At 42.4% G+C, this 547,379-nt stretch overlaps 2 protein-coding genes and 1 long non-coding RNA gene across 3 annotated transcripts in view; 1 reads left to right on the forward strand and 2 right to left on the reverse strand.

Moving 5' to 3' along the window:
• Positions 1–64,959: 64,959 nt before the first annotated feature.
• LOC144679737 (uncharacterized) lies at positions 64,960–76,247 on the forward strand. Its single transcript, XR_013576411.1, has 3 exons — positions 64,960–65,123; positions 73,677–73,742; positions 74,565–76,247. It is a non-coding gene; the product is annotated as an uncharacterized LOC144679737 (long non-coding RNA).
• A 132,985-nt stretch (positions 76,248–209,232) lies between these two features.
• Positions 209,233–487,222, reverse strand: chd7 (chromodomain helicase DNA binding protein 7). Its single transcript, XM_078540439.1, has 38 exons — positions 486,935–487,222; positions 457,722–459,557; positions 410,135–410,481; positions 372,705–372,840; positions 356,396–356,515; positions 350,550–350,609; positions 349,725–349,780; positions 347,176–347,293; positions 341,885–341,971; positions 331,295–331,432; positions 324,473–324,594; positions 321,127–321,370; positions 304,868–305,044; positions 304,506–304,649; positions 303,676–303,931; positions 298,942–299,152; positions 291,013–291,208; positions 290,735–290,902; positions 290,435–290,614; positions 290,169–290,279; positions 289,884–290,089; positions 276,159–276,358; positions 271,941–272,100; positions 271,123–271,212; positions 258,616–258,719; positions 255,751–255,880; positions 255,556–255,628; positions 255,246–255,303; positions 247,786–248,014; positions 243,222–243,430; positions 241,340–242,089; positions 239,508–239,668; positions 234,092–234,316; positions 232,027–232,473; positions 221,398–221,622; positions 213,435–213,575; positions 211,797–211,901; positions 209,233–211,249 (listed from the first exon to the last, which is right to left on the reverse strand). Exons 2-38 carry the CDS (start codon positions 459,369–459,371, stop codon positions 210,338–210,340), a joined length of 8,946 nt encoding a protein of 2,981 aa, XP_078396565.1. The 5' UTR covers positions 459,372–459,557; positions 486,935–487,222; the 3' UTR covers positions 209,233–210,337.
• A 27,349-nt stretch (positions 487,223–514,571) lies between these two features.
• rab2a (RAB2A, member RAS oncogene family) overlaps positions 514,572–547,379 on the reverse strand; it is a 97,950-nt gene continuing 65,142 nt past the window's right edge. The window contains exons 7-8 of the mRNA XM_078540441.1: positions 528,663–528,731; positions 514,572–515,725 (exon numbers count right to left, since the gene is read on the reverse strand). Coding sequence (XP_078396567.1) covers positions 515,630–515,725; positions 528,663–528,731 — 165 coding nt within the window. The 3' untranslated portion in view covers positions 514,572–515,629. The remainder of the gene's footprint in view (positions 515,726–528,662; positions 528,732–547,379) is intronic.

Consider the following 547,379-nt stretch of genomic DNA (forward strand, 5'->3'; position numbering starts at 1 on the left):
TTTTAGGGGGCTCACAGGAAGGTCTCTACCTACCAGATCAGACATATGTGGGTGGCTTTTCAATGGCTGCAGGGCAAGGTCTTGCTTGGGGAAGGGGGAGAAGTGGCCTCAGACAAGAGAAGAGGCTGCAGGATGAGAGTTGTACTGAAGAAGAAGGGTATCCGAGGGCATGTGTAGGGGCACATGTTGATCTGTGCAAGTGGCCTCAAGAGATGAGGGCTGAGGAGGTAGCCTCCAGAGGTGATGAGCCCAGGTGAAGATGTGAGGGCATGTGAGAGAACAAGTGGTGATGTCCCTTGAGCTGGCAGTGAGTGAGATGCCAGTGAATGTGTGATGGGCTTGAGTATGTGAGTTTAGAGTGATGAGATGGTTGCCATACCCTGGCTGCACGGATGAGATCATTCATCCTCTAACTGCATTGGATGGCCAACCTCTTCTGTACAGCATTGGCACTGACCACCGCTGCCATCGCCTACCATGCCAGAGTGGTAATGTTACTGCCCATCCGATGGCCAGAGCGGGGATAGAGGACATCACAGTGGGCCTCCACGGTGTCCAAAGGGTGCTCGAGGGCTGCAGTCTTCTTGTCTTTCGGGCCCATGTCTTCTTTGCTGAAGTCCTGGGCTGGAAGCACTGAGCGTAACTGTACTTTTAATGTGGTGCCTGCCGTGATGAAGTGGTGAGGTGATAGCGTGGTGGGCGAATGAGACCCCGCCCACCACAGAAACGGCGTGATTCCCGGGAATGCATAAGTAATGCAACGGGCTTTGGACAATACGGTGTGAAAACCCACCATCGCGGCTCGGAGATAAAACGTTGTTTTACCCGCTTGCTACCTCACTTAGTGCAAATCTGGGACAGCATGTCTTGCTTTGTGTAATGTGACAAGATTCATTAGTAATCCCATAGCAAGGGTTCCTTTAGGAAAGAGTAATCATAATATGATAGAATTTCACATTGAGTTTGAGAATGACATTGGAACACAGGACTTAGGAGCAAGAGTAGACCATTCAGCCCTCTGAGCCTGCTCCACCATTCAATAGGATCATGGCTGATCTGGTTGTGGTCTCAACTCCACATTCCTGATTGCCCCCCATACTTAAGTCCAAAACTAGCGTGTTGAGCTTAAAGCAAATTACATAAGTATGGGGGCTTGGGTGGGGAGCAAGTTGGCTAAGGTAGATTGGGAAATTGGATTTAAAGATATGGCACTAGATGAGCACTGGCAAACATTTAAAGAAATATTTCATAATCCTCACTGAGTCTAAATTCCATTACAAAATAGGACATTCCATGAGAAAATGAGCAACCTGTGGCTAACTAAAGAGATTCAGAATGGTATTACATTAAAAGAAGAGGCTTATAATATTGTCAAGAAGAGCAGTAAGCCTGAGGAATGGGAAAATATTAGATACCAGCAAAGAATGACTAAAAAATCAATAAAGAGGGAGAAAAAGAAAATGAGAGTAAACTAGCCAGAAGTATGGAAACAGACTGTAAGGGCTTCTACAAGGAAGTATAAAGGAGGAGAATAGTAAAAGCAAACATGGGCCCCTTACAGGCTGGGACAGGAGAAATTATAATGGGGCATAATGAAATAGCAGAGACGTTAACCAAATATTTCGTGTCTGACTTCATGGAAGACATAAAAAACACAACAGAAATAGTCAGTAACCCACTATTCATGAGAACATAATAAGAATAAAAGAACATATGAAATAAGAGCAAGGTTAAGCCATTTGGCTCCTCAACCCTGCTCCACGATTCAATAAAATCACAGCTAATCTGGTTATGGCCCTAACTCCACTTTCCTGCCTAGCCCTCATAACCCTTGACTCACATGTAGATCAAAAATCTGTCTAACGCAGCCTTGAATATATTCAATGACCCAGCCTCCACTGCTTGCTGGGATAGAGAATTCCAAAGATTAATGGCCCTCTGAGAGAAGAAATTCCTTTGCATATCCTTCTTAAATGGGAGACCCCTTATTTTTAAACTCTGCTGCCTAGTTCTATGTTCCCCCATGAGGAGAAATATTCTCTCAGCATCTACCCTGCAAGCCCCCTCAATCTTATATGATTCAATAAGATCACCTCTCATTTTTCTGAACTCCAATGCATATAGGCCCAACCTGCTCAAGCTTTTCTTCTAAGCCAATCCTTCCATCCCAGGAATCAACCAACTAAACCTTCTCTGAACATCCTCCAGTGCAAGTATATCCCTTCCTAAATAAGGAGACCAAAATTGTACACAGTACTCTAGGTGCAGTCTCACCAATGCTCTGTACAGTTGTAGCAAGACTTCCCTGCTTTTATACTCCATCTCCCTTGCAATAAAGGCTAACATTCCATTTGCCTTCCTAATTATTTGCTGTATCTGTATGCTAACTTCTTGTGATTCATGCACGAGGATACACAGATCTTTCTGTACTGCAGCATTCTGCAGTCTCTCGCTATTTAAGTAATATTCTGCTTTTCTATTCTTCCTACCAAAGTAAACAATCTCACTTTTACCCATACAATATAAAAGCAAAATACTGCAGATGCTGGAAACCTGAAACAAAAACAAAAATTGTTGGAAAAACTCAGCAGGTCTGACAGCGTTTGCGCAGAGGAAGACAGAGTTAACGTTTCAAGTCCAGATGACTCTTCATCAGAACTAAAGAGAAATAGAAACATGGTGAAATATAAGCTGTTTAAGGGGGGTGGGACAGGTGGAGCTGGATAGAGGGCCAGTGATAGGTGGAGGCAAAGGAGAGATTGCCAAAGATGTCATAAACAACAACCCTTTGACCTTTTGTTTATGACATCTTTGGCAATCTCTCCTTTGCCTCCACCTATCACTGACCCTCTATCCAGCTCCACCTGTCCCACCCCCCTTAAACAGCTTATATTTCACCGCCTTTCTATTTCTCTTTAGTTCTGATGAAGAGTCATCTGGACTTGAAACGTTAACTCTGTCTTCCTCTCCGCAGATGCTGTCAGACCTGCTGAGTTTTTCCAGAAATTTTTATTTTTGTTTCACTTTTACCCATATTGTACTCCATCTGCCAAACTTCTGCCCACTCACAACGCATCTGTATCTTTTTACAGATATTTTGTGTTCTCCTTGCAATTTGTTTCCCCACCTATCTTTGTAACATGAGCAAATTTGACTACAATATACCCTGTCCCTTCATCCAAGTCATTGAGATAGATTGTAAACAATTGAGGCCCTTGCATTGATCCCTGTGGCGCTCCACTAGTTACTGTTTACCAACCTGAATATGACCCATTTATCCTGACTTTCTACTTTCTGTTAGTTAGCCAATCCTCTATCCATGCTCATATATAACTCCCAACACCATGAGCTCTTGTGTAAGTAACCATTTACATGACACCTTATCAAATGGCTTTTGAAACCCAAATGCACTACATCTACTGGTTCCTCTTTATCCACCCTGCTCATTACAGCCTCAAAAAACTCCAGTAAATTTGTCAAACACAACTTTCCTTTCATGAAACCATGTTGACCCTGTTTGATTGTATCGTGATTTTCTAAATGCCCTGCTACTGCTTGCTTAATAATGGTTTCCAGCATTTTCCCAGTGCTAAATGTCAGGCTAACTGGCCTATAGTTTCCTGCCTCTGTCTCACTCCTTTGTTGAACTGAGGCATTACGTTTGAGTTAATGAGAAGAACTTCCAGTCGTAGTACAGAAAGTAGTACAGAGCTTGAATATTGCTGAAAAAAGAGACAACTTGCCGATACTTTTCATCTTGCACTTATCAGGGCAAACCCAAGAATGCCAAATTTCAAACAATCACAACAATTTATACTACAGGAGAAAAGGTGCTGATTGGTTGGCCTAGTGTAACGTATCCAAGTTTGCTGGCAATACAAAGTTAGGTGTGAAAGTAAGCTGCGTGTTGGACATAAAGAGTTTGCAAGGGGATATGTTGTGATCAAGAACATAGAATTTGGAATATAATGTGGCGAAATGTGAGATTATATGTTTGTGTTCAAAGGGATTGGAGTGTCCATGTACAAGAAGCACAGAAAGTTAACATGGAGGTACAGCAAGTAATTAGAATATGGTATGCTGATTTTTATTGTAAGGAGATTGGAGTATAGGAGTAAGGAAGTTTTGCTGCAATTGTGCAGAGCTTTATTGTGACAACACCTGAAGTGCTATGTACAGTTTTGATCTCCATACCTTCGGAAACTTATATTTGCCTTAGAAGGTGTACAACAAAGGTTTATTTAATTGATTCCTGGGATTCTTATGAGGAGAGATTGAGTAGATTGGGCTGATACACACTGAAGTTCAGAAGAATGAACATATAAGATTCTGAAAAAGGTTTGAAAGGGTAAATGCAAATAAGAATAGTAGATGGGATGCAGATGCTGTTGGCCCAATTAGAGGGCCAACAGCTCTATCAATTCAGTAGGCCCAGAGTTGAGCACTACAGCAGATAGAGTTGAGCAGGTAGGAAATCGAGGTAATTTTAAAATAAAAATTCAAGCAAGTTGGCCCCTCCAAATGGTCCAGTGGGGCGGGTTTTGGGGGTGTGGGGGAGCAACTTCCCCTGTCCACAGCCCGGTCTTTGGGCCATGGAGTAACCAGCTACCTCAGGTTAGCTGCTTGCCTCCCCATGGAGCGGCGACTGCTCCACTGCTGGCAAAATCCCAGGAAAATCACCCTTAATAGGCCTTTAATTATTTGGTAGATAGCTGATCTGCAACCAGTCCTACTGCTCGGGAGCTATGCTGGCGGTGGGACTGCATTGAAGAGCCGTCCTGATGTGGCTTCCCATTATTTTCCCACACCAATCCCCACCGCCCCCCCAACCACCACCCAGCCTGCTACCCTGGGGCTGGGAATATCGAGCCCATTGTGTTGAAAAGTTCCGGACATAGACACTCTTCTAATTCTAAACACAAGGAGATCTGGATTTAATGTTGGCGACATGGATCTCACCCACCAGTTGGAAACATTTGGAAATTCCCTATCACTTCTGTGGGGGAGGCCAAATGAAGTGCCTGTACTGAACTTTATTGGCCATCGTTGGGCCTTCTCTGGGATTTAGGACACCTTGGGCAAAAATCTGACTGTCAAATGCTGCCGCCCAATCAGAAACTGACAGCTGTCTATTGCCAATAGTGCCACGGGAAGTGGTGCTGGATCCCTGGGCACAGGTGAGTGAGGGCTGGACGGGGGTGGTCACAGGGAATGGATCATGGGAGAGAAGGGGTAGGGGTGGTCAGAGACAATGGCAGGTTGGTAGCTTTCAGTGGCACCCCCTCTTCCCGATACTGGGTCCCTTTATCGGGCACTGAGTGCCTGACAATGAGGGCACCCCCTACCCACCCCCCAAGAGGGCGCTGGCAAACCCAGTAGGGTTTTCCTGCGTGGCCTTTGGGAGGCATGCGAAAATCATGTGACTCCCATTTAATCCCTGAGCCACCACTAAATCCTGGTGGGCTCAAGGGTAATTGGTGTCAAGTGGCACATTGGCATCCCAACAAGAACGGGTGGGTTTGTCGCATGGGTCACTTCCCGCCCCTGTTTTGTCACGGGAGGTTTTCCCACTGCCAGCAGACTGACGCTTGGCTTCTCCCACGATTAAGTGGGCTTGGGGGCCATGTTTCATGCTGCAGTGGGCTTGATTAAATTCTGCCCATACACTGAGAGTGACCTTTCCAAACGGAAAATTGCCAGGGAAGGCTTTTGCCGAGATTTGGAAGGTAAGGACGAGGGAGGACAACTTTGGCTTCCTGGCACTGCTGGTGTTGGTGCTACAGAAAGTGGAACTCCAAAAACATCAGCTGGACTGCTTCCGGCCACTTCTGGTGTGGCATATCCTGATTATAAGGGCATGAGTGTGGGCATGCCATGTGCATGCTAGAAACATACAGAGTGGGAAAATCATGATGTCAAACATTGATTTAGTGCAGAATCTGCCATTTTGGACCTCATAGATCCTGTTAATGCCCTATTTTAATCACTCCAAGCTGAATATGCATTCAGTTGGAAGATGGCTACATCCCCACACCTAGACTTGCATTATATAAAGAATCCTAGTTTGTGGGCGTACTGTGTTAAGTGTTTTTGGGGGGGTTTGGAAAGTTTTTTGGATTCACAAGGGAATAGTGCTTTGCTCTGACAAGGAGGCCAGAGGAGTTGTTTGGCCTGTCAGCAGAAAGCCTGCTTTCAGTAATGGGGGCTATAATTGGAGTTCCTCTTGAGCTGCAGCATGATAGGGACATAGAGCAGAAACAGAAGAAAGGGGAAGCTGTGTACAGTGGAAGGAGGAGGAGGAGAGCTCTCAACAGAAGGCTGTACCCACCAAGGGACTTCGGCCAGCACTGCTCCTTCCTCCACCTCAGTGAAGAGCAGTGCCTGAGGCAGCTACTTCTCACCAAGGAGTGGTCACTGAACCCTCCTACAACCAGACTTGCAACTACACAGCAAGGCAAGGACAGCACTGTCAGTGAATCCAAAGATCACTGTCGCCCTCAGTTTCTCAGCCAGCAGATCCTTCCAGGCAGGAGCAGATGGTATATCCAACATTTCACAGTTCACCGTGCAAAGCTGCATCAGGGAGGTGACAGAGGCTCTATAGACCAGGAGAGTGGACTTTATTGTCTTCTGACTTACCAAAGAGAAGCAGGAAGAGTGGGCTCATGGCTTTTCCAGGCTTGCGGGATTTGCAGTGGTGCAGGGTGCAAATGATAGAACACACAGGATTATGTACCACAACTGGGGCTACCACTCCATGAATGTACAGTTGGTTTGTCACTATGCACGGAACATCCTGTCCGTGAACACCTATTATCCTGGTAGCAGCCGCAATGCTTTCATCCCGCAGCAACCTGCCATGCTTGCCATCTTTGGGCTACCACAACATACCACATACTGCGTACTGGGTGACAAGGCTGACACATCCTGAATCTGGTTCATGACTCTTTCCACCACCTGACCACACAAGGACAGTGCACCTACAATGACAACAATGCTTCCAGCAGGAACATTGTGGAGCAAACTATTGGCATCCTGAAACAACAGTTCTACTGTCTGGACCACTTGGGAGCCCTCTAACATTTGCTGGAGCATTTTTCCAAATTCATGGTGGCCTGCTACATTCTCCGCAACCTTGCTCTCATTGGGGTGAAGCCCTTGCCTCCAGGGCTTCAAGGGACACATCCAGAAAAGGCAAAAGAGGAAATCAGGAGGCATCCAGAATCCCTTCACTCAGGATAGGCTGTCCATGAGTGGCTAAACTCTGGTTCTCCACATTATCCCCACATCACTGTTGCTCCACAATTCCTCACCTTCCCATCCCTTTCCTGTGAATCATCACAGTGACCGCTTCGACATCCCAAAATAAAAGCCACCACCAAAAGGCGTTCCATAATAATTTTATCAGCAGCACCTCCAATTAGGCATAAAAAACTGAACTATTCACCCTTGTGCATTCTCTTCATGCCCATCTGCTGGTTCTTTCTCCTGTCCTTGTGCTCCCAGGCAGTGCTATCCCAGTGACTGCAGTATGGCTGGTGGAAGGTAGCTTTATCAGTGTGGGAGACTACAGATGGCCTTGAAGTATGAACATTGCCGTATCATCTACATGCTTGCAATAATATTGAAAATAATGAATGTCCCCCGACTCCAATCATTATAGTTAGAAGGTGATTAGTGTCATTGAATTATGCAGTATATTACAAAGGGCAGTGCATTCATGGAGGCAGTTACTGTGAGGAAATGTTGCTGTGCATTTATCAGGGGTTACTGTTACATATAATGCAGCAGTTGAAGGAATAATCTACTTTCCATTGTTTAATTGCACTAAGTCAAACGGGTTTAATACTCCTTACATTCTTACACTGAAACAAGAAATAATATTATTTATTTTCATTTTTAACACAGTAATACATGAGCATTTTATGGTTAGTTTACTGGCATCAAGCAAGTCATAAATTAAGAAAATCAGAAACAAAGGATATAATAGCACACCATGGCCACAATTTTATGTTCGGGGGTCAGGCATACTCTCGACCCGACCGAATGTAAAATATCATGAAATGACATTGGGCGTGCTTCCCGATGTCATCGCGCATACACTCAATTTCATGGACAGTGGGCGCGTGGGCAAGTCGGATCCACGCCTGCCGGTATTTAAAGGACCAATTAAGGTCATTAACAAGCCAATGGACAGCGATTTTACATTGCCCGTGAGATTTTTAGGTCACCGCATGGGCAAAACGGGAGGGGCAGAAATCACATTTTAATCATTTCCTCATCCACGGGCGGGATAAAAGCCCCTGGAGCAGCAGCACTTTCTCCGTCATTGCCAGTCCTTTGCTGTGTGAGTACAGAGTTGTCCCAGAGTTTCTTGGCATCTTGTTTGATTGTCCAGCCTGCCTTTCAACATCTCAGGTCCTCATCTTCACTGGAAGGTTCCCCTGACTATTTCAGCACACAGTGCTCCCTCATTTTCAAGGCCCTGCTCCTCTGCATCCCATCTAATGGGGATAGTGTATTCCACTGGTGGAACCTCCTCTGAAGAGGAAGAGAGGGGCAGGAGGGAGAGGAGGCCAGGTGAGCACAAGCAGCATCCCAGGGACAGACCTTTAAGAGGATAGGCACAGGCTCAGTTGGTGCAGGGCCAGCAGGGAGGCCAAGGTGGGAGGGCATGTCAAAGACGCCACTACCCAACGACTAGTGTTCAGGCAGCGCTCCAACTACTTCTAGATGTCCGAGGTCCAGTGCTGCAGGAGACTCCGCCTCTCCAAGGACACAGTGATGGCAATGTGTCACATGATAAGTCCAGAAATCACCTCCAACTGCGTGGGCAGACACTCTTTGCCGGTGGCTTTGAAGGTCACAGTGGCTCTCAACTTCTGTGCCTCTGGTTCTTTTCAGGGCTCAGTGGGGGATCTGTGCGGCATTTCTCAATCAGCTGCACACAGTTGCATCAAGCTCGTGACCAATGCTTCATCCGAGACCCCCGCCTCACAGTGACTGAAGGAGCGAGCTGGCTGGTGGTATTCGCTCCAGTGAACCGCTTTAGTGCTTCGTGAGGATGCACAGATTTGGCACTCCTCCCCCGGTTCTGCAGAACTCCGCAGCTTTATGACTGCTCTTCTCCTGACAGGGAAAATGAGAAAGCTTCATTATTGCTCCGTCTCCCTGAAGGTCATTTCCTGGTTCCTACCTGGGCATTAGGCAGGCCATGTCACTGTGGCACATCTCACCATGCAATGCACAGAGGCCAGTCTTGCTGACATCCCAGCCTTGGCAGGGCAGCCTTCAGTGCCAGTTGGCATACACAATCTTAAAACCCTGAACGCTCCAAGCAATGGGCACCTGACTAAAGTTCTCCATACAGGTCCATGCCATCTCTGCACCTACCCTTGCTGACCACAGAAGATCATTGAACCTTTTGCGGCACTGAAGCCACATGCGGTGCACCACGTCATGCCCCCTGACCTGGGTGGTGACCTCTGTCCAGGCCTTCTTGGTCAGGTGGGGCGGCCTTCCCTTGATGTCCCTGGGCATTAAGATATGCCACCTGGCACTGGCTTCCTCAACCAGCACTCCCAGGCATTCATCTGAGAAACAGGGGGCAGAGAGTGCCCACCCAAATTGCCCTCCCACCTTCCATGACCACTAGGTGTTGATGCCATGACTGCACACCAGGGCACTTCTTGGATTGCTTCCAAACAGCTCCCTCAGCCTCCCCGACACTTCCTGGCAGCCTTTAGGGAGCTGCCTCCTCCTCTGAGTCCCCATTAGATCCGGCGCCCAACATATTCCCATCCCCGTGCAGGGAAAAAACAATCAGCAGTCGCATTTCATGCTGGACAGGCCTTAATTGGCCACCCAGCGTAATATCACATTCACAGTGCAATCTCAGCCGGGAGCGGGTTTTACATCCATGCCGACTTCGGGTGCACCCCGAGGATAAAATTCACGCCCATATGTCAAAACATTCCAGGAATTGGATTGAAGGTGTGGAGGAATTTGTCCTATCCCAGCAATTTTCACTGCACCAACTTTTTATTGGCAACTGGTTACCTTCACTGATTTACATGATGACTAGAGATGTAAGTAGTGAAAGATAAATCACACTTTATTTAAATTCTTTAATAACAAGAATTTAAAATAAATTACTCCAATTTTGTTCCACATTATAGCAAAGAAAATAAAATAGCACGGTAATTGGCATCTCTACCAAAACAGTACATTAAAAGCATTCTTTCCACAGAGTCGCCCCCAAGAGGAACATGGCACATGATATGACAAGTGGCACTGGAGGTTACACTCTTAATCTCCCACAGTAGTCTCGAAAGGAACTTTAACTGCTTGCATTCCTGAACTCTGCAGAGAAGAGTGGCTGTTTGAGCCCATTATAGTCAATAGCTTGAAAATGAAGCCAAACTTGTGGCTAACTGCGCCCACATTAGATACATTCAAAATGATGAAAAGCAGGCCATATGCTTCCCTGATAACCTACTTGTCTCAGGTAGTGAGAAACCAAATCACACATACAAAGAAAAGTAATCCCTAATCTATGATGAATTATCTGGGCTCAGTTGGGTTGGTGGTAAAGGGATCTACAATTGGGTTTTGTACCTCATGTTAAGGAAAGAAAGGATACGGATTTATATAGCACCTTTCATGTCCTCAGAACATTCCAAAGTGCTTCATAACCAATAAATTACTTTTGAAGTATGGTACCTTGTAACTCCGCTGTTATGTGGATAAACAAGACAGGAAGGGATTAGCCAATTATTCCCAGTCCTTATTGCTATGCAGCATTCTCTGCTGATGTATGTGACCCTCATGTGAGGACAGGATTGGCTCAGTTGTGTTACACCCCATGATAGAATAGCCCATCAACACTCCCAGTTAAATGTCATAAAGGAAGAAGAGTGATATTAGATAAGGATGACTAGCAACTGTAGTGTTCCATGGTTCCATTGTTCTGTAATTGATTATGTGAGTCTGCTTACTATTGATGCTCATTGTGCATAATTGATTAAGCTTGAGTGTGAGCTCAGAGAAAAGTAAACAAACTGTCGAGAGACCTGGAAGCAGAGCTGGAAACATGGAGCAGACATGTTAAAGCATTGTATAAAACTCTTGTAAATAAAGTTCCTACACATATAAAACTGGTGTATCATCTCTGCATAGCTCTGAGACATATAAAATACACAGCAGCACCCATGGAACCAAACACCAGCAAAGTTTCTGAACAGGAACTCACCAAACTCAACAGCACCTTCCAAACCCATGACCACTACCACCTAGAAAGACAAGGGTAGTGGAACACCACCACCTGGAAGTTCCCCTCCAAGCCACTCACCATCTTGACTTGGAAATATATTGCCGTTCCTTCACTATCACTGGGTCTAAATCCTGGAACTGCCTCCCTAACAGCACTGTGGATGTGCCTACACCACATGGACTGCAGCAGTTCAAGAAGGCAGCTCACCACCACCTTCTCAATGGCAATCAGGGATGGGCAATAAATGCTGACCTAGGCAGTGACGCTCACATCCCATGAATAAATAAAAAAAGAGGTGAAAAAAAATCAGTCTGCACAATGAACCACAGTATTACATAGTACTTATGCTACAGAAACAGGCCATCCAGCAAAAAAGATCCATGATGAGGTTTATTCTTCGCATGAGCCTCCTCTCACCTTTCTTCATCTAACTTCATCACCTTATCATTCTCATTCTTTTCTCCCTCATGTGTTTATCTAGGTTCCCCTTAAATACATCTATGCTAGTTATTTCAACCACTCATTATGGTAACAAGTTCCATATTCTTACCACTCTCTGGGTAAAGAAGTTTCTCCTGAATTCCCTATTGGATTTATTAGCAACAATTTATACTTATGGCTCATAGTTCTGGTCTCTCCTGCAAGTGCAAATATTTCCCTATGTCTACCCTATAAAACCCTTTCAAAGTCTTAAAGTCCTACAACAGGTCACCCCTCAGAAAAAAGACACTCAGTCTGTTCAATCTTTCCTGATAGGTTTAATCTCCCTGCTCTGGTATAATTCTTGCAAATGTTTTTTCGCAACTTCTCCAGTACCTCTATATCCTTTTTGTAATCAACAGACTGGAACTGTTCACAGTACTCCAAGTGTGTTCTAACCAAGCTTCTATAGAACTTTTCTGCTTTCCAATTCTATCCCTCTGGAAATTATCCCAACAGCTCTCTTCACTTTTTAATGACTTTATTAACCTGCTTCACTATTTTTAGTGCTTTGTACATCTGTACCCCCAGATCATTCTGCTTCACTACGCGATTTAGACACTTATTTTCCAACAAATGTGTGACCACCTTATTCTTCCTACCAAAGTGTATTACCTCATACTTATCTCTATTGAAGTTCAGTTGCTGATTACACACCTATTCCACAAATTTATTAATGTCTTCCTGGCCAGAATTTTACATTCCACAGGCAAGCACGCACCTGACCCGAACGGATGTGAAATAGCACGAATTGACATCGGGCAAGCATCCCAATGTAATTAACAGCGGTTTTATGAGGTCCGTCCACATTTACAGTTGGCGGACGGGCCATTCTCCCAGGCGGCATTCACATTTTTGCTCAAACCTCGATCCAGGGCAGGATGAAATCTCTGTGGGGAGATAAAATAAAAAGAAGGATCTGGGGATTGGTTTTCTATGAGGTATGCTTCTAGGTGCTTGATTGTGCAGCAAGGACATGTTTTGCAGCATTTTTGTTGTTTTCTTTATTTTATGGAGGTTTGCAGCTCCCTGGGCAGCCATTTGCCTTCAAGGAGTTCACTAGAAGCGCTCATCTGCACCCTCAGTTAGCTCAACGCCCGCTCTCTTCCCGCTCCCACTACGGCAGCGCTGAGCATTTCTCAACGCTCATTTCACACTGGCTGGCCGTTAATTGGCCAGCTAGTGTGAATCATGGTCGGGGGCCAATCATGGCCGCAGGCCCATTTCCTGTCTGCTTCTGGGCCTGCCGATTGCACGCGCCTGACGAACAAAAAACTCAGGCCCCTATTTTTCACAGTCCTCCTTTATTTTGACTATACCCCCCACTATTATTGAAATTGTGCTTCCGATTTCCAAACCCAAATCATTTATGTAAATGGTGAACGGCAGTGTCCATGCACTTGTGGGGCTCTGCTTTAAATCTTTTCCAATATGCATACCCATCTTTAACTTCTACTCTCTGTTTTGTGTTTTGTAGCCAGTTTGCTATTCATTCACATTTTCAGCCCTCTGACTCCCAAGAACACCACTTATTTTCAACAATTCCCTTTGATGAATGTCTTTTTTTCTCTCTTACAGGTCCTCTGATGACATTTAGCATTTTTCCTTATGGTACAGATGACATTCTCCTGTGCTTTTTGAGCATTTTCCATTGCTGGGTTGTTGGTTCTGTTGAACGTCTAGATCGTTAAATGGTAAAATTGGCCTTCAAAAGTAATACAAAATGGGCAATAGCAAGTTGGGAACTCATTTAATATCTTGCCAAATATTTTTCTCATTAAAATCAATGAGAAAGCAATCAGGCTGCAGGTTCATGATCAGTCATTTTGCATGACCAATTTCAGCCCCATTATGATCTCATGATGTCAAAGAAATTACTAACCAAACATGTGCTTCCAGTCTCTAACCAACAGCTCAGTAACAGAACATAAAAAGATACAGTTGAAAATATCAGAACCTGTTTGTACAGATTTATTTTTTAATTACTTTGAAGGTTATGGGTGACACAGTAGAATGTGCTTTCCCCTTAACAACCTAGGAGCCACCTTCAATAAGTATGATTGATTCCATCACACTGCACATATTTCCCTTTGTTCATTTTAGTAAAGAGCTCTACATTCTTCGAAGATTCGATGTGAAATTTGCACTGGGTGAAACTCATACATCACTGACAGAGTGACACTATTGGCCTGCCCATGCTTCACTTAAAATAGATACAGGAGAAGTAACATTTTACAGTTGCTTTGAGAATGCACCAAAAAAAAAAGACATAATAGGTGTACAACCTTTCAGAATGAGTGATAATAGAACAAAACCTTACAGGACTAAGAGGCATGACTCATGCCTTTAAAAACTGGACAGCATGCACAATGTGAACAGATAGCTGCCCATGGCTAGAACATCATGAAGAAAGGTATAAAGGTTATAAAAATAATTCTAGCGCCGATGGTAAGAAATTGTATCGAAGAGAAAGTTATCTTGATTATGCTGTATTTAGCAGAATCATAAAGAACATGGCCGGCATTTTCCAGACCCCACCCACACTCAGGTGGATTTAATGGCAGGTGGGCGGGGGGAACAATTCGGCAGGAGCTGAAAAGTTGGTTTCCTGCCGGCATAAAATGACAGTGGGAACGTGAGCTCCTAACCATCATGGCGGGTCACCATTCACACCAGAGGCCAGCGTGAAACCATTTTGCATCCTGTTTAAGTGATGCAGATGAAGACCTGACTGGAATCATCCCCCCTGGCCAATCATCCACATCGCTGGTGGGTTTTCACGCCCGTCCACAACACATCCAGACCAACGTAGCATGCAAATGCCAGACTTACCTGCAAGAAAGCCTGGGGCAGCTCACAGAGGTCAGAAGGGAAGATGGAGGCCTCCAGAGACCAGACCCTGGAACACCACATGGAGCATCAACCACATGGGTCTTCTCAACGCAGCAGCTTCTTCCAAGGTTTGGATCTTCAAGCAGCAGCTCCTTCCAGGCGGTGAATGAATCTTCAATGTGAAGGTGGGCGGCTGCAGGAGGTACTGTTGCACAGTGATGGTCTGTGTTGGGAAGGGAATTAGACACGGAATAGAGGAATTAAGTGGTGGGGCCGTTGTGAAGGCCGGGGGTGGGTGTTGTGGGGGGACATTGGGGATGGTAGGGGAAGAGAAAATGCTGCAGGGATCGTCAAATGGGTGAGCTGGTTTGGAGCGGGAGGGTGGGAAGGGCTGTGCTCAAGTGCGGGCAGGGGTGGCACGGTGGTGTGCAGGTGTGAACAGGCATAGGGGTGAAGAGGGGAAAGACGTTCAGAAGAGGGGTCTGTAGTGTCAGTTGAGGAGTCCTAGGGAGCGTACTCAGGAAACTGGTGATAGGGAAGGATGGTGTGTGTTAAAGAGGGCAGTGGGAGCTGATAGGATGGGAGGGTGGGGGTTTGGCGATAGTGGGTGAAAGGGCTCTGAGGGTTGTGGGAGGGGATGTGGAAGGAGAGATGGGTTCTGGAGGTCGGCAGGATGAAGGGGGCCATACAATGGGGGTGGGTCCCTCGGGGAGGTAGAGGATTCAATATTCACCTGCAAGGGATGGAGGGCGATGGGGAGGGTTGAAGGGTAATGGTGGAGAGGTCAAATATTGCACCTGGGGGGTCAGTGGTTATGGGGGGAGGCTGTGGGTGACAGGGGGAGAGGTAAAGGTATTTGATTCAACACCGAAGGTCACGATAAACATGGCTGCTCCAAACTATGCAGAGCCTGGTGGTGAAGATCTCTAGATGCTGATGGGAGTTGGTTCATCGGGATGGGCGGAGCTGCACATCATCTCAACTGGACAACTGAAAGGGAACCCCAGCATCTAGTACTTACAATGCTCGGGCCTTGGGACAGACGAGTGTGTGAAAGGCAAAGGCTCAGCGTGCATGGGAGACGTCTTACACATGGCTCACAAGGGACCTGGCAAAGATCTTTACCTCCCTGCACATGCAAGGGACTTAGACCCAGGCTGGGATGTCCCTCGGAAGATGTTGGGGGTGGGGACGCACACAGCCTTAAGGACCACATAGCAAATAAACCACATCAGACCTCATTAAAGTGCAAGTGGACTATATTTACAAAAGCATCATAAGATTAACAATCATTGTGGATTCGTGCAACCACGAGTGAAATCAAAACTTCTTAATCTTCATTCCCTACCGCTCCTTGTAGGTGCTCTCCCCCCATCCGCAGCAGGAGTGGAGGCAGCCTGCTGACCACTTTGCCCTGTTGTTTTGGATAGCCTTGGCGGACATCCTCTGGATACCTGAGGCCTGGAGGCCCCGGCTTTCTTTGGCTGTCCTGCTGTGGGGCAGCTGCTCCCTCTGCAGTCACAGAGGGTGAGGTTGAAGGGATCACAGGCAAAGGGGGTTCAGAAGGGCCAGACATGCTCAGAGAGTCCTGAGTGGAGGTCCCACGGGTGTCCAACGGCGGATCTTCCTTCCTTTGGGTGCCCTAGGGCCCCTGGCTGGCTCCTTGAGGGGAAAGGGTGCCTGAAGGGGGGTCGAGGTGCCCTGTCCTCCTCTCGCATGGCCACTGCAAAAGCTCACCCATGGCTACAGTGATGGAGTGCAGGTCTGCGCACATCTCCGGCAGAATCTGTTGGACTAGGTTCTCCATAATGTCTGCCATCCTCCCCATGGAGACCTCCATGCGGTCTGCCTCCTCCCCTGCCAGCTGGGCTGCCCACTCCTCAGTCCATCAGGTCCATGAAGAGGTTGGAACCACTTCATCAGAGAGCAGGTGGACGGACTCCCCTGCCTTATGTGCCAATCTGTGAGGCCCTCTGCCACCTCTGCCTCTTGCTGCCTCTCCGGCACCTTGTGGATGGCCGATTCTAGAGGTTTGTCATCAGACTCGGATTTCGCATACGCCTCTTCCCCAGCCATCCTCCGAGTGCCGGTGAGCTGGGCTGACCCTGCCTCTTCATGCTGTGGATACGTGTCCATGCAGTGACCACCAGAATGTGAGACCCTTCCTGAACTAGATCTAGGTACACCACCGAGGTGTGTGTCTGTGCGTTGGTAGAGGGTGCAGGTGATTACTGTGATGCATCTACAGGTGCATTTTCTTCCTCTTCCCCAGTGTCCTGGGCCTTCTGTGGGCTGCTGTGACTGCTGGACAGGGATTCATCCTTTTGCCTTGCCCTCTTCCTGCTGGCATCTGTAAGTGAGAGAGGAGAGAGAGCGAGTGACTGCATAAGCTGCCTCCAATGTGGAGGAATGTGTGACCCTTAGGTTTCTACGACATGCATGGATTCTTACTGGATAGAGGCCACCCACCGACCTCGCTATCACCACAGGCTTGGGCTGCCTCCTCCCCTGCCAGCTGGGCTGCCCACTCCTCAGTCCGTCAGGTCCATGAACTCAGGCTGGCTCCCTCCCATCTTCTCCATCTCTCACCTATTGTGCCTTAATTTTTCCTGGTCAAAGAGAGAAGAAGGGGTTGAGAGCTATTGAGTTTCATGTATCTTTCTCATGCTTCCAGTCTTACAAATAACCCACTGGATTAACCCTCTGGGTAGAGGACATCCCTACTGGCCTCCACTTCATTCAGCAGGACTTCCAGGGAGGCGTCACTGAAGCTGGGGGCTGGAGCTCCCTGTGATTAATGAGCCATCTCCTCTTTGAATGGTGGGTTGGTTGATGTCTGGGCGCCTTTTAAATATGGCACCCAGATATAAATGCAGGATGCACGCCATCCAGCTCACCCTATTGCACAGAATGTCGGGAAACCCCCACTGCATAATTAACAAGGCCAGCGTTGTGCGATACGGTGCAAATTCCCACCGGTCTCCACGGCGGGAAAGACTATCCGTTCCTGCCCCCGCCGTGGGATTTGGCCCCAAAATGGAAAACTCCGCCCCATGTCTCACATTTTACTATTCAGACAACATAGAGGAAACTGTTGCACCATTAGCCACAGTCCTACTGGAACTAACTGTCATTTCTGGTCAGACTGAATAATATATGTTATACTGTTAGTCCAGTGCTCTGAAGTTTTGTTTTATTCTTTTGATGGTTAGGAATATCTTAGAATCTCCATAAAGAGGAGCTCATTGTCTGTGGTTACTCACTTCAACAGGATGTTAAATAAGTTATAGTTAAATCTCAATGCTTTTGTTATGTCTGACGGATGCAAGAAAAGCTGTCTTAGATCATGATCAAATCTAAGCAATCACCGTAGCCCTATATCAGTCAGTATCGTAATCTGCAAAACTGCTTTAACTGTTGCTGGATCTAAAGTCCTCTTCCTGTAGCAATGTGCCCTATAAAGGACTTTCTTGTCTATGAATTTTAATCTTGTTAATGCTTAACATTACTTCACAATCATTTCGTCAATGCTGGAAAGCTTCTAGATTTTTATTATTATCTCAAATCGCTACTTCAAGTGTTTCTCCAAACTGACTGGCAGGAAATTATCTGCAATGACTCCTCTCCCTTGCAGACTGTGTTGTAATATGCCTTTAAGGGTTATCAGCGAGACATCACCAGAAGGCAAATGTGTTTTGTGATCAGTCTTAGTTTAATTTTGCTTTGAACAGAGCACACACACACAGCTCTGATGTCTTCAAGCTTTATACCTATGTATAACTGTTCTCATGTGCCAAGTCTTAATAAATGAACCCACATTATGTTTATCCGATCCCTTATGAGTGATTGGTGCCCAATGTCTTGTATTGTAAATAAGCCCAAGGTATTTTATGATTATAATGACACAACAGTCCTTCCACCAGCTCATATATCTCTTGTTGGAAAACTTCTGGCGCTGAGCTTATCCCAAATGGCATAGGCTTCCAGTAATGTCACCCAAAAGGTATGTGGAATGCGGTTAGATATAGCAACTGTTCATTGAGGCTCACCTGCTAAAACCTATTTCAGATGTCGAAAATGATGGAGATTTGAGCATAGTGTTGACATGCAGTTATATCATTAATCATTGTAAAAGGATTCTCAACAACAACAGCAGCTTGTATTGATAAAGCACTTTTAACATGACAAAAAAACCAAGGTGTTTCAGAGGACATTATAAAACAAAATTTGACTCTGAGCCATAAAAGGTGATATTAGGGCAGAAAGCCAAAAGCTTGGTCAAAGGGAGAACAATGACATGTCATTAGTTCAAGTCATCACACTGTCACTGTGCATGCTAGGTGCCCTGGTGAGACAATGGAGATCTGCATCATGGTGCCATCATCTTTCAATGATCAATGTGGACTCCAGTTTTGAGGCCCCCATCAATAATGAGACTACACAAGAATGATTGCACCATCCGAAACTCTCACCTCTGTGCACTGCACTCTTATCTTCGTCTGACACCCGAGCCTCTCGGCAGCCGGTTGACCGAGTTCTGTGTTGCCTCTCCAACTCCAAGGTATCTTGCTTGTATCTGGATAGGATTAGGAGGTTGGTGGGGCCTCCACCAGTCCGCAACCTTTCAATGTTGTTATGGACTGTCTTCTCCTGCAAGGACAGAGGAGCATTGATTAGTCCACTCTCTACCTGCAACGCCATTGCAGCCTGGCCAACCCCAGCTGAGGAACACCTTGCAGGGCACATCCGAGTCATGGCCCTCGAGCCACAAGGCACTCAGTCCAAGCAGCCAGGGCTCACCCCCTTGGCCAGCTCTGGCATCATTGGCAGTTGGCACTCAGACTCTAGCACCCCTGAGCTCCACAGGAGGACAGCCAGTCCTTAACATTTCAACACACTGACCCATGCCAACACAGTGCTCACCCTTGCTGAGCACAGCAGGTCGTTAAGCCTCTTGCGACACTGGACCCAGGTGTGCCGCACAATGTCATGGCTGCTGACCAGCACAGCCACCTCCTCCCAAGATCTTTTTGGCCTCCTCCTTCCATCCCTGGGGACAAGGGTGTCCCTCCTGGCAACCACCTCCTCTAGGAGGCACTCATCAGAAAAGCAGGGGGGCGGGTGGGGGGGGGGGCAGTGTCAAGTGCCCATCTGACCTGCCCTCTCGCCTGGTGTCTGCAGTCGCTTTGGAATCCATCATTTTAAATCTCCTGCTGACAACACTGAAGATGTCTTCCTTGCCAGCAGCCTTCCAGGGGCTGCCTGGGCCATTTTTAAACCAGCAGCCAAGTCACCGTTGGATCCAGCAGCTGACAGGCCCTCACCCCCGCCCTCCCCTTCCCAACCATTGGGGAGCTGCCGTTCACGCCCGTCGGGCCTTAATTAGCTCACCAGCATGGAATCGCAGACGGGGGCTGATCGCAGGCGGCGGGCTGTTTCCCGGCTGCTCCCAGGCCCACCAACCGTGCCCACCTGCCAACCTCAAAATTCTGGCCCGGGGGGAGTACATTCCTGTACATGCGCGGTTATAGGAGTTACAGTGTTGCATCTATTGCATGCTCCATCCTAAAAGTAACCTCAAAATGAATACCAGGATAGCAGATCCCTGACAGAGTTAGAGGGGAAAATGCCAATGAGAAAGTATTGGCAGTGCCAGCCACAAAAACTATTTCCCTAAGTGCTAAATGCAGGTGCCTTCCAATAATGTACAGCATTTCATAATGGAACAAACCATATCTGCCAAAGAACTGTGCCCTAACTATTTTGTCCAAAAGTTCCTCGCTCAGTTATTTGAATATAATTTGTTACCTTCTGAAACAAAATATTAAATCAAAAATCACAACCTAACCTGGAGCTTGAGACCATGACCCTGAGATCAAAAGTCCCATTAAGAACTAACTGAGCTGGCTGGGTTACACAGGAGCTACCTCCACAAAGTTTTTTAACCTTGGGCGACAGCTGCATGAGTCACTGCCCTGAGCTTTTCAAACTTTTGCACCCGCTGACCTGGGCAAGGAACTTTTGGACAAGGTAGTTTGGGCACAGTTCTTCAGCAGATATGATTTGTTCTATCATGAAATGTTTTAGCTGACACACTCATTAGGCAGGATTTTTAGATTGGCGTGCGGGCATGATCGGCAGGCCTGGGAGTGGCCGGGGAACAGACCACCGACCGTGATCGGCCCCCAGCCGTGATTTCATGCTGGCTGGCCAATTAACAGCCAGCCAATGTCAAGGGCGTGCTGAAATGCTCAGCGCTGCCGGCGTGGGGGCAGGAGGAGGGCAGGCACCGATGTAAGCACGGGCGAGGGCTGAATGAAAGCTCCCTGAAGTCAGAGAGCTGCCTCAGGGAGCTGAAGACTTCAAAAGTATTAAATAAAGATTTGAACATCAGAACAAAAAATGTCCAAGCATCACAAACAGTCACCCAAACATATATATTATAAAAATTCAGTCCATAGATTTTTATTTATTTTTATTTAATAATGGAAACCTCATCCTACCCTTGGATGTCGAGCCATACAGACTCGAAACGTTAACTCTGTCTTTCTCTCCACAGATGCTATTAGACCTGCTGAGTTTTTCCAGCATTTTCTGTTTTTGTTTAGGATTTCCAGCATCTGCAATACTTTGCTTTTATCTGGCCTGCAGTCTGATTGGACATCAAACCCACTCCCTTGCTTTTAATTTCAAGGTAGCACACCGTCTATAGCACACTGTGTGGGGTCGGGACCCAGAACTAACCCCATGTTGAGTTCCTGACACCTGAATGAAAACTCAGCCGCACATGTTGATACCTCTTTAATATAGTAGATGTAGCCATGATTTCTTACAACCAAGAACTTTTATTTATATAGCACATTTAAAAGAATGAAACATCCCAAGGTGCTTCACAGAAGCGTTATAAAATAAAATATGACACTGTAGTAATTATGGTTTTATTTAGTGTGTAATGTACCTTTAAGAATAATACTTGTTAAGGAATAAAAATCTGGAATGAAAATTCTAATGATGACCATGAAACCATTGTCGATTTTTGTGAAAACCCATCTGGTTCACTAATGTCCTTTAGGGAAGGAAATCTGCTGTCCTTACCTGGTCTGGTCAACATGTGACTCCAGACCCACAGCAATGTGGTTGGCTCTTAAATGCTCTCTGATAATTAGGGATGGGCAGTAAATGCTGGCCTAGTCAGCGATGCCCACATCCCATGAATGAATTTTTAAAAATCACATGATCTGTAATACCCAATAGGAGAGTAACACGGGCTATCTCAGCAGTCAGTGCAGAGATGGAGTTGGAGTTGAAATCACACGTGTAGTTGCTGCTGTGTATATTATAAATAAACTTAATGTTTCCACTCAAGATGTGTCTGCAGATCAACTCTATCACTAATAGCTCAACTCGGCCACCCTACAACAAACTGGCAACGAGGATAAAACAGGATTAAACAGAAGAAATCAATTAGAAAGAAATTGGCACTGTCCCTTGCCAGGCAATTGTGAGTGTTTAAGGTAATTAAAGAGAAAGGAAGATATACTCACCAGGTATGATGTTGCTTTAAGTTAAAGAAAAAACGGGCTCAGATCCAAATGGCTGAGAGATCTCCCAGAGCACTCCCGACATTTAAAAAATACCAACATTGCAAGACCCAAATGAGAATCCACAAGACAGGTGAGCAAAACAAAAAAAGAGAATCTGTACTTACATTGTGGAATGGACGGCAGCCCCGCAGGCTCAATAGGTTGGAGAGGCTGGCACACAGCTTACCAGTTGAAGGAGAAGGGTGATCAGAGCAGAAAGCAGTGCTGCAGTTTTAGATTTTTTTTAAAAGGCAGCCCTACAGAATCACCCAGAAAAGGGAGAGGAAATCGTTGCTGTGTTTGCTTTTCGAGCGGGGATGAGGTTTCACAAAGTTGAAGGAGAAGAAGGTCCAGGAACATGGGGATCCCACCAAAACTCTAAAAGCGTGGGAAACACAGCACAGAAAAGCTGACAGCTGCATAGACTGTCCGAGTCAAAAAACCGTGACTTCTCTTAAAGCGGCAATACGTTTAAAGTTGTAAATACAAGAAAAATGGCTATGGACAGAAAATTAGAAGACACCCCAGAGAGAGGGCAACTCTGCCGAAGGGAATAAGAGGCTCCAGAGAGAGAGCAACTCTGCAGAAGGCAACAATAAATTAAACAGTTGAAAGAAAAGTTGATTGTCCTTAAGATCAAATGCAAAAGGAATGCATGACCATTCAGCAACATGAAGAAATGAAGGCCGTCTCAAACAGTAGAATGGAAGCACAGTAGAAGAAACATGAAGAGGGCTCAGGGGAAGCCTTGGTAATCAGAAAGGGCTCACAAGATGCCTTGGGAGTCATGCATAGCTAGATACAGCCAGGAGACAGGAGTTTGGATAAACCCCAAGGCAGTGCCAGCTCAGTGAAGCTAGCTGTCTAGCAAAGAGCTGCAGAATCAACTAAATGAAGCCAAAGAGGTTTTGGAAGCAAAAGTCACAGAATTTCCCTAGATAATGACATTTTGGGAGACTGAGCCCCTGAGCTCAGACAAGTTGAGCTTGTATCTGAGAGAAGTCTGGCCAATAGTGCAGTCAAAAAGAAGGCCAAGATTAAAGTCTGTGCTAGAAAGAAGAAGGCACGTTGAAAGAAGATACAGAAATACTAATAGGGCCTCTACCCAGTTGAGGAGGAAGTGAGAGCCGTAAGAGAGGCACCTGCACCAAAGAATGCCTCAGAGTTCAAATGGCTCCTAGGAATGGTTAACTATTATGGGAGATTCTTACCCAATTTGTCTAGACTGCTGGCCCTCCTGCATTCTCTACTCAAAAAGAACCAACGTTGGTCTTGGGAGACGCCCCAGAAAGAAGCTTTCATAAAGGTGAAACAATTGTTGCACTCGTCCAATCTATTAGTGCATTATGACCAGACAAAAGAGTTGGTGCTGACATGTGACGCATCTCCCTACGGAGTGGGAGCAGTGCTCTCTCATCGGTTGGACGACGGCACAAAATGGCCAATAGATTACATATCAAGAATGCTCAACAAAGCAGATAGAAAAAGAAGGCCTGTCCATCATCTTTGGTGTCAAGAAATTTCACCAGTACATACACGGCCATCATTTACAATCGTTTCAGGCCACAAACCATTGCTGGTGTTGTTTAGTGAGGACAAGGCTATACCACCCATAGCCCCAGCAAGAATACAATGATGGGCCTTAATTCTGGCAGCATAATAAATACACTTTTGTCCATAGGCCTGGCAATCAAATCACAAACTCCGATACCCTTAGTCGTTTGCCTTTTCAAGAAAATGATGAGCATGTCCCAGCTCCACAGGAACTTTTTCTACTGTTAAATTTCTTAGATTCCTCGCCGGAATGTGCTCAACAGATCAGAGACTGGACAAGTCGGGACACAGTCCTAGCTTAAGTATGAGAGCAAGTATTAGGTGGTTGGTCACAGGAGCCATTATCTGATGAAATGAAACCGTACTTCATCAGAAAATTTGAAACAACCAGCCAGGATGGCGTCTTATTGTGGGGAGCACAAGTGATAGTTCCTTCAAAGGGAAGAGAACCACTTTTAATTGATCTACACAGTGCCCATCCAGGAATTTCCCAAATGAATACCAAAGCACGCAGCCACCTATGGTGGCCTGGGATGGATGGCGAAATAGGACTACCAGAAGTAGTTGTTTCCTATAACGACACTGCATTTACGAGCGCTAAGTTTCAAAGGTTTATCAGCCTCAACGGTATCACTCATGTGAAAACTGCACCATACCACCCTTCCTCAAAAGGACTGGCCGAAAGGGAAGTTCAAATATTCAAGGCAGGCATGAAAAAGCTAACTGGTGATTCCTTGGCAACCAAGCTAGCATGCTTTCATTTTCATTACAGGAATACCCCTCACACAACAACAGGTGTCACACCTGCGGAGTTATTGTTGAAACACTTTCTCAGGATGAGATTGAGCTTCATAATGATGAATTTAGAAGGGAAGGTGGAAAGGAGTCCAGGAAACCAGGAAACTAGACACGACTGGGGATTTACTGTGGGTGAGCCGGTATATGTGAAAAATTTTGGGTAAGGACCAAAGTGGTTACCAGGTGAAATAAGTGCAGTGTTTGGACTTCTATCCCTCTATCTTACCACGTGGAGGTGGAAGGCTGGATCATCCATAAACACGTGGGCCATTTAAGGAAGAGAGAGATAAATCACCAAGATTTGGTTCCACCAGTGACCATGACCAGACGTGTGTTTCCTGTTGAGGATACTCAACACAGGACTGACATGTCTGATGTTCCAATAAGAGTTGAGGATATGGAACTGAGAGTTGAGGATACGGAACTGCAAGTGCCCACCGAAGCACCTGATGTTCAGGCAACTCCGGAAAAGGAGGTCCCTGACAAAGAATCTGAAGTTGTAGAGCTGCGATGTTCCATACATACCAGGAGATCACCTGAAAGACTGAACTTGTAAGTTCCTTACCCAGTGTAAATATTATGTGTCTTGAAAAATGTGTACTTATAAATATAATATGTATAGCCAAGTTAAAGGGGGAGGAATGTAGTAATTATGGTTTTATTTAATGTGCAATGTACCTTTAAGAATAATACTTGTTAAGGAAGGTCACATGATCTGTAGTAACCAATAGGAGAGTAGCACAGGCTACCTCAGCAGTCAATGCAGAGATGGAGTTGGAGTAGAAAGCACACATGTAGTTGCTGCTGAGTATATTGTAAATAAACTTAATGTTTCCACCCAAGAAGTGCCTGCGGATCAACTCCATCACTAATAGCACAACTCAGCCATCCTACAACAGGGACCGAGTCACATAAGGAGATATTAAGTCGAATGATCAAAGCTTGGTCAAAAATGTAGGTTTTAAGAAGCGTCTGAAAAAAAGAAAACAAGGTCAAGAAGTGGAGAGGTGTAAGGAAGAAATTATAGCACCTGGGGCCTAGGCAACTGAAATCACAGCCACCAATGGTGGAGCTATTACAATTGGGAATTAACAAGAAGCCAGATTAAGAGGAGCACAGGTATCTCAGGGGGTTGTGGGGCTGGAGGAGATTACAGTGATACAGAGGGTTAAAGTTATGGAGCAATTTAAAACAAGGATAAAAATTTTAAAATCAAGATGTTGCTTGACCAGAGACCAATGTAGGTCAACAAGCCAAGGGGCCTTTGGAAACAGCACTTGCCCCAAGTTGTGAAATGGACAGCAGAGCTTTGGAGGACCTCATGTTTATGGAGGGTAGAATGTGGGAGACCAGCCAGGACTGTGATAGAATAGTCAAATCTGAAGGTAACAAAGGCATGAATGAGGGTTTCAGCAGATAAGCTCAGACTGGGGTGAAATTGGGTGATGTTATGGAGGCGGAAATAGGTGGTGTTGGTGATGGCCCATATATAAGGTCAGAAGCTCATCCCAGGGTCAAATGTAACACCGAGGTCGTGAACATTCTGGCTTAATGTCAGACAGAGAGATGGATGGAGTCAGGAGCTAGGGAACAGAGTTTGGGGAGGGGACCAAAATCAATGGCTTCAGTCTTCCCAATATTTAATTGAAGGAAATTTCTACTCACCCAGTACTGAATGTTGGATAAGCAGTCTGATAACTTAGCAACAGCGGAGGAGTCAGGAGAGGTGGTAATGAGGTGGAGCTGGGTGAAAAAAAAGACCATAAGATGTAGGAGCAGAAGTAGGCCATTCGGCCCATCAAGTCTGCTCCGCCATTCAATTAGATCATGGCATCAGTGTAATTGTGAAAACTAACAACGTGCCTTCGGATGATGTTACCATGCAGATGAGAAATAGGAGGGGGCCAAGGATTGGTCCTTCCCAGAAGGAAAAAAACAGTAAAACCTGGGAAATAAGAATACTGGTCTCAACTGGTCTTGCATACCTTAAAATGGAACACCAGTAAAAACTGGAAATTAAGAATACAGGTCCGAACTGCTTTTTCCTCTGGGTCAGGGTCACCTGCAGAAGCAGGAAGAGAAGCCACTGCAAACTTTGGCTAAGATTAGATAGATAAGAATGGAACCAGGTGAAAGCAGTCTCACCCAGCTGGGCAACAGTGGAGAGGCATTGGAGAAGGATAATGTGGTCAACCATGTCAAAATTGCATATAGTTCGAGAAAGACAAGGAGGGAATGTTTACCTTTGCGCCAGTCGCCTAGGACAATATTTGTGACTTTGATAAGAGCAGTTTCTTATAAAGAGTACCAAAGTATTATTTAGGTTTATAAAATAGCAAGAAAACTCACAGCATTTCAGGAGTTACAAAGCCTGCTGCTTTACTGAATTTTATCAGATGAGAGAGAAAAGAAAGGACTCACCTGATGTGTCACATGGTCAAGTCCATGACTCAGACGGCAACACACATACAACAACACACATCTTACTTCACAGTCATGGTACTACAAATTTTACATGACCTAATGGAGAAGTGACCAGTGATTAGAATAGTTGTTATTCTATGTTTTTATATTCTCATATAAATTCTAAGCAAGACTGATAAATGATATTGATAATATGTTCTAATTCCATCACCTGTCTCCTTTAAACCTCCCACAATCTCATAATTTTAGATATTGTCTCATAATTTTAGATATTGTCAGTTTTTGGGAAGGGAAAGAGCCTTGAAAAACTTTGCACCTTATTTGTCACAATCCTTTCATGCCCAAGTGACACAAGAATGCTTTTACAAATTGAAGACATTTTGACACAAGGATAATATAACAAAAATTAGGTCAACGCCTTGTACGTTTAGAAAAGAAAAAGCTCGCCTGACTTCACATGTTCCTTTAAATAATCTTAGCCAGGCTTTACTCTATATCACATCATGTAGTCCCCACCATGGCTCCAGAGGAAGTGTTACTGTTATTAGTCTAATTGCTGTAGACTGCAGATGTCTGGAAGATAGAGGAAGCCTTTGTCTGTTTTTCTTCACTTTATTTAACTTGCAACTACTTTAGAGTTTTAATGGGTTGCTTTTTCCAAGAGAGCAATGATGTCTGGTGGATAGGACTCCTGTGCTGTATGGCAGGGGGATGGAGGAGGGAGATGGTGGATAGCTTGTCATGGGTACAAGGTTGATTTTAATTGTTGTCTGTGTTAGCTGTTTTAATAATTAAAATAGAGCTGGTGGTGATGTTTAATCACCAAGATTGTACCAGCATTTCATTCTATCTATGTGGATGATAAAGAGTCAACCAACAACAAAGACATTAAAAAAGAACATGCATTTATATAGCACCTTCCATGCACTTAGGACATTGCAAAGTACTTTTCAGTCAATTAATTACTGTTGGACTGTAGGGAAGTGTGGCAGACAATCTGCACACATAAGATCGTACAAACTGCAACAGGATAAATGACCAGATTTTAATGGTAAAACTCAGCAGGTCTGGCAGCATCGGCGGAGAAGAAAAGAGTTGACGTTTCGAGCCCTCATGACCCTTCGACAGAACTGCGTAATAGAAATATAGGGCTTATATTTCACCCCTCTCCTAATATTACTCAGTTCTGTTGAAGGGTCATGAGGACTCGAAACGTCAACTCTTTTCTTCTCCGCTGATGCTGCCAGACCTGCTGAGTTTTTCCAGGTAATTCTGTTTTTGTTTTGGATTTCCGGCATCCGCAGTTTTTTGTTTTTATCTAGATTTTAATGGTATTGGTTAAGAGTCAATGTTAGACAACATGCTGGGATCATTGTTACCAAAATTGTACCAGTTGGAATTACTAATAATATAGAATTATAGGTGTTTATGATACTAAGAATCATTCAGCTCGTTATGACTGTGCTAGCTATCTGATAGGGCAATCCAAAACAAACCTGACTACTTTTGTTCATTCCCTATAGACTTGTATCTTCCCCCTTTCAAAACATATCTAACTTTCCTATAAAAGGTACTATAGTGACTGTGTCAACCTCTTTTATACCAAACCATTCCTTGCTCTAACCTCCCTGTAACGGAATTCTCCAAACCTGAGCCCTCACTCTACTAGTAATAATTTTAAATTAATCATCACTGCCTCCCAACCAGGGGAAATAATCTTTCTCAAGTCTCTATCAAATCCCTTCAGCATTTAAAAAATACTTTGATTAAATGTGCTCTTAACTGACCTTTTTGCAGCAGAAATAGTTCTAGTATCTTATGTCTGTCCTCAATTATGGGGCGTAAGTTGTGCTTCGAGGCAGGCAGGTTTGCATTGGGGGCGTTGGGGGGGTGGGGGGGGGGGGGGTGGCGGGTACCCGTAAAATGCCATGGGTACCTTTCCTGGTGTCTACTGACGCGCTGCGATTGCTCCTGCTGCAATTTTACGAGTTGTAAGTGACCACTTAAGGGCCAGTTCCTGCCTTTGCCGCCATTTCTCAGGCAGCAGACAGACGTTGGCAATGGGTTGGAAACCCGATATTCAACACTGCTCAGGCCTTAAGCAGGAAAGGTGGGTGGGGGTGATGGTGGTGAGGGGTGATGGTGGTGGTGGCGGTAATGGTGATGGTGGTGGTAGGGGGTGATGGTGGTGGTGGTGGGGGGTGATGGTGGTGGTGGGGGGTGATGGTGGTGGCGGGGGTGATGGTGGTGGTGGGGGGTGATGGTGGTAGTGGGGGGTGATGGTGGTGGTGGGGGGTGATGGTGGTGGTGGGGGGTGATGGTGGTGGTGGTGGTGGGGGGTGATGGTGGTAGTGGTGGGGGGTGATGGTGGTGGTGGGGGTTGATGGTGGTGGTGGTAGTGGGGGATGATGGTGGTGGTGGTGGGGGGTGATGGTGGTGGTGGTGGTGTCTCCTTTACAAAACCACCATCCCCATCCCCCCATCCCCCAATCCCTCATCCCCCATTCCCCCTTCCCTGCCCCCTCCCGCCTCCTCCCCCTCCCCTCCCCTCCCCCTCCCCTCCTCCCCCAAGCCCCCCTCCCCTCCTCCAACTCCTCCCCCCCACCCCCCTCCTCCCCACACTCCCCCTCCTCCCACCACCAACCCCCATCCCTCCCTCCTCCGCCCCATTCCCTGCTCCACCCCTTCCTCCATCTCCTCCCCGGTCCCCCACCCCCACCTCTCGACTTGCCTTGCATCTGCCCCATTGACGAACACTTTCTGGGGACTGGATGCTCCCAGTGGTGCTGCTGGGACCAAAGAGCTGTCAGTCATCCAACTGGCTGGCAGCCCTTGGAGGCAGGACTTCCTCCCCACCTGGAGGCAGAAGTCTTGTCTCAAAATAATTAACATCCCAATGGACATTAAATCACTGCGGGGCCGCAGGACAAGGCGGGGAGAAGCCGTTCTGCCCCCTTTGCATCTGCTCACCAGGCCCGCACACCAGATGCAAAATTCAGCCCTTAATGTCTATAGGGCTGCAATGGTGGGGTTATCATCTTGCTAAATCTATGGTGGATGACTTTATTGTCCTTTATATATCAGGGTCCCAAAACTGCACTCAACACTAACCGTGGCCTAATCAATTGTGGGTAACTTTCACCTTGACCGTAATCTAGGCAGTAATATAACTGATCACCTGTCAGTTGTAGAACCTACCTGACCTTTCTCACATTCATTTCTGCTATCACTTTTATTCTATGCCCTTATTTATAAAACCCAAAAATCCAATGGCCTTTTTATTGCTTTATCCACCTGCAGTCACAGGCTTTAAGGGAATACTCACTGGGAATTTCCTCAGTGGTTCTTCCAATTGGGCATCATAACTTTGGTGGAAGATTGGCAGCAGCAACCCCAAATAGCCATACAAATCAAGTCATCACTGGAGTTATGACAGCCTACTGGAAGAACCTCAAAGTAAATTCCCAGTGCATATGTTTGAATTCAGACTTCCCCAGTTCATTAACAGCATTAAGTGCATAATCCAATTCATTGGTTTGTCTCTGAAACTATTCTGGGGTGAATTTCCTTGGGGTTCTTCCACACATCCACTGTAACTTTGGCAGAATTTGCCATAGAGCCCCCAGAAAAATTACTTGAATGCCGGTTATATCATTTGCCATAGTTACCACCGCACTACATCACACTCCATGTGCAGGATTTCCTTTGCAAATCCAACCAGTTCTTATAAAAAATCTCTATTAAATGTGTCAGGCATGATTTTAACAAAGTCATGCTAGCTGTCCTAAATTGATCCTTGTACTTCTAAATGATTATAAATTTATTTTAAATTACGGATTCTAAGGGCTGATTTTCACTCCTAACACGGGTAGCATGACATGGGAAATTTCCCGGCTTGCTGTACCCGCCTCAGGAGAAAGTGCCCCACAAGAACCGATTTCCACTCCGCTAGGGTGGGTGGGGCAGGTGAAGGATGGAATAGGGCCTACCGTCTCCCCAATGCAGATTGGCAGGGGCTACCGAGTGCTGACCTGCCTTGGTTCCCTGGGACTTGGTCCCAGTTGATTCTTTAAATTTTAGGCCCTCTTGCCCTCACCCCTCACACCAAATCACCCCACACCCATGTCCCATACCACCTCCATGCCAATTCATGCCAACCCATGCCCCCAAGCCAACCCCATTGCCCCTTATAGCTCCCATTCCAACTTAATGCCAATTCATGCCAACACATGCCGCTCCACCCACCACCCTTTTCCCTTAAACCCCCCCATGCCAACTCACCCAGTCTCCACCATCGGCAGACCTCAGGAGCTATGTTGAGATAAAAAAAAAGATCTATCTATTACAAAAACACTTCCATTCATAAAACCCTATTCAAAACTTTTAAATCCCCTTAAGTACTTAATAACTTATAAACATAAAAACAGGCTTGTATTCATAACCCCACATCAAAGACAGCTAATCCTTTCACCTCTTTAGCTGTCAATCAAACTGTGAGGTTAGGATTCACTGCTGAGATAATTATAGGTTGTGGAAATCAGCCAAGATCATGATAGTCCTTGGGGAAATGTCAAAAAACAACTACTGTAACTGTTAGAATACTTTTTTTCAACTCTCACTGACACAGGCAGGCTTTAAAAAAATTTCCCAAAGGGCTGGGGATTTAAATAACTTCACACCTTGACAATTCTGTGGATCTTATCCCACCCTTCATGAACATTTATGACTTCGCTATAAATTCGTGAGTCAACACTGTGGGTTAAGGCCTTTGCTACTGCGGAACTGAGGGCAAGAGTATGAATTCAGCACTGAGTTCAAATGGCCCGACTGAGTTTAGCTTTCCCTTATGTATGAATCATGACCCACCTTCTTCCTCCCATTGGTGAAAATGGGATCTGTTGGAAATAGGGGCGGGACTTCTAAAAATGGGTCCCGACAGCCATTTTTAAATGTCCAAGGAGTGTCTGTGAAACTCCATCCCTAAGAGTTTTCTCCCAATTGACATTAGACTAATTAGCCTGGAGGCACCTGGTTTATCCTTCTTTCCCCTCTTGACCAGAAGTCTTGCATCACCTGATCTCCAGCAACATGGCACTCTTGAAATATTTAGGGAGAATTGAAAATTCTCAGCTAACTTATCTTTGATGCCCATCAGCAGCCTAAGGGATGTGCCAACAGGGCCCTGTGACCTATCTACCCTGAGTTCTGCTCATTTATTCAGAACCAGTTGCTTTTCTGGTTTTCTCTAAGAATTGTCCCATTATCCTCTTTTAGTAACTCTACCTTCTCACTTTTACCATCGCTTATGAAAATTTATGCAAAATATATATAACATCAACTTGTATTCATAGGACACCTTTAACAGAGAAATCTGTTCTGAGACACCACAAAAATTGAAAGCAAGCCAAAAAAGGTGGTATTTGGAGGTACTTGGTCAAGCTGGGACTTAAGGAGAATTCTAAAAAAGAAGCAGGAGATCAATAGATTGTGGGGTTCAGTGAGGGAATTAGAAAGCTTGGGGCCAACACAGCTGAAGGCATGGCCACCACTGGTTGGGTGTAAGGACAGTCCAAGGCCATGAAGGGATTTAAACTTATGGATGAGAATTTGAAATTAAAAGCTCTTTGGGTCCAAGAGACAACATGGGTCAGCCGGGCAATAGGTGAGCAAGACAGACTATGCACAGCTCAATTTTGAATGAGCTATAGTTTATAGAGGATTGGAGGCTGATCAGGGGAGCATTGGAATAGGTGGATCTGGATATGTCAAAGGCAGAGATGAGAGTTTCAGCAGCAGATTGGTTCAGGCAGGGTCAGACATAGGTAGGCAGAAGCCTATTCGCTGCCATAAACTTCCACTGTCTTCACCACCCAGGTTGCAGTTGTAGTGTATGCTACCCACAGGATGCACGGCAGCAGCTCATCTAAGCTTCTTTGGCAGAACCTTCCAAACATGCAAACTGCACCACCAAGAAGGTCAAGGATAGCAGGTCCTGCCTATCACATTCAATTCCCCTCCATTTACACACTGCCCTAATTTGGACACAGTTTGTTCTTCATTCATCATCACTGGTCAAAATTCAGGAACCCTTACCACTAGCACTTTGGAATAGGAATTGCAGAAGTTCATGAAGACGACTCATCACCACTTTCTCGAAGGGGACAAGGGATGGATCATAAATGCCGGCCTTGATGGTGACACTCATATCCCAAGAATGAATTCTTAAAAATATGTTAGCAAGAGAGAAGATGTAACCTTGTGGCGGAGGAGATAACAGAGTTTGAAACACAAAAGGGATCAAACAAGACAGTGGCTAGGGAGGTGGATGGAATCAGTGGCAAGGATATGGAGTTTGTGGTGGATGCCAAAGATGATGGCTTTGGTCTTCCCAGTGCTACACAGAAGGGAACCGCAGCTCATCCATGACTGAATGTCAGACCTGCAGGCTGGCTACACAGTGACATTAGAAGTAGAAGCTGAGAGAGATGATGGAGGACTAAAGTTGGGTATCATCAGCATATAGTGGAAGCTGAATCCATGTTTTCAGATGATATTGCCAAGTGGCAGCATTTAGATGAAAAGGAAAGAGCCAATGGTAGATCTTTGTAGGCTCCAGAGATAACAGTACGGCGGCAGGAAATCAATCCAATAGTTTAATTATTAATGAAACTAGCATTTTATTCCAGATTTATTGAATTTAAATTCTTCCAGCTGCCATGGTACGATTTGATCTCACGTCTCAGGAGCATTAGTCCAGGCCTCTGGATTACTACTCCAGTTATACCGCCATAAGACGTAGGAGCAGAAGTCGGCCATTCGGTCCATCAAGTCTGCTCCGCCATTCAATGAGGTCATGGCTGATCTGGTAATCCTCTGATAATTTCCTGCCTTTTCCCCATAACCCTCGATTCCCTTACTGATTAAAAATCTGTCTATTGCAATCTTGAATATACTTAATGACCCAGCCTCTACACCCCTCTGCAGTAAAGAATTCCACAGATTCACTACCCTCTGAGAGAAGAAATTCCTCCTCATCTCTGTTTTAAATGGGCGACTCCTTACTCTGAGATTATGCCCTCTGGTCCTAGACTCTCCCACAAGGGGAAACAATCTCTCAGCATCTACCCTGTCAAGTCCCCTAAGAATCTTATATGTTTCAATAAGGTCGCCTCTCATTCTTCTAAATTCTAATGAGTACCAAGGCCCAACCTACTCAACCTCTCCCCATAAGAAAATCCCTCCATATCTGGGATCAACCTAGTGAACCTTCTCTGAATTGCCTCCAATGCCAGTATATCTTTCCTTACATAAGGGGCCAAAATTGCTCACAGTATTCTAGGTGTGGTAGAACTATGCCTTGTGTAGTTTAAGCAAGACTTCCCTATTTTTATACTCCATTCCCTTTGAAATAAAGACCAACATTCTATTTGCCTTCCCTATTACCTGCTGAACTTGTATGTTAGCTTTTTGGGATTCATGCACAAGGACTCCCAAATCCCTCTGTGCTGCAGCCTTCTGCAGTCTTTCTCCATTTGAATAATATTCAGCTCCTCTATTCTTCCTGCGAAAGTGCATAACCTCACATTTTCCCACATTATATTCCATCTGCCACGTTTTTGCCCACTCACTTAACTTGTCTATATCCCTCTGTAGACTCCTTGTGTCATCCTCACCACTTGCCTTCCCACCTATTTTTGTGTCATCTACAAACTTGGCAATAGTACATTCACTTCCCTCATCTAATTCATTAATATATATTGTAAATAATTGCGGCGCTCCACTAGTTACAGGTTACCACTCCGAAAATGCCCCCGTTATCCTAATTCTCTGGGGAGAATTTTTTCCCTGTCAGGTGGGCCAGTCGGGAGCGGGCGCAGTGCCGATCGCCACCTGCGATCGGCTGCACACCGCTATTTTAAGTGGGTGGGCCAACTAAGGCCCACCCAGCATGACGCACGCCCGGTAGCGCTCAGTGCTACCTGTGCGGGCGGGGGGAGGAGGGAGAGTTGCATGCGCACGAAAGAGCACTGAAATCTCCTTGAGGCCCGGAGCTGTCTCAGGGAGATTAAGTTCATATATAAAGTTTGAAATAAAGAGAGATAAAAATTATTCAGACATGCTCCCTCATGTTACAGTGCCACATGAGCTGGGACATGTTTATGAAGTGAGCAAATTTTATTTATTAATTTAACAAAACCTTCATGAAATCTCATCCCACCCGTGATTGAGGTTTAATGAAAAACGTGAAGGCCGCTTGTGCTCTTCGCCTACCCACCAACCTTAAGGTTGGATGGGCAGCATTAGTAACTACGTTAATTGGTTTTTAAATGACCTTAACAGGCCTTTGACAGTTCAGCCGGCACACAGCCGCCTCCAGCGCGCCCGCCGAATGAAAGATCGGAATGACACCACGAGTCATTTTATGCGTCAGCGTGGGGGCCCGGCACGCACGCCAACATGAAAATTCTCCCCCCTGTCTTCTGTTAGTTATCCAATCCTCTATCCATGCTAATATACTACTCCCAAAACTTATTATGTAGCTTTATGGACGGTACCTTATCGAACGCCTTTTGGAAATCCAAATATATTACGTCTACTGGTTCCCCTTCACCTATCCTGCTTGTTACCTCCTCAAAGAATTCTAATAAATTTGTTAGGCACAATTGCCCCATTACATCCTTTATAATAGATTCCAACATTTTCCCAAAGACAGATGTTAAGCTAACTGACTTACAGTTACCTGTTTTTTGTCTCCCTCCATTTTTGACTAAGGGTGTTACATTGGCCATTCTCCAGTCCTCTGAGACTTTTCCAGAATATAAGGATTCTTGGAAGATTACTACCAGTGCATTCACTATCTCTGTAACCAGTTCCTTTAATATCCTAGGATGCAACCCATCAGGTCCAGGGTATTTATTGGCCTTTAGCCCCTAGTTTCCCTAGTACTTTTTCTCTTGTGATGGTTATTGTATTTATTTCTTCCCTGCCTTTTGCCCCTTGATTATTTAGTATTTTTGGAATGCTATTGGTATCTTCTACTGTGAAGACTGCAGAAAAGTATTTATTCAACTGACCTCATCTCCTCTGGAGATCTTCCTCCCACAGCTTCCAACCTGATGGTCGCCCAACCTCGGACGGCCCGCTTCTACCTCCTACACAAAATCCACAAACAGAACTGTCCCGGCAGACTGATCGTGTCAGCCTGTTCCTGCCCCACGGAACTCATTTCTCGTTATCTTGACTCCCTTCTCTCTCCCCTTATCCATTCCCTTCCCACCTACATCCATGGTTCCTCTGACACCTTATGTCACATCAACAATTTCCAGTTCCCTGGCCCCAACCGCTTCCTCTTCACCATGGACGTCCAATCCATCTACACCTCCATCCCCCACCAGGATGGTCTGAGGGGACTTAGCTTCTTCCTTGAACAGAGGCCCGAACAATCCCCATCCACCACTACTCTCCTCCGTCTGGCTGAACTTGTTCTCACACTGAACAATTTCTCCTTTAACTCCTCTCACTTCCTCCAAATAAAAGGTGTGGCTATGGGTACCTGCATAGGCCCCAGCTATGCCTGTCTCTTTATGGGGTATGTGGAACATTCCTTGTTCCGGTCCTACTCCGGCCCCCTCCCACAACTCTTTCTCTGGTACATCGATGATTACTTCGGTGCTGCTTCATGCTCTCGTCAGGACCTGGGAAAATTTATTGATTTTGTTTCCAATCTCCACCCCTCCATCATTTTCACATGGTCCATCTCTGACACTTCCCTTCTCTTCCTTGACCTCTCTGTCTCAATTTCTGGTGATAGATTGTCCACCAATATCCATTACAAGCCTACCAACTCCCACAGCTACCTCGGCTACAGCTCCTCACACCCCGCTTCCTGTAAGGACTCCATCCCATTCTCAGTTCCTTCGCCTCTGTCACATCTGTTCCGATGATTCTACCTTCAAAAACAGTTCCTCTGACATGTCCTCCTTCTTCCTTAACCAAGGTTTTCCACCCATGGTCGTTGACAGGGCCCTCAACCGTGTCCGGCCCATCTCCCGCGCATCCGCCCTCACGCCTTCTCCTCCCTCCCAGAAGCACAATAGGGTCCCCCTTGTCCTCACTTATCACCCCACCAGCCTCCGCATTCAAAGGATCATCCTCCGCCATTTCCGCCAACTCCAGCATGATGCCACCACCAAACACATCTTCCCTTCACCCCCCCTGGCGGCATTCCGTAGGGATCGTTCCCTCCGTGACACCCTGGTCCACTCCTCCATCACCCCCTACTCCTCAACCCCCACCCATGGCACCTCCCCATGCCCACGCAAAAGATGCAACATCTGCCCCTTCACTTCCTCTCTCCTCACCGTCCAAGGGCCCAAACACTCCTTTCAAGTGAAGCAGCATTTCACTTGCATTTCCCCTAATTTAGTCTACTGCATTCGTTGCTCCCAATGCGGTCTCCTCTACATTGGAGAGACCAAACGTAAACTGGGCGACCGCTTTGCGGAACACCTGCGGTCTGTCCGCAAGAAAGACCCAAACCTCCCTGTCGCTTGCCATTTTAACACTCCACCCTGCTCTCTTGCTCACATATCTGTCCTTGGCTTGCTGCATTGTTCCAGTGAAGCCCAACGCAAACTGGAGGAATAGCACCTCATCTTCCGACTAGGCACTTTACAGACTTCCGGACTGAATATTGAATTCAACAACTTTAGATCTTGAACTCCCTCCTCCATCCCCACCCCCTTTCTGTTTCTTCCCCCTTCCTTTTGTTTTTTCCAATAATTTATATAGATTTTTCTTTTCCCACCTATTTCCATTATTTTTAAATCTATACCTTTTATGCCCTGTTAGTCTTTCCACCCCACCCCCACTAGAGCTGTACCTTGAGTGTCCTGCCACTTTTGATTATCTGCTATCACTGCTTACTTGTCCCTACAACCACACCCCCCCCAACTTCTCTCCCCACCGCCCCCCCCCCCCAACCCCCACATCTTAAACCAGCTTATATTTCACCCCTCTCCTAATATTACTCAGGTCTGTTGAAGGGTCATGAGGACTCGAAACGTCAACTCTTTTCTTCTCTGCCGATGCTGCCAGACCTGCTGAGTTTTTCCAGGTAATTCTGTTTTTGTTTTTTATTTATTCAACTCCTCTGCCATTTCCGGGTTCCCCATTATCATTTCCCCAGCTTCATTCTCTAAGGGCCCTATGCTTACTTTGGCCTCTCTCTTCCTTTTTATATATTTAAAGAAGCTCTTATGATCTGTTTTTATATTACTTGCTAGTTTACGCTCAAAGTTTATTTTCTCCCTCTTTTTTTTTTGGTCATCTTTTGTTGGTTTTTAAAACTTTCCCAATCCTCTGGTTTACCACTAATCTTTGCCACTTTGTATGTTTTTTCTTTCAATTTGATACTTTCCTTAACTTCCTTGGTTAACCATTGTTGGTCTATCCCCTTCCTTGAATCCTTCTTCCTCACTGGGATATATCTTTGTTGAGAGTCATGAACTATTTTCTTAAATGTCTGCCATTGTTCATCAACCGTCTTTTCTGCTAAACTCCTTTCCCAGTCCGCTCCAGCCAACTCTACCCTCATTCCATTGTAACTACCCTTATTTAAGTTTAGCACTGTTGTTTCCGACCCAAGTTTCTCACTCTCAAACTGAATGCTAAATTCTACCACATTATGGTCACTGTTTCCTAGTGGATCCTTTATCCTGAGATCATTTATTAAACCTGCCTCAGTACACATTACCAGATCCAAAATAGCCTGATCCCTGGTTGGATTCACAACATATTGTTCTAAGAAACTGTCCTGAATACACCCTATGAATTCTTGCTCATGCCTACCTCTGCCAATTTGATTTTCCCAATGTACATGAAGATTAAAGTCACCCATGATTAATGTACTGCCTTTTTTACATGGCCTCATTATCTCCTGATTTATTCTCTGTCCTACAATATAGCTACTGTCAGGAGGCCTATAAACTACTCCCGCCAGTGTCTTCTTCCCCTTGTTATTTCTTACCTCCACCCATATGGATTCTACATCTTCCCATCCAAGATCCTTTCTTGCTATCGTACTTATTCCATCTCATACTAACAAAGCTACCCCACCATCCTTTTCTTCCTGCCTATCCTTTCGAAAAGTCACATACCCCTGAATATTTAGTTCCCAGCTTTGATCTCCTTGTACCCTTGCCTCCGTAATAGCTATAAGATCATACCCATTAACCTCTATTTATGTTGTTAACTAATTTATTTTGTTCCGAATACTATGCACATTTAAGTAAAGAGCCATTAATGTTGCCTTTTTACAAATTTTTTTCCCTTTTGACCTATTTGCTGCTTTTTTTTATGTTTGTACACTCTGTCCCTTCCTGTCACACTCTGGGTATCATTACCCAAATAGCTATCCTGCAATGCTGCCATGTCCTTTTGCTTTATAAGTCTACGTATTCCCTTCACAGAACCCTCCCCCATCTATTTAGTTTAAAGCCCTCTCTATAGCCCTACTTATTCAGTTCGCTAGGACACTGATCTCAGCATGGTTCAAGTGAAGCCCATCCCACTGGAACAGCTCCCTTCTACCCCAGTTTCAGTGCCCTTCACTTCCTTGGTTAACCATGGTTGGTTAATTCCTCCCACACTAATCTCTGAGCCACGCATTTAACTCCTTGACTTTATTTACCCTATGCCAGTTTACCTGTGGCTCAGGTAGCAATCCCAAGATTATTACCTTGGAGGTTCTGCTTTTTAATTTAGTTCCTAAATGTTCAAATTCTTTCAGCAGAACCTCCTTTCTAGTCCTATCAATTCATTGATACCAACATGGATAACGACAACTGGATCCCTCCCCTCCCACTCCAAGTTACTCTCCAGCCCTGAAGAGATGTCCTTAGCCCTGGCACTGGGCAGGCAACACAGCCTTCAGGACTCACGCTCATGGCTGCAGAGAACAGTATCTATCCCCCTAATTATACTGTCCCCTACCACTACTATGTTCCCATTTCCTCCCCCAACTTGAATGGCTCCCTGTACCACAATGCCTTGGTCAGTTCACTCATCCTCCCTGCAGTCCCCGCTCTCATCCACACAGCTTGCAAGAACCTTGTAACTGTTGGACAGTTGCAGGGGCCGAGGCTCCTCAAACGCCAGCCCCTGCGTCCCCATACCTGCTTCACCTGCAGTCACACCCTCCTGTCCCTGATCACAGGCCAAATTTGAATTACCTAATCTGAGGGGATTGGCCGGCTCCCGGTGCAAGGTGTCCAAGTAACTTTCCCCCTCCATGATGTGGCACAATGTCAGCAGCTCAGACTCCAGCTCCTTAAGTCGAATCCGAGGTTCCTCGAGCTGCAAACACTTGGTACAGATGTGTTCGCTCTGGATCACCTACCCAGTATGCCACCATCCCAAAAGTCAGCCTACCTGATTTTCAGCTGCCGGCTGCTTGTTTTTCAGCTACTTGGGTGTTGAAAATCCCCACTAAAAAGTTCAATTTAAAAAGAAAGTATTCAGCAATCTACTGGCTGAAACGCATAGCTAGCCAGTCTCGTGTGCAGAGTGATGGAACTGTGAAATGCACCAATACGTCAATTGAAATTAGGCCTTGGGCCTCATCTAAATAATCTGAACAAGTTGCTGGTGCCGATGATGCTTCCGCAAGTTGCTCCTCCTGCTGGTTCAAATTTTGAGCAGATAGGTGAATGCCAAGGGAGGGAAGAAGAACAGGTGGGTCTAGTCATAGGCTGGCAGCAGCCTCAGGGGGGCTATAGCGACAGAAAGAGCGCTCTTGCTCTTCCTGGTTTCACAAAAACATCTAAAATAAATTTTATTTTAAAATGACACTGCTGGGCAAAACCAACTCCTACTCTGCTCATCACAGATTAATCCAGTGATTTACAAGTGTTAGGCCCCATTTTGGGGGGCTATTAGTGACACTTAAAAAATGACCCGGCCCAATTTTGGATTGGACATTGTTAGGTGTCCTTGGGGCATGGTTGGTTGTCCTCAAAACTGGATCTGATTCTCCTATATGTCTCTCCTATACTCATAAAATGGAAGCAATAATGTCCAACCTTTCACTCCAAAGAATTGTTAGAATTTTTTTTTTTAATTTTTGTTTTATTATATGTATTGAATAAACAAAAAAAAAACTAAAGAAATTATTTTGTTTTGCTATTTTGAAATATCAATAATCAATCTAGTAAAATTATCTTTTCTGGATCCAATAGAGTTAAGATAGATCAACTGACAGTCTCAGGAGCTTTCCTTTCATGAACCCAAAGGTTTAGAATTTTTAAAATTGTGAAGGTAGCAAACTCGATCTGTTTAGTCTAATACAAATATTTGCTGTGCTTTTAATGTATTTTTTGCTATTGTACATTTCATTTCCAGCCTATATTTGTTTTACCCGTGCTCCATTTACCAATTAGCAGAACCTATTTGCTCCAACTGTAAAGCATTAGATTCTCAACCAGAAGGGTAAAGTTCAAATCCCAGATTAAACTGATACGCCAGAGTCAGTAACCCTGTTCTAGTGAGTTTCACAACTTTTGTCAAGGCCATCAGATGGGTCATTCAGCAGTAACAGTCGCAGCACAGATGTCAAACAGGAAGAAAAACTGCCCACTCCTATCACTGCCTTTAAAAGTTCACTTCTCGTTGGTCAATTAAAAAGCTTTATTGATGGCAGCTGTGGAGAAAGTCGCGCCTCCAAACATCCTGACTTTCTGGCTGAAGGAGGAAGTGCAATGAAGCAACTAAAAGGGGACAGACATGAAAAATGGCTGTCAGAGAGTATCTGGACATCAGTTGTGTGGAAATTGTTAAGAGGCTGATGAGGCATGCTGTGTTTAGCTCCCATATGGATCTACCGACTCTTTTTCAGTTATTGTAGGTATTGTTAATGATTCATTTGTCACTGTCAGGCTCCCACTGGGCTTTTCAAGTCACTTCAGTCTGTTAGTCTCCATGGTTTCCAATGTTTGACTATGCAACAAATGTCTTCTTTTTAAAGCTGCAGTGCCCATGATTTTTACATTTCAACTTTCAGTCTGTTTATCCAATATGTTTGCTCTCCTGAAAAACAAAATAAATATAAGTCTATTAGCGGCTTTGAAGAGCAGGCTGCTCAAACCAGTCACATGTTTATCACTGTGACTGAGACAAGTTCTAAATCTAGAAGTATTTTAATAACGGGCATCCACATGGTTAGGACTAAAATTTTTAGAAAACCACAACAATAAGGTCAGTAAGGAGCCGAGTTTTGAAATACAGTCTCTTTGGTGCAGTGCAGGGCTGATAATGACTGCACCCTAAGAGACTGAGGTCTCCTAACAGTGCAAGGTCAGCTCATTAACATATTGAGCGGTGCATCCCACATGATGCTCTGGGACGTCACTCAGATTGTGGGGTGGATTTTTTTCACCAGTAAGTCTTAAAGAACCGCTGCCTTCCCTTAACAATCAACATTTTTTTATGGGTGCAACAATGGTTGAAGACATAAAAACAAAATATTGTGGATGCTGGGAATCCAAAACAAAAACAGAAATACCTGGAAAAACTCAGCAGGTCTGGCAGCATCGGCAGAGAAGAACAAAGTTGACGTTTCGAGTCCTCATGACCCTTCAACAGAACTAAGTAAAAATAGGAGAGGGGTGAAATATAAGCTGGTTTAAGGTGGGGGGTGGGGGAGAAGTGGGGGGGGGTGGGGGGTGGTTGTAGGGACAAGCAAGCAGTGATAGGAGCAGATAACCGAAAGATGTCACAGACAAAGGAACAAAGAGGTGTTGAAGGTGGTGATATTATCTAAAAGAATGCGTTAATTAAGAATGGATAGCAGGACACGCAAGGTACAGATAGCTCTAGTGGGGGTGGGGTGAAATAAGACTAAAAGGGCATAAAAGGTATAGATTTAAAAATAATGGAAATAGGTGGGAAAAGAAAAATCTATATAAATTATTGGAAAAAAACAAAAGGGAGGGGGAAGAAACGGAAAGGGGGTGGGGATGGAGGAGGGAGTTCAAGATCTAAAGTTGTTGAATTCAATATTCAGTCCGGAAGGCTGTAAAGTGCCTAGTCGGAAGATGAGGTGCTGTTCCTCCAGTTTGCGTTGAGCTTCACTGGAACAATGCAGCAAGCCAAGGACAGACATGTGGGCAAGGGAGCAGGGTGGAGTGTTAAAATGGCAAGCGACAGGGAGGTCTGGGTCATTCTTGCAGACAGATCAAAAGTGTTCTGCAAAGCGGTTGCCCATTCTGTGTTTGGTCTCTCCAATGTAAAGGAAACCGCATTGGGAGCAACAAATGCAGTAGACTAAGTTGGGGGAAATGCAAGTGAAATGCTGCTTCACTTGAAAGGAGTGTTTGGGCCCTTGGACGGTGAGGAGAGAGGAAGTGAAGGGGCAGGTGTTGCGTCTTTTGCATATGCATGGAGACGTGCCGTAGGTGGGGGTTGAGGAGTAGGGGGTGATGGAGGAGTGGATCAGGGTGTCACGGAGGGAACAATCCCTACGGAATGCCGCCAGGGGGCGTGAAGGGAAGATGTGTTTGGTGGTGGCATCATGCTGGAGTTGGCGGAAATGGTGGAGGATGATCCTTTGAATGCGGAGGCTGGTGGGGTGATAAGTGAGAACAAGGGGGACCCTATCATGCTTCTGGGAGGGAGGAGAAGGCATGAGGGCAGATGCGCGGGAGATGGGCCAGACACGGTTGAGGGCCCTGTCAACGACCATGGGTGGAAAACCTCGGTTAAGGAAGAAGGAGGACATGTCAGGGGAACTGTTTTTGAAGGTAGCATCATCAGAACAGATGCGACGGAGGTGAAGGAACTGAGAGAATGGGATGGAGTCCTTACAGGAAGCAGGGAGTGAGGAGCTGTAGTCGAGGTAGCTGTGGGAGTCGGTAGGCTTATAATGGATATTGGTGGACAATCTATCACCAGAAATTGAGACAGAGAGGTCAAGGAAGAGAAGGGAAGTGTCAGAGATGGACCATGTGAAAATGATGGAGGGGTGGAGATTGGAAGCAAAATTAATAAATTTTTCCAGGTCCCGACAAGAGCATGAAGCAGCACCGAAGTAATCATCAATGTACTGGAGAAAGAGTTGTGGGAGGGGGCCGGTGTAGGACTGGAACAAGGAATGTTCCACATACCCCATAAAGAGACAGGCATAGCTGGGGCCCATGCGGGTACCCATAGCCACACCTTTTATTTGGAGGAAGTGAGAGGAGTTAAAGGAGAAATTGTTCAGTGTGAGTACAAGTTCAGCCAGACGGAGGAGAGTAGTGGTGGATGGGGATTGTTCGGACCTCTGTTCAAGGAAGAAGCTGAGAACCCTCAGACCATCCTGGTGGGGGATGGAGGTGTAGAGGGATTGGACGTCCATGGTGAAGAGGAGGCGGTTGGGGCCAGGGAACTGGAAATTGTTGATGTGACATAAGGTGTCAGAGGAATCACGGATGTAGGTGGGAAGGGACTGGACAAGGGGAGAGAGAAGGGAGTCAAGATAACGAGAAATGAGTTCCGTGGGGCAGGAACAGGCTGACACAATCAATCCGCCGGGACAGTTCTGTTTGTGGATTTTGGGTAGGAGGTAGAAGCGGGCCGTCCGAGGTTGGGCGACTATCAGGTTGGAAGCTATGGGAGGAAGATCTCCAGAGGAGATGAGGTCAGTGACAGTCCTGGAAACAATGGCTTGATGTTCAGTGGTGGGCTCATGGTCCAGGGAGAGGTAGGAGGAAGTGTCTGCGAGTTGACGCTCAGCCTCTGCGAGGTAGAGGTCAGTGCGCAAGACAACAACAGCACCACCCTTGTCAGCGGATTTGATGACAATGTTAGGGTTGGACCTGAGAGAACGGAGTGCAGTAAGTTCAGAGAGAGACAGGTTAGAATGGGTGAGAGGAGCAGAGAAATTGAGACGACTAATGTCACGCCGACAGTTCTCAATGAAAAGATCAAGAGAAGGTAAGAATCCAGAGGGAGGGGTCCAGGTGGAGGGAGAATATTGGAGGTGGGTAAAAGGATCCGTTGAACGGGGAGAGGACTCCTGCCCAAAGAAGTGAGCACGGAGACGAAGGCGGCGGAAGAAGAGTTCAGCATCATGCCGAGCCCGAAATTCGTTGAGATGAGGACATAAGGGTATGAAACTAAGTCCTTTGCTGAGCACTGGACATTCAGCGTCGGAGAGGGGAAGGTCAGGGGGTTTAGTGAATACACGGCCGGGGCTGGGATTGGAAGATGGGGTGGGGACGGAGGGACAGGCAGGGGTGGAGGGTCCTAGATGGGTGTTGGTGTCGATGAGTTGTTGGAGCTTGCGTTCCTTAGCACTTGAGAGAAAGAGAAAAAGTTTCTTGTTGAGGCGTCAGATGAGACGAAGAATAAAATTAAATTGGGGGCACGCGCAGCTTTGAAAAAGGGTGCGGCGGTGCTGCTGGAGGGAGAGGTCGAGTGTGTTCATATGTTGAAGACAGCTTGTAGCACCACTCAGCTGCCAGACTTCGGAGGTCTTCTAAGAAAAAGTGGTTCTGTTTGGAAGAGAGGATCAGTTTGCAATAAACAGCAGCATGATTGGGGTGACAGAATACATCAATACAGGGCTGGAACCTAAGCGCAGGTGAAGATGAAATCGTTTTGGACTATACATGACTGTCAAGTGAAGTGTGAAAGCATGTGAAAGAATTTTAAGAAGTTACTTTAAGATTGTCTGTTGTTCTTCACAGTTACACCATCGCAGAGGGACAGTGCACAGAACTTGCTAACTGGATAGTTATGAACACACAACCATTATCATTTTCTTCCAATCCACCATGGCATATTTCCATGTTTCAGTGCTGCTTCTGTTGGTCATTAAATGAGACATCAAGAACCAAGAACTATGCTGGTAAAAGCATTGGAAGAAATTCAACAACCTCACTGGGCTATAGTCTCTGGACAGCCCTGCCCTACTTTTGCATCAACACCATCAATGCTCCCCCGCCACTCCCTATAGCTCTCTGTAATAGGACACAATGCTACACCTCCTTCTGCTTGCACTAACACTCAGCACCCCCTCTCGAACACAACTGCTGCTTGTTCCTTTCCGTGTGCACACTGAATGACATTCCTTTTGAAAACCCCTCAACAGAACACACACTAACCCAATCTCACTCTTTTGGTTGAAGAAGCTCACAAACAACAGAAGGAAGAATTAAGGAACATGAGGAGGTTTTTCTAGATTGCACATGTCTTTACCAATTGAGGAGCCAGGCATTAGTATATTTGGTTGAGAGAGGGAACACATCATTGGAGATAGTGAGGTTGGTGCCATTAACAGCAGAGCATTTGGGTATCTTCTCTTCCTTTTCTCTTTCTACTTAACTCTCTCATTCGTACATCACTTAGCATAACAACTTGGGATTGCATGTTGCTCCCTCTCACCTGCTGCAGCTTAAATTGCTTTCACTTGCTAACCTTACTCCTCTGCCCTTCTTCTAGGAGTTCAGATGACCCAAGTCTCGCCATTATCCAGACTGAGGGAGGCATCTCTGCTGAAGATGCACCATTACTCGCCCTTCTAAACAACGTACTGGCTTAAAAAGCTCTCCTAGAAGCATTTTAAGAATTCCGCTCCCTCTAAACCTATCACACTATGACTAACCCAGTTAATGTTGGGGAAGTTGAAATCCTCCTCTATTACTACCCTATTATTTTTACACTTCTTTCTGTGCTGTGTGTGAGCGAGAGAGTCTGTAAATCAGAGGGTAAAAAACAGGTAGTGGAAGACTTTCTTATGGTCCTGCCTCAGTGCTCTTCTGGTTTGACTTTAGCCAACAACTCCACAGATGCAGCAACAACTCCACAGACCTCTTGAGGTAGCTGCTCCATGACACATTTGGCATTGTTTCTTGCTGGAAAGTGGATGCTCTCCCTTAACTGCTTGCAGCTTTCTTTTTCCCCTTCCAGGGCAGTAACCCTACCAGGAATGGCATTCCTGCTCTGAATCTGTTCAACATGGAAGTATGATGTCATTGCTGTCACAGAGACATGGTTGAGAGAGGAGCAGGATTGGCAGCCCCATAGTCCAGGATATAGGGTCTTCAGGTGAGAAAGGGAAGGGGATAAAAGAGGAGGGGGTATCACAATATTGATCAAGAAATCAATTACACCAGCAAGGAGGGATGACTTCTTAGAAGGCTCCTCAAATGAAGCCAGATGGGTAGAACTGAAGAACAAAAAAGGGGCAATCACATTGCTGGGAGTGTACTATAGGCCCCCAAACAGTCAGAGAGAAATAGAAGAGCAGATATGTAGGCAAATTTCAGAGAAGTGTAAAAATAATAGGGTAGTAATAGTGGGGGATTTCAACTTCCCCAACATTAACTGGGTTAGTCATAGTGTGATAGGTTTAGAGGGAGCGGAATTCTTAAAATGCTTCCAGGAAAGCTTTTTAAGCCAGTACGTAGATGGTCCTACAAGAGAGGGGGCGGTCCTGGACTTAATTTTAAGGAATGAAGCCAGGCAAGTGGTAGAGGTATCAGTGGGGGAGCATTTTGCAGATAGTGATCATAACTCCATTAGATTCAAGGTTGTTATGGAAAAGGACAAGGATGAACCAGAAATCAGAGTTCTAAATTGGGGGAAGGCCGATTTTATTAAGGTCAGATATGATTTGGCCAGAATGGACTGGGAGCAGCTACTTTTAGGTAAATCTGCATCAGAGCAGTGGGACTTATTCAAGAAGGAAATAGGGAGAGTACAGGGCCAACATATTCCAGTAAAGACAAAGGGTGGGACCAACAAATCCAGGGAACCCTGGATGTTGAGGAATATACAGGATTGGATAATGAGAAAAAGGGAGGCTTATGGCAGATACCGAGGGCTCAAAACAGCGGAAGCCCTAGAGGGGTACAGAATGAGTAGGGGGGAATTTAAAATGGAAATTAGGAGGGCAAAAAGGGGACATGAAAAAACATTGGCAGGTAAATCCAAAGTTATTTTACAAGTACATTAAGAGTGAGAGGATAACTAGGGAAAGAGTATGGCCCATTAAGGATCATAGTGGTAATTTGTGTGTGGAGCTGGAAGACATAGGTAGGATTTGAAATGAATACTTTGTGTCGGTGTTCACAAGTGAGAGGGATGACGTTGGTATGGAAACCGAGCAGAAGGACTATGATATAATTCAAGAAATTAGCATAGAAAGGGAGGAGGTTCTAAGTGGCCTTAAAAGTAGATAAATCTCCAGACCCAGATGGAATGTATCCCAGGCTGTTGAGTGAGGCAAGGGAGGAGATAGCAGGGACGCTGACAGTAATTTTCAATACCTCTCTGGCCACAGGAGAGGTGCCAGAGGACTGGAGGACAGCTAATGTGGTACCGTTATTCAAGAAGGGAGAAAGGGATAAACCAGGGCACTACAGGCCAGTCAGCCTAACTTCAGTGGTGGGGGAACTATTGGAAGCAATTCTGAGGGACAGAATTAATCTACACTTGGAGAGATAGGGATTAATCAAGGACAGTCAGCATGGTTTTGTTAAGGGGAGGTCATGTCTGACCAATTTGATTGAATTTTTCAAAGAGGTGACCAGGTGTATAGATGAGGGCAATGCATTTGACGTAGTCTACTTGGACTTCAGCAAGGTTTTTGATAAGGTCCTGCATGGGAGGCTGTTAACGAAGGTAAGGGCCCATGGGATCCAAGGCAATTTGGAAAATTGGATCCAGAATTGGCTGAGTGGCAGGAAGCAGAGGGTGATGATCGAGGGGCGTTTTTGTGACTGGATGCCTGTGTCCAGTGGGGTTCCACAGGGATCGGTGTTGGGTCCCTTGTTGTTTGTGGTATATATAAACGATTTATACTTGAACGTAGGAGGGTTGATCAGTAAGTTCACAGATAACACGAAAATTGGTGGGGTGGTAAATAGTGAGGAGGATAGCCTTAGATTACAGGAGGATATGGATGGGCTGGTCAGGTGGGCTGATCAGTGGCAAATGGAATTTAATCCGGATAAATGTGAGGTGATGCACTTGGGCAGGACAACCAAGGCACGGGAATGCACGATGGCTGGTAGCAGTCTGGGAAGTACTGAGGATCAGAGGGACCTTGGTGTGCATGTCCACCGGTCCCTTAAGGTAGCGGGACAGTAGAAGGCATATGGGACACTTACCTTTATTAGCTGAGGCATAGAATATAAGAGCAAAGAGATTATGCTGGAACTGTATAAAACACTGATTAGGCCACAGCTAGAGTATTGCATGCAATTCTGGAATCAACATTATAGGAAGGATGTGATTGCATTAGAGAGAGTGCAGAGGAGATTTACCAGGATGCTGCCTGGTCTTAGTTATGAGGAGGGATTGGGTAGACTGGGGTTATTTCCCTTGGAGCAGAGGAGATTGAGGGGGGGACATGATTGAGGTGTATAAAATTATGAGGGACATAGATAGGGTAGGCAGGAAGGAACTTTTCCCCTCCATGGAGGGATCAATAACCACGGGGCATAGGTTTAAGCTAAGGGGCAGGAGGTTTAGAGGGGATGTGAGGAAGAATTTTTTCACCCAGAGGGTAGTGGGAATCTGGAACTCACTGCCTGAAAGGGTAGTAGAGGCAGAAACCCTCTTAACATTTAAGAAGTATTTGGATGTGCACTTGTGATGCTATGGCATACAAGGCTATGGGCCTCGTGCTGGAAAATCAGATTAGAATAGTTAGGTGCTTGTGTGACCGGCACAGACCCAATGGGTCGAAGAGCCTTTTCTGTGCTGCAGACATCTATGACTCTGTGACTCTATGTATAAAGTCTCAGGAGGAAATTCCTCCTGGCCTACAAGTACAGGTTGTATTCGTGCCTTGTTGATATTGCCAAAGGGAGGAGAATCTAACCCTAAATTTCTTATGATGACAATGGCATAAATAAAATTATTTAGTACTAAAATATCACCACTTTGATAAAATCCAGATTTCACAAATGCAGCAGAAAATCCCAACTGCAAGAAGTGGGCATTGGATATTCTTGCATAGTTTTCTGACCATTTATGAAAATTTAAATACAAATGAGCCCATTCATTCCCTCAAGCCTGTTCAGCCATTCAATTAGATCTGTACTTCAACTCCTTTGCTTCATACTTCTTGATAACCTTACCAAATACACTGTATGTACTCATGTAAAAGTCACATTTCTGAGACCAATTTTTTACACCAAAACTCATGGTGTTGACTTTACATGTGTAATATTTTCGAGGGGTTGACATGCGTGCTTGATTTGGGCCCAGGTGAAATCCAAAAGAGAACGCCACAATGGAATAAAGTAAAACCACCAAAACTAAAGAATTCATATTAACTATCATTTGTAATCTGATTACTTTCATAACTTGAATAAATATAAATAAAACTTAAATGCATAAATGTTTTAAGCATTTACTTACCAGTACTCATTTTCATTAGTATTGATTTATTGATTTATTTAACATGTACATTGTCACAGACACCTAGCCTTGTCTATAGCTAGATGGAAACAAAAAACTACTGCGGATGCTGGAAATCCAAAACAAAAACAGAATTACCTGGAAAAACTCAGCAGGCCTGGCAGCATCGGCAGAGAAGAAAAGAGTCGATGTTGAGGACTCGAAACATCGACTCTTTTCTTCTCCGCCGATGCTGCCAGACCTGCTGAGTTTTTCCAGGTAATTCTGTTTTTGTTATAGCTAGATGGAGTTCTTTAAGCCCACCTTAAGCTAGCATTTATTCCTTGACAATTTGAGTAATTGTTTCAATTGCACCACAGCTGCAGCCTGGATGGTCTTGGTGGCCCCATTGATGTTGGGTGGCAGCACAGAGGCCTTGGTTAATCCAGAAATGGTTTAAAAGGGCCCAATGTCACCTTAGGTGATCAAAGCCAGGCGGACAGGCCTATGATGAGAAAGTGGTTTCTGCTGGATGCTTTCCCCTTCCAATCCTCCTGCCATACGCCCTCAGCTGTTACTCTTTGCCATAGTGGGTTTAACAATATGGGGTGGTGTGAGGGAAGGTGTTCTGCTGGTGGGTTGAGCAGGTCCTTGAATAAGGGCAGGCTTGGGTTGGAGTAGACCTTATCCAGTAGCTTGCCTGTTGCATTTACCCTCCTGATGTTATGGAGGTGGGAGCGAGGGGGGAGGGTCATGCAATGTTGCTCAGGGCTTGGAACCAGGGTGAGTTGGGCGAAGAGAACATGTGTTCATGCACATTGTTGAGTTGAGTTGAGATGCACATCAATAGGTTTGGTGTGGCCAGATTGGTACCATACTGGTCTGCAGTATTCTGCAGTTGAGCACATGATGGCAAGAGCAGAGGTCCTTAGGGTCTTGGCCTGTGATCCCCATGAGGTACTGGCCAGTTTACTGAGGAGGTTGTTGCAAGGTTTAATATTTTCTACAGTCTTGATGAGATGCTGTCTGTATGTGAGGGTCCTGTCAAGAGTGACGTCTAGATAAATAGGGTAGGGATCGTGCTTCAGTCTCTGGCCATCCAGGGTGATGTTCAGTTCCCTCTTAGCACTGGCATTGTGAAGGTGCAATGTGCTAGAGATTGTTTTAATGGTGCTTGGTTGTTTGCGCCATGTCTTGCAGTAGTCAGTCAGCTTTGCTATATTTAACTTAATGTGTCTTCCAGCTCCAGGAAAGTCTGAGCCTGTATGCCAAAGCAGATGTTGGCTGCATAGATAAACCTCCGGGACTGGGTTGGAGATAGGTCGTTGATAGAGTACAAATTGAACAGGTTTGAGGCTAAGACAGACCCTGGGGTAGCCCATTTGGCTGTTTCCCCCAGGCACTAGTCTTGTCACCTATTTGCACTGTGAACCGTCTGTTCGGGAGTAGCAGTTTAATGGCATCAATAACCCAGGAAGGGAGAGCTCTTGATATTTTGACGAAGAGGCAATGACACTGACAGCCATTTTTGGAGAAGCAGTAGACACAATATTCAGAAGCTTCTAGTACCAATATTTTTGCAGAATTTTTAACGGTGGTCATTTTAGGAATGTGGCAGCAAGAGGATCCAATGTCACATCCTACGTTGAAGGCTGCATAACTGGTGACTCTTGGGACAGGCACTATAAACCTCTGGAATGTAAAATGGCACTTTTAATGCTTTACTGATATTAAAAAGTTGTGTTTTAGCTTCATTGTCAAGTTATGGTCAGAACTTGAATAGGGTTACATTGGATACTAACCAATGTTAATGTCAAGATGACTATTAAAGATAAATGCTGCTATGGCAGCACCAATGTCAGTACAAAATTATTATAAATAAAGATTAATGCAATGTACGCAAGGATCACAGCATGTTCTACATGCAGTAGGTAAGTCCCTAAGGTGCTTTTAGGTTGTCATTGTCTGTGTATTTAGGTGAATATTAATGAACTAACAGGGAGTACTAGCTTAACTAACACATTAGGTTAATACCCAATGTTAGTATTATATGGTATCAAGATTATGGCAACTATCTATGAGAACAGACTATATTTATTGACATATTCAAGCACCTCGCAGATATCAACTACATTCCATGGCAGGTCAGTGGCAGTAGAAAGAGTTGCTCTAGGCTCCAGAAAATGCAGCAGAGTTGGAATGGATGGTGAAGAAATAAAGAGCTAGTCAAAGCAGGGAGGGAAGATGAGCCCAACACCATAGTCTAAGGAACAAAATGCCTTCAATAACTTCTGAGCATACAAGAAGAACCCCAATTTTCCACTTTGCTGCATAAACCTAAGTCATAAGAAAGTCATCAAGCCAAAAACGATAGGCAGGCTGGCAAGATCAGAATCATAGAATCATTCTATGCAAAATGAAGTAATTTGGTCCATTGTCCCTGTTCTTTGAAAGCACTATCCAATTGTCTCAATCATTGGCTCTTTCCATGTGCTCCTGCAATATTTTCTCCTTCAATTATTGATCTAATTCCAATTTGAAAGGCCCAAGATTGTGGAAAGAATTTTAGTCCATATGAGAGCAAGAAAAGGCACATCCTTTGGAGCAGATCCAGCCCCCAAATCTGGAGAACGAGAAGAACTGGAAAAATGCAATTTGCCATTACACCTAGACAACTAGAACATTGATGGACTAGTATATAATTAATAAGGGTAGTAATAAGTGCCATTTGTACCAACTAGACAGAGCATAAGTGCATAGATATGGCATTTTAACAAAGGATTATGTGAAAGCTGTATGCAATGGCATTTACAATCACAGAACTGGAAGAGGAATGGCCCTTTAGGAACATCCAGGTTTAGCCTAATTGTAATATTTAGAGGACAGTTGACAGAAGATTTAAAGGGAGTTAACCACAGGAAGGCATATGAGGGCAAACATTTTGTTACCTAGCCTTCAACAAGGTTGGAAGTGTTTTGGAACTTATTTTAATATTTCCAAAGCCTGTTTAGAGCAAAGGAAAAGAGTTTGGCAATACACAATAATTGTATGCAGGAAGCACAGTGTGTGGGCTAGTGGAGTGGAAAAATGCAACACTCAATCTGATGACGCAGAAGCACTGCTGTATAAAAAGGGGTTAGACAAAGTTTAACCTCTGCGCCAGCTGCACAAAATAGCAGAGCAGCATGGCTAATAGGAGCTGTCAGCCAGACTCAGTGATGTGTGTTGGACCAGAAGAAAATTGCACACCTTACCTTAATAAATTTGTCAAAGTCCGCCTGTCCAATGGTTCCATTTACCTGTGTAGTAATTATGATTTTATTTAATGTGTAACGTACCTTTAAGAATAATACTTGTTAGGTGAGATCACATGATCTGTAGCAACTAATAGGGGAGTAGATCGAGCTACCTAAGAGTCAGTGTAGATAGAAACATGCGGACCATTTGAGAAGAGAGTGACAAATCAGCAAGATTTGGTTCCACCAGTGACCATGACCGGGTCTGAGTTTCCTGTTGACATGTCTGATGTTCTTGTAAGAGTTGAGGATACAGAACTGCAAATGCCCATCTAAGCACCTGATGTTCAGGCAACTCTGGAAAAGGTTCCTGACAAAGAATCTGAAGTTGTGGACCTGCGACGTTCCACACGTACCGGGAAACCACCTGAAAGACTGAACTTGTAAATTTCTTACCCAGTGTAAATATTATGTTGTCTTGAAAAATATGTACTTGTAAATATAATATGTATAGCTGAGTTAAACATGAAGGAATGTAGTAATTATGGTTTTATTTAGTGTGTAATGTACCTTTAAGAATAATACTTGTTAGGAGAGATCACATGATCTGTAATAACCAATAGGACAGTAGCTCGGGCTACCTAAGAATCAGTGTAAAGATAGAGCTGGAGCTGAAAGCACTTGTGTAGTTACTGCTACGTATATTGTAAGTAAACTTAAGTTTCCACCCAAGAAGTTCTGCTGATCAACTCTATTATTAATAGTACAACTTGGCCACTCTACAATGACTTGGTACATGACCCATGTATGCTTACCAAAATGCTTTGTCCAGCAACCTGTTGCACATGTACAATATCTTCAATATCTTATGGCTCTTTCACTGAAACCATGCACATCCATACATTATGACACACATTATGACAGTAAATTACAACTGGAAGTCTTGGCATACTCACATCTTCAAAGAGCATTGTGGCACAATAAACTATTGCATGGCATCTTAATGTCTACCTCTTACAGTGCCAACACTGTGGTGTAAATTGGCTGTATGTGCCCTTCCAGCAGATGCTTTTGATAGTTTTTACTTCATTCCTTTCAAATCTGCACTTCAGACAGCTTGACTTAATGCATGGTTCTATGGGTGAAATTCCCATTGGATGGGACCTTCCCAAACATCAGAAAGTGAGTGGAATTGCTCATGGCCTACATTAGTGTGCCACACAAATGCTTAAGGGGGCTTCTACTCAGTGATTGTTAAAAGCATACAATCCTAATAGAAACATTTTAGTGGAACTTTGAGGTACTGCTATGTACGCTGCATCCTGGAACTCATTTCCCCAAATCCCAACAATAGTAGGGATATTGTTCATTGGAAATTTTACACTTTTAAATCCAGTCAAGGATTGTCCATTGCCAAAATAGTTCTAAAATACTCAGATAAAGGGATACTTATTCTAGCTAGAACAGATGTAATTTGGTATTGAATTAATAAGCTGTGACACCTGAATAGTTCAACATGTCTTGTAATTTACAGAGCTGCAAATAAGGATCCTGCATTACTGGTCAGAGTGTTTAGGCTAAAAGTTGTTCAAGACAAAGCATGGGAAACAATGCAAAAGAAAAATATCTTAACTCGAAATGAGCAAATAATACTTACCACAAATCCATGAACCTGATGTTTTCTTAGTGTACATCCACCTCTTCAAATGTGTAAGTTCTGTAGTTACTTGAACATTGTTGTATACATATCCTAAAGATGACAATTAACATCATCCACAAGATTGTTCAACCTAGGTATCACGTAGTGATATACTTTCCTCATAGACACAAGAAGCAAAGTCAGGAAGGACCTGTAAATCCATTTATCAAGCTCATTGTAAAAACGACAGCCAGGTTATTGACTCTTCAACTGGACTGGAGATAAATGATCATTTAATCCATAATATGTGTCTCGTGAGTTTCTTCTTGCTCTCTTTTTCAAGCTGTACAAATTCTGTCCTTCATCCCAAGTAGTTTTCAAAAGCCCATGCGGATGTTAAATTTCAGAAATACGTGGAAACAATTTTAATTTTTTTGTAGTGCAAATGTTATTTGCGTTTATGGAAATAAAATTTACATCTAAAGATAATCAGAGCTGTGAAGAACTGAGTCACTCGGAGGTTTATGTTCTGTAGATTAATTAGTCCTGGTCTGTATCTTTTTTGTATAACATGCACAATTTGTTGAGTTACATTAAAAATATCTTTTAAAGATCAAGACAGCAGCCTAATTTGTTCAATGGCGATGTATAACCAAGGAGAATTGTTGCATGCTGTATGACGAGCAGTTCCTGTACTGTAAACAGTCGATTAGAATCAAAGGGCTTAGTATGGAAATGGATTAATTTGATGCATACATTACGGATTCATAGGCCCTGAGCATTCTAATTCTACAATGAAGCATTGAAAATTACCTTTAAAATCCAGCATCAACCTTCCTCACCTCCACAAATGAGATCAACTATTCTTAGAATGTAAATCTTGGAATTTAGGATTTATGATGGCTTCCTAATCTAAGCTCCTAATCTGAACAGTTGCACTTTTGCTAGGGCAGGTACATCCCACTTCTGATAGAATTTATAGTCTAATTTAAATTGCTAAACCTGACAGATTCAGGCTCAATCCAAAATTCTGCCCCCTGCCCTCTCCTGCTCCCCAGCATTTGGGGCAGGTGGGACCTGTACAAGAAGGATAGGTTATACCTTAACAGGACTGGGACCAATGTCCTTGCGGGAAGGTTGGCTAGCGCTCCTCGGGAAGGTTTTAACTAGATTGGCGGGGGGATGGGAACCTAAGGGGAAATTCTGAGTAAAGAGAAGAAAAACTGGCCGTAGGAAGTAGAGAAGTATAAAGTGATAAGGAGGATATATCAGAGAGCTGTTTCAAGGTTCAAAGAATACCTTGAGAGTTTGATAGAATTAGACTAGGCAGTAGTAAGTCATTAGAGAGGGTCAGAGTAAGGGGGAAAGTAAAGTCTAAATCAGGGTTAGTGAGCATGTATGTGAATGCACAGAGTGTGACTAATAAGATTGGTGAACTACTGGCATAGGTTGACAATTATGATTTCATTGCTATAACAGAGACCTGGCTCAAAGAGAAGGCATTAAATATTCCTGGGTACAAGGTGCTTAGGAGAGATAGGAAAGGAAGAAAAGGAGGGTGGGGGCGGTGGTGGCAGTATTGATTAAAGATGGCACGACAGCACTGGAGAGAGAGGGATGAAGTACAGAATCTCTCTGGCTAGAGGTAAGGGATGAAAAAGGTGCAATAACATTAATTGGTGTAGTATATAGACCACCAACTACTGGAAGGGATGTGGAGACACAAATTTGCAAAGGAATTACAGAGAGGTGCAAGAATTATAGAGTAATTATAATGGGGGACTTCAATTATCCAGATATAGACTGGGACAGGAATAGTGCCAAGGGACAAGAGGGGCATGAGTTCCTGAAATGTGTTCAAGATAATTTTCTGCAGCAGTATGTTTCTGGTCCAATGAGAGAGCAGGCACTTTTGGATCTGGTTCTGGGGAATGAGTTGGCCCAAGCAGATCAAATATCAGTGGGACAGCATTTACGGGACAGTGACCATTGTATCATAAGGTTCAGGTTGGTCATGGAAGAGGACAAGGAACAATCCAGAGCAGGGATAATTAATTAGGGGAAAGCCAACTTCGATGGGATGAGAATACATGAGTCAAGTGAGTTGGAACCATTGTTGGCCAAAAAGACAGTGGCTGATCAGTGAGCCACCTTCAAAGGAAAAATATTGCGGACAATGTCAAGGTATGTTCCCTTGAAGGGGAAAGGTAGGACAAATAAATCCAGAGTCCCCTGGATGACGAGAGAGATAGAGGTAAAGATGTAAAGGAAGAAGTGCATGTACGACAGATGTCAGGTAGAAAATACAATGGAGAATCAGGCTGAATATAGAAGGACCAGAGGGGAAGCGAAGAAACTAAGAAGAAAAGCAAGGAGGGAGCATGAAAAGAGGCTGGCAGCTAACATAAAAGGGAATCCCAATGTCTTCTATAAGCATATAAATAATAAAAGGGTGGTGAAAGAGTAGAGCCAATTAGGGATAAAAGGGGACTTGCACGTGAAGGCAGGAGAAATAGCGGAGGTATTAAACAAGTACTTTGCTTCTGTCTTTACAAGGGAAGAAGGTGGTATCCAAGCCGAGGTGAGAGAGGATGTAACTGGTACACTTGAAGAATTTACAATTGTGAAGGAGAAGGTGTTAGAAAGGCTACCTTTACTTAAAATAGATAAGGTACCAGGACCGGATGAGATGCATCCAAGGGTACTGGGGGAAGTGAGAGAGGAAATTGCAGAGGCACTAGTAATAATCTTCCAGTCTTCCTTAGACAGAGGTGTGGTGCCAGAGGACTGGAGAATTGTGAATGTTACACCCTTGTTCAAAACGGGGTGCAAGGATAAAGCTGGCAACTACAGACCAGTCAGTTTGACTTCGGTGGAATGGAAACTTCTGGAAACTATAATTCAGGACAAAATCAATAACCACTTAGACAATTGCAGGATAATTAAGGAAAGCCAGCAAGAAGTCATTAAGGGAAGATCATGTTGAACTAATTTGCTGAAGTTTTTTGAAGAGGTAACAGAGAAGGTTGTTAAGGACTACACTGTTTATGTGGTATATGGATTTTCAAAAGATATTTGATACAGTGCCACACAACAGATTTGTGAGCAACATTCTAGTTCATGGAATAAAAGGGAGAGTAGGCGCTTGGATAAGAAATTGGCTGAGTGACAGGAAACAGTAGTGATAAATGGTTGTTTTTCAGAATGGGGGAAGGTTTGTAGTGGAGTTCCCCAGGGGTCAGTTTTGGGACACTTGCTCTTCCTAATAAATATTAATGACCTAGACTGTGTTGTTCAGGGCATAATTTCAAAATTTGCAGATGATACGAAGATTGGAAATCTTGTTAACTGTGATGAGGATAGTCTTGAATTTCAGAAGGGCCTAGGCATTGGGCAGACAAGTGGCAGATGAAGTTCAATGCAAAGAAATGTGAGATGATTCATTTTGGCAGGAAAGATAAGGAGAGACAGTTTAAAAGAAAGGGAGAAACTCTAAAGGAGGTGCAGGAACAGATGGACCTCGGTGCATATGTGCATAATTCATTGAAGATGGAGGTATGCTGAGAGGGCAGTTAATATAAAGCATATAGAATCTTAGGCTTTATTAATAGAGGTATTGAATACAAGAGTAACAAGGTCATAATAAAAACAGAAAATGCTGGAAAAACTGAGCAGGTCTGGCAGCATCTGTGGAGAGAGAAACAGAGTTAACATTTTGAGTCTATGTGACTCTCCATCAGAGCTAAAGAGAAGTAGAATGGTGATGGATTTTATACTGTTTAAGAGGGGTGGAGCAGATGGAACAAAATGTAAGGTCAGGCATAGGTGGGAGCTAAAGAGAGATCGACAAAGATGTCATGGACATAAGACAATGGGAGTGTTAATGTGCTAATGGCAGAACAAGGGTCAGCACTCTATGAAAGACGGGGCCTCAAACACTCCTTTCAGGTGAAGCAATGCTTCACTTGAATCTCCTTCAATTTGGTCTACTGCATTTGCTGCTCCCAGTGTGGTCTTCTCAACACTGGGGAGACTAAATGCAAACAGGGTCACCCCTTTGTGGAACACGTTCACTCAGTCCGCACGTACGACCCAGACCTCCCTGTCACTTGCCATTTCAACACACCATCCTAGATCTGTTGCAATGTTCCAGTGAAGCCCAACACAAACTGGAGGAACAGCACCTCATCTTCTGAATAGGCACTTTACAGCCTTCCGGACTTAACCTTGAGTTCAACAACTTCACACCATGAAATCTCTCCTCCATCTTTACCCCTTTTAAAATCTTTTTTTAATTTTTAATTAATTTTTTTAATTGATTTTTTTCTATTTTTTTCTCTCCTTTTATTGCCCTTTTCCCCCACCCACTCCCCCCCCCCCCCCCCACCGCCAACCACTCTCCCCCACCACCCCCCCCCACCCTCCACAGGGCCATCTGTCACTTTTTACTATGTGTGCATTTGCAGAGTCCTGCGTGTCACACAGACTCAAAACGTTAACTCTGTTTCTCTCTCCACAGATGCCGTCAGGCCTGCTGAGTTTTTCCAGAATTTTCTGATTTTATTTCAGATTTCCAGTATCCGCGGTATTTTGATTTTATTATAGTAAGGAGGTCATGTTGAACTTGTATAAGACATGAGTTAGATCTTATCAGGAGCATTGCATCCAGAGGAGGCAATGACATACTACATCAAGGGGAGGTGATGGCATAGTGGTATTGTCACTGGACTAATAATCCAGAGACCCAGGGTAATGCTATAGGGACCTGGGTTTGAATCCTGCCACGGCAGATGGTGGAATTTGAATTTAATAAAAATCTGGAATTAAAAGCCTGGTGATGACCAAGAAACCATTGTCAATTGTTGTAAAAAATGCATTGATCGTTGTTAAAACCCACCTGTTTCACTAATGTCCTTTTGTGAAGGAAATCTGTCGTCCTTACCTGGTCTGACCTACATGTGACTCCAGGGCCACAACAATGTGGTTGACTCTTAAATGCACTCTGAAATGACCTAGCAAGCCACTCAGTTGTAACAAACTGCTAGAAAGTCACAAAACAGGAATGAAACCGGACAGACTACCTGGCATCGACCTAGGCACCAGAAACGACATTGGCAATCTCAGCCCTGTCGACCCTGCATAATCTTCCTTACTAACATCTGGGGGGCAGTGCCAAATTGGGAGAGCTGTCCCACAGACTAGTCAAACAACAGCAACAGCCTGACATAGTCATACTCATGGAAACACTGTAGGCCAAACTGAGAGAGATAAAGAACCAATGGTCAGAGAACAAGGCCGCAGAACTTCAGGAAGCTGGGATGGCGGAGGGATCTGAAATAATCTTCCGAGTCCTCCTTGTGCAGTCAAAACTAGTCCAAGAGACAACCCTGGCTGTGATTAGTGTAACAAAGTCAGGTTGATGAAAACATGAATGTCGTTTGTTGTCTTATGTTATTTGGGAATCAAAAATAGCATGCGTTTCCGGATTAATCCACTGCAAACCAATACTCAGTGCATGCTTAAACAATCAATGATGCTTCATAGCCCATAACAGGCTCGCCATAGAGACTGAAGATAACTCGAAATAATATATTCATATATAACTAATCTATTCAATTATGATGATAATTAATAGAAACCATCTGGGAAATTTCTTTAAGCAGCATTCTCTGAAATGTACTCCATGCTAAACTAGATGCAAAATGGAATGAATTATGATACATAAGCTTAATTCTGACCCACAAGGCCCATAGCTTTTCGTATTTTACTAGAAATACAATAGAGGTCTCTATTTTTATTCCTTCTCATACAGCTTAATGTATGTCAGTATGATGTATGTGTTCTTTTATGCTTCGTCCTTCTCTGTACATTCTTAGCATTGCTGGTGGATGCTTTGATGTAGATAGTACAGTGAGAAAAGCTGAAAGCCATTAATCAACCATTGCAAGTTCGTAGCTGCAGCTTTCCTGTGTTTTATCCACTGACCTTCATTACCTCATTGACTTGGTGCTATTTACACCCACACAAAATTGATAAGCCTTGGAGGAAGTGTAATTTTACATAAAAGAAATGTTTAGCAATGCATTTCTAGTGGGAAAACTCAAAATAGAAAAAGGAATCTGAAAGACTTCTGTTTTTATGTAAACTAATCACAAACTTAAACTTAAAACAAGGGAAAACTGATTCAACGTTACAATTAATTGTGGATTGACAGAAAATAGTCAGAAAAGGTTAATGACCTTCCACAGCAGCTCCGGGACACAACTCTCTAATGACTGGAATGGCAGAGCTCACGTGTGTCCAATCCTACAAACTGGGGAGTGACCTTGAATATCAAACCACAAATTAGCCATCTACTCTTGAAGAAGATAGTGACAGAAAAATTAGGGTAAATGATCATAAGGGATGAACTAAATCAGTTCATTCTGAATTAAAACAAGCAATAGAATCAAATGCAATTTTTAATTCATTATTATTCTTTTCTCAAAAAGAAATCTTTTAGCTGCCTGATATCTTACAGACATGTCCATGGGTCAGCTGAACTTTCCAGTTTCTCTGTCAGGTTACTATACAACTGGCTCCTTGGAGGCATGTGAGACAGTTTCTAATCTCAGGAAATTTTTATTAAGATGAAAACTCAGCTGAGTGCTGGGGATATTTCAGGCCCCTCAGGAATGTTGAGCTGTTACAAATCCTTCATTTGATACCAAATCTGCTCATAAGCCAAGTAACTGGAAAGATGTTTGTATATTACAAAATTTAGGTGACGAATTAGAAAGGAGGGTGTTACCTCAACATGCAGATGAGTTGAAAGGTCTGGAGGGTGACCTAGGTCGGCTCATACACTGTATTTTTATTCTCCTTTATTGACACAACACCTCACCCAAATAACTCACCCATGACCACCTAGCGAAGATCAGAGCTTCACCGTGTGATCCATGGTGGGGCACAGACACATCCCCTACTCTTAGTACTTTATTATTCTAATCTAGCATGAGAACAGGTTGCCTGTATGTTAAGATTTCAATATGAATTTAGAATAGGATTATTTGACTTTACTCGTTTACAGTCTTAGGAAGGATAATTAACAAAATGTCTGCCCAATGGAAGTGAGTTGTATTATTGTAATTGAGAGTAAATCTTGAAGACAAGAAAGCTCACTCTGTCAATTCATCAGCTGGTAACCAAAATTAGTGTTCTCTTTTATAATTACTTCCAGTATTACTATTAATGTTATGTATTTGGAAAATTGTATATTTTAACTGAATTTTAATTGTACTTGATTAAAGTGCCACAAGTAATGTTTTAGCAGCAATATTTATGGTGCCGCATTGACAATAGTCAATTTAAAGTTAAACACATGCAGTAAACAGCAAATCTAAAGAGTCCTGTACCTAAATGCTGAACTCTAACATAAGGATGATCTAACAGACTCTCAGTACAGACATACATTTTCAGAGGTTTCTGAGCACATGGTTTGCCCATGCACCACCCTGGGAATATGTTTTCGGAGTTGACGAGCATCAAAATGCATCTATTTCCTTGAGGTTGTTGACCAGAGTAAATTAACCAAATCCTCATCTTCACCCATACTTCTTCTAGTGTTTGATACTACAATGTTATTTACATGATTTGATTTCCAAGCATCACTGGATTTTGGAAATTCTCTTTGGTTTGACTGCAGAAAATGCAAAATGACATTTGATACTTCCAGTGAGATTGTGGGAAGAGTCAAAAACACTGGGAGACTTGACATGGTTTCAGGACAGTAACCTTCCCAACACAAGGCAAACAAACATAATCTTATCTGCACACAGAAGGAAAGCATAGTGTGTGTAAATAAATAGGAGGCAATATTCAAAAGAATGCTAAACTTTCTTCCTCCAAGATGTTTGAGCTAATTTTCCTTAAAACATCTGGGGTCCATCATGATACTAGCAAAAATAAATTACTTGAAATCTCAGCCATGAAGCAGTAAAGTTTAAGGAAACTGAGGATTCATGACGCACTAATCTAGGACTCTCAGTGGGGGCAGCCAAAATTAAACAAAACAAACGTGACAAGGTTTGCACCTGAGCTGGGAAGTAGCAACTGAAGTTCAATATGTAGGAAGATAGGGTTCCAAATTTTAGAGCACTACACCCAATTCTGCAGTAGAGTTTGGTTATACTGTTGGAGTGCCAGAACCAAACAGAACCGCAGCCAATATCTTACAGGGAGGTTAACAATTAACTGCACTTATATAATGTATTTAACAATAAAGATGCTTCAAGGCATTTTATAGTGAACATTAATGCCAAGCTAGGAAGACAGAGTTAGGAAGGGTAACTAAAGGCTAGATTGAAGAGATGGGATTGCAGGAGGTTTTTAAAAATGGAGAGAAGCAGCAGTGTTTATTAAGAGTGTTCCACAGAGTAGTCCCATAACCCAAAGGTTCTGACACCAAAGTTGGGTCAAATAGAAAGAGATACACAGAAGGCCGGAGTCAGGGGAATGTCAAGTTTGCAATATGGCTGGAGGACATTATGGAGATAGGGTAGGGCAAGGTAGCAAGGGACTTATAGCAAAGACAAAGTTGGCGGGGTACAGAAAGCCATTATAGGTCAACGAGGTCATAGATGATGGGTGAGTGGAACTTATTGCAGGGCACATCATCTGCAGCAGAAATTTGGATAATTTGGAGGCTGAAGGAGCGATATGAGTTGGTTTGAACTAAAGTTGCTAGGGTAAAGAAAAATAAGAGAGTAAAATAGTCAGCTTGAAAGCCATAGATGCATATAGGAGGTGGAAAAGCTGGGGGTTAAGACAAATGGTAAAAAAAAAAGGTCATGATGGAGGAAGGCAATAAAAGGAAAAAGTTTTAAAGTAGAGGCATCTGAATCGATAAACAGTGTGCTTCTAATAATCTAATTTTATTTTTATGTTAAAAGTAGAATTATCCAATTATTTGAAGTCAAGAAAGAAAATTTTCATTTATTTAACACTTCTCATGACCTAGAATGTCCCAAAGCATTTCACAGTCAATTGTTATAACTTAGGGAAATGCAGCAGACAATTTGCATAGAAGGTCCCACAATTCGGTAGATGGATAAATAACCAGATAATCTGTTATAATTTAAATGTTAGTTGAGGGAAATTCCTTTCCAGGACACTGGTGTAACTCTGCTCTTCTTCAAATAGTGTCGTGAGAGCTCTTAGATCCACCTAAAGGGATATAGGACCTTGTTCTAACATTTCGCCACGGAACAGCAGCTCACCGATCTGTTGCCACTCCCTTTCAGTAAATCGGGTGGAAGCCCCATTTGCGGATGTAAACAGGAGCTGGGATCTTATGAGCAGAGTAAAGTGTTGCAACTGTGTGGTGCTGGCACACCCAACTCTACCCCTTGATTACACCACTATTTCGCACCAGCCGCCCAATTAACTGCTGGCTGGAGGGACAACCGTTCCTAGTGTGGAGGCAAGCATTGAGGCGGTGGACACGGTGTTAGCCAATGGATGTATCGGCACCATCTTTAAAGGGCTGTTGGAATTGGAATGCAGCCCGAAACCTTCCCTATCTGGACGTTCTCTAACTTGAGCGTTCCCTGAAGGGCCAGCCAACAGTGCGGCCTTGTCAGTGGGAGAAGGCCAAAAGGTCAGCGAGTCAGGCATTATGAAGGCAAGAGGATCAAGGCACTTACTGGCATAGAAGAAGGCGATCCCAAAGGCCCCCTGAAGTGACAACTCCTTACACGTTCTCCTCCAGGTGACTCGGAAAAGGCAGGAGGTCCTCTTCCCCAGGGACAGAAGGAAGACAGCTCCTCACCTAACCAGGCAAGCCCAGACAGAGGTGGCAGAGGAAGTCAAGAGGCAATGGTCGGAGATTTTCCGGGGCCCGTGTGATCTTCAGGACGTCGCGTGGGCGCAACGGGCAGGTGGGTAGGAGACATTTGTATAAACCTCATCCATGGGCAGGATAAGAGGGGTGAGGGGGGTCGCGAGTGTTATTTGTCTGACATTTAATGCTTAAACTTACTGCTACTTGCCTGTGTGAGTAGGAATACTTCAAAACTCTTCACAGCTGCTTGGACAAGAGCGACAGGCTTCAGGTCAGGACTCTTGAGTAAACATCAGTTCTGGGACCTTGCTGGTTTCAGGAAGCCTGGGAATGGGGATTGTGCTCTCCACTGGAGGCAATTCCTCTGAGGAGGAAGGAAGGGCAGAAGGGGGAGGAGGCCAGAAGTCCACATTCAGCCTCCAGGGGAGCCACCTTTGGGAGGAGAGGCACAGGCACAAAGGGCACAGGGCCAACAGGAAGTCCAAGGCAGTAGAGGCTGCAGAAGATGCCACTATCCTGCTGCCAGGGTTTATAGGTGGCAAAGCAGCTACCTCACTATGTCTGAGGTGCAGTGCCAAAGGAGGCTCCGTCTCTCAAGGGAGACAGTGACTTCCATTTGTCAGCTGATAGACCCTGAGATCTGTGTCAACTGTATGGGTGGACACCCCATGCCAGTGGCGTTGAAGGACATGGCTGCCCTCAACTTCTATGCCTCCGGCTCTTTCCAGGGGTCAGTGGGTGATCTTTGAGGACTCTCCCAGTCAGCTGTCCACACTTGTGTCAAGCAGGTGACAGACGCTCTGTTCAGGCGTGCATTGACCTTCATCCACTACCGCTGGGATGAGGCAAGCCAGACACAACGAGCCAGAGGTTTCGCAGCGATTGGTGGCTTCTCCCGTGCCCAGGGTGCAATAGACTGTACACATGTGGCCATCAAGGCACCAGCGGGTGAGCCCGGTGCCTTCGTCAACAGGAAGGGCTTCCACTCCATGAACGTGCAGATAGTGTGTGATCACAGGATGCTGATTCTACAAGTCTGTGCAAAGTACCCAAGCAGCTGCCCTGATGCTTACATCCTCAGACACTCCAGGTGCCGAGGCTCTTCAGTGCTCCAGTCTGGCTGGATGGTTGGCTGCTGGGTGACAAGGGCTATCTGCTCAAAAGGTGGCTCATGACGCCTCTCCACCATCCAAGAACGGAGGCTGAGCAGCGTTACAATAGGAGCCACGCGTCCACAAGGGCTGTGGTGGAGAGAACCATCGGTCTTCTCAAGATGCGCTTCCGATGCCTGGACCGTTCAGAGGTTGCACTCCAGTACCCCCCAGATCGTGTGTCGCTGATAGTGGTTGCATGCTGCCCTCTCCACAATCTAGCGCTGGAAAGGAGCGACACAGTGGATGAGGAAGACGTAGACGAGGTTGCTCCGGATGCACACGATGAGTCCAGCAGTGAGTCCGAGGATGAGCACGCACAGGAGAACGCTGAGGGGGTAGACGCTGACCCGGGCATACTCCAAGGAGGCAGGGACACTCAGGAGGCTTTAATCCAACGAGCCTTCAGCCCACCACAGATGGGCCTCCAACACAAGCCAGGGCTGCAGGCTCCATACTTGATACCTGAGAGCAACATCTGCCTGTGTAGGAACATTAACTAAGGGCCTTGTCAACAAAGCTCAATGTCAAACAACTCACTCATAACATCATGGGTTCCCGTCCACTTGCAGAAGTAAGGAATCACCCTAAGCCATCACATCAAAATTTAATGATTTAACAAAATGAAGCGCCAAAAAAAAAATAATTACAAAGGTGTTACGCATCACACCAAGTGGTCATGAACTAATAGCGGGGCAACATAAAACCACCAGTGAGAAACTCGTAGTGTGCCTCAGGTGCCTTAAGTTTACGCTTGTGGGTGCTACATCTCGGAGCTCCCTCCTCGCTGGCACTGGCATCTGAGACAGCTGCTCACTGTGCTGTCCTGTTGGCCTCAATGACCTTGACGGACGTCCTCTGGCCCGTGGAGCCTGTGATGGCCCCGCCTGGGAGGGAGCAGCCAGTTCCACAGCTGGCATCTCCCCAGTTGCTGCAGCCTCATCGGATGCCACGGTCACTGGCAGAGGGGCGGAGGAGCTGCTGCCCTCAGCCGGATCGCCCTGAGAGGAGCCCGCAAAGACGACAGGCAGCTGCTGCGTCGACGTGAGGTCGCTTGGGACCTCCTGCTCACCACTGATGAATGGGCACCGAGATGGGATACTTGGTGCCAATCCATCTCCCACACTGACACTGACCAGCTGAGTTCAATGCCACTGTGAGGGCTTGCAGGTCTGAGCGCATCCCCAGGAAGCCCTGATTGTTCTCCTGGAGGAACCTCACCATGAGAGTCGCCATTCTCTCCATGGGGGAAGCATGGTGCTTGCCCATGAGGCTCATTGCATTGGTGAGGCTCCACGTGGATTCCTCCAGCACAGAGACTATACCACGCATAACCTCAAGTATCTTCGCCAGACCCTCCCACAGACCCTGCTGCACTTCCAGCATTTGCTGCCTCACAGACGACTCCAGAGGCACATCACCAGCCACCAACCGAGCATGTCCCTGGTCCCCAGCAGTCCTCCGACTGCCAGCGCCATGGGCACTCTCTGTCTCTGCCCGCACATCAAGTGAGCGTGAAGTGCCCTCACCGCTGTGCCCTGGGAAACTAGCCAACAATCTAATTCCCACCGAGGTGCTAATATCTGCGCTGGTGCCTGCCTGGCAGAGATGGTGTGACGCTGGTGAGTCCAATTGTTCAGGGGCCTCAGGTGTGAGAGGTGGCCCCTCTGCCTCCTCCTCCTGGCACCTGCTCCGGTGATGCTGAAAGGAGGAAGAAGGACATTTGATTAGTTAAAGTGGAGACAATGTCAATGCGCATGCCTGTCCCCCGGATCAGTATGTGCTCACCCTTCCATAACCAATGGTCAACCCATGTTGCAATCACTGAGCATTCAGCAGTGCCATGGCTGCTGGGACACACATGGTGACCTCAGTGCTCGGCAAACATACCCCCCCATTGTACTCCAGCCTCACCGCCACCGGTGGACCTGGGTGCATGGCGGCCTTCCAGATCCATCGCCTCCTGCTCGTATCTGATCACGATGGCCAACTGAGCCTGGCTTCCGCCAGTCCGCATTCACTCGGTGGCATTGTGTGCAGTCTTCTCCTGAAAAGGAGAGAAGAGCGTTGATTAGTCCACTCTGTACCTGGATTCCCATCGCATCCCTGCCACCCCAGCCAGAGTGGGACATTGCAGGGCTCCAGTGCTTTGTCACACTCACACCAAGAAGCCAGGGCTGACCCTCCCCTTGCCCACATGCTGCCTCCATCACATTTGGCACCACACGGTCTAACATTGCAAAGCAAGGAGGCACAAACACGTGGAACGCCAAGGGCAGCAGATGGATTGGTGCCTCGCCACCTGGAAGCTCCCCTCCCAGCATGTTAGCACCCTGACTTTGACATGTTTTGCAGTTCCAGCACTCTGCCTAGGTGTAGATCCTTGAGTTTGCCCCCAAAACTCTACTCTGGGTGTGAGTGTCACACATGCTGCGGGTGCAGAACCCATCTCAGCACTACCCTCTCAGGGTAACCAAGGCATGGATGATATCTGCTGGCCCACCCAGTGAGGGAAACATGCCGTGAAGGATTCAATGCTGTAACTGCAAATAGAGTTGGGCGGTGAGGGGGGGGGGCGGAGGGCTTGGGGGGAAAGGTTACCGGCTGTGTTAACTGACCTATGCCAACATGGTGCTCACCTTTCCCGAGTGGAAGAGGTCGTTGAATCGCTTGCAGCACTGGACCCACGTGCATTGCACCACGTCATGGGAGCTGACTATCTCTGCTACCTCCTCCCAGGCACGTTTGGTCAGGTGGGGGGGCCTCCTCCTCCTGTCCCTCGGAACGAGGACCTCCCGCTGTGCTGCCACCTCCTCCAGGAGGGCAGCTAGGCACTCATCGGAAAAACGAGGGGCACACTGCCCCGCTGCCCTACCCTTCAGCCTGACCTGCTCTCCAGCAGCGCTCTGATGAGCCCTTCTCCTGGCCATGATGAACAGTCTTTGCAAGGCTGCCAGCGCTTCATTTAAACAGGCTGCCGGGTCGCCATTGGACCCAGCGGGCATTGCACTCCCACCACCGCCCGCCCAGTCCTGTTATCCTCAGGAGCCGTGCTTCACGCTGGGCGGACCTTAATTGGCCCGCCTGCATAAAATGGCGACATGGAGCCGATCACGGGCAGTGATCGGCTCCGCGCCCGCCCGCGCCCGCTCCCAAACAGCCTGCCCAACGGGGAGAAAATTCTCAGAGGGGGCTTGACAGGGTGGATGCTGAGAGGACGTTTCCCCCTGTGAGGGAATCTAGTACTAGGGGGCACAGTTTCAGAACAAGGGGTCTCCCATTTAAGATGGAGATGAAGAGGAATTTCTTCCCTCAGAGGGTTGTTAATCTATGGAATTTTCTTCCCCGAAGAGCAGTGAGGCTGGGTCATTTATTATTTGAGGCTGTGTTAGACAGACTTTTAATTTCCAAGGGATTTGATGGTTCTGGGGGCCGGAAAGGAAAGCGGAGTTGAGGCCACAATCATATCAGATATAAACTTATTGAATGGTGGAGCAGATTCAAGGGGCTGAACGGCTTACTGCTGCTTCTATTACTTATCCTGCAATCCTGCAATTCCATCGCCTTGTCCATGAGCTCTATGCAGCAGTGGCAAGGTGAGAGGTGGATGACATGCCTGGAGTCTCCACCAACTCCTTGTCCTTCTCATGTCAGCAGGGAGGTATAATCTGTCTTGCAAAGGAGGAAGAGTGGCTGGTTTCTGCTTCAGGAAGACCCTCTCGCAATGCTCCAAGTGTGGACAATGGTCCCTCATCCATTCTGCCAATGCCACCAGCACCTCAAGTTGTGGTGACAACAGAGAAGGCTCCTATACCTGCGCAGGAACTCCTCAGCATATTGGGGTCTGCAAGGCCTCAGGTAGCCAAGGGATGACTGTCAAGGTTATCCCAAACAATGGGGTAGCAAGGACAGCAGCCTGCCTCCACCCCAGTCAGCAGCAAAGGAGGAGCATCACATAGAAGCATTCATAAAAGAATTAAGAAAACGCATCAGATGTGCTTGGGCTTCAAAGGTAAATAGATTGTTAAGGAGTTATTGCTTATACATGCCAATATTTGTAATAAAGGTAGTATCTGATTTGGCGATCTTCCATCTTTAGTTGAAGACCCTTTTGAAGTGCAGGAGTACCATGGTTCACCCCACGGGCCATTTGAGAGGGTCCATGGCGTGTGGTTATCCTTTTCATTGTGCAAAAGCATCAGGCACTAGGAAATGGGTCCAGATTTGCCTGAAGTAAAGAGCAACAATGGAGGTTGAAGTTGGACCTTTATTTGTTTAGAAGGATAATGTAGGAAGGATGTAGGGATCTGACCCCTATACTTAATCCCAGAGTAAGAAAATTCTTGTCGAGAAACAACCATATTGGCAAAAAGGACGATCACTAATATAGAATGCAAACTAACAAGGTTTCTCAGACAATAAAGTTTGATACGTAACATTTCATTAGTCAAGGCAGGGAAAGGCCAAGTTCAACATGGATCCCAGGACTTCATGATACACAAGTCCCGTGGATCCCAGGACTTCTGATTCTTCTTAGTTCCTTGAACCTGGTCTCTTGACTCAGAGCGTCCTTCAAGATTTTAGCTTAGCCAACTTGACTCTAACATACATACAAATCACTTTGTAGCTCTAAGACATCAACTCTAGTGGATCCTTTTTCAACTCACAACTTCCCAGTATACCTTAACTGCTGAAGCTTTCAATCCTTCTTAACTGCTGAAGTTACACATTTCATACCTGCCTACTGAATGTTCTCTCTTTCTCTCGCTCTCTAAGAAAAACTGTAGCTTTCCCAAAATGACTAAGACTGAACTTTACTACCAATTCTCTTAAGCTAGACTTTAACTGACAGCTAAGTGGTTATGTGTTTTTTTATTCACTTTCTCTTAAGGCAATTATTTTAGCCCTGGAAAACCTGTCTATACTGGATCCATTGATTTCTAATACTGGATTCTTATGGCAACTTTCAATACTGTGACAATTACTTTAGTCACTAGCTAAGCCTAGTAATGAGTTTCCACAGCAACTCCTCAGCCGATGACAAATACCTGTCAACTGGCAATGTACTAAGCAAATGCTAACCTGCTAGTAAGTACCTACTCCTAACTCTCTATCCCAACAAGTGCCCCTCAGCAAGTGTCCTGTGCCAAATGCTAAGCTTTCGCAAGTGCAAAAGGCCTCAGTGATGCACCTCTATTTTATACCCTTTTTGCAGGTAGCTTTGCAACATTTAGCCCAAGTATGTGCTCTTGAATCAACACAACTAACAATTTCTAACCCAATATTTGCAACTCTTGACCGATGGAAAGAGTGCTCCTAGCTTCCCCACAAAAATCTAACCTTAACCTGTATTCCTTTACCAGACGTCCTGTCCTCAGGTTATTCTTCTAGCTAATCAACTTTAACTTCTATTTACTGTTTAAGCTAGAACTGCTGGAGCCCAAATGTGCAAAGAGGAAGGGTGGGGGCCAGGTCCAAGAGGCCAGGAGGGAGGTTTTGGTGATGAAAGACCTTGAGGGGATGCCTCTGATGGGCCCAAGAGGCCCCCCATAGGAGGTCTACCCCCTTATCCAACACCAGACCAGGTAAAGCTGTTGGGTTCCCCACATGGTGTGGGCCTCTTCCCACCATGGGTAAAATAACGGCAGCTGTGAGATAAGGCCCTTAAGTCACCATTAATTGGCCAGTTAAGAGCCTTGATAAGCCCAAGGATGGGTGGGCCATCCAGTGTCTCCCCTGCCTCCTGTAAAATTTCAGACAGGTCAGGGGCAGGTGAGCTGGCGGTAGGGCAGGCCACCCTTTGGATTTTATGTCCCTCCTCCCGCCTTCATACCTGCCAGCGGGGGAAACGTAAAATCCAGCTCTATGAACAGCTTCCAAGCCTCCCTAGTGCCTATGAAATTATACCTTCTGCACAGCCCCTCATGTCTTTCAGAAGGCTTCGGCTGGTCATCAGCTTCCTCATCATCCTCCTTGTCTGAGGGTGTCTCGCACTCCACTATATCCTCATTGGCCAGGGCCTCCACCCCTCTGCAGCACCTGGATGTGCAGAGCACAGCAGACTACCATGATCTATACAAGACTACACAACAGCTGTTTCAACCAAACAGGTATAAAAACATATAATTCTCTTACAAGAAAAAGTAATCTTTTTACCATCATAGTAAACCATTTACCTTGTGTAAGGACTTCATAAGCTACAACTACAAGCTAACAGCACAAAAGGTTATTAAATAAAATAAATTAAAATGATAGACAGTTTAATCTGCAGCATCTCTACAATATTTTCTAACTCTTCAGGGTAAGTCACCTGGCTGATTTTAACCCCCCACTCGCTCAGTTTCTGCCAGGCACAAATTTAACATCACTCTTAATATGTTTCCCAGCACATTGGTGATGTTCATTCTGATGTTTTTCACTTCTAACATCACTCCGAAAGCTGTCTTTGAAACTACAACTGAAATATTTTTTTGGGGTGAGGCAATTTGTAATTGTACATTGTCCCCTTCTCTTGTATTATGTACACTCCATTTATTTAATCAGGAGGAATCATGGTAAAGTGTGAGGAAAATGCAAAGGGTTGCAGGAGAAAATAAGCAGATTGGCGAAATGAGTAGATGAGCAACAGATGCAGTTCAATACAGGGAAATCGGAAGTAGTATTTTGGGAAATAGAAGAGTGAAAGAAAACATTTGCAATATGATAAACGGCCGGAATTTACAGTAGCCAGCAGACAAATGGTGCCTGCCGTTCATTATACTTCCTCTTACCCAGTTAATTTCCATGAACTTTTGCACATAATTGCTGTAAGTAGGAGATTGAAACAGTTCATCTGGGATCAGTGTCAAAAGGGAAGCAACTGTATATCTCCTTGAAGCACTGTAAATGAACATTGCAGTTTCTGGACCAGGAATTAAAAGTTAGAATACCGAATCATTTTGCGGTACAGATTTGTGCTAACAGCTGAATTGTTAAGAAAAGTTTTAAGAAGTGCCACTTAAGCTTCTATGATTAATTGCAATTGTTTTTAAATGTCACTCTAAAGCCCTTAAACATTACTGAATGGTTGGGAAAAACAGGTGTCCCTACTGACCAGTTGTCGCTAAGGTACAATTGACAGAAAATATGTTGGATGGCATATTTTTGTCATTTGCACAGTATTCCACTATGTCCATTCATATATCGGCAGACCTATTGCATATGCTGTCACTTCCAGCTGAAAACACGGAGGTGGAAGGGAGCCAATGGTTTAGCTCCCAATATATGTTTTGGCATTTTCTGCTGAAATCCTACTGGAGATGCAATTAGACCTAGTATAAAATTGGCCATAGAACATTAGATGATGGCGTGGAGTACATAAATAAACTGAAGGAGCTTCTGGGTTTTATATATAAGAGCATTGAATACAAATGTAAGGAAGTGATTGTGAATTTGTACAAGGCATATTTAGACCACTGTGGGAGCATTGCTCACTGATGTTCAGTTTTGTGTTCTGCCAGGGCCACTCAGCTCCTGACCTCATTAGAGCCTTGGTCCAAACATGGGAAAACATCTGAATTCTAGAGGTGAGGTGAGGGTGACTGATCTTGACATCAAGACAGCATTTGACCATGTGAGATCAAGGAGCCCTAGTGAAATGGAAGCCAATGGGAATCAGGGGGAATGCTCTCCACTGGCTCTGTGTCAAACCTAGCACTAACGAAAATGGTTTTCACTATTTGAGACCAATCATCTCAACCCCAGGAGTTCCTCGGGGTAATGTTCTAGGCCCAAACATCTTCATCTGCTTCATTACTGGCTATCCCAGCCACAAGGTCTGAAGTAGGGATATTTGCTAATAATTGCAGTGATTAGTTCCATTTGCAATTTCTCAGATATTGAAGCAGTCCATACTGGCCTGAGTGCAACTCCAACACTCAAGAAGCTCAAAAACATCCAAACAAAGCAGCTCACTGTTTTCATTTTTATTTATTTTCATTTTTATCCATTGTTTTATCCCCAACATTTACCCTATTTTCTATCTTTTTTCCCACCACCGTCCCCTCCCCCCACCCCACCCCCACAAGAGCCATCTGTCACTTGTTCATATTGTTCTTTTCAGAGTGCTTACCCTTGTCCTGGTATTATCTCATTCTGCTTTCTTACCTTAATGCCACCATCAGCACCTCCTTTAGCCCTTACCAGCACCATTAACAACCCCTTTGTCCTTTTGTTCATGACATCTTTGTTAATCTCTCTTTTGCCCCCATCTATCGCTGGCCTTCTGTCCAGCTTCACCTGCACCACTCCCCTTAAACTGTATAAATTTCATCACATTTTTACTTGTCTTTAGCTCTGAAGAAGAGTCATACGGATTCAAAATGTTAACTCAGTTTTTCCCACCACAGATGCTGTTAGACCTGCTTAGTTTTTTCCAGCATTTTCTGTTTTTGCTTCAGATTTCCAGCATCCACAGCATTTTGCTTTTATTAAAGCAGCTCAATTGATCGTCATCCCATCTGTCACCTTTAAACATTCACTCCCTCTGTCACCAGAATACAGTAGCAGCAGTACCATCTACAAGATGCAATGCAGCAACTTGCCAAGGCTCCTTTGACAGCACTTCCCAAACCTGCGACCTCTACCATCTCAAAGAACAAGGGCAGCAGGGAACATTACCATCTATATGTTCCCCTGTAAATCACAAGTCATTCTGACTTGGAAATGTATCACTGTTCCTACATTGTCATTGGATCAAAATCCTGAATTCCCTTCCTAACAGCACTGTGAGAATACCTTTGCCACACTCTGCAATTGTTCAAGAAGGCAGCTCACCACATCTTCTCAAGGGCAATTAGGAATGGACAATAAATGCTGACTTTGCAAGTGGCTGCCGTCAATTATCTAAATTAAAATCTACCTCTTTGACCAAGTTTCTTGTCATCACCCTTATATCACCTTATGTGGCTCGGTATCAAATTTTGTTTGATAATTCTCCTGTGAAGCATCGGAACATCTAACTATGTTACAGATGCTATATAAATGCAATGTATTGTTGGTGTGGCATCCTCAAGTAGCAGGAACGATATCGGCCCACTTGATATGTAAATACCTGTGTGCACAGTACAACCACTTTGTGTTTAAGAGGATAATTGGAGGTCAGTTTATCACGGGGACACACAAATCCTTTGCTGTTTCCTTTGACCACTTATATAGCTTTCTTCTGATACATTCTCAAAGGAGTATAGTGGTCTGCAAACTCTGATGGAGAAGTGCCTTCGAGTTGCTCTGCTTCTTTTTTGGTGTAGCCTTACCATGATTGCGTCCATCATTTCCTCTCCTTCCTGCTCACATTCTCGTTCCATCATTTATGGGAATGACTATGCTGATTCCCATGGTAAAGGGTCCATGACAGAAGCATGGGAAGAAAAAAGATTTCCCTGCCTGAAACCGCCAAAAGGCAGTTTGTAGAATCTTTTCTCAGCAGCAGAGCTGTGAAAAGATTTTTCAAATTGCTACAGTCAAAGCTGATGTTTCAGTCAAAATTTGTCAACAATTAAAGTCAGTGAACTCAACCACTCCTGTTTTGACACGTCGTGCAGATAACTTACCTCTTTCCTCAATCTGCCTAAGTTAATGCAGAGTATTCTGGCAGAACTTTCTAGGACAGTAGGTTTTCCTTCATAATTCTGTCACTTGCAGATATGCACCTATGGAGGAAGACTGTTGAAGAAATATGGGAACATGTTGAATGGATGTGAATAAGTCTAGTTGCTTATGTGGAATGTCAACATAGGCTGTTTGATCTGTTAGGCCTGCTTTTATGTTTAACCTTCTTATATTTCTATGCATCACTTTGGAGGCCATTCAGTTTAATGGGACTTTAGCATCTTACAATGGGTATAACTCTGGTTATCTGATATACACTCAAATACTGGCTTCATAAATTGGAACTAGAAGCATTTTTGCATCATGCTACCAAGGTTTCTTTCATTATGTAATCAATGTTTTCAAATGTCTCCATTGGCTTTCCTGAATGTTTGTTTTTGTTAGATCAATACTAAAATTTATGAATTAATCAGTTTATAAAAGTACATTGTTCTTTATTTCAATGGCCATCTGTGTTATCATAATGCTCTCCTGGATCTTTAGAAAAGACCTTAGAGATAGTCATTTGATGTATGTATTTATAGTGTTATGACCAGGTGAGAAGGAGTGAACTGGCTCCCCCTATCCAACTTTCTTGGTTGGTCACAACAAAGGTTTAAATTTCTTTTTTATGAGGATATGCCTTTTCCAAATAAGAATGTATTTAACTATTTATGCTGTGAGCAATAAGGAGCCAAGCAAATAAGATTTTCTTGAGTCAAAGAAAGAGTAAAGTTATTAACCACTAAACCCAAGAAAAATAATAAAAATGCAACGTCACGCATTCAACCGTCGTGCAGTCATTAGGACACACACACACGTATCAGAAATAAGGTGAGTTGGAGTGCAACAAAAATAAGGTAAAAGAATATACGGTTCAGTATCCTTTGATTGTCCTTGAGGCATAGATTTTAAACGTTGCTGCCAAATTAGGTTAGCTGGTCTCTTGGATGTGGTCAGCTGTAGAAGATGTTGTAATTATTACAAGATCTCAGTTCACTGGTAGGTTTCTGGTAGAGTTGGCTTCTCGAACTGGAGGACATGCTTATTCCAAAAGAGAGAGGAAGAGAGAGAGAGCCCTCAGCTTGTTTCCTCTGCTGAAGACTTTCTAGACACTGCCTGTGTCACTTGCAATCTCTCTCTAGTGGCTGGTAGCCTTGACTTGAAATACTTCGCCTACTGTGTATTTCCAAGAGGTTTTGGGTGGGTCTCTGTGGCAGCCATTGTTTCAATATCCACTACTTTGCATTTTTAATGTCTCTTCCTAAGACAGTTATGAGTTTTAACGGGTGTCTGGATCTCGGAAATGTCTCTCTCTTCACACTCCCCTGAGGGTGGTTGGTTTCTCATCTCCACCTTGGAAGGTGGCCTTGCATTTTCAGTTCAAATTGCAAAAGTTCCAATCAGTTGGAAGTTGAAAAATCATATTTTCAAAAATAAAGGTGTATAGCCTCATAACAATAGGCAGATAAACTGAATACTGAAACTGTAAACATAAATGTGAGAAAGCTGTTTCTGTCTGATCTTAATGAACACTCCAGATCTAATGGTTCTTCCCCCTCTGCAAACTAAGAGAGGATTGTCAAGCATCTTTTCATCAAGATGGAATCCCTTTAGTTACTTTGACTCACTTTTTTCTTGCACTACCTCAGCCTTTCCCCTCCTCCTCTGAAAACAGTGGCAGTTGCCTGTCAGTTAAGTAATTATATGCCACAAAGTCCCAGCTAGATTATAAAGGTCTCAGTATTTCTGGACCACACTTTTTTTGTCTTCTTTACTGTTCTTCTGAAGTTAAACAGTGCATTTCCTATGTTTTTCCCATATTTATATGTATTCATAGAAATAAAAATATGGTAGCAATGCAAATATTAATGATGAACTTGTTATGACATGCTGTTAAAAGGTCCAAGACTAATAAACTGCAGAAAATAAGGAAACTGAAATTTAAAGAAAAAACAGAAAATATTAGCAACACATAGCAATCCATCAGCATCTGAAAAGAGAAAAGAACTATTAACAATTAGGACAGGAACTCTCTGTCTGACATAGTTTAGTGTTTCGCAAAGAAACAATCTTTTTGTCTTTTCAAATGCCACACAATCTGCTGTGGTTTTACTCATTATATGGATGTGTTCATTGCTGGCAAGGCTAACATTTATTAACCATCCTAAGTTTCCCTGAGAAGGTGGTGCTGGGCTCTCTTGTTAAGAGATCCACTTCAGAGGTCAGTTAAGAGTCAGCTTGGATGGTGTGGGACTGGAGTCACTTCTCAGCCAGAACAAGCAAGGGCATCAGATTTCCTTCACTAAAGGATTTAATTAAGCCGGCTGGTTTTTAAGACAATCCAACAGCTTCATCGTCACTTTTACTGACATAAGCTTTTTAATTCCAGATTTTTTAAAAACTGAACTCAAATTCTCAAACGGTCATGGTGGCATTTAGATGCACATTCTACTGGATTACCATTCCGGCAACTTAACCACTACTTTGCCATAACTACTATTTCTAACATATCAGGTTGTAAGTATCAGCCTGGTAGTTGGTAACTGTCCTGGGTCAGGAGTTTGGAGGGTCAAACCCAATACCAAAATTTGAGCATATAATCCAGGCTGCCACTCCAGTACCGAGGGAGTTCTATGCTGTCAAGAATGCTGGAACTGATATTCAGCATTTATCGGGTGGGCAAGGCGATTGCATTGTCTATCATGCTCACCAACGCCCAAACCATTTTTATGATCAGGCCTTATTAGATTAATATCACAAGCGGCTAAACTGAATAAGCATTAACAAGCAGTTCACTGCTCGCAGCAGGGTTAAGTTGCATTGGAAATCTGGTAGCTTCACTACAGAGATGAGCGGAAGCCGGTCCTTATGAAATCATGAGTGCCACATGGAGGTTCCTTCATTGGATTTTGGTAACATGTTAATGATGCATTAGCACTAAGTAAATGAAGACTAAGTGAGCATTCTGAAAAACTTGCACAACTCAAAAAACTAGAAATGGTATAGGAAATTAAAGAGTTACAGTGTGCATATCTCAAATTCATACCCATTACAGGTACTTTCCACCAAGGTCCAACTTAACCATCTTGAAAATAGCAGTGATATTTGGGTGTATTGATGGTAAACTGAATATCTACCATTCTGAGTGCTGTTGAGCTGTGAGAAACCCCTTCTGTTTAAAGATTTCATCTGAAACATTTAACCTGTCTTTCTCTTTCAGGTACTGAGTTACTTTGTGTGTATTTCCGGTATTTTCAATTTTATTTCTTCATGGAAAAAATACTGATTTACAGTGAAGTATTTTTTAAGTGTAGTCGCTGTTGTAATATAGTGAAACACTATCATTCCCTGGCCAAACAAAATGGAGATTGTGCATGCTTGCTTATTGAAATGATTTCGCGTTGATATAAACTGTGTTACAATTATGAGGCTATAAAATAAAATTTTGGGACTGTAGCTTTAAGTTTAGGGTAAATGAAGAGGGTCATGTGACTTTATCTGCAATCTGCCTGACAGTAAGCCTGGCTGGTTTGTTTGTTAGAGATCTTGAAGACTTAGGTTGTTTTACTGAGAAGAAGATATAGGTTTTTTACCCACCCCCACTAGAGCTGTACCTTGAGTGTCCTGCCATCCATTCTTAATTAGCACATTTTCTTAGATAATATCACCACCTTTAACACCCCTTTGTTCCTTTTGTCTGTGACATCTTTTGATTATCTGCTCCTATCACTGCTTGCTTGTCCCTACAACCACCCCCCCCACCCCCAACTTCTCTCCCCCCACCCCACCCCGCCCCCTAACCTTAAACCAGCTTATATTTCACCCCTCTCCTAACTTTACTCAGTTCTGCCGAAGGGTCATGAGGACTCAAAACGTCAACTCTTTTCTTCTCCGCCGATGCTGCCAGACCTGCTGAGTTTTTCCAGGTAATTCTCTATTTGTTTTGGATTTCCAGCATCCGCAGTAGTTTTTTGTTTTTATAGGTTTTTTATGCCTGTCTCTTTATGGGGTATGTGGAATATTCCTTGTTCCAGTCCTACTCCGGCCCCCTCCCACAACTCTTTCTCCGGTACATCGATGACAGCTTCGGTGCCGATTCATGCTCTCGTCTGGATCTGGAAAAATTTATTAATTTTGCTTCCAATTTCCACCCCTCCATCATTTTCACGTGGTCCATGACTGACACTTCCCTTACCTTCCTTGACCTCTCTGTTTTAATTTCTGGTGATAGACTGTCCACCAATATTCATTACAAGCCTACTGACTCCGACAGCTACCTCGACTACAGCTCCTCACACCCCGCTTCCTGTAAGGACTCCATCCCATTCTCTCAGTTCCTTCGCCTCCGTTGCATCTGTTCTGATGGTGCGACTTTCCAAAACAGTTCCTCTGACATGTCTTCCTTCTTCCTTAACCGAGATTTTCCACTCACAGTGGTTGACAGGGCCCTCAACCGTGTCCGGCCCAACTCCCACGCATCCGGCCTCACACCTTCCTCTCCCTCCCAGAACCATGATAGGGTGCCCCTTGTTCTCACTTATCACCCCACCAGCCTCCGCGTTCAAAGGATCATCCTCTGCCATTTCCGCCAACTCCAGCATGATGCCACCACCAAACACATCTTCCCTTCACCCCCACCCGGCGGCTTTCCGCAGGGATCATTCCCTCCAGGACACCCTGGTCCACTCCTCCATCACTCCCTACACCTCAACCCCCTCCCACGGCACCTTCCCATGCAACCGCAGAAGGTGCAATACCTGCCCCTTTACTTCCCCTCTCCTCACCGTCCAAGGGTCCAAACACTCCTTTCAAGTGAAGCAGCATTTCACTTGCATGTCCCTCAATTTAGTCTACTGCATCTGCTGCTCCAAACACAGTCTCCTCTACATTGGAGAGACCAAATGAGGACTGGGTGACCGCTTTGCGGAACACCTTCAGTCTGTCCCCAAGCATGACCCAGACCTCCCTGTCGCTTGCCATTTCAACACACCACCCTGCTTTCATGCCCACATGTCCGTCCTTGGCCTGCTGCAATGTTCCAGTGAAGCTCAATGCAAACTGGAGGAACAGCACCTCATCTTCCGACTAGGCACTTTACAACCTTCCGGACTTAATATTGAGTTCAACAATTTCAGATCATGAACTCTCTCCTCCATCCCCACCCCCCTTCCGATCCCCCTTTTTTCCAATAATTTATAATTTTTTTTTTACAACTATATATTTTTTTATTTTCCCTCCTATTTTTAAATTTATTTCGATCTATTGTTTCATCTCCACCTTTTGGCCCATTTCGATCCCTTCCCCCCACCCCACCCCACCCCTACTAGGGCCATCTGCCACTAGCTTGTCCTGCTTGCTACCCTTAAGGTCCCCATTAGCACATCCTTTAGATAATGTCACCACCGTCAACACCCCTTTGTCCTTTTGTCTATGACATCTTTGCCAGTCTCTTCTTGGCCTCCACCTATCACCGGCCCCCTATTGAGCTCTCCTGTCCCTCCCCCTTCTACCAGCTTATATTTCATCTCATTTCTATATGTCTTAGTTCTGATGAAGGGTCATACAGACTCAAAACGTCAACCGCATCCCTCTCTGCAGATGCTGTCAGACCTGCTGAGTTTTTCCAGGTATTTTTGTTTTTGTTCTAGGTTTTTTATGATTGAAGACAATGGCAGCAATCTTTGAGTTTACAATAAGTAAACTCTGAGTCTCTCAAAGTCACAGAATGGTGTTGAAGGTACAAGGTTGTAAACAGTTGTGCTGTGAAGTGTCCATTTACTTATAAAATGAAAGGGATTTAAGTTAAGAACGGCCAATCAGAATTTCTACCTGGATGCAAGGTTAACGTGTTTCACGTTGCTATGAGGAAAAGGGCAGAGGAAGCCATTTTTGAGATAAGGCTACAGGCTTTTCTACAAATCAATGTGGCCAGCAGAGAGAAGAAGCTGCTTGGCTTTGCAAGCAGCCATTTGCGGGATGGAGACTGCCTCTAACTGAAGAGATGCATTCTGTAGTCTTCTAAAGATTTCAGGAGATTTGTCCTGGCATGGCCAGAGGGAAGAAGAATCATCAGAAGAGGCTTCACTGCTGGTGGTGGATTAAGAAAATCTCCATAAACTGAGGAAAGCACCTGGAGAGGGTCACTCAAAGTCAATACTCGATGAATTGGGGACATGGGAACCCACTGGAAGCTGGGAGGAACTGTGGACTCTTTGTTATATGGACTATATTTCCATGGAGAGTGCGATGTCTGTTAAGTATAAAAGGGGAATATTCCTCTCTGTAGTTTGAAGTTTAGCTTGCCTACGAAAAGAAAATAGTGTTTATACAATAGTGCTTTTAGTCATTTGTTATAGTAAAAGTTTAAAATGTGCAATCTTGCCATGTCATTCTTTGAGCCAGTAACTGGAAGTTCAAATCTCTTTTTAACAGTTTTTGGTGTCTCGGAGATCATAGCAACTGTATAATATAAAAATAGTTTCTTCACAAAGTTTAACCTATCATCATATGATATAGCTTGTATCAATGTGAAATAGTTTTAGTAAGCAAGCATGCACAAGTATCCATTTTTTCAGGACAGAGAGTGATACAGGGTGTCTCTACTTTACAAAAGTGTCTGCTTTCAAAAGTACTTCAATGCCTGTGATACCTGAGGATTTGAAAGCTGGTATATACATGTAGGTTGTCTGTTTATTTACAAAGGTGACAGTATAACATGGTCTTGCTGCTCCCAAAGTGTTCAATACAGATATTGGTCAGGAACCAGGACCTACAGTAGGAAAATCTCTAAACGACTATCAGGGGTGAAGATATAAAAAAGCAAGGACTAAAGCTGAGATAAGTAATTACCCTGTGATACCATCTTAATAAGATGTGCTAAGACAATATGTCATTTAAATATAGGATGGTGTCGTGACAGCGGATCACAGCGCGAATTATTTATGGGCATATTGAACTTTTAAAGGAAGATGTGCGCTTTTTAAAAAAAAAGATATACAAGCAAAAGTTGGCTGAGAACGTAAAGTAAACACTTGCTGGAAAATTCCTATGTGGATTACACTTGATTGAATCATCCAGAGAACATGGAATGTCACACCTAAAAAGATATCAAGGCCTATTTCAGACAGAGACACTTGAAAGGGAAAGACGCAATGCAAAGGGCTGACCTCTAATCCCCTGTAGTTACGGAGACAATGGAGGCTGATTACCATCTCAGCAGAAACCATCTCCTGTTAAATTATATCTCAGAATGTGGACATGATCTAAGTTGAAAGAAAGCAGATTCTGGGCGAAAGACATGTTTGTTTTTCCCTTCCAGGAATACACAAGAAAAGGGCTTAAAAAGCCAGTTGCAGACCTGGTCTGTGTGTGATAGTTCTGGTGTGCTAGTTCTGGTGTTATAGTTCTGGTGTGCTAGTTCTGGTGTTATAGTTCTGGTGTGCTAGTATGTGTTATGAAGGTTACAGTAGAAGAACAACTAGTCATCCCTGCAGCTTGCAGGTAAAAAGCTTTCCTCTCTCTCTGTTGTTGGAGGCAAGTCACAAGTCGGCAAAGCCACAGTCAAAAAGGAAACAGGACAACTCCTTCAGTCAACCTGCAGAACCAAGTGTCTGCAAACCAACTGCTGAACAGCCAAAGTCAGCTGTACTGGAATCACCCAACTTCCCAGCCATAACGTTTCACCACCTGCTCCTCACAGGCAAGCCAAAGACTGATTTGTATAACTTTTTTAACTTTTATTTTTGGACTCAACTTCTCATTTCAGATCTGTGTGTATGTGTGTTGCGTTTTTATTATTTTTTCTCCGGTTTTTAGTAACTAATAAACTTACTCTTTCTTTGATTCAAGAAAGCCTAGTTAAATTGGCGCCTTCTAAACCATAAATACATTTGGACTGGGAAAAGGTATCCATGAGCGAAGGGATTGCTTTTAAATTAAACCTTGTTAAGGCCAACTGAATAAAGAAGGGGCACCAGTTCATCCCTCCTCACCGGGGAGCATAACAATTGGGGGGACCTCGCCCGGAGGCTGCTTGTAACAATGGTTTTATTTCAATAGAATCTTCTGAAACACTGGCCAAGATTTTTTGGAAGACGTGTTTCTTCCAGCTTCAGAAAGCAACAATCACTACAGGGTAGGTGCACTCAGAATATCTACATGCAAAGTATTATCCCAGGCTCAGCATCCAGCGTTGCCCACATTATCGCCTTGTGTATCCAACCTACTGTGACTATTATTGCCTAATGAAACATTTCTGTCATTGATACATTCTTACTAACAATTTGTGTGTCACTCAGAAGCCATTCATTGTTAAATTAGTTTATGGCATCGCAAAGTGGGGGAGGATTATTAGCAAGAGCAGCCCTTACATTTTAGCAAATAACAGATATTGCCGGGTCTTAATTAGGGGTTTCAAGGTAGCTGCAATTCAGTGGCTGGTTGTCTTTCAACTACAATCACCAGAGGTTGTTCTGAGCAGATGAATATATTGAGGGAAAAAATTGTTGCATCTTACAGAATTGTAACAAATGCCAGCTCTCTCGAAAACCAATAAGTACATCCATGACTCTCAAGATGGAGATCCAATTAGATGATCCAGTTCTAGTATTTATTTTGCATCTACCAAAACAGAAAGATGGATCCTTAGGTTAATACCTCATCTGGAAGATAGCACATCCAAGAATGTAGCAGTCGCTTGCTACTGCATTTAAGTGTCAGCCTAATTAAATGTTTAGTGGGTGAATATGCACTCTCTAGACTCATATATGAACAACGACTATTTGAGCAAGGTGCAGGACAGTTGCATCAGTGGAACTATATCTCAGCCACAGTCAGCATTTTGAAGAGTTAAATTAGAGACAAGGGAAAAAGCTAGCATATGCTGCATTTTTGCTTTAGTTGCAGTGAGTATGGGCAGTCGCTGTGATGTTCTCCACAATCGGATAGCCTATTGACATTAATTGAAAAGGCTCACAGGTGAATAATGGCCCCTTTGTTGAGGCAGATTCAGTATGATCAGCACCAGTAGAGCTATACCTCAGCAAGGGTATTCAGGAGAGCGGGAAAGAAAATGGAAAGAGAGGAGGCAACACCTAACATAAAACAACCATTGATTGGCAAGGACGGTAGATTCCTTTGAAAAGAACCCCAAAAGCACCAATTAGTACCACATTCTGGAGAGCGCAATCAATATCACAGGGCCAATTTTACCAATGCACAGCATTGGTAGGGAGAATCGTTCAGCTAGTCATCCATACCTGGAAATTACAGACATTTTGCAAATCACTTTTTCTCCATTAGTTTTAATTTCAATTAATGTACTGTACAGAAATTCATGGATAGTGCTCTCGCAATTTTCCAGTACGTGTCACTGAGGGGTAGGGCTGCCAATTGGGTAGTATTTATCCAACCTGTTTTCATAATTTAACCCCTTAAACCCAGGTGTCATTCTGATTAATATGCTCTGTACCCTCTTCAAGACCAATATACATTTCCTGACGTTCGGTGCCCAAATTTGAAGTCAATACTCCAAACAGGATCCGAACATGGCTCTGTACAACTGAAGCATCGCTTGGTATTCCAACCCCTTGAGATAAAGGTTAACATTCCAATAGCTTCTTTTGCCTATTTACATAATCTATGTGTCCCTTTATAAATTCCTGCTCCCAACTATATAAACTGCTAACTCACTATTATCTGCAAACTTCATCCAAGTTATTAATATATATGGTTAAAAGCTGAAGCCCTATTACACATCTTTTGGGAACACCACTTGTCACAACTTGCTTAGCAGAGAACATTCCCTTTATCCCTGCACTCTCTCCCCCACCTCTCAATCAATTATTAACAGACATTGCAAGGTTACCTCTAATTTCATGAGTTTTCACTTTTGCTAATAATTTCTCGTGTGAAACTTTAAAAATGTTTTCTGGAAGTCCAAATAGGCAGCATCACTATATCCATAGAGTCACCCTATATAGATATCTTCTAGTAATAAATTCTCCCAGACCTTAACTGCCAGTTTATTGCAAACTTTACAAATAGAAAATATATGCATAAATGTAGAAATAATGTCCCTGTAAAAATAATATTCTCAAAAATTATCCCTTTTCTTTTATTTAATTAATTTTGTATATTAGACAGAAGAGCCAATTATTTACATTCGTTCATCTGAGGTGAATTTTGATGTAAACTGTTTATCTCTTCCTATTGCTCTATTATTCGTCATTAAGCAATACAAACTTTGTTATTAATTGTGTGATAATGTATTCAAAATCACAGGTTTCAAACAAACAGCCCAATTCTAAACTGTGTAAAATGGTGCACATTACAAAGCAAGGATTACTGTCACTGGAGGGGGGAAAGGTTTCAGCAGCTGTGATATGGTTCTAGGATTAATTTCAGCAGAACAAAGGCCACAGCTGTGACTATGAAGGCTGCATGACAATCTAGGACCACAACTTTGTATTCCAATTGAAAAAGCTTTTGCTGCAACTGAACTTCTATCCAGCAGTGAAAATGTTAATGTTATAAATTTGACTTTGACCAACACAAACAACAGACATAAAATAAGAGCATTATGAGTTCTGCAACAGCACTTTAAGGGCCAGATGCATTATTGATAATTGTGTTTTCAAGTAGTTGGTTGCTGAAGGGTTCTTTGAAAGGTCAAAAGGTGAAAGTATAACCTTAGGGCAAAGGAACCGGGTGACGACAGCTTGTTTTTGTTCCACAGTTTGGAAAGCAGATTAGTGTCACAGTGTGCTGTGAACTGTCAATTTGAAAGAAAGAAGGTTTCCTCTCTGAGAGAGGGCTAAATTTCCAAAACTTGTTGGTTCTGATCTTCCTGATAAAGATATTATTCTTGCTTCAAGTTGCAAACAAGGAGATTTTTTTAAATCCTGCTCAACATTTCCAAATTTTGAATCATGGAATCTCTTTAAGTAGTTGAAGAAATATTTGGCTGCATTTAGTGCACAATTCTCCAGACCTTTCTTTGGCTCAAAGTAAACATCAGAATCAATTTCCTGAGCTTTCTGTCCTTGGTTTTATTAGCAGCCTGGTATTACGGCAGTGGATACTGGTAGATACTAAAACATTAAAAGAAACAAAACATTTAAGGAAGTTGCTGTACAGGGACATTTTTCTCCTATTCATTTGAAGTCATGCAGTTATTGAGAGGCTCTTGTATTGCTGGATGGTGAAAAGAGCTTTCCAATGATGCTGTGGGTAAATGCACTGAGCCATATAGAATAAGAAGGTACCAAGTTTGATCCTTGGTCTGCTCTGAGTTATTTGATCTCTGGCAGTGGAAGGCTTACAATTGGCCTTAAACTTCCAGAGCCAGTAAAAAGGAAATGTTAGGAACGACACTACTGTTTGATATCTAATTACCCTTCCCGGAATGGGTATGTCTGCAGGCATCAGGGGACTCATTTGCCTCGAGTGTTACATTGGTTTCCCAGTGTAAGACGAGAGAGAATCTAACCATCGCCCTTAACATTCAATAGCATTACCATTGCTGAATTCCCCCACTATCAGCATCCTGCGGATTACCATTAACCAGAAACTGAACTGGACTAGCCATATAAATACTGTGGCTACAAGGGCAGGTCAGAGGCTAGGAATCCTGTGGTGAGTAACTCACCTCCTGACTCTCCAAAGCCTGTCCACCATCTACAAGGCACACGTCAGGAGTGTGATGGATGGGTGCGGCTCCAACAATGCTCAAGAAGCTTGACACCATCTAGGACAAAGCAGCCGCTTGATTGGCTCCCCTTCCACAAACATTCACTCCCTCCATCACTGATGAACAGTGGCAGCAGTATATACCATTTACAAGATGCAGTGCAGAAACTCACCAAGGCTCCTTAGGTAGCACCTTCCAAACTCATGGTCACTACCATCTAGAAGGACAAGGGAAGCAGATAGATGGGAACACCACCACCTGGAAGTTCCCCTCCAAGTCACTCACCATCCTGACTTGGAAATTTAAAAAAAGCTCCAGCAAGTCAGTGGAGGAAAACCAGGAAGTGATTTCCGTTAATAACATCATGTGATGTACCTAACAATAGTTTTTCTATTCATTTATGGGATGTGGGCATCGCTGGCTGGGCCAGTATTTATTGCCCATCCCTAACTGCCCTTGAGAAGGTGGTGGTGAGCTGCCTTCTTGAACCGCTGCAGTCCATGTGGTGTAGGTACACTCACAGTGCTGTTAGGGAGTTCCAGGATTTTGGTTCAGCGACATATATTTCCAAATCCGGATAGTGAGTGGCTTGGAGGGGAACTTCCAGGTGGCGGTGTTCCCATGTGTCTATTGAGATGCCCAGCGATTGGCGTTGGGTGGGGGGAGCAGCCTTAGGCAACGGTTGGAAATGGCTATGTACCTAAGGCCTGCAGCAGCAATTTACCACCTTATCCAAGGCATGTTCCCCAACAAGGGGAAATCTCACTGGGTAGTCCACCCAAATTACTTAAACAAAGCTCTTCCAAGGAATAGGCTGAGGTTAGTGCACATCCATGAGCCAGGCAGAAATCTTACCCTACTACAGTTTTGACAGCATTATGGCAGGGAAGGAAAGCTCCTGCCAGTGGGAAGGGTAGAATGAAGCTCAGCTCTGCTCCCCCAATAGGTTAATAATGCTCTGGGCTCACACGTAAAGAGTAGCTGCTTTCATGAGTTCCTGGAAGACTGCCAGTTCCTGTGGAACTGTATTCCTGCATGAGACTTCAGGACTATAGAACGGCAAAGGAAGCAAATTGGTGTTGGGGGAGGGGATAAAGATGCAGAGGGCTTTGTCTGGTCAGCTATTGACAGCACACAGATACTGCATGCCTGAAATGTCTTGTGAAAGTCTGCTTGTCTTAAGATAGATTGAGTTCCCACAATCTGGGGATAAATAAAGAGTTTATCCTTTATGAATTGGTATTGATTCCCACAAATGCATATCCCTGTATGTCTAGCCCAACATATATTAGGAAACACAAAAAATCCCTCAAGAGTTGCAACAGGATATTGTCAATTCAATTAATTAAAAATAAAGATTTTTTTTACTGAGAATGGTATCTGTTACAATTATTCATCTCAAAATCCTCCTTTGAATCAAAGGAGAATTGAAACTCTGCTTTAGCCCCATTATTGTGCAGATTTTGTAGGAATGCTGACAGGAATTCAACTGTCCCCTCTCCACCGTCACACCGCCCCCACCCCCACTCCCAGAGACAACTGACAGGATTGTTCAGCCTCTTGACACCCTCATTCCACCTTCTCTTCCATGATTGACCTGTTTGTGTGACTGCAGCCTTATCGTATAACTTCATAATGCTCCTTAGAGACGACATTCATTCTGAGTGCAGGCTTGTAACCCTCATTCACTGTAGAACTGCAAATGATTAGTTGGGCAGTTATTAGGCATGTGAGAGAATCTGTTCCAACAAAGGTAACTTGTTTAATTTCAAAAATGCTAGAGGATGGTATCCTGCCTGGTAGTCATTTTACAACGACTTACCATTGTTTAGAAAATGGCAGTTTGTTACATGGCTGGGTGATATGTATATCTGTCTGCTATTCTGATATAGCTTTAATAGTGGTAAATCCCTTATGGCAAGGGGTTAATAAAAACAACTGAACCAATTACTGGGTGGATGCAGGAAGTGGGGGCAACTAATTATCCATATACTGATTTTAAATAGTAAATAGAGACATATACGACCAGTTAAAAGTCACAAAGGATCAGACCTTAATCCATGCTATCATTAAGTTAAAGTGCTGCTTGTTGAAGATTTGTAGGATTCTCACTTGGACAGTGAGCAAAGAAAATCATTATCACAAGACCATTTACAGGACATAACAGTTGTACTTGGATGATTGCGTGCATATATATTACTCAGACTTAAGTCACTCTAATTGACAGCCAACTAAGGCAAGTGTTTGCCTGTACTCTCTGTTCATTTCTGCAACATCTTTTACTTACAGCTGCAGTGATCCCAGATCACAAAAACAGCAGAATAGTATGAGAAAAGGATGTTCAGCCCACTTAGCACATCCATCTTTCCTGTACACTGCACATTTTCTCCAGGGAGTTGTTTTTACATTTATTGTAATAAAACATTCTCATTTTTTGACCTGCTGAGGTTAATAACATAAGGTATAAAACTGAGTTTTGCTGAAACTCCTAAATATCAGAATATTGAGCTAATATTATTGGCCAGGATTTTTTGACACCCGGCATAAATGCAGAGGCAAACCAGAAGCAAAGACTCTCCAACTACGACCTCCATTCCCATAGCGATCTTGCGCTGGCCGGCCAATTAACAGACCGTAGATAAATGGTCACTAACCACTTAGCTTCCAAAGACGGGGCATCAGGTGATGCCTACGTCATCACCTGACATGGAAGGAGGTGCTGGCAGGATGTTTAAAGGACAGCCAGCACCCGAGCCCTCATTGAAATGGAGGCCTGCAAGAACCCAGTAGCCTGCGACCAACCCCCACCAGACAACAGCCTATGATCACCTCCTGCCACTACAGCCAGCAGCCTGTGAATCCCCCAACATCCAACAGCCTGTGACCAACAGCCAGCAGCCTGTGACCCCCCACAACATCCAACAGCCTGTGACCAACAGCCAGCAGCTTGTGTCCTCTCACAACATTCAACAGCCAGTGACCCTTCAACCACAGCAGTCTGTGACTCTCCCCAGTATCCAACAGCCTGTGGCCGCCCCTCCAACAGCCAGCAGCCTGTTACCCTTTCCAACATACAGAAGCCAGTGACCACCCCTCCAACCCCAACCGGACAGCAACCATCTAAACCCCATCATCCAGTGACCACCCATGATCCTTGCAAGGAAGAGCCACAGTGGAAACCCACTTGGAGGCATGACAGAAGGAAGATACCCAGTGGTCTAATGGTTCAGTGACAGTTCTCTGCATGTTCTCCTCCAGGCTGCTCAGGCAAGGCAGGAAGTCATTTTTCTAGGGACAGAAGGAAGAGACATCCCTGCCTAAGCAAGCAAGCCAGGACAAAGGTCACGGAGGAGGTCAGTAACCATGGGGTCAACCAGAGAGCTTGGCTACAGTGCCACAAGCGGGTTAATGACCATCTCCATTCTGCCAAGTTGGGTACCACACCTCAATTTCATTTTGGGGGCAGCAACTGGGGAAGGATAACCCAAGGTGAGGGTGGAGATGCTGGGCAGGGATAGCCCACCATGTCAGTGGCAATGGGTGGAGGTTGCAGCATCTCCTTGGAAAGGTATGGCTGCACCTCTGTCAGGGGATGTGAGCCTGGCACTGCTGCCCATGCAAGATGACTCCAGAGGGTCCCAGTGCCATGTGTGTGCCACTGGCTACAGACATGGCAGCAAGCATGCAAGCAATTAAGCATTATGTCTGCTTTAGTTGGGTGACTGACATTATTTTCCTGTGTTCCCACAGGGGAAGATGCTCTAGAACAGCAGGGAGAAGGCCTAGTCCAGTGCCCAACTCCCAATCATTGCCATCCTGACTTCCCAGGAGGTTCTGGAGCTGGCAGGTTATCAGGGCAGCTGCTCCATCGCAGATGGTGAGGCCGGAGCTCAGTCATAGGTGAGGGAGTGGCCTCATCACTGGGCACAAGGGAAGCCCTAGGCATGCATGAGGGATGGTGTTGATTTGTCCCCCAGTGTACAGATATCGATGTGAAATGCAGCCGGCTTTGTGGGTTCCTGTTTGGGGAGGTGAGAAACACTGATCATTCTCTTCTCTCTCACAGGCCAACCACAGGCACAGAGAGCTGCTGTCTCCATGGAACTCTCGTCCACCCCTGAGGAAGATGAGGAGGAGGGGGAGGGGGCCTCAGAGGGTGCAACTTCACAGCATTCCCCTGCTCCCTTCATCAGCACACCTTCTCACCTTGATGGGTGTGCATTTTTGACTAGAATCGGATTCACAGCCTGGTACAATCACCAACTAGTAGTTAGAGACTGTGGCAGTCAAGTCCACTGACACTCGGAGTTCTGTGGAAGGCCAGGCCCATGCTGAGCCCCAGGCTGATGATATGCCTGTAGAGTCATCCATAAAGTGGCAGATACTGGAAATCCACTATGGGGTGCATGAAGATCTGGCAGAGCTTCCAGAGGGTACCATACCCTGGCTTCAACAGTGGGGAAGTCCATCCAGGCCTTGAGTGTTGCAAACCCTCTCTCATCTGCATGCTTGGCCTCCTCCATGGAGAGATTGGCAACTCCCCTAGAGGGTCACATCCAGCAGACCAGTCAGTGACTGCCGGAGATGGGCGCAGACCTGCGTGCCAACACCTTGCCCATGAACTCTACTGCAGCAGTGGAAAGGCAAGAAGGGATGGGGCACCTGGTGTCTCCCCCAGCTCCTTGTCCATCTCAGGTTGGCAGGGAGTTACTAGTGTACTTTACAAGGGAGGAAAGCAGCTGCCTTCTGCTTCTCGGGGTGCTCTGAGTGTGGACAGCAGCTCCTCAGCCCCTCTGACAGTCATCCCAGTGCCTCAAGTTGCCGCATTGACACGGGAAGATCATGTACCTGTGTAGGAGTCACTTAGAATGCTGGGGCATCCTAGGCCTCAGGCAGGCAGAGGACGGCTGCCAAGGTTGTCCCAGGCCACAGGACATCAAGATCAGTAGCCTACCTCTACCACAGCTGGCAACAAATGAGGGAGAATCGCATAGCAGGAAACATAAAAGAAGTAAGAAAATTAATTAATAAATCTCTGCTTGTGTGTTCTAATTATGTAATAAATGTCTGATTTGGTTTAGGAAAGTTTCCATCCATTGTTGGTGACCCTTTGGCTGTGAAAGAGTAGCATGGGTGGACCCAAATGCTGGTTGGGGAGCATCATTGCCACATGGCAGAAGCAACGGGTGCCAGTAGGTGAGGGGTCTGGGCTTAGGGCAGAGGTGAGAGGCTTTTGTATGTTTGAAGTATGAATATTCACTTGGCAGGATGGATGAAGTGATAAGTGTCAGCTGAAACACCTGAGTGTCAGTGCCTCCCCAGCCTCCCTTGGCACTCTCCAAGAGACCCCTCAGCTCTTTCTGGATATTGTGGCTCTTCCTCAGCTTCCTCATTTTCCTCCTCGCCTATCGGTACCTCATGTTCCACTATGTTTTCAGCTTCAGGGCCTCCTCTTTCTGCAGCACTAGGTTGTGTAAAGTGCAGCAGACCACGACTATTCAGGAGACCCTTGGGGGGGCACATTGAAGAACGCTAGCCAATCAATCCAGGCACCTGAATCTCATTTTGAGGAGACCGATGGTCTGCTCGATGCTTGCTCTGATTGCAATGTGGCTCATGCTATAGCGTTCCTCTCCCTCGATCCTTGGGCCCACCCACCTCTCTGTCCCTGGAGAATATAAGTGACATGGCTGCTCCCAGAATAATGAGAGCATATACCTGCAAGATCCACTGGCCGTGGTCACAGACCAGTTGGATGCTGAGGGAATGAAATCCCTTCCGGGAGTTTTGATGGCTACATGAGTGCAGACTATGAGACCTTGCACCTGAGGAATCCAGCAATGGCGCCGAATCCTCGGGATTGTGAAGCCAGACCATCTGCACTTGTTCAGAAATCGATGAACTGGCTGGTGCTCCTGAAGGGGGAACCTGTCACTACCTAGATGCAGTGATGTGCAGCTGATCGGGAGATGGCACACATGTCTTCTGCGGGCCCTGGAATGAACCTGAAGCATAGAAATTCAGGGTCACAGTGATCTCGAGAGCCACTGGCATTAGCTGACCATTAATGTAAGCGGAGATCACTTCCTCCTCCATCATGGCACACAGATCAGTCACAACCTCTCGAAACAGGTGCAGCCTTCGGCGGCACTGCCATTCCAACATTGGGAAGTAGCTCATCCTTTGTCCATAATCCCCGTCTACAGGATACCTTTGTCTCCACGCTGGTGTCTGCTCGCAGTCCCCTCTACAGCCTTCTGCCACTTCCCCATCACCCTCTGGGCAGCCATGCAGTTGTTGCTGTCTTGAACCATGAACCCGCACCTCACCCCCCTCAGGTTCTCCTCCTGGCTGGAGGAACCTCTTCCAGAATAAAGGATGCCTATGCCACCTGGGCACTGGTGGTCTGAGTGGGCCATCCTGCCAGAAGCTGGTGCAATGCAGCCCACCCAATCCCCCTCTGGCCCCTTTCCAGTGACCTCTCTGCCAGGAACCCCATCTCTTTAAGGGGACCTCGATCCCAAATCAATGGCTGCCTTACTCCTTTTTGAGAAAGAAAGTAAAAAGCCTAACTGTACATCTGCTGAGTGCAGCAATACTAACAGCTGCCGCCTCCTTGAAAGCTGCCAAGGCTCCGATCCTCCGTAGTCCCCTTGCTTTTACTGGAAAATTCTGAGGGCTCGGTAAAATTAGCTTCCATTGGCTCTTTAACTATCACCTCTTCATTGTCATGGTGTCCCCACATAGCTTGCCCAGCCTGATGACAATGGGGTCCCAATCCAACACCATCCCACACTATTTTATCCCCCCCCCACTCCCCCCACTCAACTTCCATTGCCATCCATTTCTGCGCTCTAAAATCCTGGCCATTCAGTTGTGACTTACAGTAACTTTCCTTTATGTAGCAGTTTTAACTTGGTAAAATGTCCCAAGGCACTTCACAGGAGTGTGATTGAGCAAATTTGATACTGAGCCCCATAAGGAGATATTAGGACAGATGACTAAAAGTGTGATCAAATAAGGGAGAGAGGTTAAAAGGTGGAGAGATTTAGAGAGGAAATTCCAGAAGTTTAGGACTGAGACATTTGGAAGCCTGCCAATGGTGGAGCAATTAAAACTGGGGAGGCTCAAAAGGCCAGAACTGGAGGATCACAGAGATCTCAAAAGGTTGGAGAAGGTTGCAGAGACAGGGAGGTGTAATGCAATGAAGGGATTTGAAAATGAGGGCGACAGTTTTAAAATTGAGGCATTGCCGGACCTGGAGCCATCATAGCTCTGTCAGTACAGGGTGATGGGTGAAAGGAACTTGGTACAATATAAGATACAGGCAGCAGAGTTTTGGATGAGCTCAAGTTTAAGGAGGCTGACTAGAAGAGTGTTGGAACAGACAAGTCTAGAGGTAACAATGACAAGAATGAGTATTTCAACAGCAAATGAGCTCAATTCAATCTGTTTGGCCATGTTATGAACACATCCTCCTTAGCCATCATATCCTGGGGCAGGATATTTAGGTCAGCGTGCGGGTGCGATCGGCTGGCCCAGGAGTGGCTAGAAAGCAGGCCGCCACCCGTGATTGGCCCCCAACCGCGATTTCACACTGGCTGGCCAATTGACAGCCAGCCAGCGTGAAGCACACACTGAAATGTTCAGCTCTGCGGGGGTGGGGGCTGGAGGACGACAGGCGCTGACGTAAGCACGGGTGTGGGTAAGCGCTGAATGAAAGCTCCCTGAAGGCAGAGAGCTGCCTCAGGGAGCTGAAGACTTCAAAACAATTAAATAAAGATTAAAATCCAGAAAAAAACATCCACGCATCAGAATCAGTGACCTGAATATATACATAATGAAAATTATGCCCACACATTTTGTTAAATTTAATAACGGAAGCCTCATCCCGCCCTTGGATGAGGTTTCATCAAAAATGCAAAGACCACGTGGAAGATTCGCCTGTCCACCAACCGTAAGGTTGGACAGACCACGAAAGATCGGGGACAATTGGAACCTTAACAACTTTAATTGTCTACTTAATTGTCGGCGGGCGTGCTTCTGACACTCACACGCGCCCGTCGACTGAAATATTGTGCAAGTGCGGGATGACGTTGGGTCGCTCACCCAACATCATTTCGCGCCCGATCGGGTCGGGTTCATGCCTGCACACTGACCTAAAAATTATACCCCTGGAGTGGGACTTGAATTTGGAGCTTCTAGGAACGCTACCCACTGCGTCAGAAGGCTTCCCCATAGTATCATTAGCCTAGTCAAAAAATACCCAAAGATGCTTTGCAGGAATGATATTAAACACAACTTGACACAAAGCAAGACAATGAGGATGGGTCAATGGTCATTTTAAGCAGTGTCTTAAAGGAGGATAGAGAGGTAGAGAGGTTTAGGAAGGGAATTCCAGCGCTTAGGGCCCAGGCATCTGAAAGCATTACTGCCAATCTCAGAGTGATGTGTATCCAGGATGCTCAAGAGGCCAGAATTGAAAGGATGCACATATTTCAGTAGGGTTGGAGGAGATTACAGAGATAGGGAGGGGTGAGCTCATGGAGGGATTATGAGATTTCTAAAACAAATGTGTTTGCCTTGAGCATTCATAGTTTCCAAAACGTCCCAGATCATTCAAGTTTCACACAAACACTTGTTTCCACTGTCCTGATGTAACAAATGGGTTTAAAGTCAAATGCACATCTGTATCAAACTTCAGTTCAGTTCAAATTCACTCAGTTACTTTCTCATTCTGCTGATCCCTCATAACCCTAGAATGCTTCCGGCTTGTACTGACTGCTTAAATCCTCTCAAAACGACAGTCAACGCCAAAAAACATCCACTTCAAATGCATGCACCATTTTCAAAGCAGATGATCAATATTGAATCACAGAAGCCACTAGCAATTTTGCATCAACTCATAGATAGCATATCAATCAAACCACCTCAAAAAAAATCATTTAACAGTTTACTGATGAAAAATTATATTAGTATGTACTCAATGGCTTATCCCAGTTCAAGTCAAACTCCCTGAGCGAGAAATTCAGATCCATAGAGTCATTGGAGATGGTGCTAAGGAAATCATTCATCCTCCTGAGGGTGCATGCTGTGCTACCAGCTGCATTCGACACAGCATGTGTAGCACACCATCTTGAGAAGAGCATTCTTGCGGGAATCCCGAACCAGCGCTGGAAGCAACTAAACTTGTGACATCATGACATCACATAGTCCTACCGGCTGATGTGATGCCCATTTTCTACAGTTGGACCGCATGGGTCCGTTCCATTTGCATGTCATTCACCAAAGATCAAGCATTCAGCTGCAAGAGGGGGCAAGCACTTGTATGCATTAAAGGGTCAGGCACCCTGCTTACGGGGAAAGTAATTTTGAAGAACTTCTGCTATTACAAGGTGTCTGAAAGTACTCTGGGGTGTTTCTGGAGGTCTTGTGGTGAGTACCTGGATTTGGAAGGGGTATTGCTTCTTCCGCACAGTAGGGGGTGCGGGGAGGAAGGTTGGGGGCAGAGGATTTGGTGGCTTTTCCACGCACAAAGGCTCCAACAGATAAGGAGTTAGTGGTGATGATAGTGCCTCCGGGTCTACAGAAAGACGGGGAGATGGAGCAGAGACTGTGGAGAGGGCAAGCGCTATGTGATGTTCTCTGTCAAAACTGGACTCCTCCATGCTCCTTGTCACCCCACCGAGTTCCTCACCTGAGTCCCCTGTAGCAGACCTTGTCTGCGACTTCACCCTCTGGCACACGATCCACTTATTATCCCTAGCCTGGCTGCAACCCAGACATACCCAGTGACCCACCATGTCCAGATACCAACTCTATTGCTAGCCTTTAAGGTACATGCAGTGCCAATATCTGACCTGGTGCCTGTGAAGTCAGATCAAGTCAAGGGGCCTCTTCATTAGTGCTGTGATATTGTTGCCTCTGCTCTTCCTGGCTTCTGTGGTTGAGAACGCAAGGTGTCTGAAAGCTAAGAATCAGAAGAGAAAGGTTGAGGTGGAAAGCAGGAAGTCCATGGATGACACAATCAGCAGCTTGCTCATCATACCAAATAACAGGATCAGGAAGAGGATAATTTGAAAGTTGAGAAGGGACATAAGGCGGGAATATACTGTCATCCTCAGTGTTCTGAATGTGACTCTGGATGTCAGGGGTCCCATCGCAACTGGTCCCATGATTCAGAGAACCATCTCCTCCACAGGACTCAGGAGATGCAGGTGTTGTTGGCTCCTTCCAGCTTGGCTCTGCTCTCTTTTTGTGTACCACCTTTGTCCTGCAAGAGAGAGGGAAGAATATCAGTGATTGTGTTGCACTCTGTTCAGGAGATGTGCTTGCCATAGCTGAATAGCTGGAGATATGTGGAGGCAGTGAAAGGCAGGTGTGAGCCTGGCAGCATTAGAATGTGTGTAAGAGTGAGGTGCAGTATTTGGATGTTCGGTGTGAGTCCTGAGTGCCAGTGAGTGCTGCAGTTGGGTGAGTGATGAGGTGTGTTGAATTGAGCAGGGTGAGAAGCTGGTGGAGTGGTGTGTGGAAGATATCATGTGCAGGTGTATTCATTAACCATGAGGTCATTAGGCCTCTTGAGGCACTACTGCCAGGTCTTGTGTCCAGATGCTGGGGATTTAACCCCCCTTCCCCACCAGTCCCCAGCTCCCAATCCCATTCAAGGGTTGTCCATGAGGCCTCTTGGATCCCTGTGGAACCAGGGTGCCTCTCCTCCTGTCCACCTACACCACTAAGGCCTCCAGCCCTGTATCCTTGACTGTGGAGTCCTCTCTCCACACTGATGTTCCCTTTTACTTGTTTACAATTGTATCAACAGCATTCGGCAGCATTCTCCTTTCATTCAGTGCAGCATCCTTTCAAGAAGGACAGACTGCCTTTAAGAACAGAAGTCTGCATACACCAGTGCCATCACTGAATGATGCTTGGCTCCCTGCTGATTGCAGAGGTAGCCAGCAGCATGGCAATGATTGGCTGTAAACTACAATCATGGAAATGGGGTAACAGCATCAAATTTGCATGATGCCTACCTCCCTTGGAACCAAAGTGGGCAGATTGCAAATCACCACCCCTATACCTAAAGAATGGCGCAACCTAATTTTTAGCCATCGGTGATCTCAAAATTTAGATTAGGAAGTCAGCACTGTACAGGCATGTATAAAATCCACATCCACCAATATACTATCTGACTGTGTCAGTTGTTCAGTTAAAAGCAGAAGATGCTGGAAATACTCTGCACAGTGAATGCATCAGTATCTGTAATGCAAAAGCACAGGTTGGAGTTTCGGATGTGAAATTTTCCATAGAACCGGAAACAGAAATAAAAGCGTGTGTTTTAATCAAACTGATTAAACCAGAGGTGAACAGTTAAAAGTCATGTCAGAATTTGACTCTTGTCACATAAAGGAGTTAATGGGTTAAATGAGCAGAAAATAGGCATATTAGCAAGCTGGAAAGAAATGAAAACTGGCAGGTGATCTGTAAATATCATCACAATGAGGCAATAAAAAGTAATTAAAACAAGCAAAAGGGCATGAAAATAGCAAAAGCAGGGACAAGGCAGATGAGGTATCTGCACCTGAAATTCTGAACTGTTGTTTAATAAGGAAGAATTCCATCCTCAGGATGTCCCAAAGCATTAGAGATCCAACTAATTACTGTCCAGATGTAATCGCTGTTGGCCCTCAGCCAGATCTGACCAACCGCAAACAAATGAATTACCACTTAAAAAATGTTCTTGTAGTCTTGGCAGAAGGTGGAATGATGGCCAAGGCTCTTCTTCAAGAAGTAATGTGATCATTATTTACCTTCATCTGAATAGGCAAACAGAGCCTTGGTTTAATGTCTCATCCCGAAGACCTCCAACACTGCAGAACTCCCTCAGTCCTGTAGAGTTGAGAGACCTGAGTGATGTACTCAAGTGCATACTCAATTTTTCATTGTTGTAAATAGGGTTGTATACTTACATTGCTATCTTTACTAGGGAGGGTGGTATGAGTTGCCAAATTTGAAATTAAGGTATCTTAGAATCAGGAGAGGGAGATAGCGAGGAGAGCTAGAGACAGTAGCACTGTTACAGCCATTGACTTGCCTTTTACTGTAAGTTTCAGAACTAATACAAAAGCCTTCTTAGGAAAGGAGAAACAATACATCTCTTCTATATTAACACTACATCTCTTCTGTATTAACAATACATCTCTCCTATATTAACTGTGAAACTCAAATAAATATGTCAGTGCTGCTGCTTCTCCCCCTTCCCCCACTTCCAAGCCTGGAAGCTCCCACCAATCTCTCCCCTCCCCATCCTGTCCCTTCTACCACAGTCCCTCCATTCGCATTCCCCATTCTGGCAGTTTGCCTTCTGCGCTCAATTCTGACTTCACTGCTCCTTTAGCTGGGGACAGGTGGTTGGCTGCTGATAACTGTCCAGATGTCGACAGTTGGCTAAGACTGGGCAGCTGGCTGCTGACAGCTGGCTGCAGGCCAACTGCAGACTGGCTGGAACCAAGTGCAGACTATCTGCAGGAGCCTGGTTTACGGAGCGTGGGTGGCTGTGGTTGGAATTGCTCCTGTTAGCTGGCTGCAAGCTGTCTGTAGATGGACTGGAGAAGACTGGCTGAGAAGTGTCAACTACACAAGAATTGGCAGCTGGCTATTGGTGCCCGGCTGTGGATTGGGTGCTGGTTGTTTGCTTGCTGGCTCTTTGCGGTTGGCTGGCCAGCTGTGGTTTTGGCTGGCCTGCTTTTCATCAAAGCTGCTAGTTGTGAGAGCCTGCTATAAGTGGTTTAATTGTATGCTGTGTTTTTTCACATCATGAAGTATTTCTGTATGTATAAACAAATCAATTCTAAAGCACTGGGAATGCATTTGAAAGCGGGCTTAAGTTCCCACCCAGTTCCACACCCTACTACCTCGCCCCACAATGAGAAGAGATCCTCTACATGATGCACAGTGTACCAATACAGCAGCACACATCCCTGGAGGTGCTGAAATCATTTATATTGGCCTTGCTGCCCCTTACCTGAGGTCAGCTAACTCACCATTAACCTGTATCTCTCCAAATCTTATGACTTAGCGACATATCAGGAAATCGATTGGTAGAATTAAGCTTCTGGTCAGTTGGTGACCCCTAGGATGTTGGTGATAGAGAACTGAACTATGATGGTGTCACTGAAAGTCCTTTCCTAAACACTCATACGAAAGCAAAATACTGCAGATGCTGGAAACCTGAAAAGGAAACAGAAAATGCTAGAAAATACTCGGCAGGTCAGGGAGCATCTATGGAGAGAGAAACAGAGTTGTCATTTCAGGTCGATGACCTTTCATCCAGTCAGAGACCTGAAAGGTTAACTCAGAGTTATATTTAACTCGAAACAATGGCCTGGATCTTCTGAGGAGCAGCAATCATCGCCAGATTGCCGCTGCGCTCGAACTTTTCTCCAACTCGACGCTGCTCCACATCTCTTGCCAGGTCTTCTGAGCCCAGCTTTACCAGAAATGCGGAGTGCAGCATCTGTTGGGGAAGCCTGTCAAAGTGAAGAGACAGGAGTGAAGACAAGACACACCCCTTTTAACAGCACTAGCTGCTGTAAGGAAAATTTAAAGGTCCAGTGTGAACGTTAGTGAATAGGTAGAGTGGTAGGATGGGTAGGTGTGTGAGGTAAGTGGGTAGGGGAAGTGGAAGTGGGTGGGATGACAGGTAGGTGAGGCAGCAGGTGGGGGAGGGGCAGGTGGGTAGGGTGGCAAGTGGGTGACATGGCAGGTGGGTGATATGGCAGATGGGTAAGGTGGCAGGTGGGTAGGGTGGCAGGTGGGTAGGGGGCAAGTGGGTGACATGGCAGGTGGGTGATATGGCAGGTGGGTAAGGTGGCAGGTGGGTAGGGTGGCAGGTGGGTAGGGGCAAGTGGGTGACATGGCAGGTGGGTGACATGGCAGGTGGGTGAGGTGTTAGGTGGTAAGTGTGGCAGGTGGGTGGTTAGGGTGGCAAGAGTGAGATGGTAGTTGGGTCTGGCGGGTAGTTGGGTGCTCGGGGTTAATTGGGGTCAGGGGATAATCAGAGGTTGGAGGGTAGTCAGGAGTTCAGAGGGGTAGTCGGTGGGTCAAGAAGTAACCGGGAGGTCAGAAGGTTCTTTGGGGAATTAAAGGGCATAATCGGTGGGTCAAGAGAGTAGTTGGGGGCTCAAGGGTGTAGCTGGGGGTGTCAGGGGGTTAGTTGGGGTGTCAGGGGGTTAGGGGGTAGTCAGTATGTGTGGTTTGGGGCAAAAACAAAAATAGCTGGAAAAACTCAGCAGGTCTGACAGCATCTGTGGAGAGGAACACAGTTGACATTTCGAGTCTGTATGACTCTTCATCAGTACTAAGGAAATAAAGAAATGAGGGAAATATAAGCTGGTAGAGGGGGTGGGACAGGTAGAGCTGGACAGACGGCCAGTGATAGGTGGAGGCAAAGAAGAGATTGCCAAAGATGACATAGACAAAAGGACAAAAGGGTGTTGATGGTGTGATATTATCTAAGGAATGTGCTACTGGGGACATTAAGGGTAGCAAGCAGGACAAGAAAGTGGTTTGGGGCTCAGTTCTGGTGTTACCCAGGAGTCAGACTAGATTTCTTCTGTCTAACATTTCCTGGGTAATTATCCAGGGGAGGTGGCGGCATAGTGGTATTGTCACTGGACCAATATTCCAGAGACCCAGGGTAATGCTCTGGGGACCTGGGTTTGAATCCCACCATGTCAGATGGCGAAATTTGAGTTCAGTAAAAATCTGGAATTAAAAGTCTGATTACGACCATGAAACCATTGCCAATTTAGGGAAGGAAATCTGCTGTCCTTACCTGGTCTGGCCTACATATAACTCCAGATTGACTCTTAAATGTCCTCTGAGCAAGGGCAATTAGGGATGGGCAGTAAATGCTGGCCTAGCCAGTGATGCTCATTGAAAGAATAATAAAAAAAAGTTCATTGGAACTATCTGAAGTCTCCAACTCTAACTCCCTTTTTCGGAGGGTCTTTTTCAGAAGTTGAAACTTACTCAGCGATTCCCACCTAGGTCAATGTCAGGACTTCCATTCACATCTTGGGTCATTCGTCCAGTTTCCAACGATCCAGTTAACCCTGCCGATAATTCTGATTCTCTCTCCACAGATGCTGCCTGACCTTCTGAGTATTTCCGGCATTTTTCTGTTTTTATTTCTGGTCCTTTTTCTGTTGGAGATGGTCATTACTAACTAATGCAAGTTTTACCTGTCACTTGTTAGCTTAGCTGAATACTGCCTCAAGTCCTGCCATAGGCTGGCATTATTGGAGGTGTTGTGAACATAGCTAAACACTGCAGAATCATTAGCAAACAACCCCACTTCTGACCTTACCATGGAGGAAATATGATCAACAATGCAGCTAAAGGTTTTGGGTCAAAGACATTCCCTGAAGGTCTCCAGCAGTTATATCCTACGGCTGCAGTGATTGTCCTTTAACAACCACTTTGTGCTAGGTATGACTTTAGTCACTGGGGAGTTTTCACTTGGCCATCAATGACTTCAGTTTTGCTAGCGATCCCTGGTGTTATACTCAGTTGGAATGCTGGCTTGATATCAAGAGCAATTTCTCTCACTTTTCCTGTAGAATTCAGTTCTGCCATCCACGTCGTGATCAAGGCCCTGAGTAGGGTTTGAGCCAAGTGGTTTTCTGAGAACTGAGCACCAGTAAACAGGTTTTTGGTGAGTAGACGTGGGCTGGTGGCACCATTAATGACTCTTCATATTGTATTGTAGGTGATTGGGAGAAGGCTACAGGTTTGTTCCACTTTTTCTAATATATAGAACACTCTTCCACACTGTCAGGCAGATGCCAGTGTCATAGCTGCACTAAAACAGCACGATGAAGGTGCCAGCTGGTTCTGCTGCACAGAGCTTCAAAATTGCAGCCTAAATATTGCCAGGGTTCTGTAGACTTTGCAGTGTCCAGCTCACTCAGTCATTTCTTAATATTTTGTGGAGTGAACCAAATTGGCTGGATTTTCTGCACTCTGCAATGGTAGAGCACTTGGAAGGAGGTCATGTGGGATTGTCTGCTTAGCACTTTTTAGCTAAAGAACCTTGCAAACACTGCAACTTTGTCCCTTGCACCGTCCTATTGGGCTGCCCATATAATTGAGGATCAGGATGTCCTTGAAGTCTCCTACTCCCCTTAAGTGTCCAATTGTTCACCACTATTCCCAATTGGAGTGATAAGGCTAGAGAGCTCTGCTCTGATCCAGCGATTGTGAGACTGCATAACTCTATCTATACCTTGTAGCGTTTTGTCTTGGCATAGCTCTGTATTTTAGTTTCACTAGGTTAACGCCTCATTCTAAAGAATACCTGGGGCTACTCCTGGAAGATCCTTCTACATTTCCCATTAAACAGTAAAGAAAAGATAAACCCAGAGCATTATTTCAAAGTGAGACAAGTGGCATTGGTTCAAACTGGTAAAAGATAAACCAACATGTGGAGTAGACTTCCAGGGTGAGTAGGAAAGGCATTTAAAATCCTTCTGGATACAAGCTGTAGTTTTTCTTTTTTTGGGTGAATGAGCTAACGTGACCACACGTTTCTCCTCATTTGTATTCATCGTGTGATCTTGTGCACTGGTCCAATTACGGTGGTTTTGACAGTAAGCTGGGAGAGCTCACTTGTCTGCCTTCTCCACCAATATATTTTACACAGCGCAGGTGGGGAAATAGAAACAGCATCAGAGAACTTGTTTTGTTTAAAGATCTGAAAAATAATTTTCATCAAACAAAAAACATCTGGAAAAAAATAACACTCATGTTGGAGAATAATATGAATGGTTGGTTCAGTCGTTCAGATGAGAAAAGGTTAAAGCTGTACACAATGAACATTTTGTTCAAACGTGAATATAGGTTTGCACCAGTGAAAATAATCTGTCAAAATCAAATGTATTGTTGAACCCCTTGCAACACAGCTTTCATTTGAAAAATGTGATACTAGTTGCCAAACCTTTCTCCTATAAGTTTTGACTCATCAGCATCCAGCAGGTTCAGGCCATCTGCATTCATGTTGGCAATGAGTAATTAACTCGTGTCTTAGAGCAGTGCATACATTGGCAGAAGATTTTCTCCATCTACTAAATTTAGTCACCCGATAATGTGCCTTGTCCCTCCACTTTCACTCATATTTTGAAAGCCTCACACTTTGCATTAAGCATGAAGATGTTGGGCTGGATTTTATAGGGCGTTGCGGTCCCCGCCACACCGCCCCCCAACCCCCCCTTCCTGGCTGGGGAGCCAACCCAGGGGAAGAATGGATGCCCCATTGTCATTTAATGGTCAATTGGTTGTTGATAGGCTAGAGGTGGGGTTTCCACCCCTCAGGGACACAAAGTGCCACCTCAGAGAGCTGATCATCCAATTGGCCAGCAGCTCTGTGGTCCCAGCAGCGCCAGGTAAATGCGGTGGCCAATGGAGATCGCTGCTGGAACCGGGCACCAAATTAAGTTGGGGGTGGGGTGGGGAGGAATTTTGCTAGGGTCAGGCTGACAGGCCCCAGCAAGGAGTTGAGGGGTCAGGTTGAGAGGCCAGTGGGGAGGGTAAATGTGGAAGTGTGATCTTCAAAGCGATGTGTCGCTGATGGGCACAGGGGTCCCGCAAAGGAGGTGCACCCACCCTTGCCTGGCACCAGCCCTCGCAGCTAAAACTGCGTGGCTTCCTGCATGGTGTGGGCCTCCTCCTGCTGTGTGTAAAATAGTGGCGGGAGTGGGATGAGCTCTTAAGTGGCCATTAATTGCTCACTTAAGAGCCTCAATGGGCCCAAGGGTGGGTCGGCTGCCTGATGCCTCCACCACCACCTGTAAAATTTTATACAGGTTGGGGGCGGCAGGAATCACATGCATTGGTATTTACAAACCCCTCACCCTCAAACCTACCAGCAGAGGAGTTTAAAATCCAACTTTTTGTATGGAACGAAGGCATTTAAGAATATAGGTGCTATGTCATTTAAGAAATAATTAAATACTGAAATGGGCATGTCACGCTCGCGTCATACACTCGTGAACATATGAAAACAATAAACATTTTTACTTTTTTAAAAAGCAACATGGAATATGGACAATTTACCTAGGCCCAAAATAAAGTCTGGAGGTCAGGTGACTTTTTGTGACTTCTGTACAGGCAGGACCTGGAAATGTCTCTGGAAAGTCATTAAAATGTAAGTGTCCGTGTGAAGGACCCTCCCTTGAAGGGACATGGAAGGGATGCAAGATCACCTGTGGAAGTTACAGATCCGATTCTCTGGATATTTACAGAAACTCAGATACAATGGTCACCCAAGACTCAGTGTCTGCAAACTCAAAATCTAACAAAGAGAGGTGTGACAAAATCACTTTTATCACAAGCAGGTGTGAGCAGCTGTCATTCATTCCCCATTGTGTGGCAATGACTATTGACATTGAATCATTTATGTGGACAATGGAAGTATTGATTCTGTGGTCAGATGATCGAAACCTGGCTTGAGACTGAAAATCTCATTATTCCAAGATGTTAATCATCCCAGTCCCAGGACATCGCTGCAGGAGTTCCTCAGGGTAGTCTCTTTGGCCCAACCATCTTCAGCAGCTTCATCAATGGCCTTCCCTCTGCCATAACCTTCCCTCTGCCATAAGGTCAGAAGTGGGGATGTTTGCTGATGATTGCACAATGTTCAGCACCATTCGAGACTCCTCAGATACTGAAGAAGTCTATGTCCAAATGCAGCAAAACCTGGACAATATCCAGTTGGGCTGATAAGTGGCAAATAACATTTGCACCACACAAGTGCCAGGCAATGACAATCTCCAACAAGAGAGAATCTAACCATCTCCCTATGGCAGTACCATCACTGAATCCATCACCATCAACATCCTGGGGGTTACCAGACACCAGAAACTGAACTGGACTTGCCATATAAATACTGTGGCTACAAGAGCAGGTCAGAGACAAGGAATCCTGCGATAAGTAACCCACCTCCTGACTGCCCAAAGCCTGTCCACCAGTTAGAAGGCACAAGCCAAGAGTGTGATGGGATACTCTCCATTTGCCTGGATGAGGGCAGCTCCAACAACACTCAATAAGCTTGACACCTTCCAGGGCACAGAAGCCTGCTTGGCACACCATCCACCACCTTAAACATTCATTCTCTCCACCACCGACGCACAGTGGCAACAGTGTGTACCATCTACAAGATGCACTGCTGCAACTCAGCAAGGCTCATTTTTTAGCACCTTCCAAACCCATGACCACCATAACCTAAAAGGACGAGGGCAGCAGACGCATGGGAACAGCACCGCCTCTACGTTCGCCTCCAAATCACACACCATCCTGACTTGGAAATATATCGTTGTACCTTCACTATCGCTGGGTCAAAATCCTGGAACTCCCTCCCTAATAGCACTGTGGGTGTTCCTACACCACAGGGACAGCAGAGTTTCAAGAAGGAAGCTTGCCACTGCCTTTTCAAGGACAATTAGGGATAGGCAATAAATGCTGGCCAGCAATGCCCATATCCCTTGGGTGAGTAAAAAAAGACTGGTCAGGTCAAGGCAATCTGGCAGCACTTGGGACAATGGGATCATCTCCTCTCCCGCAAGAAGAAAGTAACCCAACCTAAACAGTCAACCCACGCAGTGAGATGAGGGACTAATCTGTTTTCACCTGCAAGATTATACTACTTCTCTACAGAAGTTTGGTCACATCCTTGTTTGAAAACCCAGAAACTTCCAACCTCCAGTTTTCTTCAAAGGACCAGGAGCAAGAAACTCTTCAGGCCTGCAATATCTTAATCTTAAAGGACTAATTAAGGACACATGATTTGTTTCTTATTATTCTGTTAATAATATAAGTGCATGCATCAACTCTAAAACTCATCCTTTCTTGTGTGTATGTGTCTGTGTGTTTGAGGGAGCAAGTGTTTCATTACGTTCACATTTCAAGTATTGCGTAAATAAACACTTATTCTTTCTTTTGATTTAAACTTACTAGAAAGCCTGCCTATCCTTTAAAGTCACAACACTCAAAAGGTTTAAAACACTCCTACTAAAAAGTATATCTTGTTGCGAACAGCCATGAGGTGAGAAAAAAAGGGAAAAGTTATCCCACCATCTCTCCCCATCCATGATAGGGAGGATGTAAGGTCTGCTTACTAATCCAATGCTTATTGGTCCAAGTTAAATAACTTGCTAATTGTACCTTATTAGTACCATTCATTATTTTAGAGACTTGCATCAAGTTTTCCCTCAGGGGATAGAATTTTTCCAATGGTGGGGTTTCCCATCCACCACCGGAGAAGTCATCGAGGTTGACCGGGATGCCTCACAGCTATTTAAACTCCAAAGAGCATTAATTGGCTGACAGTTGACAACTGCTAATATTACAAGCAGTCCCATCAGTCAAAGTGCCAGAGTCCCAGGATGGAGGTAAGTATGGCATCTGACAGCGGGGATCCAAAGGGAAGCCCAGGAATGGTGGGGAGGATGGGGGAGAGGGGAGCGAAGAGACGGAAGTGGGGGGTTTTGGTGGAGTGGGGGGTTTGCGGAGAGAGGAATCGGAAGTGAGGTAGAGGGGAGGGAGGTGTCGTGCTTTGAAGGTCGGGCAGAGAAGAAGCATCCAAGGGACCAGATCATGGAGGGGACACCTGAGTTCGAAAGGGGAAGCCTTTGTGACACAGATGGCAAACCCCCCCACCTAAGGCCCAAGCAGGATAACCTCCCAGACATCCCCTGTCTCTGAACGCCTCCCACCAGCCTCAAGATTGCTGCTGGCGCAAGGGAGGGGAGTTCAGGCCGCCCTAGGTTGGGGGCAGGCAGAAGGGCAGTGGGAGTGCTCACCCAAGGAGCTCTAGAGGCTCCCCACTTGCAAACCCACTTGCTAAGAGAGCGCAGTGGAAACCCTGCTCACGTGTGATTCAGTTGCCCTTCCAACGAAGTTAAGATGACTGTTATGATCCTGGACCAGGCCCCCAAACTCTTGGTACCATCCGGTTAGGGACCAGTAACCTTTTGTTTAAAGTAGGTAAAGTTTGAGATTCAGGGCGCTTGCTAAGAGAATAAAACCACAAGACTCCACAGGTATTGAACTAACAAAAATGAATTTTACTATAGAAGGTCAGAAAGGTAAAACAATTTACAATATCTTTCTTAAACTCTAGCATTAGGATTAATATTAAGTACATGTGAATTAACAGGCAAACTATGGTTAAACATACCACACTGCACAATAATGGCAGATGTGACCAAGACAGATTCCAAGGATTTCGCAGCAACCCACCCAGATGTCAGTAAACACTGTGAGTCAACCAATCTCATTGAAACTCTGTTTCTTTCACAAAGGATTCCAATCTTCACCTTCGAAGACCTCGCCTTAGAATTCTTTCCAAATCTCATACCAACTCAGATGGCCTCAATTACTGCATACCTCACTAGGTTTCAATCTCATCTCCTGAGAATCGATTCCACTGGATTCCTGAATCTGCACTCCAACGCCAACTCACCAACACTACTGCTCCAAAGGATTACCTTTATCCCAACAGACCGCAGCATGGAATCACCAACCTTCCGTTGCCTCCTCAGATTTCCAGGGCTTCTCCTGAGCCCTCATTCCTTAAAGTCTGCCAACTGCAGTCATTTTTGCTTGGAGCCCCTTTCTCTTCTCTTATTTCTTTCTTCTTAACTGGGACCTCTCCCTGTCCCCTGTCTGAGACTCCCTTTGAGATGTCTCCCTGTCCACTATCCCTGTCTCTGTCTGGGACTCTTCTTTGGGACCTCTCCATGTCCCCTTTCTGGGACTCTTCTTTTGGGACCCCTGTTGGTTCCTTTCCACTGTCTTGGGACTCCCTCCTTTTATGGTGCCATACTGGATCTCCTCATCGAATTCTTGTGCCATTTTTCCACTCAGGCGCACTCCTGTCAGGATGGCTGAGCTCTTTAACTGCAGGAGGAAAAACCCAGAACAGAGCATGTGTGGCCAGACATGCTGTGTATGCACTGAAACTTGCGGCCTGCTGGGGATCATAGGCCTCCGCCTCCACCTGGGAACAACAGCCTCCCCCCTCCCCTCCAACCCTACTGGCCCCCCCTCCCCTCCAACCCTACCAGCCCCCCCTCCCACTCCAAGAGAAAGGTAAGTCAGTATCATATCATGATGCAATGGAAGAACACCTAAGGAAAACAGGGATAAAAACAAAAAACTACTGCAGATGCTGGAAATCCAAAACAAAAACAGAATCACCTGGAAAAACTTAGCAGGTCTGGCAGCATCGGCGGAGAAGAAAAGAGTTGACGTTTCGAGTCCTCATGACCCTTCAGCAGAATTGGTTCTGCACTGATGGTGACTGACAGTTAACTGCCAAGCATCGTTTGAAATTTAAACCAAGCAGCTTGACCCTGATTGGTTAAGGCAGTGCCCTGAGGAATAAGTCAATAAATGGCTGTCACTTATTTTGTTTGGCTGAAATAGGTGCAATGTATGTACATGTTCTTTCTGTCTAGAAATGACAGGGCCCTTTGTATTAATATATGTAGCTTCCAGCACATGCAAACGCAAAAAATTGTAAGCCTGACTGACAATCTTAAACTGGTTGTCAGCGTAATGCTTAACACATTGAGAATTATTTAGCAAATGTTGTCCAATCACAAAATCACATCTAATCTTGGCCACTCTGTTTTGAGTTTTGCAAGCACAGGCTGGTTGGGTACGATCTGTACCCTGCCCATTGCGAACGGCAGCTAGGACATGCTGTTTGATACGATCTGCCAGTCTTTAGGATGTACAGCCTACATACCTACCATCACACTGGCACTGAAATTCATATACCACTTTTACTCATTTGTGCGATAGGCAGAATGGCTTAACGGCAGCACCCTGTTAGTGCTGAATACCACTCATGTTGCTACTGCATAATAGTAGTGTGAAACAGCTACTTCACCTGTGGTCAAATTTTAAAGATGCCTTGCCCTTCCGGGGTAACCTGAGGTAGGCTGGGCACTTTTCAGGACCGAAAGTGACTGCTGTCAAGCCAAAAAGACTTTTTGCCTATCACACAAATGAATAATATGGTGTTTGAATTTCAGTGTCAGTGTGATAGTAGGTATGTAAGCCGTACATCCCAAAGACTGGTGGATCGTATCAAACAGCATGTCCCAACCGCTGTTCACAACGGGCAGGGTACAGACCATACTCAACCAGCCTGCACTTGCAAAACTCAAAACACAGTAGCCAACATTAGGTGTGACTCTATGATTGGACAACATTTGCCAAATAATCCTCAATGTGCTAAGAATTACCCTGACAACCAATTTAAAACAAAAACAGAATTACCTGGAAAAACTCAACAGGTCTGGCAGCATTGGTGGAGAAGAAATCAGTTAACATTTCGAGTCCTCATGACCCTTCGGCAGAACTGAGTATAGTTAGGAAAGAGGTGAAATATAAGCTGGTCTGAGGTGGGGGGGCGGGGGGAGAGAGAAGTTGAGGGTGGGGTGATTGTGGGGATAAGCAAGCAGTGATAGGAGCAGATAATCAAAAGATGTCACAGACAAAAGGATCAAAGAGGTGTTGAAGATTGTCAGTCAGGCTTGTTTCAGCTAAACAAAATAAGTGACAGGCATTCACTGACTCATTTTTCAGGGCAATGCCTTGACCAGTCAGGGTCAAGCTGCCTGGTTTAAATTTCAAACAATGCTTGGCAGTTAACTGTCAGTCACCATCACTGGTGCATCTGCATGGCAACGCCACTTGCCAACCAATCAGCACTCTCTTGACATACGGTATAAATTGTTGTTTTTTCCCTTATATTGTTATTCTTGCAAGTGTCCTGATGAGTACGACAAGCTCAGACATGTCTCTTTCTTCAGCAACGCTCAAGTTCTGTACGACCAAACGATTATAATTTAGATTCCTATATCCTGGAATCAGCTTTGTGAATACATCTCTGAGTCCTTAATCCTCATGGGCAGGAAAACAATGATACTTCAGCTGTCATTTCTCAAACACCATAAATGCTTGAGTACAAGCTGATGGCAGGAGGATTGCAAATTTAGTTTCAACATTCAAAAAGGTGAAGATACAAACTAGCAACTGCAAGCCAGTTAATCCAACATCATAATGTAAAGTACTCAAGGGCATAGCCGTGGAATGTTTTAAATGAATATCTAAAAGGACTCAAGTATTATGGGGACTAGTCAACATGGCTTTTGAAGTATTAGGCCATGTTTTACAAATCAACTGGAATCCTTTGAGGAAGTCGCTAAGTGGTGGGTACAGGTAACCCAGTAAATATGATTTAATGGATTTCAAAAGACATTTGACAAAATTTCTCGTATGAGGTTAATGGGTAAGATAAGGGCCAGTGAAATAGAAACAACTTTCCTACGTGGATTTAGAATCCATTTAGAAGCAGAAGAGAAAGGGCACTGATAAGTGGAAAAATATCTGGAAAAAGGTAGGCAGCAGTGCTTCAAAGGAGTCTAATCATCTATTCATAATATTTGTGAATGATATGAAACAGGAATTCTGTAGTAGTAATAATAATCTTACTGTTGACACAAAACTCTGCAGTCAGGTAATGAATAGATTATCTTCAAAGACTGGACCAAATATATGAATGGTCTGAGCTATGGCATAGATTGTAATGTGGATAAATGTAGCCTAATGCATATGGGCTGGGGTGTCAGTAAACGTGTGAAACACAAAAGGGTTTCCATTTGCAGAGACTGAAAAGAGGCAGCATTTGGGAATGAGCATTGCTCAGACTCCAAAATTTTCTGGTCAGTAGGAAACAGTTGGTGACAAGGCAAATTAGGTACGTAGTGTATCTGGGGGACAATGGATTATTGACCACAACAAATTACAATGACATTGTACAGATCAATCACAGAATCATACAGTGCAGAAGAGACACTTCGGCCCATCGAGTCTGCACCGACATGTGAGAAACACCTGACCTACCTACTTAATCCCATTTACCAGCACTTGAATGTTAGCCTTGAATGTTATGACATGCCAAGTGTTCATCCAGGTACTTTTTAAAGGATGTGAGGCAACCCGCCTCCACCACCCTCCCAGGCAGTGCATTCCAGACCGTCACCATCCTCTGGGTAAAAAAGCTTTCCCTCATGTCCCCCCTAAACCTCCTGCCCCTCACCTTGAACTTATGTCCCCTCGTGACTGACCCTTCAACTAAGGGTAACAGCTGTTCCCTATTCACCCTGTCCATGCCCCTCATAATCTTGTACACCTCGATCAGGTCACCCCTCAGTCTTCTCTGCTCCAACGAAAACAACCCAAGTCTATCCAACCTCTCTTCATAATTTAAATGTTTCATCCCAGGCAACATCCTGGTGAATCTCCTTTGCACCCCCTCCAGTGCAATCACATCCTTCCTATAATGTGGTGACCAGAACTGCACACAGTACTCCAGCTGTGGCCTCACCAAGGTTCGATACACTCCAACATGATCTCCCTACTTTTGTAATCTATACTTCGATTGATAAAGGCAAGTGTCCCATATGCCTTTTTCACCACCCCGCTAACATGCCCCTCTGCCTTCAGTGATCTATGGACACACACGCCAAGGTCCCTTTGTTCCGCAGAACTTCCTAGTGTCATGCCATTCATTGAATACTTCCTTGTCAAATTACTCCTTCCAAAACAGTATCACCTCACACTTTTCAGGGTTAAATTCCATCTGCCCATTTGACCATCCCGTCTATATCTTCCTGTAGCCCAAAACACTCAACCTCACTGTTAACCACTCAGCCAATTTTTGTGTCATCCACAAACTTACTAATCCAACCCCCACATAGTCATCTATGTCGTTTATATAAATGACGAATAATAGGGGACCGAGCACAGATCCCTGTGGTACGCCACTGGACACTGGCTTCCAGTCACTAAAACATCCTTCTGTCATCACCCTCTGTCTCCTACAACTAAGCCAATTTTGAATCCATCTAATCAAATTACCCTGTATCCCATGTGCCTTTGCCTTCTTTATAAGTCTCCCATGTGGGACCTTGTCAAAGGCTTTGTTGAAATCCATATAAACTACATCAACTACACTACCCTCATCTACACACCTGGTCACCTCCTCAAAAAATTCAATCAAATTTGTTAGGCATGACCTCCCTCTGACAAAGCCATGTTGACTATCCCTGATCAAACCTTGCCTCTCCAAGTGGAGATAGATTCTCTCCTTCAGAATTTTCTCCAGTAGTTTCCCTACCACTGACGTGAGACTCACTGGCCTGTAGTTCCCTGGCTTATCTCTACAACCCTTCTTAAATAGCAGAACCACGTTAGCTGTTCTCCAGTCCTCTGGCACCTCCCCTGTGGCCAGAAAGGAATTAAAAATTTGGGTCAGAGCTCCTGCGATCTCCTCCCTTGCCTCCCTCAGCAGTCTGGGACACAAATCATCCAGACCTGGAAATTTGTCCACTTTTAAGCCTGCCAAACCTCCAATACCTTGTCATTCCCTATATCAATGAAATCAGTTCCAGAGTACTGTACTTCAAAAACAATATAGATACATTAAAATTGGTTCAGTATAGATGACCAGGATGATCCCATGCCATAAATGTCTAAGTCATGAAGAAAACTTCAAGACCAAGACTATTTTAGCTGGAGAGAAGGCTGAAGGGGCATATGATATACACTTCTAAAATAATGAAAGATACTGATGAGGTTAAAATAAGCAAGCTGTTGAACTTGGGAAATGAGCATTGGAGTGAAAAAAAACCATTCAGAAGCAATGAACAAGGTTACAGTCTTGAAAAGCTTTTGTTTTCTCTGACCCCCCTTCCCACTGGTCATGGACATGTATAACTGACTCTCAGAGAAGGCAGTTCATTCAGTGTTGATTGATACCTTTAAAAGACAGCTGGATTTGTACCCGTTCAGATGCGGAATGAAGATGGCTGTGCTTGAATTTTTTTTTAAGGGGAAAATGGGGAAAAACTTAGCAGTTCTTAAAATGAGGAATCGACAAGGAGAGGAAAACCAGTTAACACCTCATCAGCAATCTGTAGAATGCAAGAATAACATCTTCTGATATATACCTTCCAAGTGCCTGGCAGCAATCAATATTCTTAAATGCTTTCTGTTCAAGATCCATGATGCGATAATGTTACAGAACAATAACTTCATTAATTGGCAGTCTGTAAAGATGCCTGGATTACCTTACTAAAGGTTAAGTTCTCAATCGATTACAATACCTTATAGAATACCATTAATCTTTATACTTTACAAGTTAAACAATGTTTGGTACCCTCTGGTATCTTAGTTCCTGCATTAGTCCAATTAAACCTGCACGTTTCAAGTACAGAGGCTGTTTTTAAACTTTATTTTTGATTCTTTCCTGAGGCAGTTCTTTGCCTTCGGGGAGCTTTCTGTCAGTGCTGGCCTGCGCCTATGTTGACGTCAGTGCCTGCCCGCTTCCTGCCTCTACCCCAGCAGCGCTGAGCTTCTCAGTGCGTGTTTCACGCTGGCTGGCCATTAATTGGCCAGCCAACGTGAAAACAAGGTTGGGGGCCGATCGTGGCCGACGGCCCATTCCCCAGCCAATCCTGGGCCTACCGACCGCGGGCCTGCTGACCTAAAAATTCTGCCCAATGACTGCAGCATGCATGGACTAATCAAATTTCCCTGGAATATGCAGCCAGCAGGGTAATTTAAGGGACTATTTACTAAGCAGGAGAGAGATCAAGAAAATGCTATATTGAATCAGGCTGAATATGTTTGCTCTTTCTCTCCCTCTCTCTCTTGGAAGTATTGTGCCTGGATTTGCAAAATAACCACCCTGAGAAGAGAAATCTACTGCAAATTCAGATCTTTTGAGAATAAAACGTGGAAATCTTCTCCATACAACTACACCCAGGAAGACAACTGAATAAAATGGCTGCAACATGGAATCATTGCGTCGAGACTAGCCAAAGAATAGCTAACTGTATACTCCTTTGTTTTATCTTCTTCACAAACTATAAAAAATCCTTCAGCCTTCCCTCTTACTCTGCCACCTGCACTGGTGTGTGTGTGGGCCCAGGCGAGTGTGTGTGACGTATGAATGGTGGTTGCGATTTACCTAGCCCTTTTTTTAAATTTGGGAAATAGTTTCAATAAGCTTATCTTGTTCTTTCTTTAACCTAAGAAAATCTGTCTGACTAATTCTTTACAATCTGAAAGTGTACATAGTGGGACTCGATCCTGCAGCACTGGCAAAGCGCATCCTCTCTAAATTCACAAAAAAAAAACCCTGTTATGGTCAGACCTGGAGAGGGAGAATAAGGGAGTCATTTCACCCCTCCTCGTGTGGTCATGTCAAATAATGTAATGAGTTATAGTTGCTTGTCAGTGTCTTTCCCAAACTTGGATGAATGTGGTGAGGCTACTCCCCATACAGCTCTGGGATTCTCTGCAGCTATTTAGGGTTGAGGCATACCTATACCCAACAATTTCTATCAGAATCCTCTTTTTGTGTCTCTTTGCGGTTCTGCCTATCTATTTCTGGTGTTTTTGTGCACTCATTTCCTCCCCTTGTACCTTCTTATCATCACATTGTTCTGTAGTCTACTCTTAGTCATGGTCTTTACTGTAGACAGTATTTTGGCTACCGAGGCAGGTAGATTGAGATGGGAAACTTCCCAACTTGCCAGACATGCCATGGTAAAAAGCGCCCCAAAACACTTGATTTTCCCTCTGAGGGGTGGGTGCAGGTTAGAGTTGGGTTCACTGACCTTGGAAGCAAAGCGCAGGTTGCCACAGACAGGCGGGTTTAGAAGACCCGACTCTGTTCTCTGGGACTTCGTCCCAGTTGTTTTAGAAGTTGTTACACCCTCTAGCCCTCACCCCTCAAATCCCCTCAACCTCCATCAACCTCCACCCAACCCCCATGAGCCCTTATACCCCCCTTGCCAACTCAATACCTACTCATCCTGCCCCACCCACCCATGTTCCTTCATACCCTCCATGCCAACTCATGCCCCAAACCACCTCCCCCATGGCTCCTCATACCCTCCATTCAACTCAATGCCAAATCATGCCCCCCACCCACCTCCCATGGCCCCTCATATCTTCCATGCCAACTCAATGCCAACTCATGCCTCCACACACTTCCCATTACCCCACATACCCTCCATGCCACCTCCATGTCACCTCCATAGAGTCACTCATCCAGTATCCACATGGACAGACCTCAGGAGCCATGTGGAAATGAAAAAATAAACTTCTAACAATCAAATACAGCTCTCAGTTCTACATACTTGATAGTGAAAGAAACTCTCATGAAACCCATATAGAGCTTTTAAATCATCTCAAGAGGTTAATCTCCAAAAAAGAAACAAAGAAACCTCTATTCAGGCCTCATTGTCAGCTTCCACAGGCCCTTATTTAGGGTGGAGCCTTCTCTTACAGCAAAACAAATTCATCTGAATTTGAGGGCCATAACTGGTGTGAAGAAACTTCCTCCTTGGGAGTTTCCATGTCCTTGGCATAGCAGAACAGGAGCAGCTAGTATATCTCCCAACAGGAGGTGTGCTATTGGTGGGGCAGAACTGGGACCCACATGGAGTAAAAGGCCTCCAGCTCATTTGTAGCTTGCTTCAAGGTGCCACTAATGTTGAGGACTGGATTATCAAAATTAAAGATCGTCTCCCAGGATCAGAAGGTAATGGTGGCATAGTGGTAATCTTACAGGACTAGTGTTCCAGAGACATAAACTAATGCTCTGAGAGATGGGTTCAAATCCCACCACAGCATTCAATTAATAAATCTGCAATTAAAATCTAGTCCCATGAAACCATTGTTGATTGTCGTATAAACCCATTTCATTGACTAATGCCCTTTAAGGAAGGAATTCTTGTGAGTCCAGACCCACAAGAGGATGTGGTTGACTCTTAGCTACTCTCTAGAATCGACTAGCAAGTCATTCAGTTGTATCAAATTGCTACGAAGTCCAAAAGGAATGAAACTGGATGGACCACCCATCATCAACCTAGGCACTGGAATCGACAATGGCAAACTCAACCCTGTCAACCCTGCAAAGCCTTCTTTACTAACATCTGAGGGCTTGTGCCAAAATTGAGAGAGCTATCCCACAGACTAGTCAAGCAACAGCCTGACATAGTCATCCTCATCTAATCATACCTTATACACAATGTCTAGACACTACCATCACCATCCCTGGGTATGTCCTGTCCCTCTGACAGGACAGAATGACCAGAGGTGGCAGCACAGTGGTATTTAATTCGGAGGGAGCAGGCATGGACATAAGAGTTGAACTCAATGAGGTGAGAGTGACTGCCCTTGACATCAAGGCAGCATTTGACCAAATGTGGCATTAAGGGACCCGAGAAAAAGTCAAGGGGAATCAGGGGGAAAAGTCTTCACTGTATCTAGCACAAAGGAAGGTCGTGGTGGTTGTTGAAAATCAATCATCTCAATCCTGGGACATCACTGCAGGAGTTCCTCAAGGTAGTGTCCTAGGCCCAACTATTTTCAGCTGCTTCATCAATGACCTTTCTTCCATCTTAAGTTCAGAAGAAGGGATGTTTGCTGATGATTGTACAATGTTCAGCACCATTCGCAACTCCTCAGATACTGAAGCAGTCCATGCCCATATGCAACAAGATCTGGACAATATCCAGGCAAGTGGATATGTCGCAATTAACATTCGCATCACACAAGGGCCAGGCAATGACCATCTCCAACAAGAGAGAATATAACATCACCCCTTGACATTCAATGACATTACCATCGCTGAATTCCCCACTATCAATACCCAGGTATCGACATCCTGGGGGTTACCATTGACCAGAAACTGAACTGGACCAGCCATATAAATAGTGTGGCCACAAGAGCAGGTCAAAGGTTGGGAATTCTGCAGTGAGTAACTCACCTCCTGACTCCCCAAAGCCTGTCCACCATCTACAGGACACAAGTCATGAGTGTGATGAAATACTTTCCACTTGCCTGGAGGAGTGTAACTCCATCAACACTCAAGAAGTTCGACATCATCCAGGACAAAGCAGCCTGCTTGATTGGCACCCCATCCATCACCTTAAACATTCACTCTCTTCACTGCCAACGCACTGTGGCAGTAATGTGTATCATGTGCAAGATGCACTGCAGCAACTTATCAAGACTCCTTCTACAGCACCTTCCAAACCAGCGACCTCTACCACCTAGAAGGATAAATTCAATAGATGCATGGGAACACCACCACCTGCAAGATCCCCTCCAAGTCACTCACCATCCTGATTTTGAAATATATCACCGTTCCTTCAGTGTTCAGGGTCAAAATCCTGGAACTCCCTTACTAACAGCACTGTGGGTGTTTTTACACTACATGGACTGCAGCAGTTCAAGAAGGCAGCTCACCACCTTCTCAAGGGCAGTTAGGGATGGGCAATAAATGCTGGCCTAGCCAGCAATGCCCACGTTCTGTTGAGGAATTTAATAAAGGGGTCAACAGTGGAGGTTCTCAACAGTCATTCTTGGTATTTATCCCAGAATCAAAAGCCCAGAGATTGTTGACACTTTAGACCCAAATGTTTTTTAGCGGTTCCCAGATTTAATTAACTTATTAACTACTTCATCATGATTAGATACTTTTCATGGATAGCTAAATGTCACTTTTTCCTTTTACACCTCCAATTACCTGAAGTACTTGAGCACAAAAATGAATGTTGAAACTCCAGTGCAATACTGAGAATGCTGAACTGTTGAAGGTGCCATCTTTCAGATAAGACGTTAAACCCAGGCTCCATCTGCTGTCTCAGGTGGATGTAAGAGATCTCATGGTACTATTTCAAAGAAGGGTAGGGGAATTATGCCCTGTATCCTGGCCAATATTCTATTATCATGGCTTTGTCTCAGGATTTGCTGGCTCCTTATTCTGGAAGAGATCGCACTGGAGGCAATTGTCTTTGTTCAGAAACTTTTATTTGCATGCTAACTATTTACTAAGGTTAATAAGACTAACATACAGCTAGAGCTGCTCTTTAGATGTTACCCAGATATCCTCTCTCAGTGACATAGCGTCTTTTGTACATGCTCAATATACTCTTATTAAAGTTCATTCTTTATGCTACATCTCCCCTGAGTTCACTCTTCCCACAAACTGTTAACCTCATGTGCTATTTACAGTTTCCATCCAACCTCCTACTATTAGCCCCCCCAAGTCACTTTTGTCAAAGACGTCAAACCCTAATAGTGTTCTCATATAAGACACATATATTCCCTTAACACCTCCTTAGAAGGCAAATTGGTGGAGTGGGATAGCAGCTTTTCATGGCAGCTAGTTCCTGGGCTGTGACTCTTACAATGAACAGACTGTAAAGGCAGTAAAGACTATCGGGCTGTTCTAGGAGATTTGCTTCACATCTTGAACTAAGGCGTGAGTTTTTCCAGGTATTTCTGTTTTTGTTTTAGATTTCCAGCATCTGCAGTTTTTTGTTTTTACAGCCTTATTCTGCTGCCATTCTTCAGCCTGTCTGGCCAGCTGTACAGCTTTGCTTAAAGTTAAATCTTCCCGAGATTGTAATAAAATCCTTCCAACATTTCTTTCCTACATTACCAAATTCACTGCACTTGGGGACGTCCTGAGGCTGTGAAATGCACTACATAAATACGGTACAAGCTCTTTTCTGCCTTTTTTCCCATCTGCTTAGGTGGTCCATATATTTTGTCATATTGAAAATGTCAATAGCATTACAAGAAGTGTTCCCCAATTTATCTAGGTGTAGTGTGAACTGGTGAGGACCAAGAATGATGGTGAAATTTGATGGTGTCCTGATGGCATTTTGGGCTAACTATTATTGCCATGTCTCATTCCAAATTTTATACATTAGGAAAACATTTGAGAGCTGATTTTCTTGGGCCCAATGGAAAAGGACAGTGTACATGGGCAGCGCACTGGTTAGTGCTATGCCTTTTGTCTGCTCTGCTCCCCAATTTTCTGTTGTGAATATCTTGCATGTCTTGATATTATGAGGGCGGGTGCCAAAGCCTCCTATTACATGTAGTCATAGGAATACAGGAAACAGAAGTTCTGCTGCAGGCCTCAAAGTCCTATGAGCAGTGCTAAACCCTACAACTTTACAGACAAATATCCTGGCCTGCTTCTGAGAACTGACTTTCGCCAGAAGATAATTTTTTTAAGTGACAGAGCAAAGGAGCAAGGTTTTGCATTCTTATAAACGAATGCACAATCTAACACCATGTCAGAAAGAGGGCTGACATAAGGACTGCCTATGTACTGTGTATTGCATGAAGTAGAGTGGAGGAGGGGTGCTCTATTTCTCTAACATGTAAGGCAGGTTATGAAGACAGTTGTACGGAGAGCATGGCAAGAATGCATTAACAGCAGCAAGGACATAGGTGCTATGCGGAAAGATGATTAATGACCTTACCAGGAGATGAGGTGGCGGGAGGTGGTGGGAGTGGGGTAAGTATGAACCTTTACACAATTTTAATAATATTTGTGAAACACATGGCAGCTACCTAATATAACTCAATGTAATGAGCTACTTAAAATAGTAACTTGTAATGGCAGTACAGTCACCTGAATAAAAAGGATTAATCACTGGTCACAAGCCACACTCAATCCACACAGGATATTTCACCTCTCTTCTATTTTTCCTTAGTTCTGTTGAAGAGTCATACATACTCGAAACGTTAACTGTATTCCTCTCCGCAGATGCTGTCAGACCTGCTGAGTTTTTCCAGGTATTTTTATTTTTGTTTTTGTTTTGGATTTCTAGCATCCAGTTTTTTGCTTTTAACCACACAGGTATCTGTTGCTTGAAAGCTCAACTGCATGATTTTCACAGTAACTACAAGTCTTTCTGAATAAGATGGGATACAAGGCTGCTAATGTTGTATAGGATCATGGAATTCTGATGTGTCCCTGGAGGAGAAGGTGATATTTAATAGGAAGAAGGCCAAAGCTCAGGGAGACCTGCTAGACTTCAAGTAGCAACATGTGAGAAAAGGGCACTGAAACTCCAACTTGAGAGAGTTAGGAGAAGATGGTGAAGTGAGTGAGCATGTCTGTAATGGAGGTTTGCTCTAAATACATGAACAAGCATCACCTGATCAAAGAGAATCATTATAGGTTTGTGAAGTGTAAGTCATAGCTGACTAATCTAGTTGAACACTTTGAGGCATTCACTAGCATGGTAGAAAGAGGATGGGCCTTCAGAAGGCATTTAATAGGGTTTGTAGAAGGATTATCTAAAATGAAAGCACATTGAATTGGAGGTAACCTTATGATATGGGGTAGTAATTAGTCAGGAGTTAAAAGACAGAGCGTAGAGATAAAAGTCACATTCTCTAGCAGGAAGTGACAAATGGTGTTCCCCAAGGAATTATACTTTAACTTTTCACCAGAAAATATTATTGATTTGGATGAAAAAAATATAGAGTTGTATATCCACAATTTCAGAAGGCACTATATTAGGAGACACAATAAATTGTGCGGGTAGATGCAGGAAGTTACAAAGACACATTGGCCATAATCTCCCAGGCCTTGCAGCAGGGGGAAGCTTGGCAGGTGAGGGAACTTAATTTGATGTGAGACCAAAGATCAATTTCCCATTGGCAGGATGAATTTTAGCAATTATGTTCTCGGGACTTTAAAGGCTGGTTGACAAGCCCTTTTGCATGCATTAACAAGTCATGCATGCTCATTAAAAGGCCAGCTCATCAGTTCCCTCTCCAAATTAAGTTCCCCACCAGTCAGAAATTAGAATGTTCACATTAATGACTGTACGTGAGTGGCGTGCTCCTGGCAAGGTTGACTTCTTCCATGACTATGAAGTGAATAGCTGCTGCTTTGGCCTTCTTGGGGGCTGCTCACAAATCTCACCCTCTTGAATGAGGTTGGATGCTGGTAGGAAGCTGGACATGGGAGGCAGGATAAGGATGGAAGGTTGGAGCGGAGGCAGGGCAGGGGAAGCAGGCTAAAGGGGGAAGGGGTTAAGGGTGGAGCATAGATTGGACAGGGGAGGGAGGACCAGTGGGGAAGGATGAGAGGTTGTCCGGGTAAGGAAGACAGGCTGTCCGGGCAGGAAGGGGGGATGTCCGGGGAAGGAAGACACACTATCTGGGGAAGGGTGGGTGGCAGCAAGGGAATGCAAAGGTGCAGGGACGTGGGATGGAAGGAAGGGCCTTGTTTGTTAGATCTGGAGGTCTTGTGGTTTGGTGGGGGAGGGGGTTTCCAGGCAGGGATAGTGGTAGAGAGATGGTCCTAGAGAGAGGGATCAGTGCTGTCTACGGTGGGATCTTGGGGGTTGAACTGAGGGCACTGAGCAGTGAAGGAAACAGTCACAATGAAGTGGGGGTGGTGGTGGGGGTGTGTGTGTGTGTGTGTGTGTGTGCGTGGAGAGATGGGGGGAGGTGGTAGGGTGCCGGATAGCTGAAGGTTTCAATGTGTGGGGGGGAGGGGTGTCATGGAAATGAATGAAACAGTTGGCTCAGATAATGGGAGGGGTCAGGGTCAGGGTGAACAGGGGGATGGTAATGGATGCAGGCTCAGAGGGGAGCAAAGGCATGTGGAGGGTGATAGTTGTAGGTTCAAGGCTAACGGGGGAGATTCACGGGTGACAGGGGAGAGGAATGGGGGTTATATTGGGTGGGTCAAGGGTGATAGGGGACGTTGGTTGGTGACAAAGGGAGAGTAGAGGGTGGTGCAGTGTGTCTACACCATTTTTTCAAGGCTCTTCTTCACAACACAGTTGCTCTGTACATGTGAATACTTGAAGTGGGAGGAGGGTCTTTTCAGGTGGGTGGAGTTCAAGTTGAGCACAACTGGCCGACTAAACCATCTCATGATAAGAAATTCCCGTGGCTCATGGCCATCAAGACCATCCCTCAGAACAGCTTGCACAAATCTGGCTGCTGCAGATCACCCTTTTCTTCCTCTAACTCCTCATCAGAGGAACAGTTTGTCTCCCATGACTCCTCCTCTAAAAGGGGATCCCCTCTTTGCATCACCAGGTTGTGCAGCGCACAGTAGACTATGACCATGGGGCATACTCCAGGTGGCGCATATTGGAGAGATCCACCTGACCTATTGAGGCATCTAAATCTCTTCTGGAGCAGGCCATTGTCATCCTCAATGATGGACTTGGTGGTACCGTGGCTCTTGTTAAAACAGTGTTCAGGGTCTATCCTAGCATTTCTAATGGGTGTCATTAGCCACTTCTACAGAGGGTAACCTTTATGACCAAGCAGCCATCCTTCCAATGCCTCCAGGCCCAAAAACATCCCTGGCACCTGGGAATGCCTGAGGATGTAAGAGTCATGGCTGTTCCCTGGGTACCTTGCACACACCTGTACGATACATTGCTGGTGGTCGCGCACTATCTGTACATTGATGGAGTAGAATCCGTTTTGGCTTATAAATGCCCAAGGCTGCCCTGCTGGTGACTTGGTGGTGAGATGGGTGCAATCAATGACCCCTTGCACCTATAGGAAACCAGCCATTGTTGCAAAGCCCCTGGCTCTTTCCATTTGACAACTGTTGTCTGTAGTGAAGACAACAAATTGATGGGCACGAAGAAACATGGTATCTGTAAATACCTTTTTGCAGTGATGTGCTGCAGGCTGGGTGACCCTACTCATATCTCCACAGGCAGCCTGAAACGAACTGGAGGCAAAGAAGTTCAGCACCATTGTGACTTTTCATGCCACGGGCATTGGGTGGCCACCCACACAATTGGAGGCGATCTCAGTCACATAGTGAGGTGAACGTCTCTAATGAAAGGTGAAGTGCGTGGAGACAAATGTGATTGGCAGGATGCGGCTTCCGTTGCGTCTGTGTTCCTGCTGCAGCCTCTCGCTCCTCAGCAGGTTGTCCTCCTTCCTGCACACCATGTGGTTCCTGCCGGCCTCCTCTCTCTCCTCCTCCTCCTCTCCTCTCCTCCACATTGGACGAGGTATCTCCCAAAGAATACACATTGCCCATAGGGGACACTGTTTCTCAGCACCGATGGTGCAGTGATGAAAGATTAAAGTACCAACAAGCTTGCAGACACTATAATGATATATAGCACTGATTACTTTCAGATGTTCATCCACATCAAAGATTTCCTAATGAAATGACTCTCAGCAGTCTCTCCTGCTAAAGTTATGCATAGACCCAACTCCAACCTTTATATCCACCCTTTACAGAAACCCTGAAAAAGAAATTGAGCTTCCCACCTAATGTGTTTCACGTGCAGGCACTATAATATCTCATCAGGAACATATATGGCAGTCAACTGGACAGCAAACAAGCTTAATCAGCCATTAATTACCAATTTCAAAATGCCAGGCGGACTGCCTATTTCAGAGCCTGCCTGCCCATCATATTATTGCGTACCAGCATGATGACACCGGGTTCCTGACAGATATTACACTTCTGCAGGACTACAGCAGTCCCATTGTCAGAGTGTAAAATTCAGTCCATGGAGGAGCAAAGGGATTTAATTATTCATGTATACAAATCCATAATAGCTATTGCACAGGGACAAAACGTAATCAAAATGACAAATGAAATATCGGGCTAAAAATCCGGTAAGCCCATTGAGTAAGCCCAGTATGAGGGGGGATTGCAGTGTGTGATTATCCTGCAACTGACGGAAGTGATGCAGGCTCCAAGCAGATTTTGTGCTGCTTGTTGATTTTCATGAGTTTGATTTGCAGCCCAGTGCTAAACGTGCTGCTGAGTGGCTACATGCCAAAAGAGCTGGCCTCCCGAGATGAGGTGAGAGTGACTGCCCTTGACATCAAGGCAACATTTGACCGAGTGTGGCTTCAAGGAGTCCTAGCAAAACTTGAGTCAATGGGAATCAGGGGAAAACTCTCCACTGGTTGGAGTCATACCTAGCACAAAGGAAGATGGTTGTGGTTGTTGGAGATCAGTCATCTCAGTTCCAGGACATCACTGCAGGAGTTCCTCAGGGTAGTCTCCTCGGCCCAACCATCTTCAGCTGCTTCATCAATGACCTTCCTTCCATCATAAGGTCAGAAGAGGGGATGTTCACTGATGATTGCACAATGTTCAGCACCATTTACAACTCCTCAGATGATGAAGCAGCCCATGTCTAGATGCAACAAGACCTGGACAACATCCAGGTTTGGGCTGACAAATGGCAAGTAACATTTGCACCACACAAGTGCCAGGCAATGACCATCTCCAACAACAGAGAATCCAACCATCACCCCTTGATGTTCAATGGCATTACTATCACTGAATCCCCCACTATCAACATCCTGGGGGTTACCAGACACCAGAAACTGAACTGGACCAGCCATATAAATACTGTGGCTACAAGAGCAGGTCAGAGACAAGGAATCCTGCGATGAGTAGCTCACCTCCTGACTCCCGAAAGCCTGTTCACCATCTACAAGGCACAGGTCAGGAGTGTGATGGAATACTCTCCACTTGCCTGGATGAGTGCAGCTCCAACAACACTCAAGAACACCATCCAGGACAAAACAGCCTGCCTGATTGGCACCCCATCCACAAGCATTCGCTCTCTCCGCCACTGATGCACAGTAGCAGCAGTGTGTACCATCAACAAGATGCACTGCAGGAGCTCACCATGGTTCCTTAGACAGCACCTTCCAAACACATGACCACCAATATCTAGAAGGACAAGGGCAGCAGACACATGGGAACACTGCCACATGGAAGTTCCCCTCCAAGCCACTCACCATCCTGACTTGGAAATATATCACTGTTCCTTCACTGTCACTGGGTCAAAATCCTGGAACTCCCTCCCTAACAGCACTGTGGGTGTACCTACACCACATGGACTGCAGCAGTTCAAAAAGGCAGCTCACCACCACCTTCTCAAGGGCAAACAGAGATGGGCAATAAATGCTGACCTAGCCAGCGATGCCCACATCCCATGAATAAACAAAAAAAATCCTTTCCCTGCTTTGTGACTTTAGATCTTGTTGGAGGTGGAGGAATAATAATGTGACCAGCTTCTTTCTAAATTCCAGCTGCCACAAACACTGGTCCTAACTGAGTTAGCGAAAGAAGTGCTCTTTGAAGATCCTAAGTGGTTGTTCATAGCTTTCCTCCTCCTCCTGCGAATAGACTCTTCTCTCTGCTGCCTCTTCTATATTTCCATGTCATGCTACAGCCCAAAAGGAACTGCAACTTCAGCCCCCACGACTGGCAGCAAGTTTGCTGTTCAAAGGTCTTTCAAATCCACACCACTCTTTCCAAAGATCTAGCTCCACTCCCTTCTGGCTGAAAGATCTTCTGTCAACACCCATACAGTATGGTCATTGTGCTTGTTTAAGATAGGGCATTAGCAGGACTTGCAGGTTGGGTGCCAAATCAATGTTAGACACTGATTATTATCATGATATGCCCACTCTGCAGGTTTCCAAGGATGGCGATCAGCGCCAGCCATTTTTTCAGGTGAGTGGATGCCACCATTTCTTTCATCTGCCAGTTCGCAGAGTGTTAGAACCAACAGCATTATGGAGCCAAATTTTGTAGCTTTTCTTTAGAGAGGATTCAAATACAAAGATGAGTAAGTCATGCTTCAGTTGTCAAGAGCCTTAATAGACACTGTCTGGATTACCAAATTCAATTTTGGGCAGTAGAAGATGTGTTGACCTTAGAAGGGGTACAGCACAGGTTCACCAGGATGATGCCATGGCTTAAAGGGTTAAATTATGAAACCAGATTATATAAATTTAGTTCATATTCTCTTCATTTTCTAAGGTTCAGGTAGATAATCAAGATGTTTAAAATAATAGAGATTTGATAGGGAAAGTACATTTTCTCTGGTGGGAGAATCTAGAACAAAGGAGCATGATCTTAAAATTAGAACTAAGCTAATGAAATCAGGGGCAGAATTTTCTGGCTGGCTGGCAGGCAGGTGGAGCGGGAGCGGGCGCAAGTGGGCGTGGACCCGATTGCCGCCCGTGATTGGATCCGCGCCGCCATTTTACGCGGGCAGGCCAATTAAGGCCTGCCCAGTGAGAATCGTGGCTCCCGAGGACAGCGGGAGCGGGCGGGCGGTGGCAGGACTGCAATGACCACTGGGTCCAATGGCGACCCGGTGGCCTGTTTTAAAAAGCTCCTGTAGCCTTTCAAAGGCTGTCAAACATGGCTACTGGAAGGGCTCCCCAGAGCGCCGCTGGTGAGCAGGCCAGGCAGGAAGTTAGGGCAGGGGGCCACTGTGCCCCTTGTTTTGCAGATGATTGCCTTGCTGCCCACCTCGAGGAGGTGGCAGCATGGTGGAGGAGTTAGATCATCGGCTAGTGTCCCGGGGCACAGCGGTGAGGACACTTCACAGTCACTGGAGGAGCCGGCAGAGACAGAGAGTGCTCATGGTGCCAGCAGTCGGAGGACTGCAGGGAACCAGGCACGTGCTCAGTCGGTGCCTGATGATGTGACTCTGGAGTCGTCCGCGATGCAACAAATACAGGAAATGCGGCCAGGTGTGCAGGAGCATCTGGGTGTGATACATGAGGCTATGCTTGGCTTGGTGTCTGCGGTGGTGGAGTCTACGAGGACCATCGCCGATGCAATGAGCCTCAAGCTGAGTGCCATGCATCTTCCATGGAGAGAGTGGCTACTCTCGTGGAGAGCCTACTCCAGGAGACAAATCAAGGTTTCCTGGGGATGCGCTCGGACCAGCAAGCCCTCATTTCAGCATTGACCTCAGCTGGTCATTGCCAATGTGGGAGATGGTCTGGGCACCAAGTTTCCCAGCTCGGTGCCCATCCATCCACGGTGAGCAGGGAGATCCAAACAGACCTCAAGTTGGCGCAGCAGCTGCTTGTCGTATCTACAGGCTCCTCTCAGGGCGCTCCAGGTGAGGGCAGCAGCTCCTCCGCCCCTCTTCCACTGACCATTGCATCCGATGAGGCTGCGACGACTGGGGAGATGCCAGCTGTGGAACTGGCAGCTCCCTCCCAGGCGGGGCCAGCACAGGCTCCACGGGCCAGAGGATGGCCGCCAAGGTCATCGAGGCCAACAGTACAGCAGAGTGAGCAGGCTACCTCAGATGCCAGTCCCAGCAAGGGACTGTAGCACCCGAAAGCATAAACATAAGGCACTTTAGGCACATCACGGGTTTATCACTGGTGCTTTTGTGTTGGCCCGCAATGAGGTCTTTATGAGTTGGTGTGATGTTGAACACCTTTGTCATTTTGTTCTCTTAAGTTGCTTTTGTTATACCATTAAATTCAGACATGTCACCATGGCTGAGGGTGCCTCTTCTGCAGGTGGATGGTTACCAATAATGTTATGAGTGATTTGCGGGACATTCAGCTTTATTGACAAGGCCCTTAGTTAATGTTCCTATCCAGGCAGATTTTGCACTTAGGTATCGAGTATGGAGCCTGCAGCCCAGGCTTGTCCTGGAGGTCCATATGTGGTGGGCTAGCTGAAGGTTCGTTGGATTAAAGCCTCCCGGGTGTCCCTGCTGCCCTGGAGTATGCCCAGGTCAGCGTCTACCTCCTCAGCATTTCCCTGTGCGTACATATCCTCGGACTCACTGCTGGACTCATCGTGTGCAGCCGCAGCCACTGCGTCTATATCTTCTTCGTCCACAGTGTCCCCCCTTTCCAGCGCAAGATTGTGGAGAGCACAGCTGCAACCACTATCACCGACACACGATCTGGGGGGTACTGGAGTGCGCCCCCTGAGCAGTCCAGGCATCGCAAGTGCATTTTGAGAAGACCGATGGTTCTCTCCACCACAGCCCTTGTGGAGGCGTGGCTCCTATTGTACCGCTGCTCAGCTTCTGTTCTTGGATGGCAGAGAGGCATCATGAGCCACCTTCTGAGGGGATAGCCCTTTCACCCAGCAGCCATCCATCCAGCCGGGCTGGAGCACTGAAGAGCCCCGGCACCTGGGAGTGTCTGAGGACGTAGGCGTCATGGGAGCTGCCTGGGTACCTCGCACAGACTTGTAGAATCAGCATCCTGTGATCACACACTATCTGCACGTTCATGGAGTGGAAGCCCTTCCTGTTGAGGAAGGCACTGGGCTCACCTGCTGGCGCCTTGCTGGCCACATGTGTGCAGTATATTGCGCCCTGGACATGTGGGAAGTCAGCAATGGCCGCGAAGCCTCTGGTTCACTGTGTCTGGCTTGCCTGGTCTCAATAGTAGTGGATGAAGGTCAATGCACGTCTGAACAGAGCGTCTGTAACTGCTTGACACAAGTGTGGACAGCTGATTGGGAGACTCCGCAGAGATCACCTACTGACCCCTGGAAGGAGCCAGAGGCATAGAAGTTGAGGGCAGCTGTGATCTTTACAGCCACTGGCATGGGACATCCATCTGCACAGTTAGCGGAGATCTCAGGCCCAATCATCTCACGGATATAGTTGACTGTCTCCCTTAAGAGACGGAGCCTCCTTCAGCGCTGCACCTCATACATATTGAGGTAGCTGCTTCGCCACCTGTATACCCTGGCAGCAGGATAGTGATGTCTTCTGCTGCCCCTTCCACCTTGGGCTACCTCTTGGCCCTGCACCCCTTGTGCCTGTGCCTCTCCTCCCAAAGGTGGCTCCCCTGGAGGCTGAATGTGCACTCCTGGCCTCCTCCCCTTTCTAGCCCTCCCTCCTCAGAGGTGGTGCCTCCAGTGGAGAGCACAATTCCCATTCCCAGGCTAAAGGAAGGCTTCCTGAAACCTGCAGGCCCAAAAATGATTCTTCACTGCAAAGTGCTGACCTGAAGGTTGTGAGTCCAGTCCAAGGAGCTGGTATGTGTTTTGAAATATTGCAGCTCACACAGGCAAGTGTCAGTAACTTTGCAAACACACTTTGACAGAGCACACTCGTGACCCCAATGAGCCCTCTTATCCTGCCCTTGGATGAGGTTTGTACAAATGTCTCCTACCCGCCTGCCCATTGCGAACCTGAAGATTGCACGGGCCCCGAAAAATCGCCATTGATTGGCGCCTCAAGGGCCTTAAGTGGCCCGTTAATTAATGGCAAGTGTGCATCAGATATCATCGTGCCCGCCCAACAAAATATGATGGTGCGCAGTGACGTCGGGACGCTCGCCCGACGCCATCGCATGTCATTTTATGCTTCCGTGCGTGGGTCCCGCCCCCGCGCACCAATGGGAAAATTCTGCCCCAGGAAATACTTTTCCCACGTAGAAGACAATTGAAATCTGGAACTGTCTCTCCTAAAAGGTTGTGTTAATTGAAATTTTCAAGTCCGAGATTAATAGATTTTTGGCGGGTAAGATATCAAGGGATATGAAGGAAAAGTGGGTAACTAGAGCAGAGCTACAGAACAATCATGATTTCATAGAGTAGCCTTGAAGGATGAATGGCTTACTGCTTTTGCTATATTCGAATGACACTCAAAACATGACAGGTGGATATCGCAGAAAGAACCAAAAAGCATAAGGGAACTTGGGAGGGAGCCGGGGGGGTCAATTTTAACTGTTAATATTAGCAGCAATGATTTCTGCCTCATATACCTACCACAAAAAGTTACTTAACTTAAAAATGCACTAGAAACACATCAGAAATGTAAGGAAATTAATCCCCCAACTCCGAAATTGGCACCATTCAAAACAGGAGAGATTGTCCTCAACAAACACCACTAAAACAGATTAGCTGCTCATTTATCTCATTGCTGTGTTAAAATTGGTGGTCATGTTTCCCTACATTACAAAATGTGATTATACTTCAAAATTATATTATAATTAAATGTGAAGCACTTTGGGATATCCTTAGGCTATTAAAGGCACTATATAAGAATAAATTATTTCTTTAATCCTTCTAAATGTTAATGGTATGCTGAATCATACTGGTACCTTTAATAATTTAAAGACGATCAACTGGCTGTCAGTCTGATGGTCTTTGTGGTCACTTCTGAAGTATAACTTTAAATTCCAAGCTTGATTGACATTTGAGATCCCCCACTGCTTTAGATGGGATTAACCAGTTGTTTATCAAGCTACTATATGGAACAGTGAACTTTAACACGATGTTCAGTGGCAAGTAGCCAAAGAGATTAAAGAAAAAAAAGACAAAATTGCAATTTTTTTATTTGGTCATTTAAAGTAGGTCAAATTAGTTCCTGGGTTATTAGGTATGTTTAGAAATTGAGAAGAAAGTTAGCTTTAAAGGAATATTGCAACCAGTGACCACCAGTGTTTTAATACAACATAAATACAACTTTGAACTGATGGCACTCTCATATGAATGATTAATGTTTTCCTCTTCTGTATGGTGAGTCATTATTCAGTAATATACAAACAATTTCACCTACACAGTAGGCGAGAAAGCATTAATGCTCTGTGATCTTTGTTCAGCACATTGTGAGATGGAAGCCAAGAGCTTTAACATTGACCTACTCGATGCCGTAGATCTTATTTCTAACTCTCATTGGTATTATTCAGTGTTGTCCATCCAAAATACTGTCACTATTCAAACATTTTCAGTTTAATATTCCAGTCAGTGATTACAGTATACTTGCCTTTATTCATAAACGTAAACCAATTGTGACAAAAATGAAACATTTTTGACTATGATAGATTATTTGTTGGATTACTTTTACTGGTCACAGATTATTATACATTAAATTCAGTACGTGTGCTATGCATTTCATTGACAATTGTCATGGGAATGCCTCCTCATTAGAAAGCCCTTTTACACCAGTTACCTCTATAGGTGGCATTGTGATGGGAGTTTTCAATGTTAAGGAGGTCACACATTGCCTGTCAGAGATTCACCCAGTCAGTGAGTGCTACCCAGACAGATACTTGTTTTTTAATGACCCACTTTTAATCAGCTACTATCCAAGGTTGCAGATTGCTGTCCTGAGGCAGATCAATGGATTTACCAAATAGCGAACTGGCAATTTTATTCACTGTTAAATACTTAACAGATGACAATTGGTCTGGAAGTGTCTGCTTTTCCTGCTCTCAGGCCATTCTGCCCTTTCCCTGCTCCTCCTTCTCTTTCCATTCTCAGACCTCTCATCTTCCAAGCCTTTCCTTAGACTAATACTCACATTTTAAAATTATGTGAGCTCTCATTTTCAGTCTGTTTCTCTTGGTTTTGTTGGGCTTTCTGTTACTCAAATATCTATTTTATAAAGATGTATCACTTTCTATTTGTCTCCCCACCAAATTTCTAGGCCTCTTGTCCTCAATCTGATTTAAAATAAAAACAAAAAATGCTGCAAATACTCAGCAGGTCTGAAAGGATCTGTAGGGCAAAACAGAGTTAACGTTTCAGGTCAATAACCTTTCATCACAACAGAATCTGATTTGATTGAGTTGCGTGTGAGTAAAGCAATTCTGATTTCGAGTCAGTTCCAATATTGTTTTTTCAAAAAAGATATTTATTTTATATTTATATTTTATAATTCTATGTAATTCATTGCTACCCTGAAGCTCCTGTTTGTTGATCCTGCTGTACCTTTGTGCCAAGCCTTAAGGAACTGCTAATTTTTTAGTTTTTAAAGTGTTTTCAATGGTGTTGCATACTTTCCCATTATCATGAAATGAGATCCTTGCTTAACACATTAGGACTCTACTTAGCATGTTCTTGCCTTACCCTTTGTGTGTTGACAGTTTCCCTGCAGCTTCTACAGAATGTACCCAAAAGCCCAACAGCTTCAACTAGGCAAACCGGCCTCCAAACATTGCTCAAGACAACAAGCTTGGTAGTGAAACCTCTTCCCCTACTGAGAAGTTAAATCAGCCTGGGTTTATTCTCCTCGTCCCATTGGGTAGAATCAGACTGAGGATAGAAACTCTCCCGAGTAAGCTTTATAAGATAACTGTGATGAAATGTATTCCTGGAGATTTCATCATATGACTTGCCCCATGCCCAAGCCATTCATCAGCCAACACATCCATCCTTGTGACGCACTGTTTTCCTACATCAACACTAAAGCAAAAGGACTCATTACCTGATTGGATGATGCCTGACTGTCAGCCAAACAGCCTCTCCCCACCAATTTTCAACACTTTTATATCTGGTAAAGAGAAATGTTCAAAGAATTTTTTTAAACTATCTTCTTTAATGACCACATGATTTTTCTCCAGAGTGCACACAGCAGTGTCCTGGAGATTGATCTTCAATTCCAGGAGACTCCAGGTCAATCACAGAATCACAGAATCACAATGCAGAAGAGGCCCTTTGGCCCATCGAGTCTGCACCGACACGTGAGAAACATCTGACCTACCCACCTAATCCCATTTACCAGCACTTGGCCCATAGCCTTGAATGTTATGACATGCCAAGTGCTCATCCAGGTACTTTTTAAAGGATGTGAGGCAACCCGCCTCCACCACCCTCCCAGGCAGTGCATTCCAGACCATCACCACCCTCTGGGTAAAAAAGTTTTCCCTCACATCCCCCTTAAACCTCCTGCTCACGTTGAACTTATGCCCCCTTGTGACAGAGCCTTCAACTAAGGGGAACAGCTGCTCCCTATCCACCCTGTCCATGCCCCTCATAACCTTGTACACCTCGATCAAGTCGCCCTTCAGTCTTCTCTGCTCCAACAAAAACAACCCAAGTCTATCCAACCTCTCTTCAGAACTTAAATGTTTCATCCCAGGCAACATCCTGGTGAATCTCCTCTGCACCCCCTCCAGTGCAATCACATCCTTCCTATAATGTGGCGACCAGAACTGCACACAGTACTCCAGCTGTGGCCTCACTAGGTTCTATACAACTCCAACATGACTCCCTGCTTTTGTAATCTACCTGGAGGGTTGGCAACCCTACTTTGGGATAGTAATGCCCCAAGTCCCATTAAATTGCAAAATTAGCAAAAGAGCTGAACCATCTACGTCCCGATCCCAATAGGCCCTGTGATAATGAATCACCTCTCCAGACAGGGCAACAAGAACAGGTTTGGCTATTGACCTTTCCGTACATCGAGCTGCAAAACTAGCCCCGGGATAGCGCTGCCTCCCACCACCAGGCGGAAAATCTGGCTTTGCAGAAGGGAAGATTAGTTTATAACTTCTACTTTCGAAGATTAAAATCAGGTCTGGTGGAAAGAAGAAAAACTCCCTTTCCTCCTGACAGAGTTGCCAATTTCTCCCTGCCCCCACATTCAGTTTCCCTGCTTCTGCCTTTCATTCCTCTTTCCATGTACTGCCCTCTTCTCCTTCTTTCCTCCACTTTCCCATTCCACTTCTCCCTATCTCCTTCCTCTTCTTTTTCTCTTTTCCTGCTTCCCCTTCTGTAAAGCGTTAACATCAAGAGCATGCATGAGGCTGATGTAATAATGATGTCAGATCACATGACTGAGAAGTAAGAGAGATCTGAAAGAAGGAGAATTTCCAACCTCGTGTAGAGGTTCAAAAACGTAAATACTTGCTGTAAATAAAGAGTAATGTGTCATGAAAATGTAATAATTTTCATAATGTTATTGGGATTTATTGTAAGGTAGGAATAGCGGGGTCTGGGTAGTCTCTGTGTGTGTGTGTGTCTGGGACTTAATTGAATTAAAGACAACTGGTCTGAAGGCTTTGATGCATCAGAAGAGAAGCTAGGTTTGAAATGCTAAATAAGTAAACATGGCTGAAGTTTTAGAATGTGAGGTGTAAAGGAAAATCTGCATTTTTAGATAAACCAGAGTAGTTCGAATTTCAAAAGAGGGTGAAATGTTACACTTAGCCAGAAGAAGCCAAACAGTGTGTTTATTTTTTCCCAAAGCTTACTGATAAATGTGGTACAATGAAAGATTTTTATTATTAGAAAGGCAAAGTCCAAAGACATATTGGAACAGTAGGATTTACATTAAAAAAGGAGAAACATGTATAAAGGAAATGAGGTTATGTGGAAGGAGGAGGCATTCTAAGATCTAACAAGTGTGAAAAGTCTCCAGCCTCTATGTACCCAGCTGCTGCCTATAGGAACCGAAGCTAAGATAATTCACAGTGAATATCCCTGTCCAGAGTATCGCGTACTTGGTCTGGGTCTGTTAAAATCTATTTTGTTTTTACTGTTGCTTTAATGGAGGTGTAACTGGGAGTTAGATTAATTAGGGGAACTAGGAGTTATCATAGTGGTGATTTGCAGACCTAGATATGTGCTTAAAATTATTTCCTTTTATTACTAAATGTTTAAATTAGTTTTGTAAAAAAAAAAACCTCTAATACTTGATGGACTTATTACTGCTGAATTCAAGGCACCCATCTCGAAATAAAAATACAAATTGCAAAACAGTTGTGGCAGTTGTTTCAAGTTTTCCTCTGGGATTTGAGCAGCTTAGCATTTACCACCTACTGTGCCAAAACAAATGGGTTAGAGAAGCTACAGAATTGAGCAGCATACTTTGGGAGAATAGACAATCCATAAAACCACCATCTAGACACTGGCCATAAAACGAAACATGGTGACAGTGAGTAAAAGACCCAGCAGACCTTAAAACTTAGATACAGGGCTGGCAGGAGAAGAGATCCTTGAAGGAAGGACAAAATAAAAACATTTAAGACTCACCAAGACATCGGAATATCACAGGAGCAGCAGATGCAAGCTAAGACACATACCCAGAGACCGGACACTAGTGAGCACAGGTCAGAAGAAGCAAGCAGCAGCACAGAAGCAGGAACAATTCCAGGGCTCAGCAGAAGCATGGAATCCACACCATCACTCCGAGAATCATTTCAGAGTGCTGATGACTTGCAACAGGTCTAGAACTGAGACAACTGGAAAAAAAGGTTCACAGGAATTGCTTCAGGATTACAGAAAGAAGATCAAAAAGATCAGGTTAGTACACTACTTTATGCCATAGTATCTATTGCTGATGATGTGATATCAAGGGAGGGGGTTGATGACACTTCAACTTCTTATGAAGAAGCCCTGCACACTTTTGATTCTTATTTCACTGTCCATCAGAACATAACAATAGAGAGGGCTAAATTTAATAAAAGAAAGCAAAGACCAGTCAAAAGTATGGGTTCGTTCATCAACAATCTCTGTAGGCTCACAGGGAACTGTGATTATGAAATCTTAAAGGATGAGTTGATTTGTGACAGAATTGTAGTCGGGGTCCGAGACAAAGCATTATCAAATCTCTTACAGACATGAGAAGATATAACAGTAGTAAAAGAAGGGCAGATTGCGAGGCAAACGGAACTCAGGAAATAGAATCGGGTTAAAAACAAAAAGCTACTGCGGATGCTGGAAATCCAAAACAAAAACAGAATTACCTGGAAAAACTCAGCAGGTCTGGCAGCATCGGTGGAGAAGAAATCAGTTAACGTTTCGAGTCTTCACGACCCTTCGGCAGAACTGAAGCATAGTTAGGAGAGAGGTGAAATATATTTCACCTCTCTCCTAACTATGCTTCAGTACTGCCGAAGGGTCGTGAAGACTCGAAACGTTAACAAGTAGAATCGGGTGCTTATTTACAGTGAAAGGAGAGGTCCCATGGAGAACATCGATTGAAACCATTCAGTTCTGTAGGAAAGTGCACCAAAGCTTAATCCCACCAAAACAGGAAAAAGAGTGCCAACCACCATTTTGAAATGTCTTCAGTGTGGCGGGAACAAACCACACAAGCGAGAGGAATGTCCAGCAGTGGGCAGAGTGCCACAACCGTGGAACAATAGGCCATTTCAAAACTGTTTGTCACTCAAAAACAAGGGAGAAAGAGGGTAAAATGAGGGAGAAAATTTTAAAACAGAGCCACATACAAGAATTGGAAGAACCACAAGCAAAGGAATTAATCTTCCTGGGGGAGGTAAATGATACTGAAAACAAGTATTGGAGTATTAAACTAGAAGTGGATGGACACCCCACAGAGTTTAAAATTATATACAGGAGCAAGGATTTCTGTTTTGTCAGATGAAGTCAAATGGCTCAAACAGATTACATTGCAACCCACATCCATTAAATTACAAGGTCCTGGTGAGGCAACTTTAAAAGTCAAAGGCCAACTCATGGCAAAGCTGAAATATAAAGATTGAGAGATCCTCAAGCCTCTCTATGTCATTCAAAATCAAGAGTGCTCTCTACTAAGCAGAAAGGCATGCCTAAAACTGAAATTAATCGATAAAGTGGATAAAGTTGCTGATGAGAACTACAGCAGTGTATTTCATAATGAATTTCCAACATTGTTTGAAGACCTGGGAAAGCTAAAGACTGAGTACCATATCATCATATGAGCTGATGCTAAATCTCTTCACACTGGGGAAAGTCCCTCACCCAATCTTGAAAAAGTCAAGGGTGAAATTGAAAAGACGCAGCAGCAAGGGGTTATCTCACAACAAAATGGTGTTGAGGAATGGTTAAGGTCCCAAAGCCAAACGGCTCTAGAAGAATCTGCATAGATTTAACTCAACTAAACAAATTAGTGGAACATGAGATCCATCTGATGTCTGCAGTGGATGAGAGCTAGCAAAAGAATACTTTATTTACCAAACAGTGGATTCTGGTAGAATCCAGATTGCTGGCCACATTTATAAAGCCATTTGGTTGTTATTGTTTCAATAGATTGGTCTTTGGAATATTGTCTGCTCCATAAATTTTCCAAAGACTCTAGAAGGCTTGGGAGGAGTAATATGCCAAGGAGTAATGTGGACAACATATATGGCTCCACGAGGGAAAAACATGAGCACCAAGTCAGAGCAGTCCTGAGAGTCTTACAGGACGCAGGCCTAACATTGAATGAAAAATGTGAGTTTGCCAAACCTATGATCAAGTTTCTAGGTCACATGGTACAAGCCACTGGAATCACAGCTGATCCACAAAAATAACAAAAGTAATTGGAGAATTTCCAAAACCTCAGAACATAATTGAGCTTCAAAAATTCCTCAGGATGGTGAACCAAGTAGATAAGTTCCTACCAAATTTAGCAGAGGTCAACAAGCTCCAGAGACAGTTGCTGAGACAGGGTCAACAGTGCTGCTGGAATGTGGACCAGCAAAATGCTTTTGAAAGGATTAAACTACTTATAATCTCTTCTGAAATCTTGGTACATTGAGGCCCAGAGTTATCAACCATAGTAGCAGCAGATGCATCATCTACAGGTCTGGGGGCAGTTTTATTTCAAGTGCAAAGAAACAGCATAAACCAGTCTACAATGCCTCTATGTCACTAACAGAAACAGAACAATGAAATGCCATGATAGAAAAAGAAGCATTGGCAGCAACATGGATGTGTGAAAAATTTTCCGACTGTTATAGGATTGCATTTCAAAATTGAAACAGATCATAAGCTATTAGTCACTCTTCTGAACATGAAAGAAATTGTGAAGATATCACCCAGAATCCAGCAATTCAGACTAAGATTAATGAGATATGACTCCATCACGGAGTATGCACAAGAGAAGTATCAAACAACGGCAGACACACTATCAAGAATACCATCAGAAGGAACCAAACAACAGGTGTTACACTTCATCGAGGAGGTTGAAGCATATACGTCCTTAATCACTCAGCTCTTAACCGCCACTGCAAAAGAGTTACAAGAAATAAAACAAGCCCAGCAATGAGATGAAGAATGTCTCCAACTCTGAGAATATTGTCTAGAAGGATGGCCAGACTATATTCCCACTAATCCAATACAGCAGCAGTACTTTGAAAGGTGCAAGAACCTCACATTCATTGAAAACTTACTAGTCTTCAATGAGAGAACACCTCAGCTTGATATCCTTCAAAGATTTCACCGAGGTCATCTAGGAATAGCAAAATGTTGTGGGAGAGCACAGCAATCAGTCTGGTGGCCAGGCATTACTCAACTACAGAAGAGATGATTCCTAATTGTTTTACTTGTGCCATAAGCAGCCAGGAACAAAAACTCAAACTCAATATCACCACGAATGACCATGAGAGGGTAAAACAGCATGAGGAAGAACAGAGAAGTAACCAGGCTTGGTTACCAGTGAGTTACCAGTGCTGAAGCCTGAGGAGAGAGTATGGGTCTGAGGCCAATAGCAGGAAGGCACAATCATTGAAAATACTCCATAACCAAGACCGTATAGGATTGAGACAGACAAGGTATCATAAAGGAGAAACTGCAATGTCTTAATATCCTTGGAGGGAAAGCCAATAGAACCTTCGGTTTACTACTCAGATCTTGATGAAGAGGAAGGAAGGCTTACTACAAGCTCTACAGCCATCCAGGAGAAGACACTCACACCAAAAGGAGGGAGAACATTGAATATTCACAAACTCAAAAGGAGATCAGAATGAGATCAGGGAGATTGGTCAAGGCGCCTCAAAGACTAACCCTGGAAAGTCTGGGGCACTGTGGGAAGATGTAGGAGGATGAAAAATGATAGGGATAATGACTTGTGGGGAGATGTAGAGTAAAGAGTTAACATCAGGACCAGACATGATGCTGATGTAATAATAATGTCAGATAATGTGGCTGAGAAGTCAGAGAAACCTGGAACGAGGAAAAGCTTCAACCTCCTGTAGGGGTCCAAATGTGTAAACACTTGCTGTAAATAAAGAGTAATGGTTTTGAGAAACTATAGACTCAACCAGCATATTTTGGGAGAACAGACAATCCCCAAAATCCCCATCTAGACCCCGAGCACACAACAAAACACCTTCCTACCTGCTTCCTAACCAAGGTCTAATTAACCGTCAACCCTCAAACCCTCCTGACCTAAATACCAACCATGGGTGACTCCTATGTGCAATGCTAGGGCGATTGACTGAAACAGGATTTAAATTAGTTACTGCTAACTGTTTCTGTAGCGAAAACACATCTAAGACTGGCTGTGTTTGCTGGGATGAATTACTGCAATTATCTTTGCATGAGGACTTCCCTCAATGATCATTGAAAACATGTGAAGTTGCTCAATAGTTTGAACTAGTCCATTCCATTATAATCATCCTGTGGTGCTGTTTACAATATATGTTTATTTGGCAGGCCCAACACAAAGGAGGGGGTGGGAAAGTACTAAACATGCCCTCGATCTCTATAAAAAGTTCAAAATTAAAACCTTCCTTGACAATACCCACCTGTCATTTACCACCTAAATGGCATTTCTGAATGCTGTAGTACTAGATTTTTATGGGGGCTAGTTGAATGCTAGTATAGGAGACTTATATGTAGTGCCATCTGACATTATTTTCCTGTGATCTACATTCCTGTGGATTTTTCAGATGCAGTCACCAGAAAAGCCATGCAGGAAATTCAGGGGCAGTATCATGCAGGTGCAGAACAGAGGAAAGGGTTTAGCATTTACCTTTCCTGTGTCCATCATGTCTATTTTACCTATCTTAAATTTAGTATTATGTAATGAGGCAGTGTCAATTAGTAATGTCTTGGTAAATCATCCACTGTGAAATAGTGATCATACTACCATGGAATTCCATGTTAAGTTTGAAAGTAATATACTCCAATAACAAGCAAGAATCTTAAACTTAAACAAAGACTATTACATGGGTATGAGGGGAGAACTGGCTCAGGTTGATTGTGTAAATAGATTAAAAGGTATGGTGGTAAATAAACAGGGGTAACCATTTAATGAAACAATTCAAAATGTTTAACAAAAATACATTCCATTAAAAAACAAAAACTCAGCAAGAAAGACCCATCTGTGGTTCACTCAAGAAGTTAAGAATAATATTATATTAAAAGAAAAGACTTACAATGATGTAAAGGACAGTAGCAAGTTTGAGGATTGAAAGGGTTTTAGAAACCAGCAAAGGGCCACCAAAAAGTTGATATAAAGGGGATAAAAATAGATTATGAAAGTAAACAAGTCAGAAATATAAAAACAGATTGTAACAGCTTTTATAAGTATATAAAAAGGAAGAGAGTAGCTAAAGTAAATGATGGTCCCTTAGAGGCAAAGTTAGGAAAAAATATCATGGGGAATAAGGAAATGGTAGAGGTATTGAACAAAATTTTGTGTTTGTCTTCATAGTTGAAGACACAAGTTGCATACCTGAAATAGAAGGTAACCAAGAGGTAAAAAGAGTGAGGAAAGTAAGGTATTTAATATCAGCAGAGAAAAAGCATTGGAAAAACTTAACTAAAATCTAACAAATCCCCAGGACCTGATGGTCTACATCCTTGGAGCTGTACTTTACCTTTCAGAGTACTTTTGGTGGGGCGGGGTGGGGGGGTGGGGGGTGGGGGGGGGCGGGGTGGGGGGGTGGGGGGTGGGGGGGGGGGCGCGCGCGCGGTTAACGTAAATTAGGGTGGATGCCAACCCCATCACCTTCTCACCCACCCCCAAGCTCACTCCCATAGTACAGGGGGTGGGCGGGTGCCAAAATAGGCAGCCCGCCTACCATATTTAATTAGGTAATCAGGGGTCAATTAGGCTTGTTGCTAAGCCAATTGACCCTGATAATACACCGCCATGCCATAAAACGTTTGGCAGTTGGACAGGAGTGAGCAGCCCAATTTTTAAAATACTCTTCAAAGGGCAGCAAGGAAGGGAGGGTTCTATCTTCGGTGAATGCCCTTTGCTGAATGGGCGGTGGCCCCCCACCAAGACAGAATCCCCTTTTATGTTTTTAGTTATCAGGTTCACTTTGTCTGGCTGCGCCCTTGATATTAACACATTAGTTGGTGCTTGAAACAATATAGGTAGAGAGACCGATTAACTGAACAAACGCTGGTGGTTTATTGGAACTAAAAACAGAGCACTAACACCATGTGTGCTTCTTCAATCACCTCCAGCTCTAGACTTACAGTTACCCAAGAAGCCTGCGCTGTGTAGCGATTGGTCACTAGAGTCACATGGTCAACTAACTACTTTCTCTTAAAGATACATAGCAATCCACTTTACCACACCCCCTTTCTTCCTACCTGCCCGCAGCCTTAAACCCAAACCCCCTTACCTGCCACCTATCTCCTTAACCTGCCCAAACAATCCCTGCCCAAGACCCCAGACTTACCTGTTTCTGGGCAGCCAAGGATCTTCTTCCTCCTCTCTTTGCAGTCCCAGCAGTGCACACTACTGCAGTCTTGCCAGGACTGATGGAGCTGCCAGCCAATTGGATTGGCTGGCAGCTCCAAAGGGTGGGACTTCCTGCCCAGTGAGGGACAAAAGACCACTCAGCCCTTGTTTGGCCCACCCACAGCACGTTATGGCTGTGGGGCAGGCCAGTGTGCACCGGGTCCACCCCATGCTAACTCTGCTTCGGGGTTGTGCAGGGGGTGGGGTGTGAGCCATCTGCTCCATTCCTACCCTGTAATATTCAGCCCTAGGGTTTTAAAATAGATAATTATGGAGATAGTGCATGCACTAGCAATGATTTTCCAAAATTCCTGAGTTTTGGGAAGGGTTCCATCAGGTTGGAAGTTGAAAAACGTAACACTGCTTTTCAAGAATGGAGGGAGAGAAAAAATCAGGGAACTATAGGCCAGTTAGCTTCACATCAGTCTTTGGGAAAATGCTGGAATATATTATTGAGGAAGTCTTAACAACACTTAGAAGAATATAGTATAATTAGAACACATCAACATGATTTTATAAAAGGTAAATCCTATTTGACAAATTTTTTTTAGTTTTTGAGGATGTAACTAGTAGGGTAAAGGAATCAATAGATATAGTTAGATTTCCAAAAGGCATTTGTTAAGGTGCCATACAAAAGGTTAATAGACAAGATAAGGTCTCATGGAGTTGGGGTACTATATTAGCATGGATGGAGGATTGATTAATGGACGGAAGGCAAAGAGTGGGCATATATGTGGCATTTTCAAGTCGGAAGGCTGTGACTAATGGAATGTTACAAGAATCAGTGCCAGGACCTCAGCTATTTATAATCCATATTAATAACTTGGATGAAGAGACAGAGGGCTGAATCTTCTGGCTGGCGTGCAGGTGGCGGCGTCAGCGCACGGCATTGCAATGTTTCGGTTGGCGGGTGCGCTATGCAGCGCGGCACACGCTTGCCATTAATTAAATGCCTTGTTAAGGCCATTAACTCTTCAATTTACCAGGATTTTTAGAGGCCCGTGTGAACTTCGGCTCGGTGCACGGGCCCAATGGGCAGGTGGGTAAGTGATTTTTTTACAAACCTCATCCAGTGGCGGGATGAGGTTTGATATCGGAATTATAAAATTGTAATAAAGTTTTTGTTTATTTCATTAACATGTCCGATCTCATGTGACATTTTCACATGAGGGGGACATGTTAATAATTTTTTAAATTTTCTATTTTTAATCATTCAGTGCCGTTCAGCGATCTCCCTGAGGCAGCACTTTCCCTCAGGGAGATGTGCGCTCTTTCGCATGCATGCGCGAAAGAGCACACTCTGGTAGTTGGGGAATTCCCCCCCCCCCACCGCCCGCACAGGAAGCACATAGCCTTAATTGGCCCGCCCACTTAAAATGGCGGTGGGGCCCGTTTCGGCAGTGGCGATCAGCTGCCCGCCCACCATCGAGTCAGTTGGGCCCGCCCGCCCATCAAGGGCAAAATTCTGCCCGGAGAGTAATATTACCAAGTTTGCTGATAATACAAAGCTAGGTGGAAAGGTAAGCTGTGGGGAGGACACAGAAAGGCTGCAAAGAGGTATAGACAGGTTAGGTGAATGGGCAACGAGATGGCAGATGGAGTAAGATGTGGGGAAGTGTGAAGCTATTCACTTGGATTATAAGAATAGAGAAGCAGAATATTTTTTAAAAGGTGTGGCACCTGTAAATGTTAATGTACAGAGAGGCTTGAGTATGCTCATGTGAGGAACACAGAAAGTTAGCATGAAGTACAGAAAGCAATTAGGAAGGCAAATGGCATGTTGGCCTTTATTGCAAGGGGATTGGAGTACAGGAATAAATAAGTCTTGCTACAATTAGATAAGGCTTTGGTGAGACCACATCTGGGATAGTATGTGCAGTTTTGGTCTTCATATTTAAGGAAGGATATATTGGCTTTGTAGGCAGTATAGCGAAGGTTCACTAAATTGATCACTGGGATGAGGGGTTTGTCCTATGATGAGAGGCTACTGGGCCTATACCCTCTGGAGTTCAGAAGAATGAGGGGCAATCTCATTGAAATGTACAAGGCTCTGAAGGGGCTTGATAGGGTGGATGCTGAAAGGTTGTTTACTCCAGTTGGGAAATCTAAAACATAGGGACACAGTCTTAGCATAAGGAGTTGATCATTTAGGACTGAGATGAGGAGAAATTCATTTCACCCAAAGAATCTTTGGAACTCTATTGTGGATGCTCCATTGCTGAATATTTTTAAGCTTGGGATACACAGGTTTTTGGTCTCCCAGGGAATTAAGGGATGTGGGGAGCAGGCAGGAAAGTGGGGTTGAAGCGCAAGATCAGCCATGATCATATTGAATGGTGGGGCAGGCTCGATGGGCTGTATGGTCTTCTCCTGCTTCTATTTCTTGTTTTCTTGTGTTTTTGTTTCCAGGCACTATTTGAGCCTTAAACTCAGGAAAATCCGCCTTTAAGTTCTTCCATCTGCCAAACACCGGAAAATAATATGGTGGACCAGCAACAAGAATTTTCCATTGAACCCTGGGTCTGATTAGATTCATCTAAGCACTGTTTAAGGAAAGGCACACTTTGGATCTTAGAAAACATAAGATCTACTTACGGACAGACTTGTGATGGCTGACCCACAGAAACGTTCTAGCTTTAATACGCTAAGATAATTTAAAGTTGTAAGGTACCTCAATCAATTTTTATTGACAAACTGGCATCCTGCTAGTCTTGTTCCAGTGCTCTGTCTCTGACAGGCATGAGCCTATTATGCTGAAGGTGAATGCCTATGTTTGCAAGGTCACTATTTATTTCTAGCTTTAGGAAATGGATGGGCATTTGCTGTGATCATTTAATCACAATTGAATAGAACCTGATTCTCCATGCTCTCCCTTTATAGATGAAGACAACAATATTCCGACTTGTTAAACAGCTGTAGACAATAGTAATCAAACTATTAAGCAGTTGTTATTTGAGGTTCAACTACCAGAGTTTCACATAAATTGCTGAGTATATTGAGAAAACATTCTCTAAATACAATAAATGTGTGCAAGAACCAGTGTTACGCATTACATCTTGCCATCTTTGCAGAATATTGGCTAGTTTTTATTTTTTCCTGTGCTACAGTTGATAAATAATTCTCAGGGGGCAGATGGCTGAGATTATTGGTGCATATCTGTGCCTATAGGTAAATTAAATAGGTGTAGAATACTCAGAGTAAATGACATTAAGCCAAGAAATGGAATCCATTTGCTCTCCATATACTGAGGTTTAACCCTGAGTCAAGACTCCAAAAGAGAGAAGCTATGTGCCTGGAACTTTAAGAAATATCAGGGCATATTTTGCCCCACACCATTGGCATAGTCCCGCATACAGTCAACGTGTATCTGAGCGCAGTTCTGCTTTTTACAAATATCTGTGCAATAAAATAAATAGACAACATTGTGGCTAGTGCAACTGCGATTATCTGATAAACATTAGTTATTATCCAGGGCCCTTGCAAAATGTACCTGTAAGTGCTTTAAGATATAATTCTCCACCTTTTAAGTCGTGCAATGGTTTGTTTATTCAACATTGTTGCAACTAGTCACAAGCTGATGCTTAATATTCAACTCTTTCAATGCTATTGCTAATAAATGCACAGCCTTATTTGTTATAGGGAAATTCAGATCAGGGAAATACCAAGTTTGATTCTCATTCTGTCATGAGTTAGTTGATCTCATCTGGAGTGACAGTGAGACATGACAATTCACCTCCACTGGCTGAGAGAAGAAAAAAAATACTTCTAACCAGCGGCCACTGTTGAAATATGCAGGTGTGTGAATGGTGGGTTGGCCTCACTGTGCAGGCCTCTACAGTTGATACTCTTAGGCCAGGTTTAACATGAATAAACTAAGATACGGTATTAGTGGGTTTCCGTAACCTGTGGAATCCAGCATAAATCACTGCCTAGGAAAGAAAGGAAGAATATTGACAATCTAGATACATTCAAACCAAAATGTGAGAGCAAGGTTTTTCTGTCTCTTTTCTCAGTCAAATAGCAGTAATTTTCATCTGCTCATTTACCCCTACACCAGATTGATATTTTCAAACTAATCATTTTAATGTAACAATTGTGGTCATATGAAGCATCCAGTGCTAAGTTACTTGAAATCATTTACATTTTCCTTGTTTTTGTAACTTTGCACACAACAGCTGCTGGCGAAGATAGTCAGCTACAAAGGTCCAACTATATGACAAAGAAAATACAATAATATTTGTAAATGTCACATATCAGATACCACATGATCAAACCTCCAGAATTTGCAAGCCTATTGATGGTCCTCCATAATGATGCCCAAGTAGCTATTCATTTTGTGTGAGCTCATACAGTGAACATCAGTAGTTATTCAATTCACATCTTAGCCCATGCTGTCCTTATCTGATGTTCACACAGATGTATTTCCAGTCGCAATCACTGGATAGTATCAGAAGTAGGAATCTGCTCATTCTTGTCCTTTCCTAAACCAGAACTGTTGAAGTTAACTCGAGTGCAGGGGTGGGGAACATTTTTCCTATCAAGGGCTACTCATACATAGACAAGATCAGTCGCGGGCCACACACATATAGAAACCAACTTTATTTTTTTAAAGAGAGGATACAGAAATGTTCTACTCACCCACTGCTTTAATGAGAAAACTGAGTTTGCTTTTCCTTAATGGTTGTTATGTCTGCTGGCACTGATGATGTTGCTACTCGCAACTGGCTTTTCTCTCTCTCCCTGTCTCTCTCTCTCTTATCCCACTTTGTCTGTGTGTGTCTCTCTCTTTCTCTCTCTTTCTCACTATTTCTGTCTGTCTCTCTCTCTCCGATTCCCAATCAGTGTCTCTCTCTCTGTCTCTCTCTCCGATTCCGATGTTCTACTCACCCACTGCTTTAATGAGAAAACTGAGTTTGCTTTTCCTTAATGGTTGTTATGTCTGCTGGCACTGATGATGTTGCTACTCGCAACTGGCTTTTCTCTCTCTCCCTGTCTTTCTCTCTTATCCCACTTTGTCTGTGTGTGTGTCTCTCTTTCTCTCTCTTTCTCACTATTTCTGTCTGTCTCTCTCTCTCCGATTCCCAATCAGTGTCTCTCTCTCTGTCTCTCTCTCCGATTCCCAATCAGTGTCTCTCTCCCCGATTCCCACTCTGTCTCTCTCTCTCTCTCTCTCCTTTTGCAATCTGGCTGTCTGTCCTTCTTTCCCTTTCCCACTGTGACTGTCCCTCCTTTCCTACTCTGTCTCTCCTTTCCCACTATCTATTTGTCGCTCTTTCCTTTCCCACTGTCTATCTGTCTCTCTCTCTCCTTTCCCACTGTGTCTGTCTGTCCCCCTTTCCTTTTCCCACTGTGACTGTCTGTCCCTCCTTTCCCACACTGTCTGTCTTTCTCTCTCCTTTCCCACTCTGTCTGTCTGTCTCTCTCTCTCTTTTCGCTGATGATGGAGCCAGGTGTCCTGCTCTCTTTCTCCCCCGCCCCGGGTTACTCACACTTCACCACCCGATCGGCAGTCAGCAGCTTCCCGTCCCTGGCCTACGCTCCTGCTCCCGGATCTCGGGCCTAGCTCTCTCTCCCCACAGCCTGGGCCACTGGTGACTGTGACCGAGGCTCAGGCATCAGAACATGGCGGCTGCTGGCTCAGAGTGCAGCATGCTGCAATAGGAGGGGGGTGGAGGGGCGGAGGGGGGGGAACAGGCCAGATTTCGACAGCTCTCAGGAGATGGGCTGGGAAGTGTGAGGCCTAACATAGCGGAGACATTTACGTCATACGCACGTGATTTATTTTTTTGAAATCTCACCACAGGCCGGATGAAAAAGTGCAACAAGCCGAATTAGGTCCCCGGGCTGGGGATTCCCTACCCCTGATCTAGTGCCTCCATCAGTCAACATCAGCTAACTCAGCTCAGGCTAAATTTAAACTAGGCCTTTGCTGGTATTCCTTGCTCAGCTGCTCAAGATTTTCATTATCTCATAAAAGGATGTGTAGGAGATCCAGAGGTAATGAATAAACCATTGCACTGCAAAATATTTTCCAAACTAACATACAGTCTGAATGTCAATTAAATCTTTAACAAAAGGGTGTATCAGTTAGATGATGGTTGGAAGAGGCTATTTTTCAGAGAGAGAGGCTGAATAAGTAGTTACTTAATACCATTTTGTTGCTGATGTGCCTGTTGGAGTGTTGAAATGCAACAGTACTACATGTCATTTCTGGCTTGCCATAGTCATGTGACCTCTGAAAAGAGGAGATCTCTGGAGGCTGCCATTTGAGATCAGTTCAACAAAGACCTCTCACTGAGAAGACACTAACAAAGCACCGCAGTCTATGAACTCAAAACACTGCCAATGACCTCTACTCCATGGGTCCCTGTGCTGGGCATTCCAAATCCTACCAATTGTTGTGCAAAAAAGTTTTTCCTCATTTCGCCTCTGGTCCTTTTGCCAATCAAGTCAAATTGATGCCATCTCATTGGAAACATTGGAAATAGTTTTTCTTTATGTACTGTAAATACATTTGTTCATGATTTTCATAACCCCTGTCAAATCTCCTCATAGCCTTCTCCACATATCCCTAGAATTTTTTCCTTCTTCAAGCATTTACCCAATTCTCCTTTGAAGGTCACCGTTGAATCTGTACCTACCACCCTATCAGGCAGTGAGTATGTGGAGTTGAGCCACCTTCTTGAACTGCTGCTGTTGGTGTTTTGTAGGTACACCCACAGTTCTGTTAGGTGTTAGACCCAGCAACAATGAAGGAACAGTGATATATTTCCAAGTCAGGCTAGTGTGTGACTTGGAGGAAAACGTGCAGATGTTGGTGGATCACAACCATGTCTGTTTGTGCTAGGAATGACTCCAACCAGTGGAGAGGTTTCCTCCTGATCCTCTTTGACTTCAATTCTGCTAGGGCTCCTTGATACCTCAGTTGGTCAAATGCTGCCTTAATGTCAAGGGCAGTCACTCTTACCTCACATGTGGAATTCAGCTGTTTTGTCGATGCTTGAACTAAGGTTGTAACCTCACTATCTAAGAGAGCAGGGAGAGGGAAATTGGGGAACTACAGACTTGTTAGCCTAACATCAGTAGGAAGGAAAATGCTAGAATCTATTATAAAGGATGTGATTACTGGACACTTAGAAATAATGGTAGGATTGGGCAGAGTCAGCATAGATTTATGAAAGGGAAATCATGTTTGACAAACTTGTTGGAGTCTTTTGAAGATGTAACTAGCAGAATTGATAAGGGGAAACCGGGGGCATGGTGTATTTGGATTTTCAGAAGGCTTTCAATAAGGTTGCGCACAGGTTAGTAAGCAAAATTAGAGCACATGGGATGGGGGTAATATGCTGGCAAGGATTGAGAATTGATTGATGGACAGAAGACACAGAGCAGGAATAAATAGGTCATTCTCAGGGTGGCACCTATTAGTGGGATACCACATGGATCAGCCCTTGGAACCCAATTGTTCACAATCTACATCAATGATTTGGATAGCAGGACCAAATGTATTATTTCCAATTTTGCTGATGCCACAAAACTAGGTGGGAACATGAGTGGTGAGGAGGATGTAAAGAGGTTTCAAGGGAATTTAGACAGGCTAAATGAGTGGGTAAGAACATAGCAGAAGGAATATAACATGGAAAAAGGTGAAGTTATCCACTTTGGTAGGAAAAACAGAAATTCTGAGTATATCTTCAATGATGAGAGATTGGGAAGTGTTGATGTCCAAAGAGACCTGGGCGTCCTTGTTAATAAGTCACTGAAAGCCGGCATGCAGGTGCAGTGAGCAATTAGGAAGGCAAGTGGTATGTTGACCATTATTGCAACAAGATTTGAGTGCAGGAGCATTGCAATTGTATAGAGCCTTGGTGAGACCGCACCTGGAGTTTGCGCTAGGAATGACTCCTTTGCTGAATTCTAAACTACTCCCAATCCTCAGGCTTGTTACTTTTTCTAGCAACTTTACCTGACTCCTCTTTGGATGTAATACTATCCTTAATTTCTTTTGTTAGCCATGGTTAGGTTGCTTTTCCTGTTGTGTTTTTGTGCCAGAAAGTAATGTATAACTTTTGCAATGCATACATTTGTTCCTTAAATATCAGCCATTGCCTATCCACCATTGTGCCTTTTAATGAAGTTCCCCAATCAACTTAGCCAACTCATGCCTCATACCTTCGTAGTTTTGTTTGTTAAGATTTAGGACCCTAGTTTCAGATCAGACTACTTCACTTTTCACCCTAATTAAGAATTCTATCATGTTATCGTTACTGTTCCCTAAAGGACCCTGCTCAACAAGATTATTAATTAAACTCTTCTCATTGCACAATACCAAATCTAGGATACCCTTTTCCCTAGTCAGTTCCTCAACATACTGCTCTAAAAAACCACCTCATACACACTCCAGGAATTCATTCGTCACAGTGGGCAGCATATTCCCCCCGTCAGGGGGGATGTGCGGGAACGGGCGTGGGCGGGCGGGTTCCCGATCGGCACCCCCGATCGGAGGCATGCCGCCATTTTATGTGGGCGGGCCAATTAAGGCTCGCCCAGCATAACGTCCGCTCGGAAGCACTGTGCGCTCCCTGTGTGGGTGGGAGGGATTCCCTGATCCGGGAGTGCGCTCTTTCGCGCATGCGTGCAGAAGAGTGCACAGATCTCCCTGAGGCAAAGTGCCGCCTCAGAGAGATCAGTGGAAGGTATAAAAATTTCTGGAAGGGTAGAAAAAATATTCCTGACATGTCCCCTCATTTGACATTGTCACATGAGCTGGGATATGTCAATTTCTTATATTTAAACATTTTTTACATATTTTAAATCTCTCATGAAACCTCATCCCGCCCGTGGATGGACGAGCAGGTCCATTAATTGGTTTAATTACTTTTTTAAAGGCCTTAAGTGGCTGTTGACAGTTCGGTGGGCATGCAGCCCGACACACGCCCGACATCACCCGGCATCATTTTACATGTCGGCAAGCGGGCCCTGCCCTCTGCTTGCCGACTGGAGAATGCAGCCCAGTATTATTGCTGAGTTGGTTTGCCCAGTCTATATGTAGTTGCTGTTCACTTTATTCCACATTATGGCGAGCACGGATAGCTTCACCATTATTATTACCACAAAATTCACCCCAATGTCATTGTCTACCCTAACAATGTTCACTGTAAGCTGTGCGGACACATACAACCCAAAACTTCCAGCGCAGACTGCGCATAAGTTGACCCCTTTATGTTACCACTTAAATAAGTTAGCTGCACACTCTAAAAATTAAAGGAGGGCTTGTTGGACCCCAGCCCCCAAGGGGCTTCCCTTTGATTACTCTGAATAGAGACCTGAAAATACAGCACTCCCCCCAAATACCACCTCTACCACTCTGCCTCTGCTATTCCTTTTACCCCAGGTCTGATTGAAATCTCAGGCTAGATTTTTGAATTCAGGTTTTCTGTGAATGGTTAATTATCACGTCTAAATTGTTTTCCTTCTCCGGTGTCATTGAAGGATAACCATCTGCCAATGCTCACCTCATCTAATTAAATTGTGCAGAGCCCTGTAATTATTATAAATCTGGTCAGCTAGCAATGACGCCTGCAATTTGATATTACTAAAATTGCTTCTCTCCAGATGTCCCCAAACAATGTACACTCCAGATGACCTAGAACACCCTCCTATAGAGTTTCACTCATCTTTACTGCCAGTCCTCCTATTAATGATTTACCTACGCTTGCTATTGCTAAGCCAATTGTCAATGCAGTGGGTTAATTTGCCCTTAATTCTATACAGCTTAATCTTTGTTTGAAACCTCGAATGCAGAATGCAGAACATGCATTAAGTGCCTTCTGTAAATCAAGTATCTTAGACCCACTGCATATTCGTCATCCCCTAATTTAGACACCCTCTCAAAGAATTCCTGTGAAGTAGAATCTTATTGTTTCTGTGCTCACTACCCATGAGAAGAGAATGTCCTCGCTACCGCTGTTTAACTGACTGATTTGTAATGTCCTGATTTAGTGGCCCAGTTGGGTGTCATGCTGATTAGATGGCATCAAAGCTTCAGCCGCTCTTCTCACCAGGGTCTGACAATGGGCTTGGGATCAGATTGTGTCCCGACCCATTGGAGCTGCTGCAGCTGCGGGACCAACTCTCTTGCTTGAGCCGCACTGCAAAGGGGTAACAGGCTGTTCACCGCGGGCTCTTTCTCCTGTGACCTGGTCAATTGGCACCAAGTCTTCGCCTGAAGCCTTCTCGGGAATCCAGTCAGCTTTATTTCTAGTGGAAGGAACTGTTAACGCTGATTCCGTTTTAATAGGCAAGGTCCTGCCAAGCCCCATCTGTTACTTCAATGTTAATACTTGGTTTTGTGGTTAACCATTACCCTCCCAGCCGCTATTACCCCGCCGGCATGGTAAAACGTGACAGTGAACAGAGCATGTGCTGACTGTAAGATCCGGTAAACAATCAGAGACCGACATAGCGTCGCTGACTTTAAAGTTAGATACTCACCAGTCTCACTGTTAACGTCCAATAACTTCAATTGTACTTTCTATCATATTCGGCAATGATACGAACGACTTGATGTCTCAGTTCGCACTTAATCTGTCCCGATATTAAACTTTCCATTAACTTGAACATCAGGGAGGAGATTTTTTCCGTGAAATTGCGACAACTTTAATGTACTATGATTGAAATACAAACTTGATGTTCCACTGACAGCATCACTGTAATGGGAAATTATTGCAGCTTTTTTGACGCCTGCCTCATGCTTTGCATGGTAAAACACAATTTCAGATCTTCTGATTTATTTTTGCCGCGTCTTTTATTGTAGTAGTTAGATTTAAGAACTTTGAAAATTTCACAGCGATATTTGTAACAACATACTATATATTCGTTAGTTGCCAAGATTGTCCTGAACACTACGTTTCGTGCACTGCAGAAGTTTCTAAAAGGGTTACAGTAAACTCAGCATTCATCATTGAAGGTCACAAATGCAAATCTATAAATTGTAGCATTTGTTTATTCGCTTCAAACTGCAGTGAAATCTTAGACAACATCAGTAATCGGCTTTAGTTTCTTTAATCATCTGTGCAACTTAGCCTCACCATTTCCCTGCATATTTAATCAGGTAGATGATTAAATTGAACAATAGGCAGTAATATGATTACTGCACTAAAAACTTATTGTGACACCTTTTTTTAAATTCAATCACAGGATGCTGGCTAGGCCAGCATTTATTGTCCATCCTGAATTGCCCTTGAGAAGGTGGTGGTGAGCTGCCTTCTTGAACCGCTGCAGTGGCATAGGTACACCCACAGTGCTGTCAGCGAGGGAGTTCCAGGATTTTGACCTAGCGATAGTGAAGGAACGGCGATATATTTCCACATCAGGATGGTATGTGACTTTGGAGGGGAACTTGCAGAGGTGGTGGTGTTGCCATGCATCTGCTGCCCTTGTAGGTTGTTGAGGCTGTGGGTTTGGAAGGTGCTGTCTAAGGAGCCTTGGTGAGTCACTGGAGTGCATCTTGTAGATGGTACACACTGCTGCATCTATGTGTCAGTATTGGAGGGAATAAATGTTTAATGTGATGGATGGGGTGCCAGTAAAACAGGCTGCTTTGCCCTTGATGGTATAGAGTGCTGTTGGACCTGTCCTCATTCAAGCAAGCAGAGAGTATTCCATCACACTCCTGACTTATGCCTTGTAGATGGTGGACAGGCTTTGGGGAGTCAAGAGTTGAGTTTCTGTCCACAGAATTCTCAGCCTCTGACTTGCTCTTGGAGCCACAGTATTCACATGGCAAGTCCAGTTCAGTTTCTGGTCAATGGCAACCCCCAGATTGCTGATAGTGGGAGATTCAGCGATGGTAATGTCATTGAATGTTAAGGGGCGATGGCTCAATTCTCTCTTGTTGGAGATGGTCATTGCCTGGCACTTGTGTGGTGAGAATGCTATTTTCCACTTATTGACACAAGCCTGGATATTGTCAAGGTCTTGCTGCATTTAGACATGGACTGCTTCTGTATCTGAGGAGTTGCTAATGGTGCTGAACATTGTGCAATCATCAGCGAACATCCCCACTTCTGACCTTATGATGGAAGAAAGGGCATTGATGAAGCAACTGAAGATGGTTGGGCCTAGGACACTACCCTGAGGAACTCCTGCAGTGATGTCCTGGGACTGAGGTGATTGGCCTCCAACAACCACAATCTTCCTTTGTGCTAGGTATGAGTGGAGAATTTTTTCCCTTGATTCCCATTGACTTCATTTTTGCGAGGGCTCCTTGATGCCACACTCGGTCAAATACTGCCTTGATGTCAAGGGCAGTCACTCTCACCTCACCTCTTGATTTCAGTTCTTTTGTCCATGTTTGGACCAAGGCTATAATGAGGTCAGGAGCTGAGTGGCCCTGGTGGAACCCAAACTGGGCATCATTGAACAGGCTATTGCTATGTCAGCACCGCTTGATAGCACTGTTGATGACCCCTTCCATTTCTTTACTAATGATGGAGAGTGGACTCATGGGGCGGTAATTGTCAGATTGGATTTGTCCTGCTTTTTGTGTATAGGACATACCTGAGCAATTTTCCACAGAGCCAGTTAGATGTTAGTGTTGTAGCTGTACTGGAATAGCTTGGTTAGAGGCACGGCTAATTCTGGAGCACAAGTCTTCTATACAATTGCCGAACTGTTGTAAGGACCATAGCCTTTCCTGTATCCAGTGCCTTCAGCAGTTTCTTGATATCACATGGAGTGAATCGAATTGTCTGAAGACTGGCATCTTCAATGACTGGGGACCTCAGGAGGAGGCCGAGATGGACCATCCGCCTGGCATACCTGGTTGAAGATGTTGCAAATGCTCCAGCCTTGTCTGTTGCACTAATGTGCTGGGCTGCCCCATCATTGAGGATGGGGATATTTGTGGAGCCTCCTCCTCCAGTGAGTTGTTTAATTGTCTGCCACTATTCACAACTGGATGTGGCAGGACTGCAGAATTTAGATCTGATCCATTGATTGTTCGTGTATTGCACGTGGCTTCCGCTGTTTGGAATGCAAGTAGCCATGTGTTGTAGCTTCACCAGGTTGACACCACATTTTTAGGTATGCCTGGTGCTGCTCCTGACATTCCCTCCTGCACTCTTCATTGAACCCGGGTTGATCCCCCACCTTGGTGTTGATGTTAGAGTGGGGGATATGCCGTGCCATGAGGTTACAGATTCTGCTGCTGCTGATGGCCCACTGTGCCTCATGGATGCCCAGTCTTGAGTTGCTAGATCTGTTTGAACTGTATCCCATTTAGTGTGGTGGTAGTGCCACACAACACAATAGAATGTATCCACAATGTGAAGATGGGACTTCATCTCCACAATGACTGTGCAGTTGTCATTCCTACCGATACTGTCATGGCCAGATGCATCTGTTAGATTGGTGAGGACGAGGTCAAGTAGGTTATTCCCTCTTGTTGGTTCCCTCACCACCTGCCGCAGACCCAGTCCAGCAGTTATGTCCTTTAGGACTTGGCCGGCTCAGTCTGTGGTGGTGCTACCAAGGCACTCCTCAACAGTAAAGTCCTCCACCCAGAATATATTCTGTGCCCTTATTACCCTCAGTGCCTCTTCCAATTGGTGTCCCACATGGAGGAGTACTGATTCATCAGTTGAGGGTGGGTGGGGGGCAGGGGGGGGGGAAGGGGGGTGCGATAGATGGTAATCAGCAGGAGGTTTCCTTGCCCATGTTTGACCTGATGACACGAGACTTCATGTGGTCCGGAGCCAATGTTGAGGACTCCCAGGATAACTCCCTCCTGACTGTGTACCACTGTGCCACCACCTCTGGTAGGTCTGTCCTGCTGGTGGGACAGGACTTACCCACAGATACTGATGGTGGTGTCTGGGACATTGTCTGTGAGGTATGATCTGTGTCTATGACTATGCCAGGCTGTTGCTTGACTAGTCTGTGAGACAGCTCTCCCAATTTGGCATAAGCCCTCAGCCGTTGATAAGGAGGACTTTGCAAGGTTGATAGGGCTGTGTGTGCCAATGTCATTTCTGGTGCCTAGGTGCCTACCTTGCCAATAATGACATCAAGCTACTGTGTGGGTGGCTCCAAAAGTAAATTACTTCTAATGAACCATAAAATAATTTACTAGCTTGTTGATAAAGTTAATTTGAGAAAAGACCACAACATCTCCATAGTATTTTTATATTATATATAATGGGACATAGCTATGTTTTTGTCTTTTAGCTATATCTTCAGATATTTCCTCCATAGGCAGTTACACTTCAATATTTTCACCAATATTCCTTTGTGTATACGCTGGATGGTGGTTTCCATAAACAGACTGTGTCTGCTATAAATAGGAATTTGAGCTACTTATTCATGGTATGTATGGATTAGTATGCCAATTAAACCCACTCAACAAAACAGTAACTTGCATTTGTACATCATCTTTAACATTGAAAAGGCCCCAAATCACTTTCAAGAGGGAGGAAAATGGGAACAGAAGGTGATCAGATTCCGAAGTCTGGAGGAAGAGTTAATGAGAGATGATCTAAAGCTTTGTTGAAAAATTAGGTTTAATAACATTTTAAAAGACATATCAGGGAAGAGAAGTGGAGAGGTTTAGCGAAACAATTCAAGAGAGTAGGGATAAAGTGACTGAAGACACTGCCACTGCATACAAACATACGACCTAGGAGCAGGAGTAGGCCACTCGGCCCTTCAAGTCTGCTCTGCCATTCAATAAGATCATGGCTGATCTGACTGTAACCTTCTACCTAACCCTGATAAGCTTTCACCCCCTTGTTAATCAAGAATGTATCTAGCTCTGCCTTAAAAATATTCAAAGACTTTGCTTTCATTGCCTTTTGAGGAAAAGAATTCCAAAGACTCACGACCCTCTGAGAGAAAAAAAATTCTCCTCATCTCTGTCTTAAATGAGCGGCCCCTTATCTTTATACAGTGACATCTAGTTCTAGATTCTCCCACAAGAGGAAACATCCTCTTCACATCCACTCAGGATCTTAAAGGTTTCAATCAAGTCATCTCTTACTCTTATAAGAGCAGATGACACAAAGTTGGGTGGGAGAGTGAGCTGTGAGGAGGATGCAGAGATGCTTCAGGGTGATTTGGACAAGCTGAGTGAGTGGGCAAATGCATGGCAGATGCAATATAATGTGGATAAATGTTAGGTTATCCACTTTGGTAGCAAAAACAGGAAGGCAGATTATTATCTGAATGGCTATAAATTGAGAGAGGGGAATGTGCAACGAGACCTGGGTGGCCTCGTACACCAGTCGTTGAAGAGGATTCAAGTACAGGAGCAGGGATGTCTTGCTGCAATTATACAGGGCCTTGGTGAGACCACACTTGGAATATTGTGTGCAGTTTTGGTCTCCTTATCTGAGGAAGGATGTTCTTGCCATAGAGGGAGTGCAGCGAAGGTTTACCCAACTGATTCCTGGGATAGCGGGACTGACATATGAGGAGAGATTGAGTCGGTTAGGATTATATTCGCTGGAGTTCAGAAGAATGAGGGGGGATCTCATAGAAACCTATAAAATTCTAACAGGACTAGACAGGGTAGATGCAGGAAGGATGTTCCCAATTGTGGGGGAGTCCAGAACTAGCGGTCACAGTCTGAGGATACGGGGTAGACCATTTAGGACTGAGATGAGGAGAAATTTCTTCACCCAGGGAGTGGTGACCCTGTGGAATTCACTACCACAGAAAGTAGTTGAGGCCAATACATTGTATTGTTTCAAGAAGGAGTTAGATATAGCTCTTGGGGCGAAAGGAATCAAAGAATATGGGGAGAAAACATGGGCAGGCTATTGAGTTGGATGATCAGCCATGATCATAATGTATGGCGGACCAGGCTCGTCGGGCCGAATGGCCTACTCCTGCTCCTATTTTCTATGTTTCTATATACTCCAGTGGATACAAGCCTAACCTGTCTAACCTTTCCTCACCCATTCCTATTATGAGTCTAGTAAACCTTCTCTGAACTGCTTTTAATACATTCACATCTTTCCATAAATAAGGAGACAAATACTGTACACAATGCTCCTGGTGTGGTCTCACCAGTGCCCTGTAGAACTGAAGCATAACCTCCCTACTTTTGTATTCAATTCTCTTTGCAATAAATGATAACATTCTATAAGCTTTCCTAATTACTTGCTGTACCTGCATACTAACCTTTTGTGATTCATGCACTAGGACACCCAGATCCCTCTGAATCTCAGAGCTCTGCAATCTCTCACCATTTAGATAATATATTACTTTTTGATTCTTCCTGCCAAAATGGACGGTATCACGTTTTCCCACATTATGCTCCATTTGCCAGGTCTTTACTCACTCACTTAACCTATCTATGTCACTTTGTAGCCTCCTTATGTCCTCCTCACCATTTACTTTCCTACCTATCTTTGTGTCCTCAGCAAATTTAGCAACCATACCATCTGTCCCTTCATCCAAGTCATTTATATAAATTGTAAAAAGTTGAGGCCCCAGCACTGATCTCTGTTGTACCCCACCAACCAGAAAAAAGACCCATTTATGGTTACTCTCTGTTTCCTGTTAGCTAGGCAATCTTCCATCCATGCTAATATATTCCCTGTTTAAGAAGGCAAAAGACTGGAAATTACAGGCTGATTAGCCTGACCTCGGTCGTTGGTAAGATTTTAGAGTCCATTATTAAGGATGAGATTTCAGTAATACTTGGAAGTGCATGATAAAAAAGGGCAAAGTCAGCATGGTTTCATCAAGGGGAGGTCATACCTGACAAATCTGTTAGAATTCTTTGAGGAGGTAATGAGTAGGTTAGACAAAGGAGAGCCAATGGATGTTATCTACTTGGACTTCCAGAAGGCCTTTGACAAGGTGCCGCACAGGAGGCTGCTCAGTAAGATAAGAGCCTATGGTGTTAGAGGCAAGGTACTAGCATGGATAGAAGATTGGCTGTCTGGCAGGAGGCAGAGAGTGGGGATAAGGGGGTCTTTCTCAGGATGGCGGCCGGTGACTAGTGGAGTTCTACAGAGGTCAGTGTTGGGACCACAACTTTTCACTTTCTCCATTAATGATCTAGATGAAGGAACTGAGGGCATCCTGGCTAAGATTGCAGATGATACAAAGATAGGTGGAGGGACAGGTAGTATTGAGGAGGCGGGGAGGCTGCAGAAGGATTTGGACATGTTAGGAGAATGGGCAAAGAAGTGGCAGATGGAATACAACGTGGGGAAGTGTGTGGTCATGCACTTTGGTAGGAATAATAGAGGCATAGACTATTTTCTAAATGGGGAGAGAATTCAGAAATCTGGAGTGCAAAGGGACTTGGGAGTCCTAGTCCAGGATTCTCTTAAGGTTAACTTGCAGGTTGAGTTGGTAGTTAGGAGGGCAAATGCAATGTTGGCATTTATTTCGAGAGGACTAGAATATAAAAGCAGGGATGTGCTGCTGAGGCTTTATAAGGCTCTGGTCAGACCACATTTAGAATATTGTGAGCAATTTTGGGCCCCGTATCTCAGGAAGGATGTGCTGGCCCTGGAGAGGGTCCAGAGGAGGTTCACGAGAATGATCCCAAGAATGAAAGGCTTAACATATGAGGAACGCTTGAGGACTCTGGGTCTATACTCGATGGAGTTTCGAAGGATGAGGGGGGATCTGATTGAAACTTACAGAATACTGAAAGGCCTGGATAGAGTGGACATGGGGAAGATGTTTCCATTAGTAGGAGAGACTAGGACCCGCGGGCACAGCCTCAGAGTAAAGGGAAGACCTTTTAGAACAGAGATGAGGAGAAACTTCTTTAGCCAGAGAGTGGTGAATCTATGGAATTCATTGCCACAGAAGGCTGTGAATGCCAGGTCATTGAGTGTATTTAAGACAGAGATAGATAGGTTCTTGATTGGTAAGGGGATCAAAGATTACGGGGAGAAGGCGGGAGAATGGGGTTGAGAAACTTATCAGCCATGATTGAATGGCGGAGCAGACTCGATGGGCCGAATGGCCTAATTTCTGCTCCTATGTCTTATGGTCTTATGGTCTTATTACCCCCTACACCATAATCTTTTATTTTTTGCAATAACCTTTGATGTGGCACTTTATCAAATGCCTTCTGGAAATCTAAGTTTTTATCCACAGCACATGTGACTCCTTCAAAGAACTCCAATAAAATGGTTAAACATGATTTCCTTTCACAAAACCATGTTGACTCTGCCTGATTGCCTCAAACTTTTTTAAATGCCCTGCTATAATTTTAATAATAGCTTCTAACGTTTTCCCTATGACAGATGTTAAACTAACTGGTCCGTAGTTCCCTGCTTTCTGTCTCCCTTTTTGAATAAAAGAGTTACATTTGCTATTTTCTAATCTAATGGAACCTTCCCTGCATCAACTATTTCACTAGCCACTTCTTTCAAGACCCTAGGATGAAGTCCATCAGGACCCGAGGATTTGTTAGCCCACAGCTCCAACAGTTTGCTTAATGCCACTTCCCTGGCGATTGTAACTTTCCTGAATTCCACCCTCCCTTCCATTTACATAAGAACATAAGAACTAGGAGCAGGAGTACACAATTCAGCCCTTTGAGCCTGCCCCACCATTCAATACGATCATGGCTGATCTCATTTTGGCCTCACTGCCAATTTCCCACCCTCTCCCCATAACCTTTCAACCCATTACTAATTAAAAATCTGTCTATCTCTTCCTTAAATTTGTCCAACGTCCAGGCATCCACTGCACTCTGAGGTAGTGAATTCCAGATTCATGACCCTTTAAGAAAAGTAATTCCTCCTCATCTCTGATTTAAATCTACCACCCCTTAGCCTAAAACTATGGCCTCTCATTCTAGAATGCCCCACAAGGGGAAACATCCTTGTTTCGCTTGTAGATGCTCCACGTCTACTTTGTCTATCCCCTTTAGCATCTTATATGCCTCAATTAGATCTCCTGTCATCCTTCTATACTCTAGCGAATATAGGCCTAAACTGCTCAATCTCTCCTCATAATACAAGCCCCGCATCTCTGGAATCAATCTAGTGAACCTCCTTTGAACCGCCTCCAATGCAACTACATCCTTCCTCAAGTAAGGGGACCAAAACTGTGCACAGTACTCCAGGTGCGGTCTCGCCAATGCCTTGTACAGTTGCAACAACACTTCCCTATTTTTATACTCTATTCCTTTAGCAATAAATGCCAAAATTCCATTTGCCTTCCTTATTAACTGCTGTACCTGCATACTTGCTTTCAGCGATTCATGAACGAGGACACCCAGATCCCTCACTGAAGCATTCTGAAGTTTCTCTCCATTTAAATAATAAATCGCCTTTTTATTCTTCCGAACAAAATGGATAACCTCACACTTTTCCGTGTTACCTAATTTACAGCTATTTCTGGGATGTTATTTGTATCCTCTATAGTGAAAACCAATGCAAAATACCTGTTCAGTTCATCTGCCATCTCCTTATCTTCCATTATTAACTCCCCAGACTCATTTTCTATAGAACCAACACTCACTTTGTTAACTCTTTTCTTTTTTAAGTATCTACAGAAACTCTTACTCTCCGTCTTTATATTTCTAGCTAGCTTTCTCACGTACTGTAATTTTTCCCTCATTAATCTTTTTGTCATTCTTTGCTGTTTTTATATTCTGTCCAGTCTTCTGACCTGCCACCCATCTTTGTGTAATTATATGCTTTTTCTTTAAGTTTGATACATCTTTACTTCGTTAGTTAACCACGGATGATGGGTTCTCCCCTGGAATTTTTCTTTCTCATTGGAATGTACCTATTCTGTGTATTCTGAAATATCCCTTTTAAAGTCTGCCATTGCATCTCTATGGACCTATCCCTTAACCTCATTTGCCAGTTCACTCTAGCTAGCTCTGCTTTCATGCCCCCAATAATACCCTTATTTATGTTTAAAATACTTGCCATTGACTCACTCTTCTCTCCCTCAAACTGAATATAAAATTCAATCATATTATGATTGCTGCTACCTAGGGGTGCTTTCATTATGAGGTTATCAATTAACCTCATCTTATGGCACAGTACCATGTCTAGTATAGCCTGCTCTCTGGTTGGCTCTAGAACGTGCTGTTCCAACAAACTATCCCAAAAACATTCTATGAACTCCTCAACTAGGCTACCTTTGCCCATCTGATTTTTCCAGTCTATGGTAAGGCAAAGGGATGGAGGGTGTACAAAAGGGGATAGCTCTAGGAAAGATTTACAGGGAGGGTTTAAGAGGTTCGAGGATGCTGTAGATTGGAATATCACTATGGATGGATTTAAAGGCAAGGATGAGAATGTTAAATTTATTATATTGCAGGACTAGGAACTTTTGTTAGTGAAGACAGGGGAGGAGGATGGGTAAGGAGGACTTACTGTTAGACAAATTTTAGGAGTGCAATTTTGTGTGATGGGAGGCCAGCAAGGAGGCATTGAAATAATCTCACCTTAGGGTGACAAAAGTATGGATAAGGATTTTAGTAGCAGAGAAGTTGAGATAGGGTGAAGGAGGGCAATGTTTTGAAGATGGAAATAAGCAGAAAGTATTGGAAATACTCAGCAGGTCTGGCAGCATCTGTGGAGAGAGAAACAGAGTTAAAGGGGCGGAATTTTCTGAGCCTGCTGGCGGTGGGCATGATAGGTGCCGTGCACGGAAAATATGGCACAACCTGCTTCACGACGGCACGAAGGCAGGTCGCGATCGTCTACGCAGCCTGGCAATGGCAGCGTTTCCTGCCATCGGTTGACCGGGAGCTAATTGTAATGTATTAGCATATGATTCAAGGCCATCCCACCAGGCTCATGGAACCCCACCGTATCATTCGTCCACGTCAGCAGGAAAGCGCGCCGACGTGTTTCACAACAACACGCAGGCGACGTGCACTTGGCGACCTTCACTTTGGGGCAACTGAGCAGCAGTGTTCTTCACAGCTCACCCATTGTTTACAGGGGCTCCGGGGGGCGGGGCAACTGATGCCTGACCCTGGAGGCGGCTGCTGAGAGGGGGGGGGGATGGTGTCCAGGGGCAAGTGCTGGCTAGGCTTGGAGGCGACTGCTGAGGGGGTAGGGGGATCAAGTGCTGCCCTGGCATTGCATCCCGCGCACAGGCAATCATGGTGGGGGGGCAAGGAAGGTGAGGGGAGTGGCCGCGCATTAGGAACACCTGTATAAACTGACCATTCCTCTGCAACGAAGACAGATCAGATGCAGCCACAGTGATATGATTGGGTCAGGATCCTAGCCTGCCCGCCCATGCAAGCAACGCAGAGGCACCAAAGGGCCACCAAGCACCCCACCCTCCCCGGCACAGACTTTGAGTCTGTGACAGTTGAACTGCACACGTTGTACAATCTCCTCGCCAACGCTGGCCATGTAGCAGTCACTGCTGGAGACGCTCACAGCCCCTTGCAATCTCAGCATCCTGGTCTGGACCCGTGTCCCTCATGTCTCAGGTTAACAGGGCAGCCATGCAACGCACTCATCTCTGGCCATCCGTGGGGTGACCAGCACTCTCCGGGAAGCATTAAGGGGCAGTCACACAGGGCCAGGAAAGGTGCTTAGTACAGCCATGGTAACCTCGTCTCTCTCTCTTTCATGCTGCAGGAGGACCAGATCAGGATCATGGATCCTGGTGACCTGGCTGTATGCCTGATGGCCTACAGAGACTGTAGAAGATGGAGGAGAGAGCGACTGAGGCTCCTGGCTGCTCAAAGGCAGGAGCAGCAACCTCATGAAGAAGGGGCAGCAGGGGCTCCTGCACACACTGCCCAGGAGCGACAGTGAGCCGTGGCTGGTTGGCGCCTAGGAACACCTAGGGTCTATAGACGCCGCCTGCCATTCCTGCAGATGACTGAGAACCAGTGTCGCTGACAACTGCACATGTCTAGGGACCTGGTGGCTCACATCTGCCACTTACTGCAGGACTTGGTGCCAAGAGGACATGGAGGGCATCTAGTGCCAGTGGCTGTGAGAGTGACGGCGGCGCTCAATTTCAATGCCAGTGGCTCCTTTCAGGGCTCCACAGGTGACCTCTGTGGGATTTCATATTCCGCCACCCACAAATGTATCCATGAGGTCACGGATGCCATCTTCTCCATGGCACACAACTTTGTGCATTTCACCCGGGACCAGGACAGCCAGGACGCAAGGGCCATTGGATTCACCCTGATCTCAGGATTCCCACAGGTGCAGGGTGTGATTGACTGCACTCATGTGGCGCTCAGGTCTCCATCGCTACATTCGGTGGACTTCATCAACTGCAAGGGCTTTCACTCACTGAACGTGCAGCTGGTATGCGACCACCAGAAACGCATCCTGCAGGTGTGCGCCCGGTTTCCAGGGAGTGTGCGTGAAGCCTACATCCTGAGTCACTCACAGATCCCTGCAGCCTTCCAGGGTCCACAGAAGCTGCAGGGATGGCTCCTTGGGGACCCGCAGAGGCCGTGGCTGCTGACACCCGTGTGGCAGCCTCAGGCTGCAGCCGAGCGATGCTATAATGAGGCTCATGCTGCAGCTCACAACTTGGTGGAGCAGACCATCGGGCTGCTGAAGATGAGGTTCCGGTGCCTGGACCTTTCTGGTGGAGCCCTGCAATACAGTCCACAGAGAGTGTCACACATCGTCGTCTGCTGGGGCTGCAACGGGGTGAGGACCTGGCTAAGGAGACGGAGGAGCTGCACGTCTCCTCTGATGAGGAAGACGCCGATGGGGATGAGACTGAGGAGGTCCTTGGAGGCGACGATGATGGGGATAGGCCCTCGCACGAGCTAGATGAGGCAGGCGTGCTCGGGAGGCCCTCATAGCTGCCAGATTTGTGGAGGATGATGATGACATGCAGTGAGGTGACCCCATAGGTCCTCACATTTGTGAACGTTTAACTCCAGTCTGGCTTATGGCAGCGCCAATACCCTCTGTGAGAATGCTCCTGTCATGGAGATGCAGTGAAGGCCCTAATAGTCATTCGATTGCAGGAGGATGATGACAACATGCAGTGAGGACAATCCATAGATCTTCACGTAGCCTCTGAGAATGTTTGACTCCTGTCTGGCCGAGGGCATCTCGCTTGTGCTCCATGAACAGGGTTATATCATAGAGACGCAGCCATGAAACTTTAGAAGGATCTGATGCTTTGTCCGCCTTCAGCACCTTCAGGACCACAGTGTCACTGATCACAGATGCTGAAGAGACAGGGGCCAGCCCCACCTTAAAGGTGCTGAGAACACACAGAGGGAATGAGAGAACTCTGTGGTACCTGCCCACTACATTCTGGCAGCAATGACGAGCACCGCCGAGGTGCAGGTATCAGTAATGTTTTCAGGGAGTGTGAGGCTGGACCATCACTGTGGTCTGAAGGCTGCACAAAGCACAGGGAAGAGGCCCTGGACTGAGACACCTGCCTTTATCTTGTACAGAAAGGTTTCACATCTGAGTGACAAGAACACTGCTCATCAGAACAAGGAGCCATAAGCAGGGAGACATTCTTGGGAGTTTATTGACAATAGTGAATAGCATGTACAAATGATTAACACCCATGCCCAGGCTGTGCAACTAATTCTCCTGAACTTTCCTAACCCTGCCACTATGTCTTGTTGATCCCCGGATATCCACAGCAGAGGTGGAGGCAGCCTGCTGACTGTGACGCCCTGTCAGTGATTACTTTGGCAGGCGTCCTCTGGAGGGCTAAGACTTGGAGGGCTAAGACTTGGAGGGCTACAGCCTGCTTTTGGGGTCCTGCTGTGCGACAGTGGCACCCTCCTCAGCCTGTGAAGCTGGAGCTGCTGAAGTCACAGGAAGAGGGGAGTCGAATCAGCCGGACACTCTTGGAGTTGCCTGGATGGATGGGCCCGGAGTGTGCACCTGCTGATCCTCCATCCTATGGGTGCCTGGCAGCCCAAAGCTGACTCCTTGAAGAGCAGAGGTAGCTGGACTGAGATTGAGCTGCCCGGCACCCCTCTCGCGTACATATTGTTGGAGGCCAACTATGGCATCAGCGATAGAGTTAAGCCCCCGCAGCAGTGCAGGCCAAGGTCTCCAAGGCGGCTGTCACCCTACCAGTGTTGACCTCGGTGTGTTGCAATGCTGGCGCTATCACCTCAGCTGGAAGGCAAATGGACTCCTCCATTATGCCTTGCAATCTGAGGAGTGCAGCGGACATCCCTTCCTGATGGTTCTGAGCTTGCCTTTGCAGCTCCAGCAACTGTGACATGACTGAGTCCAGAGGCTTGTCATCTGACTCGGGATCAGCAACATCCTGGCCTCCAGCAATCCTCCGAATGCCGGGGACCTGGGAAGTCCCTGTTGCCACCTGCTGTGGATCAGACAGTGCGATGTGTTCACCATATTGTGATCCCGGGGCTATTCTAAAGCTAGGTCCCATCAAGGTGTGTGTCTCTGCGCTGGTGGAGGGTGTGGGTGAGGGTCGTGATGGGACTTCAGGGAGGGTGCCTCCAGATTCCTCTTCAGAGGTTTCTTTGGGGGCTTGATTGGAGGTCCTGAGTCATGGACTCTGTCGGCTGTTTCCCAGATGTGCCTGCGAAAGCAAGGAGAGTTAATTAGTGCATGGCAGTGGCCTGTAAAACAGGACACATCACTCACGGCATTGTTGCCTGATGGACGTTGCACTGCTGGACCCTCACTTGGTAGAGCAGCGCCGACCTCACCATCAGCACAGGAAAGGTCCAGATCCTCGCTGACCAGCTGGATGGCTCTGGTTTCAAAGTCCATGAGGACCTTGATTTCGGGCATTCCACCACTGGTCTGCGACCTCTCCCTCTTGTTGTGTGCCAGCTTGTCCTGCATGGATAGAGATGGAGAAAGTGTAAGCGGGATGCCTGCCAGGCCAGGTGATAATTATGCCTGGAATGTGTGGGTGGTGAATTGTCCCATGGACAAGATGAGGACAATGACGGTGTGTGTGAGAGAGTGAATGGTGATAAACTTTGCACTGGATATGAGTGAGGGCCCTGTGGATGTGTACTGGGTTTGTGAGTGTGTGCGTTGAGAGTAATGAGAAGAGTGACTTTCCCTGGTGGAACAGAGGAGATCATCCATCCTCTTGCAGCACTGGGTGGCTGTCCTCTTCTGAAGTGCGTTGGCGCTGACCACCACTGCCACCCCCTCCCAAGCCGGATTGGTCACATTGCTGTCATCCTGCAGCCAGAGGGGAGGTACAGGACATCCTGATGGGCCTCCACAGCATCCAGCAATCGCCCAAGGAACCCATCATTGAAGCGGGGGCTGCCATCTTTTTTCCTTTGAGGGTCATGTCTCCCAGGCAGCAGTGGTGAGTTAGAAGCAATGAGCACTGTGCTTATGGCTGGACTTTAAACATGGCGCCCGGCATGATGCAGCAGCGGGGTGATGACGGGCGGGCGAATGAGAGCCCGCCCACCATGGAATCGGTGTGTTTCCCAGGAATGCATAAATAATGAGGCAGGTTTGGGACGATACGGCGTGAAAACCCGCCATCGCGGCCGATGGGTAAAACGTCATTTTACCCACCCGCTACCACACTTAGTGCAAATCTGGGAAAAATCCGCACATTGTCTTCATTGACCCAATCTGTACATCAAGGTCCAGTAATAACATGGCAATTTTTCATAATTTCCCTTATTCTGTCTCATCAGTTAAACCCAAATTTTATTTCCTCCAGCAGTTTGTGATGAAAATGCATGTTTGTTTTGCCCAGTTTTCCCCCTAAGGGTGTGATAAGTGGTTCCGCAATGGGAGGAGGAAGTTTATTGGATGGCTGCCCATCGGGATGGAGAAGGTGTAATATCTGCTTATCCTGGACCGGTATATTACTGCGTAACTGTAGGTGCCACGGGTTTTGATGTCGCTGCTGCCTATGTGACACATCTACAGTCATTTGAATGGAGCAGCTGGGTATCACGGATGTGACAGTGTCCTGAGAGACATCACCACCATCTGTGCTGCTGAGAACTTTTACAGCGTGGCTAAGGATCTGTGTGCGAACAGGCAGCTGTAGCTCTGCATTATGGCTGTGTCAGCCTGATCTCCCAACGTGGTAAACCCAGATAAGACAGAATGATTTAGATTGGAGCCAATTTTCAAAGCATAAAAGATACATTTTGGACAAGGATTGTTCTGCTGCAGTGGGATCTGGAACGAATACATTCTTAACAGTGGGCTGGAGCTCAGTCAGGCAGTACACAGATGCAAGTTGTGACTCCTCCACAGATGCCCTCAAATTGCACAGGTTACTTGGCACTTTCTGCAAGGCTCTTTAAAATGCTCATACTGGGTTATGAAACTTGATCTGCAAACAGGCCTCATGAACTCCATGGACCAGATTTTTGTCTCCACATGCAGGCGGAAATTGGGGTGCAAAATGCTGTGCTTAACTGTGTTTCCTCTGAAAAAATTCTTTCCTCTGCCTTCCCAATCACACACCATTTTCATGAGGCCTATTCACAGGTCAGGAAAGTCTGGTGTGCAAAACAGACATGCACCTCTTCCAAGGTCTCAGTCCCCATTGTGAAGACCACAGGAAGTTTGTATTTCATCCACCACACTATTTTCATGTGGTAGCACAGGATTTTGGAATCCCTAAAAGAAAGTCTCCTTGGAGAGGTCGTCACCCCTGGGAGAAACCTGCTGAGGATTCAAGAAATTTCTGACAGGTAAGTATAAAATGTTTACACATGTTCAAACATAACTATTCGGTGTGGTATTGTAATGTTGATGTGTTTTTATTGCAGTGATTCATCATAGGGATCTCTTCTGCAAAGGTAAGTTGATCCTTACATTGACCAGCATTGTGTAATTGTTTTTATGCAATACAGTACTTTTCCAATTGTCAAAAGTGTCATAATGCAATAAAAATGTAAAAGAAAAGTCCTGTCAGCCTCTTCTGTCATGTTTTGTACTGTGATTTAAATCAACAAAAGCTCTGGCTGTTAAAAAAAACCCTGTTCACCACCTGCTCCCTTCCATTGATTGACAGGCACCATGCTTTGAAATTGAATTAGGAAACCATCTGTTCTGTCAGTTTCGGGCAATATAATTGGAAGTTTTCGTTATGACAGCTGTAGCCATTATGAATGCTTCGCTGGGTTTCAAAATCTGTCAATGGCTTCAGCTCAGCATGTGATCTTTTGATCCAAGAATGATTGATAGTTTTAAGACTGTAATAATAAAATATGCCTTCAATGTGGTTTTTTGCTTGTTTACAAACCTAATAGGCTCTGCAAGGATTATGATTTTTTTACATTGGAGTAGGCTTTTTCAGTATCAATGATAGTGTGTTTGAATTCAGTATTTCATTAGATTGTTAGAGATTTTTTTCATTCATATTAAAATAATTCCCATTGCTATTGCATAGCTCCTGAAGACAGTACACAATGGATACTAAGTTACTGGTTGTACTGAGTGAGTAATATGGGGGGCCTGGAGATGGCATAGGGCTTGGGATGTAAGGAGGCATGGAGTGGCATGGGTGATCTGAAGGGGCAAGGGTGGCATGGGGTGGAATGGGGAATGGGTGGGAGAGTGAGGGTGGGGTGAGGCATGAACTTCAGGAGGCCTTGAAACAATGTTGGGAGCTGGGCTGCTGTATTGGAGAACTGAGGCAGGCCTTCTAACTGGCCTGTCCCCACACCTACACTCCTCACACACCCCATTGCAGCTCGCAAAATGCATTGCAAACCCAATCCTTGTATGAAAAGGCAAAAATCCTGGGCCAAGTCACACATGAGTGAGGTGTGTATTTTGGAATGTGCAAAAGTGAGCAGGTCTGGATTTCCTGAGCCTACACGAAAATCTGCTCTTATATTCTCCCTGCACTTACCAGGTACTGAAGTTTTGAATGACACTTGTCAGATTGCATCTGTTCCGATTCTGTCTTCAGTTGCTTTTCCTCGCTCTAGTTCAATTCTTTGCCAATTTGGTCCTCTTGCAGCCCACTAACTGACCCCCATGAAGGAACTGTAACTGTGCTGAACTTGCCACTAACATCTTCTTAGGCTGTTCCTCTGGATCGAGGATGACTTGCTTCCAATCCAGTTCGATGGGCTCTGAGATGGTTGATAATGCATGATCTGCAGAATCTTCCAAATGCAGGGCAGATGGTGCGTGAAATATTGGGTAGCAAGTTGTTTGGAGGTTCATGCGCTCTCTCTAACGCCTCAACTTCACCGCTGTGTGTTTCCGATAAAGTTTCTCAATGTGTTCGGTGCCTTCCTGAATGAACCTTCTCCATTATGCTCGTTCACAGGCCAAGGATTCCCATGAGTCACCACGGATGGTTTGACCCCTTCAAGGATGCTTTAAGGACATCCCTAAAGTGTTTCTGCTATTCTCCTGGGAGCCTCCTGTTGTGGCCAAGTTCCAAGTAGAGCAGTTGCTCTGGAAGTCTGGTGTCAGGCATACCAACTACATGCCTTGCCCAACAGAACTGGTTTTGAGTGATTATCTCTTTGCTGCTGGGCATGTTGTCTTGGGAGAAGATGCTGTTGTTGGTCTGCCTTTCGTGCCACCAGATTTGGAGGATCTTGCGAAGGAACAGCTGGTGGTACTTCTCTAGTGCTTTGAGGTGCCTGCTGTAGGTCGTCCAAGTCTCCAAAGTATAGGAGTGCAGGGATCATTGCTGCCTGGTAAACCATTACCATAGTCTCAGTTTTGAGATCCTGGTCCTCAAATGCTCTTTTCCTCAGTCAGCTGAAGGCTGAGCTGGCACATTGGAGACGATGATGAACTTTGTCATCTATCTCTGCCTTTGTCAAGAGGAGACTCCCAAGATCACAAAATGGCCCATCTTTTCTAGGACTTCGCAATTGATCTTAATCAATGGGGGGAGGTATTGTGCTGTGGGAGCTAGTTGGAAGGGGGTCTTAGCTTTCTGGATGTTTAGTGAAAGGCCTAGTGATCTGGAGCTTAATTTCTGAGTGAGCACACGCACATGAGTCATCTACATACTGGAGCTCAATGACTAAGGTTGGAATAATTTTGGTTTTGGATTGAAGGTGGCTTAGGTTGATTAGTTTCCCGTCTTTTCTGCAAATGATCTCCATGAGTGTGGAGAGTTTGCTGGAGCTGAGGTGCAATATTGTGGTGAAGCAGATGGAGAAGAGTTTTGGTGCGATGACACAGTCTTGTTTGACCCCAGTCTTCAGTTAGATGGAGTCTGTGGTGGTTGCATTGATGAGGATCATGATTTGCTTGTCATCAGGGAGTAGGCAGTGGATGGTGACAAATTTCTGAGGGCATCCAAATTTGAGGAGGATGCTCCACAAGCCTTCACGGTTGAGAGAGTCAAAGGCTTGCATGCCACTTTGACTGGGCGACAATCGATGCTTTAAGAAGTCTGGTAAAGGCTGGTCATTGCACTCTGACATTGTCTCCTCTTGGGCACTTTGACATTATGTTGTATGTTTCAACGTCACAATGCTACATTACCACTGTGACTACACTTCAAAAATACTTGGGCTGTTAAGTTCTTTGGGATGTCCTGAGATCAGGAAAGGCACTAGGTAAGCTCTTTCTTTCAATGTTGTCGTGTATGATTGGGTGTGAGGACATTCTGAGGCGGGAGGGTGAACAGCCAGAGATCATGGTCTATATCAGTACGAAGCTGTAAGTAGAAGGAGGGATGAGGTCCTGCAGGCATAGTTTTTGGAGCCAGAAGAGAAATTAGTAATTTTTTTTTATTCATTCATGGGATGTGGGCGTCGTTGACTAGGCCAGCATTTATTGCCCATCCTGAATTGCCCTTGCTCAGAGGGCATTTTTTAAGAGTCAACCACATTGCTGTGGGTCTGGAGTTACGTGTAGGCCAGACCACGTATGGACAGCAGATTTGCTTCCCTAAAGGACATTGGTGAACCAGATGGGTATTTATGACAATCGACAATGGTTTCATGGTCATTATCAGGCTTTTAATTCCAGATATGTATTGAATTCAAATTCCACCGTCTGCCGTGATGGGATTCAATCCAGGGTCCCCAGAGCATTACCCTGGGTCTCTGGATTACTAGTCCAGTGCCAATACCACGACGCCACCGCCTCCCCATAATCTCCAGATTACTCCAGTGCCATGGACAAGTGAGTACAGAAATATGAGGATAGTACAGATGGATGCATGGCTGGAGAGATGCAGGGGGGATGACTTTTGATTCCGGAAACATTGTGACAGATCTAGGGGGAGATGGGGCCTGTACACTTTAGATGGGTTGCATCTCAACAGGGCCAGTACCAAAGCAATATCACAACAGCTGCTGCCATCATGGCTGCAGACAGAAGTTGTTACACCAGTCCAGCAATCTGTGCTCCAACCCATGACTAGGATTGCTGAGGCACTACCCAGTTGAGTGGCAGTGAATCTATAGTGCACAAATCCTCAGGATAACATTTCTGCACCCACCACTGCCACTTTGCCAGTGCCCCGATTATGCTTTTCAGCCAGCCAGTCCAGACTGTTGCCTCTTGTGTCAAGGTGTCACAGAGCAAAGCTAGGCTCTCAAGGCCATCCTTGAGGCCATCCTGCAAGGCCACCTGCAGTCTTCCCCACTGAAAGTCAGCAACCATCCCCCAGCCAAGTTGCAACCACTGGGGTAGAACTGGGTAGGACAGACAAAGTCACCTGCAACCTCTTCAAGAGTCATACGGACTCGAAACGTTAACTCTGTCTTTCTCTCCACAGATGCTGTCAGACCTGCTGAGTTTTTCCAGCAATTTTTGTTTTTGTTTCAGATTTCCAGCATCCGCAGTATTTTGCTTTTATCTTAAAGTCACCTGCAAGACAGGCACTAACAGAATGCACAAGTGTGAATAGTTTAATATTGCATGTATTATTGGAAGTATCATTGGATAAAACTATTACGCAATTTTTCTTTGCAGTGTCCTTTATTTCAGGATTGTGGCCAAGAGGATGCTGTGATGGTCCATAAAGGAGGGATGGAAAGGTGGAAAGTTGTGGAACAATGGTGAGATGGGGATATTTTCAGAACAACAGAAATTTGATAAACTGTTCATGGCCAGCTCGTCAGAGAGATGATGTCTCAGGTGGTATGTCACTTCCCAGGGTGTTCATTAAAGACTTGGTTACAAGGGCTGCACCCTCATGATTGCCAGGCTCATTGGAATGCAGCAGATCACCCCAAATTTTGAGGCAAGGTCCAATGTGTGCCACCACCCTACCCCCTGGACCCCGTGCCATGCAGTCCACCCAGGAGATCCATTGTTAAAGAAGGCTGATAGTTTGCTCCATGACATTCCTAGCCACAGCATGGCTGTCATTGAACAAGCATTGTCTACATGTAGTCAGGTGGCAGACAGGAGTCATATAGAATGGGTACCACTTGTCACCAAGATGCTGTCATCTGGCTCAAGGATGATAGGAACAACAGACTGACTGGCATGGGATAAAAGCATTTTGGCAGCTGACAGGATAGCAGGCATTCACTAACATGATGCTCTGTGCATGGTTGCATAACAACAGCACTTTTAAAATTCTTTCATGGGATATGGATGTCACTGGCAAGGCTAGCATTTATTCCCCATCCCTAATTGCCCTTGAACTGAGTGGCTTGCTAGGCCATTTTAGAGGGCAGTTAAGAATCAGCCACATTGCTCTGGGTCTAGAGTCACATGTTGACCTGACCAGGTAAAGATGGCAGATTTTCTTCCCTAAAGGACATCAGTGAACCAGATGGGGTTTTACAACAATCAATGATAGTTTCATGGTCACTATTACTGAGACTAGCTTTCAATTCCAGGGGCAACATTTTCCCCCATCGGGGGGGATGTGCGGGAGCGGGCAGGCAGGTTTCCAATCGGCGCCCCCAGTCGGGGCGCGCCGCCATTTTACGTGGGCGGGCCAATTAAGTCCCGCCCAGCATGACATCCACCAGGAAGTGCTCGCGCTCCCTGTGCGGGCAGGGGGGTTTCCCTCAGCCGGGAGTGCGCTCTTTCGCGCATGCACACGGAAGAGCGCAAAGTGCTACCTCAGGGTGATCAGCTCCGATTGAAAACTTTAAATAAAGGTGATAAAAAAATTTCCCTGCCATGCCCATAACTTTATTTTAAAATATTGTGAGATTTTTAAATCCTCATGAAACCTCATCCCGCCTGTGGATAAGGTTTCATGCTTTCTCAGAAGTCCGCCAGGGCTCCCGGCCTGCCCGCCAACTTTAAGGTTGGACAGGCAGGTCCATTAATGACTTCAACTACTTTGTTAATGGCCTTAATAAGCCGTTGACAGGTCGGGGGGTGCGCAGCTGACTCGGGTGTGCATCCACCGGACTGAAAGTCTGAATGAGGCGGGGTGACATCGGGACGCATGCCCAACGTCATTGCAAGCCATTTTACATGTCAGCATGCGGGTCGCACCCCCGCACGCCAACCGAAAGATTCTGCCCCAGATTTTATTAATTAATTGAATTTAAACTCCACCAGCTGCTATAGCAGGATTTGAACCCATGTCCCCAGAGTATTCTCTGGATTACTAGTCCAGTGACATTATCATTAGGTCACCTTCTCCCTTATTAAGGGAGTGGAACCTTCTGTGTTTCCAACACATCTCCCTATTGAGATGCAGTGCTTGCAGATCCATGTGTGTGCATAAGATGGCTACCTGCATCACTGGAAATCCCACCAACCTGGCAAAGCCATCTACCGTCTCCTCACAATGAAGTCCCCTCTTCCTATAAGAGACTGAATTACCTCCCTGACGTGGCAATGGGCAATGAACTGAGAGATGCTGACTATGTCACCAACTCCAGCCTGGAAGGATCCTGAGGCCTAGAAATTGAAGGTGGTAGTGACCTTGACAGCCATTAACAGTAGTCTGGTTAGGGGTGGTGACATAATTCAGCAATCACCTCCTTAATGAATCACAGGTGTCTCAAACATTGCTCCTGACTGAGGTGGAAGTAGCAGAAGTGGTCTCTGAATACTCTGGGTGGGTGGGTCTTTCTATTAAGACCCCACCTCCTCCACCCTCTGCACACAGCCTCCCACTCTCTATTGCCTGTAATCCATCTGTTCAGCTGTGTGTTTTTGCGAAGGAGCATTAACAGGACCTCAAAGTCAAAGACAGCAGGTCAGGTGCCAAATCAGCTTTAGATACTTGCTGAAAACATGATCTGCCCACTTTGCATGTTTCTGGCACACATATGACATGCCCATTCCATTGCCCTTCCAAGATGGTGATTGGCATGGGCCTTACCGGAAGTGGACTGGCTGCCATTTTTAGCCTCTCTGGATTCCTGTAGCGCTGAAACCAGCAGCAATATGGAGCCCAATCTTGTGGTCATTATGTTGCTAGTAATGCAGTGCATTGGTCAAACATGGCAAGCCAATAGATGAACAATTGCTTACACTAAAGTGTCAGTAAGATGCCTTGTCAGATATTGTTAAATTACAAAAAGCATGAGCACATTTATTTTAGCAATCTTGTGCAGCATGGGAAAGGTGGCATTACTTGTCTCCATCCAGCATGCTCTGGCAGTACTCTTAAATGAAGGATGTTTCAGTTTTCCAAAAGTCTTGGAAAGGTTCTGATTTTTGTGCATTGCTTCTGCTATTTTTCCAATTTGAAGCAGCTTCCCTTTTAAGCATAACCAATAGCCATTTGGACCTTTATAAGGTGAGGCCAGCAATGTTCGTTGCATGCATATGCAGCATCCAAAGTGCAGCAATCACAGCACCTCTGTACCTGGGCTGCATTTTCAGCCTCAGAAGGAAACATGCAACTTAGTGTGAAATATAGAAACTTGGATAAATGAAGCACTGCAACTCACAGTTATACAGCGCCTTTAACATATACCAACCTGAGACATAAGAAAAAAGTGGATGCGGAGACAAAGAAAGATTCGGGAGGGGAAACCAAAAACTTTATCAAAATGGTGGGCTTTAAGGAGGCTTTTTAAGGAGGAAAGACTTGAGAAGAGCCATGCCTGTATTGCAGATGATTGCATTGACTCCTTTTGCACAATGTCACAGAAGATTGCCTAGTATGTTAAAACTACTGCATATGTGGTGCACTTCATGTCCATAAACATTAATTTCTGTAAGGCTTCTTATGTCAACATTCATCATGGAAACTTTGTCTGTAAACATTTATAATGGGATTCAGTATGTAAACATTTTTCATGGGAAAATCATATACAAACATTTCGCCCTGATGGTTTAGTGATGAAATAGTCAAATCACTGAGAATTATTTCCTTTTAAAAAATCACCATTATTCTTTCTCAGCAACCAATTTTTAAAAAAATTTCAAAATAGTGTTTTAATCTTCAAAATAATGTTTTAAACAAAATAATGAAATTATATAAGAATAATTAAGTAAATGTATCAATTGAATTGCCTTTTAATTCCACTGTTATGTTTTGAAGGCCTCACCCGCTCCCAAAAACCTAAGCTTGCACTTGATACTTTTATCCCAAGTGGTGACCTATATTCTGAGCATTTGCGGTCTGCATAATTTTCCAGGATATGTCAGTGCCATTTAATTAGTTAAATGACAAAAATTACATGGAAAAAATGTTAGAAGACAAATTTCCAAAGCTTTATTCAAATAAATTTTTTAATGATTTTTTTTCCCCCATGTATAGGAGAGGAAAACATGATAGACTAATAGTGATATTGATATTCAGTATTCAAATTTGATGTTTACATTCTAAACATAAACTTGAGAAAGCATATTTAAGGTGAGGAAATGCTTATTTGCATCCTAATTTGGGTCCTTTCTTCAAAAGGTAGGCCGTTTAGCCTCTCAAGCCCCTATTCCACCATTCAATTAGATCAAGGCTGATCGATATTTCAGTCTGTCTTGGTTCCATAACCCTTAATATCTGTGGCTAACAAAAATCTACCAATCTCAGTTTTGAAATTTTTAATTGACCTGCCTCAACTGCTTTTTGGGGACACAGTTCCAGATTTCCATAATCTTTAGTGTGAATAATTGCTTTCAGACATCATCTCCAAATAGTCTATCTCTGATTTTAAGGCTACGCCACACTGTTCTGGACTCTCCCACCAGAGGAAATAATTTCTCTTTATCTACATATGAACTAAGAGTGGGAGTAGGCCACTTGGCCCTTCCAAGTCTGCTCTGCCATTCAATAAGACCATGGCTGACCTGATTATAGCCTCCCACCTACCCCTGATAACCTTTCACCCCCTTGTTAGTTAAGAATCTATCCAGGTCTGCCTTAGAAATATTCAAAGACCCTGCTTTCAATGCCTTTTGAAAGAGTGTTCCAAAGACCCACAATCCTCTGAGAGAAAAAATTTCTCCTCATCTCTGTCTTAAATGAGTGACCCCTCATTTTTAAACCATGACCCCTAGTTCTAGGGTTCTCCCACAAGAGGAAACACCCACTCCACATCCACCCTGTCAAGACCCCTCAGGATCTTAAAGGTTTTGACCAAGTCATTTCTTAGTCTTACAAGCCTAACCTGTCCAACCTTTCCTCATAAGACAACCTCCCCATTTGTGGGATGAGCCGGGTAAACCTTCTTTGAACTGCTTCTAATGCATTTACATCTACCCCATCAAATCCTATATTCAGCTTAGATATTTAGTTAGAACACTCCTTAATCAATAGTCAAAGGAATACAAGTTTAGTCTACACAACCTGTCATCATAATTTAACCCTTTTAGCCCTAGAATCATTCTTGTGAACCTGCACTGTACTCCCTCCAAGGCTAATATATCCTCCCTGATGTTCGCAGAGCCCAGAATGGAATGTAACTACCTCTTTGTGTCCTAGCATTCATAAGGTAAAGATGAATATTTCATTAACCTTTTAAATTATTCTTTGTATCTGTTCATTAGCCTTGAGTGATTCTGTACTTGGATGCCTAAATCTCTATGCTAATCCATAGCTCTTAGTTTCTCACCATGAAGAAAATATTCAGATTTATTTTTCTTGGGTCCAAAGTGGATGATACACATTCCCACATTGAACTCTATCTGCCACAGTTGTTCATTCACTTATTCGCCAGTGCCTACAAAATACACTGCAGCAACTCACCAAGGCTCCTTCAACAGTCTCTCTCTGTCTCTCTCTGAACTTACTGCACTCCGTTCTCTCAGCTCCAACCCCAACATTGTCATCAAACCCGCTGACAAGGGTGGTGCTGTTGTTGTCTGGCGCACTGACCTCTACCTCGCGGAGGCTGAGCGTCAACTCGCAGACACTTCCTCCTACCTCTCCCTGGACCATGACCCCACCACTGAACATCAAGCCATTGCTTCCAGGACTGTCACTGACCTCATCTCCTCTGGCGATCTTCCTCCCACAGCTTCCAACCTGATAGTCGCCCAACCTTGGACGGCCCGCTTCTACCTCCTACCCAAAATCTACAAACAGAACTGTCCCGGCAGACCGATCGTGTCAGCCTGTTCCTGCCCCACGGAACTCATTTATCGTTATCTTGACTCCCTTCTCTCTCCCCTTGTCCAGTCCCTTCCCACCTACATCTGTGATTCCTCTGACACCTTACGTCACATCAACAATTTCCAGTTCCCTGGCCCCAACCGCTTCCTCTTCACCATGGACGTCCAATCCCTCTACACCTCCATCCCCCACCAGGATGGTCTGAGGGCCCTTATCTTCTTCCTTGAACAGAGGCCCGAACAATCCCCATCCACCACTACTCTTCTCCGTCTGGCTGAACTTGTTCTCACACTGAACAATTTCTCCTTTAAATCCTCTCACTTCCTCCAAATAAAAGGTGTGGCTATGGGTACCCGCATGGACCCCAGCTATGCCTGTCTCTTTATGGGGTATGTGGAACATTCCTTGTTCCAGTTCTACTCCGGCCCCCTCCCACAACCCTTTCTCCGGTACATCGATGATTACTTCGGTGCTGCTTCATGCTCTCGTCGGGACCTGGAAAAATTTATTAATTTTGCTTCCAATCTCCACCCCTCCATCATTTTCACATGGTCCATCTCTGACACCTCCCTTCCCTTCCTTGACCTCTCTGTCTCAATTTCTGGTGATAGACTGTCCACCAATATCCATTACAAGCCTACGACTCCCACAGCTACCTCGACTACAGCTCCTCACACCCCGCTTCCTGTAAGGACTCCATCCCATTCTCTCAGTTCCTTCGCCTCTGTCACATCTGTTCCGATGATTCTACCTTCAAAAACAGTTCCTCTGACATGTCCTCCTTCTTCCTTAACCGAGGTTTTCCATCCACGGTCGTTGACAGGGCCCTCAACCGTGTCCGGCCCATCTCCCGCGCATCCACCCTCACGCCTTCTCCTCCCTCCCAGAAACATGATAGGGTCCCCCTTGTCCTCACTTATCATCCCACCAGCCTCCGCATTCAAAGGGTCATCCTCTGCCATTTCCGCCAACTCCAGCATGATGCCACCACCAAACACATTTTCCCTTCACCCCCCCTGGCGGCATTCTGTAGGGATCGTTCCCTCCGGGACACCCTGGTCCACTCCTCCATCACCCCCTACTCCTCAACCCCCACCTATGGCACCTCCCCATGCCCATGTAAAAGATGCAACACCTGCCCCTTCACTTCCACTCTCCTCACCGTCCAAGGGCCCAAACACTCCTTTCAAGTGAAGCAGCATTTCACTTGCATTTCCCCTAACTTAGTCTACTGCATTCGTTGCTCCCAATGCGGTCTCCTCTACATTGGAGAGACCAAACGTAAACTGGGCGACCGCTTTGCAGAACACCTGCGGTCTGTCTGCAAGAAAGACCCAAACCTCCCTGTCGCTTGCCATTTTAACACTCCACCCTGCTCTCTTGCCCACATATCTGTCCTTGGCTTGCTGCATTGTTCCAGTGAAGCCCAACGCAAACTGGAGGAACAGCAGCTCATCTTCCGACTAGGCACTTTACAGCCTTCCGGACTGAATATTGAATTCAACAACTTTAGATCTTGAACTCCCTCCTCCATCCCCATCCTCTTTCCGTTTCTTCCCCCTCCCTTTTGTTTTTTCCAATAATTTATATAGATTTTTCTTTTCCCACCTATTTCCATTATTTTTTAATCTATACCTTTAATGCCCTGTTAGTCTTTCCACCCCATCCCCACTAGAGCTGTACCTTGAGCGTCCTGCCATCCATTCTTAATTAGCACATTCGTTTAGATAATATCACCACCTTCAACAACTCTTTGTTCCTTTGTCTGTGACATCTTTTGATTATCTGCTCCTATTACTGCTTGCTTGTCCCTACAACCACCGCCCCCCCAACTTCTCCCCCCCCCCCACCTTAAACCAGCTTATATTTCACCCCTCTCCTAATATTACTCAGTTCTGTTGAAGAGTCATGAGGACTCAAAACGTCAACTCTTTTCTTCCCCGCCGATGCTGTCAGACCTGCTGAGTTTTTCCAGGTAATTCTGTTTTTGTTTTGGATTTCCAGCATCCGCAGTTTTTTGTTTTTATCTTCTTCAACAGCACCTGTTCTTGGTCCCAGCCCATTTCAGATGAACCCTATCCCAGTGATACAGCTTCTTTCTGTCCCAGTACTGGTTCTAATGCTTCTTTCGCATACCAATCCTCAGCCACATGTTAACTTTCCAAAACAATTTGTCCCATTCTAATTTGTACATGACTAGTGATTGTTACATGTGAAGTCCTTCCTTTTAATTTAGCGCCTATCTCCTGGTACTTACTCAGGAGGACCTTCACCCTTTTCCTCCCTATGTCATTGCTTCTGACAGGGACCACACCAGCTGGATCTACCCTCTCTTTTTCCAAATTTCTTTCCAGCCACATTGACATTTATCCTGGTACCAGGTAGGCATCACACCCTCTGGGACTCTCAATCATCAGTACAGAGGATGCTGTCTCTCTTCCTAATTTATTAAATTCCCTATAACTGCTACAATTCCATTATGCTTCTCCCTGCTCTGGAAGGCCGTTGGGTACCTAGGTTAGCATTATGATCATTATCTCCAAGGTCTTCTCCTTGTCCTCAGAGTTCAAAATGCACCAAGGTGGTGGGTGAATTCATCCTCGAAAACCCCTGGAAAAATTCAATCAAGGGGACAACCAATTAGAGATAAGTGACCTTTGCACAGGGAAATGACAGAATCTATGAGCCATTGCTCCTCCAATCACAGGAATTTTCTCTCTCAGGCTTACTGCTGATAGGCTCACTGAATGGAGGAGCAGCGAGCAGTGGGAAGTGAATGGTGACAGTGAGAGTGGCTGCTGGGCCGGAGGTGGAGGGGACCAAGGTTGGCGGGGCCAAGGGGTGGTTGGGGAAGGAAGAAAGGCTGGCAAGGCCAGTGGTGTGGTAGGGAAGGGAGTGAGGCTGTCAAGGCCGAGGGAAGGGAAGGAGTGAGGCTGGTGAGGAAGGGGGAGGGAACAAGGCTGGCAAGGCTGGGGGCGAGCAATGCCAGGGAAGGGAGCATGGCCAGGGGCCGTGTTGGAGGAAACAAGGCCAGTGGGGTGAGGGGGCATGGTGTGAGGCTGACAAGGGGGTTGCTGGGAGCAAGGCTGCAAATAGAAGAATAGAGCTGCAAAGAAGAGAGAGGGGCTGCAAGGGGAGGAAAGGGACGGCAAAGGAGAGAGAGCAGCTGCAAAAAGTGGGGAGAAAGGCTCCAAAGAAGGGATATCAGTTTTAAACCTGTCAACAAATGAACACTCAGCACATATTCAGCACACCAGAAAAATCTTTGTGATATTGGAGCATCCCCAGTTGCTCCATCTTCAATCTCCTGCTCATCCTCCTCTATGTTCTTCACTTGCTAACCACAAACTACACACCCAACACATCTCCCTATATTGCCATTTCGATTCTTTATTTTTTTATTAGCTTGGAATACTTTATTTTGAGAACAAGTAAAAATTATTAGGGGTCTAGATTACAAATAGTAAATGGATTTAGCTCTATTTCAAATCAGTTAGTAATTTATTTATCTCTCTGATTATTTGTTTGATTTCTGTATTTACCCACCCCATTTTAAGATTATTATTAGCAACTAATGATAACCAACTACACTTAATATTCTAGAGTGTAGACTTACCATAGCTTTCATGACTGTTACACCAATTTTGTAAATTTTCTCCGTTTTTTTTCCCTTCTCTACCCAGGCCACTGCCACAGTAGACCATGTTCTCCTGGCGTACTGGCTTAAGTACTTGGGGCTGTTGCTGTGCTACAGTACTCTGCACTCTCACAACCCTTGCTGAACTAAATGCTTGGGACTGCTCCTGTGCTGATTCATGCTTGAGCTAAATTTTCAAAGTACATAGATATTTTTAAATTATCTGATTATCATATGTTTTGGTGATAAACATTTTAATTTCAATACATCTCCAAGATAGAGAGGCAGAAGAGACAGACAGAGGAAAGAACTTTAACCCAAATCAATGGGCAGGTTGGGAGAGAGTAGGGGATAAAAATCATTGAATTTTCGAGCAGGAGTGTGGTTCCAATGCGCCCACTTCTGTGTTTAAGGGAGGTGCGTTTGGATGCCAGTGAGAAAACTACTCATTGAAATCAGAGATTTAATTATTGCTGGATGGAAGGAACATACTGGTGCAATTTGTAACATCCTTAGGAAGGATTAATGAGGTAATGTTAAATTGTTTAACTTGGCTCCACGTTTTACTTGAATTGTGATTTCTTGGGCTTGGGAAACTGACACAGGAAACAGAAGCAAGTTTGAGCAGCAGTTCAGGTCAGTATTTAAGCTTGCCATTGTCCCATCTGAATAAAACCTCCTTTATTGCAGCTGCTGTCTCAATTCTCTCAGGCAAATGCATGTCAAAGATGCTTGTGTGGATATGGCCTTTTTCAATCTTGGAGGATTTCAAATGTACAAAATCAGAATGGGAAACACCTTGGATGTGTTTGACAGCATGTCAGGAGAGGAAAATTCTCACCAACCATGGAAGTGAGCATGTTTCATAGCAGAGTCAGCACAAGTGGAGGGCTTTCAACAGGAGGGAGGTTTTGGAGGTGCACAAAGAACCTCCTCATTAATTTTTGGATGCAGAGAACATAGTGGAAGACAAGCAGGGGAATGAAGGTGGGGCGACCAGAGGTGCCCTAATATCACAAAGGATTTTCTGGTGTGAAATGTAACACTTAAACTCCTGTTTGCTCCCACTACCAGCACCAATCATGTTCCCCAGCCCTCGTCATCCATCTTGCACTAAATAGTCATTTAACCAGACATTGGGGGAGGCGATGGCATAGTGCTATTGTTGTTGGACTAGTAATCCAGAAACCCAGGGTAATGTTCTGGGACCTGGGTTCAAATCCCACTACAGCAGATGGTGGAATTTGAATTCAATAAAAATCTGGAATTAAAAGTCTAATGATGACCATGAAACCATTGTTGATTGTTGTAAAAACCCATCTGGTTCACTAATGCCCTTTAGGGAAGGAAATCTGCTGTCCTTACCTGGTCTGGCCTACATGTGACTCCAGACCAATAGCAATGTGATTGACTCTTAAATGGCCCCTGAATAAGGGCAATTAGGGACGGGCAATAAATGCTGGTCCTTGCCAGCAACACTTACATCCCATGAGTGAATTTTTTTTAAAAATCCATCCAATGGTGCCAGCCATATATTAACATTCAACATGAAACAAATGAAAAAGTGCACTGGCCTACTAAATGCAATAATGGGCAAGCGTAGTAGTGCAGCTAATCAATAATTTTGTATGATATTAAAAAAAGGAAACTTAACATTTTGTCAAATGCCCATGAGTATGCCCTTGGTGAATTATAATTTCAACTGATGCTCCCTACTGCTTGTGCGTGGCTTCAGCATAAGTAAAGGAAAGCTGCCCAGATCCCTGGCTTTAGTACTCAGGTGCTCTTCGGCAATATGCTTAGAAATTTGGACCCCAATTGTCCTTCCAAAGGCTGATTCATTGGGGAATGAGCATGTCAGGTAATAGTTGAGGATGGATAACGTGATAGAAATGCAGGTGCTTTGAGAGTGGATTGCCCACATCCATGACCCATTCGCCTTCTTCCCTCTCTTGGGCCAATGCTACATGACTTCTGCCATTCTGCTACGGACTAACTTGGTGCAGCTCAGTAACATATTGTAAGGCCATTGATAAGGTATCAAGCATTCTGTTTAAGGTGGCATCTAAAGTCTACATGTCTTGCTGAATTTACTGCATCCATTGGGTGAATACATATCTTCCACTCACACTCAGGTCTGTTTTTTCACCCTTGCAGGAGAGAGTGCAAAACATAGGGGAGAAACATCATACAAAATTATTGATTAGCTGCACTTCCACACTTGCCCATTATTGCATTTAGTAGGCCAATGCACTTTTTCACTTGTTTCATGTTAATATATGGCTGGCACCATTGAATGGATTTTAAAAAAATTCATTCATGCGATGTAGGTGTCGCTGGCAAGGCCATCGCCTACATTCATTTAAGAGCTCGAAGCTCCATGAGCTGGACTCTTTCTCCTTGATATTCACTCTCACAATCCACTAACCATCGAATTGGTCTCCTCCATCCTCTCCACTATTGCACCATTACCTGGCTAAGTTGCTAATGCACCTCTAGCATTCTTCTTCCCAAGGATAACCCCTGAGGTTCACTATTTATGTCCAGCTAAGCACAAGAGAGAGAATTAAGCTCCCATAATGGACTCTCCACAGTTCCTTCTGTCACCAGTGTCTGCTTGTACTTGCTTATGAAGTGTGAATCATCAGGTGAAAACCCAACCAACTACCTTAAGTGGACCCACACAGTGCAAATATTTATCCTTGTCCACATGGATGAACTTGCTGTAAATGGGAAGGCCCTAGATGACCAAAGAAAGGGATATGAATTAATTGTGGCAAAGTCACAATCTTGACAATCACCATACTCAGCCTTTTCATAATTTAGTCATTGATGGAATTAAGGCAGTACGTGTTTCAGGGTTATTTGCCATTTTATACCAGTTACCTCTGATCTCCCTGTCCCTGAATCTCTGACTGAGGGTCGCAGATATGCAACTTATCTCCTCTGCATCTGTGAGCTCAACTATTTGTGGTGGGTCACCTCCAGTCCTCTTTCTCCCCTGTGTCTCTTCTACAAGGGCGAAAAAACACCTGAGTGTGAGTGGAATTTATGTATTCACCCAATGGATGCAGTGTTTTTGGAGAGGGTGACTATGAGCCACATGCTTCACATTGCATAAAGATTGGATTTGAGTGTCAACAATGGATTGATAAAGAGTAGATGATGAACTGCATAGGAAGAGAAGGCTGGGTGCTGCTGAATGTTGAGTAGGTGTGAGGAGTGATGTGATGGAGAATACTTAGCAAGACAGAGTGCGGGAGGGGAACGGGTGCTTTACAGCACAAGATGTATTGAATCAGCAAATGTATTTGCTGATTAGGTCATTAAAACACTTTCTATAATGCACCTATTACAGAGGCACCACCCTCCTGCTGCTCATCTGCTCAGCTTCCTCCAGCTCTGCCTTTTTGGTGAGAGCAGCAAGGGTTTCTTCCTCCCATTGCTGGAGAAAAGTACTCCCCACCTCTTCCTTCTTACCGCACCCAACAGTAAATCCAGCAAGACATCATCAAGGTGCTGCTCTGCCCTATGTCCGTGTCTATGTCCAACATTCATCCTGAACACCTCCAATTTAAATTTCTGGACTGTCCTTTAAATGCAGCTGAGATCGTGTCATATGGGCCACTGTGCAGCTTATAGATACAAAGCCTGGAAATCAAAATTATTTGATTCAATTGACTTGAGATCGCAGATCCCATGACTCTGATCTGTTGGAGATCCCTGGTTCTCTTTTTTTCCCTGACTGCCGTGACTAGAAAATTGTCATTGACAGGAAAAGTCCCTTTATTTTCTGTTTAAAGAGGTCTCACACATGCATATATTTTGTTATGTTACCAATAGCAGATGATCCCTGGAATTGAATATCTAGGATTAACTGATACCCATGTTACAAGGCTGTTTACAGAGTTTCTAATAACCTTATCACGTACTGTGAACTGATAATCTGAACTGACTTTTTGAAATGTTATTTTTGCCTAAATGAGCAAACATTTATTTCTATTATCAATTTCATATAATTTCAAAATATTTACTTACAGCATCCTATTTAGCTTTACACACACTTACTCTTCCCTGGCACACAAATGCTTTTCTTCTGCATATTTACAACTAAATTGAAAGTCAACACTACACATTTAACATGTAGCAACTGTTTTCTCTCAATAATAATTGTGGTTTTGTTTCTTTCCAAAAGAAATCAGGTTATAAAAGGAAAACTGTAAAGGCAATGTGCATATATTGAATGGATTAAATTATTAAGAACCCTGAAACATGTGCAACCTGGAATGTTAAAAGTCTTATCATTGCATTCCTTCTTTCAATTGAAGACCAACGCAAAGGCTGTTTCCAGTGTCTGGGATCACTGACTACAGTACAATAGGCCATGAACTTGAACTTGTACTCTGCTGTCCAAAACTGAATATTTCAGTAACAAATACAATGTTCATCCAAAGGTAATGATCACAGGTGATGAATGAAAGGAACTGGTACAATGAGAGCATTGCCTGTTGACTAAGATTTGCCTTTGGAAACCTGCACGAAGGTCAACATAGACACTCAATCCAATGTAATAGTGTGCTGTTACATTATATATTGATGCTGATCTAAACCAGGAAAGTAAATTCATGTAACGGTGTTCAGGTGGCAAACCCAAGACCAGAAATAAAAAGAAAATATTCTGGAAATGTTTAGTAGGTAGGTTAGCTTAAATGGGCATATTTTCCTTTGCTTGATACTTGCCTTATGAGATAATTGAAATGATATTACAGCCAATTAATATCAAATTTCTCAGTTGAGCTAAGATCATAGGTTTCATAGTGCAGTTTGGGGGTGGAGGTGAGGGGGACACCCTGTTTCTTAGAAAATCAAGCATGGTAGCCTGAGGCCTACAACATGCTCAAAGTTCCTGAATGCTAAAAATGTGACATCAGTAACATTTTCCAAAAATACAATGTTGTTTTTGGATGTTGTTCTGATGCGGCAGATGATGTTACCAGGCAGACCAAATCCACAAGGGAAACTTGGTCACACTATTACAAAAGTTTTGCAATTGTATTTTTTTTTAATGAGAAGATGTGTACACTGAATTCAGAAGTAATGAGTCCACCAAGACCTTTAGAGATTTTTAAAATAAGATATTTATTAACAAAATAAAAGATTTGAAGCACATACATAAGACTATAATTATTTGCTACTATAACAACTCCTAAAAATTAACCTGACTCCTAGTTACACAACTCCTTTAAGGCAGTCATCCAAAATAGATTTTAGATTTAAAACCAAAACCAGCAAGTTAACACAGTACTCACTTGACAGTGGAATTCCAAATGGCTTTCCCCAACTTCAGTTACTTTACATAGCAGACTTATGCACAAATGGCTGAAGGCTTCTTGAAGGCTGTTTCACACACTCCTGTTAGATCTTGCATGCCCCCTCTCCTCACATAGTCTTTCATTCTGCTTTATATATGTTTCTCTCTCTTTAATATGTAAATTCTATTGTTCCATATGTCTTTGGAACGGTACCCTTCCCATAATATAAAAACTTTGAGAAAAGTTTTACCTTTGGGAAAAATAAACACACTCCTTAGCCTTGCTTATCTGGCTAGTTGTAAACAGACTAACATCCCATTGAAATCCAACCAATCCCTTCACTTATCTAAAAATGCAAATTACCTTCACACCTTACATGCTAAGGCAGCATCCTTGTTTATTCATTAGCATTTTGATCACATTTCTACACCTAGCTTCTTTTGATAATTCCAAGCTTGCAATCTACCTGACTCCAAATGTAATTAACTCACACAGACAGGGCCAACTATACTCTAACCCATAAACTTACTTTACAATAAACCAGAAAAATATGAAAATGATTATACTTTCGTAACAATATACACTGATGACACCAAGTCCTACCTCCTACCACCTTTCTCGACTCTTCCACTGTTGCTAAATTATCAGTCTGCTTATTTAACATTCAGTACAGATGAACAGAAATTTTCCAATTAAATATTGGGAAAACTGAAGCCATTGTTTTTGGACCTTGCTCCAAACTCCATTCCCAAGGTACCGACTCCATTCCTGTCCCTGGCAACTGTCTGATATTAAGCCAGTCTGTACACAACTTTGGTGTCACATTTGCCCCAAGATAAATTTCTGATCTTATATTTGTCATCACTAAGACTGCCTACTTCCACCTCCATAATGTTACCCAACCATGCTCCTGTCTCAGCTCATCTGCTGCTGAAGCTTTCATTTATGCGTTTGTTACCTCTAGACTTGACTATTCCAACACACTTATCGCTGATCTCCCGACATCTGACACTCTAAATTCCTCCAGATTGTAAATAATAGGGTAGGTAAAGGGGAACTGGTAGATGTGCTATTCCTGGATTTACAAAATTAAATTGATAAGGTGCTGGCAAAAGGCTAATAGGCAAAATAAGGGCTCATGGATTCCAGGGTAACATGAGTATGGAGGATTGGTTAATACACAAGAAGAAAAGAGTAGGAATAATTGGCAGGCTGTGACTAGTGGAGTGCTACAAGGATCAATGCTGGGGCCTCAGCTATTTACAATCTACCTGCATGCTAATTTTCTGATTTCCTTGTACAAACACACCCAAGTCCCTTAGAACATCAACACTTTCAAAATTCTTAGCTTTTAAAAAGTATTCTGCTTTTCTATTCTTACAACCAAAGTGAATAGCCTCACACTTCCCTACATTATACTCCATCTGCCATCTTGTTGCCCATTCACTTAACCTGTCTCTATCTCTGCAGCCTCTCTACATTAATGAATTAGGTGAAGAAACAAAGAATAATGTATCTAATTTTGATGATACAAAGTGAAATGGAGACGTAAGCTGTGGGGAGGACGCAGAGAGGCTACAAAGAGATATAGACAGGTTAAGTGATTGAACAAGCCAGTAGGAAGGCAAATGGTATATTGGCCTTTATTGCAAGGGGATTGAAGTAGAGGAATAAATAAGTCTTGCTGCAATTATACAGGGGTTTTGTGAGACCACATCTGGTATAGTGTGTGTAGTTTTGGTCTCAATATTTAAGGAAATATGTACTTGTATTGGAGATGGTACAATGAAGGGTCACTAGATTGGTCCCTGAGATGAATGGGTTCTCCTATGATGAGAAGCTGAGTAAACAGGGCCTATATTCCCTGGAGTTCAGAAGAATGAGAGGCATTCTCATTGAAACATACAAGATTCTGAAGAGGCTTGATAGGGTAGATGCTGAGAGATTGCTTCCACTGGTCGGGGAGACTAAAACATAGGGGCACAGATTCAGGTTAAGGAATGATTATTTACGGCTGAGATGAGGAGGAATTTCTTCACTCAAAGGATTGTGAATCTTTGGAATTCTCTACCCCACAGGGTTGTGGATGCTCCATCGTTGAATGCATTTAAGGCTGGGAAAGACAAATGTTTGGTCTTTCAAGGAATCAAGAGATATGGGGAATGGGTGGGAAAGTGGAGTACAAGCCTAAGATAAGCCATGATTGTATTGAATGGCAAAGCAAGTTCAACTGTAGAATAGATATATGGCCTAATTCTGCTCCTAATTCTTGTGTTCTTCTCAGAATGTGATTAACTCCAGAGGCTGATAAAGTATACAAAATTCTGAGTGTTCCAAAAAGATAGAAAGAAAAACAAAAAGTTGGTGTATACCTAAATGTCAGACACACCTGTGAAGTTGATTCAGCAGGAGCTAGAAAGCTGCACAATAAACAACTCTGAGTTGATATTTCCAATACAAAAAATCCAAGTAAACACAAGGTGTATGCTAAAACCCATTACATCAGCAGGAGGTAGATGGTTTGCTTAATAAAAATGTAGAAAAGGTATGTGAGTACCAAAAAAGTATGTTAATAGATAATGTGAATCAGCAAAAAATAAACTAGGAATACCCAAGTGAGTTAAAGTCAGGAGTTATGATCCAGTGTGTCAGAAAAAAACACCAAGGATAGTTCTCATTTTGACCTGGCATTTGCAGCATATAGTTGTAGCAGTTCTTGGTGACAGGGACCACAAAATTATTAAGTTCAGCATAATTTAGAAATAAGAAAGACAAGAAGCCAGTATAAAACTTTTAAAGGGTTAAATTAAAAGAAATGAGGGACACCTTGGACAAATTGACTGGGGAGGTTGCTCGACAACATTTCAACAACAATAGCTTGTATTTATAGATTGTCTTTAATATAATTAAATGATCCAAGATACTTCACAGAGGCATTATAAAACAAGATATGACACTGAGCCACATAAGGAGATATTAGGGCAGATAACCAAAAGCTTGGTCAAAGAGCTAGGTGTTAAGGAGCACCTTTGTTTGGATTTGAAATGCAATCATGTATTAAAGGTCCTACCTGGCTTCCCATAGTCATGTGGCCTCTGCCATGATGGACAGGCTATAGGCAGCCATCCTACACTTAGTTCAAATAAAGACATTGTACTAGAAGCACTGTAATCTTTGAGCTTGTAATATGGTGTCAGAAGTGCAGCTGGGATTGAATTTTGTAAAGCTGGAGAGAAGCCACAGCTACTAAAAGAGGAACACAGAAATGTTCAAAACTGCTAAAAAAAAAAAGCCACTGACAAGGAAAAGAAAACAAAAAGAAGCAGGCGGCAGTGAATCACTGAGTAGAAAATGGCTGTTAATTTTCCTCTCCTGGTTCCTGTCGAAATGAAAGGCGATATGCAGCTGACCTGGCAGTTTTTCCATTTGCAATGGCAAAATTACGAGATTGCAACAGATTTAATTAACAAGCCAGAGCCAATACGAGTAGCAACACATTTAACACTGGTAGGGAGAAATTGTATCCCACCCTAAATCTCTCTGAAGAACAAAAACACAAATGACAGAAATCTTGAAGGCACTCTTTGAACCCCAAGTGAATGTGGCTTATGAATGCTATGTATTTGACAGTAGGGCTCAAGGTGAAAAAGAGTCTGTTGATCAGTACGTGACTTCAGTAACATAGCCTGCAGAATCCTGTGAATTCGGGCAACTAAAAGATTATTTCATTAAAGATAGAATTGTCTTAGGCATAAGAGATCCTACAGTGAGAGCAAGTCTAAGAGAGGAGAAACTTACTCTTAAGAAAGCAATAGATATATGCAGAAGCACAGAGATTTTAAGCTAGAGCAGATGTATAGCAGAACAGATCAGGAGATATATTATGCTGACAGACATTCCTGGCCAAAAGAGCAGAACAATAACAGACAAAGGGCAGGATGCAAATACAGCAGAGCATATCACACAAAGGAAAAGGAGGTTTGTGGGCCAAAGAGTGTTCTAACTGCAAGAAGCTGAATCATTTTGCACACAAGTGTTTGGCTATAAAGGTGGCTACTAGAGAGCTATCAGGCAAGAGTCTGACATCATACAAGAGGTTGCTTCCGTCAAGTCTAAGGGTGATAAAAGATTTGTGAATGTCAGAATGATGACCGCAGAAGGAGAGCATCAAGTGAACAAGAAGTGTCAGATAGACACTGGTGCATCATGCAACATTATAAACTTCACGGAACTGTGTGAAGTGACTCAACATGGTGATCCAAAAATGAAACCCTCAAAGGTAGTGTTGAGTCTATATGATGGCACTACACTCGTACCAAAGGACAAATTAGTCAGAGCCCAATGCAATGGCAAGAATGAAGATTTTGAGTTCCAGATCGTAGAAGGTACGCAACAGACATTCATCTTAACTACAACAGGTCTAAAGCATGGAGTAGTAATCCTAAATGTGTCAAGAGAGATTTACAATGCGTCACAGCACACTAAACCATTGACCACTGAACAGATCCTAGAGGAGCACAAAGATGTGTTTACAGGGTTCGGATGTTTACCCTGGTGAATACCATCTTGAAGTAGATGAGAGCATAAGACCAATTCAGCATCTGCCAAGAAGAATTCCAGCTGCTCTCAAGTCCAGCCTCAAAAACAAGATAGAAGAGCTAGAAAATAAGGGAGTAATCAAGAAAGTGACAACTCCTACAGACTGGGTTAGCAGAATGGTAACAGTGAAACAACCTGAAAGCTGAGAATATGCTTTGACCCAAAGGATCTAAATAAAGCTTTAAAGAGATCTCACTACCCCATGCCAACCATCAAAGGAATTTTGCCACAACTTGCCAAGGCAAAAGATTTTTACTACCCTAGATGTAAAGGATGGCTGCTGGCAAGTGAAGCCGGATGAAAGCAGCAGCTTTCTAACTACATTCCGGGTGCCGTTTGGAGATACAGATGGTTGCGCATGCCATTTGGCATTTCCACAGCTACAGAAGAGTTTCAACATAGACAGCATGAGATAGTGATCTTCCCAGAGTGGAAGCCATAGTGGATGATCTATTAGTCTATGGGTGTGGAGATTATGCAAGAAGCTATTGCTGACCATGATCAGAATCTAATGTGATTGCTTGAGAGAGCTCGCCAGATGAACATGAAGCTGAACAAGAATAAATTGCAATTGAAGATGCCTGAAATACATAGACCTTTTGCTGTCAGTACATGGCCTTCGCCCAGATCCTGAAAAGGTGAGAACTGTAGCAGCGATGCAGAGACCAATAGATGTGAAAGCAGTGCCAAGATTTGTTGGATTCATGAACTATTTAGCAAAATCTTTGCTTAATTTGTCGTTGGAGTGGGAACCATTCTGCCAGCTCACTGGCAAGGATGTGCAGTGGTAGTAGGACACAGAACAAGAAGCACCATTCACTAAAATCAAACAATAGTGATGACAACACCAATGCTCAAGTACAATGACACTAATGATGAAGTCACCTTGCAGTATGACGCTAGCGAGACAAGTCTTGGAGCAACCCTAATGCAGCAAGGGCAACCATTTGCATTTACATCCAGGTGTTAAATGCAAACTGAATTATGCTAAACTCAGATTGAGAAAGAGTGCCTGGCTATTGTCTTTGCTTGTGAACATTTTCATCAATACCTGCTTGGGAGAGACAAAGTAACAGTGGAGTTCAACCACAAGCCATTTCAAAACATTTTCCGCAAACCTCTACTATCAGCTCCAAAGTGTCTGCAAAGAATGTTACTTTGTTTACAGAGGTATACAAACAAGGGAAACAGATATACAGTATGTCAGCGATGTCAAGAGCAGCACTCCCTATGAAGATAGTTCAGGATGCTACAACAGAATGTGAAATCTTCCAGATTCAACATGAAGCAGCAGCTCAACATGTTCTAGAAGTCATCAATCCAGCAGAGACATTGAATCTGACATAGAAGTGCCTTACTCAAATCAAGCAAACAACCTGACAAGATACACTCTTCAAGTGCTGCAAGAAGTAGTGACGAAAGGTTAGCTTGAGAGCATCAGGGACACACCTTTGGTCACAAGAGCCTATAGGGCATCCAGAGATGAATTGACAGCCCAAGATGGCATCTTGTAATAAGGAAACAGAGTCATTAACCTGAAGGAGATGAAAGGAGAGATGTTGAAACACATCCATGCAAGCCACCAAGAAATTGAGTCGAGTTTGAAGGTGGCAAGAGAAGTGTTCTACTGGCCAAACATGAACAATGAAATTAAGAACTACATCAGCCAGTGTGGTGCTTATAACAAGTATAAAGCTAAGCAAGCTAGAGAGCCGCTGGTGACGCATGATATCCAGCCAGACCATGGATGAAGTTGGGAGTAGACGTCTTCACTCTAGCAGGAACTGATTATCTTGTCACTGTGGACTACTATCCTGACTACTGATAGTTAGACCAGCTGACTTCAGTGACTACTTATGAGATTGTAGAATGCCTGAAAGCACAAGTTCAGTCATTACGGCATTCCAGACATTGCGATGAGTGACAACGACCCTCAGTTCAAATTCAACCACTTCTTAAAGGATTGGGAAATTCAACACTATACATCATTCTTCACACTATCCCCAGTCGAATGGAAAAGCTAATGCGACAGTGAAGATAGCCGAAGGAATCATCAAGAAATTGAGCAAATCTAGCACCCATGTGTATGAGGCAATCCTTGAGTGGAGAAACACAATGACTGAAGGCATGGAAAATAGTCCAGTCCAAAGAATAATGTTATGCCATACCCAAACTACTCTTCCAAAAGCAAAAAAGCTACTGGAACCATAAGATAAAAGCAAAAAACTGCGGATGCTGGAAATCTGAAACAAAAACAAAAATACCTGGAAAAACTCAGCAGGTCTGACAGCGTCTGCGGAGAGGAATACAGTTAACGTTGTGAGTCCGTATGACTCTTCACCAGAACTAAGGAAAAATAGAAAAGAGGTGAAATATAAGCTGGTTTAAGGGGGGGTGGGGCAGGTAGAGCTGGATGGAGGGACAGTGATAGGTGGAGATTGCCAAAAGATGTCATAGACAAAAGGACAAAGAGGTGTTGACAGTGGTGATATTAGCTAAGAAATGTGCTAATTGTGAAATTAAAGGTAGAAAGCAGGACGAGCAAGGGACAGATAACCTTACTGGGGGTGGGGTGGGGGAAGGGATCGAAATAGGCTAAAAGGTAGAGATAAAATAATGGATGGAAATACATTTAAAAATAATAATTTTCCTCCATCCCCACCCCCTTTCCGATTCCCCTTTTTCCAATAATTTATATATATTTTTCTTTTCCCACCTATTACCATTATTTTAAAATGTATTTCCATCCATTGTTTTATCTCTACCTTTTAGCCTATTTTGATCCCTTCCCCCCACCCCACCCCTACTAGGGCTATCTGTACCTTGCTTGTCCTGCTTTCTACCTTTAATGTCACCATTAGCACATTTCTTAGCTAATATCACCACTGTCAACACCTCTTGTCCTTTTGTCTATGACATCTTTTGGCAATCTCCACCTATCACTGGTCCTCTATCCAGCTCTACCTGTCCTACCCGCCTTTAAACCAGCTTATATTTCACCTCTTTTCTATTTTTCCTTAGTTCTGGTGAAGAGTCATATGGACTCGAAACGTTAACTGTATTCCTCTCCGCGGATGCTGTCAGACCTGCTGAGTTTTTCCAGGTATTTTTGTTTTTGTACTGGAACCATAAGTAGTAACAGGCATGAGTGAAAAAATCAAGGTGAAATAGCAGAAAACCAAATTTCATTTTGACAAGACTGCCAAACCTTTACCAGAGTTGGGCATTGGAGAGCCTGTCAGGTTACAAACCATGAATGCTCTCAACAGGAGTCAGCCCATGTTGCAACTTGGGACATGTGTATAGCAGTCATCACCTCGATTGTATGGGGTGGACATGAACGACCAAATATACCACTGCAACTGCAGGCATATATGAACAACTAGAGAAGCTGTTCCTTCACTACAGGTGGCCAATCAGGAAGATAAAATCTCACCAGCTGTAGAGTACAGAATAATCATCTTCAGAGGTCTACTGGTCCCCAACAACTGAAATGGAACAACAGTTACCATGGCAACAAGTGCCACAGGAATGATACTTTCCAAAGAGGGAACAATCACCCAGATGAACAGACAATGACAATGCAAAGACAAACCATTAAGAGACCTGCACAACTTAACAGCTATGTATACAATGCATATACAGAGACAGATGAGAATAATGAACAGTTTGGTAATGCATAAGAACAGTTGTTATATACTGGGTAACTTGGGTAACTCAGTTACACCTGATAGTGCATGCAAATTTGTCTTTTGTTCATTATGGAAAGTGGGATGTTTGGGTTTTGAAATGCAATCATGCACTAAAGGTTTTATCTGGTTTTCTGTAATCATATGACCTCTGTCATGAAGGACAGGCTGCAGGCTACCATGTTACATTGGGTTCAAATAAAGGCATTGTACCAGAATCACTGTCGTCTTTGAACTTGTAACAATCTTAAAGGAGGAAAGTGATGTACAGAAGCAGAGAGGTTAGACCGGGTGCTCCAGAACTTGGAGTCTTAACATTGAAGCACAGCCACCGTTGATAAAGTGATTAATATCAGGGATGCTCAAGAGGCTAGCATCAGAGGAATTCAGATATCTTGGTGGGTTGTGGGGCTGGAGGAGATTTCAGAGATAGAGGGGGGCAAGGTCATGAAGGAATTTGAAAGCAAAGATGAGTGTTTTAAAATGAGTATAGGGCAAGGAATACTTTTAAATGCATAAGTTTGCGTATTCGGGATAAGTACATAGCTAAACTGAAAAGCTCAGGCTAAATAAGTGTGGCCCCAATGAAAAGAGAAATAAGGGAGAAATAAGTTATTATTCACTAGATAAGAACAGGAGCATGCAGAAACATGGTCAAAGGATGAACAGTGGAGAAAAGAGACACCTGAAAAATAGCATAGCTGCAGGCACAAAGCATACCAGCAATAATTACTTCAGTACTTTAAGAGGACAATTAAAGAGGCAAGAACAATTAAAGAAAATGAGGATAAGCACAAGACAGTAAGACATCTGAATGATTATTTCCTTTGAGTATTCACAAGAGAAGACATCAGCAACATGCCTCCTCAAAAAGGAAACCTAGGCAAAGCTAATGGCCAGTATAAACATGATGGATACCCTAGACAAGTGAAGAGAGTTCAAAACCAATCAATCCCCAGGCATAGACTGCATTTATCCCAGAGAGCTGTGAGGCATTGGCAGTCATTATGAATGATTCACGGAACACTGGGGAGACACCAGTAGGTTGAGAAATAAGTTAATATGATTCCTATATTCAAAAAGGGTGACACAGACACAGGCAGCTACAGGCCCATTTGTTTTAATTCAATTCCATGTAAGGTAATTGAGTTGACTTTCAGGAGAATGATCTGTACAATAATAACCTAATAGTTAGCAGTTAGTATGGATTCAGGAGAGAAAGATTGTGCCCAATAAACATCTTTAACTTATTTGAGAAGTGACATCTAAGTGGACTAGCATTCTGAAAGACATCTGAAAGAAAGGCTGTAAATTAAGTTCAAAACTGTAGGGATTCAGGCTAAACCTTGGGTGTGGATAAGAGGATTTATGGCCAAGTGAGGAGAAATACTGATGGTGCCCTAGGGAACTGTGTTGCAGAGTGCTTCTTCATCATAGTCTCTCGCTATCCAACTGGGATCATTGATATCTCTCAAAGTCATCCTTGGGGTGAAACATTTGTGAGGAAACCTGTTCTCCTTTATTGTGCAAAACAGCAAAGGATAGCGTCATGCTTGAGAGGTCTGTCATGAAGCTATTAATGTATATATTATTGGAAAATATTTTTCTTTTAAAATAGAAGTTTAGTCTGTGGGTGTGTCTTAATTGGATTAAAGCCAACTAGTCTGGGTGCTTTGATGTATACTAGTTTTGATATGTAAGAGAGAAAGCATGCATTTGCATTTTTTGAATAGAGCATTCAAGAAGTGGAGTGAAAACTGACACCTATCTAGCAAATACAAAGTAATATGTTTATATTACTAACAAAATTGGTACTATGAAAAGGGTTTTATTGTTCGAAGAGGCTGGTGGTACAATGAGAATTTACCTTCAATGGATGGTGGTAGGTATAACTTTAGCAGTTTTCAAGTGTGCAGAAAAGAGGCAATGTAACATCAAAGCAGCTGTGAGCCTACCACTATCTCCACAGGAACCAAAGTGAAAAGAACCTCATTTTGAATTCGTAAGGTGAAAATGCTTTGCCTGGTGTCTGATTAAGTCTATGGGTTGCTGTTGCTTTAATGGAGATTAGTTTGGGAAGTTGTTAAAAGTTATGGTAGTAGTAATTTGTGGCCATGTGTATATATATTTAACCTGTGTAAATTAATAAAATGTTTCATTTAGTTTAATGTAAAACTCGAGAACTGGTGGTCTGATTCCTGAATTTAGAGTTGCATCTCAAACATAAAATATAAAATTATAGGTTATGACAGTTGTTTAAAATTTCCCTTCGGGATTTTTAAATAACTCAGTTTTACCAACTGCATCGGTCATAACAGGTCTCTCAAACTCTATTGGTACTTGATGCTTTCTGTATGGTTTCAAACTGATCACTTGCATTGTTTCTCAAGAAAATGTCTTATTTACAAGTCAGCAGGAATTCAATCATCCATATTCATGAAGTATATTGCCTTAAGTTGTCATTTGGTCTTTATCAATGGTATTATATATGAATGGAATGGTAATTTGGCTTTCCAATGTTATCCATATCTGTTTATAACCTACCAGCCCTACTAGGATGTAAGAGCATGTATGGATGTATGAGTGCAAGTGCTAATCTGGATAGTTTGTGTAAATTTGATCCAGCAATCTTAGTAAAACACCATCTATAAATATAGTTCCCTGCATATTGTACAATTTCTAGTTATTATACGCTGAAATACCTCACATGGAATGCAAAAAGTCAACAGGCCATGCAAAGGATTCTTAAGCACCATAGAGTTCCCTTAACAATTATCAGGCTTAGTAACTATAATGCTGCCTGACTCAGGTTTACCCGTACATCATTAATGGCATGAAGGAAGATATTGAAATAATGTATGTTCAGCCTGCTGTTAAATCTGCTATATCTATAATTGAGTCCATTAGAATACCTTGAGACAGAAGCAAAATACCCTGGATGCTGGAAACCAGAAATAAAATCAGAAAATGCTGGAAATACTCAGCAGATCAGGCAACATTTATGGAGAGACAAACAGAGTTAATGTTTCAAAGTTGATGACCTTTCTTCAGTTCTGAAAGGCCACAGGTCTGAAACATTAACTTGGTTTTTCTCTCCAGATACTGCTAGACCTGTTGAGTATTTCCTGCATTTTCTGTTTTTATTTATGTAGGTAATGCCTTTTTCCTTTTGTATTAAAGTGTTTGAAGGGTTTGTTAAGAATGAATTCCACTGATGTGGCAACTGAAGTGATCAATTCACTGCAATATCTGTCACCTTGCTCTAGCTATTTGTGTTGCAAAGTACAGAACTCTTAAATTGGCTTGTAACTAAGGTTAGAAATTATGCAGATGATTCAGACACCTGCTTCTTAATCACTAAAATTTGCTTGCACCACTGCTGGTCTCTTTCCCTGAGACAATCCTACAAGTGGTATCAGCCCTGCAAATGATTCCCTGTCTGTCCTGCAGTTGTATGTACACATTTTGGTAAAAGCCAAAGTCTTTCCACAGATAGAAGAATTGATGTTGCAAGATTCTTGCTAATGTGATCTTTCACCAAATGGATCACACAAAAGCCTCATAAGAAGGTTGGAGCTGACTTCACATATTTAATGCTATATGATGAGAGAAGGCAGTGTTAGCACCTGGTGGAATTGATTACTGGAATGGATCACTGACAGTTAACACCTGTTAAAACTGCAGTTTATTACCTAGAGCCAAGCTGGCTGAAAAGACAACATGTAGTTACTGAGGTACCATGAAATATAGGCAAAGGAAAATAATATCAACGCTTAGACACTGAAACTTCATCTATACCTTTCAAATATTTCAAATCAACTTTCAAATACTTATAGACAGAGGTCTATTTTTTCAAAGTATCTTTAGCCATTTTCCCAATATATGATAGTAATTCCTATTTAAGTTTGAAAGAATGTTGAACAAAAGAATACATAATTCCCACTATCTATAAAATATTTTGAGTAATCTCCGAAAGAATCAGAGCAATCCTCTATCACCATGGGCACTCTAGAATTTGTAACCTCTAGATAGATCAAGGGAAAATTAAATGGGTGTCCCAGAAACTATATGCTCACATAAGTAGCAAGAGCACAATAAATTGTAGCCATGAATTAATAGAAACTCAGCATTACTGAGGAAAGTCAGAGATCAACTTCAAGTTTTATTCTGTCATCATCAAATGCAAAATATGATCAGTGCTGCACTGACTGGTGTTAGCTGCAGTGTCAGAAACTTCCAAAAGAGCACTAATATCTGCCTTTGATGGTATTCAATATACTAATTATAGAGTTCAGCTGTATGGTACTGAGGTAGTGTTGCAATAGTAGTTGACTATGCAAATATAAAGGCAAGAATAACAGCTGAAGATTGATGCTTTCACCCCACCCGTGAGTTGATGCAGTACACAACTGAACTGGTGAACTCGCCTATTCATGCAAATTATTCCACTATTGCTCAACTCTTCATTTGACCATGGCTTTTATAAAGCAGCTCAAATTCTAAATATATATATATATATATGTATATATACACACACACACACATACAATAGTGATCCCATTTCATATTCTGCATTTTAAATGCCCAAAAAATGAATAGAAAATGCAAATCAAATCTATTCCTACCACATTCTACCATGGGCTCTATCTCAATTATCTAATATTTTGAAGGGTTATTCTGCAAAATATATCCCATAATTCCAAAGTTAATTGAGTAAAACTTCAGCCTTTAAGTCTCCTTTATTATCTAATCATGGTTCCAGCAGCAGGGACCCTTTAAACTCCTTTTTATATTGTTCTCTGCAGCTGCAACTGGGAGCTCCATAGGTTGCGTTGCCTGTCCGGTGCCAGGGTTAAGGACATCTCCTCATGGCAGGAGATGAACTTGGAGAGGGAGGGGGTGGATCCAGTTGTTGTGGTCCACATAGGAACCAATGACATAGATGGAACTAGGAATAATGTTCTGCGGAGTTTGAGGAATTAGGATCTAAATTAAAATGCAAAACCTCAAGGGTAATAATCTGTGAATTATTACCTGAGCCACACACCAAACAGTATAGGGTCAAGCAGATTTGAGAATGAAATGCGTGACTCAAAGAATGATGGGGGTGGGGTGGGGGAAAAATGAGTTTGGATTATTTGGGACATTTGTATTAGTACTCAGGAAAGAGGGAGCTGTTCCATTGGGCTGAGCTCCACTTAAACCGTGTCCTAGCGAATCATTCAACTTAGGCCGTGGATCAGGCTTTAAACTAACAGAAGGGGATGGGTGAAGGGAGAATTAGAAATCCAAAAAAAGTCGAAGCAATAGAACAGTGTAGCGATGTGGGTAAAAACAAGCAGAGTTGGACAGGAAGGGCCAGAGAGTTTAATGGTAATAGTGCATCAGTGACTAAGCGGTAATAGTAAAAATATAAAATTAAAGGCTCTTTACCTGAATGTGTGAAGCATCTGCAACAAGATAGGTGAACGAGTGGCACAAGTAGAGATAAATGGTTTAGATCTAATTGTTATTACAGACACATGGTTACAATATTTCAGGGCACACATTTTGAAAAGATTGACAGAATGGAAAAGGAAGAGGAGTAGCCCTTAGAGTTAAGGATGGCATAAGGAAATTAGTGAGAAAGGATCTTGCCTCAGATCATCAGGAAGTAGAATAAATATGGGTGATTAGGAATAGCAAGGATCAGAAAACACTAGCGGGAGTAGTTTATAGGCCCCCTAACAGTAATTATGCCACTGGACAAAGCATTAAACAAGAAATTATTGGAGCTTGAAATAATTGTGGGGGACAAAATCTTCATATAGGCTGGACCATTTGTCAAAGGTGATCTGGAAGATGGGTTTGTAGAATGCTTTAATGAGTTTCCTAGAGCAATATGTTGAGAAATCAACTAGGGATAAAGCCATTTTAGATCTAGTATTGTGCAATGAGGCAGGCAATCTCATAGCAAAAGATCTGCTGGGAAATAGTGGCCATATTGCAATTGAATTCCAAATTAAGTTTGAAAGTGACATGGTCCAATCACAAACAAGAATCTTATACTTAAACAAAGCCAGTTACATGGGTAGGAGGGGAGACCTGGCTAAGGTTGATTAGATAAATAGACTAAATGATATGACAGTAAAATCAGTGGGAAACATTTAAAAAATTCAAAATGTCCAACAAAACTGCATTGCATTGAAAAACAAAAAACTCAGCAAGAAATAGCCACCCATGGCTAATTAACGATGTTAAGGATAGTCTTAGTTTAAAAGAGGTTGAAAATGCAAAGAATGGTAAGTGAGGGTTGCAAGTGTTTTAGATACCAGCCAAGAGCCAGCAAAAAGTTATAAATGGGAAAAAAATAGAATGAGCATAAACTAGCCAGGGATATAAAAACAGATTGTAAGAGCATTTACAAGTATATAAAAAGGAAGAGAGTAGCTAAAGTTCATGTTGATCCCTTAGAAGCAGATATAGGAGAAATTATTATGGGGAATGAAGAAATGGCAGGGGCATTGAACAAACGTGTGTCCATTTTCACAGTTGAAATCACAAGTTACATATCAGAAATATAGGCTAACCTCAGGGCTCAAAAATATTAGGAAATTAAGGTAGCTAATACTGAGAAGAAGTACTGGAGAAACTCCAGGGGCTAAAGTCTACCAAATCCCCATGAAATGATGGCCTATATCCTAGGTTTTAAAAGAGATGGTTGCAGAGATGGTGGATGTGCAGGCTATGATTTTCCAAAATTTGCTAGACTTTAGAATGGTCCCAGCAGATTGGAAGTTAGTGAATGTAACACTAGTATTCAAGGAAGGAGGGAGAGAAAAAAAAAACAGGGAGCTACTGGCCAGTTAGCCTGACATCAATTGTCAGGAAAGTGCCAGAATCTATTATTAAGGAAATCTTAACGTTCGTGATGATCCTAGACCAAACCGCCAGTTGTTGGTAAAATCTGATTAGGGGTAGATAACGTTTTGTTTAAAGTAGTCAAAACTTGAGATTCAAGACACTTGCTCAGACAATAAAGCTATACAATTCCACAGGTTTTGAACAAACAAAAATAAACTTTACTCTTCGAGGCCAGAAAGATATAACAATTTACAATATCCAACTTATACCCCAAAATTCAGGTTTAATATGAAGTACATGTGAATTAACAGGCAAACTGTGGTCAAACACATCATACTGTGCAATAAATGACAAGTGCGACCAAGACAGAATCCATGGATTTCTCTATGAAACCACCCCCCCCCATCCCAGACGCCAGTAAACACAGTCAATCAATCTTACCGAAACTGTCTCTCTTGAGGGATTCCAGTTTTCACCTTTGATGATCTCTCCACATGGCACTTCAACTCAAACGGCCTCAACAATGGCCCACTTCACAGGGTTTCAATCTCATCTCCTGAGATTCCGTTCCCCTGGATTCCCAAGTATGAGTTCACGAGCACAACTTTAGCTCTTTGGTCGCACCGAGCTGAACACTACTGCTCCAAAGGGGTACCTTCACTCCAATGGCCCGCAGCACAGAGTCACCAACCTTCTCCTTCCTCCTTGGATCTTTAGAGCTTCTCCTGAGCCCTCTTCGATTGCCAGGGCTTCTCCTGAGCCTTCTTCACTTAAAGTCTGCTAACCCACAGCCCTTTTACTATTTGGAGCCTTTTTCTCTGCTCCTAACTTAACTGGGACTTCTTCTTGTCTGGGACTCTTCTTTTGGGACTGAACCTGTCCTTTGCCTGGCTCACTTGTCTTCAATGTCACTCCACCTCTGGTCACATATGGGTTTTCACACTGTTTTCCCTTTCTGCACAGGCTTACTGGGCCCAAAAAACTTAATAATGCAGAATTGCGCACATGCAGCCCACTCCCGGTCTGCACATGCACGGAAACTCCGAGGTCTGCCGGGACTTGGAGTTCCCAGCAAGAAGGTAAGTAGATTTTTGGAACACATGACACTTAGAAAATCATAGTATGATCAGACAAAGTCAACACGGTTTCATGAAAGGGAAATAGGATTTGACAAATTTGTTGCATTTTTTTGAGGATGTAACTAATAGGGTAGATAAAGAAGAACCAGTAGATGTAGTATAAAGGTAGAATGCGGCATATAAGTCGACCTTTGAAGCTTCTAAAAATCCTTCCACAGAGGTTGACTTATATGTCGAATACAGATGTGAACTGCCAGTGTTGGTGTTGAAAAAAACACCAATAATTCAAGTTTAACCAATGGCCCAAATCTTCTGGTCAGCGTCAATGCCGAGCATATTGACACTGCCCACAAAGATTTTGTGACCCAACCCTTATATAATTTTTCAGCTGTATCTTTTGATCCCGGCTGAAACGTTGAAGGATTAGTGCAGCCTCTGCAGCGGAAGACTGTCGGGCACCAGAAGAGACAGGAAGGAAGGGGACACTCCCTTTTCACGACAGTAACTGCCGCGTTCAGGTAAATTTTTAAAAGTCCAAGTCTTTCAGTGAGTGAGTGAATAGGTAAGTGGGCGAGTGGGTATTTGGATTGAGGGCCAGTCGGGTCGGGGGTGGGGGGGTTAGTCTGGTGGTACTCAGTTCTGGTTTGGGCGTAATCAGGTGGCCGGGGGTTAGTCAGCTGGTTGGGGGTGAGTGAGTGATTGTGATGCTCAGTTGAGTTACACTGGTTAACCACTGAGTTAGACCAATTATTAAACTGTGTAACATACCCTGGAGTAACTCCCACGTATCCAGCCCAAGCCTCCGTCCTGAGCTCAGTGTTGGAGGCATTTTTGGAGGGTCCTGGGCAACAGGGCATCAGCCCATTGGAAATTTAAACTTCACGGGCAATTTCTACGTATGCCTGTGCGTCAGGACTTCTGCAGGGTCTGGAGACCGGAAATTTTGGGCCAATGTGTCAGGTTTATTTAATGAAATAATTCTATGATGATAGTTTGATGCACAATCGTAATGCTTTAAAATCGCAAAATTTATAGTCTTCGGCATCCACACAGAGTTCATCGAATTCATCCTGGATCACTTGGGCTATGGCATCATTGTAAGGATCCCACTCTGGATCAGATGTGGCACTTCTGGTTTCATAATCATCCCATCACAAATCATCTTTCTCTCCATCCATTGAATTGGATATTCCACATTTTTTGAATGATTTGAACGTTCAGTTACTGGACATATTGAAGTTCATAGGGGTTTCATCCATGTTGTTGATGTGACATAATGGGAACTTGTGCTTTTGCTGCTGTTGGATGAAGAATTGCTGGAAACTGGTAATTTTGGCATTGAGGTCTTTTGGTAGTCTCTGAGTGGTCTTGGTCTTCTGCTGCAACACGAGACATTTTCGTTCCATAAAGTGGCTATGCCAACCAGCTTTTGCTCTGAAAACTTTGCTGGACGTGGTTTGATTTGGCCCACTCAAGCACACATATACTCATTGTATTTCTGGTGAGAATGCAGCCATTCTGACGATTTTTGAGGACCCATTCCAATACATGCTTTTCAAGATCAGGCCAATGGCTGGCTCCTGTTCTCATGGCACATTTTGTCTTGGCCATCTTCTTCAAAGCAGATTCCTTCTTCCATTCTTGCACTAGTTTTTCACTAATACGGAATTCCCTCATTGCAGTCGTTATTCATTGAGTTTACAAATATTACGACTTTTAGCTTGAAATCAGCTTTGTACTTCATTTTTTTTTGCAGAAGGACCCATTTCTGTTTGTTGGTTGCCATGTGCAGTCTGTGTTGGCATATCTTAAACTCCCATGCATCTTCTTGGCAACATGGTCTGTTTCACCTGCTTGATCCCGTGTGTTGGCTTGTAAGGTGAGTAAAACATGTATTTCTGAGATGAAGAATTGCGGGTATAGCCCTAAACGTGCATTTATTAGATGAAAAATGAAAGGTCGGCTTAAACATCAAGTTTAAGCCTGAACATACATTTGGTGCCGAAAATGGGGTGGTCTTATACATCACCATCTATGATACCTGGATTTCAAAAGACATTTGCTGAAGGCCACACACCAGGTAAGGGCTCACATGGAGTTGGGGGTGATAGATTAACATGGATAGAGGATTGGTCAAGGGACAGGAAGTGACGAGTAGGGATAAAAAGGGCATTTTCAAGTTGGCAGGCTATGACTAGTGGAGTGCCACAAGGATCAGTGGTGGGGTCTAAGGTACTTACAATCTATATTAATTACTTTCTGTCTCTTCATCTAAGTCATTTATCTATGTTTGTTGATGATACAAGGCCAGGTGCAAATGCAAACTTAGAAGGACACAAAGAGGTTGTAAAAAAATGTAGATGGGTTAAGTGAGTGAGCAACAAGGTGGCAGATGAATGATAATGTGGGAAATGAGAGGTTATTCACTTTGGTTATGAGAACAGAAAAACAGAATTTTTTTAAAAGGCGTGAAACTTGTAAATATTAATGTTCAAAGGGACTTGGGTGTACTTAAATTTTGCCAGGAATGTATAGCTAGTTCCTTTACCAAAGTTTACACGATTTTGCCAAACTCTCCTCCCCATTTCTTATAAAATTGCCTTTGTTTACAAGGCTAAGTTCTGCATTAACCTGGTTGTTGATATTCCCTGGAATTGAGAATGTTCTTAAATTAGGGATTTGTTGAGCTAAGTACAGAGAAAATGTTTCCTCTAGTGGAGGAATTCAGAACAAGGGAGCATAAAGCTAGGTCAGATGGAGTGAAATCAAAGCACTTTTTCATACAAATGGAGTAAAAATCTGGAATACTTCTGTGTATGTTGTGTCAATTAAAGTATCTAGACTTGAGATATCAGGAATGATCTAATTTATTATAGACCAAGCTCGAGCAGTCAATAGCTAACTCCTATGTTCCACTGCATGAGGAGCTATCCTATCCTCACTCGACATCCACATATGTTCCAGCAAAATCAGGGGCTGAATTTTGCCCTCGTCTGGCAGCCACAGCAGGTGGACCCAGGAGTGGTTGCAAAACCGACTGCTGCCCATCATCGGGCCTCGACTGCGATGTCACGCTGGAAGGCCAATGAACGGGCAGCCAGCGTGAATTGCACACTGCAACGCGGTGTGCTGCCGGGGTGGGGGGGGCGGGAGGACGACGAGTGCGGAAGTTTGCGCACAAATGCGGATGCGCACACTGAAAGCTCCCTGAAGGCACAGAGCTGCCTCAGGGAGCTGAAAATTTATAACAGTACAAATAAAGATTTAAAAAATAAGGTGAACATGTCCCCTCATGTGGACCCTATCACATGAGCAGGGACATGTTATAAACAAGATTTAAACATTTTTATTTTATTTTTAATTAATATTGGAAACCTCATCTTGCCCATGGATGAAGTTTCTTCAAAAATCCAAAGGCTGCTTTGCTTATTTGCCCGCTCGCCAACCAAACGGTTGGACAGGCAGTGAAAAATCCGATTTAATTAAGGGCCTTAATAGGCCTCTTTCTTGTAGACAGGTGCACTACCTCCTCTTGCATGCGCCCACCGTGCGAAATATCGCGAGTGCGCACGATGGCGTTGGGCCCAATGTCATCGTGCACTATTTTACTCTCGTTCGTGCTGGGCACGGAACCGCCCGAGAGAAAACTTCTGCTCCAGGAGCTGACTTTACTCCCTTGTAGTCGAAGGGCATTTGGCACCAATCAAATAATCCAAAGATTAAAAATCCATGTTTAGTTTTACATCGTGCTGTGCATTTATCCACAAAGTCAGTACAGAAGAAATCACTTGCAAAGAAACTGGCTTAATATTGCAACCATTACTGACCAAAGTAGTGATAATGACAAGATATAATTTGGCTCAGATTATTCAATCCAGCAAATTAAAAACACTAATGGCATATTACTGGAAGCTGGGGTTTCAGTACCTGCAAGAGTTGAGGGTAATCACGCAAGTGGTCTTGCAGATTTTTAAATGAGTTGTCAAAATAGCAAAAAGAAAAAAGTTGATGTTGATGATTTGCAGAATGTCCAAAATTGCAATTGGTCCTGAAGAGCAACAAAGTAGCTCTTTTCTGCTGTGCTAAACTTAATATCAATGCCAGGAGAAAAATACAGGAGTTGCACAGGTTAGGTATAGCACAAATTTCTTCAGGGATAATGTCTTGATAGATTTTCCATTTGGGACATCAAGCTATTTATATAGAGAGAAAATTAAGAACATGTTAGAAACTGTGTCTACCATTTACCCCATAAGTACCTAATATAAAATAAATATTTCACAGTAAATGGTCTGCCATTCAGGGCTACATTTCTAACACAGAATATTTTGCTACTTACTTACCCCTCTCCCTCCCATGTTTTAACCCTACATCAGAGCATTGCTTTATGAGTGAAATCCTAATTTCTTGGGAAGAAAATTCTCAAAAGTCCAAGTGATTGGTGAAATAAAGTTGAGAAGCATTGAAAGCAACTGAAAAAGTGAATAAATTAAAATAAGTTCATTATTGATGGAATTTACTCCCCTTACGGTCTTAGCATTTGAACCAAAAATGATTTTTTTTAAATGCAGATAAGCATTAGATGGTGTTAATGTGAAGCTAGATAAACTGTAATATCTCATGATGTCACATATAACTCTTAACTACTGGTGAATATAAAAAATGTGAATAAATTGTACTGGCTACCAAATTAATTTTCCATAGTTTAATGTATACTCAAATAGCTCACGATTTAGCAAGAAATGTTTAACATCTGTGTGCAAGGGAGACATTTCCAGGAGCAAAAATCTTAAACAACTTCACACTTCCAAACAAAACAACTCCTTTTGAAAGCTGCAATACTGGATTTATTATTCACCGATTGTGAAAAACTTGTAACTCACATCACACAAGAAATACTGCATTACAATTTCAAAGGTTCTTCTTTAAGCAAGTTATTGTATGTTTTGGATAGTATTTGTTGGAAATTGGACAAAGGCTAACCAAATTTAAACTGACTTTGATTCCGTTACAACTTTTCATTATCTAAACTGAATGTCGTGTAACAGCGGTAAATGGAATAGCATTGCAACATAATGGAGTGGGGATTCCCCTCTCCCCACTTTTTAAAAAAAAGAGTAAGTGGGGAGGGAGGAGCACCACATTTGGCGCTTTGGGCTACACAATGTGCTGCTGCCTGCTGAGTGAGAAAAGCAGTTTAATCTGATGGATCTTGACTTTAGAACCTACCAATATATTGTTTACAGTAATGCTATGCAGTATATCAGCATTTTTAACAGGTGAAAAGAGAATAGAATATAATGAAACCAGGATGCCTAATACTGAATTGGTTTAATAATAAAGCTAAATTTCATTGTATTTTAAGTACATGTATTGTCCATTTGTAAACATTTACTTCACCAATAAAACCAAAAAAAAAACCTTTCCAGGAGCCAGAATATGGTATGTGTTTCTATTGCTACTAAGCAATGTAACTAGTGAATACCAATCATAATTTGGTTTCTCTAGACTTTTGCTTGTTCTACAGTACATGTCACTGCATATCATGGGTCACTTTTATTAAAAGCATCGTTACTACAGTTGGCAGCAATTTACATCTTATCTTACATGATAGCAGTTTTCATTTTTTTTTAAAAAAAACATCACAACAAAGAAAACATACATTTACAAAGTCATGTTTGTAAACTTCAATGCTAGTAGAACTGAGGTAATGCTGTTTAGCTTTGTGGCTAAAGTAACAAAGTCCTTTCTTTAGAGAAATGTACCTGAATTTTGTTTATAACAGTGCATTACAAGAAAAAAAATCATGAGACAATGCAAATCAACTGTAGTTTAAGTCAGAAATTGTGGTCACCCTTTAGGCGTTTTATTGTCCAGATTTTTTTTTAAAAAACATTCAACAGCTGCCAAGTTATTGCTGTGCCTCTGGGGTGAGACCTTCACACTATCGTGGGGATTGTCAGTGTGGACTCTATTTACAGTCAAATCTATAGGCATGATATGTTCTACAATGACTTTTGTCCATCTGTGCTCTTCACAGCAATGTTAAATATACATCTTCATTATTCCTTTATAAGCAGAAACTGCTTCGGTCACTAACAATCACATGCCATGATTGAAGTTTGCTGCGCATCACAAATTACCATTGAAAAACGAAAAGCAGAGCATTTGTTTTAACTTCATTGCTTAAATTCTGACACAATTTTGAACTTGATATCGCTTCTAGGATAATAAATAATGCACTGCATAATACTTATGACCAAGACATCTTTGACATCTGCATAACATGACTTGGAACTTTGCTACACTATGTTACAGAGATAGCTTAAAAAACTATGTGTGGACAGTTAATGAATATGTAAACAGTAGGACTACGACTTGAAGAGTTTTAAAACACTTAAGTAACTGGAAATGTAATTAGTCCTCATCATTATCTTCTCCCTCAACTGAGTCCAACCCTGTCACCTGTGCCAATTCATCTTCCACAAGGGAAGAATCTGCTGGTTTACTAGGGCTTCCCGTAGGATCACTGTCATCTGAATTGGCTTCTCCTTCTATAAAACTGTTGTCCTCCGTTTTTCCATCTGTCTTGTCCTCCTTGTCACCACTTGAGCTTATTGTGCTCTGTAGTCCAGCTAGTGTAGTATGAGGAAAACCAGACAAGGTCATTCCCAGCCCAGGAGGAAGAAACATAGATGGGTAGAATAATCCAGGAGCCATAGTGGAAAGCAAGAATGGGTTGAAAGCAAGAGGGTTGTTGGATAGTCCAGTGGTTGCAGGAGCTGTGAAAGAACTTGAACTTGCATTGTTAGAATCAACTGTAGATTCAGCATTGTTTATTTCCTTATCTTCATTTTCTTTATCATTTTCTTTGTCATTTTCTGTTTTACATGAAATGCCACTTTCTGTTTCGCTTGGACCCGATGTTGCTGAGGAAGTACTAGCTGTAGCAGTCAAGGGGTTGCTTAACAAGCTTCCAAGTCCAAACATATTGGGCAGCCCTGCCATGCCTGGAAGCATCAGTGGTAGTAAAGAAGCAGGGTTTTTTGTATCTCCTGTAGCAGCTGTAGCAAGGCCTGATGGGAAGCCCATCAATCCAGCTAACTGAAGACTTTGCAGGTTTTGTAAATTCTGCAGGCTCGCTAGATCCATTCCAGAAAAGAGACTGTTCATCAGTAGTGGGTTTATTCCTGAGGCTGAAGCAGCAGCCGCAGCCGCAGCAGCTTTGGCAATCTCACTTTTAGGCCTTCTCCCTCTTCTACTTGCGCCCTCCTCTCTAACAACAGGTCCAGTGAGAACACGGTCAAACATGGATTCTGGTAGAAAACCCTGAAAAAAGATCATCGGTGTCATTGTCATGAATCCTAAAATGCACTAAACACTCCCAAGACAAAACACTAGGGGCAACCAAGGAATGTCCCCCTTTCCAATATAATTTAATATATACCAGGTTCAACAAACACCATTAATAACAAGTGACAAAAACTAAAATGCATAAGTATTATAATAACTCCTGAAAAAAAGTCTCTACCAGAATTTATGAATCACATTGCAGACTTTGCAATTCAAAATTATATTATTTTCACAAAACTCAACTTGACATTGTTTTGCAAAATTGAGATTAGCATCTTAAAGTGAGTTTTAGCAAATCAACTGTGCTGTGCTACAATTTAGTAGTGTGCTACGAAAAGTAAAGTGCAGTCACCTGATATAATCATAACTAATCCAGAATACAGAAAATAATTAATTTTTGCTGAATGAATACTGAAACAAAACTCCATTCCTAAAGTCAAAAGACAATACATTTTACAGTTTGAGTGTATGCATTCATTTTGTTTTGCTAAGACTAACTCATGACAAGAATAGCCACACTTACAGACTGCTTGACAACATCTGCCCAATCAGGTGCAACAGCAAACTCAGGATTTTCTTCAAGCCATCTAGGCAGATCTTTCATTGGCGGGGCCATGGCACCACCCATCTAACAAATTTGGGAAAACATAATATTAATGCCTCTGATAGTGTATAATTTCGGTTTCCGGCTTATTACCCAAAGCTTGAATATGCATTCTTTATATATCTTCCTTTGTTGAAAAATATTTCGCCTCAAGGAGTCAAAGAAAGTGTAAACTATTGTAAAAAAATATCATTACATATTTCCAGTGGCAACTGGTTAAATTTTGAATACAATTTGCCATGTTCTAAAACTAGTGTTCACCACTACACAGATTATAAAGAAATGAGATGATTGATTATAGAAAAAATAATGATAGGGAGAAATATGCACAATAATTTCCAACAGCTCCACCATGTGGATTATCATAATGCAACAATTAATACTCCGACAAAAGTTGTTATAGAAACTATTTAAAATGCCTGATCAGCATCTTTAGAGTTTCAATTTCAAAGACATTTTCATCAGTGTTTTTCATACACAAGGCAATTTACAAAAATTCACTTGTACAACCCCAACAAAATAAAGATCATGCTGTTCGATAAGTTTCAGACTAGTGATGTTAAAGGTGTATAAATGACCAACATGGCATTTTTTAGACAAAGTTAATCAGCTAGTCAGCTATACAGTTAAGCTAATTAGATCTAAAACTAGAATATTAAAAAAACTGCAGTGAAATATCCTCAGAAATGCAAACTGGGAACAAACTACTTTCCATTATAAATATTACAAAATGTCCATAAGGTCATTCCACAAGAAAATCCCATGGTAGGTTTGGCTTTTAAATGTAACTTTATTTACAAGATGATTAAACTTACTAGCTTCAATTTATTTTACATTTACATCTGCTAAAATAATTGACAAATCAAATAACCAAAAATTAGGAATACCTCGCCAACTTGGCTCAGTTAGTAGGGAGTCAAAAGGCTATCCATTTTAGCTCTACTTCAGAATTTGAGCAGTGAAGTACTGGGAGTATGTTGCATTCTCAGAAGTGCATCCAAGTGGATGTAAAAGATCTGATGACACTATTCAAAGAAGAGTAGAGTTCTCCTGATATCCAGCCAACATTTCTTACTCAACAAAAAAATTTAGTAACTGTCCATCCATCCCATGGGTGTTTGTGGGATCCTGCTATGCACGCAGTGTCTGTCATATTTATCAGAATCATAGACTGGTTACAGTACAGAAGGAAGCCATTCAGTCTATTGTGTCTGTGCCAACTTTCTGTAAGAGCAACTCACCTAGGCCCATTCCCCTCACTTTTCCCAGTAAGCCTGAAATGTTTTTCTCTTCACACACTTCAAAAGTAATTCGTTGGATGCAAAGTATTTTGGGAAGTTTAGCAATAAAACTTATCTCCCACTATACATATAGCTGGCTTAAAACCGATATTAGCAAATCAGCTTTTGTACTGTTCTGATAGGTGTGCTAATTATCTTGAAACTTCAATGCGGTGTAAAAGGGGAGCCAATTTTAGTGCTGACACAAAGGATAAATTGGCTAAAGCGACTTGAGTTCTTGCCAGATTACCAGTTCTCTCCCTTTACGTAGCCATACCTTTTTCCCATTTCTTTTATTAACAACAGGCACTCTTTCATCTCCTGTCAAAGTGTTCACATCCAGTTTGTTAGGATTTCTACAGCGATGCCTTTTCTGTTTAGGTTTTTGAAATGGGGTCAACAGCACCTCTCCACTCTTCTGTAAAATGGAAAAAAGGCAAAAATTCACCAGCATCATTTTGGTAATACACATTTAAACAAAGCATTCATAGCTCTGTGAATATATATTTATATGGCTGGAATTCCTAGCAACGTACAAAGAGGTTTCAGTCAATTCGATTCACTCCACGGGATATCAAGAAACGGCTGAAGGCACTGAGCACTGCAAAAGCCACGGGCCCGACAACATTCTGGCAATAGTACTGAAGGCTTGTGCTCCGGAACTTGCTGTGCCCCAGCCAAGCTGCAACGCTGGCAGCTACCCGGCAATGTGGAAAATTGCCCACGTCCTGTACACAAAAAGCAGGACAAATCCAACCCGGCCGATTACCACCCCATCAATCTGCACTCATTCATCAATAAAGTGATGCAAAGGGTCAACATTGCTATCAAGCGGCACTTGCTTTGCAATAACCTGCTCACCGATGCTCAGTTTGTGTTCCGCCAGGGCCACTCAGCTCCTGACCTCATTACAGCCTTTGTTCAAACATGGACAAAAGAGCTGAACTCCAGAGGTGAGGCGAGAGTGACTACCCTTGATATCAAGCCAGCATTTGACCAAGTGTGGCATCAAGGCACCCTAGTAAAACTGGCATCAATGGGAATCGGAGAAAACTCTCTGCTGGTTGGAATCATATCTAGCACAAAGGAAGATGGTTGTGGTGGTTGGAGGTCAATCATCTCAGTTCCAGGACATCACTGCAGGAGTTCCTCAGGATACTGTCCTAGGCCCAACCATCTTCAGCTGTTTCATCAATCACCTTCCAACCATCATACGGTCAGAAGTGGGGATGTTTGCTGATAACTGCACAATGTTCAGCACCATTCATGACTCCGCAGATACTGAAGCAGTCCATGTCCAAATGCAGCAAGTCCTGGACAATATCCAGACTTGGGCTAACAAGTGGCAAGCAACATTCACACAACACAAGTGCCAGATAATGGCCATCCCCAACAAGAGAGAATCTAACCATTGTCCTTTGACATTCAATGGCATTACTATTGCTGAATCCCCCACTATCAACAACCTTGGGGTTACCATTAACCAGAAACTGAACTGGACTAGCCATATAAATACTATGCCTGCAAGAGTAGGTCAGAGGCTAGGTATCCTGTGGTGAATAACTCACCTCCTGATTCCCCAAAGCCTGTCCACCATCTACGAGGCACAAGTCAGGAGTGTGATGGAATACTCTCCACTTACCTGAATGGATGCAGCTCCATCACTCAAGAAGCTTGACACCATCCAGGACAAAGTAGCCCACTTGATTGGCACTCCATCCACAAACATTCACTCCCTCCACCACTGATGCACAGTGGCAGCAGTGTGTACCATTTATAAGATGCACTGCAGGAACTCACCAAGCCTCCTTAGACAGCACCTTCCAAACCCACAACCACTACCATCTGGAAGGGCAAGGGCAGCAGATAGATAGGGATGCCACCACCTGAAAGTTTCCCTGCAAGTCACTCACCATCCCGACTTGGAAATATATCGCCCTTCCCTTCACTGTGGCTGGGTCAAAATCCTGGAACTCCCTCCCAAACAGCACTGTGGGTGTACCTACATCACATGGACTACAGTGGTTCAAGGAGGCAGCTCAACACCACCTTCTATTCCCTTAGTTGAAGGGTCAATCACGAGGGGACATAAAGTTCAAGGTGAGGGGCAGGAGGTTTAGGGGGGATGTGAGGAAAAACCTTTTTACCCAGAGGGTGGTGACGGTCTGGAATGTGCTGCCTGGGAGGGTGGTGGAGGCAGGTTGCCTCACATCCTTTAAAAAGTACCTGGATGAGCGCTTGGCACGTCATAACAGCCAAGTGCTGGTAAATGGGGTTAGGTAGGTAGGTCAGGTGTTTCTCACATGTCGGTACAGACTCGATGGGCCGTAAGGACCTCTTCTGCACTGAGAGATTCTGTGATTCTCAAAGGCAATTAGGGATGGGCAATAAATGCTGGCATAGCCATAAATGAGTTAAAAAAAGTTTTCTATTTCATATGCTTAACTGATGAGAAAGGCATAATCAATATATTTCAGTTGAAGCCCACTTCTGCTGAAGCATTGTATATAAAACAGAATTGGCCATTGCATAAAAAGATAAACTTCAGTTGCTCTGGGAAGGGAAAAAAAAAATCATGCTTTTGCACTTTGTTCCAAATGAATTATTTCCATAAGTCTGTATGGTACACAAACTGTACGGCCAATGTTCCAACTACAATATTCACGATTCTCTGCTGTGCGGTCCTATGTTTTTGATTTCATGTCTGCTCTAAATCCCAGCCCTGATGCTTGTTTAGTTGAGATAAAGCGCAATGGATTAAATGGAAGAAGAGTGTGAGAAAGTGTAGAGTTTTGGACAAGAATTTGTGCTACATAATAGAGGCTCAAAGTGATCTCCAAAATACAGAAATGGAGGAGCTGTGTGGGGATAGGGAAAGAATACAATTGTATTTATTCTTTCATGAGATGTGAGCGTCACTGGCTAGGCCAGCATTTATTGCTCATCCCTAATTGCCCTTGAGGTGGTGTGGTGGTGAGGCGCCTTCTTGAACCGCTGCAGTCCATATGGTGCAGGAACCCCACTGTGCTGTAAGGAAGTGAGTTCCAGGATTTTGACTCGGCAGCAGTGAAGAAATGGTGATAAAATTCCAAGTCAGGATGGTATGTGGCTTGGAGGGGAATATGCACATGGTGATGTTACAATGCAGCTGGTGCCCTTGTCTGTCTAGGTGGTTGAGGTCGTGGGTTTGGAAGGTGCTGTTGAAGGACCCTGGGTGAGTTGTTGCAGTGCATCTTGTAGATGGTGCACACTACTGCCCCTATGTAACAGCAGTGGAGGGAGTGAATGTTTAAGGTGGTGGATGGGGTGCCAATTAAATTGGCTGCTTTGTCCTGGACGATGTTGAACTTCTTGGGTGTTGTTGGAGCTGCACTCATCCAAGCAATTGAAGAGTATTCCATCACATTCCTGACTTTTGCCATGTAGATGGTGGACAGGATTTGGGGAGCCAGGAGGCAAATTATGCAAGAGGAGAATTCCCAGCCTTTGACCTACTTTTGTAGCCACAGCATTTATATGGCTGGTCCAGTTCAGCTTCTGGTCAATGGTAACCCTCAGGATGTTGATAGTGGAGGATTCAGCGATGGTAATGCCACTGACAATCAAGCGGAGATGGTTAGGTTCTTTCTTGTTGGAGATGGTCATTGCCTGGCACTTCTGTGGCATGAATGTTACTTTCCACTCATCAGCCCAAGCCTAAATGTTGTTCAGGTCTTGCTACATATGGATATGGGCTTCAGACTGCTTCTGAGGAATTACGAATGGTGCTGAAAGCTGAGCAATCAGCAGCAAATATGCCCACTTCTGAACTTATAATAGAGGGAAGGTCACTTCAATGGAACTGAAGATGATAGGGCCGAGGACACTGCCCTGAAGAACTCCTGCAGTGATGTCCTGCAACTGAGATGATTAACCTCCAACAGCCACAACTCCAACCAGTGGAGAGTCCCCCCCCCCACACCCGCCAATTCCCATTGACTGCAGTTTTGCTAGGGCCCCTTGATGCCATACTTGGTCAAATGCTGCCTTGATGTCAAAAGTAGTCACTCTCACCTCACCTCTTTTATCCATGTTTGGTCCAAGGCTGTAATGAGGTCAGGAACTGAGTGGCCCTGGCAGAACCCAAACTGAGCAATGAGCAGGTTATTGCGAGTATGGGCTGCCTGATAGCACTTTCGATGACCCCTTCCATTACTTTGCTGATGATCAAGTGTGGACTGATGGGGCGGTAATTGGCTGAGTTGGATTTTCCTTGCTTTTTGTAGACAGTCACAGAATCTTTACAGTGCAGGAGGCCATTCAGCCCATCGAGCCTGCACTGGCTCTCTGAAAGAGCATTCTAACTAGTTCCATTCCCCTGCCTTATCCCCGTAACCTTGCACATTCTTTCGTACATAAAGTGCAAATGTCATCGGCTGCACAAATGTTGCCATCAAGGCTCCCACGGACCAGCTTTCATCAACAGCAAGGGCTTCCATTCCATCAATGTACAACTGCTCTGTGACCATCACAAGCATATCCTTCAGGTGTGTGCATGGTTATCGGGAAGCAGCCACAACACTACACATAGGCAGTCTCAGGTACCAGAGCTGTTCCAGCCCCCATGCACCTTCAGGGATAGATTCTTGGGGGAAAAAGCTACTTATTGAAGAAATAGCTACTCATGCCTGTGAGGAACCCCCACACTGCAGCAGAGAATACAAAACATGATACAAGTCCACCCGAGTGATGATCAGGCAGGCAATAGGGAAGCTTAAGATGAGATTCAGGTACCTAGATCAATCCGGTGAGCTCTTTAGTATGCCCCGGTGAAGATCTCGCAGATCGAGAGGACGTACTTGGGTAATTTTCCACATTGCTGGGTGGGTGCCACTGCTGTAGCTGTACTGGAACAGCTTGGCTAGGGGTGAAGCTAGTTCTGGAGCACAAGTCTTCAGTACTATTGCTGGAACGTTGTCAGGGTCTATAGTCATTGCAGTATCCAGTGCTTTCAGATATTTCTATATCGCATGGAGTAAATTGAATTGGCACTTCCAGCTGAAGATGGTTGCAAATGCTTCAGCTTGTCTTTTGCACTGTGCTGGGCTCCTCCATAATTGAGGATCAGGATATTTGTGGAGTCTCTTTCTCCAGTTAGTTGTTTAATTGTCCACCACCATTCACGACTGGATGTGGCAGGGCTGCAGAGCTTTGATCTGATCCATTTGTGGGATTGCTTAGCTCTACCACATACTGCTTCTGCTGTTTGGAATGCAAGTAGTCCTGTGATGTAACTTCACCAGGTTGTCACATTTTTAGATATGCCTGGTGCTACTCCTGCACTCTTCATTGAACCAGGGTTGATCCACTGGCTTTGTGGCAACCTCTGCTGTAACAATTTTGTGATTCTGTGAATAGTAGAGTGGGAAATATGCCGGGCCACGAGGTTACAGATTGTGGTTGTATACAATTCTGCTGCTGTTGAGGGCCCAGTTTTGAGTGACTAAATCTGTTTGAAAACTATCCCATTTAGCATGGTGGTGTTGCCACACAGCATAAGGGAGGTCATCATCAATGTGAAAATGGAACTTTGTCTCCACAGGGATTACATGATGGTCATTCCGATTAAAATTATCATGGGCAGATGTATCTGTGTCAGGTAGATTGGTGAGGTCAAGTAGGTTATTCCTTCTTGTAGGTTTCCTCATCACCTGATGCAGACCCAGTCTAGCAGCTATGTCCTTAAAGACTCAGCCGGCTTGGTTAGTAGTGGTGCTACCAACCCCCTCTTGGTGATAGATTTGAAGTCCCCCACCCAGAGTACATTTTGTGCCTTTTCCACCCTCAGTACTTCTTCCAATTGGTGTTCAACATGGAAGAGCTGAGCGGTGGGATGGTAGGTGGTAACCAGTAGGAGGTTCCCTTCCCTACGTCTGACTTGATGCCATGAGACATCTTGGGATTTAGAGTCAATACTGAGGACTCCCAGGGCAGCTCCTGCCCGACTGTTTAGCACTGTGCCAACACCTCTGCTGGATCAGTCCAGCTGGTGGGACAGGATGTATCCAGCAATGGCGATGGTGGTGTCTGGGACGTTGACTTTTAAGTTATGATTCGGTGAAGTATGACTATGTCAGGCTATTTCTTGATTAGTCTGTGAGACAACTCTCCCAATTTTGGCACAAGCATCCTTATACTAGTAAGGAGGGCTCTGCAGGGTCGTCAGGTTTGGGCGTGCCACTGCTGTTTCCGGTGCCTAGGTCGATGCCAGGTGGTCCGCCTGGTTTCATTCCTTTTTAATGGCTTGCTAGGCCATTTCAAAAGGCATTTAAGAGTCAACCACATTGCTGTGGAGTTACATATATGCAAGAGCAGGTAAGGGCAGCAGATTTACTTCCCTAAAGGACATTAGTTGAACCAGACGGGTTTTATGACAATTAGCAATGGTTTCATAGTCACCGTACTGAGATTAGCTTTTAATTCCAGATTTATTCATCGAATTTAAATTCTACCAGCTGCCATGGTGGGATTTGAACCAGAGTATTAGCCTGGCCCTCTGGGTTACTAGAAATTACCACTAAGCCTCCATCTTCCCTAACTTCAAAAGCCAACTTCAAAGCAGGACTGAAGAAACTGGAGAGTATGATCTTATGAATTGAATTTTTTTATCCCAATGCACAATCTCCAGATATATAATTGGAGAGTATGGTGAATTTTGCTAAATGGCCATTTTAGCGGCTAGATGAATCTCAAGGATCTGAATGGAAAATAGCTTCCATTTAATGAGTTGAAGCTATCAACATTAATTGGCTGTATTAGCTAATTATTACTTGCCATATATACAAATGGCTTCTGTGTTATAGATTAAACAAAATCTTAGCATTAAACTAAACTGCCCAGGAAATTACAGCTCCAATGAATGAAAATTGTGGCAAATTTGAAAACTTAGCATAATTTCATTTGAATGCTTCAGTGTTTGCATCCATGCCATTGGTAGCATTGGTAAAGATCAGCTTCGTGAATTATCACAACATGTCTAGTATTGAGATCAGTGGAATTCTTAATTACACATTTGATGCACAACTGGTAACAAAGAACAACACATTTTATATTTCATTCTTGTAAAAGACCTTAGTCAGGCTTCATATGGAATACTGTGTCCAGTTTTGGTCTCCACACATGGTGAGTGATATGGAGGCTTTGGAAAGAGGACCACCTCTAGGCGAATTCCCAGCGTAAAGCATCTTAGTTCAAGATAAACTAAAAGAATTGGGACTACACACTTTAGAAGCGCAGACTTACAGATTATTTTATAAGCCTCAGTCAGAGTATGAAGGGAATAAATTGTGTTCTAGCTGACAATTTATTCTAATTAAATAGATTGAGAACTAGGTGTCACAATTTTAAGCTGTATCTGGCTAGATCTAAGTTAGATCTCAGGGGATGGCTCTTTTCCCAGAGAACAGTGGACCTCTAGAACAGACTGCTATGGTGGCCCTCTTCCATAAGGTAGTGAGTTTCCCACCTACACGTTAGTTAGGATTAGACTTTATGGTTAAACCACAGGTCTCCAAATCAGATCCGAGAAGTCAGCAAAGTGATTAGATTTCTAATTACAGCTGATCATACTGTGTTTTGAGAGCAGATTGTCCCAAACTCTGCATTCTATACTCTTTTTTTTCCCCCTATAATTGATAACTTCCTGGCATGTTGTTTGTTTCACTGTAATAAATATTTTCTGGAAGTATAGCATAGCTTTCCTATGAGTAGTTCACACATCTTTTGAAAGTTAGGATAGGAGTTCCCAGGGGTGTTTTAATGCCTACATGGGGGGTTCCCATGAAGAAAAGCTCGAAAAGGACTGATGTTGTCTGAAACCTACAAATCAAATATTGGAAGGAACGTTAAAAAAAGTGATTTGCATGAGGTTCTGAGCTTTCTTCAAATTAATGGGAATAGGCAATTACTGCATGGATATTTATTTACACAATGTTTGGAATGTTATTCTGAGATTAAAGTTAATTTATTTCCGTTTAATTTTATTCCCCTTCAAAAGTTCAATTCCACTGACAATAGCAGCCACAAAAAATGAAATTCAAAAAATACTAAAAACTGGAAAACCTCATTATAATCTGTAAGCTTGGGAAGTTTTGTCATTTAGTACAAAAAATGCCAGTGCAATGTAGCTGTAAATTTTTATGGTAAACAGATACTGTTCTTTGAACATTGTATCATGTAAATATCTGTATTGCTACACTTACTGGTACATAACTAGGCATGTCTACAGTATAAGCTGGATGAACTTTCAGCCATTCCACCAAATCTTTATTTTTGGGGGCTTCTTCTCCCACCAGTCTGGTCCCATCTTCTAAATTAATAACAGGGATGTGTGCCTCAGGGTCCAACTGACCAGGGGATGGAATGTTCCTTGGTTGTGATGCTGACTGTGTGCTCTCCTCAAAAGCTTTGGTCACTTCTGCATCATCCTGCAATTCAAAATGCATCATTACTAATTATGCAAACAGATAATTACAGATAATTGCCTACACCATCAGGGGACTTTATATGTGAAAACCCAGGTAGGCATTTAAGCAAACAAAATACTTTCATTCTTATGTTTCCGTGTACAAATTTTCCATCTTTACAGGGGAAGTCAAAGGTATTGTTATTTTATGACTTCTGTACTGTACATGTCAGTGAGCTTTATCCACTCAGCTTTATTCTAGACAAAACCTAAATTATTTTTAACAAGAGTTAATAGCATTCAGGGCTATGAGCCAAGTGCTGGAAAATAGGATAATAGATAGGTGCTTGATGGCCGGTATGGACACGATGGGCCAAAGGACCTGCTTCTGTGCTGTAAAACTCTTATGACTATGACTCTAAGAGTCTTGAATGTTTCTCAGTACAACAGAGATTCCTAGTTTCATTATGCCAGTTCTATGAATGCAGTTACATAGTCATTTCTGTATCTATGCAAAGTGATTTGGGAAGAAGGGGTTAGCCAAAACAAACGGCAATGTTGCTCAGGAGATTACTGAGCACACCAAGGGTATGAAGTGCAAACCCTCCTTCTAGAAGTCCATCTAACGCTAGCCTAAGTTAGCAAAAATGGAAATGGTAGCTTACTGAACTCATAATTGAGATGAAGGCTGATAATCAAAAGAATGTCAATTCAAATCCTATCATGACAGTTTGAAAATTTGAATTGTTCAAAAAAAGAGATCTGGAACTAAAAAGTGAAGACCAATAAGTGACCGTGAAACTGCTGAACTGCCACTGATTTGCTAATGTTCATTAGGGAAGGAAATCTGCTGTCTTTACGTGGTCTGGGCTATATGCAATCCAGCCCTACAACAATGTGGTTGATGCTTAGCTGCCCTTTAAGTCACCTAGCAAGCCACTGAATTGTGAAGGCCTGCCAGTAATTTCTCAGGGCAACTAAGGATGGGCAAAAAAATGCCAGTCTTTCTAGCAACACCCACATCCCAAAAATTAATTTAAAAGACACATAATACATTACAAGTCCTGCTGTTATCCCAGTGTTTGGCTAACACTGTTCAAATGGGAAAGTTGCACTGACATTTTGCTAAGTTCAACAAAATATTTGTTGAGTGTTTTAACACCAGATGATGCCACTATACCTCCTCAGCTTACCAGGTCTGCTTCAATTTTGGTTGGTTTGATTGCCGTGCATTGAGGTCACCATGTGTGTCCCAACAGGCATCCCACTATTGAATGTTCAGCGATTGAAGCTTCCAACATGGGTTGACCATTGGTTATGGAAGGACGAACACATATTGATCCGGGGGACAGGCATGCACATTGACATTGTCTCCACTTGAACTAACTAAATGTCCTTGTTCCTCCTCTCAGCATCACCGGAGCAGGGCCGGGAGGAGGAGGCAGAAGGGCCACCTCTGACACCTGAGGGCCCTGAACAAATGGAATTACCAGCGTCGCACCATTTCTGCCAGGCAGGCACCAGCGCAGACACGAGCATCGTGGTGGGAATTAGATCGTCCGCTAGTGTCCCGGGGCACAGTGGTGAGGACACTTCACACTCGCTTGAGGTGCAGGCGGAGACAGAGAGTGCCCGTGGCGCCAGTACTCAGAGGACCGCTGGGGACAAGGCATATGCTTGGTCATGGCTGATGATGTGCTTCTCGGAGTCGTCCGTGAGGCAGCAGACGCTGGAAGTCCAGCAGGATATGCAGGAGGATCTGGCGGAGATACATGAGGCAACGCGTGGCATGGTCCCTGTGTTGGAGGAGTCCACGCGGAGCATCACTGAAGCAACAAGCCTCATGGCTGAGCGCCATGCTTCCTCCATGGAGAGAATGGCGACTCTCATGGAGAGGCTCCTGCAGGAGAACAATCAGGGCCTCCTGGAGTTGCACTTGGACCTGCAAGCTCTCACAGCAGCATTGACCTCAGCTGGTCAGTGCCAGTGTGGGCGATGGATTGGCCACCAAGTATCCCAGCTTGGTGCCCATCCATCAATGGTGACCTCACGTCGGCGCAGGAGCTGCCTGTCGTCTCTGCGGGCTCCTCGTAGGGCACTCTGGATGAAGGTAGCAGCTCCTCTGCCTGTGACTGTGGGATCCGACGAGGCTGCAGCGACTGGGGAGATGCCAGCCGTGGAACTGGCCGCTCCCTCCCAGGACGGGCCATCAAAGGCTCCACAGGCCAAAAGACACCCACCAAGATCATCGAGGCCAACAGGACAGCACACTGAGCAGGCTGTCTCAGATACCGGGGGGCCACCTAAACATAGCACCCAGAAACGTAAGCTTAAGGCAGCACAGGTTCTCGCTGGTGGTTTTATGTTGCCCGCTATTAATCGATGACAAGTTGGTGTGATGCGTAACACCTTTGCATTCACTTTATTTTCTGCTTCATTTTGTTAATTCATTAAATTTTGATGTGAGCATGGCTCAGGGTGATCCCTTACTTCTGCAGGTGGACAGGAACCCACAATGTTATGGGCGACTTGTTTGTCACTGAGCTTTATTGACAAGGCACATAGTTAATGTTCCTAACCAGGCAGATGTTGCTCTCAGATATTGAGCATGGAGCCTGCAGCCCTGGCTTGTGTTGGAGGTCCGTTGTGGTGGGCTAGCTGAAGGTTCGTTGGATTAAAGCCTCCCGGGTATCTCTGCCTCCCTGGAGGATGCCCGGGTCAGCATCTACCCCCTCAGCATTATCCTGTGCATGCTCATCCTCAGACTCACCACTGGACTCATCGTGTGCAGCTGGAGCATCTGCATCTATATCTTCTTCGTCCACTGCTTTCCCCTCTTTCCAGCACCAAATTGTGGAAAGTTGCAGCATGCAACCATTATCAGTGACACATGATCTGGGCAGGGGGGGGCATTGGAGTGTGCCCCCTGAACGGTCCAGACATTGGAAGCGCATCTTGAGAAGGCCAATGGTTCTCTCTACCACAGTCCTTGTGGAGGCATGGCTCCTATTGTACTGCTGCTTGGTCTCTGTTCTTGGATGGCAGAGGGGCGTCATGAGCCACCTTTTGAGGGGATAGCCCTGGTCACCCAGCAGCCATCCATCCAGCCAGGCTGGAGCACTGAAGAGCCTTGGCGCCTGGCAGTGCCTGAGGATGTAGGCGTCGTGGGAGCTGCCTGGGAACCTTGCACAGACTTGCAGAATCCGCATCCTGTGATCACACAGTATCTGCACTTTCAAGGAATGGAATCCCTTCCTGTTGAAGGCACGGGGCTCACCCGCTGGCGCCTTGATGGCCACCTGTGTGCAGTCGATTGCACCCTGGACACAGGGGAAGCCAGCAATCGCTGCGAAACCTCTGGTCCGCTCTGTCTGGCTGGCCTTGTCCCAGCGGTAGTGGATGAAAGTCAATGCATGCCTGAACAGAGCATCTGTCACCTATTTGACAAAGTGTGGACAGCTGACTGGGAGACTCTGCAAAGATCACCCACCGACCCCTGGAAAGAGCTGGAGGCATAGAAGTTGAGGGCAGCCATGACCTTCAATGCCAATGGCATGGGGTGCTCACCTGCACAACTGGCGCAGGTCTCAGGGCCTATCATCTGACAAATGGAAGTTACTATCTCCCTTGAGAGACGGAGCCTCCTTTGGCACTGCACCTCAGACATATTGAGGTAGCTGCTTCGCAGCATGTAAACCCTGGCAGCAGATTGGTGGTGTCTTCTGTGGCCCCTTCCGCCTTGGACTTCCTGTTGGCCCTGCGCCTCTCCTCCCAAAGGTGGCTCCCCTGGAGGCTGAATGTGGACTCCTGGCCTCCTCTCCCTTCTGGCCCTCCCTTCCTCCTCAGAGGTGGTGTCTCCAGTGGAGAGCACAATTCCCATTCGCAGGCTAAGTGAAGGCTTCCTGAAACCAGCAAGGCCCCAGAACTGATGTTTACTCCAGAGTCCTGACCTGAAGCCTGTTACTCTTGTCCAAGCAGCTGTGAAGAGTTTTGAAGTATTCCTGCTCTCACAGCCAAGCATCAGTAACTTTAAGCATCAAATGTCTGACAAATAACACTCACGACCCCACTCACCCCTCTTCTCTGATCCCACTCGCGGATGAGGTTTATAAAAATGTGGCCTACCCACCTGCTTGTTGCACCCGTGCGACGACCTGATGATCGCATGTGCCCTGAAAAATTGGTGTCAATTACTGCCTCAAGGGCTTTAAGTGGCCCGTTAATTAATGATGGGCACACATTGGAGATCATTGCACACCCACCCACCGAAACGATGGCGCAGGGATACTTGCCCAATGTCACTGCATGCTATTTTGCACCCTCGCACGCCGACGTGAACATTCTGGCCAGAGAGTTGATCTGCAGATACTTCTTGGGTGGAAACATTAAGTTTATTTACAATATACTCAGCAGCAACTACACGGGTGTTTTTAACTCCAACTCTATCTCTACACTGACTGCTGAGGTAGCCCACGCTACTCTCCTAACAAATATTATTCTTAAAGGTGCATTACACACTAAAGAAAACCATAATTACTACATTCCAACCCACTTTAACTCAGTTATACATATTATATTTACAAGTATACATTTTCAAGACAACATATATTTACACTGGGTAAGGAATTTACAAGTTCAGTCTTTCAGGTGGTTTCCTGGTGTGAAATGTCACACCTCCACAACTTCAGATTCTTTGTCAGGATCCTCCTTTTCTGGAGTTGTCTGAACATCAGGTGCTTTGGTGGGCACTTGCAGTTCTGTATTCACCATTCTTACAGGAACATCAGACATGTCAGTCCTGGGTTCAGTATCCTCAACAGGATAGGTCATGGTCAATGGTGGAACCAAATCTTGGTGATTTGCCTCTCTCTTAAATGGTCCACATGTTTACGGATGATCCGGCCTTCCATCTCCACATGGTAAGGTAGAGTCCAGTCACCACACTTATTTCACCCGGTAACCACTTTGGTCCTTCCCCAAAGTTCTTCGCGTATACTGACTCTCCTACAGTAAATTTCTTCTCGCGACTAGGCCAGTCATGTCTAGTTTTCAGGCTCCCCTGACTCCTTTCCACCTTCTCCTCTAAATTCAGCATTATTAAGCTCAATCTCATCCTGAGATGACGTTTCAACAATAACTCCGCAGGTGTGGCACCTGTTGTTGTGTGAGGGGTAGCGTGTAATGAAAAAGAATGTGTGCTAGCTTGGTTGCCAAGGAATTACCAGTTAGCCTTTTCATGCCTGCCTTCAATGTTTGAATTGCCCTTTCGGCCAGTCCATTTGAGGAAGGGTGGTAAGGTGCAGTTTTCACAAGTGATACCGCTGAGAGACGAGTGATACCGCTGAGGCTGATAAACCATTGAAACTCAGCATTCGTAAATGCCATGCCATTATCGGAAACGACTGCTGCCTGTAGTTTGTGAATAGCAAAACTCTGACAGTTTCTCATATGTAGCGGCTGACATTGGTGACTTCACCTCATATACGTCCAACCATTTTAAATGAGCATCAACAATGAGCTGAAACATTGTTCCCAGGAAAGGTCCAACGAGATCAATGTGCAACCTTATCCAAGGTCTACCTGGCTACTCCCATGGGTGTAACAGAGCTGTCACTGGCAACTTTTCTTGTAAAGGCAAATGGCTGAGGACTTCGGCGTTTACGATTTGATTGCCAGACTTATGTACGAAAGTGTATTTGTGTGCTGCCAGAATTAAAGCCCATCATTGCATTCTTGCTGAGGCTATGGGTGGTATAGCTTTGTCCTCACTAAACAATCCTAGCAATGGTTTATGGTTTGAAACAATTGTAAAATGGCGACCGTGTATGTACTGGCGAAATTTCTTGACATCAAAGGTGATGGACAGGCCTTTTTTTTTTGTCTGCGAGCATCCCTTTTCTGCTGTGGTGACCTTTCCATGGCCTTTCAGTGCCATCGTCCATCCGATGAGAGAGCACTGCTCCCGCTCCGTAGGGGCATGCATCGCATGTCAGCACCAATTCTTTCGTCTGGTCATAATGCACTAATAGATTGAACGAGTGCAACAATTGTTTCATCTTTATCAAAGCATCTTTCTGGGGCACCTCCCAAGACCAACATTGGTTCTTTTTTGAGTGGAGAATGCAGGGGGGCCAGCACTGTGGACAAATTGGGTAAGAACCGCCCGGAATAATTGATCATTCCTAAGAATGATTTGAGCTCGGAAGTGTTCTTCGGCGTAGGCGCCTCTCTTATGGCTCTTACTTTCTCCTCAACTAGGTGGAGGCCCTGTGAATCTACCCAGTGACCCAAATAGATTACCTTCCTCACTTGGACCGTGCACTTTTTTTAAAAAAACGCACTCTAGCTTGTAAGAAACGTTTTAAGACTTCTAAGTTTGCCAAATGCTCTTTTTCAGTGAATCCTGTCACCAATACATCATCTAAATAGACTACAACCTGTGGCAGTAAGCTTTCCATTGCTCTCTGAAAGATGGCACAAGCAAAGGAGACACCGAAAGGCAATCGTGTATATTGGTACAACTCTTTGTGGGTATTAATTATGACAAATTCCCAGGAGGCATTATCCAACTCTAGTTGTTGAAAAGCATGACTCATGTCAAGCTTTGTGTACATTGTCCCTCCTGCCAGCTTGGCATGCAGGTCTTTGATTTTTGAAATGGGGTGGTCAGTTTGTAGTCTCCACAAATTTGGACGCTTTGGTTGGGCTTAAGGACGAGGACGATGGGTGCCTCCCATTCTGAGAACTGAATAGGTTGTATAACACCCAGTTTCTCTAGTCTGTTCAGTTCAATGTTTCTACTTGCAGGGCATATGGCACTGGTCTCGACCATCATGAAGCGAGGGGTTGCTTCCGGATCTTGGCATGAATCTTGGCTTGCAGGCCCTGGATTTTCACAAGTTCGTCCTTGAAAACGGTGGGGTACTTTCTAAGTAGCTCTGGTAGCCCACTTGCTCTCAACTGGAAAATTTCAGCCCATTCTAACTTAATTTCCTTTAACCAATTTCGCTCCAGAAGACTCGGCCCTTCATCTGCTACCACCATCAAGGGTAGCTTTGCCAATTGGCTTCCATAATGGGCAGCTGCTCTGCTTATGCCTTATACAGGTGAAGACATTCGAATAAATGCTTTTAGCTTGGCGGCTGTTTCTTCTAAAGTTAATTAATGTTCACCATTATTCAAATATCTGAAGGTATGTTCCTCAATTACTGCAGTGGAGGCTCCTGTGTCCACTTCCATTCTAACAGGCTTGCCATTTACTTTCACCGTGACAAATATTGGTTCTGTCTTTCCGACTTTCAGATTAAATAACGAGTAAATGTCTGAATTTGTTGTTTCACGTTATTTTACATTGTAGATTTCATTGGGTTGCTTCTTTTGTTTACAAGCCTGCTTGAATCTTTCATTACATTGCATCGTATGTGACAATAGTAGCATTTGATTTTTTTACACTGCCAATTGCTAAAAGACTGATTATTTTCACCTCTATTAAAATTTTTCAATTTTGCTGCTAAGTTATTTTTCTTTATTCTTCAGCTAGCAGGGGCTATTTCCCGCTTCTTGGCAGAATCTTGCTTTTTCACGCCTGCTTTGGCTGAGGTTTCCCGCGCGATGCGGAGAAAGCAACATTTTGCGCACCCTGTATTGCTTTTGAATCTCTTACTGCACTTTCCATGGCCAGCGCTATCTCTAGCACCTTCTTGAAATCCAGGTTCACTTTGGACAATAATCTTTTCTGAATAGTGTCCTTTTTCACACTAAACAATCTCTGAGCATGTCGTTCAGAGCTGTACCGCACTCACAATGTTCCATTAACTGCTTCAATTTTCCCATACAGCATGCAATTGTCTCACTTGGGGCTCTATTTTGCAAATTAAACCTGAACCTCTGCATTGTGACTGAGGGCTTGGGTTGAAAGTGACCCTTCATGAGGTCCACTAATTCATCGAAATTCTTTGAATCTGGGCACTGGGTGCCATCAAACTTTGAATCAAACCAGACGTTTTGCTTCCACAAGTACTCAAGAGGATTGCTCACCTCTTCTCTTCCCCCGTAATCTCGTTCGCTTGAAAAAATAATGTGAGGCATTCTACATATTGAGACCGTCAGATTCGTCAGTGGCTGGTTCAAAAGGATCAACTCTCTCAAATTGTGCCATTTTGAGAGGGGATAACTTCTTCAATTCTAACGGAGCTTGCTACTTACAATCACTGGGTGCGGTACACTGCCGACTTCTTTTTAACTTAATTTTTTCTGTTCAATCCTGTTTTATCCTTGTTGCCAGTTTGTTGTAGCGTGGCTGAGTTGAACTATTAGTTATAGAGTTGATCTGCAGACACTTCTTGGGTAGAAACATTAAGTTTATTTACAATATACTCAGCAGCAACCATGCATGTTTTCAACTCCAACTCTATCTCTACACTGACTGCTGAGGTAGCCTGCACTACTCTCCTATTGGTTACTACAGATCATGTGAGCTTTCCTAACAAGTATTATTCTTAAAGGTGCATCACGCACTAAATAAAACCATCACTACTACAGAAGGTTTCTGCAGTTCAACATAAGTTCTCAAGAATTAATCATAGACTCCTCATGCGTGGAGTTCTAAAGAGATTTTATGCCAATCGTAAGCTTAGAGCTAAATGGTTTAGGTTTTTAATATTGTAGCATTGAGTGTGCAGAGTTTAACTTTGGTCAAAGCACCTCTGAATCAATTCCGACTATGATACCAATGCTGACATCCAACTGGATACACTGCAGTCAGCAGTCTCTCACAGTTATAAAAGTAAATCCCTGCTTGGAATAGTTATTATTTCCATCTCCAAGAATATAGAGAACTTTGCCATCATAATGCTTTCATTACCAAGACGGGTAGTGATGATATTGCTGGAAGTTTATGACTTGTCTAACATCCATGGTATTGATTGGTCCAGTGAGCCTTAACGTTAGCTGCCTGTTGCTTAATGCATTTTCTGAGGATAATCATGCCACAGAATGTCCAAGGGCCTTAAAGAAATTCAGGCAACTGCCTCACAATATGCTTTCCTTTGTGCAAGACAGACCCATTTATTAAACGATTTAATACTCTTTAACAGACTTCTAAGCATAAAGAAAACACGGAAATTATGGAAATTTCCTTAAAATGGAAATTTTAATGGCACATTAAAATGGCACATTCTGAGTAAATGTCAAAGCGCTCAACTTGGTATTGGACGTATGGAGTAAAATTGGACTTTTATTCTCCTGTTTTATATCTCATGTACTCAGTCTTTCTGATGCACCCTGAAGTCAAAATAGGTGAGAACATATACTGTATAACTGAGTGGTGAGAACCACGGTGTACATGGCACAAACTCTTTAAGGACAGTACACTCTTGCTAACTGGGAGTAGTCAAGCTCCAGTATAAACATCTACATATAATCGAAGATTGCATTTCTATGCAGAACTGAGAATTGTCAGGGGTGTTGTCTTTCCGATGAGACCTCAAACCAAAGTACACTTGAAAACCAAGTCTGTTCATTTTCTTCAATCCTGTTAAAATAGCAACTTATCTAGCTTGTTGATAGAATAGAAACTGAGTTACAATAGATTCATAAAAATGATCTAGGCCAAACTACATCATCAAGGACTGGTTACCACACACTGCTATTGCCCAATAATCTGGCCTCAATAAATCAATAATGATATTCTCTTCAAATTATTCAAAACATTGCTCTAAACCAGAATATAGTTACACTTGCATAGAAAATGTAAAATGTCCTTCTCATGTTTAGGATCTTTTTTATTAAAGATACAGTCCAATTTTACTGTACACAAGACCATTGAGATTTGGAAAATATTTTACTATGCATCTAGCACTCTGGTTGGTAGGTTACAACTAGTGCTAAAGTTTCTGATTTGTACAATGTGCCATTAGGTATGGTCTAAAGTGGCACTATTTAATTGGTATGAAGTGAGAAAAATAAATAAGTGAGAAAGGAAAATGTTACAGTATGAAAGCGAATATTTTCTCTGTCACTTCCCTTTCAGTTGTAAGGCTGGGAGACTTACATGAACATCACAACCACTGTTGATACTGCTCTGACCTGCCAACAGGAACTACATTAGTGCAGCGAGATTGATAATGCCAATTAACCTTCTTCTCCCCAAGCTGCTGAACAAGTGCTCCTTTGAAGAACAACATTCCAAAGGCATTTTTTGTGTATACCCATTTCCCCTTCAAGGCACACACCAGCCTGACTTGCAAACATTACCACTGCAAAATTTATAGAGTAAAAATCCTGTTTAGGTCCTATCGACATACGAAAGCAAATGGAAAATCACATTTCACTGCTGAAAACAATTTTATACGAGGTGGGAGAGGGACAGAAAAATTGTTTTAAAAAAGTAATCCAAGAACCTTCTCCTTTTAAAAATGTTACTTACCGCACTTAATGATGTCCGCTTGTTATTCATAAATAGGAGATCAAGGCCCTCAACATTTTTCCTTCTTCCTCTTCTCCTTTTTATTGGCATTTCCCCATCAACTAGTGAACCATTTATCATAAGTCCAGTTGGTGTTCGTGAAAGGCCTGCTTGCAGCATTTCTATGTGGGCTTTATAGGCATCAGATACTGGCACAGAGGCATTCGGCAAAACATACTTGGAACTAACAGAAAGGTTACTGACTGAGGTAGAACTTTTTGCCTCTCTGGAGGCTTTTGATAAGTCCACAGCTCTCTCCTGTCCACTGTCTGAGGCTGCTTGGGACTCACGAAGCTGAGCTACCATCTCCATCAGGTTTCTTCTCCTTGCAGCTCGCTCGGCTTCTATTTCGATCTTCTTTCGTCGTCTCCTACGTTGCCTTGGAACTGACAGGTTCAATGCATCATCCTGCAGTGAGAGAAAAAAAAGTTTTGTATTTAATATCCAAAACCTATTTCCATTCAGTACAAATTGTGTGTTTACTACTTTGAAGCTGTAAGGTTCTGTAAAGGTTCTGTTGTTCTAATGTTCTGTAAAAAATTTCAATGATTAGGAATGAAAATATTTGAAACAAAACTTTCTGCACCAAATTTCTTCTTTTCACATACGGCAAAATGAATGTGAGCAAAAAGTCTTGATGCCAGAGTGCTTGTGGAAGCAATGGAATCTAGCATTCTAAATAAAGAAAAATTGAATCTTTCTAAAAGGTACACTGAAGCCATTAAGCTGGGATCCTCAATGCAATCATCACTGCCCTCCATTAAAGAATACCACAATGTTAATTTAAATATAGGAGTCGAAAGAAATGAATGATATTAGCCCCAATAAAGCCAGCCATTCTCTCTCACATTTCCACCATCTATAGTTTAGTAATAATCTTAAATTTTTGGACTGCTTCTTGCCATGATTTTGTCACCTGTGTCAAACCTTTTATTACAAATTGTGTCTCCATTTATAGTGATAACATGCCATCGTTATTGGACCCTCCCACCAGTGGTAGTGCTCTAGCATCCTAGTTTGGTCTCCACTAGCTCCTCTGACCTCAAAGAAGAGAGAATCCAATATTCCAACCAAGTCTAATTCTTGGCTTTGCAATTATCATAACCGGTACTATTAATGAATAATATAAAATCAAAGCATTATGTATAAAAATAAATTACTTCAAAATGGGAGCTGAATTATATTTACATGTCCTGGTCCAAATATTCCTGCCTTCTAACCTCTTAGCTTGAAGTCTACACTTGGTTTTGTGCACATGTATAACACCATGGGAAATTGTCTAGTATTATTGGAACTTGACAAACAAATGTTCAAAAAAATGCTGCAGTATAATGTTTAGCATAAAATGTTAGAATTTGAAGAGCAATTCTGAAAATTAAAACATACAACTTTTAAGAAATTACTGAAAATGTCAAAACTTGATGTTAACTTCATGGAAGTGTATTAAATGTACGCTGAAAGTACATTTTGTACTTTGTGCAGACATGAATGTGTACAACTACTATGAATGAAGCACAAATGATCTATATTGTTCAAAAGCAACACAATGAAACATTTCCTTAGTTTACAGAGTTGCCATTAACATGAAGGATTTTTTTTTCACTTTTGAACATTATGGTCAGCAAGATGAGGGACGGTGGTTCTGGAGAAGACATCCCCACTGGACTTCTGGCATCAAACCTTCCAGGTCATGAGTTAGATTAAGTTTATAGCCCAACAAACAATGCTTAGAACGTTAATAAACCACAATAATAACACAATTATCTATCTGTTTAAAGATTGAATACTCTCAACTTTTAGTTCATATTCCAGGATTCGACAATTTTGTCATTCTTCCCCCTCCATCAATCAAAAACTCACTTTCTGGTATAAATTGGGAGAGTGGGGAGTGGTAAAAGTAAAGTGTAGGAGTTTACCACTATGAAAATAAAACGCAACTTAATTTCTCTGCTCTACATCACCTAAGGCTTGCTCTTCATTTATTTCAAACTTATTCAACACTGTGCAGGAATATTAAAACACCTACCCTTGATACCTGAGGAGAACCAGCTAGATCTTCACAGGCACTGAAGCTTCCTTGACCTACCATGGAGAGTTCAGTGAAACTCCTCCTTGGCAAAGGGTTTTCCACTGATGTGGGTGTATAGTTGATCATACCATGGAAATCAAATGGCTGACGCCTATTTATAGGCCACTTTCCCTTGACCACTGCTTCACATATGTTGTCCAAACGATTAATCATTACACGATCCTGCAATGCAAAATACAATTGTTGAAATAGATACACTTGGAACAGTGGAGGCATTAGGATTTTAGTAAACATTTACTTAAGTAACATGAATTTTTTGTGCAGCTGCACTGAAATCAGGGTTTTGCACACTAATATTTCAGTAAAGTATAACAAATACCTGGACTACAAACAACACCTGATACAATTATTGATACTGCCTTTTAAAACTTGGGTGTGTCTGTGGAGAGTACTTTATACCATATAGCCACCAGCCCAAGGGTAGACTGAAGACTGCCTGTATAGCAATAATTTAATAGTACAAATAGATTTAAGCAGATGATCCTGCCTGACTAATTTATGCCTGACTTCCTTGAGGAGGTTATAGATGGTGGGGCTCCCAAGGATGGAAGAAAGGACAAATTAAAACCTACATGAAAAATGTGACTAAAACCCACATGAAAAATGTAACTAAAACCCAAAGAATCTGGTGATCAATTAGCTGGTAAAAAGCAAAGACTGCTCATTAGAGTACTCATGACGGGTTGTTGGGCATAGCCCCAACAGCAGTCAGTTTCTAATACCCCTCCCATTTGTAAATTTAACAAATTTGCCGCCATTTAAATAGGGAGAGCAGTAGAGGTTACATAAGTGAAAATTATTACAAGCATTTTAGAAAATATATTAAGCATTTAATGCACTGAACTGAATTAGTATAGGGAGATCTAAGCAACCAGGTAATGATAACAAAGCTACTGACAACATCCAGATATTGTAGCAAAGCACTTAAATTAACAAATAGAATGCAGGGATATACAGTCAGAGTAGTAGAATATATTTCTACAGGTGTTATGCTAAGCGTTTATAATACACTGCCCAGTCAAAACTTAGAATATAACATAAGAGCTAGGAGTGGGTAATTCAGCCCCTCAAGCCTGCCCCGCCATTCAATACGATCATGGCTGATCTCATTTCGGCCTCGACTCCCAATTTCCCACCCTCTTCCCATAACCTTTCAACTCGTTACTAATTAAAAATCTGTCTATCTCCTCCTTAAATTTATTCAGCACCCGGCATCCACTGCACTCTGAAGGAGTGAATTCCACAGATTCACGACCCTTTGAGAAAAGTAATTCCTCCTCATCTCCGATTTAAATCTACCACCCCTTAGCCTGAAACTATGGCATCTCGTTCTACAATGCCCCACAAAGGGAAACATCCACTCCACGTCTACTTTGTCTATTCCCTTTAGCATCTTATATACCTCAATTAGATCTCCTCTCATCCTTCTAAATTCTAGCAAGTATAGGCATAAACTACTCAATCTCACCTCATAAGACAAGCCCCGCATTTCTGGAATCAATCGAGTGAACCTCCTCTGAACCGCCTCCAATGCAACAACATCCTTCCTCAAGTAAGGGAACCAAAACTGTGCACAGTACTCCAAGTGCAGTATCACCAATGCCTTGTAAAGTTGCAACAACACTTCCCTATTTTTATACTCTATTCCTTTAGCAATAAATGCCAAAATTCCATTTGCCTTCCTTATTACCTGCTGTACCTGCATACTAGCTTTCAGCGATTCATGCACGAGGACACCCAGATCCTTCTGCACTGAAGCGTTCTGAAGTTTCTCTCCATTTAAATAATAAATCGCCTTTTTATTCTTCCGACCAAAATGGATAACCTCACACTCATCCATATTAAACTCGATCTGCCAAATTTTGGCCCATTCACCTAGCCTGTCCATATCCATTTGTAAATTTCTTATTTCTTCATTGCAACTTACTTTCCCACTTATTTTGGCGTCATCTACAAATTTAGCTATAGTACCTTCTATCCCTGAATCTAAGTCATTAATATAGATTGTAAATAGTTGGGGCCCAAGGGCCGAACCCTGTGGCACCCGACTAGTTACAGCTTGCCATCCAGAAAAAGACCCATTTATCCCAACTCTCTGCTTTCTGTTGGTTAGCCAATCCTCTATCCAAGCTAATATACTACCCCTAACTCTATGTGATCTTATCTTGTGTATTAATCTTTTGTGCGGCACCTTATCAAAGGCCTTCTGGAAGTCCAGATATACTACATCTACAGGATCCCCATTATCCACTTTGTTTGTCACATCTTCAAAGAACTCTAGCAAATTAGTCAAACACAATTTACCCTTCACAAAACCATGCTGGCTCTGATGGATTGCATTTTGACTTTCCAAATGCCCCATAGAGTATCATGCTCAGTTCTGGAATGCAGCACAAATTAGATAGATACAATGGAAAGGATGAGACTTGATGAACCATTAGAGAAGCTCAGGCTTTGCATCTGTTAAGGAAGCACTGAAGAGCAATAATATGATTTATCTATATAAAATATTAAATCATGTTGATAGATAAAATAATATTCCTTCTAAAAATGTAATCTGTGCACATAAATCGAATTCAGTGAAAATTTAATAGGTATCAAATCAAAGAGTACAACATCTTTGGAATAATTTGTCAGGTAGTGTAGGCAAAATCATGGGGATATTGGAAACACAGATGGATGTTATGTTACTGTTTTATGAGGAGTAACTTAATTTATCACCTCAAGAATTGTTACACAAGAAGCATATTGGTTTAAGTCTAATTTTCCTCAGAGCATATTTGAACTATACACTTGAAAGCCTTGTAATAACACTGTGGAAGAACTTAAAAGACATTAAATTTGAATAGTTAACACAATATAGAAAACAAATGTTATGTGGGCTTCAATCTTTGAGACAAAAAAACCATACTTGCAATACATTTTACCATATTTGCCAGGCAACACAGATAAGGAGTTAATACATTTTTAGAAAGAAATTGCAAATGTCCATATATTCATCTTTTTATACAGCAGGAGGCAGTGGCATAGTGGTATTGTCACTGGACTGTTAATCCAGAGACTCAGGGTAATGCTCTGGGGACCCAGGTTCGAATCATGGTGGAATTAGAATTCAATAAAAATCTGTAACTAAAAGTCTAATGATGACCATGAAATTGTCGTAAAAACATATCTGGTTCACTTTGGGAAAATGTCCTTTAGAGAAGGGCACTAAAGTGGTTGACTCTTAAATGGCCTAGCAAGCCACTCAGTTGTATCAAAAAGTGACAAAGTAAATAAAAAGGAATGAAACCTGATGGTCCATCTGGCATCGGCTGAGGAACCAGAAATGACAATGGCAAACTCAGCCTTGTTAACCCAGCAAAGTCCTCTTTACTAACATCTGGGGGCTTGTGCCAAAATTGGGAGACCTGTCTCACAGACTAGTCAAGCAACAGCCTGACATAGTCATACTCACGGAATCATACCTTACAGATCAAGTCCCAGACACCGCCACCACCATCATCCCTGGGTATGTCCTGCCCCACTGGTGGTATACAGTCAAGAGGGAGTTGCCCTGCAAGTCCTCAACATCGATTCCGGACCCCATGAAGTCTTATGCTATCAGGTCAAACATGGGCAAGGAAATGTCCTGCTGATTAGCACGTACTGCACTCCCTTCAGCTAATGAATCAGTACTCCTCCACATTGAACACCACTTGGAGGAAGCACTGAGGGTGGCAAGGGCAGCAGAATGTACTCTGGATGGGGGATTTCAATGTCCATCACCAAGAATGGCCCAGTAGCACCACCACAGACCGAGCTGGCCGAGTCCTAAAGTACATAGCTGCTGGACTGGGTCTACGGCATGTGGTGAGGGAACCAATAAGAGGGAAAAATATACTTGATCTCATCCTCACCAATCTGCCTGCCACAGATGCATCTGTCCATGACAGTACCGGTAAGAGTGACCACTGCACAGTCCTTGTGGAGACGAAGTCCCGTCTTCACATTGAGGTTAACCTCCATTGTGTTGTGTGGCACTACCACTGTGCTAAACGGGATAGATTTCGAACAATCTAGCATCTCAAGACTGGGCATCCATGTGGTGCTGTGGGCCATCAGCAGCAACAGAACTGTACTCAACCGCAATCTCAAACCTCATGGCTCGGCATATCCCCCACTCTACCATTACCACCAAGCCAGGGGATCAACCCTGGTTCAATGAAGTGTGCAGGAGGGCATGCGAGAAGCAGCACCAGGCATACCTAAAAATGAGGTGTCAACCTGATGAAGCTACAATACACAGGGCTATTTGCATGCCAAACAGCATAAGCAGCAAGCATTAGACAGAGCTAAGCGATTCCACAACCAACGGATCAGGTCTAAGCTCTGCAGTCCTGCCACATCCAGTCGTGGATGGTGATGGACAATTAAACAACTCAGTGGAGGTGGTGGCGCCACAAATATCCCCATCCTCAATGATGGAGGAGCCCAGCACAGCAGTGCACAAGATAAGGCTGAAGAATTCGCAACAGTCTTCAGCCAGAAGTGCGGAGTGGATGACCCTCCTCCGGAGGTCCTCAGCATCACAGATGACAGTCTTCAGTCAATTCGATTCACTCCACATGATATCAAGAAATGGCTGAAGGCACTGGTTACTGCAAAGGCTATGGATCCTGACAATATTCTGGCAATCGTACTGAAGGCTTGCGCTCCAGAACTTGTCGCGCTCCTAGCCAAGCTGTTCCAGTACAACTACAACACTGGCATCTACCCAGCAATGTGGAAAATTGCTCAGGTATGGCCTGTGCACAAAAAGCAGGACAAATCCAACCCGGCCAATTACCACCACATCAGCCTACTCTCCATCATCAGTAAAGTGATAGAATGCAAGTTTTCACATGTTGTTTACTATATATCAAGGTCCTGTTCTCTTTTGTGTGGCTGTAGGAAGCCACATGTTACCCTACTAAAAGGTGGATGAGGTGGGGCAGGCAAAGAGAAATTGTGGGTTCAGTCACTCTTAGGTCGCACCAATGATTAAGTGAGTCTCTTGCCCTCAGTGAAGCAAAGAAAAACAAAAAAAAATCTTTAAAAGGTGATGGTAAAGGGAAGAAACTGCTCTAGTTCTTGATATTTGTGATTGGAAGATTATTCTTGCAGTTGTCATTGCCTCTTTGTTATGATAAAGTGATGTACATATTTTCAAGTACACAGAATCAGCAGTATCCTATTTAAATATTTTGTTCAAAGGAACTGAAATTTGAATTGCCCAAATTTGAATTTGTCAAATAAATTTGGTTCAATTTTTGCTCTCTTTAGCACAACACACAACAGTGACTTATAATTCCAAGTTTATACCCCAACAAACCTTTGGCCAGAAGGAAAAAGAATATGTTCTTTCATGAAGTAGCTGAGCTACTGTGGGTTCACTATCTTCCATGAAGAAGCCATCACGAGTTTCATCACGGGCTGTGCTCAAAGATGCATTACTTTCTTCATCAAAATGTTTGCCTTGGGAAGCAGTGCCAGCTGGGAAGAAAATCACATATACATTATCACCAATAAGTTCTTGTATTTAGTTTGAAGAGTGCTTCAACAGCAACACAAGTGAAATACAATCTACCAGTAAAATAATTTAAAGCATTTTGTATACCATTACTTGCCTACTTTATATAGGCATATTTTACAAAAGAATGTTAAGTACTAATTGCAGTCACCGAGACAGGTATATAGGCACAGTACATGGACTATAGTGGCATTAGCTTTCAACTAGAAATTAGAGGTTTTTTTTGAGTGGCACTTTAAAAAAAAAAAATTTGCTCATTGCCCTTGAGGAAATGGTGAGCCATCTTAGTGAAGCACTGCAGAGTGTGGTGATGGTGTCCCCACAGTGGTGTGAGTTCCAGGATTTTGACCCAGTGACAGTGAAGGAATGGTGATTGAGTTCCAAGTCAGGATGATGTGTGTTACTTGGAGGGGAGCTTGAAGGTGGTGAAGTTCCCATGCGCCTGACGCCCATGTCCTTCTAAGTGGTAGAGGTTGCAGGTTTCGATGATACTGCTGAAGGAGCCTAGGTGAGTTTGCTGCAATGCGTCTTGTAGGTGGTACACATTGCTGCCAAGGTGTGCTATGAAATCTAAAATAAAATTAGAAAGTGCTGGAAATATTCAGCACATCAGGCCCTATCTATGGAGAGGGAAACAGAGTTAATGTTTCAGGTTTATGATCTTTCATGAAAACTGCTGAAATGTTAACTATGTTTTGACTTGCTGAGTATTTCTAGCATTTTTTTTTTTACTTCAGTTTTAATAAGTTGTTGTAAAAGCTTTGAAAATCTCCAGATGAAGTAAAGCACTGGACTCTATCCTAGAGAGTTGCAGCACATATTTGGTTGAAAGAGATACTAATATTCTGCTGAAGCCCACTTTTAACACCATTCTACCCTTGCCTCGTTAGATAGCACAAATCTCCCAAAGTTGACTGCTGTCTCGTACATCTCTGCAATATACTGCTTTAATACTGGAGTTAGCCTGATGCCTGGGTATAATGGGGGTAGAGTTACTCCATTTTAATTGAGGAAAACTCAAGACACTCACTACTTAGGCAAATAAGATGGAAATCAGAAGTAATTTTTTATTACTCCAGTAAAAGTTTTAAATGATCAAACTGACTATGTGTTTCAATACAAATTTTTTAGCAGGATTATTTTTAGAATCACAGAATTGTTACAGCGCAGAAAGCGGCCATTCAGCCCATCATGCCTGCAACAGCTCTCTGAATGAGCATTTCACTTAGCTTCTCCCCGTAACCCTGCACATTGTTTCTTTTCAAATAGTCATCTAATTCCTTCTTGAATCCCTCAATTGAACCTGCCCTCACCACACACTCAGGCAGTACATTCCAGATCCTAACCACTCTGTGTGAAAAAGATCTTCTCTTATCATTTTTCTTCATTTACCTTGATCTAAGGATTATTTTCAGGGCTAAGATATGGGTATAATTGACATTGTTGAACAATCTTAAAAGTACAAAAATGAAAAAAAAAGTCTGGTGATTTCATTTGTTAGAAAACAGTTTAATTCATTTATCTGAAAAGAAATGTTTATCTCAATAAAAAGTTTGGCCATGAGAGCAGAGTACTAATACACAAAGCTCTTAGAAAGCAAATTGTTAGTTAAGTATTGAAACTCAATATGGTACCTTCAGGTTGGGATGACTCTTCTGATTTATCATCATCATCCTCTTCCTCGTCATCATCATCTTCCTCTGACCCTTTCTCAAATGGCAATTTTGGTCTCAATTCTTTTTCTTCAGCATCAGCTAGCAATTCCGTATCCATGGCTAAAGTCTCTTTAGTATCATGCTCAACGTTCACAGACAATGCTCCCGAGATGTCCTGACATTTTGAATCAATATGTATGTTCTCATCACAATTGGTTTTCCCATCTTCCTTAAGAGGGACTGTGCTCTGCTCTTCCTGAGATGGTGGTGTAGGACATTTTAGTCCATCTTCAGTTTTACTATCATCATAGCCAGTTTGTTCTGCACTTTTTTCTCCTTGCATTGGTGTGGGTGGGACAACAGAAGGCATTTGGCTCAAACAGGCACCAGGTTGGTTTTGGAAAGGCGTACTGCTCCGCTGGCTAGCCCCTTTGTTTTGAGCAAAGTTTTTATGGGCATCCAGGAAAGAAAGTTCAGTGTCATTTAGAATATGATAGTCTGTCCTACTGACTCCATGCTTTGCAGCGCCAATCAATAAGTCTTTATCATGTTTGCCACACTCCCACCATTCAGGCAGATCCATGCTTGGCTGGCACAACTTGAGTCGTTCATCTAGCTGAGCAAGAAGCAAAACCTGCTCTCGAACCTTCCGTAGAAGTTCTATTCGATACAACGTTCTAGAAGCACGCTCTTCCGTGATTGGCTCAATGAAAATCGTGGAATCAGACTCTTTAATAAAAACAAGGTCTTTTCATAAATATGAAAATCAAAACTGACTCAAATCCCCTTCATATGCTGCTTCCTAATTTTTACAGTTCAGGCTCTCATTGCACAAGTCACATTTAGGTCAATGGATATTCTGAATGCATTCCCCACTCCTCCCATCCAAACTGACTGATTTCAATATGTGACTCAGCTCAGGCTGCAAAGTGAGAGTTGAACAATCTGTCAAATGTGTACTAAGCTTTGCTGATTAATGGTCTACAAGGCTGACGTGAAACTTCCAGATAAAAGATGAAACAGTGAGTATTGCCACGACAATTTACTGTGGGCCTGAACACTCATGATCTCGCTCTGCTTCCAGACTAGCAGAGGAAACAAGAATTTTGTATAACATTATGCTGCTGGATTTTGAGGTACACATATTTAAATAAAATATGCTTATGCCTGCTGCAGGAAGGTGGGAGAAAAATGTCATAACTGAAAGCTACTCAAGAGCAAAGATTGCAGAACTATTTAAAAATTAAGTGCCTGACTGGCATCTGTATCAGAGGATCGACTGAAACTTGGCAGGATCCTGGCTTGGAACAATCTTTTGGCTTTTACACCCACCTCTCCACTGTACCAATAAGATACTGCATCTCATGCAATTAGAGATGAGGAGCTAGGAGCGCTGGAAAATCTGGACAGTAATGTCAATCTTCTTCCTTTTCGCCCAGTGAGTAGACAGAACCTCAGCCTACCCTCGCCTCTAGCACTACATGATTGTCAAGAACTTTGTTTTCCTTAATTTCCACTTCCACTATATTTCTACCAACAAATGTCCACCCCAAACATGCCATTGCAAACATGCACCCAGAAATTCAGGACCTATATCTTTAGTATGACTGGTAGCTGTGATTATGTTGCAGATTCACTGCAAATGCCAATTTGCAGAAAAAGTATGATAGAATATAAAGTCTACTTGAAGTTTTTCTAGAAAACAAAAATATATTCTAAATGTTAACTTGGTGCCACATGAATTACATTATATAAAAGAACAAGAGTAGACCATTCAGTCCTTTGAACCTGTTCCGCCACTCAGTGAGATCTGTATTTTAACTCTCTCCACCTGCTTTGGATCCACATCACAATATCTTACCTTCACCTGGATTTGGAGGCATACGACACACTTTTCTGCACATAGCCACAAAACAACTGAAGTACTTTTCCAAACTGTCATTAGACTTTTTATCCAGTCTAGCAAAGGCACGGAATTGGCTCCAGTCAAACTGCTTCTTGATAGGGTCAAAAACCACACCAAAGGTTGATACAACGCGGTAGAAGTCTGCCTCTTCTCTCCTGGTCCATCTGCAATTTAAAAATATATTTATGAAAGACATCAACATCCTGTAGCCCTTCGCTGATCATATGAAAACTTAGCAACAAGATTTTGTAGGCATGCAGTGGAAAACTAATTGCATTGTAATTTAGGTTTGGAATGGTTATGCTACCACATGTGCAATACTGTACACATTTGTTTAAATAATTTAAAATACAAGTAAATCTTAAACATCCCCAGAAAATCCTATAGTCCTGAGAAATATTGATGAGAAACATCCCAACAAAAGTAGCAGTAAGGCTTGGACAATCCCATGGTTTATTTTTTTTAATGTTCTACGAGTTAAGATTTCAACATAATTAATGACTGCTATTCAAACCAGGCAGAAATCCTGGAACTCTGCCCCTTTAAATTTCATTTTCACAGAAAATATGAAAATATGCACTTTTTATCCCTTAATATATATACTCAGGCTCTCATTTAAGTCCTATTTAAAGTAGGCAATAGAGAGAAACAAGATAAGAAATACAAAGCAATAGTTCTTCAGTGCAGAAAATGAGGATGAAGGGACCTTCATACTTGAGGTTGAACTAACTTGAAAATATAGAAAACAACTTTCATTTATATAGCACCTTGGTCTCTCTGGTCATGTTAGCGCAGATGGCAAGTGACACAAAAAAAAGTCAGAATTCAATCATATTCTTGGAGAGAGATTACAGAAAATGTGAAAATTTCATACTGCTAATTAATTTCCAGCACATTGAGCTTTAAATATTTTCAAAGGGACTAATTCTGATGTTAAACTAGTATGTTATGGTTGATGACTACTTTATTAGCTTTTGACTTTTAATGCCTTCTTGATCAACATTCTTAGTTCATGCAAAGTTCCTTGAGGACAGTTGTACAAGGCTTAGTTAAAATGGTCTCATAGGGAGTCACGTATTCAAAACTGTGGAGATGTCTGGTGCCAATGCCTCAGACATTTTTTTCCCTGATAGAAAAATATGTGAGATAGTTAAATCAAACTTAGCTTCTGACACAAGTGGCATTCAGTAACATTCTTTTAAAAGAAAGGATGGAGCTCCAGAACTGTTCTTGCCCAATTCACATTGTGAAGTGATGGAAAGAAACTTAAGTTCTCAGGAACCCTTGGGCTCAAAAATAATGCTCACAATCAAATTCAGTTCCTTCCCCAGCAGTATTTTAAGTTGGAATGAAATTGTTTGTGCAGCACAAAAATGGGTGAAAATGGTGATCAGAACACTAAACGATTCCACGTGGCTTGAAAAGCCTTTCATGTGTCTTTCATGGAGACAAGTATTCATCTTAAAACTTACTGATGAAATCCTAGCTTGCCTTAAGCTAGCCATTTCAAGAATGTCATCTAAAGCAGTGTCATGGTCCAAATATTCATCTGTTCAGGTTTTGCTTAACTCACCTTTTGGTGCCAAAAACTGTGAAATATAATTAAATAGGCCAACAAATGACCATTGTTTCATCCTTGCCAATTATCCAAACCAGACAGAGAAGGGGCATTCAAAAAGTTTCCTATCATTAAAATTACCACACAATCCAAATTCATTTTTCTGAAGCTAGTGGTCTGGCTGTGTGTCTGGACTTGCTCAAATCAGGATCTGAAAAAGTCAGGCAGCAAGAATCAGTCATGACTCAGTAGTAGCACCGTCAAGTGAGCCATAAGGTTGAAAGTTCAAGTCCCATTCCAGAGATTTAAGCACAAAATCCAGGTGACATTCCAGAGTAGCTCTGAGTGTTAGTGGCACCATCTTTTGATGAGACATTAAACAGAGGCCCAGTTGGTCCTTTCAGTTGGATGTAAGAGTCCAAGGCATTATTCAAAGTACCCTGACCAATCTATGTCCTTCAAACAACATCATTAAAGCAGATTATCTGATTATTTATCACTTCACTATTTGTAGGCTCCTGGTTACTGCATTTTGTCTATTACAACAGCGACTTCATTTCAAAGATATTTATTGACTGTGGAGTGCTTTGGCACATCCTGAGGCCATGAAAGATGCTTTATAAATGCAATTTTTTTTCTATTCAAGATCGGAAGGCATAAAAAAAGGTGCCAATACATTTCCCCCTTCCAACACAAGGACCTAGGGACTTTACTTTTTTTTTTAAAAAGAGCAGCTAAAAGGCCGACAGTCACTAGCCATGCTCACTCAGGTTTATAACGGTTGCTGCCTATCTGGCCAAGAATCCATGAATGGTGCAGACAACAACAAGGGGCATATCATGGCCACTGCAATAACCTGAACCTGGAAATGCATGTATGTGCTACTTAGCTAGCCACCAGGCTTCAACTCTTGATTCCACCTACAGCTAAATGAACTGCTGACCTTCATCATTCAATCTGTTATACGAAGAATGGTGAAATGCAGAAGGGATACCACCACCTGTGAAGCAGGGCCTTAACTATCAGCTTATGACAAGTGCCAAGTTGATGGTTCACTGGCTGATGGGGCACCAGCCAGATGGATATCACAGGGCAGAATTTTATGGTTGTGCAGGGAAGCCTGTACAATTCCCCAGCCCGACCTGTCTGCAATTTTATGGGCTGGTTGTTTGTTTGGGGGTGGGGGGGAGAAGAAGAGTGGCGGTGTGGTGGCTCTCCCATCCTCATCCCAACTGAGACCCTTAAGTGGCCAATTAATGGCTAGTTAAGGGCTGCTGCCCGCTCGGGCTCATTTTTTCAGCTGGCAGGAGCTGTTCAGGGACATGGGAGAAGCACGACAGGTCACCCTGCTCGGGCCTCAGGTGTGAAGGGCTCCCTTAAGGGACCCTTTCGCACATCAGGTGCCAACCCCCTACCCAAGGTCTGACACCCACAGCCTAAGTGAGGGGCGGAAGTCTTGCCTCCAGTCAATTAATGCTCTTTGGAACATTAAATGGCTGCAGGGCTGCCATGATCAGTGGGAATGCGTTCTCTTCCAACTCTTTGGGTGTTAGGGTTGGAAACCCCGCCATTGAAAAATACTGCTCATACAGTATTGAGTTATGATTCAATAAGTTACTACTCAGGACTCAGTAGGAAAGGATAAACTCTAAAATGACACTGTAATCCTGTTTGAAAAATCACTGAAACCAAGAGTTTTTGAGTTCACAACACGATCTGTAAAATCGAAACACTTTCCTATTGTTTCATGAGTTACTTAAGAATGCTACATGGCCTGGTGCTTTGGATTTGGGTCTAATCTTTGGAGGCAACTTGATTATGTATTTAGAGGTGGTAAAAACAAAGCATACATGAAAGTCATAAATCAATGTTGAATGCGCAGAAATCAGTGAAATCTTTAAAGCATGCAACAGGATAAAAATTTAAACAAGATTTAATCGAGGAAAAAAAAATCAATTCAACAGAATAGAATATTATGCTGACAGAATAAATTGCTAATTGGAGTGAACTACAACATAATTCTGAAACAGGATACCATGTGCAGTGAGGATGGGAGAAAAACTCTGATTGCACAGCTAATGTCGTGTGGCAGTTATTGAAGCTTAAACATCTGTGCAGAAAATGAATGAATGATGGAAAATCCCAAATTCCAAACATAATTTTATATCTTATTATTCCTGTCAACAACTTCTGAAATGTTCTGTTCGTTTACTCCTAGTCTATAACAATTTGCACAATTAACTTCTAAGTTCACATGGTCCACATTTGCTTCTTTTTCTACTTACTAGGTGTAAGCCTGGAACTTCCTCAGTCTTTCCGTTGCTGCGCTAACATAACTTGGTAACGGGTTGCCATTTCTGATGAAGTTATAATGATGCAGCAACAGGAAGTTAAAGGGTCATTTTCAATTATTTACAGCTTTGTTTTTTTTAGCTTACAAATTACTTTGGATCATAATTATAACAAATGCTATAAAAAGTCAGTATTATTTATTTTTGCTAAATCTGAAGATATTTGGGTTCTCTTGAAGACAAGACAAGATTTCCTCTGAAGTGTTCTCTCAATGTAACAACTTCTCTGCAGTTAAAAGGCAGGTGATGTGACCTCCATCAACACTACTAAAGATGACTAGGGCATACATTTAAATAGCTCAACGACAACATTCCCTTTGATCTTTCTATTTGGTTCTCTGGTAAAACACCAAATCCTTTGCTGAAGAAATTAAGGGTATGGTGATCATGAAAATTAATCTAAGTATCATTTGGCAGCATGTTAGTGCTGTAAATTGTAGATCTTAAAACCGATTTGAAATATTTTTCTGGTCCAGTTATATGAATGATTTGCCATCATATTAAATGCACACTTGGGTAATAAAAAAAGGCCACAGAAAAATATTTCAAAACCAAAACTAAAAACTTCTGAAATATTTAATAAAATTAAGCATACAATTCATGGCACTACCTTTGACGTTTCTCGGATATAGCTGCGTTTCTCTCTGCCTCCCGAGCTCTCACTTCATCTCTTGGCCGACGTCTGCGGCGATCACTTTTGTTCAGTGCTTCTAATTTCATCTGCTCCCTCTTATAGCTGCGCTGATAGGCTGTAATAAGGCGGCGCAGGCGTGTTGTGAGAACCGATGTGTTGGGCCAGTAGAGTTTGTCTGATTCATCATCTTGATCAAGTTGTTTGCCTGCAAAATGCTCCAATCAGTAATGCTGCTGGTGCTTAAACTTCAGATCACGAATTCTATAAAAATCCTGCACCCTTACCATAAAAATGTATAATCTAATACTGTTTATGCCATACTTGTGTTTTGGAACACACATTCAAACATGGCTTGAATCTGTTCTAAAATGGAAATGCTAAAGATTCAATCACTGTAGGACCTTATGTATCAGGTGAGTACGTTTACTAGTTTTCATTTATGGAAATTAAAAATGGTATTGAATATTTTCATACATTAATCATTTTTTTGCACGAATTAACCCAGAAAATGAATCCAGTGCTCATCAAAAATAGAAGATATGAACAATAAAACAAGGTTATACTGTGCTCCCTGTGCTATCCAAAGTTGATTACTGGAGGGAATGTTCCTGTGTTTAAACACTGGTATCATCAGGTGGTGAAAAATTAGGAAACCCTTGTATTGTGTCAAATATGCCATTCGTCAAGTTCCTCTCTCACTCCTTTCAATCTCTTCCCAGCTCTATGTTGCTCTCGATCAACACCAGCCTTGTGACATTCCCTGTGACAATTTTTGTTTCCTCTTGTGTGTGGAGGTATATGGGTTATACTTAACACGTCCTCACAGCAATATAACAGGCTTGGGAAAAAACATGTGCCCCACCACTTTTTGACATTGAATATTGATACTTCAAGGCACCGTGCCACTCTCTTAAAAAAAAATAAAATATTTGAAATAAATGTTTACAGAGCACAACGCCTGAAAACATTGACTTTCCCCCTTGAATTATCCTTATTTGCCTCAATATTATGGATAATTATTCCATATCTGGTGTCATCCGCCCATCACAGGCCTACCCTTTGTTCTTTCCTCCGCTCCCCCTTTCAGTTTCTGTACAGGACAAACCCAACAGAAGTGGTGGCACAGTGGTATACAATCTAGAGGGAATTGCTCTGGGAGCCCTCAACATTGACTCCAGACCCCATGAAATCTTACGCCATCTGATCAAATATGGGCAAGGAAATCTCCTGCTGATAAGCACCTACTGCCCTCCCTTAACTGATGAATCAGTACTCCTTCATGTTGAACACCACTCGGATGCAGCACTAAGGTGGCAAGGGCACAGAATGTGCTCCGGGCGGGGGACTTCAAAGTCCATCACCGAGGACAGAATTTTTACCTTGTCAGGGAGCGGCCATGCAACAGACTGCTGCCTGCGATTGGCCCCGACCGCGATTTCACGCTGGCTGGCCAATTAACGGCCAGGGTAGGGGTGGGTGGGAAGAGGAGAGCGAGCGCAGAAGTCAGTGCATGTGTGCTCAGTGAAAGCTCCCTGAAAACACAGAGCTGCCTCAGGGGACTGAAGATTTTTCACACTAAAAATAAATTTTTCAAAAAAAGGGAAAACATGTCCTCTCATGTGACTCTGACACATGAGCAGGGACATATTGAAAATGAGTTCAAAAAATTATTTTATTTTTTAATTAACATCGGAAACCTCATCCTGCCCGTGGATGAGATTTCCTCAAAAATCCAAAGACCACTTGGCCTAGGGAAAAATTCTAATTAATTAATTAACAGACTTAACAGCCCTCTTAATTGTCGGTGGATGCGCTGTCGACTCCTGCGCATGCCCGACGTCATCGCGCACTATTTTGCTCCCACTCGGGTTGGGTGTGTATCCTGTCGACGAGGGAAAAATTCTGCCCCAAGAGTGGCTCAGTAGCACCACTACTGACTGAGCTGACCGAGTTCTGAAAGGCATTTCAACCAGACCGGGCCTGTGGCAGATGTTAGGGAACCAAGAGGGAAAAACCTGCTTGACCTCGTCCTCACCAATCTACCTGTCATAGATGCATCTGTCCATGACAGTATAGGTAGGAGTGACCACCTCTCAGTCTTTGTGACAACGAAGTCCCGTCTTCACACTGAGCAAACCCACCATTATATTAGGTGGCATTACCACCATGCTAAGTGGTTCAGATTCAGAACATATCTAGCAGTTTGAAACAGGGAATCCACAAGGTGCTGTGGGCCATCAGCAGCAGCAGAATTCTATTCAATCACAATCTGTAACCTCATGGCCCGGCCTACTCCTCCCTTGACCATTACCATCAAGCTAAGTGATCAATCATGGTTCAATGAAGAGTGCAGGAGGGCATGCCAGTAGTAACACCAGGCATACCTAAAAATGGTATTTTTCAAGCTGGTGAAGCTACAACACAGGACTACTTGCATGCCAAACAGTGGAAGCAGCATGCGATGGACAGAGTTGTGAGATCCCATAACCAATGAATCAGATCAAAGCTTTGCAGTCCTGCCATATCCAGTCGTGAATGGTGGTGGGCAAGAAAACAGTTAACAGGAGGCAGCAGTTCCAAAACTATCCCGATCCTCAATGATGGGGGGCACACTAGTGCAAAAGACAAGGCTGAAGCATTGTGCAACAATCTTCAGCCAGAAGTGCCAACTGGATGGCCGATTGCGACCTTCTCCTGACGTCCCCAGCATCACAGATGCCAATCCTCAGCCAATTCTATTCACTATTCACTTCACATGATACCAAGAAATTAGTGTTGCTACTGCCATTATCCTGCAGGATACCTTTGAGGCTACCCTGATCAGATCATTTCCCGCTGTGTATCACACAAGCTCACGAACGGGCCAAAGGCAGTCACTTTCGGCCCTGAAAAGTGCCCAGTCTACCTCAGATTACCCTGGAAGGGCAAGGTATCTCAAACATTTGAGCAACAGGTGAAGCTAGCTATTTCATGCAATAGCGACACGAGTGGTATTCGCTACTAGCAGGATGCTGCCATCAAGCCAAAAAGACATTCTGCCTATCACAAAAATTAGTAATGTGGTAAATGAATTTCAGTGCCAGTGTGATGCTAGGTATGCAGGCTGTACATCCCAAAGACTGGTGGATCGTATCAAACAGCACTACCCAGCCACTGTTCGCAATAGGCAGGGCACAGACTGGGCCCAACCAGCCCGTGCTTGCAAAGTTCAGTGTCAAACCTTAGATGTGATTCCGCAATTGGACAATGTGTGCTAAATAATCCTCAATGTGCTAAGAATTACACTGACAACCAATTTACGTTGGTCAGTCAGGCTCGCATTGTGGCAGATTTGCGTGTACTGGGAGCTACATATATTAATACACAGGGCCCTGTTCTTTGCTGACAGAAAGAACATGTACATTCATTGTGCCTGTTTCAGTCTAACAAAATAAATTACAGTTATTCGCTAACTCATTCCTCAGGGCAATGCTTTGACCAATCATGGTCAAGCTGCCTGGTTTAAATTTCAAACAATGCTTGGCAATTAACTGTTAGTCACCATCAATGGTTTATTCTCCACGGCAATGCGACTTGTCAACCAATCAGCACGCTCTTCACATATGGTATAAATAGTTGTTTTCTTCCTTATATTGATATTCTTGCGAGTGCAAGACAAAAAGCTTAAACACATCTTTTTTCAGTAATACTCAAGTTCTGTACTACCAAACTGCTTTGACATTACTGAAGATTTGTGGTCAGAAATAGCTATGCCCCTAGTCAAGCTGTTCCAGTACAGCTACAACTGGCACCTACCTGACGATGTGGAAAATTGTGAATGGAAGTGGTCATCAACAGTGCTATCAAGTAGCACTTACTCAGCAATAATTTGGCCACTCAAGTCCTGATCTCATTACAGCCTTGGTCCAAGCATGGACAAAAGAGCTAACTCCAGAGGTGAGGTGAGAGTGACTGCCCTTGACATCAAGGCAGCATCTGACCAAGTGTGGCATCAAGGAGCCCTGGCAAAATTGAAGTCAATAGGAATCAGGTGGAGTCATATCTAACACAAAGGAAGGTGCTTGTGGTTGTTGGAGGTCAATCATCTCAGCCTCAGTTCATTGCTGCAGGAGTTCCTTGGGGTAATGTCCTAGGTCCAACCATCTTCAGCAGCTTCATCAATGGCCTTCCCTCCATCATAAGGTAAGAAGTGGGGACGCTGCTGACGAGTGCACAACCTCCAGTACCATTCACAACTCACCAGATACTGAAACAGTCTATGTCCTTATGCTTCAAGACCTGGGCAACATTCAGGTTTGGGTTGATAAGTACAACTAACATTCATGTCACACAAATGCCAGGCAATGACCATCTTCAATAAGAGAGAAACTAACCATCTCCTCATGACATTCAATGGCATTACCATTGCTGAATCCCGCACGATCAACATCCTGGGGGTTATCATTGACCAGAAACTGAATGGGACCAGCCATATAAATACTGCGGCTGCAAGAGCAGGTCAGAGTCTGGGAATTCTGTGGCAAGTAACTCACCTCCTGACTCCCCAAAGCCAGTCCACAATCTTCAAGGCACAAGTCAGGAGTACAGCAGAATACTCTCCACTTGCCTGGATGAGTGCCACTCCAGCAACACTCTAGAAGCTTGACAATATCCAGGACAAATCGATCTGCTTGATCGGTACCCCATCCACTAACATAAACATTCACTCCCTCCACCACCTATGCTCAATGGTGGTACTGTGTACTACATACAAAATGCACTGCAGCAACTCACTAAGGCTCCTTCAACAGCACCTTCCAAACCTGCGACCTATACCACCTACTAGCACGTGGGCATGGGAACTTCCCCACCTGCAAGTTCCCCTCCAAGTTACGCATCTTCTTGACTTAGAACATTGTCGCTGGGTCAAAATCCTTCCTAGAGGCATTGAGAGTATACCTGCACCAGATGGACTGCAGCGGTTCAAGAAGGCACATCATCATCACCTTCTCAAGGGCGATTAGGAATGGGCAACAAATGCTGGCCTTGCATACCATGAAAGAACTGAAAGAAGTTACTTATAAAAAGCTGTTATATGTCTAAATTTTGCCAGTTCTGATGAAAGGTCAATGACCTGAAATGTTAATTGTTTCTCCCTCCACAGATGCTGTCTGGCCTGAGTATTTCGAGCATTTTCTGTTTTTATTTCAGATTTCCAGCATTCACAGTATTTTTGTTTTTATTTCTATAACTGTATATTGCCTTGTGAATATGCTGGGGATTCATGGAATATATAAAGCTTTATATTTAATATTTAGTTTTATATTTAAGAAATTAATGGGGGCTGGGAAGAAATCTGTCACTAGTTAAAGATATATTCTTTACAGTCTGTGATACTGTAACCAACTAATCCCCAATTACTGATTAGATCAGGAGTCTGATTAATGCTCGACATATGTATATTCCCAAGCACAAGATTTACTTGCCTCCCAGGTTTTTCATTTCAGTGTAAAGCAATTGCTATGCCCCAGAAGGACTGATCTAAAAACACAGATAAACTTGGGTAAAAGCAAAATGTTGTGGATGCTGGAGATCTGAAATAAAAACAAAAAGTGCTGGGAAAAGTCAGCAAGTCTGGCAGCATCTATGGAGAGAGAAGCAAAGTTAACATTTTGAGTCCAATAAGACTTTCCTTTGGAACTATAAACTGGAGCCCCCCTTAACATTAACTTCATATACTCATTCATGTCAAGCTGACCATATCTGAAAGGGAAACTTTTTTTTTTAAACTGTTAAGGGAAATGCCAACTTATACCTACTCAACTTTAGTGCATGTGCTCAAATTTACTGCAGCAAAAAAAATTCAGACAATTCTCTGAATGGTCCGTGCTGTAAATTTCTATCAAGTCAGTGCAATTTAATGAACAATCATTTTGGGAATTTTTTTTGAAAGGAGTTATGCCTTATATAATATATAAATGATCTCTAGGATAATCATAACCTTTAAAGAAAGCATTTGCCTTAGATTTCTATAAACTGTATACTGCAAACTTTTCAAAGTCCACTGAAGCATTCATTCAGCAATGTTGATATTTTGACTGTTGTCTGAAAAAGAAACTCCAGTCTCTCATAACCTTCCAGTTTGTTTTTTGTCAAATACATTAGGACACAAATGTAACAGTAACTATAATACATCTGCTCCAATAGTAGAAATAACTCCAATGTGTATTATTGACTCAAAATATTGTCCATTTTTAAAATTTCATTAATTTATTTTGAACACTAATTTGTCACCTGTTCCTTATCAGATTTTTCTTCATTCCTGTTGTTATCCTCAAACTACATTTACTCTATTTAAACTATTCAATTTTTCCAAATTTTCTTTTGCTTCCCCTATCCATTTCAGAGGTAGGGGCATATTTTTAAAAGCTAAAAGTTTGAAATTACTCTCAGCACGTTTCAGAATGAACATTTAATGCGCTTGTGCCAAATTCAGCACTCTGGTGTTGGAAAACATTAGATCCATTTAATCTAAAAGCTTGTGGTTTCAATCCAGAGGAAGTAACTTCATTGCCAAGTTAAGCTGTTGTGAGAATGCATGAAATTCAGCAGTAGTCTTTATGGGGAGAATTTTCCCCCTTCCTGGGGGAGGGGGGAGAGTTGAAGTGGGAGCGCACGGAGGCGAGCCTCCGATCGGCGCCCCCAATGGAGGGCGCATCGCTATTTTACGTTGTGGGGCCAAGTAAGGCCCGCCCAGCGTGACATCCGCATGGAAGTGCTATGCGCTCCCTGTACGGGCGGTGGGGAATCCCTAAACCTGAAACACGAAACAGTGCACTCATCTCCCTGAGGATAAGTGCTGCCTCAGGGAGATTGTGTCTCCTGTACAAATTATTAAAAATAGAAAAAATAAATCCCTAACATGTCCCCTCATGTGACACTGTCACATGAGTTGGGACATGTCCATAACTTTAAAAAAAACATTAATTAAATTTTTAAAAACCTACATAAAACTTCATCCCGCCCATGGATGAGGGTTCATGCTTTTTCTAAAGCCCGCCAGGGCTCCTGGCCTGCCCAATGGACGGGCAGGTCCATTATTTACTTAAATGACTCTGTCAATGGCCTCAATTGGCTGATTTTGCTGAGCCCCCGCCTACCTGAAAATTTAAATGGGGCACGGTGACGTCACTGCGCATCATTTTACGTGTCAGCGAGCGGGCGCCGCCCCGTGCTCGCCCACAGGAAAATCCTACCCTTTGTAACAGTACAGAGTATTAAAAACTTTTAATCTGGGCAACAACATATCTTCAGGTTGTGAATCCTATGCTTGGATCAGATGCATGTCAAGAGTGGATTATATACCTGAAATTCAAAATGATCCATGGTCTAGATACATTGGTACTGAGTCATAAAGTGCATCACTAATTTTCCCCTAGCCTGCCAAAAAATCTCACCTGAGTTCTCAGCATCCATACATTCTTCCTTGTCATCTTGTGGAGAATTCTCAAATTCCTGAAAAGGATGATGCATTAAGATTTTTGGTATACTTTCTTCTTCTGGTTGTACATTAGTTTTCAAATATTTATGGCAATGCATAAATTCTCAGTTTTGAAGCAGTCCTTTCAAAATATCAATTACTAGTTATTAGTTGGTGCTGTCCACATCAGCAAAAAAATGCAAACCAGAATGCAATACCTAATTATGAATTTAAATAAAAATCCCAAATTTTTTAACAGGAATTGTAACTCCATCAATATAACTCACATCCATTTCATCTTTAAATGGAATTCTGCCAGGTTTATATTCTGGATCTTCATCCTCTCTGTCAAAATCAGCACTGAAAGAACAATTTTAATTAAAAGTCATACTCTCGATCATGCTGTTTATTGAATGGTTGGGGGGGTGGGTGGGATGGTGGTGGTTGTGCAGGTTCAGAATGAACTCAAAAGTACAACTTACCCATCACTAACGTCTGCCAGCACATCTGTTCCCCTCTGTTCTGCAGCCATGGCCTTTGCATCAGGCATTCCCACCCGTTCCAGGAAGCAGAATACAGGGTCTGCCCTTATGGAATTATATTTTTCATATCCTATTCAAAAGAGTCACTGATTTCATAACTTACACTTTTTAAACTGAGTGTACAATTGTATTCAGATCAACAAGCTTTAATTTCACAATGCAACACTGCTATGGATCTTGGTATGAATGAATGTATTAAAAAATTTAATTCTCACACCATGGAAATTATGGAAAACTAGATCAACTGAATAATTATTTGCTCATTAGCAAATTTACACTAGATTGACTATATGTAACTCAATACAGGAGATTAAAATTAAAGTTGAGACATTTGCTTGAATCTACTTATCTTTCACAAGATGACTCAATACAAAGCCATCTGATGGGGATAGTCTTGAACTTCAAAAGGACATAGACATGTTGGTGGATTGGGCAGACAAGTGGCAGACAAAGTTTAATGCAGAGAAGTGTGAGGTGATTTGTTTTGGCAGGAAGGATATGGTGAAACAGTATAAAATAAATGGACAGCCTCTAAAGGAGATGTAGGAACAGAGGGACCTCGGTGTATATAGGCCATTGAGGATTGCCGGGCATGTTGAGAGAACGGTTAATAAAGCATTTTGTATCTTAGGCTTTATTAATAGGGGCATTGAATACAAGAGTAAGGAGGTCATGGTGAACTTGTATAAGACACTCGTTAGGCATCATCTGGAGTACTGCGTCCAGTTCTAGATGCCATATTGAGGAAGGATGTGAAGGCATTGGAGAGAGTACAGAGGAGGTTCACAAGAATTCCTGGGATGAAGAACTGGAGCTATGAGGATAGATTGGAAGGGTTAGCACTATTTTCCTTGGAGAAAAGAAGGCTGAGAGGAGCCTTGACAGAGGTAGTCAAGATCCTGAGGGGTATGGATAGGATAAATAGTGAGAAACTGTTCCCACTCAAGAGAACATCAAGAACTACAGGGTACAGATTCAAAATAATTGGCAAAAGGAGTAAATGTGATGTGAGGAAAATTTTTTCACCTAGAGGGTGGTTGGAGTCTGGAACAAACTTTCTGAAAGGGCGGAGGGGGCAGGATCGATCGAGATATTCAAAAGGGAATTAAATTGCTACATGAAAAGAGAGAATAGCAAGGTTACGTGGATAAGGCAGGGGAGTGGGACTAGGTGGAATGCTCTTTCAAAGAGCCAGTGCAGACTTGATGGGCTGAATGGCCTCCTTCTGCACTGTAAAGACACTGTGATACAACCTTCAAAATAAATTGTTCTCGTTTAATATTGCGTAAAAAGGATAAAGCTGAAGCCAATTATTTAATAACAGGAGTGAAACTGCATACAAAATTAAAGTGTTTGCAAAACTTCAGGGAAATTCATCAGTCAAAAAAAATTAGTATTTTAAATGAGAGTTTATTAATATCTTTTGGGTTAGACACAGCCATCCCATTAATATTAAAAATAAAGAATGACAAGTCCCAGTAATAACTGAGAAAATGATTGTCAGACTGGACTCACTTCAGTTGTGTCCATAAGCACCACCGCCTCAGTCAACCAAGGACTACATAATTCAATTAGGTTTTGCACTGTGACACATTATTCTTAAGTACTCTTGAGCCTCAAGCCAAATTGTAATCATAAAAGGTTTTATAAGCCATCATTCTACCCCCCTTAGTCAGGACACACACCAGAGAATTCCACTATGACCTCTAGTGAATTTGGATTATGATTAGGAACTGCTCTTTGTATACATCATGGCTGTTCCACATCCCAGTGGCTCACAGTTAACAAGACAGTATTCCACAACAGGGGACGGGAAAGTCTCAGTGCTGACATTTGTGAAATACTACTTGGAAAAAAGCCCAGGAGGCACTTATACAGATTAATAGCAGAGGTTAAGCTACCATTCACTTTAACGGAGGCTGGTAGAGAAGCAGCACATGTGGAGCAGTGGTGGGAGCAGAGATAGGTGCAGTTTATTAAAATAAACTGAAACCCAAAATGTTTGAATTTTTAATTAGAGAGATGGACTCACTTTTCAAATAATTTTATAATGTATAGTTTGGAAAGTAATTTTCATTACAGTAGCTTCCAAAAGTGTCGTGCACTGCACCCAAGCAATCCAACAAGCATTTCTATAGAAACAGCAAAATGCTTAGCTCACGATAAAGAAACTTTTGTTATTATCAAAAGTACTTCTAGGGTTGATTAGGTGGATTACATTTGGAACTCAAGTCCAATATTCTTAGTGTCTATTAACCAAACTAGTGAAGAAAACTTTTATCCTTAGATCCAATTTTGTATTTTACAAAAAAAAATGGCATTAGTAAAAGAGGAATTACACCTACAAAACAACTGTGAACAATTTTTCACCTAATCATCATCATTTTTTTCTTGAAGGCATTAATTCATATTCAGAAAAAGTTCTACAGGAACCCACAATGCTCACTGGCCATTTTTTTGGTTATAAGCATACATGATGGGCGTTCACAAGCTATTTCAATATGATGGGCTGTAACCTCCAAGTCCGATTCTGCCCTTGTCCCAACATCCACAAGTACATCCTTCATCACTAGTTACTGGACTGTGATCAGCAATCGATACCCTGGCTATTATTTCTTCTCTAGCACCTAAAGCGTGTTCCCATGATCACTGTAGCTGAGGTCAAATAACATACTGCATACCTTGAATTGTAACTTAGAACTGCAACGTTTGTGTGGATCCGTACTACACTAGAGTAGTTACCCACTGAGCCACTCAGGTACCCATAACAGTAAGTTAACAAAGCTTAAAGCAGTAATTACATACCATGTTTGAACACGCCGATGAGAAGGCATTTATCAGCTTCTCTGTCCCACCAATCCGTAGGAAGTTCAGCATGGTCAATTTCTGGGATCCAGATATCGACATCACTAAAAAGAAACATTTAAAAACTACCTCAAAGTAAATGAATGATGCTGCTCAAAAACAAAATTAAACTATATCCTACAAAAGTAAACATTGCTCCCATTAAAATTTGACATGGGAATCTGTGCAAGGACTTACAAAATGTAAGTTCAAATATATTGTAATTTCTTCAATGCTAATATGACGATTTTTAAAAGAATTTGACAATGTAAATATTATTAAGCAATTCCACAGTACAAAATTGCTTTGATTTTTATATTCCCCCTTCTCTCTGGTAGCTTTTATTCAATTATTCATTCTTGTGGAATACTGGCCACCTTATGAACATGAAGAAAATAATTATGACTAGGCAATGAATGTTTCACTGATTTTTAAAATTAGCTCTTCACTTCAGCAGTTGCAGTAATTAGGTTTCTAAAGCTTCTTTCTTGGTTAAAAATCAAGTTCTTACCCAATTCTGTGAAACCACACCTAGATTCCTAAATACTTATTTTCTAAAATAAATGCTGTATTTAATGGGATGAAGTAACCATGGCATTTGGTTAAAATGGGTTTTACCTGTCAAAATTACATCGTCACAACCCTGTCCCATCTCCACCTCCAACTTTACTCCCATTAGTAAGTTATCTTATCAAAACTTTGTGTCATGCGGCTGATTCAGGCAATCAATTTTGCAATCTTAAAAGCTTATTACAATAAACATGGCTTCATAAACAAAATGAACATTTTACAAAACATGCAATTTTACTAAGTAATTGAATACAAAACTTCATAATATTATATCAAGGGGAGGTGGTGGCATTGTGTTTTTGTCACTAGACTAGTAATGCAGAGGCCCAGGGTAATGCTCTAGGGATCTGGGTTTGAATCCCACCACGACAGACAGTGAAATTTGAATTCAATCAATAAAAATCAACGAAACTATGTCAATTGTCGTAAAAACCCATCTGGTTCCCTAATGCCCTTTAGGGAAGGAAATCTGTCGTCCTTACCTGGTCTGACCTGCATGTGACTCCAGAGCAATGCAAAGTCCTCCTTACTAACATCTGGGGATTGTGCCAAAATTGGGAGAGTGCCTCACAGGCTAGTCAAGCAACAGACGGAATCATACTCACAGATAACGTTCCAGACATTGCCATCACCACCTTTGGCTATGTCCTGTCCCACTGGCAGGACAGAACCAGCAGAGGTGGCGGCACATTGGGGAGGGAGTAGCCCTAGGAGTCCTCAACTTTGACTCTGGACCATGGGCAAGGAAACTTCCTGCTGATTACCACATATTGGCTTCCCTCAGCTGATGAATCAGTGCTCCTCCATGTTGAACACCACTTGGAGGAAGCACCGATCTGCAGCAGGTGGTGAGAGAACCAACGAGAGGGAAAAACATACATGACCTCATCCTCACCTGCCTGCTGCAGATGCATCTGCCCATGACGATATCGGTAGTAGTTACCACCACATAGTGCTTGTGGAGGCAAAGTCACATTGAGGGTACCCTGCATTGTGTTGTGTGGCATAACCACACTATTGGCACTGTGTCAGCTGGCATAGATTTCGAACAGATCTAGCAACTCAAGACTGGGCATCCATGAGGCACTGTGCACTATCAGCAGCAGCATTGTACTCAAACACAATCTGTAACCTCAGGGGCTGGCATTTCCCCCACTCTACCATTACCACCAAGCCTGGGGATCAACCCTGGTTTAATGGAGAGCGCAGGAAGGCATACCAGGAGCACCACCAGGCATATCAAAAAATGAGGTGTCAACCTGGTGAACTTATAACACAGGACTACTTGCGTGCCAAACAGCATAAGCAGCAAGTGATGGACAGAGCTAAGTGATTCACAACCAAAGGATCAGATCTAAGCTCTGCAGTCCTGCCACATCCAGTCTTGAATGGAGGTGGACAATTAAACAACTAACCGGAGGAGGGGGCTCTACAAATATCCCCATCCTCAATGATGGGGGAGCCCAGCACATCAGTGCAAAAGACAAGGCTGAAGCACTTGCAAGAACCTTCAGCCAGAAGTGCCAAGTGGATGATCCATCTTTGCCTCCTCCAGAGGTCCCCAACATCACAGATGCCAGTCTTCAGCCAATTCGATTCACTCCACGTGATATCAAGAAACGGCTGAAGGCACTGGATACAGCAAAGGCAATGGGCCCTGACAATATTCTGGCAATAGACTTGTGCTCCAGAACTAGCTGCGGCCCTAGCCAAGCTGTTCAAGTATAGCTACAACACAGGCATCTACCCGGCAAAATGGAAAATTGCCCAGGTATGTCCTGTACACAAAAAACAGGACAAATCCAACCCGGCCAATTACCGCCCCATCAGCCTACTTTCGATCATCAGTAAAGTGATGCAAGGGATGCTCAACAATGCTACAAAGTGGCATTTGCTTAGCAGCAACTTATTCACTGACGCTTAGTTTTGGTTCTGGGTCACTCAGCTCCTGACCTCTTTTGTCTTGGTTCAAACATGGACAAAAGTGTTGAACTCCCGAGGTGAGGTGAGTGACTGCCCTTGACATCAAGGCAGCATTTAACTGAGTGTGGCATCAAAGAGCCCTAGCAAAACTGGAGTCAATGGGAATCGGGGGGTTCTCCGCTGATTGGAGTCACACCTAGCACAAAGGAAGATGGTTGTGGTTATTGAAGGTCAATCATCTCAGTTCCAGGAGTTCCTCAGGGTAGTGTCCTAGGCCCAACCATCTTCAGCTGTTTCATCAATGACCTTCCTTTTACAAGGTCAGAAGTGAGAACGTTTGCTGATGATTGCACAAGGTTCAGCACCATTCATGGCTCATCAGATACTGAAGCACTCCATGTCCAAATACAACAAGATCTGGGTAATATCCAGGCTTGGGCTGACAAGTGACAAGGAACGCTCGTGCCACACAAGTGGTGGACAATGACCATCTCCAACGAGAGAGAATCTAGCCATCACCCCATGACATTCAATGGCATTACTCTCTATCAACATCTTGGGGATTAGCATTGATCAGAAACTGCACTGGATTAGCCATATAATATTGTGGCTACAGGAGCAGGTCAGGGGCTAGGAATCCTGCAGCAAGTAATTCACCTTCGGACTCCTCAAAGCCTGTACACCATCTACAAGGCAAAGGTCAGGAGTGTGATGGAATATTCTGCACTTGCCTGTATGAGTGTAGCTCCAGCAACACTCAAGAAGCTCGACATCATCCAGGACAATGCAGCCTACTTAATTGGCACTCCATCCACAAACATTCTCTCTCTCCGCCACAATACACATTGGTAGTGTGTACCATCAACAAGATGCACTTACAGGAGCTCACCAAGGCTCCTTAGCATCTTCCAAACCCACGACTGCTACTATCTAGAAGGACAAGGACAGCAGGCACATGGGAACACTGTCACCTGGAAGTTCCCCTCCAAGTCACTCACCATCCAGTCTTGGAAATACATCACCGTTCCTTCACTGTCACTGGATCAAAATCCTGGAACTCCCTTCCTAACAGCACAATGGGTGTACCTACACCACATGGACTGCAGCAGCTCAGCAGCACCTTCTCAAGGGCAATTAGGGATGGGCAATAAATGCTGGCCTAGCCAGTGACGCCCACATCCCATGAATGAATGAAAAAATGGAAATTATGTTCTTCCTTTCATGGTTACAATCTAGAATGGTTTTAGTTACATCCTGGATCAGTTGTAAGTATACAAGGTTCTGAAGGGGCTTGACAGGGTAGACACTGAGGTGTTGTTTCCCCTGGCTGGGGAATCCAGAACATGGGGTGGTGCAGGGGAGAAACAGTCTCAGGGTAAAGGGAGGACTGAGGTGGGAAGAAACTTCTTCACTCAAATGGTTGTGAATCTTTGGAATTCTCTACCTCGGAAGGTTGTGGTTGCTCCATCATTGAATAGATTTAAGGCCAAGGTGGACAGATTTTTGGTGTCTCAGGGAATCAAGGGATATGGCGCGCAGGTCCAAAACTCTCATTTTATTCTTCTTTTCTACTTCTTTATGCTCCCATCCTCCTGCCAATTTAATTTACGCCCCCCCAAACCACACCAGTGAACTTCCCCTTGAGGACATTGGTCCCAGTCCTGCTTAGATGCCATCTGGTGCTTTTGATTGGTCTCCCCTGCCTCAGATTTGCTCCCAATGGCTTTAAAATCTGAAGGCTTCCTTCCAGCACCATGTCTGAGCCACACACTGATCCTTCCTATCTCTACTCTTGTTAGTATGTGGCACTTGAAGTATTCTCTGCTTTTCAATTCTACCCTGCTAGAAATGAACCGCAGTAACTTGTTTTGCTCTCTTTTGGACTATTAGCCTGCATTGCGACATTTAGTGATTTGTTTATCTGTAATCCAAGATCCCTTTGCTCCTCTAGTCCATCTAAACACTTAATTTCCAACAAATATGTGGCCTCCTTATTTTTCCCTAACAAAATACATCACCTTGTACTTATCTATATTGATGTTCATTTGCTGTCTTTCTGTATTTTGTTGCAGTCTCCTCTGTTAATTATGCCTCCCAATTTGGTGCCATCCCACGTTTTACCTTCTGTAAATTTGAGGCCGTTCAAACTACTGCCTATCTCACATCAGGTCCTGTTCACTCATTACACGTGCCCTCGATGACCTTTGTTGGCTTCTGGGCAAGCATCACTTCTATTTTAAAGTTATAGAGTCATAGAGGTCTACAGCACAGAAAAAGGCCCTTCGGCCCATCTAGTCTGCACTGGTCAAACAAGTACCTTAACTATTCTAATCCCATTTTCCAGCACTAGGCCCATAGCCTTGTATGCCATGGCATCGCAAGTGCATATCCAAATACTTCTTAAATGTTATGCGGGTACCTGCCTCTATCACCCTTTCAGGCAGTGAGTTCCAGATTCCCACCACCCTCTGGGTGAAAAAATTCCTCACATCCCCTCTAAACCTCTTGCCCCTCACCTTAAATCTATGCCCCCTGGTTATTGAATCCTCCACCAAAGGGAAAAGTTCCATCCTGTCTATCCTATCTATGGCCCTCATAATTTTATGCACTTCAATCATGTCCCGCCTCAATCTCCTCTGCACCAGGGAAAATAACCCCAGTCTATCCAAACTCTTCTCATAACTAAAACTCTCCAGCCCAGACAACATCCTGGTAAATCTCCTCTGCACTCTGTCTAATGCAATCACATCCTTCCTGTAATGCGGATTCCAGAACTGCACGCAATACTCTAGCTGTGGCCTAACCAACGTTTTATACAGTGTCAGCATAACCTCCCTGCTCTTATATTCTATGCCTCGGCTAATAAAGGCAAGTGTCCCATATGTCTTCTTAGCCACCTTATCTACTTGTCCCGCTACCATAAGGGACCGGTGGACATGCACATCAAGGTCCCTCTGATCCTCGGTACTTCCCAGGGTCCTACCATTCATCGTGTATTCCCGTGCCTTGTTTGTCCTGCCCAAGTGCACCACCTCACACTTATCCGGATTAAATTCCATTTGCCACTGATCAGCCCATCTGATCAGCCCATCTATATCCTCCTATAATCTAAGGCTATCCTCCTCACTATTTACCACCCCACCAATTTTCGTGTCATCCACAAACTTACTGATCAACCCTCCTACATTCAAGTCTGAATTGTTTATGTATACCACAAACAGCAAGGGACCCAACACCAAGCCCTGTGGAACCCCACTGGACACAGGCATCCAGTCACAAAAACACCCCTCTGCTTCCTGCCACTCAGCCAATTCTGGATCCAATTTGCCAAATTGCCTTGGATCCCATGGGCTCTTGCCTTCATTATCAGTCTCCCGTGCGGGACCTTATCAAAAGCTTTGCTGAAGTCCAAGTAGACTACGTCAAATGCATTGCCCTCATTTACACACCTGGTCATCTCTTCGAAAAATTCAATCAAACTGATCAAACATGACCTCTCCTTAAAACCATGCTGACTGTCCTTGATTAATCCCTGCCTCTCCAAGTGTAGATTAATTCTGTCCCTCAGAATTGCTTCCAACAGTTCCCCCACCACTGAGGTTAGACTAACTGGCCTGTAGTTCCCTGGTTTATTCCTTCCTCCCTTCTTGAACAACGGTACCACGTTAGCTGTCCTCCAGTCCTCTGGCACCTCTCCTGTGGCCAGAGAGGTATTGAAAATTATTGCCAGTGCCCCCGCTATCTCCTCCCTTGCCTCACTCAACAGTCTGGGACACATTTCATCTGGGGCCTGGATATTTATCTACTTTTAAGCCTGCCAGGCCACTTAGAGCCTCCTCCCTTTCTATGCTAATTTCTTTACTTATGTCACAGTCTTTATGGCTGATTTCCATACCCACATCATCCCTCTCACTTGTGAATACCGACACAAAAGTATTCATTTAGAACCCTACCTACGTCTTCTGGCTCCACACACAAATTACCACTATGGTCCTTAAAAGGGCTCTGCTCTTTCCCTAGTTATCCTCTTACTCTTAATGTACTTGTAAAATAACTTTGGATTTTTCCTTTATTTTACCTGCTAATGTTTTTTCATGCCCCCCTTTTGCTCTCCTAATTTCCTTTTTAAGATCCCCCCTACACATTCTACAATCCTCTAGAGCTTCCGCTGTTTTGAGCTCTTGGTATCTGCCATAAGCCTCTCTTTTTCTTTTTATCCAATCCTGTATATCCCCCAATATCCAGGGTTCCCTGGATTTGTTGGTCCCATCCTTTGTTTTTACTGGAATATGTTTGCCCTGTACTCTCACCTATTTCCTTCTTGTCATTGTTTTCAAATCTATCCATGACCTCAACCCTACTATCTATGTCATCTCCTCTAGCTCCAGGGCCATCAAATATTTGCATTCTTCTAATTCTGGCCTCTTGAGCATCCCCGATTTTAGCTGGTTTACCATTAATAGCTGCACTTTCAGCTGCCTAGGCCTCAAGTTCTGGAATTCCCTCCTGAATCTTTTCATCTCTCTACCTCTCTTTCCTCCTTTAGGGCTCCTCAGTTTCCTACAATACAACAGTGACTACACTATAGCTAGTGAAGCTCTTTTGAAAAGTGCTTTGGGACATCCTAAGGTCATGGAAGGTACCATATAAATGTAAGTCTTTCTTTTTCTTTACAACCTACCTCTTTGACCAAGCTTTTGGACATCTGCCCCAATATAGTTGTGTCAAATGCTGTTTTACAACACCCCTATGATGCAGCTTGGAACATTATTGCACTGAAGGTGCTATATAAATACAAGTTACTGCTGTTGGCTACAAATTCTGAAATTTTACTTCTGATCCCAAATCGTTTTTGTAAATCGTGAACAATGGTGGTCCCAGCACCAATGTTTGCCGAGCATCTTTTGCCAGTCTGAATAATGTCTTCTTTGTCATCAGCTTGCTACGCATTTTGTGACTTGCCCTAGTTCCAGATGTTCTGATTTTAGTTGTGCATCTAATAAGTGGTAACTTATTGAAGGCATTTTGAAACTCCAAATACATTACATCTACTGCACCATTGCTTATCGATCCTTTCTGTTACTTCTTCAAATAGTTTAATAATTTGGTCAAGTATCACCTTCCCTTTTGAGACCCATTCTTTATTATATTTTTAGTTCCTAGATTTTATTACATCTTTGAGGGAGGATTCTATTATGTTTTCTGCCATTGGCATTAAGCTAATTGGTTTATAGTTCCCTGGACTTGTTCTATCTTCCTTTTAAATACAGGAAACAAATTCATTGCCCATTAATCCTCATTTGTGGCATACAATCAAAAATTCAAACTGCTGGCTTCCAGCTTTATTTCAGCCTGAACAATCAACATCACAAAAACAAATTATCTGGTCATTTTCATATTGTTCATTGTTTCCTACATTATAACTGACTACATTTCAAAAAGTGCTTCACTGGTTTTAAAGCGTTTTGAGATGTCCAATGACCATGAAAGGTGGTATATAAATGTAAGTATTTGGGGTTTTTTCTGAACCAAATTATTGCCAATTTGCTTGTTCCAATTTTATGCAGATTGAGAGGGTTAGAGTCCATACTAGATGGATAAAACACAATTCAAAGATATTTCAATCCAAAATAATACTGCATAATTATGTTTGAGTATTGATTTCAGTTTGAGAGGTAATGGTAAGAAACCACTAGTTGAGAAAATAAGTCTGCTGGACTTATTCATTGGTCTTGGATCTGAGTTCTATATCCCTACCCTCATCCAGTATAGGACTGCATAATGACCATTGAGAATTTTACATCTTATCACCCTTGCTAAAGGATGGTAATTTATAGACAAAGAGACAACATAAATTAATTAAAAATGGAAGAATCCCATTCAGTTTCATTTTGGGAGTTGCAAAACAAAGATTAACAAGTTGATAAACAGCTCATGCATTAAGTGGCTAAAAATAGGTTTTGTTGTATTAGATCTATGTGGAGCAATGCTTTGAAAAATTGTCAACGATCCTGACAAGCATAATCAGGGATCAAAATATTTTCAGAGGTAGCATTCCACTTAGTTACCAAAATTCACATGCTATACTCAGATCCAAAAACTGATTGTGTGAACATAATTCGATGATTAACTTGAGATAAATGTTAGTCCCTGCAAGTTGTATTAAACAATTATATTGAATCTAATTTATAAGGAATGAACAAGCTATACAAAAGCAACATGAAAGGTGGCCATGTGGCAGGCTGAGTTGTAACTGCATTTCTAAGTCAGGCCAATAGGAGTGGTACTGAGCTGCAGCTAAGAACTGTGTTACAAAGTGGCACGTTAAATTGAAGGATATAGCCGTTAACTAGCCACACTTCAGACAACGGGGGGACATTAGAAGAGTCCTAGGTGCCGATTACCTGCCAATTTTCTTTACAAGTTTAATCAGTTAAAAATAAATTCAGACAAAAGTATTGGACCTTTCTAATCTCAACAGGTACTTGGGCCATTTTTAAAAATTCAATTATTGATTCTAACTCAAGGATGCATTCATAGATCAGTTAAATCTAGATTACAGTAGAATCCTGCTATTCACAGGGGTTATGTTCCTGTGAATTCTCGCAAAGATCAAAATTGCGAACGGCAAACATGCTTTATAATGGGAGTGAATTAGATAGGTTCCAGCCATCCCAAAATTTGACCTTTTTAAAGGAACAGAGGCAATAAAACTATGTTTTTGAGTAAATTCAAGACAACTTTGCTGCAGAAATTGTTTGACAATGCAAGGAAACAAGAATATAAAACTTGTTTCACAGACAATAGAAACTCTTTCTTAGTACAGTAAATTTAAGGCAATTTTACTGAAGAAATTGTTTAACAATGCAATAAAACAAGAACACTAAAATTTGTCACTCAGAGGCAATGAAAGCTGAGCATACAGTAGAGTTTGTCACACTTACAGTACAAATTACAGTAGTGCTGTACAGTATTTTCCTTGAGAGTGGAGGTAGAGGGAATGGGTGAAGTGGCTGATGTAGATGTTGATGTGGGTCAAAAGAACCATCTTATTCTTGACTGCTTTTTCAATTTTGTAAAGCACTTGGTAAGGAGCAATAGCAGTGTCAATCGCTCTACATAAAGCAATGCTTCTTCCACAGAATCACAGAATTTTAACAGCACAGAAGGAGATCATTAGGCCCATCGTGTCTGCACTGGGTCTCCAAACGAGCATGACCTAGTGCCATTGCCCTGCCTTTTCCATGTACCCCTGCAGAGTGTTTCTATTCAAATAATTATCTAATGCCCCCTTGAATGCCTCGACTGAATGTGCCTCCACCACACTTCCAGGCAGTGCAGTTCAGACCTGAACAACTTGTGAGAAAAAGTTTTTCCTCACGTCACATTTACTTCTTTTGAAAATCACTAAATCTGGGCTCTCTCATTTTTGATCCTTTTACGAAAGGGAACAGCTTCTCCCTATCTACTTTGTCCAGTCTCCTCATGATTTTGAACATCTCTATCAAATCTCCTCTTAGACGACTTCTCTCCAAGGAGAGCAGTCTCAACCTCTCCAATCTATCTTTGTAACTGAAGTTTCTCATCCCTGGAACCATTCTTGTAAACCTCTTCTGCACTCTCTCCAATGTGTTCACATCCTTCCTATAATGTGGTGCCCAGAAATGTACACAATACTCCAGCTGAGGTCTTTCCATGTTTGTATCATGCTCTGTCACCTGTTTTTTTCAAATCTTCAGCTGATCTTATGAGATCTCCATAATTTTGGTTGTTAAATGAGCTTTCTCAGGCTGTTCTTCCTGCTTCTGCTTACTTTCATTTAATTTAATCAGCACAACTAATTCTTCCATGGAAAGTTCCTCTTGATTAGATTGAAGCAACTCCTCTACTTCATCTGTGGTCAGGTCTTCAAATCCTTTCTGTCCAACTTGTTTTGCCAAGTCAACAATCCTGGCGACTCCAGCATCCACATTGGGGAACCCTGTGAAATCATTCACAGTCTCAGGCCAAATTTTTTTCCAGCAGGCATTTATGGTTGAAGCTCTAACTTCATCTCATGAGTCCTTAATTATGCCTATTGCTATGAGGATGTTGAATTCCTTCCAGCAATCACGGACTGTGGTTGAAGGGTCTGCTTCCAAGAGATGAATGATGTGGCTGAAACTGCGTTGGGTGTAGTAAGCCTTGATTGGTGCAAGGACCCCCCTGCTTCATTGGCTGGCTAACTGAAGTTGTATTTGGGGTAAAAACAAAAAGTCAACATCTGGATGGCTCTCTGCAAGAGAGTATATATGTCCAGGTGCATTATCGAGGATTAGAAGGACCTTGAAAGACAGGGTTCTTTTTCCTCAGGTAAGTCCTGACCTCTGGCAGAAAGCAATTCTCAAACCAGCCTTCAAATACTACTACGTAACCCAGGCATTGCTGTTAGTTTTCCAAAAGACTGGCAGATGATATTTATTTTTCAAAAGTTTAAGGGTTTTCGGACCTATAAACTAGCATTGGTTTACATTTAAAACCAGCCACATTGGCACATAGTAGAAGTACTAGCCTGTCCTTTGCTGCTTTAAAACCATGAGCTGTCCTTTTAAATTTCGATATGTAGGCCCTATTTGGCATTTCCTTCCAGAACAGTCCATTTTTGTCTATGTTAAAGACCTGCTCTGCCTGGTAGCCTCATTCCTCAATGTATATCTGCAGCACCTTGGAAACTCTCCTGCAGCTGCATGGTCAACTGATGCAGCCTCCCCCACCAGCTTCACATTATGCAGCCTGAAATGCTTTTTAAAGCAGTCAAACCATTCTGTACTGGCTGAGAATCCTTTGGAAGGCAAAGGAGGGGCACCTTCTGCACCATTTCCATTGTCACTATTATCACTGGTGACACCAGAACTACCCTCTTTACTACTTTATATGTGCTGGTACAGTTCAAGTGCCTTATTTCTAATGGTTGGATCATTAACTGGGGTCCTTCTTTGATGCTGGTGCTCTATCCACACGTTGAGTAACTTCTCCATTTCCTTTAAGCATGGATCTTTCCTACTTACAGAAGTTAACTTGGCAGTACAAGTACCAGAAGCACTAACAAGGGCCCTTATTTTTTCTTCAGGCTGCTTAATGTACCTGATTGTGGATTCATTGGCAGAGTATACCCTGGCCAACATGGTAGCACTTGCACCATTTTTCAGTCTATCTAAGATGGTGGCTTTTTGTGCAAGTGTCATCACTTTCCTGGGACGTTTTCTGCTTGGCTCTGACTCTCACATTTTTAGTAAAGTGCTGCACTGTACCTGTACTGCAAAATACTGGCTGGGAGTTACTGTATCCTGTAAATCACAGCAAACAACGTGCAGTTAGAGACAGCACACACTTTCCACATGGGAAACACACCATAGAAACCTTGTTTTTTTTATAGCTTCTAAATGCTGGCTTTTCTTTATTTTAGGACAAATATATGTTCAGATAAAAACTTTTAAATTGTGGATGGGCGAAGATTTGGGGCATTGTACAAGCACTTTCACACGGGTAAGCAAATTTGTGAAAGAAGTCGCGAAATGGCAGGAGTTTACTGTAACTTCGTTTGTTGCTTTATAATGATTTAAGTTTCTTAACCTCTGTGGTTCATTATTAGACATAATTCACTAGATTTATCAATTTGATTGCATTGAAATAAATTTTATAGAGTTGTTAATAGTGTCATTTAAAAATTACCTAACCTTTAGCTAGTAACTATATAGATGAACACAAACTGAGCTCATCTATCAGTCTGTACCTGTTTTCAGTAGGATCTTAATTTATTACAGTCTTCAAGTTGGATGGGATATCAGATTCAAATCAAAATGTTTATTTACAAATATTGAGAAATCTTATTTTAAATAAAACCAACCATGGGAAAATATTTTAACTTTATAAGAAATGATTTTCTATTCATCTATATAACTTCCCCAAAAACCACAGTAAAGATATTCCACTGACCTTGCATCTGCACCATCAAATATCTTTTCTGCTACATCTCCTATCACTTCCTGCCTCAAATAATACAGCATCCGTACCCGCAGCAGGACTCTGTAGAGGAAGAAAGTTCTAACATTAGTACTGTTTGCCAACACTAGCTTTTGGCAGCTGCTTCTGTTCATCCATCATTCTGCCAAGGCTGATTAGCTATGCTGTATGGTAGGCTTGAAACATGACAGATGGTGGCATATAATCACCTCTGTGTGGTGCTTTCTGCTGGCTTTCAACAGCCATGCTTGGCAACCACTTTCAACATACTGAGCACAGTGCAGTGCAGCCCAGACACATTTCATTCAGTGATGCCTAATTCAGTTTGTGAAGTTTAACGTGTACGTTGCCAGTGCTTCTGAAGTGTTCAAGTAAGTTTGTAAACAACTGAGCAGATGGCTTGCAGTAGGCGTTCTGCTCCATTATCTCATGCAATTTCCTCAGCTGTTGCTTACTATCTTCTGAAGCAGCTTTATGTTTAGAATAATGAGCAGCCACATTAGTAGCTGAAAAAGATAGATATGCAAAATCTAATTTCAAATGTCTCACTACAAACAATGGCCTATTTTACACCTTTTATTGAAAACAAGGCTTTTCAAGCAGAAATTTAATGTACCCTAAATATGAAAACACTTTTTAACCATAAATACATATGAATTGTATACAAGTATGAGCAAAATGCCTTGAACTGTCAAGTTTAGAAAAATAAATGGGAAATTTCTGAGTTCCTTACTTGAACTTGACATTTATTCTGCTTGCAAAGTTTATAATAGGGCTATGGTTCAACTCACTTGTTGCAGTGGTGTTTCAGGTGTTTCTTGTATCCATCATCATGCAGCAAAATATCTGGGTTGCAGTTCACTAGCCAATCTGCATTTTTCATGAATGGTTGAGTGGACTGGCTTTTAACTTTCTTTCCTTTCCTCCCTCTAGGCACTGGTGCAGACAAACCTATTGGTTAAGCAAAAATATAAACAATTATTAGCTCAGAAAATGGATAAATCAGCCTCAAACCTTTAATCAAATACTGCACAAACAATAACTAATAATTTTCAAATTCCAGAGACAAAATAAATCACAATCATATTTTAATCTTCACTGTTTCATAAACTAATATGTTTCCTGTACCATTATTCATGATTAAACCTCTGATTTTTGTTCATCCATCATTCTGCCTGTAACGTGTTCATTTCTTGATCGGATCTCTCACCTCATCACCAGATGTACAAGTCAGTTGTAATATTTATCTGATTTGATTGTCTCTCCTTTATGCCTTTGAGATCTGTCTGCCTGATCTCTGTCTTATAACATCGGTCTGCATTGACCTTCATCTCTGTCCTGTTGATTTCTCTCACCTTTTTATTTCTCTTACCTGTTCTTAAGCTCTCTCCTTCTACCCATTTCTGTCCATTATGGTGGGAATCTCATGCTATCTCTTGCTTTTTTCCCCATTGATAATTATCTCCGTCTTGGTGTCCCTATCTTTTCTCAACATTTGTCTTCGATTTTCTTCCCTCTGTCCCCTGCTCTCTCTTTGTTCTACCTCATCCCTCCAAATGTGCCCGTCCAACTGAAAACAAAAAGCACCTGAAACTTGCTGGGAAGGATATGATTGCCTGAGAAATATTATAATTTAATTGACAGCCAACAATCGAAATAGCGCTTTTCAGTGACAAGAGTCAGGAAGGGCAGCAGCAGAGAGGCAGTCCCATATTGTTCTGCAAAGCCCAAACTTAGAAAGGAGTGAGTCCAAAACTGAGGAGCCCAGGAGATTTAGCAGGGTTACGGAATAGGCCTCAGAGAAATAAATCTATGGAAATAAATTTTAAATTAAGAGCAGGCTGTCAAGTAAACAAAATTTTAATGAAAATACATTTTAAGTGAAATTGAAACAGAGTTTGGAATGGGGAACGGGACTAGAAGACTAATTTCTAATAACAGCTTTGATCATCTGACCTAATATTTCCTCATGTGTCATATTTTGATTTGCTCCTGTGAAGTGCCTTGAGATGTTTCATTTCATTAAAGGCACTTTATAAGTTGTATAGAAGTATGTAGTAATAGGCCTGTAAACTAGCATTTCAGAATTATCATAAAAGTAGTTAATTAAACAGAGACAGTATTCAGTTATGGTTAAGGCAAGCTTAATTTTTATTATTAATTAAATAAAGCCAGAATTTTTCACCAAAAAAACCCTCATTTGACTCCTTGCAATTTTCCTTGGAAGTGAAGAGGCATGGTCCAGTCCTTGACTGCTTCCACTCAGTTCCCAGGCTGCTTAAATTGTAGATAATCTGAACATCTCAACAATTTACAGTATACTTGGGCTTATAGTGATGGCTTTTGGTAATTGCATTTAAAACAATGACATGTGAGCGGCCTGATTTGATTTAGGGATATGCCTGCTGCTGATTAATTCTACCACGTGTAGATTACAATAGTTAAATTTTATTTTTACATTCAGCTATACCAAAAGAATCTGGCTTTGAAGTTAATAATTAAGGTTATCAGTTAGTTAAATTTCTTTAGTATTAAGAAAATGCTCCTGTCAGCTAACTATGGCAGATGGAGTTACAAAGAATTTACAGCACAAAAAAAGACAATTCGGCCCAGCCGGTCCAAACCAGCATTTATGCTCCACACTCACCTCATCCCACCCTACTTCATCTAACCATATCAGTATATCCTTCTATTCCTTTTTCCATCATCATCATACATCATCAGCCTCTGTTTAAATGCATCAATGCCACTCACTTCAACCGCTCCAAGTTCCATATTCGAACCACCCTCAACAACTTGTATTTATATAGCATCTTTAACATAGTAAAACATCCCCAAGGCACTTCACAGGAGTGTTATAAAACAAAATTCAACAGCAAACCACGTGGGAGATATTAGGGCAAATGATCAAACATTTGATCAGAGGTATGTTTCAAGGATTGCTTTAAAAGGAGGAAAGAGAGGTAGACAGAAGGGGAGGTTTAAGGAGGGCATCACAGAGCTTAGTGTCTATGCAGTTAAAGGTACGACAGCCAATGGTGGAGCAATTAAAAACGGGGATACTCAAGAGGCCAGAATTGGAGGAGGTCAGATGAGGGTTGGAGAGCTGTAGGTGGTTACAGAGGTGAGAAGGGCAAAACCACAGAGGAATTTGAAAACAAGGATTATAGTTTTAAAATTGAGGTGTTGCTGAAAGTGCAGTGCAAGTGCAGGGGTGGTAGGTGCACAGGACATGGTGAGAGTTAGAACACAGCAGAATGAGTTTACCGAGATTGACCAGGAATGCACTGGAATAATTAAGTCTAGGGCTAACTAATGAGGGCTTCAGCAGCAGTTGAACTCAGGCAGAGCAGAGTTGGACAATGTTAGACTTAAAAACAGGCCGTCTTCGTGATACTGTAAATGTGTGGTCAGAGGGTCATCTCCAGATCAAATATGACACCAAGGTTGCGAAGTCTGGTTTAGCCTCAGGAAGTTGCTAGAGAGTAGGATGGGGTCAGTGGCCAGTGAATGGAGATTTGGCAGGGCCTGAAAATAATGGTTTCTGTCTTCACAATGTTTAATTGAATCCCTCGATTGTTTAAGGCCTCAACGTTCTCAACCCGAGAGAAAAGAAACCAATTTTATGCATCCTGTCCTTGTGATTTAAACCTTTTAAGATACATTTCTGATGAATCCATGCTGCACCCCCTCTCCAAGGTCGAGGTATATTACCTGAAGTTTAGTGACCAAAGCTGAATGAAATACCCAGATGGGTAAAGGAGTTTCACCTAAATTTATTATTGGGTTTATTGCAAGCTTTTTATTTATGGCCCTAGCTTAGGTCTCTACACCAGTGGAAAAATATTCTCGACATCTACCCCACCAAACCCGTAGTTTTAAAGACCTCTGTAAAATTACCCCTCAGCCTCTCTTTTCCCCAATCTGTTCAGTCTGACCTGATAGTTATAACCCCTCAGTTCTGGTATAACCCTTATTTTTTTTGCTGCATTTCCTTTGCTTCTATATCCTTTTTCTATACAGAGGTCAGGACTGTGCAGTATTCAATGTGGGGAAAATGCGAAGTCATCCACCTTGGATCAGAAAAAGACAAATTAGAATTGTTTAATGGCAAGATCAGTAACTGTGGAGAAGCAAAGAGATTTGCCTGTCCATATCCATAAACCTCTAATAGATGGCGTACAGGTACAAAAATGTAATCAATAAGGCAATGGAATGCTAGTCTTTCTTTTAAAAGGATTTTGATTAGAATCTAGAAGTGGTGTTTCAAGTGATGCTTGGTCAGGCCCCATCTGGAATACTGTGTTCCGTTTTGGTCACTGAACCTCAAGAAATATATATTGACCTTGGAAGAACATACAGCATGGATTTATCATTATACCAAGATTTGAAGGATGCATAAAGTAGTTTGTATTCTCTTAACTAAGCGTGAGGGGGATAATCTAATCTAGGTCTTTAAAATTAAGAGGAGATTTGAGAGGTTAGGTACAGAGAAACTAGTTCCATTTGTGGGGGAATTCAGAACAAGCGGGTGCGATATTAAAATTAGAGATAAGCTATTTAGGAGCGAAATGAGAAAGCACCTATTTTTACACTAAAAGTGGTGGAAATCTGGGCTCCTACCCCAAAATATTGTGGATACTGGGTCAAGTCAGATTTTCAAGACTAAAATCAATGGCTTTTTGTTAGGTAAGGATATCAAGGGAGATGAATCAAAGGCGGGTGAATGAAATTGAGGAAGAGATCAGCTATGATCTGACAGTGAATGTCAGCCAAAACAGGCTCAAGAGTCTAAATGGCCTTCTCCTGTTCCTATGTAATTATGTTGCCTTTGCTGAAATTTACAAAATGACATCTTCTATCATTTGTATTCAATCATACTTAAAGCTTCCAATTATTTTTACTCATCGGCATATTGTTTTCACTGTTTCAGGACACAGAGAAAATTGCACTTAATTTTTCCTTTGCATATCAATAAAACATTGTTATAGTAAAGAATTCAAAAATACCCGAGTGGTTTTGCAGAGCTCGAGTCTGTCCATCCTCAGTAGGAGTAATCAGATCCCATATAAATCCTTTGATCTTTTCATCTCCTCTGTAATGGTTCAAGCAGTACACAAGGATAGTACGGCAGATGGTCTCCACATCGTGTTCTGTCAACTGTCGTTTAAAACGCCCATGTGACAGTATATCACTCCATCGGCCCCAACTAAGGGTAAAAAATGTAGCGATAGCTTTAGTCAAGTAAACTTTTGTGAAATCTTTGAAATTCAATAGTTAGCTTATACATATAGCCAGATATCTAGGCCAATTTTGCTGATAAAAGCAGCTATTTTGAAAGAGAAAGCCAGAGGGAAAGGGAAAGAAAACATGGTGAGCAAGGGTAAAAGGCACCAGGGGGAGGAAGGAATGGGGAGAAGAACAAGCAAGAAGAGAAATTGAGGGAGGGTGGCGGACCAGGGGACACTGAGGCAGAGGGGAAGGAGAGAGAAGAGAGGGAGGGGAGGAGGGGGAGGGACAGGGAGAAAGAGACAGGATAAAGAGACAGGATGAGGAGGCAGCACCTCTTCAAATAGCACGAGATTTTTTTTTAAACGTCAATCTGTGTAGCATGGGGTCTCGATTTAACATTTCTCTGACATATGGTACCTTTGACACCACAACGCTCCATTCATACCGGCCTGGGGTGCCAGTGTGCTTGTGTGCTCATTCACATCCACAGTAAGGCTTCAATCTGCAACCTCCAACCCAATTTACATGATAAGCTTAACATAAGCTTTGTCTGGTTGATGTGAAGTTAATTTTATCTGAATAAACCTTCCCATGAATTTGTTTGCCCAATTTGTTTCATTTCCTATGAACCTATTGTCCAACACAAATGTCAAGTTTCTATGACCAAAAAATGACAGAGTAACACCAGTCTATACCAGTCTAAAGCGAAGTATGAATTGGGCCAATAATTGTACAATTGATCACTTGGTATAGTACACCTGCAGAATTACAACGTTTCTTGCTTTTAAAGTACAAGGGTACATTGGGCCCACCACATAACAATTAAGCCTTGCAAAAATGTTGCAGTTTAAAGATGGCAATGTCCACACTGCATAGCATGAAAACTAGTTAAATATCTTGTCCCATTTACAAGATCCGCACAGATTCTTGGGTTCTTTTCTAAGCAGAATATTATGTTCTCTCACGTGCAAGAGCGGATTGAGCTGGTGCAAATACTCGTGTCAAATTGATGCCCAGTGATCAACGTTGCATGTCAGTGGCAGATGCACAAAACATTTGGCGTGAGATCCAGTTGGAATTGAGATCAGCAGTATATTTGTCAAAGTAGTTCATTTGACTGTACATCTGTCTGCCCACAAAATGGGTGGGGGGAGGGGTGCAGGAAGCTGCTTGAGACCCCAACACCTGCTTCATAACTGACTATCTTTGGATTCGCTCCCCTGTTGTCCCCCTTCTTCCTCAGGCTGCTTATCAACATTTCTACAGCTCCTTGTGCTGTGTAAGGAGGTTGGGCGGGTGGGTGCGTGGTTGCAGATGGCCAGGTTGACGGTGGCGTGGGACGGTGGGTGGGGGAGGGAGACGGGCTGGCAGTGGTGTGCGGCGGGGTGAGTGGGTGTGCGGCGGGGTGAGTGGGTGTGCGGGGGGTGGCGGGAGGGAGGTGGGCGGGATGGGGGAAAGCCGATGGGGGGGAGAGCAGGGCGGGGGAGGGAGGGCGAGCAGGGCGGGGGAGGGAGGGCGAGCAGGGCGGGGGAGGGAGGGCGAGCAGGGCGGGGGAGGGAGGGCGAGCAGGGCGGGGGAGGGAGGGCGAGCAGGGCGGGGGAGGGAGGGCGAGCAGGGCGGGGGAGGGAGGGCGAGCAGGGCGGGGGAGGGAGGGCGAGCAGGGCGGGGGAGGGAGGGCGAGCAGGGCGGGGGAGGGAGGGCGAGCAGGGCGGGGGAGGGAGGGCGAGCAGGGCGGGGGAGGGAGGGCGAGCAGGGCGGGGGAGGGAGGGCGAGCAGGGCGGGGGAGGGAGGGCGAGCAGGGCGGGAGAGCAGGGAGGGGGAGGCTGAGCAGGGAGGGTGAGCAGGGAGGGGGAGGGCGAGCAGGGCGGGGGAGGGAGAGCAGGGAGGGGGGAGGGCGAGCAGGGAGGGGGGAGGGCGAGCAGGGAGGGGGGAGGGCGAGCAGGGAGGGGGGAGGGCGAGCAGGGAGGGGGAGGGCGAGCAGGGAGGGGGAGGGCGAGCAGGGAGGGGGAGGGCGAGCAGGGAGGGGGAGGGCGAGCAGGGAGGGGGAGGGCGAGCAGGGAGGGGGAGGGCGAGCAGGGAGGGGGAGGGCGAGCAGGGAGGGGGAGGGCGAGCAGGGAGGGGGAGGGCGAGCAGGGAGGGGGAGGGCGAGCAGGGAGGGGGAGGGCGAGCAGGGAGGGGGAGGGCGAGCAGGGAGGGGGAGGGCGAGCAGGGAGGGGGAGGGCGAGCAGGGAGGGGGAGGGCGAGCAGGGAGGGGGAGGGCGAGCAGGGAGGGGGAGGGCGAGCAGGGAGGGGGAGGGCGAGCAGGGAGGGGGAGGGCGAGCAGGGAGGGGGAGGGCGAGCAGGGAGGGGGAGGGCGAGCAGGGAGGGGGAGGGCGAGCAGGGAGGGGGAGGGCGAGCAGGGAGGGGGAGGGCGAGCAGGGAGGGGGAGGGCGAGCAGGGAGGGGGAGGGCGAGCAGGGAGGGGGAGGGCGAGCAGGGAGGGGGAGGGCGAGCAGGGAGGGGGAGGGCGAGCAGGGAGGGGGAGGGCGAGCAGGGAGGGGGAGGGCGAGCAGGGAGGGGGAGGGCGAGCAGGGAGGGGGAGGGCGAGCAGGGAGGGGGAGGGCGAGCAGGGAGGGGGAGGGCGAGCAGGGAGGGGGAGGGCGAGCAGGGAGGGGGAGGGCGAGCAGGGAGGGGGAGGGCGAGCAGGGAGGGGGAGGGCGAGCAGGGAGGGGGAGGGCGAGCAGGGAGGGGGAGGGCGAGCAGGGAGGGGGAGGGCGAGCAGGGAGGGGGAGGGCGAGCAGGGAGGGGGAGGGCGAGAGAGCAGGGCGGGGGAGGGAGGGCGAGAGAGCAGGGCGGGGGAGGGAGGGCGAGAGAGCAGGGCGGGGGAGGGAGGGCGAGGGAGGGTGAGCAGGGTGGGGGAGGGCGAGCAGGGAGGGGGGAGGGCGAGCAGGGAGGGGGGAGGGCGAGCAGGGAGGGGGGAGGGCGAGCAGGGAGGGGGGAGGGCGAGCAGGGAGGGGGGAGGGCGAGCAGGGAGGGGGGAGGGCGAGCAGGGAGGGGGGAGGGCGAGCAGGGAGGGGGGAGGGCGAGCAGGGAGGGGGGAGGGCGAGCAGGGAGGGGGGAGGGCGAGCAGGGAGGGGGGAGGGCGAGCAGGGAGGGGGGAGGGCGAGCAGGGAGGGGGGAGGGCGAGCAGGGAGGGCGAGCAGGGAGGGGGGAGGGCGAGCAGGGAGGGGGGAGGGCGAGCGGGGGGGGGAGAGACAGGCAGGATGAGGGGGGCGGGGGCGATGGGGATAGTGGAGGGAGGGCGGCTGGAGGGCGAGCGGGATGGGTGAGGGAAAGTGGGAGGGAGGGATTTGGGGGGGGGGGGGGGGGGTGAGCAGGATGGTTGGGGGAAAGCGAGTGGGATGGGGAGGACGTGCGGGGGGAGGGACAGAGGAGGGCGAGCGGGCCGAGGGGGTCGGGCAGGGCAGGGTGGGAGGTGGGGGCGGGGCAGGGAGGGCGGTGGGGCCGGGGGAGGGCAGAGCGAGCGGGCGGGCGGTGGGGACGGGGGAGGGAGTGAGGGCGAGCGGGGTCGGGGAGGGCGGGATGGGGAGGCAGGGCGGGCGGGATGGGGTGGTGGGGTGAGGACAAGCGGGATTGGGGGGGAGGGCCAGGGTGAGAGGGAAGGAGGCGGGTGGGGACGGAGGAGGGAGTGGACAAGGGGGATTGGGGGAGGGCAGGGGGCTCGTGGGGAGAGGGCGAGGGACAGTGAGGGAGACGGCAAGGGGGATGAGGGGCGAGGCGGAGGGGGGGGGGGGGGGAGAAAGGCGAAATGGGTATGGGAGGGCGAGGGTGCTGTGGGGGAGGGCGAGGTGCTTGGGGGGGCAGGGTGAGCAGGATGAGGCAGGGCGGGCAAACAAGGGCGATTGGGATGGTGGAGGGTGGGGCGGGGTTGAGGGAGGACAAGGGGGATTGTGGGGAGGTGTTGGGGGGGGGCGTGCGCTTGTGGGGAGGGGTGGGGGGGCGTGGGGTGGCCGAGGGTCAGGCGTACCCGAGGGGCGGGCGGGTGTGCACGGGTGTGGGTGTGTGGGGTATATATATAGTGGTGTGAATATGTGGGGGGTGGGTGTTGTGTGTGGGGGCCGGCGGTGTGCGAGAGAGAGAGTGTATTTGCGTGTGTGCACGTATGGGGGTGAGAGCGTGTGCATGGGAAACAGTGAACATACGAATTAGGCGATGTCGGCCACTCGGCCCCTTGAGCCTGCTCTGCTATTCAATAAGATTATGACTGTTCTAAATGTAACCTCAACCCCACATTCTTGCCTACCCCTGATAACCCTTCACCCCCTTGTTAATCAAGAATCTATCTAGCTCTGCCTTAAAAATATTTTTGAGGACGAGTGTTCCAAAGACTCACTAGCCTCTGAGAGAAACAATTTCTCATCTCTCGCTTAAATCAGCAACCCCTTATATTTAAAAAGTAATCCCTAGTTCTAGATTCTCACACAAGAGGAAACATCCTCTCCACATGCACCCTGTCAAGACCCCTTGTTTCAATTAAGCCACCTCTTACTCTACTAAATTCCAGTGGATTCAAGCCTAACCTGTCCAGCCTTTCCTCAAAGGGCAGCCCACCAATTTCTGGTATTAGTCTAGTAAACCCAACTGCTGAACTGCTTCTAACGCATTTACATCTTTCATTAAATAAAGAGAGCTATACTATACACAATACTCCAGATGTGGTCTCACCAATGCCCTGTACAACTAAACCATAACCTCTCTACTCTTGTAATCAATTCCCCTCACAATAAATGATAACATGCTATTAGCTTTCCTGATTACCTACTGTACCTGCATACTAACCTTTTGTAATTCATGCACCAGGACACTCAGATCCCTCAGTCTCAGAGCTCCTCAACCTCTCACCATTTAGATAATAAGCTTATTTTCTATTCTTTCTGCCAAAATGAACAATTTCACATTTGCCCAAATTATACTCCATTTGCCAGATCTTTGCCCACTCACTTAACCTATGTAACTTTGTAGCCTCCTTACATCCTCATCACAATTTATTTTCCTACCTATCTTTGTGTCATCAGCAAATTTAGCAACCATTCCTTCGGTCCCTTCATCCAAGTCATTTATATAAATTGTAAGAAGTTGAGGCCCAGCAGTGATCCCTGTGGCACACCACTCGTCACATCCTGCCAATCAGAAAAAGATGCATTTATGCCAACTCTGCTTCCTGTTAGCTAACCAATCTTCTATCCATGCCAATATGTTACCCCCTACACCATGAGCTTTTATTTTCTGCAATAACCTTTGATGAGGCACTTCATCAAATGCCTTCTGGACATCTAAGTACAGTACATCCACCGGTTCTCCTTTATCCATAGCACATGTGACTCCTTCAAAGAACTCCAATAAACTGGTTAAACATAATATCCATTTCACAAAACCATGTTGACTCTGCCTGATTGCCTTGAATTTTTCTAAGTGCCTTGCTATAACATCTTCAATAATAACTTCTAACATTTTCCCTAAGACAGATGTTAGGCTAGCTGGCTGGTAGTTTCCTCCTTTCTGTCTCCCTCCCTTTTTGAATAAAGGAGTTTTATTTGCTATTTTCCAATCTAATGGAACCCCAAATCTAGGGAATTTTGGAAAATTAAAACCAGTGCATCAACTATTTCACCAGTCACTTCTTTTAAGAACTTAGGGTGAAGTCCATCCAGACCTGGGGATTTGTCAGCCCGCAGCCCCAACAATTAGCTCAATACCACTTTCCTGGTGATTGTAATTTTCCCCGAGTTCCTCCCTCCCTTCTATTTCCTGATTTACAGCTGTTTCTGGGATGTTACCTGCGTCCTCTATGAAGCAAAATGCTTGTTTAATTCATCTGCCATCTCCCTACTTTCCATTATCAATTCCCCAGACACACTCTCTAAAGGGCCAATGCTCGCTTTGTTAACTCTTTTCTTATTTAAATATCTGCAGAAACTCTTAGTATTCGTCTTTATATTACTAGCTAGCTTTCTCTCAAACTCTAATTTTTCCCTCCTTATTAATCTTTTTGTCATTCTTTGCTGTTCTTTATATTCTTTCCAATCTTCTGACCTGCCACCTGTCATCGCGTAATTATATAATTTTTCTTTAAGTTTGATGCTGCTTGAACTTTTCAGTTATCCACGGATGGTGGACCCTCCCCTTGGAATTTTTCTTTCTCATTGGAATATATATATTGTGCATTCTGAAATATCCCTTCAAATGTCTGTCACTGAACTGCTATTGACATATCCCTTAACCTCATTTGCCAGTTCACTTTAGCTAGCTCTGCTTCATGCCCTCATAATTGTCCTTATTTAAGTCTAAAATACAAGTCTTGGATGCACTCGTTTCTCCTTCAAAATGAACGTAAAATTCAATGATCTCTGCTACCTAGGGGTGCCTTCACTAGGAGGTTATTAATTAATCCTACCTTGTTGCTCAATACCAAGTCTAGCATAGCTGCTCCCTGGTCGGCTCTGGGACGTGCTGTTCTAAGAAACTATCCCGAAACCATTCTATGATCTCATCTACGTTATATTTGCCCATCTGACTTTTACAGTCTATATGTAGATAAAAATTCTCCATGCTTATTGTTGTACCTCCCTGGCAAGCTTCCATTGTCTCTTCTTTTATAGTCTGTCCTACTGTGTAGTTACAATTAGGGGGCCTCTACACCACTCCCACAAGTGACTTCTTGCCTTTATCATTCCTCATCTCAACACAAACCACTTCTGAATCCTGGTTTCTTGAACTTAGGTCACCCCTCTCTAAAGTGCTAATACCATCATTAATTAACAGAGCCACCTCGCCAACTTTTCATAACTTCCTGTCCTTCCTAAATATCAAGTACCCATCAATATTCAGGTCCCAATCTATGTCATCCTGTAGACATGTTTCAGTAATGGCTATCATAATGTACTTATTTATTTCTATTTGCGCTATCAGTTCATCTGTTTTGTTTTGAATGCTACGTGGGTTTAGAAGCAGAGCCTTTAATTTTGTCCTTTTATTTTTGTAGCATCTAGCCTTACCTGCTGATTTACTCTTAGAATTGTACTCTCCACCCCTTCCTGTCACAGTCTGTTATTTCCCATATTAATACTCACGTCTCTTGCTTTGTATCTACTCTTTAGTTTAGCACATCTGGGTGTGATTGCATGTGTACGAGGGGCATGAGAGTGTGTGAGTATGCTTGTGTGAGAGAGAGAGTGAGTATGTGTACACGAGGGGTGCGAGAGTGAGTGTGTGCGCACACGCGAAAGGGATGTGTGCATACAAGGATGTGTAAGAGCGTATGAGAGTTTGGGACTGTACACGGGGGCTGTCGAGGGGTTGGGCAGGCGAGCGTGAGAATGCGAGCAGACGAGAGCGCAGGAGTGAGGACTAGCGTGCATGTGTGAGACAGGAGGTGTGTGTGTAAACTCGAGAACGTGTGGGTGAGTGGGAGTATATGTGTGAGAGTGTGTGCGTGTGCACACAAGAGGGCATGGGTGAGAAGGAGTGTGTGCACATGCACATGAGGGGTCATGGGTAGGTTGGAGTGTTCAGGCAGTTGGATGGGAGTGTGCGCAGGTGGGTGGGTGTGTGTGCACGGACACCCAAGAGGGCGCAGGTATGTGGGAGTGTAGGTGTGCGCACGAGTGGGCGAAGGTGGGTGGGAATGTGTGAGAGCGCACAGGCGCACAAGAGGCCCGCGTGTAGGAGGGACACACTAGAGTGTTTGTGTACAAGGAGAGTGTGTGTGTCAGCGTGCGAGTTTACATGCGTACATGTGGAGTGTGTGTGACTGAGAGAGTATGTGAGGGGTGGGGGAGAGAGAGAGAGAGACTGTATACGAGGAGTATCTGCGCGCATGTGGAGAGTGACAGTGCATGCGCTCCCGTGTGCGAGAGGGAGAGAGCGTGCGCGCCCGTGCATATGAGAGGGGGGGAGAGGGAGAGAGTGTGTGCGCGCGCCCCCCCCGTGTATGTGGGATATATGTATGCGTGAGAGCGACAGTATGCGAGAGCAAAAGTCTGCGTGTACACGAGGGTGCGTGTGTTAGTTCGCGGGAAAGGGTGCATGGGAATGTGAGAGTGCCTGCGCGCGTGTGCGAGTGTCTGCACGCATGCGCGAGAGAGAGGGAGGGGGGTGTGTTTGTGTGCGTATCGGAGTGTTTGTGCGCGAGAGAGAGAGAGAGAGGTTGGACAGGCCTGCACTAAACTGCTGACAAAAACTTACTTCCTGGCTTCCTTGTTGGTTGACATTGTTAACGATTCTCTCTTTCAGACCTGCTGTCATCACCACTTTCCTCAAAAAAACTAACCCTTGACCCTTTCCTCCTTGCTAAGCACCAACTCACCTCCAACCTGCCTTTCCTTTCCAAAGTCCTTGAACCTGTTGCTGCTTGCCAAAAATGTCCCAATCTTTCTGGGCACTCCCTGTGTGAATCACTCCAACAGTACGACAATACTGAAATAGCTCCCACCTAAGTCACAAATCACGTCCTATGTGACTGTGACAAAGATAACCTATCCCCTCCATGTCCTCCTCGACCTGTTGGCAGCATTTGACAGTTAACCACGCCCTCCTCCAATGTCTCTCCACCAATGTCCAGCTGGGTGAGACTGTCTAGTTCCTATTTTCATCTGTTCAGTCGTGGCCAATAGAATCACCTGGAATTGCTTCTCTTTCCATTCCTGTACTATTATCACTGGTAACCCCTTGGCACTGCCCCCCAATTCTCATTTGCCTGGTGCAACTTGGCAACATTATCCAAAAATACACTGTCAATTTCCACATGCATGCCAATGAATCATAGGGTTGCCTCACCACTTGTCTTGTCTCCACCATGCACTATAGCACTTTTGCTATCTTCTCTAACCCCATATATGGATGTATGTTGTATATGCTTCTTTTATTTATTGCATCAACCTTCCTGCTCCAATTTGCCCTAAGTTTTGGGGGCCAGACTCAATGCTCACTCTAAATCCATCCACTCGTCTATCTTGAAAAACTTCAACACCTACCTCTTAGAGTTGGCTACTGACAGCATAGTCAAATTCTTCTACTACTGTTGACTGTCCAATCTGCTTCTGTAAAGTGCCTTGGAATATCTATCTACTGTATTAAAAGGTGTTCCTCTGATCTAGCATTGGGGATGTGAAATTTGCTAACCAGGAAGAGACCAAGCTTACTGTATAGATCCTCTGAAAAAAACTGTGATTAGTTGCTTTAGCAATGTGATAGAAAAGATATGGGTTTTCATGAGATTCAGAGATATGATGTTTCTTCAGTTCTCAAACCACTAATTTCGTTCTGCAATTTTGGTGCATTTCTACTGCAAAATTATTCCTTGTGAGCCCCAAAATAGCAGCTTTGTTTTTGCCCACTGCCAGCAAGTAACAGAAAATCTAGGTTCCAGTGTAACATTACATTATTACCAACCTTTAAAGCATCAATGACCGCCTTTCCTTGAAACAAGCTACAGTAAAACTGACAGTTTTAAAACAGCCCTGAAGCAGGTATACATAATGCAGTTTGGTACAGGTGTCATAAACTGCAGGTACATCTAACAAATTAAATAGTTGGAGATTGTGGCAAAAATGGGAGGAATTATTCCCCATCTCTTAAGAAACATTTCTGTGGGCATATGCAGGGATTTGGGCTAAATTAGATTGTTAAACTATTTTAAATTTGTTTCAAGAATTGTCACAGTGATACTGAAGCACTTTTCCATCCTCCTATTCATGGAGATATTCTTCCCCATCTCTTGTTCTCTCAATTCACACAGGCAGTCTGCTCACCAAGCTTTCCCTGTCTGCCTTTCCAAGCAAGCATGATTCATGGTTGGTGCTGTGAAGCTATAGCCAAAGCAAACTTCATTTTGGGTTGTATTCACAGGTCAATTCACTACAAAACAAAACTTACCACTTTGTCCTTGTACTACACTTAGCCTCAGTTCGAATACAGCATCGACCTTTGGTCCCTTTGTGGGGTACTGAAACCTTCAAAAGGGTGCAGAGGGCCACAAGCTTGATTACTAATTTAAAATGTTTTAGTTATCCAGATAGGTTTAAAGAGCTGGATCTGTACATGGTAAAAAACTTAGACTGAAAGATGATTTGATCCAAGGTTTATAAAATAACGAAGGAAGTAGTGTGTGTTTACAATTATAGCAACTGGATAGATTAGAGTAGAAGTGGTCACATTTACAAGCTGCCTAAGAGTGGAACTGGGTTGAATATTAGGTGGTTCTTTTCCAAGGACAGAAATTTGCGCAGAGCGGGCAGGTGCTTGAGAGTAAAATGATGCGTGATATTTTGGTTGGCTGGTGCGCACTAAAGTCAGCAGCGCGCCCGCTGACAATTAACAGGCCTATTAGGGCCATTAAAGTAATGATCAACTGAAATTTTTCACTACCTGTCCAACCTTACAGTTGGTGGGCAGGCAAAAAGGCCAAATGGCCTTTGGGTTTTTTAGGAAACCTCATCCACAGGTGGGATGAGGTTTCCAACAACACTTAAAAATTCAATAAAGAATTTTAAATTTCATTCATAACATGTCCCTGCTCATGTGACAGAGTCACATGACAGGACATGTTTTTAACAGTTGTAATTCTTTTTTGTGTTTTTAAATCTTCAGCTCCGAGGCAGCTTTGTGCCTCAGGGAGCTTTCATTGCTCGCACTTGCGCTCTTTGTGCGAACTTCGGTGCTTGCCCCCCTCCAACCCCCACCCCGGCAGCACTGAGCGCTGCAGCATGTGTTGCATGCTGGCTGGCCATTTATTGGCTAGCCAGTGTGAAATCAATGTCAGGGCCCGATCGCGGGCAGCGGTCAGCTTCACTACTGCTACCCGGCCCACCCACAGCGCTTGCCCAACATGGTAAAAATCCTGGCCCAAGATAACAGCAGACCAGTGGGACAGTAGTCAACTTATGGTTATCACTGATTTGCTGTATACTTTAAATGAGTTAGTTCGACTGGTTTCTGGCTGGGGTAGTGATCAAACCATAGCATACATCAGGGTCAATGTGGTCCCCTCAACAAGTTTTGATCACCTAAAGGGTCCAAACAGCAATCTTCTAGTTCCCCTAGTTGGTTTATCTGATTTTCTCCTCTCCCAACCTAATACATGGAAACAAAAGAGGAGTAGGCCATTTAGCTCCTTGAGCCTATTCTGCCAGTGAGATTATGCTGATCTGTGACCGAACAGATCTGCCTTTGCCCCATATTACCTAACAACTCTGGCAAACAAAAACCTATCCTTCTCAGTTTTAAAATTAACTATCAAGCCAGAATTAACTGTTACATGTGGAAGCATGTTCCAAATTTCTATTACCCTATTCTTGAGGGAGTGTTTTCTAGTTTGTCTCCTGTAATGCCTGGCTGTAATTTTCGATTGTGCCCCCCAGTCTCAAATTCCCCAACTAGAGGCAAAAGTTTCTCCCAATCTATCCTCTCTCTCGATATATTGAAATCTTCAATCAAATCAGCCCCATACCTTCTAAATTCCAGGGTATACAACTCTAAGTTGTGTAATCTCTCCTTCTGGCTTAACTATTGGAGCCCAGATATTATTCTAGTAAATCTAGGTTGCACTCCCTCAAAGGTACATATATACTTCCTAATGTGTGGTTCCCAGAACTACTCTCAGTGCTCCAGCAAGGTACAGTTGAAACATGACTTCCTTCCCCTTGTATTCTAGGTTTCATAATGTAAAGGCCATGAGCCTTTTTGATTATTTTCTGTACCTGTTCATGACATTTTAATCATCTATGTACTTGGATCTCCAAGTTTCTTTGCACCTTCACAGTTTCTAGGTTTTCACTATTGTATCCGTTTTAAAGTACAAAATGGATGAGCTCACATTTGCCTATATTGAAATCCATTTGCCAAAGTTTTGCCTATTTACAATTATAAATATCTCTTGTAATTTTACACTTTCTTTTACACTGCTTACAATGCTACCGATCTTTGTGTTATCAGAAGATGTGGTTATGTGGCTTTCTATCCCATCATTTATATTGTTAATGAATAAAACAAATAATTAAGGCACAGATCCTTGTGGGATGCCACTAGTAACATTTGTCTCCTTCTGGATAGCCAATTTCCTAATTTGTCTTCATGTGCTTCAACTTTTGCAAAGTTTCTTACAAGGGACTTTATCAAATGCTTTTTGGAAGTCCATATAAAAAACGTCCATAGACATTCACCTGCACACAGCTTTAGTCACCTCTTTAATCAGATTTGATAAGCATGACCTACCCTTCACAAATCGATTCAGGTTCTCTCTGATCAGCTGAAAATTTAAGGTGTCAGTCACCCTATCCTTAATTATAGTCTCTAGCAAATTCTCAACAGGTGTTACGTTAACTGGTCTGTAGTTCCTTGGTTTTCCTCATTCACCTTTCTTAGATAGTGGAGTGACATGCACAATTTGGAATGGTTTCCAAATTGAGAGAGCTTTAGAAGATTGTTAGGGCATCTACAAATGTTCTCATCTACTTCTTTTAAAACACTGGGGTGTAAACGGACTGGCCCTGAGGATTTGTCCAGTAGTACCATTAATTTCATTGCTTTGTGTGGGTATCGTGATGCATAAGGAATCACAACTAAATGGGATAGGCTCAATGAACCTATTGGTCTTTATGTTGTGTTTTTAATATTCTCATACATTTGAATGGAAGGTTGAGAGTGAGAAAGTGGGGAACAGGTAAGTAGCGGGAGAGGTGGAAGGGAGGGAGAGGGCAAGGTGCTTTTTGTACACTAGATTTGTACTGCTTGGCCTAAAATTTATAGCTCATGTTAGGAGCATTGGACCATCTAGTCCTGCCATGCATGTATAGATCACTATATTTTGCAGTATGTTTGGATGACCTGGGCAATAGAGGGAATTTTAACACTGTGCTAACTTTTGGCAGTATTAAATGCACCTTGAGTGCATACAACTGCCAAATTGTGCAAGCAAATAAGTGAAGTTTTGTTACACCTCATCCATTGTCACATGAGCAATCTTCATGCCTGCTCTACTCTACCACTCCCCCAATACTTTCATACTCAGTTCCACACCATACGAACTAAGCAAAGTGGCAGTAGTCTTACAGGTACCTAAGACTTAATCCAGTATAAGAGAATATATATAGAGAACCACTCAATTTGAGGAGGAACAGCATACATACATATCTGCCATATTTGAGCTTTGAGAATGATAAAATGACATTTTTTCTAACATACATCTTTGATGAAAATGAACTAGAGCAACATGTCACAGAATGACAGGTTCAAATTCACACATGCAATTTAAAATTTCAACTGGGTCTTCAGAGAAAATATTTCCTCAGGAGAAAGTGAAAATTGGGATAAACAGTTGATTGAACTCCTAATTACGTTGCTTTAAGAGAAGCGCCAAAGTTTTTGAAGCAGGTTTTGTGGATTCTCAGTAAATTCACAGTCAGAAAATAAAGTACAACTTGGGAGTTATCAGAAAATTTACACAAATGTGTTCTGCCATTTACTCACCCATACACCAACAGGTTCTTTTCTACTCTAAAACACTCGGTTCTTGGATAACCATGGGACCTGTCTTGCGGTCTACGGGGGGGCTTTCCAGTCTTTTCTTCAGACTCACTTTCCAAATCTGAAAATTCCATTAGCTCATCTTCCTTAATAGCATTGTAGTGTCTTGTCTGTTTTCTTACTCTTGGTGTATCAATCACCAAATTGTTCTATAACAGAAGAAGTACACATGAGCAAAAACACATTTATATGCTTTTAACATAATACACATGACAACATATTGCTTACCCTTCCATTTATTGCATCAATATCCAATTCAGCTTTCTTTGCCCACTTTTGCCAAAAGTTGGGATCATCAAGGGAAATATCTGTCCTATTCCCAGAAGCTACAAAGCTGGCCTAAAGAGATTTATACAAAAAAAAATCTCATTGGTTAGGAGAATTCTGTACAATTTATTTCATAAAGACTATTACCAAATATCTCGATGCTGAGTACATTGGTGTACATATAACAATATATGTATTCATGCTTGTACTTGGTTAAAGATAGTCACCTTTGCAAAAGTGGAACCTTTTCCTTCAGATTCTATTGTAATTGTGTGAGTACGTCTCAAGAGAATCTGGTCAATGTCTTCCTCACAGAATTTTGACCCTTCATCCTCTTCATCCATCAGTGCCCCATATGCTCCTTTTCTAAGAAGATCCTCAATCTCCTTCTTAGACAGCTGCTGAACCTGAATATTTTGCACAATTTCAATATTGATCCCAATATTAAACGCAATTCATTTATAAATCAAAAAGCCAGATAAATTTGCTGAATTTGAGCTGACTACAGTATGTACAAATACACATACCCCATTGGCACTATTTTCTCTTCCACTCATGGACTGTAGAACAGCTTTGTCCAATCCAAGTTTCAGACTTGCCTTATCAAACATCTCTCTTTCATAAGAGTTCCTGGTTATTAATCTGTATACTTTCACTGCTTTGCTTTGCCCAATTCTGTGACATCGAGCCTGAGCCTGAGGGATAGAAAACTCTTAAGTAGGCAGCATCTTATATTAAATTACTGTACCTTCCGTAAATATAACTGAAAACAAAGTCAATATAGAAAACAACAGACAAATCTCACCTGGAGGTCATTTTGTGGGTTCCAATCAGAATCAAAGATGATACAAGTGTCTGCAGCAGTGAGGTTAATACCCAAACCCCCAGCACGAGTGCACAGCAGGAAAACAAAACGATCAGAGTCAGGTTTAGAGAAACGATCTATTGCTGCCTGTCGAAGATTTCCCCTCACACGGCCATCAATACGCTCATACAGATGTCTGGAAAACAATTTACAGAAATAAAAAATCCAAAGCATGCTCGTTTTCAGCCAGTTAAAGCTTTCAGTTGCCAAATTTGTGCAAATATTGACCACAATCAGAAAACCCCAGCTCCTTCATTAGTACATAACATTTATCTCATGGTCAGATCACTAAACAAATTAGGATGAGAAATATGTTTTAGCATATCGAAGCTCAGCCAGCCAGACAGACTCCAATCTTTCAATAGTGGGGAACAGCCTTCTGGCTCCCAAGAGCTTCCTCCAAAACGAGAGAAGTTTCCCGTCTGAATTGGTGATCAAAACTAAATATCGCACTCGAGGTGTGCCACAGCAGTATTTATTTTGACATGACATTCTCTACTCGTATCCTATTCATTTGGATAAAGCTAAGCTTGCTTTGTTGGTTACAGCACCACAGCGCTCATACTAACAATCACATCTACCACCACCCAAAGATGTCTTTCAACTTCAATTAAGAATTTTGACAACCAAAGTGTACTTATAAGCCCATGTTCTCCCTCTACATGGAGTACTTCATACTTTCTCATTATTAAATTTCTTCTGCCATTTCATCCACCTCATTTTGTACTGTCCACAGAATCAACTGGTATCTTTAAATTTTCCCAATTTGCATTCAATTTCTGATTTCAAGTTGAATCTGAGATTGATTTCCAGTTTAAAAAAAAACTTAACTTTCCAGATAGGCTTTAAGATCTGGGAGTATTTACTTTAAAGTAGTACAGACTCGGCCACTTTGATCGAGGTTTGTGAAACAGAGACTAGATTGTGTTATATGAACAACTTATTTCAACTGGATAGGTGATTGAGAGCCAAGGGTTACACTTAGAAGTTATGCAAGTGCAAAACTAAGTTGCATGTTAGGCAGTTCTTCCTTACCAAAAGAATACGATGCCTGTGAACAGGCTGCCAGCTCATGAGGTGAACAGTGATTCATTGTATTTCTTCAAGGGAGAATAGAATTTGCTTCTGACTGAATCAAGAGATCAAATCATACAATAGGTAGGCACACTATTAACATACATCAGGGTTAATGTAGTCTCTTGGATTTTTTTTATATCACAAAGGGGTCAGGGAGGAATTCTCCCAATTCCACCCCTCTGCAATTGGTCTGGGCTTTTAACCTGCTTTTCTGCCTCAACTGGGAGATTACATAGCTCTGAGTGTGCAAGGAATGTCTATACTATAATGCATGATGCACCACAACCACATAAGGCAGGATAGATAGATCAGTTGGTCTTCTCCTGTCTAACATTTCCTTATGCTTGTATGGTGTGCAGAGATTTTCTTTCATGACTGGCACAGCTATACAATCTTTGGAAATTCATCATATCAAAATCCTGGGGGTTACCATTGACCAGGAACTGAATTGGACCAGCCATATAACTATTGTGGCTAGGAATTCTGTGGCAAATAACTCACCTCCTGACTCCCCAAAGCCTGTCCACCATCTACAAGGCACAAGTCAGGATTGTGATAGAATACTCTCCACTTGCCTGGGTGAGTGCAGCTCCAACAACACTCAAGAAGCTTGATACCATCCAGGACAAAGCAGCCCACTTGATTGGCACACCTTCCATAAACATTCACTCCCTCCACCATCAATGAACAGTGGCAGCAGTGTGTACCATTTACAAGATGCACTGCAGAAACTCACCAAGGCTCCTTAGGCAGCACCTTTCAAATCCACAACCGCTGCCATCTAGATGGACAGGGGAGCAGGCACATAGGAACACCACCGCCTGGAAGTTCCCTTCCAAGGCACTCACCATCTGACTTGGAACTACATCACCGTTCCTTCACTGTCGCTGGGTCAAAATCCTGGAACTCCCTCCCTAACAGCACTGTGGGTGTACCTACACCACATAGACTGCAGTGGTTCAAGAAGGCAGCTCACCGCTCACCACCACCTTTTCAAGGGTAATTAGGGACAGGCTGAGCCAGGGGTGTCCACATCCCGTAAATGAATTTTAAAAGCCCTCAAATTTATAACCAAACAGCAATCAGAGTATTATTTTCTATTCTTGGAGAAAATACCTCACCATCTTGTGCAAGTTAAGAACAGCGCACCTACTATTAATAGTAACTTCCATAAACCTATGCCAGAATATACTTGGCTAGGTGTTAGTGGGGTGCTGGCAGGGTGGAATGAGAGAAGAAAGGAAAACATACATCTAAAACCTAAGCGGGAGTTAATGGTTTTGGTATAATGTTACATCTCACTTTGTAATCAGCTGGATAACGTGCCATTCCTCAGCCAAGGCAGCAGGCAGGCAACCTGCTCCCAGCACTCATCAGCATTACCTGAAACAGCTGCTGGTACATCCAGGGCAAGCCAGGAAGCAGTTCTTTCCATGATATACCACCTCAACACAGCATTCCCTAGTAGCCTAGCCAAAATTGAGAAATCACAGAGGGGCATCACAGTACAAATATGTGCTGTAGAAATTTTGCCAAACTATTAGTCTTACAGAGTATTTTAACAGTATATTTAATTTGATTTGTAGAAGGGCAGATTATTTTGCAAATAGGGTGGATATAGAAATGAAAAGTCCCAGAAGTATGCCAATGCATCGTACTACATCATGCAAATGGAATTACTGCGAGTTTGGTGAGAAAGGAGAGAAATTTTAAATTTTAAGGGTTAATCTTTTATAAACAACTGCTGCTTGCTTGCAATTTGGCATTTTATTTAAATTTACTGTTAAGTTTTAAGCTTCTTAGAGGCTTGGGCAGGCTAATCAAGCTCTCTGCTGGACCAGGAGTTGAAAAGCTGCACGGCAGAGCTGAATTTTGAAAACATCCAAGAGTGACATCACAGGAGAAACATAAGTTCATCGGTTGGTGAGAAACTGTTGTTAGGGAGGGTCTTCAAGTAGCTGAAAATTAGAAAAACACATTCTTTTTAAAAGAAGGAACTACTTAGATTTCTGTAAGAAGCACAAGCAATAGGGAAGTAAAGTTAAGTCAAGGCCAGGTAAAATAAAGTAGTACAAGTAAACCAAAGTAAAATAAAGTTAACATATGGGAAATAAATTGAAGCCATAGCAGGACAGCTCAGTCGTGTGGAATGTGTGTCCTGTAATATGTGAAAAGTCATGGACGATACCAATGTCCTAGACGACTACATGTGCAGGAAGCGTCACCAGCTGCAGAACCTTGAGCTACGGGTTTCAGAGCTCAAGCGGCGACGGAAGTCACTGTGGCGCATCTGCAAGGCTGAGAGCTATGTGGATAGCACGTTCAGAGGGGTGGACACATCACAGCTTAGGAGCCTGAAGGCAGAAAGGGAATGGGTAACCGTCAAGCAGTTCAAGAGAACTAGGCAGGTAGTTCAGGGGTCCCCTGGGGACCCACTCATCAATCGGTTTTCCGGTTTGGATACTAGTGAGCATGTTGGTTCCTCAAGAGAGGTGCAGTCAGAGCCAGGTTTGTGGCACCACAGGCAGCTCTGCTGTACAGGAGGAGAGGAAGAAGAGGGAAAGCACAGTAGTGAAAGGGGATTTGTTAGTTGGGGGAGGTGATGGCGTAGCGGTATCGTCACTGGGCCAGTAATTGGAAAACTCAGAGGTAATGCTCTGGGGGCTTGGGTTCGAATCCCACCATGGCAGGTGGTGGAATTTGAATCCAATAAAAATCTGGAATTAAGAAAGTCTAATGACTGTGAAACCATTGTCATAAAAACCCATCTGGTTCACTAATGCCCATTAGGGAAGGAAATCTGCCGTCCTTACCTGGTCTTGCCTACATGTGACTCCAGACTCTTAAATGCCCCCTGAAAAAGGGCAATTAGGGATGGGCAATAAATCATATCCCATGAACGAATAAAAAAAGACAGTTCTGCAGCCACAGAAGTGACTCCAGGATTGTATGTTGCCTTCCTGGTGCCAGGGTCAAGGATGTCACGGAGTGCCTGCAGGACATCCTCCTGGGGGAGGGTGAACAGCCAGAGGTTGTGGTCCACGTTGGTGCCAATGACTCAGGTAGGAAAGGGGAAAAGCAGATTTCAGGGAACTAGGATGGAGGTTGAAAAGCAATGTCTCTAAAGCAGTAATCTAAGGATTACTCACGTGCGAGTATAGAAATAGGAGAAATTGAACAAGGGGCTGGAAAGCTGGTATCAGATTTCTGAGGCATTGGGACCATTTATGGGGAATGTGGGACCTGTACAAATATACCAATATCCTTGCAGGGAGATTTGCTAGTGCTGTTGGCGGGGGGTGGGGGTTTAAACTAGATTGGGATACTAAGGATCATTTAGTAAATGTTGTCCAATAGTGGAATACTAAGGATCATTTAGCAAATGTTGTCCAATAGCAGAATCACATCTAATGTTGGATGCTTGAGCAAAAGGTGAAGCCGGCTGCTTCACGTTGCTGTTATGCAGTAGCAACACGAGTGGTATTCGCCACTAACAGGATGCTGCCATCAAGCCAAAAAGATGTCCTGCCTATCATACGAATGAATAATGTGGTATATGAATTTCAGTGCCAGTGTGATGCAAGGTGTGTAGGCCGTACGTCCCAAAGACTGGCGGATTGTATCAAACAGCATGTCTCTTCCGCTGTTCACAACGGGCAAGGTACAGACCGTACCCAACCAGTCCGTGTTTGCAAAACTCAAAACACCGTTTCCAACATTAGATGTGATTCCTGTTATTGGACAACGTTTGCTAATCAATCCTCAGCGTGCTAAAAATTACGCTGACAACCAGTTTAAGACTGTCAGTTGGGCTCGCAGTGTGGCACATTTGCGTGTACTGGAAGCAACATATATCAATACACAGGACCCTGTTCTTTGCAGGCAGAAAGGCCATGTACAGACATTGTGCCTCTTTCAGCTAAACAAAATAAGTGATAGCTATTCGCTGGTTCATTCCTCACGGTAATGCCTTGACCAAAGTCAAATTTCAAACAATGCTTGGCAATTGACTGTCAGTCGCCATTAACTAGTGCATTCTTCATGGCAATGCCTCTACCAGAGTCCACCTGCCAAACAATCAGCACTTGCTTCTCTTACAGTATAAAGTTGTTGCTTCCTCTGACATTGGTATTCTTGTGATTGGCCTGATGAGTGCAAGATGAAAAGTTTTGACAAAATATATTTTTTCAGCAATACTTAGTAAAAGTTTTTGAGGAAGTAACAAGGAGGATTGATGAGTGTAGTGCAGTGGATGTTGTCTACATGGATTTTAGTAAGGCATTTGACAAGATCCTACATGGCAGACTGGTCAGAAAAGTGAAATCCCATGGGATACAGGGGAGGGTGGCGAGTTGGATCCAAAACTGGCTCAGCGACAGGAAACAAAGGGTAATGGTGTCGATGGATGTTTTTGGGAATGGAAAATGGCTTCCAGTGGCGTTCCACAGAGCTCAGTGTTGGGGCACTTGCTGTTTGTTGCATCTTTTAATGATTCGGACTTAAATATGGGATACACGATTGGGAAATTTGCAGATGACACAAATACTGACCGTGCAGCTGATAGTGAAGAGGATAGCTGTTGTCTCCAGAATTATATCAATGGTTTGGTTGAGGGGGCAGGAAAGAAGCAAATGGAATTCAATCCAGAAAAGTCTGAGGTAATGCATTTGGGGAGGACAAGCAAAGCAAGGGAATACTCAATAAATGGGAGGATATTGAGAGGGATTGAGGAAGTGAGAGACCTTGGAGTGCATGTCCACAGGTCCCTGAAGGTGGCAGAGCAAGTGGGTGAGGTGGTAAAGAAAACATATGGAATGCTTTCCTTTATTGGACAAGGTATTGAATATGAATAAAAGCAAAATACTGCGGATGCTGGAAATCTGAAACAAAAACAGAAAATCCTGGTCCCACATGGCATACAGAGTTGAGGTTTCAACTCATACAGACTCGAAACCTCAACTCTGTTTCTCTCTCCACAGATGCTGTCGGACCTGCTGAGAATTGGAATATGGAAGCAGGGATGTAATGATGGAGCTGTATAAAATACAAATTAGGCCACAGCTGGAATTTTGTGTACAGTTCTGGTCACATTACAGAAAGGACATAATTGCTCTGGAGAGAGTACAGAGGAGATGTATAAGAATGTAGCCAGGCTTGAAAATTGCAGCTAAGAGGAAAGATTGGATAGGCTATGGTTGTCTTCCTTAGATCAAAAAAGGCTGAGGGGTGACCTAATTGAGGTACACAGAATTATGAGGGGCCTAGATAGGGTAGACAGTAAAGACTTGGTTCCCCTAGCTGAGAAGTCAATTACAAGGGGGCATAGATTTAAGGTGATTGGTAGGAGTATTAGAGGGGGCATGAGGAAAAACCTTTTCACCCAGAGGGTTGTGGGCATCTGGAATTCGCTGCCTAAATTGGTGGTTGAGGCTGAAATGCTCAATTCATTTAAAAGGTACCTGGATTTGCACCTGAAATGATGTACCCTGCAAGGTTATGGACCAGGTGCTGGGAAGTGGGATTAAAAATTAGCAGCCAGTTTCTTTCTCTTTTCTTTCTGGCCAGTGCAAACAAGATGGGCTGTGTGGCCTCTTTCTGTATCATAACCTTTCTATGGTTCACCCAATCCCTCAGATGGGGATACCGCAGAGGATAAATTAGCTTAGTGGTTATGTCATTGGACTAGCAACCTGTAAGTTATAACTTCAAAACGCATGACAAACTATGGAACTGAATTCAATAATTCAAGGGCTAGCTGCTGAAAACGGCTCAAGAGTTATCAGGTTATTAAAAACCCAACAGAGTTACTAACATCATTCAGGGAAGAGAAGCCACCATGCCAACCTGGTATGACCTATATGTGACTTCAGTCCCACACTATGTAGTTTACACTTAAATGCCCTCATTATAGAAACATAAAAATAAGGTAGTGGCATAGTTAATTGTTTCACCTCTGGAATCCTGTGCATCTTAATAAAACCATCTCTTAAAATTGATTAAGAGTCCCAAGTGAAATTAATTTGGATCAGTTTAGTCCTGTTTGTTGCAGCCAAAATTTCATGGTTTAAAAACTATCCACAAACCTGCACTAAATTGGCACTCTCACCTCAGAGACCACGAAGTTAACTTGCTGGACCAGGTTTGGTTGGAGCAAACATTAGCCTATGGAAAATCATTTCCTGTTGATAGCCCAGTACCTTTTGTTTTTAATATCTCTGTATACTTCAAGTCTTTTCATGTCTTTTTAGTGGTTTCCTGTAATGCCACCTAATAGGAAAAAAAATGTTTTGTCTGCGATTTCAAAAATTGATACTGAAGCTGTTGAGTTAGGGCATATTTTCGGAGCAAAGTAAAAGTTTTTTGTGTCTCACTAATACAATGCCAGACCTGGGAATGTACATTAAAGTAATGGATATCAAAAGCAGAAAAGGCTTTGTTTCCCATAAGAGGCATCACTCCTGCCTTGAAAAACATCAAAATTGCATCACCCCATCTCTGATGCCTTATTTTGTCAGTTACTAGATTGACTAACAATCATCTGAAGGTACCTGATATCCTTAATTTATAAAATTGGTAGTGGCAAAAGGAGTAAAATCTAGCTACCTTATTGTTTTGATTTGCCTGACATCCCTTAGGACCTTAACAGGTTAACCGAGATCTCGTATTCTTAGTACCTTCACACAAAATACAAACCCACACTAATGCTGCTCCAAATACTGGCTCAATGGAACAGTAGTATACTATGCTATCTTGCAGAACTAATTTTTATTTGTAGAATGTTGCTGGCCTCACCTTCGCTGAATGAGGTAGTCCTCAAGAATATCCAAACAGCGTACCATCTGTGAAAATATAAGCACCTTGTGGCCACCAGCCTTTAGTTTTGGCAGTAACTTGTCAATCAGCACTAGCTTGCCAGCAGCTTGGATCATAGCCTGAAGTTGAAAATCTGGGGTATCAGGGTTGTGTGTTTCTTTAAACTCCTCCAAAATCTTCTCTTCAGCACCTACACATACCAAAAGTGAACAACAAGACCATCAGAAAGTCTGAATCATGCCATGTCTATCGTTTTCTAATATATCAAAAAAAACAAACACAAAAACTTCAGATAATTACAAGAGTACCATGGCTCACAGCCAGTACCTTAAGTTGATTTCACTTCTTCCCCGTTATATTAGAAGTAATTTGAAAGTTCCAATAGTTTAAGTGTATGTATGTTTTACAGCTAGAGAAAAAATGATGGATGCAAATATTATGTCAATGGACCAAAAAGTGAAAAACTTCCACTCTCCTAAAGGTCCTTATAACAAACCCCCTTTGAAAAAAACTGCTTCTTCAATTCAACACACTCAGCTCTTTAGTATCTATAATAGACTAAGATGCTCAAGCAGTTATAATTCAAAGTCACTTTTTGAACTGTGACAATTCAATTTTTTAAGCACGAAATTCCTACTTTGCTGCGTTAACTCAAGTGACAGATCATTCAAATCTTTAGCACAAAAATGATTCCAAATCAACAGCAGGCTATTTTAGTTCAAAAAAATTAAGTCAAGATGGCAAATTAAATGAATAAGACAGCAGTTATTCACTTAGAATCACCACTATACAAAGTTATAGGATCAAAATGCTCAAACTGATTTTTGTACAAAACATAATAGGATCTTCATGTGTATTATGGGTAAGCTACAAGTCATTTTAACATTTCTGCAACATTCAACTGAGCTAATATTCTTATACCACAGCCTTTTTCCTGAAGGAATTAAATCTAAAATTTCATGCTACTTGTGTCAATTTCTCTGGTGGTTTATGTGACCCCAGTGTTAATTTTACACCACATAAATCAATGCTGATGATTCAAAACATTATAGAATTTCACAAATTAAATTCCGACTTTTGGGGGAGAATTTTCTCCCTGTCTGGGGGGTTGTGCGGGGGCAGGGGCGGGCGTGCAGCCGATCAGCGCCCTTGATCAGCTGGTGCCACCATTTTACGTGGGAAGGCCAATTAAGGTCTGCCCAGCGTGACATGCGCCCAGAAGCACTGAGCACTCCCTGTGCAGGTGGGGGGGGAGTAGGCTGAGTCGGAAGTGCACTCTTTCACGCAGGTACAGAGATGCCTCAGGGAGATTGGTTTCACGTATAACACATTGAATAAGGGTAGAAAAAAATTTTAAGGACTTGTCCCCTCATGTGAAACTATCACATGAGCTGGGACATGTCCGTTAATGTTAATAAAAATTTTTCCAACACTTTGAAAACATTCATGACACCTTATTCCGCCCATGGATGTGGTTCTATGAAAAATGCGAAGGCTACCTGGGTTCTTCCCCTGCCCGCCAAGCTTAAGGTTGGACGGGCAGCTCAGGTCAATGATTTAATTGATTGGTAAATGGCCTTAATAGGCCTTTGACAGTTCAGCGGGTGTGCAGCTGACTCGGCTGCACGCCTGCTGAAGTGAAAATCTAAATGACGCGCGGTGACGTTGGGACGTATGCCCGCATCATTTTATGCCTCGGCGAGCGGGCCCCGCCCCCACTCATCGAAGATTCGACCCTTGAATTCTTTTAACATTTATTTATTTTGATTAACGTGGAAAAACATCCCAAGGAGTTTCACAGAAGAGGACAGAAACAGACTCCAATCTCCCTAAGGCATCTCTGTACCTGCGTGAAAGAGTGCACTTCCGACTCAGCCTACTTCCCCCACCTAAAGGGCAATTAGAAAGATGAATGAAGGCTTGATTAAAAAGACTTTAAAGGGTAGAAAGAGAGGCAGGGAAATTGAGAGGTTTAACCAGAGTATTCTGGAGAATACGTCAAAGGCAGGCGAATGCTCTGACAATACTGAAGCAACGAAAGGGAGGTCAGGTGACAGGGTATTGGATGGGGCACAAAGCAAGAAAACATTGCACAGGGATCTGATGAAAAGAAATCAACCTGAACTGTTAACTCTGTTTCTCTCTCCACAGATGAATGCTCATCTGCTGAGTATTTCCAACAATTTCTGTTTTTATTGCATAGGGTGCATCAAGGCCATGGAGGGATCTGTAGATGAGAATGGAAATTTTGCATTTTATGCATTGGGTACAGTTAACCAGTGCAATTCCCCAAAGATGAAGAGGGATTCCTGAGAGCTACTTGTACAGAACAAGATGAAGCTGGAGAGTTCTGAACAACTTGAAGAGTTTGCAAAAGGCAAGGTTAGCAGCCAGGAGTGTCGGGTGTTTGTAACTTCAAGATTTGATTTACTTTCAAAACATGGACAAGGATTCTAGCAGCAATGGGGAAAATGGGTAATGCTGCACAAGTGTAAGTATTTTTGTGATTTATAGGTTGTAAGGTTTAAAATTCACGTCTGGGCTGATAGAGACACACTCTTTCTATGCCTTGGTTCAGTCTTTCAATTAACAAATAAAATAGCTTGAGAATATTGCTCGACAGTTCAGTTAGATAACTGAAGAAGCAACTTTTAATTTTTGTTTTTATTTTAAGATTGTGGGTTCAAGCCCCACTCTGGGCTGGAATTTCAGTGCAGCACTGTGGGAACACTGCATTGTTTGTGGTACAAACATTCTTGTGTGAAACATTATAATGAGTTTGGTTGGATGCAAAACATCTCTTGGCATATTTTCTGTAGAGCAGGGAGTGTTGACCAATATTCATCCCTCCATCAAAGAATAACTGTCCATTCTTCAAAATGGCTGGCATATCTGCCTCCGTAACAATGGGTATATGTCAAAATTGATTTTGAAGTTGAACATTCATTGGCAGTTGGGAAATCACGAGAACGTGAAAAGGTACACATGGATGCAGCTCTCTTTCTTGTTACAGTTACGAGGATTACAAGAATGTTACACTTTGGGATTGTGTCTTCAATTGAAGGTAAAATGAAAGGGATCATGTGACCTATTCTGAAGTCTGCCTGACAGCAAGCCTGAGTGGTTTGATTGTTAAGGGGGCCCAGGTTGTTTTAATGGAAAGAAGGTGCAAGGCGTTTACCCTTGGAAACAATGGCAGTAGCCTATGTGTTAACAGTGAGTTTGAGACTGAAAGTGAGACTGAGTTTCCAAAGTCCCAGAAAAGTGTCAACACTGTCAGGATACAAACAGTCATGCTTTAAACTGTCCATTTAGTTCCAAATGAGAGAGGGTTAGACTCTCGAGGGTAGCTAATCAGGATCACTACCATGCAAGGCCCATGTGATTCACGTAGCTATCGTGATGAGCTTTGAGATGGGAAGGCAATAGAGGGAGCCACTGGTGATATTGGGGTACAGTCTTTCCTAAAATATCACCAAATATCACGGGCAGGTTAGTCTACCAAAGTCCGAGAGAGACAGGGACAGAGACAGAGACGAAAATCTCTAAGGTTCACCGTGCCAGAATGCAGGTGGAAGCTTGCCCACTGGTTGAAAAGGCCAAATTCGTAATGACTTAAAACAAAGCTGGAAGATTTTCCTAGCTTGCAATAGTAGGGTCTCCAGTAATATTATTGTGAAGGATAGTTCTAGAGTTAGAAAAATAACAGGAGTAAACACTTGTCATGAAGCTATTAATGCATAAAATATTGTTGGAAAATATTTTTCTTTTAAAATAGCGGTTTAGTCTGTGGGCGTGTCTTAATTGGATCAGAGCCAGCTAGTCTGGGTGCTTTGATGTGTACTAGTTTTGATATGTAAGAGACAGAGTGTATTTGCATTTTTATTTGAATAGGGCATTCAAGAAGTGGGGTGAAAACTACCACCTAGCTAGCAGATACCAAGCAATATGTTAATATTACTAATAAGGGCAGCATAATGCATACCCGTGAAGTATGCTTTTTCTGTTTTGCTAAAAACAAGGGGAGGGGATTCCATTCTGTGGTTTAAAGTATAAGTTGCCTGCAAAGATAGTATTGAGTCAATAGTGCTTTTAGTCTTCTGTTACAGTAAATGTCTTAAAACATGAAATCTTGCTGTGTCATCTTTTCAGCTATTAACTAGAAGTTAAAATTTCTTTAACATTTCAGTCTCTACAGAGATCATAACACCCTGTTGATATTCAGAGCACCAATGGCAAATGTATATATAAAAGACTCTCACCAATGTTTCTGAAATTCTTTCTAGCTATAGATCTTCTTAAATCTCAGTGGAAGGTCTACATAGACCACGAACATAAAAATCCTGTAAATATAGGCTTAGAGTTTAGCCTGCCTAGAGGTTGAATATACAGTTGCTGTGGTTGCTTTGCTCCCAACAGGGAAAGGAGGGATCACCTCTTGAATTTGCTCTTGATTTTATTGGATGTACTACCGTATTTATACTATGGCATGTTGTAACATAAATTCATGTTGCCACCCATTCAACAAATACCCTCAAAACAACATGCTCCAAACTGTTTGGCATCAAAACTGGCCTTTACTGATGTGGCTCTGAGATCATGAACTTTATACGGTGTGGCATTCAAATATCTTAACAATTATGACATTTAACCAATTGCTGTATTAGGAGAACTGAAGCTGCCCAAAAAATGGTCAGTAAAAAATGTGTTTACCATTAATTAGGTATGGATGATTACAGCACTTTCGCAGTTCCATCATAGTGTTCAGAAGATTGGGCACATTGGTTTGACCAGCTCCTTTAGAGAGGAAGGCAAAATTTCTCTCCAAGATAGCACGGTAATATTTCTTTTGAATATTGGTCAGTTCCACTTCAATGATAGTTTCTTCTTTTGGAGCTAGATTTTTTTCTACATCTTCCTTCAAGCGTCTTAACATCATTGGTTTCAGAATAGCCTGAAGTTTTTGAACCTGTAATAGTTATTCAAACCTTTAGTGTGCAGAATACTGCACAACAGCCTTTGAAATAAATACTTTTGATGGAATCAAAAGGTCGTAATTCGAGTTCAATACCATAATTACAAAAGCAACTTTAGGGCATTTGAAGAGGCCACATGGGCTAAGATTAGATTGCAGTCTTCAGTTTACTCTCACATCTATTTTCTAAAATTCTATGCACTGGGTGTACATTAAATTAACTGTTTCTGGAAGCTCCAAGAATACACTGTCAAGTACTGTGCTGTATGCATACACAATTGGTATAGGCAAACAATTTGCTGACTGTTACAGATAACTTCTATAAGTAATATATTACCAACATTTAGCATTGTTTACATGGATTTAAAATGCAAACCTTTTTCATACATCTTGTCAGATTTAAGACTGCTGTTTTCACAAATGAAAGACAAAAGGTATGATCAGGTGTTTATTAGTTGTCCCATTTTAATCCCAGTAAAATCACAGCCCTGTGCACTAGTCTATATTGTAAATAATCTCCCCAAAGATAAGTAGAGGGTTCACTCAATAACTCGCAAGAATCATATACCTGTTCCTCAGTTTTCAGATCACCAAACTCTTGCAAAAAGTTGGCCTCTGAGGGGAATCGCGAAGGTTCCAAGAAATTTAGCAAACTGAAAAGCTCTTCGACAGTGTTCTGTAATGGGGTTCCAGTCAGCAGTACCTTATGTTCCTACATTAACAAAGAAAATCCATTGGGTCACAAGATTAGCAAAGCATGAAGTTGTTGTGAAAAAGCAAATCTCTTATCTGTTAACTGTATGGGAATTTAAATTGTATGTGTTGTGCATATATAACAATGTCAGAGATTACCTAACTCATTTTCGACAGATACTAATGTTACTCACTAACAATGCAGATTTCATGGAGTATTACAGAAAATATACTTACCAGATCCATTAATTTTAGTCCTTCCAAAAGTTTGCAGTTTCGGTTCTTCAGTCTGTGGGCTTCATCAATTATCACACAACGCCACGCAATACTGCGCAGCTCTGGGCAATCAGTTAAAATCATTTCAAATGTAGTGATGATGGCATGGAACTTGTATGCTCCCTGAATTATATGACCCTTAGAATAGGACAAGTTAGATTAATTTTATTTTGTACTTCAGCCAAATATTCCTGCCTTAGAACATTTATAAAATCAACGTTATTAATTTATTACATGTTAAGCAAACAGATCCCTGTCAGGTCATTTATACATTACTCATTATGGGTATTTTAAAAGAAAACTTACATTCCTATAGTGTCTTATCAAACATTTCTTAAACATTCCAACTGCTGCAGTGACCATTATAAATTTAAATACAGCTGCAAATTTCACACAGCAAGATCCCATAAACAGGAATAAGAACAACTTTCAGTTAGTTTGTTCTTTGGTGGTGCATATGCAAGGTGGAATGGCAAACTCAATGCCAGAATAATCTACTTAAAATATTTTCTCAATATATGTGCAGATAAAAATATTAAAAACATTACATCTGCACCAACTTCTGCTCAACTTTGCCATTATAAATTCTTATGTCCAGCATCACCACTGAGAGAAGAGAGTAATTACATTGTGTGACCAGCTTACACAGGCAGTTTCCATTATAAATCTGAACACAAATTTATAATTGATATGTAAAAAATAAGTACAGAATATATGACTTCAAAACAGAGACAAGAATGCACACTGTTCTCCAATTACTGGTATTTCTTGTAACCCCAACGTCACCATAAGGCTATAAATGTTCTTCACTCCCTATACGCAAACTACAGGAACTTGATCAGTAATTATTAAAAATCATAAATCTATGCAAACATCCTGTCAAAACTTCCCAATCTAAACTTCTACTTCTACATAGAAGTCTGTGGAATTAAAGAGCCAGTGGCTGTCTGGATACAAAATTGGTTAAGGGACTGAAAGCAGAAAGTGTTGGGATGGTATTGGTTGCAGAACATATCTGTTAAAGAAGTCTTTGTAGTCTTCTGTATGTTAACAGCAAGTCTTTATTAACTTGTAACAATATAAAAATATATAATAAAGGGTACAGGAATGGAGCTATCTCCATCCTAGGTCTTAACACATCTCTGGCTAATGCCACACAGGCCCTAGGTCTAGGTTATGTGCCTTCTTTTGTAACTTTGTAGTTGGTACTGTATGGAGTCCCACATTAACCCTGTTGTGTATCAGACCCTTCTATTACACCGGTGCCCCACCCTCTCCCCCAAGTCTTTATCCCATGGATATAGTGTTACTTAATTTACTTCAAGTCTTACATTGTTATAAGTCTTATGCGTGTACCTTATTGTTGCAATCTTAATGCTATTCCAACATTATTGCTATTACAGTATTAACATTAACAACATTCTCAGTACCCTATTTTTCCCCTTCAAGTCCTTGATTTTTCCCCTTCAAGTCCTTGAAGTCAGAGGTTCAGGTGGTCTGGGGGCATTATAACCCTCACACATTTCATTCACCATTCTGTCAGGAGAGTGGTAGGTTCTGGTTCTTGTTGTTGGCTTGGAGGTTGGACTGGCATTTGGATATGCTTTCATTCTTTTCTTCCATTGTTTTAATTGAACCACATCCGGTTGGTTCGGTTGTTGTGACGATGCATGTTTGCTGTTGCTCTTGATCATTTCTTAAGAAGTGGAAGAAGATGGAATTTGTCTCCTTGGCACTGCTTTTTCTTCTTTTTCCATGGCCCATCTGGAAGCTCTTTGAGGCTGAGAAAGTGTGTTCCTGTGGTGAGAAGGTTGAATGGTATGATGACCTCTGCTTTTTGTTGTTGATGGTGATAGACTGCTATCCGGTTCCAGCATCCCATGTGGTTGTGGCATGCTTACTGGAAGTTGCGATGTGCGCACAGCAGTCGATGTGTTGACCAGCTGTACCATCATCGTAGTTGGAGGTAGAGGCTTCTCAGGCCGATCATTCTCTGGCACCACTTCCGCCGGAGGTGCCATGGTAATCTCATGGGCGGCAGGTTGGTCTGGCCATTGGGGTCATTCCCAAGCCTAGAATGATAATGGACAAACCTGCCCCACAAAGAGAAGAAATTGAAGATGAAATACGAGTCTGAATACTCTTTAGTGTTTGAGCACTCAGGACTGTGCTGTTCTGGCTGGCTAATGACCATGGTAGTCTTTACGTTCCCTGCTATCGGGAGGAGATCCAGGGTTATGTAAGCATCCTGCTCAGAAGAGAGAAAGGCTGGGCTTACAGGTGACGTACATCAGTTCAAAGGTTTGCACGCTGTCATACCTCAGCGTTTCTAAGATCATGCTAATAACCGGCAATCAGAAAGTGATGTGTCTGTTGCTCGAAGCTAGAGGCCTTTGAGCCATAGTCCCTCGTCTCACAGGACTGTCACGCTGGCACCTGAGTCTAATTTAAAATTTGTTAGATGACCATTTGCCAGGATGTCAGCATTCCAAAATGAAGAACTACAATCCTTGATCTCGCCTAAGAAGCATGGCTGTCTCTCTTCTGGGTTGTTGGTCTCAACCTCGTGGATTACCTTCGGGCTATCTGTGCAGTGCAGGGGATTTGACATGCACAGTTTACCAAAGTATCCCTGTCTATTGCATTGGGAGCATTGGACTGTACTCACAGGATACTGATCTCTCCTGTGAGGGCGCTTCACACTGCAGCACTGGCAAGTTTGCTCTGCTGGGCGGTTCAGGAATTGCTTTCCTTGACTTGGATTGTCCCTGCGTCTTTGTGACCTAATAAGCTGGGCTAAGGGCTGGCTTCTGACCTAGGTTGTATTCTCTCCCCTTAGGATTGTCCTGTTTTGTGCACGTAGCTCAATAAATCTAACTAGCTGGATTGCCTTGTCTAGGGTAAGATCATCTTTAGCTTGTCGGAGGTCAGAGAGAGCGAATCATCTGCAACACCTATCATGATTCTGTCTCTGGTAAACTCAGACTTTAAATCCTCATATTCACACCCCTCTGCCATCCTGTAGAGATCGTTTATGAAGGAATCAACATGTTCCCCAGGCAGTTGGACTCTTTTATTGAATTTAGCTCTTTCCAATATTATGTTGAATCCCAAGTTGAAATAAACATCAAATGATCTTTAAATATCCTCAAATTTGGCAGATGACTCATCAATATCCTGTTGTGCAATGATGTTGTCTGCAATTGGCCCCATTGAGTAAAGAAGTGTATTTACTTGCAGCACTTATAATTTTTTATTTAAACTGGAGGCAATGCTGTTTCTTTAAATCTCATCTTCCAAAGACACCAATTTTGTGACTCATCTGAGCCTTGGATGAGTCCCAGTAGAGTTGGAAGTGTGGAATTGTGATCCATATTGAACATTTTAAAAGCGTGGGTACAGTTTTAAGAGTTTACCGGCTTCCAAGATGGTGTCGCTGTTCACTGCACAGCAATGGATTTCCTGTGCCTGCCAGTTTTGGCGGGCTTCATAAAATAGTGGCTACACGCTGCTTCATGAAGAAGAATTTTCAACAAAGGCTGCATGGGTTGGGGGCTGCTGACTTGATTGAACCAGTGAGCTAGCGTTGCGAGTAGCAAGACGCTTGAATAAACTGCAGCCCTGCTGTTTAAGGGTTCGGACAGTCACGAGGCTCCTGAGAGTTGAGTAAGTTAATTGTTAATTTGGTTATTTTTCTGTTCAACTAGGAGGCCACGTTTTGAAGCTCGCAGCTGGGGAATCGGGATTAGCGAAGGGTTTTGTTAAAACTGCGCTTCTGACTGAATTAGCAAAAGGGCTGCAGTCTGGAAGTGAAAAGGATTTAGCTCACTCTTGCAGGCTACGAACTCTATGTGCTGAAGCTAGACTGCCACAGGAAATTGTGTGGAATCTTCTGCTGTGGTAAAACTTCTGCCCTTAGCTTCCAGGTTCTTCTCTTTGGAGCTTTTTCTGGAGAATTTTCTCAGCATCTATAGCTTCAGTTGGGAGCTTCTTTCAGCATTTATGAGCATGAGGGTTTTTGATCTGGAGCTGCCACCACGTTAGGACCGTGTTCATTACAGAACATACCTGTTAAAGAAGTCTTCATAGTCTTCTGTATGTTAACAGCAAGTCTTTATTAACTACTTGTAACTACATACAAATATACAGTAAAGGGTGCAGGCATGAAGCTATCTCCATACTAGGTATTAATATGTCTCTGGCCAACACCACACTGACCCTAAGTCTGAGTCATGTGCCTTCTTACATCACGCTGTGGGTGGTGCTGCATAGTCAAACCCACATTAATCATGTACCAGATCCTTCTACTACAGAGAGAAGCAGTGAACTACTTTTCTTCCTCAGACTGGAGGGAAGTATACAGTGGTTTCCCCCAAGGGTTAGTATTAAGATGACTGATCTTCTGGACATATTAATGATCTAGGCTTGGGTATACAAGGCATAATTTAAAGTTTTTAGATGATGCCAAACTTGGAAATGTTGTAAGGGGCACACGAGGAGACAGGTGATTACTCTGGAGTGAGATGGAGACTGAGTGAGTAGCAAATTAGGTTCAAGTGGGAATTTGGTGCAAGGGGGAAAAAGAGATGTGGTACATAGGAATTGTTTGAAGTTAATTAAGAAAATATTTAAATTAACTAAAAAAACATAAGTAACAATGGCAGGACAGGTGTTATATTGCAGTTGTGGAAGGTGGGAGCTTTTGGACGCCAAGGCGATCCAGGACAAACTGCGGAAAGCATAAGCAGCTAGAGGAATTCGGGATCAAGATTATTGATCTGGAAGCCAAACTGCAGATGCTGTGCAACATAAGGGAGGGCAAGAAATACCTGGACACTTTGTACGAGAAGGTGGTCATGCCTATTAAAATAGGATCATCTATTTTGGTCAGCAGTGAGGGACAGGACAATGTGACCATAAGTGAGGCAGGTAATGGGACTGAGCAGACAGTGGTGAAGCAGCCTCAGGCTTTGCAATTGTCAAACAGGTTTGAAGTGCATACAATCTGTGTGGACGAAAACAAGGTCTGAAAGGTGGATGACCAGGCTAGCCATGGCACCATGGTACAGGAAACTGTTCATGCGGGGAACAGGAGTGTAGTAGCAATAGGGGACAGTATAGTGAGGAGGATTGACACTGTTCTCTGCAGCAAAGAACAAGAGTCCAGAAGGCTTTGTGGCCTGCCTGGTGTCACGGTTTGGGATATCTGCTCAGGGCTGGAGGGAAACTTACAGTGGGAGGGGAGGATCCAGTCGCCATGGTCCATGTAGGTGCCAATGACACATGCAGGACAAGGAAGGAGGTTCTGCATAGTCGTTATGAGAAGCTAGCTACCAAATTAGGAAGCAGAACTCCAAAGATAATATCTCTGGATTATTACCTGATCCATGTGCAAACTGACATAGGGCAAATAAGGTTAGAGATGAATGCGTAGCTTAAAGATTGGTGTGGACGAAGTGGGTTCTGGTTCATGAGGCACTGGCACCAGTACTGTGGAAAGTGGTCTACACCTGAACTGTGCTTGGATGAATGTTCTTGTGAATCGCATAACTAGGGAAATAGGGAGGGCTTTAAATTAATCGGGGGGTGGGGGGAATCAAGCTTGGGTCGATGTGGCAAATCATGGGGTAGATTCGAGGCAGGAGGCCATAGTAGTAATATGGGAAATGAGGGTCCATAGAACAGCAGGAAGAGGCAGAGAGATAAAGCCTAAGAATGCACCAATAGTCAAGATTAGATGCTACAAAGGTAACAAAAAGACAAAACTAAAGGTTCTGTATCAGAATGAGCGCAGCATCCATAACAAAGTAAATTCATTGAAAACACACATTGAAGTAAATAAATATGATCTGATAGCCATTATGGAGACATGGCTGCAGGATGACAAGGAATGGGTCCTGAACATTGAGGGGTATATGACATTCAAGAAGAGTAGGAAGCAAGGTAAGGGTGGAGGGTTAACACTGTTAGTCAAGGATGGCATTGGTACAATAGTTAGAGATGACATTGGTTCAGGAGATCAGGATGTAGAATTGGTTTGGGTGGAGATGAGGAATAGTAGGGGAAATAAGTAATTAGTGGGAGTGGTCTACAGGCCCCCTAACTGTAACCACAATTTAGGACCAAGTATACAAGAAGAAATATTGGGTGCTTGTGATAAAGGGACAGCGATAATCATGTGTGATTTTAATCTAAATATAAACTGGAAAAATCAGATTGGCAGTAGTAGCCTGGATGAGGAGTTCATAGTATGCTTTCGAAATAGTTTCTTAGATCAGCATGTTCTGGAGCCAACCAGGGAGCAGGTTATATTAGACTTGGTATTGTGTAATGTGATAGGATTAATTAATGACCTCAGAATAAAGGTAGGTAGCAATGACCACAATATGATTGAATTTTACATCCAGTTTGAAAGGGAGAAAAGTGGGTCTAAGATTAGTATTTTAGATTTAAATAAGGGCAACTCTGTGGGCATGAAAGCTGAGCTAGCTGATGAACTGGGACACTAGGCTGGAGGATAGATCAATATAGAAGCAGTGGGAGACATTAAAGGGGCTATTTCAGAATGCTCAGATAAATATATGCCTATGATAAAGAAAAATTCTAAAGGGAGGACCCATCATCTGTGGTTATCTAAAATAGTTAAGGCAAGCATCAAACATAAGGAAAAAGTATATAACTGCGCAAAGATGAATGGCAGGTCAGATGTTTGGTCACAACATAAAGAACAGCAGAGAATGGCTAAAAGGTTAATCAGGAGAATGAAATTAGAGTATGAGAAGCTAACTAAAAATGTAAAAACGGAGAGCAAGAGTTTCTACAGGTATTTGTAAAGTGAGTGTTGGTCCTCTAGAGAGTGACAATGAGGAGTTAATAGTAGATAATAAGGAAATGATGGATGAAATGAACAAATATTTTGCTTCTCTCTTTACTACAGAGGATACAAAAAAAAATTCCAGTAACTGCTGTTAATCAGGAGGTGGAAAGAAGAGGGGAGCTTGAGGAAATTACAATCATTAGGGAAGTGGTACTGAGCAAACTGAGGAAGCTGCGGGCTGACAATTCTCCAGGTCCTGATGAACTTCATGCTAGGGTCTTAAAAGAGGTGGCTAATGAGGTAGCAGGTGTATTGGTATTAATTTTCCAAAGTTTGCTAGATTCTGGAAAGTAGCAAACATAACCCCTCTATTCAAGGAGAGAGGGAGGCAGAAAACAGGAAACTATAGCTTGATGCCTGTTGTGGGGAAGGTGTTAGAATCGATCGTTAAAGAGGTTATAGCTGGGCACTTAGAGAAATTCAAGGTAATTGGGAAGAGTCAGCATGGGAATGGGAAATCATGTTTAACCAATTTACTGGAGTTCTTTGAAGGAATAACATGCGTTGTGTATAAAGGGGAGCCTGAAGGCATGCTGTACTTGGATTTCCAGAAGGCATTTGATAAGGTGCCACATCAAAGGTTATTGCAGAAAATAAAAGCTCATGGTGTAGGGGGGTAACCAATTAGCATGGATAGAAAATTGGCTGGCTGGCAGAAAACAGAGAGCATGCATAGATGGATCTTTGTCTGAATGGCAGGATGTGACGATTGGACTCCCACAGGGGTCTGTGCTGGGGCCTCAACTTTTTGCAATTTACATCGATGACTTAGGTAAGGGGAGTGAACGCATGGTAGCTAAATTTGTAGATGGCACAAAGATAGGTAAGAAAGTATGTTGTGAAGAGGACATAACGAGGTTGCAGATGGATATAGATAGGTTGAGTGAGTGGGCAAAAGTCTGGCAGATGGAGTATAATGTAGGAAAAAGTGAAGTTGTTCACTTTGGCAGAAAGTATAAAAAAGCAGAGTATTACTTAATCAGAAAACAGCTTCAGAATTCTGAAGTGCAGAGGGATCTAGGTGTTCCAGTGCATCAGTCACAAAAAGTTAGTATGCAGGTTCAGTAAGTAATTAAGACGATGAATGGAATGCTATCCTTTATTGCAAGAGGAATTGAACATAAAAGTAAGGATGTTATGCTTCAGCTATAGAGGGCATCGGTGAGGCCACATCTCGAATATTATGTGCAGTTTTGGTCTCCTTATTTAAGGAAGGATGTAAATGTGATTCAGAGGAGGTTTACTAGATTGTTACCTAGTATGAGCAGGTTGTCTTATGAGGAAAGGTTAGACAGACTGGGCTTGTTTCCACACTGGAGTTTAGAAGAGAGAGAGGTGACTTGATTGAAGTATAAAAGATCCCAAACAGTATTGACAAGGTGGACATGGAAAGGATGCTACCTCTTGTGGGTGAGTCCAGACTAGGGGGCACTGTTTTAAAATTAGGGGTCACCCTTTTAGGACAGAGGTGAGGAGAAATTTTTTCCCTTAGAGAGTTGTGCGACTTTGGAATTCTCGTCTCAGAAGGTGGTGGAGGAGGGGTCATTAGATTCTTGTTAGGCAAGGGAATCAAAGGTTATTGGGGGTAGATGGGAATGTGGAATTCGAAACACAAACAGATCAGCCATGATCTTAATGAATAGTGGAGCAGGCTTGAAGGGCCAAATAGCCTACTTCTGCTCCTATCTTGTATGTTCATAACCAGGGATCAGGATAGTAATACACTTCACAGACTGGTGAAATGGACAGACACATAGTAGATTAAATTTAATGCAGTGGTGTGAAATTATTCATTTGGCAGAAGGAATGAGGAGCACCAAGATGAACTAACTGTTAAATTGTAAAGGGGGTACAAAAACAGAAACTGGGGTGGAAGCAGGCAAATCTTCGAAGGTAGGAGAAGACATTGAGAATGTTGTTTTAAAAAAGTTACGTGGTATACTTCATAGAAAAAATCCCAGCAAAGTACGAAAACAAGTAAGTTACACTAAACCCTTACAAAAACATTGGTTAGGCCTCAGCTTGAATATTGCAGCCAATTCCGACATCCTTCCTAAAGTGTGGTGTTTTTCAAAGCCTTGACAGAAGGAATTTACTAGAATGGTACCATGGATCCAGAACTTCAGTCATGTGGAGAGACTAGAGAAGCTGGGATTGTCCTTGCAGCAGGAGGTTAAGGAGAGATTTGTAGTGGTGTTTGAAATCATTAATGGGTTGTCTACAATGCAACATTAACTACACTTCAAAAGTACTTCCTTCATGGAAAATGCTGCAGCATGTCCTGAGGTACTATGCAAATGCAAGCATTTATTTCTTTTAAGGGTAAATAAGGAGAGACTGTGTGGCAGTGGGTCAGTGATCAAAGTACACAGAGGCAAAAAGAGCACTGGACATGAGATTTTTTAAAATGCAGCAAGTTATGATCCGGAATGCACTGCCTGAAAGGGTGCTGGAAGCAGATGCAATAGGAGCTTCCAAAAAAAAAGCTGCCAACCTGGCGAAGCTACAACACAGGACTATATGAAACCTAAACATCAGAAACAGCATGTTATAGACAGAGCTAAGTGATCCTACAACCGACAGATCACATCAAAGCTCTGCAGATCTGCCACATCCAGCTATGAATGGTGGTGGACAAGTAGGCAACTGACAGGAGGGAACTCAACAAACACTCTCATTCTCAATGACGGCAAGCCCAGTACAGTGCAAAAGACGAGACTCAAGCATTTGTAACTCCAGTTAGAAGTAATGAGTGGATAAAACATCTAGGCCTCCTCCAGAGGTTCCCAGCATCACAGATGCCAGTCTGTAGCTAATTCAAATCGCTCCAAATAATATCAAGAAATTGCTGAACTCACTGGATACAGCCAAGGCTGTAGTCCTGACAACATCCTGGCTGTAATACTGAAGACTTGTGCTCCAGAACTAGCTGCGACCCTAACCAAACTGTACCAGTGCAGTTACAACTGTGGCATCCACCTAACAAGGTGTAAAATTGCACAGCTTTGTCCTGTCCACAACAAGCTGAACAAAGCCAATACTGCTGATTACTGCCTCACATCTTATTGTGGCATCAAGCAGCCTTAGCAAAATTGAAGTCAATGGGAATCAGGGGAAAGCTCTTTACTTATTAGAATCATACCTAGCACAAAGGAAGATAGTTGTGGATAATGGATGCCAATCATCCCAGCCCCAGGGAAGGGTTACAGGAGCTCCACAAGGTATTGCTCTAGACCCAACCATTTTCAGCGATCAAGTGGCAATAAGCTAATGTAAGGATTAAAGTGTAAAGTTAGTGCAGTAGAATTTGAATGTTCCATCTAACTGCACTAATCCTGACCTGAGAGCACTTGAAAAGACATCGGTGCCCGAAACAGAAAATGTTTTATCACCCAGCATCAACACCCCTCATGCTGATAAGCACAAAAACTCCACAGCACATATGGAATGCTCATTGTGATACATGTAATAACTCATCCATTCCTCAAACCAGAAGGTAATCCAATATTTTGCAATCCAGCTAGTACTTAGGCTTTTATCATTTTAAAATGAGAAACCCAATGTACTGTATGCACAAATCACTTGCAAAACCTTGGAAAGCACTGTGAATCACTTAGAATGTAGTCGATTTGAAAAAGGGACAGAAATGCAATCATCATTGTGAACTTGAGGTTCTGCAATGACACCCCAGAACTTGCTTTTTTTTTTGGAAATGCCCACTTTTGATGTTTCAAAAAAAGAAACATTCACCATACAATAACAAGTAGTACTGTGCCAATAGTGAAAGTGAAAAACAAGATAGAACAAATTAAGCTCTGGACAAACTTATGACATTCTGTTCAAATTGACTGAAATGACTTCTGGAAAATTTCTTCTGAGTATGAACAGATCAATGTTGAAAGCAGAGTGCGAGAAAAAATGTTAGAACAGTAGCTGAAGAAACATTTTTTTTAAAAAAGGGGTTGCAAAATTACATTGCAAGTTTCAGACCTACAATGGCAAAAGTGCATATATCTATAAGATAATAGTTGGCCAGCAGCGCGATGAAGAAATGAATGAAATCAAAATGTTGTGCTATTTTCAACTCCCTGATTGAAGCTTTAATGGATTATTACAAAATTTCAAGACCTCAGTATTCCTTTGCGTGCAGTGTTTTCTTTTGAAAATAGTATCTTTAGGAACGGTGCAAGTATTTTACGAGAAACAATTAGGCACCTAGAGTTCATTATTAAGGAAGAAATAGCAGGACATTTAGAAAAGCTTAACGCAATCAAACAGAGTCAACCTGTTTTATGAAAGGGAAATCATTTTTGACAACTTTGCTAGAGTTTTTTGAGGATATAACAAGCAGAGTTGACAAAGGGGAAGTGGTAGATGTAGTGTATTTGGATTTCCAGAAGGCATTTGAAAAGGTGCCGCATAAAAGGTTATTGCACAAGATACGAGCTCACAGTATTGGGGGTAATGTATTAGCATGGATTGAGGATTAGTTAACACACAGAAGACAGAGTCAGGATTAATGGGTCTTTTTCACGTTGGAAAGATGTAATCAGTGGAGTTCCATAAGGACCAGTCGGCCTCAATTATTTACTATCTATATTGATGACTTGGAGGAGGGGGCACAGTGTAATGTATTTAAATTTGCTGACGATACAAAAATAGGTGGGAAGGTATGTTGTGATGAGGGCATAAGGAATCTGCAAGGGGATATAAATAGGTTGAGTGAATGGGCGAAACTTGGCAGATGGAGTTTAATGTAGGAAAGTGAGAGGTCATACACTTTGGTAGGAAGAATCAAAAGGCAGACTATCATTTAAATGGCGAGAGACTCCAAAAAAATGCAACACAGAGGGATCTGAGTGTTCTCGTGCATGAAACACAAAAAGTTAGCATGCAGGTGCAGCAAGTAATTAAGGTGGCAAATGGAATTTTGGCCTGTATTGCTAGGTGGTTGGAGTTTAAAAATAGGGAAGTTTTGTTACAACTGTACAAGGTGTAGGTGAGGCTGCATCTGGAGTACTGATTCCTGGGATGAAGCGATTGACTTATCAAGAATGGCTAAACAGGTTAGGCCTTTATTCATTAGAGTTTAGAAGAATAAGGAGTGATCTTATTGAAACGTACAAGATTCTGAGGGGTAGATGTTGAGAAGATGCTTCCATGAGTGGGGGAACTTCGAACTAGGAGACATAGTTACAGAATAAAGGGACACTCATTTTAAAACTGAGATGCGAAGGAACTTCTTCTCTCAGAGGATAGTGAATGTCTGGAATTCTCTACCTCAAAGAGTTGTGGAGGCTAGGTCACTGAAAGTATTTAAAGAGGAGATAGATAGATTTTTGAAATATCAGGGAGTTGAAGGCTATGAGGAACTGGCATAGAAGAGGAGTTGAGGCCTGGGGCAGATCAGCCATGATCTTATCGAATGACAGGGCAGGCTTGAGGGGCCGAATGGCCTACTCCTGCTCCTATTTCTTATGTTCTTACTAACAACAAATCTGATTTAATATGGAATTATTTGTTTTCTCAAGCTTCAGAGCATATGTATGTTGATTTAAGTAATGCAAAACTATGCAAAGTTCTGTGAATCCTAGAATGTAGCCAATTTGAAAAAGAGACTGGAATGCAATTGTCATTGTGAACTTGAGGATCTGCAAATTGACAACAGAACATGCTTTTTTTGGAAATGCCCACTTTTGACGTTTCAAAAACATGCACTTAATCAGATACGCATTGTTAAAATTAGTTTGCTCAATGAGAACAGGGAAATATTCATGTTCTGGGGGCAGTGCTGAGCTGAGAAGTAGCCAGGAGATTGACTGTTAGTTCAGAGAACTGAATAAAGAAAGGCAAGAAAGTTACAGAATTTTCAGCCCCAAAAGCAGAAGACTTACAGAGGACCTTATGGGGTTGAGGTACTAAGTAAGGAGAAAAAGTAAATCCAGCGTACTCAAGTGCGTTCAGGAAAATTATCTTCAGCATTATGTTTCCAGTGCAATGAGGAAGGAGGCACTGCTAGACCTGGTTCTTGGGAATGAGGTAGGCCAAGTAGCTCAAGTGTCAGTAAGAGGTCATTTAGAGGACAGTGATCATTGTATCATGCGTTTTAGGCTGGAAAAGGACAAAGAACAGTCCAAAGAAAGAAAACCTAACTGGGGAAAAGCCAACTTCAATGGGGTAAGGATGGATCTCGGCCAAATAAATCGGAGTCAAAGGTTGGCTGGAGAAATTGCAGCTGATCAATGAGTTACTTTCAAAGAGGCGGTGATTCAGTATATTTTCCCGAAAGGGAAAGGTAGAGCAAACAAATCCAGAGCTCCTTGGATGTCAAAGGAGATAGAAATTAAGATAAAGAAGAAAATGTGTGCTTATGACAGTTGTTGGGTAGAAAATACAATCGAAAACTTAGCTGAATATAAAAGGGTCAGAGGAGAGATGAAGAAGCAAATAAAGGAAGCAAAGACGGAGTATGTAAAGAGATAGTTAACTAGCATAAAAGGAATCCCAAAGTCGTCTTTGGTCATATAAATAGAGATAGGAGTAGTAGTAAGGCCGATTAGGGACTAAAAAGGGAATTTAAACCTGGGGATAGAAGGCATAGCTGATTAGTAAACCAACACTTTGCATCTTTCTTTACAAAAGATGATGCTACCCAGGTTTAGGTAAAAGATGAGAATTCAGATACTTGATGGGTTTAAAATTGAAAAGCAGGAGGAACTGGATAGGTTATCTGTACTTAAAGTTGATAAGGCACCAGGGATCAGATGAGATGCATCCAAGGATACTGAGGCAAGTGAAAGTGGAAATTGTAGGGGCACTGGCCACAATTTTTCAGTCTTCCTTAGGCTCGGGTGGTCCCGGAGGACTGGTGAATTGCAAACGTTACATCCTTGTTCAAAAAAGGGTGCAAAGATAAACCCAGCAACTACCAGCCAGTCAGTTTAACTTCAGTAGTGGGGAAACTTCTAGAAACAATAATTCGGGACAAAATTAATAGTCGCATGGACAATTAGGGAAAGTCAGCATGGATTTCTTAAGGGAAAATCATGTTTAACTAACTTGGAGTTTTTTTGAAGAGGTAACAGAGAGGGTTCATGAGGGCAATGCTGTTGAAGTGGTGTACATGGGCTTCCATTGCCACACAACAGACTTATGAACAAATTTATAGCTCATGGAATGAGAGGGACAGTAGCAACATGGATACGGAATTGGCTGAATGACAGGAAACAGTGAATGGGTGTTTTTCGGGCTGGAGGACAGTTTGCAGTGGAGTTCCCCAGGGTTCAGTGTTGGCACCCTTGCTTTTCCTGATTTATAGCAATGACCTAGACTTTGGTGTACAGGGCACAATTTCAAAGTTTGCGGATGATACAAAATTTGGAAGCATTGTGAACTGAGAGGACAGTTTAGAACTTCAAAAAGACAAGTTGGTGGAATGGGCAGATAAGTATCAGATGAAGTTCAGCGCAGAGAAATGTGAAGTTAATTACTTTGGCAGACAGAACATGGAAAGACAATTTCTGAAAGGGTATAACAAATAATTATAATAAATAAATATAAATAAATAATAAAGTTACAATAAACCCTTACAAAAACATTGGTTAGGCTTCAGCTGGAATATTGTGGCCAATTCTAAAACCACACTTTAGGAAGGATGTCAAGGCTTTGGAGAAGGAATTTACTAGAATGGTACCATGGGTGCAGGACTTCAGTTACGTGGAGAGACTAAGAGAAGCTGGGGTTGTCCTTATAGCAGGAGGTTAAGGGGAGATTTGATAGAGGTGTTTGAAATCATGAATGGGTTGCCTACAGTACAACAGCTACTACACTTATTTATTATTTATATATTTTACATTACATTTTACCCTGGTAAAAGACAAGAATTCAGATACTAGATGGGTTTAAAATTGAAAAGCAAGATAATATAATATTTATAAAGGGTACAACTCTAAAGGGGTGCAGGAGCACAAGGACCTAGGTGTATACGTGCATAAATAATTAAAGGTGGCAGGACAGGTTGAGAGAGCAGTTAATAGTATCTAGCATACAGTACCCTGGGCTTCATTAATAGGGACATAGATTACAAGAGCAAGGAGGTTATGTTGAATTTGTATAAGTCACTAGTTCGGCCTCAGCTGGAGTATTGCATCCATTCTGAATGCCATGTTTTAGTGAGGATGTGAAGGCATTAGAGAGTGTGCAGAAAATATTCATGAGGATGGTTCCAGGCATGAGGAACTTCAGTTATGAAGGTAGATTGAAGAAGTTAGGGCCGTTTTCCTTCGAGAAAGAAAAGCTGAGAAGAGATTTGATATTCAAAATCATGAAGGGTCTGGACAGAGTGGATAGGGAGAACCTGTGAAAGGACCCAGAAAGAGAGAGCACAGATTTATAATAATTAGAAGCAAAACTCATATAAGAAACTTTTTTACCCAGCGAGTGGTTAGGGTTTGAAATGCACTGCTTGTGTGTGTGTGGTAGAGGCGGTTTTAACTGAAGCATTCAAAAGGGAGTTAGACTGTTATCTAAAAAGGAAGAATGTGCAGAGTTATGGGGAAAAGGTGGCATAATGGTACTTGATGAATTGCTCATTTGGAGAGCCAGTGCAGATACAGTGGGCCAAATGGCCTCCTTCTGTGCCGTAAGAATCCTGTCATTCTGTGACACTACTTTTAAATCACAACTCCAGGAAAGTGGAACATAACTTGAAACTTCAAGGGCAATTAGGGATGGGCAATAAATGCTGGTGTAGCTCACATCCCATGAATGAATAATAAATGAGCTGAGGAAGCATGTGTGATGCAGAGAGTGACTAACTGAGCAGTTTAGCGAACCTCCAAAAACTTTAAACATCTAAATATTCATTAGATGCTGTGGCACGGAGGAGAAGAAAGATAAAAAAATTGTAGGTTTCTATAGAATTATAATGCAAATGCACTAAATGATCTCCCTCATTTGTCCTTATGATTAGGAGCAAGAGTGAGTTTTATGCCCATTAGTTTTGTCAGTAACATGGATCCTTTTGGTTACCAATATCAATTAGCTTGTTCACACCAAAGGGACAGACAGCTGTGACACAATTAAAAAGAAATACAAAGAATGACAGTTGATTAACCAGGAATCAGCGTCAATGAAATATATTAGAAAAATCAACATGAATCTGTATCGAAAGAAATGTTTTCCACTGCAAATACTTCAATATTCAAGAGTTTAACAAAAACTTTCCATGTGAAACATTTTTTGGTCTGGGAAAATTGCTCTATAATAATTCATTTTTAATGTTGTGTTTACTACAGGTTTAAGTGTACATAAATTAGGATTTTCTGTAACTTGCCATTCTTACCTCAGCATCCCGGAAGTACATCTCATAAGCCTGAATCATTTGGCGGCTAGCCTGGCTGCCATGGTACACAGTCACATTCATTGCTGTCCAAGTGTGGAACTCCCTCTCCCAATTAGTGATTGTGGAAAGGGGTGCAATAATCAGGAAGGGGCCATGAATTCCCTTCAAGTACATTTCATACAGAAATGTAATAGATTGGATAGTCTTCCCTAACCCCATTTCATCGGCCAATATACAGTTTTGGCTGGAAAAAAAAAGACATAAGAAGTCTTTATAATGAAAGCTGTAATGTTACAACATTTTCCCCAGCGTAATAACTGTTTCCATAGTCTTAGCTATCCCATTAAAGCACAACAGGCATTGCAGAAATACATACCAATGCAAATAAATGTTATCTCAGCAACACTCATAATTCAAGTGCTTTTCTAATTTTCTACACAGTGCCATCAACAATTTGTATTTATATGCCGCCTTTAATGTAATGAATTAGCAAATATTGGGTCAGATGATCAAAGCTCAGTCAAAGAATTTTAAGGAGTCTCTTGAAGGAGAAAAGTGAGGTAGAGAGGCAGGGGTGTAGTGAGGGTATTCCAGAGCCTGGAGGCTAAGCAACTGAAAGCTCGGCTACCAATAGTACAAAATTAAAATTGGGGATGCACAAGAGGCCAGAATTAGAGAAGCATAGATATCTCAGAAGGTTGTGGGGCTGAAGCAGAGTACAAGAGATAGGGAGAAGTGAGACCACAGTGGAATTTGAAAACAAGGATGAGAACTTTAAAGATATTGCTTGACTGGAGCCAATGTAGGCCAACAAGCACAGGAGTGATGCTGAATGGGACTTGCGGTGTGTTAAGACACAGACATGACTTCAAGTTTTCAGAGGGGAAGGTGTGGGAGACCAGCCAGCAGTGTGTTGGAATGGTCAAATCTATAGGTAACAAGGCAAGAATGAGGGTTTCAGCAGCAGATGAGCTGAGGCAGGGACGAAGGTGGAAATAGGTGATCTTAGTGATGGCATGAATGTGAGGTCAGAAGCTCATCTCGGGATCAAATGTGACACCAAGGTCACGGGCGGACTGGTTTAATCTCAGACTCTTGCCAGGGAGAGGGATGGAGTTGACAGCTAGGGAACAGAGTTTGGAGTTAGGACCAAAAACAATGGCTTCAGTCTTCCCCACATCTAACCGGAGGAAGCTTCTGCTCATCCAGTACTGGATGTCAGGTAAGCAGTCCGATAATTTAGCATCAATCGAGGAATTGAGAGAGGTAGTGATGAGGGAGAGCTGGTTGTCATCAATGCACATGTGAAAGCTAACACTGTGCCTTCGGTTGATGTCGCTAAGGGGCAGCATGTAGATAAGAATTAGGAGGGGGCCAAGGATAGGTCTTTGGGGGACACCAGAAGTAAGTGTGGGAGGAGGTAGAGAAGTCATTGCAAGTCATTCTCTGCCTACAACTGGATATATAAGAATGGAACTACATGAGAGCAATCCCACCCAGCTGGATGAAATTAGAGGGAGCACTGGTGGAGGATGGTGTGGTCAACTGTGTCAAAGGCTGCAAACAGGTTGAGAAGAATGAGGGGGAATGTTTACCATTGTCATAGTCTCATAGATGTCATTTCTGACTTTGATAAGACCTGTTTTGGTACTGTGGCAGGGGAGAAAACCTAATTGTAGGGAGATTCAAACAGAGTTGTGGAAAAAATGGGAATGGATTTGTGAGGGAACAACACATTCAAGGATGGTGGGGAGGGAAAGGAAGTTGGAGATGAGATGGTAGTTTGCAAGACAGTGTGATCAAGGGTTGGTTTTTTTGAGGGGAGGTGTGATGACGGCAGATTTAAGGAGAGAGAGAGAGACAAGACTTGAAGACAGAGAACCATTTACAATTTCCATGATCATGTGGGCCAGGAGGGGAAGTTGGGTGATCCATAAATAGTGGGAACCAGATCGAGAGAACGAGGTGGGTTTCATCTACAAGTGGAGTTCAGGGGGAATGAGGGGAGGAGGGAGAAAAACTAGAGAAAATCAGGTCAAGGCCAGGGGAAGCACTAAAGGAAGTTTGGCCAGATGGGTTGGTGGGAGGGAGGGCTTGGCAGAGGCAGCTGATCGCATTGTGTTGATCTTAGTGACAAAATTGTCCATGATCTCTTTGCACTTGTTAGAGGTGAGGGTGCAGGGGACAGAGGAGAGGGGTTTAAGAAGTGGTTTGTGGTAGAGAAAACAAGCCGGTGGCTATCTTTGCATTCCAGGATGATTCGAGAATCGTGAGCAAATAGTAATCAAAGGCATTATATTTACTATATACTTGTCTTCAGTTTTCAAACACCCTCTGAAGGAGATTTAACTGGCTCTACAACTTCTGGAGAGAAAAGCTGATCCACAATCTGTGCTACATGAGCAATGGAAAGCTAGGATCCCTCTTATTGCACTTCTTACAAGACTAAGCATTCTGTTGACATAACTCTTTTTCACTATATGATCCAAGTTACATCATTTTTATTACTTCAAGAAATTTGGGGCTCTATTTCTTGCTGCAGGTGTATTTTTAGTTAAGACAAATGTTTTACTATTTGAATTCTTTAAAAGACCAAAGGTGAAAATTATCCAAGATTGACATTTGTAGGACTTTAAAAAGCTTCTACATGCCAAAAACTTCAGGTACTATCTGATCTTCCAAAAAAAAGCAATTACATGAAGAATTTGACTATTACATTTTTTGGTGATTAAACCACTTCCTTGTTCCTCTCCACATTCGGGGCAAATCTCTCATATCATTGCATTCAAGATGAAAATGGTAAAAGATAATACAAATCTGCACTCTGCATTGCATTAATACCATTACAGCAGTATTTTTTTTAAAAGAACAGAAACCATATTTATTACCACCATTTAGGCTCCATACTATTGCCCTCCCTAAATCAGTCAATCTAACTCTCTTTCCTCCTTTAAGAACCTCTTGAAAAACCCATTCACAGACACTTCAATTGTCTCCATCTTTTGCTTGGTGTTAATTTCATCCAATTGCATTCCTGTGAAATGTCTTGGGACATTTCTCTGTTAAAAATACTCCATAAATTTAAGTTGCTAAGCTTCTATCATGGTGCTTTCATCAGATTCTGGATTAAACATCTGCGAGTCAGCCTTAAGCTACTGAATTTGACTCCAAACTAGTTTTTCATGGAATGATGAACCTGCTGCTGGAGCATAAGGGAGCTGGCTCACAGATGCCAGCCTCATGGAATCTGAAATTAAATAATGCCAATATAAAAATAGTTCTACACATTTCTGTAAAATGATTTTTGTCTATTACTCCAAACTATTTTGAAAGCACAATAACTCACCTGTTGTACCAATTGAAGAGTAGCCAATTTACGCCCTCCAGTTGATATTCCCTGAGTTGGTTGCCATTTTTATAATCCCTTGAATGTTCCAATTTTGTCCAGAATTCTGCAAGCGGCCGTTCCTTATGGATACAAATCAATATTAGCAAAACTATAGTTATATAAGAACTCAAAAATGTTAATCGATTGGGCAAGGTATTTAGATCAAACAAGCTTGGCCCTTTTACCTCAGTTAATACTGGCTAGTGCCCATCTTCTCACAATATTCCTCAATACGTTCTCTAAAAATGCATCCAATTACCTCGGAACCCACTTACACCACCTAGTTCAGAGTGCTTTCCTAGTAACTCAGTCTACAACTGAATTACACTTTTTGAAGTTGGGCTCAACTTCCCTTGATTCTTTTTTATATTTTAAACTTATGCCCTGCAGCATTGAAACCCTTGACAAGTGAATAACTTGCCTGGAAAATCTCATTAGATTCCGAAGCTTAACCTTTTCTTTTCCAAAGAGGCCCCAATTCGAAACAGTTTTATGTAACCTCTCATCTTTAGTATTCCAATGAACCTTTGCTAAATCATTTCAGGGGTTTAATATATAAATGGGTACCCACATCTGTATGAAATATTCAGATAGTGGCCTCACCAAAACATAAAGTGATGTTGATAGCTAGTTTGTAGTACAGAACTTGAGTATTGCTGAAAAAAATAGACATGTCTAAGTTTTTTGTCTGTACTTACTGTACTTAGATTTCCAGAAGGCATTCGATAAAGTGCCACATCAAAGGTTATTGCAAAAAATAAAAGCTCATGGTATAGGGATAACATTTGGCATGGATAGAAGATTGGCTGGCTAACAGGAAACAGAGTGTAGGCATAAATGGGTCTTTTTCAGATAGGCAAGATGTAACGGAGTGGTGTGCCACAGGGATCAGTGCTGGGACCTCAATTGTTTAAAATTGACATAAATGACTTGGGTGAAGGAATGGATGGGATGGTTGCCAAATTTGCTGATGACACAAAAAAAGGCAGGAAAGTAAGTTGTGAAGAGGGCATAAGGAGGCTACAAAAGGATATAGGTGTGAGTGGGTAAAGATCTGGCAAATGGAGTATAATGTGGGAAAATATGAAATTCTCCATTTTGGCAAGAAGAATAAAAAGAGAAGCATATTATCTAAATGGTTAGAGATTGCAGAACTCTGAGATACAGAGGGATCTGGGTGTCCTAGTGCATGAATCACAAAAGGCTCGTATGCAGGTACAGCAAGTAATTAGGAAAGATAATAGAATGTTATCATTTATTGCGAGGCAAATTGAATACAAAAGTAGGGAGATTATGCTTCAGTTGTACAGGACATTGGTGAGGCCACATCTTGAGTGCTGTGTACAGTTTTGGTCACCTTATTTAAGGAAGAATGTAAGTGCGTTGGAAGCAGTTCTGAGATGGTTTACTAGGCTAATACCTGGAATGAGTGAGTTGTGTTATGAGGAAAGGGTGGACAGACTAGGCTTGCATCCGCTGGAGTTTAGAAGAGTAAGAGGTGACTTGATTGAAACATATAAGATCCTGAGGTGTCTTGACAGGATGGTTGTGGAGAGGGTGTTTCCTCTTGTTGGAGAATCTAGAATTAGGGGTCATAGTTTAAAAATAAAGGCTTGCCCATTTAAAACAGAGATGAGGAGAATTTTATTTCTCTCAGGAGGCCGTAAGTCTTTGGAACACTCTTCCTGAAAAGGTGATGGAACCAGAGTCTTTGAATACTTTTAAGGCGGAGGTGGATAGGTTCTTGGTAAGCAAGTGGGTGATAAGTTATCGGGGTAGGTGGGATGCAGATTTCAGGTTATTATTAGATCAGCCATGATCTTATTAAATAGCGGAGCAGGCTCGAGGGGCTGAATGGTCTACTCTTGCCCCTTGTTCGTTTGTTCACTCAGGACTATGCAGTATCAACATGAGTGGTATTTGCCACTAACAGGATGCTGCTGTCAAGCCCAAAAGAAGTTCTGCCTATCATACAAATGAGTAATGTGGTATATGAATTTCAATGCCAGTGGGATGTTAGGGTATGTAGGCCAAATGTTCCAAAGATCGTATCAAACAGCATGTCCCAGCCGCTGTTTACAATGGGCAGAGTACAGACCACACCCAACCAGCCCATGCTTGCAAAACTCAAAACACAGTGTCCAACATTAGATATGATTCCACGATTGGACAACATTTGCTGAATAATCCTCAATGTGCCAAGAATTACACTGACAACCAATTTAAGATGGTCAGTGGAGCTCACAATGTGACACATTTGCATGTACTGAAAGCTACATGTATTAATGACAGGGCCCTGTTCTTTGTACATACATTGCACCTTTTCAGCAAAAAAAAGTGACAGCCATTCTGTGACTCTTTCCTCAGGGCAATGCCTTGACCAATCAGGGTCAAGTTGCCTGGTTTAAATGTCAAACAATGCTTGGCAGTTAACTGTCAGTCACCATCAGTGGTGCTTCTCCATGGCACCATCACTTGTCAACCAATCAGCATTCTTTACATACAGCATATATTGTTGTTCTCCCCCTTATATTTGTATTCTTGCGAATGTTCTGTACTACAAAACGACTAACAACATCACTTTATGCTTTTATACTCAAATTCCCTAAAAAATAATGCAGAATCCTTTTTTCTGCCTTTCTAAAGGCCTTCTATAACTGAATTCCTTAGTTATCTGTACCCCTTTATTCCTCAATTCTTAAAATCTTACCACTGGTTTCATTTTCTTTCATTGTTCTTTTCCCTCTATAATGTACATTGAAAGCTGTCTTTTATGATCACCAAGAAAAAGTGGCCTCTCAAAGCAACTGGTCCCTCTTTGGAGGGATATTGCATGAAAATACCACAGGTAGTTCTCAAAAAATACAGATCTTTAATGGTCGATTTCCTCCATGTTGCCATCGTATATAATCTACTGTGCACTCCTAAACAATACTAGGCCCTCTGTTGCTGTATACTAAATTTTCAAAATGTTGTTTCTGATTCAGAACTTCAAGAATAGAACACTTTCTTCTAGTGGAGGTGATTTATGCTTGAACTCCTGAGTGAATCAGCATAAAAGACAGCATGATTCATTCCATTGCTATGTTGCTCTGAATAACATTATGTCCCTATGCTACTCTAGTGGGATGCGTGGGATAAATACAAATGCAATTGAGTGTACAGCAGCAGAAGGAGATGGAAGCAGTCTGAAATTGAACAAATGCATGGATGCAGCAGCTCTAGAAAGTTCTTCCTGAGACAGAAAGTCAGTTACAAAATATGTGAACTGTCAGTGATATGCTTATCAGCTAGAGCATGGTACTATGCCTTGCAGCCCAGATGCATTTTTATCAGCAATGCAATGCAAAATTGTTTTCATAATTTAGCAGTGAGGCTTCATAAAGAGGCGAGAGGGAGAGAGCAGCAAGACATCACAAAGAGCGTGAGAGGGAGAGAGCAGAGAGACTTCATAAAGAGCGTGAGAGGAAGAGGAGACGACGATTGGTGAGCGACAGGTGAGTAAACAAGTGGCCTCGATGACTACATCTGCAGGAAGTGTCACCAGCTGCAGAAACTTGAGCTCCAGGTCGCGGAATTTGAGCGGCAGCTGGAGTCACTGTGGTGCATCCACAAGGTTGAGGATTATGTGGATAGCATTAAGAGAGATGGTCACATCACAACTAAGTAGTACACAGGCAGAGGGCGAATGGGTGACCACCAGAGTATCCAAGAGAAACAGGCAGGTGGTGCAGGAATCCCCCGAGGCTCTCATGCTTTCTAACCGCTTTTCCATTTTGGATATTGGTGAGTGAGATGGTTCCTCAGAGGACTGTAGCAAGAGCCAAGTTTGTGGCACCATGGGTGGCTCAGCTGCACAGGAGGAGAGGAGGTAGAGTGGAAGTGCTATCAGTAGGGTATTCCATAGTTAGAGGAGCAGACTGGTGTTTCTGTGGCTGTACACGTGACTCCAGGATGGTATGTTGCCTCCCTGGTGCCAGGGTTAAGGATGTCACAAAGCAGTTGCAGGAAACAGAGAGTAGTGATAAATGATTGTTTTTCAGAGTGGAGGAAGGTCTGTAATGGAGCTCTCCAGGGGGCAGTGTTTGGACCCTTGCTCCTCTTGACATATATTAATGACCAAGACTGTGGTGTGCAGGGCATGATTTCAAAATTTGCAGATGACACGAAGATTGGAAGCATTGTCAACTGTGACGAGGATAGTCTTGAGCTTCAAAAGGACAGACATATTCGTGGATTAGGCAGGCAAATGGCAGATGAAGTTCAATGCAGAGAAATGTGAAGTGATTCATGTTGACAGGAAGAATTTGGACAGACAGTATAAACTAAAGGGAGAAACTCTAAAGGAGGCACAGATCAAAGGGACCTTGGTGTATATGTACATAAGTCATTGAAAGTGGCAGGGCATGTTGAGGTAGCAGTTAATAAAGCATATGGCATTCTAGGTTTTATTAATAGGGGCATTGAGTACAAGAGTAAGGAGGTCATGTTAAACTTATATAAGACAGGCCTCATCTGGAGTACTGCATCTAATTCTGGGTGCCACACTTGACGGATGTGAAGGCACTGGAGAGATTACAGAGGAGATTAACAAGAATGATTCCAGGGCTATAGACTATTTTCTAAATGGGGAGAGAATTCAGAAATCTGGAGTGCAAAAGGACTTGGGAGTCCTAGTCCAGGATTCTCTTAAGGTTAACTTGCAGGTTGAGTCAGTGGTTAGGAAGGCAAATGCAATGTTGGCATTTATTTCGAGAGGACTAGAATATAAAAGCAGGGATGTGCTGCTGAGGCTTTATAAGGCTCTGGTCAGACCACATTTAGAATATTGAGAGCAATTTTGGGCCCCGTATCTCAGGAAGGATGTGTTGGCCCTGGAGAGGGTCCAGAGGAGATTCATGAGAACGATCCCAGGAATGAAAAGCTTAACATATGAGGAACGTTTGAGGACTCTGGGTCTATACTCGATGGAGTTTAGAAGGATGATGGGGGATCTGACTGAAACTTACAGAATACTGAAAGGCCTGAATAGAGTGGACGTGGGGAAGATGTTTCCATTAGTAGGAGAGACTAGGACCCGTGGGCACAGCCTCAGAGTAAAGGAAGACCTTTTAGAACAGAGATTAGGAGAAACTTCTTTAGTCAGAGAGTGGTGAATCTATGGAATTCATTACCACAGAAGGCTGTGGAGGCCAGGTCATTGAGTGTATTTAAGACCGAGATAGATAGGTTCTTGATTGGTAAGGGGAGAAGGCGGGAGAATGGGGTTGAGAAACTTATCAGCCATGATTGAATGGCAGAGCAGACTCGATGGGCCGAATGGCCTAATTTCTGCTCCTATGTCTTATGGTCTTATGGATAAACAACTGTAGCTATGAGGATAGACTGGAGAGGTTGGGTCTGTTTTCCTTGGAGTAAAGAAGGCTGAGAGGAAACTTGAAAGAGGTATTCAAGATCTTGAGGGGTATGGACAGGGTAAATAGTGAGAAACTGTTCCCTCTCAAGAGTATATCAAGAACTAGAGGGCACATATTTAAAATAATAGGCAAAAGGAGAACTGATGCGAGGAATAACTTTTTCACCCAGAGGGTGGTTGGAGTCTGGAACAAACTTCCTGAGGGGGTAGTGGAGGCAGGTTTGATTGAGGCATTCAAAAAGGAATTGGATTGCTATCTGAAAAGAAAAATGTGCAAGGTTACAGGATCAGGCAGGGGAGTGGGATTAGGTAGACTGCTCTTTCAGTAAGCCAGTGCAGACTCGATGGTCCGCATGGCCTCCTTCTGCACTGTAAACATTCTGTTATAATCCCACCCATTCATTGTGCTCCTGCTCTCTTCGGCGGGATTGTTAATTGCGTGTAGAGTCTGGGTGCTTTGAGTGGATGGTCTTTCATTGGAGATTAATTACAATGGAGAACCTTGTCAGCCAAATTTATATACTTGTATGACAACAGGCAATCTATTAGAAGGTAGGTCATAAATTAGAGGTTCCACTGCAAATGGAAAAACAAGTTCAAGTACCAGATTCTACCAATCCTAAAATGATATTTACCTCTATTCTTTGCATTCTGTTCCCTAGCCAAACGTGCACATCTCCATGTGCTTTAATTAGCACACGTCTCTTAACTGGGAAATGCATTCTGAAAATTCATATACAATATTCACTGAATTTCTTTTCTGATTTCCTCAAAAAATTAAATTAGAATAGTCAAGCACAATCTGCCCTTTACAAATCCACACCAACTGTCCGTGATTAGCTCAAAAGAAATGTAACCACAATGAAGGAAAGGCTAAGTAGCATATCATTCCCTAACTAATTCCCTTCCTCTTTTTGAAAGGAAGTATAATATTTACGATCCTCAAATCCTTTGGCACGATTCTTGTTTTCAAAGATTTGTAAGTGGTTTTGCTCTCTTTCCCAACCTTCAATATGGGATACATATGATTAAAGCCTTGTGACTTTTCTTCTTTCGATCCTATTAACTTTTTTAGTGCAGGATATTTTTGAATATTTGTCTCCAGTAGTGGTTCTTCCACATCCATTGAGTCATTCAACAGTCCAACTTACACCTGTAAAAACTATTGTCAAGTGCTTCAGCATTTCTATCTTTCCCTCACTCAAATACAAGATTCTATGAGTAACTTTACTTTACTTGTAAAAGTCTACTCTATTTCCCATTATCTGACTGTCAGCCTTCTTTCAGGTTCTCTATGAGTCATCTTAATCTACCCTTTTTACTTTTTCTCAGCCTGCAACTCAAGTACAGAATTGTGATCTTACCGTATGCTCAGTTCTTGGTTTCACAGACTGTAGTTGGTGAAATTCTTCGATCTTGACTTGGTCTGTGTCTGGTTTCAGTTCCCAAGTGCTTTCTTCATATGGAAGAGAACACCACTTCACCAAATAATGGGTTATTGGCTATTTTGAAAACCAACAAAATTAATCCATTTGGGATTACCCAACTAATTTGCATACACTTCATTTCTCAATTTTCCGAGATTTATTTGTACAAGTCAGGACATGGATTTTCTAAACACTACAGCAAGCATCAGAATAAACTTCCAGCAAATGCATTAAGTATGTTGCCTTAAGAAGTCTTAAGCTCTAAAAGTTCAAACTATATTAATAACACTTCCTTACAACCCATTTTGCTTTTGAAAGCAATGGCTTTAAAATTAATACCATCACCAAGCTCTTCAACATATCCAGTTTGATATTAAACATAAGAGATAAATATCCTCAATATGAGCATTTCATGGACAAATGGTGCTGAAACCCACATTGCACTGTTGGTTCCTGATAATCACAAAGTAAACAGCAGGAAAAACCTCCAGTTGCTCAAACAACCCAATTGCAGAAGATAACCAGATCACAACAGTAGCTACAACTGATGAGTGGGAAAGTTCTCTCTTCACCTCTAACACAACTAGCTTGCTGATTGAACGGGGAAAGTATTTTAAAGCATGCAAGGTATGATAGCAGCAAGCATCAGCACACCTTAGATGCCTAAATAAGTACGGGAAATCTCACAGCTCTTGCTCCAAGCTAATTCTATTTTCTTCATGTATAAGACCCAAATTTCTTCATTTGTCTTTTTATTGCAAGCACCACTCTTTCAGGGATCATTGCATGATGCAATTCTATCCCATCCAAAATTAAAGTATTACGCAATATCAAGTTTTCTGGAATTCCAGAGGTCAGATCAAAATTAAGATTTCTTAAATCTTCTGTATTTGTTTATAATTTAATCAGAGGATCTGCTGTTTCATTCTACATAATGTATTATAAGGCCATAATTCACTTAAGTGAAAGAGCATATTATTAGACAATTTTTTTTTATTCATTCATGGGATGTGGGCTTCACTGGCTGGGCCAACTTTTATTGCCCATTCCTAATAGCCCTTGAGAAGGTGGTGGTGAGCTGCCTTCTTGAACCGCTGCAGTCCATGTGGTATAGGTACACCCACAGTGCTGTTAGGGAGGGAGTTCCAGTGAAGGTGATATATTCCCAAGTCAGGATGATGAGTGACTTGGAGGGGAACTTCCAGGTGGTGGTGTTCCCATCTACCTGCTGCCCTTGTCCTTCTAGATGGTAGTGGTCGTGGGTTTGGAAGATGTTGTCTCAGCAGCCTTGGTGAGTTCCTGCAATGCATCTTGTGGATGGTACACACTAGTGCCACAATGGTGGAGGGAGTGAATGTTTGTGGATGTGGTGCCAATCAAGCGGGCTGCTTTGTCCTAGATGGTGTCAAGCTTCTTGGGTGTAGTGGAAGCTGCACTCATCCAGACAAGTGGGGAGTATTACATCACACTCCTGACTTGTGATTTGTAGATGGTGGACAGGCCTTGGGGACTCAGGTGGTGAGTTACCCGTTGCACAATTCCTAGCCTCTGGCCTGCTCTTGTAGCTACAGTATTTATATGGCTAATCCAGTTCAGTTTCTGGTCAATGGTAACCCCCAGGATGTTGATAGTGGGGGATTCAGTGATGGTAATGCCAATAAACATCAAGGGGTGATGGTTAGAAAATCTCTTGCTGGAGAAGGTCATTGCCTGGCACTTGTGTGGTGCGAATGTTACTTGTCAGCCCAAACCTGGATACTGTTATTGATATTGCTGCATTTGGACATGTACTGCTTCAGTATCTGAATCATCGTGAATGGTGCCGAACATTGTGCAATCATCAGCGAACATCACCACTTCTGACCTTATGATGGAAGGTAGGTCATTGATGAAGCAGCTGAAGATTGTTGAGCTGAGGACACTCCTGAGTGATGTCCTGGAGCTGAGATGGCTGACCTCCAACAACCACAAACATCTTTCTTTGTGCTAGGTCTGACTCCAACCAGTGGAGAGTTTTCCCTGATTCCCATTGACTCCAGTTTTGCTAGAGCTCCTTGATGCCACACTCGGCCAAATGCGGCCTTGAAGTTGGGGAGATGGTGGCATAGTGGTACTGTCACTGGACTAGTGTTCCACAGACCCAGGGTAATGCTCTGGGGACCCGGGTTCGAATCACACCATGGCAGGTGGTGAAATTTGAATTCAATAAAAATCTGGACTTAAAAGTCTGATGATGACCACGAGACCACTGCCAATTGTTGTAAAAACCAATCTGGTTTATTAATGTCCTTTAGGGAAGGAAATCTGCTGTCCTTTCCTGGTCTGGCCTACATGTGACTCCAGACCCACAGCAATGTGGTTGACTCTTAAATGCCCTCTGAACAAGGGGGATCAATTAGGGATGGGCAATAAATACTGGCCTAGTCAGCGATGCCGACATCCCATGAACAAGTAAAAGAAAAAGAAAAAAAAATGTCAAGGGCAGTCATACACACCTCACCTCGGGAGTTCAGCTCTTTTGTCCATGTTTGAACCAAGGCTGTAATGAGGTCAGGAGCTGAGTGGCCCTGGTGGAACCCAAACTGGGTGTCAGTGAACAGGTTATTGCTAAGCAAGTGCCACTTGGTATTTTGGATAGCATTATAGATGTATTCATGGTATTTTCAGGAAAAAATTCCATGGTCATATCAATACATATTTGGAAACAAAATCAATAGTTTTATCAATATACGTTTGCTTAATTATGTAGGCAATATCATCTCCATTAGGTCAGGGAGAACAAAGAGACGTTCCAGATTCCCTTCAACCAAGGTATGTAATCAGCATAGTAAAGACTAAGAAAATTATCATCTTTTGGCTGGTTTAAAATTCTGCTGATGCATCCTGGGAAAGTATACAAGCTACCAGCTGGGTCAACTATAAATGGCCCCATTCTGGGCAAAGTTATTAAGCCCAAGCTTTTGGGAGGGGGAAAGACCTTCAGGTAAAAACTTTAATGCAGATATTACAAATCACAATAAGCAATTTACTGATTAAATTTAATGTTATTGTGAAGTATGTAATTGATTGGATTTTTTTCACAAAGTTCATTCAACTAGATATGTTTTCACAGTAACATATTGACTGGGTTCTCCCTTATAAAAATGATACCAGAAGTTGTGAGCAGAAAGTGTGTCATATGCACCATAGCCCAATATAAACATTGCCGCAGTAACAGCATGGTTCTTTCACTCACGTTCTCTTTCGTAGGTTAGGATGAGGGGTTAAGGCAATTTTAGGTGTCCCTAAAAATTTAACCGTAGTTGCTATAGGTCCCAGTAAAGGAAAGTTTGAACCCCACGGCTTTATACCCATTATAAGAGGCAGAATTGTGAACTGGGTTAAAATGAAAAAAAGCACTATCCACTAATTTCCCAAAAGTCAAAATCAAAGGCTCGAATCCACTGCTGAGGTTATGGGGGAAAATGTTGCTACATTAGAAACCAAATTGTCAACATTGTACAGTACAATGTATTTGTCCTAGATGACATTACAGTAGGTCATTTGATCAAGTGTGGCATCAGGGAGCCGTAGCAAAACTGGAATAAATGGGAATGAGGGGGGGGAAACTCTCTGCTGGTTGGAGTTATACCTGGCCCAAAGGAAGATGGTCGTAGTTGTTAGAGGTCAATCGTCTCAGTTCCTGGACATCACTGCAGGATTTCCACAGGGTAGTGTCCTAGGCCCAACCATCTTCAGCTGCTTCATCAATGACCTTCCTTCCATCATAAGATCAGAAGTCAGGATGTTCGCCGATGAGTGCACAATGCTCAGCTCAGATACTGAAGCAACTCATGTCCAAATACAGCAAAACCTGGACAATATCCAGGCTTGGGCTGACAAGTAGCAAGTAACATTCAGGCCACACAAGTGCCAGGCAATGACCATCTCCAGCAAGAGAATCTAATCATCGCCCTTGACATTCAGTGGCATTACCATCGCTGAATCCCCCACTATCAACATCCTAGGGTTTACCATTGAACAGAAACTGAACTGGACTAGCCATATAAATACTGTGGCTATAAGAGCAGGTCAGAGGCTAGGAATTCTGCATGGAGTAACTCACCTCCTGACTTTCCAAAACCTGTCCATCATCTACAAGGCACAGGTCAGGGGTGTGATGGAATACTCTCCATTTGCCTGGATGAATGCAGCTCCAACAACACTCAAGAAGCTTGACGCCATCCAGGACAAAGCAGCCCGCTTGATTGGCACCCTATACACAAACATTCACTCCTTCCACCCCCGACACACAGTGGCAGCAGTGTAAACCATCTACAAGATGCATTGCAGGAACTCACCAAGGCTCCTTAGATAACATCTTCCAAACCCACAACCATCTAGGACAAGGGCAGCAGATAGATGGAAACACCACCACCTGGAAGTTCCCCTCCAAGTCACTCACCATCCTAAGTTGGTAATATATCGCCGTTCCTTCAGTGTCGGAGGGCCAAAATCCTGGAACTCCCTCCTTAACCACACCGTGGGTGCACCTGTTCAAGGGACTGCAGCTGTTCAAGAAAGCAGCTCACCACCACCTTCTCAAGGGCAGGGCAATTAATGCTGGCCTAGCCAGTGATGCTCACATCCCATCAATGAATTTTTAAAAAAGTTGAATCCTGGGACTGAATCTCAACGCTAACAGACAAGAACTAGGGCTCCCAAGTGAAGCAGGTTAGATCACCTGCCTTGGTCAATTTTAATGAGCACCAATTCTAAAATAATAATTTGATGGTATACTATATTAAATGTCAGAATATATGGTTCATATTAAGATGATTTGCAGTGAACTGATTTTTCAAAACAGTGTTTCAACTTGAATGTTGCCTGACTCACAATAAGCTATTAATGCAAAGACTATCAATTAAAGGACAACCGGGTAAGTATTTGAAAAGGAAGAATGTGAACAAAAGGGGAAAAGAACAAGGAATGGGGTTAGAGAAGATAACCAATTTCAATGGCATTATTAATGTTGACAATATTGCTTTACAACACTCCTGCTGGACCTGCTTTCAACATTAAATGCACCTCAGATGAAGTACAGACATGCATTTTGAAGCAGAGGAAAAATTGAGGCAAGGAAGAATAACTGTTACACAACAATATGAATTTCAAAATCCCCAATGGCCAAAGGAGTGATAGTACATGGTGTACTAGAAAGCCATGGAGCTCAGGATATGTGAGTTTGCTGATGTCAGGAAGAGGTGACTGCAGCGTAGTGGTAATGTCACTGGAGTAATAATCCAGAGGCCCAGGGGACATGGGTTCAAATCCCACCTTGGCAGCTGGTGGAATTTAAATCCAATTAAAAAAAATGGAACTTAAAGCTACTCTCAGTAATGGTGACCACGTAAAAACCCATCTGGTTCACTAATATCCTTGAGGGAAGGAAACCTGCCAACCTTACTGGTCTGGCCTACATGTGACTCCAGATTCACAGCAATGTAGTTGACTCTTAACTGCCCTCTGATATGGCCAAGCAAGCCACTCGGTTCAAGGGCAATAAGGGATGGGTGAGAAATGCTGGCTTTGCCAGTGACGCTCACATCCCATGAAAGACCTCAGTACTGCCTGGACTTGAGGAGAATAAAATCACTCAAGGTTTCACAGTCTGATTGCTAGCTGGTCAAACCACCATTCGTGAGAATGCTGGAGTTGTACTGAATTCTGTTACAAGCACATCAATCCTTCAACAGTTGAATAAACTGCCAATACTAGATTCTCGCATTACAGCATAAAGCTTAGAACAAGAAGCATCTATTTGGCTCAGTTAGGCACATTTAAATAGCCACTTATGCCGAATTCACCCCTATAGGTATCATCATCTTTGCAAATAGATGTAAATTTTTTTTAAAATGTCATTTTCCTCCCCTAAATAAAAGTTGATGAGGAAAAATATTAAGCTTACCCATCTTTCCCCTCTTAGCCAGCTGAGTAAAAGTTCCATCTTTGCTGTAGGCCAAGAAGTTTTTTTATTTGATTCACAGTCTATGTTGAGCTAACATAGATTTCAGTCAGGGCAGCTACAACTGAAATTAGCACCTCTTGTGTTAGAGAAGTGAGAAGTGATCCAAAAATAGCACTCTTGATCAGTATCCAATGACCCTTATGTGAAAGTATATTTGGTTGACGTTCATACAAATACAGCACCAAAACGTTGATAAAAAGGGAAAAAAAAGAATATGAGCGTTTATAAGTATATAAAAGTGAAGAGAGTAGCTAAAGTAAACATTAGTCATAGAAGCCCCTTAGAAGCAGAAACAAGGGAAAATATCACAGGGAATGAGGAAATGGCAGAGGCATTGAACGAATAGTTTGTGCGTCTTCATAGCAGAAGACATAAGTTCATACCAGAAACCTAGGAGCTAAAAAGAGTGAGGAAATTAGGGAAATTAATATCAGCAGAGATAAAGAACTGGAGAAACTTAAGGGACTAAAACTTGACAAATCCCCAGGACCTGATGGCCTACATCCTAAGGTTCTAAAAGAAATAGCTGCAGAGACAGTGGATGTCCTAACTATGATTTTCCAAAATTCCTTTGATTCGGGAAAGGTTCCACTAGATTGGAAATTGAAAAATATTATACCGCTTTTCAAGAAAGGAGAGAAAAAACAGTGAACTACAGGCCAGTTAGCCCAACATCAGTTGTTGGGAAAATACTGGAAATTATTAATGGAGTCTTAACAATACACTTGGAAAAGCATAGTATTATTAGAACTCATGATTTTACTGAAGATAATCCTGCTTGACAAATTTATTTGAGCTTTTTGAGGGTGTAACTAGCAAGGAAAGATAAAGGGGAACCAGTAGATGTAGTATACCTGGATTTCCAAAAGGCATTCAATAAGGTGCTGCACAAAAGGTTAATAGGCAAAAGTTGGGGTAATATATTAGCATGGATAGAGGATTGGATAGGGGAGAGAAAAGGGTGGGCATATGCAGGGCTTTTTTAAGTTGGTAGGCAGTGAATAGTGGAGTGCCACAAGAATCAGTGCTAGAGCCTCAGCTATTGACAAACTATATTAATGACTTTGATGAAGAGAGAGAGTGATGTATGAGTTTGCTGACAATACCAAGCTGGGTGGAAAGGTATGCTGAGGGGAGGACACAGAGAGGCTGCAAAGCGATATAGGCAGGTTAAGTGAATTGGCACAAGATGGCAGACGGAGTATGATATAGGGAAATGTGAACCTATTCACTTTGGTCATAATTTAAAAGCAGAATTTTTTTTTAAAGAAGTGTGAAACTTGTAAGTTTTGATATTCAAAGAGACTCAGGTGTGCTTGTTCAAGGAATGCAGAAAGTTAGTATGCGGGTGAAGCAAATAATTAGGAAAACAAATGGCATGTTGGCCTTCATTGCAAGGGGATTGGAGTAGGAGAATAAAGTCATCTTGCTGCAGTTATACAGGGTTTTTGAGAGACATCTAGAGTACTGTGTGCAGTTTTGGTCTCCACATTTAAGAACAAATATACTTGCATTGGAGGCCATACAGCGAAGGTTCACTAAATTGGTCCCTGGATGAGAGAGTTGTCCTGTGAGAGGCACACAAAGAGTGGTGGTAGGATGATGAACTGGAAGGCTGCAAGAAACTGAAGATCCATATCCTAGCAAAAGTGGGAGAGAAAAGTAGCAACAACAAAAAAAAACTCACTCGAATTTAGTTATAAAACATCTATGCCATTACTAAGGCAGCGGAAATTCAAGTATTCAAGTATTACAACTTGAGAAAGGAGCAGCATAAAGTAAAAACATGCTAAACGATAAGACTCTCAGATGGAAGAACAACAGAGATCTACAGTACAGAAACATAATCTTTGAAGGCAGGACTGTAGGTGGAAAAGGCCAATCAGATTTTGTAATTGACATAGAAACATTGAATATAAAAGCAAAAAGGGGTGATGCTAAACTTGCACAAGACATTAGTTAACTTTATACGGAATAATACATGCAGTTCTGGGCACCTCATTATAGAAAAGATATCAATCCCAGTGAAAGGAAATAGCAAAGATTCACTAAAATAAAGGCACAAATGAGAGGGTTATATTTATGGAGAAAAGGTATGAAAATCTGAGATTTTCATTGAAAGATTATAGGGGATAGAACAGTGCTTTACAAATTGTTCAGCATTTTGAGATTGTTCCATATGACTAGCAAGTCCAAAAGAGAAAGGCACAGATTCATGGATTGGCACTAGAGGAACAGAGCAGAAGTTGAAAGCATTTCTTTCCCAATACAAGTTCTTAGAATATGGAACACTTTGCCACAGTAGCCAATAAGGCAGAGGCTGTATCAGTTAAAGGGCAACTAGGTAAGTATTTGAAAAGGAAAGATATAAACAAAAGGGGAAAAGAACAAGAAATGGGATTAGAGAAGATAGCTCCAGTTTAAAAGACAGTACTGGCACCATGGGTCAAATAACCCTCTTCTTCACTTTAATATCTATTATTCCACAAAGAGTAAGACAAACCACAATGAAGGCTTTCAACTTGCCCTCTAGCTTGATATTCTGTCTAAGTCAATTGGATTGATTATAGTTACGGCTCTCTGAATTTCAAAGTAATGAGTCAAGTCTTCCCTCAGCCTTTTCTTCATTTGCCATTTCTAAACCCATCCAGCTAATTGATCTGGATATTTTAGATTGCCTTATCCCCTTTGGGTTTTCACTTGGTCACAAAGCTTGCCATAGTGTTAACAAAGGTTCCAGAATAAGTGACTGTGGAACGCTACTAATCGCTCTTTCTCCAACCCCACAAACTTTTCCCAAATATCATCTTTTGCTCCTTATTAGCAAGCCAGATTTCAAACCAATTGGCTAATTTAACCATCATTTCCTTTTTAGAAAATAATGGACACATTTTTAAGGTCTTGTGCTTTTACAACTGTTTCGATATGATGACCTAGGGATTGAATGAATGAACTTGAAGTTTTGAGATTGATTTCATAGTTCTGGTATGAGTTTTTGATTGAAGTTAAGTTTCTCACACCAGATTTCTCAGCAGAAGTTCCTTTTTCAGGTGTGGTGAAGAAACCACATTGCAATGTAAAGTGCTCCTGACTTTATAATGTATATTTTTGATCTCTGTTTTCAATCTTGTTTGAATTTACTTCTGATTTCAAGCTTCTCTCAAGTTTTAGCTTCACGCCATTTCTAAGCAACCCCCCGCCCCCCAACCCCAACCATGAAAATCTTACATTGACATTTCTTTGCACACTTTAAAAAAATCTCCTGTGTATCTATACCCAATTTCCATTAAATCCACATAAAATTTTAGAATTTATTTTCGCCTTAATTCCTCCCACTACTCATCCTGAAGGCAGGATCTTGTGTTGCACAGAAACCTCTAGCACCTTGCTTGAGTGCTGATTCTTCATGCATGATAAGAAGAATGACGGTCAATCACAGTTCAACCAGATCATGACTTCTTTTGGGGGGGGGGGGTACATGCATACACTTTCAACCAAGCTCATTGGATAGCAATCAAGGGTAGTAACTTCGTCCAACTTTTTTCCTATTTCTAGAAATGAGGACAATGAAGTCAAATGTAACAAACCAACTCTTGTCCAGATAACATCATCTAAACTCAGCAGAAATGAGCCCTTTCTTTCCTAAATGGAGCAAATGTTAATCACTGAACAAAGTACAATTAAACGTTAGTTTCCTAATTGCCACAGTTGTGACTTTCAGAGTTACACAGTACTTCACAATACACTGTTCCTTTAATTCAACATTTAAAAGAACAATCTTCATATATCAAGTTATCAGAAGCTCTGGTTTTGCTTTATTTTGAACACAGCGGCTCAAAGAATACAATAGTCTCAATTTTAACGTAGCAGTTAGCTGGATTGGAAAAAAGGCTCCCATTCACACAACTCAAGTAGCAAACACAGGCTAGGGATGCTGATCACTGCTAATCACATTTATAGCAGGAGTTTGGACAATACTACAATAAACGAGGGCTTCAAACAATTAACAGAACTTTGAGAAAGAATGGTGTATGACTAACATTGATGAAATAAAAATCAATGTATAGAATGCCAAAGTAAGTACTAATGTTCAATTTCTGAATAGATGGAAATAATTCCTAACTACCATCCTAAGTCATCTAAGAATTTTAAAGAACCTTAGGTGGGAACTATAAAACAAACAGAAAAAAAAATTAAATGCAGGGGTAATTTTTGGTGTGTGGGGGGAGGGGCTATTTAGAAATGGCCCTGGCTCAAAAACATTATTAATTTAAGCCAAAAGCAATTGCCATTGGTAATTTAGTACATCATTATTAATGCAGAATTTGTTTTGCCCTACTTATTTGCCAAATTGCTTCTCTATTCTACAGCTGCAATTTCAATGGAACTCCTTAAATTGCAACCCACACAAATCACTTACCTACTGATGGCCAAGAGGCATACATAAAGTTATAAGTAACAAATTCTAGCTCTTGCAAAATAAACAGTTCACAAAGCACACATAAAACATTATTCCTTACCTCCCCACTATCTTTATCAGTGCTATGTGATACATCAAGTATCCGGTCTACTTCTACATAATCTGGATTAAAAGGCTCATCTTCAACCTGCAAAAAAAAAAAATTGGGGGGACAAAAAACAGTTGACCTCTTGCTTCTTATTATGCTATCCTCATTAGCCTTCAACAGTTTGGCATTGCTAACATGTTAATTAAATTGCAACAATTCAGCTGGACTACTCCCCATGAGGAATTAAATTCCTCAGGCTTTATTAACAAGTCCCCTTAATTACTGTGTGAAACCTCCTAAACACAACGCTTTACAAATATTTTAAATGGTGTGAAATTACAACTCACTCATGAGCAACATTTGAGAAGAAGTTATGGATTTGACTCTTCAGTATTCTTTAAAAAAGCAAAGGCTATCATAAAAAATCAGTGTCACTAATGGCAATGACATATTACTGGTGATATAGTAAAAAGTAAATGGCTTAAATGTTACTACACAAAACAGAATTTTCAAATATAATGCCTGTTAAATTTCATAATGAAGTTTTAAATTTACTTTCAAAAGGAAGTGGACAGGGAGAAAGGTGTTTGAGAAAGAATAATTACTAACAGACTAACAGGGAGTGTAACTATGCCAAGGACAACTAATAGGCATGGGATACAATATATATTTCATGAGTAGGCTTTCTGAAGTGGTACACCAAAGTTGCAGTCAGTGCTAAAAAGGATGCAGATTATATATCATGCAACTCCTTGCTTTATCACACATCAGTTAATCCAAATGCTTAAAATTTGATTGGTGTGAACTGATGCCATTTGGTTTAGATTAGCCACTGTGAAAGCTCCACCTCCCCCTTCCCCTCAAAAGTTATCGATTTTCAATTGAAATAATAGTTATCTGGGAACTGGAGCCCTTGCTATTTTGTTTTCAATTCCCCAGGCAGGACACTAAAAATGTTTGCTGCATGTCTATCACTGCCCTAGCTGAAATTAGCTATCTTAGAATACGGATTGAATTGCCTTTTCAATATTACAAAGCTTTATCAGAAAATAAGTTGGTTTTTAATGGTAAAGGCACAGCTTTGTCTTCTACAGAAGTTGCTTCTGCATTTAACTTGGTAAAAAAAAAATCATCCACCTAAATATAGACAGTGAACTGATATCATATTTTTCTTTACCCAAGATGATGCAACAGAATTACACTGAATGAAGATGGAAGCACTTCACATGATTTTAAGAAAACCAGTCCAGTGAGAAATAAAAACAATGTTGAGCCATTGCAAAATATTAGCTATATCAAGCTTTTTTTAGAAATTTCAAAAGTGCCTGCTTAGACAACAAATAGTCACTCTTGATTTAGTAAAGCACAACTATACAGCTTTTCACATTGTTTCTTCAAAAGTGTGAATATTTGCAACAAGCCAAAGAGAAAAAACTGTATAACCAGTAATCGATTAGGTCCCAGACAAGCTAATTCTGATTTATTTATTCACAAAACGTCCAATTATGTTTACCAGGAAGATTCATGGGTATACTCGGTCCTTTTCGCTGTACCTTATTTTTGGCTATAACTTTGCACAGGCTCCAGGTTCTGTTCCCCAGTTCTACAGAAGTAGGGACAGTAGCAAAGTGACTCTTATGTGAATACAGCGTAACCAGGACACAGGTATCATTACAAAATATGCAATAAAAATATACTTAAAAACAGTTTGATAGCGTGCACTGCAATCTGGAGATGATATGGATAGTGAACCCACACTATTGCTGCAACTTTTACAATGCACTTTGTATTTATATTGTACCTTTAAAGTAGAAAAATCCCTAAGGTGCGTTATAGAAGCGCAGACAAAAATGTAAGCCAAAGGCGGCAATACAATATGTTTAACCAAAAGCTTGATTTTTAAGTAGGATATTAAAGGAAGAGAAGTGGAGAGGCATAGAGGTTTTTGGAGGGAATACCAGATAATATAGCCAAGCTGTCTGAAACCATAACCAACACGTGTGCAGATGCACACAAAAGGCCAGAGATGAATAAACTCAGAGTTCTGAGGGTTTGTGAGCGAGAGATTGTAGGGATAGAGCTGGTTACAGACATGGGAGAGGTGAAGGCTTAGCTTTAAACACCTAATTGAGCATTTTAAATTAGAGGCACTGGGGAATTGAGATATAATATAAGTCAGGAAAGACAGGGCGATTGGTGAAAGAGACTTACTGTTGGGGATAGGATACTGGTTACAGTTTTGGATGATATGCGTTGACAGGAGATGGGAGGCTGCTGAGAGAATTAATGAAACAATTGAGTCTGGAGGCACAAAGGCATGAACAAATGGATTGAATTAGAGACAGGGATAGGTGATATTTTGGAAATAGGTGACAAAGAGGATATGGGGTTTAATTTCAGCTTGAGGTTGAATAGAATACTGAGGTTGCAAACAGTCTTATTTAACTGAAGACAGAGGCTGCAGATGGGGATGGAATCAATGGGTAGGGTACCTAGTATGTGGCATGGGCTTTAAGACGACGACTTTGGCTTTCTGACTATTTAACAGGAGAGAATTGCAACCCAAAGACCTGATGCCAGACAAGTAATTTGACAACAAGGAGGCAGTAGGTGGGTCACGGCAGGTGGTGCAGTGATGGAACTGGATGTTATCTGCGATAAACATGACTCTATGGGCCGAATCTTCCGAGCGGTGGCAATCACCATTGGATTACCTCTTCGCTCCTATTTTTATTACCCAATGCTAGAGCTCTGCATTTCTCGTCTTGACTTGTGAGCCCAGCCTCTTCAGAAATATAGCACATGCCTGTTCTGGGGGTCCTTCTTTGTAGTGCTGGATCGTCAGAGAAAGTCAAGCTATGCCCCTTTTTACAGCACTAGGCGTCGTATTTTGGTACGTCTTCATTCACTAACGTGTGAAAAGCTTTGGACAATTAAATAACTTTTCACTTTGTTATTGAGTGATTGAGAGAGTGAAGTGGGGTGGGGGGTGGTGTTAGGGAGGCAGGGTGCCAGCTGGATAGGGAATAGGGTGGGTAGGGTCGCGGTGGGGGGCAGGGTGGAGCAGTGAGAGAGAACCAGGGACAGTCAGTGGGAGAGTCGAAGGGACGGGGTGGGGGGGGGAGGAGAGGCAGAAGGAAGTCAGAGGGTTCTGGGGGCAGGGGGGAGTCGGGGGAGGGGCGGTTGGCAGGCAGAGAGTCGTGGGTGGGGGCAGAATCAGAGGGTAGGTTGGGAGGGGGTCAGGGAGAAGTCAGGGTGGGAGTCAGAGGGAGCTGGAATGTCGCAGGGGAGTCAAAGCGGCGGGGTGGAGGGACGAGAGTCCAAGGGCCAGTGTGGGTAGAGTTCAAGTGTCAGGGGTGGGGGGGAGTCTGAGGGTTGGCGTTAGATATGGTTTTTTTCCTTTGTCTAACATTTCCTGGGTAAGTATTTGGTAACTAACTCAGAATCCTCCGAAGACTCTGACTCTAACTCTGAGTTGGAGACACTTTCGGAGGGTTCCAGGCACAGGGGAATTTCCCATTGGTAGCTGAAACTTCCTGACCAATTCCCGTGGAGCTCTTGCATTGGGACTTCTGAGGGGGTCCCCAGCCCACCTTCTAAGGTACCTCTGGGTTACGGCTAGCCAGAGACTGGAAGATTTGTGTCTATGGCCAGAATATTTCCCTCATCGGGCTGGCTCAGCAGGAGCGGTCGGGAAGCTGGCCGCCATCCATAATTTAATGCGGAGGGGCCAATTAAGGCCTGCCCTGCGTGGATCACGAGCAGCAGCGCTAAGCGCTGCCTGTGCAGGCGTGGGGAGGGAGAGAGAGCGGGCCTGGCACACAGTTCGCACATGCGTGCGATAAAGCGCTTCAGTCTCCCTGAGGCATGGAGCTGTTTCAGGGAGACTGAAGCGCTTTTTAAAAATACTAATGAAGACACTAAAAATTTAATGAAACATGTCCCCTCAAGTTATTGTATCACGAGATGGGACATGTTTTCAATTTCAAAATAAAGTTTTTATGTAATGTGCATTTGCTTTAGGAAACCTCATCCTGCTTGTGGATGAGGTTTCCTAAAAAATGTAAAGGCTGCTTGGCCTTTTCGCCTGCCCACCAACCGCTAGGTTGAATGGGCAGTGTAAATTTCAAGTTAACTGCCTTGTTAATGGCCTTAATATGCCTTCAATTATCGGCGGGTGCGCAGCCAACTCTGGCGCACGCCTGCAGAACAAAATTTCGCGCGAGTGCATGATGACGTCAGGACGCATGCCCGAAGTCATCGCACGTCATATTATGTTCCAACGTGTTGGTCGTGCACTTGCACGCCAAAGGTAAAATTCTGGTCTATGTCTTTGGATGACTTCAGCAAAAAGTAGCAAGTAGAAGAGCGCTACCGATAAATCCTTGAGAGACTCCATAGGTAAAAGTGGGATGAGAAGAGAAACTGGAGAAGCTTTGGCTGTAACCAAGATACGGCTTGGTTCAATGGAGGAAAGAGACTGAAGGATAAAATGTGGTTGACTACTTCAAAGGCCGAAGAAAGGTCATGAAGAAATAGTACATCACAGGCACAGTCACAGGGGTTGTTATTTATGACATTGATTGACTTTGTTTCAATGCAGTGGCAGAAACTTAATTAGAGACACCAAAGTTGTGAGGAAAATGGACCCAGGCTTAGGAGGTGAGAATAAATTAAGGACTTATTGGGTCAATCGATACTGAAAATGGGATTGAATTGGGCATTACTGCTACATCTTGGTGTTACACATCCACATTTTCTCATTCCTAGACAAGTCAGCCTCTTGCCATTTGGGAGGCAAAGGGGAAAGAGAGGATGGGGCAGAACATGAAGGAAGGAAGAAAAGCAGGCCATGTGGGGGATGGAGGAAAGGCACAGGCAGAACAAAGGATAATAGACAGGCAGGCAGGAGGAAGAAGAAGAGTGACATAGGCTGTTTAGAGAGAAGATAGGGAGGGTGGAGAGAGGCAGATAGAGGGAAGTTATGAGTGACAAAGTCCATGACATCACATGATGGCACAAATGTGAACACATGAGTAAAGGGCAAGTGAACCAAACAAAGAAGGTAATAGACAACAGGTGGAGAGGAGATACAACAAAGGGGAGACTTACAGAAAGAGGCAGGAGAGGCAAAAAGAAAATTAGGAAAAAGGAACTGACAAAGGGAACTGTATAAGTGTGTGGAAGACAAAGAACAGAGAATGGCAAACAAGTTAAAATTTAAGAGTTTTATAAAATGTTTTATCTGATCAACACCATGGTAGGTCAACTAGTCCTCTATAAAAAATGGAGCAAATTCTGACCTCAGTGAGAAATTTATTCATTTGTGCCTGCTTTGCTTTGAAGCGTTTAATCTTCTGATGAATTCTCTTGTCCTTTGCCAGCTGCTCCACTGTGGTCCACTGACAATGAAGGTATGAACTGAACAGAAAAAAAAAATTACCTCAGATAGAGTGAGTCCATTTCACCAAGCAAAACTATGAAATAAAACTAGGCATTTATAAATTGATACTAGAAGCAATAACCGCTTAATTGTACTTTCCTGGGGGTGGCAGGAGAATATTTCAATTCCTTTAAAATATATTCCAACAAATAATTGGTTACAGAAATACAAATTCACATGAATTATAATGCAACAGCTCCAACTCTTCAAGGATGACTTACTTGCAAAGGCAATAAAACATAAAAATAAGGGGCTTTCAAAAGAGCAGGTAACTCAATAAATGGTAGCTGACAATCTGTCACTCAGAAATCTGTTAGCACTTAACTTTTTTCTCAGAGGATAGGTAAATCTTAAAATTTGGTTCCATCATTGATACTATACGAATGGACCAAATTTTTTTTTACCATTGTCACAAATCTATAACCAACAATTAAAGTTCAGTGGCCTCCATGCCAAAATTGGCCCCAAGAAAAATTCATTAAGAAACCTGATTCAGACAGCTGCATATTCAGATGACAGGTAGACTGCTTTACATAACACCTTTGAGGGCAATTAGGAATGGGAAACAAATGCCAACCTTGTCAATGACACTCTCGTCCCATGAAAACAAAAAACTTGACCAGAATAATTCTCTGCCTGTTAAGTTCAAGTAAATCTATTTATATCTGCATGAAAAAGTCAAGAAAGTCATACTTAGTCAAATTAAGATTACTCAACTCTAAGTTATTTAATGTAGAAGTGTCAAAAAGCTGAGCAACACTGTTATTTTCCCATTGCATTTCAATAGCCTTTATTAAAAAGACACTTCACAAATGTACAATATGTGTACTACAGCAGAGAGCAACAAAGTCCCAGATTCAATGTTTGGTTGAATTCTACCTTTTGATAAGAATCTCTGCACAGAAGAAAGTAGCACAGAAAGGGAAAAGGTAGCCAGTGGTTGACAGCATTGATACTCAACTACAAACTAATGGGCCTAAGTCAGCTAGTCTGTAAAGAACCCAGAGCATCACTGTCTTAGCATAAAAAGGCAAAATACTTGCAAAAGCAGGACCATCGCAAATCCCAATTACACCAACCTACTGATTTCCTTAAACTAATTTAAGCATTGCCATCCGAGTGAACAGTTCTAGTGATGGTATTGACCTTAGAAGATTTTGGATCATGATATGGGAGGTCATTATTATATGTGTTAAACTTGTGTTGTGAAATGTCACGTGAAGCAAAAAATAGCACTTTAGAGTTCTTAAAGTCAGACATATGTTTTTTATTAGTAACCCATGCATTTCAAAAATATATTTTTTCAAGAATTTAAAGACATTTGAACAAGATGTTATATAGATGCAAATATTTTAGCTTTTTGCTCAGAAAAACAAAATACGGAAAACTTCAATTATTCAATGTTAAGAGGAACACTTACAATTTTCCAACATCCTTTACTCAGCAAACTAAGGAGCCAAATAGCTGACACTTATCAAAAATAATTTGGGTGGGGTAAGAACTAGACACCATATGTAACACCACCTGTTAGACCTAGGTGCAAATCCTCCAGGTCTGTAAGCCTCACCCGCCTGCTGATAATGATTCTCTCCATTAAATCACTTCTCCCTTCCACCCCATCAAAGACATTCCCTTCTTTATCTTTCCTCTGCTCCCATATCATTTATTTGCTTAAAACCCATTATATCCCTATCATTTTCAGTTCTTGGGGCCTGCCTCCTTGCTTCATCTCAATCATGATATTATGGCATGAGTCATGATGAGCAACACTGAAAATGAGGGTCCTACATGGAAAGAGACAGAGAGAGAGAAAGAGTGAGAGAGAGTGTGAGGGAGGCGGAAAGAAAAAAAGCAGAGAGAAAGAGAGAGAGAGAAAAAAAACAGATAGTGTTTTCTTTTTCATATTTCACATAATTAAGGGTTTATATTAGAAATTCTTATTTTTAAAACTATGCACAGCCTCAGGTTGTCGACAGTAGATGGCAGCCAGTGTTTGCTGCTGCTATTTTATTTTTTATTCCTTACCTCTTTGGTGCTTTTGTTAATGGGCATTTTTTGTTCAGTTTCGCCATTTGGTACATTTCCTACCTGTTCATTTGCAGTTTGTTAAATGCCGAATAAATGATTTTGGAGGTGATTGTAAGAGATAGTGAAGTGCAAAACGTAGGAAGTTTCTCAACTAATATGAGGTAGCCACCAAGGCTTTCATGAGAACCTCGAGCAGCACACAAACTGAGCCTGAGGTAACTAATTTTCAATAACTTCCAAAATCATGCTCAGGGCAGGAATCTATGGACTTTAAAAGGGGATAATTTTTATCAATCTACTTTATGGCACAGTGTCACCCATTCAGGGAAAAAATAACTTAAGCACCATTTTGGATTTAAATTTAACCATAAACATACTTACTAGTTTTTGTATTTGACAAATAATTCTTCTACTTCCACCTCTTCTCCAGACTCTGTCTGAAATCACAAGTACATTTTAGAATCTGATGTCAACACAACCATTTGTCACTGTCATTTAAATCTCCAGGCAATTCACTATAAAGTGGTTAGGGACACAGTTGCAACGTGCTTAAGTAGAATTAGAATGCAAAGAACACCAAAAAGTTTCCTTCGGCGAGGATTACTTTCCACCCCTGCAATACCCCTACAAAAAGCTATCAATTCCAACTACTCTGCTTACTGTGTCAACCAACTCATGAATCATTTTATCTCCTCCTTAACCACCAGCTACTTCATTCACAATAACCTGACCTCGACCTGGCTTCCTGCCAAACCCACAGCGTTAAGCAGATGCCAAATGTACCATTTCCTGAGGCAGCAGCCAGTTTGCAGCTGCACTACTGGAAGCCACATGTATTATTGTTGGCAATCTTAAAAGCTAATCTCAAAAAGTGTTACAATTTAAAATATAGCCCCTACTTTACCCGTGAAAATTTAAAACTGAAACAGAAGCTAATAAGCTCAATTACGTACTACAAACTATAATACATTTTACATTGATGCATTTTCAGTATTATTTGCAATACAAAATCGTAGTCAATCCATATAATCAACAACCACTAAAAGGATCCAAATAGGTTCAAATTTTGACCTGCTACTGTTACATGGCTGCCAGCTGTTACTGGCAGATCAAAAATCTATACTTCAGGCTGAAAATTGAGAATTACGAAAAGACCAGTTATTTCCCATCAGCTAAACTTTAAAACAAGAAAATGTTAATACTTACAGTTTTCTTCACTAGTCGCATGCTCAAGATCTTTTCGGTGACTGGACCAGCTGCAGACTCCTAAAAAGACAATCACTTTATAACAAATACTGCTGCAAATCTGAATATATTATCTACATACATGAATGCTTATAATCACATGCTCCTTGCAAACAACCTCATAGGTGCCTTAGTAGCACCACAGTCTGAAAATCTGAATAAATTGGTTAAATGTACTCCTTGCAAGGAAATAAAGCAATTGAATTGAGGGAAAGGACACTAAACATTTAGAAAATGGGAACAGAACAATTTTTGCAACGTGATTTTCTGATTAGGTAAGAATCAAGTCAGCAGTAAAAATCTAAACCACTGTTTTGTATCCATGTATAAATGAGTTATCCGCTTAAAATGAGTAATTTTTAATCACAATGTCAGTTTGCTTCACTCTTTAGGCCTAGCCTTATAGATGGTTTCCTTGTATAATTTGCACATTGCAGTAATTCTTATGAAGGAAGTGGTTTGCATCAAAATACTAAATACCTTGTAAACTTGCTCAGTGCTATACCTAACAATGTAGAGCAGGTATAGGATATATTTTAACAAACTGCCAAAGTAACTTATGTTTTCAAAGTCCTGCATATAAACAGTATAAATAATGCCAACAAATCCCAACAGCATGTAATCTTGTGGCAGTTGTTCAAAGAAACAATGATATTCTACCACTGAATATCTTTTATGCTAATATTTTTTGTAGTGGCACACTCATGACAGAACATTATAGTTAGAACCAAAGACTAAAAGATGAACCAGAGAGAAAACATTAATTAGCAATCAAGTCTAGTTTGTTTCTTTTCTGAAGCAAACAACATGCAGTGAAATGTGCTCACATGGGTAGGAAATTGTGGCTCAGGCCCTTGATAGGTCAACAGAGATAAACATCCATTCCACTTTTTTTTTTTACAGGAGTCTTTTGTGCACATTTTTAATATCTATTTTTGCTTGGTTTGGGGGGGGTGGAGGTGTGGGCATGGGGGAGTAAAAAATCTGAGGTTTTACTCTGAAATAGATTTAGATGTACTTTTTAATAGTTTACTGATCCTGGCAGTGTTCAGGGCCCGAGGAACAAGAAACACACAAAAAGCTCATGGAATGGGCACACTGAACTCAATTCTGCTCCTGAGCTAAACACAGCTGAGATCAAGGTCCATTCCATACAGAAAACACACTTGATACTGATGCAAACAGGGGCTGCAGAAATTCAGTTGGCTTCATAGCCACAATTAGGAAGGAAAAAGCAAATTCGTATTTTCTCTAGCTCCTTTCACAGCCTCAGGACATCCCAAAGTGCTTTACTGCCAATGAAGGGCAATCACTTTTGTCAGGATAGTGCAGCAAGCTTCCAATTACAGGGATACAATGGCTAGATAATCTGCTTTGGTGATGTCACTTGAGGGATTGTTAGCAATGGCACAGGGAGAACACCGTCTGCTTCTAAAGAGATTGTTAATGCTGGAGAGGAAAGGTGGAATACGGCCAGCAACTCAAAGAGTTATCTATTGTTCCAAAAGATCATCTTGATCTCTGTCTTCATTTGGTTGTAAGAAATACCATCAATTCTGCAGATACTGGCCGGGATTTAATGCAGCCTGCCAGAGTGGGCATGATGGCGGAGTGGGGGGGAGAATCGGATAGGAGTACCCGCTTCCAATTCCTGGCTTCGGGAAAACCATCCCCAATTTAGTGGAGAGGTGGGAACAGCCCAAATGGGAATCCTGCTTGCTGACAGCAGGCTGTCAATTAGGCTCATTAATGAGCCACTTAGAGCCAATTATCCCTGAGCTCACCGGAATTGAATGGCAGCTCAAGGATTTAACAGATCTCGCATGGGTCTCCCGTGGCTCCCAAAGGCCAACCAGCATAACTTGTTGGGTTTGCCTGTGGCATCGTAGGAGGGGGAGCCGTCTTTCGTTGATAGACACTCAGTGCCCAATCGAACGCCCAGGCATTGGGAAGTGGTGCGGGGATGCCTGAAAGGTACATCCCTGCTCTTGCATCTGATTCTCCTCTTACTCCCTTGCTCGTGACCCCCAGCCCACCCCACTCACCTATCCCCAGGAATCCAGCAATAATCCCTGGCAAAGACTTCAGGCCATTACTGACAACAGCCACGGCTCCCGGTGGCACTGCCAGCAATGGAGAGCTGTTGGCCTCTGACTGGTTGGCAATTTATGGGGGCAAGGTATCAGCCCTACTGGAGGCTATGTCAGGTGGGAGATCCGAAGCTGGCCAGTTAAGTGCCCGAGTGCACTTAAATTACTTCAGGCCTCTCGGACAGAAGCGTAATGGGCCCTCCTACTGATTCTTCAACCGGTGGGTGGAGGGACACCCATCCACTATATGGACAGAAGAATTTTCTCTCTCCTTGTCCTACTCACCCATTTATTACTTTGAGGTAGAATAATTGAAGATAGATAAATTTGCTTTTCTATAGTAACTTCAGAAAGAAGGAGATGCATCTCACCAAAAGCAATGACAAAGCTACAGCTCCACGATAAAACTAAGAAAATTGCTTGCTAAAGATACATTCAATGTTCCCCTATTATGTAAAGTCACACATTCAAGCTAGCATATCTTTCCTTATAGGTATTCCTTAGAGCTGGAATGACCCAGAATCTGGTTCTCGCAGAAAACCAAGTGCTAATATTTTCACCTGTCTACAAGCGTTCCCGATCTGTCCCACTATGAATTTATGACAGGGTGGGTAAAGTAAACAAATCAGAATACAGTGCTCCTCTGATGGCTAAGTTGGTAATCACAATGGCCAGAAGATTCAAGATACAATCATTGATTTCAGCCAAGTTAATTGAGTAGGGTAACTCTTTCGAGTTATCAACAGTCACAGATTGTAACTCTTCGAGTACATTCACAGTTCTTGGTTTCTAGGAGTGGGACATGAACCCACAACCTTCTGATTCAAAGGCGAGGGTGCTATGAACTGAGCCACAGTTGACACCTCAATTGAGTAGGGTACCAGAACAAACAATTGGGGGTGAGGCATGAGAGGGGAAGCAATAAAGGGTAGGCGATTAGCCAGGAATTGGTCTCAGCTGTAATGCAATCTTTGTTCAGACTATTGATATTCAGGCTTAGATCTCCCAAACCTCATCCCATTTATTACAAATTGGTCAACACCAATTAGATAATCTAGGCTTCAATATTTATCTTTACTGAAAGTGTTAAGTACTCTAGCAAGAACCAACACCTTAACCAAAGGGATGAAAATTGGGAAAAATAATGGCAAATACTCAAATTTTTTTGCACTAGTTAAAAATCTGAGTTTACATATAAGCAACAAATGGTCATCACAGAAAAATATTGTCGAACTTGGAGCACTTTATCCGTCAATTCCAGTCGTACACTGTTCAAAGGTTTTTGTTATAGGACAGTTATAGGAAATATAGATTATATATTAAAAGTATTGCAAAAGACTTCTATTTCTTGTCCATAACCCTTCTTCCTAAGTTACAATATTGAGCTACATTTTTGCCAACAGTTCACTTTGAAAAAGGAAAAAGCCAACTTAAAGATGTAAACATATCCTGTGTAAACAATAGCCTGGCACAACATAGTCACAGGCTCCCAGCTTTTGATGGCACTCCAGAGCAGTCTTAAATCTCCCCTTCAGCTCTACTAGCCATGTTATATTCATTTGCTGTGAAGTTAAATTTGACACAAATTTGATTTATTTTTAGATTTAATTTATAACAGTTCATTTCTGTTCGAATTTTCAACTGCCCTTTGCTAGCAGCCACTGGCACCTGCTGGGCTCTCCAACATCAGTCCACTGTTTTTTCCCCACCAAACTCCCGCTAATCTTCTCAGCCCAATTCAATGTTCCCAGCCCTCCATGTAAAAATTTTCTTGAGCTCAACAGCTTCTTTATGGCTTCCATCCCAGCCTAGCATCTTGCCAGCGCATCCACCACTATGGACCCTTATGCTATCCCAGTTCTTCATGGGCTCAATGGCTTCTTTTCAGGCTCTACCTGACTGTTGTCTAGATGCACACTTGAAATGTCGGTTACAGGCCTTTATCAGGAATCTGGGTGGGTGGGACTATCTTAAGGGCATCCTCATGATATTGAGGATTTTTATTTAATGCATTTAGGGTCTTAAATAGCAGGGCTATTTGTCTTGGAGTTGTCCTTTAAAGAATACCAACCTTGTACTCCAACAGTGAATCCCTTGTGAAAGTTTGTAACCAACCATGGAACTACATAAAATAAATTTGCTCACCCACCAGGTTGGCAGGGTGTTCCCAAATTTGCCTCCAATATAAGTTCCCATTCAGTTCCTTTTCCTTTTCACTCTCCCTCCTACCACTACATTTTCATCCCATCAGCTCCTACTTTTGGCTGCATCACAGTTCAACCAACAGCCTGCATTTGCCTCAGCCATTAAATGCAACACATTCCTTTCCTCACCCACAAATGATGGCCTAAAAGACACCCTAAATTTGCTGATCTGCAGCACTATACAGATCTCATCCCCAGCCAGTGCCCCCTGCCCTTTTCATCTTCATTCCATCCATCAGTTCCCATCCTAGTAACCATTGCTTCTCATCATTGTCGTCTTGTCAGCCCATGCCACAAACTGGATGTTTCCTCCAACTGGTACTTCACAACTACCAGCTCTGAAGTGCTGCTTTCCTCAGTATACCACTTCCCATCCAAAAGTAACAGAAAGGAGAAAAGACGTTGAGAGAGTCAGGACAATTAAAAGTGAGAAATAAGTTAAAAGAGAACAACAAAGAGAAAGAGAACCCAAAAGGACAGGTATAATAAGGGAAAAAGCTTCAATATAGACACACAATAATAGAGAATGTATGCTCTGACTTATTGTAACCATCACCACAGAACATCCACTAATATATAACATTCAAAGCATGGAGCAAACCCAATGTGCACATTAACTTTATTTCCCATGTCATGATTTTTGAGAAAGGCTTTTGTCTCTATCCATGGCAAATTAAAATTGGTGAGTGATTCACAACATTCCATCTCAAAATACACTGAAAGCTTGTATCTGAAGCTCTTGTCGATGTGTAAATAGATGTCATAGTATTTACATAGATAATGTTTAAATAGATGGAAACAGTATTTAGACAGATGGTATTTAAATAGATGGATACAGTATTAATATCACTGGTACATGATGAGGTATTGAAACTTAAACAAAATAATTGTATTTTTGCAGTTTTGGGCTCTGGCCACCGAGTGCCACTGTGGAGCACTGCTTTGTTTGTCTCAACCAGCAGCCATGTTATTGGTAAATAAATCAAGTACTTACAGTTTTTAAAAGTGAAAATGACAGAAAAGCGATAAAGTGAGGGCAACAATGCATTAAATGCAGTTAACCTAATAAAAATAGATTTCTCTAAAGCGCAACTGGCAATTTTAACAGTGGTGATAGCCAGATATTGGTTTTCCTCCAAGAATGCAGAACCAGTTGTTCCCTGTGAATTCACCAGGCTTTAGCTGTGTATGATAGATAATGAGAACGATTTAACTAACTTTAGCTCAGTATGACACAAAATACTCAAAGGGTTTATTGATGTGCATTTCTGTAGCTGGAGTAAACAAAACTAGTGCTTAAAGTTCTAAAGTGCAACTAATTTTTTAATCATAAAACAGCTCAATTAATGTGAATAAAACTGTTCATACATCATTTCACCCCAAGCTAAGGGGAAAAATCTGAAATGCCTAATTGGTCATATTATATCTCACTTCGGAAATACAAAGCTTAAAATCTTCCAACTCAGATTTCATGAATTTAAATTGTTAATGTCTATTAGCTTATGACCAATACCTGTTCGGACTGTGAAGTGCTTAAAGGTGAATCTTTTCCTGCATCATCATCGTCAGATATTTTAAATTCTAGGTCCTCTGTATATCGCTTTCTTTTCACTTGTCGACTAGAGCGGCGCTTCTGAAAGTGAATGGAATTTAACAAAAACTTAGTTATAATACATTCTGGAAAGTTAGCAATGTTTGGCTGTCAACTTAAAGTTTTCATTGATTCCAGTGAGGCAATCTGGAATTAAAAAAATTGAAAACAGGTATAAACAAACAACTGTTTTGCACATAAACTGTGTGCTTAAGATGTTGGTGATGGATCAGGCAATTACAGGGTTCAATTACAACACTGATTATGTGCAATATAAATGTGGTTTCGTATCAGTCCTAGAACATCTCTTACTGGCTAATCAAAGAGCAAAATACTGCGGGAATGCTGGAAATCTGAAATAAGAACAGGAACTGCTGGAAACATTCACCAGGCTTGGCAGTATCTGTGGAGGGAGAAAAACAGTTAATGTTTCAGGTTGTCAATGAAAGATTATCTACCTGAAACATTAGCTCTGTTTCTTCCTACACAGATGCTGCCAGACAAGCTGAGTACTTTCGACATTTTCTATTTCTTGCTGGATTAGAGTTGGAAAAAAATTCTTGTCAATTAATGCTATTGTTGCTCTCTTAAGTGGCTGTTAACAAACTTTGAGTTCTAAATCTAATAGGGGATTCAGAAGGAACTTCTTTACTCAAGAGTGGTTGGAACTCTACCACAGCATAGTTGCATTTAAAAGCTAGATAAACATGAGGTTGAGAAGAACAGAAGGTTACGCTGATAGGATAAGACAAAGAGGGGAGGGAGAAAGCTTGTGCAGCATTAACACCAGCATGGTTTATACTGTAAATTCTACGTAATCAATCTTTTATGCTGTGGGCTCAGCTAATAGGAACTGAGCTGGCACATCTTTACAGCAGATAAATGAGTAATTGTCATGCTAGACACAAGACGCAACTGAACAATGGTGCAAACTCACCTGGGCACCTGAAACAAAAATGTTTTTAAAAAATGCATCAGTTATTGCTGCAAACACAAGATTTATGTTTGGGACTGTCTTCCTCTAGCTTAGGGTAAAATGGAGGAACGAAAGGGGTCATATGGCCTGTTCTGAATTCTTCTGACAAGAAGCCTGGGTGGTTTGGGTTTTAAAGATTAAAGGGGCCCCAGCTGTTTTACTGGGGAGGTGGTGTTTACAGGTGTGAGCACCTTGCAATGACCAAAGCATGTGTGCTGACGATGGATAGGCTGTTAGTTTCCAAAGTCCCAAGGTGTTAGGAATGTCAGGTTATACTTCAAGCTGTCTATTTAGTTTCAAGATAGAATGAAGTTGGGAGTTTAAAGGATAGCTAATTAGCATTTTTACCGTGGTACATGGCCTATGTGATTTACAATACCATGGAGATGGGCTTTGAGAGTAGAAAGATCCATAGGAAGCCACCGCAGGATCAAGTTACAGGTTTTCCTAAAAACATCACTGAACTTCACAAATTTAGTCTACAAGGATCCAAGAGAGGGAGAGCTGAGAGATAGAGACAGTAAGTCTCTGTGGTTCACCATGCAAGAACGTGGGTGGGTGCTCGCGCTCACGAAGAGGCCAGGATTGTGAGCAGGGGTCAAAGTAATTTCATTTTTGAGGGCACTTTTTGTGAAATAAAAAACTAACTAGCTTAATTTTATCGAGGGCTACTTTTTGATTTTCAGGGCTCTAGACGCTTCAGCCACTCCAATCTGCAGCAGCTATATCTCAATGCGACAGTCAGTTCTTAATGGAAGAGAGGCAGAGAAACAATATGGCATTTCATTTTGTTCCAGTCTTTACCGTCTTGGTTGTAAATGATCTTTTTCCCACACTTAACCAATGGCAAGCCTTAACAATCTCATATTAAACACTCAGATTTACCACTAAGTTACTAAACAGTGACAGGAGCAGGAATCATGGCTGATTTTTTTTCCTCCCTTTCCCTAGCCAAGGGATGAAAAGCATAATCATACCACCCCCTATCAACAACTCAACTGAAATCAGCCACCCCAGCATAAAACCGGAATCAAACTTGGGGCCGTTGTGGTCTTTGTGGCTTAATATTACACCACAGCAGATTTATCCACTAAGACACAAACAATCAGTTTAGGAAACAGATTTATCACCAGATCCATCAGAGGATCCAAATTCCATTGATAAAGAATTACAACATCAGGGAAAGCAAAAGTAAAATTGAATTCCACTACAAGAAAGACTTTTGCTTTTAAAAAATGGTCATGAGGTGTGATAGAAAGACATGGATGAGATACTAAATCACACTTGAGGAATTAAGTACTACTTTCAAAATGAAGCCCGATCAATTCATTCAAATTCTCAAAGGAACTCCGCCATTACCACAAGGCTTAAAGGAAAATTAAAATGGGACGGACCTTCTCTCTGCTGGCTGCTGCCCTTGAAGACATTCTTGGTGCAGGTGGCTCCCCACAGGCCTGCACCCAACCTTATTACTGGGTTTCCAGATGCCTGTTCCATTCTCTTTTACTGCTTCCTCCCCAGGTCTCCCCAAGGATGTCAAAGCTTAATAGTCGAACAGGTCGGACTTGTTACCCAGGATAACTGCTCCTCAACTTCCAATTACAGGTTCTTTTCCTCCCTTCTTGCTCCTCCAATCATGGATTCTGTCTCTGGAGGAGCAGTAAGAGCAGGAGGGAGGGAACCATTGATTGGAGGAACTGGAGCAGCCAGCTTGGGAGAGAGAGAGAATCTGTGATTGTAGGAGCAACCACCCACGGATGGTCTCCCCCATGCTCACTGCCCCTCTAATCAAAATTTACATTACCTTCCTGCTCTTGATGAGGTGCCTGCACCTACAATTGTTTAGCCCTGCTTGTATGGAGGAGCCATAATACAAGGTAATGTGTGTGGGAGGCGACTGTTCTTGAATTTGTTGCCCCAGTCTTTGATTTTTCACAGGCTGCTTGTGAGGTTTCAAGGGTGAATTCGCCTGTCAACCCTATGTTTTTGAATCCTGGCTGTGAGGATTTTTGAAAAGCTGGAAGATTCACCTAGCTTTGGTTAGAGAGGGACCTCCAAGGTAACCCACACAACAAAGGTCAGTTTGAGGAGTGGAAGTTATCTAGCTGGAAAAGGAAAAAAGACCCAAGAATCATTTTTAACTGGTTCCTGGAGAATGGAGTGCCCCCTTAAAGGACAGGGTATAAAGGTTAACCATGGAGGAGGATTTTTGGTTCGGTTAAAGAATTAGCAAGGGAACTTTTCTATAGTTTTGAGTATAAATTACAAAATAGTGTTTAATCAATGTTGCTTTTAGTTTCTTACAGTTGAAGTCTTAAAACTTGAAATCTTGTCGGCAATTCCTTTAATTTGGCCACTGGGAGTTCAAATTTCTTTTTTAAAGTTACCGCACTCCAAGGGGATGGTAACAATCTGTTGTTTCAACTTGCCACACACCTTTCCTAGCTGATCTGCTATAATTTCTGGCCATCTGCCCGAAGATGCACTGTGATATGACTGTCTCTCCAAAAATGGAAAATTACATTTTTAAAACTTGCCCTTGTTCCTGACTTTCAACTTAAACCTGCACACAATTCTATGGGGTAAATCAGACACTTCCTAGTAAGGGCATATAAGTAATAGGTATCCTCAGAGTGGACTGGTGGTATACATTGGAATACGCAAAACCTTATGTTATCATATAATGTTCGATAACATTAAACAATTATTATAAAAATTAAATAAAAATCTCATCCCTTTATAAGGGTGGGCAAAGCATCCAAGATAAATCGAAAGGCTGCACACTATATTACAGCACAAACCACATGCTTCTCCATAATCCATCTCTACTACACAAAACAAAACAATAAAAACTTTCCTATAAAAAAGCCAAATAGTCATTTGGTAGTACAGAACTTGAGTATTGCTGAAAACATGGACAACATTTGCTAAATAATCCTTGGTGTGCTAAGAATTATGCTGACAACCAATTTAAGATAGTCAGTTGGGTTCGCGATGTGGCACATTTGCATGTACTGGAAGGTACATATATTAATATACAAGGTGCTGTTCTTTGCAGACAAAAAGAACATGTAGGCACATTGTGCCTGTTTTAGCTAAACAAAATAACTGACATCCATTCGCTAGTTCATTCTCCAGGGCAATTCTTGACAAATCAGAATCAAGCTGCCTGGTTTAAATTTCAAACAATGCTTGGCAGTTAACTGTCAGTCATTATCAACTGGTGCACTCTCCATGGCACTGCCTCTACCAGAGTCCACTTGCCAACCAATCAGCCCTTCCTCTCATACAGTATGAATATGTTGTTTCCCTGAAATTGGTATTTTCTTTCCAATTGTCCTGATGAGTGCAAGATGAAAAGCTTCAACAAAAAACATCTCTTTTTTTCAGCAATATAAAAAAAGCCAGTAAATGCTGGAGATAAAACTTGGGTTTCTATAGCAGCATATGTTTTATAGGACGGAAAAAGGATGTGCTGAACCACGGCACTGCAGTTTAAGGAGGTAGCCAAAAGTTTGGTTAAAAAGGAACAGAGGGGTGGGGAATATATATAGATAAACACACAAACACACACACTGTGCATACTCCATAGGGATTTGGTGATAAAAGTGAGGATTTAAATTTCAATGCACTGGAGGAAAGGGAGCCATTATAGGTGCAAGATATGATAAGGTTGGTTGAGTTTTTGACCTGTTGGAGTTTAAAGATGATTGAAGATAAGAGTTAGAAATCACAAAAGTATGTTTAAGGGTTTCAGCATTGGTGTTGGTGGGTACGGAGCAGGGTTAGACCTGTATAATCTTGGGGAAAACCTAAATGGAAACACTTGTTTGCAAATGTTCCAAAATGCTCAGCAGGATTGATAATTTAGAATAAATAATGTGCAGGTCAACTTGGATAAACTGAATAAATGAGGTCATATGTGACAGATTTCACTTAGAGTTGACTAATGCACAATCTTGCAAATGGGTTTAGCAAACTCCAATCTGATCAATTACCACCCCATCAGCCTACTCTCAATCATTAGCTGAGAGGTGGAAGGTTTACTTGACAGTGCTCTCAGAAGTAGTTACCAATAACCTGCTCACTGCTCACAGGACTGCTTGGCTCCAAACCTCATTACAAACTTCACCCAAATATGAACAAAAGATCTGAATTCCATAGGTGAGACAGGATGCACAAATATCCCTAGTAAAACTGAAGAGAACGGGCAAAAACCTCTCCACTGGCACGAGTAATACCTAGCATAAAGGAAGACTGTTACGGTTGTTAGGACCAATCATCTCAGACCCAGGACATCAATGCAGGAGTTATTTTAGGGCAGTCTCCCAGGCCCAATTATCTTAAGCTACTGCAATGACCTTCCCCCATAGGGTCAAGCTGATCATCGCAGTGTTAAATTCCATTCACAACTCAGTGCCCATATGTAACAGGTCTGAGACAATTTCCAGGCTTGGGTTGCTAAGTGGCAACTAACGTTTGCACCACACTAGAGGCAATGATCATCTCTGAGAAGAAAGAATCTAGCCAGTTCCCCATGATATTCAATGGCATCACCATTTCAGAACCCCATCAACATCATCCTGGGGGGTCACCAGAAACTTCACTGGACCACCCATATAAATACTGTGACTACAAGAGGTCAAAAGCTGGGTATTTTGTAGTCAATGACCCACTTTCTGACTCCCCCAAAGCCTGTTCATTATCTGCAGGCATGAAGATGGCAGTTTGAGACAAGAGTAAAAGCTTGAGAATTGGGTAGGTGAGGGAATTCGATGCAGTGAGGAAAGAGATGCTATTCTGACATTTTACTAAAAACGAGTGGTCCGAGAGAGGGAGCCAGAGGCCAGCAGAGGGCTGAGAACACTGAAGCCTGGAAGCATTAATTAGGTGAGCAGATAATTGAGTGGTTGATGAGTATTACGTTTTTTTCTCTCTATAAGCTGGGGTAGTAGTTTAAACTGGTACTGGGGTGATAGGAATATTGTATTAAATGTATAGCTTAATTAGTTAAACCACTTGATATAACTACAGATAATTGTTGTGTGATATTTCTAAACCCAATTTGTTATATAAAAAGAGTAAAGGTGGCAGGGCAGATGATGTGGAGTAGCTGTAACATGTGAGAGCTGGTGAATACCTTTGTGATCCACAGCAACTTTAGTAAGTGCCTGCAGTTTGAGGAGCTTTGGCTCAGGGTTGATGAGCTCAAGTCTGAATTTTGGATTCTATGATGCATCAGGGAGGGCGAAGTTACCTGGTCATTTTGTTCCAGGAGACAGTCACACCTTTTAGGTTAAGCACTTCAAATTTGGTCCATGGCCAGGCACAGGTGGGTGTGACTGGCATAGGCTAAGCAAGATCAGAGAGTTGAATGTGAGTGAGGGAGGTGTGGGAATTCAGAAGATGGCACTGCAGGAGCTTCAGCCCTTGCAATAGTCCATCAGGTCTGCGGTTCTTGCAGCTTGTGTGGATGAGAGTAAAGGCGCAGGGATGATGAGCAAACTGACCACAGCACTGTGGTGCAGGAAACCATTCAAGGTGGGGGAATTAAAGGAATACAGTTGTGGTAGGTGACAGTCTAGTTAAAGGGAAAGACATGGCTCTCTGCAGCCAAGAACGTGAGTCCAAAGGCTGTGTTACCTGTCCGGTGCCAGGTTATGGACATTGCAGGGTTGGAATGGGAGAGAAAGGATCTAGTTGTTGAGGTCCACTTGGGTACCAATGACATAGACAGGGCTAATAAAGAAGTTCTGCTAAGGGAGTGTGAGCAGTTCGGGGCTAAATTAAAAAGCAGAACCACAAAGATAATGACCCCTGGATTACTACCTGAGCCATGAGCAAATTGGCATAGGATAAATAAGATCAGAAGTTGAATGTGTGGTTCAATGGTTGGTGTAGGAGAAATAGGTTTTGATTCATAGGGCACTGGCACTAATTCTGGAGAAAGAGGGAGCTATACCATTGGGATGGCCTTCACCTGAACCATGCTGGGACCAGTGTCTTGGTGAATTGTGTAAGGTTGTAGAGAGGGCTACAAACTAAATAGTGAGGGGGGTGTGGGGGGGGAGAAGAGGGCTCACGTGAGGGGAGATTTGGAAAGTTAAAGAAATGACAAGGCAATAGTGCAAGGTTAACGATAGTCAGAGTGTGACAGGAAGGGGCAGAGCACACAAACATAAGATTGTGCCAGCAAATAAGGTCAGAGTAGGCAAAACAGTAAAAGGACAGAATTAAAGGCTCTTTATCTGAATGCTTGCAGCATCCATTTGATGATGGATGAACTGATAGCACAAGTAGAAATAAATGAGTATGATGTGATAGCTATTATAGAGACATGGTTGCAAGGTGAGCACGGCTAGGACCTAAATATTCAAAGGCACTTGACATTTCGGAAGGGCAGGAGGAAAGGAAAAGGTGGTAAGGTGGCTCTGTAAATAAAGGATGAGATCAATACAATAGTGTGAAATGATCATGGTTCAGAAGGTCTAGATGTAGAATCAGTTTGGGTGGAGATGCGAATTAGCAAAGGAAAGAAGTCACTCAACAGTGGGAGAAGTTTACAGACCCAATAACAGTGGTTGCACAGTAGGAGAGTATACATCAAGAAATAATGGAGGCTTGCAAGAAAGGCACTGTAATAATCACGAGTGGCTTTAATCTTTACATCCAATGGACAAATCAAATCGGCAAAGTTACTGTGGAGGATAAGTTCATAGAACATATTGGGACAGTTTCTTAGAATAATGCATTCAGGAACCTACCAGGAACAGACGATTTTGGATCTAGTAATATGTAATGAGACAGGATTAGTTAAAGACCTCATAGTACAGGATCCTCTAGGCAGGAGTGATCATAACCGGGCAGAATTTCAGTTTGAGTGTAAAAAAACACGGGTCATAACTAGTGTCTTAAACTTAAATAAAAACAATTACCTGGGTACAAAGATGGTGTTGGCTAAAGTGGATTGCATAAATAGGTTAAAAAGGTAAGATGGTAGAGAAACAGTGGCAGACATTTAAGGAAGTATTCTGTAACTCTCAAAAAAGATATATTCCATTGAGGAAGAATGACTCTACCAAAAGGATGCACCATCCATGGCTAACTAAGGAAGTTAAGGGTGGTATCAAATCGAAAAAGGCATAAAATTCTGAGAAGAATAGTCGTAGGCCAGAAGATTGAGTAAGTTTTAGAAACCAGCAAAAAATGGCTAAAAAGAGAGGGGAAGGAATTGGAGTGAGAGAGGAAACTAGCATAAAATATTAAAATGGACAGTAAAAGCTTCTATAAGTATATAAAAAGTAACAGTTGCTAAAGTGAGCATCGGTCCATTTGAGAGCGAGACTAAGGAATTAATAATGGGAAACAAGGAAATGGCAGGGGTTTTAAACAAGTCTTTTGTATCCGTCTTCACAGTACAAGACACAAGAAGCATCCTCGGAATAATAGAAGAGCAAGGGACAAAAGGTAGCGAGGAATTTAAAATCACTCTCACTAGAGAAAATGTAATGGGAAAACTAATGGGACAAGTGCCTTAGACCTGATGGCCTACGTCCAAGGGTCTTAAAAGAAGTGACTGCAGAGATAATGGATGCATTATTGTAATCTTCTAAAATTCCCTAGATTCTGCAAAGGTCCCATTGGATTGGAAAACCAAAAATGTAACTTCTCTGTTCAAGAATGAAGGGAGATCGCAAGCAGGAATCCATAGGTCAATTTGCCTAATGTCTGTCATTGGAAAAATGCTGGAATCCATTATTAAAGAGATAGTATCAGGGCATTTAGAAAATCATACCATCAGACAGAATCAACACGGTTTTGTGAAAGGGAAACTATGCTTGTCAAATTTATTAAAGTTCTTTGAAAATGTAACAAGCAGGGTGGATAAAGTGGAAACGGTAGACGTAGTGTATTTGGATTTCCAAAAGATATTCAGCGGGGGGTGGGGGGGTGGTGGTGGTGGTGGTATGGTGATATATTAGCTTGGATAGAGTACTGGCTAACAGACAGCAGAGAGTAGAGTTAAATGGGTCATTTTCAGGATGGCAAATTGTAACTAGTGGAGTGCCGCAGTGCTAGAGCCTCAACTATTTATGATCTACATTAATGACTTGGGTAAAGGTACCAACTGTATTGTAGCCAAATTTGCTGACAATATGATTAGGTAGGAAAGCCAGTTGTGAGGAAACAAAAAGTCTGCAACGGGATATAGATAGGTTGAGAGAGAGTGGGGCAAAAAATTGACAAATAGAGTCTCATGTGGGAAAATATGAAGTTGTCCACTTTGGTGGGAAGAATAGAAAAACAATATTATGTAATGCAGGGAGACTGCAGAATGCTGCAGTGCAGAGTTAATTGGGTGTCCTCGTACATTAATTACAAAGTGTCAGCATGCAGGTACAGCAAATAATTAGGAATGTTGGTCTTTATTGCAAGGGGGATGGAGTGTACAAGTAGGGAAGTCTTGCTACAACTGTTCAAGACACTGGCGAGACCACACCCAGAGTACGGTGTGCAGTTTTGGTCACCTTACTTAAGGAGGGACATATCTGCATTGGAAGCAGTTTAGAGAAGGCTCACTTGGCTGATTCCTGGACTGAGGGATATGTTTTATTTAAAAAGGTTGAGCACGTTGGGCCTATACTCAATGGAGTTTAGGACAATGATAGGTTATCTTATTGAAACATAAGATTCTGAGGAGCTTGACAGGTAGATGCTGAGAGGATGTTTCCTCTTGTGAGGAAATCTGGAACAAGAAGGCAGAGTTTCAAAATAAGGGGTCTCCAATTTAAGACCGAGATGAAGAGAAACTTGTTTTTTCAGGGGATCATTAATCTCCACCCCAAAGAGCAGTGCAGGCTAGGTCATTAAACTTACTCAAGGCTGAGTTTGACAGAATTTTGACCAAGGGAATCAAGGGTCTTTGGGGGGGGGGGGGGGGGGGGGGATAAATGCAGCTCTAACACCACTCAAGCTCAACACCATTCAGGACAAAGCAGTCCATGTGACTAGTACCCAATTACCACCAAAAACATTCACTCCCTCCATCACCGACTCATCACATCTGCAGTGTGCACCATCTACAAGGTGCATTGCAGAAACTTGCCAAGGTTTTCTGAAATGCATCTTCCAAACCCATGATCTCTGCCACTTAAGACAAGGGCAGGAACACCATCTCCAAGTCACACACCATCTTGATTTATGCATATATCGCTATTCCTTCGTTATCATTGTCAAAATCTTGGAACTCCCCAGCAGTATTATGCAAGTATCGTTACTACAGGGTCTACAGCAGTTCCAAGAAGGAAACTTATCATCACCTTCTCAAGGACACCAGGAATGGGCAATAAATGATGGCCTTGCCAGCAATGCCCACCTAAGAAAGAACATATTTTCAAAATATTCCATTTATACAGTGAAAGTGCACTCATTAAAGGAAATGAATCAACAATACAAACTGCGAATTGTAGTTTTTCACTCACTAAATGTGCACAAACCACCTAAAGAAAAGCAGGTTTCAGACTCTATTGCTACAACCATTGAGTATGAAACAAATAGTACTATATTTCACCGATTCAATGCTCTGGTACAGTTATCTGGGAGTATTGTGCCCACCCTGCACATAGTAAAGGATAACAAGGCCCTGGAGAAAGCACAAAGACAAGTGACCAAAATGATACCACAGAATCATAGAATGATTAGGGGGGCAGGAAGAGGCAATCAGCCCATGTGTCCATGCCAGCACTCTGCAAAAACTCAGTTGGTCTCTCTCCCCCCAGCCCTTCCCCAACAGCCTTCTAATTTTTTTCAGATAATTATTGAATTCTCTTTTGAAAGCCATGATTGAATCTGCCTCCCCATACTCTCAGGCAGTACTCTCCAGATACCAATCACATGCCATGTAAAAAAAAGTTTTCCTTATGTCACCATTAGCTCTTTTACTAGTCACCTTAACTGGTGCCCTCTTAGTCTTGATGCCTCTGTCAATGGGAGGTTACTCCCTATCTACTCTGTCCAGACCCTCACAGCTTTGAACACCTCTATCAAATCTCCCCTCAACTTCTCCAAGGAGTATAATGTACAAAAATGTGAACTTGCCCACTTTGGCAGGAAGAGGAGAAAAGCAGTATACAGTTTAAATAGAGACCACAGAACTTGGTGCTACAGAGGGATCTGGGTGTCCTTGTTCACGAATCATAAAAAGTTGTATGCAGGTACAGCAAGCAATTAGGAAGGGAAATGGAATGTTGGCATTTATTGCAAGGGGAATGGAACATAAAAGTAGGCAAGTTTTACTACAGCTGTACAGGGCCTTGGTGAGACCACATCCGGAATACTGTGCACAGTTTTGGTCTCCTTATTTTAAAAAAGATATAACTGTGTTAGAAGCAGTTCAGAGAAGGTTCACTCAACGCATTCTTGGGATGAGGGGCTTATCTTATGAGGAAAGGTTGAACAGGTTGGGCCTATACCCACTGGAGTTTAGAAGAATGAGAGGTGATCTTATTGAAACATATGCGATTTTGAGGGGACTTGATAGGGTAGATACCAAGAGGATGTTTCCACTTGTGAGAGAGACTAGAACTAGGGAACACAGTTTAAGAATGAGAGGTCTACCGTTTAAGACGGAGATGAGAATTTTTTTCTCTCGGGATCACTTGTACGTGGAATTCCCTTCCTCATAAAGCAGTGGAGGCTGGGTCATTAAATTTATTCAAGAGAGTTGACAGATTTTTGATAACAAGGAGTCAAGGGTTATGGGAGGCAGGTGGAAAAGCAGAGTTCAGACCACACCAGGTCAGCCATGATCTTATTGAATGGCAGAGCAGGCTTGAAGGGCTGCCCTTAAGTCCCATGTTCCTATCCTATCCACGTAACTGAAATCCCTCAGCCTTGGAACTATTTTCGTATCTTTTCTACACCCATTCTAATGCTTTCACATCCTTCCAAAAGCAGAGTGCCCAAAATTGGGTGCAATACTCCTGTTGAGGCCAAAACAATGTTTTTTAAGGTTTACTGTAACTTTCTTGTACTTGTGTATTCTATGTCTCTTTTTATAAAGCCCAGGATCCCACATGCCTTATTAATGGCTTTCTCAACCTGCCTGCCACTTTTAATAATTTGTTCACACATACCCTCTGCTGCTGCACCACTTTAGAATTTCACCCTTTTATTTTATATTGTTTCCTTGTTCTTCCTACCAAAATGCATCACTCCACCCTACTCCACGTCATCTGCCAAGTGTCCACCCATTCCACCAACCCATCTGTGTCCATCAAAGTCGATCCCCAACCCCCTCACAGTTCACAATACTTTCAAGTTTTGTGACGTCATCTGCAAATTTTGACATCATTACTTAGACTTGGATGTACAAAGATGCATTAAGAAAAGCAGTGATCCTAGTGCTAAACCCTGGGAAACCCCACTGTATACTTTCTTCCAGTCCAAAAACAATTGTTCACCACAACTCTGTTTCCTGCCACTCAGCCAACTTTGCATTCATGCTGCCATTGTACCATTTATTCCAACTGCTACAGCTCTTGGAATTAGGGTTATTTACTTTAGAGAAATGTTGTTTTAAATGAGTTACTTCTGAAGTTTTTTAAGAAACAGAGATAGAATATAGTTTGGTTACATAGATTATTTGAAATGGATAGAGTTGTCAGGGCAGGAAGTGACACCTATAAAATCAGTAAGCAGAATTGAATTCATTGCCAGGAAGTATTTTAGAAGCATGTGATCATTCAAATGATGCAGTAGCTGGTGAGTATAGGATCACTACAGTCCTTTAAAAGGAAATTTGAGAAGTTCTGAGAGAACACCTCCAGTTATAGAAGATAATTGCTAATCAGTCAAAATTTTGTTGGATCATGGGCAACTATGGTCTGCAGGAGTTTGCTTAATTGCTTTAAGGAGTTGGAGAGGAATATCCCAGAGATTTCCATGAACTGACATCTTTTTTGTCTCTACCAGGAGATAATATGCTACGTAGTGAGTGAACAGCATGCAAATGCAGCAATGGTTTTCCTCAGGTTGTGCAGGTGACATGGTCTTGATGATAACAGGATGAATAACAAAATACTGGAAATACAGATTAATCTGCATCAGCAAATAGGCACAACAGATCAGGATTTGTGCTGTAAAACCTGTCAGAACTGGGAACTGGAAAGTACGCAAGTCTTCCACTGGAATTGAACAAAAAGGCAGAGAGAGGAAGAAGCATAATAGGAAGGATAAACAAACAGGGCTCTGGAAAAACTACAAAGAAAACTGGTGGAAATTGTCTGAACAATCTAATAGTCATAATGAAAGGCAAGGAAATACACAAAATGCTGGAATTAGCTAGCAGCCTCACCAGCACCCAAGAAGACAGAAACATTGAGTGAAGCCCCCATCTCTCAATCTGTTCAGACAAAGGATCCTCCTGCATGTTGGTTTTCAGCAATCTGCATCACTTAAGACAATGGGAGAGAAAGCCAAGAGCTCAAGTTGTAAATTTGATGTGTATGGTAGAGGACTGAAGGGAGCCCAGGTGAAAGATGAGGAACTGTTTTTGAAGATTTTGTTGGGCTTGTTGGAGGGAAAAGCCAGAAATGTCAGACTGAGCTTAGGAGTTGAAATGCAAAGCAATAGGAAGGCAAGGATCATATCTGCAAACAGAGCAGCAGTGTTCAACATTCACCCAATCTTCTTTTGGACTCCCAATGTAGAACACACTAAGCCAGAAGCAACAGAGTACATTAGGTTGGAGGAAGTACATGTAAACTACTGTCTTAAATTAGAATATCTGTGGCCCTACATAGTGATGTGGGAAGATGAATGTGTTTTATACTTAGTACAGTTGTATGCAAAAGTGTCAAAGAATAGTTAGAATCCTTTAAGGCATCCACTTTGATTCCCATATCTTGGCCATCCATCCCTCTTGCTCCTCTTGGGATATAATATTCGTCACCACATTCTGTTCTATTCAAATCATTTTCTGCTCCAAAGACATCCCTACCACCAAACCCATCTTCTGCTTTTCGAGGCATTTCTTTGGATACGCTTGCTTATTCTTCCACGTTGCTGACTTTCCTTGTACAACTATAGCAGATGCAATACCTTTTAATTTAGCTCTTTCTACAATATTGCCCAGATCCCAAAATGTCCTATGTGGGACAAGAACCTGTGTGAATACTCCAGCAATTCCAAAAAAATAGAGCTTCTTCCATCCACCTGAACCGGCAGACAGTGACTCAGTTTAACACAATCATAGAATGGTTATAGCACACAACGAGGCCATTTGGTTTGTGCCTGTGTTGGCCCTCTGAAGGGGCAATTCACCGAGTGCCACTTCACTGCCTTCTCCCCATTGCTCTGCAATTTTTTTCCTTTTCAGATAGTGATCCAATTCCCTTTGAAAGCCCCAATTGACCCTGTCTCAAACACACACTCTGGCATTGCATTCCAGATCCTAACCACCCGCTGTATAAAAAAGCTTTTCCTCATGTTGCCATCGCTTCTCCTGCCAATTACCTCTTACCTTGAATCTGTGCCCTCTGGTTCTCAATTCTTCCAGCAATGGGAACAGTTTCTCCAGACCACTTTGTCCATATCACTTTTGAATTCACCTTTTAAATCTCATCTCAACCTTCTCCAAAGAGAACAGTCCCAACTTCTCTGATCTTTTTATGTAACTGAAGCTCCTCATCCTTGGGACCATTCTCCTTCATCTTTTCTGCACCCTCTCCAATGCCTCACATCCTTCCTAAAGTGTGGTGCCCCAGAACTAGACGCAATACTCCAGTTGAGGCTGAACCAGTTTTTTTTTTAAATACAGGTTTAACATAACTTCCTTGCTTTTGTGCCCTATGCTCCTACTGATAAAGCCCAGATGCCATATGCTTTATTAACAGCTCTTTCAACATGCCCTGTCAATTTTAATTTATGCACATATTGACCCAGGTCCCGCTGCTCTTGCATCCCCTTAGAATTGTACCCTTTATTTTATATTGTCTCTTCGAATTCTTCCTACCAAAATGAATCCCTTCACACTTCATCCAAAACATGGCACTTTCAGTATAGCACTCCCTCAGAAATACAGTGAAGTGTCAAACTAAATTACGCGTTTATGTTCTGGAGTGAAGTTTTAACCTGCAACCTTCTGTCTCAGAGGACAGTCCAACCACCAAGTCAAACCAATGATTGTTGGCAGGATTTATTTTTAGTTGGTTGCCTTCCCTAGGAAATTGAGCAGGTTGGACCAAGTCCATGATAAGAGCCCATTGTACACGGTATATAGAAGAATGGGACTTGATGGACCAAAATGAGCTATTTCTGCATTTATGTAAAGACCTTTAATAGTGGACTGATTTTATTTGTCTGGTTTAACTTACGTATGTGATAACCCGAAGAAGGGAGCACCCATGATGGATACCCTGAAACCTTTTATAGAAAATAAACAAGCCTTTGATGTACACTCAAAGTAAATGCTTAAGTTTGGTATTGAAGTCAAACTCTACATGTAGTATTGGTTCATTTGCATGACAGAAGATCAACTTCTTTCAGATAGTCAAATTGTGGCAAATTTGCATGTAGTTCCTTCATGCACAATTTAAAAGAAAACTGGAAAAGGGTATAACTGTCCACTATAACCAATGAAGCATGCATTACTTTTAATACATTTGGTTGGGGAAATAACTTTAATGATTTCTGTCCAGTTTACTCAATTGTTTGAACAAATGGGCAAACAACTTTTTACAATATCATAATATATAAAATAGACAAACATAATACTGCCCTTAAATAAAAGCAAAGAATACTGGAAATACTAATATTTAGCATGTCGAGCAGCATGTGTGGAGTCAGAAAACAGTTAACATTTCGGGTTGATGAGCTTACTTTAATATTTCTGTCTCCACAGATATTGCCTGACCAATGAAATATTTCTAGCATTTTCTGTTTATTGCAGATTTTCAGCATTCACACTATTTTGCTTTTGTTTTCAAAACAATATTTGATTCATAACACCAATTTCATCAAGGTTTTCCATTTATTATCACAGACCATCTACAGTAACCCATTACTGCTCATTGGAAAATGTTTTGCCTGATGAACATTCCAGAAGTTAAAATCAATGACAACTTGGAGCAGTATACTAATCATTCCATTCGAAAATACACGGAGGTCATAATATTCAAGCAATCGTGTATTCTATATGCATGGTTCTCAACCAAAATTTTAAATTTATACTTGTATAAATGAAGCTGCATTTACCTGTACTCCCAATTCATCCTCTTCCTGTGGAGATGGAGGTGGCGTTTTGTCCATATCTGAATTTTCAGGGGAAGATTCATGTTTCCTTTTGCCTTTTTTCTTTCCAACAGTGGATTCTGGTGTATTTTTCTTGTTGCTACAAAATATTAACATCTATTACTATACAGTATAACAGTAACCAAAAGCATTCATAATATTTCAAATAATATTTTAGGTCTGTATTAGCTTCTTTTGAAATCCCATTTTGCCCCACAAAAACTAATCCAAAATTTGTAACAAAGGCACAATCAACTAGTGAAATTAGGTAATTAGAAGCCTACGTGCATTTCTGTTGTTTTCACTTTACTCTTAATTAATTGAACACGTGAGACTCTCAACAGTTAGATCAATCACTATAGGTGTAGCCTACTAATTCTTTCAATCTGCACAATTTCACAGTACAAGGTTCCCCAACTATCCACCTCTGAATAGAACAGCTAAGGCATCAAACAAGCACAGAACTCCCTCAATGGCTCATAGTAAATGTACAAGAAACTGTAGAACTGAGCCTTTCAGATCAGGATTGGCACAGTTTCTCTGGACTTGCCTATTGTTTCCTATCTCTTCCCCCACAGCCCCTCTATTGTTGCCAGCCTGCCTATGCACACATTTTGACAAGGAAAAGGCTACCAGCACTCATGGAACTGTACTCTGCATGAGTTAACATCTTTGAGAAATGGACAGAACTTCCCAACAACCTTGCTAGTAAACACATTACATGGATGCAGCACGAAGTAATAATAACCTAAAGTTCCCGTGTAAACTTTCTGATCTCGATTGACAGAGCTAGTGCAGCAAATGGAGTACTTAAGTTGGCTTTAGCATTATTTGCCTACAATTGGATTTAAAAATCTTCCACTAGAGTTCCCATTGAACATGGGTATCCAACAGCTCCTGCCGCAAAAGATGTGCATGGGTGTGGACAGAAGAGTTAAGCATAACTGGGCTTTCATTTGACTAGCTCGATGACATTCTACCCAAACTGACAACTTATGCAATGTCTGAGCAAGCAATCTGGAAGGAAACAATTCCTAAAAAGAAAGGAGCTGGGGGTGAGATGTAGGGTGGGAAACTGAGATGGCAGAGGTAAACTCCTGAAAGGCAGGGAAATTCAAGAACATGCTGTATTGCCAAGTTTGTGCATCTGTCACCTCCTTCATTCAAAACTAAGAATGTGCCTTACAACAAAGTCAACATATATCTGTGAGCAACAAAGATGGGCTAAGAGTGAGAGGAAAGCACAAGAGTGTGAGTGATGAGTGGCGGATAGGGAAAGGGAAGATGGAGAGAAGAAACACACATGACAATTTTGAAGAACAGCATTCATTGGTGCCTTTCCTGTTATTTTGCAGAGCATTTATTTTGTATGTGGAAATCACTCTCCTTTCAGAGAGTTGAGTACACTCAATATGTTCAAACTGCACCTATTTGAACAATGAGAATCAAGTTAACAAGGCTGGCTGGCATGAGTGCATATTTGTGAACACAATGATGACAGGATTTACACAATCCTTCAAATTCCCTGTGAACTTGCATTCCTCACACTATTTCTGTCTAGCAGATGGAAATTCCTCCAAGTTCTCACACTTTTCTCAGTACCTCTTTACTTGACCCAGACCTCAACCCTCCTCTGTCCCCAGCCACCCCTTAAGGACAGCTCTAATTTGTAAGCAAATCTCATCTTGAATATAGTGTCACCCATTGCTAGAAAAGTGAACAAAATTAATAGCACCCAATAGCAATAACTACAATTTATGTTTAATTCTATTCAAAGATAAATACATCTTTTCCAGGAATGAAAACTGCCCTATTTAAACAGAGGTATTATGGAGTGTCATCTTAGAAACATTGGAGTGCAAAAAGCTTGTTATGGTCACAAAACATAAAGGAGCCGAAGAAAGAAAGTTCGCATGAATTTGAACTGTTCTTGCCATTGAAGAGCAAGTTAAATTTACAGCTCAAGAATTATCATTCTTCCTTCAAAATAAAAATATCACCAGCCCAGGAATTGAGAATGCAGTATTTTTATGCCAGTTTTAATACATTCCATTCCTTTCCAAGGGCTGAAAGAACTTCACAGATTAAGAGGCAACTCTGTGAGCTCTCTCAGTTAAAATGTCAAGAAATAAATCCAGTTAGATTTACAAAATAATGACAGTTCTATTGGCCTGTTTTTATAAATATTCATAAACACACGAGCATTTCCTGCTAAAATCAGCAGCCTCTAGGGTCACCAAGAAAAAGCGATCAAGTAATCCTACATTTTGTTACTCATCATTTCAAATCATTCAGGCATACATAAAATGGTACAGTACAGGAGGCCGCCATTAGACCTGCTGAGTCTGTGTCAGCTCTTTTCCATTCCAGTTCCATGCTCTTTCCCCATATCCCTACAATATTTTCTCCATCAAGTATTTTTCTCCTTCAGGTATTTATCTAATTCCTTTTTGAAAGCTACAGTTGAATCTTTTCCCACCAACACCAGAGGCACTGCAATCCAAGGGTAGATGTGGCATAGTGCTAATGCTGGGTTAGTAATCAAGAGGTCCAGGCTAATGCTCTGGGGACATGGGTTCAAATCCCACTATGGCAGCTGGTGGAATTTGAATTCAATTAATGAATATGGAAGTAATATCTCAGTAATAGTGACCACAAAACTATCATTGATTGTTGTAAAAAAAAAAACCACCTGGTTCACTAATGTCCCATCTGCCACCCTTACCTGGTCTGGCTGACATGTGACTCCAGATCCACAACAATGTGGTTGACTCTTAACTGCCCTGAAATGGCTGCTAGCAAGCCACTCAGTTTAGGGCAATTGGGGATGGCAACAAATGCTGGCCTTGCCAGTGAGGCCCTCATTCCATGATAGAATTTTAAAAATCCTAACCATTTGTTGCATAAAATGAAGTTTTGGATGTTTTGTCAATCTGTTGAAAGCACTGTGGCCCATGCCTCCATATGTTTTTTATAATATCAAGACCAGGCCCATCACATCTTTTGCTTCTCCTTTAAAATCCTCATTCTCCTTTGCCGATCTCCCCAGCCCCATCCTGAGTTTCCCATTAAGGTACCACTTCAGCCTTGCACAGTCAATCCTCAGTCACCCTGATTTCACCATCTCTATATTTCCATGGTCTCACTTGCACACATGGCAATCAGAATCTACTCCCCGTTATTCTGCACAACCCACCTCCCTGCCCCTCCATCAAAACCCAATCCCCCATGTCTAACTTCATCATATTAACCAAAATGCAATGTACTCCTAACCAGGTGTCCACTTAAACGAGCACATCCAATTTCCATATGGCAATAAACGGTAGGAAACAAATCAACGCAATGAACTTATGCATGTAAAAGTCTATCATGTTCATTCCCAAAAATACTTAGCAGAAGTTATATGCTATTAGATCAATGGTCTAATGCTCTTTTTGCTACTCCAGTGTGCTTTAGCTTCTAGGCGTCTTCTTTTCTGTCAAATGGAAGGTAGTGGGCCCTGTCGTATGATGTTACAGGGAGAAAACCACTGACAGGTCCAGGTTGCATTTTCTGGTGAGATAGTGGGGAAAATGAGGCCCTTAGTGGCTCCCTTCCCTGTCACTCATGCTTTTCCTCCTACCCCATTGCTCTCAGGACCCTTTTTTTCTCTTCTTGCGCCTCCCATATCATTTACCTCAAAAAGCCCATTCTTAAAGTATAATTTTTAAGCAAATAAAATTTAGCAAATTAAGATGAGGACAGACACTGTCTGCCTCTGTCTCTCATGTTCAGTCTTAGATATTGACAATTAGAAAATTTACAATTTCTGACAGTTAATGAGATAACTAGGAGTTGTTACAAAACTTAAAATTTTTGAAAGATAAACTAGAATTGGGGTGAGACACTTTGGCAACTTAATATGCTTTCCAAAGTATACAGTACAAAATTCATCCCCCACACAATTTTTGCCTTAAGAATTTAGTGTAAACTTCTCCTGACTCACAAGGTAAGTTATGCACCACATACCCATCACTAATATCGCTTATTTCCACCTCCATAACGTTGTCCGACTCCTCCCCTGCTTCAGCTCATTTGCTGCTGAAACCATCAATGGCTGTGTTACCTCTAAACTTGATTATTCCAATGCACTCCTAATTGACCTCCCAAATTTTACCCTCTGTAAACTCGAAATCATTCAAAACTCTCTTGCCTGTGTCCTTCCTGCACTCATCTAATTCTGGACTCTTGAGCATTCCTGATTTTAATTGCTCCACCATTTGGTGGCTGTGCCTTCAGCTGCCTCAGCTCTAAGCTCTGGAATTTTCCCCCTAAACTTCTCCACGTTCTGTACCAAACTTTTCTCACTTAACACCCTCCTTAAAATCTATCTTTTTGATCAATATTAGGGCGGATGGCCAAAAGATCATCATGTCATTTGTTGACAAATTTTGCTTCATATTTTGTAAAGCGCTTTGCAATGTTATATAAAAATATAGATGGTTGTTGTTGAACAAATCTTCTGAAATCTATCCTCCAGCTATCAAACACTTCCTCCATCTGCATGTTGCTACTTCAAACCCAAGCATGTTTTGGTTCCTTAAGTCTACCTTCTCTCCTGCCACTGTCCCAGGATTCCATCCCCTTGGCAAGTTTGCCTTTGTACTCCTCTCAGCTTTCTTTTCTATACCTATTGTGGCAATTATTCATAGATTTCCCAGAGCTGTATCCCTTATTATCCAATTCTCTGATTTCCTCCCATGTTTACTTTCTCATTTGCAGCCCAATTCAGTCAACAGATCTACAATTACTGCCTTTCGCATATTTACCTTAAGAGCATTTTCACTTTCAAGTAAAGTTCTTTTCTATTCACAACCTTACAATGGATGATCCATACATTGCACTGTACTCTCTGAAACATGACCCACCTGCTGACAACCTCTTCCCTTTCTCAGAAACCTGCCTGGTTATCTATTGAAGTAGTGATCTGCCTAAAAGCAGGTCCTCTGCTCATTTCTCCACACCTTGCAGACTTGCACTTTCTTCTTCAGTTGCTCGTAGGAGCCTCCCATTTTTAATTTCAATGAGCAATATGACTAGGGAATAGAATACAAGAGGTGGTTTCCTTCTGCCTTCCTCATGCCTGCTTAAAGGGAGCTCAAAGTCCTCTTCCCAAAGGTCCTCCCTACGCTTGAGTTTCCAGCTCTTCCACCATCACCACCAAAAAGTCGTCAGCCATGGCCCACAATCCAACAGTGCGCATAGGATTCTTACCTAGGCCTTGAGCACCCACAAAAGGCAGAGCTGACCACTCTGAGTTCTCAAATGACCCTGCTGCAGGTCATCTATACATACAATTATTTGATCTACCTTAATTACTATGATGATACAATAGTCATCTTCAATTCACACGTAGGCCTCTCCTTTTAATGCAACATTTTCTTCTCCAAAATTCATCATTAAATACCATCCAATGCCCACTGACAACTTCCTTCTCAGCTTGTCTTATCTGCACTAAGTGAATTCTCATTTTTAATTTCAATCGACAATTTAGTTCCATTGGCCTCCCTCCTGAGAATTAATTGTTCTCCTATCCATCAACCTCATCTTTTATATAAACACTTGGGCCATCCTCTTTGCCTTCTCAATATATACAGGATCTTGATCACTAATCACTCTCTTGTTCTGAGCTCCATCTCCCTCTGCAGTACACAGCCATGCTGAAATCATCTTATTTGCAATTTAGGCATACTTGAGTTTTGATCCAATAAAGAAAAAAATATGTATTTACATAATCTTTCACAAACTCAGGACATCACAAAGCACTTCACAATCAATGAAGTACATTTAAAGTGTAGTCATTTTGTGGACAAAATCAGCTAATTTGAATACAGCAAGGTTCTCTATTGAAGAAAGTTTACCCAAATCTGCCTTGATAACTAAGTGCCCAGAAAATTATCATTATGGTAAATTCCTCAAACTTCTCTAGAGCCACAATATCCCCCCCATAAGAGACTAAAACTGAATATAGTTCTTAAGATGCAGTTCTGCTGAACTATTAGGTGGCTAAAAAGATGAGACTTAGATTATACAATTCAATCTAATCAAACACTCCAGAACATTGAGGATCTGATTCAGTTTAGATAATTTGAATGTAATTTGTAGCATACATCTAGTCATTATTGAACAACAGTTTGGAGATTTTCAAGTTCTCACTTGATTTTCAGGAAGCAAGCAGGAATTTTAAAGTACATTTTGAAATTTTTATAGGTTATTTAATTTTGAGGTAGGTTAAATAAATTGGGGACAATTCACAGTGTGCAAAACTGAACAGAATCAGTTGGAAAAGTGCACTTAATGGATTTGAGCTTTCTTGTTCAGGGAAAAACTGAATAATTAATTCTTTTCACCCCAAAAAATTGATTTGGATATGTGTGCTTTACTTTTGAATTAAAAATAAAAAAATGTCCAAAAAGGCACAAGACTAATACTCACATTTTCAAATGATTTACAATAGGGATATTCAAGCTAAAATAAAATTAGCAAGTTGCTTAGTAGGATAAACTATTACCTGTACTTTGGAGTATTGCAATTGGAGAATCAGAAAGCTGATTCACATTGAAGGATATGACCCCCCACCCTCCTATATTTTGATGCAATTTATGGTCCCTGCTTGCATCTCCCAGGATGCAAACTCTTGAAGTTAACTGTGAAGATAACTGTCTCTGGCACACTAACCAAGCTAACTCAGTAATATTGGAACCCAAAGGAAAAATTCTACTGATGAATCATTCTTTCCTTTTAATTGAACACACCATCTTCAATCGAAAACAATGGGTGGTATCATAAAACAAAGCTCAGGTCCAAATTGAGATCTATCCCTGGCATGGGTTGTGTCTATTGGAAAAGATGCTCTTATAAACAAACTAAGGAACAATATCTATGCTCAAGGAACTCAGTTTCTCTTCTTTTTATGTAGTGCAAATGTCTAACGATAAAGATTGACAAAAAGGCATGCTAAATCAATCTCTTACATAGCCAAAACCCATTTCATGCCATTCTCAGCACTATTTCCACACCAATTTACTTCAGTATTTACTAAACACTGCCATCAGCTTCTCTTGTCATGAGACTCCATTTCCAGCATTTATTTCCGCTCTAACTGCCACAAATTATACAATACTACAGCTGAACACTGGGGCCCCCTTTCCTTTCATCTGCACGCCAAGAGCAACAAGATTACCCTGGTAACCAGCAGTCACATGACCAGCACCTGCTCTTTTGGCTTGATGCCACTGACTAAAGCCATCTGCTTCCCTCAATCAGCTATCAACATTCTCAACACCTGCACAGCAGCATTTTGCGGTTTCTTTTATCAAATCAGTGCGAAAGGTGTTCTAAAACATTACACGTTTCTCAAATTTGTTTAAATCAAAAAGACAATGGCCAACAGATTGATTCCTTGCCAAAATCATGTTCTAAGTACTAGTTAATTATTCTTTCCAAATCACACTGAATTTACAGTTCCAAGGCTACACTGACCAACAGCACAAAGTAGGAGCAAGTGAGTTCTAATAAGCTTTCTAAAAAGTTGAGACAAAGTTGATGTTAAGCAAAATATAATTACCATGTTTGATCCTGTGCGATAAGCCAAGCATAACATTTCAGTTTAGTATCAGCTTTACAGCACGTCAAATAACATCAAAATTTTTCACTGTCATTTATTTAAAAAGTATACACAAAAAAAGTTTAACATGCACCCACATATCAAAAAACTCAAGTTTGCAACCATTAGATTACAGCTGTGTTATCTGCAGCTGGTGATATATCACTGAGATGACAGTTAATCAAGTATTTGACCATCTTGCTTGTTTAATAAGATAAGGCAAGACTTAAATATTTGTTGATTTCAGAATTCCATTTCTTTATGCCTTTACCAAATACAATACAGACTCATTCAACCAGGAGCGTTTCCTTAGTAACAGAGTGCCACAATCCATTTGGGTGCAGAATGAGTTTCTTTTCTCCCTGTACTATGGATCTTTTTCCTGGAAGTATATTTGGTACCGATATCCTTGCTCCGCCAAATAGTCCATTGCAAGTCGTGGTAATGTCACTGGACTGGTATCCCAGCGGCCAGGCTATTGCTCTGGGGACACAGGTTCAAATCCCACTACAGCAACTGGTGGAAATTAAATTAAATCAATAAATCTGGAATTAAAATCTAGTCAAGTGATGACCACAAAACCATTGTCCATTATCACAAAAACCACTGATGTCCTTTAGGAAAGGAAATCTGCCATCCTCACCTGGTCTGGTCTACATGTGACTCCAGATCCACAGAAATGCGGTTGACTCTTAACTGCCCTCTGAAATGGCCTAGCAAGCCACTCAGTTGCATCGAACCGCTACAAAGTCCAAAAGGAATGAAACTGGATGGACCACCCGGCATCGACTCAGGGACTGGAACAATAAAGGCACACCCAGCCCTGTCGACCCTGCAAAGTTCTCTTTACTACAGACTAGCCAAGCAACACATACTCATGGAATAATACCTTACAATGTCCCAGGCACCATCACCAACCCTGACAGGGACAGACCCACCAGAAGTGGCGCATAGTGATATACAGTCTGGAGGGAGTTGCCCCAGGAGTCCTCAACATTGACTCTGGACCCCATCAAGTCTTATGGTATTAGGTCAAACATGGGGAAGCCTCCTGCCAGTTACCACCTACTGTTTCCCCACCCCTCTGCCTCTCAGCTGATGAATCAGTACTCCATGTTGAACACCACTTGGAGAAAGCACTGAGGGTGGCAAGGACACAAAATGTACTCTAGGTACTTCAATGTTCATCACCAAGAGTGGCTCAGTAGTTCTACTACTGGCCAAGCTGGTCAATTCCTAAAGGACATAGCTGCTAGACAGGGTCTTCAGCAAGTGGTGAGGGAGCTAACAAGAGGGAAAAACCTACTTGGCCTCGTCCTCACCAGTCTCCCTGTCACAGATCCATCTTTCCATGACGGTATTGGTAGGAGTGAGCACCATACTGTGAAGATGAGACTTTGTCTCAAGAGCTTTGGGGATACCCTCCATCTTGTTGTATGGCACTACCACCATGCTAAATGGGGTAGATTTCGAACACATCTAGCAACTCAAAACTGGGCAGCCATGAGGAGCTGTGGGCCATCAGCAGCAGCAGAACTGCACACAACCACAATCTGTAACCTCATGGTCTGGCATATCCCCCACTCTATCACCACCAAGCCAGGGGGCCAACCTTGGTTCAATGAAGAGTGCAGGAGGGCTTTCACCGAGCAGCACCAGGCATACTTAAAAATGAGATATCAACCTGGCGAAGCTACAACACGGGACTACTTGCATGCCAAACAGCATAAGCAGCAAGCAATAGAACTAAGAGATCCCACAACCAATGGATCAGATCTAAGCTCTGCAGTCCTAGTTGTGAATAGTAGTGGACAATTAAGCAACTCAGTGGAGGAGGTGGCTCCACAAAAATCCCCATTTTCAATGATGGGGGAGCCCAGCACATCAGTGCAAAAGAGAAGGCTGAAGCATTCGCAGTCTTCTTCAGCCAGAAAGCCGAGTAGATCCTCCATTATCACATATGCCAGTCTTCAGCCAATTTGATTCACTCCAGGTGATATCAAGGAATGGCTGAAGGCACTGGACAATGCAAAGGGTATAGGCCCTAACAATATTCCAGAAATAGTACTGAAGACTTGCGCTCCAGAACTAGCTCCGCCACTAGCCAAGCTGTTGCAGTACAGCTACATCACTGACATCTACCCGGCAATGTGGAAAATTGCCCGGATATGTTACGTCCACGAAAAACAGGACAAATTCAAACCAGCAAATTACCAACTATTCAGTCTACTCTCGATCAACAGCAAAGTGCTGTCAACAGTGCAATCAAGCAGCACTTACTCAGCAATAACATGCTCACTGATGTTCAGTTTGGGTTCCACCAGGGTCACTCAGTTCCTGACCTCATTACAGCCTTGGTTCAAACACAGGCAAAGAGATGAACTCAAAAGGTGAGGCGAGAGTGACTGCTCTTGACATCAAGACAGCATCTGATCAAGTGAGAGACCAAGGAGCCCTAGCAAAATTGAAGTCAATGGGAGCCAGGGGAAAACTCCACTGGTTGAAGTCACACCCAGCACAAAGGAAGATGGTTATGGTTGTTGGAGGTTAATCATCTCAGTCCAGGGCATTGTTGCAGGAGTTCCTCAGCCCCAACAATCTTCAGCTGTTTCATCAATTGACCTTCCCCTCCTTCATAAGATCAGAAGTGGGGATGCTCGTGAATGAATGCACAATGTTCAGCACCATTCACAACTCATATACTGATGCAGTCTGTGTCCACCTGGAGCATATTCAGGCTTGGGTTGATAAGTGGCGAGTAACATTTGTGCCACATGAATGCTAAACAATGACCATCTCCAACAAGGGAGAATCTAACCATCTCCCCATGACATTCAATAGCATTACCATAACTGAATCCCCTACTATCAACATCCTGAGGGTTGCTATTGACCAGAAACTGAACTGGACCAGACATAAAAATACTGTGGCTAAGGAGGTCAGAGGCTGGGGATTCTGCAGAGAGTAACTCACCTCCTAACTCAAGGCCTGTCCACCATCTACAAGGCACAAGCCAGGAGTCTAATGGAAAACTCTCCAATTGCCTGGATGAGTGCAGTTCCAACAACACTCAAGATGCTTGACACAATCCAGGACAAAGCAGTCCACTTGATTGGCATCCCATACACCACTCCTTATACCACTGACGCACAGTGGCAACAGTGTATACCATCTACAAGATGCACTGCAGCAACTCACCAAGGCCCCTTCGACAGCACCTTCCAAACCCGTGACCTCTACTAAGGTCAAGGGCACCACCTGAAAATTCTCCTCCAAATCACCACCTTGACTTGGAACCAAATCACCGTCCCTGCACTGTCATTCGCAAAATCCTGGAACTCCCTTTGTAACAGCACTATGGGTGCTCCTACAACACAGACTGCAGCAGTTCAAGGCGGCGGCTCATCATCACCTTCTCAACAGCAATTAGGAATAGGCAATAAACGCAGGTCTAGCCAGGAACACCCACACCCCATGGACAAATAAAAAAAGTCACATTCTCATTTTGTCCTCAGGTCTTCTGATATAAAACTCTTCCTTCACGCCCAAAAGAACTAGTTGAATATTTGCATCATGTGGGATTTGCTCCATGACATAGTCTGAGTCTATTCTTTGAGCTAATACATAGTTTTGTGCATTCTCCAAAGTAAATTGGCTCAACACAAGAGTTACTTTATGGTAAGGAGCACAATGACCATACAAATGAAATTTCACAAATATTCAAGCAAATAGTAGTGCATTGCGTGAATGTTTAATTATCCACAATTTCAAACAAATAGCCTGCTTATTCAATTTGCACAACTTTAGCACAGACTGAAATGCACAATATGATGACCCTACTCAGCCTTCTCCTGACACATCCACCAACATAAATATTAGTGCCACATGGTTCACTCTGAGTAGAGTGGACTTAGTAAAATCTGTGGACCCCAGCAACACGACAGCTGGTTGCACACCAATGCTAGCTGCCCATCTAACCTTGCGATTCTAACACTGCTACAACACTGGCATCTGTCCAACAATTATAAAAAAAAATCAATTTTTGCATTTGTAGAGTGCTTTAAAGCATAGAAAAAAATTCCCTCTGTGTTTCTCAGAACATTTAAACAAATTAATGAGTGAAAGAAGGTGTTATTAGATGGATGGCTTTAAGGTGCGTCTTAAAGGAGGGGAGCAAGATTGAACAGCAGAGAAATTTAGGGGGAATTCCATTGCTTACAGCTTAGACAGCTGAAGACACGGTCACCAATGATGGGTTGATGGGAGTTGGGGGTGCAAAGGAGACTAAATTTGGGAGGACTGCAGAATTCTTTTGAGGGATATAGATGGTCACAGAGATTGGGAAGACCCAGGTCATGAAGCAATTTGAACATGAGAATAAAAGTGTTAATGTCAAGTGTTAAGGAGGAGTGTGAGAGAGGAGGACCATGGGACAGGCAGTCAATAGCACCCGGAGGAGAGCAGAGGAACTATAAAAACAGCACAAGAAGCAGCAGAGCAGAGGTAACTGAGGGAGTTTGGTGAGGAGCTGCTCCTTTCCTCAGAAAGAAGAGCGGCAGCCTTGGTAAGTAGGACCTGGTGACCAAAATAGAAAAGTGTAATATTTTTAAACAAGTAGCTATACTTGGACTTCAGTGAGAAGCACCAGGAAGAAGGAAAATTTAGGGCCAATCTAATAAATATAAATAACCCAAAGTAGAATAAAGTTAACGTAAGGGAAGTAGAGTTAAGACATGGCAGGACAGCTCAGTTGAGTGGAATGCGTATCCTGTAATATGTGTGAAGCATGGATGCTACCGGTGTCCTAAATGACCACATGTGCAGGAAGTGCTACCAGCTGCAAAACTTGAGCTCTGGGTTTCAGAGCTTGAGCGATGGCTGGAGTCTCTGTGGCACATCCTCGAGGCCGAGAGCCATGTGAATAGCACATTTAGAGAGATGGTCACACTGCAGATTAAGGGCCTGGAGGCAGAAAGGGAATAGGTGACCAGGCAGTCCAAGAGAAGTAGGCAGGTAGTGCAGGAGTCTCCTGGGGTCCTGCTCAAAAATCAGTTTTCCATTTTGGAAGCTGGTGAGGGCGCTGGTTCTTCAGAGGAGTGCAGTCAGAGCCAAGTTTGTGGCACCACAGGCGTCTCGGCTGTACAGGAGGGGAGGAAGAAAGCAAGACAAATAGCGATAGGGGATTCTTAGAGGAGCATACAGGTGTTGCTGTGGCCATAGACGTGACTCCAGGATGGTACTTTGCCTCCCTGGTGCCAGGGTCAAGGATGTCACAGAGCGGCTGCAGGACATTCTTCTGGGGGAGGGTGAACAGCGAGAGGTTGTGGTCCACATTAGTACCAATGACTTAGGTAGGAAGGTGGATGTGGTCTTTCAATCAGAATTTAGGGAGCCAGATAGAAAATTAGCAAGCAGTACCTCAAATGTAGTAATCTCCAGATTATCCCCAGTGCCCCACGTGCCATTGAGTACAGAAATTGGAGTATAAGGCATATGAATGTGTGGCTGGAAAGATGGTGCAGAAGGGAGGGCTTTAGATTCCTGGGACACTGGGACTGGGTCTGGGGGAGATGGCACCTGTGCAAGCCAGACAGGTGGCACCTGTGCAAGCCAGATGGGTTGCATCTGAATAGAGCTGGGACTTAATTCCTTGTGGGGTGTTTGCTAGTGCTGTTGGAAGGGCTTTATACTAGCTTGGCAGGGGTGTGAGAACCAAGAGAAAATATTAGAGAGGAATATCAGGGTGCACAAAATACTGGGAGGGACAGATAGCACTAGTATAGAGGATAATAAGTTAATAGGTGAAGTCAAGGTGAGGGAGAGAGTAACAAAATCTAAATCAGGATTACTATGCATGTCTGTGAATGCACGGAGTGCAGTAAATAAGATTGGGTAGTTACAGGCACAGATTGCCATGTGGAAATATGATGTTGTTGTGATAAGAGAGACCTGGCTCAAGGAAGGGCAGAACTGGGTGTTAAATATTCCTGGGTACAAGGTGTTCAGAAAAGATAGGAAGGGAGGAGGGTTGGCACTATTGGTTAAGTAGAGCATTACAGTGCTGGAGAAAGAGGATGTCCTGGAGGGTTCAAGTACAGAATCAATTTGGCTAGAGCCAAGGAACAAAAAGGGTGAAATTATATTGCTTGATACAGTCTCTAGACCGCCAACTAGTGTAGAAAAACAAATCGGCAGGGAAATTGCAGATATGCAAGCACTATAAGAGTGGTTATAATGGGGGACTTTAATTACCCGAATGTAGACTGGAACATTGGTAGTGTAAAGAGCGGAGAAGGGCAAAAGTTCCTAGATTGTGTTCAGGAAAATTTTCTACAGCAGTGCGTGTCCAATCCAACAAGAAAAGGTGCACTGTTGGACCTGGTTCTTGGAAATGAGATGGGCCAAGTGGGTCAAGTGTCAGTGGGGGAACATTTAGGAGACAGTGGTCATTGTATTTACGTTTTAAGATGATGATGGAGAAGGACGATAGGCAATCCAGAGTAAAAATAATTAACTGGACAAGAGCCAACTTCGATGGGGCAAGAACAGAGCTGGGCCAGATAGACCGGAACAAAAGGTTGGCAGGAAAAACTGTAGCTGAACATGGGCTACCTTCAAAAGGGAATTGGTTCAGGCACAGTCATATATTTCATCAAAAGGGAAACAATTCCAGAGCTCCCTGGATGAAAAAAGAGATAGAAATTAAGATAAGGAAGAAAAAGTATGCCGATGACGGGTGTCAGCTAGAAAATACAATTGAGAACCAAGAGGAGTGTAGAAGATTCAGGGGGGAGGTGAAAAAGCATATTAGAGAAGAGAAGAGGGATTATGAGAAAAGACTGGCAGCTAACATAAAGGGGAATCCCAAAGTCTTCTATAGGCATTGAAATAGTAAAAAGGTGGTAAGAGGAGGAGTAGGGCCGATTAGGAACCTAAAAGGAATTTACACATGGATGAAGGGGCCATGGCTGAGGTATTAAATGAATACTTTGCAGCCGTCTTTACCAAGGAGGTAGGTGCTACCCAGGCCATGGTGACAGATGAGAAACTTTGTCACTAGAAGAATTCAAAATTGATAAGGAGGAAGTGTTGAATAGACTGTCGGTGTTTAAAGTTGACAAGGCACCAGGGCTTGACAAGACACATCCAAGGATATTGAAGAAAGTGAAAGCAGAAATTGCAGGGGCACTGGCCATAATTTTTCAGTCTGGCCATAATTTTTCAGTCTTCCCTAGACTCAGGGGAGGTGCCAGAGGACTGGAGAATTGCATACATTACACCATTGTTCAAAAAAGGTTGTAAGGATAAGCCCAGCAATTACAAACAGCTTAACTTAAGTGGTGCGCAAGATTCTAGAAACAATTATTCGATAGAATTAGTCAACACATGGAAAAATATGGGTTGATAAGGAAGAGTCAGCATGGATATCTAAAGGGGAAATCATGTTTAACTAACTTGGAGTATTTTGAAGAGGTAACAGAAAAGGTCAATAAGGTTGATGTGGCGTACATGGACTTTCAAAAGGCATTTGATACAGTGCCACACAACAGACTTGAGAGAAAATTTATTGCTCAGGGAATAAAAGGGACAGTAGCAACATGGTTACCAAAATTGGCTGAAAAATAGGAAGCAGAGAGTAATGGTCAATGGATATTTTTCAGACTGGAGGAAGTTAGTGGCGGAGTTCCCCGTGAGTCGGTATTGGGACCCTTGCTTTTCCTGATATATATTAATGATTTAGATCTTGTTCTGCAGGGGACAGTTTCAAAGTTTGCAGATGATACAAAGTTTGGGAGTGTTGTAAACTGCGAGGACTTCAAAAGGACATAGACAAGTTGGTGGAGTGGGCAGATAGGTGGCAGATGAAGTTCAATGTGAAGGTGTGAGGTGATGTATTTTGGAAGGAAGAACATGAACACACAACATAAAATAAGGGGTGAAATTTTGAAGGGGATGCAGGAACAGAAAGACCTGGGTGTATAATGTGCATAGATCATTGAAGTTGGCAGGACAGGTGGAGGGAGCAGTTAATAAAACATCTAGTTTCCTGGGCTTTATTAATAGGGGCATAGAATACAAGATGATTATGCTGAATTTATATAAGACACTCGTTAGACCTCAGCTGGAGTAGTGTGTGCAGTTCTGGGCACCACATTATAGGAAGGATGTGAACACATTGGATAGAGTGCAAAAGAGGTTTACAAGTATGGTTCCAGGGATAAGAAACTTCAGTTACGAAGATGGTCTGGAGAGGTTGGGGCTGTTTGCCTTGGTGAGAAGGCAGCTAAGAAAAGATTTGGTAGAGATGTTCAAAATCATGAGGGGGCTGGACAGAGTAGAGAGGGATAAACTGTTCCCACTCGTAAAAGGATCAAGAACGAGCAGGCACAGATTTGAAGTGATTTGCAAAAGAAGTAAATGTGACATGAGAAAAAACTTTTTCACATAATGAGTCGTTCGGGCCTGGAATGCACTGCCTGGAAGTGTGGTGGAGGCAGGGTCAATCGAGGCATTCAAGAGGACATTAAATGATTATTTGAATAGAAACAATGTGCAAGGATACAGGGAAAAGGCAGAGCAATGGCACTAGGTCATAATGCTCATTTGGAGAGCCGGTGCAGACATGATGGGCCAAATGGCCCCCTTCTATGCCATTAAAACTCTGCTTCTGTGATATGATGTGTAACTGCAAGCCAATGCAGATCAGCAAGCATAAGGGTGATGGGTAAGCTGAACTTGATGCAGGATTGGTTATAGGCAGCAGAGTTTTGGTTGAGTTGAAGTTTATAGGGGGAGCCAAGTAGGAAAGCATGTGAATAGTCAAGTCCGGATGTGTCAAAGTCACAGATGAGGGTTTTGGCAGCATATCTATTGAGGTAGGGACAGGGATAGGTGACGTAATGGAGGTGGAAATAGACAATCTTTGTGATAGAGAGCATACTCAATTTGAAGCCAGCGGCAAATAAAATATCAAGATTGCAAACAGCCTGGTTCAATCTGATAGGAAATAGTTTGTGGTGGAGGTGGAAAACTTTAATTTTGGTGTTCCCAATGTTTAACTGGGAGGATAATGTAGCTCATTCAAGACTGAACATTGGACAAGCAGGCAAAAAACAGAGTGAAGAAAGGGATCAAGAGAAGTGTTGGAGAGCTAGAGCTGGGTTAACAGCAAGCGAATGGAACCTGACTGCATTCCGATGATGTTGTTGATGAGTTGGCATGTAGGTGAGGAAAAGAAAAGCCCAAGGACAGAGGTAATTGTACAGGCGAAGGAAGAAAACTGTTCGTTGGAACTGCTCTAGCTCTGATTGTACAGATAAACGTGGAACCAAGCAAGTGAAGTCCCAATTGCTGGGTAACAGAGCAAAGGTGTTGGAAGAGTGGCATGATTGACTGCGTCTATGTGGAAGACTACTCAGATAAATTCCATTCACAAAAACAATAACTCAAGCCAGCCAATGAATGCACCATCAACATATTTCCAATCATCAGTTGATGAATAGAACTATTAATTATGACAGAAATTTACTTCTGCTGGTTCACTGGTGCTTGGTTAGGATTCTGCCAGAACCATTCAACTCCAGATGCTAAAATTTTGGTCCAGAAATAGATGCAAGAGTAGAATGCAAGGACAACCAATAATAGCTGCTGTCGATATCAAGTGAGAGAAGTATTATGAAATAGTCAGTTGGATGGGTGCAATACAAGGAGCTCAATGCCATCCAGAAAAGCAGTGGGCTTGAATAGTGCCACTGCCACTTGATTCAATATCTCCCCCCCACAACCATTTCATTCTCTAATGTACAAATGCATTTGCATTCCTCCAACTCATCGGGTTACTTTAAAAGTATCTCCCTCCCATACAACCTCTACCATGAGGAGAATGACGGTTTTGGAAAAAAATCATTGCTTCCAAGTTACATACCATCCAGAGTTGGACACATTTTGCTATTCAATCGTCGCTAGGTCAACAGCTTCTAATTTTCTGTTTATTAACACCATTGTGGGAGCAGGACTACAGTGTTTCAAAGAATGCATGAAAGTATTAAGTCATTGCATGAGTGATTTCATAAGAAAAAGAACTGAACTGGGGTAGCAACTCTACAAAAATGAAAGAAAAAGGAGAATCTTACACAAGACTACTTTTTTTTCTCTCCCTGCATTGCATACTCTGAAAACAGAGGCCCATTCATCACAAACTGCTGCAAACAACTACATTTCTATTTACGTACAACAGACCTTCAAACTGGCAGAACTAAAATCCTTCTTGAAACTAGCTCAAAAGCAAACTATTGCCATATTTGCCAAAAAATGTGATTTAATGAATACAAACTCCCATTTGCTAAAATATTGCACTATTGAGTCATTTGGTTTCTGCCTTACAACATTCCACTATGTTTCTCATCTGGTTTACTCAGATTTCTGCAGAAGTAGAAAGATAAAATCTAACAGCAATTTGCATCAGTTCAAGCATATATTTTAAAAATTAAAATTACTCCAAAAAGGGAGCTTCACATTTTTAATTTGAGGACAACAGTGAGAATGCAAAGCTTTACAGTAATGTTTAGTTTTGATTGGTTTAACTGGCATCCTTACATCTGCAAGAGATGATGGGAATGCAGCCTCAGAACTTCAGTTTTACACATATTGAAACAAGATCAATTAGCCACAATTCACAAATTACCTTGAACCATTACTTTGCCCAAACTTCTAAGTATGAGTGGGTGGGAATTTTTTATTCCATCGTAATGTAGGTAGATTTACTCTCATCACAAGAGTGCTTAGTTCACCCAAAGATTGATTACCTAACCCACAAACGAGACACCATGTCAGAAGAATGGCGGGATAGGAGTTTTGAACATTTGAGGCGGAATTGAGACTGAGAATTGATTGAGAATTGATTGATTGAGAATCTTCAAAGATCAAGTTCACCACGCTCTCATTTGTTCATCCTCTACATATAAATAGGAAGTATACCAAATAAACTAAATCAGTTTTTATTATAAAATCCAACATCTTCAAGCAACATGGAGCACAGTCAAACTGTAAATCTCCTTCTAAACTGTTAAATCTATAATCCTTTGTGAAATATTGTAAATGGCTCCACAAGCCTTGGGGAGCGGAAACTGTGACGTTTGGTGGAAAAGGGGTGCCAGGGCAGATAAGGAAGCACGAGTTAATGCTTCTTTTTCAGGGTCCCTGCTAGCCTATCTTTTTTGGCCTGATCTGACAACATCTGGATCTTTCAGAGCATCCCTGCAACTGCCCACTGGGTTTTCAGGGACAAATTAAAGATTACATGATACTTTCAACATGATAGCCAAACTTTAGGTTAAAGGGAGGCACCAATCACACAAAACACCCTCGTCAATGGGGCACTAACTTAATGACATTCACTGCAGCAGTTTTGCTGCCTGGATAGTATCGTGCAATGTTGCCTATAGCAATTCTCAACTACAAATGACTGCATAGTAACCAAATCTGAATGGACTGTTTGTGCAAGTAAAGCTTTTTACCTTGTACATCTAGCTGTTTGGGCCACTTTTCAGGAAAGACTGATAATCTTTCCCTGTAAATAGGACTAGCTGCTTTTGTTTGGAAGACAAATAAATTAACAGGTGGCTACACAACTCATTGGATACCTCAGGAATAGAGTGGAACATTGTCTGATAGTACAAGACTCACTATAGAAATAAGAAAGGCTTGCATTTACACAGCACATTTCACATCCTCAGGACATTCCAAAGCACTTCGCAGTCAATTTGTACAATGCCATGTTCCACAAACAGCAGTGAATTGATGACCAGATCTCTGTTTTTAGCGATTTTGATTGGGGGATAAGTATTGGTCAGGACGCTAGGGAGAACTCCCCTCACCGTCTTTGAATAGGACCATGGGATGAGGGCAGAAGGAGCCTCATTTTAACAACCCATTGAAAGATTACCCTACTCTGTTGTGTCAGTCCCTTGAAACGAGGATGACGTCTGCCAGGCTTCATGAATTTATCTCTTCAGGTGACTCAACAGGTCAAGCCTGAAGTCACAGGTCTTTGGATAGGCAGGACAAGAGTTACCCTGAGGAAGTGGGGGTGGGGATGGGGGAGCAGGTAGGCGGAATCTCTCAAACTAGGGTTCTGCTCTGTCTCCTGCTTTTGCCACTTCCCCAAAGCAGGGTTTATGTGATCAGTTTCTGATTGCGCTGAAACTTGTTGGATGAGGCGCCGTCACATGATATGGTTTGTGGCAAGTTCCTCCCATGCACCTGCTCTAAGTACTAAATGACACCATGTTCCCATCCAGCAAATCAGCTACTCTTATTAAACTGCTACAACAATCTGTTTTAGTGCCTGGAACCTAAATATCCTTGGTAGCTTCTAAACTAATGCTTCCTGAACTTCTCCCCCCCCCACTATGACCCCATTTTAAAGCTTTAAAATTGCTATGGCCCCAGATTGAGAGCTGGGGGTGGGGAGAAAAGGGGAGGCCAAAGAGATATTGCTGTGAGAGTAGTTGGGTTGGGGGGGGGAGGGGGGGGGGGGGGGGGGAGTGGTAAGGATTAAAAGAATGAGCAAGAGGAGTCTTGGAGAATGGGCAACAATGGTTTCTGCACCTATGGTTTTGCAAGATCTGCTGGAGGCAGCAGTCAGGCTTTGGAGTTGATTTTATTAGGCCACATTAGCAGGACCAAGGCAAGAAAATAAATCATGCATGCGCACATCAAGGGGCCTCGCAGCCGATCCCAGGACTGTTCCATCTGAATCTACGTTCTAGTCACCATTGCTACCACGGGGGAGAGGGAGCTCACAGCCTTAATTGCTCCTCCAACGACCCCACTGGGGGTCACAACCCAGAGTTGGCAAACCCCTGTTCTAAGCTAAAACTGCAATTCACCACCCAACCGATTATTGAACTGCATGAGTCCCCCTTTCATTAGATAACTACTCTGCTGGTCTCCGTCTCCTTCCCCTACCAGCTTTAAACCTCATTCCTTTGAATGTACTTATTTTAAAAATTGGGTCAGTTGCACTTGGAAAAATTTTTTTTAAGGGTAGTGGGGGATGGGAAAAAGAGAGAAGAGTGAAAGTAAAAGAACAGTTATTTTCTTTAAAAACATTCAGACTCCCACAGGTGTGTTCAGTGGCTCTCCAGAGCAAGTTTTCCCAGCACAGACTGGGAAGAGAATCTCAAAAACTGACTGATAGATAATTCTCTCTATTCCTGCCCTGCTTATTTATCAACAAGTTCACAGACTTACAATTTCCATGGAAAAAGACAATCTCAGATCCAATCCTGAAAATAACAGTAAAAATCAACAGAATTTGTCATAATTCAGTTACAAACTAATGGTTCCAATTGTAAACATATAGAAATTGGGAACTTGAGCCACAAAATATAACATGAATCACAAGAATTTCATAATACAAATAAAATTTGGTTTATTCAAGCATTGTAAATCAGTGGTGTGTTCAATAACCTCTGGAAAAGCAGGAAGATCAGTTTGATCATTACCGATTAGAAAGTAAAACAATTACTTCACAGACAAACAACCAAATTCAGGTCAAAGACTAGATGTTCTTTTCAGTGGTCGACTGACACTGACGTAGGAACCAAAAATAGAGGTCAAGTCACTTTGTGACTGATGCTGTAGCAGATGATGGACGATTTTTAAAAAATCATCTGTATCAACACGAAGTATGGAACACAACTTGTGCGTTTTTAAAAAATAAATGTCCATCGATTTGCCTCTGATCTGCCAGTGGGTAAGTAGATTATCAAGACTGATTCAGGCCTTATTCTTGTGTTGAAACAAATTAACATTCTGATCTCTTGGTTTCCCACCAATGATTGCGTCAATCACATTAATCCCAGGTATTGCATGTAGAAGAGGTGCTACCTGTTAAAAAGTCATGAGGGAATGCAATGAAGAGTGGTTTTCTGGCATTGAGGGTTCACGTTTCATAATGGGATCACAGCAACTTCTATTTATAGGGGTGAATCAAGAAGAAAACAGTTAGCTGTCCAAAGGTGAAGCTTGCCAAAGGTGAAGCATTCCAAGGAAATAAAAGTAGGAACTAATTTGGCTTAGGATGCATCCATGCCAACAGCATCATCTCCACTCTCCTACTTCATGACCAGTACTCTGTGGCACAAAGCAAGAAATTCTGTGCCGGAAATAGCAGCTGCATGTCTCTTGTTTCTGAGGCAATGAGAACTGTGCACATACGTCATGCTGTAATTTAATACTATCTAACATATTTATTTATCTGGTATCACTTGGCAGAAAGGAAAGGAATTATCAGGCCAAACAGAATTAAATCCCGATAGAGGCTACTACAAACTCAGTAACTACCAAATTACCATGTTTTGCCATGCTCTGTTCAAAGATTGCAGCACACCATAAACAAACTTCCCATGATATCTAGTTATCAGGAATTAAAAAGTTTGCATTCTCAAAGTTATTATCCAATGTTAATTTTCGAAACTCCTGTAGGACGACAAGAAAATTTCACCTCTATTATAGTTTTTGATACAAAAGCAAACATTGATGAAACTGCTGGCCAACTCATCGCTCAGTAGCGACACAGAATGCTGTATATATCAAGAAAGGCTTAATCTGATAACCTGTGGCTAAGGTTGGCAGAGCACCTCCTGGTGATGAGTCACCTTCATCTCAAGCTGCCTCTACCTGGCAATATACTGTAGTCACAAAAATATTCCGCCATTAGTATCATACTAGAGTACTAACACAGCAAACTAAGCTATTACAAAAATATTCAAATCTGAAAGATAAACATTACTCCTGGGATGCCTGCTGATATCTGGTAAAGCCAATGCAGTTATCCACAACTTCTGCTTAAATTTTAAATGTATCAGTATTTGTTTTATTTATTTCACCTATATCACGCTGAAACAAAACTGAAAATGCTATCCAGGGTGAAAATGCTACAGGTCTAATATCAACATGCCTAACAGTAAATCTTTTCATGCACATTAATAGACATTTTCTTAACACGAAACGTAAAAAACAAAGAAGTTTCTCCATCATTTTTTTTTAGATTTGACATTGCATTAGCATTATTTGACAATACTGGAGATGGTTTGCAAAAGCCAGATTATGAGCAAACCTACATCTTTGGCAAAGACAAGAAGTTTGAATACACTGGTGCTACAAAAAAGTCACTGGTATGTTTAAGAACATGTAGCTCAAACATTTGTTAACCATTACCTACAGCAACCTATGTGGTTAAATGTTTTGATAGCACCTGCTGGGAACGATGTGTCACCTTCATCTCAAGCTGCAACTCAGCTTGTGCCAATAATACAACCTTCACTACCTAACCAAAGATAAGTATACAAAGAATGCACAGCTGTAACAAATTATGTATATCTAAATGATATTTATGAAATTGCCTATGAAAATCTGTTTAACCAATAAGTACACTCATTCCAAAACTGCACCACCCCCTCGCCATCACCAATGTCAATGCAGAAGTTAAGCTGCAAACAAATCATACCTATGTAGTGCTTTTAATGTAAAAAAGGTTCCAAGGCACACCCAAGAAATAAGTAAATACGTCTGAGGTAGATCTGGAGCAAGTGAGATTGATTTTATTATAATTCTCTCCCTGGGAATTGTAGAATAGGGCTAAGGCAGCTGAAAAAATCTGCCAATGTTCAGACAAAGGACAAGAATGCAAAAGAAACCAGAGTCAGAAAAACAAAGAATTTATGGGCGGGAAATACAGGGTTGGAGGAGATTGCAGAGATAGAGCGGGGTGAGGCTGCAGTGATATTTAAAGACAAGAATGTAAAATTTGAGTCATTGGGGAGGAGGATCAATGCTGGTCAGTGAAGACAAGGGTGATATGTACATCACGAGTTTGACAAGTTGAGGGTGGAGAATAGAAAATGGAAGACCAGCAACAAAAACATTCAAGTAATTGAGTTTAGAAGTGATAAAGATATGTGTAAAAGATTGAGGCAAGGGGTAGAGGAGAGGGAATCATTGACTGTCAGCTAGCATGGGACCTAAGGGGAAGAGTTGGGTGTCAGTAAATGGGAAAAGGATCAAGAGGAAATTAGATAGCTCTCTGGCAAGATGAGCAGTGCTAGGAGCAGGGAGAAATGGAGAGAAGTTACAAAGTGTGGATTCCACGTTAGAGAAGATGAAAAATGATGAGGTCAGGCGGTGGGGGGGAATCAGGGTGGGAAGAGAAGGAATTGCCTTAGAGTGAGGGGAAGGGGAAATGGCAAATGGAATCCAACTTGTAGGGTGTTGGTTAACATTCAGTAGGCTTTAATAAAGTCTTCATAATCTTAAGTAGGTTAACTGTATGTATTTATTAACTACAAGAACAATGCACATATACAGAGTAAAGGATTCAAGCTAGGACCAACATGCTTGCTTGTGCACACAGCTCTGTCCAACACTGGTCTCCTAGGTGCAGGTCATGTGTTCTCTCACGTAACTATGTGGGCAGAACTGTACTCAATCCCACGTTGACCGTGTATGGGCCAGACCCTTATACTACACCTCCCCCTCCCAAGTCTTTAACCAATTTATTTATTCAAGGTTATCCCATGTATTTACATAGTTATGACGATCCCATCTCCCTGCTTCTGAGATCATAGGTTCAGGCAGTCTGAAGGCCTCATAACCTCCCATATCTTGTTCACACGATGGTCGGAGGAATGGTAGACTCTGTCGTTGCAGGTAAACTCTGTTGACTTGGAGGTTGTTCTGGCATCTGGGTATCTTTTTATCTTCTTTTTCCATTTCTTGGTATTGAACGGCTCTTTGTTGATTCAGCAGTTGTGGTGATGTGGTTTTTGTTCCATCCCGTTTTTTGCGAGGTGGACAAATTTTGCGCTCGTCTCCATGTCGGTTTTTCCTCTTCTTTAGTCGTCTCAATGTCCTATGTGAAAGAAAGTGGCCTGTCCTACTGAGAGGATGTGGATTTTTCAGAAAGCTCACCTTTGCGTTTGGCTGTGTGGTGTACTGTCGGCAATGGACGGTTGCTACTTGGTTCCAACATCGTCTGTGGCACTGGGAGTTGCAGTGTTTGCTCTGTGGTCACAGTGTTACCTCATCAACAGTCACCGGAGCTGGAGGTTGAGGTTCCTATGGTTGTTGGTTGCTCGCTTGTCTATCATCCATTCAAGACATCCTGGTAACCGTCTAGAGTAGTTGGCTGGTCTGACCAATAAGGGCTTTTCAGCACCTGTAACAAAAGTAGGCAAACCTGCTCTGCAGAGAGAGAAGACAGTTCAGAGCTGAAGACCCAGTCAGGATGCCCTTTCTTGTTTGAGCTCTCGGAAACTTGCAGTCCTGCAAAATTTACGACAGTGGATGTCTTGACATTGAGAAGATTCAGGGCTACACAAGCATCTCTGCTCACAAGAGAAAAAGACTGGTTACGGGTGACGTACATCAGCTCGAAGATTTGTTTTTCATCATACCTTAGTGACTCCAGAATCATGCCTATGACTGGAAGTCCTCGGGGCCCATAGAGTGATACGTCTGTTGTTTGAAGCTAGAGGTGTCTCAGCCATGGTTCTTTGTCTGATAGGGCCCTAACACTGGTGCCTGTGTTCAATTTAAAATTTGAGATGGCCATGAACTGAAATGTCTGCATTCCAATATGAAAATCCTGGATCTTTGATCTCGCCCAAGAAGCATGGTTGTGTCCCCTCTTGGTGTGCAGTCTTGACTTTTTTTAAAAAAACATTTTCACGTGATGTGGGCCGCGCTGACTAGGCCAGCGTTTTTATTACCCATACCTAATTGACCTCAAGAAGGTGGTGTTTAGCTGCCTTCTTGAACTGCTGCAGGCCATGTGGTGAATCATGAATCATCTTTGGGTCTTTAGTGCCTTTAGATGTTTTAGCCTTGCACATTTTGCAGAAGTGTCCAATTCTATTACATTGAAAGCACTGGGATGAAATTGCAGGACATTGATCTTGCCTGTGGGGATGTTTTGCTCTGCAGCATGGTTGCTCTACTGGTCAGTTAGGAAATTGCTTCCCTTGGCCTGGAGTGTCCCTGTTTGGATGCTGTTTAACTAACAGGACTTTGGGGTTTCCTTTATACCACAGTTTATTTTTCCCTATTAAAATGAGCCTGAGCTGCACACAGAGTTCAGGCTGCTTAACAATCTGGATAGTTTGAGGGTTAGATCTTCCTTCACTTGCAAGCATTTGGAGCGTTTTCCTGGCAATTTCCACCGGCTTTTCAAGTTTTTTATAAAATTCATTCAGGGGACAAGGGCTTTGCTGGCCGGGCCAGCATTTATTGCCCATCCCTGGTTGCCTTTGAGAAGGTGGTGGTGAGCTGCCTTCTTGAACCACGACAGTCCATGTGGTGCAGGTACACCCACATTGCTGTTAGGAAAAGAGTTCCAGGATTTTGACCCAGCGACAGTGAAGCAATGGTGATATATTTCTAAATCAGGATGGTGAGTGACTTGGAGGGGAACTTCCAGGTGGTGGTGTTCCAATCTGTCTGCTGCCCTTGTCCTTCTAGATGGTAGTGGGTTTGGAAGGTGCTGTTGAAGGAGCCTTGGTGAATTCCTGCAGTGCGTCTTGTAGATGGTACATACTGCTGCTACTGTGCGCCAGTGGTAGAGGGAGTGCATGTTTACAGATGTGGTCCCAAACAAGCGGGCTGCTTCATCCTGGACAGTGTCAAGCTTAAGTGTTGTGGGAGCAGCACTCATCCAGGCAAGTGGGAGGTATTGCATCATGCTCCTGACTTGTGAGTTGTAGATGGTGGACAGGCTTTGGGGACTCAGGAGAGGAGTTACTCATCGCAGGATTCCTAGCCTCTGACCTGCTCTCGTAGCCACAGTATTTATATGGCTAATCCAGTTCAGTTTCTGGTCAATGGTAACCTCCAGGATATTGATAGTGGGTGTTTCAGTGACAGTAATGCCATTGAATGTCATGGGGCAATGGTTAGATTCTCTCTTGTTACAGATGTCATTACCTGGCACTTGTGTGGTGCAAATGTTACTTGCCACTTGTCAGCCCAAGCCTGGATATTGTCCAGGTCTTGATGCACTTAGGCATGGACTGCTTCAGTATCTGAGCATTGTACAATGATCAGCAAACATCCCCACTTCTGACCTTATGATGGAAGTAAGGTCATTAATGAAGCAGCTGAAGATGGTTGGGCCTAGGACACTGCTCTGGGGAACTACTGCAGTGATGTCCTAGAGCTGAGATGACTGACCTCCAACAACCACAACCATCTTCCTTTGTGCTAGGTATGACTCGAACCAGCGGAGAGTTTCCCCCCCGATTCCCATTGACCCAGTTTTGTTAGGGCTCCTTGATGCCACACTTGGTCAAATGCGGCCTTCATGTCAAGGGCAGTCACTCTCACATCATCTTGGGAACTCAGCTCTTTTGTCCATGTTTGAACCAAGACTGTAATGAGGTCAGGAGCTGAGTGGCCCTGGCAGAATCTGAGCTGGGCATCAGTGAGCAGGTTATTGCTAAGCAAGTGTCACTTGATAGCACTGTTGATGACCCCTTCCATTACTTTACTTATGATTGAAAGTAGACTGATGGGGCGGTAATTGGCCAGGTTGGATTTGTCCTGCTTTTTGTGTACAGGGCAATTTTCCACATAGCCAGGTAGATATCAGTGTTGTAGTTGTACTGGAACAGCTTGGCTAGGGGCACAGCAAGTTCTGGAGCACAAGTCTTCAGTACTATTGCCGGAATATTGTCAGGGCCCATAGACTTTGCAATATCCAGTGCCTTCAGCCATTTCTCGATAACACACAGGATAAATCGAATTGGCTGAAGACTGGCACCTGTGATGCTGGGGACCTCCAGAGGAGGTAGAGACGGATCATCCACTTGGCACTTCTGGCTGAAGATTGTCACAAATGCTTCAGCCTTATCTTTTGCACTGATGTGCTGGGCTCATCCATCATTGGGGATGGGGATATTTGTGGAGCCGCCTCCTCCAATGAGTTGTTTAGTTGTCCACCACCATTCACAACTGGATGTGGCAGCATTGCACAGCTTAGATCTGGCGCGTTGGTCATGGAATCGCTTAGCTCTGTCCATCACTTGCTGCTTATGCTGTTTGGCATGCAAGCAGTCCTGCATTATAGGTTCACCAGGTTGACGCCTCATTTTTTGGTATGCCTGGCGCTGCTCCTAGCATGCCACCTGTGCTCTTCTTTGAACCAGGGTTGATCACCTGGCTTGATAGTAATGGTAGAGTAGGGGATGTGCCAGGCCATGAGGTTACAGATTGTGTTCGAGTACAATTCTGCTGTTGCTGCCGATGGCCCACAGCGCCTCATGGATACCCAGTCTTGAGTTGCTAGATCTGTTCGAAATCTACCCCATTTAGCACGGTGGTAGTGCCACACAATACGATGGAGGGTATCCTCAATGTGAATGCGGGGCTTCATCTCCACAACGACTAAGCGATGGTCACTGCTACTGATACTGTCATGGAGAGATGCATCTCTGGCAGCCAGGTTGGTGAGGATGAGGTCAAGTATGTTTTTCAGTCTTGTTGGTTCCCTCACCACCTGCCACAGACCCAGTCTAGCAGCTGTGTCATTTAGAACTTGGCCAGCTCGGTCAGTAGTGGTGCTACTGAGCCACTATTGGTGATGGACATTGAAATACCCACCCAGAGTACATTCTGCACCCTTGCCGCCCTCAGTGCTTCCTCCAAGTGGTGTTCAACATGGAGGAGGACTGACTCCTGAGGGAAGGTGGTACATGGTAACCAGCAGGAGGTTTCCTTGCCCACGTTTGGCCTGATGCCATGAGACTTCATGGGGTCTGGAGCCGATGTTGAGGGCTCACAGGGCAACTCCCTCCCGATGGTATACCACTGTGCCGCCACCTCTGCTGGGCCTGTCCTGCCAGTGGGACAGGACATACTCAGGGATGGTGATAGTGGTGTCTGGGACATTATCTGTAAGATATGATTCCGAGAGGATGACTATGTCAGGCTGTTGCTTGACTAGTCTGTGAGACAGCTCTCCCAATTTTGGCACTAGCCCCCAGATGTTAGCAACGAGGACTTTGCAGAGTCGACAGGGCTGAATTTGCCGTTGTCATTTCCAGTGCCGAGATTGAAGCCGGGTGGTCCGTCCGGTTTCATTCCTTTTTTGTGACTTTGTAGCGGTTTGATACAACTGAGTGGCTTGCCAGGCCACAAATGACTAACAAAACACCCAAAACCTTTTTTTAATGCAACAATTGGGGTTCAGGTTTTTAAAATTTTGTCATGGGATGAGGGCCTCACTGGCAAGGCCAGCATTTGTTGCCATCCCTAATTGCCCTGAACTGAGTGGCTTGCTAGCAGCCATTTCAGGGCATTTAAGAGTCAACCACAGTGTTGTGGGTCTGGAGTCACATGTAGGCCAGAACAGGTAAGGACGACAGATTTCTTTCCCTAAAGGACATTAGTGAACCAGATGGGTTTTAACAACAATCGACAATGGTTTCATGGTCATCATTAGACTTTTACTTCCAGGTATTTTTATTGAATCCAAATCCCACAATCTCGAATCTTCCAATTTTTCTTTAGTCTTGCAGGATTTTAGTTTCTCTCTGCATTTTTTGTAAGATTTTGGGCTTTTCCATTTGATACCGCCATGCTGTAGGGTGTTGGTTACTGTTCAGTAGGTCTTAATGAAGTCTTCATAGTCTTAAGTAGGTTAACTGTATTGATTAACTACAAAAACTGTGTACATATATACAGTAAAGGGTTCAAACTAGGAACTCTCTCCATGCTTGCTTGTCCACACTGCTCTGTCTAATACTAGACTGTCCCCTAGGTGTGGACTGTACTGTATTCAGTCCCACGTTGACCCTTTATGTGCCAGACCCTTATACTACGCAACTTTGATAACAAATATGTGAGCCACTGCTACTTGATATCATGGTGCAGAGTTCAGAAGAAAGGGAATTAGGAGCCAGGTGAAATTCTGGGCGCTAGGGTTGAGTAAAACACAGTGCAGTACTGGCCAAGCTATTCATTAAGTACCACAAAGGTCATGTCCCTCAGAATTGTGGGAGTGACGAGGCAGCCAGATCAGAGGAAGGATAAGGATGGGAGACAGTGTGTGCTGTTGAGAAGGGCAAAGATGGAAAAAGGGTTGTTGAGCAATAGTTCTCAGGATTGAGTTAGATACATGAATTTGCTGGCTATTTAGACATTCTGCATCACAATTTTTAAAAAACATGTTAATATAAATATTTATCCACAGATCAAAATGATAATGCTTCCACTCTGTTTATTGAATTGAAATTTGGGGTTCCAGAAAGGTGCCCTGTAAATGAGAATTTTTAAAAAAACATCCATATCAAGGGGTTGCTTTACTGATAGAAAGTTTGCCTTTTAAAAACATGACAATCAAAATAGTTTTATTAAAAAACAGGCAGGAAGGACTAACTACTCACCAAATTAATCAAGGCGTATCATCATTAATACTTGACTTAAAGTCAAAAAACAATACTGTTAACTTCATCACATTGTACTTACTTCACCAGGTTTAATAAGAAACATAGGGGAAATGTTTAACTTCTCATTGTTTATCGAAAAATCTTAAGTGTATGCAAAAAAATGCATTTATGATTTTGTTATAAACAGCAGAGCGAAATTGCTCCTTCATGATACCTGCTGACTTTGAGAGTTAGAATCAATAGTGTGAAAGAATTACAATAATAATCAAGCTTCAATTCCACCATTAGATACTATTCCAACCAGTTCATTCCCTTTTCCTTCCAATGCTAATCACCATTTAACATAGTATTTTAAACAGATGAGGGGCTGGGGAAGATGGTTCTGATGGGTGTAATAGCAACCTAAAGATGAGAGAAAGAAACAGCATCGGATCAGAGTACAAAAGGATAAAAACAAGAAAAAAGGGGAGTTACAGGAATTGTTAGCTGATAAAAATAAGGGAGTAATAGAAAGTAGAGCAACATTTACAAAGAGCCTTTTTTCCCCAAATTGTTTACTTGCCCTTCCCCAAGTTTTCTTCTTAGAACAATGACTCACATCAGGGCAGTCCCCAAATGTGCTATAACCAAGTGGTTATGGACGTTCAAGCCGTTTTTGTTCTTTGTAAGCTCACGGATACCAGGACCAACCACACCATCAAGATCAACCAAGGCGCAACACCAATTTTAGAAAACTGGCTTTTCTTTTTAAAAATATTTAAAAGCACAAACCAGATGCAAATAAAAATTCAGAGGATGAATATTAGTGAACCAGTTCAAGAAAGTTTTTAGCAAAGTTTAACAAAAGACCATGTATTTAAAAATGATTGCACTTTGTAAATGTTTAGAAATAAGAAACAAGTAATTAACAGGTAATATATAGTTCTTTGAAGGAGTCATGTGCTGTGGATAAGAGGGACCGGTGGATATACTGTACTTAGGTTTCCAGAAGACATTAGATAAAGTGCCACATGAAAGGTTATCGCAGAAAATAAAAGCTCATCATGTAGGGGGTAAAGTATTGGCATGGATAGGAGATTGGCTAGCTAACAAGAAGCAGAGAGTTGGCATAAATGGGTCGTTTTCTGGTTGGGTGGCAGGATGTGACAGGTAGTGTGTGCCAAAGGAATCAGTGCTGGGCCTCAACTTTTTACAATTTATATAAAGGACTTGCATGAAGGGACTCAAGGTATGGTTGCTAAAATTGGTGATGACACAAAGATAGGTAGGAAAGTAAGTTGTGAAGAGGGCGTCAGGAGGCTACAAAGTGGCATAGATAGGTTAAAGTGAGTGGACAAAGATCTGGCAAATGGAGTGTAAAGTGAGCAATGTGAAATTGTTCATTTTGGCAGGAAGAATAATAAAGCTTATTATCCAAATGGAGAGAGATTGCAGAGCTCAGATTCAGAGGGATCTGGGTGTCCTGGTGCATGAATCACGAAAGGTTAGTATGCAGGCACAGCAGGTAATTAGGGAAGCTAATAGAATTTCATCATTTATTGGGAGGGAATTGGATTACAAAAGTATGGAGGTTATGCTTCAGTAGTATAGGGTATTGGTGAGGCCACATCTGGAGTATTGTGTACAGTATTGGTCTCCTTATTTAATGAAAGATATAAATGCGTTAGCAGTTCAGAGAAGGTTTACTAGGCTAATACCAGGAATAGGTGGGATGTCCAATGAGGAAAGACTGGACAGGTTAGGCTTGTATCCACTGGAATTTAGAAGAATAAGAAGTGGCGTAATTGAAACCTTTAAGATCCTGAGGGGTCTTGACAGGGTGGATGTGGAAAGGATGTTTCCACTTGTTGGGGAATCAAGAACTGGGAGTTACTTTTTAAGTATAAGGGGTTGCTCATTTAAGACAGAGATGAGGAGAATTTTTTTTCTCAGAGGGTTGTGAATCTCTGGAACTCTTCCTCAAAAGGTGGTGGAGCAGAGTCTTTGAATATTTTTTAGGCAGAGCTAGATAGATTTTTGATTAACAAGGGGGTGAAAGGTTATCAGGGGTAGGCAGGAATGTGGGGTTGAGGTTACATTCAGATCAACCATGATCTTATTGAATGGTGGAGCAGGCACGAGGGGCCGAGTGGCCTACTCCCGCGCCTAATTCGTATGTTCGTATATTTATATAGGTGTGTAATTTTGAAAACACAGAATCCAGGCTAGGTGGATTATTTAGACTTGTATGAATTCTTGGCAACAAATGACTTTGGGCTGCTAATTACATCAATCCTGCATAGCTTTATTGCCAGCACAACCCCAAAACTATTATCTGAACATTGACTGAATATACACTGATGAAACGCAGCATTAAATATTCCATTAAAATTTGCTTGTAAACTGAGTATAGCACCTGAGTATAAGTTACCACTCGCAAACAAATTCAACAATTTTCTACTTGGGACCCATTTCATGCATCAAACTTTTAACCAACTGTTCAGCCACAGTAGCTGAATAGTTATTTGGTGAATATATCTGCTACAAATGTGCCAAATGGGATCCAACATACACAAAAAAAAGTTACTACTGAAAAAAAACTAGACCTTCTCATAGCTTGAGAAATGATAGCTGTGTTAAAAAATTAATCCTAATTATGTATTCTGTGTCTTCCATAGCCTTAAAATTTCGAAGGCTGGAATAAAATTATGTTATTCATGATCCCTGATTCAACAATTACACCTGCCACGTTTTCCTATTCCATCTATGAATAAATTCTCTCTGCTGGTACCAACACATAATAAGCACATGGTCAAATTCACCTTTTTTTTCTCTCACCAAATTTTTCCTCATAACATTAGGCTTCTCACTGGAATATAGTTCCAAATGCATTTCCTGTACCATACCCAAGTACTCATACAAACATGTGAATTAGGAGAAGAAAGTCATTCGTCACTCGGGCCTGCTCTGCCATTCAATGAGATCATGACTGATCTCATTGTGGCCTCAACTCCACATTCTGCCTACCCTGATAGATTCTTGACTAACAAGGCAGTCAAAAGTTATCTCTGCCTTAAAAATAGTTAATGACTCTGCCTCCACCGCTCTCCAGGGAAGAGGGTTCCAAAGACTCTTAACCCTCAGAGAAAAAGTTCCTCCTCATTTCCGCCTTAAATGGGAGACCCCTTATTTTTAAACTGTGTCCCCTAGTTCTAATCTCTCCCACAAGGGGAAACATCATTTCAGCATCCAAATTATTCACCTATGACTTCACTAAGAAGTAGGGAAGCCATTAGTCTTGCGAAAATTATCCACTTGTGTTAAAGCAGCTTGCTTTAAGTCATTGGCTGTTTTTCATTGCCCATGTTGAAGCCCACCTGACACCTACTGATTTGAGTTTTGGTATGAGATCCAAAGTTTGCAGGGTGCCATCTATGGGGTGGGGGTGATACTCAGTTTGAAAGCTAACTGGGTCCTGGACTACACTTTCCCTGCTAAGTCTTCCTTTTGAGAAGTAGGCTGTCAGTCTGCAAACATTTGGTATCTGCCAACCTGCATAGCCACTAGTTTGAGTTAAACATCATAACGTCAGCCAGTGATGATAGTACCAATAGGGTCCTGAAATTACAAGGGTGCCAATAAGCAACCTGGTTACTTTTGTTGCTATTGCAGAACTTAAGTCTCCTGGTAGCCAAGTACATTATTGTGCTAAATTGTGACAAATTCTGGATATGGTCGTGTGGGTTGTGTGTGAAAAACAAAAATCTTCTGCCGACAGTAGAGGAAAAAGACAGAGCAGATTACAAAAAATATCAAAATCACTCCACCAATTTTCTCCCTTAATATAGTACCCCTGAGTGCAATTCAACAATGGAAAGCAGGCACAAGAGGGGGAGAACCAAGGGAGAGAAAAATGGGCACAAACATTCACAAGTGGAGGGGGAGCCACAAGCATGGGAGACTAGGGAGATAAGCGTGTGAGAAGAGGTGTCAATATTCTCTGCCATGCAGAGAGGGGCGCCAATGAGACAGAGGCAGGGTGGTGACATGCATGAGTTGAAGACTGCAAGTGCCCAACGATGCAAGAGAGAGACACACAAAGACAACACGGGGGGTGCAGCTGTCACGTGTCCCAGGAGAAGAGGGAATTATGCAGGGAAAATGAGAAAGCACAAACAACCAATTGTGTAAAAAAAAAAGTGTCAGTGTGTAAAACCACAGGAGAACAAGTGAGAGTGGGTACATGCACAAGAGAGGTTGAGTAGCACACAAAACTGCAATATAATTTTTCTTTGCAAATTTAACAAGACTCATTGCAGGTATGAATATGCAACTCAAATGGCTATCAATTAAATCAAGCATAGTCTGAGTCACTTAGCATACAGCTCATTGTGCTCCGTCAGTTAACTCAAACTGAGGAATCACCTCCATTTCTCATTACAGGCATCTTTGCGACAGGCACAATATACTTCCCATTAAATCTAACCAATGGGCACTTTAAACTCTGGACTTGCACCCGTTAAAATTTGCATCCATTAGAAAATGCTGATAGAAAAGTCTGTGATAATACTAAAAAAAAATATTTACTGTTGCCAGTGAGTCCGCGCACTAACAGTAGGATGCGGGTATGTGTTCAGTTCCCTAAATGGTGACATTCCAATCTCAGCTAGGCCATCTGTTACAGAGGTTTCTCAACAGGAAGGAAGAGAATAGAAATGTGGTCAACTCAATACTAGCACATACAGGGATATCTCGATAAGGACATGATGCATTCTGTAGCAGGTGGTGGTTCTGTGAAAAACATCTATTGTAACCATGGAAAATATATAAAACATCACAATGAGCATTACTCATTTACTCTTGCATTTAAGTGTCAGTTCTGTATTACAACATACATAATAAAATGACTAGGTTCTTAACCATCAGCCAGCATGCAATTTTGAATCTATTACATGATCTATACACCCGTGGACTAAGGTCCTGAGCCAGGCTCAGTCACAAGATTTAATTGTCGCAAGCTAACTTGCCTGATGGAATAGAATTCATAACCATCACGAAATTGGTAAAGAAATTTACTTGCACTGCAAGAACACTACAGATTGAACACTCAGGCTTTCTAATGATTATTAGAACTATTGCAGCCAAACCGCAACTAATATCCAGTCTACTTGCTTAAATAAACTGCTCTGCCCCTAAGCTCCCATTTGACGACTACATACGCCATCTGTTTACTTTGAGTCGAGTCTGTAATCTGAAATGGCAAGTAAGTTTTTAACAATTACGATTGTTCCTGTTACAAATGTGTAGAAAAGAGAGGTCATGTTCTGCAGCTGAGTATCCTAGGGTATGTGTATCAGAGAAGCAGGACAAGAGGTGGGACTATGCAGGGATGGAACCGTTAGACCCAGGGGTTGTGGGCCAGAAACAGACCTGGAGCAAGGGAGCAGAGGACCTAGGGTAAACTTGCAGATAGGCAAAGAAAAAACATTTGTGACTATGATTACAAGCTGGCTTCAGATGTCATTTTCACCTAGTTTAAAGAACACGTGGGAGGTGCCTGTTAGGGCACAAGACATTGGCAGATTGTTCAGAATCTCTTTTCTACCTGTAGGATTTCTGAAATGCATTCCTTTCAAATTCAAAAGTTAACTCTGCTACATTGTTGAGTCCTGCCACATCAGGCAAGATTGTGGCATACAGCAATTTTCTAGCCAAAGTACAAATTTCATTATTAGATGTTTTCCAGAAGTATATCAATGAATTTGGCCAAATTGTGTGTGAAAGGGAAGGATCTATCTTAAAAACAATGTTAAACTTACTAACATTTTTCCAATTACTTTGAACAGATGAATATTTCATTTTCATACTGTTCAATTTATTGAGACCAGTAGGCATATGTATCAACCTGTACTAAATTTTATGTAGCCAAAGCATTTCTGCTTTAAATAATTTGAGCAGTTTTGTTCCAATTATATTTATCCAAAGATGCTTAGTTGAAGTATTTTCCATTCCATAGTGAGAGTTACAGATAAGGAATTAGGAATAGACATCAATGATGCCTGATAACTCTACATCTTAAGGTTAGCTCCTGAAACGTCAACTGGTCTGTAAAATAGGTATGCATTTGACCTGTGCAGCTAGAGTTGTGTAACATGTTGTTTTCATTCATATTTTAGATACACATTTCCTTGAATATTAATTAATTTTAAATAATAAATTTTGAAACCTCAGTACATTCATTGTAGTCAATACAATAATTAGAAACATATTGATGAATATTTTTTCAATTCCCTAGCACTATGCTGGATCATCAAAGGTCTATCATAAGAAAAAAGTTAAACTAACAAGTAAAATTTTGTTCCAGCAACAAACTTCCAATTTGAGTAATTTATTAACCATGAAAATCATGACTGTCTGATTCAAAAGCAAAATAATCACATCTCAATGATCCAGTGCTGAGTTCTGCAAGATGCAAACATCTGGTTTAAATTGTTAAAGCCTTCAGGTAACTAGTTAACTTTATTACCCACAAAGGTGATCAATGTGCAAATAAATCAAAGGCAAAAAAAATTCAGATCATATCTGTTTTATCTCTGCATTGCTCTAAGCAGTAATAAAATCACTTCAATAAATTTACAAAGTAGAACTGATACCTTTACACTGTGCAGCAACAATAGCATGTCAAAATTTAGCTTCACTGCTGAAAGTACCATTATCTCTTTATAAATAATTCATTGCCATTGTCTTCAGCAGAGAGTCCACTTTCTGAAATGGCAACTCATACATAACTCAACACAAGTGAATCTAAATTTTATGCAGCCTTCCACTTCCTTTGTCTGCCTGCCACCCACTCCTCCCCCCAACCTCCACCCACAAACTGTTGCACTTGTATAAATTGGGTATAACAATAGTTTTGACCATCTTGATCTACTGACAGTATCCAGGTAAAGCACTAACTTATTTAGAAGAGGTTGTTTATCGTAGCAGTGACTCTCCAGTGCTTTCTTAATATTGCCTTATTCTGAACTTCTGATTGGGCTAGAGTATTTTTGGATATCAAATTTATATTAAAATATTTGACTTTCCAAAGTTATGTTGCTTCAACAGCGTTTGTCTCCGGCAACTCTATGCAATGCTGAATTATTTAGAAGGGATCTTATTTTCTTTCTGTCATCTTCAGTAGATCAAAGGAGAACACCTCAATGAAGCATAAACCAAACACAAATATCAAACAATCTCTGGATCATTAAGACAAAAGTGCAATGGTTCAATATTGGTAGAAAGCAAATTCCAATTCTGTGATAAAACAAATGACACATTTCTACCTTGCATTCTTGTTGGTTTTGATTTTAGTTGCCGTTGACTTGGGTTTTTTTTCCTTAGTTTCTTTGGGCTCCTTGGGGTCTTTCTTTTCTTTTGGTTTTTTCTTCTTTTTCTTTTTCTCTTCAGTTGAACCATCCACTGCAGCACTAGAGATCACCAGCTGGTCAATCACCTTGGGAATATTTTGCTCACCACGAGCTTTAGCTTTAGCAATGGCCTCGGCCACAATGCGATTGGCCTTCTCTTGCATGCGCTGTTGGTCCAGTGACTTCTGTCGCTCTTCTCCACTTGCTAACTGAGAATTTTGTCCACTAATCTGCGTCATGTCTGACGGAGTATTTGAAAGAGACTAAAAGGAGGAAAAAAGAAATTAAATTTAAAGGAACTGCATGAACAAAATAATTAAATATTACATTGCCAGCATAACTTTCAATGATTAAAGTAGCAGCCCTAAATCTTTTCATTTTTACAAGACACAAATTTCAGTCTGATTGTTAAGTCCGATTGAAATTAACTACCAAGATAAATGCAACAGGATAGGTAAGACTTCAGTTGTTCTTGGATGTTGCATTTGCTTTTTCAGGAGAATATAAATTGAAGAGTTTTTTTTCAACGTCCTAATTGTAACGAGTACAGAAAAACTGATATTTAGTGACTATTGCTCCCATTACTTCACATGCTTGTCATTAACAAAATATCATCTTTTGCTCCAAACCAGTGCAAAAATATGCAGTACATGTGATTTTGATATAATTTGGTAGCTTGACATTATCAACATGGCCGGCAGAACTGGTCTCACACTGATTGCACTGCAGATCAGCTGTTGTCTAATTATTGCTGGTGTACAGATGACATTTAAAAAAAGAATCAAAGGAGCCATATTTCATTTTTGTGTTCTAAATTTTCTTTTTCCTCAAGGCAATGACACCCCGAACCATGGCTCCAAAAAGTGTCAGCAGTCCATCTGCGCTTCTTACACACACCTTTAGCACAAAAAAATGCTTTAAATGGGCAGACAAGACACAGAACAAGAACAGAAGAACAGCAAGGAGAGGCAACCAAATGCATAGTTACCAAAGGAAGATTTACAGCAAGTTTTTGAAAATAAGGGAAATGCAGTTATGGGACAGCATCTTGAGCAGATGCATTAGAAGTGAAAGGAATGGTCAACAGCACTGAAAGTTGGGAGGAATAATCCCTGTGAATACAGTGGCACAAGAATGTCACTGACCTTGATGAATGCTGCAAGATAGAAACCACACTAGGACAATTCATATAAAGGTACAAAGGTACTACAGGTTCTAGTAACTGGGCTAGCAAACTAGAAGTCACAATTTCAAGTCTCACCTTGGCAAGTTGCAAAAACAAATTCAACAAATCTTAGAATTCGAGAGTTGGCAACAGACCAAGTGACCAGATCATCATAAAAATCCTAACTTGTTCATTAATGTCCTTTAGGCAATGGATTATCACTCTGAACAGTCTTGCCAAGATGTGATTCCAGTCTCACATTATGTGACTGATGTTCCCCTCAGGGCATTTAGCAATGGGTGGGAGAAACTACCTTGCCGGTGTCACCCACATTCCAAGAACAAATGCTGGGAAAGTTAGGGAGGAAATTGGGTGGACCAGAAATGAAAGTAAGAAATGGGAACGTAGTCAAAGGTAATGGAGGGGGCAAGTGTAGTTTTTTTTTTGAAAAGAAAGGTTATGATGACAGGACCTCCCCAGTGGCCAATTTTCAACTCCAAACTGGAACAAGGCAGATCGTTAAGCTCTAGTCTAGTTTATGCAAAGGTACATTTATATAGTAACTTCAAATGTAGCAAAAGATCCCAATATGCTTCAACAGACGAGTTAAAATAAATAGTGAACATAAATGGAGGAATTAAAAATGCAAGGTGAGAACTGGGGAAGTGAGGCAAAGCTCTTTAAGCTCCAGAAAGCAGGGTTCAGAAACTCTGCTAAGAATAGTGGAATGGAGAGTTAGTGAACAGGCCAGAATTAGAGGAAATGTTCTCAGGCCAAAGTATAAGGGGGTTATTGTGGGTGGCATGAGACCATGTGCATGTGGAAAAGGATTTTGAAATAGAGATCTGGACTAGGATCAACTAGAATTGACAACAGGACATGATGTGGCTGAGGTAAATTGGGGTGGGGCTTGGATAGGCAGCCAGAATAGTGTTAAGAGAAATCAAGCCTAGAATTGACCAAAAAAAAAGCATACGTTAGATTTTAGGCTTTGTTGGGAATGACATAGAGGGTAGGAGAGAAATGTTGCAGAGGTGGTAAGGTATCTTGGCAGCAGCCAGTTCAAGCTCAGCTCTGAGTTAAGTTCATCTTAAATTTAAAGTACAAAGATTATCCATGTCATCACTTGTTTACAACTTTTAGGAATGTCACTCACACTTCAGACATTAATAAGCTGTGAACATGCATCCAACAATATGCATACATTGTAAAAATCTTCCCTGCATCAAACAAACAATATAATTTGGCTGCCTATTCACACTAATGTTGCCCCTTGATTATTTCCTAACAATAAAGGGGAAAGAGGGGGAGTGAAGGAGTTCAGAACTGAAACAACTCTTTTCACATACGAGTCTTATTCATAATTTTCCTGATGGGTCCATGCTCATATTTGCGCTTGGGGTCAATCCAACATGTTGATATTCAACGTTTTATTACTACAATTTTAAAAAGGGGAAAATATGCTATTAAAGATTTTTTTTGTCAGATTATGAAATAGATTGCAGAAATGTAAATATTTTTGAAGAAAAAATTATTTTGTAAACAAGAACAGATGGCTAAAGGCCAATCAACTGAACATACTAGATCTAGTCATTACTAATGCTATCATTAGTGAGAGTTCTTCAGTCACTTCCCATAATCAGCCAAATGGTAAATTCTCCTCCAGCACCACCATTTAATTTTCTGTTGTTAATTTCCGCTGCCCAATAGTTAATACAGATAGTTCATGTTTGTAGTACAAGAGGCCATTTCCTTTTCCACAAGCCATTCTGCTTCACGCCAGTTTACCCATCGGCAACTATAGCAGGGAAATCCCTAAATTTTGAAGTAATTTTCTGCCTAGCAGTTGCCAAAGGCTGTATGTGCTCTCAGTGTTATTTGTTATCTTAGTGCACAATGTGACTGGTGTAACAGATCACACTACTGGATAATTTTAAAGTTTATGGTCAAAACAAGCATAGGAAAACACTGGCAATCAGCAGCTTGCAATAGTTGCAGTTCTGAAAACTGCTCCTCCATAAAAAGCATTCCATATCCCTCTAATTTCTAAGCTTCAGAAAGTAACTGAGCTTTGGAGTCTGTTGGACAAGAACAAAATTCAGCAGGAATTGCTTCAAAACACAGACAAGAAATTTATACTAGAATTGCCCCATCCCATCCAGGGTAATAACTCATAAAAATGGAACACTCACTACATGGTCTATGGATTCCATTTACAGAAACAGCTGATAATGGAATTAATAATGCTAAAAAAAATGACATTCTTGCTCTGCATGTCCCTCAATTATAGGAAGAGAAAAATTAAAATTTGCTCTATACTTTTATCATAGCAATGATCTAAATATTCAGCAATTTCCAGACTATGTCCACTTTGTTTTAAATCAAATACCCATGGGAGTCAGATTCAAACCTAATTTCATCCTCTAATCTGCCTATAACAGACATTTGTGATCAGTGTTACAATTTTTTTTTAAAAAGCAGATGTAACTTTAAAGATAAAAGCAAGTTTCATACACTGGTGCAGAACCATTTTTATATCTCCATGAACTGTGTAGCACAGGATTTTTGCCAAATAGAAATCAGGCCTTGCATCAGCATTCGCACTTGAAATCCCAAGGCTATCTGGACCTTAAATCAAAGTCTTTCTGCACAGGTTTCACCAATTTGAAAATTGGAAAAAAAAATCTTGCTCAATTATTCTACAGTAAAATCTTTATGATCCAGCAAGTGCAGGGAATGGGCGGTACTTGTACCATGAACAAATATGCAAGTACTCAGGAAGTAAAGAACAGTGTTCTTTGCACTTCTAGTCTTCAATAGCACATTAAAACATAAATTATAAGTGTTAAATAATACAGTATACAGGTAAAGGGTGCAGATAACTTTGTAATTGCTTCCGGTTGGTAAAGTGATGAGCCGTTTTAGAGGAACATCAGAAATTCTGGTTAACAGAGAATTCCAGTTGGTAGAGTGCTCGAAAACACAAAGTTTACTGTAGTAGGATTTGTACATTTCCAAACAGTAACAGCCTGTGGTGAAAGAGTAAAGAACAACAAATACACCCATTGTTCCAATTCAGGCAACTGTCCAGTATTGCTTATTCGCTCAAAGTCAGCTTCCACTGGCAAGAGTGTAATTCTTATGAACCAAAACATGGCTTTATGCAGTAAATATCTGGGGCGATGAGCCTCATTGTGAACAATGAACCCTTATAGCATATGGGAGGCCACTGTACAATTGGATATCTCCAGCCCAGAGGGAAAACACCTTACATTTTTTGAAAGCAGAATTATATAGCAGGAATAAATCAGATTCAATAGGAATACATTTAACTTTCACTGGTACATAAACAGGTTTGAGTTCCAACATAAAAGGATCCTGAAAAATAATTTTAACTGTTTTTGAAATCATGGGTGCTGAAAGCTCCATTCAGCCCCATCTTGCTACAGTGATTCTAACATGCAATACAAGCAAGTGGACTGAAAAAACAGAAAGGATGAACCCACGGAAGCTTGCTACATTTATTCCTAAATTCAGGAAACTTCTACTTGTAAAACCGTCAAACAAAATCAGAAAGAAGCCACAATGGTTGAATGACACATCAATGAATAATGTCCTACACTTGCAATGCTCAGGAAATGCTAATACTGAACCGCCAGGCTCACCATACAAACACAATGGGCTGGATTTTACATGCCCCCACCAAGCACCAAGTGTGCTTCTGGCAGAAGGGGGGGGGGGCACACAAAAAAGGGTAGGTGCCCACCCCACCACCTTCCCAACCACCCCCATGCTCACCCCGTAACATGAAATCGGCAGCCTGCCTGCCACATTTAAATAAATAATCAAGGGTCAACTGAGCTTGTTATCAAGCCAATTGACCTGGATGATATGCTGCCAATAACATAATACAGTTGGTGTGGTCAGTCGGATGGGAGTAGGCAGGTCATTTATGTTAGAAAGTTTTTAAAAGGGTGGAAAGGAAGTGGGATACTAACTTTGGGGGTTGCCCTTTGTGCAACATGGGGGGCATACCCCCTAAGATAGTACCGGGCCTTCTTTCTGCCTGCCTGCTCTCCAAATCCCACCATCCCCACCGCCAAACTGCTCAAACTCTGCCCGCCCAATACCCTGGACTTATCTTACTCTGGGATCCATTGAGCCTTGTTGTTGGGGCTTTTTGCAGTTCAGGCAGCGCCCACTAATGTGATCTTGGCGCTTCCAGGCAATCGGCAACTCCCAAGAGCAGGATGTCATGAAAGTATAATAATTTTCACAATATTTTTCTGGTTTATTGTAAAGTAGGTTTATGGGGGTAAGTATAGTTGGGTCTGTCTGTGTGATTTAATTACATTTGAAATCAAGTTTTGACTCATCAAAAAAAGCTAGGTGCTTGACATGCTAATGAGTAAACAAGGATGCTGGCTTAGCATGTAAAGTGTGAAGGGAATTTGTATTTTTAGATAGATGAAGGGGGATTTGGATTTCAAAGGGATTTTAGATAGCCAGATAAGCAAGGCTAAGGAGTATGTTTATTTTTCCCAAAGGTTACCGACAATAAATAGTAGCAACAGGAAAGTTTTTATATTGTGAAGAAGATAGTTTCAAAGACATATGAAACAATCAAATTTACATATTAAGAAATGGAGAAACATATATGAAGGAGAATGAGGCTGTGTGTCAGGAGAAGGCATTGTGAGATCCAACAGAAGTGTGTGAAATAGCCTTAATGAAGCCTCCAGTCTTTGTGTATAAGCCCACTGTCTACCAGAAGTGAAGCCGGAGGAGAAAGCTATTTGGAATTCCACTGTCCAGGATAGTGTGTTAATTTGCTGGATCTGTTTAAAATCTAAAATCTACTTTTGGACCGTTGCCTTAAAGGGAGTGTACTGGAAGGCAGGTTAATTAGGGATTTTAGGAGTTATTATAGCAGTAACTTGTAGTTCTACGTATGTGCTTGAAATCTTCTTTTTCATTAATAGTTTTATTTAATTTAAGTTTTTTTAAAGATCTCAAAGTCTTAGTGGACTTATTACTTCTGAATTCAGTGCACGCATCTTGAAATAAATACAAATTCCAAAACCATTGTCATAGCACAACCAAGTTTCCCTCGTGGATTTGATCCGCCTGGCACACATCATCTACTGCGTCATAACACAGGACTTCCTTCCCAGTGAGCAATGGAAGTCCCATTGTCAGGCAATTTAGCCAACCTGCAGCACATTATGGCCGCCAAGCCACCCCACAACCCCTCCCCCCCATAATATAATGCTCAATGTTGTCTCCTCCTAATTGTTTGATCTATTTATCAATCAGGCCTGCTTTCACAGCCTGACTTTTCTTAGCAGTTCATGTTGAAAGATAACGTTCATTATAACACCAGCCAGTGTGGAATGTTAATTTTAAAAACTTATATCTAATTTAAGATGTACATGTCAAAATATGAAATACAATATTGCAATTCAAAACAGGAGAGATCTTATTCCCTCACAATTGTCACCTATCTTGGCTTCCACAAATTTACATCCAAATATTTTGTATGAATTAATGTTTGAACAAAGCAACTCTTAGGTAAATAGTTCTAATGCAAACTGAAGTTTCATTTGCACCTACATGAAAAAAGTTGCAAATGAAAAAGAAAATCAAGTTGCAAGGTTGAGTGCAATTTCCTGTAAACAACTGTTTAGACAATGATCACAGTTTGAAGTGCAGTTAAATCCACTCAAAACAAGAGAGTAGTGTTTTGTGAAGTGAAACAAATATCTTCTTCCTTTCTGTGGTTGATTATGTAGGGCAAAGCAGCATTCAGAGGAAAAAAAAGTGGCAGATTATCCGTATTTTACACAATCGCCCTCGGCTGTCCCTCAATTTGAGGATGACATATGCTCAGAGTCATGGGTTTCTGCCGTGAGTCCCCATGTGACTGAACAGACCAACTCTTGACCCACAGATCTTTGGGCACATGGGGCAGTACGTCCTAAGAGGTAGTGAGATCCGGAGTGTAGGATTTTCTTCTTCTTTCCTTCTCTTGAGTCACAACATCTTAATGTTGAGGCAAAGTGTGATGCAACTTGATGGATGAGTTGTCACCACTTTGAGTTGGTAGCCAGCAACTCCCAGTCATTAATGTCAATGCGGCCATATTTCAAGGGGAGCTTCAGAGTGTCTTTGAAGCATTTCCTTTATCCTCCCAGGGACATTGGCCATTTGAGAGAAAACAGGGCCTGGCAGGGGAGATACTTTTCAGCCATCCGGACAGTGACCAGTCCATCGAATTTGATTTTGTAAGAGTTTTGCCAGAATGCTTTTGGATTTGGTTTTAAGTGGACACTAGTGCTTTCATCGAAGTCCTCTCATTGAAGCATTGCTGATGGAACTTCTCTAGCACTGTTGTGTGTCACTGATACACAACCCAAGTCTCATTACAGTAGTGACAGCAACTGTTCTGTATGCTTGGGCTTTTATTGACTTATAAAAGTCTCTTGTTGTCAAACACTCTGCTGTAGTTTGTAGAAGAATAAGCTGGCGCAGTTGATCCACTGCTGGATCTCCCTGTCAATGTGGCATTTTGAGAGGGGTGGCTGCAGAGGTATGGGGAGTGCTCAGCGTATGCCTGAGTCTCTCCTTCAACATATATGGGAGGTGGAATATTTAACTGATCAAATCCTCCCAAATTCGTAGATGAATGTATGGAGTCTTGATGTGAGCAAAAGCCCACCAGTTTTCAAGACTGCTGTGGAATATTATCTGGGACTGCAGGTTTTGTTGCTGGTCATCCGTTTGATTGGGAGAGCTAGAATAAGCATCAGTGGTGGTTCACTCATGGATTCCACCATAGGGTATTGGGGTATGTACTGGAGAGTATCAGCTGCCACTGTGGATTTACAGTCAAGATGATGTTCAAAATGTTCTTTTCAGCACTGACAGATGGCATTGTCATCCTTAAAACAACATACATCATCTTGTGAGCAAAGGAGATTTTGTCCATTTGATCTTTATCTATAGATAGTCCTAGTGAATTCAAAAAAGCTTTGCATGTCATGATGGTCAGCATATTGTTGGAGAGCTATGGCTCTCTCTTCCCACCACATCATTTGTCTTCTGAATTTGTCTTTTGAGCATCAGCCCTGAGCCTTTGGAATGCCACCTTCTTGACTTGTGACCTTACTGTTCTGCCAGGCAGTGAAGGCTGCTCTTTTTTGTTCAGGGAGGTTACCTATTTCAGCATCGTTATTTTCATTGAATCAGTTCTGGTGACAATGATGCTTGAACCTAATGGTCTGGGAATAGCAGTCTAATACAGCTGACTTCATTTGATACCTATGTTCTAGAATGGAGTTGGATGTGTGAAGATTTTCCAGACTGGTTGTGCACTGGACTTGGAATTCCTCTCTTCAGTTGGGCTGCTTTAGCACCAAGACATTGATCTTCTCTCTTGGACTTTTGGTCCTTATGATGTCTTAGTGTTATGCAGCTATTCATCACCAATTGAGCAAGTCTATGATCTGATCAGCAGGCAGTCTGAAGCATGGATCGAGTGATACAATCATCACTTAGATCTTCGATTCGAACAATGACATAACCCATGGGGTGCCAGTGCTTTGATCTAGGATGTCTCCATGTGTTTTTATATTTGTCCTTCTGATGAAAGAGGGTGATTGTTATAATGAGACCATGCTGAGCAAACTTTGTCAGGATGACTATTTACATTGGCTTTTACCACCCCATTGTCCTAATGGTTCTTCCACTCCTGACATGGGAGTCACGGCCAACCCTGGCATTAACTCCCTCAGAAGGATGATCTTCTCCTCTTTTGGGATGGCAATGAAAATTTTATCAAGGTCAGAATAGAATTTTTCCTGAACATCTTCATCGGAGTCAATGATCAGGGCATAAGCACTGATGATGGTCATATATTGTTTACAGCTGAGCTGCAGGTGAAGTATCATGTGTCTTTCATTTATACAATTGGGGGGGGTTCTGGCAATGCGTCCAAGATCCTATTCCAGGTGACAAAACCATCTCTGTGGACAAAAGGGAAGCTGTCAGGCTTTCCTTTCCAGTAGATGATGTATCCCTCTGCTTGTTCCTACAGCTGCCCCTCTCCAGGAAGGCACATCTCACTAAGGACAGCAATGTCAATTTGGAGTCTTGATAGCTCACATGATAAGATTACAATTCTTCTTTCCAACAGTCAGTCGAGATTATAACTGCAAAATTTTAAGCTTTCTTTCTTTGACTACAAAGATGGTGATCATGCAGCATGTGGTTCCCCAGCCAGGATAAAGTGGGGTGGCCTATTTTTAGGACACCTTTTCTAGGCCCCTCCCCCATTTGGGGTGAGCAGAGGATATCCTGAACAGGACTGCTGAGTCATAGATGCTACTACCCAAAGATGCTTCTATCCCAGCACAGGTGTCCAACAACCTACATGCATCAGTTGCTTGTGCAAAATAATGGATCATTTTTCACAGGCTCTTATGAAAATGAAGGCACTGGCAAATTCAGTTGAGGAAATTCAAGAGACAAGAATTATTCTAGTTTGTGGGAATGATTAAATGTTATATATTCAGGTTTTGGTCAGTCAGTCATTAATCTTCATGTGAAAGCAACCTGAACTGCTCAGCTGTCACTGTATTGCACCAATCAGCTTTCGACAACATGGCTATTATATTAATAAGTTTTATATTTTACACCTACCATCTCTTTTTGGGCTTTCATGTGTTAACAGCTTTTCACAGTGAGGGTGTCACTGCTGGAGAATGGAGCACTGCCAATTTAGGTACCGAACATCAGCAATCACCAGTTAACACTCAGATACAGAGTGAAGCTTACTTTCACACTGTCACTGGCTTGTTTAGAGTATTGGTATCAATTTCAATGGTAGCCTTCTGTCTCATGAGATGATGGTTTGTGCCTTGGTGATCAACTCTTGTGTTAAACATTGTCTCTGGACTCTTCTGGACCAGCTGAGCTCTCTGCTTTGCCTTGCCTCTTCTAATGCCCCTCCAGAAAGTCAACTTCCAGAGATCATGGCTGTTGATGACTGTCTCCCAGTTGTCAGTGTCAATATCCGCCATCTTCATATCTAGCTTTCAGGTGTCCTTGTAGCAGAGGTATGAATGCCCAGCAGCTCATGGCCCACTGGCCAGTTCACCATACGAAAAGGTCTTTGGGTATGCTGCATCATCCATCCAATGAACATGGCTCTTGGTCAGGGTGCTTTTATTCAGCTTGGAAATAGCAGCTTGAACAATGTATGTATTGATTTCAATGTCAAGAGACATTGGTTGTGGAGCCTAGATATGTGAAGTTATCAACAGCCTCCAGCATCGTATTATCAATGCTGACTTTATGGCAATATGGCAACATCTTCCTCATGCTGATGGTCAGACCAAACTCTTTACAGGCGTGAGAATGCCTGTCTGTTTGCCACTGAAAGTATTCCTTGGTGTGAAATGCTAGTGTGACACCATTGACATAGAGCAACTCCCTGAGGACTTGGCACACTTTTGTCTTGGATCTCAGGTGGGCACAGCTGAACAGCTTTCCATCAGTTCCAGTACGTGAGTACACACCTTCTGTAGACGAACTGAAGGCATGTGGCAGCAGCAAAGAGAATATGCCAAAGAGTGTCTTCACCAGAATGCAACCCTGTTTGACCCCGCTGCGATCTCAAAGGGTTCTAATGTTGCCCCATCATAGCCGAACTTACTGAACATGTTATCGTGGAAAGCGGAGATCACATTGAGCAGCTTCAGCGGGCAGCCAATTTTCCCCAGCAGCTTAAATAGGCCATCTCTGCTCACATGGTCGAATGCCTTGTTGAGATCAATGAAGACCATATATAGTGGTCTCCTTTGTTCATGGCATTTCTCTTGCAGCTGCTGGATGGAGATGATCATGTCAAGGTGGATCTTCCAGTTCTGAAACCACACTGGGATTTGGGGTAGATGCGTTCAGCAAAAATCTGTGGTCTGACAAGGGCAACATGGACCAATATTTGTCCCACAATGCTCAGCAGGGAGATGCCTTGATAATTGTTCAATTACGGTGGTCGCCCTTGTTCTTGCACAGGTTCACAATCTTTTGGACATGCATATCCTGAAGCACGGCCCCCTCCCTCCAGCAGAGATAAAGAAGTTTGTGCAGATGCTGCAGGAGTGCAAGTTTCCTGTGCTTGATGAGTTCAGGCAATATAGCATCAACACCTGGAGCTTTGCCAATGGTAAGCAAGTAATAGCTTTGCTAAGCTCCTCCACTGTGGGTTTGATATCCAGCTCTTCCTCAGTGACCATGGTCTCCATAGAGTACAACTAAAGATAGTTCCACCCATCTCTTCAACTGTTTATTGCAGTTGGTGATGACTTCCTGGCTTTGTTCTCAATGGAGCTGTTTTCTTTGCTAATGAACCTGCTGTCTTTCTGGTCCCATGATACATGCCCCTAGCATTCCCTGTGTCGAAGCACAGAATTGATATCAATAATATTAATATTTATATGTTATATACAGTCAAGTTTAAAGTGCAGTGTGATCCTCTTAAAACACTTTTGTATTTGTCTTTTAATTTGGGGTCTGGAAGGTCAGAATCCTCAGTTTCTGGGTGCAAGCACTCTGGAAACCCAAGTACAGGCTGAAGATAACTTAAAGGTTGCCCCCACAACTGACAGAAAAATCACAGGGTTAATCAGTGCTTGAGAGTTTTAATATGGAATATCTTTCTTAACTTTCGAGTTCATTCAATGGCGTAGGACAAATTTCAAAAGCTTCAGTGTAAAATGTGTATTGTACTTCTTTTTAAATTAATGATACTTACAGAAGCTTTCAATGTTAGAGGTCATACCTTACCAGTCAGATTGATCCATAAGCGACATCACCCACAGTTGGTGTTACCTGTATGGGTAAAATGCTTTCTTTTTTGTCTGCTTCACTGTAAAGCACAACTGCCAACCAAGGTCAGTAATTATCTGGGCTTTCCTGAGGCCAACTGCCAGTTTATTGAAAATTCCAAAGCGAACAGAGAAATGAGAGTTGAACATTAATTTTTAAATAAATACACTTAAGGCAAGGGTTGGTTAGCATAAAAAGTGTCATCTACAGGCAATACAGTTCTTATGAGTTCCAATTGGAGCAAGCTCCATATGATAGATTTTAGTAAAATACATGCCTCATGTGGGAAATTTACCATATAACTGAGTTATGTTCCATGGTGTGTGCAATAAGTTGGTGAATATGGCTATTCTGATCTGATATTTCTGTGCTGCTGTTTCTCAAACACTTGCATCCCACCACCCCCCCCACACTTTCATGAGCATGGTTGCCCTTGCAATAAACAGATTTCAACTTTCTTCTCTTCAAACCTGTACTCTTTCAGCTGAATATCTTGGCTACCATGAAGGGCATGATTTGTAACTACCGCAGCTCCTGCTCCCAAATGAGTCTGTCTCTCCCCTCCCCCAAAACCCAATGCTCTCTGCTGTAATGTCTCTTCCCAGCTGATCTCATTTACTTTCCCCTCCCCCTCTCAGTCCTCTTCAAGCCACCCGCTCTGCAAAACCATGAACAAAGCCAGGACTAGGCAATAAGCTGTAAGCACCAAGGGCACAGATTAAACCACTACAAAGCATCCCCATGGCAAATGTCAATAAATGCAAACAAAAATAGCAAGGGTTGACGAGATGGACCTAGAGTGTAGGGTGCTTGGTGCTCTGGGGATTCCTTTGTGCTATAAAGCAAGGTATGTAGGTATATGCTGCTTGCTATTTTCATTTTAAGACATTCTTTCATCCCAATTCCTGCTGGCCTCCTTTTTTGCTTTATTTTTTCCCAGAAAAATTAATTCTTGTCTAATATTGGGCCTTGGACCCATGTGCACTCAAAAAACTAATTACCATATTAGACTGCAAAGCTGCTTCTTGTTGGTCCCTCCTTTCCTTTTAAGAAATTTATTAAGAGCAATGTTTTCTTCCCCCCACCCCCTTCACAAAATATTTCAATCGAGTATCCATTAAAAGTGGTCAGTGGTCTCAGGGTTCCAGATGTACAGTTGGAGTTCACGTAGCTTCCTGTGATCGACTGAAGATCATGGGTCACTGAATGTCAGTTGACAGTCACAAATGGCACTCTGAATAATGAATGATTTATTTTTAGTAGAGCTATCCAATGAAATCTACTACCCTGCCCTTCCCCTTGGCCATACAATTTTCATTTATTTATTCCAAAAAGGAATCAAAAAGGGAAACTGCACAACTGCACACAGTTGAGTGGTAGGTCAGGTGATTGATCAGAATATAAAGAACGGCAGAGAACGACTAAAAGGTTGAAAAAACTCAGGTCTGACAGCATCTCTGGAGAGAAAAGACAGAGTTAAAGTTTTGAGACCGTATGACTCTTCTCTGTCTTTCCACAGATGCTGTCAGGCCTGCTGAATTTTTCCAGAATTTTTTATTTTTGTTTCAGATTTCCAGCATCCGCACTATTTTGCCTTTATATTATAATGACTAAAAGTTTAATCAGGTGAAAAATAAATTAGGGTATGAGAGGAAGCTAGCTACAAATGTCAAATGGATAGCAAGAGTTTCTACAAGTATTTAAACAGGAAAAGAGTAGGTGAGTGAGTGTTGGTCCTCTAGAGTGACAGTGGAAAATATGTAGCAGATAATAAGGAAATAGTAGATAAAATGAACAAATATTTTGCTTCTGTCTTCAGTATAGAAGTGAAGTCCAGTAATAGCTGTAAGTCAGGAGATGGAAAGGAGAGGGGAGCTTGGTGAAATTACAATCACTAGGGGAGCAGAACTGAGCAAACTGATGGAGCTGCAGGCTGACAATTCTCCAGGTCCAGATGGGCTTCATCATAGTGTCTTAAAAGTGGTAGTTAATGAGGTAGTAGACGCACTGTGCTTTCCAAAATTCGCCAGATTCTGGAAAGGCTCCGCCATACGGGAAAGTAGCAAATATAACCCTTCTATTCAAGAAGGGAGGGAGGCAGAAAACAGGAAACTATAGGCTAGTTAGCTTGACATGTATCATGAGGACGGTGTTAGAATCGATCATTAAGGAGGTTATAGCTGGGCACTTGGAGAAACTCATAGAATCACAGTGCAGAAGAGGCCCTTTGGCCCATTGAGTCTGCACCGACATGTGAGAAACACCTGACCTACCTACCTAATCCCATTTACCAGCACTTGGCCCATAGCCTTGAATGTTATGATGTGCCAAGTGCTCATCCAGGTACTTCTTAAAGGCTGAGGCAACCCACCTCCACCACCCTCCCAGGCAGTGCATTCCAGACTGTCACCACCCTCTGGGTAAAAAAGTTTATCCTCACATCCCCCCTAAACCTCCTGCCCCTCACCTTGAACTTGTGGCCCCTCGTGACTGACCCTTCAACTAAGGGGAACAGCTGCTCCCTATCTAACCTGTCCATGCCCCCCATAATCTTCTACACCTCAATCAGGTCGCCCCTCAGTCTTCACTGCTCCAACGAAAACAACCCAAGTCTATCCAACCTCTCTGCATAACTTAAATGTTTCATCCCAGGCAACATCCTGGTGAATCTCCTCTGCACCCCCTCCAGTACAATCACATCCTTCCTATAATGTGGTGACCAGAACTGCACACGGCACTTCAGCTGTGGCCTCACTAAGGTTCTATACAACTCCAACATGACCTCCCTACTTTTGTAATCTATGCTTCGATTGATAAAGGCAAGTGTCCCATATGCCTTTTTCACCACCCCACTAACATGCCCCTCCGCCTTCAGAGATCTATGGATACACACGCCAAGGTCCCTTTGCTCCTCAGAACTTCCCAGTGCCATGCCTTTCATTGAATACTTCCTTGTCAAATTACTCCTTCCAAAGTGTATCACCTCACACTTTTCAGGGTTAAATGCCATCTGCCACTTATCTTCCCATTTGACCATCCCGTCTATATCTTCCCATAGACCAAGACACTCAACCTCACTGTTAACCACCCTTTGTGTCATCTGTAAACTTACTAATCCTACCCCCCACATAGTCATCTATGTCGTTTATATAAATGACAAATAATAGGGGACCAAGCACAGATCCCTGTGGTACGCCACTGGACACTGGCTTCCAGTCACTAAAGCATCCTTCTGTCATCACCCTCTGCCTTCTACAACTAAGCCAATTTTGAATCCACCTTATCAAATTACCCTGAATCCCATGTGCATTTGCCTTCTTTATAAGTCTCCCATGTGGGACCTTGTCAAAAGCTTTGCTGAAATCGATATAAACTACATCAACTGCACTACCCTCATCTACACACCTGGTCACCTCCTCAAAAAATTCAATCAAATTTATTAGGCATGACCTCCCTCTGACAAAGCCATGCTGATCAAATCTTGCCCCTTCAATTGGAGATAGATACTCTCTTTCAGAACTTTCTCCAATAGTTTTCATACCACTAACGTGAGACTCACTGACCTGTAGTTCCCTGGCTTATCTCTACAACACATCTTAAATAGCAGAACCACAGTAGCTGTTCTCCAGTCAATTCGGGGTAATTGGGAAGAGTCAGCATGGTTTTGTGAAAGGGAAATCATATTTAACTAATTTATTAGAGTTCTTTGAAGGAGTAACATGGATAAAGGGGAGCCTGTAGACATACTGTACTTGGATTTCCAGAATGCGTTTGATAAGGTGCCACATCCAAGGTTATTGCAGAAAATAAAAGCTCATGGTGTAGGGGGGTAACATATTAGCAATGGATAGAAGATTGGCTGGCTGGCAGAAAACAGAGTCTGCATAAATGGGTCTTTTTCTGACTGGCAGGTGTGACTAGTGGAATCTCGAAGGGGTCTGTGCTGGGTCCTCAACTTTGTACAGTTTATATCAAGACTTAGGTGAGGGCAGTGAAGGCATGGTAGCTAAATTTGCAGATGACAAAAAGATAGGTAGGAAGAGGACATAAGGTTGCAGACGGATATAGATAGGTTGAGCGAGTGGACAAAAATCTGGCAGATGGAATACAGTGTAGGAAAATGTGAAGTTGTTCACTTTGGCAGGAAGAATAAAGAAAGCAGAGTATGATTTAAACTGAGAACAACTGCAGAATGCATTTTAGTGTATGTGTCACAAAAAGTTAATATGCAGGTAGAGCAAGTAATTAAGGCAGCTAATGGAATGATATCTTTTATTGCGAGAGGAATTGAACATAAAAATAAGGATGCTATGCTTCAGTTCTACAGGGCATTGGTGAGACCACATCTCAACACAATTATTGTGTGTTGTTTTGGTCTCCTTATTTAAGAAAGGATGTAAATCCATTGGAGGTGGTTCAGAGATGGTTTACTAACTGGAATGAGCGGGTTGTTTTATGAGGAAAGGTTAGACAGACTGGGTTTGTTTCCACTGGAGTTTAGAAAAGTGAGGGGTGACTTGATCTAAGAGGGGTGACATAATCTAAGATCTTTGACAAGGTGGACGTGGAAAGGATGTTTCCTCTTGTGGGTGAGTCCAGAACTAGGGGGCACTGTTTCAAAAGTAGGGGCTGTCCTTTTAGGACGGAGATGAGGAGAAATTCTTTTCTCTCAGAGGTTTGTGCAACTTTGGAATTCTGTCTCAGAAGGTGGTGGAGGTGGGGGTCATTGAATATTTTTAAGGCATATGTAGATAGATTCTTGTTAGGCAAGGGAATCAAAGGTTATCAGAGGTAGATGGGAATGTGGAATTTGAAACAAACAGATCAGCCATGATCTTATCGAATGGCGGAGCAAGCTCGAGGGGCTGAATGGCCTACTTCTGCTCCTATTTCGTATGTTCAAATCAGTGACTGTGGAATAAAAAGTATTGTCAAATGAAGCATATAGTATTGTTAATCTTGTTGACTGATCGCAATATGGTCAAGCTTTTAAAAAAGAGGTGACTTGATTGAAATATATCAGATCCTGTCAAGGGGACTTGACAGGGTGGGGTGTGGAAAGCATGTTTCCTCTTGTGGGAGAATCTAGAACTAGGGGTCACTGCTTAAGAATAAGGGGTCACTCATTTAAGACATAGATAAGGAATTTTTTTTTTCTCTGAGGGTTAAAACACTTTGGAATTCTCTTCCTCAAAAGGTGGTTGAGGCAGAATCTTTTGAATATCTTTAAGGCAGGTAGATTCTTGATAAGCAAGGGGGTGAAAGTTTATCAGGGGTAGGCAGGAATGTGGAGTTGAGGTTAAAATTAGATCAGCCATGATCGCATTGAATAGCAGGGTAGGCTCAAGGGGCCCAGTGGCGTACTCCTGCTCCTAATTCGAATGTTCGTATGAAATCAAAAATGTCTCAAAGTACGATTATGAATGACTGAAGCAATGAGGTCCACAAAACTAAAGTAAAAGTGGTAGTATGGGGTGGAGTGAATCGTAGTAGTAAAAGGAGCCTCATGCACAAGCAAAAACAAATTATAGCACCTTAAACATAACGCAACATCCCAACGCGCTACATGGGAGCATTAAAAAGCAAAGTATGACACTGAACCACACACTGAGATTAGGTCAGATGACCAGAAGCTTAGTCAAAGGGGTAGATTTTAAGAAGTGTCTTAAAGGAGGAAAGTGAAGTAGAGGGGTGAAAATGTGTGGGGAGGGAATTTGAGCTTGGACCCTAGGTAATTGAAGACACAGCTACCAACATTGCAGCAATTATGATTGGGAATGCACAAGAGACCAAAATTAGTGGAGCACTGATATCATGGAGAGTTATGGAGTTGGATGCGATTACAGAGATAGGGAGCGCAAGGCCATGGAGGGATGTGAAAACAAGGATGAATTTTGAAATCTTGACGCTGCTTGACTGGGAGCCAATGTAAGGGAACGGGGCTTGCTGCGTTAAGACATAGGCAGCAGGATGACCTCAAATTTATGGAGGGTAGGATGTGGGAGACCAGCCAAGAGTGCATTGTAGTAGTTGAGTCTAGGGGTAACAAAGACATGGATAAGGGATTCAGCAGATGAGCTGAGACAGGGGCAAAGTCGAGTGATGTTACGGAGGAGTAAATAGGCAGGCTTAGAGATGGCACAAATATGAGCTCAGAAGCTCATCTCAGGATCAAATGTGACTCCAAGGTTGCAAACAGACTGGCTCAATGTCAGACAGTTGCCAGGGAGACGGGTGGAGTAGGTAACTAGGGAGTTTGGAAGGGGGACCGAAAAGAATGGCTTCAGTCTTCCCAATATTTAATTAGAGGAGAATAAAAATATTTTTAGTTTTGATTTAAATTTAAAAGATGAACATATTGCAATCAGTCATCTAGATTAAAAATACTATATCCAGTGCTGGATGTCAGGTAAACAGTCTGATAATTTAGCAACAGTGGAGCAGTTGAGTGACATGGTGAAACAAAAGATGAAAAGCAATTGGTTTCTGACCAGCAAAAAATCCAATAACCAGAAATAGGGCAGCAGTTTATACTGAGTTAACAAATGTAAACAAATGGAAGTCCCAAAGTCACATAAACAAGTTAACTAAAAATGCAGCCAGTTGCCAAGTAGCAGTCACTTCCTCCATGCTCACCAAGTACGTTTCCCTCTTCATAACGTGCAAGTTTTCAGACCACACTTCCCATTGCTGAGCAACTTTTCAGCCCCAACCCCATCAGTTGAGCAACCTTGTAGCCCCTTTCTTCCCACACTGAGCAGCAACTGTTAACTCCTGCCGGAGACAAGGTCATGGATTCAATTATTCACCACTGGCTCCATCTCCCATTCATTCACCACTAGCTCTAACTCCCTTCCAACTCACCTATTGGTGGTCAATCTCTCTCTGTCCACCACATCCCCATCCTATAAACTGACTGTAATTCCCCTTTAGAGACAACCCCTATATTGTTTTAATTCCCCATAACAGTAATGTGCTTAACTGCATTTCTTATCCACAGCACAATCTTCACGTTGGCTGTATTTCTCCTCCACTGCCAAAGACAGCAACCTGTTTTAACTGCTTTGCCACTCTACTCCCATTGATCTGAATTCCCCTTCCCACCTCAGCACTCTCGTCCTTTCTCCTCTCTATCCTTGTCTGCCCAATCCTCTTGCCACTCTTGAATTCTGTTTGACGTGAAAATTGCAAATTGATCTCGGCTGTATTACTGACAGCCCACAGGGCACCTTACATAGGTCTCATCTATTTTCCCCCTTCGCCAAATAATCAATTGATAATAATCAATGATACCATCAGAACTATTAAAACAAGCATGGATTCCTAGCAACCAGAATGAGCAATTGCTGTTAAATGGCATGAGAAAAAAAACTAAAAAGCATTTTTTAAATAAAAGAACTTGCAGAAAGGGCTGAAAGTCCATCCCTCATGAAGAAACAAGCGTTGAAATGGAAGCCTCATGCAGTTTGCCCACTAACTGATTCTCATACATTTAATATTAATTCTTTCCTGAGCAAGGAGTCAGCTGTGGCTTAGTTGGTAGAGCTCTTGCCAGAGTCAGGGTGTTGTGGGCTCAACTCCCATTCCAAAGACTTGAGCACATAATCCAGGTTAACACTTCAGTGCAGCACTGCAGGAGTGCTGCACAAGCAGCATGTATGATCTTTTAGATGAGTGTTAAACCAAGACCCTATCTGCCCATGGCCATGCTTCAAAGAGACTTGGGGGACTTCTCTCCATCGTCCTGACTGATCCCTCAACTAATGTGACTAAAAATAAATTGATCCATATCTCACTGCTTGGCTCATTAAAACAGTGAGAATACAACAGTATTCAATTGGCTGTAAAGCACTTTGGGACTATGAGCTATATGAATGCAAGTTGTTGAAAACATCCAACCCCTCATGTAAGTTAGTCACTTTCAACAACTGTCCCCATTGAGCAAAGTTAAAAATTCTTGCATCCTGCTACCCAAAGTTAGCACCATTGTAATACCAACAAACTCGCCTTTTAGTCATTTTGTCTTACTGATGAAACACCTCCAGAATTGTTGTCTCAATGCTACCCAATTACATAGATGCCAAATAAATGCAAGTAATATTTTATCCATCCTCACCAAAAATTGCCATTCAGCTCATTTCAGTCCCCATTCAGCACATCTTGGCCCCCATTGCTATAATCAGCTGAACCCCAAACCTGTTCAAATTAGCTCTCTCTTTGAATGGCACGTGAACAAAGAAAACAAACATCTAGTGAAGGAAGCTTTGTAACCTCAGATGCTAAAACATACCCCTGCCCCCCCTGAAAATTTCCCTCTCTTTCTGAAATAAAAATGGCATTTGCTGCTTTAACACCTGTCAAGAGAGATGGGCAGCTGGAACATTCTTGTAGCACTTGTGCATTTAAGTGCCATGGCCAGCAAAAATATTCCCCCAGCCTAGAGACACAACCTCTTCTCGCCACCATCTTCCTCCAGCTGAAACGTATCTGCCTATCTTCCCACTAGTGTGTACACTCATTAATCATGGCCTCCGCTTCACATTGAGTAAGTTGCAGCCATATCTTCCTAACCCCCAACATTCCCCACCATAAGTGATTATCAATACTCCATCCGCTACATGCTGAGCAGCAGTCTCAGTCAACCCACCATGGGCCATAATACACACAAATGAATATTTATGCATACAATAATGGCCACTCATTTATTATGCCCACAGAATAATAGAGGGTCATGAAATCCAATCTCAAACACCATGTTTCCTCTTCTAGAGGAAGACTAAAAGCTAGAGGGCATAGTTAAATAAGGTCTCCCTTTTAAGACAGAGATGAGGGGGAACTTTTTCTCCCGAAGGGTTATTGGTGTGTGGAATTTTCTTCTTCAAAGTGGTTGAGGCTGGGTCTCTGAATTTATTTAAGGCACTTTGGGACATTCTGAATATCACAATGCTGCTGATAGCAAGAGGGTGAAAGGTTATCAGGGGTAGGGGGGAATGTGGAGTTGAAGTTACATTCAGATCAGCCATGATCTTATTGAATGGCAGAGCAGGTTTGAGGGGCTGAGTGGCCTAATTTGGATGTTCGCAGGGGAGTCAAGGGTTATGGGAGGCAGACAGGAAAGTGGAGCTGAGACCTCAACCAGATCAGCCATGTTCTTATTGAATGGTAGAGCAGGTTTGAAGGGCCAAATGGTCTACTCTTGCTCCTATGTACCAGCAAAAATCTCATTATACTTCAATGATAGAATGCAACTTATTCTGTCACTTTAAATCAGTGGCCCCAAAATTATCTCCTACATCAGGGGTTCTCAACCAGAGGTCCAAAGGAAAGTTCCAAAGCATCCAAAAATGCATAGCCAAAAATAACACTTCTTTGTACTAATGCAATATGACTGCATCCATTCTCAAATTGGCACCTCCCCACAGTGCACATGCAGTATAGTGAGGTCACTGGAAATTGGACAGCAATTGGATGCTATCAGCAGTAGCATGATGTTTACAAAAAAGTCATCATAAAGCAGCACACAGACGTCAAGAGCACCTACAGACAACAACAGTGCATAAGGACAGTCCTAGCAGTGTAGATAGTCTCCCACCACCCCTAGATACGGTTTCTGTCACAGCCTCTAACTTTTCAGGTCTAGACTCCAGCCATGCTGGGTCACTATTTAGTCACCTGCAGGCAACCACTCCAATAACCCAAGGAGGTTGGGCCTGGCTATATATCATACAGCACCTCCATAAAGCTGGGAATTAATGTGGTGCAAGTTCACAACATGACTCATCAAAGTGCCCTGTGCATAGAGAAGTAAAAAGCAACAATAGTAATGGAAAAACAGTAGTACAAAAAAACAAGGAAGCCAACATCTACTGGAAGAGCAGTCAACATTTCTTCAGAAGGGGTTGGGTTCACCAACCTTTGCTCACCCATGTAGGGGTCTGATATGTTAGTCCATTTGAAGTTGGGGTATCACACTACTTGAGGGTTGTAACATTTTTTTAACATATTGTCTTTTTGGGATGTGCACAAGGCTGACACTTATGTCCATCCCTATTTGGTGCGTGTTTATTCCGTGCTTAAAGTGCAGAAATTAACATGTTGTCAGGTTACATAGTATATTCTGTCCTCACCCAAAGTGTAATAAAGCTACTTCTGTGGGAGCAAAATTAATTATAAAGAACAGGAAAAATTGTTGTAAATGCACACAACAAACCCCAGATACAGATACATTTTTAAGCTGACCATCAACTTCAAAACAACAAACCACAGAGTGATGGTGACAGAACTTTCTTCAATACGTACGGTTCTAAGGGCTGAGGGACACCAAAGAGGTGGGGGAGAGAGTAGAAAACAAAAGGGGTTATTAATCCTGCATAAACTTTGGTTTCATTTTTACTGCAAGTGTAGAAATATCTCAACTGCAGTGTGGAGTTTGTGGATAAGTACTATCCAATGAATCTTTGAAACCCCCTCTAGAATTATAGAACAGCTAAAGCACAGGAGGCCATTCAGTCTGATGAACCTCTATCAGCCATGCATGAGCAATTTAACTAGCCCTACTTCTCTGCAAATCTTTCTCTACAAGAGAAAAGCAATTGCTTTTTAAAGGCCATGACTGAATCTGCCTCCATCATCTTTTCAGACAGTGCATTCTAGATTCTAACCCCTTGTGTAAAAAGATTTTCCTCATGCCACCATTAGATGTATTGTCATTTGCTAAAAATCTGCTTGGTCTGATTCTTGACCCTTCTGCCACCAGGAATAATTCCTCATGAGCGACTCCATCTAGACCCCTCACAATTCTGAATACCTCTATCAAACCTGTTCTGCTCTCAACCTTCCCTTCTCTAAGGGAAAAAACCCAGCTTCTCCATTATACCTTCATAACTGAAGTCCCTCATTCCAGGAACCATTCTCGTAAATCATTTCAGCACTTTCTCTAAAACTTTCACATTCTTCCTTAAAGTGTGGTGCCCAAAGCTGATACAATACTCCAGTGGAGACCAAACCAGTGTTTTATAAAGGCTAATTGTAACTTGCTTGCTTTTGTACTCTATGCCTTAATTTTACCCATCCCTAATTACCCTCAAGAAGGTGGTGGCGCGTCACCTTTTTGAACTGCTGCAGTCCATGTGCATCCAGAGTGCTGTTAGAGTTCCAAGATTCTTACCCAGTGACAGGGAAGGAAAGGTAATATAGTTCTAAGTCAGGATGGTGTGCAGCTTGGAAGGGAACTTACAGGTGATATTCCCATGCATCTGATGCCCTTGTCCTTCTAGGCGATTGAGGACATGGGTTTGGAAGGTGCTGCTTGGTGAGTTGCTGCAGTGCATCTTGCAGATGGTACACATTGCTGCCACTGTGCACTGCTGGTGGAGGGAGAGAATCTCTAAGGTGGTGAATGGGGTGCCAATTAAGCAGGCTGCTTTTGCCCTAGATGGTGTCGAGCTTCTCGAGTGCTGTTGGAGTTGCATTCATCCAGGCAAGTGGTGAGTTTAGTCTCGACTTATGCCGTGGAGGTGCTGGGCAGGCTTTGGGGAACCAGGAGGTGAGTTACTCACTGCAGAATTCTCAGCCTCTGCCCTCCTTTTGTAGCCATAGTATATATATGGCTTGTCCAGATAAGTTTTTGGCAACCCCAAGATGTTGATAATGGGGGATTCAGCGATGGTAATGCCATTGAATGTTAAGAGGGGATGGTTAGATTCTCTCTTGTTGGAGATGGTCATTGCCTGGCACTAGTGTGGCGCAAGCCTGAATGTTGTCCAGGTCTTGCTGCATATGGACACAGACTGCTTCACTACCTGAGGAGTTGCGAATGGTGAACATTGTGCAATCATCTGCGAACATCCCTGCTTCTTAACTTACGACAGAGGGAAGGTCATTGATGAAGCAGCTGGAGATGGCTGCGCCTAGGACACTATCCTGAGGAACTCCTGCAGCAATGTCCCTGAGCTGAGACGATTGCCAGAAAAGCCAGGATCCTGCATGTTTTTAACACTTAGAGACATTTAATTATCAGGCATGAAATATATAAATATCTTTTAGCAATATCTTTTTTTTTTTAACAATTGTAAAGCCGATTTTTATAGAGAAAAAGTATTTTATGTGGCCCATGAAATTTTGAAATATAGTGGGGGGGTGATCTAAGAAGCAGAAGGGTCAGGAAGTCCCTGCCCTACATGATCAGTATATTCCTATTTTTATAAACAGTGTATCCTTCAAACTTATGAACAACACTATCAGAAACTTAACAATCCTAAGCACATGCATAGAAATAAAGGCAAGCAATACATCTCCCTTAAGATTTAGGATTATGCGACAATTCAGTAGAATATACTTCCTTTTGAGCCACTTTCAATTTGTCAAGATAGTTCATACACCACAAATAATGAACTAGAGAAATCAGTATGTTGCAAATGTTTTTCTAACTGGCTTGGTCATGATTTTTGACAACTCAAGTGATTTAAATATGCAATACAATTCATAAACTTTACCCATTTAAGAATTTTTAGTTTTTAAAAAATTTTGAAAACAACTTTACTAATGCACTGACCATCTCCCATCATGAGGGTCAGATCTCTTGAAAGCCTGTAGTATCAAATACTGGCTATGGATCAGTGAAACAAAGCCAGTCCCCCACAATGTAGAACCTTAACACTGTGTCGAAATAAAGGGCATAGCAATTGTCAAGCTTAGATCTCTTCAGTTGCAATTTGTTCATACATTTATGGTGATTACACCTCTACAATCTATTTTGTTGGCATTTGGGATGTTTTGGCTATCATCAAGCATTCTTACCACATGGGTGTACCTAGAACATACAAGGTTAAAACTAGATCAAACTTTCAGATTACAAATAATCTTCAAAAGCGGAACTGTTTACAGGAAAAACTATGGTGCAGAATAAAACTGTAGGGAACACTGGGTGATCCTTGAAGCAATGTTAAGTACCTGTTTGCTGTAATAGACAGTATGCACTGGGATAATAAAAACTCTCAGAAATAAAGTTAAGCTTTCAAGTTACTTATCTGAAAAGATACAAGTCAGATTAGAAATATTTGCTTTTATTGTAGGCTGTTCAAATATTGTAATGTAATCTTTCTAAACTCCAGTATTTGCGAAGCAGTTTTATAAGGAATTTTCTCTCAAGAGACTAACTCTCCAGTTCAAGTACCAGTGATCCTCTAGCACCTTATTGAATAGATATTCTTAATTTTAGCCAAGGCAAGAGGCTTCTGCTAGCAAACCACCATCTTAGCTTAACAAAAAAAGGAGTGCGTTCATGTGCGTGAGGGAGAATGAGCGTGAGCAAGAGAAAGAAGGAGAACAGATCACATTAGGAAGTATGCCATAGCAGAAAAGTAGAACATGGTTTTTATCCTAGTCTGGCCCTTACAGTGTCGCTGTGACTGAAGTCAGCTAACACAGCTAAAGGGTCAAATCTAGTTTGTACAACTTGATGCGCTTAACTGCAGCACATTCTATCTACAGGAGGCTATTTCAACAACACATGATCCCCACCACCCAGAAGGATAAAGGCAGCAGACACAAGGAAACACCATCATTCCCAAGTTTCCTTCCAAGTCACATACCATCCTGACTTGTACATGTATCGGCCATTCTTTCATCAATGATGAGTCAAAATCCTGGAACTCACTACTTAGAAGCACTGTGGGAGTATCTTTACCATTTGGACTGCAGCTGTTCAAGGAGGAGGCTTGCAACACTTCTCAAGGACAACTATGGATAAGCAACTACTAGATGAGCAGCCTGGCTAGAGACACCCTTTTCCAAGAATGAATAAAAGCAAAACTATAATAGTTAATGAATAAACCTACAGGGAACCCTAGTAGAAAATTAAATAAGACACTGCAATTTGAACATAAAAGGACCAATTAACAAGGTGACAAACTTTTCCTAATAGTACCTAGTAGTATAAAATCCAAATACACCACATCCACTGGTTCTCCCTTATCTATTCTGCTAGTTATGCCCTCTAAAAACTCCAGTAGATTTGTCAAACATGATTTCCCTTACATAAATCCATGTTGACTTTGTCTAATCCCGTTGATATTTTCTAAGTGTCCTGTTATCACATCCTTTATAACAAACAAGCATTTTCCCTACTACTGAGGTTAGGCTAACCGGTCTGTAATTCCCGGTTTTCTCCCTTTTTTAAATAGTGATGTTACATTTGCCACCCTCCAATCTGCCAGGACTGTTCCAGAACCTACAGAATTTTGGAAGATGACAACCAACGCATCAACTATTTCTATAGCCACCTCCTTTAGTAGCCTGGGATGTAGATCATCAGGACCTGGGGATTTATCGGCTTTCAGTTCCATTAATTTCTCCAACACCATTGTTTTAGTAATACTAATTTCCTTCAATTCCCCCTTCTCACTAGATGCCTGGTTCCCTAGTATTTCTGGGAAGTTATTTGTGTCTTCATCTGTGAAGACAGAGCTAAAGTAGTTGTTTAATTGCTCTGCCATTTCCTTGTTCTCTCTTATAAATTCCCCCACTTCAGATTGTAAGGGGCCTACATTTGTATTAACTAATCCTTTTTTTTTACATACTTATAGAAGCTTTTACAGTCCTCTTTTATGTTCCTTGCAAGTTTACTCTCATACTCTATTTTTCCCCTCTTAATCTTTTGGTCCTCCTTTGCTGAATTCTAAACTGCTCCCAATCTTCAGGCTTGCTCCTTTTTCGAGCAATTTTATATGACTCCTCTTTGGATCTGATGCTATCCTTAATTTCTTTTGTTAAGCCATGGTTGGGCCGCTTTTCCTGTTGTGTTTTTGTGCCAGAAAGGAACATATAACTGTTGCAATACATATATTCATTCCTTAAATATTAGCCATTGCCTATCCACCGTCATGCATTTTAATGAAGTTCCCCAATCTATCTTAGCCAACTCACACCTCATACCTTCATAGTGTCCTCTGTTTAGATTTAGGACCCCAGTTTTGGATTGGGCTACTTCATTTTCCATCTTTTATTTCCTATCACTGCAACTAGGGTGTATTATTCTTTATCTTCTCTGCCAACTTCACTGTGGTAAAACACACCATTCTGCTCTGAATCCTGGTCCTGTTTCATAAGACTGCCTTTGCACAGTTCCACACTTACCTATAGACAGAGCATCTCTAGAAATAGCTTCCCTTTCCATCCCTGCGTCATCTCCGGAATTCAAAGATTCATCCTTAGGCTCATCCCCTTCAGCTACATGCTGCCTTTACTGATATCATCTGTAGATGACATTCAGTTATTTCCCCACCATTTCTCATCTCCACAGCCTATGTACTATCAGACTGCTTGTCTGGCATCCATTCTTAGATGAGTCTTATCTTCTGTCATCTCAACATTGGGAAGACTAAAACTTTACCTCTGCTCACCACAAGAAGCTCCATACACTCATACTGAATATCTGTCTGCTTCCATCATTGGATACACCACACTGCCAGCAATCTTAGCACCCTGTTTAATTTTTAAAAAATTCATTCATGAGATGTGAGCTTCGATGGCTGGGCCAGCATTTATTGCCCATCCCTAGTTGCCCTTGAGAATGCGGTGGTGAACTGCCTTCTTGAACCGCTGCAGTCCATGTGGTGTAGGTACATCCACAGGGCTGTTAGGAAGGGAGTTCCAGGATGTTGACCCAGCAACAGTAAAGGAATGGCAATATATTTCCAAGTCAGGATGGTGAGTGACTTGGAGCAGAACTTACAGATGGTGGTGTTCCCATCTATCTGTTGCCCTTGTCCTTCTAGATGGTAGTGGTCGTGGGTTTGGAAGGTGCTGTCAAAGGAACTTCGATGAATTCCTGCAGTGCATCTTGCAGATGGTACGCGCTGCTGCTACTGTGCATCGGTGGTGGAGGGAGTGAATGTTTGTGGATGTGGTGCCAATCAAGCGGGCTGCTTAGTCCTGGATGGTGTCAAGCTTCTTGGGTGTTTTGGGAGCTGCACTACTCCAGGAAAGTGGGGAGTATTCCATCACACTCCCGACTTGGACTTGTAGATAGTGAACAGGCTTTGGGGGGGGTCAGGTGGTGTGCTATTCTTTGCACGATTCCTAGCCTCTGACCTTCTCTTGTAATCACTGTATTTATATGGCTAATCCAGTTCAGTTTCTGGTCAATGGTAACCCCCAGGGTGTTGGTAGTGGGAGATTCAGTGATGGTAATGCCATTGAACTTCAAAGGGCAATGGGTTGGATTCTTTCTTGTTAGAGATGGTCATTGCCTGACACCTGTGTGGCGTGAATGTTACTTGCCACTTGTCAACCCAAGCCTGGATATTGTCCAGATCTTGCTGCATTTGGACATGGACTGCTTCAGTACCTGAGGAGTTGCGAATGGTCCTGAACATTGTGCAATCATCAGCGAACATCCCCACTTCTGACGTTATGATGGAAGTAAGGTCATTGATGAAGCAGCTGAAGATGGTTGGACCTAGGACACTACCCTGAGAAACTCCTGCAGTGATGTCCTGCAGCTGAGATGACTGACCTCCAACAACCCCCACAATCACCTTCCTTTATGCTAGATATGACATCAACCAGTGGAGAGTTTTCCCCCCGATTCTGATTGACTCCAGTTTTGTTAGGGTTCCTTAATGTCAAGGGCAGTCACTCTCACCTCACCTCAAGACTTCAGCTCTTTTGTCCACATTTGAACCAAGGCTGTAATGAGGTCAGGAGCTTAGTGGCCCTGGCAGAACCCAAACTGGGCATCAGTGAACAGGTTATTGCTAAACAAGTGCCACTTGATAGCACTGTTGATGACCCCTTCCATTACTTTACTTATGATCGAAAGTAGACTGATGGGGCGGTAATTGGCCAGGTTGCCTTGTCCTGCTTTTTGTGTACAGGGTGTACCTGAGCAATTTTCCACATAGCCAGGTAGATACCAGTGTTGTAGCTGTACTGGAACAGCTTGGTTAGGGGCACGGCAAGTTCTGAAGCACAATTCTTCAGTGCTATTGCCGGAATATTGTCAGGGCCCATAGCTTTTACAATATCCAGTGCCTTCAGCCATTTCTTGATATCACGCAGAGTAAATCGAATTAGCTGAGGACTGGCACCTGTGATGCTGGGGACCTCCAGAGGAGACAGAGATGGATCATCCACTTGGCACTTCTGGCTGAAGATTGTCGCAAATGCTTCAGCCTTATCTTTTGCACTGATGTGCTGGGCTCATCTATCATTGGGGATGGGGATATTTGTGGAGCCTCCTCCTCCAATGAGTTATTTAGTTGTCCACCACCATTCACAACTGGATGTGGCAGGACTGTAGATAGTTTGAGGTAGTTTGATTCCCAAGATTGTCTTAAAAAATAAAGCAGGGTATGTTGCCTTCTGATTACCAACTGAAATATCTGTTTCACTCACTTTCTACCAACATGACCAAATTCAAACCAAACAAACTCCTCCAATGAGGCAAAATGGAAGGCTACATCATTTTGGAAAGTGTAAATATGGGTGACCTCAATGGCAGAGCAAGGGAACCACAGTTCTTGCTCTTGCTCCTCATCCCTTTCCGGCTGATTCCACTCTCCTAAGTCATAAGCTCAATTCTCCCTTTCCTCCCAACCCACAGTCCAGCCTCATATCACAGAATCACGAAATCGCAGTGTAGAAGAGGCCCTTTGGCCCATCGAGTCTGCACCAACACATGAGAAACAACTGAACTACCTACCTAATCCCATTTACCAGCACTTGGCCCATAGCCTTGAATGTTATGACATGCCAAGTGCTCATCCAGGTACTTTTTAAAGGATGTGAGGCAACCCGCCTCCACCACCCTCCCAGGCAGTGCATTCCAGACCGTCACCACCCTCTGGGTAAAAAAGATTTTCCTCACATCCCCCCTAAACCTCCTGCCCCTCACCTTGAACTTATGCCCCCTTGTGACTGACTCATCTCCAAACTGAAGCAGTTGCTCCCACTCAGCCTGCTGCTTCACTCAGCTGACCACCTCCATCTTCATACCAGATGCTCCCTAGATCTTGGCCAGAACCTGATCTCAACCCAAGCTTTGACCAAGAACTTGCAGCATTCATCTGGATTTGCCTCGGTCACAACCAGCACCATTAGCACCCCTGAGACGACATACCAATCCTTATATAAATGTTTCTCAGCTTTCCTAAATCCTATCTCAATGCAAGGTGGGAAAGGAAAATGGAATTAGAGTTACTGCAGCTTTACAATTCAGAACCAACAGAACTCATGGAAGTTCCAAATGTTTAATACAACACCCGTGAAATCAAGAAATGCTATCTACAGTCATTTATATTGTACAGTATTGTGTCTAGTCAACCTGAATGACAGATCTGACAGAACAAATATTCATTATGGGCAAATGGAAAAACATTCAGAACTATTGAGTAGTACTTTGAGACAAGTGCTCAGTATTTCTTTTAAATTCATTCATGGGATGTGGACATCACTGGCTAGGACAGCATTTATTGCCCATCCCTAATTGCCCTGAGAAGGCAGTGATGTGCTGCCTTCTTGAACCACTGCAGTTCATGTGTTGTAGGAACACCAATAGTGCTGTTAGGAAAGGAGTTCCAGGATTTTGAACCAGCGACAGTGAAGTATGAAATAAAGAACTGCAAAAATAGCAATGTTTGCTTTAGCAAGAAATTTGGTCTTGATATTGAATATAAAACATAGGATGGAAAAGTCAACAGTAGTAGATATAAAAGCACATTCTGTATGCAAGACTTCATTTCAATCATTTCATTAAGCAGCAAGTTGGCTGAGCTATAACAAACAATGCAGGAGTTACCCAATGCATTGTAATGTTCCCAGCTTTTCAAACAGTATTATTTGGGAATCACTAGGTATTGGATTTAATAGCCTACCAAATGGATGGATCAAACAGGATTTCACAGGTTCATGCACTTCCCTTCAAAGTTTATATGCTTGAATAAAGAGCAGCCTGAAGCTGAAAACCATGTTGTCTTATCTTCAGGCTGAGGATCATTGGGATTTTAGACTATGATCTGGCAGCCTTGCGCTCCAATCCACATGCTATAGCAAGGAGATTGGTACGAAACTACCCTTTAACACACATCCAAATGCAGTTCAAGAAAGCTTTCCTCAAAGCGTTCTATTAGAATATTACATGAATCCTTTGTCACAATGGACTCAAAACATAAAACTTCACTTTCAATTGTCAAGCTATGTGCAGCCAGTGGAATGTTGAAGATTTTTTGAATCTAAGTCCTAACCAGGCAGGTTTCCAAGGCCATTCAACATATTGTTGATTAGCAAACAAGACAGATTTTGAGACAGAGTGAATCCTGTAAACCTTAAATGAGTGTAGTGCAATTTTCCTTAAATCATGATTTACTGTCAGCATTGAGTACTGTTGGAGTAACTTCTATCAGTTGCCTGTATTAAATTATTTGGTGCAGAGGAACTACATGATCCAATCTAATATTAACAGTATGCAATTTTTTTTAAAAAGCTACTACAGAAAAGGCAAGCCATAGAATCATAGAATGATGCAGGACAAAAGGCTATCTGGTCATTGTGTCGATGCCAGCTCCAAATGAAAGCTATTTGATTAATCCTACTACCCTGCTCTTTCCCCATAGTCAAATTTAAGTTCCTGAAATTAACATAGAGACCCAGATATATACAGTTAAGTAGAGATAAGGTAGCTGCTAATTACAGCTATTCACTTTTAACAAGGAAAATGATCTAGTTTCGAAGTTTTACAGAAAGGATTTGTGGAATAAGTTAAAGCTCTCAGGTCACATATAGCCATGTGAAAATAGGCATGATAAGAAAACAGAGGTGAATATGTGGAGTATATGAGTGTTATAGTTGTCAAACCAAGTGCTGCATGAAAAAAATTGTTAATACAGTTGTAATAAAGGGCCAGCACTCAAATGTTCTTGTTGCATTGAAGAAGCTAACTATGATAGCATTCAATAGGTGCATTAAGTCAAGATTCAAAATAGAACCAGGAAGAAAATGCTATTACTGGGCTCAAGAGTTTGGAATGCACCCCTTATCAAAGGTTTTAGCTTGAATTAATTTGATTTGTACTAGAGGCATCCATCAGCACTGAGGGGCAGAACTACCATTCAAATATGAGAGTTATTAACTCAGCATCATCTGGCACATTTCATGTCTAGTCATCAGAATGAAAAAAACTGTCAGAATCAAGTGGCACCATTGGTCTCCTGTATCTGTGGTATTTAGTTTGGGAGGGAAGCTGAGTAATATAAATTTCCACTGAACCTTCAAAAAAAATGAAATATAGTACCCCTCTAACATAAAATGGCAGCAGAAATTGTAGGTTCTAAAACTTCAATTACATTTTTAACAATGTGAATTGCACCATCTATTCAGAGAACCTGAATTTCACAAGATGATTGCCAGATCCTTACAGAACCATAATTCAGTGGATTTCCAATTTGTTTATTTATTGGGTAAATTGATCCAATTCAAATCAGTTATTTATTTATCTTGATTCAGTTTGAATAACATGCATCTTACGAATGACTCTGCTTCTCTAACCTAGAAATCTCTTTCCCAAGTCTGTCCCTGCTTCTCCCTCAAGGTGTTGTCAATTGTCTCTTTCCACACTGAGTTTACTACAGCATTTATCCAGCCAGTACCTTGGTCAATGTTGTAACCAGGTTTGATCCCTGGTCAGTGCTCAATTAAATTTTAGCTGGGGTGACTGTAAACGAGCGCTACAGTTAGGCCTTCGCTTCAGTTAGGGAGGGCAAAGTCACTGGTGATTCCTGAGGCTGCCCCTCTAGGCAGCAGATGCTGCTGAAAGTTTGCATACATGGAAGGCAAGTGAAGAAGCATTACAGAAAGGCCTGAGAGCAAGGTAGAGTTTTCAAAGGGAACAAAGCAATGTCCTTTCCACTAACTGGAGAGATAGGAAATATAAAGCTCATGAAGAGCTTAGCAATTAATGGGTCATAAAAATAACTTGCTTGAATATTCAAAGCAGAATGACCAAATGGAATACATCCAAATTGATGCACTGTGGCTGAAGTTTTGAAGTAATTAAAAACAGTACTAGAAAACAGCTGATACACTAAAATTTAGTTAGGCTATACTAAATGTCACTGGCTAAAGAAAGAAAAATAAGTATTTTACAAAGAAAAAAATTCAAGTTTAAATAGCAAATAGATTCCTACTTAAAAAGTTAAGGCAGGTTATGGCTAATAAATTGTGTCAATTTTGCAGTTGTCAGTATTTGGGCACTAACATGTTTACTTTGAAAGCAGTAGTTAATACTCTTCCTAAAGGACCGGTGACTGAAATAAAAGGTCTTGAGACTGGAGAAAACAGCAAGTTAGCCATTCAAGATAAAAATAATTTGTTGCAGCTTTAATTGGATAATTGTAACAAGTTCAGTCAGTGCTCATGGTTCAGATTTTGGATGCCTAGTTTCTGATGCCTATGAGAAGTCAAAATATCCAAGTTTGCAGGCAAGTTCTAAGAGAAAGCAAGACTTAAATAAAAATAAAATTCACAAGATCTGCAGATAGCTTGCAATGGGGCAGATGATCATAAATTAAATTGAGCATTCAAATATAGTAATGAAACACATTATGGGAACAGGAATTATGATCACATTCCTTATAATAATGCAGAAAAAAAATCTAGCCATAGTTCAAAAGTAGCTTCACAATACACAACATCTGAAAACAAAAAAAATGGTTAAACAGACCCACAAGTCAGGCAGAATAGAAAGCAAGTCAATAGTAGAACACATTCAAGTATTAATAAAACTAGGAACATTGTGCCCAGCTACATACCAGCAACAAATAAAAAATGACCTTGCACACCCCTGTGCTCAAAGAGTTTGGGAAAATTAATTACTCCAGGTTTTACACTCAGCTGTTAGGACAGGCTGAGGAAGCTTACTAGGAAAATGTTAACAAAACAATGGAGAAGGATATGATCTAAGTTTGTAAAATTAACAGAAACGAAGTGGCATTTTGTGTAAAGCCAGCTTAAGGTAACCAGAGGAGATGATCTGGTAAAGAAAACATTGCTAAAGTGAATAACTTCATATTTGGATTCAACATAGAGCAGAGTGCCACCTAGTGTAGTGATCTTGGCTTAACTAGAGTATTCAAAAAGGGAATTGGATCAATCTCGAAAAGGGGAGAGAAGACACTGACTTGGAAAGAAATCAACATAAATATAATCAGCCCTTCGGGTGAGGCACGAAACCAAAGCCCAATTTGCTTGTTCCAGTGATTTGTGTGGACACTGAAGATATGATAGCACTACTTGAAGTGAATCAGGAAGTCTTCCTGCAGACGCTAACAAAAAACTGATTTAAATGGTCATTCAGAGCTGTTACTAGGTCTAGCTGTACTCAAAACATCTGCAACATTTTTCTACATTACAGTCACTGCATCTCAAATAATAAACTACAAATAAAGTGTTTTGAGAGATATTATAAAACAGGCTTTGAATGCAAGATTTACTAAATGATGCAATCAAGTTCTAAAACAGATCCTAATCGAAATAGATTGGATGACCTTTTCCCATTCCTACATTCAAATGCATTTCGCTTATCAAATATACCATAACATTTTCCTTCAACCAAAGATTCAATGCCAGACCTGCATTCTAGAAACAGGTGCAAAGGCAGCTCTGAAAGAGTTACACTCATTCTATCACACTCATTCTACCTGTACCATATTCATAAGATATTCAAGCTTTCAATTGAACAGGAAATACCAACAATTCTGCCAAAACATCCTTCAATGTAGCAGGAAACTTTGAACTTTGAGAGTCTCAAATTAGTACCCAAGCTTTTCTAAAATAACATTCAGGCACTTAAAACATTGTACATTTACAACAGATGATCAACTTTACATCCAGTTAATTGAAAAAGTGAACTATCTCAATAGCCTAGTCAGCAAAGACACCACATAATAGAACAGCATGCCATATAAGCCAAACATTAGGCGATCACAGGTAGCAAGTGGACAGTTATATTTGATCTTAGCAGTCCTGGACTATTGAGGAAAGAAAAAAAGTCAGGATTCCTCCAATCATATCAAAAAGGTGCTTATAGATTACTGGAGAAAAATGCAATTAGGTTTGTCTTCAATTTCCTCCTTAGCTTGCTGAAACCACCTAGGCTCACACAAAAGAACATCCACCTGGACAAAGATAGTGGCAGGGAGTGGGGTGTGGGCATTTCTGTCCCTGAAGCTGTACCCTGGTATGAATTCAGTGGAGAAAATTGCAGGGAGGGATGTGGGGTGGGAGGGAAAAGGGATGGGGAATGGCTCTGCAAGTGCTCCGTGCTAAATTGGTGATGAATTTGAGGGAAGTAGTAATTACATAATAACGTCTTCAATTTAGAGCTGAAAAAGTAGCAAAGCAGTAAACTTCAAATCAAACTGTATCACGATAGAGCAACAACTGCATCTCATGCACAGGAAGTGCAATTCCATGTGTCTTGAGTCGCTGATTTTAGACATATCGCAATGGGGAGGAACTATGCCAAAGATCAAGTGTCGCTCCACAGGACAGAAACACAAGTGAAGTCTTACTCCTCAATTGCTCTTGAACATATCTAGCGACCAGCTCAGAGTGGCTCCAGTGAACCTGGATACTACCAAAACCTTGCTGGCTAAGAACATACATGGCCAAGATCAGAGGCACCAAAATTATTTTCGAATTTCACTCTTATCTTCCCTCTTACTTCTCCAGCTTCTTAAAAGTTCCCTTTGTCTATTTGTAAATGGTCATTAGCAGGCACATGGCTGTCAAAAGGGCATTTGCTCACGGACTTTCGTGAGAGTGATGGGGCTGCATTCTTACAAATGAACATGAGCAGAGTCAGAAGCTTGAGGAAATCACATACACAAATCTGTCACAACAGTTGTATAATTGGAGCTGAGAATATTTACTCCTAGGAGATTAAAATTCCATTTTTCGTAAAGAAAACATAATCCATGCTAGGATTTTCCGTCCACTCAAACCTTGCAGCATTCACGTCCAAAACTAACCATTGCCCAGCTTCTCAAATCAGGACTTTGAAAATTTGTATTTTCATGTTAATGTGGTAAACTAGCTTCAAGCAGCCACATGAAAATAATGATGTCACAAATCAGCTTCTTCCAATCAGTCATCTTTTTCTACCTGTCTTGAAACCCGATATTGTTCCTACTATTGTCACTTGTTGGAATCCATCTTTTCAAATAAAGCTAGTTTAGCTTATGGAGGCACATATTTGAAATAAATCTGGTAAATATGGAAGGCTGTGGGTTCAAGTTCCACTCCAGGAATTGAGCACAAAAAACTAGGCTGACACCCTAGTGCAGTACTGATTGAGTATTCTGTGCAGTACTGAGGCCCTGTCTACTCTGTCAGGTGGACATAAAATATACCTTGACATTGTTTCAAAAAAGAGCAGGGAAGTTATCCCCAGTGTCCTGCCAATATTTATTCTTCAATCAAAATCACAAACAACACATCTGGTCATTATATTGCTATTTATCAGAGCTTGCTGTGAGCAAATTGCTCGTCACGTTTCCTACGTCACAGCAGTGACTACACCATAAGTCCTTCATTAGCTGGAAAGCACTTTGGAACATCTTGAGATATGAAAGATGCTATATAAATGCATGCCATTCTTTTTACAATAGTTCATACAGGCTCTTATTGCAGCTAAAAATGGTAGGGAATGTGGAGAAACATTACACCTTTAAGCATTCGAGGGGGGAAAAGAATGATTTTAATCACTAAAGGATTCAGCTCACTTCCCGTATCAACCAATGATGGCTCAAAAATGCATAACATAATTATCTGATGAACAGAATCCTGTTTACTATATCTACAAGTGCAAACATGTAGGCACCAGAATGGATGGATCAATGTGTACATTAGCTTGCCATCTATAATTTGCATTTCGAAACTATATTTTCATATCAAAAGTTAAGTGCAATGTCTGATACTTCAAATTACATCAAATTTAACATTAATTAGCATATTAATAAATCCTATATTTATTCAGAGAATATTAGTATAAAAGTTCAGTTTTTTGACCAAAAGTTGTTGTAACCATTGTTTTGTTGCATTACATTCAGTAACTGAAACACTGCTTTGCAACAAGCAGAGATTGACGCCTTTTAAGGAAACTATTGAATTGTTTTGAAGATCTGCCACTACGTCTTTCCACGTATCATTGCATTATACTTACCCTGTAAATTGATATCAGGGAAAAATAACATTAAGAAGGGGATTTATTGAATATAAAATATTAAATGATTTAGAAAAGATAAACTCAGATTACTTGAGAATTATAGAATGGTTACAACATAGGAGTCTACCATTTGACCCACTGTGTCCATATCGCCTCTCTGAGAACTCAGTTAGTCCCACTCCTTAGCCCTCTCTCAGTGAAAATTCTCTCTTCAGGTGCTTATTCAATTATCTTTTGAAAGCTATGATTAAATCGGTCTCCAACACACACTCAGGCAGTGCATCCCAGATCCTAACCACTTACTGAATAAAAGAGCTTTCCATGTCAACACTGTTTGTTCGCCAATCACCCCACCTTAAAATTGGTGTCCTCTGTTTCACGACCCCTCCGTCAATGGGAACACTTTCTCTCAATCTACTCTGTCTAGACGCCTCATGATTTTGAATACCTCTATCAAATCTCCATTCAGCCTTCTCCAAGAAGAACCCCAGCTCCTCCAGTATATCCACTTAAATGGATCCTTCATTCCTGGGAATCTTTTCTGCACCCTCTGTGATGTCTTCACCTCCTTAAGTGCTGCAGAGATTGAAGCCTTTTAAGTGCTACACCCAGAAATGCGCACACATTTAAGGTCAGCATAACTTCCTGGCTTTTGTACTGTATGCAGCTATTTATGAAGCCCAGGATCCCATACGCCTTTTCAACTACTTTCTCAACCTGTTCTGCCACCTTCCCAGGCCTCTGCTCCTTCACCCTATTCGTTCATGGGATTTGGGCATCACTGGCTAGGCTAGCATTTATTGCCCTTGTTCAAGGTGGCATTTTAAGAGTCAACCACATTGCTGTGGGTCTGTGGGAGTCACATGTAGGCCAGACCAGGTAAGGATGGCAGATTTCACCATCTACCGGGTCCCCAGAGCATTACCCTGGGTCTCTGGAATACCAGCCCAGTGACAATACCACTATGCCACCACCTCTCCTAACTTTTCCTACCAAAATGTATCACTTCACACTTCTCAGGATTAAATTTCATCTTCCATTTGTCTACCAATTTCACCAGCCCTGTCCAAATTAAATTAGGACAGTAAAGCCACGAATCCTATAGGAACTTCTTGCAATTCAGCAAAAAAAATTAACCCATCACTATGAAAGGAAATTTGCTTTACACCACAGAATAAATTAAAATTGACATTTTGTTGAATTATGAATGGAAAGTTACTTTTGTAGCAATACATTGTTTGATAGATATTTTCACTAAAAACTTCTGCTTCAAATACAACTTTTATGACCAATAGAAAGGGTTAAAACCAGACAGCTTTATTACTTCAGTGCAAATAATACTGTATCATAGAAAACCACATGCACAAGAAATGCAAAAGATAAAAAAGACTAGTTGGCATGCTGAAACTAACTCAACCTGTATTCAACTGAGTTTTGAATATCCCTAAATCTACATGTCTACCTTCCCTGTGTGGAAGACGATGCGAGATTATCACCTTTGGAAGTTGCTATTATAACTATTAGATTTAAAGTTATTTCTCACATTTTAACGTGTAGACTTTATTTTTACTATCCTAACAGATTTTAAGAGTAATACTGGGAACTTTTTTAATTAAATAATTTAATATTTTACATATTTAATATTCCCTCCTTAATCACCTTCTCTCTGGGTGGCAAAGGTTAAACTTTTCTAATTTTTCCTCAGAGATCGGACCATTATACTTGGAATCATCCTTATTTTTATTTTTCTATGCACCTCCACAATATATATCAAAAGCGTGCTAATTGCAACTTTACTCCAGCTATGGTTAATCTGTACAATGTACTGCCTCAGCCAACATATATCCCAACAAACTTTATCCCTTCAGAATTTTCTTCATTGCATTATTTAGACATCGACAAGTCCACTATTACTCCTAAAGTCCTGTGAGCCTCCCTAAATTAATTCATTTCATGCTTGACATAAAAGTATATTTTTAAAAATCTATTTGCAGCTTAGATCTGTTGACAATACACTCACCATTGGTTATGAGTTCAAGTTTCACACTAGGACACTGCAACCTAAATGAGCACTTTAGTGCAATACTGAAGGAGTGCTTATATCAAAGGTACTGCCTGTGGATGAGCAGTACATTAAAGGCAAGCCCCAGCCACCTGCTCGGGTGGCTGCTAAAGATCCCATGACACTATTCAAAGATGCTCCTCCAGTGTCCTGGCCAATTCCCTCAATCAATACTAATATTTTAACTTGTCATTCCCCCAATTGTTCTTTGGAAGGTCTTGTTGTCCAGAATATGATGCTGCGTTCACCTGCATAGCAACGTTGATTGTACTTCAAACTATTATGACACCATGAGGCAGGATAACAGACTAAAATAAATCCAATAGTTTGCTTTTAAGAATACTAAATTTGGAATTAATTGTGTTTATCACAATCATGTCTGTCTTAAAATTCTAATCCCTTTAAATTTGGGGCAAAAATAAATAATGTAAATTCCAACACAAACTAGTTTTTGTTTAAACAAATCCCAATATACCTCTTGCTATGAACATTCCGGCCACTTCCAGTCACGTGCCTCACCCCACATTTCTAACCGAAAGCATGATAGAAAATCCTGGAACTCCCTTTCTACAGCACTGTGGGTGTGCCTACACCACATGGACTGCAGTGGTTCAGGAAGGCAGCTCGCCACCACCTTTTCAAGAGCAACTAAGGATGGGCAATAAATGCTGGGCCAGCCAGCGAAGCCCACATCTAGTGAATGAATAAAAAATAAGCTACACATAAATAAACCACAATGCCAAAGACCTGGAATGTTTGAGAGATCAGAATGGTCTTGCCAGATGTGGTCCTCTGATAGGCGCAGTGCAGTACTGTAATGCACAATCTAGAAGCTTGGCAAAATGCTGGGAATACTTATCAATATGGAAAGAGATCAGACGAGATTGAGTTTTATTCCTTTGCCACCAGAGCTATTACGTCAGATTCAAACCACTGGTTTGAAAATCAGATGTTAATACATAAGAAGCTTTTTTTTAAAAGTCTGCTTTCAATTGTATGAAACAAATGCAAGAAGAAAATATTCAAATACATGACAATAAGTGATCATGCTGATGGGTGAGTCAATGACATCTGAATTGAAATGTAAACTAAGACTATAGGAATGAAACAGAGACCAGTCATTTGTGAAAACATTTAATCAACTTTGTATAAAGCATTACCATATTTTTTTATAAAATGCAATTTTTCCCCCTAAATCCAATACTAGGACAATGAGACTTTTGGTATAATTTCAAGAAGATTTTGCAATATAGGTCTAAATATTCTTCTGCTTCAGCATAAGTGTATGATAAGCAGTACAAAACCTCAAAAACAGTGCATTGCTGCTTCCTATTTCAAAAGTTTTCACTGGTATCTACAAGTCATCGTGTGAGGCAATAGAAACAGCAGGGTTATGCATAAAGCCAATTAGGGATTGTGCATTTAAGAGCATGTAGAAATAATTCAATGATGGCAGTTGGTAAAACACACCCAAGGCATTGGATACTTGTCACATTCTGCGCAGTTTCAGATTGGAAAGGTGGTTGTGCTGAGACATTTTGCCCAAGTCCTATTAAAGCAGCTAAGCAAACCATACTCTGAACTTTAGAACTAGCATATTGGTTGTCAGGAAATATTCACTGCAACAGACTGCATTTGTGTAACGTGGTTTTTGCAGGCAGCACTGATACAATAACCTATTAAGTTTTAAAAGTATCAAAATCAGTCAAGTTATTGGAGGTACAAAACTTTTCCAAGCTTACTCTATGACTTTTCAGTGGCAACAATTCCAGTTCAAAAAGAAATCTCGAGGTAACTTATCACTTACAAGGGTTTGAAAATGCTTCAGTGTACAGAGAACCTAAAATTTGCTTTCTTTTAAAAATGATCTTTAAAAAATAATCAGACGATAGGTAGTGTATTTTAAAGAGACATTGGGATGGAACATAAAGGAAGTCCGTCCAACGAGAAATAAAATAATCTATCGATTAAAACTATGTTACCTGCAACAGGCATTTTTAACAGTAATTTGGTCAGTGACACCCATGAATGAAAAGAAACATAATCCCTGCTTTGCACCAGGTATGAGATGAATGTGGAGTTGCAGAGACACAGGAATGGCCAGTATTGCTGATGTAGGTCAAAGGTGGTGAGGAAAGACAGAGCCACAGTCTCATCACTTATAAGAGCTGTTTTTTCTTTCGTTGTGGGCGTTGGTGACAAGGCCAGCTTTTTTTTGCCCATCTTTCTAGGCCACTGTAAACAATAGTTAAGGGTCAACCACATCGCTGTGGGTCTGGAATCACATGTAAGTCAGACCAGGTAAGGATGACAGATTTTCTTCCCTAAAGGGGATTAGTGAACCAGATGGGTTCTAACGACAATCAATGATAGCTTCATAGACACTATTATTGCGCCTTTCAATTTCAGGCTTAATTAATTGAGTTTAAATTCCACCTGTGGCCTCTGGATTACTGCTCCAGTGATATTACCACTACACCATCATCTCCCTTATATTTATACAGCACCTTTAACATAATGAAATGCCCCAAGGCACTTCACAGGAGCATTATTAAACAAAGTATGACACCGAGTCACAAAGGAGGTATTAGGTCAGATGACCAAATGTTTGGTCAAAGAGATAGGCTTTATTGTCTCAAAGGAGAGCGGTAGGAGGGAATTCAAAATCTTAGGGCCTAGGCAATTGAAGGCACAGCCACCAACGGTGGAGCAATTATGATTGGGAATGCACAAGAAGCCAGAATTAGAGGAGTTCTGATATCTCAGAGATTGTGGGTTTGGAGGAGATTACAGTGATGGGGAGGGGTAAGGCCATAGTGGGATTTGAAAACAAGGTGGGAATTTTAAAGTCAAGTTGTTGCTTGATTGGGATCCCATGCAGGTCAGAAAGCACAAGAATGGGACTTGCTGCAAGTTAAGACACGAGCAGCAAAGTCTTGGATAACAAGTTTACAGAAGCTGGATTGTGGGAGACCAGCCAAGAGTGCATTACAAACGAAACGAAGGCAAGGATGAGCAGATTATCTGAAATGGGGCGAAGTCAAACTATGTGACAGAGGTGGAAGAATGTGGTCTAAGAGATAGCACGAATATGAATATATGAATTAGCAGCAGCAGTAGGCCACTCGGCCCCTCGAGCCTGCTCTGCCATTCAATAAGATCATGGTTGATCTGAATGTAACCTCTACCACACATTCCTGCCTACCCCCAACAACATTTCACCCCCTTGTTAATCAAGAATCCAGCTAGTTCTGTCTTAAAAATATTCAATGACTCTCTTTTCACCACCTTTTGAGGGACAGAGTTCGAAAGACACTCAACACTCGGAGAGAAAAAATTTCTCATCTGTCTTAAATGAATGACGCCTTATATTCAAAAAGTAACCCCTAGTTCTAGATTCTCCCACAAGAGGAAACATCCTCTCCACATCCACCCTGTAAAGACCCCTCAGGATCCTAAAGATTTCGATTAAGTCACCTCTTACTCTTCTAAATTCCAGCGGATACAAGCCTAACCTGTCCAGCTGTTCCTCATAGGACAACCCCCTCATTTCTGGTATTAGTCTAGCAAACCTTCTCTGAACTGCCTCTAACACGTTTACATCTTTCATTAAATAAGGAGACCAATACTGTACACAATATTTCAGATGTGGTCTCACCAATGCCCTGTACAACTGAAGCATAACCTCCCTACTAATGTAATCAATTGCCCTCACAATAAATGATAACATTCTATCAGCTTTCCTAATTACCTGCTGTACCTGCATACTAACCTTATGTAATTCATGCATCAGGACACACTGAGTCTGAGCTCTGAAATCTCTCATTGTTTTTTATTTTTCCTGCCAAAATGAACAATTTCACATTTGCCCACATTATACTTCATTTGCCAGATCTTTGCCCATTCACTTAAACTATGCCACTTTGCAGCCTCCTTGCGTTCTCTTCACAATGTGCTTTCCTACCTATCCTTGTGTTCTCAGCAAGTTTAGCAGCCATTTCTTCAGTCCCTTCGTCCAAATCATTTATATAAATTGTAAAAAGTTGAGGCGCCAGCACTGATTCCTATGATACACCACTCATCACATCCTGCCAACCAGAAGATGACCCATTTATGCCAACTCTCTGCTTCCTGTTAACTAGCCAATCTTCTACCTATGCCAATATGTTACCCCCTACACCATGAGCTTTTATTTTCTGCAATAACCTTTGATGTGGCACTTCATCAAATACCTTCTGGAAATCTAAGTACTGTACATCCACCAGTTCCCCTTTATCCACAGCATGTCATTCCTTCAAAGAACTCCAATAAATCGGTTAAACATGACTTCCCTTTTACAAAACCATGTTGACTCTGCCTGATTGCCGTGAATTTTTCTAAGTGCCCTACTATAACATCTTTAATAATAACTTCTAACATTTTCCCTAAGACAGATGTTAGGCTAACTGGCCTACAATTTCCTGCTTTCTGTCTCCCTCCCTTTTTGAATAAAGGGGTTATATTTGCTATTTTCCAATCTAATGGAACCTTCCCCAAATCTAGGCAATTTTGGAAAATTAAAACCAGTGCATCAACTATCTCATCAGCCACTTCTTTCTAAACCTTAGGGTGAAGTCCATCCAGACCTGGGAATTTGTCAGCCCGCAGCCCCAACAATTTGTTCAATACCACTTCTCTGGTAATTGTAATTTTCCCAAGCTCCTCCCTCCCTTCCATTTCCTGATTTATAGCTATTTCCAGGATATTACTTGTGACCTCTATAGTGAAGACCAAAGCAAAATATTGGTTTAATTCATCCTTACTTTCCATTATCAATGCCCCAGATGCACACTCTATAGAACCAACACTCACTTTGTTAAATCTTTTCTTATTTAAATATCTATAGAAAGTCTTACTATCCATCTTTATATTACTAGCTAGCTTTCTCTCAAACTCTAATTTACCCCTTATTAATCTTTTTGCCATTTTTTGCTGTTCTTTATATTCTTTCCAATCTTCTGACCTACCACCCGTCTTTGTGTAATTATATGCTTTTTATTTAAGTTTGATACTGTCTTTAACTTTTTTAGTTAATCATGGATGGTGGGCCCTCCCTTGGAATTTTTCTTTCTCATTGGAATGTATATATTCTGCATATTCTGAAATATCCCTTTAAATTTCTGCCACTGAAATTCTTTTGGCATATCCCTTAACCTCATTTGCCAGTTCACTTTAGCTGGTTCTGCTTTCATGCCCACATAATTGCCCTTATTTAAGTTTAAAATTCTAGCCTTGGATGCCCTCATTTCTCCCCCAAAATGAATGTAAAATTCAATCATATTATGATCAGTGCTACCTAGGGGTGCCTTCACCAGGAGGTTATCAATTAATCCTATCTCATTGCACAATACCAGGTCTAGTATAGCCTGCCCTCTGGTTGGCTCCAGAATGTGTTCTAAGAAACTATCTCAAAAACATATGAACTCATCTACGCTACCTTTGCCCATCTGTTTTTTCCAGTCTACCTGTGGATTAAAATCCCCCATGATTACTGCTGTACCTTTCTGGGAAGCTCTCATTAGTTCTTCTTTTATACTCTGTCCTACTGTGTAGTTACAATTAGGGGGCCTGTACACCACTCCTACAAGGGCGACTTCGTGCCTTTATCATTCCTCATCTCAACTCAAACTGCTTCTACATCCCGGTTGCCTGAACTTGGATCATCCCTTTCTATATCATCATTAATTAACAGAGCCACCCCTTCGCCTTTTCTTAACTTCCTGTCCTTCCTAAATGACACATACCCTCCAATATTCAGGTCTCAATCTATGTCGTCCTGTAGCCATGTCTCTGTAATGGCTATCAGATCATACTTATTTATTTCTATTTGTGCTATCAATTCATCAGTTTTGTTTTGAATGCTATGTGCGCTTAAATACAGAGTTTTTGTCCTTTTATTATTTTTATAGCATCTAGCCTTATCTGATTTACTGTTAGATTTGTACTCTCTGTCCCTTCCTGTCACAGTCTGTTTATCATTTCCTGTTAATACCTGTCTCTCTTGCCTGGTCTTTACTCTTTGGTTTACCACATCTTCCTAAATTTGATTCCTTGCCCTCACTATTCAGTGAGGTCAGAAGTTCATCTCAGGATTGTGGGACACCAAGGTTGCAACAGATTGTCTTAATCTCAGACTGCTCCCAGGAAGAGGGACAGAGTCTGTATTTAGGGAACAGAACTTGGAGTGGGGTGCAAAAACAATGGCTTCAGACTTACAATTATTTAACTGGAGGAAATTTCTGCTCATCCAGTACAGAATGTACATAGAATGTCATTTGTGATTTTGACCAGTGTAGCCTTCGTAATGTGGGTGATTCAGGTGCCAGTTTTGAAGACCCTTGAACAAGCATTCATTGGACCACAGTCATGAAGCAACGATGCCAGGGTTTAGAAAGAAAGGGAAGGTTGGAGATCGGTAATATGTTCAGTGCAGATTTCTTGAAGAAGGAAAGATAAAAAGTTTGAAGGAAACATGCACAGTGCTGAAGATATGGTTTAGCATGAAGCGGAGGACATAGTGTGCAGTCAGGAGCTGGGACAGGAAGGGAGTTGAGGGAGCAAACAGCAGGCTTCTTGGTCAGATGGAAAAAATTGGGTCTGTGAAGGCTAAACTCTTTTTTAAAAAAAATTCATTAATGGGAAGTGGGCTTCACTAGCTGAGTCAGCATTTACTGCCAATCCCTAGTTGTCCTTGAGGTGGTGGTAAGCTGCCTTCTTGAACCGCTGCAATCCATATGGTGTAGGTACACCCACAGTGCTATTAGGAAGGGAGTTCCAGGATTTTGACCCAGCAACAGGGAAGCAATATATTTCCAAGTCAGGATGGTGAGTGACTTGGAGGGGAACTTCCAGGTGTTGGTGTTCCCATCTGTCTGCCGCCCTTGACCTTCTAGATGGTAGTGGTCCAGTGTTTGGAAGGTGCTGTCTAAGCAGCCTTGGTGAGTTGCTGCAGTGCATCTTGTAGAAGGTACACACTGCTGCTGCTGTGCGTCGGTGATGGAGGGAGTGAATGTTTGTGGATGTGGTGCCAATCAAGCAGACTGCTCTGTCCTGGTTGGTGTCAAGCTTCTCGAGTGTTGTGGGAGTTGCACTCATCCAGGCAAGTCATCACACTCCTGACTTGTGCCCTGAAGATGGTGGCCAGGCTTTGGGGAGTCAGGAGGCGAGTTACTCATCGCAGGATTCCTAGCATCTGGCCTGCTCTTCTAGCCACAGTATTTATATGGATAGTCCAGTTCTGTTTCTGGTCAATGGTGATCCCCAGGATGTTGATAGAGGGGGATTCAATGATGGTAATGCCATTGAACATCAAGGGTCAATGGTTGGATTCTCTCTTGTTGGAGATGGCCATTGCCTGGCACTTGTGTGGCATGAATGTTACTTGCCACTTGTCAGCCCAAGCCTGGATATTGTCCAGGTCTTGCTGCATTTGGATATGGGCTGCTCAATGGAGGAAAAGCTGGAAGTTTGCAGGGTAGAAAAAAGGAGTCAAGAACAAGTCACAAAAAGCAGCATTTATGGACGGTTTCAATTTTGAATACAAAAAGGTTCACTTAACTTCATAGCACAAAAAGGATATGGGAAATATTGAAGGCATAAATATAACCACAGGCAAACAGTATAATTTAATATAAAGGCAAAAAACTGGGGATGCTGGAAATCCAAAACAAAAATAAAAATAACTGGAAAAACTCAGCAGGTCTGGCAGCATCTGCAGAGAGGAACACAGTTAACGTTTCGAGTCCGTATGACTTTTCAGTATAGTTTAATACCGTTTCAAGCATAGTTGCAGTGTCTTCACCTATCCTGTTAATTGGAACATTTAATCCAGAATATTAAATGTATTCAAATAATCTACCTTGAGATTTGGATACTGAAAGTGATCTCCATTTCAATCACTTTTCTTCAAGCTTGCCTAAAACATTAGTGCCAAGCTGCATGTTGTTTAAAAAAATAAAATCTCAAGCAACATGAGTTGATTCACAATAATTGCCATGCTAAACAATTCACAATGCATATTTTAATAACTTTTTATACTTAACAGCCATTAACATGCAGCAATTAAACACATTTTGGATACTCGGGCTGCAATTATATTTTGCCATAATTCAGATACATCACTCACCTGATGTTGGGCAGGCACTTGTTGCAATGTGGCCTTAGGTGAAGAATGCTGTGACTGTACCCATGGCTGATGTTGATGAGATGTAGGAGAAGTTTGATGATGCACTGTTGGGTGCTGTTTCACAGGTGGACAAGTTGGCAACTGAGGCTGAAAAGGCTGATTTGGGTGCTGCTGACCAGACATTAGACGTTCCTGCATCACTTGATCGGCATGATTCCCACTGGGACCCAGTGCACTGACTGGTCTTGGAAGGCTGCCAATATCCCTTGGTACAGAAGGGCTCATGTATTGTTGCGTCTGCATGCTTCTGGGACCAATGCTCCTCTGTCCAAGTCCCATGGTACCCGGGGACTGATGTGGCTGTTGAGGCAGGGGCATGCTTGAATAGCTTCCAACCTCCAGCTGCATTCCAGCACTGCCAGGCCTAACCTGTGGTGGAGGGGTGCCTGCTGGGTTACTCATAGCTTTCATAGGTGACATTGGAGGTGGAGAAGCATAAGTTCCCTGAGACTGTGTGGGGTGCATAGTTTGTGCATTAATTTGGTTAAGTGGGCCACCCGGATGTATAGGCTGCTGGTGCATTAGTCCTTGGCTGGTGCCAGCTGGGAATCCCACAGTATTTGGATAGCGGGGTATTGACTGGTTCACAGATGGGTTATTATTAAGGCCTAGGTTTTGATTTATCCCTGTATTACTGTTAACTAATCCCTGATTAATGTTACTATAAGGATATTGCGAATACTGCCCTGAGCTACTTACAGATTGTGAAGGTACTGCTTGGCTACGTGAACTAAAGTTTAAATTTTGTTGCCTGCTACTGGCTTGTTGAGAAGGATTAGGAGAAAATCTAGGACTGTGAGCAATGGAATCTCCATGGAGAGAATTGGGGGGAGGGGGGTGGGGATGGTACTGTTGGGTTGGAGTGTGACGTAAGGAAGGGCCCATGTTGGGGGTTTGCTGAGGCATGTGAGATAAGTGGCCTGGTCCTGAAGTCCCCATGAAAGGATTGCCTTGACTGAGGGCCTCTTGACCCTGAGTGAATTGGTTCACCCTCTGTTGCTGTGGCTGGCTGTGCTGTTGCAATGAATAATCACTACGTGTCAGGTAATTCCCCATCTGTTGCATGTGCTGAGCATGCCCTTGCCCTTGAGGTGGTGGCTGTGGTTGCTGCTGTTGCTGGAAGGCAGGTCGGGTCTGGTCTGGCACCTGGACAGCACGTGGTCCCCACATGGAGCTGCTGTCTACAAATTGCTGTCCACATCTTTCATTCTGCATAGTAGGGTACACTCCCATCTGAGCACCACTGTGAGGGACTGGTGGAACTGAGGGATTGTGGTACTGTGAGTGAGGTGATGCCAGGCCATTCCCAGGAGTATTACCAATCATTCGATTAGGCTGATCTACCAGATGTATTTTCTGTTGTTCAAACGGACCAAAATGATCATAATGAGCCAGCTTAGTTTGAGTCTGCGTGGGTGGGGGATGATGGAGGGGAGACTGCATGGAGCCAAATCCTTGATCCATGGGTAGTTGTTGCCCAAGAGCGTTCACTGGATTCTCGGAAAAACCGCATTCTCCAAGGCCTTCAAGCCCTTCGCTGAAAATGTTCCCATCGTCACCAAACAAACTCAGCATACCAGGATCTGCCATCTTCCTTGTGCTCACAGCTCTCCTAGTGGCACAAAAAGTAAACTATTCTGTGCTTCACCTCGCCGCTTCCCTTCGATGTGTACGTCCTCAAAGCCTTAAATCCTATGACTAATCTCCTGCATGTCACTCCACATTTCCTTAATTCTTTTGGACAATTCAGTGTCAGGCAAAGTCTGGATAGAGGTCCTAGGGAGAAAATGAAAATAAATAAAATTGAGGACAAATGGAATGAATGTAACACACACAAAGACAATCAATAAGATCACATTAAAATGTTCCCTTCCCTCTATATAGACTGCCACAAAGAGGTGCTCAGCTTTCTAGGAAGTTAAAAAAGTTAAAACTGTAAGATATAGAAACGTATTCTCAGTCTTTTGCTTAGTTTGTACCAAGAGTATCCTACACAATATATTATTCATAACCAGTGCAAGCACTAACCTGACCCTTTAATTCATTCTTCATTACACTCCTCAATTCTACATTCCTGGTTGCAAAAGAACAAAAGAACACAAACTGCAGCCACAGCAGCTGCCAACACACCAGGCAAGCAGCTGTATGAATACAGCAGAGCACTCCATCTGCTATAGTAAGGCCGAGTATATGTACCAACCTCTTCCATTGCGTTCCTAACCTCCTCATCTCTAAAAGCAACATAATCAGATATTCAAGCAGAATTATTGTACATAGATGACAAAATTCAACTACAGTGCACAGGACTATGTTTTATAGAAAATAGTTCACAGAACTAGTATGCCTTAAACAGTAGCAAAGGCTGGTAAATGCATAGCTCACAACAGAAAATAAAACTCTAACTTTTATGTTAATTGTACACAAGGTATTGATCCAAGTACATCCTTAGATCAATCTTTAGATTTATTGATAATTGAACAGGCATTTTTCCAAACTCAACTGCTGCTAACACTGCAGTTAGATTCACAATATTACTGATAACTTTATAGTACAAATCTTTATAGTACAGATTCATAGTATAATTGATATAACTTTAAGCTATTGTCCAACAAGTGTACAGAAATCAGTATTTTCACCCTTCCATCCACATGCCAGAAATGAATGAGTAGCCAAAACAATGGATTTACATATTCCAGGCCACATTTTCGAAATGATCTGACAAAGGAAGCACAGCCACAGGGTTCATCGCTCACCCTGAGGCAAACAGATTACCAGTGATGTAACAAGCTCCATTTGTGACTAAGTGCGTATTCCAGCTGGAGTGTCTGGCAGATTATTCTTTCACCATTCAGACAAAGCTAAACAGCAGGATGACCATTTAGTAGTGCATCCCAACCTCCAAAAAGTTAGAACTATCGCAACAGTACCCACAAAACATTACAAGGGGAGAAGATTGAAGGACATTGCGATCTGATTACTCCTTTTACCTTTGTTTTACAGATACATTCTAAATCTCATCAGGACCAAGTAGTAGCTCCAGTTCAATGAATCTGAAATGGACGTCATTTCTTGGGCAAGAGTTAAATGTTTTCTATCCACCCAGCCCACCCACTTATGTTTCCCTTTCCAATCAGCAAGCATAAAAAACCAGAATATTTATCAACCAAAACTACTTTACCACTAGTTTGAACAAAGAGCATCAGCATCTCTCAGTTTGACACTGTACATTGCTCAACACCATTTCAGGGCATCATGGTCAGCTATGACATTCACAAGTACAATTACACAGCATGAAGCAAAGCAGCTTCAGAGCCATCTGCTCCTACTGACCTATTTTTTTATTGAAGTGCAATGATCCTTAATCACTTGCACTGGAGGGAAGGGATGTTTTCACATAGAAAAGCGTACAAATTTAGAAACAACACATTTTTCTGCAAGCTCTCCTGTCTAAAAAGGATGAAGAAGAAACAACTAAAAGCAAAGTCTCATTTTACCTTTTTCTTTATACTAAGCAAATAATCTGAACACAACATATCACAGCAAACTGTGTGTTATCCAGCACTCTATCAACTGGAATTCACTAGTGACCAGAATTTCTGACTCAATGTTTTTTTAAAAAGGCTTTCAGTGTTCAGATAATGCAATCTTATATAAAAAAACTAATAACAGTAGATTGGAAATCTGCAAAAGTTGTTCTTAGGCTTTACATTGAAATCATTCAATTATTGAGTCAGTTTTAGTTATTGTGTCTGAAGATATACCGCATCTCGTCTTGGGTCCAGAGTAGTGTAACTCCCTGTTAACTGACATTTTTGACTAACCAGCACCACCCATTCCCCAAGTGAGCTGGGTAAAAAAGAATTTACTGTATTTCACTATGTCAGTCTAATACAAAGTGGACAGATGAAAGGGTGAAGGGAAGGTAATTTCCCTACCAATATCCTTGTGACAATACTGCATCAAGTGATCTCCAAACAATTACATCTGCTTTTAAAGCAGAGACTAAATTAACAGAAGATGAAGGGGTGGGACCCAATGGCTACATGCTGAGGAACAGGAAAAAATATAACAACAGATTTGTATTAACGTACATTTTCCTTCATAGTTCATCCAGTCACTGATTTAACAAATCCGGTCATTTCTTTCATTATTTTGTACTAAAAAGATTTCAAGAGACTTGAACCAGCGCATCTATGTGAATGGGTTGTTTATTAATTACTGATTGTCCCCATAATGCCAAAGGGCCCCATACTCAAATAGGCTTTCCTCACAGTCACTATTACATTCCTTTTCCTTCCCTCTCCAGCCACTGACTACAGCCGAAAATAATTTATCTGTTCCTCTTTCGTAGCACAGCATAGTGAGAGAGATTGGGGGCAACTTATGCATCATGAATAAACTGCAGTACAAAGACAGGCTGAGTGCCACAGGATATAAATGGGCAAAGGTCACAACAGTAAGCCAGAGAGTTTTGCATGGGGCTCTAGCTGTTACACATATGCATAGCTGCCTCTTTCTGTCAATACTATACTGCAATTAATCAAGAACATTAATTATATATAATCTACCTCAAAACTAAATTGAATACAAGGATGTTGCCTAGGCCAGAAATTACACTTATACGCTAAATGTACTGGCCTGCTTCTGGAATTTGTACAGCTGCATTCTATTCAACACCCTCAACCCCTCCTCCTATTACTCATACTACCATAGGCCTCAGTTTCCATCATAAGGAAACCTATTCAACAACCCCAGAAACAAGGGCTCTTATGGAAACCTAAATCCTTGCCCAATTTCTACTTTTAACTTGAATCCAACAAGTTACTGTAAAATATAAAAAGTTCTAAAAAAAGTACAACCTTTGCTCATTCACAATACATAACATACCCACCTACCATAAAAAATTCCCTTGAAACTATCCCACTAAAATCAATGAGGATTACTTTGTGTGCTTTAAAATAACGAGATAAAACATCAGTACCCCTTACAAACTATGGAAACATTCAGGAGTTACTGAATTGTCAATTTAAAAGTCAGTTATTTCACTTAACCAATTCTTTTCATTTTTAGTCTGAGCATTTCACAAGTTTCAAGCTCAAGTGGAACACCAAAAATCATTTTAATTGCCATAACGCAATTCAAGAAAGAATATTACACCAGATTACAACACAAACACAGTTTGTGCTATGTTCACAACTGTCTGACATAAAGAAAGAACTTGCATTTATATAGGTGTTAGAAGCCAATTTCTGACTGCATTACAAGATCACTGCATGGTGCAATGTTTGTTATATCCTGAATTCAATTTCTAACACAGGCCTTGTAAAGATTACATTTATGGGAAGAATAGCCTGAACTAAGTGTGCTTCCATGATTTATACATAGGGCTGCCCAGATTCAGGTCAAACAGGACAAGTTAAATTACCAGTTTGACGCATGCAGCCTCGATTCTGCATTTACATTAGACTCGTATCATCCTGATAAACTTTTAATATGCACACATTTGACCCAGGCCAATTTAGGGGTCAAGGGTGAACACATTTAAACTCAAATAAACTAAGTAACCTATTTATATACAACTAACTATTACAACTAAGTTGCAAATAATCCTCAAATATGAAAGAAATTCATGCAAAAACTAGTATGTATATAAACTTCTACTTGGCTGAGCTTTCCTACTACCAAATTCTCTACAAAAGATGGGAAGGTGTTGATACCCGAGTCACTTGGATATAACAACATAAAGAAAAGCCAATAGCAAGTTCTATGTAAATGGATACATATGACCATAAGTTTCAACTAAAGTTCCAGGTTATTTCCTGTCAATGAACGTTAGATCCTTCCCCTCTTCTTTCATAGTGATAGGATCATACATCCTTTTATCAGTTGGGTATGTTACATATTCAGGGGGAGAAAAGTCATGTCAGATATCTGAATTCATACCTATGTCCCTACATTTTCTTTCTTTGCAATCACCACATCATCACCACAGCCCCCACCCAACATCCCATAAGCCAATTCCGGAAACATCATAAAGAAAAGCAAAATACTGCAGATACTGGAAATCTGAAATAAAAACAAAATGCTGGAAAAACTCAGCAGGTCTGGCACCATCTGTGGAGAGGGAAAGAGTTAACATTTTGAGTCAGTATGACTGTTCTTATATCATAAGGATGTTGAGCAAGGTCCAGAGAATTGACTATCCAAAATCTGTGGTGATACTCTAGTTTTCTAAAAATGTGCTTTTAACAGCTTCATAAAGTCTGCGAGACATTAATCCTCACTAACACAGGCCATTTCTCTGAGAAAAATAAAACTTACTAACATTCATTCTGAGTTGATTGCCCTGCATCAAGTCAGACTCTTCTGCGTGATGGTTAATAACATCCCTTGTTACCTAACTATCAACCCTAGCTCTCCATTAAACTCCCTAAGGGAAAACTCACTGCTCCACAGTTACCAGGTTGTAATGTCAATGCTTTTTCAAATATGGGCATAAGTATCATCCTCCAATCGTCTGAAATTTCCCCAGTTCTCTCAATTACTCAAAACTTTTACTAGGGCATCACTAACAATCAATTTCCTTCAAATTGCCCTTAAAATTAGCCTACACCATTTCACTTGATATGCGAGCAATCCATGAGTTTTACTTTTACCTGCTACACAAGGGCAAGATTCAACAGTTAAAAATAGATGCCAAATGTGTGTTCAACTGATCTCTCATGCCCTAGTTAGCATCCATAATTTTACGTGAGTCACCCAGCAATGGTCCATCTAATTAACAGAATTATCTTGGCCATGTTCTATTAACTGTTCTAAATTCATTTTAGTTTTTCAAATATATTTTTCTGTCCAGAAGCCTCAAAATGCCTTTTTTGAGCCAAAGTCAATGAAGGTGTCATTTTCAGCTTACCTTATCAAAGTGAACCAGATAATGTTAACAATACATGTCAGTGTTCAGGTAATGGTGGGACTGTGAGAATAATGTATTCGTTGTAAGCCTGACTTTTTTTAAATGAGGAAAGGTAGAGGAAGCACAAGAGAATCTAAAAGCGAGTTTAAAATTGAGAAACCATACTGCTTCTTATAAATATGCACACCCAAAAAACCTACCTAACTGGAAATCACAAAATACAATTAAAATCTTGAGAAGCATTTTCGGTAAATGGGATGACAAACCTGCATTCAAACATATAAAGTTATAACATTAATTCTTTAAGGGAGCTTATAAAACTGTGGCAGATGAGTTCAACACAAGGAAGTGCAAGGTCACCCACACTAGACTCAACAAAAAGATTGATCACTGTACTTTCTAAATGGTGGGAAGCTAGAAACTGGAAGAGCAGAAGTCACTAGAAATTAATGGGCAGATAACAAAAGGAATTTAAAAGGTAAATGCTATGTTGTTAGCCGTCATCTAAAAGGAGCTGGAAGTTTTGCTAGTTATATAAAGCTCTGGTTAGATAGCATTTGGGATCCTGCATCCAGCTCGAGGTATTGCACCTTAAGGAGAATATAATGGCCTTGGAGCTGGTGCAGTGTAGTTTCATCAGAAAGGTAGCGGTGCTAAAAAAGGTTAAATTGAGGACAGGTGCCTTGGGTATGGAAGAATAAGATATGATCTAATTAAGGTGTATGAGATGATTAAAGGATTTTATAAAGGTAGAGAGAAAATATTTCCTCTGGTGGACGAATCCAGAAAAATGGGCATGACCTTAAAATTAGAGCTCAGCTGCTCCGAAGTTATGTCAGGAAGCACTTCTTCATGTAAAGGTTAATGGAAATCTGGAATTCTCCCACCAAAAAAGCTGTTAAGGCTATTCCAATGAAAGTTTCAAACTGAAATAAGACTTTTGTTCGGCTAGGGTATTAAGGGATATGGGAACAAGACAAGTAAATGCAGTTAAAAGACAAGTCAGTTATTATCTAACTGAATGGCAGAACAGGCCTGTAAAGCTGAATGGCCAACTCATGTTCTTTTGATAGTGAAATTAATGCAGGTATATAATAGAGGGAATTATTAGGTGATAACTCAGCAGCAACTCAAGTCAAATTATACAATGCTGCATGCTCTCCTTTCCTTACCATTCAGGTTTTCTGAAGTACTCATCACAACAGGTACAGACTGCACCAGCTGATCACTTGCTCCAAGCTCCTCCAGATACCCAGCTACAACTCCAGTTACTAGATTTGCTGTAAACCTGAGGAAGCCAGCCAAAAATGTTGCCCCAAAACCAATTATCATCTCCCAGATACCAAGATGAGCACTAAAGAAATCATACACTCAAGTTCAGCAATCACACAATGTAGTCAAGCTGTAAACATTAAATTCAAGTGAGCCTGTTTGTTTAAATGGATACCTCACCTTTTCAGGAATGTGTTTAAACAGGCAGACTCTAAGCTGCGTTTAAAAATCAGCAGCCATTGCAATCAGCATTGGGAGCTTGATGACCAGATAACTGGAGGCCCATAGTTGGTATTGAGGGAACATTTTAGGCAGTGTCTCTCTCAGCTGTATCACAGGTTCTGTGGCTGGAGTTGCAGATTGCTACAAGAAGCTGTGATCAAGTAGAATCAACTGGCCAGCTTTGGTTCACCAACTGATCCTGCTGGCAGAAAAACCATGCTTAAACAAAAGTGCTAACAGCCTCACCCCAACAGTTTTCAAGTACTGCACAATTTTAAGGATAATGGAAACACAAGTAATCCAGGTTACACTGTAATTCCTAATGCTCTGTTTTTAATCCATATTTTACAAACTAATAGCTGTTATCACTAAAAGCATGTTATTTATCCAAAGAGCAACAAGTGCATCATAGAGCCCAAGAGTACATTTTTCTCCTCCAATTGCTGCTTCTTTCTCCCTCACCCAACACACCTTTACTGTCAATCAATTCACCACTGATTGTACTGCTTCTATGGCCAGTGTGAATACGTATAATTTTCCATATTGGTTTGCCATCCTTTTCATTTGAAAAAAATAATTGCAGTCTAACTTAGTGTATATTTTCTATGCGGATTCAAGTATACACTGCAACAGTTCTGCATTACAAAGCAGTGTTCCCTCATACACTATTAGATTATGCAAACACAACAACTTGCATTTAACATAGCACCATAATGAAGAAAAATGTTCCAAGGCGCTTCATACTAATTATTAAAAAAAAGGTATTGAGAAAGGTAATTAAAAGTTTGGTCAAAAATATGGGTCTTAAAGGAAGAGTAAGAATTGAAGATAATGAGAGGTGCAAGGAGGGAATTCCATAACATAGCACCCAGGTGGCCAAAGAACAGCCGTCAATGCTTGGGAAGGGAAGAAGCACAAGAGGTCTTAATCAGTATAACTGAAAGTATGGGCTTTTAGGGGGATGGGGAGGTTTAGGGGTGGTGAAGTTTACAAAGATAGGGAGCAATGAAACCATGAGTGATTTAGACAGGAGGATGGGAACTTTAAAATCACAGACTTAGGATCAGGGCAAGTTCTTTTGTCTAAGATGTCTTAAAAAAAGCATACTGCATTAAAAAGTTGAAGGTATTAAAAAGCTCAATTTAAGATAAAAATTATTTTGTCTGCTAGATAAAAGCATAGATCAAGGTTTAAGTACTTTCTTCTGCTGAGAAAAACACGAGACTGAGCAGTACATGCAATGTGCTCCCCTTGAGGCTAAATGTATTTTTCTTGCCTTGTTATACTCTCATTATATTGTTATGATCCTAGCTGATGTTACTACTGGACAAGCCAAGTCTCAGGGTGGACACCTGGCTTGATAGTATCTATCAACAAAAAAAAAGTTAGCATCTAGCTTGTTTTTTTGTTTACATACGTGGATAGTGGCTACTGAACAGAGTCACAGAAGTCAGCTGATGAACTTTTAACAAAAGAATAAAATATTTATTAAATAAGAAAAGATGAACTGTATTACAATACTCCTTCACCCACAACTATACCTTAACAGTTATATACAGATTTCTAAGGATAACAAGTTACAAAAGCTATCTTATACTCTCTAATGTTCACAGTAAGTCAACAGTCCGTGTAAACCAATAGGCACCCTGTGGTCAGACACACCATACTCTGAAACCAAGTGACAGATGCCACCCCAGACAGATGCCATGGATCTCTCCTCAGCCTGCCCACAGATACTTGTCACACTGCGATCCAACCAGTCTCACTGAACTCAGTCTTTTACACAAGGGTTTCCAATCTCCACTCTCCAAGAACTCATTTTGGAATCACAGTGCAGAAGAGGCCCTTCGGCCCATCGAGTCTACACCGACATGTGAGAAACACCTGACCTACCTGCCGAATCCCATTTACCAGCACTTGGCCCATAGCCTTGAATGTTATGACATGCCAAGTGCTCATCCAGGTACTTTTTAAAGGATGTGAGGCAACCCGCCTCCACCACCCTCCCAGGAATCTTTTCCCAAACCTACGCCTTCTCTCTTTTGCCTTCCGCAAAGGTCCACCTCCAGGGTTTCGAACTCTCCTTCCGATATTCCTCTTCCCTGGATCGCCACATGCATTCAAGCTTCCTTCCACACACTGTTTCTCACTGACTCAGCCATACGCCACTCAACAGTACACCACTGCCTCAAATGCCCATTGTAAAGAGTTACAGACCGTCAGGCTTTTCGCACGTCTATATTGCATTAAATCTGTGTCCTGAAGCTTTCGTCTCTTTAAGCTTGAAGCCTCCCTCTCTGCTCCTTACTGTCACTTCCACAGGACGAAACCTCTTCCAGATTCCTGTCCTTTGACTAGACTGTCCTCTTGGGACATTTCCTGGTCCACTCCCCTGGGTTTGGGGACTTTATTCTTTAGTTTCTGGAACTTGCTTCTGCTGGCAACTGCTTCCAACTGAACTCAAGCTGCTTTTTAGTTTTGTGTGTGTTGTGTGTGGGGCGCCTCCCTCTCTGAACCCCTGTTACTAGGCAACAGCACCATTTCTTTCCTACTCATTTGCTTCAACTCTCCTTCAAGAGTCATAAAAATCTCACTAGAAATGCAGGTATACAAACAGAGCTTTACACCTGCTGCCTCCATCCAAAAACAAAACTAGATCCCAGGTTTCACCTTTTAAACCACAAATAGAAAAAAATATAAATTGAACTTAAACTTAAAGATATACCTTATTTCTAACACACAAATACAAATATAACTTAAGCTATCTCTATTTCCTAACAACATGAAACGTCACCTAAAACATCTCTACATATGCTTACCTCGTTTCATTTAACTTTAGGTGCAACTTTGATTCCATTTACAAAAGCAGGACAAGGAGTTCAGAATTAAAGGAACAATGCTGCTTGCATACAAGAATAGCGGGAAGTAAAAGGACAACATCCCCTATAGTTGCACATAGAATCAGACATTTTCATTTAGGGGCCAATTACAAAACCAAGGGAACGGCTTGAAATATTTGGTCTGTTAGCACAGAGACTTATGTAACATGACAGGTTCATGAACTGAATGATGATAAAGTTTAAGTGCATCTTCATAAAGTTTTCACTTAGGATGTGAAATATTTAAAATGATGTATCAGTAAATTAATGAAATATCACATCAGAAATCATTCGCTTTCTTCAAAGGCAGAACCAAAGTGACAGGATAGCCAAAACAGGTCCTCAGGAAATACCCGTTTCAGCAATAAATCAGACACAATGTGGTGAGTTGTCTTCCACATTATGATAGTATATTTAGAATGATTTCAAGTGCACCAAATTCAAATTAATTTCCTTTTCAACAAGTTACTGATTCAAGAATTGAGAGGCAATTTGAAAATAGTAAGAGTAAAAATTAGATTTTATATAATTTCCCATAGTTGAGATCAACTCTTCCTAAGATTTGACTTTTGCACAATGGCAACATTGGAGAAACAGCTCGGTTACTACACCAAACAGCTTTTAAACATTCTTTTATATTTATAAAATTAAAGACATAGTAATACAGGAAAGAAATATGGCAAGGTTAGAAAAAATAAACTGACTTATGCTGTTATACGTGATATCAATTTGGCAACAAATTCATAGCATAAACAAAAAACTAGGTTAAATTTATGACATAGTATCATAAATTGGCATCGCTCCAACATTACTGCTCAGATCCAGTGTAAGGTGGTACAATAAATGTAGAAATGGATCTAACTATTTAGTGGCATGATCCTTTCAGGCTGATGGGTTTGCATGATAAATTTCAAGCACCTATTGTAATGGTAGCTTCAAGTATTATAGAATCAATACCACTTGACTGACCATTTTCGTGGGTTTTGCAAGTGGAAGCATGGGAATACCAATTTGCAAATTGGTAACATACAGTCACATATCTTGTCTCATTTTGTGCCAACAGAGTCAACATATAAGCTCTGAAGAAGAGTGATACGGACTCGAAACGTTAACTGGATTACTAGTCTAGCAACATTACCACTGCCCCAGTGTTCCCTGCAATGAGGGAAATATCAAGCACCCTGATCTCAGGAAACTTAATGCTAACTGCCCAACCTGGCCCTCTCCACTAGCCAGTAAGGTAATAACCCCAACCAAGACAATCATCATTCAGGACCTTTTCCCAATGCCAGACCAAAACTAACTGCCTGAAACCAAAACCAACATCCTAACCTGGAATGGTCCCAGTGTAAGCATGTCATGCTAATGTATTCACAAGCACCATAGAATCAAAATACTCTATGGTTTCATAAAATATACACTTTCAGAAAGTGTAAACCTATAATGGCCTCAAAATATGAAAATCCACACTTAAGATGTAGAATGGCTTTATAAAACCTAAATAAGGTATTTGGTAATAGCTGCACTAACAATCAATTTAAGATATTCAATCGAGCTTGTAACATTGCTCATTTACACTTCCTAGAAGCGATACACATCCATACACAGGAACCCGTTTCTCTGCAAACAAAAGGAATATGTTCAAGCCTTGCACCTTTTTTTGAGTTACCCAGGAGCTTGGAGAGCCTATAGCTCCCCATTGCTTCTCTATAGCAACACCTTGACCAATCAGAATTGATCTACCAACCAATGAGCACTCGTGTAGTATAAATTGTTGTAATCATTTGAAATGTCGAATGCTTGATTATTCCCGATGAGTCAAGACAAAAAGCTTTGGCAACATGTTTCTCTTTTCAGCAATAAATAAGGTACTAAAAAAAAAAAATCACTCCTACCCCAGTACAACTTCTAAAATAAATCCAAGATTTACAACCTGGCATGTTTATGAATTCAATTACCAAAGGTACAAATTTGGGATCAAGTGCATATGCATTTGGTTGGCTTCAAACAGTGTCTTGCAGAATCATCTGAACTTGCCATGCAGACACATAAGTAAAGGGAATTGGATCACGATCTGAAAAAGAAAAATTTGCAGGACTACAAGGGAAAAGGCAGAGGAGTGGTACTAGATGAATTATGGCTGGCTGTTAAAGGCCCCCTGAAATGGCCAGTTGTACCAAACTGTTACGACAAAGAACAAAACTGGACAGATCATCAAGCAGTTGGCATCAGATTCTTACATAATGATACTGTACTGCCAAGATCCAAGACAACTCCATCACCATCCCTGGGTGTGCCTGTCTCATCAGAAAGAGAGGCAGAGGTGGCAGCACAGAGAAAAGAGTCTTGGGAGCCCTCATCAATAACTTTGGACCCCACAAGTGTCATTGCATCAGATCAAACATGGGCAAGGAAATTCCATGCCAATTACCATCCATCATCCCTCACTCAGCTGATGAATCAGTACTCCTCCACGTTAAAACCGCTGGGAAGAAACAGAGGAGTAAGGTCATAAAATTCTCAAAACTATGCCCCCAGCACTTCATGGATGTCATCAGCAGCAGAATTCTATTCCACCAAAATCTGTAACCACACGGCCTGGCATATCCCCTTACTTTACCATTATCATAAAACCAAGGGACCAAATCTGATTCATTGGAGGAGAACATGCTGGGAGTAGCACCTAACAATCAAGTGCCAACCCAGTGAAGCTCCAAAACAGGACTACAAACATTCTAAACGGTGAAAACAACATACTACAGACAGAACTAAGCAATCCCATAACCAAAAGAGCAAATTCTCTGCAGTCCTGCCACATCCAGTTGTGAATGGTGGTGGGGAATTTAAAAAAATAACTGAAGGAGGTAGCTCCACTAACATCCCCATCCGAAATAATGGAATTCAACAAGACATGGGTGATGCATTTTAACCATCTTAAGCCAGAATGGCTGCGAGGGTGATCTAGTGTTCCAGAACAAAGCATGCCCCTAGCCAAGCCAATACAGCTACAACACTGGCACTTACCTGACAAAGTGGAAAATTTCCAAGGTATTTCCTATCCTTGAAAAGCAGGGCAAATACAATGTGACTACTTGTCACTGCACCAGCCTATTTTCAAAGTGATGGCTGAGGTTGTTAGACGTCAATCATCTCAGTTCCAGGACACCACTGTGGAGGTTCGTCGGGGCAGTGCCCTAGGCCCAACCATCTTCAGCTGCTTCATCAATGACCTTCACTCCATCATAAGGTCAGAGGTGGGGATGTTCACTGATGATGCACAATGTTCAGTACCATTCACGACTCCACAAATACTGAAGCAGTCCATGTCCAAGTGCAGCAAGACCTGGACAATATCCAGGCTTGGGTGGAAAGTAACATTTGCGCCACACTCAAGTGCCAGGCAATGACCATCTCCAACAAGAGAGAATCTAGCCATCGACCCTTGATATTCAATGGCATTACCATTGCTGAATCCCCCACTATCAACATCCTGGGGGGTTACCATTGACCAGAAACTGAACTGGACCAGCCATATAAATACTGTGGCTACAAGAGCAGATCAGAGGCTAGGTCAGGAGTTTGAGGGAATACTCTCCACTTGCCTGGATGGGTGTAGCTCCAACAACACTGAAGAAGCTTCACACCAGCCAGGACAAAGCAGCCCGCTTGACTGGCACCCCATCCAATAACATTCACTCCGTCCACCACCAACGCACAGTGGCAGCAGTGTGTTCCATCTACAAGATGCACTGTAGGAACTCACCAACATTCCTTAGACAGCACCTTCCAAACCGACGACCGCAACCATCTAGAAGGACAAGGGCAGCAGATAGATGGGACCACCACCACCTGGAAGGTCCCATTCAAGCCACTCACCATTCTGACTAGGAAAAATATTGCCATTCCTGTCACTTGGTCAAAATCTGGAATTCCCTCCCTAACAGCACTGTGGGTGTACCTACACCACATGGACTGCAGCAGTTCAAGAAGGCAGCTCACCACCACCTTCTCAAGGGCAATTGGGGATGGGCAATAAATGCTGGCCTAGCCAGCGTTGCCCACATTCCATGAATTAATTTTTAAAATGGAACAGTTTGTCAACAACACTATCAAATAACACTTACTGGAGTTCAATTTGGCTTCCACCAGGACTATTTGGTTCCAAACCTCATTATAGCCTTCATTCAAACATTGACAAGAGCTGCATTCCAGAGATGAAGTGAAAGTAACTGGATATCAAAGACAGCATTTGACTGAATTTGTCAAAGGTCCCTAGAAAACTGAAGTCAACAGGAATCGGGGGAAAACTCACCACTCTCTAGAATCATACCCTAGCACAAAGGAAAATGTTTGTGATTGTTAGAGGTCAATCATTTGAACCCCAAGACATCGCTACAGGAGTTCATCAGAGTAGTGTCCTGGCCCAATCAGCTTCAGTTGTTTCATTTACCTACCCTCACCATTAGGTCAGATATAGGGGTGCTCGGTGATGATTGAACAGCATTCAATTCCAGTTGCAACTCATCAGACAATGAAGCAGTGTATGTCCTAATGCACTATGAGCCAGACTACATTCAAGCTTGAGTTGATGTGTGGTATTAATGTCATTTACCACTTAATCTTGTAGCCACAGTAGAGACTAGGCACTCTGCAGCCAGTGTCTCACCTTCTGACTCCAAAAAGCCTACAAGTACCTACAAAGCACAAGTCAGAGGTCAGGCAGGGACATAGACAGGCTGGTGGAATGGATGGAGAAATGTCAGATGAAATTTAATGCAGAGAAGTGTGAGGTGTGTTAGGAAGAACAAGGCAAAGCAAAGGGTATAACTTGGATGCAAGATCAGGGACACGGGTACTCTTTTGAGAAACAAAATCAATAATTAAACTAAAAATCAATAAATCAGAGGGGGTAACAGCCCCTAGTGGGGCACTGTAACTAAAACAAAAACGTGAAAGGAAACTTACAAAATTAAATCAAAATGTCATTTCCAGGGATGGTGGGGGTGATGATGATGCACCCCAGCCCCCACGATGCCCACCGATCACAGATGGCCTCTAGTGTACCGGTGGACGCCACACGGTCCCTCTCCAGGGCCACCCGGCTGTGAACATAACTGCGGTAGAGGGGCAGACAGTCGGGCTAGATGACCACCTCAACCTCCTGATGCTTGGACCTGTTGATGGCCACCTTGGCCAGGCCCAGGAGCAGGCTTATGGGGAGGTCCTCCTCCCTCCCCAGCCCCCTCTGCACCAGTTGACTAAAGATCAGGAGCCTGGGGCTGAAGGGCAACCAAAAATTGAGGAGCAGCCCCCTCAAATAATCAAAAAAGAGCTGCAACCTCGAGCAATCTACGTACACGTGGAACACGGACTACCCTTGGCCACAGAAAACGCATGTGGCCTGGGAGTCTGAGTGTGCAGTCAGGTCCGAAGGACACGGGTGTGCACAAATTGTTGAGGATGACAGGGCAGGTTGAGGAAGTGGTTAAAAAGGCATGCAAGACCCTGGGCTTCAAAAATAAAAGGAGTAAAAAAAGCAATACGTTATGAAGAACCTTCATTAAACACTGGTCTCACCACAACAGGAATATTGTGTCTAATTCTGGACACAACTTTAGGAAGAATGTGAATGCATTAGAGAAAGGCATTGCAGAAAAGATTTATAGAACACTTCCAAGAAAGAGGGATTTCATGATATGGATAGATTGGAGAAGGCTGGGAGGATAGTTGATAAGAGATGATAATGTAGGTAGAGAGAAACAGTGCCATTGGCAGAGGGGGTCAAGAACCAAAGGACACCAATTTAAGGTGGGTGATTAGCAAAAGAACCAATGGCAACATGAGGAACATTTTTATGCAGCAAGTGGTTAGGATCTGGAATGTACTTTCTGATAGTATTGTAGATTCAGAATCAATCATGGCTTTCAAAAGGGAATTAGATAGGCAGCTGAGAGAAAAAAAATGGAGAAAAGATAAGGGAGTGGCATGTACATGACTGGCAAATGGCCTCTTTCTGTGCTGTGACCATTCTACAATGGCACACTCTCTACTTGCCTGGATGAGTGCAGCAACTCCAGCAGCACTTAAGTAACTCAACACCATATAGGATAAAGCAGCTAGCTTGATTGGCAACCCATCCACCACCAGGACAACAATGGCTGATGTGTGTACCATCTACAAGAGGCATCTGTGATAACATCTCTCAAACCCACAATTTTTATCACCCAGGAGGTCAAGGACAGTAGGCACATGAGAACACTACAAACTCTAAGTTCCTCTTGGAAACATATGGCCTTTCCTTCAACACTGCTCAGTCAAAATCTTGACACCACCGCCCCAACACCACTGTCGGTGTACCATCATCACATGGATTGTAGTCTTCAGGAACAGCTCACCATCATCGACTCAAGGGTAATTTGGGTTGGGCAATACGTGCTGCTGTTGCCAGGGGCCACCATAATCCATGAATGAGCCAAAATAAACGCAGAATGAAATCTGACACATATAAAACAGAGAAGAAATGTGTTTACTCATGTGTTGCATTACATTTAAGTAACTACATGGATGCTGTCCCACACATTACAGGGCTATATATTAAATAACTGCAAAATGAGAAAACATCCATACACAAACAACATGGCTACATTTTACAGGCTTGAAATGAATAGGTAGGCACAAAATAAATACTATTTGAAATATAGTTGCTAATTAATGAGCCAGGGAAAAGCATGCAGAGGGTGGCAGCAGGCAAGCCAGGGAAAGACGGGGGGGGCGGGCAAAAGGGGGGTGAAAGAAAGGAGGAAAGAGAAAGGGATGGAAATTAGAAGCTGATCAGCAAATAGGAGGGATAAAAATATTAAAAAAAGGAATGAGTCATTTATATGGCTTTCATGTTCTTAGCAGATCACAGTGAATTACTTATGAAGTGCAATCGCTAGATCAAAATCCTGGAACTCTCTCCCTAACAGCACTGTGGGTGTGCCTACACCACATGGACTGCAGTGGTTCAAGAAGGCAGCTCACCATCACCTTCTCAAGAGCAATTAGAGGTGGGCAATAAATGCTGGCCTAGCCAGTGATACCTACATCCCATGAATGAATTAAAAAAAAAACTTTTTTGGGGGGGTCATTACACCTATTTTAATTTTGCAAAGCAAGGTTGGCAAGCAGCAATGAGATAAGTGACTAGTCAATCTCTTCTGCATGTGCTGGTTGAGGGACAAAAGTTGTGCTTCTTTGCACTGGTATCACAGGGTCTTCTACATCCACTTCAACAGGCAAATAAGGCCCCAAGTTTAATGGTATCTGACAGGTTATTTCCTTTTAAGCTAAAAATGCAACGCCAATGGGAAAGAAACTTTCTTGCTACAATATGGACTACTTGTCAGCTTTGGCTCAGTGGTAGAACTCTCGAGTCAGAAGGTCATGGATTCATGCCCCACTCAAGAGACTTGAGCACATTATTGAAACCAGCTCTCCAGTGCAATACTGACGGAGTGCAACACTGTCAGAGGAGCCAACTTACAAATGAAAACAGAGGTCCCATCTGCCCTCTCAAACAGATGCAAAAGATACCATAAGAGTATGAAAGTTTTTCTCAGACCCCGGTAAACATTTATCCCTCAACCAACGTTATTAAACTTACCACTGTTTACCTAGCCATTTACCTTGATGATGTCAGTGAAACCTGTGCACACAAATTGGCTGCTGCTTTTCCATACATTACAACAGGGATTGTACTGCAGAAGTATTTAATTGGCTGTAAAGTGCTTTGGGATGTCCTGAGGTTATCAAGTTATCCCCTTTCATAAAGCAGCACTACAATCAACAGAAAACAACCACTATTTTAAATACACAATTAAAGACTCTAGACTATACAGAAAAATGTCTGCATACTGGATGAGTTTATTGCAACTTGACTGCTTTCTCAGCTTTAAGATAGCGTGCTTCTTGTAACAGTTCAGTCTAATAGATTTAATGCATACACAATGTTGCAATGAGTTGCAACATGGTCCAAATAATTGAAAGGGGTGATAGGTCCCTGTTCTGATCCACTCTGACGAAAGTCATGTTACATTAATACATCATAACATAAATATATTCAAAGATAACAGGAAAGGCAGTCAAGTCTGGAAAACCTGTTGACATCCCATTCAAAGTACAACATTAAATTACATTTCCAGCAATTGTCAGAAGAATGGTGTTACAGAACGACTGAAATTGTTTTCTACATTAAAATATAATGGAACACTATAAAGACCACAATTCAGGAGTTAAGTCTTTATTGACATAAAATTCAAATAGCAACCTTCACTGACTCAGTGTACTCTATGCTAGGGTGTCACACTATGCAGACTAGGAGGGCTCAGTTCAATCCCTGCTCTCTGATGAGTTAGCTGTCAACAAGTGCGGTCATCAGATGTTATATTTAGCTGTTCCAACAATTGCTGAGGGGTACAGTATAGGAAAAGCAAGAGAATGCAGCCAGGGATTCTGCTAATTGCTGTAGAGTGACCCCTCCTGGAAGAGATAGAGTGAGCTACAGATCAAGTTACAAGGCTCTCACAATCAAGTACTAGCATTTATTGCCTACTTTCACACATGAATGACAGACTAGAGCTTCAATGAAGATAAATTCACTGCTCAAAAGGAACTCAGCCACACAGACATCTTTTAAAATTTGGTTTCTGGGATTTGGATGGCACTGGCAACACATTAGCCATCCCTAGTTACCCCGAAAAAGTGTTGGAAAGCTCTCGTGTCGCATTTCCTTTGAAACTGAGTAGCTTGCTATGTCATTTTAGAACATTTAAGTTCCCCTGCCCTGAAGGGTATTAGGGAGCCAATTTGGCTTTTTTGACAACCCACCAGCTTTCATGGTGTCAGGCCACAAATTACCAGATTAAATTCAGTTCCACAATTTGCCATGGTGAGATCTGAACTCTCAACCTCTATGTTACTTAAGATTCCAGTATATAGCCCAGATCTGCTTTGCTCACAGACATCCAGGTGTGGATGCACTGGAACACTATCAGCCTTGGAAGTATTGTACATAAAAGGTGCAAAAAGGAAAAAAAACATCAGCCAGGGTTACCAATTCTGATCACTAACTTGCTATTGTGCTACAAGGACTGTGGAACTTTTAAGCAAAAACATGAACAGGCTTAGCTATAGTGCTGCCTGATGGTTGAATAGCCAATGTTCACTAAGCTCACAAGCGAGCCATCACTAATTAACCAAGGTACTGAATGGCAGACAAAGCTCTGTGGAACCATGTCCCAGTATGTCTAAACGAGGCTGAAAATTGTTGAGAGGCTGGGGTAATTCCGTCACAGGAAGGCAGCCAAAATTCATATTCCAGTTCAAATCACCACCTTTGGGCTAAGGTAGATAATGGGGAAGAAAAATAATGATAAATAGAGGAAATAGATTCCAACATTTAAGTCAAATATTAATTCATGTTTTTATATAGACAGAAAGGTAACAAATTAAAGTTGATGTTTTCTACAGATTGCTAGAGATTATAAGCACCTTTATCAAAGTTTGTCATTTCTCATTAGAATGTATGGGAAAAAGTTTAACAACTTGCATTTACATAATGCCTTTAATGTAATAAAACACCCCAAGGTATTTCACAGGAGCATTATATAGCAAAATTTGGCACTCAGCTACATAAAGCTATATTAGGGCAGAAGGCTAAAAGTTTGGTCAAACAGGTAGGTTTTAAGGAGCATCTTAAAAGGAGGAAAGAAGGGTTTAGTGAAGCAATTCCAGAGCTTGCGGCGGAGGCAGCTGAAGGGGCAGACACCAATGGTGCAGTAATTTAATTCAGGATGCTCAAGGGGTCAGAATTAGATTAGCGCACCAATCTTGGACGGTTGTGGGGCTGGAGCAGATTACAGAGATAGGGAGGTGTGAGGCCATGGAGGGATTTGAAAACAAGTCGAGGCATTGCTTGAGTAGGAGTTAAATTATTCAGAGTCCTAGCCTCCATGATTATTGATACTCTTTAAGCACATCCTGGAACTAAATTTTCATTTTTAAGTCAGCTACTACAATCGTTCATATTCCAAATAGAACACAAGACTAAACAAATGAAGTATACCTGAAACACCTAAGAGAAAGACCAATGGAAAAAAACTTCCAATGTTATAGCATCATAAACCTGTTTCTATTGCTTTTCTTACATACAGAATTCAGCTGAAATATTTAATGCATCATAACCAGGGATGCGCAAGTGTCGAAATTTTTTTATAACTTACTTCATTGTTATAATTGTGCAGTTATCCATAAAATATCCCCTCAATTTTATAATTTAAATTCAGCATTCCAACTTCCCAGATAGTTCCAAGCAAATACATGCTATAGTACTTAATCATCCTCACCAAGTTCAATTCAAAGTCCGTCATGGCAGCACAAACAAAAATGGCCTATCTTTCCGCCTCAAATCATTACACCTAGGGACCCCTAATGAAAGTGGACAAGCACAAACAGGATCTGGCTTAGCTTTGATGTCTCTAAGTGCTGAACTGGTTGCCCATACTGTCCAGGCTTGATACGAGAAAACAGTCATTTGACCAAGGCATGAAGGAGCCAGCATCATACCCCAGCATAACTCCAACAAAATTTAGGACAGGAATGGAGAAGTAAAAGGAAATAGGGTCAAAAAAGAAGTTATTAGGCCCTTTTTAAAGATGAAGGCAAAGGAGAAAGAGCTAGACAAGAATGTTGCTTGGGCTGTAGAACTTTTTATTACAGAAAATGCAAACATGCACTGTGAAAATCTGCACAATGTAACCATTTATACTGCCACCTTCAGGGTAGTAAATCCAGTATGCACACTCATGCAAAAAAGTATGAAACTTCATCAAAAGAATTGCCTTGCTCTAGAAAAAGAGTTTAATCTTCCAAATGAAATGGGGAATGTGGAGGTTGGGGCAGGTGGGAGGTTTTCCAAGAGCTCTGGCTTGTGGTACATAAAGGTCATATTTTTCATAACTAGGTATCACATCACCAGCTTATTCAATAAATGGCTGAACACCTAAAACACTAACTAACTAGGTTCAGATGCTCAGCGCAAGTTTAGCTAATAGATTTTAACCAGGTTAGAGCCAAGGAAGGAAAAACAAAAGGAAAATTTTTTTACTCAGGATTGTTATCCAGAAACTCTTGCTGGAAGCATATTTTTTGACACCAAGTAGGAACAGGTTTGATCTTGGCTGTATTGCCATCTCTGCCTCTTCCCCTTCCCCCACAGTCAAATAACGTGGCACTGTCAAAGTTCACACAAGACAAGTATTAGAAGGCAACTATTACCCATGAAGCTATATCTCTAAGGAATTGACACCTTTTCGGAGAGGACAAAAATAAAGTCTCACAGGAAGTACACAATTTTCCTGGTCTAGATATTTTCTATAGTATCTCAATTCCCACCCAAAGACTATAACTATATACCATATATATTTTACAACATACACTAAATAGTATGATCATGCAAGTGTGGTGCATTATTCATGTACAACTACAATTTGCTAAAAACATGCATCACACACGTCCTTAACAGATTTAAACGAATCAAAGTAGTTTTTTTTAAAATTATTCCCAAAGATAACTTACTTATATAGCACCTTCAATGAAATAAAACGTCCCACAGTAAAAAGGAAAAGAATTAAGGATAGTGACCAAAAGCAAAGGCAAAGTGGTAAGAAATCAAGACTGGTAAATTTAGAGTATTGCAAAGTGCAGAATGGAAACAGTCAGAGGTTCTGCAGCAAGAAGTAGAGAAAAATTAAATGAAAGATAGGCTTGCTTATATAGCCCTTTTCATGATCACCAGACATCTCAAATTGGTTTTACAGCCAATGAATAACTTTTAAAGTGTAGTCATCGTTGGAATGTATGAAAAGCGGTAGTCAATTGTGCACAGCAAGCTTCCATGATAATCTGTTTTTGTGATGTTGACTGAGGGATAAATATTGACCAGGAGACCAGGGACAACTCCCCTGCTCTTTTTTCAAAACTGTGTCATGAGATCTTTTACATCCACCAGGCAGATGGGACCTCAGTTTAACATCTCATCTGAAAGATGACACCTCAAACAGTGCCTTGCTCCCTCAGTACTATACTAGAATGTTAACCTTCATTTCTGTACTCAAGCCCTGGAGTGGAACTCAAACCTGGAAAATTGCACAAAGGAATTGGACACAGAAACACAGGGATGAATGAAGATATGGAGGTAGGAAGGGCAATGTTGTGTGATAATTTGTAGAGGATGACGAGGATATTAAAATCGATATGTAGACTGATAGAGATCCAGTAAAATCTGGACAGCAAAGAATTGGGATGAAAACTTAAATGTGGGATGGGATCCAAGAGACAAAGTTTAAAGACGTTGAATTTTATGCAGAGCAGAACTAAGGTTTCTAGCACAAAGAACATTGGGGTAATCAATTAGATGGTGATAAAAGTGTCAAAAGCAATTCAACAGCAGATGGGATGATGTAGTGGTCTTGGTGCTGTTTAATAACAAATACCAAGTTGTGCATAGTCAGGTTTAATCTGAGGAATCAACCAAAAACAAAGTAGTTAGGTGCTGCAGGAGATAGTTTTAGCTGGGTGCTGAGCAAGATGGCTTCAGTCTTGCTAAGGCTGAATAAGGTGGAGAAAATTCATCCACTTCTAGATCTTTATGTTGACCAAGTAGTCAACCAACACAATGATGGTTGAGGAGTCAAGATTGGTAGCAGCGAGGATAAACTGAATGTCATTGGCTTACATGAAAAAGCTGACCCTCATGCCTACTAAGGATAGATCCCTGGAGAACTTCAGGGATAATACAGGAGCAGGAAAATAGCATGGTCAACTGTGTCAAAGGCTGCAAAGAAGTCAGGGGCAACAAGGTAGGAGCTGGGAAAGCACTACAGCTTTTGGCAATAAAGGAGATAATCCATTTTCATACTTGTTACGTTGCCTCCAATTTCTGAAATTTCAGTTTTTATTTTATTCAAACGCTATACACACAATAAAGCAAACCAGAAGATCAAATTTGGGAAAACCTTTGATAGCCATCAACAAATGTGAATATTTCACAATTTTGTAACACTGTAAATTTGGAATATATACTTTTGTTGCTCAACTTGTCATTCTTATTGCCTTGCAACATTATTCCGGTGCTCCCGCAAAAATGTCATTAATTTTAATGCAGCTCTGCTTAGTTGTGGAGCAACAGAAAGACTATTGCTACATGTATTCCAAGTATTAAATGAACAGCAAATCAGTTGGGAATCCTCTATGTTCAAACACATTATAACTGAAGTCAAATAGATATTATCCTTTCTTTTAAAAGATAATCTTGCGCATCTAAACACAAGGCAGCCATAATTCCTGAAATTATATTTACATGAATAAGGCAAAGTGTTTCGAAATGTTTTTTTAAAAGCAAAATAAGCTTATCCCTCTGAAAAACGCCTTACCTCTTATTCATGGCATAGTTTCCCTATTTTTTATGATTACAAAGTAGATTTGGGGAAGGGTGCAGAATCAGTGTACCTGTATATGTATGTGTGTACGCGCATATGCATTTAACTAGTTACTTATAAATTCAAAAGTTGCCAATCTGAAAGTTCATGGAAGAAATTAAAGTTGGTGGGCACCTAGTTCGTCCTGATTAATAAACTAATAACTTCAATAGATCAGATTTGGAGATCACCAGTGAATTCCTTACTTTGTTTTCCTCCAACTTTTACCCATTTTAGAATTTACAGCACAGCAGCTAATAGTCTTTTACATTTAATCTCAGGACTTCCTGTTCACAAAGACAATTGAGAACCTACTCTGTCAAGTGCCTTAAAGGTTTACTGATAAGAACCCTCTAAGAGCTCTGCTTTTGAATTCTGCACATGATTTACTTACATAGTTAAAGTAAAAAACACTATCAAAATGTCACTTCAGTTTTCACTAAATTACTTTGTATATATCCATATAGCAGCTTTATATACACTTCAGTTTTTAGTAAGTAAACAACTGGTACACAGTTCTGCAGTGCAAAATTTGATACTTAAGCACGCAAGAATAAATCTCTGATCACTGTCTGAATCGGTAAAAATGTAGCATAAAATGGGTTATATTACTGGACTAGTAATCCAGAGGCCTAGACTAATGATCTGGAGACATGTGCTCAAATCTTACCACAGCAGTCAGGGAATTGAAATTCGTTAATTAAACAAAAATCTGGAATTTAAAAAAAAACTAGCATCAATAATTGTGACCATGAAGCTACCAGATTATCGTAAAATCCCATCTGGTACACTAATATCCTTCAGGAAAGGAAATCTGCTATCCTTAACCAATCTGGCCTATATGTGACACCAGATCCACAGCAATGTGGTTGACTCTTAACTGTTCTCTGAAATTGCCTAGCAAGCCGATACATTGTACTCAAAAAAGCATTTCACCACCATTTTCTCACAATTAGGAACAGGCAAGAAATACGTAATTCCCAGCTATGTCCATGGTATTTTTTTCTTTAAAACGCGTGTATGCAACTGAACGTGCTATTTTGTCTCATTTTGAACATTTATCTTAGGAATACATTTTTGTTACAATTCAAGGTTTCCAAAACACTATCATCTTCTACTTAGGCAGTCCCTCGGGACTAAGGATGACTTGATTCCACTCCATTTTATGGGTTCTGAAATGGTTGATCAGCTCAGTGTGTTATCTACAGACACTGCCAGATGCAGGGCAGGTGGTGCTTGAAGGGTTGGGTAGATGGGTTGGTTGGAGGTTTGTGTGCTCTCTCCAACCCCTCCCCTTCACCTCTGCACATTCCCAAAGTCTCTTGATGTGTTCAGTGTCTTCCTGAATTTGTCTTCTCCATTTTTGTCAGTCATAAGCCTGAGTTGGGAGATATGTTTGAACTCTTCAGGGATTCTTTGAGGACATTGCTAAAGCGTTTCCGCTGTCCTCCTGGGAGTCTCCATCCACGATTGAGCTCAGAGTAGAGCAGCTGCTTCAGGATTCTGGTGTCGGGCATATGAACAACACATCCCACCCAGCAGAGCTGTTTTGAATGATTAGTGCCTCGATGCTGGTCAAGTTGCCTTGGGAGATGATGCTGTTGGACTGCCTTTTTTGCAACCGGATTTGGAAGATCTTGCAAAGGCACTACTGGTGGTACTTCTCCAGTGCCATACAATTATGCCACATTAACAGATGATTGAAATCAGTAGTGTGAAGTAGATTGCCAACCCAGTCAGAACATAGTTCACTTTGCTGAAGGACACTTACAAAAAGCTTCGACAAGAAGCTGGCTCCCCATGTGTGGAAGCAGAATAGGAAGGAAGGTGAACATGTGCTGGTTATTAAAATGCTTAGTAACAGTAGTGTCAGTTGCCTGTAACTAAGCATCCCTGTACTGATCTGTGCACTAGTGTTAAAGCTCTACAAGGCATCTTATTAAAGTTAACATTCGAGAATGATTGAGAATACAAAATAAGCTACTCAAGCAGCAAAGCATCATGATCCATCCAAACTCAAAGCAGCTATTTTCTACATCTACAACTGATCTGACAATCTTAAAGAGAACCAGAGATTATCTAATGTAATTTATATCTTGAAGCTTTTACAAATATACAAATGCATACATGCATCATTAAATACTATTGGCATATTACAAATTTAGGTCATCTAACACGAGTGATGAGCAAAAAGTAATCTTTTCAAATCTAAATATCAGGCTTGCTCTTCAACATACTTGTAAAAGCTTTTTTTCCCGAAAAAATACAACTGCATATAAAGAAAAAATATAAACATACCATATCACCACTAACAAAAGATTGAGGGTCGATCCTATTTAAAACTTAAATGGCTGCTCGCACTACTCCGTTCTTTACAGCCAGAGGCATGCATCTATCTAGTCGTCAGATAACAAATTTCACTTAGTTAACTATATCTTATCCAATATTAGGATTAAGAATCGATTTGCACCTCGATTTCATAAATCCATCCTGTGGACTACACTACTGTATTCCACCTCCATAGCTGGAAGCGAGACCTCTACAGCCTTGCATGGTAGCTCGTTGTAAGGCAGGTAGATTTCTCAGAATCTTACCCATTCAATATGCTAGCTGCTTATTTACAATGCACTTAAAGTCACTTTTCCAAAACAGACATTTATTTTTTTTAAAAAATCAATTTTTATGGCCATTACACCACTACAGAAAAATGATTTTAATCCCCCCAAAAATGATCAAGATTCACTCGTTAAGACAACAGAAGAGGGGAAAAAACTTGGCGTAAGCAAAAGACGGGATAGCTTCAGTCTTTCTTATAATTACTGTCAATGACCGGAGTCAAATTAAGCTGCCATCTTAGGTTAAGAGCGATTCTTTGTGTACAGCCTGTCCAGAGAGAAAACGCTGACCAAACAAACGAAAGGGAGAGCTGCTGTTCTCCTCATGAGAAAAAAGTTAGTTTACTGAGAAACGTATGGAAATAGTTTGAAAATTCACTAACCATACAGTGGGTAACACAAATCTGATGGTTGACCTGCAAGTTTTTATTTTAAAAGTCTATGCGTATGTTCCCCCCACCCCCCCACCCCTCGAACAAAGAGGTTTACAATGTGTGAATGTGTGTGTCCTTGCCGCCGAAGACAACGACAAACATGGATGATTAAGCCTTGATGATGGTGGTTGGTGAAATGTTGGGCGAGTGCTTGAGTGCCGTGTGGGATCTTCCCCTCCCCTTAACATTCCCCATTGCCCCCTCCCCTTAACATTCCCCATTGCCCCCTTCACCTTGATTTTTTTTCTCCTTACACTTTCACAAATGCACGTGTTTTCTGTCCTCTCCTGAACTCGGTTTTGAAATATATGCACACACACACACACGCGCACACATTAAGATTTTTTTAAAGAAACAATCGGCTTATTTTGAAGACGGTGCAAATGAATGAATGAAAAAAGTCGATTTGCACAGTTCCATGTCTGGTTTTTGCTTTACAGAAGTGAAAAGTGACTAAAAGCCCAGCTTATCAACACACTCGATTCTGTTGCGAAAGACCAGAAGTCTTTCAGACCACGTTCTGCCCTATATCAAAAAGGAGAGATTAAAACCACCGGCTGGACCAAGACTGAGCGACAACTAACCAGGACTGAAACCGACCACAAAGAGAAGCGCCTTTTTAATCTCTGCCTTTTGGTGGTTGTTACTCAAATACGACTGGCAAAGGAAACAGTAACGGAAACATTAAACACGCCGTTTGAGCTTGAAGTTGAATATTCTCCCCCTCAAAAAGAGAAATAATTATTTGTAAACCGCTTCTCACCTTATCCCATCCCTCCTCAGCCCCTTTATTTATCACTCTCTTTGCCCCTTGGAGCCCTCTCCTTTCCCATTGCCTCCCCTGACCCTCAGAGCGGCAGCAAGCCGCCGCGGTGCGTGTGAGAAACTAGTTCAAACCATTCGAGTCCACTCCAATGACCTCAGGGAACCACCAAGTACCCAAACCACACACAGATAGACAAGCGAGAGACAGAGAGAGAGAGAGAGAGGAGAAACTTACACTAAACCCACAATCATAGCACACAAAATACAGGACAGGGCGCCGACACTCATTTATTACCTCAGAGAGAGAGACAGTAAACTCTCTGCTGGCTGTGATGAGGACAGCGCTGCTCTCTCTATTAATGAAATGTTAATGGCTGCTTTGCCAGCGGCAACGCACTCTCTAGTAGTGGTAGTTAGTGATCTCGCTGACCGCCTGCCCCCACCTCCTCCTCCCAGTCCTTTCATGTTTATTTACAGTCAAATTTCCTCTAACTCGACCCAAACGCCGACTCTCACACACTTCTCTCCGTACTTACTTTGTTGGTGTTCCTTTTTTTATTAAATTGTTTTTTCCTCACTCTTCTTTCGCTCTGGTGCGTTTCTAAATTTCGTTAATTAGAATTCTGTTTTGTTTTTTATTTTTTTAAAACAGTTTATTATAGATTTTTTTCCCCAGCGGCGCTTCACTCGTGTTTTATAGTTGTGATAATCTTCTCGCTCGCCGCCTGTCCTCACTCACTCACTCCTTTGTGTTATTTCTCTCTCACCAGAAGTTGGAGCCCAGGCTTCCCCCGCGCGTTCCCGCGGCTTCCCTCCCTCTCCGCGCGTTCCCGCGGCTTCCCTCCCTCTCCGCGCGTTCCCGCGGCTCCCCCACCCGCCGCCACCCCGCACGCTGCGTGCGCGCACCCGCCGTCCCGTTCCCGTGCTCAATAACTCACGTCAGTGAATTTAATTTGCATATTTCTATGCCGCCTCCGGATTGGACGTCCACCTCCCCCAACCGAGCACGCGGCCACGAACGCAAGGAAGCGGACCGAAAGGGATTTAAAAAAAAATTCAAACGCCAAGATTCTGAACTTTAACGGTGCGGCTTGTCCGCCGATCGTGGAAAGTGCTTTCGCTTCTTTTCTTTTCTGGTTCGAAAGTTTGAGACTTTTTTTTATCTTTCGGTTTTTCCGACGCAGGAAAGGGGGAATAAAAAGGAAATGTTGTCCTCTGACGTTTGCCAATGGGATGAACGGTTAGTAATGTGAAGGTTTGGAGGGGGAGGGGGATTTGACGCGAGCCTCTGATGGACCTGAGCCAATCGGCCTTGACGTCTGTTTACACGCACAAGGGCCCGGATTCTGCCAGCTCCGTTATCTTACGTAGGTGAGAGTCTGAGGGGGATCCTGACTGAGGTGCCGAAGAGAGCGTGTTATTACTAAGCCTAAACTACTGTCTAACCTTAATTAGATGAAAAGTTATAGACCATACCATTGCACTGGAATTAAAGCCATCTTAAAATTGCATATAATACCTTATAAATAATTTAATTTGAAACGGCTCCATTTTTGTGTAAATATCATTGTTTGCCTCAGCTACTGAATGACGCAAGTGAACAATAAAATGGACTCGCACCTCCCACGCGAGCAGCCTGAACCGCGGCACCAGCTTTTGTGTTGTGTCGGCAAGAGTCGCGGCACATTAAAGTGTTGAATTCAGTCAAACCAACAATTACTCACTTCTTGTATGTTTTAATTACGGTTAGGACCTATCCCCGTAGATACTAAATGTGCATGATCTAAGTGGCACCCAAGGGAAGTTTTGCCTTTAAATAAGTGTGGACTGCACATTTTCACCATCCGCCAATGCTGCCTTCTTCCGTGGATAGCCCTGCAACAACCGACGCAGAATCGGTTTCACATTCAGCTCCTTGACGTAAGTTAACAAGTCACAAGGTGCAATAACCTTTTGTGGAGCAGGTGGATTGTACGCTGAGGAGGGGTGGAGGGTCAGCCATTTGTAAGCGTGCGCAATACAAAATATTCTTAACTACCAGTCCTTCACTTCTCAGTTTTATGGACAGTGTAAAATGTTGTTAGGATCTTGTATATAATAACTTTATGCGATTTTAAAATTGAGTTTAATCAGAATTTATTCTTATGAAATTAAATATTTAGGAACAATGTGATGCAATGTGTATGAAAAATATACCCATTATGAATAAAAAAAATTCCCATTGATACATTTATCTGGTCCAGGATAGTTTTAGAATTGCATAATAGTGCATGTTACTACTTTAACTTCTCTTCATGAGAATGGTTACATTCCAAGAGTTACAATTTTTAATCCCACTTATATAATTAGGTACTTAGAGACCCACAAAACATTTGCATTGAAATTAGTATCATTACTGCAACAGCACTTTTAAATTCCCATACCGTCCCATCCCTATTCCCTTCCTCCAACCGCCCTCCCAAGTCTTATGATATACTTATATCGTTCCTCCAGTAGTGTTCCAGATTAACAAAAGAAAACTCTTTTCCAGTTGATGCTTTCTCAAATGATACCACACATTGTAAATTCATAGTTAAATGAGTTAAAATTAGGCTTGCTCCTGCAATGCTGCTGCTAGCACCAAATAACCATTGAGATATGAATTGACCTTTTCCCCCCTTATATTGGAAAATGCATGAACTCTAGTATCTTCTCACAAACCAATCACTATCTGGAGTTATTGTGAAAGATCATAATACCGGTAACTTTTCAATGGTGTAGATGTAGTCCTAAACTCACTCAAATAAGAGGATCTTTCATTCTTCAAGGTGTTCTAGTTCATTGCTTAACTACAATCTCTCAGACCCAACATTTATTTTGTTGAGTTATGTCAGATAGATAATTCAAAATCTGAAGACAAAATCAGAAGTACTCCTATTTCATGATAAGGAGTCTGAGATGGTTCAGTCTCAGAACAAAAACTGGAGGAATGATAAAGTTCTGCACATTTTGGGATATTTAGTACTTCAAATAGATGTCAAGTTTATCAGAATTAACATGAGCATCCGCCATATAAGCAGCTAGAAAATAGTCCATTAGCACTAGTAAGAGTAGAGCAGCAACAGTTGTCAGTTCACAAATAGCAACAGGAATTGAGGCTAATTCATTATGTTTTGTAATTGAAAACCCCACTGGCTTATTTGGATGGGATATGATATTTACAGGCATGATGCATCTACTGCACAAAAGCTGATCACTTGAAATGGGATGCTGTGGAGGTGGTACGATAGTCATTTAAAAAAAAAAATCACATCAAAACCATCCTGCTGTTACATTTTTAAATTCCTCTGCAGCAAAACGAACAAAAAGAAGCACTTCTTCATACATATTGAGGTTGCTGCACAATATCTTCAAGGTAAGCGGTAAGAAAAGTCTAAGTAGGATCATACCATCAGTTCTATTTTTCTACCTATATAAATAAAAAGAAAATAGAAGTTGCATTTATATAAAAACAAAAAACTGCAGATGCTGGAAATCCAAAACAAAAATAAAAATACCTGGAAAAACTCAGCAGGTCTGACAGCATCTACGGAGAGGAACACAGTTAACATTTCGAATCCATATGACACTTCAACAGAACTAAGGAAAAATAGAGAATTTTTCCTTAGTTCTGTTGAAGAGTCATACAGACTCGAAACGTTAACTATGTTCCTCTCCGTAGTTGCATTTATATAGTTTCTTTCACAATCTCTGGTCACCTGGAAGCACTTCATAGTCAATTAATTACATCAAAACATGGAAACAGGAGTAGGCTATTCAGCTCTTCGAGCCTGTTCCACCAATCCATCTGTATTATTACTATTTACCTACTTTTGTTCTATATCCCTGGTACCCATATGCAACAAAAATCTATCAGTCTATCTTGAAAATTTCAATTGATCCAGCATTCACAGAGCAGTCATAAAATAAGTAAAAGAAAAAGAAAGACATGCATTTTTCATGATCTTCGATGTCTCAAAGCACTTTACAGCCAATGAAGTACTTTGTTGGAATGTAGGAAATGTGGCAACCAATATGTACACAGCAAACTCTCTCAAACAGCAATGCAATAATGACCAGATCATCTATTTTTGTTGATTGAGGGATAAATATTGGCCAGGGCATTGAGGATTACTCCCCTGATTTTAGAAATAGTGCAACGGGATCTTTTACATCCACCCAAGCAGGCACATGCTTGGTTTAGCGTCTCAGCTGAAAGACGGCATCTGACAGTGCAGCACTTCCTCAGAACTGCACTGGAGTGTTAGCCTTGATTTTTTGTGCTCAAGCCCTGGAGTGGGGCTTTGACCCAGAATAAAAATAAAAATACCTGGAAAAACTCAGCAGGTCTGGCAGCATCTGCGGAGAGGAACATGGTTAACGTTTTGAGTCCATATGACTCTTCAACAGAACTAAGTAAAAATAGAAGAGAGGTGAAATATAAGCTGGTTTAAGGGGGGGGGGGTGGGACAAGTAGAGCTGGATAGAGGGCCAGTGATAGGTGGAGATAGCCAAAAGATGTCATAGACAAAAGGACAAAGAGGTGTTGAAGGTGGTGATATTATCTAAGGAATGTGCTAATTAAGGGTAGAAAGCAGGACAAGCAAGGTACAGATAGCCCTCGTGGGGGTGGGGTGGGGTGAAGGAATCGAAAAAGGCTAAAAGGTAGAGATAAAACAATGGATGGAAATACATTTAAAAATAATGGAAGTAGGTGGGAAAAGAAAAAGCTATATAAATTATTGGGGAAAAAAAGGGGGTGGGGATAGAGGAGAGAGTTCATGATCTAAAATTGTTGAACTCAATATTCAGTCCGGAAGGCTGTAAAGTGCCTAGTCGGAAGATGAGTTGCTGTTCCTCCAGTTTGCGTTGAGATTCACTGGAACAATGCAGCAGGCCAAGGACAGACATGTGGGCATGAGAGCAGGGTGGAGTGTTGAAATGGTAAGCGACAGGGAGGTCTGGGTAATGCTTGCGGTGTTTTGCAAAGCAGTCACCCAGTCTGCGTTTGGTCTCTCCAATGTAGAGGAAACTGCATTGGGAGCAACGAATGCAGTAGACTAAATTGAGGGAAGTGCAAGTGAAATGCTGCTTCGCTTGAAAGGAGTGTTTGGGCCCTTGGAAGATGAGGAGAGGGGAAGTAAAGGGGCAGGTGTTGCACCTTCTGCGGTTGCATGGGAAGGTGCCGTGGGAGGGGGTTGAGGTGTAGGGGGTGATGGAGGAGTGGACCAGTGTGTCCCGGAGGGAACAATCCCTGCGGAATGCCTTCGGGGGGGTGAAGTGAAGATGTGTTTGGTGGTGGCATCATGCTGGAGTTGGTGGAAATGGTGGAGGAATCCAGAATCATGATCTCAGTGGCAAGAGTACTACCATCTGAGCCACAGCTGACACTTCTTCATAAACAGTAAAAGTTGGGAATTTGGTGGGAGTGGAACTCTTGCAAGAAGTAGGTGAGTAGTCTCAAATTGAAATTTAGTTTAACCCTTTGAATTTAACTTGGAACTTGAAAAACTAAAATAAACTGCAAGTTAGTCATCACTTAACTGCTACTGACAGGCAGTTTCTGTTAGCAAGAATTTATTGCCTGAAAGGAACTAATTGCTATGAGCAAGAAGCTGACTCAGCAAGTAACTTGGATGACTCAAAAAGGTGCATAAAAAGCTAACAATTATCTGCTGAAGCACAGAGTATAGGAGACCATGCTAGGAGCAGCACAAGTTGTACCTAAAAGTGAAGTGCCAACCTGGTGAAGCTACAACACAGGACTACGTGAATGCTAAAAATGCAAACCAGTATGCTATAGAGAGAGCAAAGTGACCCCACAACCAACCAAGTAGATCAAAGTCCTGCAATCCTGCCACATCCAGTAGAGTGTGGGAGTAGAGAATCGAACAACTAATTGGAGGAGGAGGTGCCTAAAACATTTTCCATCTCAATGATGGCAGAGCCCAGAATGTTAGTGCAAAAGACAAGGCCAAATTATCCAACCCTACCTTCTGCCTATGTCCCCACCATCATGGATGTCAGTCATCAGACAATTCAATTCACTTCATGTGATATCAATAAATGGCTGAAGGCACTGGATACAGCAAAGGCTGTGGACCCTGACAATATCCTGGCTGTAATACTGAAGGCTTGAGTTCCAGAACTAGCCATGTTTTTAACCAAGCTGTTCTGGTACAGCTGCAACACTGGCATCTACTTGACAGAGTGGAAAATTGCACAGGCATGTCCTGTCCCCACAAAACAGGACAAATCCACTCTGTCCAATTACTGCTCATCGTTGTATTCTTAATTGCCAAGGAAAGTGATGGAAGGTGTCAACAGTGCTATCAAGCGGCACTTACTCAGCACAACGTGCTCACCAATCCTCAATTTGGATTCTGCCAGGACCACTGTGCTCCAAACCTCATTACAGCCTTGGTCCAAACATGGTCAAAAGAGCTGAATTCCAGAGATGAGGCGAGAGCAACCAACTGCCCTTGACACCAAGGCAGATTTGTCTGTGTGGCACCGAGGAAACCTAGCAAAATTGAAATAAATGGAAATCAGACAAAGCTCACCACTGGTTGGAGTCATACCTAGCACAAAGGAAGATGATTGTGGTTGTTGGGAGCCAGTCATCTCAGCCCTAGGACATTGTGCAGGAGTTCATCAGAGCAGCGTCCTGGGCCTAACTATCTTCATCTGCTTCATCAATGATCTTCCTTCCAGCTTAAGGTCAGAAGTGGGATGTTCCCTTATGATTGCACAGTGTTCAGTTCTAACCCTAGTCACAACTCCTTAGATACTGAAGCAATCCATGCCTGCATGTAGCAAGATACGGACAGACACAATGCAGTAGTCAAGAGGGACTTGAATCTTCATATAAATTATATAAACTGGAAAAACAAATTGGTAAAAGTAGTTTGGAGGATGAGTTCATGGAATTCATTCCAGATAATTTGAGAACAATATGTTAGGGAACCAACCAGCAAAGAGGCTATTTTAGATGTTGTGGTGTTCATTGAGACATGGTTAATTATTAATCCAATAGTAAGGGATCCTCTGGAGAGGAGTGATCACAATAAAGCCAATTACATAGGTACTTGTATGAGGGGTGAATTGACTTAGATTGGGAAATTAGATTAAAATTTATGACAGATTGACAATGGCGCACATTTGAGAAATGTTTCATAATTGTCAACAAATATGCGTTTCATTGAGAAATAAAATCTCCATGAGAAAAGCGATCTACCCTGGCTAAAAAAGTTAAGAATGATCTATCTAAAGAGGTGGCTTACAATATTACCAGTTATAGTCAGCCTAAGAATTGGAAGAATTCTAGAAATCAAAGGCTGACCAAAAAATTGATTGAGGGGAAAAAATAGAATGAGATTAAACTAGCAAGAAAGATAAAAAAACTGACTAAGAGGTTTCTCCAAGTCACAGAATTGTTACAGCGCAGGAGGCCACCATTTGTCCCATTGTGTCCGCACCAGCTCTCCGAATGAGCAATTCACTTAGTGCCATTCTCCTGATTTCTCCCCATAAACCTGCATGTTTTTCCTTTTCAGATAAGTCTAATTCCCTTTTTGAATGCTTTGAGTGAACCTGCCTCCATCACACTCTCAAGGCAGGGCAGTCCAAACTTTAATCACTAGCTTTTGTTTCATTTGCCAATTACTTCAAATCTGTGCCCTCTCATTCTTGACCTTTTCATGATTGGGAAAGGTTTCTCCCTATCTACTCTGTCTAGACACACCACGATTTTGAATATCTCTATCAAATTCCCTCTTAGGCTTCTTTTCTCCAAGGAGGAAAACATTCCTAACTTCTCCAAACTAACTTCATAACTGAAGTTCCTTACCCCTGGGACTATTGTGAATCTTTTCTGTATTTTCTCCAATGCTTTCACATCCTTCCTAAAGTGCCACACCCAGAACTAGATGCAATACTCCAGCTGAGGCTGAACTAGTGTCCTGTACAAGTTCAACATAACCTCCTTCCTTTTGTTCTCTATTAATAAAGCCTAGGATACTGTAGGTTTATTAGCCACTCTCCCAACCGATCCTGTCACCTTCAATAACTTATGCACATAAACACCCAGGTCCCTCTGCTCCTTCACCGCCTTTTAGAGTTGTAACTTTTATATTGTCTGCCACCTCTCCACCCATTCCACCAACTTCATGTCCTTTTGAAGTTCTGCACTATCCTCCTCTCAGTTCACACTGCTTTCAAGTTTTGTCAAATCTGTAAGATTTGAAATTGTGCCCTGTACACCAACGTCTATGCCATTAATATACCTATCAGGAAAAGCAAAGGTCCCAACATTGACCCCTGGGTAACTCCACTGCAAACCTTCCTCCAGCCTGAAAAATATGCATTAACCACTACTCACTGCTTCCTGTGACTCAGCCAATTTTGTACCCATGTTGCTCCTGTCCCTTTTATTCCATGTACTACAGTTTTGCTCACAGCACTGTTGTGTGGCACTGTATCAAATGCCTTTTGGAAGTCCGTGTACACCAAATCAACAGCGTTGCTCTCTTCAGCCTTATCTGTTACCTCTTCCAAAAACTCTAGCAAGTTATTTAAACATGATTTTCCCTTAAGAAATCCATGTTGGCTTTCCTTAATTTTGTCCCTAATTATTGTTTATAGAATTTCCCCACCACTAAAGTTAAACTAACTGACCTGTAGATGGCTGGGCTTATCATTATACCCTTTTCTGAACAAGGATGTAACCTTTGCAATCATCCAGTTCTCTAGCACCACCCCTGAGTCTAAGGAAGACTTAAAAATTATGCCCAGTACTCCGCAATTTCCACTCTCGCTTCCCTCAGCATCATTGGATGCATCTCATCCGGTGCCTTATCAACATTAAGTACAAATAGCCTATCCAATACCATTTCCTTACCAATTTTAAAACTTAGTGTTTGAATTACTTCCTCCTTCATCATGGCCCGGATAGCATTGTCTTCCTTGGTAAAGACGCATGCCAAGTATTATACCTCAGCTTTGCCCTCTGTCTCCATGTCCAAGTCCCCCTTTTAGTCCCTAATCGGGCCTACTCCTCCTTTTACCACCATTTTACTATTCCTATGCTTATAGAAGACATTGTGGTTCCCATTTATGTTGGCTGCCATTCTCTTTTCATACTCCCTCTGTTTTCTTTTTGCTTTTTCACCTCCCCTCTGAACCTTCTAATATTCAGCCTGGTTCTCAGTTGTATTTTCTACCTGACACCTGTCATAAGCACACTTTTTCTTCTCTATATTAACTTCTATCTCTTTTGTCATCCAGTGAGCTCTGGACTTGTTTGTCCTACCTTTCCCTTTCAAGTGAATATATTTTGACTCTCCCCAAACAGTCTTCTTTAAGGTAGCCCATTGTTCAGACACAGTTTTTCCTGCCAACCTTTGACTCCAATTTATTTGGCCCAGATCCATTTTTACCCCATTGAAGTTGGCCTTCCCCCAGTTAATTATTCTGACCCTGGATTGTTTTTTGTCTTTTTCCATAGCCAGCTGAAACCTTATGATAGAATAATCACTGTCCCCTAATTGCTCTCCTACTGACATTTGATCCACTTGGCCCACCTCATTCCCAATAACCAGGTCCAGTAATGCCTTTCTTTCTGGGGTAGAAACATACTGATGTAGAAAATTTTTCTGAACACAATTTAGGAACTCTTTTGTCTGTCTGCCCTTTACACTACTGCTATCCCAGTCTATAGTCGGATAATTAAAGTCCCCCATTATAACTATATCATTTTTGCACCTCTCTGTAATTTGCTTGCAAATTTGTTCCTCTACATCCTTCCCACAAGTTGGTGGCCTATAGACTGCATTGAGCATTGTAATTGTACTTTTTCTTGTCCTTTAGCCATGGCCAAATAGATTCTGTCCTTGACTGCTGTGGGACATCCTCTCTCTCTCCAACACTGCAATGCTCTCCTCAATCAACACCACCACTCCTGCCCCTTTTCTTCCTTTCCTGGATACCTTATATTCAGGAATATTTAACACCCAGTCCTGCCCTTCTTTGTGCCAGGTGTCTGTTATAGCCACATTATATTTCCATATGGCATTTTGCACTTGAAAATCACAAATCATATTTTCCACACTCTGCATTCACATACATGTACAGTAACCCTGACTTATTACTTATTATTTATTACTCTCTCCCCTAATCTGACCCCACCTATTAACTTACTATTCACAATTGATATTATCTCCTGGTTCCCACACCCCGAACTAAATTAATTAAAAACCTCCCCATTAGCATGAGTAAAATGCACTGCAGGGAAGCTGCAAGGAACTCTGCTCCGGTTCTGTACAGGTCCCATCTCCCCCAGTCCCAGTTCGTGTCCCAAGAATCGAAAGCCCTTTCTTTCCAGCTATGCATTCATCTGTCTTATCCTCCTACTTCTGTACTCGCTTGCACGTGGCACTGGGAGTAATCCGGAAATTACTACTTTTGAGGTCATGCTTGCTAATTTCCTACCTAGCTCTCTAAATTCAGACTGCAGGACCACATCCCTCCTTCTACCAATGTCATTGGAACTGATGTGGACCACAACTTCTGGCTCAGCTCTCAGGGTGCTCTGCAGCTGTTCAGTGACATCCTTGACCCTGGAACCAGGGAGGCAACACACCATCCCGAATTCACGAATGCAGCTGCAGAAACGCCTGTCTATTCCCCTATCAAATCACCTGTCAATATTGCTCTTCCTTGTACCTGCACCCCTTCTGCCCCATACAGCTGAGCCACCCATGGTACCATGGACCTGACTCTGGCTACACTCCCCAGATGAACCATCACTCAAAACTGAATACTGATTGACTGTCCAGTCATCACCCATTCCTTCCCTGCATACGCTTAAGCTGCAGGGTGATCTCATCTATAAACATGCATCCACATAGCGTTCAGTCTTATGGATGCACCGCAGTAACACCAGCTGTTGCTCAAGTTCTGATACCCAGAGCTCAAGCTGCTACAACTGACAACACTTCCTGCACAAATGGTTATTCAGGATATGGGAAACATCCTGGACTTCCCACATTGCACAGGATTACACCCGACGTTGAAGCTGTCCTGCTATACTTTTATCTGTTAATAACCTTGCTACTGCTAATGAACCTTTACCAATACTAATAAAGCTTACTATTATTAATAAATAGGGTTGCCAAGCCTCCAGCATTGGCCTGGAGTCTCCCGAAATTGAAGATCAATCTAGGGACACTAAAAAAGGATAGGTTCTCCCCCCACCAATTTTTTTAATATTTGGTAAAGAGAAATGTTCAAACTATTGAAAATGGGAGAAAAAGGCAGTTTGGATGACAGTCAAACATCATCCAATTGGATAATGAGTCTTTTTGCTTTCCAATTGGCATAGGAAGGCAATAAGTACATCACAAGGATGGGTGTGTTGGCCATAGAATGGCTGGAGTGTCAGAGCAAGTCAAGTCATGTGATGGAACCTCTAGGAATACATTTAATTGCAGTTGGCAACCCTATTAATAAGTGGTTACAAATCTAATAAACCTTGCTAATACTAATAAACCCTACTTCTACTCAATACATTTTACTAGTAATAAACCTTTGGAAAAAAGATAAATAAGACTTACCAGTTTATTTTCTAAATTAGGTAAGACAAATAGGAAATACCAGCTAATCACCTATTTGCTTCCCTGTGATGTCAAACCTCTATCTTTCTTTCCGAACGCAGGCTCTGAAACCACAGCCTGGCTAGGCCAGTCCTGCTGTGTCGCCAAATTCGCTCTCTCTCACTCCCGCTGTGTCTCCAAATTCTCTTTCTTTTTCTCCCGCTCCTTTCAGTCCCGCCGTGTCTCCGAATTCTCTCTTGCTCCTTTCAGTCCCGCCGTGTCTCCGAATTCTCTCTCTCGCTCCTTTCAGTCCCGCCGTGTCTCCAAATGCTCTCTCTCTCGTTCCTTTAAACCCCGATGTGTCTCTGAATTCTCTCACTTTCAGTCCTGATGTGTCTTCAAGTGTTTCACTCTCTCATGCTCCTTTCAGTCCCGCTGTGTCAAATCTCTTGCTGCTTTCAGCCCTGTTGTCTCTGTCTATCAGTCCTTTCAGCCCTGCTGTCGTTATACTCTCTAGGTATGTGTGTGTCTCTCGCACACTTTTCACCCCCTATGTCTGAGATCTCTAGCTCTCTGTCTCTCTATTCAGCCCCACTGTGTCTCCCAAGGCTTTCGCTCCTTTCAGCCCTGCTGTTTCTCTGAACTCTCTCCCTCTTTCTCGCTCCTTTCAGCCCTGCTTTGTCTCCCAGTATGTTTGTATATAGAAAGAATAGTGGAAGTAAACGTGGGTTCTTTAGAATCTGTGATAGGAGCAATGGGGAACAAGGAAATGGCAGAGACATTGAACAAATATTTTGCATCTGTGTTTAAAAAAAAAAACACAATAGTAGGGAACCAAGCACGTGATGAGTGAGGAACTTGAAAGTAATTAAATCAGTGAAGTAAACGTACTGGAGATATTAATGGGACTAATAGCCAACAAATCCCTGGACCTGATGGCCCAAGTTCCAGTTTTCTAAAAGGCAGTGGCTGCAGAGATTGTGGGTGCAGTGGTTGTGATCTTCAAAAAATCCCTGGATTCTGGAATAATCCCAATGTATTGGAAGAAAGCAAAATCACACTTCTGACAACATAGCACTCCATCAGTATTAATGTTTGGATCTAGATTACAATGCTCATGTCTCTGGAGCAGAGCTTGACTCAATCTGATTTAGGTTAAATTACAAATTACACTTCCACTTCACTCAGCCCTGAGTTTAGGTGCTGCAACTAATTAATTATAATTGTTCTTCTGGAGTATTTTCCAGGGACACCTTGGTATTGATAGATATTACTTAGATTTTAAAACAATGATTCAGTTGACCAAGGGAGCAAACCAATGAGATAAAAGTATACACTTCTAGAACAAACTTAAGCAGTTCAGTTCAGCATTTTTTGTTTAAAAATTTCCTCATCTCCTGAAGACAATTGGTTAAAATCAGGCCCATTCAAAACCCACCCACTTGCAGTTCAAATTGGGCCCAGTGACTCAGATTGGGTCACAATTCTTTGCTGTCTTCTGCTATCTCATCCAAGCGACCATTATTCATCTGTGAATCTAGTAAGTGAGCACTGGACTTCATAATCAGAACTGGGAACCTTGATTAATTTTAACCCTCCCTAACCCCATGGCACCAAGTCTAATTGTAACATCCCCACTGCTGGCCTGACTAAATTCAGTTAACTCAGTGCACAACAAGAATCAAAACTGGCACCTGCTGGTGGTCTTGGCACAGTTATACAGCAAATTTATCAACGAACAATCTTAACACTAATTCTTCAAGGTCAAATATACTCAATTATCCCAACTATAGCAACAAAATGTTCTCCGGTTCATATGTCTCAGTTATCCGTTATCCTTTGTTAACATGTTTTATGTTTTAAAACTCCTAATTAGATCAATAGATATGAACAATAATGGTAGGCTTTGCACAGTAGACAGTCACATCAATTCAGGGGTACTGCAACATAAAATGTCTGAAATAAAAACAGAAAATGCTGGAAATATTCAAGTCTGGCAACATCTGGAGATAGCGTTTCATTGACCTGAAACGTTAATTCTGTTTCTCTCTCAGATGCTGCCAGATCTGAGCATTTTGTTTTCATTTCAGATTTTCAGCATCGACAATATTTTGCTTTTGTGTAAAATGTCTTTTAAAAAAAACTTTAGGTGCAAAATTTAATGTACTTTTAACAATGTGGATAGGCAGCCTCAATTATTTTCCCCATACAATTTATGCAAAGTAGGCACTGGCAGAGCTCCTCCTCCTCCGCAAATGCATCTACAGATAAGATCGAGTCAGATAGGATTGTCATTTTATAAATCATTACAAATAGGATTGTATTTTTTTAATCATTTAGAAATAGAATATAGATACACATGTATTTTTCAATCCCCCAAAAAATGACTGTAATGATGCACAGTATTAGTCTCTTCTAGCTAATCTTGACATTATGAACAAGTTTCAGATTTCTGCAAAACTGGTGTATTACACTCCAGTCATACTGCCACTTTAGGATTCTGCCACTAATTTTGGGCCTATTAGCTTAGGCTTTGCCAAAATTCTTATTGCGATTTTCAAAATTAACCTGTGGAAACAATCCAATATTTAATTTATCATAACCCTTCATAATAGTGGAGACATTTGCAAGGTTGCTTAATATTCTCAAATTGCCTATAATCCATTTCACGGCTTTATTTTTGTCAGTACAAATTTTCATATATCCTCAAATGAAACATTATTTACATACTGAGTATCTCAAAGTTTTACACAGAGTGAAAATCAAGTATGGTTTGCAGGTGAAATGGGATTCGAGGCTGGGGAATATTTGAACCACAGTTATGGAAAAGGACAAGGAAAAATCAAATGTGGAAATATTCACCTAGAGGAGAGCTATTTTCAGCAATTTGAAAAAGGATCTGGCTACGGTGGATTGGAATCAAAGATTGGCAATGAAAGGCCTTCAAAGAGAAGATAGCCCAGGTACAGACACATTCCCATGAGGTGGAAAGGAAATAACATTCAAAGCAAGAAATGCTCCTTAAAACCTACCTTTTTGATCAAGCTTTTAGGTATTTGCCCTGATATCTCAATATGGCTTGGCCATATTTGTTTGAAGATGCTCATGTGAAGCACGTTGGTATGTTTTGCTATGTTAAAGATACTATAAGTACGAGATGTTGTAGTGGAGATTCATAATGAAGATTGATTAAAATGAAATGAAAAAAAAACTTGTCAGGCTCATAATTTAGTAGAGAATCAAGCTGAATACAGAAGGTACAGAGAAGAACTGAAAAAAGGAAATGAGAGAAGAGTGAAAGAAGCAATTAGCAGGTAATATAAAGGGGTACCCAAAATAATTTTATAGAATATATATAGTAAAAACGGTAGTCGAAAGGAAGGATGGGGTCAATTAGGGATCAATAAAGGAAACTGAGGAGGCAGAACTCGTGGCTAAGGTAGAGTACATTACATCTGCCTTCACTAAAGATGGTACCAATGGCACAGTAAAGGAGGTCATTGAGAAATTAGATAGGATACAATAGATTGAGCACTGCCAACCTTCCACTTCAAAGTGCAAAAGTCATCCAATCTGGAAAGATGCATTCTAGATTGAGTGAAGCAAGGGTAGAAATTGCAGAGCCTCTGACCATGATCTTCCTTGGATATGGGAGTGGTACCAGAGGACTGGAGGATCACAGCTGTTACACCTCTAAAAGGGGAGAGGGATAAATACAGCAATTAAAGACCAATCAAGCCTGTTAGTGGTGAGGGCACTTCCAATTACATTAATCCAGTATAAAAACTGGGAGCAAGGAAACTCTTTTGAGTTACCAACAGTCACAGATTGCAACTCTTTTCGAGTACAATCACAGTTCTCGGTTTCCAGGAGTGGGACATGAACCCACAACCCTCTGATTCAAAGGCGAGGGTGCTATGAACTGAGCCACAGCTGACACCTCCTGGGAGCAAGGAAGTGGGACTAATTGAGTAGCTCTTCCAAAAAGCCATCATAAGAGTGATGGGCCAAATGGCCTTATGTGCTGTACAATTTTATGATTCTAAGTCAAGATTTTGAATGTAAGTGCAGTAAAACCTGTATAAATGAACACTCCCAAGAAACAAATATATAAATACACCCAAATAACTTGCATAAAATATAGAAGTGGCACTTTGAAACCATGGATACTTTCAAATTATGAAGACAGCATTCAATGGACCAAGCCATTTTTCCAACTTAAAACATGGGAACACAGCCCAACATCAAGTATGTAGAATATCAGAGTCTGAAGATCATAACCAATGGATTAATAGATTCCTTTTTGTCCATGCTGCCATCCAGGTTTTGCAGCTGCAGTTACCAATTTTAAAAGCAACCTTGTCGACAGTGCACACCAGAAAACGCACATGGACCCTGCCCCACACTGTTAGGGTTGCCAATTGTGGTTAAACGTATTCCTGGAGGTTTCATCACATGACACCTTTGCAATTACATCCATCCTTGTGCCTTCCTATGCTAATTGAAAAGCAAAAGGACTCATTACCCGATTGATGATGCTCGAGTCAGCCAAACAGCCAATTCACCCTCCCCACCACTATTTTCAAGAGAAGTGTTCAAAGAAAATGACAAAAGAAAAATGAACAATCTTATAATGTTCCAATGATTTTTCTCCAGGGTTGCACACAGCAGTGTCCAGGAGATTGATCTTCAATTCCTGGAGACTCCAAGCCAACCCTGGAGGGTTCACGTCCCCATAAACTAGTATTGTCCATCCGGGTTTCTCGCTGGAAACAGGTTCCACAGTATAGGTACTGTACTTCACTTCTGTTATATCTGCTTCCACTCAATTTCTTAGCATTGTTGCAGCTGATTCGGTGATCATAATCTCAGCTGATTCTTCAAGATTGGCAATTTTGAAAATACACCTGCAAAAAAGACACCTGATGCAAGTTTCTAGGTACTCATATACAGGTTTCACAATATAAAATACATACAAATTCAGTTCCTATTTTAAAGTCATACATTGTCCTTATTTTTACAAACATATTTATAATGAAACAGCACAGATGGTTAGAGCATAATATTAACTTCTGAGGAGCCAGGAGATGCAAAACTGATGGAAGGGTGTAAATGTATTACATCAAGTGTACATAAATCACTGTGGACCTAGGAATCTATAAATGGGGAAAGTGAACACAAAAGGTTGACAAAAACATTCCAAAGCAAGTCAGAATTCGCATACCAGAAGTCTGCACAGATGTCATTTCTTAAGATATAGATTGAAAAGAACAATGACCCCAAGATTGCACTCCTGTGGAATTCCACTGTTTATATACCTCCAGTGCAAAGGAACAAATTAATAACCATTATTGGTGTCTGTTCTTTCCATGCTGTTCAATTAAAGCATGAGGTATTAAAAATGAATGTAATAAGTGTCCTATGTGGCACCTTATCAAATCTGTACATGAACTTTCAAAAGGCAAGATCCATTGTTTTCTTTATGAATACACTATTTCCTCAGAATTATATTAAATTTGCCAGATGAAACTTGTATTTTACAAATCTACTAAGTCTTTCTAAGTGGGGATCAATTTAATTCCATATTATTTCCTATAATCTTAACTACTCATGACATTGGGCGGTATTCTGTAGTTACCTGATCTATCCTTTTCTGCCTTTCTGAAGAAAGCCATCACATTGGCAAACCTCCAGCCCTACTTCACAACTTTCACATTCAAGGATGTTAAATAAATTGTGTGGTCAGTGCTCCTCAGACTTCCCTCAGCATTCCAGGATGCATACTAATCAGAACTTTTGGAATTTGAAGTTCCTTTTCTGTATTGTTTAATTTACTATACACCTCTTGGGTCTCAAGTAAAGAAATTCTAATTAATAAGCAATTATTGCAAAAAAGCACCAATATGGTTAATAGCTTCCACATACAAAGTTTTTACTTTATAGTACATTAAACAGCTCCATTGGTTTATAAATATTTTGCATCTAATTTCACATTTTCTTTCATCTTTTCCATTTTGTTCAGGTCTTGCTCCTTTATTTGAACACAATTTAGACTGTCACTAAGTGCAGTACTGATGGTATGTTGCATTGTTGATAATACCGTCTTTTAGTTGACACTTGAGACCGAGACTCCCACATGCAGTGTGAAGGATGGAAAAATCCCATGGCACTGAAGAGAGTGTTGTTCTTCTGCTAGTCGAACCAACATTCCTCCCTCAACCAAAATCACCAATGCAGATTACCCAGCAATCCGTAATTTGTTCATGGGACTTCACTGTGCACCTTGAATACTATATTTCTCTACATAGCGAGTCATACTTGAGACGAAGGATGATGGCTGTGCTTGTTGGAGGCTAGTCATCTCTGCAGGAGTTCTTGAAGGAAGCATCCATTGCCCAGTCATTTTAGCTGCTTTATCAATTAACTTCCTTGTCATTAAGTCAGGAGTGGGGCAGTTCACTGCTAATTCTGCTGTTCAGTCCCATTCCCAACTCCTCCGAAGACAAAACAGTCTAAAGCCAGATCTACAACACAATCTGGACAACATGCAAGCATGGACTGACAAGTGGCAGTTAATATTTGTATTATATTATGTATAAGGTAATAACCATCTCCAAGAAAGCCCAGGCATCCTTGACTGTCAATAGCATCAAAAGCAGAGTGTTCCATCATCAGCATTGATTTCATCAATGAAATCAACATTGGCCAGAAGCTGAACTGCACCAAACTCATTAACATAGTGGTTACAAGAGCAAGCAGAGGCTCAGTATCCTGTGATAAACAGCTCCCCTCCTGCCCCCTCAAATTCTCTCCAAAACTCGACCTACAAACCTAAAGTCAGGAGTATAATGGAATATTCACCGGATCAATGCAGCTGCAGCAACACAAATTGGACATCATCTAAGAGAGTGCAGTTTACTGGTACATCTGTATCTCAGTTTATGCAATTTGCAGCATTCACCAGGTTGCTTTGGCAGCAATTCCTTCCCCTGCAACATCTACCATCAAAAACAAGAGGAGCTAAGTGATGGAAACATCTCCAAGTTCCTTCTACCAGCCATACTCTGCCCTGACTTGAGACACAAATTTCTGCACTGTCAATATCCTGCAAATCCTGACGTAGCAAAGATCACCACAAGGGCTTGCAGTGATCTAAGAGAGCCTATGACCACCTAAGGACAACTAGCAGTGGCTCAGTTGGTAGCACACTTGCCTCTGAGTCAGAAGGTTCTGCATTCAAGTCCCACTCCAGGGCATCATGGTGGGTGGGGATGGGGGGAGCAATATGGCAGGAAGGCCAAAAATCAGTTTTACACCGTCATGACCAGTTTGCGATCATCTGCTCCACCCATTAATGGCGGGCCGCCTTTCCAGTCACCGCATGCAGGGAATGTCATTTTAATATATTTGCATCTAATTATAAGCCCCGCTCGCCAGAATCATCGCCCCCCCACCCCCCATGTCAAATTTACCACCCACATCGGCCTGACTTCAGAATGGTGTGCTTCATGACTGCCTTTATAAGGCATGCAGCTGGCGACCTGAACTTTGAGGGGAACTCAGAGATGAGTGCACACAACCTTGTGCAGCGTCGTGAGCATCACCCATAGGATGTCAAGGAAGAGACGTCATGCATTCAGGGGGGCACAGGCAAATTGCTTTTTCTCAGCTGGCTTTCAGTGCAGTACTGGGACAATGGCTCCAGTGCAGGTAAGGCTGGGGGCATGGGGGGTGGCAAGACAGCACAGACTTAAGGGAATACTCAACTACATGCCAGGATGGGGGGGGGGGGGCAGGGGGGAATTGTTACTTGGAAAAACTTGCCACAAGTGAGCATTATTCTGCAGCTGAAACCATTCAGATGCAGCTCCATGACATGCTTGGAGTCCGGCCTCTGAGGCTTTACTACCCACTCAAAAATGCAAAAGCATGAAAGTGCAACCAAACACTCCAGAACTTTTCACCCCTTGGGCACAGACTGCAAATTAATGTGCCTTTTAGGGGGCAGCAGGGCAATTGGCCGACTGGGCAAGTTGTACAATCCCCTTGTGAAAGGTGGCCATGGTGCAGTCACTGGTAGAGGTGCTCACAGCCCATTGCAATGTCTTTATTAAAGTTTGGACCAGCATCTATTATGGTTCAAGCTAACAGTGCAGTCTTTCAGTGCAAGTTAGGAGAATGCCTGTGCCTAAACTGAGGGCACAGCATGCAGTCCAATGGCTGAAGCTGCTGCCAGTCAAGTGGAGTGGGGCAGAGTTTTGGACAGCCAGTGAGCACACTACATGGAGAACATGGATGACGACGCCAGTGCAATGGCCTCAGACTGCAGCAGAGTGATGTTATAACAAGGCTCATGCCGTGACCTGGCCTTTGGTGGAGCAAACGATAGACATTTTGAAAATGAGGTTCCAGTGCTGCACTGCAAGACAGTCCCCAGAGGGTGTTGCGCATCATCATGCTTGCTGCACACTCCAACAGGGGACGACGAGGTCCTCGAAGGCAATGAGGCCATCACACTGACCAGATGAGACAGGCGCACTCAGGAGGCCATCATTGCTGCAAGATTCGTGGAGGATGACGATGACGCAGTGAGGACAGATCGGATATCCTTACCTTGCATCTGTGAACGTTTGACTCCTGCGTGGCTGATGGCAGTGCACATACCCTCAGGCTCATGTCATAGAGGTGCAGTGGAGGCCCTAATAGTCACTAGATTCCAGGAGGATGATGACAACATGCAGTGAGGACACTCCATAGATCTTCACATAGCCTCTGTGAATGTCTGATGCCTGTCTGGCTGAGGGCAGCTAGCTTGCATTGTGCTCAGGGTTATATCAGAGACTTTAAAGGCACCTGAACCCTTCAGGAGCACAGTGCCACCAGTCACAGATGCTGAAGTGACGGGGGGCCAGCCAACCTCAAAAGTTGCTGAGAGCGCACAGAGAATGACGGAACTCTTACGCTTGCCCACGGCAATGATGAGCACCATCGAGGTGCACTGATGTGTCCAGTGTGAAGCCGGACCATCGCTTTGGTCTGAAGGTTACATGCTACACAGGGAAGAGGCCCTGGACTGAGACACCTGCTTTTATCTTGTGCAGGAACGAAGGTTTCACATCGGAGTGACATGAACACTGCTCATCATAACAAGAAGGCATGGGCAAGGACACATTCTTGGGAGTTTACTTACAATAGTGAACATTATGCACAAGTGATTAACACCTGTGCCCAGGCTGTGCAATTACATCTTCTTAACCTTCCTAACTCTGCCACTACGGCTTGGTAATTCCACGACATCCACAGCAGAGGTGGAAGCAACCTGCTGACTACTACGCCCTGTGATGACCATGACAGGCATTCTCTGGAGGGCCAAGACCTGTCGGGCCCTGGCCTGATTTCGGGGTCCTGCTGTATGGCAGTGGTGCACTCCTTGACCTGTGGAGCTAGAGCTGGTGGGGTCACTGTAAGAAGGGATTTGGATGGGCTGGACACTCCTGGAGTCACCTGGATGGATGGCCCCAGGGTGTGCACTTGCTGATCCTCCCCCATATGGGTGCGTGACAGTTCCTGGCTGACTCCTCGAAGAGATTGAGCTGCCCCGCATCCATCTCGCATTGACACTGTTGGAGGTCAACTATGGTGTCAACAATAGAGTTAGGTCCTGCACTGTGCGGGCTAATGTCCTGGATCAAGGTCTCCATGGCAGCCGCCGTCCTACCAGTGTTGACCTTAGCGCCGGCATGCCAATGGACCATCACCGCAGAATGAAGGCAGACAGACTCCTCCATCGTGCCTTGCAATCAGAGTGCAGCGAACATCCCTTCCTTATGTTCCTGAGCTTGCCTTTGCAGCTCCAGCAACTGAGGTATGACCGAGCCCAGAGGCTCATCATCTGACTCAGACTCAGCAGACTTCTGGCCTCCAGCAGTTCTCAAGAGTACTTGAAACTTGGGAAGACCCTGCCATCATCTGCTGTGGATCAGACAGTGCGGTGGCCACCAGATTGTGACCCTAAGGCTACTCTAGAACTAAGTCCCACTGAGGTTTATGTCGCTGCACAGGTGGAGGGTGTGGGCAAGCGTAGAATTAGGGCGTCATCAGATTTTTCTTCCGAGGTGTCTTTGGGGCTTGAGTCGAGGACCTGGCTCGTGGACCCCCTTGGCTGCTTCTCAGATGTGCCTGTGAAAGCAAGGAGATTAATTAGTGTATGGCAGGGGACTGCAGAACAGGATAACTCACTCACAGCATGGTTGTCTAACAGATGTTGCACTGCTGGATCCTCACTTGGTTGAGCACCACCGACCTCAGTGTCAGCACAGGAACAGTCCAGATCGGGGCCAACCAGCTGCACAACTATTTTCAAAGTCGGTGAGGACTTCGATGTCGGGCATTCCTCCACCAGTCTACAACCTCGCCCTTTTGTTGTGCCAGCTTGTCCTGCATGAAGAGTGTAAGCAGGGTGCCTGCCAGGCCAGATTAGGAGGATGCCTGACATGTGCGGGTGGAGTGTGGTGTCATGGACTGGATGAGGACACGATCCGCAGGGCAGATAAAGATGTGTGTGTGAATGGTGATGTCCCTTAAACTGGCAGTGAGATCCCCAAGGATGAGAGATGGGATTGAGCGAGACAGAGTTGGAAGCGATGAGACTTCTCCCAACAGAGGAGAAATTCATCCTCTTTCGGCACTGAGTGGCTGACCTCTTTTGCAGTGCATTGGTGCTGACCACCACTGCCACCTGTGTTGGATTGGTAACCTTGCTTGCTAGTCTTCAAGAGCGGGGTGTAGAGGACTTCACAGCGGGCCTCCATTGCATCCGTTTTCGTTAAATTTGGAGGCAGCATGTTTCCTCCCTGTGGCAGCCATGACTTTGCAGTAGCTTTTGATCTCTTGGAGAGTGCTAGCTCTGTGCAGGGGGCACCCAGATTACTGAAGGCCTGAGGTGACGACAGGGCAGGCAAATCAGAGGCCACCCAGCCAACAATCCAGCGTGGTTCCCAGGATTGCATTAATGAAGCGGGATGCACCAGGAATGTGACAATAGGGTGCAAAAACCCACCATTGCAGCCAGCAGGTAAAACATCCCTTTTCCTGCCCACTACCACACGGTGCAAATCTAGGACAATTCTGCCACAGGACTTCACAAAATCAAGATTGTTACTACAGCACACTATGAAGAAGTGCTTCACTACCAGAAGTGCCATTTTGAAAATAAGTTAAACTTTTCTTTTGTTCATTCATGGGATGTGCACATCGCTGGCTGGGCGATCATTTATTACCCATCCCTAATTGCCCTTGAGAACAAAGTGGCCCATTTAAAAGTCAACCACATTGCTGTGGGTCTCACATGTAGGCCAGACCAGGTAAGGACAGCAGATTCATGTTAGTGAACCTAGGCCCAGACTGCACTCTGAACATAAGATCCCATGGCACTATTTTGAAGAGCAGGGGAATTCTCCCCGGTGTCCTGACCGATATTTACACTCAGGCAAGATCACAAAAAAAACCCAAGAGTATTTGGTTATTCTGACATTGCTGTTTGTGGGAACTTGTTGTAGGACATCAGACCTTATTTTCATCATTGTATAATAAAAGGCATTTCCCCCTCCATCCCCTGCTCTGGTTTTTTTTCTCCCTGTTAGTATACTGAACTTTCGTAAGCAATTTAAGATTAACTTTATTTCACATGATTATGGAAGTAGGTCTATTTACTATTGCATCTGCAACAGCTGCAAGGCTTTGCCTGACGGGTGAAACCTATCGTCGTCAAGTCTCCAAACTTAAGCTATGAGGAGATACAAATTGGTAATGCTTATTTGCCCAAAGTGGAGCATGCACACACACCCTATATGGATCCACTTCATTTACTGAAGTGGAAGTACAGATTGCAAAAGTCATGTGCAGTGCAACAGCAATATGAAATCCTCACCAAATATGTAAATGAGAAGCATAATTACTTAGTAAACACCCTCCATTTCAAAATTGGAACACATACCATTAGTCAGTATTTACATAACCTGGATTTAAGTTATTAATTGAAGTATAGAATGATAAAGCACATGGCTGGAACCACTGAAGAACATAGGATGTAAAAATTGAGCAAAAATCTTCGTTCTGTTAAATATTGTCTACACAACTAAGTAAATCTGAAAGAATACTTTCAGGCTTGTCAGGGCAACAGGCAATGATTCATGGTTGTGAAAGGCAATTTTAGGACAGATGCCACAAGGTTTCTTCAGAGGGTGAGCCATAGCTCAAAAGTGTTGGCAGGAAAAATGGTTAAGGTCAGTATCTTACTCATTTGAACACTTGTGTTGCAATGCAAAAAGAGTAACATAGTCTAAAATTGAGAAATGGATTAAGGATTTTCTTCAACTCACTTGACATTATATCAATTAGAATTTGTGGAGTCAGAATTTTACAGAAGGAAACCTTTGGCCCATTGTCCGGCACTGGCTTTTTTGAAAGAGCTATTCAATTAGTTCCATCCTGGTTTTTCCATAGCCCTCTAAATGTTTCATTTTTAATTAGATACAATTTCCTTTTGAAAGTTACTCTTCAATATACTTCCACCACCATTTCAGGCTGCACATTCCAGATAATACCCACTGTGAAACTAATCTTGCATCTCTTCTCTGGTTCTTTAGCCAATCATAAATTTGAATCGGTCCACTGAATTAGATACCAACTTACCCATTACTTAGAAACAGTTTCAACTTATTTACTATCAAAGCATCTCACCTTTGAATACTTCTATTAAATCTCCCCTTAACCTTGTCTGATCCAAGGAGAACAATCCAATTTCTATCCCACTGGCCCCTGAAACACATTGACCTCCTAGTCGTTGGCTCGAGCAACAAAGCACCAGAGAATAATTTCAGTTGGGAAAGAATGCACCATGACAAGAAACTGAAGAATGGTAAAACAGAACCAAAATCTTTAAACACTACATACTATTGCGGAAACAGTCATTGCTGGTTGTAATTTATTTTTAAAAACTCAGAATACCTAACTTGCCGATGCACTAATTGACCTGAGGGGATCTGTCTTGCTTTTTGTAATCAAGACATTTCTGGGCAATTTTGCACATTGTTGGGTCGATGCCAGTATTTGTACTGAGAGTTTGACTTATGGTATGGCAAGTTCACGAACATAAGTCTTCAGGACTACAGACAGGATGTTGTCAGAACTCATCAAATGCACTAGATATAGCAAAGGCTATTTCTTTATATACGTGGGGTGGGGTGAATTGAATTGGTTAAAGACTGGCATGTATGATAGTGGGAACTTAGGGAGGAAGCAACCTTGTCTTTTGCATGGTCGTGCTGGCCTCCTCCATTATTGAGGTCGGGGATGATTTTGGACCACCCACCACCCTCCTGGCTAGTTGTTTAACTGTCCACCATTCACAACTGCAAAGATATAATGCCCAAAGTTTACCATTGTGGACGAACATACAATAAAGGCCTAGCATTACATGGAAATCTTTCTGGAGATTGAAAATTATATCCCTATGCTGTATTTTGTAGTGATACTTACTAAGCACTTTCAAAGATACAAATGATCTTTGCTTCAGTAATATGGCAAAAGGATGTAGGATTAAGTGTGCAATCCACTATTTTTCAATCACTTTTCCCTTAAAGCACCCCTCGCTCTGCCCCACCCATTGCCCAAACTGCCACCATGGGAGGTAATTCAAACGATTTTTTAAAAAAAAAAATGTTTTACGCTTGAGAACAGCCTACAATTGCCACATGATCTGGATCCTAAATACTACTTGATATAACCCTTAACAGTTTACAAAATTTCATTCAAAGCAGAACTATATTTGGTTTCCTGCATGACCTAAGCCTTAATAGCTGTTAGGTAGAAAACTAAAGTTGAAAATTAAAGGCTCTGGGTCCTGAAGTCTTTTGATTGTGGTAATCATTGAAGAAATCATTGTTAGATTTCCACTTCATTATTACAAAAGTCATTTGTCTTCCTTTCACGTTATAGTTATAAAATCTGTAACTGAATTAACCAACCTTTATATTCTCCTTCTAAATAAACTCATTTTCAGTTCCGCCTTCTACCTCCTCTTTTGGGCACTGATGGAGTAGCAGCTACTGTTATTCCCCCTCATGAAAATGATTACTGAATAAGGTGTGCATGCAAGTCTTCGGAGGGGAATGGATAAGAGAAGACAGGTGTTGCATCAAAACCCAATCTGGTCTTTTCTTCACATCCTTTAGGTTAGTTATCAGGAAAAGGAATTCAGGCTGATTTTTCTTCCTCTCCACAAAGCCATAAACTTTGGGAGAGAACCTGCAACCAGAGGAATTTTATATAATGGCAATTATGAATGAACTTTTTTTTCTCCCAGTTAAACCCATTGTTTAATCTAATAGTTCAGTGTCTGTTTCTATTAGGTTTGTCCAACTTGTATGGGGGAGGGGCCTCATTTCCATTTTTTTCACCTCACTCAAGGGCCCGATGAGCAGATTTTGCTAAGATACATGAATTTCAAAAAAAGTTGAGTATGACGACTGGCATAGATAGATGACTGGCTGGCTAACAGGAAGCAGACAGCAGGCATAAATGGGTCACAGGTTGGCAGGATGTAACAAGTGGTGTGCTATAAGGATCAGTGAAGGGACCGCAACTGTTTACAGAAGGGACGGATGGGGTGGTTGCCAAATTTGATGATACAATGATAAGTAGGAAAGTAAGTTGTGAAGAGGACATAAGGCAGCCACAAAAAGATAGGAAAAGGTAAGTGGGTGGGTGGGGTCAACCCATTTAAAATGGAGATGAGGCAAAATCTTTTGAGCATTGTGAATCTTTGGAAGTTTCTTCCTGAAAAGGCAGCATAGAAGCAGAGTCTTTGAATATTTTTAAGGCACAAGTGGATAGATTCTTGGTAAAACAAGGGGGCGATAGGTTAATCGGGTGTAGGCAAGATATCAGATCAGCCATGATCTTATTAAATGGCAGAGCCGGCTCAAGAGGCTGAATTAACCTACTCCTTGTTCTTATGTTAGTAAACAACTTGCTGAGCAAAAATAAAGCAATATCAAAGCAATAAATTGATAATTTAGAAACCAATAAAAATGACCGAGTAAGACTGTGTGTGTTTGGCTCACTCCATTTTGGTGTTTACTCACTCACCCCTTGCCCCCAGAGTGGGCGTGTGCACGTGTTGGGGGGGGGGTACAAGGGTCACTGATAATCTAGTGTGTGAGCCTCTCTCACATCCCAGGTAGCAAGTCTCTTCAGCCTCCCAACTGGGCCCTGTAGCCCTCCCTCTCTTCTCCCCCACCCCTTGAACTCCTCTCTCTCCCAGCACACTTACTGCTGCCAGTGATGCTGCTTATCCAGAAACTGTCTCTCCCACATTTGCTACTGATAAGCTCACTGGCACACGTGCACATAGTTAATCTCACAGCTAGCTGAAACCATTTTATGAAACTATCAATACTATTAATAAAATGAGACAAAAACCATACCTAACATAATCAATTGCGAAAGTGTGGAGGAAGAATCTCTTCACTGAGGAAGTATTTTCACAAAAAACAGATCAGAAATTTAATATTGGGAAATAACAGAAGTGAATCCATGTCCAATCTCTCAATATTGGAACACTCACATTTGAAGTTTAGATTTACATGCACATTTCTTATGCATGCCTTTAAAAAGGGAAGCAAAGGGTTGAACAAATTCTTAGATGCCTTTAAAAAGGGAAGCAAAGAGTTGAACAAATGGAAACTTTCCGCCCCAGCCCTCCCCCAAACCAGGCAGCACGTAAATTTTCTTTTCCTTTCCTCCATCTCCCAAAACAAAATCAATTTAAGCAATCTTTAAGTTTTAAAAATTTGCTCAGTTAATGGCGATATCTAGGCAATATCTGCTATTCTATGCTTCAACGTGAAGGAACTGTACCAGATGCATTAGAATTCTTGAATACTTGCCTTTATATGCTAATTTACAACTTGGTAAAACCCCATGTAAAACCTTAGTATAATATTTCAATGATATCAGAAGAAAATTATAGCAGCCTTTGGCTACATTAACTTACCTGCTTCTGAATAAGTGACAGATGTGAACACCGTAGCAGGCAAAGGTCTTAACTAAACAGCACCCTAGGGCAAAATTAAATGCCAACAAACCCTTAGAATAAAAACGAAATGCAGCAAGGTTGTCAGCAGTTCTGAGACTGGTTTTCTTATTTCAAATTGAAAACAGAATCATACAGGCACTTAGTATTTGATTTCTGGTTTGAAATCTCACTCAAGTCCAAGTATGTTTATAGTGGCTACTGCATCACTGGCATTTTACTCCATTCACTTCGCAATACCACTACCAATTGCTTCCTTACCACTTGATTACCTTTAAACAGCTTTACTATATAGCTTTCAAACATTTCCAGTAGAATTAAAAATTCAAGCCATATTGTTAGTATGATAAAATGGAAATGCACAATTAACATTTAATGTTAAGACACCAGTTTAAATAATTTTGCCTTAAAAACAAATTCCTTATTCACTGTGCATATATTTGGGTTCACAAAGCTACAGCCTGTTCATTTTTTGTCAGGTTGTTTCATTTTGGCAGGTTTATTAGTTTATCACCCCTGTACATAAACAAATTTTCACTGACAAAACAGAATAGACCGCCATGAAAGAAAAGCTTTACACCACTTTTACATCTAATTTTAAAGCTTGTGTTTAAATTTACTGGTCAAAGAAATACATGCAGATAAAAATGTTTTTGTGTAATGAGAAAAAGATCTATGTTTTTCAATGCACCATCCCAAACATAAAACAAAAAGAACCCTCTTTCAGCTGCCATTTGTTTTAATCTTAAACTATTCTTTAAGGCAAACCACTGATCCATTTCTGAAAGGGTGCTCTAAAGAAGCTGGATAGACATTTGGCATTAAAATAAATGATATGAAGTCTCTAACAATGTACATTTAACGAGTTACATGTGGGAGATACGGACATAGGGTTGGTAGAGGGGGCAGAGAAAAGCAGTTGGTATTGAGACCAAAAGTCAAACCATCTCAAATTCAGAGTAGACAAAGCTTCAGACTAGAACAATACTGCCATTTTAAGCTGAAGTAGTTCAGAAGACATTGGTGATCTGCTTAACTAAAGGATTTCAGCTTGGCCAACATACACCCAAGCTTGTATTTTAACTATATATACACAAAGTAGATGATAAATACAGAATTAAAATAGTCCTCTAGCATTTCTCCACAGCATTTGAAATTTGACAGCTTTTACAGTTTGATATTATGAAATAAGTAACAGTAATAGGAATTTTAACCCACACAATTAAAATACTCAGATGAAATTTGTAGTGTTTAATACAATTCATTTTGTAGTCGAGGGCAAAATAGACAAAAGAACAACCAGAAAACTGTAAATAGGTACGAGTACAATTTTCAAATCCTGTCTAAGCAAATATTAGCTTTCTGCTGAGAACAGTATGTACGACAAGTTTTACAAGGTTTATTAAGGACTTTCCAGATATCTCCTATTAAATAAACCATATAGTAATGGCTTCACGTCTTGGACTGGTGTAGGAGAGGATGAAAGGTAATAGGCCCAAGTCAAGCAGATAGATAAACGAGGAATCTCAACAGCAACCTCCACCAGCCTGTTGCCCTCCATGGCTGCCTGAATGTGATGCATTAGTAGCAGCATGCTGTGGTCCAATCTTTATGCCATTTGCCTTGAAGAGAAGAAAAAAGTAATTACAAAGTAGCATATAAGTAATTGATTCAGCAAATAGGAATTTAGTGGCAGAAAAACTTTGTAAAGGTCATATTTTAAATTTTCATCCTAGTGCATACCAAACTATTGTACTGAACTAAACATATGACAATTAAATGTTCACAGATAAAAACAAAATAATGCAGTTGCTGGAAAATCAAACAAAAACAAAATGCTGGAAAAACTCAGGTCCTGCAGCATCTGTGGAGGGAGAAATAGAGAAGGTTGGACAGAATATAAAGGAACAACAAAGGATGACTAAAAGATGAATAATGGAGAAATTAGAGTACAAGAAAAAGCTAGCCAGAACTAAAGATAGTAAGAGATTCTATAAATATTTTAAAAAGAAACGAGTTAACAAAGTGAGCGTTGGTCTAAGAGAAAAAGTGAGTCCGAAGAATTGATAATGGAAAACAAGGGAATGGTAGATGAATTGAACAGCTATTTTGCATCAGTGTTCACTATAGAGGATACAAGTAACATCTCAGAAGCAGCTATACATCAGGAAATGGAAGGGAGGGAGGAACTCAGGAAAATTACAATCACCAGAGAAGTGGTACTGAGTAAATTGTTGGAGCTGCAGGCTGACAAGTGCCCAGGTCCTGATGGACTTCATCCTAGGGTCTTAAAAGAAGTGGCTAGTGTTATAGTTGATGCATTGGTTTTAATTTTCTGAAACTCCCTAGATTCAGGAAAGGTTTCATTAGATCGGAGAAAGCAAATGTAACTCCATTATTCAAAAAGGGAGAAAGCAGGAAACTACAAGCCAGTTAGCTTAACACCTGTCATAGGGAAAATGTTAGAAGCTAAAGAAGCTGTAGCAGGGCACTTGGATAAGTTCAAGGCAAATCAGGAAGAGTCAACATGGTTTCGTGCAAAGGAAATCATGTTTAACCAACTTATTGGAGTTCTTTGAGGAAGTAACATGTGCTGTGGATAAAGGGGAATTGGTGGATGTACTGTCCTTAGATTTCCTGAAGGCATTTGATAAAAGTGCTACATCAAAGGTTATTGCAGAAAATAAAAGCTCATGGTATAAGGGGTAACATATTGGAATGGATAGAAGATTGGCTGACTAACAGGAAGCCGAGAGTAGGCATAAATAGGTCCTTTTCAGGTTGGCAAGGTGTAACGAGTGGTGTGCCACAGGGATCAGTGCTGGGGCCTCAACTTGTTACAATTTATATAAATGACTTGGATGAAGGGATGGATGGGATGGTTGCCAAATTTGATGACACAGAAAAGGAAAGTAATTTGTGAAGAGGACACAAAGAGGCTACAAAAAGATATAGATAGGTTAAGTGAGTGGGCAAGGATCTGGCAAATGGAGTATAATGTGGGACAAGGTGAAAATGTCCATTTTGGCAGGAAGAATAAAAGAGAAGCATACTATCTAAATCGTGAGAGATTGCAGAGCTGAGATGCAGAGGGATCTGGATGTCTTAGTGCATGAATCGCAAAAGGCTAGTATGCAGGTACAGCAAGTAATTAGGAAAGCTAATAGAATACCATTTATTGCAAGGGAAATGGAATACTGAAGTAGGGAGGTTATGTTTCAGTTATACAGAGCACTAGTGAGACCGCTTTTGGAGTACTGTGTACAGTATTGGTCACCTTATTTAAGGAACAATGTAAATGCATTGGAAGCAGTTCAGAGAAGGTATACCAAACTAATACCTGGAATGGGCGGGTTGGCTTATGAGGAAAGGTTGGACAGGCTAGGCTTGTATCCACTGGGGTTTAAAAGAGTAAGAGGCGACTTGGCTGAAACCTAAGATATTGAGGGTACTGGATAGGGTGGATGAGGAGAGGATGTTCTCTCTTGTGGGAGAATCTAGAACTAGGAATCACTGTTTAAAAATAAGGGGTCGCCCATTTAAAACGGAGATGAGGTGCATTTTTTTCCTCAGGGGTCTCGAGTCTTTGGAGCTCTTCCTGAAAATGCAGTGGAAGCAGAGTCTTTGAATATTTTTAAGGCAGAGGTGGACAGATTCTTGATAAGCAAGGGGGTGATAGGTTATCAGGGGTAGGTGGGTTGCAGATTGGAGGTTACTATCAGATCAGCCATGATCTTGTTAAATGGCAGAGCAGGCTCGAGGGGCCAAATGGCCTACTCCTTATTTGTATGTTTCAAGTTCGCATGACAAAAGTAGAAATATGATGGAATTTATACTGTTTAAGAGGGGGGTGGGGGGGTGGAGTAGGTGAAGATATAAAGGTCAGCGATGGGTGGGAACTAAGGAGAGATTGACAAAGATGTCATGGGCACAAAACAAGGAGTGTTAATTGGTAGTGGTGAAGACTAAAGAAGTGCTGATAGTAGCATAAAGGTAAGAAAGCAGAATGTGTTAATGTTAAAACAAGGGTCAGCACTGTGAAAGAACACAAACAAGTGACAGGTGGCCTTGTTGGGGGCAGGGAGGTGCTGGCAAGGTGGTTGGGGAAATTCCATCACATTTCTACTTCCCTCTAGTTCTGAAGAGTCATATGGACTCAAAACATTAACACTGTTTCTTTCTCCACAGATGCTGCCAGACCTGCTGAGTTTATCTAGCATTTTCTGTTTTTGTTTGTGGAAGTTCACTCACTTCCCCATACAAAAAAAAAATCAAGATCACAAGTGTTTTCAACATAGTGCTGAATGGGTTCACCACGATGAATTTCTCAAGTTTGTCCACTGCATCGCTCACTTGGAGTGCTTTACTTTCCCTCTTCGCAGCTTATCAAAAAAACTGACACTATTTAATGAGGAAAGGTGGAGTCTGGGAAACAATTATAACATTCTTTTTGTTTTCTTAAAAACTGGTACTATCACCAGGGACCTAGAACATTTGTAGTTGCAGTATTTCCCTCCTCATGGAGGCATGCTGTTTAAGGCCTCAGCTCAGCAGACATTAGCTATGAGACACTGCAAGAAACAAATAGTGAACTTGAAACAAAACCGCCTTATAAACAAATTCTAGAAAGCTTTATTATGTGTAATGCTTCAACAAATCTAATAAAATTTTCCCAGGTAGTTCCTTAAGATGGCAGTCAGCATATATATTATATTCTACCATTCTCAAGGCTTATTTTACATTTTGCATGAACTGACAAGGGTGCCAAGTAAGAGGGACTGGAAATATTTTTTTTAAACTAATGGCAATGCTAGAGATTAATTCTGGAACTATTTGGTTGTAAATCGAATGCTCTTATTGCTAAAGTGTCAGATTATGGAGGACAATTTTGGGAATAGAAATATTTAGGAAGAGTGTTGCTGAAAAAGGAGATATATCTATGCTTTTCGTCTTATCAGGACACTCGCAAGAATACCAAAAAAAGGGGGAAAACAACAATTTATACTGTGTTTGAAGAGTGCTGATTAATTGGCAAATGGCATTACAATACATGGTGACTGAGAGTTAACTGCCAAGCATTGTTTGAAATTTAAACCAGGCAGCTTGACCCTGATATTCCTCAGGGCAATGCCTTTACCAAAGTCAGCGAATGGCTGTCACTTATTTTGTTTAGCTGAAACAGGCACAATGTACATGTTCTTTCTGTCTGTAAAGAACAGGGCCAAGTGTATTAATATATGTAGCTTCCAATAGACACAAATGCGCCACATTGCGAGTCGACTGACAATCTTAAACTGGTTGTCAGTGTAATTCTTAGCACATTGGACAACATTTTCTAAATAATCCTCAATCACAGGATCACATCTAATGTTGGCCACTGTGTTTTGAGTTTTGTAAGCACGGGCTGGTTGGGTACAGTCTGTGCCCTGCCCGTGGCAAACAGCAGCTGGGTCATGCTATTTGATATGATCCACCAATCTTTGGGACATACGGCCTACATACCAAGCATCACACTGGCACTGAAATTCATATACCACATTACTCATTTGTGTGATAGGCAGAACGTCTTTTTGGCTCAACAGCAATATTCTGTTAGTGGCGAATACCACTTGTGTTGCTACTGGATAGTAGCAGCACAAAACAGCTAGCTTCACCTGTTGCTCAAATTTTTTGAGATACCATGCTCTTCCAGGGTAATCCAAGGTGAACTGGGCACCTTTCAGGATCAAAGTGACGGCCTTCGGCCCATACATGACAATGCGTGATATACAGCGTGCAATGATCTGATTAGGGTAGCCATTATCCTGCAGGGTGCCTTTGATATGCCATATTTCAGCATCAAGCTGACCATGTACACTCAAAGCGAGGAATTTGCGTTTGCGCATGGTTTCAATTTTGGTGTGCCAAACATGAAGAGGTATTAACTGAGTTTGAACTCCTCTACTCCCAACTATACCGCCACAAACCAATGTCCATTGAAGACGCTGAATTCTTGAAAGTGCGCCTAGCTGACCTAGCACACGCATATTGCAGGATTCCGAATGACTTGTCCAAGTTTCACATGCAATGTCTTACAGTATTGCAAGTCCTTAAGACCAACCTAGACATACATGTAAGTGAACCTGAAAAAGGAACAGGAATAGTCATCCTTAACAAGCTTGACTATCAAAATGCACTCCATTCTTAATGACAGGTCCAAATTCATATCCATTGGTCCTGCCGCTCAACATGACTGGACAGCCTTGCTTGAAGGTCAGCTAAAAATACACTTGCTGGATTTGTGTAAGAGCAATGAGCTACCACGTAATACATATGACAGGGCTCATCCTCATGGTTCACTACGTCCGCATATGTATGGGCTGCCCAAGACACACAAAAATCCCTTTACGCTGTATCTTATCTATGACTAGTTCTGCACAACATGAATTGGCTAAATGGTTGGCAGAATTGTTACAGCCAGTTTTAGACCAAGTTTTCCACATACGCAGTGAAGACCACACAGGACTTGCATATCGATAGCAGTGCTATTCATATGCTCATTTGACATTGCTAGCCGGTGCAATGTTCCACTTAAGGAGGCCACTGGTATTTGTGCTGCAGCACTATATCATGGCAATCTAGACCCACCACCATTGCATGGATCAGTGTTCATTGAACTTATGAACTCGACAGTTCAATTTTATTGACGCCATGTATGCCCAAATAGATGGTGTTGCCATAGGATCTCCTCTGGGCCCACCTCTCGTAAACATCTTTGTTGGGTTCCATGAGAAACATGTCTTGATGAAATAATCTCCTACCCCTCGCATATTGTGGATGATATGTTTGCTATATTTAAATATGCAGATGCATGTAGCAATTTTCTCTTGTCTTAATGGTCTCCATCCTGTACTCAAATTCACCTGTGAAATGGAGCAGTCAAATGAATTCCCCTTCCTTGACATACTAGTTGAGAAATCTGCCAGGGAGTTCTCTACCACGGTCCACCGCAAGCCTACCTTCACTGGTCAATATACGCATTGGGCTTCTTACAGTTCCACAAGCTATGAGATTGGTCTTATCAGAAACCTTGTAAATAGGGTCCCGAGACATTTGCTCACCATGCAAGCTTGATGCTGAAATAGGGTGCAAAGGCATCCTGCAGGATAATGGCCATGGATCATTTCATGTGTATATCTCACAAACTCATGAATGGGCCTAAGGCTGTGACTTCCAGTCCTGAAACGTACTGAGTCTACCTCAGATTACACTGGAAGGGCAAGGTATTTCAAAAAATTTGAGCAACAGGTGGCGCTAACTGTTTAATGCTGTTATGCAGTAGCAACACAAGTGGTATTCGCCACCAACAGGATGCTGCCATCAAACCAAAAAGGCGGTCTGCCTATCACACCAATTAGTAACGTGGTATATGAATTTCAGTGCCCGTGAAATGCTAGGTACGTAAGCCATAGATCCCAAAGACTGGCTCAAACAGCATGTCCCAGCCGCTATTCACAACGGGCTGGGTACAGACCATACCCAACCAGGCCATGCTTGTAAAACTTCATAGAGTCCAACGTTAGATGTGATTCTGCGATTGGACAACCTTTGCTAAATAATCCTCAATGTGTGAAGAATCACGCTGACAACCAATTTAATATAGTCAGTCGGGCTCTCAATGTGGCACATTTGCATGTACTGGAAGCTACATATATTAATACACAGGGCCCTATTCTTTGCAGACAATGAACATGTACATACTTTGTTTAACTGAAACAGGCATAAAGTAAGTGACAGGCATTCGCATACTAATTTCACAGGGCAATGCCTTGACCAATTAGGGTCAAGCTGCCTGGTTTAAATTACAATGCTTGGCAGTTAACTGTTGGTCACCATCAGTGGTGCATTCTCCATGGCAATGCCACTTGCCAAGCAATCAGCACTCTCTCCACATGCAAGAATGCCAATATAAGGGGGAAAAACAACAATTTATACTGTGATTGTCCTGATGAGTGCAAGATGAAAAGCTTAGATAAGTCTTTTTTTTTCAGCAATACTCAAGTTCTGTACTACCAAAGAACTATTTAGGAAGAGATTAAAAAAAACTATTTGGAATAACAGCTTAGTCCTGGCAACTCATTCCATGTTAACTATTGTTTGTATGAATAGTCTTCTCCAAATTCCCTGCTTAGTCCTAATTTTTAATTTGTCTGGTTCTGCACTGTCGTCAGGATTCAATTTTGTCAATTTACACAAATTTTCAACATTTACTAAATCACCCTGAAGTGCCTAAGTAAGAAGCAGAATTTTCTTAGACTTTCCTGCTAACTTTATTTCAGGGCCTGAAATAATCTTGTTGCACTGCATTCATTCATGCATGAGCATTAATATAATTTCTTTCAAATGGCAATTAATAGATAAACACTACTTTGATAGGGTCCAACAAGGCTCCAGAACAATAACACTTTTGTATTCAATCTTTTTTCAATACACCATCACTTTACCTTCTGCTTCCCCCTCACTGTAGCCATACAATGGATTAGGCCGATAGCGGAAACAATTTTCCCAAAATATAAATATGCGACATGACTGTTCCGTTCAGTCATTTCAGTTCCTTACTTTGATATTTATTAATCTGCATTTGACATTGCTACTGGCCCACTTTCCTAAAAGTTCCAAATTTGTTCAAAATCCACTTGCAATACTCATTTCCAATTTTATTACTTACAAGCTTAAAGATTTTGCTTCTAATATTTTCAACTTATGATTCCAACTTAACGAGCAATACAAATTAGTCAATTGGATGTTATAAGCATACTATCCAGAGTGAAACTGAGGCACTGAGACCTTGAAGATTTGACTGAAGGTTTAAACGACTTCTGTCTCGAGCTGGGAAGAGAATAGAGAAAAGATAGGCAGGCAACAAAGTTGCAACTCTAGATTGTCAGTTGATGGCTCCTGCTAACAAGGTGAATTTGTTGCTATTAGGTGAGTACACAAAGTTCCACTTTGCTGCTTTCTGGTCAGATAGCCAATTGACAAATTGTTTAGGTTCATGTGTGAAAAATGCAAAGATCTGTCTACTATGAAACTTTCCACTGACATGAGTAAGCCTTACGAGAAACAGTTAGAAAATTAAAATCATTTAAAAAATACACACAATATGTGACAGCAAGAAAATGTACAACATGAATACATGCTGAAAAATAAAAGCCAATTTACACATTAAAATGTTCAGCTCAGCTTGCTTTAGTCATTTGGATATAAATAATCCAGATTCTGTTATCCACAATATATAATTCACAATTACATAATTGCATGAACAGTTTTATGTCCCTAATAAATGACCAGAGAGCTTTTGAAAAATGAAAAACAACCTACAATAGTCATTATATAACTCACGCTAAACAGGTGTTCCACATAAATAATTCCCCATTGTGTAAGTGAGCAGAATATAAAAACACTGATCCTCTAGGCACCAATTCTTTTGCCAGTTTGAATCAACTGTACATGCCAAGAGTACGAGTGTTCTATGTCATCAATAATCTCAACACTCCCCAAAGACATGGCAGTTTGCCAAGAACCCACACGCGTTACACAGAGCACTTTCATTCATCAAACAGACTTATCTCAACACTTACTAGTTCAAGTGGTTGCACCTTAAACCAACTTTTTTTTTTGTAAAAGTCATGGTTAGCACTATAAAGTTTGCTTAGAAGAAAAGTACACTATGATAAATCTCAGGTTTTCTAATGCTTGGCAATCATTCCATTTTTACATTAGCCTTGGGGTTTCTGGCAGCAGTTTTGTATTTACACCAGATGATGTGGTTTAAGTTGACTCTAACTCCTCTTATTGAATACATGCCCTATGGCTCACTAGCTTCACCCATCTGAAACACAAGCATGGCACTTAGCCAGGTAACAAATAACAAGGACTAATAGCTTCTGACAACAACTAAACCTGAACCACTGTCAACTAGCAAAGGTGACTTATGAAAGACCACCAAAGACAAGTTTCTCTTTAAAACTGTACTTAAAAGTCAGACATTGTAATACTTTTGCCAAGATACTGTTCACAAAACAGTACATCAGGAGTTAATAAAGGATGCCTATGTTCCAAAATCTACTTCCTTTTAAAAGCCACCTCTAATATTTTAGAACTAATTTTTCAGACACCATTGCTTCCAGAACAGCATTGAGGTCTACTGTACAATGTGCTCTTTTAACTGTTCTGGCCAAGTTGATAGAAGTAGCTTTTCAACTGATGTAAAAATGTTATCTTGATTTTGCGGAAGTAGAAAGTATTTTTAAAGCAAGTGTTCAAATATTGCAATTACTATATAGTGCTACTAAAATCAGAGGTTAATTTTATTTATTGATTAAAAGAGTCAATGAGGTCAGAATAGGTAAAAACTTTCTGATGTGACCCCAAGGCAGCTTTTATATTGCAATCTTTTTAGATAGGATAGATATTCATACAATAACACCCTACACTTAAAACCTGGCTACTATTTTGTTGGTACAGCTAAGACTACAGTTCTATGATTCTACTGCCAAGGTGATGGTTCAGATTTCATATAATGGGACACATTGGATTTTTGTAATCAGAACTAAAAAAGTGTAAATGAAACTTAAACTCTTCAGTATCTATATCAGTTTATGTGGATATTACTATGGAATTCCCAACTGCATACTTAAATAATGTTCATGGATTCAAAAACTGCAAAGGACAAAGTTGTTCAAAACAGTTTAATGCTTTTCAAGTATAAAAGATATGAATGTTTAATCACATATCTTTAAGAACCAAAGAGTACCACCCAAAAACTTTAGAAGTGAGCATATGTATTTGGTTTCATAAAAAGCACCTTTAACAAGTGGACAACTCCAGTTATTGGTCTCCTTATTTAAGGAAGGGTGCAAATACATTGGAAGCAGTTCAGAGAAGATGTACTAGACCAATACCTGGGCAGGTTGTACTACGAGGAAAGTTCAGACAGGCTAGGCTTGTATCCGCTGGAATTTAGAAGAGTAAGAGGCGACTTGATTGAAACATAAGATCCTGAGGGGTCTCGACAGGGTCGATGTGAGAAGGATATTTCTTGTGGGAGAACCTAGAACTAGGAGTCACTGTTTAAAAAAAGGGGGTCACCCATTTAATTCAGAGGCGAGGGGAGTTTCTGTCTCAGGGTCATGAGACTTTGGAACTCTTCCATAAAAAGGCAATGGAAGCAGAGCCTTTGAATATTTTAAGGCAGAGCTAGATAGTCTCTTGATAAGCAAGGGAATGAAAGGTTAGAGGATAGGCAGGAATCTGGAGTTGAAGTTACAATCAGATCAATAATGATCTTATTGAATTGCAGAGCAGGCTCGAGGGACCAAATGGCCTACTCCTGCTCCTAGTGCGCATATACTGCAGTACATATGAAATATATTTAACAGAACTCTTCAAAGTGGGCATGCATTTGAATCAATTAAATTTAGGAAGAGCAAATTACAATGGAACAACAACAAGGAAAGGCATTCTGTTTTATTCTTGATAGAACTGAAGTTCTCAAGTAGCTTGGTGTTCACTAACAGAATCTAGTTATGCAGAAACAACTAAACCAGCTGGAAGTGCCAAACTAGGAGAGGAGTCACATTGTTTTGCATCCTCTACACATTCGCTGGTGTTATCTGACATCAGCCCACAGTCCCATTATGAGTGTACAGAATAGAGAAAATCACAAGGCACATTCTCCCTTTATTACATTGTGATATCATAAAGTCAAAAAACCTCATGATCTACACTTGTATCCCATTCATTTGTTTCCAAGTGTAAAATTTGTAAAAGCACTGAATTTTGAAATCTTTGCAAATTCTTCTAAACATTTATTTACTAAGCTTTTCATCCTCAACCTGGTCCCTTCAAATTTGATACCTTGTCAAAAAGAAAAAAAAATTGTCCACAGAACCACAACTCCCAACCCCTCCACCCTAAATCTGATTGGAGCCCTGGATAAATATTCTCAGACATTAGCTAATGGCCACAATTGTAGCATCTGCTCAAAGTAGGATCCTGACAAGTATGTTTGGCTTTTCTGCCCATGCCAAACAAAAAATCATTTTTTTTGGACAGGAGACAAGACATCCTTCAGGTGGCAGAATAAAAAAACCAAGAAATCCAACAATGCATTGCCAATTCACATCTTCCAGCAGTGCTCCTCAAACTGCAAGCAACATTGTTCGATTTGCATCATCTGCAAGCAACATTGTTCGATTTGCATCACTGTCCAATTAGCATCCAAGACAATGTTCCCGGCCACACCCATAAGTACCATTTAAGTCAAAACACTCCCTCGTGTCTGATTTTACCTGCTCAAAGGAGAAACCATTCAACTGTTGGACCAGATTGTACATCTGGATCTAACTGACAGCCTGTCAAAAATAGAAATCAGGCCTTTTATGTCACCAACTCAGATTTATAGCTTTAATAAATCAAATAAGTTTGTACAATGTTGCTGCTCTAAGAACACTAGTCTGCTCTCTTGTGTTCTAATAATTAATCTTGAATATACAAAACATTTCATTCACCTGTTGATATCCAGCTCGAACAGTTTTCATATGGCTGCCATTTCAGCCTTTCATTTCCTCTTGCTTCAGCTTGGTCAGATCACCCTCTAGTGTTGGTTCATGAGATTACTCTGGAAGCAGAAGGCACTTCCCAGTGTAAAACCAGAACTTTAATTTGGGCAACATCCAGTTGATATGCCCTTCCTTGGAATTTTTGGGATAGCTGAGAAGTACTTAACAGGCATTAGGGTGTCTAATTATTGGATCACATGTCAATACCCTTAAGGTGGGAGGAGTTCAAGTATTTTTTGACCTTTGTGGTCCATATAGACATATCATGAAGACTATACATAAAGATTAACCACAAATTCTCATTAATTTGCATATTTCAATTCATTAATGGATTAGGGGAAAGGAGGGGTTGCTGCTAACAACCTCCAAAATAATGCCAAGGTAAAAGTCAGGTTATACAAATGAGCTGAGCCCAGATTTTATCCATATCCAGCTGTGTGTCAGTCAAGTGTAGTGCAGAACACCGCCTGACTTGCACAAGGGTAGAAGGGTGAGGTATAAAGCAAAAAAGGTTGAAGGAATTTAGTTATTTTATTACTTGCCCTATTGGTATATTAAACGCACAAGATTTTCATTTTTCTTTTTAAGCGAAACCACAAGTCATTATAGCATCTCTTTGGAGAAAGACTCAAACTCGGAGTCTCGAAAGGGCAGGGGGCTCATGAGAAAAAATATTGAAATGGAGGACTGTGTCTTTTAAACAGAAGAATTCGTACCAAAATATCCGTATAGATGCCCTGATTACCACAATACATTGAGAAATTATCACAACCAACCATGAACAAATCAATGATATGCCATTGAGGTCTTTACCAAATTACAAACTGAAGAATCATTCCTTTGGGGTTTATATCCAAAGCAGCATGTTATTTAAATGGAGAGATTGTAGAACTCTGCAGTACAGAGGGTTTTGGGTATCCTGGTATGTGAATCGCAAAAGTTAATATACAGTTACAGCAAGAGATCAGGAAGGCAAATGGGATGTTGTCGTTTATTACAGTTTTGCTGCAGTTGTATATGGTGTTGATGAGACCACATCTAGAGTACTGCGTACAGTTTTAGTCTCCTTATTTAAGGCTGATTCCTGGGATGAAGCGGTTATCTTGAGGAAAAGTTGGACACGCTAAGTCTGTATCTATTGGAGTTTAGAAGAGCGAGTGATTTTATTCAAACATAAAAGATTGTGAGGGGACTCTACAGGGTGGATGCTGAAAGCATGGTTTCCCCTTTTGGGAGACTAGAACTAGGGGACAGTTTAAAAATAAGGAGTCTCCCATTTAAGACAGAGATAAGAACTTTTTTCTCAGAGGGACATTAGTCTGTGGAATTTTCTTCCCCAGAGAGCAGTGGAGGGAGGATCATTGGATATATTCAAGGCTGAGTTAGATAGATTCCTGACTGACAAGGGATTCAAAGGGTATAGGGAAAGACAGGAAAGTAAAGGCCACAATCAGATCAGCCATAATGTTGTCAAATGGCGGAGTATACTCAAGGGGCCAAATGGCCTACTCTTGCTCCTAATTCAAATGTTTGTACTCAGTTATAGAAATGTAAAACCAAATAGATCTCTGTAAGCACTGCTACTCAGTTCCTGTTAATCAAAAAAAAATCCTTATTTGTTGCTTTACATTCCTTTGCCATCTGTCACTCCAGGAGGCTGCATTCCCTTTAGTATGCTTTTAATACTATTTGAGGAAGATTCATTATTACTCAATGGAAACATCTGAAGATTTTTCAGAAGAAGATACTAAGGAACCTGTGTGGTTCTAAACTAGTTTTCCTTACAAACGTATGGCACAAGCTATAATAAAAATCTTTTGAGTGAGATCAAGTCAACAATTGCAGATTTGAGAATCATGCATACAACACAGGGTGACCTATATTTGCTTTGATTAAATTGTGAAGTCAGAATTGTAAGACAGAAGATCACATACAAAATTAAACAAATAATTCTTACCTCATTATTTATGTCAAAGACTCCTTCCTGTATTTTCTCATAGATCTCCCTTGCTGTATTAATAAATGCCTGAAAATTAAAAACAAATTTTACAGTTAATAAAAACAATTTCTCCAACCATAATTTATTACTAACTTGATATTTAATCAAAGTCAAAACACTCAAAAGTTTTGAGTACACTGGGAAACCAAGTGGTACAGCAAGTTGTTACACCATCGTTTCACCTTTAGGACTAGAGCTTGAATCCAGCCTAGATTGATAAGGCGATCCTTTTTCATTCCACCACTCTACCTGCTATAAAAGGACCCTATCTCAATTACGTTGAATAACCCAGTTCCAGTGGGCATGATTCCAGAACACAAAAATGCTCCTATTTCAGTTCAAACTAGCAGCAAGATATATGCTATTTCAGCAATGCACATGGGTGGCTGATATGAGAAATAGCAACAGATCTCACCAATCATATAAATTAGGTCTTGAAACTCCAAGAATTCTACGTTCAAATGCCATATATAATACAGCAGGACCTGCAGAAGTAATCTAGCTACCTTTCTAATCTGATGAATTCAGTCAAGGCACATGGACAAAAAAAACATAGCAAGGCATTTCTCCTCCTTTTGTGGTCAGGGTTAAGTAAATCTTGGCATCACAACCAATTTGTAGTTAAATTTTAGAAAGTGGAATAAAATAAACGTCTCGGAACAGATTGAGTTTCAAAAGTTAATCATAGTAATAGATCCAAATCCCCAACCTAACAAGTCAGTCAGTGTGAGCACTCAGGCTTCCCCTAATAGAGATTTGATGTATAACTGGGTTGGAGGGGGACAGTGGGGGGAGGGTGGTAAAGGGGAAAGCACAAAAGGCTAGAGCGAGAAGAACAGAAATTTCAGATAAAGTTGTTAAGGTTAGGCTATAAAGGAAAGCCCATGAAAGAATTTAAACCTGATGAGAATTTTAAATTTAGTGGGAATGGAGGCAAGAGATTCTAGGAGATAGGTCTTATGCAGATGTATTAACAAGGCTCAAGGAGACGAAAGAAGCTGAAAAAACACATGGAATCAAGTTATCTAGGTGGAGAGAGAGAGAGAACTGACAGTAAAATAGGGAGAGTGGAGGAAGCAAAGGCAGTTAAATAGATGGCCCCAATCTTAGGGAAAGAAGAAAAGAAACCGTTAAAGAAAGGTAAGGGACATGGAAAAGAGAAAAACCCTGGAGTGTGGAAATATAATTTTAAAATTTCTCTTCGAGTACTTTGACTTAATAATCATGGGGAGGACATGTAAATAGCATGCAGCTAGGTATTATAGTAGAGTTGAGTGAACTCCAGGGATAGCGGATGACTTCAACTTCAGCATGAGGCTCAACATGCATACATGCCTTGCCCTGAGAATGGCTGAATTAGTAAAAGGCAAGAGACATGAAAACATTGACCCAATAGCAGGTTTCAGGGAGCGAAACTCAATAGGTCTGTTGGAAAGGTGGGAAAAAGATGATACACTGATCTTGTTTTAGTTTGCAGCAGAACATGAAGAATGGGATGGGGAAGAAGTAGAAAGAAGGGAAGGAGTATTCCCATGTTGAAACAGGAGAGAAGTGTTAGCAAAAACAAACACCCCTGAGGGGCAATATAAAATATGACAGATCCTACTTTATAGGTAAAAAAGGTCCTGTTGCTGGGGAGTAAGTTTTTAAAAAATTGGCAATCCTGTTTTCTTGGGGAAGGAGAACAGGAAGGAGGAAAGAGAGTTTTCGATGGGTTGGGGGAGAACAAAAACATGGAAAGGGAAGGAACTGACCATTTTTTGCAGAGAAAGACGGAGGTTAAATGAAGATACAGGGCGCAGTTCTCCATTTTGGAAAAACGGATAAGAGGGGGAAGCAGGAGTTGAACTAGAGGGCAGTTAAAGAACTCTAGTTGAAAAGTGCATTTGGAGTTAGAAAAGGGCAAACAGACCCTATTGTACAAGGGCAGAGACCAATTTATAGGAGGGAGTGAACACAGTTTATTTAGACATTCATTGTGACCATGTTAGTCAGTCAGCAAGAGGAAGGCAGGGCTTGAATATGCCATTTGGCTTCGTATTCCTGTTCAGTAACATAACTTTATAGCATGTCTAGGCAGAAGCTTCAGCACCAATTAACAGACATAGCTCAGAGCTGGTGGTGGAGATGGGACAGGAGAGAAAGATGTACAATATAACTGATGGGAAGTGTTTTAGTCTCAACTGACAATTGCTACCTATAACAATGACTTTGAACATCAATGGTTTTATATTAAAGACTACTTCTTGTGACAAATAGTGATGGCTTGCTTTCAATTGTAGAACATTACTACCAATGCCACAAGAGCTTCATTTTCTGATGCACATATATAATTTTATGCTTCACTTTCCCTCCAACAATCAATCTGCAATGTTTATTTGTTAAAGCATTAGTTGAGCTCAGTCATTGCTGTTGCAACCGATGGAAATCATTTACATGTAAAACTGTGTGGCTGATTGAAAAAGTATACAAAAATCTTAAGAATTTGCCTCAAAATCAGTTCATAGAATACCTTGGGGAAATGATACATTTTTCAAATGACTTTGGACTCTGAATAAGTGAATTTGGCTTCCAGCCAGTACTAAACTTAATACTTCTATGTTCCTTAGATTCTCTTTTACAGAGAAACATTAGTTGCTATGTTTTGAATAATATATACTTTATTCAAATGACTTTACAAATCACATTAATTAGAAATTGCAGTTTCAAGTTCCATATTCTTCTGTACAGATTGAATTCCATGTAAGGGTCTGCAAGTTACTCATTCACATGGCATGATGCTTGAAGTCCCCAGACTCAGTTTTGATAAGGTTATGTACACAAGCACTTAACTACTGGCTTGTATGTCAGAACTTGTGACTTGTGTTCTTACATTATTATACAAATCAATTAGGTACATGCCTGACAAATTCAAAAAGCAGGTCATTGCCAGAGCAAAACACAGGGGTTATTACTGTTAGGTATAAATATGCAGATGTTTAGCTAAAATTGGATTAAAGCATCAAACTCGAGATGAAAAAACTCCATGCTTGCTTCCAGTTTTGCCAAGTGCTTGTGAGCTCTCTGACACCTCACCAAAGGTCTATTCTTCACTTTTGAGCCTAAAATGAGAAGACCCTGTCTGCTCTCTCAAGTGGATATAAAAGATCATCTGACAATTTTGAAGAACAGCAGAGGAGTTATCCCCCAGGATCCTGGCCAACATCTATCCCAATTGAATCGGTTTTTGTGATGTTATCTGGTCATTATCGAAGGAGCTTACTATGCACGTATTGGCTGCTATATTTCCCAAATTATAGGAATGATTAAGCTTCAACAGCTCATTGGCTGTAAAGCACTTTGGGACATCAAGATCATGAAAAGCACTATATAAGGGGAGCAGTCAGTAAGGGAGACTATGCCTGAATGAGACGGATGGAGTGAGTAGTTGGGAATTCAAAGAGGGAATGACATGCTTTAGGCAAGGTTTATTGCAAGAAGCAGGGCAGCATGAGCTCAAGCACGAGGTGCTCCTTTCTACTACTCTTTCAGCCTCCAGCATTTGATATCCACCTTGATGCAGCAGGAGTAGGTTAATCAGGAACTGGAAATTAACCAGAGAAGTTTGAGAACTTAAAGCAGCAAGGAGAGCACGCGCAAGCTGGGATTTTACAGATAAAATCTGAAAGTGACGTCACAGGAATCCCACAAGTTGATTAATTGGTAACTATAGGCCTTTAAGGACTTGGCACAGAGGAGACGATTGGTGAGTGACAGGTGAGTTATTATATTATACCAAACTGTAGTAAACACTTTATGAAGTTTAAGGTATGTCAGTGCAGCTCAGCCATGTGCAATGTGCAACCTGCAGGATGTGGGAAGTCATGCAGGCACATAGTGCCCTCAATGACTATATCTGCAGTAGGTGTCACCAGCTGCAGAAACTTGTGTTCTGGGTTGTGGAACTAGAGCAGCGGCTGGAGTCACTGTGGTGCATCTGCAAGACTAAGGATCATGCGGGTAGCACATTGAGAGGTGGTCACACCACAGCTGGGAAGTGCACAGGCAGAGGGGGAACACGTGATTCAGGGTATCTGAGGGAAACAGGCAAGTAGTGCAGGAATCCCGAGACGTTCTCTAACTACTTTTCCATTTTGGATACTAGTGAGAGATGGTTCTTCAGAGGACTATAACAAGAGCCAAGTTCATGGCACCACAGGTGGCTCAGCTACACAGGAGGGGAGGAGGAAGAGAAGAGCTGTAGTGGTAGGGGATTCCATAGTTAGGGGAGCAAACAGGTATTACTGCAGCCAAGACGTGACTCCAGGATGGTATGATGCCTCCCTGATGCCAGGGTCAAAGATGTCAGAGCGGCTGCAGGACATTCCTTTAGGGGAAAGAGTGAACAGCCAGAGGCTGTGGTCCACACTGGGACCAATAACATAGGTAGGAAAAGGGATGAGGTCCTGAAAGCAGATTGTAGGGAGTTAGGAGGGGAATTAAAAAGCAGGACTTCAAAATCAGTGATCTCAAGATTACCCGCAATGTCATGTGCTAGTGAACATAAGAATAGGAAGAGTGAGCAGTTCTACACATGGCTGAGAAATGGAGGAGGGAAGGCTTTAGATTGGAACAGGTTCTGGGGGAGGTGGGACCTGTACAAGGAGGGGTTACACCTTAACAGGACTGGGTCTAATGGGAGGTTTACTAGTGCTGTTGGGAGGGTTTAGACTAGATTGACATGGGGATGGGAACCTGAGGTCCTCAAAGTGAAGAGGAGAAAAAATGGCAATGTGAAGCAGAGAACAATTAACTGAAGAGGATATATCAGAAAGTAGTCTCAATGTTCATAGAATACTTGGAAAGTTTGACAGAATTAGACTAGGCAGCAGTAAGTCATTAGATGTGGTCAGAGTAAAGCCTTAATTAGGTTAATGTGCATGCATGGAATGTGGTTAAGAAGATTGGTGAACTACTGGCATAGGATGACAAATGGAATTATGATATATTGCTATCCAGGGATCTGGCTCAAAGAAGGGCAAGACTGAGTATTACATATTCCTGGGTACAAGGTATTTAGGAGAGACAGGACAGGCAGAAAAAGAGGTTGGGGATAGTGGCAGAGGGGAAGTGAAAAAGCTAATAGGAAAGTGAGAGCAAGGAGAGAGACTGGCAGCCAGCATGAAAAGGGAATCTCAAAGGTCTTTGATAAGCATATACATAATAAAACAGTGAAAACAGTGGCAAAAGCGAGTAGGGCCAATTCAGGGATTAAAAAAGGGGATTTATGCGTGAACGCAGAAGAGCAGGGGTATTAAACGAGTACTTTGTATCTGTCTTTACAAGGGAAGAAAACGCTACCCAGGCCAAGGTGAGAAGGGTGGTAACTAGGACACAAGAATTTACCATTGAGAAAGTGGTGTAAGAAAAGATATCTTCACTTAAAGTTGATAAGGTACCAGGACCAGATGAGATGCATCCAAGGGTACTGAGGGAAGAGAGTGTGGAAATTGCAGAGGCACCAGTGATAATCTCCTAGTCTTCCTTAGACACAAGGGTGATGCCAGAGGGCTGGAGAATTGGGAATGTTACATTGTTCAAAAAGGGGTGTAAGGATAAAGCTGGCAACTACAGAGCAGTCAGTCTGACTTTAGTGGTAAGGAAACTTCTGGAAACTATAGTCTAGGATTAAGTCAATAGTCACTTACACAAGTGCTGGATAATGAAGGAAAGTCAGCATGGATTCATTAAGGGAAAATCATGTGAAACTAAGTTGGAGTTTTTTTGAGATGGTAACAGAGAAGGTTGATAAGGGCAATGTTGTTGATGTGGTGAATATGGATTTTCAAAAGGCATTTGCTACAGTGCCACACAACAGGCTTGAGCAAAATCCTAGCTCATGGAATAAAAGGGAAAGTAGGCACTTGGATAAGAAATTGGCTGAGTGACAGGAAACAATAGTGATAAATGGCAATTTTTCAGATTGGAAGGTTTGTAGCAGACTTCCCCAGGCTCAATGTTGACACCCTTGCTCTCGCGGATATATTTCAATGGTCTGGATTGTAGTGTTCAGGGGATGGTTTCAAAATTTGCAGAACATCAACCGTGATGAGGATAGTCTTGAACTTCAAAAGGACATAGGCACCATTGGTGGATCGGCAGACAAGTGGCAGATGACATTCAATGCAGAGAAGGTGATTCATTTTGGCAGGAAGGATATGGAAAGACAGTATAAAATAAAGGGAGAAACCCTAAAGGTGGTGCAGGAACAGAGGGACCTCAGTGAATAAGTACATAAGTCATTGAAAATGTCATGTTTAGAGAGCAGTTAATAAAGCATATAGTATCTTAGGCATTATTGATAGGGGTATTGAATACAAGAGTAAGGAGGTCATGTTGAACTTGTGTAAGACAAATTAGGCCTCATCTGGAGTACTGTGTCCAGTTCTGGGTGTCATATTTGAAGGATGTGAAGGCACCGGAGCGAGTACAGAGGAGATTCACAAGAACAATTCCAGGGATAAAGAACTGTAGCTATGATAGATAGATTGGAGAATTTGGGACTGTTTTCCTTGGAGAGAAGGCAGCCAAGACAAGACTTGACAGACATATTCAAGATCCTGAGGGGTATGGACAAGGTAAATAGTGAGAAACTGTTCCCACTCAAGATAGCATCAAGAGCTAGAAGACACAGTCAAAATAATTGGCAAAAGGAGTTAAGTGTGATGCAAGGAAAAATGTTTTCACCTAGAGGATGGTTGAAGCCTGGAACAAACTTCCTGAGGGGGTGGTGGAGGTAGGTTCGATCGAGGTATTCAAAAGGGAATTGGATTACTATCTGAAAAGAGAGCTGTGCAAGGTTACAGGGAGAAGGCAGGGCAACGGGGCTAGGTATAATGCTCTCTGTGTGGTCTTGATGGGCCAAATGGTCTCCTTCTGTACTATAAAGATTCTGTAATAAATGCAAGTGCTTTTCTTTGTTTCTAAAAAATGAATACCTGAAAACAATTCAGATAAGACACTGCAGCTAAAACATATCCTGTTCTCACCTGATGACCATTGTTTTATTTGTTCATGTGATGGCCATTGCTGCCAAGGCCAGCATTTATTATCCACCCCTAATAGTTCTTGAGGTGGTGGTGAGCTCCTTTCTTGAACCACTGGGTCTACCTACACCACATGGACTGCATAGTGCCGTTAGGAACGGAATTCCAGGACTTTGTTCCTTCATTGTCATTGGGTCAGTGATTATAGACCCAAGTCAAGATGGTGTGGGGCTTGGAGGAAAACTTGCAAGTTGTGGCGTTCCCATGCATCAGCCGCCTTTGTTCTTCTAGGTCAAGGAAGTCAAGAGTTTAGAAGGAGCCTTGGCGAATTGCTGCATTGCATCTTGTAGATGGTACACACTGCTGCCACTGTGGGCTGGTGGTGGGAGTGTATGTTTAAGCTGGCAGTTAGGATGATTAAGCAGGCTGCTCTGTTTTGGATTTTGAGCATTGTTGGAACTGCACTCATCCAAGCAAGAGGAAAGTATTCCATCACATACCTACCATGACCTTTTAGATGGTGGACAGGCTTTGGGCAGTCAGGAGGAGAGTTACTTGTTATGGAATACTCAACCTCTGACATGCTCTTGTAGCCACAGTATTTAGTATAGTTCAGTTTCTGATAAATGGTAACCCCAAGATGATGTTGGCTGGATTCAATGATGACAATGCCACTGAATGTTCAGGGAGATGGTCAGATTCTCTTGATGAAGGTAATCATTACCTGGTACCTGTGTGGCACGAATGTTAATCATCACTTATCAGCTCAAGCCCAAATGCTATTCTGGTCTTTGATGCATATGAAGACAAACTGCTTCAGTATCTGAAGAGTTGAGAATGGAACTGAACACCTGATCTTATGATGGAGGTGGTCACTGAAAAAGCACCTCAAAATGGTTGGACCTAGATCACTACCCTGAGGAACTCCTGCAGCAATGTCTTGGGGATAAGATAATTGGCCTCTAACAACCACAACCATCTTCCTTTGTGCTTGGTATGACTCCAGTCTGTGGAGTCATCTCAGCCCCAATTCCCTTAGAGTTTATTTTGCTTGACCTCCTTGATGCCACACTAGCTCAAATGACATCAAGGGAGCAAGGACAGTCACTCATACCTCACCTTGGAATTCAACCCTTTTGTCCATGTTTGAACCAAAACTAAGGGGGTCCAAAGCAGACTGGCCTGGCAGAACCCAAACTGAGCAGTGCTGCCTTAAAGTACTTTCAACAACACTTTCCATCACTTTGCTGATGAAAGAGCAGACTGGCAGAAATTGGCCAGATGGAATTTGTCCTGCTTTTTGTGAGCAAGATATGCAAACCTGGGCAATTTTCCACATTGTTGGGTAGATGCCTACTAGTACTGTAGCTGTACTGCAATAGCATGGCTAGGGGGTGTAGCTAGTTCTGAAGCACAAATCTTCAGTACCACAGTTGGGATGTTTAGGCCCAGAGCTGGTGTGTCTTGTGCCTTCAGCCATTTTTGGTTATCATGTGGAGCGTACTTAATTGGCTGATGACAGGCAACTGTGATGCTGGGGACCTCATGAGGAGGCAGAGTTGGATCATCCACTCAGCACTCCTGGGTGAAGATGACTGCAAATGCTTCAGTCTTGTGCTCATTCAGGATGGGGATGTTTCTGGAGCCTTATCCTCTGGTTTGTTGTTTAATTGTCCAACACCATTCATGGCTCGGTGTGGCAGGACTGCAAAGCTTTGATGTGGTCCATTGGTTGTGGGATCACTTAGCTCTGTTAAATGCTTAAAAAAACAGAAGCATCATGCTTTCAAGTCATGTTGTAGCTTCAGCAAGTTGACATCTCATTTTTAGGTATACCTGGTGCTGCTCCTGTCGTGCTCTCCTACACTCCTGACCGAAGCAGGGTCAGTTCTCTGATTGATGGTAATGGTTGAGTGAGGGATATGCCAGGGCTCGAGATTATAATGTGGTGGAATACAATTCTGATGGTCCATAGTGCCTCATGGATGAGCTGCCAGATCTGCTCTAAATTTATCCCATTTAGCAGTGGTAGCGCCACATAAACATGTTGTCCTCAATGTGAAGATGGGACTTTATCTCCACAAAGACAGCATGATGGTCACTCCTACAACACTGCCTTGGACAGATATCAATCTACATGTCACAGATGCAAGGGTGAGGTCAAGTATATTTTTCCCTTGTTGGTTCGCTCATCGCCTGCCACAGACCCAGTCTGGTAGATATGTCTTCAGGATTCCACAAGCTCAGTTAGTACTGGTGCTACTGATCCTCTTAGTATTGGGTATTTATGTCCTCCACCCATTATATATTTTGTGCCCCTGCTCCCTCAGTGATTCTTCCAAGTGGCGTTCAACATGGAGAAGCACCAATTCATCATCTAAGGTAGGGCAGCAGATAATCAGGAGGTTTCCTTGCCCAAGTTTGGGCTGATGCACGAGGCTTTATGGGGTCCAAAGTCAATATTGAGGGCTTCCAGCATCACTCCCTCCTGACGGTATATCACTGTGCCACCACCTCTGGTGGATCTGTCTAACGGTAGAACAGGACACACCCAGTGGCGGAGGAGGAATCTAGGGCCTTAGCTGTAAGGTATGGATTTGGTGAGCATGACTATCAGTCTGTTGCTTGGCTAGTCTATGGAGCAGCTCTCCCAAATTTGGCATGAGGTGTTATGAAGGCAGACTTTGCAGGGTCGACTGGGTATGCCTTTGTTGTTTCTGGTGCCGGGTGCTGTGTCTGGTTTTATCCTTCAACTTTTCTGTAGCAATCTAATACAACGTAGTGGCTTGTTAGGCAATTTCAGAGGGTAGTTAAGAATTAACCACATTGCTGTGGGTCCAGGTTCACATGTAGACTAGACTGGGTAAAAGACTCAGTAAAGGGGAAGTAATTTCCTTCCCAGAATCAGATGGGTTTTTATGACAAATCTAGTAGTTTCATGATCATTGAAACTAGCTTTTTACTTTCCATTTCAGTTTTATTAATTGAATTTAACTTTTCCCAGCTGCCAAGATGGGATCTGAATTCTATCTCTGGAGCATAAGTCCAAGCCTCTGAATACCGTGATATCAACAAATAGCCAAAAGCACTAGATAGTGGTAATGTTACTAGGAGTTGCTCTATGAGGTCGTCTTGTGGCACAGTGGGCAGCATCCCTGCCTCTGAGCCAGAAGCTGCGAGTGGAAGTCCCACCTGAAGACTTGATGGCCAAGGAAGGTGCTTCCATAAAGCAGCAAATCAGGTCGACCATCAACTTGCAAATTCTTCCAACATTTGCCAACAGGAGCCGTAAAAGCAGGAGAGATTGTTGGTTAGCCATGTGATGGAAAGAAAGTTGGAGCCTCTACCATCATGATCCATAACTCCACGTAAAAGTGCATGTTGACACAGCAACTCAGACTCCGAAGTGATCTGTAACACACCACTACCACTATACTACTGCTGCCTTGCATCATACTTCTCCGCATAGTAATCAGGAAGTGGAACCCTGACTCACTTTTATGTCCTCAATCCTTAATACATGGTAGTGATCACTATAACGCCTCAACTGCCATTTTGGCAACAAAAAAAAAATCAGGTAACTTAGCACTGATGGGGAAACAAAAACAGACATCTTCTAATTTGTTCCACCTAGAATAATTAAAGCCCTTGAAATAGCAAGTCCGTTCCTCCCACCTAACAGAATTCTCCTGTATGATTCTATTTGCATATCTCCCACACTACCAGTATCTCAGTAAGCTGCAAGAGCTATGAGACTCTTAAGAACACAAGAAAATGCAGAGACAAACAACTCAAGGGTACTTCATCCAGGTGAACCCCAGCTTTCTTTCCCTTTTGCTGGGTAAAAATAACAGTTCTGCTCAATGGATATCGATCTAGCCCTGTAAAACAGACAATTGACCTGAAATCAACCATCACACCAGGAGTTACTATAACCAGCTTTTTAGAAGTCTCAAATACTGTCCATTTAACACTCATCACAAATATCACCAAATCAAAATGAACACAGGCCTTTTTACCAAATGTTGGCTGTGTCTCAGCAAAGTTATTTCAAAGTCATTCTTGTCTTCAAGCCCCTCTTATATGCTCATTGCCTATATTTGAGAAACCTTCTCCAGCCACATGTTCCAGCCAAAACCCCAAGCTCTTGTAAACTAGTGAATTTAGAAAATTAGTTTCTATGATGCATATTTTACTCAGTTCACTAATACTTGTGCAAAAGCCAATAGCAGGCAAAACTATTTTACAATTGTACAAATATTTAGCTAGCAAGCTAAGAAAATAGAGTTCAGAAATTTTGGCAGAAGAGATGACAAACTGATTTTTTATGCAGAAGATTCAATTAGTTGGTTTACTTTGACTAAACATGTCAAATTCCATTTTTACTACATGAACCTTCACCACCATTTTGGGATCACATTCCACAATTGTGTTTTTCTGTCCCCCATGTTACCAAAAAACAGCAGTCTTCCCTACAATATACCCAATTAGATGTCTTTCCCATAGAAAAGTTATGACACAAAGAGACCATTCATCCCATCGTGTCTGTGCTGGTTGAGAAAATAACTAGCCGCCCATTCTAATCCCACTTTACAGCACTTGGTCCATAGCCTTGCAGGTTACAGCTCTTCAGGTGTAGATTCAGGTACCTTTTAAATGAGTCAAGTGTTTCTAACTCGATCACCAATTCAGGCAGCAAATTCCAGACACCTATCACCCTCTGACTGTAAAAGGTTTTCCTAATATCCCCTCTAATCCTTAGACCAATCACCTTAAATCTTTGCCCCAAGGGTCACTCTTATACGGTGACTAAATAAATCACATTACTTGGAATTCAGAATTATTTTTAAAAATCTGTTTCAGCCACTGCATTCAATGAAAACCAAAAGCTGATGGCCTGAAAATGATAAAGGCTTGCACAAATTCAAGGAAAAGTAAAAATCCAGACTAGGAGAGCTATATTTTAAAAAGCAAGAAGGTATAAGAAAGTAATGAGGGACTATAAAAGGATATGAAAATAAGCTTGCAATTAATATCATAGCTAACAGTTTGAGAAACTGAGTGGTAGAGGAGAATGTGGTCCAATTATAGATGGATGCACAGTTAGGTGACAGTAAATTGTATAAATGGAAGCAGAATGTTGCAAACAGACATTGATAAAGTAACAGGGTGACAAAACTGGCAGACGTTGTTCACTGCATAGAAGTGAGGGGTCATCCACTTTGGGCCCAAGAAAGATAGAACAGGGTATTTTCTAAATGTTGAGAAGCTCGGAACTGTGAAGGAGCAGAAAGATTTAGGGGTAAAAACTATATATTTTTTAATCTGTTCACTAAAGGCAAATGGAATGTTAAGTCTTTATTTCAATGGGGCTGGAATACAAAGAGGTGGACGATACACTAAAGTTGTATAAACGCTCTGATTAGACCACATCTGGTTGAATTCAATCTGGGCAATACATCTCAGGAAGAATATAATGGCCTTGGAGGAGTTGTAATTTAGTTGCACCAGAATTATCAAGGCAGAAAGGATTAAATGAGGACAGGTTGCATAGACTAGGCTTCTATTTTCTGGAATATAGAAGATTAAGCAGTGATCTAATGGAGTTGATAGAGTACATAGGAAGTTTTCCCTCAATTGGGGAACGGGGGAGGGGGGTGGAGGTAAAGGAGCCCAGAATAAGGGTGCACAACCTTAAAATTAGCTCAGCCATTAAGGGATGATGTCAGGAAGCACTTCTTCACACTAAGATAGTGGAAAACAAACTACTCACAAAATGCTTTTTAGACCCAGCCTCTACTGTAAAGAATTCCAGAGATTCACTAGCTTCAGAAGAAATTCCTCCTCATCAGTCTTAGATGGGCGACCACTTACTCAGATTATGCCCTTTGGTCCTAGACTCTCCCACAAGGGAGAAACAACCTCTCAGCATCTACCCTTTCAAGCCCCCTAAGAATTTTCTATTTCAATAAGGTCGCCTCTCATTCTTCTAAATTCCAATGAGTACAGGCCCAATCTACATCACCTCTCCTCATAAGAAAAACCCTCCATACCCAGGATCAACCTAGTGAACCTTCTCCGGACTGCCTCCAATGCCAGTATAACTTCCATTAGATAAGGGGACCACAACTGTTCACAGTATTCTAGGTGTGGTCTAACTAGTGCCTTGTATAGTTTTAGCAAGACTTCCCCATTTTTATACTCCATTCCTTTTGAAATAAAGGCCAACATTCAATTTGCCTTCCCTATTACCCAATGAACTTGCATGCTAGCTTGGTCAAGGCATTGCCCTGAGGAATGAGTCAACGAATGGCTGTCACTTATTTTGTTTAGCTGAAACAGGCAGTGTGTGTATATTTTTTTCTGTCTGCGAAGAACAGGGCCCTGTGCATTAATCTGCACCTTCCAGTACACGCAAATGTGCCATACTACGAGCCCAACTGAATCTTAAATTAGTCATCAGTGTTATTCTTAGCACAGAGGATTATTTAGCAAATGTTGTCCAATTGCAGAATCACATCTAATGTTGGACACTGTTTTGAGTTTTACAAGCACAGCCTAGTTGGGTATGGTCTGTACCTTGCCCATTGCAAACAGCGGAAGGGTATGCTGTTTGATATGATCTTACATACCTAGCCTCACACTAGCACTGAAATTCATACACTGCATTGCTCATTTGCAATAGGCAGCATGTCGTTTTGCTTGACAGCAGCATGCTATTAGTGGAGAATACTATTTGTGTTGCTACTGCATATTAACAACATATTGCTCAAATTTGAGTATCTTGCCCTTCCAGGATAACCTGAGGTAGACTGGGCACTTTTCAGGACCAAAAGCGAGCAAAATTTGATGGCACGTTGAAATAAGTTCTATGGCTTTTGAAATTCTTGGCCAGCAAACTGATTGTTGTGTCCGTGCTCTGCATTTGGTAATGCCCAAATGACCACTGGAATTTTTGGAGAGCATCTGCATTTTTGCAAGGCTTACAGAAAATTAACCAGCAACTTGCAGTGATTTGCCCCCAATGTAAATCTTTAATCATTTATTTTGACAGCAAATTCTGGCCCATCATGCTGTGCCGCCACAATCTGAACAAACTTTGTTTTAGTGAAAAATACTGACCTCTGCTGGCAGGATACAAAAATCAAGTGGTGCATAGAACTGAAGCTTAATATTGAGCTCAGAAACAGTTAAGGAATGGAGGCTGAGTTTTAACCTTTCAAAAAAATGGCTACTCTAATTCAGAGGTAAAAATTTTTTTCAAAAAAAGGGAATGCAACATTTTCGAAAGTTCATTTGAGTTCTGATCTGTGCGCTTCAAGTTATAACCTTCCAGAGAAGTCCAAGAAATTTTTAAAGATTAAGATATTCAAACTTCAGTCGCGAGTTTTACAATAGTAAGGGGGAGGCAGGAGTGTTAAGAACTACCTTGCCAAGTTGGAAACATCGAGAATCCATGCTCTTGCTTTTAACCTACCCAAGTGAGGTGGGGCCAGTCTATGTCAATCACAGTTTCTCCCACTATATGTACTGCGTTAGCTCATGCTACTCCCCATCAGCAGGCAATCATAAAGATTGGAGGAGGGTGGGAAAGAGAAAAAGCAAACTTGTGCTTAAAAGAGCACAAGTGTGAAGTGATAGGCATGTAAGAAAAATCAAAAACTAAAAGGTAGTGCTTTTTAAACTTTTACAAACTAGTTGTGGAGGGAAATAGACAGTGTTGTCCCCCAGGGAGCCACATTAGAACCACTTTTTAAAAAATTCATTCATGGGATGCCCATCCCTAATTGTCCTCGAGAAGGTGATGGTATGCTGTCACCTTGTACCACTGCAGTCATGTGATGTAGGCACGGCACTTTGATATATCTTAAAGGCCGGGACTCAGATATAAAGGCATAATTTAAATGTTGCAGAGGATATGAAACTTGGAAATGTTGTGAACAGGCAGGAGGACAGTTGCAGACATCAGGAAGACAGACAGAATGGGGAAGTGGACAGACATGCTGGATGAAATTTAACAGTGTAAAATGATACGTTTTGGAAGGAATGGCCTTCAGTCATTTCAGACCTCACCACCTTTTGCGTAAAGAAGTTTCTCCCGAATTCTCTATTGGATTTACTATCATCTTGTATTTATGGTCTCTTGTTTTAGCCTCCACCACAAGTGGAAACATCTTTTCTACATTTATCCCATCAAACCCTTTTAGAATTTAAAATTCCTCAATTAAGTCACCTCTTAGCCTTCTCTTTGCTAAAGAGAGCTCTGGTCTGTTCAGGCTTTCCTGATGGGTATTATCCTCTCAGCTCTTGAATCATTCTCATGAATCTTATCTGCAGTGCCTCTTTTTATAATATGAAAGAAGGCATTATAAAATAACTGATACAATTTTAAAGGGAGTACAGGACATAGGAGCCAGGGGGCTAGACATACAAATCTTTGAAGCTCACAGGGCAAGTTGAGAAGGATTTTAAAAAAACATATGGGATCCTTGGCTTATAAACAGAGACTTAAAATACAAAAGCACATTACACTAAACCACAATAAATTATTGTATAAGGCCGCGGCAAGAGAACTGTGTGCAATTTTGAAATAATGTTAAGGCCTTGGACTGTGTAGAGGAGATTTACAGAAATGATACCAGGGATTTCAGTTAAGACAGAGAGCAATGTAAATGGTGTGCATCAAGAAAAAAAAAGGGTAAAGAATTTAGTACAAAATGGGAAGGGGTGCTCCTTTTAGTTAAATTAGTTTAAAACAAAACAAGACAACTACATGAAACTTTAATATATAAAATAAGGTTACAAAGAGATGGCAGTGCAGGTCATGTGGTGTATCTGTAGCATGTGGGAATCTGTGCAGACCAGTTTGTTCCCAAGCAACTACATCTGTAGTAAGAATTTGTAACTCGAACTTTGGCTCAGTTGTTGAGCTTGGGTCAGAGGTGCAGACATTGCAATGGATCAACAAAGGGGAGAGTTTTCTGGACATTTTGACCCAGGAGGCAGTCACACCTCTTAGGTGAGATGATTTAGATTTGGTTAGTGATCAGGAAACAGGAAGGTGAGATTGTGACTCAGGCAAGTTAGGAGGCCACAGATGCATTGGTGGAGGAGTATCAGTCTTTGCCACTGTCCAACAGGATGAGGGGAAGTCTGCAGGATGGATGAGTAAACAATGGTACAGCAGGCCATTAAAATGAGGGAAGCGGAAAGGATTGTGATGGTAGGAGGGGGCCGTATAGTCAGGGGGAAGTATGTTTTCTACTGCAACTGAAAGTCCTGAAGGCTGTATTGCCTGCCTGGTTCCAGGGTAAGGGCATCTATCTCCTTGCCACTGAAGAGTGGGGGTTGGAGGTGGGCAGGGGGGGGGTGTGAAAAAGAGAAAAGTGCCTAGCTGTCATGGTCCACACAGGTAGAACTAGGAATGAGGTTCTGCTGAGGGAACTTGAGCAGCTAGGACCCAAATTAACAAGCAGGAACTCAATTTCTGCAAATTTACATAGGATCAAACATATCAGAGTTGAAGGAATGGCTCAAAAAGTAGTATGTGAGGAAGAAGTTTCAATTCGTGGGGCATGGGCACCAGAGGTGGGGACAGGGAGCTGTTCTGTTTGGAAAGGATCCATTTAAACCAGGTTGAGACCAGTGCCTTGACAACTAGGGCTGTAGAGAGATCATTAAGCTAAAAAAGGAGGGGGGAGGGTTCAGGTGAAGGTTATTTACAACAACTTAAGAACAGTCAAGGCCACACAGTAGTGTAGTGATTTGGGTAAAGATAAGCAAGGTATAACAGCAACAATTCATATAGCATCTTTAACATAATAAAAACATGCCAAGGTGCTTCACTGAACAAAACAAAATTTGACACTGAGCCACAAAGGGTAGATGGCCTAAAGGCTGGTCAAACAGGTAGGGTTTAAGGAATGCCTAAGAATAATAAGCAGGGAGATTTAGGGAGAGAATTCCAGAGCCGAGAGCCTGGATAACTGAAGGCAAAGCCACCAACTGTAGACTGATTAAAAATGGAGATGCTCAAGAGGCCAGAATTAGCTGAGCGCAGACAGGTAACAATTATGGGGCTAAAGGAGATTACTAGAGATATGGAGAGATTGGAAAACAAGAACTATAATTTGAAAATTGAGACTTGCTTAACTGGGAGCCAAAGTTAGTTAGCAAGGACAGGGTGATGGATGAATAGGACTTGGTGCAAGGGCTCAGGCGGCAGAGATTTGGATTACCTCAAATTTGGAGAATAGAATGTAGGAGGCTAGCCAGGTTGGAATAATCAAGTCTAGAGATAAAGGCATGGATGACGATTCTGGCAGGTGAGCTGAGGCAATGGGATGTCAGGCAATGTTAGTAATGGAAATAGGCAGTCTTGGTAATAGCCAATGTGGTCAGAAGCTCATCTTGGATCAAATGTGACACTTAAAGATCACAGACAAAAACTGTGAATGCTGGAAAAACTCAGCAGGTCTAACAGCACCTGTGGAGAGAAAAACAGAGTTAGCGTTTCAAATCCGTATGACTCTCCTTCAGAGCTAAAGACAAGTAAAAATATGATGAAATTTATACTGTTTAAGGGGGTGGAGCAGGTGAAGCTGATACAAGGCCAGCGATAGGTAGGGGCAAAGGAGATATTGTCAAAGATGTCATGAACAAAAGGACAAAGGAGGTGTTAATGGTAGTGGTAAGGCTAAAGGAGGTGCTGATAGTGGTATTAAGGTAAGAAAGCAGAATGTGATAATAGCAGGACAAGGGTAAGCACTCTGAAAAGAACAACATGAACAAGCGACAGATGGCCCTTGTGGGGATGGGGTGGGAGAGGGGACAGTGGTGGGGAACAAGATCAAAAATAGGATAACAGTGGGGATAAAACAATGGATAAATGAATAGAAATGAAAATAAATAAAAATACTTGTCTTTAGCTCTGAAGAGGAGTCATACGGACTCGAAACTTTAACTGTTTTTCTCTTCACAGATGCTGTTGGACCTGCTGAGTTTTTCCAGCATTTTGTTTTTGTTTCAGGTTTCCAACATCCACAGTATTTTGCTTTTAACTTAGGCTGAATCAGACAGTGATCTTTGAGTGTCACTTAGGTGAGGAATGGATTTGATGGCTAAGGAACAGTTTATAACAGGGACTGAAGACAGTGGCTTCAGTCTTCCTAATATTTAATATATGAGAAAATTTCTGCCCATCCAGTATATAAAATCAAGGATGGGACAAAAAGGTTAAAAATACTAAATCAGGGAAAAAATGGTACAAAAATTAAAATTACTTTATCTGAATGCACAAAACATTCATATATAGATGAATTAATGGCACAGAGATAAATGGGGCCATGAGGGATGTGAGTGCTTGGTGACCAAGGTTTGGAACGAAACGTTACAGGGTACTTGACATTAAAATGAAAGACAATGAAACATGAGGTGGAGAAGGAAGTCTTGCTGCAACAGTATAGAGCTTGCCACCAGTTAAAGCTAGAGGTTGCGAGAATAGTGAAACGACAGAACTAAAGGCTCTATATCTAAATGCCCATAGCAGTTATCACAAGGTAGATGAATTGAAAGTGCAAACAGAAATAAATATGTAGGATCTGAGCGATGACAAAGAGATGGCTGCAAGATGACAATGGCTGGGGCCTGA

This window comes from Cetorhinus maximus, chromosome 4 (assembly GCF_964194155.1).
Source record: "Cetorhinus maximus chromosome 4, sCetMax3.hap1.1, whole genome shotgun sequence".
NCBI classification, from domain to species: domain Eukaryota; kingdom Metazoa; phylum Chordata; class Chondrichthyes; order Lamniformes; family Cetorhinidae; genus Cetorhinus; species Cetorhinus maximus.

Bases quoted from the DNA above. Each gene is read 5' to 3' on its own strand.
- chd7 (XM_078540439.1), bottom strand. From the start codon at position 459,371: ATGGCAGATCCTGGTATGCTGAGTTTGTTTGGTGACGATGGGAACATT. The intron at 349,781-350,549 runs GTAAGTATTAAC...TTGTGATTTCAG, and splicing joins TGCGACTAGTGAAGAAAACT to ACAGAGTCTGGAGAAGAGGT. The intron at 347,294-349,724 runs GTAAGTATGTTT...TTTTCTGTTCAG, and splicing joins TTTGTCAAATACAAAAACTA to TTCATACCTTCATTGTCAGT.